The sequence below is a fragment of the Staurois parvus genome, unplaced genomic scaffold (genome assembly GCF_062004578.1).
Source record: "Staurois parvus isolate SC_StPar_1 unplaced genomic scaffold, SC_StPar_1.0 ptg001158l, whole genome shotgun sequence".
NCBI lineage: Eukaryota > Metazoa > Chordata > Amphibia > Anura > Ranidae > Staurois > Staurois parvus.
The window spans coordinates 890,052-1,466,767 of record NW_028318954.1 but is presented as its reverse complement, the minus strand read 5'-3'; the positions used below and the strand labels follow the sequence as shown (position 1 = coordinate 1,466,767).

Below are 576,716 nucleotides of genomic sequence, written 5' to 3'. Positions count from 1 at the left end.
CCTGAAGTGATAGGAATGCATGACTTGTCTCATATGCAGCAAGGTCCAAGTACTAGCATTGACTACCTTTTGGTGAACTGGTGAGCACCAGTTGCCTAGCACATCCTGGCATTTTACACAGCAATATCACTGGGTGACGTGGCGAGTCCCACAAGTTCAGTACAAGCTGGTGCAGTGGCCTTCACTAGTAGTGTCCTGGAGCCACCAAGAATTCAAACACAGGCCCTTATGCCCATAGCATCTTTCTGTATTTAGAATATAAAAGATGCGGCGCTATATCACAAATATTAAGCAAAAACGTCCAAGATATCAATGTATAGTGATTAGGTGACTAATGTGATCACAAACATTATGTCACAAGCAGAGTAACATGCAGTGCAAATTAAACAGTCTTAGTGACAATCCCTCTCCTTCAAAGTGCTTCTTCCATGCGGTGAAAGTGAGAAGGGTAAGGCTGTGCACTCACCAGATGCACAGTGTAACTGCGCATTTAGAGTTAAATTTTCTCTACTGGATCCACTGGTAGCTCCTAAAAGTCAGGTCAGGCCAGATATTCCTCCCCCCGCTGAATGTTGCTGATAATCCACGGTCTCCCTCTTGGGTGGCTCTATAGGTGATATGTGACTCATCAAGGGCCACAAAGAAAGGAGACCAATAGCGTGATACCGTTTAAAAGATGAATTTTATTTCCATACAGTATAGCATAGGTAAGGAATCAAAAAAACACTGACCATGAGGTGAATTAAAAGATGGCCGCCGGGACCTCCATGGTGCAGAGAGATAATGATGCTGTACCAGGGTAGGAGCTACAGTGTCATTATCTCTCTGCCGCCGGCACCATGGAGGTCCCGGCGGCCATCTTTTAAATTCACCTCATGGTCAGTGTTTTTTTGAAAAGTGACATCATTGCTTACTACTCTGCATGTGATCACTGATTGGCCAATCAGTGATCACATGATCGGGACATCGCACAGAGGTCCCGTCCGACAATCGGTGTTCCACTGTGTCTGGAGGACACAGCGGGCACAGGATCGCGGTGCTGCGTGTTCCCAGGGAGCGCGCACAAGCAGGGTGCGGGGAGGCCGTTTATAAACGGCCACCCGACCCTGCACTGCCACCATCCGGCCGTTTATATACATGGCTGGACAGTAGGTGGTTAAGGGCAGAGGAGATATCTAGAGCCTAATAGACCCCAGATTTCTCAGAAAAGAGTACCTGTCACTGCCTATTGCACTCACCATGCCTCTTAGTAAATACCGTTACTCGGGAGAAGTAGAAGAATATGTTTTAGGATGTTATTCTACATATACCTATGGCATGTGTGAGCAATATTTATCATATCATTTATGTGACAACTTCGTGTAAAAAATTTTTTTTTCAGAAACGTGTGGCAAAAAATAAAATATTCCATGGACTCAGCATGCCTCTCCGCAAATAGATTGGGTTTTCTACTTTCTGAAAAGGGGTCATTGGGGGCGTTATGCTATCTTTCCATTTCAGGGCCTCTGAAACTATGATAGGTAGTAAGGAAATGAAATGAGGAAATTATACCCTTTGAAAGCCCTGCTCTGCTCTTTTTAAGGTCTGCCTAAAGTAACTTGAAACTAATGCCGGCCATACATGGGTTGAAATTCGACCGATTTTTCGTCCGTAAATCGCACCTAAGAATAATTAGCCGATTTTCACTCTGTTAGTGGGTCAATGGCACTGGACGATTTTCGTGGTTCCTCCCCTTTTCGGTGATCGGGCATGTTGGAAAATTCGTGAAAAACACCCGATTTTCAACTCAATGATGGTCAAATCGTACGATCGTTTCTCTGAAAAGAATATGCGCATGAGCTGTGACCTGGAAGGAACAGAAGTTTCGCCTGTTATATGGGGTGAACTTTATGACTTGGTCGGCCGGTTTTCGAAATCATTGATGGCACCATCGGATTACGGAGCGAACAACGTTTCCGATTTTCAGACAAGAAATCGTTTGGAATTCGACCCATGAATGGCCTGCATTAGCCAGGGTTTATTTTCCATGCTCTCATGGGTAAAAGGATTAACAGGTGATTGAAGGCAAGGGGAAGTGTAAGAAGCTGGATGTGGCATTTAAGTGTCCCTGGGTCTTTGCCTGGAAGTGGGCTGCAGCCCTGCAATATTGATATTGGCTTTGGTTAAGCTATTAGCAGTCTGAGGACACTCTATTAAAATACAGAACCTTTTACGATGCTTACGGTGATCTGAAGTTAAGCTACAATACACCTGTGTCTTACATCACCATATCCCCCTTATTGTGAGCGATCTGTCTGTAATTATTCTACACTATGATACAGCCAGCGTGAATCAGTGTGAATCATACACTCAGCAGTACAGACGTAGGAGGGAAAGCCTTGGACAGTTGGTGGTGGGAGTAACAAAAACGTTGCATTATATGATGGATGACAAATACAAATTGGTAAATCATGACACAGCAAGTAAAGGTAAGTGTAATGTAAAAAGAGATGGGAATTGTGTAGAATTTGCCTGCATTTTGTCCTGTGTTCCCCTAGATGGCAACATTGTTATGACATGCCATCAGAAAGTATACATTTTAACTATTTGACCTAAAGCTTGCTATACTTATTACAATATGTCTGTAAAATGTATATAATATCTCATTTATATTTACTAAATATATCCATTGTGAGAGTCTACCAATCAATCAAGCAGGCCCCTGAACTATATAGCTTTTGGATCTAAAGGAAATTGTATGTAGTGCTACCCTCTTGAGGGCCGCTGAGTATTTTTGGCTTCCTTGTCTGTCCTGATCCTGCTTTGAAAGCACAGCCCCTGCTGACACCAGCGTAATCATTTGACCAAGTGGACCCCCTGTTCTTTAACCATAAAATAAACACACACAGGTTAGAGTGAGCAGATATTCTGGTTATATTAAGGTCAGAATATAGCAAGGGCAACCCACATGAAAGAAAAATATATTTTAAATATTCATCCCAAATATACTGACATATATTTCAAATATAAAAATTTTGGCCATATTCTATATATATATATATATATATATATATATATATATATATATACACACACACCATGTTGAAATGCATTTTTTATATATTACAAAATATATGATAAATATTTTTAAAAATATATATTTTTAAATATATTCTTCAGATTTTTTTAACACATAAAAAAGTAATTTTAATATATTTTGACTAGAGATGAGCGAATCGAACTTGGCGAAGTGGAATTCGTTTCGAATATTAGGAAAAATTCGAATCCGAAAATTAGCATACTTCGGATGCACGAATCGAATTTTCCCCGATCGGCCGATTTTCGTCCCTTCTACAGCCGGCAAAAAGTGTCCCTGCAGAGAGCTCCGCTATTTCTGACAGTTCTCTGACAGTTCCTTCACATTTACAGCGGTTGAAACATTGTATCTATTTGTTTCCATTTAGGATACAGATGTTTTTATTCGGAAACAAATAGATACAATGTTTCAACCGCTGTAAATGTGAAGGAACTGTCAGAGAACTGTCAGAAATAGCGGAGCTCTCTGCAGATACACTTTTTGCTGTACTGGAATTCTTCTTATTTTCATCCTACTTCTTCTTCTTCATCCTCATCCTCTTCTTCTTCTTCTTCCTCATCCTCTTCTTCTTCTTCTTCATCCTCATCCTCTTCTTCTTCCTCATCCTCTTCTTCTTCTTCTTCTTCTTATTCATCCTCATCCTCTTCTTCTTCTTCTTCTTCATCCTCATCCTCTTCTTCTTCTTCTTCTTCTTCTTCATCCTCATCCTCTTCTTCTTCTTCTTCATCCTCATCCTCTTCTTCTTCTTCTTCTTCTTCTTCATCCTCATCCTCTTCTTCTTCTTCTTCTTCTTCTTCATCCTCATCCTCTTCTTCTTCTTCATCCTCATCCTCTTCTTCATCATCCTCATCCTCATCCTCTTCTTCTTCATCCTCATCTTCTTCTTCTTCATCCTCATCCTCTTCTTCTTCTTCTTCCTCATCCTCTTCTTCTTCTTCTTCTTCATCCTCATCCTCTTCTTCATCCTCATCCTCTTCTTCTTCTTCTTCTTCCTCATCCTCATCCTCTTCTTCTTCTTCTTCATCTGCATCCTCTTCTTCTTCTTCTTCTTCATCCTCATCCTCTTCTTCTTCTTCCTCATCCTCATCTTCTTCTTCTTCTTCCTCATCCTCATCCTCTTCTTCTTCTTCTTCTTCATCTTCATCCTCATCCTCTTCTTCTTCTTCTTCATCCTCATCCTCATCCTCATCCTCTTCTTCTTCTTCTTCATCCTCATCTTCTTCTTCATCATCATCCTCATCCTCTTCTTCTTCTTCTTCTTCATCCTCATCTTCTTATTCTTCATCATCATCATCCTCATCCTCTTCTTCTTCTTCTTCTTCTTCCTCATCCTCATCCTCTTCTTCTTCATCATCATCATCCTCATCCTCTTCTTCTTCATAATCCTCATCCTCTTCTTCTTCTTCCTCATCTTCTTCTTCTTCATCCTCATCCTCTTCTTCTTCTTCTTCTTCTTCATCCTCATCCTCTTCTTCTTCTTCTTCTTCCTCATCCTCATCCTCTTCTTCTTCTTCTTCTTCTTCTTCATCCTCATCCTCTTCTTCTTCTTCTTCATCCTCTTCTTCTTCATCCTCATCCTCTTCTTCTTCTTCATCATCCTCATCCTCATCCTCTTCTTCTTCTTCTTCTTCTTCTTCTTCCTCATCCTCATCCTCTTCTTCTTCTTCATACTCATCCTCTTCTTCATCCTCTTCTTCTTCTTCTTCTTCTTCTTTTTTCTTCTTCTTCCTCATCCTCATCCTCTTCTTCTTCTTCTTCCTCATCCTCATCCTCTTCTTCTTCTTCTTCTTCTTCATCCTCATCCTCTTCTTCTTCTTCTTCTTCTTCTTCTTCTTCTTCCTCATCCTCATCCTCTTCTTCTTCTTCTTCTTCTTCTTCATCCTCATCCTCTTCTTCTTCTTCATCATCCTCATCTTCTTCTTCTTCTTCTTCTTCATCCTCATCTTCTTCTTCATCCTCATCCTCTTCTTCTTCTTCTTCTTCATCCTCATCCTCTTCTTCTTCTTCTTCCTCATCCTCATCCTCTTCTTCTTCTTCTTCTTCTTCATCCTCATCCTCCTCTTCTTCTTCTTCTTCTTCTTCTTCTTCATCCTCATCTTCTTCTTCTTCTTCATCCTCATCCTCTTCTTCTTCTTCTTCTTCTTCATCCTCATCCTCTTCTTCTTCTTCTTCATCCTCATCCTCTTCTTCCTCATCCTCTTCTTCATCCTCATCCTCTTCTTCTTCTTCTTCTTCTTCTTCATCCTCATCCTCTTCTTCCTCATCCTCTTCTTCTTCTTCTTCATCCTCATCCTCTTCTTCTTCTTCTTCTTCCTCATCCTCATCCTCTTCTTCTTCTTCTTCATCCTCATCCTCTTCTTCTTCTTCTTCTTCATCCTCATCTTCTTCTTCATCATCCTCATCCTCTTCTTCTTCTTCTTCCTCATCCTCATCCTCTTCTTCTTCTTCATCCTCATCCTCATCCTCTTCTTCTTCTTCTTCATCCTCATCTTCTTCTTCTTCTTCATCCTCATCCTCTTCTTCTTCTTCTTCTTCTTCTTCTTCATCCTCATCCTCTTCTTCTTCAATTGAAGCTGCTTCTGCTCCGCCACTCTGCCATTGGACTCTTGATAGTCGTCTCCCCACACTGCTGCTGGGGGGACTTTTTAACATAGGCCTCTGTATGGCCTTCAATTTAAGCTGCTTACGCTTTGCCACTCTGCCATGGGCCCCTGTACCGCCTCCTCATGCTGCTGCCAGGTCCAGAGTGTGTCATGGGTCCCTGTACGGCCTCCCATTGCTGCTGTCTCCATCGCCACACTCTGCCATGTGCCACTTTCAGGTCTCCTCACACTGCTGGTGGTTTCCATTTTTGTCATAGGGTGCTGTATGGCCTCCCATTGCTGCTGCCTCCACCGCCACACTGTGGCTCCACACTCTGGTTTTGGCCCCGTGACTGCCCAAATGAGTGAAGTGTGCGGTGATTCTAAGATCGACGGCACTCATCTGCATGTCATACTGACTGACAGTATTATTTCTCTTCCCCAGCAGACTCCAAGGGCATTTAAATTAAAGGTACAGTGTTCTGCACTAATATAAAGGCTCTATGAAGCCTAGAAACACCTTTTAATAAGTTAAATTCGCAGCGAATAAATTTGCATCGAATCGAATTTATTCCGCAAATTCGGCGAATCAGCCGAATCGAATTTTTGAATAATTCGCTCATCTCTAATTTTGACATATATTTGTAAATGCATTCCAAAAATGTAGATTTGTATTTTTAAAGACATACAGTATATTTGAAAAAAAAAATTAATTTATTTTTATATATTTTGTAATAAAAATGCATTTCAACATATAGTGTGTGTGTGTATATATATATATATATATATATATATATATATATATATTTATATATATACAGTTGCAAGAAAAAGTATGTGAACCCCTTGGGATTACGTGGAGTTTTGCATGAATTGGGCATAAAATGTGCTCTGAACGTCATCTAAGCCACAACAATAGAAGAACACAGTCTGCTGAACATAATACTACACAAACATTAGATGTTGCCATGGTTTAATTGCACATAACATGTAAACATTCACAGTGCAGGGAGGAAAAAGTATGTGAACCTTTGGACTTAACTGGTTGACCCTCCTTTGGCAGCAATGACCTCAACCAAACGTTTCCTGTAGTTGCAGATCAGACCTGCACAACGATCTGGAGTAATTTTGGACCACTCCTCTTCACAAAACTGTTTCAGTGTAGCAATATTCTTGGGATGTCTGGTGTGAATCGCTCTCTTAAGGTCATGCCACAGCATTTCAATCGGGTTGAGGTCAGGACTCTGACTGGGCCACTCCAGAAGGCGTATTCTGTGCTGTTGCAGCCATTGTTTTGTTGAATTACTTGTATGCTTTGGGTCATTGTCCTGTTGCATCACCCATCCTCTGCGGAGCTTCAGTTGGCGGACAGATGGTCGTACGTTTTCCTGCAAAATGTCTTGATAAACTCTGGAATTCTTTTTCCCATCAATGACAACAATCCGTCCAGGCCCTGAGGCAGCAAAGCAGCCCCAAACCATGATGCTCCCTCTGCCATGTTTTACAGTGGGGATGAGGTTTTGATGTTGGTGTGCTGGGCCTTTTTTTCTCCACACATAGTGTTGTGTGTTCTTCCCAAACAACTCAATCTTGGTTTCATCTGTCCACAGTATATTTTGCCAGTAGTGCTGTGGAACATCCAGGTGCTCTTTTGCAAACTTCAAACGTGCTGCAATATTCTTTTTGGACAGCAATGGCTTCCTCTGTGATGTCCTCCCATGTACTCCATTCTTGTTTAATGTTTTCCCTATTGTAGATGTGTCAACAAAAATATTAGCATGTGCCAGAGATTTCTGTAGGTCTTTAGCTGACACTCTGGGATTCTTCTTTACCTCATGCAACATTCTGCGCTGTGCTCTTGCAGTCATTTTTACAGGACGACCACGCCTAGGGAGAGTAGCAACAGTGCTAAACTTTCTCCATTTGTAGACAGTCTGTCTTACCGTGGACACATGAACATCAAGGCTTTTGGAGATACTTTTGTAACCCTTTCCAGCTTCATGCAAGTCAACAATTCTTGATCGTAGGTCTTCTGAGAGCTCTTTTCTGCGAGGCATGGTTCACATCAGACAGTGCTTCTGGAAACCAGTAAACCCAAAACAGGTGTGTTTTTTAAGGGCAAGACAGCTGTCAGCAACACATCCAATATCATCACACTGATTGGAGTCAAGGTTGGCTCACTCCTGGCTCCAATTAGCTCTGGGAGAAGTCATTAAGCTAGGGCGTCACATATTTTTTCTCCCTGCACTGTGAATGTTTACATGTTATGTGCAATTAAACCATGGTAACATCTAATGTTTGTGTAGTATTATGTTCAGCAGACTGTGTTCTTCTATTGTTGTGACTTAGATGATGTTCAGAGCACATTTTATGCCCAATTCATGCAAAACTCCATGTAATCCCAAGGGGTTCACATACTTTTTCTTGCAACTGTATATATAGATATATACTGTATGTTGAAATGCATTTTTATTACAAAATATTTTAAAAAAATATTAAAAATAAATTTACAAATATACTGTATGTCTTTAAAAATACAAATCTACATTTTTGGAATGCATTTAGAAATATATGTCAAAATATGTTAAAATTACTTTTTTCATATATTTTGTATTATATTAAAAAACTGTATGTCTTAAAACCTGGGATTACTGTGCTTGATTGACCAGCAAACTCGCCTGACCTGAACCCCATAGAGAGTCTATGGGGAATTGCCAAGAGAAAGATGAGAGACATGAGACCGAACAATGCAGAAGAGCTGAATGCCGCTGTTGAAGCATCCTGGTCTTCCATAACACCTCAGCAGTGCCACAGGCTGATAGCTTCCATGCCACACCGCATTGAGGCAGTAATTGCTGCAAAAGGGGCCCAAACCAAGTACTGAGTACATATGCATGCTTATACTTTTCAGAGGTTCGATATTGTTCTATGTACAATCCTTGTTTTATTGATTGCATGTAATATTCTAATTTTCTGAGATTGTGGATTTTGAATTTTCATGAGCTGTAAGCCATAATCATCACAATTATGACAAATCACGGCTTGAACTATCTTGCTTTGCATGTAATGAGTCTATCTCATATATTAGTTTCACCTTTTAATGAAGAAAATATAGATGTCGTGCTCTATCAATACCTATTACCTGTATATAGTATAAGAACTGTATTTACATTAAATCTCTAATAGATTGTTATCCAATATCCAATATGATAAACATTTAAGCACTCATTGAAGTATAAACCAATGAGCAGTGTGAGACAGGCACAAAAGTAATATATAACTTACTGAAATGATTGTCCTGGCAAGTCCAAGTTGTTTCCCATATCCAAACCTCCCAACATTCTGAGATGGGAATGAGGGACACCTATAAGCAAGCGTATGTATTCATAGGACACCCCCCCCCCTTACAAGGAAAATAACTATGAATAAAATGATTGGCTAAGCCCACAAGTGCTTTTTTTACCACTACTATTCCTTTTATACTAGCTTTTGAAATGTACAAATGCAACAATTTAGAAATTGGATGAAAGGTTTAAAACTGTAAAACACTTTTTGATAGATAAATAAGTATATACATCAGACCAAAATAAGGGACAAATAAGGAGGAAAGAGGGACTTTGTTCCAAATAAAAGACAGTCCCTTGAAATCAGGGACATTTGGGAGCTATGCATATCATACTTTCATTGTTTGTCATTTCAAAGTGTTAAATCTGAAATTTAGGTATGTCAGATGTTACATAGTTCCATTGGTCTAGCTTAGATTTATTAAACACTTGAAGATGGGACTGTTTCATCCCTTTCCTGCCCAGGCCATTTCCAGTTTTCAGCACTGTCGCACTTTGATTGAGAATTACTCAGTCATGCAACAGACAGATTTTAGAGAGAGATTTCTTTTGGTGGTATTTAACCACCGCTATTTCATTTAAAGACTTTTAATTTTGAAGAAACAAAGTTTTCATAGTATTTGTTATACCATTTTGCAAACAAATAATCTGTCTTCATAAATTTAAGGCAAGATTTAAAATAACCCATATCAGTGTACATTTTTTAGACTGTGTGAAAGTTATAGTCTACAAACTATGGTATTTAGATTTGAAAATCAATGACTGCCTATCTAATTTCGTGGGACCCTAAAATACCAGGACAGTATAAATACCCCCAAATGTCTTATTGGAAAGTGGACAGTCCAAAGTATTTAGTAAGGGGCATGGTGAATTTTTTTTGAAGTTGTAATTTTATTGTCACAATTGTTTTCTAACACAGAGCATAGGCTTACATAGAATTACACCCCAAAACACATTCTGCTACTCCTTCCAAGTATGGAAATACCACATGTGTGAGGACCAAAATCTGAGGGGCACAGACTTCATTTGTTTTACACAAGTCTTTGGAAAATGCAGAAAGAGAATACAATTTTTTTTTAATTTCAAAGTTGTCAATTTAATAAGATACATTTCATACACAGCATGGGTAAATGTAGGATTCAAACCCAAAACACATTCTTCTATTCCTCCTGAGTATGGTGATACCAGACGTGTATGATATTTTTTGCTGTTTGGATTATGTATTATGCATTGTATCTTGTGTATCCCACAAATCAACCAGTTGTGTCAAAACCAATGTACTGTAATGGTTGACTCTGTACAAGTGGTCAACTTAGTGCAGCGTCACCTATAGCAGTCTTCATTTCTGTTATCCAAGCAAGCCTTACCTACAGATATGTGGCTGCCCCCAGGAATGCCATGTTCACTGGCAAGGACATACAGGAGGTTGAAGAAAGGAAGAACAAAAGAGTTCTTGTGATGCCAGAAATGCAGTTGTCCACAGGGGATGGCGGGGATTGGTGTCCTGCAGGAATGTAGTCAGTGGGAAATGCAAAAGGATCAGGTCAGGCAGCAGGTAGAGACATGGTCCACAAACAGGCAAAGGATCAGTCCAGGCAGCAGGCAGAAATGCGGTCAGTAAGCAGTTAATAGAAGGAAAGCAGAGGCAAAACTGCACTGGGGTGGCGGTGATCAGGAACATTTGTAGCACCCTCCTAGATAGGTTGCTAGGATGTATATAGTCTAGTTTAGTATAGTGTGGTCTCCTACTTAACAGAAAACTGATAGGCAAAAACATAGCAGGTCTTCTGCTTAACAGAAAAGCCACAAATGTTTAGTGAGAATACCCTGTGTGGCTTACAGTGCTGCTGCTGTGATTGGCACCTCTGTATCCAGGAGACCTTGGATGGAGTGACCCATGCAGAACAGCAGTATGAATATGAATGCAGTTCCAGCTAATTATAGGAAGTGGTACCCCTGAGCATGCTGGGTACTAGCATTAATATTCAATGAGCATGTGATCTGGGTTTTTCTTCCTCTTCCTCTGAGGACCAGGGTGCTTCTGAGAGCTGACTGAGGAAAATGTCTACAGATCCAGTCTGGTTATCGCAGAGAAAGGTGACCTGCAGCAAGGGCCTTGTGAGTACAGGCTGTTCTACATGGATGCTGCTGAGACTTGTGCTGTTCAACCCCCTTGGGACCTACATAGTCAGCTGCTGGGTGTAAGCTAGAAGGGACACCAGCTGGTGTCCAGAAGAGCAACTGTCCACTAAGTATTTCTACAGGGGGACTTTGCTCCATTCTTTGTACAGTTTGCTACACAGATCTACTGCTGTCTTCAAATGTGTGTAGCGCCCTCTAGTTTAGGTAAGATTTTTGTGTATAGTAAGAGACTTGCTAGAAGCCTTGGTATGAGTCAACCTGGGAGTGAGTCAGTGAGGTCACTTCAGTCTAGGCTGGGAGGCTCTAGAGGTCAGGGCTTCTGGAGCCCTCTCACCCTTCTAAAAACTGCTAGTACTTTCTAGAGGAGGGGGCAGAGGCCTGGCATGGTGGCTAAGACAGCCCTTCAATATGAGAGAGCCTGATCAACAGAGAGAGTTGAAGTCAGGTGGAAGGTGGAGTGAGGAAGGTGTTGCTGGTTTTGAGCCTGGGTTTAGGCTCCAGAGAAGGGGGGGCCTGCCTACAAGCTGAAGCTGGACAGTAGGACCTTCACTGTCCCACACTCTACCTAGGAAAGACAGCCTGTCAGCAGTGAAAGGCCTGAAAGCAGCTGCAACCCATTAAGCTACAGGAACAGGACAGTGTGAATATTTCTACACCCCTTAGGCCTAAGAAGATAGAGAGCAGTCAGGTGCAATACCCAACCAGCTCTCCCTGGGACTAGTTCATTTGTATGTCTCAAAATCCCTTGCTCAGGGACAGTCTCGAGACAGCCAGGTGGATGAGGAGATTTTCATCTGGAGCCTGAGGCGGTTCACTAAGGGGACCAAGGTCTCCTTGCAAAGACTATGTACTGCTGATTTTTGTCCTTTTTGCTAAGAGGTTTGTCCTCCTAAGTTGTTCAGTTCTATTGGGAACCCCGTATACCCCTAGACCACATCCAAGTTGCTAACCCCTAGTAAAACAACAAAAACCAAGCTCATGGACTGTTTACTGACTTTGGCTAAAAGCGTAAAAAATGCTTGTTATCTGGCTGTGCAGAGCTTAGGGTGACCCAAAAACTCAGCAAACCTCGAGAGGGTAGCACTACATGTGCATAGTTCAATTCAGAGTCTCCAACTATATCCTTTCCCTATCCTAGTTCTAAAACAAAATAAAAACAAGAAAACTACAAACCCTAGGCTGATCATTGGGGTGACGAACGGACGTTATGTGTGTGACGGGTGCATCAGACCCCAGCCCTTCTCACCAACTTGTTACCGAAGTACCAGCCAATCTAAAACTGCGCTGCCACTTGCGTAACAATGCCACTCTCAGCTGCGCCCTGCACAAAGATTTTCCAGCTCACTGGACCACAATCTATGTGCCGCAGCCTGAGAGCGATTGTTACTGTGTCAGGTTAATTACACAATTAATCCTTCACACTGCCACCACCACCTTTTTACAGAGAAGGAGGAAACTCACAAATCTTAGCAGTAACGCTATGATGTTTGAATAAGCATCTGTATACACACTGTCACTGCAGACAGATGTATGCAGAGGTTTTAAAACACACAGTAGCACTCTTCAGAGACAGGGATTCTTAGTTTGCATTAAAGAGCTTTAGAAACAGTTCAACCCTTTTCAGAAAATAGGATTTATTACTAAAAAGGTCAAAATGGTGCAATTAAAATATTTACAGAAAAGATGTAGCCAATATATATATATGTATATATATATATATATATATATATAGAGAGAGAGAGAGAGAGCAATAACACAACAGAGAGATAAAGAAAGAAGTTTCAGAAGGTAGGATACCTGCAGAAGTCCTTGGTTTAAGCAGAGCTCAGGTGTCCTGAACAAAAGGGTACCTTTTCTCCCAAAGTTGGTTCCTGATGTTAAAAGGGAGAATCTCTTCATACCTCTCTCCAGGCATGACAGCCTTTTCTAGTGTCCCAGCAGGGGGTGGCTACTGAAGCCAAGGGCCAATCCCCTCATTTGGGGAGGGGTGTTAGCCGGAGACCCAGGCTGTGACCCAAATCCCTCCCCAGTTTATACCATGGTCAAAACCTTCCATAGGCACATGTAGCATCCTATCCACTGGTAGAATAACATGCAGAATCATATTCTGAACGTCCAGACACCAAATATGACATATCTTACCATTCCCGATAAAAACATATTGCTTTCTACTCTCGTGTAGGTGCCACATAGGGGTGTAAGGTGTCAGGTGACTCGTATTAAAATGACCTATCTGAATATATGCTTTGTTTTAATGTACCTTGTTCCTGTCGGGATTTTATGAATTTGTATGAAAAGTGATGTACATTTTACTGCCACTCTGGAATGCTTTTCATATCCAGTGACTGACTGATTTATAGCCTTACAACCAGGCCAAGGCAAGAGTCTGACAGACATCATGGGACCAGCTTATTGGGTTTACAACCATGAAGTGTATCCAGCTGTGCCTGATGCACTTGTAACCCCAGTATACACACACCACATGCCATTCGAAAAAGGGAGGGGGAAGACTGTACGGAGTGAGAATGACATTTGCAGAGTATGATACAAGATGGTAGATCTTAACAAAATGGTTGTCAGCGTCCAATCGCCACAATGTGCACCTGGCTATAGGAAATGTTGTGTGCTTGGTTGCAGGTGAAAATCTATGGGAAAGCCTGGGCAAGATACAAGCGGCTCCTTTGGGGGTTGTGCTTCATACTATTGCTGGCTGAGCTGGTCTGGAGACAGTGGGACTGGTGTAGCAGTGATCAGGAACACTGTCGCTGACTTGCACTAGTCTGGTGACAATGGGAACTAGTGTGGCAGCAATCAGAAACACTGCTGCTGACTTACACTGGTCTGGTGACACTTAGACTGGTTTGGTGACAAGAAGGGACACCATTGCTGGCACTGGTGAGGTGACACTGCAACTGGTGTGGTGGTGATAAGGAACAACCTTGCTGGCATACACTGGTCTGGTGACACTGGGACTAATAAGGCAGTGACCAGGAAGACTGTTGCTGGCTGCATTGGTGTGCTGTGGTGGCGGTCAGGAACACTTAATCCACCTACACTGATCTGGTGACACGTAGACTGGTGTGGTGACAAGAAGGGACACCATTGCTGGCACTGGTGAGGTGACACTGCAACTGGTGTTGCAGTGATAAGGAACAACCTTGCTGGCATACACTAGTCTGGTGACACTGGGACTAATACGGCAGTGACCAGGGAGACTGTTGCTGGCTGCACTGGTGTGCTGTGGAGGCAGTCAGGAACACTTATACTGGCGCCACTGAGACTGGTCTGGTGGTGAGTGGAGACACTGACTGGCTGCACGATTAGGGTTCATTTACACTTGCTTCTACGTGGGCATTTGACATGCTTTTTTTAAACCACTCTAAATCAAAGCATCTGTACCCAAATAAAACAGTTATCTTACAGTCCTGTTCACACTGTTGTGCTTGCTGTGCTTCAAAAATGATACACCATGTCACTTTCTTGGTGCTTCAAAGTGTCTCCAAAACCTCCATAGAAGTCTATAACAAAGCTCGCTAACAGCACCTGCAGCTCTTGAGGGGCTTTAATTCAAAGTTAGGTTCACTTTGTTTTGGAGGTATTGAAGGTATGAGATATCCCAAGATGCACTGGGAAACCAACAAGCAAACTGGAAAGACCTCATCAGCAGCCACTTCAGGTTCATGTGTATATATTCTGTAAGTGTCTGGTGGAGATGTCACATCTGATGTGCAGCAGAAAGTTGAGCAGGTTCAGAACTGGAGCAGACAGCACACGTGATGTGCAACATGGGAACGCTATAGCTGAAGGTGAGCAGGGACCAGAGAGAGGACAGAGTAGTGGCAGAGGATCAGCAAACCTGGAGGAACAGAGCAGAAAAAACTAGCAATGTCACAACGTAGTGCACAGAGTGGGAGCAATATAGTGGGGGCCAGTGAGAGAAGAGGATTAGCAGAGCTGGGGGTTGCTACTGAGTGGAGAATTAGCAGAACTGCGGATTACTACTGTGTGGGGGATCAGCAGAGCTGGGGGTAACCACTGAGTGGAAGATCAGCAGAGCTGGGAGTTACTACTGGGTGGAACATCAGCAGAGCTGGGGGTTACTACTGAGCAGGAGATCACCAAAGCTGGATTTAATACTGAGTGGGACATTAGCAGAGCTGGGGATGCTGCTGAGAAGGGAATCTGCTGAATGAGGGTTTTAATATGCTGGGGATCTGCTGAACAAGGCTACTAATGAGCTGGGGATCTGCTGAACTGGGCACTAAATAATTTTATTGGCCCTGCACAGTTTAAACACTGTGACCAATCGCAGCGATCACAGTAGTAAACACAGGCTTCATGAATGAAAGCCTTTTTGACTACTACTACTACTACTAACTGAGATTGCTGTGATTGGTCACAGTGTTTACATGGCACAGGGCCAATCGTTTTGGCTCTGTACCCTATGTGTCCTTCACGCAGCTGCACGCCCTTAAGGGAATGCATGAGGCACATGAGTGGGAGGACATACGGATACGTCCCCCCTGTATCAATGAAGCTCCCACTCAGTAATTTTATGTAGTGATCAAGAGGGAAGCTGTTAAATTGTTTATGTGCCATACCTGTGGGGTCCTCGTGAAAGTTGGAAATCACTGTAGCAGGCACCACTACTACAGTTATCGTCGCTAGCTTCCAGGTCCCATGCAGAGCTGCTTCATTGTGAACACAGGAGGTCACTTGCTCAGTATGGGCACCAATCAGACAGCACATGTTCTCAATGAATGCAAAGTGTTCTCTGAACTTTGCATTCATTGAGAAAATATGAAGTGTTCTCTGAATGGTGCCTGTGCTGAGAGAGCGACTTTCAGTGCTCATTAAGCAGCAGGATAGCTGTTTGGCACATGACCAAGAAGTTAGTGATCACTGTCATAGTTGCTAACATTTCCAAAAAAATTCCAGGAACACCTTTTATGCTGTGCATCTAGCAAGCCATTGTAGCCAGAAAATGTATTTAAATAGGGGTGGGGTATTCATTCAAATGGGCATGATTCTACAAGAGGAATAATAAAGTAGAAGTAAACTCCCACTAGACACTTGTAGCTACAGGTAAGTTTATAATAAAGCTCACCTGTAGGTACAAAGAATATCTCCTAATGTTCTGTCTCTCCAATCTAATCATTGAAAGTGTGATCTCTGTAACTTACAGTTGTGATGGGATAACGATAATGCCAATCTTGGTTGGATACCACGGTCACTGACTCAATCAAGATGATATCTTGTAGATCTTGTGAAGTTTATTCCATAAACTGAGAGAATCTTACAACAATGAACATCTGGTCAAAAGATCATAATGTGACCTGCTTCATGACATGAGGCTAGAGCTGCAATGCATTTCTGGGAAAGGGGAAGGGCTATCTATACAGCATTAACTAAACCAAAGGAAAAGGAGGAAAAAAAGACAAAATATAGAGAACACTTAAAGGCATATGACAGTCATGTGAAACATGACACCTAAACATGCACCGTTTAAGAAATATGCTGTGTCCCTGCAGCCGGTGATGTCACCAGAACATGCTCTCTGAAGGAATGGCATACTCATGCTGTTCTTTCAGAGCTCTGTGCTGCAGCCAAGGCTCCCACGTGCATGCCTGGGAGTGACGTCATTGTGGCTCGGCCACAGCCCGGGAACCTGGAAGGAAGCCTGGGCGAAAATGGAAGCCCTGTCAGCGGCGACAGCTTGCCGCTAGAGGTCTTCGTTCTAAGGTGAGTTTTTCATAATGTGCTAGTATGTGATGCTTACTAGCGCATTATGACATTACCTTGCAGGGAGAAGATTTTTTTTTTCTAAGTCACGTTTACTACATCTTTAATAACCTATTGAACAGCTTCATTTTAAAATACTGTATACATTAAAAGATTTATAAGAAGGACATAAACATACCTAAGAATATATTGTTCACCAGTAAAAATGATTTATGTATTTGTTTAGCTAGCTAATACTTTTAATCTAGCTATACATGACTCCTACTAAATTGGCTAAACTTTGACAGGTGGCCCTGTCATCACCAAAATCCTACTTCAAAATTGTAGAAGCCAGGTGGAAATTTATTGGCTGAACATTGACTACATACTGTCAGATGTATCATCCAATCAGATGCAGTCTGTTAGGAATGGACTGGCCAGCAATGGTGGGACTCACCTGCCTTTTGATCTGCAGTACCAGGGCTGGCCAGCGGGTGCTCCCAGCAATCAGAGACTCAACCTTTCAGCCAGCTAACACCTGGAACTGATGATGCTGGGGTATTTAAGGGATGGCCAGACCCACAGACTCTGCCTTGGTGTGTGTTTGTCCTGGGCCCTGTATCTGTCCTGCATCCTGTTTCTGTCCCTCTGCCTGACCCTCTGTACTACGCTGCTTGTTACCTGTTTTGATCTCTGGCTTGTGACCCTGACCATCCCTCTGCCTGACCCTCTGTACTACGCTGCTTGCTACCTGCTGAACCTGGCCTGTGACCCCGACCATTCTCTGCTTGCTCCCCCTGTACCTACCTGCCCAATTGATATTGACCCGGCCTGCCTGACGACGCTTGCTTGTATGTACTGTTATCTGTGGGTGGTTTGGTTTGTTTGCACTGTATTATGTTTAGTATTGCACTGCGTTTATGTTTGTATGGTTAGTGTTAATAAATTGTATTGTTTATCACATATCTGAAGTCTGCGTTTCCCTGCATCAGTCACACACCTCTGGTCATACCTGGGAGCCCTGACATTACACCAAGGCCAATCCTGACCAGAAGTGGCTGCACAGGGAAGCCATCTTGGCTTGTTGATGGGAAGGATGGATCTTGATGAGGTTGAATATTTATATCTGCTAGTGTTTGATGACAGGGAGTATGCTTATCAAACTCTGAAGGAGTATACCCGGGATGAACTGCTAGAATGTATACGGCTCGCTCATGTTCTAGTAGATCAGGGCACAGAGTTCTCTGAGGTGCAGCCTTTGATTGAGGTTTGTGCTGAGTTGGTTTCATCTGGTACCCCCGAATGCAGGGATGAATTTTTGCCACCATTTAGTGCAGACCAGGTAGAGTCCCTGGTGTGGTTATTAGAGGATGATGTGGGTTACTTTCTGGAGCGTTATTCCACATGTTCACCACAGACACTAAGAGATTGTATAAATGCAGTACAGTCATTGACCAGACAGGCTTTGTGTAAGCTCAGCTTTGTTCAACCCATACTGCAGACATGGACAGATTTGTTGCACCCAGCCTCAGTCAGCTTACAAAGACCCAGTCCTGCTTCTAATCTATTTCCTCAAAACTCTATTCCTGCATTCCCAACAGCTCCTCCTGCCCTGCTATCTACCGCATGTCAGTACCCTGTTCCCACTCGCTGCACCTATCCTGCCTTTAACCCTGTAAAAGAGCCCTCTGTAGCAACCGCTCCCTCTCCTGTTCCATCCTCCAGTTCTTCTCTGTCTCCAGCTGCTCCATTCGTTTGCAGACCTGCGTTTACTTGCAGTGCTCCAATAGTTAAAACCAGAAAAAAGCGAAAATTCTTTCCAACCAATACCATCCTGCCAGTATCCAAACCGGTGAGCCTGCCTTCCGTGGTTCAGCCTGATGCCTCTACTCGGCCTGATGCCTCTACTCGGCCTGATGCCTCTACTCGGCCTGATGCCTCTACTCGGCCTGAAGCCTCTACTCGGCCTGAAGCCTCTACTCGGCCTGAAGCCTCTACTCGGCCTGATGCCTCTACTCGGCCTGATGCCTCTACTCGGCCTGAAGCCTCTACTCGGCCTGAAGCCTCTACTCGGCCTGAAGCCTCTACTCGGCCTGAAGCCTCTACTCGGCCTGAAGCCTCTACTCGGCCTGAAGCCTCTACTCAGCCGGACGCCGGCATTCAGCCTGATGCCTCTACCCAGCATGATGAACTGATCCAGCCTGACGATCCTATTAGGCCAGTTGACTCGATGCCCGCTGTTGATCCAGATGATCCGGTACCTGATCCGGTGCCCGCTGTCGAGCCAAATGACCTGATGCCTGGTGACCCAGTGCCCGCTGTCATACCTGGTGACCCGATGCCCGCTGTCGAGCCAGACAATCCGGTACCTGATGACCCGGTGCTCACTGTCGTGCCTGTTGACTCGGAGCCCACTGCCTTGCCAGATGACGCGGTGCCCGCTGTCGAGCCAAATGACCTGATGCCTGGTGACCCAGTGCCCGCTGTCCAGCCAGACGATCCAATGTCTGACCCAGTGCCCGCGGTCATACCAGTTGACTTGGAGCCCATTGCCTTGCCAGATGACGCGGTGCCCGCTGTCGAGCCAAATGACCTGATGCCTGGTGACCCGATGCCCGCTGTCCAGCCAGACGATCCAATGTCTGACCCAGTGCCAGCGGTCATCCCAGTTGACTCGGAGCCCACGGTTGTGCCTGGTGACTCGGTGCCCGCCGCCCCGCCTGGGGGCCTGAGACCTGTCGTTCCGCCTGGGGGTCCGGCGCCCGCCACTCCGCCTGAGGGTCCGAGACCTGTCGCTCCGCCTGGGGGTCCGGCGCCCGCCGCTCCGCTTGAGGGCCCGAGACCTGTCGCTCCTCCTGGGGGTCCGGCGCCCGCCGCTCCGCCTGAGGGCCCGAGACCTGTCGCTCCGCCTGGGGGTCCGGCGCCCGCCGCTCCGCCTGAGGGCCCGAGACCTGTCGCTCCGCCTGGGGGTCCGGCGCCCGCCGCTCCGCCTGAGGGCCCGAGACCTGTCGCTCCGCCTGGGGGTCCGGCGCCCGCCGCTCCGCCTGAGGGCCCGAGACCTGTCGCTCCATCTGGGGGTCTGGCGCCCGCCGCTCCGCCTGAGGGCCCGAGACCTGTCGCTCCTCCTGGGGGTCCGGCGCCCGCCGCTCCGCCTGAGGGCCCGAGACCTGTCGCTCCATCTGGGGGTCCGGCGCCCGCCGCTCCGCCTGAGGGCCCGAGACCTGTCGCTCCGCCTGGGGGTCCGGCGCCCGCCGCTCCGCCTGGGGGCACGATGCCTGTCGCCCCGCCTGGGGGTCCGGCGCCCGCCGCTCCGCCTGAGGGCCCGAGACCTGTCGCTCCTCCTGGGGGTCCGGCGCCCGCCGCTCCGCCTGAGGGCCCGAGATCTGTCGCTCCATCTGGGGGTCCGGCGCCCGCCGCTCCGCCTGAGGGCCCGAGACCTGTCGCTCCGCCTGGGGGTCCGGCGCCCGCCGCTCCGCCTGGGGGCACGATGCCTGTCGCCCCGCCTGGGGGCACGATGCCTGTCGCCCCGCCTGGGGGCACGATGCCTGTCGCCCCGCCTGGGGGCACGATGCCTGTCGCCCCTGCTGGGGGCCCGGCGCCCGCCGCCCCGCCTGGGGGCCCGGCGCGGGTCACCCCGCCTGGGGGCCCGACGCCGGTCGCCCCGCCCGGGGGCCCGACGCCGGCGCCCCGCCCGGGGGCCCGGTGCCTGCTGCCCCGCCCGGGGGCCCGGTGCCTGCCGCTCCGCCCGGGGGCCTGGTGCCTGCTGCCCCGCCCGGGGGCCCGGTGCCTGCCGCTCCGCCCGGGGGCCCGGTGCCTGCCGCTCCGCCCGGGGGCCCGGTGCCTGCCGCCCCGCCCGGGGGCCCGGTGCCTGCCGCCCCGCCCGGGGGCCCGGTGCCTGCCGCCCCGCCCGGGGGCCCGGTGCCTGCCGCTCCGCCCGGGGGCCCGGTGCCTGCTGCTTCGCCTGGTAATCCGATGTGCCTCTGCCCGGAGTCCTGCCCGATGTGCCTCTGCCCGGAGTCCTGCCCGATGTGCCTCTGCCCGGAGTCCTGCCCGATGTGCCTCTGCCCGGTGTGCCTCTGCTCGATGTGCCTCTGCCCGGAGTCCAGCCCGGTGTGCCGCTGCCCGGAGTCCAGCCCGGTGTGCCGCTGCCCGGAGTCCTGCCCGGTGTGCCAGTCTTTGATATCCCGCCAGTTACCAGACCCGGGCGGTGGAACATTTTGCCCAGCTAGGACTGTTTGGAGCGTCCTGAGGCCGCTCCTTGGGGGGGGAGGTACTGTTAGGAATGGACTGGCCAGCAATGGTGGGACTCACCTGCCTTTTGATCTGCAGTACCAGGGCTGGCCAGCGGGTGCTCCCAGCAATCAGAGACTCAACCTTTCAGCCAGCTAACACCTGGAACTGATGATGCTGGGGTATTTAAGGGATGGCCAGACCCACAGACTCTGCCTTGGTGTTGTGTTTGTCCTGGGCCCTGTATCTGTCCTGCATCCTGTTTCTGTCCCTCTGCCTGACCCTCTGTACTACGCTGCTTGTTACCTGTTTTGATCTCTGGCTTGTGACCCTGACCATCCCTCTGCCTGACCCTCTGTACTACGCTGCTTGCTACCTGCTGAACCTGGCCTGTGACCCCGACCATTCTCTGCTTGCTCCCCCTGTACCTACCTGCCCAATTGATATTGACCCGGCCTGCCTGACGACGCTTGCTTGTATGTACTGTTATCTGTGGGTGGTTTGGTTTGGTTTGTTTGCACTGTATTATGTTTAGTATTGCACTGCGTTTATGTTTGTATGGTTAGTGTTAATAAATTGTATTGTTTATCACATATCTGAAGTCTGCATTTCCCTGCATCAGTCACACACCTCTGGTCATACCTGGGAGCCCTGACACAGTCACTGTTTTTTTATTCACACTGCTGCAGCTGCAGGGCTGAACAAGAGAAATTTTTACATGTATGGCTAGTCTTTATAGTCTATTTAAAGTGCAATAGTACAACAGTTAATGTAGAGAATACAGTGATAAACATCAATTACACTGGAAAATCTTTGTGCAGGTGCAGCTGAGAGTGGTATTGTTATATAAGTGACAGCTCGGTATGAGATTGTCCAATCACTTGTCACGAGTTGATGAGAAGGGCAGGGACTGGGCACCACATTCATCACAGATGGGATTTCTACACAGACCACCAATGTAAGGGGGACCCCATACTGACCACCATTGTAACAGGGTATTTTACACCAACCATCAATGTAATGGGGGATTTCTACACTTATCACCAATGCAAGATGGAATTTCTACACTGGCCACCTACAGTATGTAAGAGAGAAATTACACTGACCACCAATGTAACAGAGTTTTTGCACTGACCATCAATGTAAGAGGAGAATTCCACACTGGCCATCGAAGTAAGGGGGGATTTTCATTGGCCACCAATGTAAGGATGCCAATGTAAGTGAGCCTATACCAACCACCAGTGTAAAAGGGGATTTTAAACCAACCCCCCGGTATAATTGGTGGTCAGTGTAGAATCACACTTACACTGGTGGTCAGTGCAAAACGCACTGACCACCAGTGTAAGTGTGATTCTACACTGACCACCAATGTAACGGGGGTTTTACACTGACCACCAATGTAATGGGAAGAATTACACTAACCACCTATATAACTGAGACAACTATTTTACCCCACCCAGTATAATAAGTGTTTTGTACTGATCACCAATATAAGGAGGATTCTACATTGACCACCAATGTAAGGGAGGAACCTACATCAACCACCAATGCAGTAGGATATTTTAAACCAATCCCCAATGTAATGAGGGATGTTACACTGCCTACCAACGTAAGGGGTATTCTAGACTGACCACCAGTATAAGTGTGATTCTACACTGACCACCAATGTAATGGGAAGAATTACACTAACCACCTATATAACTGAGACAACTATTTTACACCAACCCCCCACTATAATAAGTGTTTGGCACTGACACAATATAAGGGGCATTCAGTGTAATGGGGTGTAGCACTACCACCTTAGGAGTCATTGAGTTGTGGGTCCCCCTAAATTATGCACAGCTAGGCAGCACGCATTTTCCACAGTTTGCAGACTGAAGTCAAAGAATAGTCCTTGAGCTTGTTTTTGTGATTGTATTAAGGGTTTAAACTTGCACAGGGTCTATGGGTATATGTGATGCCAAAGGAACTGCAGAAACCGAGGACAAACTTCTTAGCAACTATGTACAAAAATGTGGATAGCAATAGTCTCTCTTTAAGGGGTGCTAAAGCCCCTTCGGTGTACCTCCTCAGGCCTCAGACCCAGCTGCCCTGAGGGTATCCCTGGGCAATGGGGCCCAAAATCTGCTAATTTAAAGCAGCAGTCCCAGATGAGAAGCTAGTTGGGCTTTCCAGCTGACTGCCCTCTCCCCTTATCCAGCCCAGGGGGTGCAAGAGTACTCACACTGTCCTTTCCTGTTAGTTTGATGGGTTGGTGGCTGCCTTCAGGCCTTGCACTGGGATGGCCCATTCCCTGCTGCTCAGGATGTCCTCCCTAGGAGACGTTGGTACAGTGGAGGTCCTGTTTTCCAGCAACTGCCTAAAGGTAGGCCCCCTCCCTGGGACCCCTACCAGGCTCCATACTCCGGCTTCTCACTCCATGTTCTACCCAACACTCACTGACTCTGCTCCCAGACTCTGTGATACATAAGGGTTGCCTTGGTTACCATTCAAAGTCTCCTGCCAGGGGATTGGCCAGGGCACTTCAAGCATGCAGATCTGAGCCTCCTCCTCTCCTCAGTCCCTCCACCAGAAAGCTCTCAGGTTTCTGGAGAGGTGGGAGGGCTTCAGAATCTTTGACCTTCAGAACCTTCCTAGCCTGTCCTGAGGTGAATTCACTCCCAGGCAGACTCATCTCAGGCTGCTTCTCAACCTCTAACAAAAATCCCACCTAGCTAGCTGTTACAGGGGATTTTGCACTGATCACCAATTTAAGGGGAATTCCACACTGACTGCCAATGCACGAGGGATTCTACGCTGACCACAAATGTGAAGAGAAGACTTATACCAACCACCCATAAATTAAAATAATTTAAATACAATAGACAGGAGAGCCACAGTTTTATCACCATAGTAAAGGTTTTGTTTTGTTTTTTTAAATGACAAACATGTTATACTTTCCTGGTTCATGGTTCCTGGTTCCTTCATGGTTTGCACAAGGTGGCCCCGAAGCTCCCCCTCTGGGGTCCTCCTCTTCTTTGTTTGCCACTATAGGAAGCTGTCTATTCTTCCTCACAGGATTCACAAACTCCGTCAGCTGCCTCGGTCTCTGTTAAGAGAAAAAGAGAGCAGTACTGTTGCGGTTGGGCACAGTGCTGGGTTGAGATTGAACTCAGGTGAGTGTTTAGAGAGGGCTGGGGAGGAACTGAACATGAAAGGTATTTTACCTTAATGCAAAGAAAACATTAAAAGAGTAGTAGGGCTCCCCCCCCCCCCCCCCATTTATACTTACCTAGGTGGATGCAGCATCAATCTGCATCTGTCCCCCACTGGCTCTAAGGGTAAGAACTCAGCGATCACATGACTAGTGATCTCTGAGTTCTCACAGCCACTCTGAGCAGAGAGCGGTGACTGTCAGTCAGTGCTGTCTGCTCTACTTCCCCCCAGTGCTCACTGGAGTGCTGGGCTGTGGAGGGGGAGGAAGCTGCTGGTTCAGGCTCTCAGTGATTCGCTTAGAGGCTGAGCCAGGTGCCGCTCCAGACTCTGGGGTGGATCCTGACTTTAAAGTTGGGATCTTTCCCCAGCTTGGACCAACTGAGTGATGTCAGCCGACAGCAGACTTCAGTCTTCAGGGTGACCACCAGTATACAGGAGAACTCACCAGCAGTATACAGGGGACTGACGACCCATATACGGGGGACCTGGTCACCAGTATTTAGGGGAACTGACCACCAATATACAGAGGGACTGACCACCAGTATACAGGAGAACTGACCGCCAGCACACAGAGGAAATGTCCACCAGTATACAAAGGAACTGACCAACAGTATACAAGGGACTGACCAGCAGTATACAGGGGACTGATCACCAATTTACAGTGGCACACTTATGTAGCACTACCTCCTTAGGAGTTGCTGAGCATTTTGGTCACCCCATAGTCCTGCACAGCCAGGCAACATGCTCTTTCCACAGACTTGCATCCAGGAGTCAGTAATCAGTCCTTGAGCTTGTTTTTGATGTTTTATTAGGGGATTTCAACTTGGATGGGGTAAGTGGGTATATGGGATGTGCAAAGAAACCGATGAACTGAGGACAACTTCCTGGAACTATTTACAAGTCTCTACTGCAACACAGTCTCTTTCAGAGAGCTAGCCAGCACCTCCTGTAGTACCACCCCAGACACTAGATAAACTCCTCTTCTTTACCCAGCTATCTGGAAGTATCACTGAGCAGAGGATTAATTACCTGTCACTTTAAGAAATTAGACAGCCCCAGTAGGTGGTGAATCTGATTTCCCACCAGAGTGCCCTTTCCCCTATCTGGCTCAGAAGGTGCAGGTCTACTCACATAGTCCTTCTGTGCGGATGGTGGATTTGTAGCTGCTACCATGCCTTCTAGCTGGGACGCTCCTCCTTGCTGCACAGGTGGTCCTTGTTCTGGAGGCTCGTGAGGGTCTGAGTTTTCATCCTTCCCAGCTCCACTGCCTGTAGGTGAGCCCTTCTCTCCATCTGGGCCCCCTCCCAGGCTCCTGCCTTCAGCCTCACATTCTTTCTCTGTCTTCCACCTGAACTCTCCTGCAAATGAGCAGGCTCAATCACTTTTAAGGATTGTCCTGGCCCCTTGCCAAGCCTCCTGTTGGGGATTGTCCAGGATCCCTCAAAAGTGCAGATCAGTCACTCCTCAGATCCACCCACTGCCTCTAGACCTTTCTCCAAAGTTCTAGAGCAGGGGGAAATTCCAGAGGGCTAGTCTGCAGAGCCTCTCAGCTTTGACCATGATTTGACCCCTGCTAGCTATCACTCCCCAGACTGCCAATCAGCCCTCCTAGCTGACAATTGAGGTCTAGCTCCTCCTAGCAGACTTGGAGGGAGCTACACTGACTACCAGTATACAGGGGAATTGGCTATCAGTATATAGGGGCACACTGACAATGATTATGCAGGAACACACTGACCACCAGTATACAGGGGAACTGACCGCCAATATATAGGGGCATACTGACAATGATTATGCAGAGGGCACACTGGCCACCAGTACACAGGGACACGCTGACCAACAGTTTACAGGGGCACACTGACCACCAGTAAATAGGGGTATACTGATCACCAATATTCAGGGTAACATCGGCCACCAATATGCAGGACCACTGACCAGCAGTATACAGGGCCACTGCCTACAAGTGTGCATGGGACATACTGACCACCATTGTACAGGGGACACACTAACCTCCATTGTCCAGATGCAGACTGACGACCAACGTAAAGGGGGACACTGAGTACTGACCAACACTGAGAGCACACTGAGAAATTGATGTTGTACATAGTCCTGACCCATACACTCTATATAATAAGTAGTACTGACCTCTTCACTCTATATGCTATGTTGTATGTTGCACAATGAAGGGGACACACTGAAGGCTATACTGTTGGGGGTATATTATTGTACAGTGCTGGGGAATTATTATTGTGCAGTGCTGGGGATTTATAAATGTGTGGTGCTGGAGAAAAGTTACTGTGCCATGCATGGAGTTAATTATTGTTCCATGCTGGGAGTTTATTGTTGTGCTGTGCTTGGGATCTATTACCGTGTTGTGGTGGTTTTTTTTTTTTTATTGTGCCATGCTAGGGGTTAATTGTTGTGTTATGCTGAGGATGAATTATTGTCTAATGTCAGGGTTAAATATTGTTCAGTTTTGGAGGTTAGTTACTGTGCTATGCTGGGGGTTAATGACTGTGTCATATCAGGGGTTAATTATTGTGGAGTGACATAAGTTAATTATTTTGCTGTGCTGAGGTTATTGCTGGTTCCAACTGGGCTTATTTTATTCCCACAATTTCTTTCAGTTCACAACAAGGCCCCATTTGGTCCCTACAGAAGGAGAAAAGGGGAACACTACAAGCCACGGACCATGAAGAAACACCCATTTGTTGGCCCACTTTTTGCCTACAGCCACCTTTTGGCAACACCTACAACACTTCACAGGCCACATTAGTACCCCATCTTGTACTCAGTATGAGCACAACACCCCCAAAAAAGTGTCTGGAGCTGCCCTTGGTTAAAGTTTATTTCATGGCTAAAATTTATTTGGACCCAATAAAGGGGCTATGGCCTAAGGTTTTCCATAACCTTTGTCATGTGTTTATTATTTAGGTATGTTTTTATGGTATGATGGTTGTTAATGGATTGTACAATCCCATGGATAACTATAGAGAGAATTGCTCTACAAAAAACATGTCAGTTGAGTTTTATTGGAAGAGTTGTATTGACACCATGAGACATCTGATGGAATTGCAGGACTAGCAACCTAAAAAAATGTTTCAGTATTATGTTAGATTTGTTTTTAGTAACCAACACTATAATAACCTGCTGAGAATATATATAACAGTTATTGTTGCAATATTTCATTTTTCCTTAAAGGATCAAAAAGGTCGTACAGCGATTTCTTTTTTTTCAAGCTTATTTAAAAATGTCAAAAGTGTAGAAACAACAACTAATCAGACTTCGTAATATAAACCATATCTAAAGCCATATTTTTTAGCATAATTGGATAAGGTAGGGAATTTATTTTTTTTCATATCTGGGAGATTCTCCTTCTCTTTCTGTCTCAAAGACACAACAGAAAGCAAAAGTCCCAGCATGTCCACACACTAAACAGTCCATTGACTCTCACTGTTTTCTCTTGACTGGTCGAGACTGGACGCCAAAGAGGAAGGAGGGATGACGAGAGAATTACAGGATATGTAGCTCCAATATAGGCATATGGAACCACGCTCTATGAGGAAGAAACTACAGTTCTCTGGTGTCTTGGCGTCAGACTGGAGGAAAAAAGGGGGACTCTTAAAAAGTAGCCTGGAGAAGTTTGGGACACTTGGCACCAGACTGTGTATAGGATCGGAAGGACCAACAGATTGCAAGGTTCACAGCATCTAGACCCTGTGCCGCCATGCCTTTCTGCTCTAGAGAGTAGTGGAGATACCTTTTACTCGACCCGCAGGTACATCTGAAGTTTGAAACTGAGCTTCTGGCGCAGTGTCAGTGGCCGAGACTGTATAGCACTGCACCTTTAGAATCCAAGGCGGTTCGAGTCGCTGGGCTGTCCCTAATGGGCAGAACTTCTAGGCAAGCCAATTGGAAGCCAGTACAGCCATGTAAGAGGGGCCCCTCCATTTACTGGAATCACCACTGGAGCGCAGAAGCCAATGAGAAGGTTGTCAACCCATCCTTCCATTCTCCTTTTCACCTAACAGACACTGATCCTTGAATCCACCACCTTCACTCTCTGCCATCCTCACAAGGGGGATTCCATCTGTTAAATCTTCAGCCAGTCACACTGACTCTGCTGTGGCACTTACTCAAAACTATTCTGGTTTAGGCAAATTTAGTTCAGCTGCATGTGAGTAGCTAGGTCTGTTCCCTGTCCCTGCTGAAGAAAAGCATCCCCACAACATGATGCTGCCACCACCATGTTTCACGGCGGGGATGGTGTGTTCAGAGTGATGTGCAGTGTTTTCTGCCACACATAGCGTTTTGCTTTTAGGCCAGAAAATTAAATTTTGGTCTCATCTGACCAGAGCACCTTCTTCAACATGTTTGCTGTGTACGCCACATGGCTTCTCGCAAACTGCAAACGGGACTTCTTATGGCTTTCTTCTTGCCACTGTTCCAAAAAGGCCAGATTTGTGGAGTGCACAACTAATAGTTGTCCTGTGGACAGATTCTCGTACCTGCACTGTGGATCTCTGCAGCTCTTCCAGAGTTACCATGGGCCTCTTGGCTGCTTCTCTGATTAATTCTCTTCTTGATCAGCATGTCAGTTTACGTGGACGACCATGTGTTGGTAGATTTGCAGTTGTGCCATACTCTTTCCATTTTCTGATGATGGATTGAACGGTGCTCCATAAGATGTTCAAAGCTTGGGATATTTTTTGGGGGATATTTATAACCTAACCCTGCTTTAACTTCTCCACAATTTTATCCCTGACCTGTCTGGTGTGTTCCTTGGCCTTCATGATGCTGTTTGTTCACTTATCTTCTCTAACAAACCTCTGAGGGCTTCACAGAACAGCTGTATTTATACTGAGATTAAATTACACACAGGTGAACTCTATTTACTTACTAGGTGACTTCTGAAGGCAATTGGTTTCACTAGATTTTAGTTAAGGGTATCAGAGTAAAGGGGGCTGAATACAAATGCATGCCACACTACTCATATTTATTTGCAAAAAATTTTGAAAACCATGTACAGTATTATTTTCCTTACACTTTCCTTTTCCACAATTATGTGCTACTTTGTGTTGGTCTATCACATAAAATCCCAATAAAACACATTTACGTTTTTTGTTGTAACATGACAAAATGTGGAACATTTCAAGGGGTATGAATACTTTTTTAAGGCACTATAGAGTTTAATATAGAGGTAATTTTGATAGCACATATGTTTTAGGAATTTATGACAGGACATACAATGCTGGTCATATATATAGAGATACAACTGTTCAATATTTAACAGTTGTTTCAATAAAAGATTCATATCTTTCAGAAACAGATTGCACAAAAAGTAGTGATTCAACCAAAAAGCATGTATTTACATCAAAAAAGGAAATGATGAGTCCTGGCAGAAGAAAATCTGCTAAATTGGGGTAGCACGATCCTAGATAGGTGCTAGGATTAGTTCTAGCTCACTGTGTTCTGTGCAATTCTGGTAATTAGGCAAATTTAGTTCCGCTGCATGTGAGTAGCTAGGTCTGTACTATGTCTCACAGGCTACTGCAGGTGTGGAATAATGTACTGTATGTAGGCAGCAAGAATATTTTTACTGTTTTACCCAATCTTGGTGAAGCCCTGCACAGGTGGCTACTGCGAAATGGGTATAAATAGTCTGAGACCTGGGTCAGAATCATCTTTTGTGCTTGCTGTTCGAGAAGCCTCAGCTGGGCTAGCTGAAATCCTTGGAGATGATCTTAAACCTAAATAATGGACCCAGTTACAAGCAGGAAAGGACTGGTAATGGAGAAGTGTGTGTGTGTGGGGGGGGGGGGGGGGATTTTCAGAGGGCATGTGCATTCTATTCCTGTCCAAATAATATATGCAAGTTAATCCCACAATCAATGAGTTATTGACAGCTACTGGTCATTATATATACTATTTGGCCAAAAAAATATATGGATTCCACTTCAAATCACTCAGTCCAGGTGTACAAAGCTAGGTCCATACAAATGTGGTTTGACATGTTTTGTGTGGAGGAACTGAAGTAGTCTACACAGAGCCCTGACCTCAACCATATTGAACATCTTTGGAATGAACTAGAATGCTGATTGTGAGCTGTATCCTTTCATCCCACATTAGTACCTGACCTAACAAATGATCCTTTGGCTGAATGGGCGCAAATTCCCCCAGGCACACTCAAACGTCAAGTAGAAAGCCTTCCCAGAAGAGTGGAGGCTGTTGTAGCCACAAAAGGAGGAAGTACAAGGGTACAGGTCTGTCGCTGCATGCTCCCCTCTCTCTTGTCTCCTGTCTGGGCAGGCGCACAGTGTGATCCCACTGTTTGTGCACTCTGTGCCCACTGGAGACAAAGGCCTTGCTCCTTGTGCATGGCTGGAGCAATGGGGAAGGGCTTCTTGCCAGCGAAACCCAACCCTAAGCCTTGGATTGCCTGGACACAGGAGCATATCCCAAGGAAATATATAGGGGTGCAGTTAGGGTCCACGCACACTGGCTTAAAAAAAATAAAAATTACTGCTCCTAGAGGAATTTAGGGTTTGCCTGTAGAGACAAGTTATCCTATGTGTCCATGCACTTTAGGTACATAGAGGCCTATTTTAAAGTGTTACTAAATCCAGGACCCTGCATTCTCTCTATCTGGTCTCACACAGTACACAGAACATGAAAATGCAATAATTTGCCCGAGTGCTTGAATGGTCAGTCCGCCCCTGACCTCTGTCCTTTCTTGCTGTGTGCCCAGATTGTTGCCCTGTGCTAAGGACTTAACCCCTGCTCTGCGGGATCTTGTCCTTCCTTGCTATGTGCTCAGCTGTGCTAGGGACTTAACCCCTGCTGTGTTGGACTGCTGTCCTTCCTCACTGTGTGTCCAGCAAGGCTATGGACTTAACCCCTATTGTGCCTGACCCCTCTCCATCCTTGCTGTGTGCCTGGAATGTTGACCTGTGCTAAGGACTTAACCCCTGCTGTACCCGGCCCCTGTCCATAATTGCTGTGTGCCCAGCCCTGTGCTAAGGACTTAACCCCTTCTTTGCGGGATCTTGTCCTTCCTTGCTATGTGCTTGGCTGTGCTAGGGACTTAACCCCTGCTTTGCTGGACTGCTATCCTTCCTCACTGTGTGTCCAGCAAGGCTATGGACTTAACTCCTATTGTACTGGACCCCTGACCATGTTTGACCTGTGTCCAGTTTGTTGGGCTAAGGACTTAACCCCTGCTGTGCCTGACTCCTATCCATCCTTGCCGTGTGCCCCGAATGTTGCCCTGTGCTAAGGACTTAACCCCTGCTGTGCCAGGCCCCTGTCCATCCTTGCTGTGTGCCCAGCCCTGTGCTAAAGACTTAACCCCTTCTTTGCCAAACTCTACTCCTCCCGGATCACTGCCCCGGGTGCTGTACGCCACCCGTGTTGTGCCTTACAGTTGCCCTGAGGACTGTTCCCCTTTTTGTTGTTCCATACTTCCTCTCCATGGAGAGATCACCCCCACTTGCTGTGCCTTATCCCTCCCCTGGGAACTGTTCTTCCATGTTGTCCCCTCTACTTCTCTGAACTGTGTATCTGTTTTGTGCCCATTGCTGCTTTGTCAATTGCTTATTCATGATGTGTCCCAATGCCACCCCTCTTGTACACCTAAATTCCCCAATAAATGCTCGCCTGTCAGGTTTTGTGAGATCTGCAATCTTAGTTCGTCATAATCCCTAATCCTAATGATCATACAATCAGGGGCGGACTGACCATTTGGAAACTCAGGCACGGGGTCAGTAGGGGGCCCAATGAGATGCCCCTGGTACCTTTTTCATAGGCTTTTTTGAGTTTGGGACACAGGAGCCCCAAGATCCTCTATTGCCTGGGGGCCCCATGAGTTGTCAGTCCGCCCCTGCATAATAATGTTTCAAAATTGTATAAATAATTGCTAATACACGTAGCTATATGTGCAGGAATTGATCACTGTTTGCTAGCGATTTAGCATGGGCAGTTTTAGCAGTGCAATCTTACCACCAAAAATTGCCGTGTGCTCCAAGCCTTAAACTGCCTGTGCAGTTTACTGTATATGTTAAGCATAACAAGGCTGATTGGCCACCAAACACTGAGAAACTGCATCATAAACAAGAATTTTCATCTGTAGTTATGACACACGCTATATTAACAAGGAATACTTCCCCTCTTTACAAATAAAATCATTACTTTCTGCAGTATCAGTAATAATATAATGTAATAGCATTTCAGAACACTGCAAGTGCTCATTAAATGGACTTGCTTCCACAGAAAATACATTTCTTCAGCGTAATTAAGCCTAACTTATTTCTTGGCCAAGTTTCCACTTTAAGCATTGCCAAAGTGAAGGCATTTATACAATTAATACAGAATATTTGTGAACATTGCAAATTGTACTGTGTTGAACACAGTTCCGTCTTTATTCAAGATCGGGCTCCTTATTCTTAACTACTTCAGCTCTGGAAGATTTTACCCACTGCATGGCCAGGCCATTTTTTGCTATTTACCACTGCACCACTTTACTGGTAATTGCACAGTCATGCAACGCCAAACTAAATTTATTTTTTATTTTATTTTTTTTTTCACACAAATACAGATTTTTTTTTGGTGGTGTTTGATCACCACTGGGTTTTTCACTTTTTATTATATAGACGATAAAAGACCAAACATTTTGAAAAATAAAATAAACAGTTTTTTACTTTCTGCTATAAAACATGTCCAATAAAAAAACTTTTGGAAATCAAATTTCTTCTTAAATTTTCGCCAAAATATTTTCTGCTACATGTCTTCAGTAGAAAACAAAAATCCCAATATGTGTATATTGATTGGTTTGCATGAAGGTTATAGTGTCTACAAACTATTATATGTGTGTATATATATATATATATATATATATATATATATATATATATATATACATATATAAAGTAATTTTTTTTATACTGCTAATGGCAGTGATCAGCAACTTAAAATTGGTGTTCTGTTGTCCCCACCACACTGGCATTTTTGGCCTTGTTTTTATAGGTATATGTTATATTAAGGACATATATATATATATATATATATATAGATAGATAGATAGATAGATAGATAGATATTTTTTGCCACTTTTCTAGTGTGTCAGCCATAGGGGAAAGGTGTGTTGTAGTCCCCTTATTCACTGTTTGCAACATAGGGGTTTCTATATATTTATAGGTATGATTCACATTCTAAGTACACCAATCACTACAGAGTATCGTCCAAATTTTATTTACAGTGGAAGTGCATTGTAGTACTGTGCAATACTGTTTATTCAGTGTGTCAGCTATAGGGGGAAGGTGTGTTGTAGTCCCCTTATTCACTGTTTGCAACATAGGGGTTTCTTTTATGGGTATGACTCACAGCCTAAGTATATTATTTATCATTGAGTGTCGTATCAATATTTATTTAAAGGGGAGGTGCATTGTGGAATGGTGCCACACAGAGGGTTTGTAGCATCACATTTATCCAGAAGACAGGTGCATTGCAGAAATCGTTCCCTCTGGATAGAGCTCTGTGTTGATTGGCAGCACAGAGCTCAGGGCTGTGATTGGACACAGCCAATCAGCAGGTCCCAGTCATGAATCATTGGTTGGGCCCTGCTTTGTCTAATCACAGTTGGTGGACGGGGGCATGTGTGCTCCCCCTGTACCCGGCAGAGGTTAGCAACTTACAGGTATGTCACTGTGCCTGTACAGGCAGCCCATCCACAGTACAGTGGGGCAAAAAAAGTATTTAGTCAGCCACCAATTGTGCAAGTTCTCCCACTCAAAAAGATGAGAGAGGCCTGTAATTTGCATCATAGGTAGACCTCAACTATGAGAGACAAATTGAGAAAAAAAATCCAGACAATCACATTGGCTGATTTGGAAAGAATTTATTTGTAAATTATGGTGGAAAATGAGTATTTGGTCACCTACAAACAAGCAAGATTTCTGGCTCTCACAGACCTGTACCTTCTTCTTTAAGAGGCTCCTCTGTCCTGTACTCATTACCTGTATCAATGGCACCTGTTTGAACTTGTTATCAGTTTAAAAGACAACCTCAAACAGTCACACTCCAAACTCCACTATGGTGAAGACCAAAGAGCTGTCAAAGGACACCAGAAACAAAATTGTAGACCTGCACCAGGCTGGGAAGACTGAATCTGCAATAGGCAAGCAGCTTGGTGTGAACAAATCAACTGTGGGAGCAATAATTAGAAAATGGAAGACATACAAGACCACTGATAATCTCCCTCGATCTGGGGCTCCACGCAAGATCTCACCCCGTGGGGTCAAAGTGATCACAAGAACGGTGAGCAAAAATCCCAGGACCAACGAAGGAGTGGCTTCGTAAGAAGCATTTCAAGGTCCTGGAGTGGCCAAGCCAGTCTCCAGATCTCAACCCCATAGAAAACCTTTGGAGGTTTTTTTGAAGAAAGTAAAAAGGTCCTGCCAGTATGAAGCAAGGGCTGGACAGGCCCAAAACATGTGCAACAGATTGGCACCCCCAAAACCACACCGGGGACAAGAGGACGCCGTTCCAAAGCGCATGCGGGCCAGCCTAGCTGGGGTATAATGCAGATGATGTATGAACCTGAATTGAGTAAACCTATCAGCAGTGCTAATAAGATCTTGGAAACAGACCTCCTCCCGACCCTCCCCAAGCAGCCCAGGGAATTAGCCCCAGGGAACTCTTATGAAGAGCAATTTGAAAAGAGTTAGTCCCGGCTGCCTGGAGACAGGTATAGAAGCTTCACTATAACCAGGTCTAGCCAGAGTCAAAGGCCAGAGCAAAGAGGAGGGGCGAGAGGGGACAGCCCTGCCCTGTACCCCTGCGCAAAGGGAAGGCTGGAGACACATCCCTGCATAGTACGGACCCGAGCTCTGGGATTGGCATACAGCAGTTGTACCCATCGTATAAATTTGGAACCAAACCCCATCTGAGACATTGTTTCCAATAAAAATGGCCAGAGAACTGTGTCAAAGGCTTTTTGCACATCCAATGACAACACCAAGCCACTCCACCCCTAAACAGCAGCCCTGTGTATGTACAAATATAGGCGCCGTATATTATTGAAGGTGAACCCAGACTGGTCCGAGTGCACTAGTGTCAAGATCACTCTTTGCAAATGGGTGGCCAGAAGCTTAGCCAAGATTTTGACATCACTATTAAGTAATGAAATGGCACGATACAACCCACACTGCAACAAGTCCTTGTCAGGCTTGGGTATTAACACTATGAGAGCTTCATTCATAGAATCTGGAAGTGATCTATCCTCAAATGCTGAATTGAAAAGACTATGTAAATGTGTGACCAGATTCTCCCCATATGTTTGATTAGTTTAATCAGTGGAAAAGCAAAGGGACTGGCAGGAACACCAGGAATTCACACAAAGGAAGCTGAATACTTTTTGATACAAGTACATGGTACAGTAGGCACATATCAGGAATATGAAATGTTGGGTTTTCATATTCTTTAACCATTTAACCTCTGGAAGGTTTTAACCCCTTTTATGACCAGGGCATTTTTTTTGCTATTCAGCACTCTGCTACTATAACTGGTAATTGCTCGGTTATGCAATACTGTACCAAAATTAAATTTATTTTAATAAATTTTTTTACACAAATAGAACTTTATTTTGGTAGTATTTAATTAAAACTTTTTTTGCTATATAAATGAAAAAATACCAACAATTTTGCAAACAAATGATCTTTCTTCATAAAGGCAAGCTAAAATGTAGTTGGCTACATTTCTTTGAAAAAAAAAACCCAACTCAGTGTATATGCTTTAGTCTGTGTGAATGTTGTAGAATCTACAAACTGTGACACCACCCCCTTAGGAGTTGCTGAATTTTGGGTCCCCCTATAGTCCTGCACAGCCAGGCAACACACATTTTCTTCAGACCTTGCACACAGGAGACAGTAAACTGGCTGGCCCTTGCAGTGGAGACACTCCATAGATGAGCATTGCAAAGTGGTCTCCTTAAAGATGGCCATTGGACTTCTGCATTAATAAATACTCAGTTTATCCTGTCCACACTGCATAAGGATAATAGAGCAAAAGCTTATTTTTTAGGTTATTAAGGGGTATTGAACATGGATAGGGTTGAGGGGTGTATGGGATGCCCAAGGAACTGTAACTGAGGACAAACTCCTTGGCCACTATGTGCAAGTCCATACACAACAAAGTTTCTCCTTGAAGAACTCTCCAGCCCTTCTGTTGTACCACCTCAGACCCCAGATGAATTCTCTTCTTCACCCAGCTGCCTGAGGGAATCCTTGTCAAGGGAATCCAGATGTTGCCACTTTAAAATTAACAGTCCCGGGTGAGGAGCTAGTCAGGTTTCCCACCGGAATGCCCTCTCCCCTTATCTGGCCCAGGATTGTAGAATTACTCACTCAGTCCTCTCCTGTAAGCTTGTTGGTTGGTGGCTGCATTCAGGCCCTATGCTGGGCTGGCTCCTTCACTGCTTCCCAAACTGTGCTTTTTCAGGGGATGGTGAGGCTGAGAGATACTCCTGTCCAGCAACTTTGCCTGTAGGTAGGCCCCTCTCGGGTACCCCTCCCATGCTCCACACTCCAGGCTTCACTTCATTTCCACCCAAACTCTCCTGCTGCTGAACAAGCTCAGTCACACTTAAGGGCTGCCCTGGCCCCATGCCAAGCATCCTGCTTGGGAATTAGCCAGAGTCCCTTAAGTGTGCAGATCAGCCCCTCCTCACCCCCACCCGCTGCCTTCTAGAAACTTCACAAGTCTCTAGAACAGCGGGATATATCAGGGAACTGATCTGCAGAGCCCTCAGCCCTGACCTAAGATGACCTGGCTGACTCAGCCTCTACCTGAAAATCTATCCAGCTCCCCCTGGCTAACTAGAGAGGCGCTACAATACTATGGGACATACATTTGAAAATTAAGCACTCCTGATGTACTGACAGTCTATCTCAATTATTGAGGCCCTAAAATTCCAGGATAGTACAAATACCCCCCAAATGACCCCTTTTTGGAAAGCAGACAGTCTGATGTATTTAGTAAGGGGCATGGTGAGTTTTTTGAAGTTGTAATTTTTTGTCATAAAGTTTTGGAAAAGGAAGAAATTAAAGTATAAGGCTAAACTTTTTTTTTTAGTTTAGGAAAGAGTGCAGAGGGATTAGAACCCCTTTTATAAATTTTATATTGCTTTGTGTGGCCCCGTTAGGGAGATCCACCGTCTCTATTTGTCCTATTTACCATTATCATTGAAAGTGAAAGTAAAAGAAAATTCCACATTTTTGGTTGTCCCCAGAAAAGTCATAGAGGGGAAATTGTCCAATGGGGACACTAGGTCTGATGACCTAAGGGTCCCCAAGGAATTCCCATAATTTGCAGGGATTTCCTCCCACTTCCTGTTTTGCTATGGGACAGGAAGTGAAGGGAAATCTCCAGGATGGGACACAGATGGCAAAAAAAAAACCTAGCAGTGGTTATAATCCTCCCTTGCTCTATCCAAAATGAAAAAAAAAGTTATATAAAGTTTTTTTTAACTTTTTTTTTACATACTGTCACCAGTGCAGTACAGCATCATCATATGACTGGTGTGGCAGTGATCAGGGATACTGGCTGGTAAGAAAAAAAAATGTCAATAATATTTTTTTTTACACTGTGATTGCTTTTTACAGTAATTATTACTGTAACAGCAATTGTTTGAACTGTCTTGAATGGCTTTCATTCATGACTCATTGTTTACTACTGTGATGCATGCTGTGATTGGCCCTCAGCTATCACATGGTACAGGGTACTGTGATTGGCTCAGGTACCATGTGATACCAATGGGTCAATCACCACATCACAATAGTAAGCAAGCTGTCATGAATGGAAGCCATTAATGATAGTTCTGCTTACATGTTATCATATGATGGCTATGATTGGGTCCAACGGACTGTCAGGGCTCTGTCCACAGCAGAGGTACTCAGAGACCTGCATTCCTGCCAGTACCTTGCATGGCCACAGAAATGCATGCTGGCAAAAATCTATGCGAATTGGCACACGAACACGAGCACACATGCGCACCAGCGCATAGTTACGCACGCATTAGCTCAGTTTGGCGCCAGACAACCTTTATAAGGAAGCCCATCACTCCCTAAAATTGCTGGTTGATCTCTGGCTTCCCAGTACCTTTGTCCGTGTTCCCTTGCTACGGTGATCTCCTGTTACCGATTTGGCTTGTTCTTGGACCTGTCTTCTCTACCTGACTCCTGATCTGACCCTGGCTTGGCTAACGGATATTCTCACCTGCTCTCCTGATCTGACCTTGGCTTGGCTAATAGATATTCTCACTCGCTCTCCTGTGTATGACCCCGGCTATATTATTGACTACATCTGCTTTAATCTCCACTACTCTGTGGTCCTCTGCTACCCTGAAGGCCTGCATACCTCTCACGGGCGCCACCTGTCTGCAAACACCGTTCCAGGGCATCAGCTGTGCTCCTGGGTGTACTTCTGACAAGCACTCCGACCCATGCTACTTTGGGCCTGACTCCTTCTGTCCCATATCCAGGGGAGTCTGGAACTTAGTCGCAAGGGAAGTTCATTTTCCTCTCTCCATTTTCCTCTAACACCAGGTACGTGATACAGACACTGTGGTCACAGGATCGCACCACTGCGTGCCCAATGAGCATGAGCACAGTGATGTACGGGTATGGTGCTGTGCCTGGGGAATCTCTGCAAGCAGCATATGTACTACTTGAGGTCAGCAAGTGGTTAAGCTGGTGTTAGCTTCCTTCTTAGAGAAACTCCTCCTGTATGTAGCACCATGTAGCACCATGTAATTCAGCTAAGAAGGAGAGAGTAGAGTGAGGTGCCCAGTTGGGAAGCACCAACAAGTGGAACAGATGAACATTTTCTCAGAAACAAGTGGAGACACCTTGCCACCTTTGACCAATAGCTGCAGGTTTGTGGCTTGGTGCCTTGTGGCCTGAAACTAAGGGACTATGCAGTGAGCTAAATATTCTGAGGGGCTCATTACATAAATATGGGAAGATGGATAGTATAGGGACTAGTGTTCTGCACTGATGTGACGCATGTATACTGCTCATGTTCTGCTCTAAAAATTCTGTCAGTGATTCTGTGAAGATGTGATACTGTGTTGGAGATTTAAGTGAGAAGAATTGCAGTGCAAGAAGTCCTGAAAATGCATCTAAGTGTGGGCATTCCTTTATTTCAAGTATTGGGCAATACAGTAGATCAAGATGGTGGCCACAAAGACAGGTATGTGGGTGCTCTACCCAAGAAGAAGTGGGGCAGGACTTGTACAGCTTGGTGCCAACATCTGCCCAATCCAGGTTCCCTACATATGGGTATGGAAAAATTGTGCCTCAGAGTGGGAGTGACTTAATGGGGATGATTAAACAGAACCTGTGCTTATTCACAGTATACACTGCACACATATGAGGAATAATCACAAAATATGGCTAACAGTGATAAAAATAGAAATGCCCAGGTAGGGATTCCACCCAATTGTTGGTGGAAAAGCATTTCCCAAGTCAAATCCTCAGTGTTTGAAGAGACTGTACAGTGGGCTCCAGGGCCTTCACACTCTGCACACAATAGGGATATCCACTGCTCCTTGTGCCGCTCCTTCCTACCCCAGTTTTAATTTTTGCTGTAAAGGCACTGCAAGAGACTGATACAAATTAAAATCCAAGTACTTACACTGCCTGCATTTGCTTTTAACAAACACATGTAGTGCCCTCTAGTTTAGCTCGATAGGATTTTTGTGAGTCAGAGGCTTGTTAGAAGCCTGGGATGAGTCATTCTGGGAGTGAGGTAAAGAGGTTACCTCAGGACAGGGTGGGAGGCTCTACAAGTCAGGGCTTCTGGAGTCCTCCCACCCTTATAGAAAATAGAGGAACTTTCTAAAAGAGGGGCAGAGGAGTGGTTGAAGCCTGGATTTGCATGCTTAGGGGAGTTTTGTGAATCCCCAGTCAAGAGGCCAGGCATGGTGGCTAACAGAAATCATTAAATGTGGCAGAGCCTGTGCAGCAGGGGAGTTGTTGAGTTTGGGTGGAAGATGGATTGAGAGAAGGTCCTGGATTGTGGAGCCTGGGAGGGGGCCCCTGGGAGGGGGGGCCTACCTATAGGCTGCTGCTAGATGGAAGAATCTTCACTGTGCCACAAATCTCCTAGGGAGGATATCCTGTCAGTAGGGAAGGAGCCAGCGCAGCTTAAGGCCTGGAAGCAGCTGCAGCCCAACCAACTAACAAGACAGGACAGTGTGAGTACTCCTACACCCCCTAGGTCAGAGAAGGGAGATGGCGGTCAGGTGCAATACCCAACTCGTTCTCATCCGGGACTACTTAATTGCAGAACTTGGAATCCTTTGCCCAGAGATACCCTCAGGACAGCTGGGTGAAGGAGGAAGGATTCATCTTGGGTCTGAGGAGGTACACCAAAGGGGACTCAGTGCTCCTTAAAGAGATGGTAGCTACCTTTTTTTGGTTCACATTTTTGTACCGTGTACAGTGTTTACTAAGACGTTGTCCCCAAGTTTTACAATTCCTTGGGCATCCCATATACCCCTAGACCCCATCCAAGCTGTTAACCCCGAATAAAAACAGCAAAACCAAGCTTAAGAACTGTTTTACTGTGTGAAGCTATGGAAAATATGTGTTGCCTGGCTGTGCAGAGCTTAAGGGGACCCATCAAATTCAGCAGCCCTTAAGAGGTGAGCTCTACACACTTTTATGTCTACTCAAGGAAAAAATCTGTAACAGGCTTATCCAGTTACCACAGATTAAACAATGAAAGTGTATTAAAATATGATTTTTATTATAGCCAAAAGTTATCAGATAATTAAACAAACCTTCACATACTGAAAAAAAGGACTAAAAGAGTCCCCATGAACCAGACTGCAGCCACAGAGCCTCTAAAATTTAGCGATTCACTAATATTGTATATTGAAGCAAATCCAAATAGGTCTCTGAACATACTGTATGCAGATAGAACTAAAATGACAAACCTAGAAACATTGTAATATGGATAAAGTATATATTTAGGACAAGATCTTGTCACACTGACTCCACAATAGACATGTGCGTTTTGTTTTGTTTCAAATCGAATTTCGGACTAATTTTTTCATTATTCGGAGATTCAGATGTATCAGAATTCCGATATAACGAATTTAAACGAATCCGAAATAATGAAATTAAATTCGAGCGAAATTTGATTTGAAAACAAATTTGAATTAAAAAAAACATTTGAAAGCAAAATCGAATAAACATCCGAAAACAAATTTAAAGCGGAGCTCCACCCAAAAGGGGAAGTTGCGCTTTAAGGACTGGTCCCCCGCTCCCCGTTAAGGATTTGCAGCTTTGAAGAGCGGGGGGGGGGGTAACGGGTACCCGAAATTGACATGTAGCCGCTCCCACCTCCACTGCGATCGCCAATCGCAATCGGAAGCAGAAGTTGTCCTGCCGCCTCCCTTCCCGCAGTCTTCTGGGACACGTGACAGGTCCCACAAGACTACGGGACCATTCAGAAAGCACAAAGCTACTTGTGCATGCACAGTCGGGTGCCCACACTAACACAGGATGGCCGGTGAGAAAGGCTGCAGGGAAGACACCACGGGATTGAGGGACAGGTGAGTGGTTGTTTTTTAAAAGTCAACAGCTACAGTTTTTCTTTCTGCCACTTCAAATTTTTCCGTCACTGCTGTCGAAAATTAACATTGGTTCAACCCCACTACTGATTAGAAAATCAAACAAATATTCTTGAAACAAATATTCTCGGACAAAAATCTACACATGTATGGCTAGCCTTATTCAAATTTGAAACAATTTCAACCGATTTCAAAAAGATTTTAATCAAATTCTAAATTCAAATTTAAGCTGGCCACACACATGTAAATTTTCGGCCGAGAATATTCGTAAGAAAAGTTGTACGAAAATTCTTTGCACATTTGATGAATGGACGAATATCATTCGAAAATTTTCTTTGCTTTTAACATTCAATTTTAAGATTAATGTGACATCTGAATGATAACCACATACACTGGCCGAAATTTGTTTGATCGAGAAAAGTTTTTCTTCCTGCCCCTTTGAATTTTCCCGTCACTGCTGTTGAAAAGTAACATCGATTTGACCCTACTAACGATTAGAAAATCAAACAAATATTCTTGAAACAAAAATTCTCGAATGAAAATCTATATGTGTATGATCAGCTTAACAATTAGAGAATCAAATGAATATTCTTGAAAGAAATATTCTTGGTTGAAAATCTACAAGTGTAGGGCCAACCTTAAGCTGGCCATACACATGTTGATTTTCAGCCGAGAATATTCGCAAGAAAAGTTGTATGAAAATTGTTTGGACATTCGATGAATGGACGAATGCTGTTTGAAAATTGTCTTTTGCTTTGAACATTCGATTTTAAAATTAATGTAATTTCTGAATGAGAACCACATATACTGGCCGAAAATTCTTTTGATGGAGAAAACTTTTCTTTCTTGCCCCTTCAACTTTTTTCCATTACTGCTGTCGAAAACAAACATCAATTTGACCCCACTAATGGTTAGAAAATCAAATTCTTGAAACGAATATTCTCAGACGAAAATCTACATGTGTATGGCCAGCTTAACTTTTCGAATTCAGTTGAATTCAGTCGAATTCATTTGAATTTTTCAGTTGAAATGTTTTCGATTTCAAACGACTTTTCAAATTTTGTTGAATCAATTTCTAATTCAGTTGAACCGATTTCGAATGTGAATGACTTTTCAAATTTGGTTGAGATGTTGTGAAGTGTTCTTGCCTCCACCAGCCATCTTCAAATGGTTGTAGTTTACAAATTATAAATCCTACACTGAAGAGCTTTATATTGTGAGAATCACAAGACCCAGACCTACATTTTGTTGCATAGAATGTCTCTGAAATATTAAAAATGAAGGCACAGTCGCAGTTTAGAAATTGCCCTTCAAATTTGAGGTGGCTAGAATGGTGTTTCAATGAATGTCAATGGGCGGCGTGAGTTGCAAACAAATGGTCATATTGTGAAAACTATCAGGACATTGTCTTAGCTGTGGACATTTTTAGTGGCAGCAGGGATAGCTGAACGTTTTGATATAAGATTTGTGTAGGTGGGCTTGAAAGTGAGGGAGTGATGGCAGTTTAGAAATCATGTCCTGATTTTTCAGCTCACACTCTAGCTTTTGTCAGCTCCCACTCTAGTTTTGAACATTCATTCCTATGGGACCAATTTCACCACAAAAACGGCGATATTTCGTGAACCATTCGGCGAAACATTCCACAAAGTAATAGCACACCAATCAGGAACAATCCGCACGTATATTACTGTCTATGTAGTGTAAAAACTGTGGGAGGAGTTAGGGTGGTAAATTTGGCTATAATAATAAGAATATATATGTGAGAAAACAATAAGTGGTCTAGCCATGCAAGAACACTTAATTACTGAAACGAATCCCAAAAACGAATGGAACGAATTTAACAAATGCAACTACATGAAATTTGTTAGATTTCGAATCAAAACAAAGCAAATTTTTTCATTTTACACATGTCTACTGCACATAACAACCACTTTGTTGAAGATCTTTGGATTGCAAGTTGTATTATGTATTTAAAAGACACAAAAGAATTTATAAGAGTAAGAGAGATGAAGCTTCAAATGATCAGCTCAAAAGTCTATATCATTTCATTCTTGAAGATGAAGGGACAGCAAGTAAAAAAGCCATATCCAACACATCTCTGAAGCCAAGAAATTCCCTCTTCATCAGGTATTTAACAAAAATCCATAACACGATCATCAATAGTGTGTATCAAATGTTTGAGGAATTAGATACATAAATCCAAATCACATGACAGAAAAAAAAATGTCCTCACTCATTGCTCATGCATTTTATACTTGCTATATATAATATTTAAAGTGTTACTAAACCCAGAACAGTAAAATCAGTCTATATTTGCAGTAAAGCATGCTTGTTATACTCACTAAGTGGTTAACCCCCTGCATTGTGTAAAAAGTATGTTTGATCCTGTCTTCTCTGACCCTCCCCTTCTTCCAGTGCACCCCTTTTATCTCCTGATAACACATCGTGTGGAGACACTGCACATGCTCAGTTTGGTGTGTATTGCTAGAGAGTTTTTTTTTCTTGGGAGAGTGCATGTGATCAGCACAGGGCCAATCAGCACTGTCCAGAGAGAGGTCAGGGGTCCTGCATCCTCCTACAGAAAACTCCTACAAGCTTTAGTGCTCAGCTGGACACTGATAGAAGTCACAAACTGCTATATACTGCTGATGAGAAAAGGAATTTAGCAGTTCATATTTACTAAAATAATTGCATTTCCATGTTCTGTGTACTGTGGGAGACCAGATATAGTGAATGCAGAGTCCTGGGTTTAGTAACACTTTAATGGATTTTTGCTATATTTCCAATGAAGAAGAATCCTTTGGCCTCCAAACCTCGTTGGTTACTGTTTTTATACTTGCTGTGAATTCACTGTAAAAAAAAAAAAAAACGTTTTATAGAAAAAAGGTGGCTCTTACTTTATGGGACTGATCCCCCAACTTTAGGTTTTTGAGCATTCAAAATAAAGTTAAAATGATATTACATGTTTTAAAACACTTTCTGAGTTTGCAGATTCCTTGTCTTTTAATCCTTGCTATGTTCCAGTTTAAGGCAGTAGTAAACCGAGGTCTTAAAAAAACGAAAAAACCTGCAAGACAATGGCATAACGTGCTAATATGCACCAGATGCCTTTGTGGTTTTCACGCATGTGCATGAGGCCTTAGATACAGAAGAAATCATTGAAAGGTATATACTGTATTTATTACAGTTTTATGTGTGTTTACAGATCTTTATGTAGCGCCACCCCTGCAGGGGCCGCTAGAAGGTGACGGTCCCCAAAGGGTGCCCTGACCTTGCAAGCCTTCAAACACCTCTGACACCCTGGGTTCAGACATAGTACAAAAAAATAACAATTCAATTACAAAGACACCAGACTATTGTATGATGTACACAGTGTGGACTTCTGCCTGCTCACTAATACCCAGGATCAAGGGAATGAGATGTCCCATAACACACTCTTGAAGAATTTGTAACCAGTGAAGGGTGTCTGAACCATGCTCCTGGTGATGCTAGGATTCAGCTGGGTCTGTGATGGTGACGATGAGAGTGACCCCCGATGGTGACAATGAGAGTGACCCTCGATGGTGACGATGAGTGACCCCTGATGGTGACGATGAGACTGACCCCCGATGGTGACAATTAGAGATGAGCGAATTATTCAAAAATTTGATTCGGCTGATTCGCCGAATTTCAGGAAGAAATTCGATTCGATGCGAATTTATTCGCTACGAAGTTAACTTATAAAAAGGGTTTCTAGGCTTCAGAGAGCCTTTAAATTAGTGCAGAACACTGTACCTTTAATTTAAATGCCCTTGGAGATGAGGAAGGAGAAGGAGAAGGAGAAGGATGAGAAGAAGGAGAAGGAGAAGGATGAGAAGAAGGAGAAGGATGAGAAGAAGGAGAAGGAGAAGGATGAGAAGAAGGAGAAGGATGAGAAGAAGGAGAAGGAGAAGGAGGAGAAGGAGAAGGATGAGAAGAAGGAGAAGGAGAAGGATGAGAAGATGGAGAAGGAGAAGGATGAGAAGAAGGAGAAGGAGAAGGATGAGAAGAAGGAGAAGGAGAAGGAGAAGGATGAGAAGAAGGAGAAGGAGAAGGATGAGAAGAAGGAGAAGGAGAAGGAGAAGGATGAGAAGAAGGAGAAGGATGAGAAGAAGGAGAAGGATGAGAAGAAGGAGAAGGAGAAGGATGAGAAGAAGGAGAAGGAGAAGGATGAGAAGATGGAGAAGGAGAAGGATGAGAAGAAGGAGAAGGAGAAGGATGAGAAGAAGGAGAAGGAGAAGGATGAGAAGAAGGAGAAGGATGAGAAGAAGGAGAAGGATGAGAAGAAGGATGAGAAGAAGGATGAGAAGAAGGAGAAGGATGAGAAGAAGGATGAGAAGAAGGAGAAGGATGAGAAGAAGAAGGATGAGAAGAAGGAGAAGGATGAGAAGAAGAAGACGGATGAGAAGAAGGAGAAGGATGAGAAGAAGGAGAAGGATGAGAAGAAGGATGAGAAGAAGAAGAAGGATGAGAAGAAGAAGAAGGATGAAAAGAAGGAGAATTCCAAGCCGGCAAAAAGTGTATCTGCAGAGCTCCGCTACTTCTTAGGCTATTTCTGACAGTTCTGTGACATTCACTCCATACAGCGGTTGAAACCGCTGTATGGAGTGAATGTCACAGAACTGTGAGAAATAGGCTATTTCTGACAGTTCTGTGACATTCACTCCATACAGCGGTTGAAACATTGTATCTATTTGTTTCCATAAATGGATCCATTTATGGAAACAAATAGATACAATGTTTCAACCGCTGTATGGAGTGAATGTCCCAGAACTGTCAGAAATAGGCTATTGCTGACAGTTCTGTGACATTCACTCCATACAGCGGTTGAAACATTGTATCTATTTGTTTCCATAAATGGATCCATTTATGGAAACAAATAGATACAATGTTTCAACCGCTGTATGGAGTGAATGTCACAGAACTGTCAGAAATAGCGGAGCTCTGCAGATACACTTAGCGGAGCTCTGCAGATACACTTTTTGCCGGCTTGGAATTATTCTTATTTTCATCCTACTTCTTCTTCTTCTTCTTCTTCATCCTCATCCTCATCCTCTTCTTCTTCTTCTGAGGATCAGGATGAGGATGAAGAAGAAGAAGAAGAAGTAGGATGAAAATAAGATTAATTCCAAGCCGGCAAAAAGTGTATCTGCAGAGCTCCTCTAAGTGTATCTGCAGAATAGAGGAGCTCTACAGATACACTTTTTGCCGGCTTGGAATTATTCTTATTTTCATCCTACTTCTTCTTCTTCTTCTTCTTCATCCTCATCCTCAGAAGAAGAAGAAGAGGATGAGGATGAGGATGAAGAGGAAGAAGAAGAAGAAGAAGAAGAAGTAGGATGAAAATAAGAATAATTCCAAGCTGGCAAAAAGTGTATCTGCAGAGCTCCTCTATTCTGCAGATACACTTAGAGGAGCTCTGCAGATACACTTTTTGCCGGCTTGGAATTATTCTTATTTTCATCCTACTTCTTCTTCTTCTTCTTCTTCTTCTTCTTCTTCATCCTCATCCTCCTCAGAAGAAGAAGAGGATGAGGATGAGGATGAAGAGGAAGAAGAAGAAGAAGTAGGATGAAAATAAGAATAATTCCAAGCCGGCAAAAAGTGTATCTGCAGAGCTCCTCTATTCTGCAGATACACTTAGAGGAGCTCTGCAGATACACTTTTTGCCGGCTTGGAATTATTCTTATTTTCATCCTACTTCTTCTTCTTCTTCTTCTTCATCCTCATCCTCTTCTTCTTCTTCTGAGGATGAGGATGAAGAAGAAGAAGAAGAAGTAGGATGAAAATAAGAATTCCAAACCGGCAAAAAGTGTATCTGCAGAGTTCCTCTACTTCTGACAGTTCTCTGACAGCTCCTTCACATGTACAGCGGTTGAAACATCTGTTTCCGAATAAAAACATCTGTATCCTAAATGGAAACAAATAGATACAATGTTTCAACCGCTGTACATGTGTTCCTTCTGTCAGAGAACTTCAGAAATAGCGGAGCTCTCTGCAGGGACACTTTTGCCGGCTGATCGGGAAAAATCCGATTTGCGCACCCGAAGTAGGCAAATATTCGGATTCGACGCGAATCGAATTTTTCCTGAAATTCGTATCGAATTCCGGTTCGCCTGGTTCGATTCGCTCATCTCTAGTGACAATGAAAGTGACCCCCGATGGTGACGATGAAAGTGACCCCCAATGGTGATGATGAGAGTGACCCCCGATGGTGACAATGAAACTGACCCCCGATGGTGACGATGAGAGGGACCCCCGATGGTGATGATGAAAGTGACCCCCGATGGTGACGATGAGAGTGACCACTGATGGTCAGCCAACAGGGAGCTGGAAATGGAGGATCTGCCTGCAGTTGTACAGTATGGCTCACCTGCTGAAGACTCTCCATACTGTCAGGGCTGCGATGCCTGCTCACACTCTCCTCTTAAAAGCTGTGGTCCCAAGAGAGAGAACTTTTCTCAGGCAGAGCTATATATCTCCTCTCCAGTCATTTCTTTTTGATCTCTCTAGTTGGCTGAAACTAGTAGTTTATGACAACACTGGCTCCACGTAAAACCCAGCTCGCTGGACTACATGTCCCACAATCCCCTACTCCCAGTAGTGGCCTTTCTCACTCTCTGCTTCCAAAACATGATTTCACGATCACTAGGCTGAACACTAGAGGGAAAAAAACTCAAGGCAGTCTTTGTTAAGAATGCCCCATGATGACAGGGACAGACTAGCCAGCACTTGGCTACAGCTATAAAAGGATACTTTGTGTATTCTTTTTTTAATGGCCGTGTATCATTTTATTTTTACGATAATGTAACCTGTCTTGATATGCAAATAGCCTTGGTGTTGTCAATATATTTTGCATTGCTTTTTAACTAAAACCTAATTAAAAATATATCATTATAAAAAAGTCAGTTCTCGTACTACCAAGAAATACTATTGCATGTATTTGTGACTGGTATCATTCTTGTGTTGAAACCCAAGGGATGTATTGTGTATTATGCCTATACAATTACACACTGACATGAAAATAGATTGTTATTATTTTACATTTTTCTCCAGTGTCGGCCTCTATAAGTTGAACTCATGGTGCTTCTAGGTGAATACATGTAGTGTGTATGTTTATGTACTGACTGGGAATGCTAAACTGTTTATGAAAGTCATTTTCATTAAACGTGCTAGTATAATGTGGAGTTCAGGCATGGGGTCTTGCTTGGTATTCTGTGAAGTAAGGGAAGGCTTTATAGATAGAGCTTTTGTGAAGCGGTAAATTTAATGTTTTCAAATGAGTGCTGCACTTAGACTAAATTGCCTTTCAATGTGATTTGTGATCTTGGAGGAGGCGAGAGCATCTGTTTCGCACTCGGTGTCTCTTCTATTGCTAATGATTGTTTTTTGTTTCTTTTTTTTTTCCTTGAATTTTTCTGTTGTTCCTTTTTTTTTGTTTTTCAGAGAAGCTGCTAAAATGTTGGAATGTTTCCCTCAAAAAGAAGGTCATATCTTTATCAGCATAGTTCTTCAAGCTTGAAATTATAGTATACAAGGAGCATAGCAGTAGAGGTCACTTCCACAATGGGGTCCAAATGGGACAGTTAAAGAGCAACTCCACTTTTGTTGAGAAAAAAAACATTCCCCTCTGAGTTACATAGTTAGTCTGGCTGAAAAAAGACAAAAGTCCATCCAGTTCAACCATTAAAAAAAAAAAGTTATAATCTTATACCCACAGTTGATCCAGAGGAAGGCAAAAAAACCCAGCAAAGCATGATCCAATTTGCTTCTACAGGGAAAAATATTCCTTCCTGATTCCCCGAGAGGCAATAAGATATTCTCTGGATCAACTTTACCTATAAATGTTAGTATCCAGTTATATTCTGTGTATCCAAGAAAGAATCCAGGCCTTTTTTAAAGCAATCCACTGAGCTGGCCAGAACCAACTCTTGAGGGAGTCTATTCCACATTTTCACAGCTCTCACTGTGAAGAAACCTTTCCATATTTGGAGATTAAATTTCTTTTCCTCCAGATGTAAAGAGTGCCCCCTTGTCCTCTGTGATGACCTCAGGGTGAATAGCTCTACACCGAGTTCACTATATGAACCACTGATGTATTTATACATGTTGATCATATCCCCCCTTAATCTCCTCTTCTCAAGAGAGAATAAATTCGGTTCCTCTAATCTTTCCTCATAGCTGAGCTCCTCCATACCTCTTATCAGTTTTCTTGCCCTTCTCTATACTTTCTCCAGTTCCCCAATGTTCCTTTTGTGAATTGGTGCCCAAAACTGAACTGCATATTCCAGATGAGGTATTACTAATGATTTGTACAGGGGTAATATGATATCTCTCTCTCTGGAGTCTATACCTCTTTTAATACAAGAGAGGATTTTGCTCGCTTTAGAAACTGCAGCTTGTCATTGCATGCCATTATTAAGCTTGTGAGCTACCAGAACTCCCAGATCCTTCTCCACCATTGATTCCCCCAGTTGTACCCCTCCCCCCTAGTATGTATGATGCATGCATATTCTTGGCCCCCAAGTTCATAACCTTATATTTATCAACATTAAACATCATTTGTAGAGTTTTTTGTAGTGTTTTTCAGCAGAAAAAATGCTAAACACTCCTAAACGCTCCTAAATGCTCCTAAACTACTAACAGCTTTTTTCTAACTTTTTCTTTATTTTTTCCTACATGTATTGTAAAATTGCCAATAAAACGCTAATGCTCCTAAACGCTCCTAAAATGCTACTAAAAATTTTATTACCAGCGTTTTTTAGCTTAAAAAAAATGCTAGTGTGTGTGGATCCTTAATGTGAGCGAAACATGTTAATACTGTTCATTTTAAGCAGACAAAAGCGTTACACAGGCTTAGTCCTTCAGATGAAAAGTTAGTGCTTAACTTCTTCCCTACTATAGCTGAAGGAAGGCTACAGCACGGTTGTCTAGTTCTGGGACGACGTCCATGGACATCATTCCAGGACACTCCCCCTGCTTGCCCCCAGCGGCGATCGCTGTGTCCTACGGACACAACTGATCACCTGATACAGTAAACAGCCAATCACAGCGGCCTTTTACCACGTGATCAGCTGTGTCCAATGACACAGCAGATCACAGGGTAAATACAGTCACAGCATGAGGAAAGTACTACCGATAACCGGCAATTGTCAGAGAAGTGATTGGCACTGATGTTCAGGGCACTGATGATCAGTGCCCTGATGATCAGTGCCCAGCAGTGCTGCCCACCTGTGCCCATCAGTGCCGCCCACTTGTACCCATCAGTGCCACCCACCTGTGCCCTGCAGTGTCACCCACCTGTGCCCAACAGTGTCTAGCAGTGCCACCCACCTGTGCCTAGCAGTGCAACTCACCTGTGCCCATCAGTGCTGCCCATCAGTACCACCCATCAGTGCCCAGCAATGCCATCAGTCAGTGCCACCCATCAGTGCCCATCAGTGCCGCCTATCAGTGCCCATCAGTGCCGCCTGTCAGTGCAGCATCATCCGTGCCAGCTCATCAGTGCCGCCTATCAGTGCCTCCTATCAGTGCCTATCAGTTCTACATATTTGTGCCACCTCATCAGTGCCCATCAGTGCTGCCTCATCAGTGCCCATCAGTACTCATCAGTGCAGCCGAATCAGTGCACATCAGTGAAGGAGAAAAATTACCTGTTTGCAAAATTTTATCATAGAAACAAAGAAAAACATTATTTTTCAAATTCTTTGCTCTTTTTTTGTTTATAGCGCAAAAAATAAAACACCCAGTGGTGAATAAACACCACCAAAAGAAATCTCTATTTGTGTGAAAAAAATGATAAAAATTTCATATAGGTACAGTGTTGCATGACCGCGCAATTGTCATTCAAAGTCCGAGAGCGCTGAAAGCTGAAAATTGGCCTGGGCAGGAAGGGGGTATAAGTGCCTGGCAGGCAAGTGGTTAAGAAAGTAAAGAAGCTCCTGATTGCTTTAGAAAGCAGATTTGTCTAAGAGGAAATGCATGCCACACACCACTGGTTTATGATGTATTAATAATGGTTTACCTAGCTAACTTTTTGCAATCCATTCTAGACATACAAATCTAGACTACAGCAGTATTTATTTATTTCAGGTACTTATATAGCGCTGTCAAGTTACGCAGTGCTTTACATATATATTGTACATTCACATCAGTCCCTAACCCTCAAGGGGTGTACGATCTAAGGTCCCTAACTCACATACTAGGGCCAATTTAGACAGGATCCAATTAACCTACCAGCATGTTTTTGGAGCGTGGGAAGAAACCGGAGTACCCGGAAGAAACCCACGCAGGCATAGGGAGAACATGCAAACTCCAGGCAGGAGGTGCCGTGGATGGGATTTGAACCAACGACTCTAGTACTGCCAGGGGGAAGTGCTAACCATTTAGCCACTGTGCTGCCCATATATAAACCATATTATACCGCCTACAAAACTTGTACTTGTATTGGTTCATCAAACAATAAAGAAAAGCTTGATCATTTACCAAAATATGTGAATATATTATCTTATAAATAAACATATGTTAACTTATATACACTTGCTGGCATTAGGAAATAACTATAATGTGTGATCTCTGCTACAAGAGGTGTGAGAACCCTGGTGTAGGATGAGGATACCTGTTGTACTGTATGTTTCGGACACTAGGTGGTGTTCAAGAATTCTTTCCCTGCTATCCTATATGTTACTAAAAGCTGCAATATCTGTATTGAGAGCTTGCTGTCATATCCCCTATCCTTTCGTAACTTCACTTTCACATACAATTTCAGTGATAAATGCAACCAAAATATTGTCCTCTTTTTTTATGTTCATTATCTTCTATCTCTGAAAGCACCCTTCTGTTATCTAATTATTTTTTTATACTGCATACGGATTTACTGCTAAGAGTGGTCTTTAATCCATGTGCAGCCGCTTGATGTGTTGCATCTTCTGTTTGTGTGTGTGTGTGTGTATATATTATATATATATATATATATATATATATATATATATATATACCTATAGGTATTCACTGTAATAACAGTCAGCAATCAGTAGCACACATGTAGATCCTCGAAACATATACATCATAAAATGAAAATAAACTGCATTATTATTATACAGGATTTATATAGCGCCAACAGTTTGCTCAGAGATTTACAATATAATGGGAGACAATACAGCAACAATACAGTTCAATACAAGAGGGATAGGAGGGCCCTGCTCCTCAGAGCTTACAATCTAGGAGGCATAGTGGCAAAGTTGGAAAAGTGCATTGCAATCTGGTGGAGGTAAGAAAAGACTGTACAGTGGTGAAACAGAAAGAAAAGATTATACTGGATTGGTTCACAGTGAAAATATATACTGTACCAAAACAGTCAACAAGCAAACAGTAGCAAATGATGGTACTGCAATATTACTGATATAAATAACATGCTGCAACCAGTGAATGATTAATAGTCCACCTCGTTCCTGAACTTGCAATGGGTATGCCTACCTGGGGGAGAACCCATAGGTGTTCACTGCAGTAACAGTCAGCAAACAGTAGTACACGTACTCTAGACCAGGGGTCTCCAAACTTTCTAAACAAAGGGCCATTTTACTGTCCTTCAATATTTAGGAGGGCCGGACTGTGGCCAACGGGAGTATAAAAAGTCCTGGCATCAGTGGCAGTAAAAAATGCCCAATGACTCATGGCAGTGGGCGGAATACTGTCACACTATTGGTATCAGAGGTAGGAATAGTGCCCCATCATTGGTATCAGCAGTAGGAATAGTGCCCCATTATTGGTGTAATTGGGAGGAATAGTGCCCCATTGTTGGTGTCAGTGGCAGAAACTGTGCCCCACTGTTGCTGACAGTGAGGGAATAATGCCCCAAGGGCCAGATAGAATTAAGCAAAGAGCCACCTCTGGCACCCGGGCCGCAGTTTGGAGACCACTGCTCTAGACCTTCTGCTGGTCAGCTTGTTGGGGTTCAAAACCTTGTATTTGAGCGCTTGGGGTAGTGTCCCTTTAACCACTTGCCCTCCAGTGGATTCACCCCCCTTTCCTGGCCAGGCCTTTTTTTGCTATTCGGTTCTGCGCTATTTCAACTGGTCATTGCGTGGTCATGCAATGCTGTACCCAAACAAAATGTATGTACTTTTTTTTCACACAAATAGAGCTTTCTTTCGGTGGTATTTGATCACCTGTGCGCTTTTTATTTTTTGCGCTATAAACAAAAAAAAACAATATTTGTTACTTTCAGCTATAAAAAAATATATAGTAAACTCAACGTTAGTCATAAATTTAGGCCAAAATGTATTCTGCTACATGTCTTTGGTAAAAAATCGCAGTATGGTATAGACAGGGCTGTAGATATTTATTTTTTTCTTGGGGGATTCAGCATTTTTACCACTCCCCCCCCCCCCCACCAACTTCTCCCCCTTGAAGGAAGGAAGGAAGGAAGAAAGGAAGGAAGGAAGGTAGGGATGGAAGGACGGGGTAGGTGGAAGAAAGGAAGGAAGGGGTGGGTGGAAGGAAGGGAGAGGTGGGTGGAAGGAAGGGGTGGATGGAAGGAAGGGAGAGGTGGGTGGAAGGAAGGAAGGAGGAAGGAAGGGAGGAAGTGAGGGGTGGGTGGAAGGAAAGACAGGGTGGGTGGAAGAAAGGGGTGGATAGAAGGAAGGAAGGAGTGGGTGGGTGGAAGAAAGGAAAGGTGGTTGAAAGGAAGGAAGCGGTGGATGTAAGGAAGGGAGTGGTGGGTGGAAGGAAGGAAGGGTGGGTGGGTGGGTGGAAAGAAGCAAGGGAGGGAATGGTAAAAGGAAGGGAGGGGTGGGTGGAAGGAAGGGAGGAAGGGAGGGGTGGGAGGAAGGAAGAGAGGGGTGGGTGGAAGGAAGGAAGGGGTGAGTGGAAGGCAGGGAGGGAGAGGTGGGTGGAAGGAAGGAGACAAAGGGGTGGGTGGGCATAGATACTGCAATTTATGCCATTTTTTGCTATACAGCGTTGCACTAATTTAACTGACAATTGTGCTGTCATGCAATGCTGTACCCAAACAAAATTTATGTCCTTTTTTCACACAAATAGAGCTTTCTTTCGGTGGTATTTGATCACCCGTGCGCTTTTTATTTTTTGCGCTATAAACAATAAAAAACAATATTTTTTACTTTTGGCTATCAAAAATATACAGTAAACTCAAAGTTAGTCATAAATTTAGCCCAAAATGTATTCTGCTACATGTCTTTGGTAAACAAAATAACAATAAGTGTATATTGATTGCTTTGTGTGAAAGTTTTAGCTTCTAAAAACTAGGGTATAGATAATGGAATTTACACAGCTTTTACTTTATGACTGCTCATCACATTTCTTGAGGTGCTAAAATGCCAGGACAGTACAAACACCACCAAATGACCCCTTTTTGGAAAGTAGACACCCTAAGCTATCTGCTGAGAGGCATTTCGAGTCTATGGAAGATTTATTTTTTTCACTAGTTTTTGGAAAATTACAAAAACATTTTTTTTTTACAAAAAGTTGTTAGTTAAGTGATGTATTGCTCATGCAAGCCATGGGCATATGTGGAAATACACCCCAAAATACATTCTGCTACTTCTACCGAGTATGGGGATACCACTTGTGTGAAACTTTTTGGGAGCCTAGCCACATACAGGAGCTCGAAATCCAATGACCACTTTGAAAGCCTGAAGGTGCGTAACTTCCTCATTTCACTTCCTCACTACCTATCATAGTTTTGGAGGCCCTGAAATGCCAGGATAGCACCAAACACCCCCAAATGACCCCTTTTTGGAAAGTAGACACCCCAAGGAATTTAAAAAGAGGCATGGAGAGTATTTTTCCAATCTTATTTTTTTCTCACAAGGTTTTGAAATATAAAAAAAGAAAAGAAAAATATGTTTTTGTTTTCTTTCATTTTCCAAACACGTGTGGCAAAAAACTAGATCTGCAAAATACTCACCATGCTTCTTATCAATTTCCTTGGGGTGTCTACTTTCCAAAAAGGGGTCATTTGGGGGGGTTTAGTGCTATCCTGGCATTTCAGGGCCTCCAAAACTGTGATAGGTAGTCAGGAAGTGTAATGAGGAAATAAAGCCCTTTAAAAGCCTGAAGGTACTTATTGGATTTTGGGGTCCTGTACTTGGCTAGACTGCCAAAATGTCTCTCTCATGTGGTACCCCCATACTCAGTAGAAGTAACAGAATGTATTTTGGGGAGTAATTCCACATATACCCATGGCATGTGTGAGCAATAAATCATTTAAGCGACAATTTTGTGTACAAAAAAATATTTTTTTTGTCATTTTCCAAAAACTTGTGATAAAAAAAAATTCTTCTATTGACTCAACATGCCTCTCAGCAAATAGTTTGGGGTGTCTGCTTTCCAAAAAGGGATCATTTGGGGGGTGGGGGCATTTTATGCCCAGCCTTAGAAGTTTATGCCACACATCACTCACTCTTCTAACCATCTGAAGACCAAGCCTTTTCTGACACTTTTTGTTTACATTATTTGGTAAAATATAAAAGATGATGGTATGCTGAGTAAATAGATGCCAAACATGACATGCTTTAAAACTGCGTACGTTCCGTGCAATGGTGACAAACTGCATACATTTTTAATATCTATAGGTAACAATTTAAAAGCCTTTAAAAGCTACCATTTTAGATTTACAAAGGAGGTCTAGTGCTAGAATTACTGCCCTTGATCTGACGTTCACAGCGATACCTCACATGCATGGTGCAAACATTGTTTACATACCGGCAAAGGGTCAATGCTCGCGCACTCAGGCGAGGGTGTTTTTTTTTTTAGTTATTTTGATTTTTTTTAATATTTTTACACTGTCCCTTTAATTTTTGTTTTCTTTGATTACTTTTATTGCTATCACAGGGAATGTAAATATGAACTGTGACTGCAATGGGCATTGACATGTATTCTTTTTTGAGAAATCTGGGGTCTATTAGACTCTAGATATCTTCTCTGCCCTTACATCATCTGATCTCACCAAGATCAGTGTGATCAGATGCTTTCCCAATTTACAAATGGCGCTGTTTATGTCCTGTGAAACTGAAGTGATGAAATGCTCGTAGCTTCCGATTTCTTAGGCTATAGAGATGATTGGCACCATTCTGGTCTCCAATCAGCTCTATGATCAGCAGGCAGAAACACTGGCTGCATTCTCAGGTTCCACCGATGTCACGGGACTGTCCAAGGCCGTGGAATCAATGGGGGGGCATCTTTTCCCACTGCTTGTAAAAGCAATCCTGCAGCTAATCGGCCAGGCGGATTGCTTTTACATGAAAGCCGATCGCCAGCTAAAAAAACGATACCAAGATGATGCCTGCAGCTGGCATCATCCTGGTATAACAATAATGGTGTGAACCTCCTGCACTCAGGATACCTTCCAAAAAAATTAAATAATCCCGAGAAGCTGCTCACATTAAATCATATACCAATGATCTTCAGCATAAACATGTGGAACCAATGTAGCGCTACTCGCTTAAATTAAGATAAACATGTGAACCAAAATACCTAGTGGATAAATATCAAATAAATAAAATAAGTGTCCACTAAAGTGAAATCATGCACATAAAACATATATGTGACTAAATCTAAATTACTAAAGTGAAAATAATCATATCAACTAAAAAGTAATACGTGCTTTTTGCAAATGCATATATATATATATACACATACATTAACAATGTGCATTAACATACCCCATAAAGTGAAAAGGTCCAAACGTGCATATATGTGAACTCAATACGTGCACCTGCACACAAACAACATATATTTCCGTGTATATAAAGTCCAAATAAAGATGATCACACTCAGGTGAACACAAAACACTTGTGCTGGTATTTGTATATAGAAGTGAGTTGATAGTTGAGCAGAAGATCATCCGAACACTGGCTGAATCAGCTTCTCACCTTAAGGATTCGACCCTTGCGAGTCAAAACGTTTACTAGGATCCCTCTCACAGATCCTCCAGGTAAGTATCACTCCAAACGACTGCTCACACTGTATATGAATCTCCCCCCAGGGATCAGCACTTCGATAATGGCTCCTTCTCCAAGTAAGGTTAAATGCTGTGCCAACCACTCATATGGAACATAAAACACAAGCTCCTTGCAGCAGTGCTTTTCCTAGCCTGATTCCTTTCACATGTGTGGTTTGGCTGTGCTCACCTATCTACCCATGTTGTTTGTGTGCAGGTGCACGTTTTGAGTTCACATATATGCACGTTTGGACCTTTTCACTTTATGGGGTATATATATATGTGTTAATGCACATTGTTAATGTATGTGTGTATATATATATATACATATATATTCATTTGCAAAAAGCACGTATTACTTTTTAGTTGATATGATTATTTTCACTTTAGTAATTTAGATTTAATCACATATATGTTTTATGTGCATGATTTCACTTTAGTGGGCACTTATTTATTTATTTGATATTTATCCACTAGGTATTTTGGTTCACATGTTTATCTTAATTTAAGCGAGTAGCGCTACATTGGTTCCACATGATCATCCTGGTATAACCACTCAAAGTCCAGTGAAGTACGTCGCTGGTCCTTGTTGGGTATATATGCTATGTTCTTTTTTTTATACAGCCTGTAGCAGTGGCATCCCGAGGCAGGTGTGGGGAGTGCGGTCACCGACCGCACAGGGTGACACCGGACACCATCCTGCACGGATCGTCGGCTTTCTTTACAACTTACCTTTTCTTGGAGTGGGTTCAGTGTCACCCCGTATAGGTTGCATGCCGACGATCCTGCGGGATATGTCTCCCATGTAGATATATCCCCCCTGAAGCAATTGTGCATGTCCCGGTTTCAACCGGGACATGGCAGTTGCTTCAGGGGGACATATCTACATGGGAGACACAGCTTGCCGCTAAACCGGACCCGCTCCAAGAAAAGGTAAGTTGTAAAGAAAGTCAACAATCCCTGCAGGATGGATCGGATCTGCGGATTGAGCATAATGGATTGGTGTCCGATCCATTATGCTCAATCCGCAGATCCGATCCATTCTGCGGAGATCTTCTGAGGGGGTGTCAACAAGTGTTACCGCACTGTCTGACACCAACCCTAGGGACGCCTCTGGCCTGTGCGCTGAATGAAAAAAAGAGAAGAAATCTCTGCCAGAAAAAGTGTGTGATATGCCCACCATTAGAATATACCACCCTGCATCCACCCACTTCTAATGATGGACACACATGAAACATAAAATGTGTGAAAAAAAAAATAATCTAACAGATTCCTCTATTCACATTGGTCAATGTGGCTGAAGAAATCTCTGCCAAAATGTTTTTTTAAATATATACACCCACTGGTCACCCCAGGTCCCCATGCTTTGACATATATGCTCTTTTTTAACTGCGGATAAAAAATCTCATCCAACAGCGCTGTACACACTTACTTATGGATATGCTGAGAGCAAGACCCTGTTGTTGTCAGAATAAACAAGTTGGTGCTGCAGCTGAATGGCATTCCTGGAAAGAAAACAGCAATGGTTAACAATAAAACAGCAACTCAATAAAACAACTTTTTTATTGAAATATGTGCCAAAAAATTTTACAAAAACATATATGCCGAAGCATAGGGTCATCCACCCACTGGCCACCCTAGGCCCCTATGTTTCGGCATATATGCTCTTTTTTATATTTAATAATTTTTATTGATTTTCAAAAAGTTTAATAGTACATACAGTGCGGATCGAAAGTTTGGGCACCCCAGCTAAAAATTTGTATTATTGTGCATAAAGAAGCCAAGGAAAGATGGAAAAATCTCCAAAAGGCATCAAATTACAGATTAGACATTCTTATAATATGTCAACAAAAGTTAGATTTTATTTCCATCATTTACACTTTCAAAATAACAGAAAACAAAAAAATGGTGTCTGCAAAAGTTTGGGCACCCTGCAGAGTTAATATCTTGTACTGCCCCCTTTGGCAAGTATCACAGCTTGTAAACGCTTTTTGTAGCCAGCCAAGAGTCTTTCAATTCTTGTTTGAGGTATCTTTGCCCATTCTTCCTTACAAAAGTCTTCCAGTTCTTTGAGATTTCTGGGCTGTCTGTCACGCACTGCTCTTTTAAGGTCTATCCATAGATTTTCAATTATGTTGAGGTCAGGAGATTGTGAAGGCCATGGCAAAACCTTCAGTTTACGCCTCTTGATGTAATCCCCCGTGGATTTCGAGGTGTGTTTAGGATCATTATCCATTTGTAGAAGCCATCCTCTCTTTAACTTCAGCTTTTTCACAGATGGCATCAAGTTACCATCCAAAATTTGCTGAAATTTTATTGAATCCATTTTTCCTTCTACCCGTGAGATGTTCCCTGTGCCACTGGCTGCAACACAACCCAAAGCATGATTGATCCAACCCCATGCTTAACAGTTGGACAGAGGTTCTTTTCATTAAATTCTGTGCCCCTTCTTCTCCAAACGTACCTTTGCTCATTCCGGCCAAAAAGTCCAATTTTAACCTCATCGGTCCACAAAACTTGTTTCCAAAATGCATCAGGCTTGTCTATATGTTCATTTGCAAAGTTCAAACGATGATTTTTGTGGTGAGGACGTAGAAGAGGTTTTCTTCTGATGACTCTTCCATGAAGACCATATTTGTACAAGTATCTCTTTATAGTGGAATAGTGTACCACAACTCCAGTGTCTGCCAGATCTTTCTGGAGGGATCGTGCAGTCAAACGTGGGTTTTGAATTGTTTTTCTGACAATCCTGCGAGCTGTTCTGTCTGATATTTTTCTTGGTCTTCCAGATCTTGCTTTAACTTCCACTGTTCCTGATGACTGCCATTTCTTAATTACATTCCGAACAGAGGATATTGACATCTGAAAACGCTTTGCTATCTTCTTATAGCCTTGTGAGCATCAACTATTTTCAGTTTCAGTTTTCTAGACAACTGCTTAGAAGAACCCATAGTGCTGATTGTTGGGGCAAGGTCAGATGAGTCTGGGCATTTAAAACCTTTGAGATTGACATAACCTGGTCTTCCCAGATGATGATTGAGAACAATCCATGACACTGGCAGGTCTCAGCTTGGCATAGGGGGCAGTGCATGCTATAAATTCTGCAGGGTGCCCAAACTTTTGCAGATGCCATTTTTTTGTTTTCTGTTATTTTGAAAGTGTAAATGATGGAAATAAAATCTAACTTTTGTTGCCATATTATAAGAATGTCTAATCTGTAATTTGATGCCTTTTGGAGATTTTTCCATCTTTCCTTGGCTTCTTTATGCACATTAATACAAATTTTTAGCTGGGGTGCCCAAACTTTCGATCCCCACTGTATATTGTCAGGTATAGCAGGGACACATCTGTTTTACCAAGCCAAACATGGTTAATACAATATAGGTAGTAACCTTTTAACATTGTTCACAACATAGCAGGTTCGTATACGTCAAGCCTACTCAAGCAATGCATTTGGCATAACGTTCCTTATAGCTTTAAACCTGACAAAGGCATATTGCTTTAAGAAGGATTTAGAACAAACTGCTGTGTGTTTTCACTCTAAATGTACCAGGGAAGAGAAATGGTTGTAAGGGTACTATGGATTGTTATAGCACCAGAATAAGTGAGTAGGTTACCTCATATTTTCCCAAGGATACCATTGTGCATAAAATATACGTATTTGAAACTGATTATATGCAATACATTTTTCATATTCATATGTTAATGCAAAATGTTGTTTAACCTCCAATATGGTTGGGGGCTCATTGGATTTCAACCGCCTAGTTATAGCTAATCTAGCAGCCATCAATATATGTATAGTTAATGGTCTTAATTGAGTTGGGATGTTATCTATGCCAATACTTAATACTGCACATTATCAATCTGTAGATACTGTTCCAGAAGCTTCTCAGGTGAGGACATGCCCAAAGAATATGGATTAAAGATCCTACTTGTCCACATCCTTTCCAACACTTATCATCATTAGATGGATCGAATTTTGCTTTAATACATGGAGTAATATACCATCTAAGGTGGATTTTTTGAGACATCTCCCAATATGTAGAACATTTAGAGAAGGAGAAGTTACTTATGGCTTTGCGCCATTGATTTTTCTGAATAGGGTGTTGGAGCATTATTTTCCATTTAATAAGAGGGGGTGATTTGGTGAATGTAGTTTTGTTCTGTAATAAACCATAAATCGTATATATGCCTTTAATTTTTGGGAGTGTTCCATTCCATAATAGCCAGGTTTTAGAGGGTATAGTTAGAGACAGGGGTGAATGACGTTTAATATAAGACTGTATAGATGCATCAAGTAGAAATTCTGTGGTGGGAAATGATAATGAATCTATGAAGTATTGCAGTGGTTGAATACCTTTACCATGAATAATATCTTTAATAAATAGATCTTTCATTGCGGGCCAATGGTTAAATGATGTATTTGGAAGTAAAAATCTTAATACAGCTAGGGACCTGAGCATTTGGCTCGTTAGAGTTATGTGTTTTTAGGAAATATTTCCATGCCTGTAATGTGGCTGAAATGAAGGGGTGAGATGTGGAAAATATGAAATGAGTAACTGAATGAGCTAAAAGTAGATGTTTCAAGGAACCTACATAACTTTGTTTGATGGAACTCCATAATTTGTCTACATATGGGGTAAACCAGAATTTGGCCTGATCTAAAATGGCTGCAATATAATAATCTTTAAAGTCTGGTAGGCCCATTCCACCTGCTTTCTTATGTTTAATAAGAAGTTTATGAGAAAATCTAGCTTTTTTATCTTGCCATATAAATTTAGACAATATACATTGCATATCAGTAAAAAAGGAGCTTGGAAGTAATATTGGATGGGCTCAGAAATAAAAGAGTAGTTTAGGGAGAATAAGCATTTTAAATGCTGCTAATCGCCCCGACCAGGACACGTAAAATTTAGACACGTTATCTAGTTCTTTTTGTACCTGTGTTAGTAAAGGGATATAGATAACACGTATAATTTTGATAAAGGAGTGGTAATCTTAATCCCGAGATAGGATAGTGGATCTTTAGACTAAGTATAGGGTAACTTAGGCTGGCCATAGACGGGCCGTTTATCGGCCGAATTGTCAGCCGATAAACGAAAAATCGGAAGTTGCTGCCATGGATGCTGCCACCAATGCTTACGAAAAACAGCCGTTTTTCGTGGATATTCCAGCATGACCGATAAAAAGAAACAAGAACATCCACAAAAAACGGCCGATGGCATTGCCCCACTAACGGTGTGAATATCGGCTGATTTTTCGTTCGGACGAAAATTCGGCCGATAAACGACCTGTCTATGGCCTGCATACGTCTGTAGACTTGAAGATATTGCAGAATCCACACTGACACTCATGATGTGTGATTTAGTTTAATTTATCTTGTAGTAAGAGATGCGATTAAATCATTGCAAGAATTCGTGAACAGCCGGCAGCGATACCTCTGGTGCTGATAAAGTCAGTATGACATCATCTGCAAATAATGATATAATATGAGTATGGTCATTAATTGAGATTCCAAATATTGTAGAATGGGTCCTACATTTTTCAGCCAAAGGTTCCATGAGAAGAGTAAAGATTAAGGGTGATAAAGGGCAGCCTTGGTGAGTGCCATTAGTTATAGGAAAGCTGTTGGATAACATTCCTTCTGTGAAAACTTTGGCCTATGGGGTTGTATATAGTGCCATAATGGCTGAATGGATGTTAGCTGTTAAGCCAAATTTAGTCAAGGTTTGGGATAAGTATCCCCAGTGTATACGGTCAAATGCTTTTTTGCATCTAGTGTTAGAAGAGGGGAAGGCACTTTGTTTTGTAAGGCATGGTGAAGGACATTTATGATCCTGTGGGTAGCATCAGGGGCTTGTCGATCTCATACAATCCCACTTGATCTGCGTTGATCAATGAGGGAAGTCATTTTGCTATGCGGTTGACTATGATCTTAGCATACATTTTCAAGTCTGTGTTTAATAATGATATGGGGTGAAAGTTTTGTGGGTGATTTGGTTCTTTCCCTGGTTTTAGAAGGGTAATGATATTTGCGTTTAGCATCTCTGGAGAAAAGGAGGCTGAGGACACTACAGCAATAAATATTTTTTCTATGTATGGGCTCAGTTCTGTCATTTGTAGATGGTAATATTCCGCTGAAAGCCCATCAGGGCCAGAAGATTTGTTTGCAGGTAAGGACTTCATGGTATTTTCAATTTCAGTTTTAGAAATAGGTTGATTCAGTGTGGTCAACTGAGATGAGGACAGTATACGTAAGTCCACTGATTCTAAAAATTCATTAATGTTTCATAATAGGCTCTATATGCATCCGCGATTTCTTACGGATTATATACACATTTTTTAGTGAGTGGGTGAATAATGAATGATAATTTTTGTTTGTAGGTTCTCTCCTTAACTTGAGATGCCAAAAGCTTGCCAGCTTTGTTTCCATGGTAATAAGATCTGGCTTTAAGGGATACAAGTTTTTTGTTGTGATAAGCTACTAGGAGTGTGTGAAGTTGATGTCTGACTTGCATCAGCTGGGAACTGATGTTAGGAGAGAGAGAAGTTTTCTTTAAAGATTCTAGGTTGTCTATTTTGGTGAGAAGAGTGTCTATCTGCTGTGATCTTTTCTTTCTATTGATAGCGCTAATTTTAATGAGGTGACCTCTGTTATACACTTTATGAACATTCCAGAGGGTGAAGGGGTTCTCCATGGATGGCTCATCCATAGAAAAATATTCTTTAAGTACGGAAGATATTTTGCGCACATTGTCTGGTTTAGATATTAAGTGGGTGTCGTTGCGCCACATATAATATGTGCTCCCTCTATGGTCCTCTCCACCGTCATGGAAATCGGGGTATGATCCGAACAAGTAATAGGGTGTATTTCAGAGGTGGAGATATGTTGTAGCAAAAATGTATCTACGAGCAATAAGTCAATCCTCGAGTAGCTTAAATGAGAATAAGAAAAAAACATAAAGTGCCTTTCAGTAGAATGCTGACATCTCCATGTATCATACAAGTTAGAATTGGTTATAAACTTTTGCACGGTAACTCTACACGAAGGGCCACCATCCTTTGTTGAGGTGTCCATAGACACAGAGGGAACCGCATTGAAGTCCCCGCACATTATTACAAACCCTGCAGCATGTGTGTGTGACAGTCTCTGCTTGGATTTTACCGGGCTGCTTGTCATAGAGGGAGACTGAGCCTGTGATCCCTGCACCTGGAGATGGAATCACTGTCCTGTTGAGCCCTGACCTCTTTCAGAGCCTTCTTGGGAAGAATAACTTCTAGAAGAGGAAGGAGAACCTCCTCTGCCATCTTGGCCATGCTGCTTGCTAGAGAGGGGGAAGAAATCGGTGAGCTTGCCTGGTTTTGCCCAATTTTTTCTTTTCCTATTCACTCCCACAGTGATCTGGGGGTGAGTGGGAAGGTATTACCCCTTTTTGGAGGTTGTGTGCCGCTTGTAGAAGCTCCTGTGGGTCCCGTTTGTGAGGAGTTGTTCTCTTATACGGCCATCTTGCTCGGCATCTGGCCACGTCCCCCTCCCCATATATGCTCTTTTTTAACTGCAGATGAAAAATCTCATCCAACAGCGCTGCACACACTTACTTGTGTATATTCTGGGAGCAAGACCCTGTTGCTGTCTGAATAAACAAGTCGGTGCTGCAGCTGAATTGCATTCCTGCAAAGAAAACAGCAGTGGTTAACAATTAAACAGTAACAATAAAACAGTAACTCAATAAAACAACTTTTTAATTGAAATATGTGCCAAAAAAATTTACAAATTATATATGCCGAGCATAGGGACCATCCACACACTAGCCATCCCAGGCCCCCATGCTTCGGCATATATGCTCTTTTTTAACTGCAGATGAAAAATCTCATTCAACAGCGCTGTACATTATGAGAGCAAGACCCTGTTGCTGTCAGAATAAACAGGTTGGTGCTGCAGCAGAATGGCATTCCTGAAAAGAAAACAGCAATGGTTAACAATAAAACAGTAGAACAGTAACTCGACAGCAACAAAAAAAAAACTACAACTATTTTTGCTTTTTAAAATTACAAAAATTTTTTTTGTACTTGTACTTTTTATTTTTATGGGGTTTTTTTACTTTTTTTTTAAACTTGAATTTAAACAGATTGTAGGGGCTCTCAAAATGTGATAGCCAGTTTCCTGACTACCTAACATCTTATGTGTAACAACCATGTCTAAATATGTGCCCTGAACTGTGCCGTGCTGTACTCTATACTAATACTCCACTAGTGTGTGGTAGTGACGGAAGTAGTCCTTGATGCAAAGACCATGTTGGCCAGGACAGAAGGGTGTCATGCCTAATTCCATGTCTGCTACAGACACATCTTTTTTGGGGTATCCTTTGGGTTGGGGTACCAGGAATGGCATTGGGAAAATGTCTCTCATGCAGGCGGCTAACTGCATCTGGGTTGGGGGTTTGGGCCAGAGCACATTCTGGATATAAAAGGGCCATGATGATCTCTTCCTGGAATTTTAGGAAGAATCCACTACATCCAGTTGCTTTGTAAAGCACAAAAGCATTATATACAACCAATTGAAATAAATAAACTGACACTTTTTGTTACCAGCGTCTGGCTTTTAACTAAGTACGGCTTCATCATCTGGTCGTTAAAGTCCACCCCTCCCATGTTAAGGTTATAGTCCTGGACACAGAGGGGCTTCTCAACAACACCAGCTGCTGTGGCAATTTGGATGGTTGTGTCTGAGTGTACGGAAGACAGGATGAAAACATCCCGTTTGTCCTTCCACTTCACTGCGAACAATTCCTCATTTCTCAAGCAGGCTTTTTCCCCCTTTCTAAGACAGGTATTTACAAGCCGTTGGGGGAAGCCCTGGTGATTAGGTTGCACGGTGCCACATGCGCCAATTCCAAAATTGCTAAAGAGTGTCACGCTTGAATAAAAATTGTCCAAATATAAGTGGTACCCCATATGGAAAAAGGATAACACCAAGTCCCAAACTATCTTGCCACTGCGTCCCATGTAGCCTGGGCATCTGGGGGGCGCCGCATGACTATTTTTTCCCTCGTAAATCCAAAACTTATATGTATAGCCTGTTGCCCTCTCACAGGTCTTCTACATCTTGACCCCATATCTGGCACGCTTGCTGGGGAGAAATTGTTTGAATGCAAGGCGGCCATAAAAACTAATGAGGGACTCACCAACACAGATGTTTTGCTGGGGAGTATAGACATCTGCAGATTTATGGTTAAGATGATTTACGAGGGGCCGAATTTTGTGGAGCAAATTCAGGGTCACCTCAAGGACAACAGAGTGTATTGTTGTTAAAATGCATAAAATGGATTATATTCTCATATCTATGCCTGGCCATAGCAGCAGAGAGCACGGGCATATGATGAATCGGGTCTGTGAACCAATACAACCGCAATTCATTTTTCTAGCAATACCCATGTTGAGGGTTAGGCCAAAAAAACCTTTAAATTCGGAAACCGTAATAGGTTTCGATGCAAATGGTCTGGCAAGGTTTGAATTTGGGTTGGCGGCAATAAACTGTTGTGCATATAAATTTGCTTTGATCCACAATCAATGCATACAGATCTTCCGGAGATCACGGAAATCAAGGGGAGTGGTTAAATTTGCTGTTTCCACCTGAATTCTGGGTTAGGCAATGAATGGTGGAAGTCCGGGTGCTGCAGAATTTGTGGGCTGCCAATCGGGATTTGCAAGCACATCCGGAAGGACACTAGGTGCTCTATGGGCCTGTGTTCGAATTCTTGGTGGCTGTGGGAAATTACTTGTGCTCACCACCTCACCAGCTTGTACTGCACTTATGGGACTCGCCATGTCACCAAGTGATATTGCAGTGCTGGTATGTGAAAGGCCAGGATGTACTAGGCCGCTGGTGCTCACCAATTCACCAAATGGTAGAGCAGCACTAGTACTGGGACTCTGCTGCATATGAGAATCATCATGCAATTGTAACATCTCAGCAACTTGGGAATGGGGTCGGGTACACCTTACCTTAGTAGGGACCTATTCTACATCGTCTGAGCTATCTGTCCAGGTGCCACTGCTGTCTACAGGTTTGTATTCTGAGGCAGATTCTGTAAGTGAGGCTTCTCCTTCAATCTCAACTGACATGCTCAGAATCCTGTAGGCCTCTTCACTAGAGTACTTTTCGTTGGACGTTTTTGGCCACTAAATTTACAGGTACCTAGTGCGACCCATGGGAAAAAGAGCACCTGGCTGTCAGGGACTGCTTGAACCGCTGCAAAAAAATTTACCCGCAAGTGCTAACAGAGATCAGGCCTGATTCTGCGAACACTGTGGTTTTGTGTGCAATATAGCAAGTGACAGTGATCTACTGATACTGCACTTGCTGGGAGAGAGGGGTAAACATAGGGGCTAAAAGCAGGTGCTGGCAGGTGCCGGGGTTGATCCTGCTAATGCTGAATTTTTGGGGACACTATACTAATGTGAACGCTGGTATAGTGCTGATCTGATCAAAGATATTGATCCGTTCAGACACTATACTAGCAATGGAGGTTTTTAGTGTATGTGAGCGTGTTCCTGGCAATCAAGGGATTAAATGTGATGACTGGTGTAATGACAGGCAATCTGACTCTATCTGGGAGGGATGATAACTAACGCTAACGCTATCTGAAGTTGCCTGTGACACTAATACAGTGATCAGTAAAAAAATATGCACACTGTACTAATGAAACCAGTGACAGGGCAGTGAAGGGGTTAAATGGAGGGGTGCGATCAAGGGGTTAAATATGTCCAAAAAAGTGTTTTAACTATAAAAGTGTGCCGATATTACTCACTGTGGCTTGTTTCTTCTCTCTCTGGGATGGAATGTGCCCAGAGAGAGAAGATTGACTCATTTCCATTTCAGGGATCGATCATCAGATTTAGGCTGAACATCACTGGCCTAAATCTGATGATTGATCACCACACCCGTGCTGCCCTGTAGCAGGATTACTGCTATAGGGCGGACAGGAAGCAGTTAAAGGTTTATCCATGCAATGACAAAGTGTTTCTAGCTCTCTTTGTGGAATTACTGTACAGATTATTTACATTACAGACATTCTTTGTTTTTATGGACATTTTGTGATTCCTCATGATACTGTGGTCACTCATTCTTCATAGTTTTTTTTGCACTTTTATTTACACTATTATTTACACAATTATTGGTTTAGGAGGTCATTTGTATTATATTCAGTGGTTTGAGTAGCGCCTTTCTAATTTTTTGCTTAAGATGTGCACACTGTCTGTCCTAACAAACGTTTAAAGACCTCAAGGCTTGGGGCATAGATTGTATGTTAATGTACCTTTAATACTGTCCCTCAATCAATCCATTAGTTGCACATTGCAAGCTAATCTGAACAATTTTAGGTTGCCCTACAGAGTGCTATGTATAAAACTGCTCCAAAGAAACACTAGGTAATAGGTAATTGGTAAAAAAAATAATACATTTTGCATTTTAAATAATTTTGTGCTGTTTGAATCCGAGCATATAAAACATTTTTTTTTTGCCTACAAATATAGAAATGCACTTTAAAGTAGAATTCCAGTCAAATCCTAACTATACATAAATCTGCTCCCACCCCCATTCTAAGCCTATACTATCTACCCTGTAAAGGAAAGATTTGTATACTTACCTATACTAAGGGTGCTCTGATACAGTTACATGGTCTCTCCAGCAGCCGGCTTTAGTGCAAAGGAGAGATCACTGACAACAGCTGCAAAGCCTGGGCGATGACATCACCCATAGGCATGGGGCATCCGTTGTCAGCTGTCCTGAAGCAAGCGCTGGGAGCAGATCATGTGACCGGACTGGCGTGCCCTCAGAATAGCTACGTAGACATCTTTCCTTTGAAGGGTAGTTAGAATAGGCTTAGAATTGGGATGAGAGCAGGTTTAGGCATAGTTAGTATTCGACTTGAATGCTACCTTAAGAACTTTTCTGACTTTGCAGACTGTGCTTTTGTTTCAAGTCATTGACTCACTAGGGCATTAAAACAGAATCAGAATGGCATTCCCAGAGCCTTCATAAAATATAGCAATGACAGCTTCCATACTACTATACCCACAGGTTCTCCTTAAAGTGCAACTCTGGGCTCAGATCCCCCCTAGAGTACCCCTTCCCTTTAAAAAAAAAGGTTATGCATATCTTTTTTCAGGTTTCTTTGATCTGGTGATGTCACAGGTCCTTTTCACCTTCTTCTTCCATTGGCAGTGGGCAAATCCTAAACACTGCTCTGGGCTTCATTCAGCCTCGAAGAAGAGCGGGGCTGGATCTCTGAGCAGTTGAGTTTTGGGAGGTGTAGCTTCAGAGAGGAGGCAAGTGTAAGGCCCCTTTCACATGGGGTAGATTCCATTCCGATTAGCATTGGATCTGTGAGCTGATCCCCTGCTGATTGGAGCAGAGTGGTGGGATGTCCTCTACATTTCTGGAGAATGGACACGGACAGGGCCCTTTCTGCCCTGCTGTCTATTTATAACCAGCTACCTCCAATCTGCTCAGCCTAAGTGAAAAAGGATGGAGTCCTCTTCATTTTGTTTGTAGTGGACCAGATCAGACCCAGAGATATGAGGGTGTAAACCGACACAATTACAATTACACCCGCCTGTCCATAGGGCTGCATGGATCTTCTGATAAAGTCCATATGAAAAACTGATGAGTGGACCTGATCAGAATGCCCATTTGAAAGGGGCATAACAGCTTTTTTTATTTTGAATTTGTGCTAGAGAACCAACATCTCTTTGCCCAAACTGGAGGTGGGCTTTGATGTCAGTGTTGTCATTTGGAAAGTTTTTTCCAACTTTTTTCAGTTGGAAACAGCCCAAGCCAAGAATGCTACAGGGTAACGATTAGGGAAAGTATAGAAGTGGAACTAAAAAAAAAACCTGTGTAAAATTTACAATGTTATTTACAAATGCAGTTCTATTTTATTGACATACTCATTGGCTATTATAATGTCTTTATAGCACCACATCTGATTTTTGTGCTGATGTTCTGTGTTCCAAAGCTAAACTAACTACTATACTGAGAAGTGGACAGTAATCAGGAAAATCACATCTTTATTTCAACAATAAACAAGGAAAGTATTGCTGGAAGCTATCATTTAGTGACCTGATGTACATAGCTTTGCAGTTTTCCATGTTAAAAATAACTTTATTTCAGTATCAGCTTTTTTCCTTGTCATTGGTGATTCTGGATGTCTGGATGCCTAAGTTTATGAGACAGTCTCTTGAGTAAGCATTCCATAGTTTTTATTGAATACATGCAGTATGCAGTAAATTCCAGTCAAATATTACAGAGCAACCATTGAAATTCAGCAGTAAGAATGAGGTTCGGGTCTATCGCTACCCGCTACCAGGACTTCAAGGTGAATTAATATGCAGATTTGCCCAGGAGAATTTTTTTAAAGGATAAGTTCACCTTTGGAAAATATTACATGTTAAACCCCGTATTTAGGGACAGCAAGCAGGGAGTTTTCTCCCCCACATCCACTTCAACATTTAAAACCAGTGCAGCTGTGCAGAGCACCGCTGTGTCATTCATTCACAGCGATCTATGAATGAAGAAACCATCTCAGCAGACGGCTTGTAGTTCTCTGTTGAGTAGAAGGGTACTGATAAGCATCCATTCACATGTCCTTCAGCTTTCTAACAGAAAACCTGTACAGAGGTACAAGCAGAAAGATGCAGCATGTGTCTGCAGGAGCCTGGCATTGCATCCACGATGCACTGATCATGGGTACAATGCTATGCAAGCTCCAGTGGGAAAACAGAATAAATGCACATTTTTTTCTGCAAAAATGTGCATATATTATTTTTCAATTAAAAATGAACTTAGCCTTTCAACCAAAAAACACTGTATGTCCTTCGAACTAAGGCAAACAGGTTTTGAAGATCCAGTAAATGGGACCCTTTGTATAAAGCTGGCCATAGATGAGTCAGTTTTTTTATTTAACCAGCAGGTTGAATGAAAAAATCTGACTTAAATCCTCTACGCAGTGTTTTTGTATTCTGACAGCAGGGAGATTCCCCTGTCCTCAGAATATACTAATCATCACTGCAGACAAGTGGAAAATTTAACACCAGGACAGTTGAACCAAAGTGGCCATACATGGATCAAAATTTGGCTGATCCCTACTGAAATGACCACATTTCGATCCATTTATGGCCAGCTTAAGCCAGCTCTCTCAATATAAAAGCAGAGGGGACCACAGGACAGCCACAGTGTCCGTGTATTGAAAGCTGCTCTAGGGAAAGCTGATAAACTGCACATGGAGAGGTTAGGGTCAATAAGGAAATTGTACTTTTATTATGATTGATAGTTCTTTGAGCAGTCAATACCCTTGCTGCTTTTGTTGTTTTATTATTGGGGTCTTTTCGCCTGTAACCACTTCTCACCCACCAACATTACAATTACTGTGAGTGGATGGCAGCTCCAAGGGGAATGTCACCAGCACATCGAGGATCAGCAATATGGGTCCAAACGTTTTAATGAACGATCAAGGCAATGTTTCTCGCAGGACCCCTTCATCAGGCATGTGATGTGGACAGCAGCTCTAGGCACCGCAACGTACAGGCACATTCTCACTAGTGTGCCACCTGATTCCCTTTAAAAAAGTAGGCTTTTGTTTAAGGGGTATCCAACACAACAAACACTTTTCTCCTGCGCTGGGAATGGACTCAGTAGAACCAATAGGAATGTTCTGCAATATTCTGGAACATGCACTGCTTGCTGCCCTCTACAGACCGGGGTGGTCCAAATTCACTAAATACAAATGGAGAAACAAAAAAGAGGGCGCACAGAGCTAGTGCATTATCGTTTAAAAAGATTTATTGAAAGAACAAAGTATCATATCTGAGTCCATACGATGGAACCCTGGATGACCAACTGGCTAACTCGTTTCGAGGACACAACCTCTTCCTCAGAGCCAGTGGCTCAGATGCTGTTTGGATCAAACATCTTGTTCATTGTGACATGCCTGTGTTTTTAAATCCATTGTAAGTATGATACTTACTTTGTTCTTTCAATAAATATTTTTAAACGACAATGCACTAGGTTGGTGTGCTCTCTTTTTTGTTTCTCCATTTGCATTTTGTTTAAGGGGTGGTCTATTGTGGTTGTAATTTCTTTTTTGGAGAGGGATGATTGATTTTTTTTTCATACGTTTGGGGTGCTCAGATTGCAGCATACACTTGTTAATGGCCATCTATTCTTAAAGCTGCATTTTCTTCACAGCATTCCACTCCATCAAAAAAAAAACCAATAACAAAGAACCAAAACAGTGTATACCTAAACAACCTCACATTACACAGTATCATTCATCGCTCCTCCCTATTCCCATAGATAAAGTAGAATTCAGGCATACACTATTTAGTCCTACTATCCCAGATTACAACTATTCTGCTGCTTAGTTTTGTTTTGCATTACTGTATTCTCTGCAGTATCCTAATTCTTAGTAAAATGCCTGCCTGTGATCTTTGTCAATAGTAAGTTTAGGTTAAGCCTTGCTATTTAAAATTCTCTTGTAGCTGGCCAGTTCTACACTGTTCTCTCATCTGCAGTATGTTAACCTCTTGCCACCTGTGTGATGAATATGGGCGGCAGCAAAGAGGGTGGGCTTTAACGCCCCCAAGCCTCACATATGTGGCTATCGGTGTTAGAGGTTTCTGTGCTGTGAACATGCTCACTGCGTTGGTCTGTACCTATAACTGGGAATCAATGGGAAAGACTCCCGACCATGTAACTGCTGTGACAGCCAGTCACGGTGGTCACATGATCAGGCACCCCTTTCAACCCCCCCCCGGGTGTAATAGCCCATTTAAGGGATACCAGGGAAGGTGGGAAAGGATTAATTCTTGTAGTAAAACACCTGCCTGTACTCTTTTTCTCTAGCACATTTCAGCTGATTCTCTCTAATTACAAATGTCCTGCTGATGGACAGTTTTACATTGCTGTATCATCTGCTGTTGGGGTTTGCAGGGGTTATATATCCACCACAGGTACAGCCATGTAGTGGGGGAGCACATGCACTATTTAACCCATTCCTGCCCTGCATAGTTTTGTCCTCTTAGACTCACTGAGGCACTATGGGCATGTTATTCTGCCCTGAGCACCTATACAGGAGCAACCCTGGGTGGCCCCAGGGCTGGCCTAACCAGCACTACCTAGTGCCATACTTTCCTAAGTACTTACAGCAGGGGTCTACAAACTATGGCCCTCCAGGGGTTGAGGAACTGCAAGTCCCATGAGGCCTTGCAAGACTCTGACAGCCACAGGCAAGACTCCCAGAGGTAGAGGCATCAACAGTTGGGGGGCCATAGTTTGGAGACCCCTGACTTACAGCAATGGAGCTCAATAACAGTTCCACCCAGCAGATGTTCATTCAACAGACAGTGTTAGCATGGTGCCCACTGGGAATGAAACCAGCTTTTGCTTTTTCCTCTCTCCAGTAATGTGATGTGTCACATGACAAGGGGAGATGGAAAAAGGACAGTCTGCTCTAACTCCTCTCAATTCCCAGTTTCAGTGCTAGCGCTCTTCAACCCACAGTAAGCTGCTATTGAAGGGAGGAGAAGGAAGAATCCTCTCTCCAGCAACTTCTTCTTATAGGAGTGACGCTGCAGTCACTCCTGTCAGTAATTAGCAGGCACATGCCCCATTTGCCCCCTCCCCCAGCCTGTTCTGACCCTGCCCATAGTAACCAATTACTATTCATCTGTCACTTCTCTTATTTCTTTAAGGCCAAATTTCAGTCAGATATAAATATACACCAATTAATACTGTTATTTACTCACTACAACACCATATTTTAGTTTTAAATGTAACTAATATAAGCACCTAAATTTTACTTTTATAATGCTCCTTTACAACAGTTATCAGACTGGGAGGGGCAGTCCTGGGAGTTAATCAGCAGAGCTATGTGTATGTAAAAAGAAATGGGTATACGAGCGCTAGCTATTATAAATAGCAAGCAGCTAGCATAAAGGCAAAACCTCTAAACCTTCTCATAAACCCATAAAAAATGCAGCACTAAATACCATGTAAATATTGATCTAAAAGGTATATAATATGGCAAACATAAAAGTGCGCTGTGGAGGGCTAAAAATCATTGAGAGAACGTCTTATTATTGACGTTTAAATTGCAAAGGTGACATAGATAATAAATAATAAATAAATAGTAGATTGCAAGTCCAAAATAAATGCTTCAGTGAATTCCGTGACTCCTGTGATTAAGAATGAGTATATGAGTGCACTAACCAGACAGCGCAATATAATGCGCATTTGAGTAAACAGACCACTCCTGGTCATCTGGATCTGGGAAGGTGAGAATCAAAGGATCATCTCCTAGATTGTAAGCTCGAAAGAGCAGGGCTCTTGAACCCCTCGTGTATTGTTTGTTGCTGTATTGTCTCATGTTCTGTCCCCCACTATAATGTACAGCATTGAGCAAACCTTTTTGGCACTATATAAATACTGTATAATAATAATAATCTGGCAAACCACCGCAAGACAGGTAATCAGCATGGCATCACTATCCAGGCTCCAGAGATACACATCCATCCAGCAGGGGGGACCACTCTTAATGGTAAGTGTGGAGTATAAGGAATCCACCTTAAGGGGGGGCTCGCAATAAAATGAGCTCTGATAGTGCAGTATTTTATTTTGTATTATTGTATTATTTTTAAATATGATCAATGCACATCAAAGGAAAAATGAACTCACATCCGGCATTACACAGAATTAAAGATGGCCGCCGGACTTCCTCGTGGCCTGTGCGGCATGACGTCTCCAGCCGGGCTCCTCTGTAATGCATTGCATGCCCGTGCACGTTATCAAAGAGCTACATGTATATGCTGAAAAGGGACATGCTAATAGGAAAACTCATCTGATGGATGACTCATCAGTATACTACTGTTCCCTTCCATTCACAGGTTGGTGGTGGGGAGGTGACTAGGTTGTGTTGCTTAACTGCAACAGAGAAAAGTCAGGTCATCAACTTGGCTGTGCTGCCTATCAAGGTTGTGTACATTTAAGGGCTGTCAGGACAGAAGAACAGAAGAACAGTACAACAGCTGCCATATACTGTATACTGTATATATATTTCAGCTGTGTATATAGCTGTTTTTCTGGATCCCTTCCTTAAAATGAAGGATGACTGATTGCCAAGGTTCAGTGCAATTTGCACTTTATCCTCGTGTTTTGCATTAACCTATTACACAAGCCAGTTCTGCACTTAAAAACTCTAGCAATCCAGCAATTATTTCAAGCATATCTATGTAATCCTTTTATTGTTTTGTTTAAAATCTATACAGCTGCAAATGTTTAAAGTGGCCCAATAATTAAATTGACACTTAGCCCGGGTTCACACTGATGTGGTTTGGAATTTGTAGTGGTTTCTGTGCGAACCTGAACCTAGAGCCGATCCAGCGATGTGCACAAGAGCAGCGGCTCTAGCCACTGTGTCAGGAATGGACTGGCCAGCAATATTGGGACTCACCTGCCTTATGAGCTGCAGTACCAGGGCTGGCCAGCGGGTGCTCCCAGCAATCAGAGACTCAACCTTGCAGCCAGTCAAACACCTGGAACCAATTAAACTGGTGTATTTAAGGGACATTCAGACCTGCAGACTCTGACTTGGTGTTGTGTTTCTCCTGGGCCCTGTTTCCTGTTCCTGTTCCTGTTCCTGTCTGATTCTCTGCTGACCCTGCTCTGATCCCTGGCTTGTCTGACCATTCTCCTGCTCCTGATCCCTGGCTTGTCTGACCATTCTCCTCTGCCTGACCCTCTGTACCACACTGCCCGCTACCTGCTGAACCTGGCTTGTGACCCCGACCATTCTCCGCTTGCTCCCCCTGTACCTACCTGCCCGATTGATATTGACCCGGCCTGCCTGATGACGCTTGCATTGTATGCACTGTTATCTGTGGGTGGTTTGGTTCGTTTGCACTGTGTTATGTTTTAGTATTGCACTGCGTTTATGTTTGTATTGTTAGTGTTAATAAATTACATTGTTTATAACATATCTGAAGCCTGCGTTTCCCTGCGTCAGTCACACACCTCTGGTCACACCCGGGAGCCCTGACACACTGTCTCCCTCCTTACTGGGAAGATTGATAGCAGAGGGAGCCATTGGCTCCCATTGCTGTCAATCAAATGTGACACGGCAGCGGAGAGAAAAGCTGAGCCACCTGCTCTGTGTCAGTGGATGAAGACAGGGCAGCTTGGGAGTGAGCATGCACAGGTGCCCCCATGGAAAATAGCTTTCCATGGGGGCACCGACCAAAGAGGAGGGGCCAGGAGCACCGGCAGGGGGACCCCAGAAGATCAGGATCGAGGTTGCTATGTGCAAAAGCATTGCACAGAGCAGTAAAGTATAGATATGTTTGTTATTTTAATAAAAAAGAAAAGTTTAATATCACTTACAGGAGTCTCAGACGAATTGCCCATAGCAAATGATCATATTAGTTGCCCTCAGCAATTTCTAGTTTCTGTTTTTCATCTGAAATTCTGGGGATACATATCTGTGTGAAGAAAACACAATATACTAACCACAGGAAAAGTTATTAGATAATTTTATGTTAAAATTTAATAATGAATTCACACTGCTGCACAGTTGAAAGTCATCTGTGATCAATATCACAACTGGCTGTGCTTGATTACAATGCCTTTTGTGCAAGCTACCCAAAGTCACACACCCAACCAAAGTTTCAGTTTAATGTACAGTTATTAGAATTAATCATGGAACATAATTCCCAGACTGGGAAAACGAGAAGGCAGGTGTGATTAATATACCAGAGTTACCAGCTATGAGATTGGAGAGGATCATTGAGATCCAATCTAGAGCTGATTTTATTAAATTTTTTGCTCATCTCTAATCAGATACAGCTTGGCAATTGATTATGGATGGTTTTAATTAATACAATAGCATTATCAAAATTACTGTTTGATCCTTAGCTAATTTTAGAGTAAGTAACTGATGCTAATTATAATGCTAAATATAAAAACACTGTGCCCATACTAATACTGTTAAAAGTGTATACTGCTATTAAGATGACCCTGACTGTAACTATGTCCAATGAGACTTGTAGTCAGATCTCGTGAAGTCACTACTCTTCTGATCACTGCTCACTTTACTGAGAAGGAATATTTTAGGACCTGCTGCACAGGGATGTCCCTGCTTCTACTCCATTCATTTTATAGGCCTGTGCTTCCTCAACCTTTCCTGGTACTTTTTGAACATTCTCCTACCAACCATTAGGAAAAAAGGTTCAGACTTGAGGAAGCAAAGCCTACTCCTCTACCAAACTGGCCTACTCCACAGAAATACAGTACAGAACAAGGCATGATAAGTTAGAAATGCAGAAAAGATCAGCTGAGGAGGGCGTACAGAGAATACCAATGACTAGCCACTTTAAGACCAGGTCAATTCTGATACTTTTGTAAAGTAAAAATCTGTATTTTTGCTAGAAAATTACTTAAAACCCCCAAACATTACATATATATTTTAGCAGAGGCCCTAGAGAAAAAAGTAGTGGTCACTGCAATTTGTTTATGTTACACGGTATTTGTGCAATTTTTGGGGGAAAAAGTACACTTTATTTAATTTAAATGCACAAAAACACAATATATAACCCAATTTTTGGTAAACTATAAAAGATGATGTAAATAGATACCTAACATGCCATGATTTAAAATTGCTCAAGCTTGTGGAATGGTTGAAAAACTATGATTATCCCCATAGGCGATGCTTTAAATTTTTTTTACAGGTTACCAGTTTAGAGCTACAAAGGAGGTGTAGAGCTAGAATTATTGCTCTCACTATAACATTGGTGGCGATGACTCACATACATACGTTTGCCTCTGTATGTGAGCACGGGGGGGATGGGGCACTTTAAACATTTTTATTATTATTAATTTTAATAATTGTTTTATTTTTATACTGTCCTTTCATTTTAATTTTTTTATCATGTTTATTGCTATCATAAGCAATAAAGCATTGCAGGTCCTCTTTATGGAGATATCTATAAGAAAATTGGCTCTGTTTACTTTTTCCCTAACCATAAATGATGAAATGCTCATGCTTCTGGTCTCCAAACTGCAGCCCGGGGGCCAGATATTGCCCTTTCCGCACTATTTCATCCATTGATACCATCAATGGGGCATAATTTCACCCACACACATCAATAAAGTGGTACACTTCTTCCCAATGACTCCCATCGATGGGGCACAATTCCTCCCAATGACACAAAAGATTGGTCATTGACTATGCCCACTGACATTGTTTTCTGCTCCCAACAGCCCCCCTAAAGTCTGAAGTACAGTAAACTGGCCCTTTGTTTAGAAAGTTTGGAGACCCCTGTCCTAGACTATAGAGAGGATTGGGGACATTCCGGTCTCCAACCACCTCTATTGTAAGCGGCTGCAACCGCCAGATCATATCCGAGGCTCCCCAGTGCGCTGGAAAACAAGGTACATGCACCGGCGGCAGGGGCGGGGGGTATGACCCCTCCTGCTGCTTGTAAAAGTGATCCAGCGGCTAATCAGCAGCTCAAATCACTTTTACAGGGTAAGGAATCACTGACTGAAAATATTAATACTGGGGTTATGGCCAAGAGCTGTAGCCATGGCCAGGTAAACCACTTCAAAACTGCAAAATAGTACTTATTGCAGTCTTGACATGGCTAGTCTTTTGTCCTTTGCCTGTTTTTCGTTTTACATACAGGTCCTCTTTAAGTAGTTAAGAAGTAAAAGGTCTGGTGTTATTTGATGTGTTGCATAGCGTTACTTGTATGAAATTGCCCTTTCTTATTTGAGAAACAATTTCATGGTGTTTTATAAAAAGGAAACACGCCCCATTAACTGCTGATTGCTATGTTTAAATTCAATGGTCTTTATCAAGTTATTCCTGCATGAATAAGTCTAAGATGACAGGATCACTAAAGGACTTACTAAACAAAGCAAAAAAAACTCATGGGGGATATATTTATATACAGTATACGGTATATACAGTATATATGCATTTTGTGTAATTTAAAGCTGAAGTTTGCTGAAAAAAACATGTTTTAAACAGTACCAGGGACGCTGCTTACCAGCAATAAACTATAGGTTGCCACAATGCAATGTGTTCCATTATTGCAGGAGGCAGATGTTTCAGTCATCCATGCATCCTCCAATTACAGAACACTTTGCATTGTGGGAACCTGTAGTACAAGTGATATGAATGGAGTATGGGGGCAGAAAGGATGGGCATAGTCAGCACGTATGAGTGCCTGCCATAGGAGTAGCTTCTGCTATTAATTTCTGCAGCACCAGAAGATCTTGGATATCTGGGGGCAGAGCAGCCAATTGCACATGGAAAGTACAGTTTATCTTTGCTGGTAAGTAGTGTCCCTGTGCATTACCACCTCGTTCATATGAAAAGTGAAGTCAAATAATTAACGACAAAAAAAAAATACCTCTTAAAAAAAGACATAAAATCCAGTTATTGCCATGCTTTGTGCCATCACCTTACATCAATTAGAGCAGCTGAGAAAGGATTCTCTAGGGATTATGCAGACAGCTGTGTGATATGTAAGCAAGGAACACAATATTCTGGCATTCCTGGCTGTAGATGAAATCTTCAGGATTAGTCAGCAGTGAGGTGCATTAATTTTCCTTTTGGAGGGAGTGGGAAAGGATTAGAACTTTTCAGGTTTTTACATGTTGTCCTAGTCTGTCACCTGGACAAAAAATGATAGGGCTTTGAATGGCCATGAAATCCTAATCGAAATTCTAAATACTGCTTACACTATTAGAAATGTATTTAAATTGCTGTATGTGCACCCACTGGGTAGATTTCCTCTAACTTCCTGCTCTGTCTGATATTTTTCAAGTAGATGCAAAAGTGGGAGATTTACAGTAAAATTTAAGAATAGATCTCCCAGATGAGGACATACTGTAGAAATAAAAGCTTAGGGGTTGAAAAGACAGCAAAGGTTAAAAGAAAAAATTGTTTGGAAGTGGGCTTTAAGGTCTGTCTAATATGATGCAGGGTATGCACAAGCTGGCATTTGCCTGTGCAAAGGGTGAGGGGTATGTCAAAAGAAGTATGATCATTGTAGGAGAGCACACTAAGTTCCCAGCACAGCTAGAGAACTGGCCACGTTGTACTAGCATGGCTCCTGTGGTCAGTTTTTAATAGGAAAGCAGAGGGACTGGCAGGAACACCAGGGATTTCACACAAAGGAAGCAATACAAAGAGAATAGGATACTTTTTTTTATACAAGTACATGTTACAGCAGGCAGGCACATATCAGGAATATGAAATTTAGGGTTTATATATTCTGTAAGTGAGATGTATTTCCGGTAAACAAAATCCATGCAAATATCAGCATACAGCAAATGTAAAAATATAAGTGACCCAAAACCCAATGACAGAATACCTGACTAAAAAATAACAAACAGAAAGCCTAACAACTAACTATATATAATAAATACAAAATGAAAAATACAGAAAAGCAGGGAAAACTGGAAGTGCAAGGAACAAATGGGAAGGGGAAACCAAAACTGGGGTCAGGAACAAACAAGAGCTGGTACACGGGCAGCAGGATACAGTGTATGAGGCAGGACAGGAAGAGGATAACGGCTAGCAGTATTTGGCAGCAAACAAAACATTAGAGCGAGAGGTAATAATAGAGGAGGACCTACAGTAAGTACCCTCCCAGCAGTCAGCCTCAGGTGAAAACTGATTACTGGGATCTGCTGGCTGCTGGGAGACACCCGTCAGTGGACACCGGAACTACAACCTTCTGCTCTAGGAACCACCAAGTGCCACCAGCAGGCAATCCATTGCCTGACACAACCAGGCTTTCGTATCTCAGCAAACTGTAGATATTGGTATGCAAATTATGGACACTACACCTTACCATGGGACTAGTCAATTACCTCCTACCAAGTACACTGCTCCACAGCTGCAAAAAAAACAAGGCAATCAACTTTAGGCCAGTGTCAGGTATGAACACCTCTGCACCACCATACCTCCTGAAGTCACGCAATTTCAGTGCACCAGCCAATGTAACTAACTGTGTTTCCCATACAGCTGTGCATCCAGACTCTGAAAGCACAGACTTGTCACAGTTTGCTAAATACTGTACATACCATACCCACCTTCAAAGCCACAATCAGTGAAGTAGCTGTCGCAACTACAGAAGAACTATACCTGCTAATCGGGTGGTTAGGCCCTCATTCTGCTGAACGTAGCAGTCGACTCCAAACTGTTCGTATTATTAGGTGCATAGAATGTGACAGTGATGATCACATGCAAGCACTTCATCCATTACAGTTCCACAAGTAATCCTTCCAAGGCATAGCATAGGGGCAGAGCCCAGACCAAACAGCGCCTCATACTCCAGTTTTTTCTACATGTACAGAAGTCTGTAGAGAAACTCTCTGTGGCAAATCCTGTGCCAAAAACATGCTTAGTTTGTGTAAAGCCCAAGGGTCAACCTGAAAAGGCTTTAGGATTGTACACAAATCAGCCATGACCAACCACCATACTTTTAGTAGCAGATCCTTTAAGTAAGCTGTGATGTGGAGCCTCCATGGATTGGACTTGTTTTTCCAGCACATCCCACAGATGACTGGATTGAGATCTGCAGGATTTGGAAAGTCAACACCTCTAACTCATCGTTGTGTTCTTCAAACTATTCTTAAATTCATCAAACCAGGCCACCTTCTTCCATTGCTCATGTGGTTCAGTTCTTATGCTCACATGTCCAATGTAGGAGCTCTTGGCTGTGGACACAGGTCAGCATGGACACTCTGACTGGTCTGCAGCTATTCAGCTCCAAATGCAACAAACCGCAATTCACTGTGTGTTCTGACATCTTTCTATTGGAAACAGCAGTAAATTTTTCAGCAATTTGAACTACAGTAACCCTTCTGTTGAATCGAACTACATGGGCCTTTCAAGACATCAACTTCAATGACAACATGTTAACTTGCTGCCTAATATATCCCACCCACGTTTAGGTGCCATTATAAAAAGATAATCAATGTTATTCACTTAACCTGTCAGTGGTCTTAATGTTTTGGCTGTTCCGTGTATTATAAATGATCACAGTAATCGATCTATTGTAATATCAAAGCTTTTTGACCTGTTAACATAATAGGACATACCTTACCATACATCCTGGGCACCTGTGCTGTCATCACAGAAGTTTCAGACAGGAGAGCAACTTGTCTTGTAGTAGCTCCCCTGAATGGCAGTATAGAAATAATATTGCTCACTCATCATATGCAACCAGACTCCAACCAACAGAGAGGAAATCTCTACTTCTGCAGCTGTCTCTCTCCACTCTCACTTGAGAGAAAAGTTGATCACATACCAGCTCTCAACAGAAATGCTGATATTTTCCTGCTCCATGGCAGAAAAAATCCCAAGGGTACACAAGGCCTGCCATCAAATCAACAGACCACATTATGCTTACAATATACCCAACATTTGTATCTGGGCTAGGTCATAATGGGTAACATCTGTCTGTATATTATCAGGAAATCTTCCACAGTTTCTTGTTTTAGGACACCTAGCCTGCCAAATGGTCACCTGTTTCGAACAGTGCCAGCATCACATGTCAAAGAACGACTTTGATTTAAAGGCATGCAACAGTTCTACCCACAAGGCGATAACAAGGCCCTTCATTTCTGAAATGATAATGTGACAGTGTTTGATGTAACAACTAGAGACAATGAACTTGCATTCATCATGGAAAATAAGGAGTTCCTAAAATCTATGAGTAAGGAGTTCTATCAGGACGATTCCAACAGCTAGGTAGCACCATTACCATTTAGTGTCTCAAGAAAGAAACTACCAAATAATAATCAGCATGCAGAAGCATGATTTATTTCTTTGGAACACACCCAAAACGGAAAACTTGATACATGCTGAGCCTGCACGATCTCCTAAAAAAGGAAAGAAATGTTGGTACCTCCCATGGCTTTTGGTCATTCTCGCAAGCCAGATCAGATCAGGGTGGTCTTCAACTCAAGTGCTCAATATGAAGGTGTTTTCCTCAACTATGTATTTCCTGCTTGGCCTAATCTGAACAACAAACGAATAGGAGTTTTCCTCCTCTTCAGACAAGAACCAATTGCAGTTATGGCTGACATTCATCAAATGTTCCACTATTTTATCATTAGAGGAGACGACAGAAACGTCCTATTGATGTAGCAGGTAGTGGATTCCATAGTCTTTATTGGTATGTTTAATGGTTTTGGAATCCAACAACTGCGACTGACTGTCAATCAAAAGGGTGGCAGACCTCATGGGGAATTAGTCTGTCAGCATTCTAGTCTTCCAGCATCCCCATCAGACTCCATCCATCCAACAGCGCAACCCCTCACCACTGTGCTTGTGTGATAGGTGGCCAGGCAGGGAGCAACACTGAGCCAGCATTACTGAGCTGCACTGAGGATGGAGTGTCCAATATGGTCACAGCCCTACTATGCCTCCTGTGAAAAACTACTATATTATTATGATGTGTCTGATTTCAATCAATGGAAGCAAAAAATTCTACAGTTTGTGAAGCCGCAAGTATATGGGAGTTTTCTGTGCATTGAACTTTACTTGTAGAACTACAGGAACTGTTTTTTCAAGAATTATTGCTGTTGCTGCCGCCACTTGTCACTGACTGTTAAAGTATAACTAAAGGCAAAACGTTTTTCTAGTTGTGGATAGAGTGGAGATGGATTAGAACACCTATTAGGTTTTTACTGCAGTCTGTGCCCCTGTTAGGGAGATTCACCCTCTCTGTTTGTCCTGTTTACTATTACCATTGAAAGTGAAAGGAAAGAAAACCCCAAATTTTTGGTTGTCCCCAGAAAAGTAATAGAGGGGAAATTTTCCAATGGGGACACTAGTTCTGATGACCTGGGGGTCCCCAAATAATTGCCTTAATTTGCAGGGATTATCTCTCATTTCCTGTTTTGGCTATGGGACATGAAGTAAAGGTAAATCTCCACTATGGGACACAGATGGCTGCTCAAGCACAAGCGCAGGCAAAAGCAAATTTTGCCAGTAAATTTGCCACCAGAAGTTTCTACAGCAATTATCCAGGTAACCCTAACACATTGGGGACTTTTTTCCTCCTCAGTTACCAAAAACCCTGTGCAGCAACTCATGTGCCATTGCAGACCTCCCTAACCCCATCTCACCAAATCACCTCAAAACCTTTTAGGAACGGTCACACCATTCTCAAGACTCTAACTGTCAAACCTCCACCTGGACTGAACCGCGATCTACTACTCCATTCTCTCCTCAAACATCCAAACATTAAGTATTGGACACCTTCACCTACTGCAACAGTGAAAGGGCACCTATGACAACAAAGCCAGAAAGAGCAGATAAGTTAGACCTTGCAAGGTGCATTTCTTTCGAAGATTGATTATCACAAATAGACTTACAGAAGCTGAAGATCCACATTTTGGTCAGTAATCTAGCCAGGCGCTGCTCCAGACTCTGGGGTGGATTCCGATTTTAAAGTTGGTATCTTTTCCCAGCCTGGACCTACTGAGTGATGTCAGCCAACAGTGGGCCTCAGCCTGCTGTCAGCTGAAAACGGGTCACAGGAGTGCAGAACGATCAGGTCACAGGAGTTTATGGGAAGTGCAGCCAAAGGCGATTCAGCTAAATTTCTCCTTTAATAACAGTACATACATTCAATGTACAAATAGGTAGTATCAGCAAAGGGCCCAATAGGAGTCCTGGTGGAATTGTGCACATATACCTGGGTATATATAGTTGTTATTAGAAATACCTCCAGATAAATGTTGCTGCTAAATTTAGTTTCAGGGGCACCTGGGGATGATGTGGCATCTTTCCCGCTTGTCAACTATGCACAGGAACAGCAGTAGAGAGGTGCATAGCTCTTTTTTCAGCCGGAACCTCTGGCACTGGCCCCTTGCTCTGCTGCTCACCAGGGCCGGAACTGGGGGGGGCAGGGGGAGTGTCACACCTGGACAGGAGGGGCAGATGGGTGGCATTTGCTAGAACCAGTTAGCAGTACTGAATCCTCCTGCAGCCGCTGAAAGCTGTCTTCTCCTCTCCCTATAACCAGCTTTCAGAGGCTGCAGGAGGATTCAATACTGCTAATTGGTACTAGTAAATGCTGCCCCATGTTCCCTTTTCTTCTGCTGCCTGGCATTCTTACCCCCGTAGTGTTGCCTCTCTCTCCGGTTGTTGCGGGGGATGTTGACATCCCACTTCCAGCTGTGTTGCATGGAACCTTCAGCAAGTAAGTATCAGGAGTCAGGCAGGGGTTGGGCATCATTCCTGGGCAAATGTGATGATCTGTGTGGGATCCATCCTCATTAGACCACCTAGTGTGTATTCCTGCCTGGTCTACAGGCACCTGAGGAACCGCAACAGAAGTGGCACAGTGATTGCAGAGGTGGGTGACGATGAGGCAAGGTTAGAAAAGTGTGTTTGGCAGGTACTGAGGTGTACTAGGAGGTATAGTAATGTGCTGAGGGGTAAAAAGTGTGATGGGGGTGCAAGGGTCCTAGGGGTGGATTCCAATGTACACTGGGGAGGACAGAAGTGTACCGGGGTGACTGAACATTGCTGTGGGGTACAGAAATGTGCAGAGGGCTGCAGAAGTGTGCTCCGAGGAAAAGAGATGTGTTGGGGGGTACAGATGTGCTATGGGGGACACATAAGTTTGCTGAGGGGTTATAGAATTGTGCTGTGTAGGGTACAGAGGTGTGCTGGGGGGCTACTGATCACTCACTGTGTTCATTAAGCCTAGGTTCACACTCTGACTTGTTTTTCGCACTGTTTGCAAGATTTTGCCACATTAACTGTTTATCCCCAATATATCCCCCCCACTTAACACCAATGTCCCCCCCCTGCCCCCACTTATCCCCAGTGCCCCCTCCCCCCCCCCCACTTAGCACTAATGCCTCCCTCCACATAGCACAAAGGTCCCTTTTCTCCCCACACGTAGCACTAATTTCCCCCCTCTCCCCCCACTTATCCCCAATGTTCCCCCATCCCCAATCTTAGCACCAATTCCCCCTTACCCAATTAGCAAAAATGTCTCTTATCTTCCCACGCTCAGCACCAATATTCCCCTCTCCCCACTTAGCACTAGTGTTCCCCCTCATTTCACTGAGCAGTAGTGCCCCCCCCCCACACTTAGTACCAATGTTTCCCTTCTCCCCCCAATTAACACATTACCCCTTCCACTTTGAACCATTGCCCAACCACACTTAGCACCAATGTCTTCCCCTTTCTTCCATCTTAACACAAATGCCTCCCCCCCCACCTAACATTGCACTCCTACTATAAGTTGTAACTGCTCTTCTTCAGTAGCCCCTCTCTCTGATACTCTGTAGGTGGGTAAGAGAGGATTTTGGGGTGGGAGGAGAGTTCTGTACTGGAAGGAGGGAGGGTTGTAAACGGCCTGTGAGATATGCATTCCTGAATCCTGCACTCTTTACATAACATGGTCCTTAACTCTGCACTCTGTATGCAGTGCACTCCTGAACTCTTTCACTTTTTACATAGTGTACTCTTGAACACAGCACTTAAACGGTTATTTTTTAAAAAAAATTATCCTTCGTTCTGAGGTTTATATTATTATTATTATACAGGATTTATATAGCGCCAACAGTTTGCTCAACGCTTTACAATATAACGGGAGACAATACAGCAACAATACAGTTCAATACAAATGGGTTAGGAGGGCCCTGCTCCTTGGAACTTACAATCTAGGAGGGAGGGGCTAGTGGTACAAAAGGTAGTAACTGTGTGTGGACTGGTAGGAGGAGTAGAATATTCCATTATTAGTTGAGGACAAGATAGGCTTCCCTGAAGAGATAAGTTTTCAGAGATCGCTTAAAAGTGAGCAGAGTAGGCGATAGTCTGATGAATTGGGGTAGAGAGTTCCAGAGGATGGGGGAAGCTCTGGAGAAGTCCTGGAGACAAGCATGGGAGGAGGAGACAAGGGAGCTAGAGAGTAGGAGGTTGTGCGAGGAGCGGAGAGTACGGTTTGGGTGATATTTGGAGACAATATTGCTGATGTAATTTGGGGCAGAGTTATAAATGGCTTTATATGTTATTGTTAATGTTTTGAATTTTATCCATTGGGCAATGGGAAGCCAGTGGAGGGATTGGCAGAGAGGGGTGGCAGATACAGAATGGTTAGTAAGGTGGATGAGTCTGGCAGCAGCATTCATGATAGACTGAAGAGGGGCTAGCCTGCGATGAGGTAGGCCAATGAGGAGGGAGTTACAATAGTCAAGGCGAGATATAACAAGGGAGTGAATAAGTTGCTTAGTGGTTTCCGTGGTTAGGAACGGGCGTATCTTGGAGATGTTGCGGAGGTGAAGTCTACAAGATTTGGACAGCGATTGGATTTGGGTCTGAAAGGACAAATGGGAGTCTAGGATTACACCTAGCACCCTAGCATGAGGGGAGGAACTGATGGTTGTGTTATTGATCTTGATGGAGAAGTCAGGGGAGGGGGCACGGGCTGGAGGGAATACTGAGAGCTCAGTTTTGGAAAGATTGAGTTTGAGGAAGTGGAGTGACATCCATGCCGATATGTCGCTTAGTAGGTTAGTAATGCGAGAGGAGACTGAAGGGGTAAGATTAGGAGTAGAAAGATAGATTTGTGTGTCATCAACATAGAGATGGTACTTAAAGCCATGGGAGTTTATCAAGTGACCAAGGGAGGAGGTGTAGATGGAGAAGAGTAGGGGTCCAAGGAAAGAACTTTGAGGGACTCCTACAGAAAAAGGAAGTGAAGAAGAGGAGCCAGAGTTATAGGTAATGGTGAAGGAGCGCTGCGATAGGTAGGAGGAGAACCAGGAGAGAGCACAGTCTCGGAGGCCAAGAGAGTGGAGTTTTTTGAGGAGGAGGGGATGGTCACACAGTATCAGTATCAAAAGCCGCAGAGAGGTCAAGTAGTAACAGTATGGAGTAGTGGCCATTGGTTTTAGCAGTTAGTAGATCATTAGTGAGTTTTAGTAGGGCAGTTTCAGTGGAGTGTAGTGAGCGAAAGCCAGACTGTAAAGGGTCAAGAAGGTTGTTGTCAGTGAGGTAGGAGCTCAGGCGATTGTAGACTAAGCGTTCTAGGAGTTTAGAGGTAAACAGGAGCAGGGAGATAGGTCTTAAATTGTTCAGGTTGGTGGGGTCCAGGGAGGGCTTTTTAACTATGGGAGTGATGTGTGCATGCTTTAGAGGGGAGGGGAGGGGAAGGCACCGTTAGAGAGGGAGAGATTGAAAATGTGAGTGAGGGAGCATAGGATGGAAGAAGGTGACCGTAGTAGTTGTGAGGGGACAGGATCCAGGGGGCAGGTAGTGAGAAAACCTTAGTGACCTCTTCGGTAGTAGCAAGGTCAAAAGAGGAAAGTGTTGAGGGAGGTTTAGTATAAGGTATGCTAAGTGGGATGGATGTCTGTGTAGCGGAGATGCCCCTATGAATTGCATCAATCTTGTTTTTGAAATGATTTGCAATCTCGTAAGCAGTGAGTGAGGTACTGAGTGGAGGTGGAGAAAGTAGAGAGTTAAAAGTGGAGAAGAGACGACGAGGAGTGGATGACAAGCTATTGATGAGAGTGACAAAGTAGGCTTGTTTGGCAGCATGGAGGGAGGAACTGTACATTAAGAAAGCAGATTTATATAGGGTGAAAGCTTGATGAGATTCGGTTTTACACCACAATCGCTCCAGTGCACAACTATGTCGTTTAAGATTTTTGGTGTTGTCAGTCTGCCAAGGTTGTAATGGCCGGGGCCTGATGCTTCATGTTGTTAGAGGAGCAAGTGAGTCTAGTGTGGATGAAAGCAAACTGTTTTAGACAGCAGTGGCCAGGTCAGGGCAGGACAGGGGAGAGATTCTGTCATAGAGGTGGTCAGTTGCAGAGTGGAAAGGAGCAGGGTTCAAGTTGTGAACGTTTCTGCGGGTAATTGTTTGCTGCTTGGAGTGATAGGTGTTTGAAGATGAGGACACTGTGAAGGTGATGAGATTATGATCAGAGAGAGAAAAGGGGGTGTTTGTGAGGTTATAGGGAGTGCAACGATGGGAGAAAACAAGGTCTAATGTATTCCCATCAGAGTGAGTGGAGGACTGTGTCCATTGTGCTAAGGCAAAAGATGAGGTTCGGTTGAAGAGTTTGGATGTATCTTGGTTATTCACATTAATGGGGATGTTAAAATCTCCAAGAATGATAGTGGGTAGTTCAGAGGAGAGAAAGTAGAGTAGCCAGGTGGTGAAATCATCAAGAAAGCAGGACACCAGTCCAGGAGGATGCAGTGGGTCTTGAAAGAAGAGAAGGATAGAGAGGGAGGGTTAGGGAGGACTTGAAAGGTGCTCAGTGTGGATAGCAGCAAACCAACCCCACCTCCTTTCCGACCACTGGGTCTGGGTGAGTGGGTCCAGAGAAGGCCTCCATAGGAAAGTGCTGCGGGAGAAGAAGAATCTGCTGCTTGAAGCCAGGTTTCTGTAATTGCCAGTAGGTTAAGGGAGCGGGAGACAAAAAGGTCATGGAATGAGGGGAGCTTATTACAGACAGAGCGGACATTCCAGAGTGCACATGAAAAAGGGAGGGTGGTTTTTGGGAGCACGATGACTGATATTAAATTGAGCAGATTGCGGCTATTCCTGGAGGAAAGAGGGTGCCTGCTGTGGGGGTGAAATAGTGGAGGACCAGGGTTTGGCGAGATATCCCCAGAGGTTAAGAGAAGAAGGAGGGTGAGGAAAGTAAGATGGGAGTGGGATGTATACGAGTGTACATGCCTTCCAGTCCTGGTGTTTGGGTCAGCAGGTGAGTAAAGTATCAGCAGGAGTTAATGAGAGCAGTAGTAGGGAGATGGTACCAGTGAGGGTGAAATGAATAATCTTTGAGGTGGAGCAGAGGGGTAAAGAGATGAGATTTTGGGAACACAGGATAGTAATATGAAAAGGCGGAGTAGAGTTGCATATAAAAAGGTACATGGAGTGGGACTCAGACTTGTAGGAAATGTTTCCCAGGGTGTTTGCTTGCAGTCCATCCAGCATGCAGTAGAGTTTAGCCTCCCCTCTGATGATGTACTATGCACGAAAGGCCTAAGGAGGAGCTGACAGAGCGTGACGTTACTGCCGCCGGAGCCACGAGGAAGCCCGGCGGCCATCTTTAATAGGGTCTGTGCTGCATACTACCCTGTCACTTATTTTACTCTTACAATTATTGGAATTAAAATTTTTTAAATACTACACTATGGGCACCTGTTTTTTGGCTCCCTATTGGAGCTATTAAACTTGCAGGCTACCCCCTATTGATTTTCAACTACCAGAGGAAGGGAGCCCTGTACCCAGGCTGAGCACCCATCCATCCTTAAGGGGACCTCTGGACCCAGCAGATCTTTGCATTATCCCAAGACTGGATGACCATTCCATAGATGGAAGCTCACCTATATATCCCGCCTATCTAGAGAGATCCTGGTGGTTATAAATTATATGCGCATTACCTATGTGCTTCCAGTGAGTGCGCACTTTTATTATTGGTTCCTGTCACAAGCCTATTTTATATCTGCTGCCGAATTGATCATCCATTTGATATACTAAATGAACTGTTTTATTTATTATTGAACTTTTTATTTACTATTGGACATATTTATCTATGAGCACTGCACCTATATCTATATTTATTTGGAGGTTTACTGTGGTTACCTTTGGTGTCTCAGCGGCTGCCATTAGAGCGCTCACTATATATATTTTATTTATATGTGCAGTAGAGTTTGTTGTATCTTCCTGCTGCTTGGTTTATCCTGCTTTAGTTAAACAGATGTGTTCAACTGCATCTTCACACTCCAGCATAAAACACACTCAGAGAACTGCACCCCATCTGTGACTGTGCCCCCAGTATGTGACCTCCCCCCATGAGTTGGTCTAAATTTATAGGGAGATGGTCAAATGAGCAACACTTCTCCGCCCCAATTAGGAAATGATAAGAATCACATGAATTGGGGGGGGGGTGCTTCTCAAAGACAGACCTGCCACAGACACAGGCCAGAGTCATAAAAGAAGTGCAAGAGGAGGTGAGAATCAATCACCACAAACAGACCAAAATATATACACTAATCGTTCTTAGATTTGCAGAAAATCTATGCGTAGCTGGAGTTACAGTTTAGAGTGGAGATGAGAGCAGCAGAAAAAAAAAAAAAAAGCAGAGAAGCCATGATTAGGGTGATGTGTTCAACTGCATCTTCACACACCAGCATTATATGTTTCCTTGAGATTCTAACTTGAGTCAAACTGCTTTAAGTTGGAATATTTTGTGCGTTCAAGGTCTGTGGTATATGTGTACAAAGTATACAGCAACTAGGCATGGAATCTCTTTAATCATCTCCCTTTAGGCCCCTCCCACTGTTAGACAAGATTTGTCTTCTGCCTCACTTACTACTGACCATGGAACTCAGTGTCCTTGTGAGCCGCGACCAATATTCAGCGCAATGAGAACCACACCCAATATTTGCCTCGACACACGTCAAACTTTCTTTTTCTATGTCAGCAGAGTTGTGATTTTGCACACAAGCCCATTGCTTTCTGAAAACACCACCAAAGCCAACCTTACTGAGCAGGTGCAAGAGGCACATCTTTTGTCATGCTTGCAGTTTGAGATTGCTGAACCCCCCCCAGGAAAGAAAATTATCTATGGCCCTGGTTTGACCAGCCTGGAATGGTACTTCTCATGGGCTAAAACTGTGATGTGGCACTGGAACTCAGCCTACTCTGTGTTTTAGTCCTTCCTTAGTAGTTTATAAAATCTATTCTGGTCTTCCTAAAAATACAACTGCAGAAACTCCATGGGTTCAGGACTCTTCTTCCTAGAAAGTCCCCATAATTAAGATATCAAAGTCCTTCAGTCTGAGGTTTCCAACCCAGCTAGCAGGGGCAAAAGTGATGTACTTAAATAACTCTATGACAATTTCAAGCCCAGCCACTTACAATTACAGACAAGTAGTGGGCAGAAGATCCCTACATACTGCCACTGGTGAAACGTTTACGCCCTGTCAAAGGCAACACAACACACATAATATACATCAATTCAATACTCAGCTGCATTGATGTGGTATCCCTGAGTCCCCCCCCCCCCCCAAGCTGCTGCCATCTTCAAGTGGCTAACTTCTGGGTCCTAATTGCTGGCTGGGCGAGGATGACTACATTCCTGTGCATGCATGAGAATTCTGTGTGGTTTGGCATTGCCTGGTTGTAAATCCTGCCTATCCTCCCAAAATCCTCCCTGATTTTAATTCACTAGTCTAAAGTTCCACTTTAATAAAACAGTGTTGCCTTCCCTCCATTACAATGACTTGCTGAGGAAAAACATAAATTAGTAGCAATACATGCCAGGTGAAGCAAAAACAGGCAACATGTATATTGGAGACTGATCCTGGTCAAGCATGATACAAGTGCGGCTGAATGATAAACTTGGGGTATCCAAAATTATTATAGGTTAAAACAGGTGGAGGATGTCTATTTCCCTGCTCTCTCTGCACCTCCCTCTGAGGTAATCTTGTGTTTTCAAGCATTGAACTAGGACTATGAATCATGGGAAGGGATGGCACTGGCTGCACAGAAAGACTGGGTCCATCACTACAGTAGAAGTGCTCACTAATTGAGGAATGAACTCTGGAGATTCAGGGTTCAGTGGCCCTCTTGGAGAGAGAGTGTCGTTGGGCTAGAGACCTCAGGAAGTACAGTCCAATCAATCTCATGGGTATCAGAAAGATCAAATGAGAGGTCTGTCTGAAGCTGGGTTGAGTCATACTCTGAAGTGTCATTTGAGCCATCTTCATGACTGACTAGAGGAATAGGCATCAAATGATTTCTATGCCAGGCTTTAATTCTGCCTTCTGCTCCCTTTATCTTTTATACTGGAATCCTGGGCATCTTGTTCACCACTGAAAAAAATTTCCATCAGAAGGAGAGCCAGTTTATGTTTTCCAGATGCTTCCAAGTTCCATAGCAAGATTCAGTCACCTGGTTTAAATTATTTTGTATCTCACATGGAGATCAAACCTTCTTTTGTTCTCTTCATTTATTTTAGCTGACTTGACCAGACTTGAGGGTAATCTTTCAGGCAAGCCATGACTTTGATGACTAATGCCATCAGTGGGGACTCCTAGCTGGAAGTCAGTGGGCAGTCTATGCTGCCTCCTGAACATCGGAAAATCCTGTACTCCCATACGTGGTTATACCAGGTGTAACCCGTTATAAGGTACACCTGTTATAAGCATGGACCATGGCTTTAACACTGCAGCTCTAAGTACGCTTATAATCAGCAGGTAAGGTATCTAGCGTATCAAGCAAGGTCCTGTTGAATCTCTCTGGGAGAGAGTCACACTCAAGGTGATAAGCAGTGTTTCGACTTTTGTTAATGTTCAGCAGCTGAAGTAACTCTTTAATTAGCTTGCTCTTAAAATCTCTGCTCTGATCTGAGTGTAAACTGTGAAGTAGGCCATAGTGGATGAATGACTTTTCCTAAAGCACCCTTGTGACAGTAACTGCCGTTTGATCTTTGGTAGGAAAAGCTTTGGCGCATTAGGTAAAGTGGTCAGTTAATTAGTACATTTCAATTCCTCTTGAATCATTGTCAATGCAAAGAAAATCTATACAGACTATATCAGTGTTTCTCAACCTTTTTTCAGTCAAGGCTCCCTTTAAAATTCTGCACAGTTTTAAGATACCCCATTTTAAAATGTAAGAAAGTAAATTAATAGTTTTACATATTGCAGCAACATCAATGATAAAGGTGATTTAATCTTCCAAAGTAAATATACCTTTGCACACTGGAACTGGCTAGTATTCCAATGTTTCTCTACCTCGGTAAGCTAATGTGACCCCAGTGCTGATGGAGAGGGGGCAGGGTAGAGAGCAAACAAGGATGCTGTGAAGGCACCGGATGTATTCCGTATCAACTGTTGCCATCATTGGTTGTTAGGACACTGGTGACTAAAAGGTCGTAATTATGTACAAAGATAAACCTGTGACTTTTGGGTTACTAAAACTGGAGAATGATTGGCTGCCATGCACAGCTGCACCATATTTTGCACTCTCCAGTTTTAATAAATCAACTTCTTGGTGTAACTAAAAAGCAGGCTTGATCCACCTATTGGCTTGTATACAATGTTTGGGCAATTTTTAGGCATTTTGCCTTGACACCCCTAAAGAAACCTGAAAGCACCCTGGTTGAAAAAGGCTAGACTATGTCAATAGGGCCCATACTCTGTAAATTCCCCACTGGAGAAGCTCAAACTGGCAGGAATTTCCTGCCAGTAAACATCTGAAGGTATCGCTCATCTTAGGCCAATAGAACCAGTCTTAAACTAGGCCATACGTTGTCTCAGTTCCCAGGTTGCCATGATGATCATGCTGCAGTTTGAAGACCCTCTTTCGCAAAAACTATATGGGAGAACCAGTTGTTTCCCAGGGTGCTCATGATACCACACCACACAATAGACAAGACCTTTGTCTATCTTAAATTTCTTCCAGTCTTTTAGGAATCGACCACACTCAGCAGGTAGTGTCTTCCTCAATATCTCTCAGTCGTTGGCTCTCACAGCCCTATACAGAGACGCAATTAGAGGGTCAGCCTTTTTACTCCTGATCATTTGCTGTGGAGTTAATGGACCAGTTTTCAAATGGCCCCAATGCTGCAGGGTAGGCAAACATATAAATAACAAAAATCAGATACAAAGGAATGGACACAAAAGTGAAAATGTTGCCGCCATGTCCTCATATGTCTACACCACATATATAATAAACAATATACTTATCAGGACAGCACTACAGTGTTGCAATACAAAAGATTCCTGTCAAAGACTTCACAACACTGAGAGGCAATGTATCCCTTTGTGTGACTGAAATCCTAAGAAAATCAAATGTCCTTACATAAAGTCCTCACTGCAGAGCTAAAGAAATAAAATCAAAGTCAAATCCTTATCAAGTTTCATTCAGATAAGATTCCTCATATGTGGGGGCATGAAGTAATAATAAATATAATCGCCACCATCTGCCTCTCACCTGATGGAAAGACCTACTGAATTTTGGTCTAATAACGCCTTTAACCCTATTATCCCTGGGTTAAGGAGATTTCCTTCATCCTATAGTACTCAGAGCCTCCGTTGCAGATGCATCATGGGTATATGTATGGAAAAAAATGCTGACATAGTGTGTACCCGTATACACTATTTATTAAAAAATTAAAAAAAAAAATACCTTGGTGCTTCTGTCATCTTCTTCAACTGAATGAAGAAGTTCAGTGGTCCCCGAAAGGACATCTGGAAGACCTATTTGATTCTCTTGACTGTACACATCAGTCTTCAACAGGTAAAGAAGAGCTTTGGACACCCTTGAATACCCTTCTACAAAACTGCAATAGTGACCTTGAACTCCAAGGCAAGAACATACCTCTATAATATTCTGAATATGAAGCCAGTTTACCACTTCTTCAACTGTGGCCACTCCTTCAGCATAGACAATGTGACCCACATAGGTGACTGATGACCTGCAGAACATGCACTTGTCTGCTGACAACTTCAGTCCATCTTCCATAGTCGCATGAGTCATTATTCATGCTCTTCTAGCATAGTCCCAAACAGGATAATGTCATTAAGGCATACAAGCCATTTTCTGGGTACTTGATCTCCTAAAACCCTTTCCATTAACCATTGGAATGTTGCAGATGCACCTCTTAGGCCTTGTGGCATGTGAGTAAAGGTCTAGCATGGTGAACCAATCAATTCCATTTAAAGCCTCTATAATTTCTTCATTTCTGGGCAGTGTATACTGATCAGGTATTGTTCTCCAATTCAGAGTTCTGTATTCTACACGCAGGCAGATGGATCCACACTACTTTTCTATAACCACAATGGGGAAGCACAGGGACTCTTACAGTCCACGATGATGCCCTGGTCTTTCATCTTTTTTTTGTCTGTCTCAGTTAATCCACATCTTTTGGTTCTAAATGATGGGGTCTCTCTCTGAAGGAAATAACACAATCTTGAGCACTCTTAGCACAGCCTACATCCATATCATCTGTAGAGAACACCTCTGGCAAATCTAACAATTGCTGTGTCAGTTTCATGTTCCAGAGCTCTGGGAACTTCAGGTCACTCATATCAAATTTGAGGATAGAAGCTGTATTTCTGACTTGGACTCTGCACACTTCAACATAGAGGTTAACGTCCAGTACAGTGTAGCAGTTAGCTACAACTTGGTAATGGCTAATTATATTAAGATTTTTCACTGCCACAACTGTCGATAATTCCACTTTGACTCTTCAGTTCTTTCTCTCAGGAATTAACATCCACCCTTCTTTGTTCATCATTCTCTTCAGGAGTCTCTGTGAGGGCATATCTTCTATCCTTGAGCAGTTCAGGGGCAATACCGGAGGCTATTATCTGCACTCTCTCTCCCACTGGTGGAATTTCCAGTAGTGATACACCACTCCATGCCAATAGCTAGCAGAGAGGACATCAGAGAGCTCTTGAAGTTCAGATGGAATATCAACTTGATCTGAAGAAACAGTCCTACTTCAAGAAACTTCTGAAAGCCACTATGTACTGCTATACAATTGGTACTCAGTATCACTGGAGTTATGTGTTAATCAACTGTGTAAGAATAGACAAAAGCCATGATCTCAGTTGGGGGAAAACATTAGTGTTTTCTAAATCTGCAAAAGTCACAATTACTTGCAAGCTTCCATCAACAGGGTATGAAGTGTTTGGGCCTCTCAATTCTATTCTTCCAATAGGCTGCACAGGTATGCTGCTAAAGTATTTGAGGTAGAATTAAATATTAATAAGCATAACTTGGGAAACTTTGATATAGATTTGGAGTTGTTTGCCCACTGACAGTGACTTTACCTATAGACTTAGAGTCTTTGGGGGTCCTCACGACTTTGGCCTGAAATGTCAACCTCTGCGTCTTCTTTTCTGTATGGGGAATGCCACACTTGGCACTGTCAGAGTCACAGAGTCCTCTTGATACTATTTTGCAGTATGGCCAGTGTGACTGTACCTGAAACACCTTTGAGAATCGTTCCCCCTCTGTGCAGCGACTGGTTGAGCAACCAAAGTACTATGGACTGAGACCAGTAATGGCACCCCTGCTTATCTACTAAGAAACAGTGTATTTGTCTATGTGTCAGGAATGCGTGTAATTTTGCTCAAACTCCCTGACATGCAGTAATGTGAATCAAGCCTTAGACTGGGCTGCCTCAAGGCTGAAAATACTTCTCAAGGGCTCTGTGACTGGAGAAAGGATGCAAAACACTGGCATAGACAAGCAAATATGTGCTATGGCCTATTAGTTCAGTTCAAACTTTGGACATGCTCTACTCAGCACAACCCACTGTAGTAAATACAAATGAATGAAATGTTATTTTGCGACATTCCAATAGCAATGAAAAAATGTAGCAATAACCCTAGGAGGAGCTGCTGGAAAAATACAGGTCCGCGGTACCTGTTCAGAGGCTGCCCACCCTGTGTTCAGTCCAAGAAGCACAAAGACAAATTTAGACTCAGACTAGGGCTCCTAGGATTTTACAGCAAGTCTTAAACAAAAATGCAGGAAGAAGGATTAAGGGTGCAAGTTATTTAGGACACAAACATTTTGGAGAATATTTTCCTGAATATCTTGTCCCAGCAATATTAGGCCTTGTAATAGCAGCCTCAAAAATGATTATGATACCCAGTAACTGCTTTTATTTCCACTCAAAGTGCTAGAGTTTTTAAACAACAGGTCCGGTGACATACGTTGCAATATGGGTGCAGAAAGTAATGCAAGTATGTGGAGATCATTGGATGCCACACACTGCTAGATCCACAAGTGATATGTAAAATAAACAGCCTTAGGATCCTCCTGTGCCACATCCCTAATGACTTTTGCCCCACCCTAGGACTTAATCGTAATCATTGATCATTTTCATATCAGACATCAATTCTTATGATATGTTCTGATTCAGTACACACCAGCAGCTACAGTGCAACACAGCCACTGGTGTGAATGAGCCTTGGAGGAGAAACCGTAGAATGCGTGCTGGAGAATAGATACAGAGGAAAGACCAATGTGCATGTGCTGCAGGAGGGATCTCACTGGGGAAAGAACAATGTGTGTGCTGGAGGTGGAATCTAACTGGAGAAGGACCAGTCTGTGTGCTGGAGGTGTAAAGTCATTTGAGAAGGACCAGAAAGAGGCAGATTTTCATAGTGTGAAAGTGAAAGTAGAAGTTAGAAATTATGTAATATAATATAGGAGATGTATACTAGATGTGTGATAATATAGGAACAGAATGACCTTAGTGACCCAAAGCATATGTAGTGCAAGTATCAGCAGTTTGTACGTACCCTAAGTAAGTCTGTGTATTGTCCCAGGTTTACCAGTCATAATGAAACAGCTGTCATTTTGAATCTGATTTGTGGTTGTAGAGTAGCACAAGTGATAAACTAGGGTAGACTCTCTTACATTTCCAGTGCAGAAGTCAAGTGTTTATGTAATACACACATTATTTAGTTTGAAAGATAAAAAAATCCTCAGAAACATCAGGGTTAGGTGAAAATTAGTCTTCTAGATTAAAAGTACAAGAAATGTTTATAGGTAACAAAGGTTTTGAAAGAAACTTAGCGGTATACCTCCATATGCCTGAGTACTTAATTCTGAGCAAACTTATGGAGTGTGTCCTGTCCCATTACCTCAATGACACCTTGAAAGTGATTGAGGGTGCAGACAAATTGAACCTGGCAGCTGTTTGGAATAGAAATGCCAGTGTGCAAGCTAGAAATTTTCGTTTAGTTTTGGATTGAAGAATTTAATTTCAACATATTTGTTATTTTGAACTGATTCATTTTCAGAATTCGTTTCACTTCTTCAGCATTCTTTTCATAGATTTGTTGATTCGGGTGGATTAAAAAAATTTTGTAGTGTTTTCGGAATAATTTTTCAACCATAAGAACTGCATTAGACTGTGGAACTGAACTGACTGACTGTGACAATTAAAAAGTCAATCTCAATCACAAATTTACTTCAATCAAAATTATAGAACAAATTTGCCCAAACTACTATCGCATCATGTGACATCATTTGAATAAAATTAATGCATTTGTCAATTTCATTATAACTTTTTTCAGATTTGTTTAGATTCATTACTATGTCCATTCAGAGATTTGTATCTCCAAAATCAAATTTTCATCTGAAAATTGATTCGTTACAAAACACACGCCTAACCAGTGTTAAATCAGAGGAACTGGGGCATAAGGTGACCAATATGCACATTACAGGGACCTTTCTTTCTCCATTCTGTCATCGTGGAGTTGTCCTTCCAGCGATACTGAGTTATAGAAATAGACAAAAGACAAACTGGAGACTACCCAACCAGTTATGTGTTAGCTTGCATTTTCAAACTTGCCTCTTGCTATTACAAAAGTGATCTAAGAACAACCTGATGCTACTTTTATAAGGTCTATCCTGACAACCTTTTGCTTCTTTCACCCCCTCTTTCCTGTTGGGGTATATAATTAGTGGAGGGCAGTTGGCTTTAGTGGGTAGAAGACAAGAAGTAGATATCCAGTCTTTTTTATTCTTATAAAATCATAATAGAGGCAAATTCTACAGACAACTGCAAGGCTCAATTCAGTACTCCAAATATATGAGTATTATTATTGTGGCTCTTTTATTTTAATGCGTTTGCAAAACAACATTGACAGTAAAGTATTGACTGGTAACAATGTCCAAGGTAATTTCAAATCATAACATACACTCATGGGCTACTTTATTAGGTACACTTTGCTACCTGGTGTGGTCTTCTTCTGCTGTAGCCCATCTGCTTCAAGGTTCGACATGTTGTGCGTTCAAAGATGGTATTCTGCATACCTTGGTTCTAACCAGTGATTATTTGAGTTAACTGTTTCCTTTCATCTCAAACCAATCTGCCCATTCTCCTCTTACCTCTGACATCAACAAGGCATTTTTGTCCAGACAACTGCTACTCACTGAATATTTTTCTCTTTTTCAAACCATTCTCTGTAAACCGTAGAGATGGTTGTGTGTGAAGATACTAGTAGATCAGCAGTTTTTGAAATACTCAACCCTACCCGTCTGGCACCAACAACCATGCCACATTCAAAGTCACTTAAATCCCCTTTCTTTCCCATTCTGATTCTCATTCTTCAGCAAGTCATCTTCAGCATGTCTGGATGCCTAAATGCACTAAGTTGCTGCCATGTGATTGGTTGATTAGCAATTTGTGTTACCAAGCAATTGAACAGGTGTACCTAATAAAGTGGCCAATGAGTGTAAATAAAGTGTGATCCACCTTCACACAGGAATCCACCTCCATCACACAAGGAAAATCGGGATAGAAAAGCCCCCTAAAACAACCTGTAGTGGACATAACCCAGAAGTGGATGTCAGAATGACCCTCCTTCTGGGCCATTGGAAGGATTTACTTGATAGCCCAACCCATTCAAGTGAAAGGGAGAGGTTTTGGGGGACTGGCTGCCTGTCCCATAACCAGAGGAGAAGAAGCCTGCAGAAGCTATCCTGTGGTCATTGTTCTACTGTTTGTTTACATCCAGTGAACAAGTCTTTACAGTCCTGGCCAAGCCTGAGAATTACAGCCTCATAGACATCTATAGATCTATATCTGATAATCTCTGGCCTTGCAACACAGCCCCATAGAAGTCTTGGGAGCATTAATGTGCAGTTGTGGCCAAGACATTAAAAACTTACACTGCCGGTTGTAAACAAACAGATTGTGGTGTCAGATCAAGGTAAGCATGCATCTGTTAAGTGACAGGATGGGTTAGGTTATATAAGGGGAAGGGTACAAAAAGTATAAATGTACTTATACAGCTTTAAGCAGGGCAGCACACTGAAGAGTAGGAAGTGAGGTAAGCGTTTAACCAAGTAGGATACACTCAAGGGGGGGGGGGGTGAATTAAGGACAATTGTCCTTTAAATCAATAAAATAAGTATATGTATAACTTCATAAAATCAAACTGTTCACTTGGATCTCCCCAATCTTGTTGTAATGGTACAGGATTATTTATGAACAGTTATAAAACATGTCTGCAAACTAAGAAAAAAAATTCATCTCAGTTGACAAAATGTATCCAACTCCTTATGTCAAGGATCCTCCTGCCATAATATCCACTTCAGCCCCAAGCCATTTATGGCATTTTTGGTTTACATTTTAAAGTCAGTATTTTTTTCTAGAAAACATGTTAGAACCCCCAAACATTATATATTTTTAAAGTAGAGTACCTAGAGAATAAATTGGTGCTTTTTGCATTTTTGTTAATGTCAAGCAGTGAAAAACCATGCAGCGCTTTTTCAAATGCAATTTTTGGGAACAAACACACTTTTTTTAATTTTATTGCAAAAAACCACAATCCATACCCACTTTTTTTTTGTAAAATATAAAAGATGATGTTATACCAAGTAAATAGATGCCAAACATGTAACACTTTAAAAATGTGCTCACCTGTGCAATGGCGAAAAACGAAGTAAATTTTACTATTCATAGGTGACCCTTTAAAAGCCTTTACAGGTTTCTAGCTTAGATTTACATAGGAGGTCTAGTTCTAGAATTACTGCCCATGATGGTGAAACCTCACATGTGTGGGATGATTGCCATTTACGTGCGTTCAGGACTGACGCATGCATTTGCCTTTGCGTTCAAGCACTGGGGGGCTCTTTAATTATTTTTTTTTACACTGTCACTTTTATTGCTGTCAAAAGTAATGTAAACATCCCCTTTGGCAGTAACAGACACATGATAATTATTTTTTATGGAGGGATCTGGGGTCTATAAGACCCCAAATCCACCTTCTGCACTTGAAAGCATTCAAAAGGCCAAGATCTGTGTTTTTGAATGCTTTCAGTTTTTTAAAAATGGTGCCGAACGTTTCTGAGTACACCGGAAGTGATGTCAGGTAATTTCTTCTGGGTTACTATAAAGGAGATCCAATCAAAGCTGATTCTGCCATCCGATGCACCAGCTGGTCGATTGGGACTCCTGGTGGGACGGGAGATCCCAATAGAGCAGCGGGAAGGTGATGTCCAAAAGTCCAGCAATGTACGTGTATGTCGCTGGTCCAGACGTGGATATAAAACACAGTGATCTGAAAAGAAGATGGAACCAATTGTATCCAAATTGTTTCTTCAGATCTTATCTACCATGTGCATATCTGTAGATCAGTCCCATTCCCAAGCTTTTAAGGATCTGGTTGAAGGCTTGCAAATTTTGTCAACACTCCTCATACATGAGAGAAAATCTGATAACTGCTGCCCCTGGAAAATGTGGGGACAGGGTGCTTTGCAGGGGGGAAGCTTTGCACTACCTTCTGCAAAATACCCTCCCAATGTTGTGGGCATGTGGCCTGGTATAATGCAGGGGAAGCTCAATGATTACCTTTCCTGTCCAGCCAGGCTGCGTGGCTAGATAAGAGTCTGATATACAGTAGATTTTGAGGGGGACCCCACAGCATTTGCTTTTCATGGGGTTGCTCTCAAAATCAATACCAGACCTGCATTAGAGTCTGGTATGGATTATGAGGGGAATCATCACACCATTTTTTTTTTGCTTTGGTTTGTTGTTTTTTTTAATTTTTTTTTAAAGAAATATTTATTGGGTTTTGTCAATACATTAAACAAGAATCAAGAGAAAGAAAATACAGTAGAGGTTATTTGTGCATTGAGTAATAGTACAAATTATGATAATGAGTTACACGTAACATTAAGAGCATAGCTCACTGTAAGGAAACTTATGGTGTATTTGCTTTGGTGATCATGAGCATAATACAAGCTATACCTGGCCTGGAAATGAGCATTTTAAGCCTGGGTAGTAGCTGCTCGTTACTGAAGAGGTGTATGTACTGCATCTGCTCTTTAGAGGTATTGCGGAGTGTAGGCTTAGAACAAAGAAAATAGAAGGAAGAAGAAAATGAGGGATTCAAGGGCCCTGCTCCTTGGAGCTTACAATCTAGGAGGGAGGGGATAGAGGTACAAGAGGTAGTAACTGTGGGGGATGGAGTGGTTTGAAGAGTAGAGGATTCCAGTATTAGCTGAGGGCAGGGTAGGCTTCCCTGAAGAGATAGGTTTTCAGAGCACACCTAAAAGTGAGCAGAGTAGGCAATAGTCTGATGGATTGTTGTATGGAGTTCCAGAGGATGGGGGAAGCTCTGGAAAAGTCCTGTAGACGAGCATGGGAGGAGGAGACAAGGGAGCTAGAGAGTAGGAGGTCTTGTGAGGAGCGGAGAGCACGGTTTAGGTGATATTTGGAGACAAGATTGGAGATGTAGTTTGGGGCAGTGTTATGAACAGCTTTATACGTCAGTGTTAGCATTTTGAATTTTATCCGTTGGGCAATTGGAAGCCAGTGGAGGGATTGGCAGAGAGGGGTGGCAGATACAGAACGGTTAGTAAGGTGGATGAGTCTGGCAGCAGCATTCATGATAGACTGGAGTGGGGATAGCCTGCGGTGAGGTAGGTCAGTGAGGAGGGAGTTTCAGTAGTCGAGGCGTGATATAATAAGGGAGTGAATGAGTTGCTTAGTGGTTTACGAGGTTAGGACGGTCGTATTTTGGAGATGTTGCGGAGGTGAAGTCTACATGAGTTTGTCAGCTATAAGACCTGGGGCTGAAAGGACAGATTGGAGCCAAGGATGACACCTAGTACCCTGGCATGAGGGGTGGGACTGATGATAGTGTTGTTGATCTTGATGGAGAAGTCAGGGGAGGGGGCGTGGGCTGGGGGAAATACTAGGAGCTCAGTTTTGGAAAGATTGAGTTTGAGGAAGTGGAGTGACATCCAGTGCAATATGTCACTTAGTAGGCCTGTGATATGAGCAGAGACTGAAGAGGTGAGGTGAGAGGTGGAGAGATAGATTTGTGTGTTGTCAGCGTAGAGATGGTAGTTGAAGCCATGGGAATTTATCAGTTGGACAAGGGAGGAGGTGTAGATGGAGAAGAGAAGGGGTCCGAGGAGAGAACCTTGAGGGACCCCAACAGAGAGAGGGAGTGAAGAGGAGGTGGCAGCGTTATAGGTAACACTGAAGTAGCGCTGTAATAGGTAGGCGTAGAACCAGGAGAGAGCGGAGTCTCTGATGCCAAAAAAGGGTAGTTTTTTGAGGAGGAGGGGTTGGTCAACTGTGTCAAAAGCCGCAGAGAGGTCGAAGAGTATGATCTTGAGTTGTTGTTCTTGCCAGAACTCGTTTGACATGAAGGCGCAAGTAGAGTTGAATCCCGTCAGTATTTGGTCTACTGTGACTGAGTTTTGGAAGTCTTTGACCCAAGATGCTGTTGACGAGAGTTCTAAAGGTTTAGAAAAGTGTAGATTTAATGGGGTGTAAATGTCTGATATTTTGAACTCTCGTTGTTGCATAAGGGTATCGATCAACGAGTTGCAAAATCTGACAGATTTATCAGGAACGAGGTTTTTCACATAGTTCAGGACTTGTACAAAGTATATAAAATGATGAGAAGGCAGGTTTAGTTTCATCATAATATGATGAAATGGCATAGGTGATCCAGAAGAAGCATCAGTTGCACAACATCTACTAGTTCATGGGTATTCCAGAAGGCATATGCTGCATACTGTTGCGAGGGAGGAAATGAAGGATGATTTTGAATTGGAACGTCGTGGGATACCCAGGGGGATACCCCTAGCTTGCATCTGACCTCTCTCCATGCTATGAGGGTGTCATGTATAAGCATATTATGTTTTAAGTGAGATGGAAGAGAGTTGACGTTACAGTACAATATTGCTGCTAGGCTGTATGGGTATACCATATCTGTTTCGATCTGATAATTGGAATATTTGGGCGACCGGGACAGCCAGTCTAAGCAGACTGTTAATAAACAGGAGAGATTGTATACTCTGACATTAGGCAAACCAGATCCCCCCTCACTCCTTGGGAGAAAGAGTTTATGTAATGCTATGCGAGGGTGGTGCCCCCTCCAGAGAAATTTAGATATAGCTTTGTTTAATTTTATTATATCTCCATGGAGGAGCAAGAGGGATGGTCTGCAGAGGATAGAGAAGTTTTGGAAAGCTGACCATTTTAAAAAGGTGGGATCTCCCAAGGACCGATAGTGGCAAGTCTTTCCACATCTCCATTTCCCCTATAATTTTGTCTATCGCTGGTGTGCAGTTAAGTTGATATAGTGATGAGGGGAGCTTTCCTATCTGGTTTTTTTTTTTGTAAGGGAATGTGACCTGGTATAGTTGTGGTGTGACCCCACACTCCCCCACTTTCATCTTTTCTAGCAAAGCATCTAAATCCAGGAAAACCAGGAAGAAGAAATAACTCAGGGATTTATTTAAACATAAGCAGCTCAACCTCACTGTTATAAGGCCATATGGGACAAGTGTGTAAGCAAAAAAAATCCATTTGCTTTTCATTTGTAACATTTACGATTTTTTTTTCTCCTCCTCTTCAATCCTTTGATACTTTTCCCACTGCCTAAAATGTAGAGTCTTTCAGATGTCTCTTATGGAACTGGTTATAGTCAACTGAGAGGTGCTTTTTATTTCCTGTTAAAATATTATGACAACATTCCCTTTTCTTCATCCTTCGTTTACATTTTGTCCTACCGATGTGTGGTTTATTCCATGGACGTATAAATTATATAAATTACTATTCAAAAAATATATCCCAAAAAAATCAATTAAAGGTGTAGTTGAGTAATATATGGATTTTTTAACTTTTAAGTTAGTTTAAGGATGGGATTTGCTGAAATAGTAGGTATGTTCAGCTTCTGATTTTAGCCATTTTGTTATAATAGGAGGAAATTTCAAAAAATCAGCTGGAGAGTAGAGCTTGGTAATATTTAGATTTTAGATTTTTTAATGTAAGGATGTCATATAGGGTACAATGAAAGTAAAAATGCAATGAATACATACGTTCTTCTATTGTGTGCCAATATCAACTGGATATATGTATAGGTTTTTAGAATTTTGGGAACAATGAAAAATGGACAAGGTCAGAACTAGAACCATTTATTGTTCCTTATATTACAACCTTTACAAATGATGGCGTTGAGATGTTCTACCCTTTATAGATTAATAGATGTATAAAGGGCTGTTCTGAGTATTTAAAAAACTGCTGATTTACTGGGATTTTCATGCACAACCACCTCTAGGGTTTACAGAGAATGGTCAAAAAAAGAGAAAATATCCAATTGTTGACAGTTGTGTGATCGAAAATGCCTTGTTGATGTCAGAGGTCAAGGTTAAAAGAGAATGGGCAGACTGGTGCGAGATGATAGAAAGGAAACAATAACTCAAATAACCACTCTTTACAACCAAGGCATGCAGAATACCATCTCTGAATGTACAACACATCGAACCTTGAAGCAGATGGGCTACAGCAGAAGACCACACCAGGTGCCACTCCTGTCAGCTAAGAAAAGAAAACAGAGGCCACAATTCGCACAGGATCACAAAAATTGGACAATAGAAGACTGGGAAAATGTTGTCTGGTCTGATGAGTCTCGATTTCCCTAAAGATGGTTGTGTGTGAAAATCCCAGTAGATCAGCAGTTTTTGAAATACTCAGACCAGCCCATCTGGCACCAACAACCATGCCATGTTTAAACTCACTTAAATCCTGTTTCTTCTCCATTCCAATAGTCAGTTTGAACGTCAGCAAGTCATCTTCACCACGTCTAGATGCCTAAATGCATTGAGTTTCAGCTATGTGATTGGCTGATTAGCAATTTGTATTACCAAGCAATTGAACAGGTGTACCTAATAAAGTGACTGCTGACTGTATATTTCAGGTACTTATATAGTGCCCTCAATTTATGCAGCACATTATGTACAATCTAAGGTCCCTAACTCACACTCATACATACACATACTAGGGCTAGTTTAGACAGGAGAAAATTAAACTACCAGCATGTCTTTGAAGTGTCGGAGGAATCAGGGAGAACAAGCAAACTCCAGGCAGGTGGTTCCACTTCCAGGCAGAAGTGCTGACCATTTGGGTGGGGGGGGGGGGAGAGGGGGGGGAGGGAGAGGGAGAGGGAGAGAGAGAGAGAGAGAGAGAGAGAGAGTCACTTAAATCCTGTTTCTTCCCCATTCCAATACTCTGTTTGGACGTCAGCAAGTCATCTTCACCATGTCTAGATGCCTAAATGCATTGAGTTTCTGCCATGTGATTGGCTGATTAGCAATTTGTGTTAGCAAGCAATTGAACAGGTGTATCTAATAAAGTAACATGCAAACTACAGTCAGGTGGTACCATGGCGGGGATTCAAACCAATGACCTTAGTACTGCCAGGCAGAAGTGCTGACCATTTAGGGGGGAGAGGTGGAGAGAGGGAGAGAGAGAGAAAAGACAGAGTGAGAAGGAAAGAGGAAGATAGAGAGGGAGGAGGAGAGAGAGGGAGGGAGAGGGAGGAAGAGAGAAAGAGGGAGGAAGAGAGAGAGAGAGGGAGGGAGAGAGAGGGGGAAGAGAGAGAGGGAGGAAAAGAGAGAGAGTGAAAGGGAGGAGGAGAGAGGGGGGAGAGAGAGGGAGGTGGAGAGAGAGAAAGAGGGGGAAGAGAGAGGGGGGAGAGAGAGAGAGTTCCATTCACACTTAAGCATTTTTCAGCTCAACTCTCAGAACTGCTCAACAAGGAAAAGCCTATTCATTTCAATGGCCCCTGTTATTATTATTTTATTATATTATTATTTCATTATTATTTATTTAATCTATTGTTTGTACTGAATGTTTTTTCTTCCAGTTGAAAGCTTTTTTTTAAATCTATTTTCTTTTATACACTTATTTTCCATTTTATCTATTGTACATTGACTATCGACCATTTTCTAGTGACTACCCTCTCTTTTTTTACCTTTATCGGAAAGCTCCTTAATAGACTATGTTTGTGTGTGTGTATATATATATATATTGTTTTTAAATGTATTTCTTTTTTTTTGTATTGTTTGTACTGAAAATGTTCTTTTTTCCTCCACTGGAAAGCTCTGGAAAGCTCTTATATACATTGACAGATTTTCTTTTCTTTTTTCTTTTATACACATATTTTCCTGTTTATCTATTGACCATTATCTATTGACTATTTTTCCTTCTATTGGAAAGCTCCTATACAGATTGATAGAATTTCTTTTTTGATATCTTTGTTCCACATTTCCTTTTTTTTACATAGATTTTCTTTTTCTTATCTATTGTTTGCTTTGACCATTTCCCCTTTTTTTCTCGTCCATTGGAAAGCTCCGTTCCTTTAATTGAGCAGTGAATTAGCTCACTTTGATCCCGAGCCGCTGTTTGCTTTGATTTGCCGAGCGAGCATATGGCAGGCACGGTGCGAGTCTGTGGGCGTCCAGTAGGTGTCAGCAGTCCACGCGAGAGGCGAGTGGCTGGCAGGGATCGTGTGCTCTCTGTCTCACCCTGCTCCTGTCCCGGAGGACTCCCAGCACACCATTGCACTGCCTTGCCTAGGCTGCAGACGGATGATGCCAGGCAGAGGAAAGAGCACTCAGGGCTAATGAGCTGTGTGTTTGGACTAGCTCCCCCCTCCGTCTGCACAGTCCACACCCCCAAGTGCTGCTCTTGCTCTTGTAGTGGTGACAGTGCTGGGGACGGTGACAGGCGGCTGGTGCCTCTAGGCGTGTGCTCTGAGCAGCATTCCTGACTACCTACCTCTTCTCTCCATCCCTCGTGCACACAGTCACCTCCCTTTTGTCTGAGTGTTGGGTGACCTTTGCAGTGCATGTGTGTAGTGCCCTGCCTGCCTGCCTAGCTGTCAGTGTGTGTGGAGGGGGTCATGGCTTGGATGGACGCTCCGGGGACTTGCTGCTTCTAAGAGGAGGACACCAACCTGGGACTACTGATCACAGCTGTCATAGAGCTCCCACCGGCCGGCACCGGCTCATTCACTTCTCCTCCTAGACAAGAAGAGCAACATGAGCACCAGCTGTAAGTACCCCACCGGCATGGCTAGCCTGGAGAGCCACTAGGTGACCATGGATCATTGCACTGTGATGGCTGGGATTGCTATTCATGTCTTCTTATTGTGTTACAATGCATCATAGCACACCATCAATTCTATAGAAAGTCTAACAATCATCAGGCATGATGTGCAAAGTGCAGGGACCCATAGCAAGCTGCTCTTCTCACTCCAGGTTATTTCTGGTTGTCGTGGTTTTGATGCACTTTGCACTCTTTAATTGACCTTTCGGGTTGTGTTGTTGGGTAACCCCCAAAGAGTTTTCCTTTGTTTCGTGTCTGCCTTCAAATATATGGTCATGGTGGTACCACAAGCTTGTCAGCGTATGGTGGGACGTGAGAGCGTATGTAGGGTCCTAATGGATTCAAAGGGACTGGCAATCTATAATGGTAGCTGTACATATCTAGGGTCCTTATAGATTCAAAGGTTGAGGGGCTGGTAGGATACCATTGGGATCAAATCTATAAAGGTAGCCATACATATCTAGGGTCTTAATGGGTTCAAGGGTTGAGGGACTGGTAGGACACCATTGGGATCAAATCTATAAGCGTAGCCATATATATCTAGGGTCCAATAAATTCAAAGGTTGAGGGGCTGGCAGGACACCTTTTAGATCAAATTTATAAGGGTAGCCATGCATATCTAGGGTCCTAATGAATTCAAGGGTTGAGGAGCTGGTAGGATACCATTTAGATCAAATCTATAAGGGGAGCCATACATATCTAGGGTCCTAATGGATTCAAGGGTTAAGGGGCTGGTAGGATACCATTGAGATCAAATCTATAAGGGTAGCCATACATATCTAGGGTCCTAATAGATTCAAAGGTTGATGGACTGGCAGGATACCATTTGGATCAAATTTATAAGGGTAGCCACATATATCTAGGGTCCTAATAGTTTCAAAGGTTGATGGACTGGCAGGATACCATTTGGATCAAATCTATAAGGGTAGCCATACATATCCAGGGTCCTAATAGATTCAAAGGTTGAGGCTGGTACAATACCATTTAGATCAAATCTACTAAAGTAGCCATCATTTACGAAAACTATGTAATATGAGGACAAACCTACACAATCCAATCAGTTTCTGTCCTACTGCGCATGCCCTACATTACATCATTGTTGGAAAGTCTATAGCAGAGTGCATAATGTGGTTGTATAGTGTATGACCAGCTTAGGAGTCACTACAATCACAAGTTTAGAAACCTATGTAATATGAGCGATGACCTACCTAAAGTACCCAATCAAGTTGTATCCGATCAGGCAGGATCTTGCACTACATAGTTGTTGGTAGATCTAAAGGAGATTGTACAATCAGATTGTATAGTGTATGGCCAGCGTAAGACTAATCTTTTTAAATGAATTGGTCATAACACTTCATCACATCATGAGAAATAGTAGATAAGCCAAAAAATTGGACAGAATTCCAAAGCTGTAACATACAGAGAATGTTTCATCTCTATATCTGGAAGGAGACCCGGGGGAACTCAGCAGATGACCTGGGGCACATACCCTGTGTGCCAGGGTGTAGCTGGAAATAACAACTCCCAAATGATAGAACACAGTATGGTTATCTACTTGTCCGTCCTTGGGTTCCAAAAGGAATAGATCTATGGGGTTGGCTTGAAGGTAACTTGATGGTTCCTTGATCTGGAAAGAGACCCAAGAACTCAATAGATGACCTGGGGCATGTGCCCTGGGTGCCAGGGTCTAGCTGAAAATAATGACTCCCTAGCAGTGGAACACAGTATGGTAATCATTTGTCTGTTCTTGGGTTCCTTATGGGATATATGGGGTTTGCTTGATGGTAACTTGATGGTTGGATGGAGCTCCTAAGAACAGGTCTTTTAATGGTTCAAGTTTCACATTTGTCAGACGTGTAGAACAAATATGAGCTCCACAAGAATATCTCCATAAGCTGTAGGCTTTCCTTATCCAGTCTGTAGAAACCTGCCTGCTTTGTGAAGGTGAATTTATGGAACAATAGCATTCCGCCTGTCTTGATTAGGTGTTATCCAAGGACAGAAGCCATGTACTAAAGCTTTGTATTAGGAATGGCCACCAATCTATCACACCATACAAAGGCATTCCTTTACAGGCGTGTTTTTACTTTCACAATTTTTCCTCATTGACTTGCATTGTGTTGTAGATTTGGTCTGACAACTTCACACCTTTTTTTCCTGTTACTAGTGTTCTTTAATTGGGTTTTACGTCTGCCTGCAAAGATAGGCTTAGTGTTCTAAACTGTAGGACTTTTGTACCGATCCAGGTGTAGTCCTTCTGGATCAATGGTTTAACAGTGGACCAACACATTTTGCTGGGCAAATAGAATAATGGGATGACGGTATTTTCTTATTCCCCGAGATGGCTTATATGGACATCTACCTCCAAGGTTGTGAGCCAAGAGATGTAAAGGAAGGCTAATAAGAGGAGACAGAACTTGATGGGTGCTCAAAGCATTGATGTCATGAATCTAAAAATAAATATGCAAACGTGAAAAGTAGTGATCTGTAGAATGATTTTTTTCCAAGCACAATCACGGTTGCTATATGGATTTAGTGTGCATCTAGCCTCGAATCTTGTACGTTCGTATAGGTTCATGCAGTAGAATATGACCTTTGATTCATTTCTGGTGAAGATAGGAGAGTTGTAATGTACATGTACACATTGTGAAAACCTTGGGCTTGACACTAGAAATATTTATTATTAGAACACCTTCAGTCTAAAAAGAAATACCTATATTTATATAATCATGGTTATATTTTGATTAGTGTCCTAGTCATTTCAGTATTGTGTAATATAATAATAATAATCTTCTTACACCAGGCAGTGTCTGTTTTGTCACGGTCTCTAGTCAGACAGGTTAGATGCCCAATTAAGTCTAACCCTAAAGCAAATGCATTGCTACAAGCAGAGCCATTTCATGTCATTGGAATGCTGAGGACAGGTCAATGTCACCACCTACACTGCTACCATGTTTTATTGATTTTTCATGAGGCCAAACACAGAACAAAGTTTAAAGTTGAATCAGACATAGCATGTAGAAAGGTTTAATGTTTCAAAGATTGTTTTTCTTTTTCTGCTTGTTTAGATATACTCATTAAAACAGTAATAAACCCAAATACGGAAATATAGTATATTGCAGCTTACCAATCCTTAAAGCAGACCTAAACTCTGCAATACTTGTCTCCCTTGAACGGTGTGACTTCCCTCACTGGAACTGCTGTCTTCTACTTTGCTTCTTGTGAGTTACAGGCTGCAGCTGTTCTAGTTGGCCAATGAAGGATGATGTCACTTCTGCACATGCGGAGGAGTACAGTTGTTCAGGCCCACTGCCTGAATGTATTGTACACTGAGCTGCGCATGCGCACTCAGTATATATTCTAAAGAAGACTGTGATCAGACAGATAGGTTTCTTTTATTGCAGTAGAGACAAGAGCCCGTCTTCTTGCAGGTTTTAAAAGTGGAACTTAAGTTCTTCTTTAACTGTGGTGGTTCCATTAGTTATCTTTTTTGGCTTTTTTTCTTTATTTGAACCTGATGATGTGGCCAGTAACATACTTTCTGTCTTAGGGTGGCTGGGATGAGGAGCAATGGAGACACCCTTGGACAGCAGCATAGACCAGACTAACAAATTAAAGCCGAACACCAGCTAACACTTCTTTGACACATATACAGCAACATTTATTTTTCCTTTTGGGATAAACGTTTTACCTAAATGAATAGAAGATGAACCCCTTGTCATTGTTAAATGGTTTGTCTCAACCCTCAATCTTATACTTACCTGCTTTATGCAAGAATATTACAGAGAGCAGCCTGAACCTCCTCTTGCAATGGAGGCACTCATGTGGGCTTGATCTTGAACCAGGTGGTGTGCATCTATTGACACACACGCACACACACAGTGTGGCTTGGCCCTGTCCATCCCCCACCCACTCCTTCCCCACAGGATTTGATTGACAGCAGCAGGAGCCAATGGCTTCCTGAGTCCCTATTGGGTACAGCGCAGGATTGAGATTAGGCTCAGGTAAGTATTTGGGAGGGGGGTTGGGGGGATGCTGAGCATGTGAAAGTTTTTTTAGCTTGATTCAGAGAATGCATTATGGTCAAAAACCTTAAGCCATTACAACCACTTTAAATTACTGTGCTTTTGGAGGATGGGAGCAGGAGATATCAGCCTACCTTAGGTACAGTGGTAACGATCACCCAGAATGCAACTTTCCCCCCAGCAGGCTTGGCCAGGACCATGGAGGTGGCTACAGACACACAAACAATCCCTGATCCCACTGTTAATGGTAGTATTGTGAGAAGGTATGTGGTCATCTAAAATACATCGGGTAAAATAAGTATTAAACACATCACCTTTTTTTCTAGGAAAATATATTTCTAAAGGTGCTATTGGCATGAAATTTTTGGTGTCTTGGCTTTTTGCACCTCCCTTTCTTCATGTGTTCAATACTTTTTCCCTCTGTTCCATTTTATTACACATAAGGTCATTTTTTTGTATGTATGGGGTCCATTGTTGCTGAAGGGATCTATTGTTGCTGGCTACAGGGGATCTATTTTACTGCTTTTCTTGTTATCATAAACAAATTCCATAAAAATTACTTGGCACCACAAAATGATACTTGGGTCTATATTCTCTAAAAGGAGTGGTACTGGGAGGTGGGTAGGGTGTGGAACCAAGGAACAGTGCTTGGAGGTGGGTAGGGGATGGAACCAAGGAACAGTACTTGGAGATTGGTAGGGGGTGGAAACACGGGGTGACTCAGAAGGGGGGAGTTCCTGCACCTATTCTCTGAGAAAAAAAGGCCTGGTGTTGACCAATAGGAATGTGTCCTGGTTGGGGGCTTAGCAATAAGCTCCATCAAGGCTTGAAAATGTCAGAGCAGTCTGGCATTTGTCCATGACTGGAAGGTTTGAGGGGCTACTGTAATTGCCTACATTTAACTGAATCGTGCACTGTAAAGCAAGGACCCCTCATTACATCAGGGCCCCCACCCCCTCTTAAACTGCAATATGATGGATGTACAACAATGCACCTGTGCGGAAAAAGTTAGAACATATACTTACCTTTGCCCCAAGTTCTGAAGCCTGTGATGATAAGGAAAGGGTGATATCATGATCATTGGAGGGATGAGAATCCCAAATCTAACAAGAAGATGCTCCTATACTGTGCCGGAGCTTAATTTTGAGAGATTTGGATCACTCAGTATTCCCTGAGATCTTGCTGAAGGATCATTACATCACTCCGTGCAGTGCAAAGTTAAAGTGTTACTAAACCCACAACAGGGGTTCTGCATCCTCCTAGAGTCAGGGGCGTATTTAATACAAGGCAAACAAGGCGTTTGCCTAGGGTGGCATTTTTCAGGGGGGGCGGAAGTGACACAGGACACAGGAGAGTGATCTGAGTGCTGGGACTGGGAGCGGCCGGCGCTCAGCTCTGCTCATTGTGTTTGCAATGGGGAGGCAAACCGAAGCAGGGTCCATCGGCAGGGGCAACGGAGCTGACACCGCGCCAGCTACACTGATTCGCAGCTCTGTCCCCGGCTGGCTACCAGCAGAGCGCACCGAAGCCACCTCCCTCTCCTCTGCTGCCTACATGCACACAGGAGGAGGAGGGGGAAGGAGGAGAGACATTGCTGTGTAAGTCTGTACTGATCTGAGGTCTGTACCAATTTTCTTATATTGTTCCTGGGCAGAGGAGGGGGACAGAGTGACCAGGAAGGGGGGGCAAGTTAAAAAAAATGAGTGATTGGGGGGTTAAGAGGATATGTGCTGGGGGGGGGAGCACTTTGGGAGGGGAGAGGATCTATGCTAGAAGTTGATTTTGGATTTGAAATCTGACCTCACACAAGAGCACAAGCAGTCTCCCCTCCCAAAGTGCCCCCCTCCAGCACATATTTGACCCCCCACCTCTCTACTAGCACTAGTTGAGGGGGATCTGTACTGAGAGAGGGGGGTCTATAATGATGAAGAAGGGTCCGTACTTAGTGGGAGGGGGGTCTTTACTGACAGAGGGGGGGGATCTATACTCAGAGGGGAATGAGGTCTGTTCTCAGGAAGGGGGGGGTCTGTACTGCGGTACTGAGGGGGGACTATACCTGGTGGTGAGGAGGGTCTATACTTGGTGGAGAGGGTGTCTGTACTGAGGGGGTCTACACTTGGTGGAAAGCATGGGCGTATTTACCGCGAGGTGACATTTTTCAGGGGGGGGGGAGGGGGGGCATTACCGCTGGGGCGGCAGCGGTCGATTTTTGTGTTGCCTAGGGCAGCACAAAACCTAAATACACCACTGCCTAGCGCAATATGAAAACTCCCCCTAAAAGCTTTAACCAGTGCTTGGCTGGACACTGATAGAAGTCACAAGACTGCTCTAACTGCTGATGAGAAAAGGTATTTAGCAGTTTATATTTACTACAATAATTGCGATTCCATGTTCTGTGTACTGTGGGAGACCAGATATAGTGAATGCAAGGTCCTGGGTTTAGTAACACTTTAAGGGTAATGTAACTTTTAACTTTCTTTCCCCACAGGTGAGATTTTGTACATGAATCATACAATGTAAAGCAATAACATAAAATAGTGCAGCGCTGAGATAGTGACAATAAGACAAAAAATTGTCCACTAAAAGTCTTGTTCATAAGAACGTATCCAGTGTCAGATGTGAATTCAGAATTGGTGATCCGTGTGGAAATGGCTGGAAAACGCACTCACCAGAAGTAAGACACATAAACGCAGTGTGCATTAAAAGCTCATGGGTCATCAATCCAGAGGGAAGTAAAGCTGGTCCGGTTACAGGAATGGTGGGTCCCTCCTCCGTAAATGCAGCAACAGATCTTCCTTCTCTCGATTAGAAGTAGAATTCCAAGATCCAGGTTCTGCAAGCAAAAGCTCCTCAAGGGAGTTGAGGAGCTTTTGCTTGCAGAACCTGGATCTTGGAATTCTACTTCTAATCGAGAGAAGGAAGATCTGTTGCTGCATTTACGGAGGAGGGACCCACCATTCCTGTAACCGGACCAGCTTTACTTCCCTCTGGATTGATGACCCATGAGCTTTTAATGCACACTGCGTTTATGTGTCTTACTTCTGGTGAGTGCGTTTTCCAGCCATTTCCACACGGATCACCAATTCTGAATTCACATCTGACACTGGATACGTTCTTATGAACAAGACTTTTAGTGGACAATTTTTTGTCTTATTGTCACTATCTCAGCGCTGCACTATTTTATGTTATTGCTTGTAAGTTTTATTGGTTGCTTAGAGTGCTCAGCCGCTATCAGGAATAGCGCTCACTGCTGTTGTTTTCTTATACAATGTAAAGCGCTGAGCAAACTGTCGGTGCTATATAAGTCCTGCATAATAATACAGTGATTAATACAGGGGTGGAGACCCTAATGTAATGAGTGGACAGTGCATGGTTCATCTTTACACCTTTAGCAGTTTGAAATTTAAATAAGTCTCATTGTTCTCCAAAATGACTTAATGCTTGATGTAGTTAGACTGAGTTAGCAACCGTGAACAAACTCTGTTATTTCTGTTTGACAAGTACAAAAAAATACCTGTTGATTCTGCCAGAAATCCAGAGCAGTTCTGTCTTAAGCAATGCCACCAGGAAGTGTCAGGACTACAGAACATTTCCTCCTATGATTTAGAGAAGTAGAGTGGGAGAGGTGTCCTAAACACTTACTGTCTTAGGGTGACAACACTGCTTCTCCAGGTACAGTCAAGGTCAAAATAATGGGAAAGGCCTGAAAAAAACAAAAAACAAATTCAGTCATCACATCTAGGGACCAGTTAGCTGCAATACATCTCATTATTGTTTTGAGATTTACATAGTTATATAGTTAGTCTGGCTGAAAAAAGTCCATCCAGCTCAACCAAAAAAAAAGGTTATAATCCTATACCCACAATTGATCCAAAGGAAGGCAAAAAAACCACAGCAAAGCATGATCCAATTTGCTCCTGCAGGGGAAAAAAATCCTTCCTGATCCCCCAAGAGGCAATCTGTTATTCCCTGGATCACCGTTACCTATAAATGTTAGTATCCAGTTATATTCTGTGTATCTAGGAAAGAATCAAGGCCTTTTTTAAAGCAATCCACTGAGCTGGCCAGAAAAAAACTCTTGAGGGAATCTATTCCACATTTTCACAGCTCTTACTGTGAAGAAACCTTTCCGTGTTTGGAGATTAAATCTCTTTTCCTCCAGACGTAAAGAGTGCCCCCTTGTCCTCCGTGATGACCTCAGGGTGAATAACTCTACACCGAGTTCACTATATGAACCACTGATGTATTTATACATGTTGATCATATCCCCCCTTAATCTCCTCTTCTCAAGAGAGAATAAATTCAGTTCCTCTAATCTTTCCTCATAGCTGAGCTCCTCCATGCCTCTTATCAGTTTAGTTGCCCTTCTCTGTACTTTCTCCAGTTCCCCTATGTTATTTTTGTGAATTGGTGCCCAAAACTGAACTGCACATTCCAGATGAGGTCTTACTAATGATTTGTACAGGGGTAATATGATATATCTCTCTCTGGAGTCTATACCTCTTTTAATACAACAGAGGATTTTGCTCGCTTTAGAAACCGCAGCTTGGCATTGCATGCCATTATTAATCTTGTGATCTACCAGAACTCCCAGATCCTTCTCCACCATTGATCCCCCCAGTTGTACTCCCCCTAGTATGTATGATGCACTTTTAACACAATTTACAGTACTTTCCAAACTCATTGTATCGCTACTACTCATTTTTTGAAAACAGCATAGTATAAGATGAAATCTCCCTTTTATTCATACAAATTTTGTGGCAGATGTTTTTTATTGAACACTGCTTTATATAAATTTAGGATATAGAGTATGTTTTCCTGTTCTTTAGAAATCTGTCATAAGGAAAATGGAGGGTATACAGGGGTATTACTGTGTTTTTCTTCTTAAAATGCTAGTTGCCTGGCTGACATGAATATAATAAATAGTCCATAGACCTTTCAAAATCTAGGCTAGTTTAGGTGACAGAGCTAAAGATGATTCCCCTGGTTCCCCAATTTCCAGTACACTGCCTTATCTTTACCATTTCTGATCTAATGTTATTGTAACTAGTGATTCAGAAGGTATTACAGCCAATTCACACTATTGGTTGGTGGTAACAAATGCACTACAACGTGCAGCACTCCACACTATATGCATTGGTGTGATGTAGTGACATACATTCTGAAGGATTGTAGGGGTAACACTCTGTTAACATCCCTGGCCATGGTCTGCTTCAGAGTACAGTGGCTTTCCCAGAAGGGATCAGTCAGGTATTAGGGAAGGCCTACAGAGGAAGGTCTTCTGACCTAGGAAGGTCAAACCCTGAGGGAGGCCCTGACATTGTCCCTACACCTTTGATTACCAACGTCACTCATTGATATTAAAAGATAACTGTATAATTAGATCCAAAAAATAAATATGTTCCCTCCCGATTCTCTTTTTTTGAGTAAAATACGTACCTTTGGATACAGAAACTGCTGTACACTTCCCTGAAAGTCAGCGATATAGTTTTCATTGAAAGGTGAATGCTGAGATGACCTCTTCAGATTGGTGCATTCACCCTATTTCCCCATAGATTGTAATTCAAATCTGCCTCAGTTTTAGTTTACAGTTTAGAGAGATCAGTTGGATAAGTGGGACAAGGTTAGAACCTTTGTCAGGATTTACTGTTAAATGCTTGTCATCAAATTCATCCCAGGCCCTGCAAAACTGTCACCCCATCCACAATATGCCCACGTTCCAGGTGGCCCTGCCCAGATCATACTCACTTTTTTGGCATCCCTACATCAGTATGCAGGAACCACCCACCTGTGGTCACTGTCCTCTTAGTTAATACCTTTTGTCCACTCAGTTAAAACAGTTTTTTCTGTTATAGTGCATGATGAAGAGCTCAAATAAGAGTAATGCTGAGATCTTGGAACGCAGCATCATTTGGACAGAGCACATACTGTAGATCAGTGTTTCCTAATCGGGTTTCCGCAGAAGTGTTGTTCACAATGCTCGCTCACAGTACTGATATTGTGGTGGAGGTATATCTGCCCAATGCTGTTTTCACTATGCAATGACAGTGTGCATTGATACCAGGTTAGGTTTGTTGGTTCGCTTGGCCAAGTTACTGAAATTAAGGGTTGCTTAAGCTAGTGAGACAATGTCAAGGCTAGAGGGGGTCGTATCTGACCCAGTAGTATACCGCTGCCAAGGTGCCCAGGTGGAGTAAAAGAGATGGAGTAAAAGTGGCCTCTTGTACCCCTGCCTGTGGCTAACCACTCCTTGGCCTCCATAATCTCAGTTACCTTCTTGATCCAGTCCCCATGATTAGGAACACAGGAGCTCTTCAAAAAGTTGCATTAGGCAAATGAGAGAGAGCGCTACATTTATAGCGTGTGAATGAAATAGTGGGGACATGGAGCATGAAGTGTGACGGTGAAAGGGGGAGGTCTACTTCCAGAATCTTAGCTATGCCGTCACGTATATCTTCCCAAAAGGATCCAATCCTGAGACACTGGTGTTTTCTTTTTTTTTTAAGCCAGTGTGCATGGAGCCTAATTCTGCCTCAGTCTATCTAAGAAAAAAGAAAGGCTGGATATATACTTTAAGTTTTGTTGCAGTTGTTAGAAAGAGACTCGGAAGGTGATAACAAGTCGAAAACCCTTTAGGATCATGTGTCTAACTTCTGCAGACATGCATGCTTGAGAACAAGGATAGGATGGAAGGATTTGCTTTGCTTCTAACAGAAGGCAGGAGGAAAGATTGTACAAAGTGAGAAAAGGGGAGACAAGCTCCTATGACAGTCACTTCTTGTATGTCACTGCATTATATAGTGCCAACTAAATCTATAGATAGATATATAATAGCATTAAGATTTTGGCTCTTAAAAAGGACAGAGCCTGTTTCCTTGTGGTTAGTTTTAAAAAGTAAAGTTTTCATATTTCCACTGGTATATTTCCTTTTCTTTTGCAAGAAGTGGAATTTTCTTTTGTGACCTGTTGTTTATAGTATTAAAACATGTGGCTATCATACCTTATGTGCTGAATTTGCAAAATACTAAATGAAAATGTCACAAGATAGCATCCCTTCTGGTGAAATCCTTAATCAGCTTATTTTTTACACAAGCTTGCCTTGCTTTAATGTTTTTATATAATTTCTAAAACTAGTTTATGACCCGTTGCATGTCTACTTTGATTTAATTAGAAATGCGTTATGAAGGACAGTGTGTTTAATTGTGTCTTTCATTGCACTAAATTCCTGGGTGGTGACAGCACAAAATGAATTACAGGGTTGTACAGTATTGTCCCAGATTCAGCAGTGTATTTTGGCGTTCACAGTGATGTGTTATTGTCTTATGAATATCTGGATGACATAATTCTTTTCACCATCATCTAAAAGAGGACAGTCTATTCCTTCTAATTATAAATGTATATTATATTATATTTTTGTGTGTTGTGATATAACAATTGCTACAGGTTAGTAGATATGTCCTGATTCTGTATTGTTAATGCATCCACTTTAAAGCTGAACTCCAAGCATGCAAGAAAAGTAACACTTTTATCAGCTGTTTTAACACAGTTATTATCTAAAAATATAAGTTTAAATACCATATTTGGATTGGTAATTTTGGCTTGTTTTGTGCATCAGCTGCTTTTGAAGAATAGTGCAGTGGAGGAGTGTACAGACGGTTGCTACCATATCACTACCTACTGGCTGTGTGACAACTCCCAGCATACATTGCCCCAGTGCCATGTTGAGAGGCATGCAGGAATATCCTGCTTCTAACTAGTAAACTGCCTTTTATTTCCTCCATCAGCTCATCCCCCACAGCCATTACCTTTTGTATCACTCAACCCTTCCTCCTAGATTGTAAGCTCTAACGAGCAGGGCCCTCTGTTTCCTCTTGTACCAAATTGTATTGTAACTGTAATGTTGACCTTCATTCTGTAAAGCGATGCGCAAACTGTTGGCGCTATATAAATCCTGTATAATAATAGTAAAAAGTGGGATCATGTAGGTGGTGATTGGCTTCAGCCCATGCATCCTTTGTTATCATTGGGAAGCCACTCACAAGCACAGGATTGGGGTGTTTTTTCCTGTAAGTAATTAAAGGGGTTATTCAGGGACAAGACATACATCAAAATTGATCACCCAATTTGAGTACCTGCAGCAAAGGATGGTTACGCCGAACAAAGGTACTGTGATATCTCAGAAAATTGGCTGCTTATGCATATCACACTCTACATTCCCACTCAATGTATGCTGGTAACTGGTTTTTGTTGCATCCAGACTCCAATTTTAAGATTGCACATCAGTTAAATCGAAATTAAACCCTCCTATCCTTTTCAGCCAAGGAAGCTGCCATCTTAGCCTCTGTTTGATCTGCAACTGCCATGAAAAATATTGACATCTGCTGGAAAGTTCTGCCTACTAGCAATTTTTTTATTTGACTTCAGTTCCGATTTAGGTCATCCCATGTTTCTATTTTAATGATTACTGAGATCATTGTTCTTTGGCACACTCTGCCCCATTTTCCACTACAAAGTTCTCAAGTTTATGACAGTTTGAAATGGAATGAGATGTTGTTCGTATTGTTAAATAACAAATATCTTTTATTAAGCCTCCTCAGTCTTAGCTACATCAGTACCACATGGTAATGCATCCCTGTAAACAAGTATTTTTAGTCTCAGACTATTAACTTTTGGTCACATCGGATAACCATATGGAGGACAGTCCCTCAGTAAGAGGAACTCTGCTACCAAAAATAATAACAAAGCCAGTTGGCAGAAGTGGAAAGCAGGTGTAGTATACAATCAGAAAGTGTGAGTAAATAGTAACAGGGCCGGAAGTGGCAAATTAGCAGAGGTCCACTGTATGCAGAGCACATATGGACAGACGTATTAAACTTTAAGAGTGGTGGATATGAGATAATGATACAGAACTGGTAAAATTGAGACCTTTATCTCTGTGAAAGGCTTTTTTTTCAGGCTCCATGCACACTGGGCGTTTTAATAACGCTGGTAATGTTAGGTGTGTAAAGTCACGTTAAAAACGTGAGTTTTTCCAGCGTTTTTTTTTACCAAAAAAAGTTTTTTTGGTCAAAAAAATGTCCAAAAATGCAGGTTTGCTGTGATTTACCGCATTTTACCGTGTTTTTTCAGTGTTAGTGCATTTTTACAGCTAAAAAGCTCCTCTAGAAACCCTCTAGTTCTGGGGGCTTTTTCCAGCCAAAAAACGTCTCTGCCAAAAAACGTTGATTACAGTCTATGTATGCATGGACACATAGGATAACATGCTGGGGGGTCTACTGGCTGTAGAAAAAAACGTCAACAGCCAAGAACAGCTGTAAAAACGTCCAGTGTGCATGAGGATTCAACTAAAAGTTGTCTAGGGACATGTTTTTTTTTAATCACTTTTACTAATAGATGTGTATTTGGAAGACACACATCTGAGATTATTCTGTGCCCCACCTTGTGAGTATTGTTAAAGAACAGAGATGGGTAGCTAAGTCTCCTCATTCACTTTACCTGTATATTTTGTAGCTGTGAAGTCTGGTTGCTTAACATGTATTTTGATATACAAATGATTCAAAATTAATTGGAATACTCAGCATAACCAACAGAAGCTTACAACGAAACCTAAAAAATAAACAGGACCAGCGAGAACTGCAAAAAAACGCGTCCTTACTGTCTGGTTAGAATAATTTCCTCCATTTAAAGTAATATGTTGTACTTGGTTTAGTGCGACATGAATTATTGATTAAATATTTGGCAAATGATCTCTAAAAAGTCTAAAAATTACAAAGGAAATTTTACGGAGTTACTTTCACATTTGCTAAAATATGGTTAAAATGAATGCAGAAATTGTCCAGAGCAGATTTATACATAAGCAAACAGATAGACATAATATTTCTTTGGAAAGGCAAAAATTGGCATTCTAACCTTTTTATCTAGGTCCTGAGTACCTATTAATTGGACAATATATTGAACATTCTTATTGACTGTTCCTATCCACTTAAGGACCAGGCTTTTTCTGGCACTTTTTGTTCACATGTAGCAATCAGGTCTTTTTTTTGCAAGAACATTACTTAAAACCCCCAAACATTGTATATTTTTTTAAAGCAGAGGCCCTAAAAAATAAATTGGTGGGTTTTGCAATTTTTTATGTTACACTGTATTTGCTTCATGATTTTTCAAATGCAATTTTTGAGGAAATAATACACTTTGAATTTTAATGCCCCACAAAAATAACTCAATTTTCTTTTAAAATATAAAAGATGATGCTATGCTGAGTAAGTAGATACCAAACATGTCACGCTTTAAAATTTAAAACGGCGATAAATTATGTCAATTTTACTATCCATAGGTGACACTTTAAAAGCCTTTACAGGTTACCACTTTAGATTTACAGAGAAGATCTGGTGCTAGAATTGCTGCCCATGATCTGATATTTGCAGTGATACCTCACATGTGTGGGATGGTTGCTCTTTGCATGTGTGCAGTACCGGCGTGTGCATTCACCTTTGCACGCGAGCACGAGGGAATAGGGGCACTTTAATTTTTTTTTTTTTAATGATTAATTTACAAATTTTTTAATTTTTACACTGTTACTTTAATTTTTTTTTATCACTTTCATTGCTGTCACAAGGAATGTAAACATCCTTGTGACAGCAAAAGGTACGTGACAGGTACTCTTTATGGAGGGATCTGGGGTCTATAACCTACTCACTATATACACAAACCCCAAATGCTGCCCCCATTTTTCCCACTGCATTCTATGTATTACAGAAAAAAGATATAATTCCAACAATAATAGTAAGACCCCCTTCAGTTGATCTAATTCAGCGGTCTCCAAACTTTCTAAGCAAAGAGCCAGTTTACCATATTTTAGGCTTTGGGGGAGGGGAAAGGAGGCAGACTGTGGCCAGTGGGAGTAGAAATAGACCCCATCATCAGTGGGCATAAACAGTTCCTCATCTTTTAATGGGAGAAAGAAGGTAAATTGGCAGTCCATTTAAAATGAATGGGTCGCCCTTATTGGGTAGCAGGTCAACATGCATGCAGTAGCACAGAGAAACTGAATGTTCTGGGAACAGAATGTAAAGTAAGTAAGCTAGAATGGATTATTTGACCATTTTTAGTAAGGCTAAATTCACACTGAGCTGAGAGTTTTTCAGGCTTTTTTTCAAGCCTTTTTTTTCAGGCATTTTTGAGCATTTTTTGAGCAGATTTATAGGCGTTTTTTATTTAGGTTTTTTTTTTGCTGTGGCCAATAGAAATGGAAATAGCTGCTGTTTGAACGAAAAATGCCTGAAAAAACGCTTGAAAAACGCTCATTCCCACTGTTCAGGCATTTTCCATTCAAGTCTATAAGAGCAAAATGCTCTGGTCTGCCTGAAAAGTAGTGCAAGTACTTTTTTTGAGTGACAGCATTTTGCTACAGGCGACAGAATGCTCAAGTGTGAACAGGGGCCATTGGAAATAATGGGATCTTACTTGATGAGCGTTTCTGAGCCTCAAGCTTTGTGCTGAAAAAAGTTCAAGCATGGACAGTGTCTAAATCTATTAAAGGATGATTTCAAAATTGTGACCTATTTCTTTTTATTTTATAAATTAGAGTCTGTTAATATGATTACTGTCTAGCTGTTGTTATTTTTGGTCTTATTTGCTTTATTTTTCCCCAAAAGATGAACAGAGATAGTCCAATATACAGCACTCATGCTAAATGTGAATGTCCTTGTTGCGTATCCTTGATTAGCTGTCCTTGCAGAAAGAGTGTTAGTGGACACACAATGAGCAGTCAATAGAACAGAGGGTTATACGTCGGCTAAGTGAGTGTTGTGTATCTGTATATATGTGTGTGTTTTTTTTAAGCTCCAACATCGTGTCAGCTATGGTAGCCACTTAGCATTTATGGCCAATGAGAACATATGTCATAGCTACAAATGGATATTGTGACTTCCTTTTACACCCAGAACAGCTGCCAACTGATTTGGGTGGTGCTGTCAAAGACCTGCAGGTTAATCTGCCCTTGAGTGAAACCTGTTATGTAAGAGCTCATTATGGTATTTGGCTTTGTATATTTAATAACATAATTCATGTTTGTGACATATTTATTATTTAAAGTTCTTCTCTGGCCATGCTGTTTTATCCCATTGGCAGCTTTTCTTTCCATATCTTGTTCACCTAAAACCTGTATTAAGGGAAATTTCAAGACCACCATTGGCCTCCTGAAATTAAGCGTCTGAAACCGACCACTGTATGCAATTGCCATTATTGCTCTTTGTACTGCTTTACAACAGCAGCCCAATAATGTTCAAAAAACTATTTTGTGTTTCATGTATTATTAATAATATTCAGGATTTATATAGCACCAACAATTTGTGCAGCACTTTACAATATAAATGGTGACAGTAGAGTTACCTATCACAACGCTCCTTCAGCGTTACCTATAGCACTACCACCTCCCCCCCACTCCCCCTCTCTGTTGGGGTCCCTCAAGGCTCTGTCCTTGGGCCCCTTCTCTTCTCCATCTACACCTCCTCCCTTGGCCAACTGATACACTCCCACGGCTTCAACTATCACCTCTATGCTGACGACACACAAATCTATCTCTCGACCCCTCGCCTTACCCCTTCAGTCTCCGCCCGAATCACCAGCCTACTGAACGACATATCAGATTGGATATCGCTCCAAACTGAAACTCTCCAAAACCGAGCTCCTAGTCTTCTCCCCAGCCCGCGCACCCCCCCCCCCCCCACTGACTTCTCCATCACGTCCAACCATGCCACCATCAAGCCCACCCTGCAAGCCAGAGTACTAGGTGTCATACTAGACTCCAATCTATCCTTCCAGCCCCAAGTCCAATCGCTAACAAACTCATGCAGACTCCACCTCCGCAACATCGCCAAAATACGCCCATTCCTAACCCCTGAAACTACTAAGCAGCTCATCCACTCCATCATATCACGACTCGATTACTGCAACTCCCTCCTCACTGGCCTGCCTCACCACATGCTATCCCCACTTCAGTTGATCCTAAATACAGCGGCCAGACTCATCCACCTTACCAACCACTCCGTTTCTGCCACCCCCTCTGCGAATCCCTCCACTGGCTTCCGATTGCCCAGTGGATCAAATTCAAACTGTTAACACTGACGTACAAAGCTGTCCATAACTCTGCCCCAAACTACATCACCGACCTAATATCCAAACACCACCCAAAACGCACTCTCCGCTCATCACAAGACCTCCTTCTCTCTAGTTCCTTGATCTCCTCCTCCCGCCTCCAGGACTTCTCCAGGGCATCACCCATCCTCTGGAACTCCCTACCCCAATCCATCAGACTATCACCCACTCTCCTCTCCTTTAGGCGCACCCTAAAAACCCACCTCTTCAGGGAAGCCTACCTCACCCTCTGCTAACTGCCGATCTCCTCCACTCTTCCTACCACTCCATCCCCCACAGCTTTTCCTCCCATACCACTATCCCCTCCCTCCTAGATTGTAAGCTCCAAGGAGCAGGGCCCTCGAACCCCTCGTGTTTCGCACTGTATTGTTATTGTACTGTCTCATGTATTGTCCCCCATTGTAATGTACAGCGCTGAGCGAACTGTTGGCGTTATATAAATACTGTTTTATAATAGTAATAATAATAATAATAATAATGCAGAACAAGAGGGTTAGGAGGGTCCTGCTCATTAGAGCTTAAAATGTAATAAGGTGGGGCAAGTGGTACAAAAGGTAATAACTGTAAGGGATGAAATGATGGAAGAATTAAAAGTTCTGTTTTTAGCTGGAGACGAATTAGGCCTACCTGAAGAGATACGTTTTCAGGAATGCCCTAAAAGTAGACAGAGTGGGGGAGAGTGGGACAGATTGAGGTATAGGGTTCCAGAGGATGGGAGAGGCTTTGGAGATGTCCTGGAGATAAGCATGGGAGGAGGAGACAAAGTAGCTTGAGAGCTGGAGAGGGGAAGTCAGTTTAGGTGATATTTTAAGACAAGATTGGTGATGAAGCTTGCGGCAGAGTTGTCAGTAGATTTCTATGTTGTTAGTATTGGGGCGACAAACTAGGGTAGTTTGTGGACAGTGCTTGGTGGGCATAGTTGTCCAAACACAGACAGTACAGAGACCCAATACCAGCAGTAACAATGCTGGCTTTAAAGCCCAAGTCCACATTTATCTGTGTCTGCCGATGTCCATTTCTTAATGCATGTTTTACCGTCCATTGTACATCGTTGACAAGCATTTTCATTAAGCATTGTGATGCATTTAAGATTACAAATACATGTTTTCATACATCATGCAATTTTAATTTGGCCAGTGAGGACTGATTTCCTGCAGTGACATCAATGTTCTGTGCCTTGAAAGAATCTACTTTCAGGGCTGATAGCACATGCAAACGCATTAAATCGCACTATATGTGCACATGAAAATGCACAGAAAAACATGCATGCTTAATTATTTCAATATGTGCATAGAAGGGAATGTCCTCATGTTGTCCTATGACACATCTTTTGTTTTGTGTTCTATGCAAAGGTGTGCACAGGGTTTAAATGTATTTATTTTCTATGCCTTTTAGCAGATTACACGCAACATCTAATTACCAGATTCAACAGATTAGTCACTAAAGACAAGCTTGTATTCCTTTTGTATTGTAGATAATGAGATCATGCAATAAACTATTGTTTCTATGAAATAGATCCCACCACCTATCTGAAGGTTCAGAGAACCAGTCTATGTTCACACTTAGAAGGCAGATTTCATGCTTATGACTACCACCTGCTTCTTTTATACTAAGAATCTTACTTATACTACTTATTAAAAATAAAATAGAAAGCCATAAACAATAATGTCAAATTCTGCAGTCAATGAAATGTCCTTTCCTCCATGGCTGTATGTAGGCATAGTAAAAGAATGGTCTCCTTTTCTTATGGAAAAAAAGAATTGTACGGTTGTTCTTAGAGGTATTTTTTAGCTCTTCAGCTTGCAGAACGATCCCTGCTACAGATCCTGGAATTGCCACAAGGCTGTTATCGCTATAGATAGTTAATATGCTTGCATCCCTAGCAGAAGGCATATCATGTATAGCCAGCCTAGGAGAGGCTTGACAGTGGAAATGTAAAAAAGGAATAAATATACCCATAGTGATACAGTACATTCAGGTATCATATGCTCAATTACCTAAAGATGAACTCCAGGCGGATATAAAAATACCATTTATAACAGTTGGGTATTCCTTTAAAGCTGAACTCCGGACACTATAAAAATAATATCAGTTAATGCAGTTTTGTAGACATTAAAAATCATTAAAGCTGAACTCCAGGATCACCAAATGTCTAAATACAAGAGTCATGTGTTTCCTTATTTGAATCTTGATGTGGTTTATGTACCGTATTTATTGGAGATCTGTGCAGTAATTCAGTGTAAACTTTGCATCTGTGCAGGAACTACAGACCAGTCACTGCTGCTCTCTCTCCTTGTGCAAGGTGATTGGTCTTGTATCTGCCCATCCTGTAGTTTTCTGCAGGCAGCCTGTAGTGGGTGGAGTCTTCTGGGCCCCTCCCACAGCTCTGCTCTATGTATAGAACAGTGATGACATCGGCAATAAATATACAAGGTAATATCTGGGCTTGCAAAGGTATTGGTGCACACAAAGTGGATTTATATCCTTTGTGGCTATTGTGGAGTGTATAGCATTAAAAATCAACTGTATTTAGAATACAGGGATAGGGGAAATTTAAATTGTATTATCTAACTATAAGGGTAGTTGCACATGGTACCAGGAGCGGACTGACAACTCATGGGGCCCCTGGGCAATAGGGGATCATGGGGCCCCTTTGTCCTTGCCCAAACTCAAAAAAGCCTATGAAAAAGGTACCAGGGGCATCTCATGGGGCCCCCTACTGACCCTGGGCCCTCGGGCAGTGCCCGAGTTTCCAAATGGTCAGTCCGCCCCTGCACGGTACTGATGTATGAACAGAAAAACTGTCAGGATGGGCTGTATAGCTCATGCACATATTTGTAAATATTTTTACACACGTATAAAAATTCTTTTAGCTTTTTTGTAATCAAAAGAGTGTGGCGTATGTGTGTATATGCATGTATTTGCATGTATATGCTGTACGCAGGTAAACATACTGACCAACAATGCTGATTTTTGTATTTTTTTTTAATGCCTAAAAAAATGGTGTTTTTAGGTGCCTGTGTGCAAGTGCTTTCAGCTATATTTAGGCATGTAGCTATAACTGCTGCACCTCTGAAAAACAATTGAACAACAAAATGAACTTGCCTGATTATCATTAAATGGCCTTAACAATTTGGACCTATATGTGGGAATCACAAACTAAAGAATTTCACCAAGAGCTGTGCGCTTATCTGTTGGTGCCCAAAACCCACTAGGCCCTAAAATAACTTTCATTGAAACTTTGTAGAATAAAATATGATTGGAAACATTGTTAAGAAAACGTTTTGAGACTCATACAGGTATATCCAGGTAGTAACAAAAATAGGGGGGAGAGAGGGCACTCAAACTAATCTCCATAAAGGGGGATGTCCATATCTACCAACTCCTTATTATCCAAACTAACAGTCCTTGTATTTCCCCCCTCAAAAACCAAACTGTTTCCTGCATATCCTGATAATTGCACAGAAAATTGTGAATACCCCAACTCAGCCTTTCTTAACCTTACACAACACAGAGGAACATTTGGAATAACTTTCTGATCTCAGGGAACCCCTACTAAAAATTACTATATCTACAACTCATGGTATAGTAGTATGATGGTGAATGGGAAGAACGCTCCTTACACTTGTGATCATTGGGAAGAATTCACCACTTACAGATAGCAAAAAGGATAAATGGTATCCATGGGAACTTATCTGAATGGGAGAAATTTCCAATTTCTCAAGGAACCTCTAACAACCTCTGGAGGAACCCTAAGGTTACATGGAACCCTGGTTGAGAAAGCCTGCCCTACCCCACCAAATCAACTCTACAAGTACTATCAGCTTGGCTATAATGGAGTAAGTAGATATGGACATCCCACTATCTGGAGATTAGTTTGAGTGCCTCCTCCTCACTATTTTTTACTACCTGCATATACCTGTAGGATTCTAAAAATGTGTTTTGCCAGTTTCTGCCATTATGTTTTATTTTACAAAGTTTGAATACAAGTTGTATTTTAGGGCTTAGTGAATTTTATATGCAAAGAGACAGGCAAGCAACGCTCCACAAAATTTTTCACCTCTGAGACACAATCTGTGGTGGATCACCTTTCAGAGGCATTTGACAGGCAGTGAGGAGGCAATATATCACCACTTCTTTTAACCTTGTGAATGATGTATCACCCATTCACTTGAATGAACCATGTTTGGTGGCAGTATTGCGCTCCAAAAGCAACAGGGGGCATATTTTTGCCGCAGTTGTGGCATGTGTACATCCCTGTCCGGCTGCCTTTGCAACTTAAGGGGGTGTTGGTTCGAAGGCAGTAAAAAGTGTCTCAAACACCTGTTTTTACCACCCCCAACTGCAAGTGTAAACAAGGCCTTACAGAGAAAGTGGTATCTGCTTCCTGATAGTGCTGACTGTCAGTGGTGTATGCATGACAGAAGTGGCTAGAAAAAAAATTAAGGCATCACCATTGGATCCAGCTGGATAATGGCATTCCTTCAGGAGGGCAAGAGGCAGGGGTTTCATGTTTGAGGTGCAGCTAGCATGCTTTGTAGTCACAATGTGAGCTAGTAAGTGTTCCTTCTGACAGGTAGTTCTTAATAGGGATTCTCCATTATTCACTTATCTCTAATGCTATGCATATAACAGGTATATAATCTACAACACCAAAAAAGCCCTGTCCTAGAGATACTGAAATTCACATAACCCCCTTCCTTCATTTCCCCAGAGAGAGCTAATTATTCTGGTTGTCGTATTTGCAGAGGGACTCATCTACATATTAAGTGGAGAAGGACTCATCTACATATGGGGAATTTAGGCAGATGTAGTTTTACATATTTGTAGCATGGGTAACATTATGTTGGTTAATTCCTGAGTTCTTCTTTAATTTCTTTTTTTAGAAAAATATAATTCATTCTAATAAGTTATGCAATAGAAAAGCAATGGATATCAAGTAACATTTGACAGGTTGTGAGCAACATTGTAGCATGTGGATGTGTTATCCGATAGTTGCCTTGATACCTAAAGCAATTGTAGAGGATAAGATGAATGTGAACAGACATGTATGTGCATATGACAAGATGGAATCCCTGGTATGTTATTGTGCTGTAAATATTTGTGTATGTAAATTTGGATGGGGGTAATTTTATAGCAGGATCTTGTTTACATAAAGGAGCTGTTATGGTTGCTGTTGTAATCCTTTGTGGGGTTGATTTATTAAAACTGAAGATTACAAAATCTGGTGCAGCTCTGAATAGAAACCAATCAGCTTCCAGTTTTTTTGTGAAAGCTTAATTGAACAAGCTGAAGTTAGAAGCTGATTGGCTACCATGCACAGCTGAACTAGATTCTGAGTGCTCCAATTTGAGTAAGTCTTCCCCTTTGCATATCTATGCTTTTACCCCATGACGCATTGTTAAAAAAAGGTGGGAATAAAAAGTGTGTTTCCTATAATAACTAATCTGATTCCATCTGTTCTCTTTCTAGTGAAAGTTTAAAAATGGTTGTAAGAATCCCTTACATAGGCAGTATGCCAAAATGGGAAGCAATAAAAATGGTACAGAATCTCTCTCTCTATCTATCTATCTATCTATCTATCTATCTATCTATCTATCTCACGTGAAAGAGAAAGCTTACCAAACATGCAGGCATTACCAGAATTTCTGGCTTCTAAAATCAGCAACTGTGATATGTTTAACTAGTTCCAAACTTTGGGCGTGCTACACAGGTCCCAAAAACATTATCATTTTACACACACAGGGTGTGCGTAGCATGTCCAGTCTCTCTGCTCTGCTGCCAGGACCCCTCTCTCCCAGTATACAGCAATTTCTGACTTTAATTAACCACATGCCTACCTGCTCACAGTAAATGCACTACAAGTATGTAACAGGTGCAGGCATGGCCAGGTAGATGTACGTTGCCAACTTTCTTCCGGGTTTGGGGTGCACATGCAAACATCTCTGCTGACCTGTGCTATGATTGGACACAGCCTGAGTTTGTCATTAGGTTGCAGCCAATGATTTTGGTTGAAATATGCTGATTGGCGGTGTCAAATCACAGCACAGAGTTTTGTGTTTACAAACACTGTCTGTCTGTCTGTCTTCTAGATCCTTGATGTGAACCCTAGGTTTGAAATACATGTGGAGGTTCCCAGGTTTTTAAAGTTGTAATTTATTCTATGCATTCCCGTTCAGAAACCTATTATTAGGTCCTTCTAATGAACAGAAAATTTACAGAAAATGACGTTTGAAACCACAGCAGAAAACGCTTAGCATCTCTGCATGAACCACAAATAAACATTTGCTTTTCCAAGACATGAATGTATACTTATATTTCACCAAACAGAGCATCTATCCAAGTGAAACAGCAGAAAAGATAGCAGGAGCAGATGGTTTGTCCTTGTCCCCGTGTGCTCAGCAGCTAGACTCTGGTCTGTATCCATACACTGACAGCCTTCCGCTGCTCCTGACCTCTAGGTCTTGTCACAGAATCTCCCATCTCGTTGAATCTCGGCTGCTTTGACGACACTGGCGGCTCCAGGCTTAGTGCCCAAATGAAAATATCTGCATAAGCTAATTCCTAAGTCACCGAGGCTAACTCTACGGTTGTGTAGAACCCCCTCCTGTTTGCTTGGTGATCTGCCCAGTCTCACCCTTGAAGGATTCTAATAGTTTATAAATAGTCACCCATGAGATGTATATCAGGAGCTGAGCCACATGATGTAATATCTGGCTGGGTTCTAAGTATCTTACACTACAGTGCCCTTAAATGTCCTGCAGAAGTGACCTATGGGCTATGGCATCAAATAGATTCTTCTACTGGATATTGTGTAGTTCTGTATGATTGCATGAATAAATGTGTGCATAAGCATATGTTATACATCCAGTTTTCTGTATATTTTATGTATACAGTATCTTTCCAAAAACACCTTTGTTGAACAATAAACATGAATTGTGTAGGTATACCAGAACCATAGTTAACTTCACAGCCATCCATCTGGAAAAGACAAAAGGGCATTCTGATTGAGGAAAGAGATTTTACCTTCGCATATAGAAAGGATTCTTTACTTTAAGAGTTGTGAAACAGTCTTCAACAAGTACAGGGTTAAGATGCCTCTACATTTACCAAAAAAAGGGCTGGATGTGTTTCCAAATGTGCAAAATAGTAAGAATTGCTATTACCTGTTCAAACCTCCTTGGGGTGCAGGAAGAATTTTTTTCCCTGTGGGATCAAATTGAGCCATGCTTTATAAGGGCTGTTTTCCATCCTGCAGATTAACTGTGGGTTTAGAATTTTATTTGGTTGAACTCAAGGGCTGTGTCTTTTTTTGCCAAATGACTACCTTGCCAGACAGGGCTGTGCAGTATGGCACTGCTATGAAAATTGCAGGACTGGATAGACAGAAATTATACTTTATATCGTCCAATTGTGTATTTAAATGTTTAAATGTTTGACTGGAGTTCAGCATTAATTGCAGTAACCCATAGCAATCAGTCAGACTTCATTCTGAGATCAGACCAGTAAATAAAGGAATCTGATTGGTTGTTATACATTAACGAATTAAAAAAGCAGCCCTCTTATGATTTGCCCTTATAAGATTGTAATCGATGTTTTAGCAAACATTAACAACCCATTCTGCTATGTGATATACTGTCATGTTGAATAAACTGAAGCACACTGAAGCTGCCCATAGATGGGTCATTTTTTTTTTCATCAGCCAGCACAAATGAGGTGGATGGAGGAATCAGCTCCACAGGTCTTTTCATTGGCCAGCACGGGATGATGTCACTCCTGCACATGTGCAGGAGCTAGTCATCCCAGCACACAGGGATTGTGGCAACCAACAGTTCTTTCTAGAGGTTAATAGTTAGATACCCTTCTGTCAAGCAGAAACGGCCATAGATGGATTGTCCCTGTGGGACCAGTCTAATTTAAAGAAGAACTGAAGGCAGAAATATTTACCTTTTCAACGGTCCCTCCAGCCCCGGCATCTTCTCCTGTATGCCGGTTTTCTGGTTTGTTCATTGGCCAGAGTGTAATGATGTGACTCCTGCACATGTGTAGAAGCTAGTTATCCCGGCACACAGGGATTGTGGCAGCTGACAGCTCGTTCAACAGAGGTAAATTCTTAGATCCACCACTGTCAAGCGGAAACGACCACAGATGGATTTGAAATTCGGCTGGTCCCTGCTGAACTGGTCTAATTTAAAGAGGAACTGAACGCAGAAATGCTCACCTTTTCAATGGTCCCTCCGGTGCTGTCATCTTCTCCTGTGTGCCAGTTTTCAGGCCTCTTCATTGGCCAGCACAGTGTGATTGTGGCAACTGCTGTGTGCTGAGCTGTGCATGCGCAGCTCAGCTTGCATTCCGGGGACCACTGTGAAAAGGCAGGCAGGTGTAGTTTATATACTGCATGTCTCTTCTGCAGTACATATCCTACCTGCTCACAGTGAGCTACAGTGGCCATCTATGGCCATCTTAAGCATAAAAAAACATCCATAGATGGATCAGAATTCAATTGGTTCAGCAGGAACCAGCCAAATTTCAATCCATGTACAAGCAGACTGGTTGTAATGAAGTCAAATTATTGATCTACTAAAGTACAACCAGCCATTTTTTTTTTCGTTCATTCACTGCCAGCAACTATAGCAGCTGGCAGTGATCATTGTATTCTGATGGTTAGGAAATCTCCCACTGTCAGAATACAAAAACTCCATAGGAGGGATTCCCCCATCAATACTGAATGTGTTGATGGGGAAATCAAGTAATTTTCTTTCCTGCAACCCATGGTTGTCAGATGTTTATTTTTAATATAGATACTTTTGAGTACATATACTCTGCTAGGCTTTCCTTTAAAACTGAACACCAGTGAATAGTCAAAACTACCCTTGCAATGGTACTCCTCTTCTGCACTGTAAAGATTGAAAGCAGTCCCCCTTCTGGAAAAAAAATTAGTAAAGGTATCCACATTAATGAAGAAAAAAATTTGCAATTATTAATTTTTGGCATTGGAGTCTGCAAAACATTGCAAACACGATCAGTTGGCTGCGGGAGCAATGCACAGGCTACTGCAGACTACTCCCCCAGCTCCAGTTCTGTATGGAGGTATGAACCTTCGGTTATGGGGCTGGAGAAATTAGAGAATGAACTATAAGTGTGGTGACGTCACCACAATTGTGCTTCACTGAGAACTACAAGTTGCTCTACCTCAGTGGCAGATGGGACTTGTAGTCTTACCATTCACAGATCGCTATATTCATAACTAAACACAAAACTAAACAAGAGTCTGTGGGGTAAAGAGCTCCTCAATTCATAGGTAGGTGGTAAGAGCAGTTTGGGGGTGCCGGGCTGGGGAATTTTGCCATGGTTCATATTGCATCCAAAATATAACTTGAAATATGGTGTATGAAAGGTGGAGTGTGCATTTAAATTCTTGGTTTTACCTAGGGTATCATTAAAAAGCATTTTTTCTTACGTTATTGCTTGCTCCCGCAGGCTCCTCCTCTCTCCTGAAGCCACTTCTCTTCTGTGCTCTGTATGCCAGTCCCACTTTGACATCATCATGTACAATGTGGGAGTTCTGCATTATAGGGCAGGATGCTGAGAGCCCGCCCATGTCCTCAAGCATTGGAGAGAAGAGGAAAGTGCTGGCTGCAGGGAAAGTGAGGGATAAGGAAAGTAAAATGGCTTCTTAATAGTACCCTAGGCAAGGGTTGTTTTGTTTTTCCCCGGAGTTTCGCTTTAACATTATGGCGTACGTTTATTAAAGTGTAATGTAGAAAGCCTTTACACATTGTGACTCTTTACTATATATAAAGCTCTCAGAGGAGAACTTGTTTATTACCATTTGTAGCCTGACTAAGAAGAAAAGTGAATGGAATATGCAGTGAATGGCCATGATGTGCGGTGTAAGGCTAGGCTCACACCTATGCATTTTGCAGTGCATTTGCAGATTTGCAGAAATGCACTACAGTCCATTTAACATTAGTTCCTATGGGTCATGTTCACATCTATGTAGTTTCCATTTTTTGGAAAGGTGCAAGGATTCTTTACATGCAGCTGGGTGCATTTTTGGCTCCTAAGACTTCAATGGAATTACATCAAAAACACATGAAATATACATGTACATGCATTTTTGGTGAATTTTCCTGCATGACAACAGACACCTTCTCCTAGTAACATAACACAACCCAAAAATGCATCAACTGCAACCTGCATAGGTTTGAACATAGTCTAAGTGAGGGGAAATGAGATTTGTGTCCATTATCTCCGTCCAAAGGCAGGTTGCGGCTGAATGGGGCTGAATGCTGTACCAAATGGTACTCACATTTAAGGCCCTATGCATTCAAGCAAGAAGTTCCTTCATTCTGGAACTCAGAGGGCCCTAAACACCAGTACCCCTCAGTATGTTGTTCAGCTCTATCCAGCCTCAGCCTAGCAAAGTCTTTGACATGTTGCCTGACTTTGATGACTTTTGTGTCAACTGCGTTTCAAAAACAAAAAAACATCTTTGTATGCATTTGAGGATCTCCTCCTGTTCCTAGCATACAAGCTGATTAGGGCAAAGTACCTAGCCTTAGACATTTGCAGATCAAGATGACTGCTGAGCATCTGAATTTAAGGCCAATAGATGTTGTTGCCAAGTGCAAATGTGTGTCTAAGCAAATGTAGTTTGTAGGAAGAAGTGGATGTAATTATAGGCTATTACGGGCTATTTAACATGACCTTCTTTTTAGCTCATGGTAATGCAGTCTTTACTAAAGAAAACAACATGACATTAAATAAAGGTTAACATCCCACTTTAAGTTTCCTCTGTTTGCTAGAAATTAGGTGAGAATGCACAAAACACATGCATTTAAATTGCTCTTTTATATAGACAATTTAACAACAGGTATTATTGTATCTGTGCTTTATAATGTTTCTCCTAATTTTAATTGCGAAATCATGCAAAAAAGCCTGATTTTGTAGATATGTATTTCTTTCCAACCATTTGTTAGTCTTCATTTGGTATTACTCCTTTCAGTGTCAATACCACGTATGCTGAATGAAAACTGTATTGACTAAATCAGAAAGTATCAGGGCCCATAATTAGATCATTGAGATGAAGGCTTTCAGTCTGTTTACTGAAAGGTTGTGAGATGGATATCTTACAGGGTGTCTGCAGATGTCAAATGTTATGAAATGTTAATAACACCTTTTCCATTAGCTTTGTGAAGAGAGGAAACCAGTAATAATTCACCCAATGCCAACAACATGGCAACCAATAAATATGGGCAAATTTCTACTTCTGTTTTATTAGTTGTCAAAGTTGTCCATGACTATATAATGTTTTCCAGAAGTGCAATCATCTTAACTAGAAATGTAGACCGTGAAAAATAAATTATGCAAAAAATAATTGGTTAAACAAACAACTGCTTTTTTTCACCACTACATTTCTATTCTACTGGCAGTTCATAATAGCCAATACAATAATTTTGGGGTTTAAGTAAAGATTATATATGGTAGAACACATTTGATGGTTGAATAATATATTTTTAGAGAGGTCGATACATCAGATCAAAAAGAAGGACAACTGAGAGGAAAGAGGGATTTGGTTCCAGAAAAGGTACAGTGCCTCCAAATGAGGGACAGTTGGGATCTTTTCATACCTACCAACTTTCCAGGATGAGAAGAAGGGACACCTTTTAGCACAAAGTATGTAGACCAATATATTCCCCTGCTATGACCCCAGTTTCATGTTCCTTGAAGAATTGATATGTAAAAAATGAATTCTTAAGCTCACAATTTTGAGGAACAGTTTTGTGTATAAGTCATAGAAAAGCCAGGTCAGAGTTCTGGCTTACAGTAATATTTAATGAGATTTAAATCTGCCTCGGTTTAATTCCCCATGGGTGTGGCAAATATTGTTAAAAATTTGGCAGACTTGAACTTAGAAGTGTATCTCATTGATATCTATTGAGATTAATCTTCTGAAAATTTGGCAATTTTTAGGGCTAATAAGCAAACTACTGTCAAAAATGCGAAGCTGGGCACTGCCATTGTGCACATGTTCAATGCAAAAAAAGGTTTAAAAAAAAATACCGCATTGAGGATGAAGTCTTCCTGAGTCTCCCATGTGTCCTGAACTAGCAGAAACTGACAGATGATAAGAAAGCTCAGCTGCAGAAGAGTGTAGAGACCCCGTGGAGCATTCAGAAAGATCTCAAACCTAATAAAATTCTATTATAGTCCACTTGCACCTTGTCCTTCTAGGATTCTTTAGATTTATAAAGTAGCAATAGTTGTCAGAATAAAATCTGAGGAAACTAAAAAAAAAAGAGGGGGTCTTTTTTAGGCAGGTTTGAGGGGAACAATGAAAATATACAAACCTGTTAAATAAAATGTCTAAATGTGACCACTGACCTCAAAACAACAAAAAAAAATAATAAGGAATCCAAAAAAGCCCGAATAATAAGGGGAAAAAAGATACAAAGAGGTTGATTGCCCAAATAGCAAAAAACTTTAAGTATGATTTCCCAAGTTACCCAAATCTCTCTCTATGTAGATTGTAATTTTTCCTTGCATTAGCTTCCAATACACTGACACTATTGCTGCTCTGTGCCTGCACTTATATTAGTGAGGGGTCTGGCTTATGCAAAATCCCCCTTATTGGCCCTCCTAAGCCTGCTGAGCATAGTTCAAAGGCCATGTAGTACATAAAAAAAATTAATTTGCTGGAACTGCAAATATCGAATGCACAGGATTTGCCTCAAACATATGACAACAGTGAACCTGAACATGAAGCAATCATGTCAAACCTTTTGGCTATCCCAAGCTGTCAGCTATGTTTGGGGAAAGCCTTCTCCAATTGGTGTCCTTATCAACTGATAAGGTTCCACATAGAGGTGTATACAGGTGAAACTCAAAAAATTAGAATATAGTGCAAAAGTTCATTTATTTCAGTAATGCAACTTAAAAGGTGAAACTAATATATGAGATAGACTCATTACATGCAAAGCAAGATAGTTCAAGCCGTGATTTGTAATAATTGTGATGATTATGGCTTACAGCTCATGAAAACCCCAAATCCACAATCTCAGAAAATTAGAATATTGTGAAAAGGTGCAATATTCTCGGCTCAAAGTGTCCCACTCTAATTAGCTAATTAAGCCATAACACCTGCAAAGGGTTCCTGAGCCTTTAAATGGTCTCTCAGTCTGGTTCAGTAGGAATCACAGTCATGGGAAAGACTGCTGACCTGACAGTTGTGCAGAAAACCTACATTGACACCCTCCATAAGGAGGGAAAGCCTCAAAAGGTGCACAAGCAGCAGGGATGACCGCAGCCTGGAGAGGATTGTCAGGAAAAGGCCATTCAAAAGTGTTGGGGACTTTCACAAGGAATGGACTGAGGCTGGAGTCAGTGCATCAAGAGCCACCACACACAGACGGATCCTGGTCATGGGCTTCAAATGTCGTATTCCTCTTGTCAAGCCGCTCCTGAACAATAAACAACGCCAGAAGCATCTTACCTGGGCTAAAGAAAAACAGACCTGGTTTGTTGCTCAGTGGTCCAAAGTCCTCTTTTCTGATGAGAGCAACTTTTGCATCTCATTTAGAAACCAAGGACCCACAGTATGGAGGAAGAATGGAAAGGCACACACTGCATGATGCTTGAAGTCCAGTGTGAAGTTTCCACAGTCTGTGTTGATTTGGGGAGCCATGTCATCTGCTGGTGTTGGTCCACTGTGCTTCATTAAGTCCAGGGTCAACGCAGCCGTCTACCAGGAGATTTTGGAGCACTTTCTGCTTCCTTCCGCAGACGAGCTTTATGGGGGTGCTTCATTTTCCAGCAGGACTTGGCACCTGCCCACACTGCCAAAAGCACCAAAACCTGGTTCAATGAACGTGGGATTCTGTGCTTGCTTGGCCAGCAAACTCGCCTGACCTGAACCCCATAGAGAATCTATGGGGCATTGCCAAGAGAAAGATGAGAGACATGAGACCGAACAATGCAGAAGAGCTGAAGGCCGCTATTGAAGCATCCTGGTCTTCCATAACACCTCAGCAGTGCCACAGGATGATAGCTTCCATGCAATGCCGCATTGAGGCAGTAATTGCTGCAAAAGGGGTCCAAACCAAGTACTGAGTACATATGCATGCTTATACTTTTCAGAGGTCCGATATTGTTCTATGTACAATCCTTGTTTTATTGATTGCATGTAATATTCTAATTTTCTGAGATTGTGGATTTGGGGTTTTCATGAGCTGTAAGCCATAATCATCACAATTATGACAAATCACGGCTTGAACTATCTTGCTTTGCATGTAATGAGTCCTATCTCATATATTAATTTCACCTTTTAAGTTGCATTACTGAAATAAATGAACTTTTGCACGGTATTCTAATTTTTTGAGTCTCACCTGTACATATCCATCTATTCCCCTCCATGCAGACTGAACACAAAGACACAAACACTATGCAGTCATATTAGAGCTGAGTCTTTATTTTTCTCTGTACAGTGCACTCAGAAACAGATAAGGGCAGGCCATACACGGAGCGAATTTCTTTCCTGCAACCGTTGACCAAGAGGGCAGCAGAAGCTGTCCCTGCCAGGAGAAGAGTGATTATTGCTATACCAGGCAATAACGATAATTGTATGTAAAATCCGGCTAGCTGGTAGTATCCAAGTTGATCGATCGATCACTTGGGTACACTCCCCCTGCCCATACATGATTCAAATCTCATTCAGTACCTGCTGAGCTGGCCAAGATTCAAACCATCTATGGCTGGCCTTAGGCAGAAAGGGGTCCTAGGCAAGATAGCAGCTTTTCCCCACCCCCTTCCCTTTAATTGACATTGATATGGATTGCAATAAGCTTAGAAAAGGAAGCCCAGTTGCATTGCCTGCATTGCCATGGTTTGTCCTATCAGACACCAAGGAGTTTATTTACTAACACTGGAGAGTGCAGAATTAGGCTCACTTCTACATTGAAATCAATCAGCTTCCAAGTTTTATTGTCAAAGCCTAAATGACCAAGCTGAGGTTAGAAGCTGATTGGTTTCCATACAGAAGTGAGCCTAATTTTGCACTCTCCATCTTTAGTAAATAAACCTCAATTGTCTATAAGAGCATCCTCCCTTATGGAATGACAGACAGGTGCACAGCTTTGATCTATACCATTATTCACCTGATGTACTGCAGGAACATTTCAGTTGTAGATGGACCCCCTAGAAAAACCTGTTGAAAATCAGATGGTGTAGTGCTGACATGAAGAGATTGTGCCCAAAGCTGTCTGTATATGACTATATTGACAGGTACAATATGAAAACTATTACCTAAGTTTTCAACATTTTTCTATTGTACAACCAACTGCTGGGTGATCCTTCCAATCAGACTCTACTGAACACAGCTGTGCAAGCAATCTAGCCCACCTTCAGCTGTATTCTATTGTTGATGTACACGTCCCAAATTCTCTTTTTGTTTATCTGTACATAAGGCCAAAAACCTAGGCATTTAAACTGAGTAGAATTACAAGATTTGAAGATCGGAATTGCTGTTGCTGAATACATAGCAATTTTCTTAATGATATAGCTGGGATGGCCTTAACCAAAATAACTACATGCAACCTTAACTGGTAATCATATCCCTTATGCTTTGTGGTGATTTAATCAGAGAACTAGAACATTTAGGTTTTGAAAGAAAATGTGTTTTTTTTTTAACCAAAGCTCTTTATCTGAGTAGAAACAAGATTCAAATTGATGTAGTTATTCCTGGTACAACGCTAACATAACTGAGAAAAAGTAGCCTGTTCCTGGCAGGATCCTGAGCGATCCTGCCAGGAAGCTTCCACTGTACTGGGCCAATCATAAGTGGCCAAGGCATTCCCTGTCCTTCCACCACCCATATACATGCCCTTTGTATACCTGCAACTGAGGGGCGGAGAATGCCCTGGCTGCAGATGATTGGCTCAGTACAGTGACAGCCTCCTGGCGGGATCGCTCAGGTAGGTTCGGACTAGAATCCAAACATACCCGAGCTCATCCCTACAGGAGACACTTATGTCCTGGATGACGATTTCCCTCAACCAATTCCATAAAGTACATAATGAATCACAGGCCACAGGCTAGTCAAAGGTAGATGTAAACTTTCTCAAATGTGAATTGTTCATAATATGTAAGAATATATGAATTTGCATAATATTTAAGAAAGTAATTATTACATTCCTGATACATAATTGATATATAATAGTAATTAATAAAGTGATTCCCATTAGGAGAATAGAGAAGTAGATCCCCCCCCCGCCTCCCATTGTGGGATATAGGGGGGCATTTGAAAGTTCAAGGGTCCCTCTCCCCTAGCATCATGGAGAAGGCACTTTGACGGGTATATGAGTATATATACCATTGAATGTTGTGCCTGCTAGGCACCCATCTGTCAGACACATTTTAATTTACCATTGTACATGTGTTTAAAGTTTTGTATGAATAAAACAGTCTTACTTTTTCTTCTTTGATTGTTATCTGTTTCTTTGGTCCATAGAAGTCCAAAAGTCAGGGATTTACTTAATGTTTTAAAATGGATGCAATTAGCGGTTAACATTTAGCTTGCTAAAGCATTGTAAATCACAAAAAAATGCAATGTTTTTTTTTCTTTAGAAAATACTGTTGTCATCTTTTTAGCATCTTTTTGAGCATCTCAGTGCTGCTCTAGCCCCCAGTGCTCTGGTTGTAGCCTCTTTACAGCTGCCTCCTGTATGTGCATGCATTCCAGCAGCAGTCGCCTGTCATTGCATAGGTTCCTGATGGTGAGAACAGCAAAACGTGTATGCACAATGAGTGTCTTATAGCATCCACTAGAAGAGCATGTGGCAAGGTGATAGGAGAGCAGATGGAAGATAGCGACAGAGCGCTGTCGCTCTATAACAGGAAGTGTCTGAACACGGACCTGCTTGGAGGGATTAGGCGGTATTATTTTATTGCAAGCTGTACATTTAAAAATATTCATATTTACTTTTAAAATTGTATTTATATTTTAAACAACATAGGAGGTTTTGCATATAGTTTAAAGCAGTGTTGTAAATTTGTTCTGAACAGAGCCTTGCTTCAAAAACAACTTCCAGTTGAATAGTTTACCATTGACAGCTAGGGAGCCATGCTCACAAAGGCATTCATTCACACAAGCATAACAAATGTAATTTCATTTTAACATTTATTTTTTTCTCAGTTCACTAAAGGTTTTATTACCCACATCTGACAAATTTTACAGCATACATTTTATATTATCTATTTGTGTGGAATTTGGTAAGTAAAAGTCAGTTCACAAAGATTATTATGTAGGTTTTGGCGCTTAAATATAAAGCTATCCTGTGGGGAGAGGAAAAGAGATGTTCCAAGAAGAGATATAATAATGGCTGATAACATAAAATACAGGTTCAGGATGGAAAGAATAGCTAAGTGTGCATAAAATAACCGTTCCCCCACCAGAGCAGTATGCTTGGGAATTGTCAGTAATGCCACCAAGCAGGCCTCAATGATTGGTTTGGGTACCTATTGTGTGCATCATATAAGCCATCATTGGTATGTCTACTAGGCATCATTGCAAATAGGACATTGACTGATTTATCTGTGCTTGTGTGGGCTGTAACACTGACTGATCAATCTATTCTCATGTGAGATGAGGCAGTAATTAATCCTTATATGCTAATGTGAGCTGAGGGATTAATCGATTCAAAGTTGCTCGTTGGTAATTAGACTTATCTATTAGGAAGTGATCTTGACTGATAGGACAAGTTGTGGAGCTTGCCTTTTTTGAGTTGGTGTGCTTGGCTAGAAGTGCTAATCGCCATCATATGGAACATGGCAGTATATGGTTCTCTACTGCAAAGCAAGGTGGTGAGCCATATAGAGAGTCGAGGGACAGATGTGCACTGATTTATGCTGTTCTGTTAAAATGTACCCAGTTGAAACTGACAGGTAAACCATAGTTTATCCCATCTTCTGGTGACCTTTTATCAATTTAAAGATAACATTTACACAGCTCAGTTGCTGTAATCGGATCTTAAATCAGTTGCATTGTTTATGGACAACAGCGAGACCTGATTGCTTGGTCTTACCCAAATTCACTGATACAGACATGCTTTCCTTTTAGGAGCTTTAAAGCCCAAGTTTCTTTTTTTTTTTAAATCGGCACATATGCTGGTGGCTGTAGTCTGCATGGGGATGCACACCCCCTGTCACATGGGGCACGAATGCATACATCCTGTGTGAACAAGCCCTTATTTGAAGTCTTCTGTCCTCTCTCACCCAAGATACCAGCGCCCAGCAGCAGTCTTAAGGATTTTGGATATCTACACATAGGAAGGCTTTATATGTAAATAATGTACCTTAAAGTGTTAGTTCACCTCTACAGAAAATCTGTAAAGGTGTCCTAACACGGGACCTCTTCCCTATGCCCCTCTGTACTTACCTCCCACAATCCTGAGCTGTCAGGGCTCCCACAAGCTGCTTCACTGGTCCAGGGATATGAAATCCCCGCTGTAAAGGTGTCCTAACACAAGACCTCTTCCCTATTTTCCTCTGTATTTACCTTACCTCCCATGATCCTGAGCTGTCAGGGCTCCTACAAGCTGCTCCACTGGTCCAAGAATTTGAAATCCTTACTGTAAAGGTGTCCTAACACAGGACCTCTTCTGTATTCCCCTGTGTACTTACCTCCCGCGATCCTGAGCTGTCAGGGCTCCCACAAGCTTCTCCACTGGTCCAGGAATTTGAGATCCCTGCTGTAAAGGTGTCCTAACACAGGAACTCTTCCCTATTTCCCTCTGTACTTACCTCCCATGATCCTGAGGTGTCAGGGCTCCCACAAGCTGCTCCACTGGTCCAGGAATTTGAAATCCTCACTGTAAAGTTGTCCTAACACAGGACCTCTTCCCTATTCCCCTCTGTACTTACCTGCCACGATCCTGAGCTGTCAGGGCTCCCTCAAGCTGATCCACTGGTCCAGGGATTTCAAATCCCCATTGTAAAGGTGTCCTAACACAGGACCTCTTCCCTATTCCCCTCTGTACTTACCTCCTGTGATCCTGAGCTGTCAGGGCTCCCACAAGCTGCTCCACTGGTCCAGGGATTTTAAATCCCCACAGCTTTCTCTTCTCTCTGTCCAGCACTGCAAGGACAGACTAGAACGTTTATGTGGCCAATTAGAATCCATCTGGTCTATCCTGACCGTGCTGGACAGAGAGGAGAGAACGCAGCAGGGATTTCAAATCCCTGGACCAGTGTAGCAGCTTGCGGGAGCCCTGACAGTTCAAGAATGTGGGAGGTAAGTACAGCAGGGACCAGAGGGGTGGGGAGGGCATCCAGTGTTTAAATACCCTAAATGTTTCAATACCCTAAATGTACATATAATATTATGGGAAGATTGTTGTTGAAATGAATGGCCTGGAAACAGGGCCTCTTTAACTTAGCTCTTTTTTTTTAGAACAAGTACTCAACTCCAACATGACTAGTGCAGTAATTTCATTTTCTCTTGTTATTTGTACATAAATGAATAATTAGGAAAGTGCCTAATTCTGAATAAACCCCTTTATCATTTGACCTAATTTACAGTATATAGCTCCATCACATGGCAAAGGCTGAGCTGTGTAACATGAGAAATTACATTGAACATGCTGTGTATTATGTTAGAGTATAATTACAAGTGTGAGACGCACAGCACACAATTCTTCATATGACTTACATTTTGTTACTTTAACAAGGTTAACTGGAGTCAGTACATACTGTTTTATGGGTAATTTAAAGTTAAAGCATATTCTAAAGCAAAATGAAAACAGTGCACTGTATGAGGGCTTTTTGATTGCTTTAGTTCCTCCAACCATAACCTGAATGGTTATATTCTGTCTTTGGGTCCCAAGCTCTGCATCATAAAAGCCATGGTTTTTATACACTGTACTGCACTGATGATGGCCAAATAGCCTGAAACAACTGATTGCAGTTTGGAATAAAGACTGTAATATTAGGCTATAGTTGTACTCCACCACTTTATTGACATGTGATGGCACCACCACTTTATTGAGATGTGATGGCATTGATGCACAATGAGCAACCAAGCTCTAGTGCCGTCATGTGTACAGCTCTATCTACTCCAATTTTAAAATCAAAGAAGAGCATTGTGAACGGCGCCTAAAACAAATCACTTTGAAAATAACCAAGCCGTTCATCATTATTGACTTGGAATGGTAAATGACAGTTCAGAGATATATGACAAGCTGGTTAACATGTAAAGACTGTTTGGTGGTATGGCTCCAGACTGACTTGCTTGTAGAACATGTGGACCTATAACAGCAACATACTTTGTAACAGAAAACAAAGCAAGACGTTCTTCTCAAAGCTGTGAAACAAAAGGTCTTGTGTGACCGACTTAAAGTGTTATCTTGTGCAGCTATCTGCTGAGGCAGGTGGGATTTCCTCCCCCATAAGACACTCGCTAAAACATGTTTCATTCCACAGCTGCTACCTGTCACTTGCTTTTACGAGGAAAAGCAGCAGTTTTACGATTGTTTACCAACACAGAAATTTGGAAATTGCAAATGCTGAAAAATTTCAAAATTGAGGTTTGTAAAAAATGATCCCCCCTCCAAAATTGTAATGCTTCTGATGCTTTTCGGTTGACCTTTTCATTGTTATTATATTATTATTATTATTATTATTAATAATATTATAATAAAGGACCATTCACACTATGCATTGTTCTACTGCAATGCACTACAATATGTTACATTTTGTTATGTTAAGGTATTCCTTGTTGAGATGAGCCTTTGCTTTACCCATGTCTTAATGCCAGGCCCCACAGCAGTTTAATCTCACCTAATGTTTGTTCCCTGCTGCTCAATTTTCCATTGGGAGTGAAAAGGAATTACCAATACTCTTGGGTGTGAATGCAACTATTACCCTTTTTTTTCATATGACCACACTGGTGATTGGTCACTATGGTACCAGTGCCATCACATGACAAAGTGGTTGGAGCTTAAAGAGGTTGGAGATTACGCAGGGATCCTTCTTTCTTCTTCTCCATTCACCCATGGAATCAGTGGGAAAATACATACAGTCTGGTGCAGGGGAAAAGTTATTGTTAACCTACTACATAGGGAAATTTGTCCAGTCCCTGCTGAACTGGATGCATTTTGATCCACTTTTGTTCTCTTTTAAAGTGTTACTAAACCCACAACAGTAAAATCAGTCTGTATATGCAATAAAGCCATTCTTCCCTTCTTCTACTGTCCCCAATCCATCTGCTGATAGAACAGAGCCTTGGGGCAAGCTGCACATACTCAGTTTGTGTACTGCTAGAGAGTTTTTTTTTGGAAGAGTTCATGTGATCGGCACAGGGCCAATCAGCGCTGTCCAGACAGAGGGTGAGGGGTTATGCAGCCTTAATGGAGAGAATGAAAACTCCTCCTACAAGCTTTAACCAGTGCTCTGCTGTACACTGATAGAAGTCACAAGACTGCTCTACTGTAACTGCAGACGATAAAAGGTAACAGTTTATATTTACTAAAATATTTGCCTTTCCATGTTATGTGTACTGTGGAGGGCCAGATATAGTGAATGCAGAGTCCTGGATTTAGTATCACTTTAAGATATCCCAAGACATGAGATGAAAGTCACTCAGTTTGCCCAAAAAGATGAGATAAAGATTTCATGTCTGTGTGATACCCAGAGGCATTGCTATGCTAGGATTGTCAGGGGAAGCAGACAGGTTGAAACATTATAGTTTTTCATTCAACAAGAAGAGTTCCAGAGGCATCAGCCGTCCCGCTACATCTCTCTCCATAGTCTACACAGGAATGGTCACCCACAATGACCATTTGTGACTTAATCTGGCCATAGATGGTTCATTTTTTTTTTCGTTCAGCCAGTGGTGGATTGAGGATTCCATCCCCAGTAGGATATTGTATTCCTACAGTAGCTCCTATTGGCTACAGCCATTCATCGAGAACAAATTTCCAACATTCTCCTTCAACAGAAGTCAATCAAACAACCATCTTCTGTCGAGCAGAGATAACCACACATTAATTGAAATTTGGCAAATAGATGACACGGCTCCGAATGATGTTTTGTGAATGAACAACCAAAGCTACAGGGCAGTGTTCTAAAAACTTAACAGCGCTGATCTTTCATTAAAAAGATTATCCAGTGCTGAGTAATCCATTGTTCAGGGCTGTGTTCAGATTCAGCCACAGATAGGCACACAGAGCCACAGAGCTCTGTGTTATTTTGTGAATGGCAGTGCTGGTCTCCAGAGCGGCCTCTACTGTTGAAGACCAGCACTGCCAATCACAAATCTTTCTCTTTTTTAGCAATGTGGTTGAATGGGGGTAGACTATTCAACTATGCTATTTAGCAATGGCAGGATGGATTCCAATAGGACCAAGTGCTACATGCAGAATTAGATTGTTTGAAATCTAGTGAAGTTTATTACTTACAGTTCATGTCCAATTAAAATGTATATTTCAGAAACAGACCCCTATCAAAACCAGGGGAAAGGGTGCCCAGCTTTGGGTTGAACTTTGTTAGTCAGAACATGTCAGCATGTTTACATGTTCGGGAAGTAAACTTTAGTGTCTGTGAACACCTTGGATGATTCCACCATCAGTAAATATCTAAACTGGAATATTATAACACACAGTCTTATCTATGGGATTGCAGCATTGACAGCTACCTGCTCACAATATTTTTCCTCCTTGAAATCATCATTAGCATTTTGCTCAGCTTTTGGCTTAAAGTGGAAGAGGCTGCACCTCAGGGAGCAATTGACAACGCGTTTGCACTCCTGGAGTCTTGATGTCACCCACCAGCTTCCATGTTGTCGGTGCTCCCTGCCCTGTAGTAATCGATCACTGACACAAGGGGAGCTGCTGCTTCTGAATCATGTGACCGAACCAAAGTGGATTAAAGAAAAAGTATTTGCACTGATCTCTTTATAAAGGTATGCAGCATAGGTAGGAGGAGGAGAGAGGCAAAAAGTGGCAACTGAGAATTTTTAATTTACCTTCACTTTCATTCTCAGTGGCATTGGTGATAAGGACAAGAGAGAGTGAATCTCCTTAATGGGGACACAAACAGCAATAAAAACCCAACAGTGTTTAAAACCCCTCATACTCTATGCAAATTTAAAAAAAAAAAAACATTTGTCTTTAGGTACAGTATACGTTAAGACATATATTTAGGTTCCGTCGCCCTAATCTGTCCAGCCAATTTAAGGAACGAAAGAGGTCTGACTGTACCAGATTCCCAAGATGCTTTCAGCAGAAGACTTTATTGAACTATCTTATGCCACTGATGGGACTGTGTACTGTTTACTCCTAGATGTTAGGTCCTCTTTAAAAAAAAGCATCTATGACACTCCTAGCTTTTGGAACTTTTCCAGCACCACACAGCTAGCTGCAGCAGAGAAAACCAGGCTTAGTCACCTACTGAACTCTACAAATAAAACCAGCAATAGGCAGTTTGAATCCTGGCTGGTTTGGCAGGAATCGGCTGAGATGTGAACCATTTATGGGCAGGCTGAATGTATCCAAGTTGATCGATTGATCAACTTGAGTACAACTAGCCTGCAGGATTTTGCATGCCATTGCTGTTAATGGCTTCAATAGCAGCTAGCAGTAACCACTGTGTTCTCACATAATAGCTCCATGGGAGGGATTCCCCCAGTCGAGCAACTCATGGTTGCAGGAAAGAAGATTGCTCTGTCTGTAGCCACCTTAAGCCCAATCAGGGTGAAAGGCATCAGAGTGGTGTGGCCAATGGGAGTGGACTGAGCTAAAGCTGGGATAATTAACTTTACCAGTGATTCAGCTCCAGCTTGCTTTATCAACCTATTACAAAAGGTTTCAGATCTTACATGATCCTGATTAATAATAATGGCTGAAAGAATGGATGTCCATAGAAATCAGTGTCTCCTTCTCTTGCTTCTAGGGCAGATTGGATGATGGAATGGATTCAGCAGCAACAAGTAACTCAACAACAGGCAGCTCCACGACAACACACTGCTCCTTTAAATGTATTTTGGATTAAGCTTTTGCCGAAATAAAATAAAATATGAGTGTTTTAACACGCTCTGATAGTGCCCTTTTCCAATGCCCTTTTCTGTTTATGCAGATTTCAGCCACCCACTAGTGACAGGGTGCATCCTCCCATAATAACAGTGCTACATGTAATGACAGAATGGTTCAATGAGACAGATCTTGCCTCCGCACTTTGCCCTATAAGCGCCTAACATATTGTTATCTTTTCCGCTTGGGGAAGATTGGAGGGCAGCTTGCCGCATTTATAAATAGTGCCTAGCAGATAATTACTCAGATGGTCTGGGTGGGTTTGACGTGACTTATAATTTTCTATGGTGATGTAAACATTTAGCGTTCACCCATAACTAGCAATGCTTTCAGAATGGTGCTATGATGACTTGAGTTAGACTTTGCTATCAGCTGCTTTGTGTGCGTTATTCACACTTCTTTGGACTCTGCTATGCAGGTCATGAATAGGATGTTTCAATTATGCAGAGTTTCTGAGACTTTCATCTATTGATGCAAAAAGTTCAAACGCACTTGATGGTGCAGTATGCTGTAACCTGTATTACTACAAAAATAAATTTGCTTGTTTGTGATTTTTAACAGCACATCTTGCCCTTAAAGTAAACTTGTGCTTTGCTTGCTTCTCTTCACTCGCCAACACTCCAGGATCAAAGGATTGTGGCCTTCTGTAAGCTATGAGTTCCTCTATATCAAATTTGCACACGATTGAGAACTCAATAAACATTAAGACACATGCTTCTGTATACCTGGAAGTATAGGTTATTTATATCTTGTTTGCTTCCAGTGGCTGAACAGAGTAAACTGAATAAAAGAAAGGTTATAATGTGCTGCTGTGGAAATGGGCATTAAAGCAAACCTATATCTTTGCCCTAGATAATAAAATGGTGAGTGTTGCAATTTTTTAATGTCACACAGTATTTGCACAGCATTTTTCAAATGCATTTGTTTGGGGAAAAATACACTTTAATTAATTTTAATACACAAAAACACAATATAATACCCAATTGTTTGGTAAGATATTAAAGATGATGTTACCCCGAGTAAATAGATACCTAACATATCACTCTTTAAAATTGTGCACGCTCAGGGAATGGTGACAATCTATGGTACTTACAAATCTCCATAGGCGACGCTTTAAAAGTCTTTACAGGTTGCCAATTTAGAATTTCACAGGAGGTCTGGTGCTAGAATTATTGCTCTCACTATACTATTTGTGGTAGTACCTCACATGTGTGGTGGGAGCACAGTTTACATATGCTTGCACAACCTACATATGTGTTGTTATTATTTTTATACAGGATTTATATAGCTCCCAAAGTTTACGCAGCGCTTTACGACATAAGGGCAAATAGTACAATTACAATTCAAATTCATACAGGAGGGATCAGAGGCCCCTGCTTGTTATAGCTTACAATCTAAGAGGGGGGGTCAATTGATACAAAAGGTAATAACTGTGGGGGATGAGCTGAAAATACATGTACAGTTGCTAGGTGGGGGCAGGATAGGCCTCTCTGAAGAGATGAGTTTTTAGGATCGTCTAAAAGTGAACAGAATTGGAGATAGTTGGACACATTGGGGAAGGGAGTTCCAGAGGATGGGAGCGGCTCTGGAGAAGTCCTGGAGGCAAGCATGGGAGGAGGTGACAAGGAAGCTAGAGAGCAGGAGGTCTTGGAAGAGAACAATTTGGTCAGTACTTTGAAACACAGTTAGTGATGTAGCTGGGGGCTGAGTTAAGGATAGATTTATAAGTTGTTGTAAGTATCTTGAATATAATTTGTTGGGTAAGTGGAAGCCAGTGGAGGGATTGGCAGAGAGGAGTGGCAGACACTGAATGGTTGGTAAGGTGGATGACCCCGGCAGCAGCATTCATGATGGACTGGAGGGGGGATAGCCTAGGTAAAGGTAAACCAGTGAGCCAGGAGTTGCTGTAGTCGAAGCGGGAGATGACCAGGGAGTGAGTTAGAAGCTTTGTCGTGTCATTGGTTAGAAAGGGGCGTATCTTGGAGATGTTGCAGAGGTTGAGGCAGCAAGGTTTGGACAGTGATTGGATGTGGGGCCGAAATGATAGTTCAGAGTCCAGGGTTACACCTAGAACCTTGGCATGTGGGAACTGGTTGATGGTTGAGCAAATGATTTTGACAGAGAAGTCAGGGGAAGGGGCATGTAAGGGAGGAAATATTATTATGCACTCGTTTTTGGATAGATTGATTTTCAGGAAGTGGTTTGACATCCAGTCTGATATGTCTGCTAGTAGATTAGTGATATGTTTGGAGGCTGATGGAGTGAGCTAAGGGGTAGAGAGATAGATTTGGGTGTCATCAGCATAGAAATGATATTAAAAGCCATGGGAGGCTGACCCAAGGAGGAGGTGTAAATTGAGAATAGGAGGCGTCCAAGAACAGAACCTTGGGGAACCTCAATGAAGAATGGAAGAGGAGAAGTGACACTGAAGGTGCGGTGGGATAGGTAGGATGAGAACCAGTGAAGAATACAGTCATGAAGACCAAAGGAGTAGAGTGTTTTGAGGCGGAGAGAGTGGTCCACTGTGTCGAAGGTAGCAGAGAATGTTTGCCTTCGCGTGGGGGAACGGGGGGTGCTGTAATTTTTTTTTTAATTACTTTTTTTATTTGCATTTTTATTTTTACATTGTATTGTGTGGCTATCCCAAGGGATGAACAACATTCCTTGTGATAGATGGAGCAGTGGCTGGTCTCCTTTATGGAGAGATCTGGGGTCTGTTAGACCCCAGATCTCTCATTTGACCTTTAAAACATCAGATCAAACCCAGATTTGTTTGATCTGATGATTTCACAGGCTGGTAACGGTAACAGTCTAATTAGCCGTTCAGATCACTTTCACTTTATTCAGCATCGCCGGCTGAAAAGGGAGATACACTCAAACCCCATGGCATTCAGGTACTTTGTTGGGTGGCACATGTGAATATAGCTTGTTGTGTCAACAATTAAATGAACAGTGCACTCTTGTTTGCTTGGCATCAGATATGGCCAACCTGATAAATGGCTTTATTTTTGATCCTAGCATTCAACATTTACCCTCTGTTCCCACACTGGCTAAATTCCTCAAGCTGCTGGAATGCTGACCTTCCAAATGGCTCTGAGTCTAAAAATTTAGACCTGGTGAGAACAGTGTCTGACCAGAATGCTGCATTCAGCATATTAGGGAGGTTACACAGGACACATTCATGTGATAAATGGATGTTTTCTAGAGTTTCTTTTTAATCCCAGTTCAACATTGAATGAATGAGCTGCAACAAGTTTTCTCTGGGACAACTGCTATGGAAGTCCACTACACCCAACTACCTCATTTTGGATATGCATCTCATTTTGGCCATGTTTTTTTCTATACTTGCCACATGTTATTAACATGGTCATTGATTTTCTAAAATAATATTAGTTTGGAGAGTCCAATGCTCCTGACAGGTATAGGCATATACTTCACAGCCTTTTCAGTCACATTTATCCCTAGTCCCTGGTCAATGCTGTTCAACCCCAGTCTTCAAGTCCCAGTGGTAGTGCATGTTTTCTCCACTGGTACAGAAAGAGGCACAACTGCAATAATTAAGAACCCTCTTAATATTATTTGTCATACAGGAGTTATACAGTGCCAACAGTTTGTACAGCGCTTTACAAAACAGAGGGAGAAAGTATAGTTACAGTGCAACTTTAAAGTTTATAAGAACAATACAGATTATTTCATAGTGTATGAAAAACACATCTTTCATTTTTATGAGAATAGAAAGATGGACAATTTTTAGCAAGAAGTATGTAGGCAAAGTACAAACTTGCACCATGCCCTCAGTTACACTAACATTAAAGAATTATTACGCAAAAAAATATTGGTTTAAAAGAGAAATATGGGAATGCAAAAAAAATAAACATATATACTCACCTAGGTAGATGCAGTTTTGGTCTGATTCTGCATCTGTCCCCCTCCAGCTCTAAGACCAAGAATTAAGCGATCAAATGACTGTTGATCACTCAGTTCTTGGTCTTTAATGAGCAGAGAGCTGTCGCTGTCAGTCCCCCAGCTCTCTGATCTGCCCTTGCAGTGCGCACTGGAGTGCTGGACTGTGGAGGGGAGGGAACGGCTGTCTCACTCTCCCAGCGGCACACTGAGAGTCTGAACCAGCTGCCAGTCTAGGCATCTGGGTGGATCCCAACAATAAAGTCAGGATCCTTACAGAGCCTTGACCGGCTCAGTAATGTCTGCCAACAGCAGACTGAATATGGTTTACAGGAGTGCAGAACTAAGTGCACTGCTGTGACCCAAAGAAAAAAGGGCCAATATAGCTCTGGCCCTACCTCTCCTTTAATCACTTCTTTTCACCCCTGGTTTTTCTAAATAATGCACAGCCATTTGGACATTATATGTTATGGTTTAGTGTAGTACAATACTTGTGGTTGGTAAATAGTAAATGTCCTGTTTACTAATAAGAGATTGTAAATTTCCAAATTCACTATGTCTATACATCAGGCCAAAAAGAGAAATAACTACCGGCAAGTAGGAAAGAGGGACGGAATGATTTGGTTGCAAAGTCCATCCACATAAGGAACAGGTTAGTAGCGCTGTGAAGAGACATGTAGAACATGCTATACTATCAGTGGTTCCTGAGGACTGGGAACACCCCTGGTATAGGTTTCAAAGGAATTCAGCTTTACCTGACCTTTGAAGATTGTGCTAATGTTTTCCAGTTCACCTAATTAAAATGAAAAAGGATTGATTATATGAAGAAACCAAAGTGGGGAGGAAGCTATGAGATATGAAGACTGTCACGCTTCCAACTAAACCTTCATCAGCTCATTCCCCACAGTATAACCTTTTGTACTACTTGCCCCACCCTATTAGATTGTAAGCTGTTATGAGCAGGGCCTTATTAACCCTCTTGTATTTTATTGTATTGTAACTACTGTCTTTTATATTGTAAAGCACTGTACAAACTGTTGGCGCTGTATAAAATCTGTATAATAATAATAATAATGATAGACCTAGCCAGTGTGTATAAAATGCATGCTCTTGTATACTCTTAGGTAAGTCTGGTCTTATAAAAGTAGGCCAGTGATTCCCAGACACACTAGGTTATTATTGCTGCAAAGCTGGCACGTTGCCCCTTTAAATGGGGCCAGATATAAAAAATGTATAACACAGAGCTTTGTGATCTGTGAAGCTCTTCTCTATGTATATTTTATAAGAATTTCATGATGGAGGTATAGCAAGTTTGTTAAAGCATCTACTGTTAAACAAATAATACACAAAATGATGGCAGCTCAAAGCATGCAAGTCTAAATATAGGTCTAAACCATGTAAAAAAAAAAAAGAAGAAGCATAACATCACCACTTTAAAGGGGATCATAAATCAAAGTGAGATCTTGGACTGAAGTTGCTGGAATGCAAAGCACTTGGCAAAGCTTTCTAAACTCTCCAGTGTGTATAGGCTGCACTTTAGAAACGATGGTACAGACCAGCTTAACACAGATGATTTTGTAATCTGATTTGGAGTTGCACTTGAATGACTTTAGCCAAGGTCATGTGGTTCTTCGTGAAACTGGATCCTGGTTCATTGACAGTGCACCACAACCACAGAGAAACAGCACAATGATTGAGAGCCGTTTTTTTGGGGAAAAACACAGAAAGTAAGGAGATACGATTCAGAGGTCTCCTGTGACTCTCAACCCTGACACTGAAATTGTCAACACATTAGCAGCTCCCATGCAATTTATCTCGATCTCAGGAGTGTAATCCCATAGGATGAAATCTGAGCGTTTGCTACAGCCAACTACATCAGCAAGGGGCAACAGGTGCAGAATGAGAACAAGAGTTTGACCAAACAAAGCCGATGACTGCTTTTTCCATTCTTTGAGCGCCCTGAAAATGCCCACCTGTCCTGAAGGCTTTTCATTGAGAGGTTATGACCCTGCATTCCCACAGTCTTTCCTGCCTGCTAAATCACCAGTGGAAATAATCCCATCACCCAATAATATGAATAACTAGAATATAAAAGATGGCACAAGAAACTGGAGATCCAGGTATTTTTACTGGTTGATACGTTAGAGATGAGGAGAATGGTATGATCCCTATATAGCTCTTCAATGTATCTTTTTCCGTGTGTCACGTAGATGGTGAAAAAACAGAGAATGCAGCAAGAGGTAAGATTAATGAAAGCTGTGGATAGTATTTATAGTGATGTGTTCATCAAACCTTCCTACAGACAGTAAAAGACATCTTTTTTCCTGTAGGAATTCAAGCGTGGGAAGAATTTCACCCATAGCTTGCTTTAACAAGATGCTGTGCATTTACGTAAAGCTCATCTCTGGGCAAAGTCTTAATTTTGGATAGAGTAGGAAGGGTAAGACCCTTTGTGAAGTTGTCATTGCTGTCTGTGTCCTCATTGGGGAGATTCACCTTTCCTGATGACAATGATCATAGAGATATAAAGTGGAGAGGGGGGGATAGAGCTAAGAGTCCACAGAACAAAAGGCAAGGAGGACATTTTACAATGGTGTCACCTGTTCCTGGGGCAACTGTCTAAGAGGAGAATTCCTCTCACTTTTGGAGATTTCCTCGAACTTTGTCTTGCATCTCTTGGACAGGAAGTTAAGGGAAATTTCCCCAATGGTACACATGCAGCAAAAAAATAAACTGGCAGGGTTTTAAAAGATAAGTTCGCCTTTCATAATATGTTATGTTACACCCATATTCGGAATGTAACATGTTATGAAATGATTGGCCCTCACTTCTCCCCTGCTAGCTGTCAAAATTCTCCGTGAATGAGAAAACTACAAGTCCCAACAGTCTTAGTGGCAGACGGCTTGTAGTCCTCAACTAACTACCATGGCGCATTGACTATATTGGCTTGCTCATATGGGATGTACAGGCAAATGGATATACTGACAGGTCTACAGGAGAGCTGCATGACACCAGTGTTCTGCTGATCACTGATGCAATGCTTTACAGTCCCCTGCAACAAAAAATAATAAATGCACATTTTTTACCTGTAAAAAAATGTGCATTTAGTTTTTGTCAAACTTATCCTACAACTATTCCCTACTTTATCAATGCAATCAGAAGTTTGGGTTTTTTTTCTACACTTTCAAGTCCAACACCAGCCAAAAATGTGGTTTAGTTTTAGGTGTTGTTCAGCTGGGCATACTACATAGTGTATGCCTGTAAGGGTGCTGTCTTATTCATCAGTTGGGATGCAGAAGCTGCATGGACACAGCCACTGCTCTCACACTGTGTGCCTTCATGCACCTGCACAGATATCAAAACTCAGGAGGCTGAGAGCAATGGAAGGTTCTTTTTTGAGTGGAGACTACATAATTGGATAGAATATTCTTTTAAACAGAGTTTAACTCTTAACACTTTAAATAAAAATGGTACATATCAACAAAAGCAATATGTTGTGCTTTTGTTCACTAAAATTAACTTTTTACTAAAAAGTTACACTTCATAAACTGTTGTTCTCATGTGACATAAAAAAATGATCGCCATCACTGGCTGTCACTGGCTTCAGCATTTTCTAAGTCGCTGTCCAGGAGCAAGCATGCAGCCAGTAAAGTTAGAGTGGAGCCTGGTCTGCATTCTTGCATCAGATCACAACCTGGAAAGTTATAAAGATATTGGATCAGCTTGCAAGTAAAGCAACAAACATTTTCTTCGGTTGGCCATGTTAACCTGTGTGTTTTTCTCCATAGCTTTTTTTTGTTCAAACTCTGATGATCATTCCTGAGACAAACTATGCATACCACACAGTGGCGTCACTAGGGTTGGCGTCACCCAGTGCAGTAAAATTATGGTGTCACCCCTCCAGACTTCTCCATGGACCTCCTCCAAGTCCTCCTGTACCAGTGTCTACTACAAAAGTCCTTTTTTAGTAAAAACTCGTCGCTTATATCCTACGAATGTCAATTCTGGTCACGCTCTTGTTCGAGGTCGAAGTTCTTGACTGCAGCTGATTGGCTTCGTCAACGTAATCACATGACTTGGGCATTTAAGTTCTTTGTGATTTGTTGTCCGGACGTTAGATTCAATCACATATGCAGTTCCTAACTGCTTCTTAATCCCGCTTAGTATTTGTTTTGTCTAATCAATCCAGAATTTGGCGCCACGGCCTTCCAAAGCGCATGGAGAGGGTTTGGCCTAAATATAATTTCTGCTCTAGTCGAAATTACATTTTTTCAAATTGGTGTCACTCCCCTATGATGGTGCGATAGGTGTCACCTGGTGTGGCCTGCACCCACCGAGGGACGCCACTGATACCACATTTATGAGACGTAAAATAATTGAACTGAAAGTGTCACCATTGTCTAATCCCTTTTTAACCTTCTTTCATGCTAGTGCTGGAACATACTGTGCACATGCATATTTGTGTCCAGGCTTCTATCTAGGAACTGAAGCAGTTGAAGAATGTAAGTGATCAAGGCGTGCTGTTTACATATGTTTGGGTGGATGCTTTGTATGCACTAATGATTGGAATTTTACATCTGCAAGTGTATATTCTATCACTACTCTGTAGCAGTTAATTAGTCGCTAGTGTTTTCTGATATCAGCGTTCATCCTTTTCTCAACCATCCATAGCCTGAGCTGTGATTGCTCAGAATCTCCAGCCTTGAATGACAGAGGTAATTTCAGTTGAGGTGTTTTTCTTTAAATTACATCGTTGGTGCATTTTCTTCCTGGTAACAAGTCTCCCTTCATTGTTCTCCCCTAGCCAATCGGATGATAACAAGATGTAGCCTGGTATAGACAACGGATTTCTTTTACAATTGTTCTTCTACATACAAAATATTGAAAAGGATGAGAAAAGTAGCAAGCGTGTGATCGCATATGGCTGTTTTATCTAGCTTTCTAACAATTATTTTTAAAAAGGAGGAAATGTATAAGGATATATTTTAAAGGGATTTGTGTTCACACATGATTATATACAGTTCAGTACAATATACACTCACCGGCCACTTTATTAGGTACACCTTGCTAGTGCCAAGAAAATATCCCCCACACCATTACACCACCACCACCACCAGCCTGAACTGTTGATACAAAGCAGGATGGATCCATGCTTTCATGTTGTTTACGCCAAATTCTGACCCTACTATTTGAATGTTGCAGCACCCAGTCTGCCCATTCTTCTCTGACATCAACAAGGCATTTTCCTCCACATAACTGCTGCTCACTGGATATTTTGTCTTTTTCGGACCATTCTCTGTAAACCCTACAGATGGTTGTGTGTGAAAATCCCAGTAGGTCAGCAGTTTTTGAAATACTCAGACCTGGCCATCTGGCACCAGCAATCGTGCTATGTTAAAAGCAACTTAAATCTCCTTTCTTCCCCATTCTGATGCTCGGTTTGAACTTCAGCAAGTTGTTTCCACTACCTCTAGATGCCTAAATGCATTGAGTTGCTGCCATATGATTGGCTGACTAGCAATTTGTGTTACCAAGCAATTGAACAGGTGTACCTAATAAAGTGACCAATGAGTATATAAAGTATATTATCTTGCAGGTCCATCAACTCTTTAAGTAAAAAATGTTTTTCCGCTTACAGTGGAATGTACAATATGATATATGGGCTTCTACTGCTAACAAAGAAAGCTAAGTGTGTCAAATGATACAAAAAACTAGCCAAAGATATGAGCTGACAAGTGCTTATGTATTACTTTACATATCCCTGCACTGTACACTGAAGAGGCAACACCTGCCTTATCTTGGAAAAAAAATCTGCCTGTAATTACCAACTTTACCAACCGAATTTCTCCACTGGGACGACCTATCAGAACTGTGTGCTCTCCTCAGAATGCTACGTAGAAAGGTATATAGCTACACAAAATTAGACCTCCATTTAGAGCCTGAGGTCACTAAAGAGGTTACTTCCTCAAACTACACTCATTGGCCATTTTATTAAGTACACCTGTTCAATTGCTTGGTAACACAAACTGCTAATCAGCCAACCACATGGCAGCAATGCAATGCATTTAGGCATCTAGACGTGGTGAAGATGACTTGCTGAAGTTAAAATCGAGCATCAGAATAGGAGAGAAAGGGGATTTAAGTGACTTTGAACATGGCATGGTTGTTGGTGCCAGGCGGGCTGGTCTCAGTATTTCAAAAACTGCTGATCTACTGGGATTTTCCTGCACAACCATCTCTAGGGTTTACAGAGAATGGTCCAAAAAAAATAAATATTCAGTGAGCAGCAGTTGTGTGGACAAAAAAATGCCTTGTTCATGTCAGAGGTCAGAGGAGAATGGGCAGACTGGTTCGAGATGATAGAAAGGCAACAGTAACTCAATAACCACTTGTTACAACCAAGGTATGCAGAATACCATCTCTGAATGCACAACACTTCAAACCTTGAAGCAGATGGGCTTCAACAGCAGAAGACCACACCAAGTACCACTCCTGTCAGCTAAAAACAGGAAATGGAGGCTACAATTTGCACAGGATCACCAAAATTGGACAATAGAAGATTGGAGAAACATTGCCTGGTCTGACGAGTCTGGATTTCAGCTGCAACATTCAGATGGTAGGGTCAGAATTTGACGTAAACAACATGAAAGCCTGGATCCATCCTGCCTTGTTCAGGCTGTTGGTGGTGGTGTAATAGTGTGGGGGGTATTTCTTGGCACACTTTGGGCCTCTTAGTACCAACTGAGCATCGTTTAAAGGCCACGGCCTACCTGAGTATTGTTGCTGACCAAGTCCATCCCTTTATGACTACAGTGTACCCATCTTCTGATGGCTCCTTCCAGCAGGATAATGCACCATGTCACAAAGCTCAAATCATCTCAAACATAACAATGAGTTCACTGTACTCCAATGGCCTCCACAGTCACTAGATCTCAATCCAATAGAACACCTTCGGGATGTGGTGGAACGGGAGATTTGTATCTTTGATTTGCAGCCGACAAATCTGCAGCAACTGTATGATGCTATCATGTCAATATGGACCAAAATCTCTGAGGAATGTTTTCAACAGCTTGTTGAATCTATGCCATGAATAATTAGGGCAGTTCTGAAGGCAAAAGGGGTCCAGCCCAGTACTAGCAAGGTGTACCTAATAATGTGGCCAGTGTGTGTATGTTTCTTTGATACAGGTATATTTTTTTTAAAAGTACAAAAATAATCTTTATTATAGTTTAAATATTATAAGAAATGCAAACAAAACTGATCAAAAAATATACAGTATATAAAAGTATATACAGTATAAAAATACCCTTTACCATACCCATATAAAATCTAGGAAAATGTTGAAAGATTTCCTACTTCTGTTCCAGAGACAGAGCAAGACACTGGAAGAAATTTCTCCAGAGTGAATGGAGTTCCCATTTTAGAGAGCTGACTCCGGAACATGTGTCCTTATTTGAGTTTTTTTTTCACCTCTTGCTTAATGACAACTCCCCTGACTTTCTGTCTTGGTGAATGTCTTGATGAGCGGTGAATAACCTAGGACCCAGACAGCAGTAAAAATTGACAAATATTCTAATCCGTACTTATTCAAAACAAAACAAAAAAAGTAATTACATTAGTTTTACATACACTCCGAGCACAACAAAAAATACTCTTGCATTGCCCCCCCGCATGCACTGTAGGGGTTAAATTCTAGTTAAGTCTAGGGGTGTAGGAAGGGCCTGCATTACTTAGCCACTTGGTGGCCGCCTACCGCAGATATACTGCGGCAAAGCAGCCCTACCGGATCATGTACATGTATGTGATCCAGCTACTCCGAGCTCTGGGCACGCGCATACACCTGCCGCCCCTGCTCTGCTGTCATTCACTACAGCACAAGCCGATCAGTGAGTACCAGCCAAACATTTATAACCAGAACCCGCTGATCGGGTGAGCGAATGACAGCAGAGAGCCCCGTGTTGATAAACAATATAGGGCTCTTTACAGACAGCAGCAATGTGCTGTGTTTTTTTTCTCCCTGCAAAGCAGGGAGTAAGAAACAGCACGTTGCTTAGACATTGTTAGGCACACAGTTAACCCTTTCATTGCCCTTGATGTTAACCCCTTCCAGCCAGTGTCATTAGTACAGTGACAGTGTATAATATTAGCACTGTATTAGCATCATTGGAGATGTCAGTGTCATTTAGTCAGTTCCCAATCAGTGCCAGTTAGTGTCAGTTTGCCTGCTGCACTATCACAGTCCTGCTTTAAGCTACTGATTGCTGCCATTACTAGTATAAAAAAATAAATAAAAATTCCAGTATATATACAATCGTTTGCAGATGCCTTAACTTTTACGCAAACCAATTAATATACACTTATTGGGATTTTTTACCAAAGACGTATAGCAGAATACATTTCAGCCTAAATTTGTAAAGAAATGTATTTATTTATTTATTTTTGTTGGATATATTTTATAGCAGAAAGTAAAAAAAATTTTTATTTGTTTATTTAGTAAAAAATAAAACAAAAACAGCGGCGATCATATACGAGCAAAAGAAAGCTCTATTTGTGTGAACAAAAATTATTTCATTTTGGTACAGTGTTGCATGACCGTGCAATTACCAGTTAAAGCAATGCAGTACCGAATAGCAAAAAATGGCCAGGGTCATGAAGGGGTAAATTCTTACAAAACCAAAGCGGTTAACCTGACTCCTTCCCTAGCGCTCTTCTCCCTGAAGTGTCGACTGTGGGTGGGCCCTTGGCATTACCACGCACAGTGAACAGTGTGGTATGTGTGCAACCATAGCTGAAAACAGCTTAGAGAGGAAGCTGGAGGGATCCCATTGGAGCAAAAAAAAAAATGGGAAGTAATACAACCTCTTCTGCACACTTTTAAACCTAATGAGCATTTAACCCTTGCAGCGTGAGGGGGGTCCCACTGCAAAGGTATTTTTTGTGGTGCCTGGAGTTGAGCTTTAGGTTTGCGACCAGCGTAAGTAAAAAATTATTATAGCATAAAATACCAAACTCTGGTATCTTAAATTGGCCTTTATGTGTAGTCACCCATAACAACCAATAGGACTACCATGGAAGTGCCTGAGCAATAGGGAATTATTTAATTGCTTGCTATGGTCTTTTTGCATTGCAAAAATGTTCCATCATTAGTTTAATAGTCCTGTGTAGTGTTTGGAATAATGATCACTGGGGTAGTTATTGCGCTGATGTCTTTTTTCATTTTTTGCCAGCACCAGCTTATGTCTCGAGTATATGTAAGCCAAGCAGCAAAGATGATTTTTTTTACCGTAAAATATTTGATGTATGTGACATGATAACAACAGCTTAGATCAAATGCAGTTATGAGACAGAAAATAACAAGTACAGGAATCAGACTCGCCAGAGCATATTTGAACATCATCCAAATGTCAACTTAAAATCGTTTTGAGGTTTGCAGCCCATATTTGCAAGCTGTCTTGTGAAGGTGCAGCATATGGACTTGTAAAGAATGAAGAAAGGCAACCAGCAAGTCACATCATGACCTCAACTGACTTCTGCCGTCTCCAATTTTCTTGGCAAATCCTAATCTTTTTCTGCACCAGCAACCGTCACTCAAGCTGTATATTACAGTTGTCATGGTGATTCTGCATTTTAATCACTGGTCTCCTCTGGATTTGTGATACATATGTGCATAGAACACCCATACATTCTAAAACACTGCTTTTTGTTGGCAGCATGCACAAACTGTGTCATAATTTGTTGAATGGTTTCATTAATAATTTATTACTTAGTGAATTCTGATTGGATGTTATGGGTAACTGCATTTAAGCGCCAATGAAACAGTTAATTACACAGTTGAAATACATATAGATGAACAATTTTAACCTTCAGTAGGATTTGAAATTGTACTTAGCCAGTCTTTTGGTCCAGACACCTCTACAAAATAGCATAGCCAAGCTAATAACTTAAAGTGGTTGTAAACCCTTACATATACCTAGTGAAGTGACTGGCCTCAGGGGAGACACAGAGATTAAACAAATCCTCCTACATACATTGTACCTTTCTATCTGCAGTCTTCTTTTCTCTACATCTGTTCAAAGTCCAGAATTTATAAAGCTTGTCTGAGGGTTCAGAATAAAAGTGGGCAGAGAGCCGAAATTACACCCTGTAAATCTCTGAAGAGAGCTCTGAGAGCTAATTGGAAGGAAGAGACACAACCCCTCCACACAGCACGCAGGAACAGAGCTGAGGCTGTCAATCTGCTGGAGGTCCCTCTCCTGTCACGATTGTTCTCTTGGTGTCAAGAAAACTTGTCAGAAGTGATTCATGCTGGTAACAGAGGAACAAAGCAGCAGGCAGAAATGAAACTTAGAGCTCTTGAGACAATTTAGAGATATATACTTTGTTCATATTTCATGTCTGAGGTTTACAACCACTTGAATTTTTTTTCTTTTGCACCTAAGCATAAAGGTTTTGTAACAATTCCATCCCCAGCTTGGCATCAAACAGAAGAAGTAGCACAGTAATGAGGTCATAACTCTGCTCTCTCCTCCATCAAGCATGACTGACAGTATCATGTATAACAGCAGAGCTGTTTTTTGCTCAGAATGCTGTCGCTCCCTACTGGAAGAGTTTGTTTATATGCTAATTAAATGCAGTTGTTATATCTTTTGGAGTGGCTTGTGACTGGGGATTGATAAAACCACAACTCAACTGCCTCTTTTTACTGCCCCTCCCAGCTGCAAGTGTAAATCTCTAAACCCAGCACAGTGGGCAGTGGGGGTGGCCACTTACCATTACAAAAATGATACCCCCTTGCATATGGTGGATAGTATGGGGTCATGCTGCATCTACACTGAAACCATGTGAAATGCATATAGTTTTTCATGTGGTGGTGTAGGCTTTTTTGGGTTAAAACAGACTGTGAGGAGGTGACATATCTCCTCTCAGCCACCTGTTGACTGTTCTCTAATAAGAGATCCGTCTTGTATCACTGTTCAGAGGGTCAAGAAGGGCTGCCACAAATGTAAATGAGCCCTTTGACCAATGATGATGTAACTTACACACATGCAAGGTGGAATTGCCCCATCTAGAGAGGTGTTATTCAGGGAAGATAGTAACCCCCTTTCACCAGGTTAAAGTGCATTGATTAAACTGGGTACTGTACAAAGTATTATGCGCCTTTAAAGTCAATAAACCGACTGGAATTTATTCCATCCTTTGAATAAGGTATGATAGCTTTAATTTGCTGTTTAGTCCCTCTTTTGCATATTATTTAAATAGTGCCCATCCCCAGTGGGCGTGGTTAGATGTGCATGCATTAATTAAAGTAGAATTCCAGCAGGAAAGGCTTAAACTACTGTTTCCACCACCTCTAGGTTTTTACGATTCTCTTTGTCCCCTTTGGGGAAATTCCCTTCCACTATATGTTTAGGAAGTGAGAGAAAATGAAAAGATGTGTTGTGCTTTAAAGCAGTGGTCTCCAAACTCCAGATGCGGCCCTTTGCAGGCCTATAATTGGCCCATGGGGCAATATTCCTCCAACAGGTGGGCAGCACAGTGGCTACATGGTTAGCACTTCCGCCTGGCAGTACTAGGGTCATTGGTTTGAATCCCAACCACCACCTGCCTGGAGTTTGCATGTTCTCCCTGTTCCTGCATGGGTTTCCTCTAACACTCCAAAGACATGCTGGTAGGTTAATTGGATCCTGGCTAAATTGTATGTATGAATGTAAGTTAGGGACCTTAGATTGTAAGCCCCCTGGAGGGACTGATGTGAATGTACAATATATATGTAAAGCACTGCGTAAATTGACAGCGCTATATAAGTACCTGAAATAAATTAACAGATATGAGGCACTATTTCTCCCACTGACACCAACAGTGGGGCATAATTCCTACTACTGATACTCATGATGGGGCGCTATTCCTCCTACTGACCATAGGTGCTATGTAACTGACCACCAACCCTGAGGAAATGTTTACCTTCACTGATGCTAGGCCTGGGACATTTTCTACCCCCACTGGCTACAGTCTGGCTCCCCTAAAGTCTGATGGACAGTAAACTGGCCCCCTGTTTGAAAAGTTTGGAGACCCTTCCTTTAAAGGATACCTAACCAGAAGATGTGGTGGCTGCATTAGTTTCCTTTTTCAAGCTAAGAACATTTTCAACAAATACAGAAAATACCTGTTGTTCTGCCAGGAAAGCAGTGGCCTTGTCAGTTCCTGTGAAGCTATCAATTGCCCCCCATGTAATGGAGATGAAAAGATCTGGACATATTTATAGTCCATATCAGTAATGCAGCCTAGGGTGACAACCATGGCTCCCTCCATAGATACAGTGGATGAGAGACGTAGACACCCAAGGACAGGAAATGTGATATTTGCAGTATTACAAGGTGGAAGTAAATCGAAAGAATCTTGATAAAAGTAAATTAATGCTTAGAAAAGCGATGGCAGAAAAAAAGAAACGGTCCATCTAGTCTGCCCATTTTTTTATACATATTTTGTTTTTGGTTTTTTTTGTTGTTTTTTGTTTTCTTCTACGTAGAGACTATTCTAAGCATCAACTACCCTTTCAGTAAAATAATACTTACTAAGATTAGTTTTGAACTTTCGTCCTGTTAATTTGATGTCATGTTCCTGTGTTCTTGACATTGGTTTCATGTTGAAAATACCGCTCTCTTGATCCTTATTCACCCCCTTGAAGTATCTAAAGGTTTCAGTTATGTCTCCCCATTTCCTTATTTCCCCCAGACTGTACATGTTAAGTACCTGAAATCACCATTTTTGTTACCTGTCTCTGGACTCGTTTTATCTTATCAATGTCTTTATGGAAGTGAGGTCTCCAGAACTGGACACAGTAAGTATTCTAAATGAAGTCTAACTAAAGATCTATATAGGGGAATCAGGACCTCCTTCCTCCTGCTGGTGATCCCTCTGGTGATATAAAGATCTATATAGAGGAATGAGGACCTCCTCCCTCCTGCTGGTGATCCCTCTAGTGATATAAAGATCTATATAGAGGAATGAGGACCTCCTTACTCCTGCTGGTGACCACTCTGGTGATATAAAGATCTATATAGAGGAATCAGGACCTCCTTCCTCCTGCTGGTGACCCCTCTAGTGATATAAAGATCTATATAGAGGAATGAGGACCTCCTCCCTCCTGCTGGTGACCCCTCTAGTGATATAAAGATCTATATAGAGGAATCAAGACCTCCTCCCTCCTGATGGTGATCCCTCTAGTGATATAAAGATCTATATAGAGGAATCAGGACCTCCTCCCTCCTGCTGGTGATCCCTCTAGTGATATAAAGATCTATATAGAGGAATCAGGACCTCCTCACTCCTGCTGGTGACCCCTCTAGTGATATAAAGATCTATATAGAGGAATCAGGACCTCCTCACTCCTGCTGGTGACCCCTCTAGTGATATAAAGATCTATATAGGGGAATCAGGACATCCTTCCTCCTGCTGGTGACCCCTCTAGTGATGCATCCTAGAATTCTATTCACTTTTCCAACTACCTGATCACACTGTTTGCTCATCTTGCAATCATCCAAAATAAGTACCCTTGAATCTTTTTCCTCTGTAGTTGTGGCCAACACTGTACCCCCAATATTGTACTTTATCTACGGATTATTTTTCCTTAGGTGCATTATTTTCATTTAGAAACATTGAACTGCAGTTTTAACTGCTTTGATCAATCGTCCAGCAATGCCAAAGACTAGTATACTGCAATATGTAACATTTTTAGATACACTTTAACCCTTTAGCTGCCAGGACCGTACATCGTATGTGTCACTAAAGAGAACCTTTCACCTAAAATCATCACATACGGGACTTTGTGTCCCCTATGTGATGAAAAAAAAAGTTGCTAAAAAAAAATGTTTTTTTTATAGCTTTTGAAGTGTCGACTATAGAAAATATAGTGTACTGAAGTTTGCCGCCATTTCACAGCTGCACACAAATTAAAGGTTTGACATGTTGGGTATCTATTTACTTGGCGCACGCATCCTCTTCTTTTATATTTTACCAAAATATATAATGATTGGGAGTTTTGTGTAATCTTCAGGCCTATAATTATTTTTTTAAACGTGTGCGAAAAAAATGGAAAAACAGCTCTAGCAGCGAAAGGGTTAATAAGCTGTAACAGTAATAAATATGATACTTCTGGTAACACAGTGCAGCTCTATGCTTTGTATTCAGAGTGGTTTATGGACTGTGGATGCTGTATGACCTGATGGACTCCCATTGAATGCATAATTTAAACATTAGAGAATCCACCATGAACATTTGCTTAACTGTACTTTTCATCATTTTAAACTTCACTTCAACATTGCAACTTCCAACTTTTTGGAGAAAAAAGTTTGAGGCAAAAAAGCATTGAAACAGAGTCATTATTGTGCTGATCTTTTAAATAAATGTTAATAATAAAGACATTCAGTTAAATCTGCTTCTGTTTCATCTACAAAGGACATTCATACTCAGAAGCCAGACAAATCCACTGAGTCTACAGCAATATCCCAAGGGGGTTCTTAACTGGGAATATTTACTACAGACGAAGGCTGTATAAACCAGGTGCTTTGTACTTGTCTGCCAATGATAATACTGTGTGAAGAATTATACATATACTGTACTTTGTTGTTTTGGAGTACAATAGGGCAGATAGTTGTTGTGGAAGCTAAGCGCATATTGGCTGTATTGCCTATCACTGTTGCAGCTTTTAGTTTTCTGTGCCAGGTTAGAAAATACACTATCTGCTTAGCCATAGCAAACGTCTTAAAAACCCGAGGCAGCCCATCCACCATGACTAACTGTGAATGTGGCTAAAACATGTGTGATAAGAATGCATGGCTATGTAGAACCCGAGTTCTAGCCCTACATGTTGTAGACAAGGTACCTGTATGCCATTAATTGCAGCCATACAATCTGCATTTATTACAGTACCAGAAACAAGAGAGACTTTTTTTGAAGCCCTGTATTATCTACTCCAATGATTCCATGAACCTTGTTAAACATTTTGTGACATGTTGCTGCTTCCTCTTTGCAGCATCCTATGCTTCCTAAGTGTTGACTGATGTAGGTAACAGTGTCCTTTGATAGCTGTCATTGACCACTGCCTTCTCAAAATGCTAATTTCCTGTCCGTTATGCTAGTCTACTGGCTTCAGTATAATCTGTGTCACTGATCCCCAAAATCCAGGAAAAAGTGGGAAAGAATTGTGTATATAACATTACAAGTACACTATATTGTCAAAACTATTGGGACGCCTGCCTTTACACGCACATGAACTTTAATAGCATCCCAGTCTTAGTCCATAGGGTTCAATATTGAGTTGGCCCACCCTTTGCAGCTATAACAGCTTCAACACTTCTGGGAAGGCTGTCCACAAGGTTTAGGAGTGTGTCTAATGTTTGATCATTCTTCCAGAAACGCATTTGTGAGGTCAGGCATTGATGTTGGACAAGAAAGCCTGGCTCACAGTGTCCGTTCTAATTCATCCCAAAGGTGTTCTTTCGGGTTGAGGTCAGGACTCTGTGCAGGCCAGTCAAGTTCCTCCACCCCAAACTCGGTCATCCATGTCTTTATGGACTTTGCTTTGTGCACTGATGCGCAGTCATGTTGGAACAGGAAGGGGCCATCCCCAAACTGTTCCCACAAAGTTGGGAGCATGAAATTGTCCAAAATGTCTTGGTATGCGGACACCTTAAGAGTTCCCTTCACTGGAATTAAGAGGCCAAGTCCAACCCCTGAAAAACAACTCCACACCATAATCCCCCCTCCACCAAAGTTTACACTTGGCACAATGCAGTCAGGCAAGTACCGTTCTCCTGGCAACCACCAAACCCAGACATGTCCATCGGCTTGCCAGACAGTGAAGCATGATTTGTCACTCCAGAGAACACGTCTCCATTGCTCTAGAGTCCAATGCCAACGTGCTTTACACTACTGCATCTGAGGCTTTGCATTGCCCTTGTGATGTAAGGCTTGGATGCAGCTGCATGGCCATGGAAACTCATTCCATGAAGCTCTCTACGCACTGTTGTGCTAATCTGAAGGCCACAGCAAGTTTGGAGGTATTTAGCTATTGACTGTGCAGACAGTTGGCGACTTCTACGCACTGTATGCTTCAGCATGCACTGACCCTGTGGCATGCACTGTCATTTTACATGGCCCACCACTTTGTGGCTTAGTTGCTGTTGTTCCCAGTTGCTTCCACTTTGTTACAATACCACGAACAGTTGACCGTGGAATATTTAGTAGCAAGGAAATTTCACAGATGGACTTATTGCTCAGGTCGCAACCTATCCCAGTACCACGCTAGAATTCATTGAGCTCCTGAGAGCATTATACTTTCAAAAATGTTTGTAGAAGTAGTCTGCATGCCTAGGTGCTTGATGTATACACTTGTGGCCATGGAGGTGATTGGAACACCTGAATCCAATGATTTGGAGGGGTGTCCCAATACTTTTGACAATATAGTGTACATCTGGTCACTTTGGCCCCTATGAGGCATGATGCACAACTTAAAGCAGGGCTGCTCAACCTGTGCCCTGCAGGCCACATGTGGCCCTTGGAGCCCTCTCATGTGGCCCTCAACCTCAAACTGAATGCAGGAGTTTTGGTGCACTTCTAGAAAATGCTCCACCCAAGATACAATAGAAGTCTATGGCAAAGAGCAAGCTAACCTGTAGGAAAGCCGCAGGAGCACTGCGCAGCACCCAACAGCTTTATAGGCAGCTCAGGACAGTAAGGGCCTATTTACGTTTCTGGTTTGGGGGGCAGTAAAAGAGAGAAGCAAAAGAAACCGTTCCAGGTGAGTAAGTGAACCTACCACCCCTCTGGACATCAGCAGGTGCTGGTCCAATCTGGTACCGCAGCATCAGATAGAAACAATGAAAGTTGACCTATGCATTTATTTAACTCTTCATAATAAAAATAGCATAGATCACAAAGTCAAACATACAGACAGAGGACAGTTAATGCATTTCACACAAAAACATGTGCTTAATCATAACTATGCGCTATGGGGTTGTGTTTTTACACACCCTCAAGAGCTAGTTCTAGCCAGCTGATTGTTTTTTCAAAAAAGCTGGATGCATTCTTGAATACACAGAATATAACTGGCTATTAACATTTACAAGTAATAAACCAGAGATTCCAGGAAATATTCAATTTCCTTAGGGGATCAGAGAGGATTTTTTTTTGATCCACTGCATCATTACAGCATAATTTGCACTAAATTGACAGAACTGTTATGTTGGATATGGTGCCTTTAATCTTTGTTAAATTTTAATGTTATAATACATTTTGTGTTTTATTTTGTTTGGTTGTTAATTGGCACATACAAATCTCCATTTTTCATTCTATCTTTTGGCTTACTGGGATTAATTTTTTGCAAATTTGTTCTATTTTGAGATGGTGACTGCATTGATGTACTGAGACTTTCTATATTACATACTATAATATAAGGATTTTCTTTCACCTGTTGGACCATGCTTTAAGGGATTTTTTTTGCCTTCTGGATAAACTGTGGGACTGTATATGGAGGTTTTCAATATGTTAAAGTAGAACTAAAGGCAAAACTTTTTATTTCATTTTGGATAGAGTAAGGAAGAGTTATAACCGGCCATCTGTGTTTTATTGTGGAGATTTCCCTTCACTTCCTGTCCCATAGCCAAACAGGAAGAGAGATGAAACCACTCCAGAGTGAAGAAATCCCTGGCTGTCATCAAAACTAGTATCCCCATTGGAATTTTCTGTTTAAAGGGACAACTCAAAAATTTTTTTCTGTTGGTTGAAGTAAATAGACTTGTGTCTTTTCAATCCCACTAACTATGTAACTAACTATGCAATGTGCCTTTGAACTTGCTGAAAAATTTGTCTATGCAATTCCCTAGCATAGCCTCTTCTCTGCTGTCACGGCATAGCACTCTCCTTGTCTCGGAGTGCCTAATTACTTTGTGTACTGGCCAAGATCCTCCAGCCCTCCCTTCACCTCCATATATAACCTTTTATGTACCTGCCAGGGGAGGAGCAAAGGGGAATAACATACCATACCATGTGAGTGACAACTTTGAGTCTGCTGGTACTGCTGGCATTACATCCAAGATGGCAATGGCCAGCAGAAGTCTCAGGTCTTTTGGAGGTCTAAACAAGGGAGGTTTATACAAGGTAAAAAGAGCATTTAATCTATTAAATGCACATATAATCTGATGAGAAAATTTATGTTAAATTGTATGGTCTGCCAAGAGAGTCTGGGAATTAACAAAAACAGTTGAAATAGCCGCGATATTACGAAAATGTGTGTTTTTATATCTAGTGTTACACATTTATACATCCTTTTCCAGTTGAAGGCTCCTCTAATACCATGGACATCTAATTTGATAATGGTGCTTTCTTCCTGTCCTCAATGGTTTTATTGCTTTCTACTAGGAATGAAAGTGCCCCAAGGGCACACCAGCTTCCAAAAAATGGCCACATGAATCCAAAATAGCAAATTACTGTACTTCCTTTAGTGCCTCCAACTGTCATTAAGCCCTGGTTCACACAGATCCGATTTTGGATGCATTTTGAACTGCAGGGATTCACATGACATGAGAAATAAAATGCTTTCCTATGGAGGGCGTTTACATATATGCAGTCCAGCCGCAGTGCGTTTTGAAAAAGGGTCGTGTGCAAGTTAGGAGCTGTGTGATCGAACCTGAGGTCCATAAAGTTGAATAAGAATCATATGGGAAATGGTTATGTGTTCACATGTAATGCGATGAGAGAGATTAGAGAGACCAAAATCGCAGCTCCTTTAAAATTGCATGAAAAACACATCGGTATTCCTAGCACACAGGTGAATCAGACCGCATCTGCGAACTGAATCTCAGTGAAAAACTGGACAAATTTGCACCGCTTATGTGCCAACTTATCCTAAAGCTAGTATTTACTGGTACTTCTTGGAAGAATCCCTGCAAATAATTGAAATATCACTCCTAGAGCAAAGAACTGTATTTCTCTTTAAACAGGGATTCTGCTAAGTATTACTTATATCTAAACAAGAGATTCCTAAGTGTCAGAGAACCAAGGGCACCATATCACAATGGCAATGCATATATTTTAATAGAAAAAAAGAAAAGGGGATTTTTAAGGTGCCAAAAATAACTCAAAAACATGTACTAAATTGTATAATTATAAATAATAAATATTATAATTATTATCTTTAGTACATGTTTTTGAGTTATTTTCAGCACCTTATAAATCTCTTTTTCTTTTTTCTATTAAAATATATACTATACTTCTATCTAAACTGAGCACAAAACATAAACTCAATGCAATTTTATAAGAAAACCCAGATTCCTTTTTGTGGGGAGAAGCTCACTGTTTATGGTGTCACCACAGAAATAGCATAGGTACCTGTTGCCATACCTCCTTATCAAAATAACCTATCATTCAATGACAAGGATGGCATAGACAAAGCATGTCTTTAACATGACTGTTGGACTTGCAGAATCCCCGAGGCTAATACTTACCTACTCCATAAAACCACCACCCCCCTTCAAAAACCTTCCCCACCCAAATAAACACGCAACTCTCTTTCTGGTGTAAAACCGGCCATAGCAGCCATTTATTTACCATAACTCAAACATAAATTTCTTACAGTAACTTAATTGATACCTGAGAGTAAGATCCCAAACCAGGTCCAAGGTCTTCGAAGGCACCATTACTCCCATCACAAACTCGGCTGTATCTGACACCCAATGAAAGGCCCCCAGCTGCTACTACACCGCCTCGGGGACAATACTACCGTTACTTAGCCCAGATACAGCCAATGAACTCCCACATTACCAACATGACCTTTTATTGGGAAGGGACACCCATACCTACGATGGGCCCAACCCATAATTCACCAACTTGTCACTCCAACACCGCCTTCAAAGACCCATCGACCCCTGCCGGCTGCCATGACAAAACGAACAAACACTTCGGGACACAACAGCTGTCCTGAACACTGAACAAACACAATGAACCCACATAAAACAAATACCACGAACAACAAACCAAACAGCAAACCAACACCAGGACAAACACAAGGACAAAACTATAACCAACACAACAAACAGAATACAAAACCAACTCCAAGGCGGGAGGGCGGGAGAAACCACCTCCGTGATGGCACAAGCTCCGACTGACTCCGACAAGACCCAACCCCCCTTTTCAAATCCTGCAAGACCACCCCACACTGATGCGTACTCCAATCAAGTAAGTAACCACCCCCACCCCCCTTTTCTCTTGCTTAGACTCCCACCCAAATTACACTCTCCGCCTCGTCTGCACGCCCCAGTCATGCTGGCCCTCCCTTATAGCTTTGCTCAGTCCAGGCCTTGACTGATAATAAAAAGTCATGGGCATGAACAGCAAATTATTCTTGGTGCCCAGTTTAGGAGATGAGCTAGCTTTGGAGCTTACTAGCTGATGTTTTTCATAATATCAGCCCTCCCAACTTTAAAAAATGAGTAACATTTCATGTGAGATACTTTATAATGTATTTAAACAGCACCACCTTTAACAATTATTGAAAAAAATATATTTACAACAAACTTGTTCTTTCAGTTAGCAAACAGGGTTCAGCGAGCGCTTACAAGAAAAAAGCAGCTAGTACACTAAAAAGGGAACCATACAACCTTCCAAAATAATCACAGGGGTCCGGCGGCCACCTTTTATAACCAGCTGGTCAGTGTACACAACACCTTTATGCTGCATTTACCATTTATCACATCCTTTCAGCATGAGGATTGACCTATTTTAGTACCATAAGTGTGTTCATATTTTAATTTTTTAACTTTCAATAAAATTATTATTTCTATGATCAAATTGCTACACTATGGGTATTATTTTTTGCTCCACATAGAGCACTTAACTCCCTAGGACCCCCAGGTGACCATCCCAGGGCCCAGAGGAGAGCTGTACTTAGCAGACCCTGTCCGTAGCCAAGCCTTAAAGGGGACCTCTAGAAGTACCATCACCATTATCTGCTGAAGAGTTATCCATTCCAGGCTACATCCTACCCAGGATTGAGGGGAACTCTGATACATATCATGTAAATGCACATTTATATTGCGCCTCTGGTGAGTGTGCAATTTATCCGTTATTCCTGCACGACACCGGATCACATGTGTCACTGGGATTAATCAAGTCACCTTTTTTCAGTCCATTTGTGTCTCCATCACCCTCATCACTTATTGGACTTTCGATAGTACTGCTTACCACGGAGTCAGTGAATGTTGGTTGTATAATAATACCTCATTGTTGATAAGGACACTACTTGTCACCATTTATACACCATTTACACACCTTATTATATGTAATATTGGTTACGCAGATATTCTTGACCGTTTATATTTGTTCTTTCAGTTAAAGTGGAACTTCAGCCAATAATGTATTTATTTTGGAGAGCTTACTGCTACTATTCATAATAATTACAATAATAATTATTATTATTATTTTATGACAATCTGCATCCCCATTAGTAGATTTCTTATTTCCTGTCCCATTGATGGAGGTCACCAGAAAGCTCCCCAACAGAAACACAGACAGCAATAAAACACGTCAGACCTTTCCACACTTTATCCAAGTCTTAAAAATGTTTTGGCAGAAGTTCCACTTTAAATACCATTTTGTCTAAAATAAAATACTTTTATTGTGCACAAATTAAGGATTTAAGATTTTTTGTGAAGACGAAAGGGAAAAAAAACTAAGTAAAGGCTAGTCATGATAACAATTGAAATCTGGTTCTTGTACTACAAAGCAGCTAGATACACTGAATGGGGACCGTTATAGACATCTTCCTGTTTTTAGACAAAATTAAATATTTCCTCTGAAAGCGACTCAGGCAATTTTCATTACAGAAAAAGGTCTCATAAATAAGGCCTGTCACCAGCACTTGTTCTGGCAGCCAAGCAAGGAACTCTGAAAAGGGAGAGAAATACTGCTTCGGTTTTCATAGAAAATGTATGAACAATGCAGTTCTTAAAGGTACTAACATGTTTTATAATGGTCTCAGTCTTTAGATAACTTAAAGGGGTTGGATAAGGAACACTTTCCTGTATCATTTAGTAAATAGACTGGAGCAAAGAACAAAAATTACATCAAATTTTAGATTTCACTCTGTGGCTGGCATCAGGACAGTGATATGTGAGATTTGGATAGACTTCTGTGTACAAGCACTCAACATTTTTCTCATTCATTACATTAATTGGGTTTCTAGGTGAGTTAAGGGAGATCTAAAAATGCCCCTTGGTGATCTGATTGGCAGATGCTCCCATAGTCGTCTATTTAAGAATAGGTCAGAGTCTTCTTATTTATAAACATCAAGTTACTTTATTTCACTTTGATGTTCACTAAACCAGATAATGCCAACCTGTTCTTAAATAGATGACTATGGGTACCCATGTTGATTGGATCAATGACAGGCTTTTTTAGACCTCCCTGAGCTCACTTAGTTTCCAACACCTGCCTGAAACACTGAGGAGCCAGGATCAGGATCCCCCGTGACATCAAGAGCGACCACATTTATCCTGCATGGAGACAAGATTGTCTCCAAATACATTTGGAAGGTTGCGTGTCCCTGCCCTATAGGGTGACCGCAGCCTCGACAGACTAAATTATTTTTCTTTTTTCCCCATGAATTGAGATAATTATCATTCCTGAGTCAACCAACTAACTACACTATAAGGACTCTCCCTCCTACTTTTTTTTTGGGTGGACACCTTTAGATGCCACATCAACTGCCAGCCAGTCCCTAGGGGATTGAACCATTCAGAAGTTTGCACACCACCACATCCCATATCTGACTAATTGGGTTTAATGCTATTTCTACCTTCTCTTTGTACTTTGGACATACTGTAAATTCATATAGAGAGGTTTTTTTATACATGCAATGACACATTACATTATTTTCTGGACAGTTCTAGGCATTATTAATAGACATGCTTTTTGTATGAGCATAATCTACTACATTCTTGGGTCTAAATAGTCTTCTCTTGCATTGGCTGTACCTGTGCAATAACCCTTATTAGGCTTAAATAGAGCAAATTCCTAAACTAAAGGCACTAGAATTATAGTGCTATTTAAAATGAAACTAAACACACACTTTTTACATTTACATTATCCCTTCTCTTCATTATTATATCATTGTTATTATTATTATATAGAGCCAAAAGTTTGCTCAGTGCTTTACAATATAAAGGGAGATGCAGCATCAATACAGTTCAATACAAGAGGGTTAGGAGGGCCCTGCTCCTTGGAGCTTACAATCTCTTAATGTATATAGACGATGGCATTTTGTTTATGTTAATTAAAAAAAAAATCTAAGTACCTTTTTTCATAATTAATATATACCTGTCATTTGACCCAGCTCTCCCAGCCCTTCTGCATGGAAACATCAGCAGAAGCTTCTAGTCCTCTGCTGCCGGTCACATGTTAAAAAAAAAAACAGCCTTCACAATACAGAAGAAAAATACATAATTAATATCAAATAAATGTTTTATATTGTCATACAAATATGTATTTGAACTCAAATATCTAATTATTTGTGCAAAAATATGGCATGAGCTATCCAGGGGTACATTCTGTCAATCACAGTCTGTTTCACACCTCTCCAGCCTGTGTCTACTGTTTGTATGTGCTTAGAATTACAGGGAGGTAAAGCCTCCATCAATAAACATGCAACATCCTGCCTCCATTGTGTGCAGCTGTTTAGTGGGCATGTGGGCATAGAGGAGGAGAGAGGGAGTGAGCTGTCAATGACCATTGTGTATATGCCCACATGTGTGACTCTATATTGTCACATGGGCTGCACAGAAAGGAAAAAGAAGGGAATGAACAGCTTATAAGGGAACTAAAACTGGAGCATGCTTAGTAGAAGTGGCAACAGCTAGTCTACACAATCTCAGGCTGCAGTTGGAACACAGACATGGAGGGAGGGACAGTGAACAGCAATATCAAGCAGGTTTAGTACAGAAAATGAATCCCATAGTGACTGAGTATGAACAGCATGTAATACAGCCTGTATTGACAGTTTTTTATGCTTTGGGTTTAATGGCACTCTAAGTGATTGGGGAGTTGTGACACAATGATTTACAGTCACAGGAAGGAACCAGTCAGTTTTCCAGTGGGACCAACTCTTTCCCCCGAAGCAACATTGAGCAGCGCAGGTTGCAGAAGAGGTACGTATTCATTGTCTTATTTATAGTTATGTGTTTTGATGAAAGGTTTTGATTGTGTGATAGGGTCTCTATAAAGTGTTACTAAACCCACAACAGTAAAATCAGTCTGTATATGCAGTAAACAATGCTTGTTATACTCACTGTGGAATCTAAGAGATTAATCCTCTGCACTGTCAAAAACGCTGTTTGATCCTGATTTCTCTTATCTTCCCCTACTTCCAGTGTCCCCCTCTTATCTCCTGATAAGACATAGAGTGGAGTCACTCTGCACATGCTGAGTTTGGTGTGTATTGCTAGAGAGGTTTTTTTTGTTTGGGAGAGTGCATGTGATCAGCACAGGGCCAATCAGCACTGTCCAGACAGAGGTCAAGGGTTCTGCATCCTCCTAGAGCCAAATGAAAACTCCTCCTACAAGCTTTAACCAGTGCTCAGCTGGACACTGAAATAAGTCACAAGACTCCTCTAACTGCTGATGAGAAAAGGTATTTAGCAGTTTATATTTACTAAAATAATTACATTTCCATGCTGTGTGTACTGTGGGAGACCAGATATAGTAAATGCAGGGTCCTGGGTTTAGTAACACTGTAATATGCTTTAGTTATGTAGTTTCCTAAATACCGTATTTTTTCGCTCCATAAGACGCACTTTTTTTCCCCAAAAAATGGGGGAAAATGTCTGTGTGTCTTATGGCACAAATATGGAGCGGCCAGCCCGGTATTCCCGCCGCCGCCATGTCAGAATACTGGGCTGGCCGCTCGGCTCTTCTCTGCAGCAGAACCTGACCTTTTCCTTGGTTCAGCACTGTCTTCACGGTCTTTTCTCCCGGCGCCAGCATCTTTAGTGTGGGCACCCGGCTGTGACATCTTGCAGCTGCTCAGCCGGGTGCCCACTGCACATACGTGAGAATCGCTGCACTTTGTGAATGGTCCGGCAGTCTTCTGGGACCTGTCACATGTCGCAGAAGACAGGAAGGAGGGAGGACAACTTTGTGAAAGTGGAAACGGGTACCTGTCAAATATCGGTACCCACTCCTCCCCGCCCCTCCCCAAATGTCCGCAGTCTCTGGTCATCTGTAGTATGTCCGCAATCTCTGGTCATCTCCTGTACTATGTCCGCAGTCTCTGGTCATCTCCTGTACTATGTCCGCAGTCTCTGGTCATCTCCTGTGGTATGTCCGCAGTCTCTGGTTATCTCCTGTACTATGTCCGCAGTCTCTGGTCATCTCCTGTGGTATATCCGCAGTCTCTGGTTATCTCCCGTACTATGTCCGCAGTCTCTGGTCATCTCCCGTACTATGTCCGCACTCTCTGGTCATCTCCCGTACTATGTCCGCAGTCTCTGGTCATCTCCCGTACTATGTCCGCAGTCTCTGGTCATCTCCTGTACTATGTCCGCAGTCTCTGGTCATCTCCTGTACTGTGTCCGCAGTCTCTGGTCATCTCCTGTACTGTGTCCGCAGTCTCTGGTCATCTTCTGTACTATGTCCGCAGTCTCTGGTCATATCCTGTACTATGTCTGCAGTTTCTGGTCATCTCCTGTACTATGTCTGCAGTTTCTGGTCATCTCTTGTCCGCAGTCATTGGTCATCTGTAGTATGTCCGCAATCTCTGGTCATCTGTAGTATGTCCACAGTCTCTGGTCATCTCCTGTACTGTGTCCGCAGTCTCTGGTCATCTCCTGTACTGTGTCTGCAGTCTCTGGTCATCTCCTGTACTATGTCCGCAGTCTCTGGTCATCTCCCGTACTATGTCTGCAGTCTCTGGTCATCTCCCGTACTGTGTCCGCAGTCTCTGGTCATCTCCCGTACTGTGTTCGCAGTCTCTGGTCATCTCCCGTATTGTGTCCACAGTCTCTGGTCATCCCGTGTACTGTGTCCGCAGTCTCTGGTCATCTCCTGTACTATGTCCGCAGTCTCTGGTCATCTCCTGTAGTATGTCCACAGTCTCTGGTCATCTCCTGCAGTATGTCCGCAGTCTCTGGTCATCTCCTGTACTATGTCGGCAGTTTCTGGTCATCTCCAGTACTATGTCTACAGTTTCTGGTCATTTCCTGTACTATGTCTGCAGTCCATTGGTTCAGAATATTTTTTTTCTTGTTTTCCTCCTCTAAAACCTAGGTGCGTCTTATGGAGCGAAAAATACGGTATGTATTATAGCACCATTTCTACAATAATATAATACCTCTGTTGACGTTCTTTCCAGTTTTGGACTGGTTTAATCCTTATAAGGGTAGAAACACAAAACTGTATAAAAAATGACCTCAAGGTATATCCACAAATACAAAACAATGCTTCATATCACTGCTTGAAAGCACAATATCCTGTGGCATGAGCATTTAAACAATTCCCCTAGGGTTGGTTAGGCAGTGTGAGCAGTTATAACATAACTCTGGCCTCATGTTCATGGACGCTAAGTAGCTCCTGTGTGCTGAGGCGTAAAATCTCCAGTGCTTTCTGGCACCTAGGGAACTGCGCATGTCGTGTACAGCTGCCAAGACAAGTGAAGCCTCTTCTGAAGAGAGAAGACGTTCGGTTTTGATAACCTTTCCTCAAAACTGAGGGCCTTCAAGCCTTTTCTAAATTTGGTTGCCCTTTCTGCACTAAATATATCGTTTTTGTGAACTGGTGCCCAAAACTGAACTGCGCATTCCAGTTGAGGTCCTAATTATGCTTTGTACAGGAACAAGATTTAGCACAAAGCATTAGGAAGATCACATATGGAAGATTGCTGGAGAATAAAACTAATTCATGGAATGGAAAAACATTGAAAGTAAGCATTTAAAATACTTCATATTTCTACGTTTTGTTTTTTTTTTGTTAACATGGTCTATTTTAATATAAGCATTTTGACCTGGAAAAAGAGGACAGACCAGGACCAACGGCCCTTGTAACTGGTCCATAGTTCCTTTTTAGAAAGATTGGGCATTTGTGATGTTCACAGTCACACTGCATGCGGACACCTGGAATGTTATACAACACTATGAAACTTTTGTATTACATTTGATGCATATTGTTAAAATAATGGGCACTATTATGTCTCTTGTGGACCTGACAGGCAAGCCATAGGCTAACTGAAGAATTATGCCCAGCAGGCTAATATTGTTGTAGATAATTGCAAGGCAGCAACTTAGCATTGTCAGCCTGAAACAGTAAGGCTCGGTTTCACAATGTCGCGACTTGGGATCTGATTTGTGAGACCCCAAATTGAATACCATGTGAAATCCCATGTTAGTCAATGAGACCTGTCTTAGATAGCACTACTTTAAGGCAACTTCTGTCCGACTTGTGCCCATAGACTTTAATGGAAGTCGCCTCCAAGTCGGATCCTCATCTATATTGTTGTGATTTGGATCTGACAGATGTGGTTCATGCCAATTCAGTTTCATCCGTTTTTGCAGTGCTGTAAAGAATGCCGGCAATTAAAAACGTGGGGGGAAAAAATCCCCCCCCCCCATCCATACCAGGCCCTTCGGTCCAGTATGGATTTGAAGGGGAACCCCACACCAAATCAAAACGAAAATCCCCCTGCCAAATTCATACCAGACCTTATCCGAGCATGCAGCCTGGCAGGTCAGGAAACAAGAGGGATGAGAGAACACTCCCCCCCATACCAGGCCACGCCACATGCCCTCAACATGGGGGAGTGCTTTGGGGAAAGGGGGCTCCCACCCTGCCCAAATGTTAATGACAAGAGCCTCTTTCCCACAACCCGGGTCTGGTAGATATGGGGGTGCGGTGGGTGTTATATCTGGCCCCCAGATTCCGCTCCCCCACCCTGTGAATGAGTAAAGGTATGTACAAAAACAGTTTTCACATGTTCTTTATTAAAAAAACTAAAAAAAAAACTAAAAATGGTCCCCCAAAGTAGATCCAATGTCAATCACGATGAACACCAGCACTGACCCGTCAAAAAAAACAAGCTCTGCACCCAATGAAGGCTCCTGCCTTCTGACAGCTCTTAAATAAGCTAAGGGGTGGGGCCAGCCTATGACATCACCGTCCCATCAAGACATTATACTCATTAACAGGGGGAGGCGGGATCTGGGTCCTTCCAGATTCTGATAAGCACCACCGGGCCAGGGTTGTGGGAAGAGGCCCTTGTCCTCATCAACATGGGGGCAAGGTGCTTTGCCCCAAAGAACCGCCCCATGTTGAGGGCATGTGGTGTGGTAGTGTGAGTGCTGTTACTAGGAGGATCTCCAGGTGGGAAAGTTTGCAACAACTTCACAAAAAAAACTGTATGCAGCCAACACACCATTCATACTTGTGCATTATTCTGCTCATTTCCCTAAGTCTGACTATGCTTAACAGGTAGAATTCCTTTTTTTTTAATTGCCCCTGCTTACACTTGTATACTGAGTTGCCCTATGCTCTATGCCCTTTGCCCAAAAAACATTCATGAGCTCTTTTCAGCATTTTCAGATGGTTTTTGGCCCCAAATCCAAAATGGGAGAGCCAGTGTACTCCTCTTCCATAGAACTGCTCTTTCCCCTGCCCAACCCAGGAAACAGATACCTGAAGCTTGAGAAACTTGCAGAAATGTTTGTAAAATGCCCCCCTAAAAAATGCTTGGAATATGCTCTGCTCAAATGAAAATGCAGACTTTGGCGTGATGTTAAACATGCTGAAAAATCGATTTAGGGCTTACATACACTTTATTAAATTGAACCTATGATGTCATAATGATATGTATGATTTTTAAATAGTAGCATCCCCTTCTTGGAGCGCATTCATTTAAACACCAATTAGTTTTGAAATTCATGCTCAGTCACATAACTGCTGTCTTTGTTTCCGAGTTACATACACAACTCGGAAAATTCAAAGGGATTTTTAGCAAGCTATGGTTTTACAAATTATCTGTTCATAAATCAGTGACTAGTTAAAAGCACCAAGTAAGAAAAAAATGGCAGGATTTCCATCTGTCTTATTAAGCAATGTTCTGGTTGGTAACACTTGATACATATTTTCCACTGACTGTGTTTGAGCTTTGATGCTTATTCATTGAGCATTAGACCTCAGGCGATGACATGCAAGCAATCTGCAGCAATTTCAGAGACTATTCCAAGTATTGAGCGTGCAGAGGACCTTTGTTAAGATAATACTGTGCATCTACTTTACAGGGTCAATCGTTCCAAACAGTTTCAGTGACTTTATAATGTAACATAATATTTTATATTGCTAACATTCACAATCTATTCAAATGGGTTATTTGTAAGTATAATATAACTTCATGCATTTCAGATAATGTACTGTAGTTATAGTATAGTCTAGAGACATAGAAAAGAATCGTTTGTTAGATGCTAATAAATGGTATCTTAAGTTAAACAATACAGATGAAATATTCTAGAGCGCAACAGAGAAATACCGGTGTGAATCTAATATTATTTATACTGTAAGTAAGTGCAAAAGATAAAATGATTTTCTTTTAAGTTCTTTCAATGCCAGATGTTATTTCTTCATACCTGATGAAGGGGTTCTGCACGGCACCAAAACAGTGCACTTTCTTTTGTGATGTGATCTTTTTGGGGTAAAGACCTTTTTTAGACCATACCGGAGATCCGTGGTGTGCTGGCGAATATGTAACTTTGCTTAGTCAAGATGGCGGCACCAGCACAGGACAGCCGATTAAAGAATCGGCTTGGGGTGAGGACACCGCTGGATCCCTGGACAGGTAAGTGCCTTAGTATTAAAAGTTAGCAACTATAGTATTTGTAGCTGCTGACGTTTAATTTTTTTTTTTTTTTGGAGGTGGCAGATGCCGGAACACTGCTTTAAGCAGTGATGAGCTACCGTATTTGTTCAGCTTGCAGAAAGAGCAACGTTTTATTTCTGTACTTGCTGAAAGTGTTAATAGCTTGAAAAAAGTAAACTAAAGCAGCCATCATCACTAAGGACTTGTCGGCTGCATTATATAAAAAATGTTGTTCTTGGGTTTAGTTATGCTTTAAGTTGGTCTGATATTTATTTTTGGTGCAGTTTTTCAAAGTTAGAGTTAAAAAGTAAAATAGTATATGGGGAAAAAGCTAATAATCATAGCTGCCAATCAGAACCCATCTTGTACTGGTCTGGTTGTGAAATATATTCTGATTTATTGCTATGAGTTACTGCAGTTGCAGTTGGCTTTTTTTTTTCTTTGCACGGTTTTTATTGAATATGTTTATTGAATAGGGATGAAAAGGTTTCTCAAAAAAGTTTGATTGCATATCAGAAAATTAGGTATGTGTCCAAAACGGAGCTTATTCTGTCAGGTCTGGACTTCTGCATAGCCAACATACTGCAGGCTGTAGCCAAGGGCAGCAGGGTTACAAGGGGTGGTGTGCAACCCATGCTTCATGTTGCTGACTACCAGTAAAAGGTTCCTATGTATAATATACATACAGCCCTCTGTTTCCTGTTGTACCATATTGTATTGTAACTGTAATGTCTACCTTCATTTTGTAAAGTGCTGTGCAAACTGTTTGCGCTGTATAAATCCTGTATAATAATAATAATATGGGCTCATAAGCACAGACTTAAATACAGGCGTATGGGCATACAGCTTAAAATACTCCTATATTTTATATACCTGGGTGCCCCAGCTCATGTGTAATTTATAGTTCTGTATTGAAAGAATAGGCTGTACATGGGTATACACCTGTAAATGCCAGTACATGCATTTGCACATGTGCATGTATGGGTGTAATATCCCAAATTTAGAAGTTTCATGTCTAGAAAACGATGCTTCTATCAAGGGCGGACTAACAACTCATGGGGCCCCTGTGTCCTCGCCCACACTCAAACCACACCCAAAAAAGCCTATGAAAGGGCATCTCATGGGGCCCCCTACTGACCCCGGGCCCGAGTGCCTGAGTGGCTAAATGGTCAGTCCGCTCCTGGCTTCTACGTATGCCCATGGAAATACAAGTATACCCACATACAGTACATGCTTCAATACACTCCTGTGAGCCAAATACAACACCAGCTGGGGCTCCTGTGCACCCCAAACACAGGTGAATGCTATGCTGTACATCCATATGCCTGTATTTATGTACTTAGCAAAATGAAAAATGTTCTCCTTTAGTTGATGAACCCTTGTAGTATGGCCACCTTTTATTATGTACATAAACTGTTGAATTTTATCCTGTCTGCAGTTCTTCTAAAATTAATTTAGAATGAAGTATATTCTGTCTGTGGTCACATTCCTCCATACGTACAAGAAATTCCTTCAACACACAAAAAAAGGCTTTGGTTCATAAGTGCATTACAATTCAAAACACTGTTTATTACAGCTATTTGTTTTTTTGCGTGTTTGATTTATTGCTCTTGCTTAACCTTGTACCATCTCACTGCATTATCTATTGAGCTTTCTCATCCCATAATTACAAATACTTACAGAGCAAGAAAAGAGATGTGCCCTAGGCAGCCAGCTTCAATGGGTTTTTGAGTAAGAATTTATTAATATGCACCCTGCTTGTTGATCATTATTATAGAGTCTTCATATGAATTATAGCTAGTTCTTTTCAACCGCTTGGCTGTTTAGTGAGATTCTAGGAGATTGTATTTGAATTGTACTTAAAGATGAACTCCAGGCAGGTCACTAAATACACAGCTGAAATACATAGGCCAGAGCCCTTTTGACTACCAAAAAGATTTGTTTTTTTATCCATCCACTCCTGTGATTTAAACTTGTTCTGCCACACAGCACTGGACAGGAAACCTGTCATTTCTCTGCTTAGTGAAAGTATTTCTAAAGGCATTTTTAAAAAAATTAAAATAGTAAAAGTTATATTTACCTGCTCTGTGCAATGGTAAAAAAATTAAGCGGCCCCAAAACTCCCCTACTGGCAATTTTGGCTCTTCCTCTTCTGTGTCTGCCCCATAGCAAGCGGCTTGCTATGGGGCAGACATGCAAGCTCTCTCCCGAGTTGTGAAGTGAAGCAAAAAAGAGCGCACCAACCTTGCGCATTATATATAAACACCTTTTCTTTATACAAAATCAAATAGTCATATAAAATGTCCCCAATGTCTTAAATCACCACAAAATAAAGTATTTTTCTTCTTTCAAAATGAATCTCTCTCTTAGTTCGTGAAGTTTTCAATGATCAAAAACCCTATATATATATATATATCAGAAGGTCATATCATAAGCTAGGATGACATCTTTCTTCAGGATCCAACTTAGTTCTCAGATTTCTCCTCCATTTTCCTCATAAATGAATCCACAATTAGATATAGTGAATCAAATATAATACCAGTTTATTCAGCAACTTACATTTATAATTGGAGAAAACAGCTCATCATGGCAAAGACAATTCCACTCTGTGTTTGTGAAGCAAGGGAACAACCACATGTTCCCACTTCCAAAATGGCCGCGATCGCACTTCTGGTGAACGCCGATGCGTCAAACGCCACGTTGCTCTGACGCGTTTCGTCACTTCCTTGACTGTTTCTTAAGGGGTAAAGACGTCTACACATCGATTCCTTAAATACTGCTTTACATAAATGGAAGAAGCTTCAAACCGCCATCTTGGAAGATGGAAAACGGCCCACACTTATCCGTATCTTAATGTTCATCACAAATCATCACAATACAATCATCATACCGTATTTTAACCCCAAAACTCTACCCGATATTACTATATAATCTTACAATTCATTACATTAATACATATATCACCCCATATACACAATATAAAATGTATAATTAATAAGATAATTAAAAACAATTATTCAAAACACAAACAAAGATAATATACTGTATATATATACCCCAATATTCATATTACCAAATTTCACTAACCAACCTAATCCATCCAATAATTAAAACATATAAAATATATAATATATCTATATCTACAACCTTGCGCATTACCTCAATAATTCTGTGATTTTATTAAATAAAATATATATACTCACAAACAAGGATGTAAAACAAGTATTGCAGATCCTCAAAGGGACTAAGGAGTGTAGAGCCAGTGTGATTCACGTCACGAGGGTAGACTCTCAAAGGGAGGCTGATGCGTTTTGAAGGGAGACCCTTCTTCATCAGAGCTTGGGCTGTGTGCATCCATAGACAGACACAGCACACCTCAGCCTGTGCTCCCTGCTTTCTGCTCACAGGATTTGACTGACAGCAGCAGGAGCCAATGGCTGCCTGATCCTTCTGAGAGGAGAGAAAGAAAGGGAAGAAAAATTGCAGACAGGCACAGTGTTGGATTGATACAGAACTCAGGTAAGTGTTTGGAGGGGGGCACTGCAAGTAGCAAAATGTTTTTTGTCATTACCTGCATTAAGGTAAAACTGTTTTAGCTTTAGAACCACTTTAAAGTAAGTTCTACTCAAAAAGGGACATTCCTCATTAAGGCTTTGTCCCCTACTTCCCATTAAGGATTGGCACCTTTGGGGAGCTGGTACCAGATTTTGATAGGTTGCTGCGATGACCTAGGCAAAAAGATATGCTTGGTCCTTCCATATATTGGAAGAGCTCATATGTGAGAGTGCTGGTGTTTCGGGATTAACCCACGCTGTCAGGAACCTCAGCCCTGTGTAAGCTCTAAGTACCAGCCTGGAGCTTACACAGGGCTGTCTCTGTTTGCTTTTAGTGGCTAAATGGAGGTGGTGTTGCTGGGGAGGGGGGAAGTTAAGGGAATCTATTGTTTTACTCTTCATGGGCAAAGCCAGGTTCCCATCAAGAACCATGCTTCATTATTTAAACCTCATCTGTCTTTCTGGTTTCCCATATTTTCTTGTTCTGTAAAAAGAAATACAAAATCACTGTTGTTGCCTTGTTTGAACTCTGGCCTAGTTTTGGATACTTCCTAGAATAATAAAGAAATCCTGTAGTGAGTGAAGTACAGGCGCTGCTGTCGATGACCTCGATTCTATATAGATTCTATATCGGTGACTAGGAAGAAGCATGTAGATTTAAAACTCAGAATTAAGTCAGAACTCACGACTTGCATACTTGTTCTAGGTTAGTACATGGGAATGTATAAAAGCCACTGAACTGACATGACCGCCAAGCAAGTAGCATTTCCAGTAGCAGAGGTTAGAAATGGCAACCTCCATATTTACTAAGTACAGGTTCCCTTCAAAGAACCCAAAACATCTGTAAGGATCTCGAATTCCTTTACCTGTTTCTGCGGTTAATATTGTACATTTGAGTTCTCTTTTCCTTTCACATTAATCCTGACAGAATGATGAGTCTTAGGTTTATTTGACACTGCAATATTATTTAACATGATCTTATCCTCAGTAGCAGTATATCACTTCTACAAAATCTGCCCAGAATAGCATCGATCATTTACAGCATATTTTATCATGAAATAGTAATACTCCGTAAATGCTAAAGATTTGTAGTGCCTGACAAGCAGCATATTGTGTTTTATCGCAATGTACGCTTCTGTAAATATCTGTTGATGTGTTTATTATTCATGGGTAAGCACCAAAGAACTCATAATACAGTTAAAGTGTGGATAAATGTAATTGATAAAGGTGATATAAAGCAACGTGGCAGTACAAAATCCCTGTACCTGGGCTTGTGAAATTGTAGAAAGACCATATAAGTCCAGGCCTAGAACCGTGATGCACATGCTCCATTATTATCACTTTCACACCATTTATTAGGCCTCTGTTTCACAGGTGATCTGATGAGGTCTCCCTGTCAGTTTTTCAGGCTGACCTGATCAAAAGGCCCATGCATTCCTATGGACAGGTGGGTATAAAAGGACTTGTGTTCATTTATACCCACCTCTGTCCAGGTCCAATCCAGTACGCTAAAAAAAATGGAAGGTTATCTATCCTCTTCCGTTTAGGTTGATTAGAAGGTAGTTGGGTGGAAACGGGATACAAAAGAAAGCAAAAAGAGAGCGCACTGGCCTAGTGCTAAGAGGCCTAAGTTCTCGAAATGCCAGTTGGAAGTCCAGGGTTCCATTGTTTTGGATTTATATGCTATATGGATTGGACACCACTGTTTATTGTGATATGCCTTTGTTTTATATGTCCATTGTGAGTATGATACCTACTTTTTATCCTTTTAAATAAATATTCTTTACGATAATGCACTAGGCCAGTGCACCCTCTTTTTGCTTTCTTTTATATCCAGTGACTTTGGACTACCCTGGTCCATTGAGGGCAGCAAGGAGTGCATATTCCAGGAAATCTGAACTGTTACCATAGTCTCTGCTGAGTCCATCCCCAGCGCAGGGGTTTAGAGTTTGCTGTTTTGAATTGCTTAGAAATGGACAGGGGAGTTTACTCCAGGCCACCCATAGTGCAGAGCAAGCATGTGTCATCTGCCTGCTGTGCTCCGATGAGCAGAAGATCTCTGAGCAGATCCCCTGCTGGTTGGAACGGATTCCACCCCTTGTGAAAGGAGCCCAAATGTAACACTTTTATGCTTTTATTCTACACATGCCATATGAGTATGTAGCTGGTGTGTGCAAAAATCAGGGACAGATGCATTTATATGCATTGTGTTGACATGTTACACCATACATGTATCAGTGCATTGCCGGCCTAATAATTTTGAATGGCACCCCAACACAATAAAGGAACGTACCTTTGTTGCCGCCCACCAAAATTCACAGGAACACCTTACCATGACCATGGACATTGAACAAAATAATATAGGTGCTTTTTCTGGCCAGTTGAGGTACATAGGCAGCCCATTCAAATGAATGGGCTGCCTTAACACAGCACACATTAACATGCTATATAATGTACATTAATGGACCACATCAGACCAGAAGGTTCTCACTTGGTCCTAATAGTTTACAGTAAATGACCCAGCACAGTGTTTTTCAACTTTTCAGTCAAGGCACCCTTTGGAATCACGCATAATTCCGGGCACACCAGTCTCGTTGACACCAGGAGGTGCATCCAAGTGCACGCACCTTTTGGCACATTCCCAAATGGCATATTTTCTAAATGAGCTGCTCTATGAGTGTGAAACATGCAAAAGGGTGCCGGCATGATTTTTAAAATTGCACAGCATCAAAACACGAGGTACTATGGTACCTTGTGTTTTAGCAGGCACAAACGTATGCGCATTTGCTAGATGCATGGGGGTGTCATTAAGCATTAATGGCACCCACAAATGTATGCAAAGGACAATACATTTTTCTGCGGTATGGGAATACATGGGATTGTGCATGTTACCGCACTGCACTTGGTGTGAACAAGCCCTAAAATGTATTCTGTGAGGCAGTTTAGTTGTCTGTAGATTGTAACCCCCCCAATCTCCCAACTAAGTACAAATCCCTGCATCCCCTCCCTTTCACAAACCCACCTAGATCACCCCTCAGCACAACCCCCCCCCCCTTCTAGCACAACCCCCCAAAATCCCCCCTCCTAGTACAACCTCTCTAAATCCACCCTCCTATCTCAAACCCCCCCCCCCCCACCACCACCACCCAAATCACCCTCCAGGCACAACCCCCCTAAATCCCCCCTCCTAGCACAACCCTCCCACCCAAATCACTCTTCCAGCACATTCCCTCTAAATCCCCCCTCCTAGAACAACCCCCTAAACTAAATCCACTTCCTAGTGCAACCTCCCCACCTGCTCTCAAACCCCCCACCTAGCATAACCACCACCTGAGCGATCATCAATCCTCTGTTAGCTCCTGTGCTACATGAGGCAGAGAGAACTGTAACAGCCCGTGTACAGAGGAGGCAGAGAGCTCAGGCCACACCTACCCAGCTCTCTGCTCCTCTCTGTACTCTTGCCGGCAAGTCCTTAGCAACCGATGATGTCAGCGATTGGTAAGATGTGGTCAGCCAGCTAGCTCAGCTTTCTGTTTTGCCGGTAGGAGTAAAGAGAGGAGCAGAGGGTGGGGGAGGTGCGGGCTAAGCTCTCTGCCTCCTCTGTACACAGGACTTTACAGTGCTCTATGCCTCAAGTAGCAGAGGAGCTAACTGAAGATCGCTCAGATTGGGCAGTTGCCGTGGCACCCTGAGGGCTCCTCACGGCACCCCAGGGTGCATCCTGGTTGAGAAACACTGACCTAGCAGATACTTTTGAAAATAAAGCCTTGACCTTGCAGCTAGTCACAAGAAAGGACATGTCCATTGCACAAAGCGAACTTGACCCCAGGAGGGTTAGAGAGGGCATCTACTGCTAAGTCTCCATTATCATACTATATAATAATAATACTAATTTCAAAAAGAAAAAAAAAGACCCAGGATAAAAGTCTGCAGCAAGAAGATTAAAATGATTTGTGTACAAAAAAAACCATATATGACCGCACAAGACAATTTACAACATGCAGAGAAACCTTGTGGGACTGCAGTCAGGACTAGTGTGCTCTAAGATTTTGCCAATTGAATAAATAGGAGGCCTCACTGAACAATATAAGATTGAAATGCCCAGTTTGACTTAACATGAAAAGTGCAGATTTGGCTATCGCTCAAACTTTATCTCCAAATCTACTAAACGTGTCTCATCAGGCCACCAGTATTTTGTGAGTGGCAGTATGCAGGTGCAATAGGCATCCTCACCAGGTCCATCTGTTGAGGATCTTGCTATGCAGTAGTCAATGTGCTTCCATTAATAGCCACTAATAGTACCCTAATGGAATCCTATGCTAAGAGAAATATGAGGGATGCCATTTGCCATCTCCAAGATACACCCATTCTTAACCTGTTAACTCCCTGGTTATCTCTCGCCTTGACTATTGTAACTCCCTCCTCATTGGCCTACCTCATCGCTGGCTATCCCCTTTCAGTCTATCATGATGCTGCTGCCAGACTCATCCATCTTACGAACAGTTCCATATCTGCCATCCCTCTCTGCCAATCCCTCCACTGCCTTCCCATTGCCCAACGGATAAAATTCAAAACATTAACAATAACATATAAAGCCATTTATAACTCTGCCCCAAATTACATCACCAATCTTGTCTCCAAATATCACCCAAACCGTCCACTCCACTCCTCCCACAACCTCCTGCTCTCTAGCTCCCTTGTCTCCTCCTCCCATGCTCATCTCCAGGACTTCTCCAGAGCTTCCCCCATCCTCTGGAACTCTCTACCCCAATTTATCAGACTACTCTACCCACTTTTAGGTGATATCTGAAAACCTATCTCTTCAGGAAAGCCTATCCTGTCCTCAGCTAATAATGGAATTCCTCCTACCAGCCCATCCACAACAGTTACTACCTTTTGTACCACTAGCCCCTCCCTCTTAGATTGTAAGCTCCAAGGAGCAGGGCCCTCCTTACCCTCTTGTATTGAACTGTATTGTTGCTGTATTGTCTCCTGTTATTTTGTAAAGCGCTGAGCAAACTGTTGGCCCTATATAAATCTTGTATAATAATAATAATTTGCAGACCTCTTTCTGAAAATATCAGTGATCTGGCTGCTTATGGTTTAGCTAATTTCAAAGGAAATGGCACCCAACAGTACTTAAAGTAATCCACATTTTGTGATCTTCCACCATGGTATTATGGTATCTGGCATGCTGAAGCTAATCTGAAGGCCAGTGTCCGACTAGTCTTGTTGTCACCCATTTGTCACCACCATCACACCAATACAGTGATCACATCATTACAATGCAATGTGCAAGGCTGCTAGAAGCACCTGCCCACATTGCAGTGCTGATGCTGGCTTTCAGTAGTTTGTATTAGTGGTGGTTAAAACCATTACTTTACAAAAAGAGGTAAAGAGTGATGGGGGCAATCATGTTTTTGTTTGTTTTTTTACACGGCTTATAGTTCAGCTACCTGGAGTCAGAAATCCTGATCTTCATCAGTGACCCTGACTGTATTGAAACCATAGGCTGTCAATGGAGCAGCTACCATTCTGCGAAGGAGAAGTCAATAATTACAGCCTACATATTTTCTCAGTACAGGTTTTTGTTGCTTAGCAAATCTGGCAAATGAAATGGAGGCATGTTGTGTGGATTTCAGTATTAAATGTAAAACTGAAATTATGAATCCCAGTTATATGGGGATCAATGAGCGGGGAAAACATCAGCATAATCTTGCATATACCTCTGAGGGAGTTTTGAGACCCACAGCCTTCTTAGTCCTAGTTTTTCTCATAAACTTCTGTGAAGCTGGTTCTAGAGGTCCGGGTCCAGTTCCTTTCCAAGTTCTCACTTGATGCTTTACCTGGTAAATGCCGTTCCCTATAGTCCTAAAGTATATAGCTCATTATTCTTTATGCAACCAAAATTATATTCATAGGCAATGTACTGACATGTAATAAAAACAATGTATCAGTTAATAGTTGGCATATCAATATACAGGTATAAATAAAATTTTATTTGAAATACATTGTTCACATGTGCACCTAGATTTCTACTTGGACTCCATAAAACATCAAATAGACATTTAGCCGCATCTGCTGTATTATACGCCATGCCATATAGAAGGAATCTTTCCGCTAAAAATGTTATTACCCTTCTTTACTCTTAAAATGCTATTAACCTTCTTGTGGCTCTGTGCGGTGACAGATGAGCTTCTTTTGGTCATAAATCATAATGATGCTCCAGTGCAGATGAAGCAGTGACTGCATTCCTGAGAAAGGTTTATTGTAATTGCCGTGTAAATATATAGGCTGGAATGGTTGTAATTATTGAATCCTCTGCTTTTCCGTGTTTCATCCCAAAAGGAGGAAGGCAGAACAGCTTTCATATCCATGGCTGTTCACTAAGCCTATGGTGCCCTAGGCGCTGGGAGAAAATCAAATCAATACTTGGACACCATACAAATTCATTTCCTTTTACCCATCACCCCTTCTCTATAATGGCAATATTGGTGGTTTGACAAGACAAAATTGCAAAAAGAAAATTAACCTCTGGATGACCAGATGGGTATCAGCCTTTCGGCAGCAAAGTGACTTCATTGTCAATTTGCCATCCTGATTCTAATGTTTCTTTTTACTTTTTGGCAGCTTGATGAATTGTTCTGTCTTGTTCAGCAAAGGCAAGCTGTGAGAAGCAGATCACTTAAAACTCTTTTTATTGTTATTATACAGGATTTATATAGCGCCAACAGTTTGCTCAGCACTTTACAATATGAAAGAGCAGGGCCCTCAATCCCCTCATGTTTTGCATTGTATTGGTATTGTTCTGTCACATGTTCTGTCCCCCTTTGTAATGTACAGCGCTGAGCGAACTATTGGCGCTTTATAAATACTGTATAATAATAATAATAATAAAGGGAGACAATACAGCAACAATACAGTTCAATACAAGAGGGTTAGGAGGGCCTGATCCTTGGAGCTTACAATCTAAGAAGAAGGGGCTGGTGGTACAAAAGGTAATAACTGTGGGGGATGGACTGGTAGGAGGAAGAGAAGATTCCGTTATTAGTTGAAGGCAGCATAAGCTTCCCTGAAGAGAGAGGTTTTCAGATTGCCTATAAGAGGAGCCAGGCATGGTGGAGCTCTATTTGTTCTACCTGCCATGGCTAGTATAAAGGGGCTCATGCTACCCTCACATTATAGCATCAGATGCAATAAGATTCTCTTACTGCAGCAAGAGAAGTGTTACTCAACAGCTGGCGGAAACTGAGCTGGCAACATAAGTGACAAATAAAATATTAGTCCTCATGCACACTGGGCATTTTAAAAATGCCAGTAGCATTAGCTGTATAAAGTCATGTTAAAAATGCAAGTTTTTCCGCATTTTTTTTTAGTATTTTTGCATTAGTGTTTAGCTGCGTTTTTCTGTGTTTTTTCGCATTTGCATTTTCTACACTAAAAAAATAACATTTTGGCTCAAAAAAACACCCAAAAATGCCGGTTTGTCACAGTTTGTCGTGTTTTCCAGCGTTAGACCATTTTTAAAGCTAAAAAACTCCTATAGTCCCTGGGTTCTGGGTTTTTTTCAGTAAAAAAATGCAGATTAAAGCCTATGTGTACACATACACATAGAATAACATGCTTTGGAGTCTACTGGCTGTAGAAAAAAATGCCAAAAGCCAAAAACAGCCGCTGTAAAAACGCTGAGTGTGCATGAGGACTTAAGATTTCCTTTATATTATTATTGCAAATCTCTAGTAGTTTGGGCCACAAGGTTTATACCATTTTTAGGGCCAGATGAAATTTGGGCCGTCCACAGTGGTCATACATACTGCCCAGCCATGCCAAAGTATGGGCATCCCTTTTTCACAGCCTGTCAATAGTGGTTATGTCTTCAGAGTCAGAAAAGCAGAGCACCAGCACTGTGATAGTACCAATTTCTGAGATCATTCTGCTCAGTGGTGTAATTAGATACACGGTGTACTGGGGTCTGCTTAGCTGTCACTCAATGGCATAGCATCATTCGCCATAGACACAAGCAGAGCTTTGGCCTACTGCCAGTGTTGACTTGTAACTCTTAGTCATTTTCACTTCTCACTTGTGTTCCCTAAGTCGACAGAATGTTGTTACACATCTTCATCCGCACAGGCAAGCAGCAGGATTGAAAAAGAGCCAATTTAAAGGTGTGCTCATTACCAGGGGTCAATGTTAGGGAACCAGACTGAAATTTATAGGAACGCCGGAGATTCATTGCTAGTTTGCAGCTTTTTCTGTCTGCAGTACAGCCCTGAAGAACATATTCATAGATTTTCTTGAAAATTGGCGTGCTTCAAAGTACTTTTTTTGTTATTTCAAAAACAAAGTATTTAACATATTGTGAGTTTTTGCATTAATACTAGGCTGCACTGATAGGCTGCACTGATGGCCACTGATAGGTGGCACTGATGGCCACTGATGAGGAGGCACTGGTAGGTGGCACTGATGGGCATTGACAGGCATCACTGATGGGCACTGAAAGGCAGCACTCATATATGGCACTGACAGGTGGCACTGATAGGCGGGAGTGACTGGCACTGATAGGCAGCACTGACTGGCACTGTTAGGCGGCACTGATAGGCAGCACTGACTGGCACTGATAGGTGGCACTTATTGCCAGCACTGATAGGTGGCACTGACTGGCATTGATAGGTGGCACTGACTGGCACTGATGGGTGACACTGAAAGGCAGCTCAGATGGGCACTGATATGTGGCATTGATGTGGCACTGATGGGCACTGAAATATGGCACTGATGTGACACTGATGGGCACTGGCAGGTGGCATGGATGAGCACTGACAGCTGGCACTGATGGACACTGACAGGTGGCGCTGCTGGGGCTACACAGATCATCAGGGCACACTGATCATCAGTGCTCTGATGATCTGTGTACATGTCCCCTCTGAGGAATGCCGATTACTGGCTCTCCTCTCCTCATGAGCTGTCAGTGTGACAGCTCGTGGGGAGAGAAATGCTGATAACCAGCATTTCCCTGTTTACAGTACATGTGATCAGCTGTGATTGGACACAGCTGATCACATGACCAAGCCGACATCTTTGGCTCTTTCCGTGGATCGGTGATCCGCTGTGTCCGAGGGACGCAGCGCACCGCCGATCGCCGCGTGCGCATTCCCAGGAGCCACGCATGCGCGGTTAGAATGGGAGGATGTCATATGACATCCTCCCAGAATGAGAGCCTTGCGTCCGTCATTTTACTATATGATGGGTGGGAGGCAGTTAAAATTGTTTTTACTGAAAGTGGTACTTCACCTAAAAAGCTAAATTCTGTTTCATCTCCTCCTCCCTCCCTCCCTCTCTCTTCTCCCTCTTTTGGAGGTTTTTTTTTTTCAGTGGGGGATAGCGGGTACCTAGTTTTGACAGGTACCCGCTCCCACTTCCACTGGGATCACCCACTTTGCGCTGAAAATTCCCTATCCCCCCCCCTTTCCCGCCTGCAACATCCTGGGATACATTACAGGTCCTACGAGGCTGCTGGTCCATTTGAACAACTTACACACTCGCAGTGGCGTGCCAGCTGTCAAGCCGCTAGGATTAACAGCCAGCTTCCCACAGTAAGTAGAAAAAGGGGGGGAGATTGGAGTGTACGGTGTCGGGTCACTCCCAAATAGATAGTACACTAGTTCCATGTCCTAGTTAACCAGACAAAAAGGGGGGAAAAAAGCAAGGGGAGGAAGTGCAAATGGACTTTAAAGGCACAGAAACCATAAACACATATTTAGTAAAATCACTTGTACTTCATTTTGACAATCAGTTATGAAAAAACATCTTTCTGTTTAAAAAGTAATTGTACAATGTCCCTGCAGACAATGTTCCACAGCCCACCATATTGTACTGAACAAAACTAGTGATGAAGCATACTATAACCACCAGGAAGGTCCTATGGGAAGGGGGGAGGAGGGGTGAGAGACATTAAGCCGCTGGAAGAATGGCCCAACATGTTTCGCGACAACAATGGCTTCTTCAGGGGCTTAGTAGTAAAATCTAAAAAAGATATACATATGTTGAATATACCAAATTACATCATGTAAATATGAAAAGGGTCATACAAAAATATAATAGGACTTGCATATGGTATTAATGTGCACCATGCAGTGGTAAGCCTCCCAATCATAGAAGGCAGGCCTCCTCTACGTTCCCACAAGGCGAAGGGCCATCCAGGAGGCCTGATATGGGGACGCAAGTAATGGCCACCAATCCAGAGCTCCACAGGTCTAAACCAACCAATAAAGAAGGAAAGAAAAAGTATATACTGAGACTCAAACCAAGGTGTACAAAGGTATATAAACTACAGATATTTCCTTACATCAGGCCATACCAGTGATAGTAATACTGGTTAACTGAGTAGTACCTTGAATAGGTGTTGTTGTAACAAAAAGCAGCATTTTTTACAGGAAAAAAGCCTTGTTCCCAAACCTAAGCAGGAGTTGTAAAGAGGGAGAGGGGGCTTACCCCCTAATAGCCAAAAGCGGAAAAAACAGAGAGATATCACAATGGGACAGGCTTGAAAGGTAGAGGTGCTCCCTATAATATTATAATATAAACAGTAAACAGGGCAGCTCCAGGTGCCCAAAAGACTGGAGAAGAACCTGCCTGGGTAAGGGCAGCGCTTTATCCATGGACAGGTAAGCATTTTTTAATTAAAAGTCAGCAGCTACAGTATTTGTCGCTACTCACTTTTTTTTTTTTCAATTCAGACTATATATATTTTATTCAAGAACCTCTTTAACTTTACTGCTATTACAAGGGGGCTGACAAGCCCCTATGTGATAGCATTGCACATGTTCCTGGTACTCTTTATAGAGACATCAAGGGGTTTATTTACTAAAGCTGGAGAGTCCAAAATCAGACTCCCTTCTGCATAGAAACCAATCAGCTTCTAACCTCAGCTTGTTCAATGAAGCTTTGACAATGAAACCTGGAAGCTGATTGGTTTCTATGCAGAAGTGAGTCTGATTTTCCACTCTCCAGCTTTAGTAAATAAACCCCCAAGGGTCTATTAGACCCCTACTATATTTTCTTGTATACTTTTTACACTTTTTTTTGTACAAGGCTCAAGAAATCTTCCCAACCGTTTGCACATAGCTGGAGTCAAACTGGAAAAATTCCCCTTCATCATACAAGTTTAAGGTTTCATATCTAAAGGTATGCATGTACCTTTTCATACTGTAACACTGAGAATGCTTAGATAATAACAATCAGAGAAGACCCTCCCATTTAGCAGTCACCTTGAAACAATACAACAGCAATTTATTCAGGCCATGGACAGGCACAATTGTTTATTTCTCTACAGAATTAGTGTTCCTTTTTTATAATATCATATGTATATGTTCTGGCCAAAAATGGAGATCGAAGTCTGCTTTTCTTGAAGATGAGAAAGCACATTTTAACGCTCTAAGGGACTGTGTCAACAGGCTTTTTGCTTGCTTCAACTGGGTTTTGCATTCCCATACAAGTCTTTGGAGTCCTTGAAGCAGGTTAAACCCGGGTCAGAAGAAGGACAACTGCAGGTGGAACGCACCTGTCAATGAATTCTGAATGATCTCAAAAACATCCTAAACTGAAGTCCAAAGCCCATCAACATAGGTGCTAAAAGATACTGAAAATATTTTCGCAGATCAGTGGGCCAGTTAGCAATAGAAAGGGAGGCCCAGAGTAGAAGAAGAAAAATATGAACGTAGGGCCAGCATGACAGATGTTAAAGGGGTTTGGAGCTGGGAGTCATATTGGTTTGTAGGATAGCACAATGGAGGGTTCTAAGGGGTGTTTAAGGTGGGAGGGGTGGAGCCACAGGGGGTGGTCAGGCAGGGTGTGGCAGGGGGTCTTCAGTCAGAAGGAAGATTAGATAGCGAAAACCTCCCTCCCGCCCACACATTGTTTACTTTTTTGTTCGTGTTGTTGGTCGTGATGGTTGGTGTTGACCGGTAGCAAGTGGGGTGCAAGGTCCTTGTAGATTACTGTGGGCACAGAAAGGTACTTTGTAGGAACCCATCTGAGTTTCGGCTCCCAGTTATTCTGATGGTGGTATCTGCGGTGGTTGTCTTTGAGTCAGTTGTGTTGTGGCTGGAGACCTATTTGAAGTAGGAAGCAGGTACTCTCTTTTTTTGATGCCTACTATGACCTTCAAGCTCTAGTTATACTGTGTTTACATAAATTTTTTCGAATGTTATTTATTGATTGTTGTAATAAAAGGCTGCTTTGGCCATTTAGCCCAGGTTGTTGTCAGAGTGGTTACTTACTGAAAAGGGGGGAGGTAATGGTCAGAGAAGACTGGGGGCAAGCCATCTTTAGTCCCCTAGTCAAGAATTTTAAATAGTTTCCTTCCTATGATGAAACTTGACAGCTGGAGTCTGCAGAGGAGCTAGTAGGTGATCCAGCACCAGAGTATTTATAGGTACTATAGGTCTTCCTATGAGTAACTTACCAGTGTAGGCTGGAAGTACATTTACACGTTTTTTACTGTTATTATTATACAGGATTTATATAGCGCCAACAGTTTGATCAGTGCTTTATAATATAAGGGAGACAATACATTTCAATACAAGAGGGATAGAAGGGCCCTGCTCCTTGGAGCTTACAACCTAGGAGAGTTATTTTATATCTGTTTTTTATTTTTACTATCTGTATACAATCCTCGTTCTACAAAATATATGATAAATATTTTTTTAAAGTTTCAGTTTGCATACATTTGTGTCTCTTTTTCATTGTGTTCAAGGCATTCCTGTTTTGGATTGCTCCTTTCCATATCACCCACAGTGTATTGTGTTTATTTCTTATCTATGCTGACAATGACATGTCACTTTACAAATGCTATGACACTCAAGGGAATATGAAACCAGACACCTCGCTCACATAGACAGTTTATAACAATATTTTATTGGTTGCTGGCTGAACAAATTCTACAACTCTAGTTATATGGTAATGTTTCGGTGATATGACATTAGTCTTTACTATTGAATGTCTATGAGAAAATAATGATGGTAAATTAAAGCTAATTCACCCTGTTTAAACAGGCAAAATGTATGGTCCAGTCACACCTTGGTGTTTTGGTACATTATGTTAACACACTCATTAGCATGTGTTGCATTAAAGCAGCCTTTCCAAATGAATGGACTGCCAACTCACCAGATACACAGCAGTCCTTAACAATGCAGTGCAGTGCATGTGTGTCCTCCTGAGTGCATAGGAATGCAGTTGGAGGTGAATGGCACTACAATACTCACACGTTATCACAATGCCTTAAATATGGAGATTATAGCAAGAAAAGACACAATTTTGAGACACCTTCTCTATTTCATAATTCTGGGTATTTCTTCTATGCCTACAATACTGTAGCATTCGAATATACAGTATTTTGTTAAAAAAAAAGAATATACGGTATCTAAGGACCAGCCTGTTTTCATAAGTTTTATTCTTGTAATTTCCTACTGGGGAAATTTCAGTTTGCTTCCTGACCTGTAGACACATCAGAAAGTGAGAGGAAATCTCTATAAGAGGAATATTCTCCTGTAGGAAATTGTCACAGGTGTCCCCATGGGAAGACTACCACTCTATTGAAAATGTAGGATTTTCCCCCATTTTTAGTACTATGACAAAATAGAGGTTGGATTTCTCCAGCGGGAACACGGCGTTAATAGCACTTATATACAAAGGGTTCTGTGATTGGACAAGGGGGGAGTTTGACATTCATAAATACTTCATCCATTCACAGAATGCCTAATATTCTTTGAAAATGATATAGGGCCTTTTCTGAATCGAAGATCTGCACAATGAGCCACTCTCTGTTATAGCTGTGCTGCTGCCCTGACTGTTAGTTTTACTGCAAGAACATCAGTAAAGATATCACCGCCAGAGGCTGCATTTAAAAAAGATGCAGGAGCCACCAGTGGGGTACACATCAGTAGAGGTACTTGTCCATACCTAGCTAATGCCCAATAATGTGTTTGCCCACACCTCAGCTTTTGCAGTGGTTGAGGACTACTTAGCAGCCACCATCTGTTGATACAATAAACCCTTTGACAAGAGTATGTAATTACAAAATCGTATATAATGTGTAAGCTTCAGGAGTTTTTAATGTATAGAGTTATTGGCCAGAAGTATGCAGTGTACAGTCAAATGTACAGATTGCAGTGGTGAGAGGTATTAAATATGGAGTCAAGAGTACATAGTGCAGCAGTCATAAGTATGGAAGATATAACAGGAAACATGCACAGCACAACATAGCATACAGACTGTAGTCAGGAGGATTTAAGGTACACTGAACATTACATAATCCTGACTGCTGCATTTCTATGCTCTTGTACATCAGATACACCTGACTACTACTCTGTATAATGCACTACACATTCAATAATTCTGATCTCTATTTTCATTAATTCTTTATTTAAAGAAATCGACAATGCAATGTGACAAGTCATAAAATCACAGAAGTTGACATATAAGTATATAGCATGGTTAAGGACAATATCAATAGGCAAAAGACACGTCTCTATACCTTAACATTCTATCTATCCATCCATTCAGTCGTATCCGACCCTTGGCGATTGCATGGACCGTCACTCGTAAGCGACTTTTTCCATGAATTCTCTTAGCAATTATTTTACAGGGTAGGTTGCCAGTTTTTTCCCCAACCCCTACCATGCAGGAGATCCTGCATGGTCAGGGATACCTTAACATTAGGACCCTCTAAAAGACAGATCTTGCCAGAGACAGCAACACAGTATGCAGGATAGGCTATAGTCAAGTAACAATTGCAATTCCAAGTTTTTTACAGTTTGCATACAGTTCTGCTCTTTTTACAATAAGCTATATGATACTTATGACCACTGTGCTCTGTAAGCTGTGCCGTATATTACATTCAGACTGCCAAACTCTTTATGCTATGATGTGTTTTGCAATCTCCTAATTACTGGACTCCCAGCAAACTGACTGGTCAGGATTATATCATGTACTGCATAGGCCCTCATACAGAGTGCAGTGGTCAGGAATTTGTAACATACAGCCCAGTGGAAAGAGTGCATTGGTCAAGAGATGTCATGAGTAGGCAAGTATACAACACAAAGGGCTTAGGAATATGTAACATACACCCAGTTTTATAGAGTGCAGCATTCAAGAGTACAGTTCAGCGACCATTAGTATGTAACATAGGACAGTAAGAACTATGTATCATACAACAGTGGCTGGAAGTTTATAGTGTACAGTGCACATGACAAAATCCTGACTGTTACACTGCATACGCCATGCCATACATGACATGCTCTTGACCACTGTATTCTCTATGCTGTGCTGCCCCCCAGTAAATCACCCCTCTCATTGCCAAGCGAAAATCCCTCCCCAGCAAAAATCCAATCCTCCTCAAGCCCCCCTCCAAATTAAACATCTGCTGCTCGTCTCTATGCGACTTTTCCACCCACCATTTACTTTTGCGCCCCCCCCATCCACAGCTCACCTTCATGCTCTACCCCCCCTTCAAATAACTAACCTCTTCCCCCTCCCTCCACATCTCATTTCTGCTTCCACAGTAGATGTCCTGGCTGCTCAGCACTAGTAACGCTCCTGGTTCCAATCCAACACCAGGACGAGGCTTACAAAGGGTTAAGGACACTCCTCTGCCCTCATGTAAAAAAGATCAAACCTTGTGATTTGCCAATCAAGAGATCTTCATGTACATGGTTGAAACTGGATGTCTTTCTTTCAGCCAGACTAACTATGTAACTATGTACATTCTCAGCATGCCTTGATGCTGGGATAAATTACCTCCAGAATGTATACGCAGGTATTATGCCCTCCTGGGCTGGCTAAGTAATATGGCCAAAGATACGGGACCCAGAAAAAGACCAAGCAAAGATATCTGCAGAGTTGCATCACTGAAAGGATGGTAAGTATAGCAGAGCTTAATTTCCAATTTAAAGGGGGACTCCATTACAGAACAGGTCACTAGAAAACAGATATATTCCTTTACATGGACATTTTGGTGGGTTATTTACTAAAACTGGAGTGTGCAAAATCTGGTGCAGCTCTGCATAGAAACCAATCACCTTCCAGGTTTTATTTCCAGACCTTAACTGAACAAGCTGAATGTAGCTTGTTTGGCTGATTGGCTACCATGCACAGCTGCCTGAATGCTCCAGTTTTAATAAATCTACCCCTTTGTGTTAAGGATTCCACCATGTGCAATGGAAACGCTTCTGGAATTGTTACATTTGAAAAATTTTAAAACTTGTTAAAGCAGAACTTGCACCTAAGTAGCGGGATCTGCTTATGTAGGGAGCACCCATGAGTGATGTAAAAAAAAAAGCTTGTATGCTTTGCGCTTTTGTTCTCGGTACCTAGGTGAGGGTGACAGCATCCTTCATCTGGCAAGATTTTGGAGAATGATGAGTAGCCCAAGTCCCACAAGAAGATGATCCTACAACTATGCTGCAGCATTTCTCTCAAGATTTGGGCTACTCGGCATTCACTTACATCTTGTTGGCAAGAGGATGGCGTCAACTGCTGCTCTACGCAAATTGGGGGGGGGGGGGGGTAGAAAGGTGATTATATTATCTTACAAATTTTTGCACTTTCATGTAACAATTAAGGAAGACAGAGGGGGTTCTTCAAGTCAGGCAATGTATTAAAAAGCTTCTTAGATGCTGATTTTGGTTTATCAGAAGAATCCTCCCATCTTTGACTGATTTATCAATCTGTAGCCATTGCTTGTCTTTTCTTTGGTATAGATGGTTCCTATATACTGTATATCCAATCTGGCTGTAGTCCTTATGATCATTTTCTAACTTTGTGCAGTTCATGTTGTTATGCAGGCTCTCTAACAACAACCTCCATCAGGGTCTCAGCGATGAAGTTTTGCTTGGCGTCATCTTTACTTTCTGTTGGTGTCATCATTACTTTGTGCTGCTTCCACAGTTGTTCCATTTAACCCCTTTGTCGGCTGCCATGCACGTAGGTGAGAAAGGATCCAGCTCTCTTACTCTGTGCTGTGTCCCAATTTCAGCCGTTTATGTCACTATTACACATTTATCCTCGCAATTTGGAACTAGCTGTGCTCTTGGGGTTATAGTTAATTCATTCGCCACCCCGCAGTCACCATAGGGGCATCAGTGCTGTGCCGCCAGCCAGCCTGTTGCCATGGAGACATGAAATTATGCAGTTCTGCAATGAAGCGAGACCAAGGAACAGCTTTCTAGTGCCTGGTAAAACCTACAAGCTGGCGTCTCTGTTCCCTGTAATGCCACTTACATGTTATCTGCGGTATCGTTAGGATCTGTGCCTCATTAGTATCCGGCATAGAGACGCGCAGGCTTTAGAAGCGCTTTTGTTTGCTGTTTTTTTTTTCTGTGCAGCTAAATATTTAGTCATGTTGCCTTTGTCAGTTTTTATATGTGGATTATGTATTATGATAACATGAAAAGGCTTGATGATTTTATTTGTCTATAATAGTTTTTTTTTTTCGTTGTTCTGTTTTATGTTTTTGCTACAGTGTGTATTGCACTCATTCTGTTATCTACTACTAACAACGAATGGGAATAATCTATGAAGATTTTAAATACAGGCACTTCTCAGTTTAAATAAATGCTGTGCCAAATTGTGCGCAAGTCAAAAATAAGTATACCATAGGGAGAAATAAACACAATGCACAGTGTTTCGGTTGGCTTAATGGTGGTTGAACATCATTTTGTTGTTTTAAAAATAATTGTTAATATTATGCAGTCATTAAAGCGGAACTAAACCCATCAATTTCCCAAAACAGTTACATTCAAGGCATGCCGTGAATATAACTCACATTCCACCTGCCTGGAGTTTGCATGTTCTCCCTGTGCCTGCGTGGGTTTCCTCCAGGTACTCCGGTTTCCTCCCACACTCCAAAGACATGCTGGTAGGTTAATTGGCTCCTGTCTAAATTGGCCCTAGTATGTGTATGTATGAATGTAAGTTAGGGGCCTTAGATTGTGCACCCCTTGAGGGTTGGGGACTGATGTGAATGTACAATATATATATGTACAGCGCTGCGTGAATTGACAGCGCTATATAAGTACCTGAAATAAATAAATAAATAATTTGCTGGTGCTCGCAGCCACACTGTCAAACCATCAAATGGCTGGTGTCATATCTGATCACATGTGCAGCACCAATGCAACTGCAGATCAAACAGAGGCTAAGAAGGCAGTTTCTTGGCTGTAGGGAAAAAAAGGGTTTAGTTCCACTCTAAAGCCTAATTCCAGAAAAAAAAATTAAAGCCTTTTTTAAAAAATGCAGCTCTGGCTGCAATACTTATCTCCTTTCTGTCACGCAGTTTTATTCAACCCACTTAATGTCAGTTCAGAAAATTATGGACCATTCCACTGGTGGAGAGATCATGACCACTGCACTCACAGTAAAATCATGTAGAAAACAGGGCTGATATCATCATCTTAATGTTGCTTCCTGCATTGAGGACCAGTCCGCACTGGAGAAAGGAGCAGGACTGGACTTTAAGGTGACTGAACTTATTTTTAATATTTCATTTTGATGTCATAGAGACTTAAAGTAGAACCAAAGGCAAAACTTTTCAGTAGAGAAACCATGTCAGTTTTTGTCCCATTGGGGAGACTTCCCTTCACTTCCTATCCTTTAGCTAAAACTGGATGAGGAAATCCCTGTTTGTCACTAGGGCCACAGAACTGTTGTCCCCATTGGAATATTTCCCCTCTATTACTATTCTGGGGACAACCCAAAATGTGGGGGTTTTCCTTCACTTTCACTTTTGACGATTACTGTAAACATGACAATTAGAGAGGCTGAATCTCCCTAATAGGGGTACAGACAGCCAGGGGCGGAGTGACAACTCATGGGGCCCCCGGGCAATAGGGGATCATGGGGCCCCTGTGTCCTTGCCCAAACTCAGAAAAGCCTATGAAAAAGGTGCCAGGGGCATCTCATGGGGCCCCTACTGACCCCGGGCCCTCGGGCAGTGCCCGAGTTTCCAAATGGTCAGTCCGGCCCTGCAGACAGCAATAAAAACTGACGTGTGTTGTAATCCCCTCTATCTAAAACTGAAAAAACATATATATTTTTGCCTTTAACGATTAACCTACAGTCCCTTAGCACTTTAAATACATTATACTTACCAACAACAATGTTATCTAGAGATTTCTAATGTGTGACAAATGTTGGCATTGGACATTCCCTGGCAGAAATCTTCAGAATTTTACCCACCATAGCCTCCATTAATCTCACTGCAAAGACAGTCCACAGCCTAATCAGCTAACAGATAAAAGTTTACTTATCTTTTAATATGTCTACAAATGGGATACTTATTATTTGCAGTAATCTGACGATTAACGTTACATGTGTAGGGTGACGCTTACACCATCTCTGTCTGTCCACCTCGATGTCAGAAGTGAAAAATCTGGTCATCTTTTGACTGCATGTATCAGTATTCTAGTTCGTCCTATGTTAATTTCTGATGTAAGGGTCATTATCGTGTCAAATTAGGAAAATCTAATGCTACATCTAGCAATAGTTAGTCACATTTGACTGGACTTGTTCTGTAAGTTGTTGAGATGTTTCACCATTCATACAAGTAACTTCCTTAGTTCTAATGGGTGTCAGGAAAATACCCCAATGTTTATAGCCACATGGGTAACTCAGCCTAATCCAACTATATTTGAATGGACTTTTTGTCCCCTACGTGATGAAAAAAATTTTACTTGCAAAAAAGTTATGCCCAAGCACATAAAAATTCACCATCCCTCAAAATATTTTGAGGCCCCCCCACCCCCACATGCATGTACGAACATAAACGCACACATCGGGGCACCTAGGCGTGAAAGCATCAATTGCAATACACAGGGGCGGACTGACAACTCATGGGGCCCCCGGGTTGTAGGGGATCATGGGGCCCCTGTGTCCTTGCCCAAACTCAAAAAAACCTATGAAAAAGGTACCAGGGGCATCTCCTGGGGCCCCCTACTGGCCCCGGGCCCTCGGGCAGTGCCCGAGTTTCCAAATGGTCAGTCTGCCCCTGGCAATACACATGTTACATATCACCATACACGCTGGAATGAGAGCAATAATTCTAGCACAAGGCCTTCTCTGTAACACTAAACTGATGACCTATAGGGGGCTTTTGAACCGTCACCTATAGAAAATAAAGGGTACTAAAGTTTGGCGCCATTGCACGGGTGCACACAAATTTAGAGTTTGACATTTTGGATATCTATTTACTTGGTACAACCTCATCTTTTATATTTCACCAAAAATTTGGGTAATTTATTGTGTGTGTTTTGCCCTAAAATTCACTTCAGTATGTTTTTTACTGAAAGTTTGCATTCCTAAACCAAGGGTCTCCAAACTTTCTAAACAAATGGGTTAATTTACTGTCCTTCAGACTTTAGGGGGGCCGAACTGTGCCCAGTGGGAGAAAACAATGCCCCGTTTTTGGTATTAGGGGGAGAAATCGATGGTGTCAGTAGGAGGAATAGTACCCCATCGTTGGTGCCAGTGGAAGGAATTATGCCCGTGTGTTAGTTTCAGTGACAGGAATAATGCCACAAGGGCCAAATAAAGGAAAGCAAAGGGCTGCAGTTGCCCCACGGGGTGGGGGACACCATTGTCCTAGACCTTTGCGGTAATAGCTTGTGACATACAAAAATGGGAAATACAACTGTTTAATACTTTCTGATTTAAAAAAATACATGATTTTGGGGGGTTTTGTGTAATCTACAGGCCTAAAATGATTTTTTAAACGTGTGTAAAAAAATGCAAAAAACAGCTCTGGCAGCAAAAGGGTTAACAGAATACATCTGAAAGCACCAAGAGGCATAGATCGGCACTAGACATGCTATAGGTATGGTTATCATGATGTCATATCAGGAAAGGCTTATTCCAGGTATCATAAGATCACAGGCGTGTTTCTGCGTTTTTGTCAAATATATATAAGCAATAAGCAGAACTGTGTTTATGTGTATGCTAGTCTTTCAGATGAGTGGTATGTTATGTGGGGGCCCCTGTCGCTCATGTCATACTCAGGAGTGAGAATTAGGCATCCACACACTTTAGTGATCACACTCTGTATGAAAGCAGCAAATCATACAGATATTATATTTTTCCAATGTATGATGTAGCCAGCAAATCTAATCAGATTATACAGTAATAGCTGGTACATTAGTTGCTCAGAAAGAAGGAGCTAGCAGGGAGTAACTCAGGACCATTGACAGCAACTACCTCCTTTTCTTGTTACTCCTTCAGACTGCTTGTATAGTTCAGACTACATTTGGCTACAGCTTGCTATTAAGCCATTTATTGCTTGAATCGGCATTTGTTGGAATACTTTCTTTGATACCCACTGTCATCTTGTAGGCTTTTTATTTTCAAGCTACTAGTTGTACCAGTTTTAATGAAAAGTTCTCATAAAACATGGCTGACTTATGCAGCCCACATATGGTGCAATATCCAGAAAGCTTATACTTGGGCAAAGTCAATGTTGTTGGTCATTTATTTTGCTCCTAGGCAACTAATTTTTTATGTACAGTAAAATGTAGAATTTAAAACTGTCCGGAAATAGGAAAATGAACATAAAGTTTGAAAGGCTGTTATCACAGTGGCCTTGCAGCAATGGGCTCTTGGATTCAGTCCCCATCAGAGTTTGTATGTTTTTCCTGCGTTTACATAGTTTTCTATTACATCTAGATTTTGATACAGGATACATGAAAATATAGTGCCATACTGATTTTGCTCTGAGAATTGTGTGGTCTACTCAGTGTAGCACAACTCTTGAGCAAATCTCCAGAAATCTTCACAGCGATACCCATATGCCGCTGCCTCCATTTGCTTCAATGGAAAGACCATCTGTCAGGCTGTAGACAGGACTTTCATTGAAATAACTGGAGTTTGCAGTTTTGCATGTACAAGTACTGCTGTGAAGATTTCTGAAGATTTGGGAAGAGGCTTTGTGCACCGAGCAAACCACAGAGTGAAGATTTAGGAGTAATAGTGTTTAAAACCCAATTCCACTGGATTCTTCTTCCGGGTTTCCACATTACTGCCTACATGACATGGAAAATTGTGATTGGCTGGCCAGCAGATGGGTGCTCTCAGCACTGGACTAGTCGTCCCCGGCATCATTAAGGGACCTGGAATTGGAATATAACTAACTTCACCAGGTAAGGAAACCATACCAGCTGGCAGGATGAGTTATAGGGAGGGTGGGTTGGGAAAAAAAATAAATCTTGCCTGGAGTCGGGCTTTATGTAATCATGACATGTTGTGAATGGGTAGAAAATTATTATTACAATAAAATTACAGGCATCATTTAAAGTGGACCTGTGCCCAGGCTATGCACGCTAAGATCTTAACATTTTTGGCCAAAATGTTAAGGCAATACTGCACCTTAAAGCGGAGTTCCACCTGAAAAAAAATAAAAATCAGCAGCTACAAAAACTGTAGCTGCTGACTTTTAAAATACAGTCACTTACCTGTCCCTTGGTCCAGCGGTGTCCTCACAACCGCTGGTTTCACCGGCCGTCTTCTCTCTCTGGCGCTGGCATCTGCATTGTGGGCACCGGGCTGTGACAGCTTGCGGCTTCACAGCCGGGTACCCACTGCGCATGCGTGAGAAGCACTGTGCTTTGTGAATGTCCTCGTAGTCTTCTGGGACCTGTCACATGTCCCAGAAGACTACAGGGAGGGAGGGGGAGAGGACAACTTCCGCTTCCCATCGCCTAGGCAATCGTAGAGGAAGTGGGAGCGGGTACCTGTCAAATTTGGGTACCTGCTCCCCCCCGCTCCCCAAAGGTGCCAATCCTTAATTGGGTCGGGGGACAAAGGCTTAAAGCGGAACTTTCCCTTTTGGGTGCAGCTCCACTTTAATATAAAGACCTGCCAATCTTCTAATGTAAGCAAACAGCAAGTATTTCTAAACTGTTTAGCAAAATTTTCAACATGTATCCCTCGCCCAGACAGTCTTGATACAACTTACAGTCTGTCATTGACATGAATGGCTCTGTGCCTCTGTACTTTTGTGTACAGCAGTGTTATTGTAAACACAAGTACAGGTATAACTCGGTTTACAAATGCCTTGGTTAACGCAATTTTCGGTTTACGAATGATAATCCTTTAAAAATAATGCCTCGGTTTACACATTTTTAACACATTTTTTTTGTAATACGAAGCGTATGTCGGTGCTAATTTTTAAATGCAATTGCTGGCTTTTTTTTTTTCTTCACTATAGCTCACAGAATTAGCTGTCACTTTCTCTGGAGTTAAGAAACTAAAAGGAAACATTGTTTCTTTTAACTCGGGGAAATAAACTAAAAGGAAACTTTCTTTCTTTTAGCTGGGGGGAAAGTAACAGCTGAATCTCAGAGCTATAGTGAAGAAAAAAAAAAAACGGTAATTACATTTAAAAACCGGCACCATAATCAATTTAAAAATGGCATGGGGTCCCCCCTCCTATCCATACCAAGCCCTTCTGGTCTGGTATGGATTTTGAAGGGAACTCTCAAAATTTAAAAAAAATGACGTGGGGGTCCCCCCAAAATCCATAGCAGACCCTTATCCGAGCATGCAGCCCAGCAGGTCAGGAAAGGGGGGGGGCGGGCGAGCACCCCCCCCTTGCTCCTGAACCATACCAGGCCACATGCCCTCAACATGGGGGGGTGCTTTGGGACACCATGTTGATGGGGACAAGGGCCTCTTCCCCACAACCCTGGCCGGTGGTTGTGGGGGTCTGCAGGCAGGGGGCTTATCGGAATCTGGAAGCGCATTTTAACAAGAATGCACGAAGGTAAAAAACCTTGATCCTTTAGAACCACTTTAAAGATTATATGAGGTTTTAGTGATTGGGTTTACATATACTTATAGCTCACATGTTTAATGCAGAACAGATTGTCAAATGAGTGATTTAAAAGTGAAAGAGGTCATAGGATCAAGCACACTCCCAATTTTTTCCTAGCCATCTCTTGTCTGAGTTTTTGGCAGTTGGTCACAGCAGGAAAAAAACACTCTGTAAGCTGTTACAGTTTTCAAGCTAAGTTACCCTGCTATCCATTCTCACTTCTTTCACAAGACAATTAAGAACTTCCTCCTGTGTTAATATTTCCAAAACCAGAGCCAAAACATCAAAAACTCTCTCTGACCATCAGATTAAGCCATGCTTGGCTAGCATTTAAGAAATTCTACAAATGTAAACCTACAGAGGTGTTTTGTGCTCAGTTGTAAGTACTCCTAATAAATGTATTTTCATCAGTATTAGACAGCTGCCTTGAAAATTGATGGCCTGTATAATGGATCCTGTCACATATTGCCAAGGTCAGAATATAGTTTGGCAGCACAGGACAAACCAAAGGCTGAGCTTTTGTGATAAAATTAGTCAGAAAATGGCAAGATTCAAGGCAGCATAGAAATATTTTGGTCCATGGTTGATGCAGTCAACAGTGGTTCATGGCAATTACATGTACCCCCTGCTGACCTGGCAAGCTACTGCAGTAGTTTTAGCAATTGTGCACTCCATTATATTTTATATAGAAAACATTTCCTGCCCCTTCGCATCCTCCCTTTATTTGAAAAAATCCTCCCTAGCTGTATCTCTTCATTTCCGGTATAAGACCCACCTCCTGTGGCGCTTCTCTTGTAAACTGACCCAGCTGTGTTTATAAGGTTGACTCAATTTGTGACGATAATGAAGAGACATCATAAATCCTACACTTAGCACAGTATCTGCAAAGCCCAACTAACGTCTAATTAGGCCTTGCCTTATTCCCATGTAGTAAATAGTCTGGCAGAGCAGTTTAAAGCAATACACATTTTAGTCTAGATTTTTTTAACTACCCAACTGGGGTTCGTGTTCCATAATTCCAGCTGTAATGAAGTTACATTCATTAATTGTGGTTAGACTAATGAGTAATAAATCAATTGTTTAGACTGAACACGCCTTTATTACAAAGAGCTAAAGGCTAATGGAATTTATTTAATCTCCTAAGCAATATATTCATCCAGTTTATTTCATATTTAGTCTCCCAAAAAATTGTAATTTCATTCTGTGCAATAATATGTTGGTTGTCAGATTGCAAAACATTGTCAGATGAAAATATAGAATGCATTTACAAAATATGTGTTAAGGGTGTGTCTGCTGAACATCATAAAGTACTTTCCAGCGCCTTCAGCTTACCCCCATTTGGTTGCTTGTGTTATGTCTGTATAGGTCCTTAACAGGGACCTGCAATGATGGCTGCATTTGTATCTCTGGACTCTCACCACTGAAAATATGAGGGAATGCTAAAGGTCATTTATGAAAGGCAATGACTCTGATAAGTAAGCTCCACATTGAACCAAAGACCAGGTTAAACTTTACTAAATTCTTTTCATTTTTAATCCTATTTATTTTACTGTTGCTTATTGTTTGTTTTGTAGTATCTTTTGTATAGATTTCTTGTTGCACTGTATTTTTTTTCTTTCATTAAAACAAAATTTAGAAAATTTAGAAATCAAAAAGGTGAATCTCTGAATACTCTAACCAGGGATTAAAAAACATATTGCCTCTTTGAAAAAGTTACATTGCTGTCTGGGAGTGGCAGTGAGTAATACAAACATTTCATTTTAACCTTCAGAACTGTAACGGCAGAAGCTGTGAATGGGTGCGTGCGTGTTTCCATTAAAATACATGTTGATGGCTGTTTCTGCAAAGGGTTAACCACCAATCACTTGGTCTTCTGGCACTTAGATTTATGTCTCTTAAGCTGGATGATGTATTGATGTTGAAAACCCTTGTTTTAGAAGCTTGATGAAGAGTCAAAAGGGTGAATTTTATGAAAAGTGAGCACTTCAAGGGTTGAATGGGAATCTGAAAGTTTAAAGCGGACCTAGCGGACCTCAGTTTAAAGTAGACCTAAAGTCCCAAAATGCTGACCTCCTCATTCCAGTGATGTGATGATTAAATCCCTCACAGGCTGCTGTTATCTACTCCCCGGCTACTTCCAAGTGGCGGGTTTTCAGCCTCTTGATCGGCCGAGCCAGGAATGACGTTTTCCAAGACCGTCATTCCCCAGCATGTCATTGTGCCAGGAATGCATGCTGAGCTGTGCATGCGCAGCTCGGTGTGCATTTAATAGACTGGGCAGACAGGTAAGTGTTTGTTATTGAAGAAGAAATATAGCATGTCTGCCCTGCAATACAGAGCTGCCTAATCACAGTTTTTATTAGTCAAATTTTTAGTTCTTCTTTTAAAGGAAATTAAAATGTGTATGTGATGCAAAAATTAATTTTGGCTAAATGTTATAGTAATAACTTAAAAATGTGTGCTTGCTGAAAATACATTTTAGTTTCCCTTTCAGGGCAATTCTTGTTGCCAATAGCAGTCCATCAGATTTTCATTTTTATATATCTTGTGCGGTGAGGATAATGAAAAGAAGAATAATATATGTTGTTATGGCCAAAAAGATCCACAGCTCAGATGGGAGAATCTGTCCGCAGGACAACTATTAGTCGTGCACTCCACAAATCTGGCCTTTATGGAAGAGTGGCAAGAAGAAAGCCATTGTTGAAAGAAAGGCTTAAGAAGTCTTATTTGCAGTTTGCGAGAAGCCATGTGGGGGAAACTGTAAACATGGGGAAGAAGGTGCTCTGGTCAGATGAGTCCAAAATTGAGCTTTTTGGCCTAAAAGCAAAATACTATGTGTGGTGGAAAACTAACACTGCACATCACCCTGGGGATGCTTTTCTTCAGCAGGGACAGGGAAGCTGGTCAGACTTGATGGGAAGATGGATGGAGCCAAATACAGGGCAATCTTAGAAAAAGACCTGTTAGAGTCTGCAGAAAACCTGAGACTGGGAAAGAGGTTCACCTTCCAGCAGGACAACAACCCTTAACATACAGCCAGAGCTACATTGGAATGGTTTAGATCAAAGTATAATCCTGTGTTAGAATGGCCAGTCAAAGTCCAGGCCTAAATCCAATTGAGAATCTGTGGCCAGATTTGAAAATTGCTGTGCACAGATGCTCTTCATCCAATCTAACAGAACGTGAACTAGTTTGCAAGAATTATAAGCAAAAATGTCACTCTCTAGATGTGCAAAGCTGACAGACACATCCCCAAAAAGACATGCAGCTGTAATTGCAGTGAAAGGTGGTTCTACCAAGTATTGACTGTATTGGGGCTGAATACAAATGCACGCCACACCTTTCAGATATTTATTTCTACAAAATTTTGAAAACCATTTATCCTTTTCCTTCCACTTGACAATTATGTGCCACTTTGTGTTGGTCTATCACATAAAATCCCAATAAAATACATTTACGTTTTTGGTTGTAACATGACAAAATGTGGAAAATTTAAAGGGGTATGATTACTTTTTCAAGGCACTGTATATACTTGAACAGGTTATCATCAGACTGTTTTGGTACATAATTGGGCATATATTAGACCAATATATGGACATCTTAGAGGGAAATGATGAGAGAAGAAAGATCACTCTTGCCCAACCTTCAAGACTTTCCAGTCTCCAACATTGCAGTCATATACAGTTTAATTTGCCTTGTCAAGCTATGTAATTATAATGGCATCAGTGCTTCTAAAACCAAATTAGCGAGTAAAATGCTTGCCTTTAATTTTCTTGCTAAGCTTGTGTTCATCTAGAAGCAAATTTCTATACAGAGCCCAGATTCTGTCACTCTGGTTTTGTCCTTTTATCTGCCATTAAATGCCCTCATCTTGTTTACTTCCACTACAGCCACAGGAGGTGACACAGCATAGCTGTGACAGGTATGGGCTGTGACAGCAGCAGACAGGTGGCAGCTAAAATTGTGTCTGTGATCTAATTATCCTGCACAGGAGTCCCCGGCACACACAGAGCTTGGCACAGAAGGGCTTTTGAAGCCGCAGGCTCGCAGTTCTTGCATGAAAGTATACTGTGCAAAGATGGCAGACTTTGAGCCTTATAGCCAATACAAGAATTGAGTATCAACTTAAGGGAAGAATCTGCACTAGACTAATAAAACATATAACATCGTCAATGGAGAAAAAACAATGAAGACATCTCCAAGTTATACACCAGTTTTTAACAGCAAAGCCATATAGGATCTCAGAGGTCCCTGACAAAAAGTAAAAAAAAAAATTCACAAGTACAGCCAATATTTTGCTGTTTTTGTTGAAGGGAAACTCCACAAAGAAATGGAGGACTTGAAAGTAGAGAGATAAAGTAGAGATGTATTTTTAAAGGGACCCTGTATGCAGCGTAAAATTTGCAGGCAAAAGCACAGAACAACTGAGTATTTTAACCACTTCAAGTCCATACACTTTTACCCCCTTCCTGTCCAGGCCAATTTTCAGCTTTCAGCTTTCATGCAACACTATACCCGTATGAATTTTTTAGCATTTTTCGAGACAGATAAAACTTTATTTTGGTGGTATTTATTCACCACTGGGATTTTTTTTTTTTGCTACATAAATGAAATTTTGCAAATAAATAATCTTTCCACATAAATCTTGGCCAAAATGTATTCAGTTATCTTTTTAGTAAAAAAAAATTAACCAAAATTAGTTTATAACCAAAAATTATAATTTTTCAAAATAGTTTTTTACATTTTTATTTTTTTTTATATTATTATTGTTGTTTTTTTTAACATACTGTCACCCTAGCAGTACAGTGTCACCAGAGTGACACTGTACTACTTCTGGGGGGTGATGAAGATTTTTTTTTTTTTACACTGATTGCTTTTACACCCATAAAGGCTGTATAAGCAATAATTTCTCCTTCTCTCTGGCTGCATTCTTGCAGTCATTGAGAAATACTGTGTGAGCTGTGATTGGTCACAGCTTGTCACATGGTACAAGGCTGTTGTGAATAGCCTTGTACCATGTGATCTCTGTGATCATTCACAGATTTCACTAGTAGCAAGCAATGATGTCAGAAGTGACATCTTGCTTACTACTATTCATACTATTCATGTGATCATACTACTATTCATGTGATCACTGATTGGATCACATGATCAGGACCTCCAAGCAGGGAAGCGGGGAGGACGTTTATAAAGGGCCACCCGCCCCTGCACTGCTCCCGTCCAGCCATTTATATACATGGGCTGGACGGGAAGTGGTTAAAGTGTTCAACTATAAATAAGCAATTTTTAATGACTTGCAATGTGATCCTGAACATTATTTGGAATTGGTATTCTAGAAAGTGTTATTTCCCTAGCATAGACCCTTCCCTTCTGCATCATCACAGCCCTCTACTCTTCTGGGAATGCCTATTTACGTCTGGTCTGGCCCAGCCTCTCGCCTCTCCCCTCCTTAATAAAACTTCTCATGCAGCAGCCGGGGGAGGAACAAAGGGGAATACTTAATTGATAGCTCTGGGTCTGCAGTGGTTGCTTATGTCTCATCCAAGATGGCGACATCCAGCAGCAGTCTCAGGGTTTTTTTGATGTGTATACAACAGAATCTTTTACAGGTAAATAACATGCCTAAGATATGTTAAAGCAAACATTTATTATATCACAGCTTACCAATTCTTAGATATTATGGCTGCTTTAGTTTTCTTTTTAGGCTTTCTTTCTTCTGTTTTCATTTGAGGTTTTGACCAGTAAGTCTGTTGTTTTTCTAGAGTACAAGCTCTCCAGCAAAAGTATCAGTTACAGGGATGAGACAAACCAGTTAACACTGACAGGGGTTCTTACAATGGTCAGCGTTTATTTATGGAAAATCCTTATCCCAAAAGGAAAAATACAGTTTGCTGTAACTGCTTTTAAAGTATCAGCAGAAGTTTGGCTTCAGTTGGTTGTGTATTTAAATCTACTAGTATACCTAACACTCCTCCCCCCCTGGCTGACAATGCTGCTTTCCAAAGATGCCTCCTGTTCTCCTTTATCCAGAGTGGGGGCACTCTAATACAGGAGGTGTTCTACTGGCCAGACCACCAGTGAAAATAGAGGGGAAGAGCTTAAAAATCAAATGCAGTCACCACATCTAATGATTGGTAAGCTGCAATATATTGCATTTTTGGTTTGGGTTTTAATACCGCTTTAAATACACATGTGTATAAATTCATAGGAAGCTTGTTCCTGAAATCAATGGTCTAGAAACAGGAAACTGGGTCTTAAGTCTGAATTAGCAACAAGTTTCTCAGTTCAATAAATCTAATTAGATCAATGTTTATTAATTGTAAATGTACAGCGATGTTTGATGTAGGACTTCCCAGTCAAGCATAATGTGAGTAAACTGGCTAGAAGCAAACATAGTAAAATGAACGTGCTACCGTAGGAACAGGCATAGTAAGAGTTATTGAACTGGCTAGATGCAAACATAGTGCAAGCTGGTGAACTGACTAGTAACAAATAAATTGACTAGGAGCAAGCATGCTGTAAAAAAATGTAAGGAAACCTGTCATGCCAGAAACCTAAAGATGGAAATTGTCACTATAGGTTTCTCCAGTGGGGGCACAGAAAGCAAAAAAAAAAATATTATACTGGGTTTATACCAATCAGACAACATCGTTCTTCAATCTGACTGCAGTTTACTGATTCATCCCTACTTTCTGAGATGAAAAAGGAGGACACCTATATAGGACAAACTATAGGTTTATTGTAGTATATATATTTTTTTATAGAGGTCAATACATTAGATCAATACATTAGATCAGTGATCCCCACTATTTCTCCCATTGATACAAGCCACCCTTCCTCCCACTGACACCAATGATAGGGCACTATTCCACTCACTGACACCAATAAAGGGGCACTATTTCTCTCACTAATACAAAGGATGGGATATTGATTACTTCCACTGATACTGGGCATTTTCAACTCTCACTGGCCACAGTCGGGTCCACCTAAAGTTTGAAGGACAATAAATTGGCCTTTTGTTTAGAAAGATTGGGGAACCCTGCATTAGATATAAAAGAGGAATAACTCAAGAGGAAAATAGGGACAGAAGGATTTGGTTAAAGAAGAGGGGCAGTCGCAAATCAGAGAAATTTTGCAGCTATTTAACGTAGATTATTTGTTATGGTTTGCTGCACATGCTATGAACGCTAAATGTAGTATGTACATATCAGCAACTCATTGCTTAAAAAGTTTAAGCATCCTTTAGTAGTCACATACCTAACGGTTGATTTGCTAAAGACAAATAGGCTGCTTACTTTTCAAGGGAATTTTCACTTTGCAAGGGAATTTTCCCTTAGCTTAGTAAATTAGATGAAGCTCTGCTGTTTTCTATCCTCCAATAATGTGCAAGGAAAGATACATTGTTTTTTTTCTTGCAAGTGATTAGGTATTCTTTGCAAAGTGAATTTTCACTGTATTTTCCAAGCTTTCCCCCTGAAAAGTGAAAATACCCTTGCAAAGTGAAAACTCTGTTTGTCTTTAGTATATCAACCCATATACAAATATATATATATATATATATACAGTGGGGATCGAAAGTTTGGGCACCCCAGCTAAACATTTGTATTAATGTGCATAAAGAAGCCAAGGAAAGATGGAAAAATCTCCAAAAGGCATCAAATTACAGATTAGACATTCTTATCATATGTCAACAAAAGTTAGATTTTATTTCCATCATTTACACTTTCAAAATAACAGAAAACAAAAAAATGGCGTCTGCAAAAGTTTGGGCACCCTGCAGAGTTAATATCTTGTACTGCCCCCTTTGGCAAGTATCACAGCTTGTAAACGCTTTTTGTAGCCAGCCAAGAGTCTTTCAATTCTTGTTTGAGGTATCTTTGCCCATTCTTCCTTACAAAAGTCTTCCAGTTCTTTGAGATTTCTGGGTTGTCTGTCATGCACTGCTCTTTTAAGGTCTATCCATAGATTTTCAATTATGTTGAGGTCAGGAGATTGTGAAGGCCATGGCAAAACCTTCAGTTTATGCCTCTTGATGTAATCCCCTGTGGATTTCGAGGTGTGTTTAGGATCATTATCCATTTGTAGAAGCCATCCTTTCTTTAACTTCAGCTTTTTCACAGATGGCATCAAGTTACCATCCAAAATTTGCTGAAATTTTATTGAATCCATTTTTCCTTCTACTCGTGAGATGTTCCCTGTGCCACTGGCTGCAACACAACCCCAAAGCATGATTGATCCAACCCCATGCTTAACAGTTGGACAGAGGTTCTTTTCATTAAATTCTGTGCCCCTTCTTCTCCAAACGTACCTTTGCTCATTCTGGCCAAAAAGTTCAATTTTAACCTCATCGGTCCACAGAACTTGTTTCCAAAATGCATCAGGCTTGTCTGTATGTTCATTTGCAAAGTTCAAACGATGATTTTTGTGGTGAGGACGTAGAAGAGGTTTTCTTCTGATGACTCTTCCATGAAGACCATATTTGTACAAGTATCTCTTTATAGTGGAATAGTGTACCACAACTCCAGTGTCTGCCAGATCTTTCTGGAGGGATCGTGCAGTCAAACGTGGGTTTTGAATTGTTTTTCTGACAATCCTGCGAGCTGTTCTGTCTGATATTTTTCTTGGTCTTCCAGATCTTGCTTTAACTTCCACTGTTCCTGATGACTGCCATTTCTTAATTACATTCCGAACAGAGGATATTGACATCTGAAAACGCTTTGCTATCTTCTTATAGCCTTCTCCAGCTTTGTGAGCGTCAACTATTTTCAGTTTCAGTTTTCTAGACAACTGCTTAGAAGAACCCATGGTGCTGATTGTTGGGGCAAGGTCAGATGAGTCTGGGCATTTAAAACCTTTGAGACTGACATCACCTGGTCTTTCCAGACGATGATTGAGAACAATCCATGACACTGGCAGGTCTCAGCTTGGCAAAGGGGGCAGTGCATGCTATAAATTCTGCAGGGTGCCCAAACTTTTGCAGACGCCATTTTTTGTTTTCTGTTATTTTGAAAGTGTAAATGATGGAAATAAAATCTAACTTTTGTTGACATATTATAAGAATGTCTAATCTGTAATTTGATGCCTTTTGGAGATTTTTCCATCTTTCCTTGGCTTCTTTATGCACATTAATACAAATTTTTAGCTGGGGTGCCCAAACTTTCGATCCCCACTGTATATATATATATATATATATATATATACCTTCCCTCTTTCTTTGAGATAGGAAATAGGGAAACATTTTAGTTGCAAAAATTTAGACGAACACTTGCTTGCCATAACTCAGCCCGTAAAATAAAGGTACGTGAAAGAATGTTTGGGTAATCCCACTGGTGCTTTATTTACCTGTAATTTTTCTACAATGCAATAAGGTCTGTACACAAAATCTAAAATAGTTTGGGAAGGACACAGGTATTTACTTGTATCACCTAAAGAGAACATTTGATAAAATATCTTACATAAATTGAGATATAGGTACAATTCAGTGGAATATGAATAGGGATAGCATATTTATAAACTGGAATTGAAAAATATGTTTTCTATGCTTTGAATGCAAACTTTGAACTCAACATTGGACTGATTGTCCTTCTAAGCTATCTGCTGAGTCAGATTCCCATATGTTATAAAGCAGGACAGCTATGATGTAAAGGAAGCCTTTCAGGAAAGAGTGTAATAATGGTACAGCTTAGCAATGGAATGTTAAGGGTTTTCCCAAGCAAATAGTATCATGTGCAAAATAATGAAAAATAAAGAACAAGGAAATACCAGACCACCATCAATGGCAGCCATTTGTTAAATTAGGCAGCCTTTTTCAACCAGGGTGCCCAGGCACCCTGGGGCGACTTGAGGTTTCTTCAAGGGTGCCTTGGCTGAAGAAGTCTACAATTTGCTAAAAACATATATACAAGCCAGTGGGTAGAACAAGCCTGCCTTTTAGTTACACAAAGTCACGGGTTTTCATTGTGCACCATTATGACCTTCTAGCTGCTGGTGTCCTGACAACCAATGACATCATCAGTTGATAAGGAGGATGTCGGTTGCCTGCACAGCATCCTGGTTTAACCCTCCTCACTCCTCTCCATCATTGCTGGGGTCACATTAGCTCAGTGATGGAGAAAAACTAAGGGAGAAGAGAAACCCTGGAGTACTAGTCAATACTGTGCAAAGGTGTATTTGCTTTGGAAGAATAAATCACCTCTAATGTTGGGGGTCCTACATGTGTGTGGATGTTTCTGCATTGTACAAAGCTTTTAGAATAGTTTTTTACATTTTAGAATGGGGAGCCTCAAGACTGTCCATAATTTTAAAGGTTACCTCGGGACTGTCCTTAATTGTAGAGGGTGCCTTGACTGAAAAAAGGTTGAGAAACACTGATCTAGAGCACTGGACATTTCAAATTGTGGCTGCTTTTTGCAACATCTCTGGTATTCCTTTTTGCCAGTTTCCCCAATCAAGACTTGTATTTTTGTGAGCCATGAAAACAACATGTTACATAAAGCAAAAGGTTTTTTATCCATATTTTAATATTTTTTCCAACAAACACTCATTCCATGGAAAAACATCAAATTACAGAACAAACTGCATCTGAAAAATATTAAAACAGAAGTATCAAAGTAAACTGAACCTTTACATACTTAAAACATTACATATGAAAATCTGTCCTATCTCCCTGGTCCAAAAGAGTTTAACCATAAAACTTCTAAGCTTCTGCATTCTTTCATATTTTCACCAATTTGGTACCAAATACTTGAAGTTATTTTACCCAAATCTTTTGAAATTTGTTTAAAGCTCCCCAATGACGAAAAGCCAACTCATCTTGTTTCAAATGTAAAGCGGTGTTAAGCCCAAAAACAGATATATTGCAGCTTACTAATCTTTACATTCGTTTTCTTTTTTAGGTCTTTTCCCTTTATATTTATGTTTATGCCCATATTCATTTTTCCACAGTTGATGGATGTGGCAAAATCCAGTTTTGTGCAATCAACTTTCTAACAAGAAACTAAGGCCCAGTTTCAAATTAACCTGATTTTCTGGAACCTCTAGACCAGCCTTGGGCACCCTGGGGTACCTTGAGGTTTCTTCAAGGGTGCCTTTGCAAAATACCTAAAAATTGCTCAAAAATGTTACACAAGCCAGGAAGTGGATCAAGCCTGCCTTTTAGTTACAAACAGCTACAAGTTTTCATTGTGCTCCATTACAGCCTTCTAGCCACCAGTGTCCTAACAACCAATGAAGTTATTGGTTGATAAGTCGATATGTTGCGAACCTGCACAGTATCCTTGTTTGTCCCTCCCCTGCCCCTCTCTGTCAGCACTGGAGTTACAATAGCTGAGTGAGGAAGAGAAACTGAGATAGAGGAGGAACATTAGAATACTAGTAATTACCAGTGTGCAAAGGTGTATTTGCTTTGAAAGAAGAAATCACCTCCAATGTTGGGTGTCCAATGTTCGTGAATGTTACTGTGTTATGTAAAGCTATTAATTTCATTTTTTTTGCATTTTAGAATGGGGCGCCTTGAGATCTAAAGGGGGCCTTGACTAAAAAAAAGTTGAGAAACACTGCTTTAGATGACAGAAAATACAAATCTGTGGAGTTCAAGCAGCATTTATTTTAACCGTTATTATGTTAAAAAAACATCTTACCAATTTAAGACATCTCCAGATAAGATGTATGAAATCTCCAAGGGCCACATCTGGTAAAATTAAGGCTACCCTGAAGGCCTGCTCTATAAAGTGAATGGGGAGCTGTATAGGTCTTATGGACAATAAATAACTGAGTTACTCTCTGAGAGACTGAAATCAAGACAGAGGGAAATGCCCTTAGTGTCTCTGACCATTCATCCTCTTCTACATTACCTGTGTTTCGAGAGCTTTGTTATTCGCATTTAAGGGAATATTACATTAGATATTTATGGATTAGTGTGTCGTGTACAGAGGAAATAATATCCTGTGTGTGATCAGCAAATACCACATCCTGTATTAATGGGATCATATATCTCATTGGTATTATCTTCTGGGAGTCATTTGCATGGAGCAATTGTGAATACTGATAAAAACCTTGTTTAGATATAGAGAACTCCTCCTGTAGCTGTGTAAATGATATTAGGAAATCATTGCAAAAGCGTTGGTCAAGTCTTGAAATACCCCATTGTTTCCAGAAGTCAAATCTGTCCAACTTTGCCACTTTCTTATACATATAGTTACCCTAAATAGGTGTAATATAAGTAAACTGCTTTTTCCTTAATAATTCCTTAAGCAATCTCCAAATTTTGCTGAACGATTGCAAAATTGGGGGACTACAAGGAGAACAGTAAATCCCCTTCTTTAACACCTCTAGAAGATCTATCTTTCACACACATGCACTTGTCACCTGATATAGAAGGTTGATTCACATTACCCTGGCCCACAAAATACTACACCTGGGCAGCTATATAATATATAAATGTATTGGGGGTAACTAAACCACCCTCATCAGTTGGATACTACGTTTCTATGTGTCATTTTTTTTCCCACCACATAAAATCTCTAAAGATACTATTTATTCCAAAGGTATTCTTTGCAGTCTACATGGGTGAATTATTAAGTACATATAATAATTGAGCCATCCAGATCTTTAGAAGATTAGATCTGCCAGCTATAGACAGAGTTTATTCAACTCATTACAATGTGCCCAACATTTGAGAATAAGTGGATCTATATTTAAAGCAGTATACATTTTAGGATTTGTAGAAATTATCAGTAAATATTTAAAAGAAGTAACCATCTAAATTGATGTGGAAAAGCTGCATAAATTGGAGTTTGGTTTATCAACTGGTAACAGTATAGACTTACTACAACTAATTAATAATCCTAAAAAAAATTACTAAAGGTAGAGATGATAGCATTTTCTAAAGAATGTCTTGTATAGGACTTCTTTTAAAGCCATTGATGTCCGTGGAATGTCTGATCTGGGTGCATCACATCTTTATCTGGTCTGATCATGTGATTGGCTCCCAGCGCCAGCTTCAGGGGAGAGGAGGGGCAGCCAATAGCGTGAATGTATGATCATTGTCAGCAATGGTTCAATCACTATTGCAAATAATAATGGGGATAACAGGCACCCTTGACGAGTGTGATGCTGTAATTTAAAATGGAGGAGACAAACAATTATTTATTCAAATTTTTACACAAAGATTCTGAGATAAAATTTTAAAGCATTTGATAAACTTAGGACCAAAATTAAAACATTTTATCACTACCCACAAAAAAGGCTATTTAATACTATCAAATAAAGCATTTGTACACTTAAAAAGGTATGTTGACTATTGAGAGGTGTTAGTTTATTAGGAATAAAGCCTCTTTGGTCAAGATTTATGATTTAATGTATAACATAGAATCGCAATCAAGCGATTTTTCTAACATTTTTGGTATTAGTTAAACATCAGCTGTGAGCAGAGATATCAGGTCTAGCTACATCTCCTCGTACATACTGGCTGGTAGTACAGTGAGCTCAAAAGATGCATTATTAGCGTCTAATAATAATGTCAAGAGAAAGTCTTGTATACTTCTGCTGGGAGACCAACTCCCCCTTGGGGCTTATTATTGGGAAGTGTTACCAGCGCTCTTTCCAGCTCTTCCAGGGTAAACGGAGAATCTAGGTAATCTATATTCCCCTCCAAAACTGATAAGGTTATCTGTTCTGAATAGTTACCTAGTTGTTCATCAGACTAAATCCATTTAGATGCATAAATTACTCTAGAATATATTGACTTTATAAAAAGTAGAAGAGGCCGTTATGCCCATTTAATTTCTTATGTATTCGGATGGCTGCTGAGCCTGTGTTGTTTGTCAATAAATGCCTCCTATTCAACATAACTCTTCTTTGAGAAAAAAAAGCCTATGTTCTGCCTTCTTCAACACAATTTCTTTTCACTCGATCCTATGCGGATTCCCAATTCTTCAAAGAAATGATAGAAGTATTATTAATATATTCATATTGCACTCTATTCACTTGTGCCATCAAATTTTTCTCCCTTTCCTTTGTACAGTATTTGCTTTACCAACTGAAATTTGTTTCACAAGTTGCTGACAGAGATAGACTTTCAAAGCATCGCTGTCTGCCAATGGAGAAGCAGTAGAATTATTCCACCCCAAAAAATCATTAAGATCAGAATGTATAGAAGAGGACTCCAGGAACAATATCAACCAAGCAGGATTTAATCTCCAAGATCAGAGTTCTGTTGTATCTGCCAATTATTTTAATTTTAACCAGCAGCATCAAACTGTGTTTGACAGAGGCCCTGTCACCTGCTGAATACACAACAATGCTCACTATACACAAACAGTATTTATATAAATGGCTTAATAAAGTTCTGTGAAGTTTACTTTTAATGTAGTGTAATACATAATGTAGAAACTAATAGACTGTCTCATCTATCCGAATTTGAAGTTGCAGTGCTGTTCAGTACAGCAATGGATATGTTGGATGAGGAGTTACAGGGAGGAACAGAAGTATTTGAACACCCTGCGATTTTGCAAGTTCTCCCACTTAGAAATCATGGAGGGGTCTGAAATTCACATTGTAGGTGCATTACCACTCTGAGAGACAGAATTAAAAAAAAAATTCAGGAAATCACATTGTATGATTTTTAAAGAATATATTTGTCTTGCACTGCTGAACATAAGTATTTGAACACCTAAGAAACAGCAAGAATTCTGGCACTCAAAGACCTGCTACTGTGCCTTTAAAAAGTCCACCTCTACTCCACTCATTAATCTAACTTAGTAGCACCTGTCTGAGCTCCTTACAGACACCTATCCACCCCACAGTCAGTCAGACGCCAACTACTACCGTGGGCAAGACCAAAGAGCTGTCAAAAGACACCAGAGACAAAATTGTGGATGTCCACAAGGCTGGAAAGGGCTACAGGGCAATTGCCAAGCAGTGTTCCTCTCACTGAAATGAGACACTATTCCTCCCACTGACACCTCCAGTGGGGAACTATTTTTCCCACTGACATCAACGATTGAATACAATTTGTAAAGCAGCGATCTCCAGACTGCGGCCTGGTGCCAGATGTAGTCCTTTGCTTGCTTTGGAGCACTGTTCCTCTCACTGAAACGTGACACGATTCCTCCCACTGACACCTCCAAGCAATGGGGCACTGATTTTCCTACTGACATTAATGATGAAATACAATTACTCCCACTGATATAAAAAAAATTGGGCATTATTCCTCCCTCTGACACCAACGATAGGGCACTATTTCTCCCACTCACATCAACGTCTGCCCCCCCGGTAAAATCTGAAGGACATTATGCTGGCCCTTTGTTTAGATATCTTGGAGACCTCTGATGTAAAGGAAAGATGTGAATACTTACCTTATCTAAGGTTGTTCCGGTCTGGTCATGTGATCAGCTCCCCTCTTTAGAGGAGTGATGGGACAGCCAACAACAGATGACCCATAGTAAGCCTGTGGGTGGCATCATCATCTCTTCTCTTTACTGAAGCAGACCAGTGGAGAGATCCCATGACTGGACTGGATTGCACTTAGATTAAGTAAGTATACCTATATATTGTATTTTCCTCTTAGATTAGATTTGACCAGACTTCCACTTTAAGTATGTGCTGCTACATAGATGGCAAAGTGAATTTGTTGCTTTTCTTTGCATGGGAAAATTACAGGTTCCTTTTAACATGCAGAAAAAGAGTACATTTATTACATTGCTGCTCACCACACCAAGGACATTTCATGGGACAGGGTTTCTATGGAGCAAATCTTCAACACCTGGCACTGTCCTCAATAATCACCAAGGTTCCAAAACAAAGATATAGTAATATATATTAACATATTCTATAAATAGTTTCTGTCAGACCTTTACTCAGTGGATTTAGGAAAAGATCTGTCATATTTTGTCTCACGTAACTGTAACCAGCTGCGTTGCTTAGAAATTGAATTTGTTCGCCTGTCTCTTACTGTGAGGAACATGTACTAACTGGTTAGCTCCACCGGGGGCTCTGTGGAGTTTCACTCAAACTCTAATTAGAAAGTTTATTATTATTTTATATTAAGATGAAATAAAAATGTGAAATGACTCAGTATGTCTTGTTAATACAGTAGTTAAAGAGGATGGAAATTATTTCATAATTAATATTTTCATTTATGTTCATTTGCATTTTACAGCATGTCTTTAAAACTAGCTGAAAGGCGCATGATACATATTGTAGATTTTCAGGCTTATTCGGTAAGGCAGTGTAAAGAGCATTCAAGATGTTCAAATTGCACAAATCATTTTGCTTTGTACTCTGTTATTGACTAAATCAGTAGGATAATGTTAGAGTTTCAGCTCATGTGCTTACACAAAATGCACCTTTATTAAACAGAAAACTATAAAGGTTTAGGGTAGCCGTTATTACATTTTGTTATAATTGTAACCTGATGTTTATATATTTCTTGTACTATTAATATCAATTTTTGTATTTTACAAATAAGCATTTCATACAGAGTGCAACAATGGTGCACGTCACTGTGGATTTTCTAAAACAGCAGAAAAACAAAAGCCTCTAATTAAATGTTATCCTCAGAACAGAAAGAGAATGTGAGGTGGTGGGTATGGGTCTCTCTTATGATTTCTTCAGCCGTCTTAACCTGATAGACATGTGAAAAGCAGTCAAAAACATAAAAATCAGCACAAGGGACCAATAGCTAATATGATGCGCCCCTTGTGCTAATTCTTCTTCTTTTAGGAGAAGTCTGCCTCCATCCTACCCCTGCACCCTCCAACACAATCTTACGGTTTGGTGGGGGTTTATACAACTAAAGGGCTGGCAGGAGCTCACATCAAGAAAGCTATGACTATGCCCGCCCTTTCCACCCAGATCTGTCATTCATAGAAGTCATACTACAGCTACTATGAATGACACAGGATCTCTGAATGGAGGATGAGCAGATAATTGATAGCTCTGCCTCCTCCATCCATAGATCCAAATCATACTAGCTGTATGCTGTGTCCTTTATTTAGGAAAATCCTACATATCTTTCTTTGCTTTTGGGGGTGGGGGGACTAGGCAGCTGTGTTTGCCATAATTAACCCTGTCTGTACTGTTCAGGCAGATCTTCATTATCAGTTGTAACTAGATTTGAACATTGTGCTAACAATCGGTTAGAGGTGTAAATGCTGGGCTTCTTACATTGTCTGTTAATGAAGACAGACTTGGGACAGACTCATTGGAACATTGTTCAAAACACTTTGCAGGCAGTCCTGAAAAACATCTAAAAGGTAAGATATGCAAATAGAAAAAAAAAGTAGGCATGCTTTGTGAATGACAACACATAACAAACACATAGTGGGGTTTTCTCAAATTTGACTGTAAAAGTGTAAATACAGTCATGGCCGAAATTGTTGGCACCCTTGATATTTTTCCTGAAAATCAAGTATTTCACACAAAAAAGGTATTGCATTAACACATGTTTTGCTATACACATGTTTATTCCCTTTGTATGTATTGGAACAAATATAAAACAGAGGCAGAAAAGCAAATATGACATAATGTCACACAAAACCCCAAAAATGGGCTGGACAAAAGTATTGGCACCCTTAACTTAATATTTGGTTGCACACCCTTTGGAAAACATAACTGAAATCAGTCGCTTCCTATAACCATCAATAAGCTTCTGACACCTCTCACCCGGAATTTTGGACCACTCTTCCTTTGCAAACAGCTCCAGGTCTCTCTTATTGGAAGGACACCTTTTCCCAACAGCAATTTTAAGATCTCTCCACAGGTGTTCAATGGGATTTAGATCTGGGCTCATTGCTGGCCACTTCAGAACTCTCCAGCGCTTCTTTGCCATCCATTTCTGAGTGCTTTTTGACGTATGTTTGGGGTCATTGTCCTGCTGGAAGACCCAGGATCTTGGACGCAAACCCAGCTTTCTGACACTGGGCCCTACAGTGCGACCCAAAATCCTTTGGTAATCCTCAGATTTCATGATGCCTTGCACACAGTCAAGGCACCCAGTGCCAGAGGCAGCAAAACAACCCCAAAACATCATTGAACCTCCACCATATTTTACCGTAGGTACTGTGTTTTGTTCTTTGTAGGCCTCATTCCGTTTTCGGTAAACAGTAGAATGATGTGCTTTACCGAAAAGCTCTATCTTGGTCTCATCTGTCCACAAGACGTTTTCCCAGAAGGCTTTTGGCTTACTCAAGTACATTTTGGCAAACTGTAGTCTTGCTTTTTTATGTCTCTGTGTCAGCAGTGGGGTCCTCCTGGGTCTCCTGCCATAGCGTTTCATTTCATTTAAATGTCGACGGATAGTTCGCGCTGACACTGATGCTCCCTGAGCCTGCAGGACAGCTTGAATGTCTTTGGAACATGTTTGGGGCTGCTTATCCACCATCCGGACTATTCTGCGTTGCAATCTTTCATCAATTTTCCTCATCCGTCCACGACCAGGGAGATTAGCTACAGTGCCATGGGTTGCAAACTTCTTGATAATGTTGCGCACTGTGGACAAAGGCAAATCTAGTTCTCTGGAGATGGACTTGTAACCTTGAGATTGTTGATATTTTGCCACAATTTTGGTTCTCAGGTCCTCAGACAGTTCTCGTCTCCTCTTTCTGTTGTCCATGCTTAGTGTGGCACAGACAGACACACAATGCAAAGGTTAAGTGAACGTCTCTCCTTTTTATCTGCTTTCAGGTGTGATTTCTATATTGCCCACACCTGTTACTTGCCCCAGGTGAGTTTACAGGAGCATCACATGCTTGTAACATTCTTATTTATCCGCAGTTGTGAAAGGGTGCCAATACTTTTGTCCAGCCCATTTTTGGAGGTTTGTGTGACATTATGTCGAATTTGCTTTCTTTCCTCCCTTTTTTTGTTTTGTCCCAATACACACAAAGGGAATAAACATGTGTATAGCAAAACATGTGTTAATGCAATACGTTTCGTGAGAAATACATGATTTCCTGGAGAAATATCAAGGGTGCCAACAATTTCGGCCATGACTGTATATTTTAAAGCAGAATTAAACCCAAAAGCAAATATTTGTTTTATTGCAGCTTACCAATTGTTACATGCAATGGTTGTATTACCATATTTTTTTTCTTTAGTCTTTCTTTCTATTTTCACCTGGTGATTTGGCCAGTAGGTCTGTTGTCTTTCAGAAGTATAAGCTCTGCAGCAGAATGTATCAGTTTACATGGATGAGACAATCCATTTACTACTGGCACGGGTGTATAAAATATTCAGCTTTTATTTATTCATGTCAAACCTTTATGCCAAAATGAAAAAAACTGTTTGCTGTAACCGATTATAAAGCATGAGCTGGAATTTGGCTTCAATATGTTATTGTATTTAAATCTGCTGGTACATTCATAGAAGTCATACTACAGCTACTATGAATGACACAGGATCTCTGAATGGAGGATGAGCCGGTGATTGATAACTCTGCCTCCTCCATCCATGGATCCAAATCACACTAGCTGTATGCTAAGTCCCTTGTGCTGATTTTTATGGGTTTTTTTATTTTAGCTGAGCTTTAAAATAATTAAATAAGTTTTTTTTAATCTTTATTTAAAGGTATGCGACAGAATATAATAGTATGTCAAGTAAATATGTTTTTAAATTGATTTACCTGAATTTGAAGAACCTGAATTTGTCTTGATATTAGACTGTTGTAATCACTTATACAGTAGAACTCAGAAAGGGAGGGTCAGGACTGTGAGTCAATTAGGCTGTGAATAAGATAATTAGGAAGAGAAGAAAGATAACCTCATTGGTTTGCTGCTGTTACTCCCCTGTTCACAGTCACAGAGTTGGGGCAGGGAGGTGAGCACTTGCAATGCACCACAACACACATAGCCAACATTTGAAAAAAGTTTTTAGGGACGTTTTTTTTTTCTGTGTGGTGGGAAAGCCTCTATAGGCGGATCATTACTTTAAGTAGGCGCGGGGCACTCATATGTTATGGTCGTGGTTGTAGCCGCAGTGAAAAGTAGTTTAGATGACAAAATGTGAAAATATTAAATAGGGAATGTACAATGCCAAATGAGGGAGGATGGAGATTAGTGTGTGTGTGTGTGTGTGCGTGCGTGTCTGCAGGTTGGGAGTGACTTGAAAGAGGTGTGTGTGTGTGCGCAGGATGGAGATAACTGTGTGTGTGCAAGATGGAGTTGACAGGATGGAGATGACTGTGTGTGTTGAGCAATTTCCAAGTTAATGCCGAGGCCTGATGCACGCTGGACATTTGTCCATGTCTTCTAGACCAGCCTTTCTCAACCAGGGTACCCAGGCACCCAGGTGTGACTTGAGGTTTCTTCAGGATTGCCTTGGCAAAATGTCTAAAAATTGCACAAAACTAGTATACACGCCAGTGGGTGGAACAAGCCTGTCTTTTAGTTACACAGGTTTCCATAGTGCACCATTACAACCTTCTAGCTACTGGCGGCCTGACAACCAATTACATCATCAGTCGATAAGGAGGATGTTGTTTGCCTGCACAGCATCCTAGTTTGACCGTCCCCCACCCCTCTGTGTCGGTGCTGGGGTCACGTTAGCTCAGTGATGGAGAAAAACTGAGGGAGAAGAGAAACATTGGCATACTAGTCAGTACCAGTGTGTAAAAGTGTATTTGCTTTGAAAGAATAAATCACCTCTAATGTTGGGTGTCCTACATGTGTGGATACTGCTGTGTTATATAAAACCATTTGAATAGTTTTTCCCATTTTAGAATGGGGTGCTTTTTTTAAAATTGTGGACAGTCTTGAGGCACCCCATTTTAGAATGGGGAGCCTCAGGACTGTCCATAATTTTAAAGGGTGCCTCGAGACTGTCCATAATTTTAAAGGGTGCCTCGAGACTATCCATAATTTTAAGGGGTGTCTTGACTGAAAAAAGGTTGAGAAACACTGGTCTAGACTTTATACTGGCAACAGCTTTTAGCAGAAAAAATGCTTGACGCTTGTAAACACGTGTGAAGCGCTTGGGTGCTAATTCATTTATTTGTCCAGAATAATCATTTATTCTGGCCATTGAAATAATTTGTGTTTAAATGCTAAATGCGCCTAGTACAATTACACATGTCAAGCATTTTTTTTCTGCCAAAACGCTGCTGCTCCTGGACATGCTGGCAGAGGGGTCTTTTTTCTGCCTCTAAATGCCCCTGTCTCGAAACTCTAAAGCCTATGTGCATGGGCATGTTTTGATATATATGGTCACATTTTCTTGTTTCTTTGTGGTTATAGGTAAGTCCACTTTTGAATATTACAGCTTCCAGAGCTACTTGTACAGTTTCTAAGTATATTAACATCCAGTATGTGTTCTCGTAAACTATTTTATGCTCTGCTTAGCTGTCTTGTTAGGATAGAAATGTAGTGTTTCCAATTCTGTCAAGCTATCCACATTTTTCTAGTTGTTTTTCTCTGCTGGGAATATAATTCAGGTGAAAGTCTTCTCCAATAGTAAATAATTTTATTAGCTTGATATATTTCATTTCCTCCTTTGTGGACAATGTTCGTTGATATTTATCGCTTTAATTCATGTGTCGGAAATTCAAAGTTGTGTACTGTCTGGTAACTGTCCTATACCATGCTTTGCTTTGTATTGGCACATTTCACAAACACGACCCTGGTGAATGTTAAAGCTTAGACATCAAAATCATGTTGTATCGATCCAAAGATTGCTGCCGCTGTTTTCAGCATGTTTGTCTTATTGATGTGCATGATTATACCCTATCGTTATTCTTTTATGTTGTCATGACATTTCAGTACTCTTCAGTTGACAAAAACCTCCCCATACTAGAAGATGGACCTTTTGGTCTCAGGGCTGTGTTTGAACACACTACGAAAAGGCTTTTAACTCCTTGAAAGTTTAGATGTACAACTGTGAAAGCCAGGAGGTGAAACCATTTTGAATCTCAGATTGGGATAACATCTACTTTATATTTTTTGCATAGCATAACATAAAAACATATTTAAAAATTGCAGCTTATCTTTTTTGATGCTCTATTCTGGATCCTCTAGCAAGGAAAAATCCTACATATCTTTCTTTGTTTATGGGGGGGGCTAGGCAGCTGTGTTTGCCATAATTAACCCTGTCTGTACTGTTCAGGCAGATCTTCATGATCAGTTGTAACTAGATTTGAACATTGTGCTAACAATCGGTTAGAGGTGTAAATGCTGGGCTTCTTACATTGTCTGTTAATGAAGACAGACTTGGGACAGACTCATTGGAACATTGTTCAAAAAACTTTGCAGCCAAAGTCCTGAAAAACATCTAAAAGGTAAGTTATGAAAATAGAAAAAAAAGTAGGGATGCTGTGTGAATGACAACACATAACAAACACATAGTGGGGTTTTCTCAAATTTGACTGTAAAAGTGGAAATACATTTTAAAGCGGTATTAAACCCAAAAGCAAATATTTTTTTTATTGCAGCTTACCAATTCTTATATATAATGGTTGTATTAGATTTTTTTTAGTCTTTCTTTCTTCTATTTTCACCTGGTGATCTGGCCAAGAGGTCTGTTGTCTTTCAGAAGCACAAGCTCTGCAGTAGAATGTATCAGTTTGCATGGATGAGACAATCCATTTACTACTGGCAGGGGTGTATAAAATAATCAGCTTTTATTTATTCATGCCAAACCTTTATCCCAAAATGAAAAAAAACTGTTTGCTGTAACCGATTATAAAGCATGAGCTGGAGTTTGGCTTCAATTTGTTATGGTATTTAAATCTGCTGGTACATTAAACACTCTACCCCCCCCCCCCCCCCAGATTGACAATGCTGCCGCTTCCTGTGCCTCCTGTGCTCATTGCTCTAGAGTTGGCTCTCACTAATACCCGAGGTATGTTACTGGCCAGGTCACCAGGTGAAAACAGAGGGAAAAAGTCAAACCAAACTAATGCAACCACCACATCCAATGACTGGTAAGGTGCAATACATTACGTTTTTGGTTTTGGGTTTAATGCTTTAAGGTCACAATTTTATATTCCTTCAGGAGTCTTTAAAGTGGTTGTAAAGCCTCAAGGTTTTTTACCTTCGTGCATTCTAAGCATGAATGTAAAAAAAAAAACAGCCCCCCCACTTACCTTAGCCCCATCACGAACCATTGATGTGCATGAGAGCCTCGGCTGTACGGGGACTCTCCCTCCTAATTGGCTGAGACGGCAGTAAGAGCCATTGGCTCCCACTACTGTCAATCACAGCCAGGAGAGAGAGACGACTGAACTGCAGCTCTGCGTGTGATGGACACGGAGAGCAGAGGCTAAGGAGTGAGCCTGCTTGGGTGCCCCCATAGCAAGTTGCTTGCTCTGGGGGCACTTGGCAGGAGGGAGGGGCCAGAAGTGGCGGCGAGGGACCTGAGAATAGAAGGATAGGGGCTGTTCTGTGCAAAACCATTAAACAGAGCAGGTAAGTGTGACATATTTGTTATTTGAAAAAAAATGCCTTTATTATTACTTTAAGTCATTTTTCTCTCCAGCTAACATTACTATGGTAAATAGCTTCATATACTGCTGCTTGCCATCGCCAGCATGAAATGAGGCTTGCAGTGGGAGTATCTGCACTGAAGCTGAAGGAGAGGTACTTTGGTGGATATTGTCGAAGACAGACAACTTACGTTACACACCATTTGCTTTTAGTGATATTTACCCATTTGGCGAGTAGTGTAGTGGTGTTTACCCATTTGGCAAGTAGTGTGGTGATGTCTACCCATTTGGCGAGTAGTGTAGTGATGTTTACCCATTTGGCTAGTAGTGTAGTGATGTTTACCCATTTGGCAAGTAGTGTAGTGATGATTACCCATTTGGCAAGTAGTGTAGTGATGATTACCCATTTGGCGAGTAGTGTGGTGATGTTTACCCATTTGGCGAGTAGTGTAGTGATGATTACCCATTTGGCGAGTAGTGTGGTGATGTTTAGCCATTTGGCGAGTAGTGTAGTGATGTTTACCCATTTGGTGAGTAGTGTGGTGATGTTTACCCATTTGGCGAGTAGTATGGTGATGTTTACCCATTTGGCGAGTAGTGTGGTGATGTTTACCCATTTGGCGAGTAGTGTAGTGATGTTTACCCATTTGGCGAGTAGTGTAGTGATGTTTACCCATTTGGCGAGTAGTGTGGTGATATTTACTCATTTGTCGAGTAGTGTAGTGATATTTACCCATTTGTCGAGTAGTGTAGTGATGTTTACCCATTTGGCGAGTAGTGTAGTGATGTTTACCCATTTGGCGAGTAGTGTAGCAGTGTCGCTCTTCACATGCAACCATGTAGCTTGACATGGCTTGACATGGCCTGGTGTATCATACGTGTTTGTATATTACATTACTAATGTTTTGACAGGTAAGACTTTTTCTGTGCATGTACTTCTACTGTGTAGGTAGCAGTTTGTCTTGAGTTACTCTTTAAGTGATGAGCAATAAAGTTAACACAGGGAATGAAAATGATTGCCTATTAAAATAAAACATGCTCTTTTTCTCTTTTTATTGGCCTCTTATATTGTTCTTTTAATTGGCCTTGTAAGAACTGCCACTTCTGTTCCAGCCCTGTTGGACTTCAGCGTGACTATGCAGGCATATTTGTTAGTTGGTCTTGGCAGTGGCAGCTTAAGGCGGATTTTGCAAAGAGGATGACTTACAGGCCAGTTAAAGCAGGAAATATGTGCCGGATTACTGTAATTAATCACTGTGGAGCTGGGGATAGATGAGAAGAAAGGGGTGGGGGGGATTTATGTCCCAGCATCCCACTCCGTTTGTCTCCAGATCTATACATGCTTCTGTCGTTTACTATAAGACAAAGACGGAGGTCAAATAAATGGTTGTTCTAGATATTTTTTTCCATGCTTGATGCAGTTATTGTGTAATAATTTGAGCAGCCACCGGACAAATTGAGCTATGAATTAGTTATGACGTAGAAAGCTTTAGAAGAGCTTGGGAACAATCTGCTTATAAGACAGACCTCTGTGAATCAAAACAATGGACTGATTAGTAGGCCAGAGCCTGGGCCAGTTTGACGCACGTTGTCTGTCCTAGAACTCAATTATTTCTGGTGGAAATTCATCAGGAGAGATTTCCATTAATGAGTACGCTGACATTAATAAAGGAAGAGATACAGATTTTTAGTGGCCTTTTTATGTTAGTGTACCTTTTTTGTAATCATGTGAAGAGATTATAGGGATTTGTAATATTTGTTTTGTGCTCAAGGGCAGAAGGTTCCTTCAGCCAAGTGAGCTGTACTGCTGCTGAGATGATGGCTTTCTAGCGTTGAACTGGCTGTGCTTGGTGAATGGCAGACGAGGGACCTTACATCATTCTCTCTCTGCAGACAATAGACTGCTCACTTTGCAAGGGAAGGTGCACTTTGCAAAGAAATGTGCCCCAGAGCTTGGTGAATTCGTCTTCTTCTTCTTCTTATTATTATATAGGATTTATATAGTGCCAACAGTTTGCACAGCGCTTTACAATATAAGGGAGACAGTACAATTACAATACATTTCAGTACAGAAGGAATATGAGGGCCCTGCTCGTGGAGCTTACAATCTAAAGAATGAAGTGAAGCTCTGCTGACTTTTATTATCCAATCACAGGAAAGCAAAAATACTGTCTATTATTATTTTCCTTGCACATGATTGGGTAGTCTTTACCAAATGAAACTTCACATTCTTTACTAAGCTCTGGGGCAAATTCTCTTGTAAAGTGCTACTTCATTTGAAGAGTAAACATACTATTTGCCTTTAGCAAATCAACCCCTGCAGATTGTGATTAGTGCAGCATGGGGGACAAACATGAGGGTATGCTGTGGAGGTATTCACTCTTCTGACTCTGCCATTTATGTTCATATTCTGGGAACTCGCATCAGAATGGTAGAGCTTTTTTTTAAAGCACAGAGCAACTCGCTTCTTTTTTTTAAAGGCCTTTTAGGCCAATTTTATTTAAACGAAAGTTCAATAACATGCTTCCCACGCAGGGGTATCCACCATCAAACAAATGCAACAAATATTCAGCCTCCTGGCTTGTACACAGATTTACGTCTGTCTCCTGCAGACTCTATCCAAAATGGCTGTTTCGCACACAGGGAGCCTCTAGCACACAGCTGCTCTGATTTCCACCTCTCCAAGGTGAAGCCCACCTGACTCCAAGGCAGCGACCTCCTGTCTGCCGGGGTGGATCCCAGAATCATAGTTTGGGCCTCAACAAAAAGGCCTGCACACACCTGCGCAATCAGTGTGCTGGCTGCTCTCAAAACATGGACCCAGGATTGGAGATTTCATCCCTCCCAAATCTCTTAGAAATCTCCAGGTTCCAGATCCCAAAACGGGCTTTACAAACCAAAGAGGAAACTGATAAACCAGTTTCCTCTGCATTATGAGAACTGCCTGGAGCCCCTCAACCTGTATTGTTGAGAATCCTGGGTTATCACCATGATTTTCACCATGGCAGGATACCGCACTGCCACAATATGTTGAGGATTGCATGCAGATCCCTGGAACTGAACGTTCCCTCTCTTCTGGTGATCAAGCTTGCAGCCCCAAACCTCCTTTTCTAGGGTTCCCTGCCAGCTCTCCTGGCTCTTCCCCCTTGCTGAGTGCCCCCATAGCAAGCTGTCTGACACACAGAGCGTGGCTCAGCCATGATCCCCACTCTTACTGGCTGTGATTGACAGCAGCAGGAGCCAACGGCTCTCACTGCTGCCTCCATGTCCAGTGAGTAGAGAGCAAGGAAGGGAATCTAGATTGGGCTCAGGTAAGTATAAGGGGGAATGGGGGGGGGGGGCGAGCTGATCACAGAAGGTTTTCTACTTTAATGTAGAGAAAACCTATATTAACAACCACTTCTCATCATAACTTTCCCTCTCTTCTGGTGATCAATCTTGCAGCCCCAAACCTCCTTTTCTGGGGTCCCCTGCCAGCATTCCTGGCTCTTCCCCCTTGCTGAGTGTCCCCATTGCAAGCCGTTTGCTATGGGAGCACTTATGCGGACTTGATCCCGAGCCACACTTAATGTGTCTATTGACACACACAGTTTGGCTGAGCCCTGATCCCCACACTTACTGGCTGTGATTGACAGCAGAAGGAGCCAACGGCCCTCGCTGCTGCCTCCATGTCCAGTGAGGAGAGAGCAAGGAATGGAATCTAGATTGGGCTCAGGTAAGTATAAGGAGGGATGGGGGGGGTGAGCTGATCACAGAATGTTTTTCTACTTTAATGCAGAGAAAACGTACATCTACAACCACTTTTAGCTTCTCATAAAGCCTCCTGCTCTGTTTCGAGGCTTCCCACCGACTGTCTGCTACACACCTTTATCTATTGTCCACTAATCAAGCCTTTGCGGTTGGTGGACCAGTCACAGCAGACTGGGGCAGTATTCAGGGATTCATGCAAGCTCTCTCCTTCTGACCCCCTCTACATGTTGCATCTAAGCAATGGCAGGATGAAAAAAGGCCCAATGCAAATAGGATATCCCTTTTATGCATCCCAGTGTCAATTTTTGAGTGTGAATGATGTTATTGCTAAGAAAAAAATTACTATTGGATTTGGATGAAATAATACAAAGCCACAAGTACAGTGGTTTGAAATGAAGGCAGTTGATGTTTATTTTGTCATAATTCATGACCGACATGTTTATGTGTGATATATTTCAGAATGGCATAGGAAGGTGTTTCAGTTTGATCATTTTTTTCCTGAAGCCTTGTTCCGATTGCGTTATGGCCAAGCCTGGTGTAGTTTTGAACCAAATAGCACTTCTAATGATGATAAGATTATGTTAATCATTTCACTAATTTTGTTGACATAAGACTTCCTAACTATATTGAAGGTCTTGACTGCTTAGTCAGTAGCTCCTACAGTGTGCCTAGGTATTAGATCTGTGCTCATCTGGATGCAATATTAGTTCCAATTTAGCTGGCTGCAATGAATGTTTGATGAATCGCTTGTATGAAGTAGTCAGACTGATGTCTCACAAGAGAAAACCAACATCTTGATGGATTCCCACAATAATTTTGCAATGCAAAATGCAGCTGCTTGTTTTACCTATAGATATTTTTTTCTTTTTTTGTGTGTGTCAAATGTCATACAACAAATGTAGTCAGGCTTGATCAGTTCAAATTGCTGGAGAATCTGCATATTGAAAGAAAAGTGTCAACCATCAACGAGCTTCAAAATGATTCTTAGTGGCATGTTTAATATAACTAGGGTATAATGTATCAGTCAGGGCTTGCTTCAAGTATGTTTTCAAATGGCAGCTGTGCAATAAGAGGAAAGGGGTAGAGGGGTAAATATTTTTTTAGGTTAGATAGTCCTAAACATCTAGAAATATGTGCTTAGGAGGAACACTTTCTAGCAGTAGTTAGATGTCTAGCTGTGTACAAGATTCGAGGGCTTCATGGCAAACGACTGGAAATTTCCTCTTCCCAGTTCCCATAGTGTCTTGTAGGTCACAAAGTGCTTTATCAGACCTGATTTATTGTTCTGCATACCTGAGAACCTGTCTGAGGCAAGTAGTAATAAGAGTCCTGGGTGATCAGTTTTCAGCACTTAGCATATCCAGGAGAAAAGGTTTTTTGTAAATGTATGATAATGACCTCTTAGCAGATGGCAATCTAAAGGGCCCATTCTTAATCTTGATGTGTTGAGCTGTTACTTTACAAAAATGTGATAACGTGCAGCTATTCAGCATAGGCTCTTTGAGGTTTAAGGCCCCATGTACACGGGACACTTCTGAATGATGGAAACTGACTGCTGGAAAATGTAGGTTAAAAACGCCTGTTTAGCTGCGTTTGCATACCGTGTTTATGAGCATTTGTGTTTAGAAGCGTTTTTTAAAGATAACCTCAGGAGACCTTCCATAATGCCCAGAATGCACTGAAAAACGGTTAAAAATTAACTAGTTCAGACATTTTGAGAGAAATAGAGAAAGCAGAAGCAGAGTAGTATTTGTTTAGATTAGCTGTCTTTTTTTTTTTTCAGTGGTGTTTGGATGTGTTCCAGCTCATTTCTGTGCAGAAATTATTGCAGCAGTGTCTAACATATTTTCTTTCATGTGAAACTTCAAAGTATGGTGTACCAGGTCCATTTGAGTAGCAGGAAAACGCTCTGGACAGCATCTGGAAATGAAAGAGTTAAAGAAATTTTTCAAACGCTTATAAACGCGGTTAGCTGCGTTTACACGCATTTGCAAGCGTTTGGATAAAATCTACGCCTGTTTGGTGCGTTCAAAAAAATGACTGTAAACTCAACTGCCTGTAAACGACTGTAAACGACTGTGTACATGGACACATAGGAAAACATCAGGGAGAGTTCAGGGGCTGCTGAAAAAAATGCAGAAAAGCTCCTAAATGTGAGTTTATCAGCTGCAGTGTACAAGGAGCCTAAGACACCGAAAACCACGGCTTTAATGTACAGAGTGTATATGTTTGTCTATGTGTTCACTAACGTCTTCAAGCTCAAGGCTCCATGCACACTGGGTATTTTGATAACGCTGGTAATGTTAGCTGTGTAAAGTCACGTCAAGCTTTTTTTTAGCGTTTTTGCATTAGCGTTTAGCGGCATTTTGCAGCGTTTTTGTTTACAAAAAAAAATTGGGGGGGGGGGTCAAAAACGCTGGTTTGTGACTTTTTACCACGTTTTTCAGCGTTAGAGCATTTTTACAGCTAAAAAACTCCTCTAGAAACCCACTAGTCCTGGGTTTTTTTTCCAGCCAAAAAATGTCCCAGCCAAAAAATGGTGATCACAGTCTATGTGTGCATGGACACATAGGATAACATGCTGGGGGGTTTACTAGCTGTAGAAAAAAAATGTCAAAAGTCAAAAACAGCAGTTGTAAAAACGTCCAGTGTGCATGAGGACTTTAACTGCAACTCTGAATAAAAGGAAATTTTGGCTGAACTAGTGAACTTATGGAAGTTACTCAGGCCTGTCCGCAGTGTCAGTTGTATAAAACATTCTTTAGGTAGGAAAATAGCATTTAGGCTGATGCAAGTCTTTTCCATTTGTATGCACTTGTCCTTAGCTTCTCCTACTGACTGCAGAGAAACTACTGAGGCATGCCTTGTGATCCTACAGACGTGGTCATTAAATATATTAGGGTGGATGAATGCAAGCTGGAGCAAATGAAACACATGACTACTGCTTGAGGCAACAAATCATGGTGTTGAATTCATTCTCAAACGAGATCTGGGAAAATAAATCTGGGAATCTGATTGGTTGATGTGATTGACACAACCTTTTCTTGTATCTGTTTTTGTAAAGCAGTTCAGCAAACTGGATTGTATCTGTTGGGTGTTGTTTTATGCTCCTTAACGTATGATGTAATAGAAACGACTTCACAAAATCTGATGTAAACTTAAAGCAGTATTAAATCCAAAACCAAAAATGTAACATATTGCAGCTTATCAATTCCTAAATATGGTGGGTGCAGGTGACTAGTGCCGGTGTAAATGACAGCTGCAGGAGTCTGTTGATTCCTGCAGCTGATTCTGCCACCTGTGAGCGGGAAGCTGCAGCCACTGAGCCCCATAAACTTCATTGACCAGTCGGTGGCCCCTGCAGCTATCCGTGAATGTCCACCTGGCCAGTGCTTACCTTTAGGCTTAGGGGTCTAAGAGCATTAAAGAGCAACAAAGACACCTTTGGACAGCACCATTTTTAATCTGAGGGGAGGAGTGTTAAATGTACAAGCAGACTTAGATACACTAACAAATTGAAGACAAACTACAGATAACACGGGCAGCACAGTGGCTAGCACTGCCGCCTGGCAGTACAAGGGTCGTTGGTTGGAATCCCAACCATGGCACCACCTGCCTGGAGTTTGCATGTTCTCCCTGTGCCTGCGTGGATTTCCTCTGGGTACTCTGGTTTCCTCCCACACTCCAAAGACATGCTGGTAGGTTAATTGGCTCCTGTCTAAATTGGCCCTAGTATGTGTATGTATGAATGTAAGTTAGGGACCTTAGATTGTACACCCCTTGAGGGTTAGGGACTGATGTGAATGTACAATATATATACTGTATGTAAAGTGCTGCGTAAATTGACGGCGCTATATAAGTACCTGAAATAAAATAATAATAACATAAAAACACGTTTCTACGCAGTCACAGCAACAATTTTTTCCTTCTTTTGTTAAAAAGTTTTTATGTAAATAACTACACGCTGACTATTGTATGCACCCCTGTCAATGGTAAATGGTTTGTCCTAACACTCTAACTGCTACATCTGTAGGACAACATGTTCTGTTGAAATGTGACTGTAAATAATAATAATAACAAACATGTCATACCTACCTGCTTGTTGCAATGATTTTGCACAGAGCAGCCCCAAACCTAATTTTCTGAGGTCCCCACCTGCGCTCCTGGCTCCCTGTGCCTTCCGAGTACCCCCTCGTGGGGGCTCAATCCTGAGCCGCACTGTGTGCGCCTACTGACACACAGTACGGCTCAGCCCAACACCCTGCCCTCTCGCTACTGGATTTGATTGACAGCAGTAGGAGTCAATGGATCCCACTGGTCTCATTGAGTCCAGTGAAGAGGGAGAGAGAGAGTAGCGCTGCTTTTCTCAGGCGCAGGGCTGGATTGAGATTGGGCTAAGGTAAGTATTTAGGGGGGCTGAGTGGGAGCTGCACCTAAAAGGTTTTTCATCTTAATGCAGAGAATACATTAAGGTAAAACATTCTTAAGCCTTTGCAACCACTTTAAAGAAAGCCTAAAAAAAGAACACTAATGCAGCCATTACATCTAAGAATGAGTAAGCGGCAATATAAAAAAGGTTTGCTTTTGGGTTGAATACTGCTTTAAATGCCTTTGACCAGATGTGTATGTCACATCTGCTTCAGTTCAGGTTTGCTGCTTAGAATTCAATTTATTTCTGGATTATTGAAGGTACAGCACAGAAAATTGGAAATAATCACTATATATAAATAAAGAATATCATATCGGTGGGCAGTCATCTGTGATAAATATACAGGGGCAAGATCAGGCAGCTGACTTTTTCATGCCAGAGGTATCTATAGGTTCTTTAAGCAGTGGATAATTGATGTCCTTTCTGACAGTGCCAGTGTAGCTATGGAACCAACCTCACTTGGGAGTGCCAGCAGCATATTTCTTTTATGACCATTATCCTTTTAATGTAAAAGTACACCATGTCTCTCAAAGTAGAAGTAAACGGGAGGGGGCAGGCAGCATTTGCCATGATGTGCAAGTTTGCTGTATTATAACACACTCACCCCTGGCCCTGCTCCCATCCAGCAGTGTGAATTATGATCTTCCCACATCCACTGTGTCCCACACATTGCAATGTTTTCTGCCCCTTCTTCCACGTCCACTGTCTTCTTGCTTTGCCCATTGGTCAGGCATTGATGATATAATTCTTGTACATGGTTGCTTGAGTTACATTATCTTGGTATCTGGCTAGGTCTAAAATGATATTGTTTTTCAGATAATCAACATATGTAGTCAGTCTAATTGTAGACCGTGGGGTGGTGAAGAGTAAAAGATGGCAGATATGTTTCCAATAACTCATTGGGCACCATGTGTGGGTCACATGAGAAAGCTACACTCGGGGTGGGTTTTTCTGGGCTATGCTAGGTAACTCTGACAGGATCACTCTACTATACAGATGGGGTACCTTTACTCTGTGCTGTTTTCATTAATGCCCTTGTACAAAGCTGAGGCCGCCTTGGGGAATACAGGACCTTAAGGTGGACCTCCACCCTCAGAGAAGAACATACCCCATGTACACTTGCATAATACCTGTTCTCCAGTTAATTCTCAATTACACCTTCACTGTTGTCTTGCAATTAGGAGGGACACAGCCCTATCCACAATCACCTGTCCAGCATTTTCCACTACGTCTCTCAGTAGCAGAACAGGGCCCGGCCATGCACTTAGCACGGTTCCTCATGTGCACTTAACTGAGACCTTGAACTTCTGTAGCTCTGTAAAGGATGAGAACCTTGGCGGTGCCGAGCCGCTGCTGCTGCTATGGGAGAAGAAGTGCCAACAACATCTCTATCGTAACTAGAGGCTGTCCCACCTGTAACAGGCACACACTAATGACAGGCTGCTTGACTGACTGACTGTTGGCTTCTGTTACCCTTGGTAACCATTTGACTAACTTTACACCAGAATAACTCTTAGTGCTTTATACCCCAATGTGTCCAGTGACCCAAGCAAGGCAAAATTTCAACGGTTTACTTAGAAAAGTGCAAAACATGACAAAGTCCACATGCATGAGAACAGTTCTTCCCTTCATCCCTAAATCCTAACTCATGCTTGTGTGCTTCCCTGGCATACCTGCAAAAGGTAGAATCCATCAATGATAAAGTCCATGACTATCGGCAGTATCCAGCAGCTGGTCTCTTTGGGGTGAACCCACAGGCTTCTACATCAGGGCAGCAAGGTGTAAGGCAAATGCAAGACAAGAGACTCCCCTTGCTCCAGACTGCTGTCCACTTTATACCTCCAGGATCAATGAGTCAGACAAAAAAGTCCGCCAAAAGGAAAACCCAGGAACTAAGGTTAACCCTAAATCTCCTAGCACCTAGCTAGCTAAACTTATATATTTAACGCAAGGTGTTACTTAAATTGTATCTAAGACCAACAAGAAAAAAAACTGTCATTGTTCCACTTCCAGTGCACACAACAAAAAGTGAGAAGAAATCTTTCTACAGTGAAGGAAATCCCATCTTAGACAATTGCAACTGTTACAAGTGCCCCATATTGGGAGTTTACTCTTTCTTTTTGTTCTGGTGAGGTGACAGATCCAAATTTTGGATTTTCCCATCACTGTCAGTCTTGGTGGCAATGGTCACATGGACAAATAGAGGGGGTGAATCTCCCCAGCAGGTACAAAGACAGAAAATAAACGGAAGAGGTTCTGAAGCTAAAACTGTCTTGACTCTAGATGAATAATTGAACTACACATAGATGAAGACTTACCGGTACTTAAAAACCTATATAATTACATGAAGAATACATCATGGTGTCAAAAGAGAAGTATGGGATTCAAAAAATAAAATTGTACCTTGATCTAATGATGCATCTGTCCCCCGCTTCTCTGCACTGAGAACTGAGCTGTCAAACACTGCTGATCGCTCAGTTCTCCCCTCCAGTCTGAGCTGAGAACTGTGACTGTCAGTCACCAGCTCTTTGCTCTGCCCCTCCAGCGCTCACTGGAGCGCCAGGCTGGGGAGGGGAGGAATTGGTTGGCTTAGTCTCCCAACAGCACAGCTGAGAGGCTGAGCCAGCTGCCGGTCCAAGCCAAAAAAGCTTTGGCTATACTTCTTTAAAAGAGGGGAAATATATGCATGTGGTGTATAATAGAACAGATGCACACAAGATGTCTCTTCCAAATGTTGTTATTTCAAATGCAAAGTCCACGTTTTGGGGTACAATTTGTAAAGTATGTGATTTGCGGTTTGAATGAAGCTGCAAATACAGCTTACATAAATTTATACCAATGTACAAGTCCTGTATTTGAGTTCCTAAAATCTGTAACTTTAACAGAGAACGTCTACCTTAAAAAGATGAATTCTGACTGTTACCATGGTTTTCAAAGATTACAAAATTGTGATGAAAGATACCCTGATGATTGAGCATGGAACTCTGCTTCAGCTTGCTGCCTATAAGTCTTTTTTTTTATATTTTGTTCAACAAAGTGGGAAAGAAAATTACAGACAAGTCAACATTTAACAGACTGATCCTATTGCCTGATTTAAAGTGGTTGTAAAGGCTAAAGGTTTTTTTTTACTTTAATGCATTCTGTTCATTGCAAACAGCACCGCTACTCTCTGTCTCCTCCTCACAAGGACTGAAGCAGCAGCGGGAGTCATTGGCTCCTGCTGCTGTCAGTCAAATACTGTGAGGGGGGAGGGGAGAGCAGGGCTAAGCCACACTGTGTGTGTCAGTAGGCACACACACAGTCTGGCTCAGGATTGAGCCCGCATGAGTGCTCCTAAAGGAATCGGCTTCCTTTGTTGGCAAAAGGAGAAGAGAAGGAGCAGAGAGCACTTGCAGGAGACCCCATAAGAGGGGGATCAAGGCTGCTATGTAGAAAATATTTGCGTGTGCGTCCCCCATGACTCCCACTATGATTAGACACTATGGGATTTTGTCAACAGCTCCTGGCCAATGTTTCATGGCCAGGACCTGCTGATTCGTGGCTAGGACCTGCTGATCATCTGTTTCCAATCACAGCCCAGAGCCCTGTGTTGACAAACAACACAGAGATTTGTACAGAAGAAACAATCTCTTTGTTTCTTCTCCCTGTAATTCAGGGAGAAGGAACAAAGAGATTGATTAGTAAAAAGTAGCACATAATACTCACATTAACACCTGTTAGGCAAACACTTAATCCCTTGATTACCCTGAAATGTTAACTCACTATATTAATAATAACTGGTAATGTTAGTGCCAGTTAATCAGTTCCCACCCAGTGTCAGTTAGTGCCAGATTGCACTTTCACAGTTTCACTGTAAGGCCCCATGTACAAGGTACACTTCTGAATGATGGAAACTGACTGCTGGAAAATGTAGATTAAAAAAACGTCTGTTTAGCCACGTTTGCATAATGCGATTATGTGCATTTGCGTTTAGAAGCATTTTTTAAAGATAAGCATAGGAGAACCTCCCAAATGCCCAAAATGCACTGAAAAGTGGTAAATTATTAACTATTTCAGACTGTTTCAGGGAAATACAGAGAGTAGAAGCAGAGACAGCAGTATGTGTTGAAATTAGCTTAGGTGTGAGTTGCTCATTAACATTTCTTTTGTTTCCAAGGGTGGAATAGGTGTCTGATGGAGTGAGTCCTTACGGTCACCTGGCAGGGGGTCTTCATGAGGAATTTGAGGTGTGAATGGGCATTTACATATCTTTTGTTTCCAAGGGTGGGAGAAGTCTGAGCTGTGAATTGGTCATTACAATGTGTTACAAGCTTGGTAGGAAAATCTTGTTCCTATGAAAAAGGCTCTAGACAGCATTGGGAACTGGAAGAGTTAATAAATGTCAGACGCAAACACTTATAAACGCGATTTCCCACGTTTACAAGCGTTTTTTGTTTGAAACGCTGATAAAATCGACTGCTGAACACAAGTTTTCTGATTTAAAAAAAAGACTGTAAACTCAAATGCCTGTAAATGACTGTAAACGAAGATGTGTACATGGACACAGGAAAACATTAGGGAGAGTTCAAGGGCTGCTGAAAAAAACGCTGAACAGCTCCTAAGTGTGAGTTTATCAGCTGTAGTGTACATGAAGCCTAAGTCGCTGATCACCACTATTGCTAGTGTACAAAGTAAATAAATAAAAATTCCAGTATTTATACCATAGTTTGTAGACACTATAACTTTCACATAAATCAATCAATATACACTTATTGGGATTTTTTTTACAAAGATATGTAGCAGAGTACACTTTGGCCTAAATGTATGAAGAAATTAGATTTTATATATATATATATATATATAGGATATGTTGTATGACAGAAAGCAAAAAAAAAAAAAAATGTTTTCAAACTTTTCGGTTTTTTTCTTTTATATAATAAAAAAAAATTAAAAACCCAATAGTGAGCACTGGTAATGCAGAGGGTAAAACTTTCCATGGCTGGAGTGGTTAATAAAACAAAAAGAAACTTTACAATCACTTTAAAAGGAAACTTGGTTGGGAACAGTTTGATATATAATTTCTTTTTTCTATGGAAAAGACTGAAAAAAATATATATATATCTTTTTTAAACTCTTCTGGTCATCCCCACACCAATCATGTAACCTTTCCCTACTCTACCAAAAGCTACAAAAATGTTTGGCTGACAGTTCTACTTTTTAACACTGCTCAAGCAGGTTGGCATAATACTGTGCAGAGAACTATGCATAGCTAACTAAAACAGAAATATTCAAGCCTGTATCGTGTACAAAAATGCTGACCTTGGTTTATACTGAAACAGAAAAGTTAGTATTCTTTGTAGATATTTATTTTCATGGATAGCCTTAATTAGTCTTTTTTTAATTAGCTGTCCATAATTAAATGGTTGGCAACACTGCTTCCCACTCACACGCAAAGGAATGTAAATATTGAATGGAGGCCCAGTTATTGTGAGGGTATGACAAGATACAAGGCTACATTTGAATGTAAAAGCTTTATCTTTATCAAGAGGTTTACCAGGAGACATGTCTACAAATCTACAGTTAAGCCACGTACACACGATGAGAATATTGGACGAATGATCATCCGATTTTTGTTTTTTTTTTAGCATGCTAGTCTCGTAAAGTAAAGAGGTTACTAAAGTCACGAAAACTCTTGTACGACAGAAAAAAAATCAGAAGTAATGTATTGTATTGTACACTCTCCGGCCACTTTATTAATTGCTTGGTAACACAAATTGCTAATCAGCCAATCACATGTCAGCAATTCAGTGCATTTAGGCATAGTGAAGACAATTTGCTGAAGTTCAAACTGAGCATCAAAATGGGGAAGAAAGGGAATTTAAATTACTTTTAACATGGCAGGGTTGTTGGTGCCAGATGGGCTGGTCTGAGTGTTTAAAAAACTGTTGATCTACTGGAATTTTCACACACAGCCATCTCTAGGGTTACACAGAATGGTCCGAAAAAGAGAAAATATCCAATGAGCAGTAGTTGTGTGGACGATAATGCCTTGTTGCTGGCAGAGGTCAGAGAAGAATCGTCAGACGGTTCGAAATGATAGAAAGGCAACAGTAACTCGTCAATATGGACCAAAATCTCTCAACACCGTATTGAATCTATGCCACAAAGAATTAAGGCAGTTCTGAAGGCAAAAGGGGGTCCAACCCGGGACTAGCAAGGTGTACTTAATAAAGCGGCCAGTGAGTGTATTTGTATTGTATTTTCGGATGAAAACTGTACTAATTAAACAAAAATCATACAATCTGGTATCATAAAAGAAAGATTTACATGCTTGCTCCTTCGAATAATTTTGGACGAAAGCTGTGTACTAACAATCAAATTATCATGCGATCGCTTCAAAAGCAGTATTTTTTGTATGATTTTCTTACTGTGTGTACTAGGCTTTAAAGTAGGAATCTGTCATAAAGCAGGACACCTGTGAAAGAAGAGGCAATAGGAGGCAGCCATGCAGTAAAAGATGACAATATTCAATTGAGCCACTGGACAAAAAAGTGGTGTGTGGTCTGTGAATCTGGGACCCACCTTTTCTTTCTTCCCACCAAGAATACTTGTTTACGTTAGTGGATTATAAGGAGTAATGAGCTTGCCTTGATCCTTTTTACGTGTGTCTTGCATATTAGACTGCTAGGTAAATGTGTTGACAAATGAAGGCGCATTTGAAGTTAAGAGGTCTGGAAAATATACTTTTCCCCTGTATGATCAGATGAACATATGTTGCTTTGATATGCTAAGCTGCTATTGCTGCTTTAGGCCAGTCCTCACCTCTTAAAAGAGTAAGTAGTACAGTGCTTGGCACACTAAGCTATACATGTAAAAACAGTAATACGTTGACAATATTAAAATGCCACATCCCTAATATTGTATACTTGAACCAAAAAAAAGACCTAAGAATAGGGACTTTTTAGGCCGACATAGACATAAAAACATAATTTATTGTGTATCAGAATCCAACATACTGTATGGTTTACTAATATAATGCGTTCTACGGGACGTTTCGTATTGCAAATAATTCGTAAACCATAGGAATGCATTGAAAACCAAGTAATCCGTTCCGGAGGTCAGAAGAAAGTTAAAAAAAAGTATTTTATCTGTTCAAAACTCTATATAAAGTGCACTTTAAAGGCATAAATACTGTACAGAGACATAATTAAAAATTAATTCGTAAATGCATTGAAAACCAATTAATCCATTCCGGAGGTCAGAAAAAAGTCAAAACAAGTTTTATCTGTTCAAAACTCTTTATAAAGTGCACTTTAAAGGCATAAATAGAGTACAGGAAAATGATTAAAAAAAAATTTGTAAATGCATTGAAAACCAATTCATCCGTTCCAGAGGTCAGAAAAAAGTAAAAAAAAAAGTCTTGTCTGTTCAAAACTCTTTATAAAGTGCACTTTAAGGGCATAAATACTGTACAGGGACATTATTAAAAATAATTCATAAATGCATTGAAAACCAATTAATCCGTTCCGGAGGTCAGAAAAAAGTAAAAAAAAGTCTTATCTGTTTAAAATTCTTTATGAAGTGCACTTTAAGCTCCCTGGTGGTATTCCCCAGTGTAGATCGGGGTAAAGTTTCAGCACCACAAGCAGTAACCACGAGCTACACTTGGGAATACCTTGCAGCGTTACTTACCTTGTCCTTTGCTCCCGCGATGTCCCCCCTGCGGCGTCCCTGGCAATGTCCTCTGGCCAATGCCGGCATCTGTCTTCCGGGTTCTTCTTCTTGCGACGTTAGGACGTACAGGGATGGAACTGGTGGGAAATTAAAAAATGTGAAAAAGTGACATTCACTAAATACACTAAAATCACATAGTAAAACATTACTGTATCAAACCATTTCACATACATTTTGTCCCGAGTGCTTTGTCCTGTGCCCTGCCTGCATTTTGACTGTTCTTTCTGCCTGGAAACTGAGAAACGTCCATGGCGTCCAAAAAGGGTCCCTTTAGGTCAAAAGCGGTTTTAGACCAGCTAGAGAACAACGATAGTAAATCAGAACCACTTGCAGAATTGAGTGATAATGATTCGTGGGGAAATTCGTCATCAGACACTGAAAACGATTTTGCGACTCAGTGATGTGCGAACTTGGAGCTATATTTCAAATTTCAGTGTTTTTGGTTTGATTATATTATTGAATTAAATTTATTATTATTATATTATTATTTTTTATGATTATTTATTAAAATATAATTTATGATTTCGTGTTTCAAATTTTAACATACCCGGGATGTTTACTAGACTCTTGTTCGGATAGATTTCAGTGAGGTATTCCTAAAAATTACAGGCCTACAATAAAAAAACTGCATATTTCCATGCAAAATAATGTACCACTTTGAGCACAGAAATACTGACATAATCAGACCGCCAGGGAGGCTACGGGCATAAATATTGTACAGGGACATGAGTAAAAAAAAAATTTGTAAATGCATTGAAAACCAATTAATCCGTTCCGGAGGTCAGAAAATCAGAAAAATGTAAAAAAAAAGTCTTATCTGTTCAAAACTCTTTTTAAAGTGCACTTTAAAGGCACAGGGCTGGTGCTATAAAAGCTTCATATTGTGAAAAAAATTTGTAAACCGAGGCATTATTTTCAATGGATTTTCATTCCTAAACCGAAAATTACGTTAACCTAGGCGTTTGGAAACTGAGGTACGCCTGTATATAATTTCCCAGTGTCTTACTGCTACCTGGGAGCTGCACATGACACATACAGCCCGCCAATCCTAGTGAATGACTGTTTGCGGCCATACTTTTGTAGACGCTGTTGCTGCCTTGCATTGGCGTTTACCCGTGCATACATGTCTGCCTGGTTTCTTGAATGCTAAACGTCCATTTGCAAGAGTACATCCATGTATAGCCATTCGATTTAATGGCAGGCTGTACATGGTATGTTCAGTCCCCTGGGCGCTGGAAATCTCCAGGAAATTTATGGTAGACATTCTAAACTCCTATAATAGTCTGTAAGCATAAATTCTCATGCTTCCTGGATCACTTTTTCCTGTGTTTAAATGTTTTTTGGTTTAGTTGCATTTGAACAGAATGTACCTAGACATGTCTGTGTGCGTTCACCAATAGCAAAGCATTTACGTATTTCCAGGAGTGTATAGAAATTAGCACCAAATGCCCTTGGATGCCTATATTTTAACTCGTTTGTGCATAGGGCGTTAATGTTAAGGGTTCCTTCATACTAGGGCACACAGAAAACAGACTCTTTGCGCTTTTTGTGTCCAAGGTTGATCATCCATGGATAACTGGTGCATGTTTTATTACATGAGAACAGCCACAAATGACTGCAAGTACTGTCAGCCTCTCATTGCTTTGATTGTGGCTTCCTGCCTGGAGCAGTACACAGGAATCCCTGCTGAACCTCCCACAGGAAATCATAGTTGGACCCTCATGCATATGTGAACGGGTCCTTAAAACCCTCATATCCTGTGCCAAGAAGCTGTTATCTTCACCTCTGTTTGATCAGCAGTTGCTATGATGGTGCTGTTCAGTTATGCCACCATCCATTTAATGGCTTGACAGTTCAGTTGACAGCACAAGCAACTGTGAAAATTATCATTCCTGACATGCCTAGAATGTAACTAAAAATGAAGAAAGCATATCCTTCTACTGTATATACTTGCGTCAATCTATAGCACTTAATTTGTTTCCTGTCTGCTCTCTCTTTCCTCTGCTAGCTGCATGAGTCAAGTTTTTCCAGACATCAGGCAATCCTTGGTGACAGCCCACCCTCACAGCTAGCATGCAACATGTGATTGACAGCCTCGGCTGTGCATGTTTCTTTATGAGACCCCCCTATGTGTAGAGAAGGATGTGTCCTTTCCCTCCACTAAAGTCTCAGATTACACTCAGCTCTGTGCTTTATGCTGTGCAATGTGGGACATCAGATCTCCACCCCTTGCCTCCTGCAAGCTGAGAAATACCCTTTTATCTGTGTACTTTGAATGGCTCTATAGATAAACGGGTACAACATACATACAACTCACTTCAGTGGGCTTATGTAAGGACTTATTGTCACAGTAAACCTAACTGATCGCTATAGTGACAATTCAAAGTTGTCTACACTTTTTCTTTATAAACTCCTCATTCATTTATCATTTACATTGCCTTGAAAAAGTATTCATACCCCTTGAAATTGTCCACATTTTGTCATGTTACAACCAAAAACGTAAATGTATTTTATTGGGATTTTATGTGGTAGACCAACACAAAGTGGCACATAATTGTGAAATGGAAATAAAATGATAAATGGTTTTCAAAATGTTTTACAAATAAATATCTGAAATGTGTGGTGTGCATTTGTATTCAACCCCCTTTACTGTGATACCCCTAACTAATATCTAGTGGAAGCAATTGCCTTCAGAAGTCACCTAAGTAGTAAATAGAGTCCACCTGTGTGTAATTTAATCTCAGTATAAATACAACTGTTCTGTGAAGCCCTCAGAGGTTTGCTAGAGAACAGTAATGAACAAACAGTATCATGAAGGCCAAGGAACACACCAGACAGGTCAGGGATAAAGTTGTGGAGAAGTTTAAAGCAGGGATAGAATATAAAAAAAATCACAAGCTTTGGACATCTCACGGAGCACTGTTCAATCCATCATCCGAAAATGGTAAGAGTATGGCACAACTGCAAACCTATCAAGACATGGCCGTCCACCTAAACTGACTTCAGAGAAGCAGCCAAGATGCCCATGGAAACTCTGGAAGAGCTGCAGAGATCCACAGGTCAGGTGGGAGAATCTGTCCACAGGACAACTATTAGTTGTGCACTCCACAAATCTGGCCTTTATGGAAGAGTGGCAAGAAGAAAGGCATTGTTGAAAGAAAGCCATAAAAAGTCCCGTTTGCTGTTTGCAAGAAGCCATGTGGGGGACACAGCAAATATGTGGAAGAAGGTGCTCTGGTCAGATGAGACCAAAATTGAACTTTTTGGCCTAAAAGCAAAATGTTATGTGTGGCAGAAAACCAACACTGCACATCACCCTGAACCAGGGGCAGACTGACCATTTGGAAACTCGGGCACTGCCCGAGGGCCCGGGGTCAGTAGGGGGCCCCATGAGATGCCCCTGGTACCTTTTTCATAGGCTTTTTTGAGTTTGGGCAAGGACACAGGGGCCCCATGATCCCCTATTGCCCGGGGGCCCCATGAGTTGTCAGTCCGCCCCTGCCCTGAACAGACCATACCCACCGTGAAACATGATGGTGGCAGCATCATGTTGTGGGGATGCTTTTCTCCAGCAGGGACAGGAAAGCTGGTCAGAGTTGATGGGAAGATGGATGGAGCCATATACAGGGCAATCTTAGAAGAAAACCTGTTAGAGTCTGCAAAAGACTTCAGACTGGGGTAGAGGTTCACCTTCCAGAAGGACAACAACCCTAAACATACAATGGAATGGTTTAGATCAAAGCATATTAATGTGTTAGAATGGCCCAGTCAAAGTCCAAACCTAAATCCAATTGAGAATATGTGGCAAGACTTGAAAATTGCCGTTCACAGACACTCTCCATCCAGTCTGACAGAGCTTGAGCTATTTTACAAAGAAGAATGGGCAAAAATGTCCTTCTCAAGATGTGCAAAGCTTGTAGAGACATCCCCAAAAACACTTGCAGCTGTAATTGCAGTGAAAGGTGGTTCTGCAAAGTATTGACTCAGGGGGCTGAATACAAATGCATGCCACTTTTTTCAGATACTTGAAAAAAAATGTAAAACCATTTATCATTTTCCTTCCACTTCACAATAATGTGCCACTTTGTGTTGGTCTATCACATAACATCCCAATAAAATACATTTACGTTTTTGGTTGTAACATGACAAAATGTGGAAAATATTAAGTGGTATGAATACTGTTTTTGCACTGTAGCAAGTGACATGAACTTCATTCGGGGTGGCTTCTTTGTGGGCACTGTCGGGCTCACAGCCAAAGTAGTCCCAAACCCTGAAGCTTAGGTGCTGACATCTTTTAGAACCCACACAGTGATGTCATTTGCACACCATGCTTCTTGGCGCATTCACTAATGTAACTGGACAGCAGTGGGTGGAAGGGTTGCACAGACTGTACTACAGGTTACTAAACCCACAACAGTAAAATCAGTCTGTATATACAGTAAAGCATGCTTGTTATACTCACTGTGGAACCTAAGGGGTTAATCCTCTGCATTGTGTAAAAAGGCTGTTTGATACTTTCTTCTCTGTCCCTCCTCTTGTTGAAATGATCACCTGATAGAGACTGAATCCATAGCCACATGCTGAATAAAAATATAAAAAACTTGCGCCACAGAAAAATTATGTATAAATTACAATCAAAATCTAAATGCTGCTGTTCATGAAAGGAAAAGACCAATCAATTATAAATATAAACACTCCACAGCGCATAAAACATTAATAATGTGTCAAAAAGTCCAAATAAAGTCCCAAAGATATATAAAAAATATATATAAAATAATATATATAAATTGTGCTCAATCCCAAAAATAGTGCTCAAAAAAATCTTCAACCAAAATGTGCTCACATACGCATGCTGAGTTTGGTGTGTATTGCTAGAGAGGTTTTTTTGTTTTTGCTTGGGAGAGAGCATGTGATCAGCACAGGGCCAATCAGCACTGTCCAGACAGAGGTCAGGGGTTTCACATCCTCCTAGAGCAGAAAGAAAACTCCTCCTACATGCTGTAACCAGTGCTCTGCTGGACACTGATAGAAGTCACAAGACTGCTCTAACTGCTGATGAGAAAAGGTATTTAGCAGTTTGTATTTACTAAAATAATTGCATTTCCATGTTCTGTGTTCCGTGGGAGACCAGATATAGTGATTGCAGAGTCCTGGGTTTAGTAACACATTAAGATCACCCCAGTGTAGCAGATACTTGGTTGTTTCTGGTTCAACTGTATTAGTTAAGTGTCAAACATGTAAACAGAATCTTTCATTAAAAACCTTTGATTGCATTTGCAGCAGTTACCTAATTAGAACAACATTATTTTCCCTGTGCCTGTCAGTGCCTGGTTTAATTTGACAAAGCAATACAAAATTCACTCTGGGCATAGTCATACTGAATAATTGTCTGTAGCGTGTGAGCACAAATCGAGTTCCAACCATGTGCAGCTTCTGCTGAGATTTCTGCAAAGCTGGGTGAAATGTAACATATAACTGTCTCTAAAATGCACAAACATGCTGGTGTCTACAGATTCCTTGAAACATCTTCAATCCTCATGCACACTTGACATTTTTGCAGCTGCTGTTTTGGCTTTTGACATTTTTTTCTACAGCTAGTAAACTCCCCAGCATGTTATCCTATGTGTCCATGCACACAAAGACTGTAATCAACGTTTTTTGGCTGGAAAAAAAACTCAGGACTAGTGGGTTTCTAGAGGAGTTTTTAGCTGTAAAACACTCTAATGCTGAAAAATGCGGCAAAACGCAGTAAACGCCCGCAAACCGGTGTTTTTTTTTTATTTTTATGACCAAAAAAATTATTTTTTTGGTATCAAAAAAAGCTACAAAACACAAACGCGGGCAAATGCCACTAAACGCTAATGCAAAAAAGCTAAAAACGTTTTTAACGTGCCTCGGTACATTACCAGCGTTATCAAAACATCCAGTGTGCTTGAGGACTCATGCAAATTCCTGTGTCTGATTTGTGTGGTGACCCCAACTCTCCCAAAACCCAAAGCTCCCTATTGGTTACAAAGCAATCCATAATAGTGATAGGCCAGTAGAGAGGTTTAGTAGTGGGCTCGTATACTGCTTACTCAAGGGAACAAAAAACTTGCATATTAGATTGAACCTCCTAAATTTCATTATTCAGTTTATTAGCTTTAGTGGTGACAGGCATACTTTAACGGGAAAATATAATGGTTTTAGTTTTTTTTTACCCCTAAATGTATTATGTATACCTTTTTGACATTTAACCACTTGCCTACCAGGCACTTATACCCCCTTCCTTACCAGGCCAATTTTCAGCTTTCAGCGCTGCCGCACTTTGATTGACAATTGCGCGGTCATGCAACATTGTACCCAAATGAAATTTTGATCATTTTTTTCTCACAAATAGAGCTTTCTTTTGGTGGTATTTAATCGCCACTGGGCGCTTTACTTTTTGCGCTATAAATTAAAAATGTGCAAAAAATTTGAAAAAAAAAAGTTTATTTGTTTCTTTTATAAAATTTTTCAAACAGGTATTTTTTCTCCTTCACTGATTTGCGTTGATGAGGCGGCACTGATGGGCACTGATAGGCGGCACTGATGGGCACTGATAGGCAGCACTAAAGGGCACTGATAGGCAGTACTAATGAGGTGGCACGGATAGGCGGCACTGATAGACAGCACTAATTAGGGGTCACGGATAGGCGGCACTGATATGCAGCACTGATAGGCGGCACTGATAGGTGACACTGATGATGGGTACTGATAGACGGCACTGACTGGCATCACTTCTGGGCACTGACTGGCGGCACTGACTGGCACAACCCCTGGGCACTGACTGGCAGCACTGGTGGGCGGCAATGGTGGGCGGCACTGGTGGGCGGGCACAGGTGGGTGGCACTGGTGGGCACAGGTGGGTGGGCACAGGTGGGTGGCACTGCTGGGCACATGTAGGTGGCACTTCTGGGCACAGGCAGAGTGGCACAGGTGGGTGCACTGCTGGGCACAGGTGGGGGCACTGCTGGGCACAGGTGGGGGCACTGCTGGGCACAGGTGGGCGGGGCTAGTGGGCGCACTGCTGGGCGGAACTTGCGGGTGTCACTGCTGGGCACCGATCATCAGGGCACTGATCATCAGTGCCCTGATGATCGGTGCCGATCCCCGCTCTGACAACTGCCGGTTCTCGGCAGTACTTTCCTCACGATCTGACAGCGTGAGGAAAGTGCAGCCGAGAACCGGCACTTGCATTTCCCTGTGATCAGCGTGTCATTGGACACCGCTGATCACGTGGTAAAAGGCCGGTGGGATCGGCCTTTCACCACATCACGTGGCCAGCCGCGGTGAAGCCGTCATTCGGCTATGCGCGGTCGGCAAGAGGTTAAAGATCAAACAGCATACTTGCACATTATGGCAGACACACTTCCTTCAGTGATGACAGCTCCATGGTGTCCTTCATCATCGCTGCTATCTCCTCCACCACTTCTTTGACCTTAGCCTACTTCCTTTTTGGAAGGTATTAAAACCAAAACCAAAAATGTATTATATTTCATCTTACCAATTCTTAGTTGGGATGGCTGTATTAGTTTTCTTTTAATCGGCCGATTTTCAGATCGTTCGTGGGTGAATTTGTCAGCTGTTTTTCGTGATTTTGACACATTTTTTAATTGGTTATGTTGGAAAAAACGGCCGATTTTGTTGATCGGCCGATTTTCACAGCAATGATGGGCAAATCGGCCGATCTTTTTACCGATTAAAAAAAATGCGCATGAAGAAGGAAAAGAAGAAAAAGATGAAGACAAAGAAAAAGAAGAACATCTGTATCTATTTGTATCCATTTCAGATACAGATGTTTCTATTCGTATACAAATAGATACAATGTTGCAACTGCAATACTTTTAAATGTCAAAAATAATAAAAAAGAGTGTCCCCGCAGAGAGCTCCACTATTATATTTGACATTTAAAAGTATTGCGGTTGCAACATTGTATCTATTTGTATCCGAATAGAAACATCTGTATCCGAAATGTATACAAATAGATACAATGTTGCAACTTTGCTATACTTTTACATGTCAAATATAATAGCGGAGCTCTCTGCAGGCCGTAGATAGGACGAAAATCAGCCAATTTTTTTCACCAATGGCTGATTGAACGACCGATTTTTCATTTTTTTTTTTAAAAAAAAACAGCCGGTTTTCGCCCCGTCAATGGCCTGCTTTGGTCTGTTATTTTTTAACTTCCTTTACCAGACCAAGCTGTCCAGCAAAAGATTCAGTTAGAGGGTAGAGATAAATCATTTAACGCTGACAGGAGTGCTTACAATGGTCAGCTTTTATTCATCTATGTGAAACCTTTATCTCAAAAGGAAAAAAAAGGTGTTGTAATTTCTTACAGGATAAGTTCACCTTTTATAACATGTTACATCCATATTCAGGGTGTAACATGGAACATGTTATGAATGCATTGGCCCCCTGCTCTCCCCTCTCCCCCGCTTTGACTGCTAGTGGGCGATCTTCTCTGTGTTCTGTGAATTAAAACTACAAGTCCCAGCAGCTTTAGTGGCTGTCGGATTGTAGATCTCAGTGGACTACCGCGGCGCTGTGGAGCGTTGCTGGTAGGTCATTGATTTTTCCTCTCAGTGTCTTTTTGCCCCTACATCCCGTACAGGCAAGCAGATATACTGGCAGGTCTGCGGGTGACCTTTATGGTACAGTGAGCTGGTGCAATGCTTTAGAGGCTCCTGCAACAAAAAATAATGTGCATTTATTATTTTTTGCATAAAGGTGAACTTGTCCTTTAAAAAGCGTTAGCTGACATTCAGCTATTTTGTTAGATCCATTTACATCTCTTTGTGTATCTAACAATATCATCACCCCAGTTTGACAATGCTGCTGTCCATAGGTGTTTCCTTTGCTCTTCCTTCTGGATCACCAGGTCAAAATAAAGGAAAAGCGCTAAAAGAAAAAAAGCGCTAAAAGAAAAAAAATGAATGCAGCCACCAGATTTAAAGCTGTAGAAGGCTATTTTTTTTAAAATAAAATAATAAACATGTTATACTTATCTGCCTTGTGCAGCGATATTGCAGAAAGTAGCCTCTTACCTCCTATTTTGGGGTCCTCCACCAGTGCTCTCTGCAACTCCTCTTTTGTGTGTCCCCCATATCAGGCTGCCTATAGACACACACAGCATTGACTGACAGCAGCGGGAGCCAGCTGGGCCAATAGAAGATTTGGGTAAGTGTTTTCTTTTACCTTAAAGTGGTTGTAATGGCTGAAAGTTTTTTACCTTCATGCATTCTATTCTGCTCCCCTCACATCCTCCCATAATACTCACCTGAGCCCCCTCTTGATCCAGTGCTGTGCACGGGAGCTTCAGCTGTCCCGGGACTGCCTCTCCACATTGGCTGAGACAGCAGCAGGAACCATTGGTGAGTGGGGGGGGGGGGCAAGGCACGGCTCTGTGTGTTTTATGGACACATAGCAGGGCTCTGGAGTGATCATGCAGCAGTGCCCCCATAGCAATCAGCTTGCTACTGGGGGCACTGGTGAAGAGGGAGGTGCTCCGGCAGGGGACCTGAGAAGATGATCGTGCAAGTGCAAGACCACAGAACAGGTAAGTATAACATGTTTGTTATTTAAAAAAAAAAAAGCCGAACCTATAATATTACTTTAATGCAGGGAATGTATTAAGGTAGAAAACATTTTAGCTTTGGAACAATTTTAAGAATTAGTAACCTGCAAAATATTACATTTTTATTTTGGGGTTTAATACTGCTTTAAAGCTATATTATAAAAATGTTATACTTACCTTCACAGGATGGCCCTGAACCGCCTCTCCTAGTGGCTCCTTCTCTTCTGCGTGCACTACCATATCAAGCAGCTTGCTATGGGATCACGTATGAGGGCACATTCCTGAGGTGCGATGTGTGTGTCCATAGAAATACACAGTGTGGCTCGGACCTGATCCCCCACTCCCTTTTCACTGGATTTGACTGACAGCAGCAGGAGTCAATGGCTTCCGCTGGTCTCAGTGTAGCCGGTGAGAGCTGGGAGAGAAGAGATGTAGCTGGGCACAGTGCTGGATCGAGAGAGGTGTTAGTTAAGTATTTGGGGGAGGGGGGAGGGAACATGTATTGGAAGGCTTTTTTTTTATTTACCTTCATGCTATTTTTTTCTCTATGCAGTGGGGCTATCCAAGTCAACTATAGTCAACTGCTCGTTCTGTCTAGGGGTAAGCAGATAGCTCTTACTCACCCGATCCTTCAGAAAACGGCACCCCCAACAGTTCAGCGGTGGACTGTTCCTGGTCTATGGAGCCTGCTCTGGTTGTGATGACATCAAGATCAGTCCAATAAGACTGCTGAAGCACACTGTTGCCAGATCGGTCTTGTGCTGGAAGAATCGGAGAATCAGGTAAGTATACCTCCGCTCTCCCCTCCACCTAGACAAAAACGAGCAGTTAACCTATTCAGTCTGGAGTTGGACTTTAAAACTTTAGAACCAGTATAAGGTCAGCCTAGTATACCTGAGTAAAGAAATGAAAAAATTGTTTAAAATAGTTTTTTTTAATCTCTGAAATAAAAAAAATAACTGTATAAAACACTATACGTATATACTGTTTAAATAATTCCTTAAACTCTGATTTTCCATTATAGATTAGTCTGTGATGGAAGCGTGGACTTAAAAAGCCATTTGTGCAGTGTTGCATTTTGATTTTCATCACTAGGATCTGGCTTCACATGAGACATGGTTAAATTAACCTTTGTAATTAGATTTTTTTCATCTCCTCGGAGTTACAGTGAACAAAGTTATTCTTTTTACACTTATGAGTACAGGCAGGAAGAAAGCCAAGTAATCACTCACTATAATCAGATACTGGAAATGTCAGTCTTCTCCGTACTACAGTATGTCTGACTCTGCTGCCTTTACTAGAACAGACACTTTGATTCATTTTACATTATTTTGTGATTATTTATCTGCTATTTTTAAATGTGTGCTTCAATTAGCTACTGGGACGTTTCATATAAAAAAGGTGTTTTACATTTTGATTTATTTGTCTTTGTTGAGGGCTGCTGCAGTATTTATCCAGTTCCCAGCAGATATATATACATATGAAGCTACTAGTTGTGTAGATGGGGAAGGCCAACTATTGAACTGAATTGCATTGCTTGTAATGGCTTCTTTTTTCCCAGACTGTACATTCAAATTTACATTCCTGTTCCTAATTATTCAAGATTTTGTGTGTTTGAAGAATTCAAACTATGATTTTCTATTTATCTTATAGCAACGTGATCATTTTAACTCTTGCAGAGAAAGCAGGTCTTTCTTTTAATGGGGTTCTAATCTTTTACACAAATGCTTAAATGCACATTTTTTACATGAAATATTTCTTTAAAAACCCAAAATATGATATAATTTCTGACTTCTAGAATAAAATGAGGCTAGTTGTATTTTTGTATGTTGCACAGTATTTGTACTACTAGTTCATCTAATCTGTATTTTCAGTAAAAAATATACAAAATTCATTTTAGAACATCCAAACTTGATATAATTCCAATTTTTTTTTTTGTAATATATTAAAGATGTGGTTGTGTTTTTGAATATCTACTGTAAAATAGCAAATATGTATGGACCCTACAAAGTCACGCTTCTTTTTTTCTGTATGCTGGTTGTCAGTATCTATTGTTATTCTGCATGCATGGATGGGGTACAGGGGCTCATCTCTTTTCCTGTATGCTGGGTTTAATTCTTAGTATTTTATCTTTTTCTGTATTTATGTATTCTGCACAGTACTACTTCTCATGATTTGTTTGTAAAGTGCAATCCTCTAGAAGAAGTCTCTGATTTCCAAACATCTGACTTATATACGACTCATTTTTAAGAACGGAGGCAGCGTGAGACAACTGGAAACCACTGGGAGGGCATCTTGCTGTTCACCGCTTGCTGCCACCCACTGTATGGCAGACCTGTTAGCAACCCCACATCACAGCATGGCCGGTTAACCCTTTCCCATGCTATCCAAAACTTAAAAATAATTTTTGAGCTGGAGTTACACTTAAACAATGTACCTGTTCCAACTTACATACAAATTCAAGTTAAGAACAAACCTACAAAACCTTGTTTGTAACCCCTACCTGTATCTGTACTTAAAGTGGAGTTCCATTCAAAAGTGGAAGCTCCGCTTATTTGCCTCCTCCCCCCCTTCACTGCCATATTTGGCACCTTTTGGGGGGAGTGGATACCTGTTTTTGACAGGTACCTGCTCCCACTTCTGGCTCAGTTTGCCACGGTGAAGTTCGGCCCCCTCCTCCCTCCTGCAGTCTCCTGGGAGCTTTCACAGGTTCCAGAAGATTGCTGGACCAATTAGGAATCGCAGCACGACTCGCGCATGCGCAGTGGGCACCAGGCTGCAAAGCCGCAAGCTGTCACAGTCTGGTCTCCACAGTAGAGATGCCGGCGCCATGGAGGAGAGAAGGGACACCGCGGTTGAGCACATTACTGGACCCTGGGACAGGTAAGTGGGTGTTTATTAAAAGTCAACAGCTACAGTTTTTGTAGCTGCTGACATTTAGTAAACCCCAAAACCAATGGAACTCCACTTTGATCTGTATGTTTGGACTCGGCACAATAGCACTTCCATTAGTTTGTATGCTGGAAGTAATTATCAGTGCCTGTTCTTTTTCATATGTGTGGGTTCTGCACAGTACAGTTTCTTTTGTTCTTTATGTTGGCTGTGTTTCTCAGAGTAGTGCCCTTTTCTAGTTAAGCTGCTAGGCTAAATTTAGTTTTTGGCTTCCCTGCAGTGAATAGCAGCAATCTTTTGTTTCTTCCTGGTCAGGGTTTCAAGGCTGGGTGTTTGATTCCTCCCACCTACTTCTGGGAGAAGCTTCCAGAATATAGGGCAGGGATAGTCAAATGTCCAGTATGAATATTTATCATGCCCCAGCCAGTTCCTAGAAGGAGGCATCCAGAAGGTGCCTAGAGAGGTGATACATGTTTCGAAAGCCTTGTCAGAGAGTTCTTTCCTCTCCAGGGAGGGTTCCAGTCCCCCTGGGGTTGCTACCCCTGGGAGAGAGCTACTGAGACAAGAGATTGCAGTCTCAGCAGGAGCTGGTCTGAGGACCTGGAGGAGATTGCTTATGGATCTTTGCTGGAGTGCACTGTGCTGAAGTCCTGGTCTGGAGAAGGATCTCCCTCAAGGATCTACCTGTGCCGGCTGGGTAGCAGACAGCACCTGGGACATAGTGAGTAAGCATCTAGTGTGTGCACATCCAATCCAAGTTTTTAAAAGATAACATCAGGAGACCTTCCCAAATGCCCCGAATGCACTGAATAAGAGTAAAAAATTAACTATTTTAGACATTTTGAGAGAAATAGAGCAGAAGCAGAGAGAGCAGTATGTGTTGAGAGTGCCTGTTTTTTTCTGGTTGCATTCACTATGGATCCCATCATGAGCATAAAGCACGCAAAACCTGGAACTGACTGCGCTGGTGTTTTAGGTCCGTTTGAATACATTGAAAACGTTTTGCATGCATTTCCGATGATGAAAAAAGGCTTTGGACAGCATCTGGACATGGAACAGTTAAAAAACGCTTCTAAATGTAAACACTTATAAACACGTTAACCGCGTTTACAAGCGTTTGGCGTTTGAAACGCCGGTAAAATCTACTCCTGAATACAAGTTTGGTGCGTTCAAAAAAATTACTGTAAACGCAGCTGCCTGTAAATGGCTGTAAACGACATAGTGTACATGGACACATAGGAAAACATTAGGGAGAGTTCAGGGGCTGCTGAAAAAAACGCTGAACAGCTCCTGAACATCAGTTTATCAGCTGCAGTGTACATGAGCCCTAAAACAGCACACAGTTAACCCTTTGATCACCCCAGATGTTAACCCCTTCCTGCCCAGTGTCTTTAGCACAGTGTCAGTGCTTTTTATTAGCCTTGATCACTGTATTACTGTTATTGGGATGTCAGTGCCAGTTAGTCAGTTCCCCCCAGTGTTGGAATGCCCGCCGCAGTCCCGCTATAAGTTGCTGATCGTTGCCATTACTAGTAAAAAAAATAAATAAATAAAAATTCCAGTATATATACCACCATTTGTAGATGCTATAACTTGCACAAAAACCAATTAATTTACATGTATTTTGTTTGTTTTTTTAGCAAAGACATGTAGCAGAACACATTTTGGTCTAAATTTGTGACGAAATTAGATTTTTTACTGGATATGTTTTATAGCAAAAAGTAAAAAATATAGGTTTTTTTTTCAAAATTGCCTGTCTTTTTTTGTTTATAGCACAAAAAATAAAAAACACACAGGTGATCAAACACCATCAAAAGAAAGCTCTATTTTTGGGAAATAAATTTCATTTGTGTACAGTGTTGCATGGCCGCGCAATTGTCAGTTAAAGTAACGCAGCGCCGTATCACAAAAAATGGCCTGGTCAGGAAGGGGGGTAAATTCTTTGGAGGGCAAGTCGTTAACACTGCTGTTAAGTTCATCTGAATTTTTTGGTTTTTTTTCTCCTGCCTCTAAATGGCCCTACATGTTAGTCTGTGTGTCCATGCACACATAGGCGATTAGAGGCAGAAAACAAACCACTGCCAGCAGCGTATCCAGGAGCGGCAGCGCTTTGGCAGGAAAAACGATTGACACACCTAAATTCGTGCAAACACGTGTTAATGCTAGTCACATTTAGAACTTGCATGTTAATTAATTTCAATGGCCAGAATATATTGTTATTGTTTATTTATTTTATTTGCGCTGTTTTGATATTTTATATGATATTTTTTGGGTGTTTACACTAATGAGCAGCAGCATCTACTTAGTAATTATTTCACGTTTTTTTGGCGCTGGTGATTCTTTGTATATATTGTTATTCTGGCCATTGAAATGAGTTAATGCCCGAGCACTTAATGTGTCTAAAGCACAGTGGCTAAATGGTTAGCACTTCTGCCTGGCAGTACTAGGGTTGCTGGTTCGCATCCCAGCCACGGCTCCACCTGCCTGCATGTTCTCCCTGTGTGGGTTTCCTCCAGGTACTCGGGTTTCCTCCAGGTACTCCGGTTTCCTCCCACACTCCAAAGACATGCTGGTAGGTTCATTGGATCCTGTCTAAATTGGCCCTAGTAAGTGTATGTATGTAAGTTAGGGACTTTAGATTGTACACCCCTTGAGGGTTAGGGACTGATGTGAATGTACAATATATATGTAAAAGCGCTGCGTAAATTGATGGCGCTATATAATTACCCAAAATAAATAAATGCATTAAAAACACATTTGCAAGCGTCAACCATTTTTTTTTTTGCCAAACCGCTGCTGTTAGGAGAAGCGGCATCTAGGCGAGATGGCCAAACATCCAGTGTGCATGAGACCTTGGGGTCACGCTTATGCTACCTAAACAGTTTGCCCACTCCCAATTTTGGCCCCTAGGTTTTCCACTTCATTATCATTCTATAATCTGTTCCCTGAGGTTGACACCTCTCTACCTTTGTCTAACATGGTCTTTGACTGAAGTCATTTCACCTGTGGAGTCAATGATATCTATGAGAAGCCAGCAAGTGAATTCATCTTGTCCAGTAACCACACAAAATGAAACTATTAGTTCTGGCTGGGATTGCCCTTGAAGCTGAGCTTTAGACAGAAAATGTAAAGATTAAAATCAATTCTGGCTTCCATTTCCTACTGTAGGTGACTTTAAATGCAAAGAGATGCTTCAGTGGGTGGATTTAAATTGCACATGAGAGATATTTATAAAGCCATTGCAGCTGATTAAATTGCATGTCTTTTGCAATGACGGAGAAAATTGTGCAAATCAGCGTAACGCTTTTAAAGACAACACGTGCTGATTGAAGACAGCTGACCAGGAGCATGCATAATGCAAGCTGTATTCTCTCTGTCAGATGAATTCCTGCTTCTGTCTTACAGCTTCCAAATCGGAAAATTAATGGGTGTCATGGCAACGTCATTATTAGCATTTTGACACGTATTATCATTAGCTCATTCTCAGTCTTTCGGTCTTCATGCCTGGAACAAGATAAAGTGCATTTTAAAGTGAGTTATGTTATGTGTATATATATATATATATATATATATATATATATATATATATATATATATGAAAAGGTCGCTTACGGGTGACGGTCCATGCAATCGCCAAGGGTCGGATACAACTGAATGGATATATATAAATCACACAGCTTACTGTACCTGTAATGAAGTATATCCCACATCCCAAAGGCTGATGGTTCCTGAAGAAATCTTCTAGCCAGTGATATCATGTTCCTCTTCACAGCACTGAACTTCTGATGCTGCAGGGGTTAATTACTTCCAGTCTAAAATTGCAGGACAGTGATGAAGGTTCCTGAGGGCATCCCTTTCTGTTCTCACCTTCAGTGACAGGTCCTTGCATTGTTTTCACAGTATGCAAAAATTTCTGTGAATGGGAAGGGGAATTCTGTATTCATCCACCCCTCCTCCATTCAGGCAATGTGTTACATTCTGTGAAAACAGTTCAGGGATATTTTACAGTGGTGGAACCTTGTCTAAGGAGACCTTGGTCAAAGTTCTGCAAAGCTAGAACTGAAACTATTAAACCCTGTAGAGCTGTACGTTCAATCCTGTGAAGATGACCTGGAGACATTTCCACAGGAACACAGTTCAAGAGAACTGAACTTTTAAAAACATTTATTTTTTATTAGCCACCTTTAAAAAAAAACTCATCGCTGCCAAAATTTTCTGTTTGTTAAAAATGTTTTTTTATTTCTGCCTATGAGCCCATAGAGATAATTTTCCCTTACTTCCTGTATCCATGACACCAGGATCAGAAATGAGAGAAGTGGTTGTCATCAGGACAGGAAGCAAAAAAGGCAGTTTGGGGGCAAAGGTGCTGCAGACTGCTATCATGTTTCAGGTTATATTATAAATATGGGTGTAATATGAAATGTGGACAGAAAGGTGGACGTAGCCTTAAATAAATTGCTATGTTACAGTGAACATCTGGAGATGTTAAAGGTAAAAGGATAAGTTCACTTAAAAAAAAATAATAATAAATGCCCATTTTTTTGCAGGAAAAAAATGTGCATGTACTATTTTTGTGGAAAGCATTGCACCAGCGATCAGCAGATTTCTGGTGCCATGCAGAACTACAGCAGACTGTCAGTGTAAGCTGTCTGCTCTTACCTCATATGAGTAGACAGTTTTAGGGCCAGTTCACACCACATGCAGTCCAGTGCGTTTTTTTTTCTGCATCAAAAACCCATTGATAGTAGGTTAATGGTTTCCAATGGCATAGTTCACACCAATGCAGTCAGTTCCAGTGCGTTTCAGTTCCATAAACAAAGTAGAACATGCTGCATTTTTTCTGCACTGAACTTTACTGCATCAAAAACACCTCAAAAACACATAAAAAACACACCGCAACGCGTCAAAAACGTGCATAAAGAAACGCATCCGGAACACGTCCAGACTGCATTTGTATGATGTGAACCAGCTCTTACACTGACAGGAAGACTGAATGAATGACCACGGCGCTCAGCAGCACCGTTGTAGTTCATTGAGAACTACAAGTCAACATCTGCAAAGGATGTTAGTACTTGTAGTTGATTCATTCACGGAACCCTGTCAATGAATGACACGACCATGTGGGCGGAACCCTACCTGCTGTTTTCAAAAAGTGACAGCTAGTACGGGGAACTTCTCCCCATACTGCTGCCACAGGGAGAGGAAGCAGCAGGTGGCAGCTGCAACAGTGGGAACGTGTTACATGTTCCACCCTAAAAATGGATTGAACATGTAACATGTTCCCAAAGGTGAACTTATCCTTTAAATTCACCCTTGGTTATATGTTACATGTTAGGACCGTATTTAGGATGTGACATGTTACCAATGAGCACCTTTCTGCTGCCCTCCAATCCCCGGCTTTGACAGTGGGCGGGCGATCTTCTCTCCACACCCGCTGTCACAATTTAAAAAGAACATGGCCATTCGTGGCTCCGCCTACACAGCCACATCATTCATTAACAATGATCTGTGAATGAATGAACTACAGCTACTGTCTGCCACTGTGGCTGACGGCTTACAGTTCTTAATGAACTGGGAGGGTGCTGGTGAGGGCTCTCGTAGTTCATTGATCATCCTGCTCTCCATATACCTACCTGCCCATACCTCCTATACAGGAGGTACAGGCAGACAGCTATGTATGCTAAGAATCTGCAGGAGCCTGACATTGCACCCGTGATCTGAAATGCTCTGCAGGATCCAGAAAAAAAAATAAATAAATGCACATTTTTTTACCTGCAAAAATATGTACTTTTTTCTTTTAAGGCAAACTTTGCATTCAATTGTACCTAAGCAGTTTTCTACAAAATATATCTTTTTGTCTTCAATTCCTACTGAAAAAAAGCCCCTACTGATATGTGAATGTGCCTGGGCACTCCTATGTCTACAGCCTCATTGCTGTATATGTGCAGTGTGAGATCTAAGGCACTGTTGCCTCTGACTGATAGTCTCAGGAAATTTGGAGTGACATTTGGTGATGTCATTACTGTGTAACTAACTGTTCTCCTTGCTGGAGGTTTTGACATGAGCAGCAAAGACCTGCCTCTACCAAATTAGCTGCTTCCACATAGAGAATCAGAGAGTGCAGAACAAGTCAGTAATAGGAAAAGATCAGCAACCAGGAGACCTCAGACAGACTTGGCCCCTGCTTTTTTTTTAGTTTAACTTGCTAAATTTGGTTCCTCTTTAATGGCTCAGTTCACACTTGGTTGGGTGGTTTAATGTTGCAAAATGGGCAGGCGAACATCATCTATTAATTTCAATGACTTCCTCTGGAGGGTCCCACATCATAGGGAGAGCAGTCAAGCCATGGGCAGACAACTGCCCAATACACACTGCACTGGTTATGCATCCAATACGGTTTCAACAAAGCTTAATTGCACTGCATGTCTTTTCTTTAGGCAATGGCTACATGGGGGATTTAATCTGTTTCCCATCGGGAGATTTAACCACTTGTGGGTAGCCACGTCATTTACAGCACTCTAAAATCAATGTAATGCTAATGAGAAGATTGTGAGCAAATACATTTCTCAGTAGTAGGGATAAGCAAATTGATTCTCAAATAAGGCACATAGACAAATCATACATTTACGTTTTGCCTGCATATTACTATGCAGATGTATTTGATCTGCAGGAACTTAGTCAATTGTACAATTGCTTCCAGTCAATTACCTTCTCTCTATAGCAAAGGTTTTAATTGTCTTTGTAGCCCCAGGCTTAACTATTTCACAATCTGCCCACAATAATCAATACATTTTAAATAATATAGATTCTAATAATCTCCTTTTTCTAATGTACAGGGAGGGAGCATGCAAGCAGCCTTCTGATTGCATGTAAATTGAATAGCCTGTAACGGTTGACCCTAATAGAGCACAGCTATTCCTGAACAAAACAACGTAAGAGAGAATTACAAGGTGTGCGGGTATATTTATAATCCATTTTTCTGCTAAACAGTTTCATATGATTTCATTTTTGTGATATGAAAGATCAGAGCCTGTTGACTTTGCAAAATGAATCTTAAAGCTGAACTCCTTGAAAAGTAAAGATCATTGCTAGCAGTGGGGCTGATCCAGAACTACAAGGGTTAAATGTTTATTTAGGTCTAGGGGGGTGCAGAAAGTAGTTTTACTAAAGGTGGCCATACACAAGTAGAATTTTGTTCAAAATGTTTAATTTTATGAAACATTCATTTGAATTTATAATCATTAGCGAGATGTTCATTTTCCACCACAGTTACAACAAAATTGAAAGAGCAGGAATAAAAACTTTTCTCCAACAAATGAATTTCCAACAATGAATGTGGTTTTCATTTGGGAAGTTATATTCATTCAAAAATTAAAGTACTTTGAAACGACATTCATCAAGTCATTGAATGTACTGGGAATTTTTGTGTCAAAAATCTACTGGTGTATTGCCAGCTTTACTTAATCATCTACTCCCTGCAGGTTCTTTTCCTCTACACTCCAGGAGTCACAGGCCTCTGATATCATCAAATCCAATGCAAAGCCCATAGCCCCGGAGGGATAGTCCAAAGCTGGAGCATTGAGATGAGAGTACAAAAGAGGTCTGGCTGCTGGTGGAGCGGAGGATCAGGTAAAAGTGCTTTTTATGGCCCCTTAGACCTAGCCTATGGAGGATGGGGGGTAGCTCCACTGCAAGGGAGCATTTTTCTTTTCCCTGGAGATAGGCATTAACTAACCTTAGTAAATAAGTTGAAGCTGTGTTAATATCAATCAACTACGTGAGTACTGGAAAAATCCTGTTTTATGTTCCCTTGCCCTGGCAGTAGACACTCCCTTGGCGTCCTTGTGTCCAATGCAGTTCTATGAGCTCTGCACTGGACCTGATGAAGTCAGGGTAAATGCAATTGTTGAAGCATAGGGTATTCAAAGTGAACGTAGCTTCGCCTAATTTACTAGCAATTCCTTAGCAAATTGAACAGTTTCTACTCATTAAAGAGGATCTTCACTCCCCCCTTCCAAAAGAATTTTAGCTACAAATAGCGTAGTTGCTGACTTTTAATAAAAGGAAACCTACCTGTCAAGGTATCCAGCATTGTCCTCATCCGGTGTCGGTAGGTTTAATTTGAGAATCCATCTGTGACTCCTTGTGGTTCTCAGCAGGCTTCCCACTGTGCATGCAGACACCTAACTGCTCTTTGTGAATGGTCCCACAGCCTTCTGGGACCTGTGATCTGTGCAAGAAGGCTGCTGCAAAGGGGGGGGGACTTCTGCTTGGATCGCCTACGGGATCCGAGTGGAAATGGGAGCAGGTTCCTATCAAAACTAGGTACCCCCTACCCCCAAAAAAGTGTGCAAAAGTGGAAGAGGAGGAGGTGGGAAAGTGGAACTTTCCCTTTTAGGTTAAATTCTGCTTTAAGTAAAAAAAACCCCAATCATTCTTATGAGCACCCACCACCATTTACATATGTGTACAAGGCCATCAATTAAACTGTCATAGTTGGTCATCATAGATTCTGTTAAAAAAAAAAAATCCTGTTTCATGTTCCCTTGCCCTGGCAGTAGACACTCCCTTGACGTCCTCATGTCCAATGCAGTGATATGAGGTCTGCACTGGACCTGATGAAGTCAGGGTAAATGCGATTGTTGGGTATTCAAAGTGAATGTAGCTTCACCTAATTTACTAGCATTTCCTTAGCAAAGTGAACAGTTTCTACTCATTAAAGAGGATCTTCACCCCCACCCCCAAAAGAATTTTAACTACAAATAGCGTAGTTGCTGACTTTTAATAAAAGGACACCTATCTGTGAAGGTATCCAGCGTTGTCCTCACCCAGGCAGGCTCTTTGATGGTCTTCAGGACTCCGGTGTCGGTAGGTTTACTTTGAGAATCTATCTGTGACTCCTTGAGGTTCTCAGCCAGATTCCCACTGCGCATGCACAAGCCTAACTGCTCTTTGTGAAGCCTTCTGGGACCTGTGACCTGTTCAAGAAGGCTGCAGTAAAGGGGAGGGGAACATCTGCATGGATCGCCTACGGGATCTGAGTGGAAGTGGGAGCAGGTACCTATCAAAACTAGGTACCCTCTCCCCCCAAAAAAGTGTCCTAAAATGGAAGAGGAGGAGGTGGAAAAGTGGAACTTTCCCTTTTAGGTTAAATTCTGCTTTAAGTAAATAAACCCCAATAATTCTTATGTGAACCCACCTCCATTTACATATGTGTACAAGGCCATCAGATAAACTGTCATAGTTGGTCACCACAGATTCTGTTAAAAAAAAAACGTTACCACCTCAGACACATCCCCAAACATGTTTCCACAAAAAAATATTAAAAATGTTCGGTTTGTATGATTGTACTGTCATCGTCTGGCAGGAATTTGCAGACGAGTGCTGACAGGTTGTGATAAGGATAGGATGGGGTGAAGGAATAACCTTCATCATCTGCTGTTATGGCCCTTAAGGGAATAGCAGGTCAGGACAGCGTATCTATAGATGAAAACCCAGGAGCGCCAGAGCAAGTCTGTGCAGTGTCTGAAAAGGTTATCTAGATGTAATCCTGGTGAAAAGTTTGGATGTCAACCAACGTGATCATGAGCATGAATAGGCTGCTTTCACCCAGCACATGCCCTGAGATCACAATGCTCAAATTAATACATCCAAACCTCTTAGTGAACTCCGCTTTGGTTCGCTGTCACAGCAATCTATACCCAGGAATGTGATGTTGGACCTGCAGCTATTTTTCTGGCTGATCTTTACCAGCTATCTGCTATTGTTCCATCGTTTTTAGGCTCTGAAATGGACAGGTGATTATTGTTTAATAATAGAGCTTTCCAGGTAGCCAGATACAGACACAAGTGTACAGTATTTATTACCAACATTCTCAAAGCTATCCAATTATTTTCACCCGATCCTATCAGAAGACATTCCCATTCTCTTGTAATATAAACCCTAACACACTGGCATTTAGTTTGTTAAAGCACTGTGTACCATAAATGAGTGTCTATTTGTTTAATAAAATACTGATCTCCTGCAGCTGCTTTTCACCCACTTCATGTCTACATGCACTGCACTGATGGTTGCATGGCATTGCTCAGGGCTGGTTTCCTGATGGTGACAACAGTGAGCCATGTCTGCATAATTTGTTTGGGAATGTGTCACTTATGGACACCACAGGAAGCCTGCAGGAGAGCTTTGGGAGAAAGGGACAGATTTTTGTCACCTTTTAACACCAAGTGCTTGAACATGGATTTTTAATGTCAGTGTTATTTTAATAAAATCTGCAATTTTAGAAATACTGAAAGTTACTTTAAAAAAAAACCAAAAACATTAAAGTGTTACTAAACCCATGACTCTGCATTCACTATATCTGGTCTCCCACAGTACACACAACATGGAAATGCAATTATTTTAGTAAATATAAACTGCTAAATATCTTTTCTTATCAGCAGTTAGAGCAGTCTTGTGACTTCTATCAGTGTTCAGCAGAGCACTGGTTAAAGTTTGTACACAATGCAGAGGATTAACCCCTTAGGTTTCACAGTGAGTGTAACAAGCATGCTTTACTGCATATACAGGCTGATTTTACTGTTGTAGGTTTAGTAACACTTTAACATGGTAAAGTACATGTGAACCCTTACCTTGTAAAACAACCCATTCAGTTTCAAATATAAATGCAAGTGTGTGTGTATAAATATATATATATATATATACACACAGCTGTGCTCAAACGTTTGCATACCCTGGCAGAAATTTTAAAATGCTCTTTTATTGAAGGATGAGGATCTTATGTACCTTAGATTGTACGCCACTTGAGGGTTAGGGGCTGATGTGAATGTACAATATATATGTAAAGCGCTGCGTAAATTGATGGCGCTATATAAGTACCTGAAATAAATAAATATGGGCCATTTATTCTCAAATAGTTGTTTGGCTCCTTTTTAAATCATAATGATAACAGAACTCACCCAAATGGCCCGGATCAAAAGTTTACATACCCTGGAATGTTTGGCCTTGGTACAGACACACAAGGTGACACACACGGGTTAAAATGCCAATTAGAGGTTAATGTCCCACATCTGTGGCTTTTTAAATTGCAATTAGTGTCAGTGTATAAATAGTCAATGAGTTGTTAGCTCTTACGTGGAAGCACTGACTAGGCTAGATACTGAGCCATGGGGATCAGAAAAGAACTGTCAAAAGTCCTGTGTAATAAGGTAATGGAACTTTATAAAGATGGAAAAGGACGTAAAAAGATGTCCAAAGCCTGGAATATGCCAATCAGTACTGTTAAATCACCTATTAAGAAGTGGAAACTTCAGGGATGTACTGGTTTTTTTTGTTTGTTTTTTTAAGTAGCTGGTTGCCACCAGAGCAGAAATACAAGGTAGATCTTCCAATGGGGACACTTGTTCCCATGACAACTGTCTAATGAGGGATATTACTCACATTGGAAAGATATTCTTTCACTTTCTGTTGCATCTACAGGGTAGAAAGTGAAGAGGAATCTCCCTATTGAGACATAGAAGGCAAAAAAAAAACACTTTAGATTTGTTTTACCCTACTACATACATTAATAAATATGAAATTAATTAAAACACATAATATACATAAAAACTTCCCTTCCCTTTACTGTCCTTTAATATTGGATCTTTAACCCCACTGTGGCCCTTCAACTGGGTCTTTAGGTGGGGGATAGGATGAACATCTCGATTACATGTTTTAGAACTATACTATGCAAAATGTTTTTTTTTACAGAAATTTTCTGCTTTAGCTCTCTGCTGAGACATGTTCCTCCAAATCTTTCTTACTGTAGCTCTACTTAGCATATTTTTTATGTGCCGCAATGTTAGATCACACTGTTTGTCATTTCCAGGGAAACCACAGACTACTAAATACACAAAACAGACTTTTTCTTTTATCTTCCATCTTATTTGTCTTTTCTTGTTGTGCTTCCTGTATTAATTATAATGTTAGTTTTGGGTTTTTTTGCATTTAAAGGACACCGTTAAAGTAGAACTAAACCCTCCTATCCTTTTTAGCCAAGGAAGCTGGCATCTTGGCCTCTGTTAGATCTGCAAGTGCCATGATGTGCTCAGTTATGATACCAGCCATTTGATGGTTTGACAGTTTGGTTGAGAACACAAGCAAACGTGGCAGTTAGCATTCTCAACATGCCCGGGAATGTCTGTTTTTTTTAAACCATTAAATTGATGGGTTTAGTTCCGGTTTAATTCAAACTAAGTATATGATGAAGCATTAATAAGCAACATAAGCATCTGAAGCTATATGCAAACACTGACTCTCCTGTAAAAGTAAAACTTGGCCCCACACCCTTCCAACACCTGAACTTCCCTCTGGGTCCTTTACTGTAGAACTCACAGACCAGTAAAAAGGCTTAAGAGGTAGCAGGAGGTGGGATCAAGCCATTTTTTAAATATGAAATGCCAAGATTCGTATATAACATCAGCTGTCTAAATGTCTTGATACCCTACTTACAATAAATTCAAAATGCTCATGTTAAATCTACAAACATGGTCATTATTCTGAACACCTACATTTCATTGGTCAGAGATCGAATGACCTTGTCCAAATTCAATAGATTTTCTAGAGTTCCATTTAATATATAAATGGGCGGACTGTCAGTTTTCTCAATATCTTACTGTCCAAAATGTCTGGCACTGAACTGCTTAGATCAGGGGTTCTCAACCTTTTAAAACATGGGGCCAGTTCACTGTCCCTTAGACCATTGGAGGGCTGGACTATAGTTTAAAAAAAAAAACTATGAACAAATGTGGACACAGTACAGGAGATGACCAGAGACTGTGGACATAGTACATGAGATGACCAGAGACTGCGGACATAGTACAGCAGATGACCAGAGACTGTGGACATAGTACAGGAGATGACCAGAGACTGCGGACACAGTACAGGAGATGACCAGAGACTGCGGACACAGTACAGGAGATGACCAGAGACTGCAGACAGTACAGGAGATGACCAGAGACTGCGGACACAGTACAGGAGATGACCAGAGACTGCGGACACAGTACAGGAGATGACCAGAGACTGCGGACATAGTACATGATATGACCAGAGACTGCGGACATAGTACAGGAGATGACCAGAGACTGCGGACACAGTACAGGAGATGACCAGAGACTGCGGACACAGTACAGGAGATGATCAGAGACTGCGGACACAGTACAGGAGATGACCAGAGACTGCAGACATAGTACAGGAGATGACCAGAGACTGCAAACATAGTACAGGAGATGACCAGAGACTGCGGACACAGTACAGGAGATGACCAGAGACTGCGGACACAGTACAGGAGATGACCAGAGACTGCGGACATAGTACAGGAGATGACCAGAGACTGCAAACATAGTACAGGAGATGACCAGAGACTGTGGACATAGTACAGGAGATGACCAGAGACTGCGGACATACAACGGCGGCGGGAATACTGGGCCGGCAGCTCCATAAGACGCACAGACATTTCCCCCCAAGTGTGTCTTATGAAACGACATATACGGTAAATGCAGGACTCCTTGTTGGGTCATATCTGTGTACAATGTAAAGAGAGAGAGGGGGGGGGAGATAAGGAGGGGAGAGAGAGAGAGAGGAGGGGGGTAGAGAGAGAATAGGGGGGAGGGAGAGGAGGGGGAGAGAGAGGAGGCGGGATGGGGGAGAGAGAGGGGGGAGGGAGAGGAGGGGGGAAGGGGGAGAGCGGGGGGGAGAGAGGAGGGGTAGAGAGAGAGAGAGGAAGGGGGGAGAGAGAGAGAGGAGGGGGGAGAGAGAGGAGGGGGGAGGGAGAGAGAGGAGAGGGGGGAAAGAGAGAGGGAGGAGATCGATCATCTATTGCACTTATCTAGGGTCCGTGACCGTGATACCCGACATGCAGCGATGGAGTCTCCTCTCTTGCTCCCCCTCTTCATGGTCAGCTCTAGGCTCCGCCGTGACAGTTGCATGCACTGATCAGAATAGATGGTCTGCTGGCTGCAGAAAGGCCAGGTGAGTGGTGCGGGTTCATAAGCCGAGCCCACCTTCCCCTGTTCTAGAATTGCTGATCCCGCCCTCCTGCCTGAGCCCTGCTGAGCTCTCCCGTCCTGCCAAACCCTAGTCCCTTGCCTTGCGGCAGATACGCCCCGCCCCTGCCCGGCAGGCCTGATAAATGTCCTCAGAGGGCCGCATGTGGCCCGCAGGCCGTAGTTTGAGGATCCCTGGCTTAGATGATTCACAGGCAATAGTCAAAGAGGGGTCCCACTTCAGCACTCATCTTCTGTGATGGCTGTGCCCAGAGTAATCTCGATCATAATTTCGGTGGCTCACCCTTTCATGGGAGAGGGAACGTTCCCTCTGTCGCTCATGGTAGTAGTGGCTTTTCTTCTAATTCTGAGTTTCTGGAATTTCACGTGATCAGCTATAGGAAGGAGAGGAACTTCTGCTATGAGATCTCTTATGTGTGGTGTATTTGTAGTCAGCACTCTTTCCATACACATGTCCTTTAGAGCTCTTGTGCGAGCTATAATTATGTTTTCATAGATTGTTTTGTTATGTGGTTTTACCTACTTATATGGACCATAAGTAATGTTACATCACCACATTAGAAAAAGTAATTACATTGTCAAATTAGAGTATTGTGCTGTGTATACACAAATATATGCTTCTCATTGTGCTTTGTATATTACATTTTAGGCTCTTTATAGAGCTGTGAAGATTGGAACACGTGTTCTGTTTTGTGCAGTGTGGATCAGATTGTAAGCTTTGCATTGTGCTTTATGTTTTTGAACATGAGCCCAGTATTGTGCTGTGTATTTTAGAACAAGAACATCACATTGTGGTGTGTATTATGTAATTTAATACCATTGTTAACATTAGATATTTCATACAGAAGGTTGCAGCAATTCTAGGGACAATGAGCACTCAATAGGTTTTTCAAAGTCAACTTTTGCATGAGACAAAGTGTAATGAAAGCCCAGCAGGTTTCTTTACTAAGAAAAAGAAAGATGTTACCTTTAACTATTCAGAAGAGAGCATTCATGTGCATTACATACACTGAAAAATAATCAAAACTTAAAATCTACATTTCAGCCTTTTTCAGTACTGTAACTGGCCGTACACATTTAGTTTTTTTTTTTTTCGTTCAGCCAGCAGGGACCATACATATGAGGTAGATGGAGGAATCTCCCCTGCTGGGATATTGTATTCTGACAGTGGCACCCACTGCTGTAAAAATACACTGATCAGGGGATGCAGCTGATTGATTGCAGCTGCTGATCAATGGAAAATTTTCCAACATGTCTATTGCTGAAGTTGATTAAAGGATAGGTTCACCTTTTTAACAAAAACAAATAATAAATGCACATTTATTTCCAGGTAAAAAAATGTGCATTTATTATTTTTTGTTTCTGGAGCCTGTAAAGCTTTGCACCAGCGATCAGCAGATCAGTGGTGCCATGCCGGTCTCCTGCAGACCTGTCATTGTATCTGTGTGCCTTTACACCTTTTACGGGCAAGAAGATACTACTGACAGGTAAACTCAATGAACTACCACAGCGCATCATAGTGCTGTGGTAGTTCATTGAGAACTACAAGCCGACAGCCGCAAAGACTGCCAGGACTTGTAGTGTTCTCATTCACAGAATGCTGTGAATGAGTGATGCGGCCGGGCAGCTGGAGCCTTGGACGGCCGCATTTTTTTTAAATTGGAGCTTGGAGGGGGGCTTGAGAGATCCCCCGCTAGTTGTCATAATGGGGAGCGAGGGCTGGTCTGTTTGTAACATGTTACATCGGGGACCAGTCTATTCATAACATGTTACATGTTACACCCTGAGTATGTGTTATGAAAGGTGAACTTATTCTTTCAACAATTGTCTTTTGTGGAGCAGTGGAGCCTACACACTGATTGGAATTTGGCTGGTCCAGCAGGGAATTTCAGTTCGTGTATAACCAGCTTATCCTAATGCTAGAGAAACTATGAGGTTTAAGACATGCTTGCTAGGATAGATATTATTATTTAACCAGTTGCCTACTGGGCATTTTCCCCCCCTTCCTACCCAGACCAATTTTCAACTTTAAGTGCTTTGAATGACAATTGCGCGGTCATGCAACACTGTACCAAAATTCAATTCTTATTTTTTGAGACCTATAGAGCTTTCTTTTGGTAGTATTTAATCACCACTGGGTTTTTTCATTTTTTGCTAAACAAACGAAATAAGACCAAAAATAAAAATGTGCGCTGAAGAGGCTGCACTGATGGGCACTGATATGCAGCACTGATAGGCTCTGATGAGGCTGCACTGATAGGCACTGAGGAGGAGGCACTGAAGGTCACTGACAGATGGCGCTGGCAGATGGACGCTGACTGGCGGCACTGATGGAAAATGACTGGCAGCACTGATGGACACTGACTGGTGACACTGATTGACACTGAGTGGATACTGTTGGGACTGCACTGATGAAAACTGTTGGGGCTCCACTGATGTCCCCTTGGAGCTCACTGATGTCCTCTGATGTGTAAATACAGCTGCTGATTACCATCTCTCCACTCTCCTCATGCTGTGACAGCATGAGGAAAGTGCAGCTGATAACCAGCAACTGTATTTACATTGTGATCAGCTGCATCATTGGGCACAGCTGATCACGTGGTAAAAGGGCGCTGTGATTGGCCCTTTACCATGTCATGTGATCAGCCGTGTCCAAAGGACACAGCGATCACAGAGCTCACTGGGTGCATGGTGATGGAGGACATCATATGATACCCTCCCAGAACTAGACGACTGAGCTGTAGCCATCATTCAGCTATAGCTCGGTCGTCAAGTGGTTAAAGTGATTGTAAACGCTAGCCTTGTAAAACAACCCATTCAATTTCAAGTAGAGATGACAGGCAAAACATGTGTGTGTAAACTTATAGAAAACTTTACAAAATCCTTTTTTCCCTTTTTTTATAAGTGATCATATTACCTCTGTTCTCAGCTGCATAAGAGCTGTGGGGAGAGAGGAACAGCAGCACAATGACCTTCTCACTGAAAGGCTGTGCACGGGGGAGGTGTCAGTACAACACTGATCATTGGAAGAGAGCACACTGAGTTCCCAGCACAGCTAGAGAACTGAGAACAGTGTGTTCTCCTGCTTAGTTTTCAATAGGAAAGCAGAGGGACTGACAGGAACACCAAGGATTTCACACAAAGGAAGCAATACAAAGAGAACAGGATACTTTTTATACAAGTACATGGTACAGCAGACACATATCAGGAATATGAAATGTTGGGTTTACAGATTCTTTAATTACTAATATGTTGTAGTTTTATTACAACTCATTAAAAATCCCATGATAATCTTCTTTTTTTGCTTCCAGCAGTGCCCTACCAACAACACAACTCCTATAGTTCATCGGGAAATGCGGGTCCCATCCAGTGCTACCGATGTGGAGAGACGTGTAAAGGAGAAGTAGTGAGGGTGCAAACCAACCACTTCCACATCCGCTGCTTTACTTGTCAAGGTACCACTCACCCATATATTTGAGTGTCCATTTCAAACATAGGGGGTTATTTACTAAACCTGCATAGTGCAAAATCAGGTGCAGCTCTGCATAGAAACCAGTTGGTGTCCAGGTTTTTATGTCAAAGCTCAATTGAACAAGCTGAAGTTAGAAGCTGATTGACTGCCATGTATGCACCAGATTCTGAGTGCTCCAGTTTTAATTAATTCACCCCAATTTTGCCATTGGGTTGTGTATATTTTTTTTAACAGTAAAGGGTAGTGTATATTTAACTTACTAAGGTGGGGCACTAGTATGGCAACCTAATGAAAGTTGTTTGGGGAAAAAAAAGCCTGGAGGGGAACCTGGTCATGTGACCTACCAAAAACACATGGCTTACTCTCCTGTGATTATGAAGTTGTCTCTGTTGTACTAAGCAGAGAGAATTTTGCGGGGCTTTGCAGGCTCCACTCCATGGGAGCTGCATTAATGAATCGGCCATAGAATGTAGGCTTACAATGTGGAGTATAATCATTATTATATGATCATTATGAATAGACCTCTCAGTGTTTTCCTCAAACAGGCAGCATCCAAAGTTAGTGTCGGGGGCGGTGGAGGTGGGATACCTAAATGTTTTAAACACATATTAAGAAAAAAGGTAATTGGTATTAGGGTATACTATACAGGGCTTTTTTTTCTCAAAAAATAGGTGCAGGAACTCCCCCTCACTGAGTCACTTCTTGTCTCTGTCCCCTACCTACCTCTGAGCACCGTCACATGGTTCCACCCCCTATCCATCTCCCAGTACCTCTCCTTTTAGAGAATACAGAGCCAAGTATCGTTTTGTGGTGCTAAATAATTTTATGGAATTTGGTAATGATAACAAGAAAAGTAAAAAAATAGATCCCTCACAGCCAAAAGCAATAGACCCCCCCCCTTCCCCAGCAACAATAGATTCCTCCAGCAACAACGGGCTCCCAAAACAAAATATCACCCCAGCAACAATAGACTCCCAGCAGCCAGCATCAGTAAACTCTCCAGCAGCCAGCAACAATAGAAAATAGACCCCTTCCCCAACAGTAAATCCCTTCCAGCAACAATTTACCCCCATCAATAGATCTCCCAACAGCAACAATAGACCTCCCCAGCAACAATAGACCACCACACAAAAATAGATACCCTTCAGTGACAATAGGTTCCCCGAGCAGCCAGCAATAATAGACCCTCCAGCACCCCTTGTCATTCCATACATTCAGTGCTGGAGGTGCCGGAACATGCGTTCCTCCGCGTTCCCATTCAAAAAAGTCCTAATACTGTATTACCCAGCACATTTAATAAAAGATGAGGGTTTAATTCCACTTTAACTATATGTTTAATCCTACAAGGATAGAAATGTATATTTTCTACTTTCTACTCTGCTTCTAGTGTATAAATGGCTCCTTCAGAAACTGTTTACTGTGAGCTATTTCATAGCACAAGGGTTTAACCCAAACTTTATTTTATTCAGAAGGAATAGAGAGCCTTCATTAATTAGTGTGTACTAGTCATTATTCTTTCTAAACCTGGTTGCAGATTTTGGAGGATGTTTTTGTATAATTAACCACTTCCTGCCCATATGACGTCATATGGTGAAGATATCTGGATGATGCCTGCAGCTAAAGGCATCATTCAAATGTGTTTTTTTTTTCAGCCGGCTATTCCTTGCAATGTAAAAGCCATCCTAGTGGCTCATTAGCTGCTGGATTGTTTTCACGGACAACGGGAGGGGACATCCCCTCCCTCCCACTGCCCAACGGCGCTTCTCCATGCTCTTCTGTGCGATCAGGGAGCCAGAGAACCGATCCAGCAGTGCCACCGATTTACCATAGAGCCTGCCGAAGACCAGATGGTCCCCAGCCGACTCTATGATCCTGAGAGGCCAGAAGCAATGTCATGACATCACTTCCGGCTCTGGCAGATGTAAATACTGCCATTTTTTGCTGGAAAGCAGAGATCGATGTTTTTTTTTATCTCATGCTTTCCAGAATAGAGGAGAGATATATGGTTATAAACCCCAGATCTCTCCATAAAGAAGACCCATCATGCCTTATTCATATTACAGGGGATTTTTACATTCTTTGTAATAGGAATAAAAATGATATAAAAAAATTAAAGGGAAAGTGTAAAAATGTAAAAATAACAAAATAACCTAATTACATTTTTTTTTTTAAGATTTAAGGGTCCTGGAGCTTTCCAAAAGACAAGTAAGAAAAGTGTAGACCTTAGTACCTAAATAACTTTCAACTAAAAATGGTTATGACTGTTTGCTATGGGTATCTTTTTTTTACTTCAGCTCCTTAATGGTAGACACAATTATGCTTTCTCTCTGTTTTTCCTGTAACCAACTTTTAAGGGCCCACTTACACTTGTGCAACACACAATAAAACATGCATGGGTGTTCTCGCAATGCACATGCTCTATTGGGTTGATTAACTAAATGCAAATAGATTGTGGACTTTGCAAGTGCAGTTGCTCCAGAGCTGAGGGGATGTTCTGCTGACGTCTTTCATCCAATCATGTGCAAACAAAAATGCTGTTTTTTTATTTTCCTTGCATGTGATTGGGTGTTCTTTGCAAAGTAAAATTTCCACTCATTTACTAAGCTCTGGAGCAACAACACTTGCAGAATGCAACCGCCCAGTCCATTTGCCTTTAGTAAATCAACTCCTATGTGTAGTGTGTTGCTGTGTCAATTATTGTGATTGACACCCTAATGCACTGTACAGTAGAGTGTGCATGCCGCACCACAATGTACATACTGTGCATTTTTTATCTGTTGTGGTGCTTTTGCATCCCATTCATAAAGATTGAGCTGCCTTAATGCAGTGCAGGTTAGCTTGCGAAGAAATACACAGTAACACACATACTGCATTATTTTGATAAATTGTGAATCAGCGCTGAGAGTTTTGATTACTGACAGGTAAAAAACACGCACTGTTATGTGTATATAATAAAGGATTCAGAATACATCATTGACCTGTCTCTTAGACATGTTGCTCACCATTTTTTGAAGTCCATTTGAATCCACTTGAATGACAGTAAGCACAATCTAAATGCTGAATGCAGAACTTTTCCAGTGTTGTCCAACATAGGGCATTGGTATGAACAACGGATTTTCTCTTGTCTAAATATGTTGCCTAAGCTGGACCGTGCAACGAAATGCATGACACCACGTGTAATGTGAACAAGCCCTAAGAGGTTGGTTGCATCTTGTGAGCTATGCTGTTAGTACTGTAGTTTAATTTCCTAGAATTCCCACCAAAGCATGCAAACAGATGTCGGCCTGGAGGGAGAATAAGAAAACTGTCAGCCACAGCGTAGCCTTGAAATGACACCAATATTTGTGCTGTGAAGATGGCTCCAGCCCAGCCATGTGCCATATGAACTGAACATTTATAAAGTCATAAATTTAACCTACCCATCATCTTTCTGGCAGCTTCAGTTCTCTCCTCTTTTTGCTATAAATGTGACTAAATAGGCAGTTTTCTGGTGACTGCCAAACTTCAGTAGGAAAGGATAACATTGAGAGAAGGCATGAAGATATCCAAAATGTGTTACCTCTATCCATTTTGAAATAAAATATACAAATAAAATAATAGAATGTCTATATACTGTATGTATTCATTATTTGTTAATAAATGCACGATAATGCAATGGTATTGATTTACTAACAAATTACTAAATTACTATTACAATACTACTACGGCTATTATTAAGCTGCATTGCCATTCTGAGTTTACCTTCTATTTAGGTGATTAGATTACATACTGTACATTGGTGTTGCAGTTCTATTATTTTGCTTTCCATATTCTTACTTCCTAGTCCACTATGTCATGTATGGATGAATTTCCCTTTGGTAGAATTAGGGTAACAGAGGTCTGATTAGGTTGAAGAAGCAAACGGCAGGATAAAGAAGCTAGATAAACGAAAATAGAACATTGAAGGTAATGTAATAGATGGGAAGGACAGTGAAAACAGGAGATAAATGGACTAGGGAAAGGGATAAGGGATGGATCCTGATGAGATATGCGATGTGTAAGAGTGACAATGTGGGTGAAGTTTGAGAGATATGAGTCATTTTTAGGCTACGTTCACACTAGCTTTGTCTGCAGGCATCAGACAGTCCTTTGGGAAGCGTTTTTAATGCTTCTCAAACGCCTAAGAAAATTATGCACATGGCAGCACACAGTTCTGTTCACACTGAAGCATTAGCATTGCGGCAAAACTGACACCTCGTGTTGAATCAGGAGGAGTTGAAGCCTTCCGTTCAAGTCTACGGTGCAGCTCCTCAAACACCTGGGATGCATTTGCGGAGCGCTTGCGAGGCGGTTTGCGTAGCATTAATACCATTTAACTTCATTCTAGGCGTTTGTGGTGTGGTTTTAACGCTTGGCAAACGCCTATCAAATGCCTCAAAACTGCGTTTAGGGCATTTGGGGAGTGTTTGAGGAGCGTTAAAAATGCTTCTCAAACGCCTGTCTACCGCCTGTCAAATGCTATGGGGCATTTGGCAGGAGTTAGAAATTAAGTCAAGTGTGAACGAGCCCTTATTGATTAATTATTAAAGTGTATGTTACCCCATCATTTCATATTCCTGTGCCTGCTGTACCATTTGTACCAATTGCTGTATTTCTTTGTTTGTGTGAAATACCTGGTGTTTCGGACAGCCCCTTTGCTTTCCTATTTAAGACTGACCATGGTAGGCATAAGAGCACATCCATCCCAGTGTGGTTAAATATCTTTTTTGCCTTCTACTTGGAGGCACGGCCTGCCTGTACTCCAATGGTCAGACCTGCTCTGGCACAACCCCCCGAACTGTGCAAGCTCTTCACCTCCAACTCCTACTGACCAAAGGCACTATGTAACCATTTTACTCCAACTGACCACCAGGCCTTGCACGTTGTCCACTCCAACTGACGGTGACTAACGGTGGGGCATTTTCCACTTCCATTGGCTACAGTACATCCTTTCTTTTAGAATGTTTTGAGAGCCCCTGATCTTCATGATGATCACGTGACATGAATTTCAATGAATACAACAAATGCAGTGTGTGAAGTCAGTCCTATTGATGTAATCTAATTAAAGTATCTATCTGCTTAAAATGTTCAATATTTACACCTTGTACTTTATTTGCTCATCATCTGCACATTTCTCTGAGTTTTGATGAGTAAAGAATTTTAACAAAATGATGTGAATGCCCTTTAACAGTAACACATACTGTACATGGTTAGTTTAGACACTTTGGTGATCATTATCACTGGGATAATAAGTGATGGGAAACCTAGAATTCTAAGGTTATCCCAGTGGATGGAAAATCTTTGAGGAGCAACTCTTGTTCTGCTAACAACGGTCAAAGGTGGGATTTTCCCCGATGCCGGGAAAATTTCCCCAATAATTCCTGATATATCTCAGCAACATCTCCAAGATACGCCCATTCTTAACCTCGGAAACTACTGAGCAACTTATTGACTCCCTTGTTATTTCACGTCTTGACTATTGTAACTCCCTCCTCAATGGCCTACCTCATTGCAGGCTATCCCCTCTTCAGTCTATCATGAATTCTGCTGCCAGACTCATCCACCTTTTCTAACTGTTCTATATCTGCCACCCCTCTCTGCCAATCCCTCCACTGGCTTCCCATGGCCCGACGAATAAAATTCAAAACATTAACAATAACATATAAAGCCATTTATAACTCTGCCCAAATTACATCACTAATCTTGTCTCCAATATCACCCAAACCATACTCTACGCTCCTCGCATGACCTCCTGCTCTCTAGCTCCCTTGTCTCCTCCTCCCATGCTCATCTCTGGGACTTCTCCAAAGCCTCCCCCATCCTCTGGAACTCTCTACCCCAATCTATCAGATTACTGCCTACTCTGCCCACTTTTAGGTGATCTCTGAAAACCTATCTCTTCAGGGAAGCCTATCCTGCCTTCAGCTAATAATGGAAACTTCTATTTACCCTACCAGTCCATCCCCCACAGTTATTACCTTTTGTACCACCAGCCTCTCCATCTTAGATTGTAAGCTCCGAGGAGCAGGGTCCTCCTAACCAGGGGCGGACTGGCCATTCGGATGCTCGGGCGCTGCCTGAGGGTCCAGGGTCAGAAGGGGGCCCCATGAGATACCCCTGGTACCTTTCATAGGCTTTTTTGGGTGTGGTTTGAGTGTGGACAAGGACACAGGGGCTCCATGATCCCCTATTGCCCAGGGGCCCCATGAGTTGTCAGTCCACCCCTGCTCCTACTCTCTTGTATTGAACTGCATTGTTGCTGTATTGTCTCCCGTTATATTGTAAAGCGCTGAGCAAACTGTTGGCACTATATAAATCCTGTATAATAATAATAATCTCTGCAGACAGGAAGTATAAGGATAGATCACCGAAAGGGACTCAAACAGGAATGAAAAACTGACACATTTCTCACCCTTCCCCACACAAAACAAAGAAAAATATCTGGCTAGAGTTCTACTTCTAATGATGCACTTCATTTTCCACAGTAAAAGTCTCAGGTAGAGTTAATGCAACAGACAACGAAAGCCATGTCTGGAAGCTGGAGTTCAGCTAATGAAATGCCTGGAACGTACCTTTATTGTTATATAAATATTATGCAGTGTCATCCATCAGGGACTGGAGCGTTAAACAGCTTCAGAATAATGGCCATGCTGAAGTGCCATTCAGAAATGTGATCCGCATAGCTATTCAGTGATGTGACCAGTGAGAAGAACATGGCTTTTATGGAGCCAGCATAAAGACATGCCTTTAACTCCTTTATAGATTTTAAAAGCTGATGTTACAGTCTTCCCCAGAGGCTCTTGCTTTTTTTTTTGGAGTACTCACCTGAAAGAAAAATGTTTTGTTTTCATGTGTCTGAAAAGTGAGGTCCCAGACTTTGTCTAGACTGCCAACGAATAAATCAGAAAGTATTTGATCTCCACAAATGCATGTCTAATTAATTGGTACAAATGAGACCATTTTTTCATGTCTTCATATGCAGGTACAGTTGGTTTAAAGAAAATGTAGGGAAGGTAGGGCACGGATTATCTCTTAGATTGTAAGCTCCAAGGAGCAGGGCCCTACTAACTCTCTTGTATTGTTGCTGTATTGTCTCCTGTTATATTGTAAAGTGCTGAGCAAACTGTTGGCGCTATATAAATCCTGTATAATAATAATAATAATTGGTTTTAAATCTCAATGCTGTGACATCTGACATCGGCTTCCCGTAATATTCTGTACAAGAGCACTTCGACTAGAGGAGAAAGGGGCAGTATTAGGAGTTAGATGGGTTCTTCTGCAGTGCTGACAGTGAATATGATGACTTAAAAGAACAGAGTAAGCAGAGGGATGAGCTCATCAGTCTCCTGCTGCATTTTCATTGTCCAATCAACAGACTGGAGATGTGATTTGAAAACAATGTGCTTCTGCTGCTGCATTGAATGTTGAGGATAGAGCTATGCTGGAGTACAAAGATGTCTGCAAAGAATTATAAAACATTCTATACATGTATTTAAAGAGGACCTTGCAGTATAAGCAAGACCCAAACTGTCAGCCCCCACCTCCCCCATTTCCAAATCACCTATTAGTAAAGGTATAATGTACCTGTACCTTCTGTCTTTCTCCCGCAGCATCTAGGCAAGGGTGAGGACAATATCCTTCCAACTTGATCCTAGGCAATATAGAGCAGTTGAAATCTAGCAGGAAGACACTTTTGCAATGGACTGAAAGTACATATCTTCTCATGAGATTTGGGCTGCCCTGCATTCCCTAGGAATCTTCCTAGTAGGATGCTGACATCACGCCCAGCAATGCAGAAGATAGGGTAGGGTAAGTATAACAATTCATTTTTTTACATGTACATTTTACACATGCTAACAGTAGTTGATTGGATCTGATCAGTTTGAGCGGATCTTCCATTATACTGCAAGGCCTTTTTAAACTCTATCTTCAACAGTTTGCTTGAAGTTCAGTTGTAAGAAATAGGAAAGGTGAAGAGGATTTTTTCAGATATAGGTGACAATTAGGACTAAGACCCTTTCAGTTGTATGTCTTCTGTTACACTGCACTACACAACATTATTCTCTACAGTGCCCGTTCTCATCAATGCAACTTGATACAGTGCAATTTTTGAAAAGGTCTTTGTGGGTGGCATACTGTGTTTTTGGCCCCGAAGAATTCACTGGGAGTGCATGAAAAACACATATTGGTGGTGCATTTTTGGCAGGACCCTGCATTCACTGTATCTGGTCTGCCACAGTACACAGAACATGGAAATGCAATTATTTTAGTAAATATAAACTGTTAAATACCTTTTCTCATCAGCAGTTAGAGCAGTCTTGTGACTTCTATCAGTGTCCAGCAGAGCACTGGTTACAGCTTTTAGGAGGAGTTTTCATTCTCCCCTGATTGTTCTATGAGGCTGCATACTCCTGTCCTTCTGTCTGGACAGTGCTGATTAGCCCTGTGTTGATCACATGCACTATCCCAAGTAAAAAAAACTCTCTACCAATACACCCCAAACTGAGCATGTGCAGCTTGCCCCCAATGCTCTGTACTATCAGATGGATTAGGGACTGTGGAAGAAAGGGAGGATCAGAGAAGTCAGGATCAAACAGTCTTTTTAACACATGCAGAGGATTAACCCCTTAGACTCCACAGTGAGTATAACAAGCATGCTTTACTGCATACACACTGATTTTACTGTTGTGGGTTTAGTGACACTTTAAAAATCTTCTCCTCCAACAAAAAAAAATAAATGGAAGAAAAAGCATCAAAAACATCAAACCTGCTACAAAATAACAATGAAGAACGCATGATTGTTCAACATCACTAGTGTGAACCTAGGCTAAGTGTTTGGATTCGGTCATATGGTAAAATGTTGGGGTCAGATTAGGAATTAGGGATATCTCAAAGGTTATTACTTTTTAACGCACACAAAGCACTAAAGTAGCTTTACAGCATTATTGAAAGAATAAAGGACAGTGTCTAAGGCAGGCCATTGATTATGCAATTTTTTTTTTCATTCCACCATCAGTGTTGATGGGGGAATCCCTCCCACAGCAGGGTTGTGTTTTGCCGGCAAGGAGCCCTCCCTGCCGGCAAAACACACTGATTAATAGCCGGCTATAGTAACGAATCATTTGGGAAAAACCCAACAGGCTTGTTTAATCGGCTAGGGTGCCCATACATGGATCGAAATTAGGCCGGTCCCTGCTAAACCGACACATTTCGATCCACATATAGCCAGCTTAACTTCTCCATCCACCTTCTTCAGGAGAGCAAAAAACATTTAATTGTCAATTGTTAGTCGATTGTACAGCTCTATTGTTTATTAAGATTGTTGAGTTCATGTAAAATGTATGGTGGAGCTGTTTGTGTACAGCATTTGTAACTTAATTGCAAAATCCTTTGTTCTTTTCAGCGATTACACTAATGATGGCACATTTAACACCATCATTTAATCAGTAATCACTAGGGATGTCAGCGTTTGACAATGAAATATCAGATTCACAACTACATAGCTGTTATGAAGAAAACGTTAATTGCATGCTATGTGAAAAATTATCAGTTAATCACCAACCATGAGGGCTTATTCACACTATATGTGGTGACCTGCAGTGTTCTGCAGCTGATCAGTGCAGGTCACCACTAAGGCTCTTAGTAAACAGTTGATTTCTGTGTGCCCTGTTCACACTGCAAGGATGCGTTGAGTTGGGTTGCACTGCTGCATTTTCCGTCAACACACCAGAGTTCACCTAAAATCACTGCACTGATTGGTGGTACATTCAAATGGCTGAAATGTCATGTTGACAATAAAGTTTAAAAAGTATATATTGCCTTCCATTTTATGTTAAGCATCGGACGCCAATCCACACACTAAAACAAATTGTTTTAGCATACAAATTGGTGTGAATGAGCTCTACATTTTCCAGATAACATGGCAAGGCACACTCAGACTGCTTCAAGCTATGGTGGCCCTGTTTTTAGGAGGACCAGTCACAACAGGGCTTATACAAGTCACGCTTATATTGGTATTATTGTGCAGGTTTACTTTAAAGGAGATTTACTGCCTATCATTTATTATTCATAAAATGTCCCCCCCTCCTCCTGCTACCTATCCTGACAATCTTACTGTGGGGTATTGAGCAATAAGTTTTCACATCTTTCAGTCTAATGATAGACGGCCCACAGGTAGTGTACACTACAGTGTTACATTCACCTCCTGAAAGGGGTTCAAAATATTCATTACTCTATCTTAATGAAAAAAAAGTTTTGGATTTAGATATACTTTAAAGCTGGCATTTAGTTAAAAAAATACATTTTTCTCTACAGCTTTAGTTATATTTTTAACCTGTACTAAAGGATGTTCCACAAGCTACAGGCTGATGGATTCTGTAGAGATCTTCACTGCAAGGCTGCCCTGTCCTCTTCCTTCTAAATGAAAATCTGACAGAGACACGTCCTCTCCTGCCCTCTCCTCCATTGAGAAAAGTACTCTCATTGCTTTCACTGTCTTATCTGTGAATGAGGGAGAGAACCTGGTGAATGATCAGACTCTGCCTCATTCACAGATCATGTTACAGGCAGGGAAATCAGTGAAAGTACTTTTCTCAGTGAAGGAGAGGGCTGGAGCGGGTGTGCCCCTGTCAGATCATCTTTAGTCCAGCTGAGCCTGGAGACCAAAAACTAATCTAAGCTGTGTAAACCCTCACAGTGCCAGAGGTAGGAATAGGACAGGGCAGCCCTGCAATGATCATTTCTACAGAATCCAACAGCCTATACATTGTGGGACACGCTTTTATTAGAGGTAAGTAATACAAGCAAACCTTTAGAGAATAACATGTTTTTATAGTAAATTCAGCTTTAATTCAATCATGTCACAATTAGTGGAGGGGGTGTGCCCCTGTCAGATCATCTTTAGTCAAGCTGAGCCTGGAGACCAAAAGCTAAGCTAAGCTGTGTAAACCCTCACAGTGCCAGACGTAGGAAGAGGACAGGGCAGCCCTGCAGTGATAATTTCTACAAAATTCAAAGACCTATACATTGTGGGACATTCTTTTATTAGAGGTACTGTAAGTAATACAAGTAAACCTTTAGAGAACAAAATGTTTTTATATACACTTCAGCTTTAATTCAATCATGTCACAATTAGTGACGTGGTAAAGTATGCAGCAAGTAAAGTCAGTATTACCCACCTCCCTAATTCTACGCGATCAGTTGATCGAAAAGTATTAAAGGCAGAGGATTAGCATAAGAACTAGGCAGCTAGAATTTTCTAAATGAGATCAGCACCCATATTGTTCCTGTACAGAGAATCTTACATTGTGATCACTTTAAAATACTTACAGTATTAGTAGCTTATTGCAGCTTACTATAAGTACAGTGTAGAGTTGCGTGTGCCACATTCTGCTCCATGTATTCCCTGTGTAAATTTTATTTTGCATCTACCATAGTTTTTATTTATTTATTTATTTATTACAGGTATTTATATAGCGCCGTCAATTTACACAGCACTTTACATATATATTGAACATTCACATCAATCCCTAAGCCTCAAGGGGTTTACAATCTAAAGTCCCTAACTCACATACTAGGGACAGTTTAGTCAGGAGCCAATTACCTTACCAGCATGTCTTTGGAGTGTGGGAGGAAGCTGGAGTATCCCTGTAGGAAACCCACGCAGGCACAGGGAGAACATGCAAACCATAGTTCAGTATTTACTGATAAGAGAGACACACATAGAGATATGTGGCTGCGGACTGGTAAAAAAAGACACTACGTCATCCGTATATGAAGAACTCCTATGCCAGTACTGGAAGGTCTTATTAGTTCAGCATCCTCAGTGCCACAACACATGCAGTGAGAGAGTTGGGCTATTAACACAACCAATATTAGAATATAAACTTAAAGTGGTTTTAAAGTCAAAACAGCATAACGGAGCTGTGTGTGTCTGTGGACGCACACAGCCTGACTCAGGAGCCCATGAGCACAGTTGCATCCTAACCACCTGGCTTGCTAAGCAGGCACCCATAAGAGGGAAGAGCAGATAGCACTGGTGGGGGACTTCCAGAAGAGAAAGTAAGGGACCTTTCTGATAAATATCCTTGCACAGAGCAGGTTTGTGCTCCGCTATTCCAGCTGAGTCTCACCCCATCGACAAGACAAAATGCTATGTTGTGGTGGTTTGCGGGCTGCATGCAATACTTTTTATCAGCGTAGTGCGAGGCAGTCCACTGCCTCGCACTGCCTGGCCAGCAAATGACCTTTATGAGATGTCTGTGTGGCATCTCAATAAAGTTAATTGAATAAAAAAAGAAACAGTGTGATGCGACAAGCACTGATCTCGGCCTCAGCACACTGCACACCAGCCACTGCATGTTATTTCAAAAATATTGTATCCTTTAGTATCACTGAAATAATATGTTATATAATTAGAATTTTAATTTCATATTGTTATATAGGATATACTATGTAAACATAGGTGTGTTCTTTAAAAGTTTTATTATCAAATGATGAATCTGAATAATTAATTGTTATTATTATTATAGAGGATTTATATAGCGCCAACAGTTTGCTCAGCGCTTTACAATATAAAGGGAGACAATACAGCAACAATACAGTTCAATTCAAGAGGGATAGGTGGGCTCTGCTCCTTGGAGCTTACAATCTAGGAGGGAGGGGTTAGTGGTACAAAAGGTAATAACTTTGGGGGATGGACTGGTAGGAAGAGTAGAAGATTCCATTATTAGCTGAGGGCAGGATAGGCTTCCCTGAAGAGATAGGTTTTCAGAGATCGCCTAAAAGTGAGCAGAGTAGGCAATAGTCTGATAAATTGGGGTAGAGAGTTCCAGAGGATGGGGGAAGCTCTGGAGAAGTCCTGGAGACGAGCATGGGAGGAGGAGACAAGGAGCAGGAGGTCTTGTGAGGAGCAGAGAGTTCAGTTTGGGTGATATTTGGAGACTAGATTGCTGATGTAATTTGGGGCAGAGTTATAAATGGCTTTATATGTTATTGTTAATGTTTTGAATTTTATCCGTTGGTCAACGGGAAGCCAGTGGAGGGATTGGCAGAGAGGGGTGGCTGAAATGGAATGGCTAATAAGGTGGATGAGTCTGGCAGCAGCATTCATGATAGACTGAAGAGAGGATAGCCTACGATGAGGTAAACCAATGAGGAGGGAGTTACAATAGTCAAGGCGAGATAAAACAAGGGAGTGAATAAGTTGCTTAGTAGTTTCCGAGGTTAGGAATGGGCGTATCTTGGAGATGTTGCGGAGGTGAAGTCTACAAAATTTGGACAGTGATTGGATTTGGGGCTGAAAGGACAGATGGGAGTCTAGGATTACACCTAGTACCCTGGCATGAGGGGAGGGACTGATGGTTGTGTTATTAATTTTGATGGAGAAGTCAGGGGAGGGAGCACGGGTTGGAGGGAATACTAAGAGCTCAGTTTTGGAAAGATTGAGTTTGAGGAAGTGGAGTGACATCCATGCCGATATGTTGCTTAGTAGGTTAGTAGTGCGAGAGGAAACTGAAGGGGTGAGGTGAGGGGTAGAAAGATAGATTTGTGTGTCATCAGCATAGAGATGGTACTTAAAGCCATGGGAGTTTATCAAGTGACCAAGGGAGGAGGTGTAGATGAAGAAGAGTAGGGGTCCAAGGAAAGAACCTTGAGAGACCCCTACAGAAAGAGGAAGTGAAGAGGAGGAGCCAGAGTTATAGGTAATGCTGAAGGAGCGCTGCGATAGGTAGGAGGAGAACCAGGAGAGAGCACAGTCTCTGAGGCCAAGAGAGTGGAGTTTTTTGAGAAGGAGGGGATGGTCAACCGTTTCAAAAGCCACAGAGAGGTCAAGTAGTAAGAGTATGGAGTAGCGGCCATTGGTTTTAGCAGTTAGTAGATCATTAGTGAGTTTTAATAGGGCAGTTTCAGTGGAGTGTAGTGAGTGAAAGCCAGACTGTAGAGGGTCAAGAAGGTTGTTGTCAGTGAGGTAGGAGCTCAGGCGATTGTAGACTAGGCGTTCTAAGAGTTTAGAGGTAAATGGGAGCAGGGAGATGGGTCTTAAGTTGTTAAGGTTGGTGGGGTCCAGGGAGGGCTTTTTAAGTATGGGAGTGATGTGCACATGCTTTAGAGGGGAGGGGAAGGCACCGTTAGAGATGGAGAGATTGAAGATGTGAGTGAGGGAGCATAGGACGGAAGAAGAGGGTGACCGTAGTAGTTTTGAGGGGACAGGATCCAGGGGGCAGGTAGTGAGATGGGCTTCTGAGAAAACCTTAGTGACCTCTTCAGGAGTAGCAAGGTCAAAAGAGGGAAGTGTTGAGGGAGGTTTAGTGTAAGGTATGCTAAGTGGGATGGATGTCTGTGCAGTGGAGATACCCCTACACATTACATCAGTCTTGCTTTTGAAATGATTTGCAATCTCGTGAGCAGTGAGTGAGGTGCTGAGTGGAGGTGAAGGTGGAGAAAGTAGAGAGTTAAAAGTAACTTTAGAGAGTAGAGAGTTAAAAGTAAGAGTTAAAAGTAGAGAAGAGACGACGAGGACTGGATGATAAGCTATTGATGAGAGTGACAAAGTAGGCTTGTTTGGCAGCATGAAGGGAGGAATTGTATGTTAAGAAAGCAGATTTATATAGGGTGAATGCTTGGTGAGATTTGATTTTACGCCACAATCGCTCCAGCGCACGACTATGTCGTTTAGGTTATAAACATATCATAAAGTAACACTTCTAAATGTTTTCGTAGCTGCTGCATTTTATATCATAGGATTGTGACATACCAAATAACATTTGCATGTTGTGTGTAAAGCTGAATTCCAGGCAAACATCTAAATACACAGCTGAAATACCTATACATGAACTGTGCCAGTCAGTCTAGTGATCCATTCCCCCCCCCCACCCATCACAAAACATAGCCAGGTCAATGACCTCACTTTTCCTAATTGCTGTTAAGCAATACATCTTGGTCATAGCCTGTGACTGCACAGTGAAAGAGATGCAACACTCTGGTGAAGTCAACATGCTGCCCTCACCTAAATATGTTTAAACTGTTAACTGCCTGCACTATGTAAAGCAGTAGGGTGCTGCCAATGCTTCTCCCATTCTAAAGCTGGCCTACATGTTCAGTTTTTTTTTTTTTTATTCAGCTAGTGGGCTGAATGAAAAATGACTGAACCAACCTCCCTATCAACACAGTCGTTGGATGTGGGAATTTTCCTCACTGTCAGGTGGACTTAGGGTTGCCACCTCATCCCTTTCAAACCGAACACATATTAATTACACAGGTTCTGAGGTTGATTAAGGTGGTAATTAAACTCACTTAGTGCCTTGCTTGCTATAAATTAGCCTCAGAACCTGTGTAGTTAATATGTGTTCAGTTTTAAACGGATGAGGTGGCAATCCTAGGTGGACTCCTCCACTGTCAGAATATATAGATTAGCACTGCAGCCGCTGATCGATCAGTTTTTTCAACAAGTCTGTTCAAAAAAAGTTGATAGATCGACTTCTGTTGAAAGGCAGTGCCCACACGTGGATCGAAATTTGTCCGGTCTCTGCTGGCTGCTACATATGGCCAACGTCAGGGCTGGCTCACACCACATGGGACTGCGTTGGGCAACTATTCCAGCGTGGTCCCATCGCAAAATGCCTTGTTGCCTATGTTCCCGTTTCACACCACTGTGTTGCAGTGGTATGTGGGCACAGTGCAGTGCTTTTTATCAGTGCAGTGCAAGGCAATCCACTGCCCTGCACCGTGCGGCCACCAATTGAACTTGTTTGACATCTTAAAGTTCATTAAAACAAAAAAAGAAACCGTGCGATGTGCCGAGCTCAGGGCGTTGATTTCGGCTCCACCGTACTGCACTGGGAATCAGCCCCAAGGGTTCCTGTGCAAGGCATTGCAGAAAACTGATAGCTGGACAGATTCCATCTATGATAGTTTTACGTAAAATATATTTAATGATTTCCAGTTAATACATATCAGGATTAACCACTTCAAGTCCGGACACTTTCACCCCCTTCCTGTCCAGGCTAATTTTCAGCTTTCAGTGCTATCACACTTTGAATGACAATTGTGTGGTCATGCAACACTGTACCCATATTAATTTTTTAGCATTTTATTGAGACAGATAAAACTTTATTTTGGTGGTATTTATTTACCACTGGGATTTTTATTTTTTTGCTATAGGTATAAATGAAAAAGTCCAAACATTTTGAAAAAAAGTGTTTTTCCTATAAAATTTTCCAAATAAATAATCTTTCTTCATAAATCTTGGCCGAAAAAAAAATAACCCAAATTAGTTTATAACCCAAAATTATAATATTAAAAAAAATGTTTTTATAGTTTTATTTTATTTTTTTATATTATTATTTATGTTTTTTTTTTTTAACATACTGTCACCATAGCAGTACAATGTCACCATAGTGACACTGTACTACTTGTGGGGGGTGATGAAGATTTTTTTATTACACTGATTACTTTTGCACCCATAAAGGCTGTAAAAGCAATCATTTCTCCTTCTCTCTGGCTGCATTCTTGCAGCCATTGAGAAATACTGTGAGAGCTGTGATTGGTCACAGCTTGTCACATGGTACAAGGCTGTTGTGAATAGCCTTGTTCCATGTGAACTCTGTGATGATTCACAGATATCACTAGTAGTAAGCAATGATGTCAGCAAGTGACAGTTTGCTTACTACTATTCATGTGATCACTGATTGGCCAATCAGTGATCACATGATCGGGACCTCACACAGAGGTCCCGTACAGAGATTGGTGTTACACTGTGTCCGGAGGACACAGCGAGCACTGGAACGTGGTGCTGCACGCTCCCAGGGAGCGCGCACAGGCAGGGAATGCAGGAGGATGTTTATAAACGGTGACGCGCTTCGGCACTGCTCCCATCTGGCCGTTTATGTACATGGGGCAGACGGAAGGTATTTAAATAGTGTGATTGTGTATATCTGCCTGGAATTCAGTTTAACAGGCTGTGTGTTCCTCCTTAACACTTGCATTCTTTAAGATCATCAGCTATGGCCTTTACTTTATTCATCCTAATAATGATATTGAAGCTCCCTGTACCACTGACAGGGAAAATAAAGTGAATTAGAGACTTTATTGCAAAATCACATAAACCTGTCAGCTCAGCAGGCATTTGGTTTCATTACCGTCTACTGCTCTTCATAAAATCTAGAGGAGCTAGCATATGGATTGCAGAGATGCTTAGACCTTTACTAGTTTACACTCTGACTCACATCATTATGTACATAAACAGGTACTCATGTGCTATAAAAGTTATGCATTAATGTACAGTGAGGAATAATGCATGAGAATGTGCAGGAAGGGAACGTTTTTACCAGTTAGGTCTCTATCTCAACATCTCTTTTCATTCTGTGCGTTAGGCTAGATATTAAGTCCCATTATGTGTTAATTGAAATAATGCTTTGCTGGCTGCCTCTACAGCACTGACTGTAACATGCCAGATCTTTTAGCATTTGTAAAGAACACTGTGGCTCGGAATCAATGAAAGTACTGATTACATTCAATAGCTGTGTGACTAACAATCAATACCACTGCCACCTGAAGAAGTTATTTAAGAGAACATAATTGTTTTCTTTAAATGCCATCTTTGTGACCTTAACAGTGTCTATAAACCTAAAATCAGTTCTAATAGATTTATGCAAAAAAAGCAAACAATACACTAAAGGTCCTTCAAATCAGAAGCATTTACTTGTAATATAGTACTGTTAAAGTTAGTGTAGTATAAGTCAGACATTGTATTTTTATAAAGGTGTTAAAGGTGACTTGACATGTCTGCTTAACTGGCAGTCTTTGGAAGGCTTCTCAAGTTGCGGTAATTTGCATGGGTGGATGTTTTGCAGAGGTGGTGTATGGAGGCTGCAGATGGGAGTGGGAATGGCAATGAAGGGTTGCAGGTGTCAGTGAGGACATGAAGCAATATCCTAGGACAGGGGTGTCAAACTGGTGGCCCTCCAGCTGTTGCGAAACTACAAGTCCCATCATGCTTCTGCCTTTGGGAGCCATGCTTGTAACTGTCAATCTTGCAATGCCTCATGGGACTTGTAGTTTGGCAACAGCTGGAGGGCCACCAGTTTGACACCCGTGTCCTAGAGAGATCGCCTGCTGAATTAAAGCCCTATAGAAACGTCAAGTTGATTTGGAGCTACAAAGCGGATGACTCTCTTCGTACCCCATGTGATAGTGCAGATTGCCTGAGCAGCCATTACCTTTGACATCATGAGAAAGGAAGAGGAGTATGGGTTTGTGCACATGGATGTAGTTTAGCATACGCCTGTGCCAGGTCTGTGTTTGCCCATATATGGAAGCACAGGAGTTCCATGAATCCGCATGCAGACAGTTGCATTGATGTCAGTTGGTATGCAGTGGCTATGTGGACACAGCCACTGCTTTCAGTTTGACAGCCTTGAGAGTGTGGGTGCACGGCCCAAATGCAGACTGTGTACGCTCGGGGCTGCGCACTCACACTGGTGTCAGATTGGGAGCAGAGACTGAGTCCCAAATTACATACACTATATTGCCAAAAGTATTGAGATGCCTGCTTTTACATGCACATGAACTTCAATGGCTTCCCAGTCTTTGTTCTTATTGAATTGACGCATCCTTTGCAGCTATAACAGCTTCAATTCTTCTGGGAATGCTGTCCACAAGGTTTAGGAGTGTGTCTATGGGAATGTTTGACCATTCTTCCAGAAGAGCATTTGTGAGGTCAGGCACTGATGTCGGACGAGAAGGCTTGCCTTGCAGTCTCCGCTCGAATTCATCCCATAGGTGTCCTATCGAGTTGAGGTCAGGACTCTGTGCATTCCAGTCAAGTTCCTCCACCCCAAACTCATTCATCCATGTCTTTATGGACCTTACTTTGTGCACTGGTGCGCAGTCATGTTGGAACAGGAAGGGGCCATCCCCAAACTGTTCCCACAAAGTTGGGATCATGAAATTGTCCAAAATGCCTTGGTATGCTGACTTCTTAAGAGTTCCCTTCACTGGAACTAAGGGGCAAAGCCCAACCCCTGAAAAACAACCCCACACCATAATCCCCCCTCCACCAAACATTACACTTGACACAGTGCAGTCAGGTAAGTGCCGTTCTCCTGGCAACCACCATACTCAGGCACATCCATCGGCTTGCCAGACAGAGAAGCATGATTCGTCACTTCAGAGAACATGTCTCCACTGCTCTAGAATCCAGTGGTGGCGTGCTTTACACCACTGCACCCAACTCTTGCACTGCACTTGGTGAAGTAAGGCTTGGATGCAGCTGCTCAGCCATGGAAACCCATTCCATGAAGCTCTCTATGCACTGTTGTGCTAATCTGAAGGCCACATGTAGTTTGGAGGTCTTTAGCTATTGACTCTGCAGACAGTTGGTGACTGTTGACCGTGGAATATTTAGTAGCAAGGAAATTTCACAGATGGAGTTATTGCACAGGTAGCAACCTATCACGTTACCATGCTTCAATTCACTGCGCTCCTGAGAGCGGCCCATTCTTTCACAAATGTTTGTAGAATCAGTCTGCATGCATAGGTCCTTGAGTTTATACACCTGTGGCCATGGAGGTGATTGGAACACCTGAATCCAATGATTTGGAAGGATATCCCAATACTTTTGGCAATATAGTGTAAATGGCACTACCTGCATGCAGGTTCACAGAACACCTGTGCATCCCTTCCTGGGCAAAAACAGCCCTTGCACAGGTGTACGCTTCCCCAGGTGTAAGTACAGGTGTACGTACTCCCATGTGAATAAGGAATAAGTCACAGGCTTCTCTGCATCTGTGTGAACAAAGTGATGAAAGAAAAGATATATTGTAGCTGGGGAGAGTAGCATAGAGAGTGTATGTAAAACCTTAACTATGAACATCTCATTTTTTGCTACCTTTTGTTCTAATAAAGTCCAAATCAAGGAAAATGAAAAAAAATCCACCCTTACAACAGGGTTCCCCTCACACTGTAATGGTTAAATGTTCATTTTTCCAAGCTATAGCAGGGTCCCTCCAGCTCAGCAACCAGTCTCCTGCTGCTACATCTGTGAACGGTGACCAGCCATGGACACACTCCTTATTCTTCCACGAACAATGCAGAGTTAATGTCCCTGTATTGTACGCAATGATGCTGAAGGTTTGCCCAGATAGTAGAGCTTTCGGACAAAGTAGGAGAGTGCTGGAGCATGGAGACAGGTAAGTAACACAGCCTTGCACTGCACCCCCTAAACATAACGAGCATTTTGCAGTCTGGGGAGCTCCACTGCAAGGGTGTTTTTTTTTTTAAATTCTGGAGCTGGGTTCTCTAAAACAGATTTTGTGACATCTGTTTTAAAAGTGCAAGAAAAAATGCCTGTCGATCTTGTCAGACATTAAGAACTGCCCCCTCTCCTCTGCACACCACCTGTGTTATCTCAAAGAATCTCTTAGGCCATCTAGCTCTTAGAGTCCTTTCACGCTTGTGCGCCTAAAAACACAGTATGCGGTTTTCAAAAATGCATATTGTGTTTTTAACACACTATTAAGTGCCGGTTCACATAAATGCAGATTGGATGCGGTTTGAACTGCATCCAATCCGCATGACATGAAATAACATTGCTTCCTATGATGCCTGTTCACATATGTCTGGTGCACTGACAATGTGGATTGAAAAAGAGAGTCCTGTGCAATTTCTGAGCAGTGCGGTCTGGTTCGAGTGCGGATTACAGGCTATTGACTTTTATGGAAACCTTTTCTAAACCACACATGTCATCAGTTGTGAACAGGATAAAATCCTTACCTGAACCTGATAAAAACCTGACCTGAACCTGATGTAAACCAGACTTGAACTGCTGAACAACTACTGTGTCAATTAGCTGTGAAACCTGAGCTTCAATCCGCATCACACATGCGTGAATCAGTGTAAATAAAGTGCTTTTAATGCATTTTTGATCACTGCTTTCCTGACTCAAAGAAACAAAAACAAGGCTGTGCTCCCAACGCTGGCTCCCGGCCGTCTGACTGCTCTGCTGGCTTGACAGTTCTTAAATATGTAAAGCCCGCCCCCATGTGACATCATTGACCCAGCATGCCCTGGTCAATGGTGTCACGTGGGGGTGGGGTCACACGGGTGATGTCACCGGGTGGCCCCATCCCTTACATATTTAAGAACTATCAAGCCAGTGGAGCTGTCAGATGGCCAGGAGCCCGTGTCAGGAGAGGAGCCTTCTTTATTTTTTCAGGTCGGTGGTGGGCAGTGTGACGTTGGATCTACTTCGGGGGACATTCTTTTATTTTCATTCTTTTAAAATTGACTTGTCAAAGACTGTCTCCTGTCTTTTATCACACTACAGTTCTTTTTTGTGAATGGGTAGTGGTACCATGTACCCCATACTCATTCACATAGCGGGGGGGGTGCGATGCGGGGGCCCCCTTGCTAAAGGGGGATTCCAGACTCCAATAAGCCCCCCTCCTGCAGACCCCCATAACCACAGCCCAGGGTTGTGTGGAAGAGGCCCTTGTCCCCATCAACAGCACCCCCCCATGTTGAGGGCATGTGGCCTGGTATGGTTCGGGGGGGGGTGCTTGCTCATCCCCCCCCTTTCCTGACTTGCCGGGCTGCATGCTCGGATAAGGGTCTGGTATGGATTTGGGGGGGGGGGGGGCATGCCATTTTTTTTATTTGGGCGTGGGGGTTCCCCTCAAAATCCATACCAGACCCAAAGGGCTTGGTATGGATGGAGGGGGGACCCCACGCCCTTTTTTAAATTATTTTTTAATTGCCGGCAATTCTTTCTTTTATTCAGCTGTCAGTGGGGAACCCTGCTGACAGCTGAAACAGCCAGAGCTTTCCACATGTGCGGTGCATTCTTGGAGCGGTTTTAAGCCTTTTTGGAGCGTTTTTGATGCGGTTAGCATTTATTTAAATGGGAAGAGGCATTTTTGAGGCTTTTTTTTAACTCCCCAAACATGCCTCAAAGATGCTGAAAACCGGAGTTTTTGCACCGCACCGCAAGCACAACGCCTCAGTGTGAAAACGTACATAGATATACTTTCACATACACAGGTAAACCATTTTCTTGAGCTTTTCAGGCATTTTTTTAACGCAAAAGTAGCCTAAGGTGCAACCTGGTGGTGTCGGATGGACAGAATAACTGTCTGTCTCCTGGAATTTCCTCTATGCTCTTGAGACCTTCTGGCAATGGCACATATTGATGTGCCATCCTGGAGGAAATGGACTGCCTGTGCAACCTCTGTAGTGTCCAGGTATCGCCTCATGCTACCAGTAGTGACACTGGCCCAACCAAATGCAAAACTAGTGAAAAACAGTCAAAAGATGAGTAGGGAAAAAAATGTCAGTGGCCTCCACCTGTAAAATCATTCCTGTTTTGGGGGTTGTCCCATTGTTGACCATCTAGGGCACCTGTTGTTAATTTCATTACACCAAAGCAGCTGAAACTGATTAACAACCCCCTCTGCTACTTAACTGGCCAGATCAATATCCCAGGAGTTTCATTGACTTGGTGCTATACTATAAAAGTGTTCCTTTAATTTTTTTGAGCAGTGTATATTGCAGTGTAACAATCCTTAGATGTGGTGGCTGCATTCGTTTTCTTTTTTTTTTTATACTTTTATCCTTTATTTTCACCTGATGATCCTGTCTTAGGGTATTTTCACTCTGGATAGAGGAGCAACACCTTTGAACGGCAGCATTGTCACTCTGTGGAAAGGGGACTGGTATACTAGCAGATTTGAGTGTACTTGGCTAACATATTAAAGATGAACTCCGGCTCATGCTTTTTAGTTGCAGCAAACTTTTTTTTAAAACCTTTTTGGAATGAAGGTTTTACATAAATAAAAGCTGATCATTGTAAGCACCCCTGTCAGTGTTCTGTGGTTTGTCTATAACTGGCACTTTGTCTGGACAGCTTGGTCTTTTAACCTCCCTAGCGGTAATCCCAAGTGTGGCTCGGGGTTAGTTTACAGTACCAAAAGTGGTAACCCCGAGCCATCCTCTGGATTACACTGTGGTCCTTGTCCTGCAATCCCCCGATCCTTACCCCGATCGCGATCCCGCGATGTCCTCCCGCTGTGTCCTCCGGCCGATGCCGGCATCCGTCTTCTGGGTTCCCTTCCCTGCGAGTATCGGGATGCAGGGGGGTGGAACTGGCGGGAGATTCAAAAAAGTAAAAAAAATGACATACACACAATACATTGTAATCTGTTAGTATTTCAAAAGCGGTTTTACAGTAGACCAGCTAGAAAACAGCAATAGTGAATTAGAATCACTTGCAGAATTGAGCGATAGTGATTCGTGGGGAAATTCGTCATCAGACACTGAAAGTGACGACAGCAATTATTCTGCGACTGAGCTCAGTGATATGCGAACTTGGTGCTGTATTTCAGATTTCAGTGTTTTCGGTTTGATTACATTATTGAATTACATTTATTATTATTATATTATTATTTTTTATAATAATTTATGATTTCATATATCAAACTTTATCATACCTGGGATGTTTACTAGACTCTTGTTCGGACAGATTTAAGTGAGTTATTCCTAAGAATTACAGGCCTACAATATAAAACAACAAATTTACATGCAAAACAATGTACCGCTTTGACATTCAAAAATATTGATTAGTTAGACCGCCAGGGAGGTTAAATGAAGTTGAAAAACAACAGACTTACTGGCCTGGTCTCCAGGTGAAAATGAAGGAAAATAGCCTGAAAAACGAAGACTAATGCAGCCATCATATCTAAGAATTAGTGAGCTGTAATATATTACATTTTGGGCTTTTCAGTTTAGATACGCTTAAATATCCCCAAACTGCAGCTGTTTGCTTTAAAGGATTCAAATTTGTTGCTAAAAGCTTGATAAGTTTTTTTTTTTTTCACACTGCCCTTATACAAGGCAAACTCTGTTTGTACAAGGATTAAGTGTGATACTGCTTTCTTCCTACCAGAGTAATAAAGCAGTAGTGGTGTTGTATGACAGTTACTGAAACATTTGTGTTGCTAGACAGATGCGCAGTAATCTGGCAATAACTCTCTTTTGCTAACTCCGGGGCATAATTAAACCATAAGGAGCATACTGCCTATTTCGATAAGGATGAATTAAAACAGTTTATCATTTAGTCTATGTCATTATGATCATAGCCTGGAATATCACAAAGATTTTTCTACTTTGCAAGTCAGATTAATTAAATGACACCATGAGGGGGATTGATCTAGAACAAAAGCTTAATGATTTGACTTGCTGCTGAGCCAGGTTCTCTGGTCTCTTTGATGCAGACAGCACACAGCCCTGTGATGGAATGGAGTGTAGTTGGGAATTACACCCACCCTGGCTGGCTGCTGCCAAACACTAGTAAGCACTAAATCCTGGCTGATCTGCACTGTATGCTCCCCTCACTTTATAGCTTCAAGGAGCTGTAATCTTTCATATACATCGCTAACCATTCTTTGCTTTATAGGCTTTTATTGATTTTAAAGTACATACACTATTAACCCCTTGAGATTTGCACCGTAGCTTAGCCGTATTTCAGATCTTCACCGCAAAGGATAAAGACAGCTGTGGAGTGTAGAATAGAGAATGATACAGTTAGATTTGGCTGTGAAAAATAAATGCAAGGGAAATTACATGAGACTTACATTCTGGTTAAAGCTCTTTATACTGTATCTACAGTGGCCATTACCCACATGGAAGAAAAATATATTTGAAATGCTACAATCTTGGCCATATTCAGTATATTTAAAAAAAAAATATATATATATATATATATATATATATATATATGTATATATTACATGTTGAAATGCGTTTGTATTACAAAATATATATGTTTTAACATGTATTTTTACATGTATTTGTAAATGCATTCCAAAAATGTAGATTTGTATTTTTAAAGACATACAGTATATTTGAAATATATTTTTAAAAATATTTTTCATATATTTTATAATAAAAATGCATTTCAACATGCAATATATATATATATATATATATATATATATATATATATATATATATATATGTTTTTTTTTTCATTATTTCAATAAATAAATATATATATATATATATATATATATACATATATACTGCATGTTGAAATGTGTTTTTATTAAAACATATATAAAAAATATTTTTAAAAATAGATTTCAAATATGCTGTATGTCTTTAAAAATACAAATCTACATTTTTGGAATGCATTTACAGATATATGTAAAAATACATGTTTATATACAGTCATGGCCGAAATTGTTGGCACCCTTGATATTTTTCCTGAAAATCAAGTATTTCACACAAAAAAGGTATTGCATTAACACATGTTTTGCTATACACATGTTTATTCCCTTTGTATGTATTGGAACAAATATAAAACAGAGGCAGAAAAGCAAATATGACATAATGTCACACAAAACCCCAAAAATGGGCTGGACAAAAGTATTGGCACCCTTAACTTAATATTTGGTTGCACACCCTTTGGAAAACATAACTGAAATCAGTCGCTTCCTATAACCATCAATAAGCTTCTGACACCTCTCACCCGGAATTTTGGACCACTCTTCCTTTGCAAACAGCTCCAGGTCTCTCTTATTGGAAGGACACCTTTTCCCAACAGCAATTTTAAGATCTCTCCACAGGTGTTCAATGGGATTTAGATCTGGGCTCATTGCTGGCCACTTCAGAACTCTCCAGCGCTTCTTTGCCATCCATTTCTGAGTGCTTTTTGACGTATGTTTGGGGTCATTGTCCTGCTGGAAGACCCAGGATCTTGGACGCAAACCCAGCTTTCTGACACTGGGCCCTACAGTGCGACCCAAAATCCTTTGGTAATCCTCAGATTTCATGATGCCTTGCACACAGTCAAGGCACCCAGTGCCAGAGGCAGCAAAACAACCCCAAAACATCATTGAACCTCCACCATATTTTACCGTAGGTACTGTGTTTTGTTCTTTGTAGGCCTCATTCCGTTTTCGGTAAACAGTAGAATGATGTGCTTTACCGAAAAGCTCTATCTTGGTCTCATCTGTCCACAAGACGTTTTCCCAGAAGGCTTTTGGCTTACTCAAGTACATTTTGGCAAACTGTAGTCTTGCTTTTTTATGTCTCTGTGTCAGCAGTGGGGTCCTCCTGGGTCTCCTGCCATAGCGTTTCATTTCATTTAAATGTCGACGGATAGTTCGCGCTGACACTGATGCTCCCTGAGCCTGCAGGACAGCTTGAATGTCTTTGGAACATGTTTGGGGCTGCTTATCCACCATCCGGACTATTCTGCGTTGCAATCTTTCATCAATTTTCCTCATCCGTCCACGACCAGGGAGATTAGCTACAGTGCCATGGGTTGCAAACTTCTTGATAATGTTGCGCACTGTGGACAAAGGCAAATCTAGTTCTCTGGAGATGGACTTGTAACCTTGAGATTGTTGATATTTTGCCACAATTTTGGTTCTCAGGTCCTCAGACAGTTCTCGTCTCCTCTTTCTGTTGTCCATGCTTAGTGTGGCACAGACAGACACACAATGCAAAGGTTAAGTGAACGTCTCTCCTTTTTATCTGCTTTCAGGTGTGATTTCTATATTGCCCACACCTGTTACTTGCCCCAGGTGAGTTTACAGGAGCATCACATGCTTGTAACATTCTTATTTATCCGCAGTTGTGAAAGGGTGCCAATACTTTTGTCCAGCCCATTTTTGGAGGTTTGTGTGACATTATGTCGAATTTGCTTTCTTTCCTCCCTTTTTTTGTTTTGTCCCAATACACACAAAGGGAATAAACATGTGTATAGCAAAACATGTGTTAATGCAATACGTTTCGTGAGAAATACATGATTTCCTGGAGAAATATCAAGGGTGCCAACAATTTCGGCCATGACTGTATATATATATATAGATTTTTTTTTTTTAAATATATTGAATATGGCCAAAATTGTAGCATTTCAAATATGTGGCAATATATTTGAGAAAAATATTTTTAAAATATATTTCAAATTTATTTTTCTTCCATATGGGTATCTATAGGTGCGATATGTATTTTAAACCTTTCAGCCTTTCCTGTGTAAGAAAGCGTACATTTTTTTTAGCTCTGCCAGCAATTTGGCCACACTGACCACATATGCAACCGTTGCGACCCTGACTGCCATTGCAACCATTTTAAGCTTGCAAAGGTAGAAGGCGTTTTACCTGAATGCATTGTTCGCATTTAGGTAAAGATAAACCTCTGATCAGGATTTCCCCTCCCCCCCCTAAATACTTACTGGAGTCCAATCTTAATCCAACTCTTTGTCCGAGAACACTGGTTCTCTTTGCTCTCTCCCTTCTCACTGGACATGAAGGCAGCAGCAGAAGCCATTGGCTCCTGTTGCTGTCAATCACAGTCTGTAAGGAGAGAGCTGAGGGCGGGGCTGAGCCTCACTGTGTGTCTATAGATGCACAGAGCCCAGCTTAGGATCGAGCCCGCACGATTGCCCCCGTAGCAAGCGGTTTGCCATGGGGGCACTTAGCAGGGGGGAGGAGCCAAGAGCGCTGGTGGGGGGACCCAAGAAGAGGAGGATCGAGGCTGCTCTGTGTAAAACCATTGCACGGAGCAGGTAAGTATAACATGTTTGTATGTAAAAAAAAAAAGGTTAACCTTTACAATCATTTTAATGTGACCTTATAATCTTTCTATGCCTGTAAGGCCTCATTCGTATGGACACTTAGCAATTTTGGTATGCTTATCTTTGGGTAAATTTTGTAGCACTGGTGATCATGGAGCTACGCGTGCCGTGTAGAACCCCCAATACAAGTGAATGGCTGTGTGCGGCTGTGCTCAGGGATGGCTTCTGCTATCGGTGTTTACCCACGCATGCGTGAGTGGTGCTTCTTTAGTCTTTTATTTGCATTTAGTTTCTGCTTCTCTTTAGCACGTCATAGCTGAGCTGCTATGAACACAAAACAAACTTAGGTCCTAGGCTTTGTGAACGTTTCAAGTGGTGATGGTTTGTTTAAAGTGGAATACTGGGATAACCCTAACTACTCCTAAAACTGCCCCCCCTCCTAACACGTATGTTTACTAACTAGTGTAAGAAAGATGTCAAAACATAGGTATTCTCAGGACACTCCAGACTGGTCATGTGATCTCCCCTGTGTCAGCCGGCACTAGCTATGGGGTGGTGGTGGGGGGGAATGAGCACTCCGTCAATGGCTGACAATGCCTGCAAGCAGTGACATCACCCATAGGCTTCAATGGCTTATCTGTTGTCAGCACTCCCTTCTCTCCCCTGCAGCCTCGCTGGCTGACACAGGGGAGCCGGATCATGCGATGGGACTGGAGCTGCCTGAAAATAGATAAGTGTATACACCTTTTTTACGCAGGTTAGGAAACACAGGAGTTAGCAGAGGGGAAGGGACAGTTTAAGTGTAGAAAGGATTATCCTGGAATTCCACTTTAAGGCAAATAAGTACAGTTTTTCTCTATATATATCTTTGAGATACGTGAGCAATATTACCGCGGTAATAAACCCAAAAATATATTATATTGCAGCTTACCAATCATTAGATGTGTGGCTGCATTAGTTTTCTTTTCTTTGGCTTTACCCTCTGTTTTCACCTGGTTGTCTGTCCAGTAACACACCTCATTTATTTATTACAGGTACTTATATAGCACCATCATTTTATGCAGCGCTTTACATATATACATATATATATATATATTGTACATTCACATCAGTCCCTAACCCTGAAGGAGCGTACAATATAAGGTCCCTAACTCACATTCATAAACTAGGGCCAAATTAGACAGGATCCAATTAATCTACCAGCATGTCTTTGGAGTGTGAGAAGAAACCGGAGCACCTGGAAGAAACCGAATATTTGAAAGAAATCTTGCGAGCCAAAGGATAAACAAAAATTTCTAATGTTGGATCGCAAACCTCTAGCACATAACTACCAATGTGAAAAACGTGAAATGAAAATATATATATAGTGTTGCGCTCTCAACCCTTCAATCAATATATATAAAAAGAATTATTAATGTGTATTAATAAACATAAATACTTATACTTTTGAATCTTCTGAATCAACTCAGATAAACCATGTGCATAGGGCAGTGATAAATAAACAAGAATATAAAAAATATATAAAAATAATATATGTATATATATATAATTAATGTCCCAAAAAGTGACTTTGTGCTGGAAAAATCTTCAATAGCATTAAATCGGTGACTGCTTGTGACTCCTCCCTCAAGTGAAGATATGCGCTCACCTCATAGGTAGCCTGCAATTAGGCTATTAAAGCTTGCGGTTCACCTCCTTTGGAACCTGCTTGTTAAGAACTCCTGTTACAAGATATCCATGGAATGCGACATATACTATGGAATAAATCTCCTCTCATAGGGTGCGATTCCTCTATTTTTTCGTCTCCATGCAGTTCTCCATATACAAAAAAGATCTTGACATGGTGCTTTATCGTTTTAAAAGCTTGACTTTTATTTGCTATAAGGTATGGCACTCACATGTATTCGGATAGTGGTAGTACAAATGTGATCCCAGACTGCCGCTGACTGCCGGAGCTGTGCGCTCGTGGTCCGGCAAACGGACTGACTCCCTCCGAGTGACGTTAACAGTCCCACCTGGAAGAAACCCATGCAGGCACAGGATGAACATGTAAACTCCAGGCAGGTGATGCCATGGTTGGGATTTTAACCAACGACCCTAGTACTGCTAGGTGGAAGTGCTAACCATTTAGCCAATGTACTGCCCAACCTCATGTATTCGTGAAACACCACTTTGGAGGAATGAGCACAGGACACAGCAGACATTAGCGTTGCCAGTCTGAGGGGATGGGAGTGTTAAACATATTAGATAGCAGATTTGAATACGGATAACAAATTGATGCCAAACTCCAGCTAAGACTTTATAATCAGTTACAGTTTTTTCTACTTTTGGGATAAAGGTTTTACACAAATAAATAAAAGTTAATCATTTTAATCACCACTGCCAATGTTAAATGGTTTGCCCCATCCATGTAAACTGATACATTCTGCTGGAGAGCTTGAGCTTCTGAAAAACAGCTAGCTGAATCACCACATTAAAATAAGAGAAAGAAAGCCAAAAAAATTAAAACTAATACAGCCATCATATCTAAGAACTGGCAAGCAGCAATATAATAAATGTTTGCTTTGGGGTTAATACCGCTTTAACATTTACACCAAACTCCAAGCAGATACAAAATACACAAATAATGCAGTTCCGTCTTCATGAATACATCATTAAATGTATTTTTTTTAAATGCAAGCACGTTGCAACTGTAGTTCACTTGGTATCAGCCTCTTGAAGTCCCTGTACAGCAGACCTCAGAGTGGGAAAGGGAGAAGCAGCACAAGAAACCGATCTGTTGATGTGCTGACAGAAGTAAGCAAGCTAACAGATCAGGTCAATACTGTACTGTATCACAGACTGGGGGCAGGTACATAACTTGCTGGGATGAGAGGGTTAGGGGATGGCAAGCAGGAGTCAGAGAACAGCATGTGGCAACAAGAAGCACTGTGGGGGGCAGCTCTAAATTGAAGGAGAGCATTGCGGCAAAGTGACAGTTTTTATCTTTAAAAAATTATTACAATTGTTTTTTTTTCTTTTTTGACTGTTGTTCAGGTTTAAATGTAAAAAAAACCATGGGTGGTTGTTTTGGTTGTACAGGAGGAAAAAATATTATACGTTTTTGTTGTGTTTTTTTTTTTAGTTTTGGGTCCTGGGGTGAGAGGAAAGTAGCTAAACATGGTAATTGATTCTGTCTAGTGATAACAACAGCTTCTCAGTTAAAAACAGCGACCTTTTGTGTTAGACTACGGCTCTTCATTAACCCAAGTCTGGTTGTTCAGTGAGGCAGTACAGAGAACAGACAGAATCACTGAAAAGCATAAACTAGTCCAATTTCAATTTACTGATGTCAAATGTTTTACATTGTGTGTTTACATTACCATTTTCTTTCTCAAGAATACTGTATAAATCAATGCAACCTTGAAACTGGGTGTCACAGTGAGGGCCCATTCACACTATATGCATTGGGCTGCATTGGTCAACCTTACCCAACACAGTCCCAACACATAGACAAGGAAAGGCAATTTGCCTTGAGTCCTGTGAGTTCAGCTCACACCACTGCACTACAGCATGAATGAAATGCTGTTTAACCCCTTCATGCCTAAGGGTAAAACAAATCTTAATTCCTAAGCACAATTTTGCAACATTGACATGTGTTAGTAAAACCGTACATATCATCAAAACTACTTTGTACATCCAGGTGGATTATACCTTGTTTTTTTTTCAGGACAAATTGGGCTTTCATTTGGTGGTAAATGGTAATGGATATCTGTTTTTATTATCAAAGGAAAACTGGCCCAAAATAGTAAAAAAAAAAAAATTTTTAAATTTAGCTGCATGTTTATTGTTACTACCATAACCTACCACCAAAGAACCCAAAATAAATTTTCTAGCTCTTGACGATCACAGCGATACCATATATACCATATATGTGTATGTTATTTGTTGTTTGTACCCGTAGTACATCCCAGAAACAATAGTGCGCATTTGGTTTTTTGTTTACCTAAAACACACTGACACTAATACCATTTTTTTTTTTAAATCCTGACCCTTGACCCTGACCTTGACCCTTGACAATGACCTTGACCCAAACACTTACCCTGGCACTGAACTAGATCAAACCTTGATCTAAGTATTTTTTTCTTTATTTTTTAATATTTATTTATCTTTTATTTATTTTTTAACAAACATTTTTTTCCCTCTATGCCAGGAATTAGAGAGATACAATGTATCTCTCTCCTCCATCATAGAGTGAAAAAAAAACTGTGATAGCCAATCATATGACCTGGAATCGGGAGTCCCGGGTCCCGATCATTAGAACGGGACCCGGGGCTCTCAGTGATACCCCGGTCTTTGTGCAGGGAACGCGCTGTGCAGCGCACTCCCAGCACAAAGACAGGTACGCAATTATGCGGCCCCACGGAAAAAAGCCCAGTTCTGTGAGGCCGCATATTTATGTTTTTTCGGCATCAAGGGGTTAATCACATTTCAATTAAGTTGCAAAAAAGTAAACAATGTGTTACACCACTCCTTTCACAGCGCATATTTGTGATTGATCTAGGTAGGAGCAATCATAAACAAGTGATTCACTGTCAATTAGAATATCAAATGACACAAGTGATATTGGGCTCAATTCACAAAATTTTATCTACTGCTTTAAGATTAGCTGAAAAATAGCTCATTGCGTTTTTCAAAAAATGTTTTCCATTTACTAAAAAAAGCTACTAAAATACTGCATGCCCTATTTCTTGAAGTGATGCTGTATTTTAGCAGTAGAAATGTGTGGTATTTTAATAACCTTAACAACCATGACTCATCTACTGTCAGCGGGATTCCTTGCTGACAGCGGAATGTAAACAAAGGAAGAGCTGGCATTAAACTGGCAGTAGGTTTGGGAGTTGATCTTCAACCTGAAAAGGTCCAACTAGCTCATCTGTAATAATACCAACCCATACCAGTACCCCACCTCCACCTTGCTAGTGTCTGGGTCGAAGTGGAGCTCTGTGCCCATTACTGATTCAGCCTGGTCCCATCCATCTGGTCCATCAAGTGTCACTCTCATCTCATCAGTCCATAAAACCTTTGAAGAATCTGTCCTCAGATATTTCTTGGCCCAGACATTTCAACTTATGTGTCTTGCTCAGTGGCGGTCAGCTTTCGGCCTTCCTTACCTTGGCCGTGTCTCTAAGCACTGAACACTTTGTACTTCTGGGCACTCCAGGTAGGTTGCAGTTTTGGAATATGACAGCATTGGAGGATAATGCTTCCGCCTGGCAGTACTAGGGTCGTTGGTTCAAATCCCAGCCATGGCACCACCTGCCTGGAGTTTGCATGTTCTCCCTGTGCCTGCGTGGGTTTCCTCCGGGTACTCTGGTTTCCTTCCACACTCCAAAGACATGCTGGTAGGTTAATTGGATCCTGTCTAAATTGGCCCTATGAATATAAGTTAGGGACCTTAGATTGTACACCCCTTGAGGGTTAGGGACTGATGTGAATGTACAATATATATGTAAAGCGCTGCGTAAATTGACGGCGCTATATACAGTGGGGCAAAAAAGTATTTAGTCAGCCACCAATTGTGCAAGTTCTCCCACTTAAAAAGATGAGAGAGGCCTCTAATTGGCATCATAGGTAGACCTCAACTATGAGAGACAAAATGAGAAAAAAAATCCAGACAATCACATTGGCTGATTTGGAAAGAATTTATTTGCAAATTATGGTGGAAAATAAGTATTTGGTCACCTACAAACAAGCAAGATTTCTGGCTCTCACAGACTTGTACCTTCTTCTTTAAGAGGATCCTCTGTCCTGCACTCATTACCTGTATCAATGGCACCTGTTTGAACTTGTTATCAGTATAAAAGACACCTGTCCACAACCTCAAACAGTCACACTCCAAACTCCACTATGGTGAAGACCAAAGAGATGTCGAAGGACGCCAGAAACAAAATTGTAGACGTGCACCAGGCTGGGAAGACTGAATCTGCAATAGGCAAGCAACTTGGTGTGAACAAATCAACTGTGGGAGCAATAATTAGAAAATGGAAGACATACTAGACCACTGATAATCTCCCTTGATCTGGGGCTCCATGCAAGATCTCACCCCGTGTGGTCAAAATGATCACAAGAACGGTGAGCAAAAATCCCAGGACCACACGGGGGGACCTAGTGAATGACCTGCAGAAAGCTGGAACCAACGTAACAAAGGCTACCATCAGTAACACAATACGCCGCCAGGGACTCAGATCCTGCAGTGCCAGACGTGTCCCCCTGCTTAAGCCAGTACATGTCCGGGCCCATCTGAAGTTTGCTAGAGAGCATTTGGATGATCCTGAAGAGGATTGGTTGAATGTCATATGGTCAGATGAAACCAAATTAGAACTGTTTGGTAGAAACACAACTCGTCGTGTTTGGAGGAGAGACAATGCTGAGTTGCATCCAAAGAACACCATACCTACTGTGAAGCATGGGGGTGGCAACATCATGCTTTGGGGCTGTTTCTCTGCAAAGGGACCAGGACAACTGATCCATGTACAGGACAGAATGAATGGGGCCATGTATCGTGAGATTTTGAGTGCAAACCTCCTTCCATCAGCAAGGGCATTGAAGATGAAACGTGGCTGGGTCTTCCAACATGACAATGATCCCAAACATACCGCCCGGGCAACGAAGGAGTGGCTTCGTAAGAAGCATTTCAAGGTCCTGGAGTGGCCTAGCCAGTCTCCAGATCTCAACCCCATAGAAAATCTTTGGAGGGAGTTGAAAGTCTGTGTTGCCCAGCGACAGCCCCAAAACATCACTGCTCTAGAGGAGATCTGCATGGAGGAATGGGCCAACATACCAGCAACAGTGTGTGCCAACCTTGTGAAGACTTACAGGAAATGTTTGACCTCTGTCATTGCCAACAAATGATATATAACAAAGTATTGAGATGAACTTTTGATATTGACCAAATACTTATTTTCCACCATAATTTGCAAATAAATTCTTTCCAAATCAGCCAATGTGATTGTCTGGATTTTTTTTCTCATTTTGTCTCTCATAGTTGAGGTCTACCTATGATGCCAATTAGAGGCCTCTCTCATCTTTTTAAGTGGGAGAACTTGCACAATTGGTGGCTGACTAAATACTTTTTTGCCCCACTGTAAGTACCTGAAATAAATAAATAATGGGTTCCTGGTAGCTTCATGTTTGATTCTTCTCAAATCTTTGGCAGTTAATTTGCATCTTTTTTTCTCTCAACCTGTTTCTTGCAACCCTGTTGACTATTTGCAACAGAACGTTTGATGGCTCTGTGATCAAGCCCCAATATCTTAGCAATTTCAAGAGTGCTGCATCCATCTGAAAGACCTTTTAAAATTTTTGACTTTCCAGAGTCAGTTAAATCTCTTCTTTGGCTCATTTTGTCTGAGGAAAAGAAGCTGCCTAATAATTTTGTTGATTTCCTTAGGCCATACCCTCCTTCGTTAAGCAATTACACATCACCTGATATGCTTATATCCAATAAGCATTCAAGTTTATACAGCCTGGAGTTGGACAATATGTATAAAAATGATGATATGGTAAAAATACTCACTTGCCTAATAATTGTGCACACAGAGTACACTGTAAACCATTTTAATCATATAGTTGTTTACTGCATATGGGCCATATCAATTTTCATATTGCTCTTAGGGGCCCACAGAGAATTAAACTGAAATAATACATATTTTTCTCATCTCTAGTGGGGAGGCAGACAATGCCTTTTTTAGGTGTTAGGCTACGTTCACACTAGACTTGTTAGCAAGCAGCAGACAGGTGTTTGGGAAACGTTTTTACCGTTTCCCAAACGCCTGGGAAAATTCTGCACATGCAGCACATAGTGCTGTTCAAACGGGAGCATTAGTGTCGTGTTGCGTCGCAACGGACGCCTCTGGTCGAGTCAGGAGGAGTTGAAGCCTCCTATTCAAGTCTATGGTGCTGCTCCGCAAATGCCCAGCCGGCGACACGGTTGCGAGGCGTTTGCGGAGCGGTAACACCATTCAAACTTCATTATAGGCGTTTGTGGGGTGTTTTTAACGCTTGGGAAATGCCTAGCAACTTCCGCTAAACCGCGCATGCGGCATTTGTGGAGCGTTAAATGCTCCGCAAACGCCGGACCAACGCTTGTCAAACACTATAGGGGCGTTTGGCAAGAGTTGGAAAAACAGTCAAGTGTGAACGAACCCTTAATGTGTTTCAAAAATGGAAGATTTTATATATTTTAAAGGCAAAAAGAGAAAAAAGCAGAGAGCAAGGTAAAGTGATTAAATAAATTTTAAAACAAAATGTAATGTTTATTACAATGATACAGCAATTAATTCAAATAAAATCAACATGAAAATGTGTTTGTGTACAAAAAAATAAAAGACAGAAAAAAATGGTAATGAGAGATGAGGATAAATAAGTTATCATTGTAGTATATTAGTTTTTGCACTTTTTGCAGAATATAAACTGACTGGACAAGGTTATCAACTGCCCATAACAGTTGCAGCCAATTGTAATGCCAACAAATGGTTACAGTGGGAGAATTTTGCTGAAACTGGTGCTTTCAGAATTTGGTGTAGCTGTGCATAGTAACCAATCAGCTTCTAACTTCAGCTTGTTTACCTAAGCTTTGTCAACAAAACGTGGAAGCTGATTGGTGTCTATGCAGAGCTGTACCAGACTTTGCACTTTGCAGTTTTAGTAAATCTCCGCCATTGTTTATATTGGTGACTGTACAAGGGGCTGTCTTGGTGGCTCTTTTGCATAGCCCAAGGTATAAAGACAGCAGGTTTTGGAATGGGGAAGTGTTGTAGGAAGTGGTAGATATGCCCTGTGGATTTAATTATGATCTTACAGGGATGTACAGGGAAGAAAATGTCCATATAAGCCACTCATCTTTTCAAACCCCCAAGGAAAGAAAGTCTAATAGCCTCAGCCCGGTCTCCAGCCAGACCACGTCTCCAACGCGTTTCATTCTGCCCCGAAGCTTAATCATGGGCATCCATGTTATCTCTCACATATCAACAATAAATGAGTATTAAAACATGGCATGTACTTACTTCTTAAGGCCTCATGCATGCTGGGCATTTGCCCAGCTCTTCTAAATGCCTTTCTCCTGGCTGGAGAAAAGTATCATCAAATACTCGCCTAAAGCTGTGTTTTTGCCAACATGTTTAGGCTCATTTAAGCTCTTGGGTGTTTATTCATTTCATAGGCCTATATATTAATTCTGGCCACTGAAATGAATGAACCCCCAGGCATTTGAGGGCTTAAACACATTTACATATATTTAGGCGACACATGCGTTTTTTCTGCCAAACGCTGCTGCTCCTGAACGCGCTGGAAAGGGTTTGTTTTTTACTGCCTCTAAATGCCTGTAAACACCTATGTGCGCATGGACACATAGGTTAACCTTGAGGGGTGTTTAGAAGCAGAAAAAAAACACAAGACACCTCAGAGTAAAAAACACCCAGTGTGCATGAGGCCTAATAATCTTAACAATATAAACATTACAAATTAGTACTTTTGAAAAACATGACTTCAGAAAATTCCAATCAAATGAATCCAATACCCCAGATTATTATTATTATTATACAGGATTTATATAGCGCCAACAGTATGCACAGCACCGCTTTACAATATAAAGGGAGACAGTACAATTACAATACATTTCAGTACAAAAGGAATAGGAGGGCCCTGCTTGTGGAGCTTACAATCTAAAGGGAGGGGTAGGTGCAGGGGCGGACTGACCATTTGGAAACTCGGGCACTGCCCAAGGACTCGGGGTCAGTAGGGGGCCCCATGAGATGCCCCTGGTACCTTTTTCATAGTCTTTTTTGAGTTTGGGGAAGGACACAGGGGCCCCATGTTCCCCTATTGCCCGGGGGCCCTATGAGTTGTCAGTCCGCCCCTGGGTAGGTGGTACAAAAGGTAAAAGCTGCAGAAGATGATCTGATGGAGGTGACTGAAGTACAGTTCTTAGGTGGAGGTGGCGTAGACTTCCATGAATAAGTGAGTTTTCAAAGATCGCCTAAAGGCAGACAGGGTGGGGGCTGACCGGACATAATGGGGCTAGGGAGTTCCAGAAAATGGGAGAGGCTCTGGAGAAGTCCTGGAAGCGACCATGGGAGAAGGTGATGAGGGAGCTAGAGCAAGATGTCTTGGGAGGAGTGGAGCGGGCAATTTGGATGATGTCTGCAGATGAGGTTGGTGATGTAGCTAGGAGTAGTGTTGTGGATGGCTTTGTATGTTGTGGTTAGAAACAATTGAGTACTGTCTGTGATACTTTTTTATTTGCACTAACATACAATTTTAAAGACAAGCTTTCGGGGAGTGTCCCCTTCTTCAAGGTCTAAGCAGTAATACACACAAAGTTTTAGCAGAATGGTAGAAGAGATGAAAAAAGCAAAAACAAAAAAAGAACAAAAAGAGGCTAGAGATAAGACACAGCAAAAGCAAAGGGGGGGGGGGAGACAACACTCACACAGAGGGAGTCATGCTTGAGGTGATAGTCATAAAACTGTTGGATAATGGTTAGTGGTTAGTATATTGAATTTTATACATCGGGTTAATGGAAGCCCGTGAAGGGATTGGCAGAGAGAGATAATGTATTTCAACATTATTTTATGTGGTCATTTTAAGCATTTGTAACTAACTACATATTTTCAATATGTTCCATTGTCATTATTCAGTAATAATGAACAGGTTCCTTCCCCTATAAACCTCTACTTGGGCACTGACATCAATCAGCAGTTCACTGTTTTGATTGTAATGGTACTATTGCATTAGTCTAGCCAGCATAATCAATAAATCATGCATTTTTCATGTATGCTAAAGACGCAGATAAATCATTTCCTGGAAGTAAATTATGATTTGGGGAGAATGTAAATTATTGCTAGTTGTATTGATCAGTTATAGTCTGAGGAAAATATCCAGTTGTGTTTATTGGACTGATTTGATGACAGTATTGAAATGGCTTGTTCGATATCTGGGTCACATTTTCATGTAGACTTACATGTTTCATGAACTGTAATCTGCCTCTTCTTTCTTTACTACAGTTTGTGGCTGTGACCTGGCCAAGTCCGGCTTCTTCTTCAAGAATGGAGAGTATATTTGCACACGAGATTACCAGCAGCTCTATGGAACCCGATGTGATAGCTGTCGAGATTTTATAACAGGGGAAGTTATTTCAGCTCTCGGACGGACATATCATCCAAAATGTTTTGTGTGCAGCATGTGCAGGTAAAGCTAATAGTTGTGTGTGCTCTGATACATATGGGAGGTTTGTAGGACCAATAATATAATATATTCGCAGGCTATTAAACTATATCCTGTAAAACTGTAGAGGCCAGAGCAGGACGTGTGAATTTATTAAGTGTTAAGAGGGCTGAAGATAAATAAAACTTAATATGTCAGCACCTCAGCAGATCAGCAAATCTAAAAGGTGAATTGATTTTGCTGATTGACTTGTATAGATGCATTCTAGTATGCGCAAACTGTGCCAACTGACAATTCTGCTTTGATACGCTCATATAAGCAAATGCAGGTACAAGCAGGTTAGCAAAACTCAATTCATAGTAATAGAGAGTTGTCATGCCTCCAACTTCTCTCCTTTACTGCCAACCTATTAAAGCCCTGGTTGCAGCGGCACTTAAGGCATGCTAAATAGCGCTTGAGACAGGATTAACCACTTGCCCTCCAGAGGATTTACCCCCCTTCCTGACCAGGCCATTTTTTTGCTATACAGCGCTGTGTTACTTTAACTGACAATTGGGCGGTCATGCAACGCTTCACCCAAATGAAATATTTTTCCTTTTTTGCCCTACAAATAGAGCTTTCTTTTGGTGGTAATTGATCGCCTCTGTGTTTTTTATTTTTTGCGCTATAAACAAAAAAAGACCGACAATTTTGAAAAAAATATATATATTTTTGACTTTTTGCTATAAAACGTATCCAGTAAAAAAAATTTTAAAAATCAGATTTCGTCATAAATGTAGGCCAAAATGTATTCTGCTGCATGTCTTTGCTAAACAAAATCCCAATGCATGTAAATTAATTGGTTTGTGTGAAAGTTATAGCATCTACAAATGGCGGTATATGTACTGTAATTTAAAAAACATTTTTTTTTATACTAGTAATGGTGGTGATCAGCGACTTATTGCGGAACTGCGGTGGGCATTCTGACACTGTGGGGTGGGGGGGACTGACTAACTGCATTAACATCCCAGTGACACTAATACAATGATCAATGCTAATAAAAAGCACCGACACTGTACTAATGACACTGGGCATGAAGGGGTTAACATCTGGGGCGATCAAAGGGTTAACTGTGTGCTGTGTTGTGTTTTACATTATGTGCTGTGTGTGTTTTACTAGGGAGACAAGCTGCTTTGTATTGCTCTGCTGTGTTCATGCTGAAAGGGGAGAGATCTGTGTTGTTTACGCACAGACCTCACCCCTTTCACTATTCCTTGGTGATCGCTGGGTGCCAGCGGGGACTCTCCGGCTAGGACCCGGTGATCGACAGCTGTAGCCACCAATGGTTGCGTGGGTAGGGCAGCACACGCGCAACCCCTACCCAAAAATGCAAAATCACATATATACTGTATATATATATATATATATACACATGATTTTGCACAGCCCTGCTGCCCTGTAGCAGTAGTTCTGCTGTAGGGCGGCGGGGAAGCAGTTAGATGAGATAGAATGCCAATGAATTATCTCAAATAAGATTCTAGTTGTATTTGCATTCTAGGATAACTTAAAGTGTTTATAAACCCTAACAATGAACTTTCATTATTTTCTCCCTTCTGGTCTGTTACCATACCATTGACAGAAATGTGTTATATCTGATCAGTAAGTGCAAAAAAAGTACCTGTTTGTTCTGCCATAAATCCAGTCAACTTGTAAAGTCCTGTAAAGTGCTGTTAACACATTTGGGTTGATTTACTAAAAGCAGATAAGATGTTCACTATGCAAAGGGAAGTTGCACTTTCTTAGGAAATTTGCTGCAGAGCTTAATGAATGTGGTGAAGTTTCACTTTGCAAAGAATATTCAATCATGTGTGAGGAAAATAAAAAATACAGAATTATTGCTTGAACATGATTGGATAATGGGAATCAGTAGAACTTCACCTCAGTCACTAAGCTCTGGGGAAAATTCCCTTGTAAAGTGCAACTTCCCTTGCAAAGTGAACAACCTATTTGCCGATAGCAAAATAACTCCATTGCCTCCACACTGAAATTCCCAGGGGTATTATCAGCCATTCCCAAGTTACCACTATAAACTACAGAAAACCTCCTTTTATATTATGAAGATGAGGAGGTATTCTGTAGTCCAAATCAAGAGTAACAAGCCCAGGGTGACAACCCTGCAGTACAGTACAGTCACCCTAGACAATACAGTCACCCTAGAATAGTAAAGTGTGTTAATCGCAGGATTACCAGGTGAAAAAAGAGTAAAATTAAAAAAAAAAGAAAAGTAATGGAGGCATCACATCTAAACCAGTAAGCTGCAATGTATTACAATTTTGTTTTGGGGTTTAATAAATGAGGGGCGAATAGCCTGTGGCAACCTTATGCTGTGTTTAGGGCCACCAGACTTACCCCAAGCAACAGCCTGCTAAGGCTCCATGCTCACGGGGCATTTTAATAACACTGGGAACGTTAGCTGTGTAAAGTCATGTTAAAAACTTTTTTCAGCGTTTTGCTGCATTTTGCTTTTGTTTTTTCGCGATTGCGTTTTTTAGTTTTTTTTTTACCAAAAAAAATATTTAAAAAATTTTAATAAAAAAAGTCCAAAAATGCTGGTTTGCCTTGATTTACCACGCTGTACCACGTTTTGCCGCGTTTTTCTGCGTTAGAGCATTTTTACAGCTTAAAAACTCCTCTAAAAACCCACTAGTCCTGTTTTTTTTCCCAGACAAAAAACATCCCTGCTAAAAAACGTCGATTACAGTCTATGTGAGCATGGACACATAGGATAACATGCTGGGGGGTTTACTGGCTGTAGAAAAAAAGTCAAAAGCCAAAAACAGCTGCTGTAAAAACGTCCAGTGTGCGTGAGGACTAAAAATGATGTCTAAAGTATTTGGGCCAATCTGATTGCACTTAGGATCCTATAGCGGGAAGTAAACTAGCCATATAATAACCACATAAAATAGCAGATAACGCCATTCTAACTATACAGCTGGACATTTTATCCCGCTATCTTGATGAATAAGTATCTTTTTTCTATGAGGGACAGGTCCCTTACACAGACTAGGTAGGTCTACAATAGAGAAATCTACATAGTAATTGGCTGGTATATGAATTTCTTCAACACTACCTTTTTCTATGTCATATTGCAAACAATAATACATGGATACTTTGGAGAATATATATGGAGTTGCTGTATTTTTCTTTTGAATGTGGCCTATTGCTGGAAATGGCTTTAGTTACTTTTGTGCCAGAAATTGTGGCCACCTGAGACAGCAGTTTAAGTGTGTTGTGTCATGTTTGACAGTTGTCCAATACTCAAGGTCTTTTGAGGACCTCCTTATGCTCCTAATGATCAGCCTATGTATAGAAAGCAAAAAAAAGCTTTCCAATTAGGGTATAAAATGGTGATGTGCCCCGCAGGAGGATTGACAAAGTTTTGCCATCTGAATGTCTTGTAGAAGAGGAATATAAGTCGGAATCTGTCAGCTATCACCACTAGTAGCATTGTAGCCTGGAATCTTTAGTACAAGATTAGGCAGCATATAATATGATCAGTGGAGAGATTGCCATGGATCAATTTATACTTAGTGAATGAAGTAGCTGGCAGCTGCCTCTCTAAATGCATGCCGGTGTTGGCATCAGTAGAAGTTTGTAAATGAGGTCATAGGATTATAGATATCCATGACCCTAAACTGATAAGCATTGTGTATAGATCTTCCCAGAAAATGGGCTGAATTTTATAAGGTCATTGGAGATGTGTTGTATGACACACGTCCTTGCCAAGCAATTGTCTGGCATTGCATGTTGTACAGGTAGCCCATATAATGTAGCTAAGCAGTTAACAAAATGATTTTCACATGACTCGATCGCAGCAAGTGCTGAAAGACAGAATGGGGTGAGGCTGGGAATGCAGCTGTACTCTTTCTATTTTAAGTTGTTCTGCACAACAGCTGTGCATACACTGTACTCCCAAGGAAGAAATCAAACCCCAGTAAACACTACTCAGCTGTCCAGACCCCCTGGGCAGCTTCAGACACCCTGGAGGAACTGAACTAGAGCTGGTTAAATGACACCCACCTCTTGTCCATCATTAGTACACATCATTGTCACATAGGTAAAGCGATTTAGGTAAGGCGAAATTGTTCAGCCCCATACATCAGTAAAAAGAGATTGCTACATCGCGGTGTATAGTGTCAGACCTAATGCTGATTTGGGCTTGCTCCTGCTTTAATGTTTGAGATTCCATGCATAATAAATCAAGATGGCTAGGCATGCATCTATACTGCCTACATAACACAATATTATATACAATTGCCAAACCTATAATTACCACTTTAGTGACCTGATTTTGGTATCATATTGTGTAGTTAAAAACAAGCACATTCTGTGATCTGTTCAGTCTTGGACTTCTCTTTTCTCCCTGACTTCTATTAAGTAGTGATGTTAATTTGTTCGTTCAGCTCAATGCTCACCCTAGAAAGCAGATCGTTCATGTCTCTGAAAGCCCTAGGTATATACAGTTGTGTTCAAAATAATAGCAGTGTGTTGAAAAAAGTGAATAAAGCTCAAAATCCTTCTAATAGTTTTTATTTCCATGCACACAAATGCATTGGGAACACTACACATTCTATTCCAAATAAAAACATGAAGAAAAATATATCAAATTTGTGTTGTTCCTCTAAAAAAAATTGAAGATTGAATATTAGACTGTTCAAAAAAATAGCAGTGTTTATATTCTTCTTTACAAACTCAAACATTCACTATATAAACTGAAAAATGTTTGAAGATTTTGTTTTCCTTTGAATCAATTAATATTTAGTTGTATAAGCACTGTTTCTGAGAACTGCTGTACATCTGTGTTGCATGGAGTCAACCAACTTCTGGCACCTGTGAACAGGTATTCCAGCCCAGGATGATTGGACTACATTCCACAGTTCTTCTCTATTTCTTGGTTTTGCCTCAGAAACTGCATTTTTGACGTCACCCCACAAGTTTTCTATTGGATTAAGATCCGGGGATTGGGCTGGCCACTCCAAAACGTCAATCTTGTTGGTCTGGAACCAAGATGCTGCACGTTTACTGGTGTGTTTGGGTCGTTCTCTTGTTGGAACACCCATTTCAAGGGCATTTCCTCTTCAGCATAAGGCAGCATGACCTCTTCAAGTATTCTGATGTATTCAAACTGATCCATGATCCCTATGCGATAAATAGGCCCAACACCGTAGTATGAGAAACATCCCCATATCATGATGCTTGCGCAACCATGCTTCACTGTCTTCACAGTGTACTGTGGCTTGAATTCAGTGTTTGGGGGTCGTCTGACAAACTGTCTCCAGCCACTAGACCCAAAAAGAACAATCTTACTTTCATCAGTCCACAAAATGTTGCGCCATTTCTCTTTAGGCCAGTCAATGTGCTCTTTGGCAAATTGTAACCTCTTCAGCTTGTCTTTTTTTCAACAGTGGGACTTTGCGGGGGGCTTCTTGCAGATAGCTTGGCTTCACATAGCCATCTTCTAATTGTAACAGTACTCACAGGGAACTTTAGACCTTCTTTGATCTTCCTGGAGCTGATTGTTGGCTGAGTCCTTGCCATTTTGGCTATTCTTCTATCCATTCGAATGGTAGTTTTTCACTTTCTTCCACGTCTTTCAGGTTTTGGTTGCCATTTTAAGGCATTTGCAATCATTTTAGCTGAGCAGCCTATCATTTTCTGCACTTCTTTATATGTTTTCCCCTCTCCAATCAACTTTTTAATCAAGGTACGCTGTTCTTCTGAACAATGTCTGGAACGACCCATTTTCCTCAGAATTTCAGAGAGAAATACACTGTAACCAGCATGTACAACATTTGTTGCCTTCCTTCCTTAAATAAGGGCAAGAATTGCCACTTGTTTTTCAGAGAATGAATGACCTCACTAATAGAACTCCACACTGCTATTATTTTGAACATGCCCCTTTCAATTAGTGATTCAATTACACAGAATTAGCAGCATGCATGTCATGACTGTTGGGTCTGTTGGATTTCTATTACTCTACTAGACCTGCTAGTAAATTATTTGCCATGTAGAAATATCATTTCTACCAAAAACAGTGATTGATCAGGTTAGTGATGTCTGACTGCTATTATTTTGAACACAACTGTATGTAGTCAAGAGGTGCTGCAATGTGAAATGTTTAAGTTAATACTGAAGGGAAGCCCTTCCTGAAAGATAAAGTGCCTTGAAAAAGTATTCATACCCCTTGAAATTTTCCACATTTTGTCACATTACAACCAAAAACATAAATGTATTTTATTGGGATTTTATGTGATAGACCAACATAAAGTGGCACATAATTGTGAAGTGGAAGGAAAATGATAAATGGTTTTCAGCATTTTTTACAAATAAATATCTGAAAAGTGTGGCGTGCATTTGTATTCAGCCCCCCCGAGTCAATACTTTTTAGAACCACCTTTCACTGCAATTACATCTTACATCTTTTTGGGTATGTCTCTACCAGCTTTGCACATCTAGAGAGTGACATTTTTGCCCATTCTTCCTTGCAAACTAGCTCAATCTCTGTCAGATTGGATGGAGAGTGTCTTTGAACAGCAATTTTCAAGTCTTGCCACAGATTCTCCATTGGATTTAGGTCTGGACTTTGACTGGGCCATTCTAACACATGAATATGTTTTGATGTAAACCATTCCATTTTAGCTCTGGCTGTATGTTTAGGGTCGTTGTCCTGCTGGAAGGTGAACCTCCACCCCAACTGCAAGTCTTTTACAGACTCTAACAGATTTCCTTCTAAGATTGCTCTGTATTTGGCTCCATCCATCTTCCCATCAACTCTGACCAGCTTTCCTGTCCCTGCTAGAGAAAAGCATCCCCACAACATGATGCTGTCACCGCCATGTTTCATGGTGGGTATGGTGTGTTCAGGGTGATGTGCAGTGTTAGTTTTCCGCCACACATAGCGTTTTGCTTTTAGACCAAAAAGTTACATTTTGATCTCATCTGACCTTCTTCCATGTGGGCTGTACCCCCCACATGGCTTCTCACAAACTGCAAATGGGACTTCTTATGGGTTTCTTTCAACAATGGCTTTCTTCTTGCCACTCTTCCATAAAGACCAGATTTGTGGAGTGCAAGACTAATAGCTGTCCTGTGGACAGATTCTCCTGCCTGAGATGTGGATCTCTGCAGCTCTTCGAGAGTTACCATGGGCCTCTTGGCTGCTTCTCTGATCAATGCTCTCCTTGCCCAGCCAGTCAGTTTAGATAGACGGCCATGTCTTGGTAGGTTTTCAGTTGTGCCATACTCTTTCCATTTTCAGATGATGGATTGAACAGTGCTCTGTGAGATGTTCAAAGCTTGGAATATTTTTTCATAACCTAACCCTGCTTTAAACTTTTCCACAACTTTATCCCTGACCTGTCTGGTGTGTTCCTTGGCCTTCACGATGCGATTTGTTCACTAATGTTCATTAGCAAACCTGAGGGCTTTACAGAACAACTGTATACTGAGATTAAATTACACACAGGTGGACTCTATTTACTAATTAGGTGACTTCTGAAGGCAATTGGTTCCACTAGATTTTAGTAAGGGTATCAGAGTAAAGGGAGGCTGAATACAAATGCACGCCACACTTTTCAGATATTGTTTTGTAAAAGATTTTGAATACCATTTAACATTTTCCTTCCACTTCACAATTATGTGCCACCTTGTGTTGGTCTTTCACATAAAATCCTAATAAAATACGTTTTTGGTTGTACCATGACAAAATGTGGAAAATTTCAAGGGTTATGAATACTTTTTCAAGGCTGACCGACTTATGAAACTGCTAGGTGCCTGGCAGCCACATTGGTCCTCTGATTACAATACAGAGTGAAGTCAGACATTTTCATGAGCTCAAAAAGTTCTAAAGTACTAAAGTCCTTAAGTCAGTAGAACAAATAGCATTTTTAGATGGTGAATTCAGCAGTGGCAAACCCCATGTTTCCGTGAACACAAGTGTCCTTGAAACATATTTGTATGCATACGGTATTTTTCTTTCTTTCTTTTTTTTTATGAACTTTCTTTTTTTCCTTTCTTCCTCTCAGAAAACCATTTCCAATTGGAGACAAAGTAACATTCAGAGGCAAAGACTGTATTTGCCAGAACTGTTCCCAGTCTTTAGTTTCTGACAAGCCAATCAAGATTCATGGACCAAGCCGTAAGTATGACAGCAAATGTTATTTATATGTCTCCAATTAGAATTAGCCAATTACCCGGTTGGAGATGACAGTTAAAGCCTAACTTCAGGCACCATTATATTCATAAGCTTGCCATTTCTGTTAAACCTTTATATATACTGTATTGTGGCTTTTTAGCTAGTGTTGCTGCAGGATATGTATGGAACTGGCTCCACATAACCTTCCCGCATAGTACAGCTCCTGATACCTGTTCCAATGTTGTATCTCCTCTTGCTATCCCTGCTTTGCCAGTCACAAAGACATAGTAGGAGGAGACACAACACCAGAGAGCTAAAGATATAGAAATAAAGTAATTCTGGCACATAAGTTGCAAATCTTGACCATTTCCATAAAATTTTAGTTTGATCCCCAGTCCCTTTTTTTAGGCTCTTTATTGGTCAGTGAAGCTGGCTATATCATTAAGGGAGCGAAAAGGAGGTCTAAAAGGAGGTAGGGCCAAGCTTTGGCTCTACTGAATGTTTAGATTTTCACTAAGCAGTGTCCCCAGCATTTTTTCATAATGTGCTTGGTTTAAAGAAAAAGTGTCCTGAGTGAATAAATCTTAACTGCAGGTTTATTGATTAATATAGAAATACCTTGGTCTGACTGTGTAAAAAACACAGTATGATTGTTCAGTAAATCCACTCTGTTCCTCTTGTATTACTGCCCATCAGCTTTTCCCCTGCTAAGAGCCTGATTTGTGGGCGTTACTTTTAGGTAACGTTTAGGTAACTTAGGTAACTTCTGTTGCTCCTGCCCCTTTGTCTTGTCTTGTCTTGTCTTGTCTCCTGCCTGTTTTTGAGTGAGTTGTTTTTCCTGGCAGTTCCCTTGGTTTACCAGTTACTTGTCTCTTATAGTACAAAAGTTCTGGGAAATAAAGATTATTTTATAAAATCTGAAAGAAGGTGAAGACTTCATCCAGTCTTATACTAGAGATGAATAAATTGAGTGGCTGACCCATGGTAACTTTCATGCTATCATTTTTCTAATGCAACTTTTAAAATGAAGCCTAGAATCAGGTTAAAGCGGAACTATACTGTATCTGAGCACCACAAACCAAAAGCGTTATTTAATTTATTTTTATTCCAAGCAAACTCACCCATCCATCCATGTCTCCATGCTTTATTTTGCTGAGAAATCGCTTGAAAAAACACCACCTAGCATTTCTGGCAGTGGGTAAGGGCAGATGATTCATGTTGCATCTACTTTCTGGAATCCATCTGCCCTTAGCTCAGGCATGCAGGCAGGAGGGTGTGCTTAGCTGAGAAAACCCCTCCTCCCCTCCTAAAGACTACTGGGATGTATGACATCATTAGGCACTGAAACTAGGAAGTAACTAAAGAAATGAAAACAGTTTAAAACAACTAAATATAATAAACTATCTATTTACTATTATTACAGGCACTTATATATTTATGCAGCGTTTTACATATATATATAGTACATTCACATCAGTCCCTAACCCTCAAGGGGTGTACAATCTAAGGTCTCTTACTCACATTCATACATACACATACTAGGGCCAATTTAGACAGGAGCCAAATAACCTGCCAGCATGTCTTTGGAGTGTGGGAGGAAACCGGAGTACCCAGAGGAACCCACGCAGGCACAGGGAGAACATGCAAACTCCAGACAGGTGACGCCGTGGTTGGGATTTGACCAACAACCCTAGTACTGCCAAGCAGATGTGCTAACCATTTAGCCACTAATGCTAGTAGCAAAAGGATTCAAAATAGTCGATGATGATTGAGAGAGTGAAGTTCTGCTTTGATATGCAGAGTATAAAATATTCCCTTTTTCATTCTGATTTTTCTATATCCTATTATAACCCTAAAAATATACCAGAACATTTGTGTTTACATATCCTAGGCTGCTGAAGTTCTCTCCCAAAGTCCCTGCTACTGGTAATTTGCTTAACCCATTTGTGTTTGTTAGTGTCATGTGACATTAGATTGTAAGCTTCTGCTGGACAGGCACTGATGAAAAAGGTTTCATGTATGGTGTAAAACATTGATATGTTCATATGTCAGTGCTATATAAATACATTGGTTATTTTAATAATTTATAATGCTTTAGGGCTCATATGAATGGATGTTGTTTTCCTGCATTTGAGACACACACCAAACGCAGGTCAGCAGATTCCCTCTTACTTCAATTGTAGATGACTATTCTGAGGCTGTGTTTGACCTGTTTATTTTTACATTATATTTCTTTGGATGCAGCAGGTACTAGTAAAATGTATTTTCATTTCTGGAAAAACAGATCAAACACAGCGTTTGGCTGTGATTTTGAGTTTGAATTTATGGATTGGAGTAGCATCTCTAGAATAGAAGGAAAAAAGGCAGCATTTCACAGCAACGCCCATCTATACAAACCTTCATTGTCATTTATACATTTAACAATGAGATTGTGAGAGATCTGTTTAATCCAGACTTCTAGTACATCATTTATCCAGGTGTGCACTGTCCAGCCAAACCTTATGAGAGAGGGTTCAGCACCATGGACAGCAGCCACTACCTTTCTCCTGACACATTCAACTAAAGGGTTAACCGACAGCCTGGCTACATTGTATATGTGTATGAACATTGTTCACACAGCCAAATATAAACCGTAATATATAATCTGCTTTTCAGAAAGGAAGATTACATAAATATGATTTAACAGTTTCTAGGAACATGGCAATATGTTATTTAACACAGCACATTGGTAATCTTTTCAGATTGTGGCCTACAAAAGAGAGGATTAGATGCATATGTTTATTTCTTTGGTATTGCATTTCATTCCATTGACTGCTGCCTCCCTTGCCCTTGTCATGTAATGTTGTGGAACAATGGATGATAAAGGCACTCTGCTCAACTTACATACCAAGAACTGAAGCTTTTCTTCCTGTCCTGTCAGCAAGTGTTACAGGATAGAACTATTGACAGCTCAGGATTGTGCCTTAGAGAAATGCAGAAGACAGGACACATAAATCAAAGGAAAATCATGTTTCCTCTATCACTGCCTTCATTACTGTATTTCTAGACAGATTCACTATTGTACACATCTCTTGGCATTGAATATGAAATGCTACAACGAGGACACTGGATCTAGTCATATCCTTGTGGTCAAAGACTTTGGCCTTGCTTTTACTCCATATGCTGCCAGCTGCTATTCCTGGACCCAGAACCTGCTCTCTGAACCTAGGTTTGAGCTAATGGACTCACATTAAACTAGTATTAATCCCCAAAACCAAAAATGTAATATACTGCAGTTTACCAATCCCTAAAGGTAGTGGCTGCATTTGTATTCTTTTTTTATTAATCTGTAGGCAGGTGCAGTCTGCTTTCTCCACTGTAGGTGGCGCTCAACCATAGGAAGTTAGGAGAAACCTGGTTTCTCTATGGTTTCCAGGACCCCTGAAGCAGTGTTTCGATTGGCTGCGCTGTATTTAGGTGAGCCCTATGTCAGCGGAGTTATTTTTAAGTCCCTGCCCCCAGGTTTTGGAGTGTATTTTGCAAAGTGGATAGGAGAGGGAAAGAGGACCTGTCTGTCAGGAAAAGTAATAGAGGTAGATATAGGTTCCTGATGAGGAGGGACAGGCTAGGAACATGCCATCCTACTTCAGAAGCCTCTCTATTGGGACCGGACCAGCCAGGCCACATTCTGCCACCTGAGACAGACACTGTCGGTGCATCTGCACCTGCTGTGTTCTCAAGTTACACTGAACTATGAGTGTTTCTCTGGCATGGCGCTCTCCCACTGAGGAGTTCTTGTTCCTGCAACCAGACTCTGTGTAAATACTTCGCTGCACCTACCCACAAATCTTTTTTCTTTATGTTCACCTGGTGACCTGGCCAGTAACACATTTCTTGTTTTAGGCCTCTTTCACACAGCCTTGGGGGGGGGGGCAGCAAAAACAAGCAGTTGAGCTGCAGTTTTGCCAATCACCCACATAAAGTCCACAATACAGCTGGATTGGGCTTTTTACATACTGTGATGTTTTGCATTGCAGCCACAGCAAATTTAATGCGTCATGTCAGTTTGACAGGCAGCACCAGCTGTCAAGCACAACAATTGAAGTCAATGGGGGTTCCACCACAACCGCAATCCAAGTAACTGGCTTTTGGTTGTGGTACAATAGTCTCATTGTAAATTGCCTTTTGACAAAAAAAAAAACAGTCTTCAAGAGGCATCAGGATCAACTCCTGAGTGTATGACAATTTTTCAGAGGATTGACCAGAGTGAACCTAGCCTTAGGGTGTCTCCACACTGAATGTAGGAGCAACAGAGACACCTTTGGGCAGCCTGGGGAGAGGTTAGTGCTAAACTAGCAGAATTAGATGGACTTAACTAAAGCTGGCCATAGACGGGTCTAACTCAATTTCATACCCACACACCCAATGTGGATGCTGGAATTCTCCCTGCTGAGCTATTGTATTCTGACAGCAGGTAGACTTCCCTGCTGTCAAAATACACTGCTCTGCATTGCAGGCTATAGCTGGCAGTGCTGATCAAGCAGCAAAAGTCCAACAGGGCTATACCAATACCAATACTGATCTACATCTGTACAGCCTCCCATCTACATCAGATGGTCCCTGCTGACCTGTACAAATACATACGTAGTGCATAGATTTCATCTCCAAATATGGAAAGGCTTCTTCACAATAAGAGCTGTGAAAATGTGGAATAGACTCCCTGAATAGCTGGTTGTGGCCAGCTCAGTAGATTTTTTTTTTTTATAAAAGGCCTGGATTCTTTCCTAAATGTACACAATATAACTGGATACTAACATTTATAGGTAAAGTTGATCCAGGGAATTGCCTCTCGGGGGATCAGGAAGGAATTTTTTCCCCATGCAGGAGCAAATTGGATCGTGCTTTATTGGATTTTTTGCCTTCCTCAGGATCAACTGTGGGTATAGGATTGTGTATATAGGATTGTATTTTTTTTTTTTCCTTTTAATGGTTGAACTAGGTGGACATGTGTCTGTTTTTTCAACCAGACTAACTATGTAACTGGGCAAATTTCGATCCATATATGGCTGGCTTAACAGATTGAACCCCAGCTAACACTTTTTAATCAGTTAGCCTAGGTTCACATGTATCCATTTTAAAATTGGCCAGTTTTGCAGTGCGATTTAGGCATGCAATTCTGATTGAATAGTATAGCGTTTTTTAATGCAATTTTACCAGAGCCTCTCTCTGTTGTCCTATGCAAAACCGTATTAGAAACGCATTGCTATGTAAACACTTATCTCCAGTTATCACTATACTCTATGTACTGCAAATTCAGAACACATAGCCCCAAACACGTGCAAAACCCTTTTGACAAACTTTGTCAAAATGCTATGCGGGTGGATCGCATATACACTACAGTATATTGCCAAAAGTATTGGGACGCCTGCTTTTACATCCACATGAACTAATGGCATTCCAGTCTTAGTCCGTAGGGTTCATTATTGAGGTGGCCCACGCTTTGCAGCTATAACAACTTCAACTCTTCTGGGAAGGCTGTCCACAAGGTTTAGGAGTGTGTCTATGGGAATGTTTAACGATTCTTCCAGAAGCGCATTTGTGAGGTCAGACACTGATGTCAGACGACAAGGCCTGGCTCGCAGTCTCCACTCTAATTCATCCCAAAGGTGTTCTATTGGGTTGAGGCCAGTCAAGTTCCTCCACCTCAGACTCGCTCATCCATGTCTTTATAGACCTTGCTTTGTGCACTGCTGCACAGTCATGTTGGAACAGGAAGAGGCCATCCCCAAACTGTTCCCACAAATGTCTTGGTATGCTGACGCCTAAAGAGTTCCTTTCACTGGAACTAAGGGCCAAGCCCAACCCATGAACAAGAACCCCACACCATAATCCCCCCTCCACCAAACTTTACACTTGCACAATGCAGTCAGGCAAATACCGTTCTCCTGGCAACCGCCAAACCCAGACACGTTCATTGGTTTGCCAGACAGAGAAGCATGATCCATCGCTCCAGAGAACACATCTCCACTGCTCCAGAGTCCAGTGGCGGCGTGCTTTACATGCAGCTGCTTGGCCATGAAAAACCCATTCCATGAAGCTCTATATGCACTGTTGTTGTGCTAATCTGAAGGTCACATGAAGTTTGGTGGTCTTTAGTTATTGACTCTGCAGACAGTTGGCGACTTCTGCACACTGTGCGCTTCAGCATTAGCTGACCCCACTGTGTCATTTTACATGGCCTACCACTTTGTGGCTGAGTTGCTGTTGTTCCCAGTTGCTTCCACTTTGTTTTAATACCACTAACAGTTGACCGTGGAATATTCAGTAGCAAGGAAATTTCACGGATGGACTTATTGCACAGGTGGCAACCTATCACAGTGCCACGCTTGAATTCACTGAGCTCCTGAGAGCGACCCATTCTTTCACACATGTTTGTAGAAGTCTCAATGCCTAGGTGCTTTATTTTATACACCTGTGGCCATGGAGGTGATTGGGACACCTGAATCCAATGATTTGGAGGGGTGTCTCAATACTTTTGGCAATATAGTGTATGAGAACCACCTCCATGGGAATACATGTCATCTCTCCTGCCATATGAATTACTGCCCTTGCAAAAGCATCACAAATCGCATATGTGTGAATCAGGCTAACAGCAAACAGTTTTTGTTCCTTTTCGGATAAAGGTTTTACATAAGTGAATAAATTGGTCAACACAGCCACATGACCAAGCTTCCTAGTGAGAAGTGCATCTAATGAGTCTTCTTCTTGTAAGGTGTCTCAGAAGAAAGAAGCACTTCTCATTTGTTATCATGCTCACTTGGTTGCACTAACCAATGAGCGGTCACCTTTGTGAGGTTTATGATGGATATTCACTCTGGGGCTGTATATGTTGTACAGACTGCTACACCAGCAGCATGCAGCATCTTGGCCGCTATGTGCACCAGGGTCCGAAGGGGTGGCCAGGATATTCAGAGTTAGTTCACCTTTTCATTTTTTCTGAAAGTTAAACTTACACTTTAATGATTGGTAAGCTGCAATATAATGCATTTTTGTTTTTATGTTTAACATTGTTTTAAGCCTTGCTATACACATTTGTATTTCTCATTTATTTTGCTAATGATGTGTCATAAAGGAAAAACCACCAGACATATGTTTGTAAAATTCCTTATTGTAAACTGATACATAAATTCATTGGACTTCAGTTACTCATTGCAGGGCCCTGACATCAGTCTTTCTACAGGACAGAGGTAGCAAAAGTGCAATAATCAACAGAAATTTGTTGTCTTTCACTGATCTGACTGGTGTCGGTGGAGTAGAAAGTTGAGCTGTTGCCCAAAGTGACCTGAGAGCTTTCATTTTTTATAAACTTGGAAAATGAACAAGTAATTTTATTCCTTTAAGAAAAAACTTTATCATAGCTGCAGTTTCCAATCAGCTTCACTGTATTGAAATTAAAGAGTACCAGTCTCCCTCACCACAGTACCAGTCTTGCCACAACCATTACATTTACATTTACTTCTGGGTCTGAATAGCCTTAGTCTGCAACTAATATTACTGACTGTGTTCTATAACATAGCTTTTTCTAACCTTTTTAACATGTTTCATGAAGTTGATATCAACTGGGCAGATATAAATGTCCTTGAAGAATATGTTACCCCAACAGTTAATATTCCTAATATGTGTCTGTTGTACCATGTACTTGTGTTAAAAAGTATCCTGTTCTCTTTGTGTTGCTTCCTTTGTGTGAAATTCCTGGTGATGCTGCCTGTCCCCATGCTTTCCCATTTCGAACTGAACCTGCTAGACATGACAGCACATTCATCCCAGCGTGGACAGTATTCTGGTTGTGTTGGCAGAACAGCCTGCCTGTCCTCCAGTGATCAGACTTCTGCTGTCACGGCCTCCTGCACAGCCATTCACTGGGATGATCAGTGCACTGCTGCTTCTCCACCCCTACCTCTCTGAGCTCCTTATGCAGCTGAGAACACAGGTTATGTAAAAGGAAAAAAAAAGATATACACAAATGTTATGCCTTTCATTTCTGTTTTAAACTGAATGGTTTACAAGATGAGGGTTCACATGTACTTTAATCGTCTCTCCCTCTGGGCAACTGCGGAAACTGAGCGGAGAAAGCTCATTTACTGGATCACAGCATGCTCACCCTACTCATAAGACACACTTGTACAGTACACAGAACATGGAAATTATTTTAGTAGTTATAAACTTTCTCATTTTATTTTTTATTTTATTTATTTCAGGTACTTATATAGTGCCATCAATTTTACACAGCGCTTTACATATATATTGTACATTCACATCAGTCCCTGCCCTCAAAGAGTGTAAAATCTAAGGTCCCTAACTCACATTCATACATACACATACTAGGGCCAATATTTTTTTAGACAGGAGCCAATTAACCTACCATCCTGTCTTTGGAGTGTTGGAGGAAACCGAAGTATCAGCATGTGCAGTATATCTTATGACTTCTATCAGTGTCCAGCACTGGGAAGTCTTGTAGGAGGGGTTTTCCTTCTCCTTTGACTGTCCTATGAGGCTGCATAACCCATAACCTTCTGTCTGGACAGTGCTGGTTGGCCCTGTACCGATCACATGCAGCCTCCCCCCCCAAAAAAAACTCTCCAGCAATGCACACCAAACAGAGCATGTGCAGACTTGCCACTGCTGCTCTAACTGTGGCAGATGGATTGAGGAGAGAAAAAAAGGGGAGGATCAGAGAAGACATGATCAAACAGCCTTTTTACACAATGCAGAGGATTACCCCTTAGGTTCCACAGTGAATATAACAAGCATGCTTTACTGCATATACAGACTGATTTTACTGTTGTGGGTTTAGTAACACTTTAACCTTGCAGAATTTTCCCACTCCATATCAAAGACTCGATTGGCTCTGAATGTATCATGCAATGCAGTGTAATTGCTGTGGCAATGGCATTCATACGTAGGCAAGTGAGAGAGAAGCATTCCTGTTTTCCTATATTACAGTAACTGTTTTGCAGTTCAGATTTTACTTGAATTTTCATTTCAGTTCATTTCATGTGTCAATCTGTAGAGTGCAGAAACCTAATATATAAACTGATCTCCGAACCTTTCATGGCTGCTAGTTACAAGGAATTGCTCATCGCCTTCTCGAGACCGCAGACAGAAAACCTGGGGCAGTCAGGTTTATGAGTACACTTTGAGAGGAAGTGAGAGGAGAGATGAGGTTTCATTATCTTGTCAAAAAGAGTTGCTTTTTTTTCTGCAGGAGATTTCTATCCAAAAAAAATCTCAGGGTACATCATAATGGGAATAACACTGTCTTATTTAACAAGGCAGCATTGTGCCATAGCCCTTAGGAATGGTTTGAAATGTACACTTTATTGGTGTGCAGTAGCCGGAACAGTGACAAATAATTGCTAATTACTTTCTGTCTTTTTAAACAGAAGACTAATGTGTTTCATTTAATAATAAGGAAGTCCAGAATGTCCAATTAGAAGTCAGCTTTTATTAGAATGACTGCACTTAGAGCTGGTAAAAAGAAATGTTTAATTGACTGCTACACTATCTTTTTAAATAAAGTTGAGGAGAGCTTGGTTTTATCAGTGCAACATGTAGTTTTACAGACTTTATTACCATAAGTCATGTCATGTCTGCCAAGCTTTTTTAAAAAAAAAAAAAATCAGTTTTTTTCTGCTCCTGCCAATGGGTGCAGTTAAACAAAGTCATATTGAAGAACATTGAGTTGATGAAGTTATAGGGGGATATTTACTAAACTGGAGCATGTAATATCTGGTGCAACTCTGGATAGAAACCAATTAACTTCCAGGCTTTATTATCAAAGCTTAGTTGAACAAGCTGAAGTTAGAAGCTGATTGGCTACCACCACACAGCTGCATCCGATTTCGAGTTTTCCAGTTTTATGTAATCTACCCCATAGTAAGGGCCAAGTCACACTGACTTGCGCTAAAATGTATGGAAAATGGATGTACATTTCCATCCATTTTGGTCACGCATTGACGTCCATTTACATACATTTTGACATCCGTTGACATACATATTGAAGTCAGTTGACATGCACCTTAAAGCGTACTGCATTTTCACAGGATATCCCGTGCATCGCGTTGACATCTGCTTATTTCCTTTACATTGTTCTAAATCGCATACATGTTGCATTTTGGCGCAACGCATGTCAACACAGAGTTATAGTATGAATAGGAAACATTGTAAATGATTGTTTTTCAGATGTCCTTTCCTTTACAGCTGCTCTAAAATACAGCTCAACGCAATGGTGTGATTTGGACCTCAAACCTAAGTTTACCTAAAACAAAAGAATGAAAAATCGATACAAGGGATATTACTTACCTTCAGTGAGATGTGTCCCTTGTACTGCTGGGTCCTTCTTTCGCTCCATCTTTCCCCTCCAATGCCCCACACCAATGTTGCAGTAAAATTCTGATGTGCCAGAGGTTAATAGAACTAGGGGGCTGCAAGAGGGTCTCATCAAGAGTGCCTGACTATGCCCACACTTTTTTCCTATCTGCCCATTCATAGATGCCGTACTGCAGCATCTATGAATGAAACACGATCTGTGAATGGGAGGTGTGTGGATCATTGATAGGTCTGCCTCCTCCATTCATAGACCATGTTTCATTTGTAGAAGCTGTAGTAATGGCTTCTAAGAATGGAGTAGTTGGGAGGAAAGGACAGGCATAGTTAGGCACTATTGAAGAGTGCAAATGACAGCTCCCTTAGTTCTGTTAAGCCCAGCTGCAACAAAAGATTATAGAGGTAGGGTTGGGGTAGGCACAGGGGTGTCCAAACGATGGCCCTCCAGCTGTTGAAGTACTACAAGTCCGCTGTTGAAGTACTACAAGTCCCATCATGCATCTGCCTCTGGCTGTTTTTCCTTTGGATGTCAGAGTCTTGCAAGGCCTCATGAGACTTGGAGCACCTGGAGGGCTATAGTTTGTACACCCCTGGGGGGCATTGGAGAAGAAATATTTTGGCAAAAGGAGGACACAGCAGCACAAGGGACACAACTCACTGCAATTAAATGATGTCCCTTATGCTAATTTTTTTTTTCAGGTAAACCTAGGCTTCAGTGTGATCATAACCCATAAAAGAAAAAATTAATATATTGCATTTTACCAGTCCCTAGATGTGGCTACAATAGTGGTCCTTTTTCAGGCTTTTGTTTTTCTTTATTTTTACCTGAGGATCCTAAGTAATACATTCCGTGTTCTTGGGTGGCAATGCTCACATCCTTTTGTATCTATGGAGGAGCTGCATTTTCACTCTGGAGCAGAACTAGAAAACACCTCCGACTCTCCTTATGTCCATAACATAAGGGGAAGTGTTCTGTTGTCCTCAGGGAAAGGATTGGAGCAGTGCAACTGATAAGAGTGTAGCGCAATTCAAATGCACAGGAAGTTATCAGCTTATATGATTTCTGCCATGATTTCATTATTACCGAGAAAGCAGGGCTTCTTCTGCATTAACAATGTAGAATGAAATACATTCTAGTTTAACTTATGTGAGTTAACTTTTCCACTTTTCGTTAATATATGGAAGGAATATGTTTAAAACAACTTTATTGGCAAAAAAGAAAAAAACTACTGTTGTCCTTTGGCACCACTAGCTTACAGCACAGCTGTTCCTAATGGTAAATCTGGTCTAAACTGATAGTCATGCAGTGGTAGAAGCTGTATGCAGTATATTGTATGTGTACGTGTATCCACTGATAATTTGCCTTTTCTCTGTACAATACACATTGGCTACAATAGCCTGTTATCCACATCGCCATCCACACTCTGCACTAAGTATAAGGCAAGATTTTACTATATGAATGCAGAACAGGGAAGGCTTTTATCGGAATCATTTATTATCATAACACCAGTGTCACTTTCCAGCTCCAAAAAGGAGTGTAGAGTGAAGGAATAATACATCATTGTCATAGGTCCCCAAGCACCCACAATTCTGCATTAAAAAAAAAAAAGTAGTCTTTGAACAAAAGCAGTGATGGGTTTACAAATGTTAATAATTAAAGCTTGCATGATACAGTAGTTCAAGGTGCTTCACATTAATCAAAGCTGTTCACTTTTATGCACCTTGGAGCTGGATGCTGTAGACAGTTTTGTAATGATGCTATTCACTTTTATTACTCAGACTGTGCGGGCTGCAAGGAGGAGATTAAGCACGGACAGTCATTACTGGCGCTGGAAAAACAGTGGCACGTCAGCTGCTTCAAGTGTCAGACGTGCGGAATTATCCTAACCGGAGAATACATCAGCAAGTGAGTATAAATGACATGGTGTGTGCAGGGACTGAGTGACAAACGAGTGCTGGGTATAAGCTTGAGTAGCCCATATGTCAAAACATTAGTCACCTTCAGTCAACTGTTGTGTATGAAGCCAGTTTTAGTGTAGTGGCCACTGACAGGCAAACATAACCAGGTCAAAGTTCAGGTAAGGAAGTCAACTGGATGACTGAAGACAGTGTGATGGAACCTGACTCCACTAAAGTTAGATTGGACAGTTGTTTGAAAGGATGGTTGTGAGTGAATAACCAACAGGAACACGTATGTACAAATTGGGCAATTTCTGGGCTTTGAACAGTGGCAGATATCTGGCCATGCGATTTCCAGTTTGATTATACAATCTGGTTTTACCAACAGCTACCTACAGGTGAAACTCAAAAAATTAGAATATCGTGCAAAAGTTCATTTATTTCAGTAATGCAACTTAAACGGTGAAACTAATATATGTGATAGACTCATTACATGCAAAGCAAGATCATTCAAGCTGTGATTTGTCATAATTGTGATGATTATGGCTTACAGCTCATGAAGACCTCAAATCCACAATCTCAGAAAATTAGAATATTGTGAAAAGGTGCAATATTCTAGGCTCAAAGTGTCCCACTCTAATCAGCTAATTAAGCCATAACACCTGAAAAGGGTTCCTGAGCCTTTAAATGGCCTCTCAGTCTGGTTCAGTAGGAATCACAATCATGGGAAAGACTGCTGACCTGACAGTTGTGCAGAAAACCATCATTGACACCCTCCATAAGGAGGGAAAGCCTCAAAAGGTAATTGCAAAAGAAGTTGGATGTTCCCAAAGTGCTGTATTAAAGCATAGTAATAGAAAGTTATGTGGAAGGGAAAAGTGTGGAAGAAAAAGGTGCACAAGCAGCAGGGATGACCGCAGCCTGGAGAGGATTGTCAGGAAAAGGCCATTCAAAAGTGTTGGGGACTTTCACAAGGAGTGGACTGAGGCTGGAGTCAGTGCATCAAGAGCCACCCGCACACAGACGGATCCTGGACATGGGCTTCAAATTCGTATTCCTTTTTTCAAGCCGCTCCTAAACAACAAACAACGTCAGAAGCGTCTTACCTGGGCTAAAGAAAAACAGACCTGGTCTGTTGCTTAGTGGTCCAAAGTCCTCTTTTCTGACGAGAGCAACTTTTGCATCTCATTTGGAAACCAAGGACCCAGAGTATGGAGGAAGAATGGAGAGGCACACACTGCAAGATGCTTGAAGTCCAGTGTGAAGTTTCCACAGTCTGTGTTGATTTGGGGAGCCATGTCATCTGCTGGTGTTGGTCCACTGTGCTTCATTAAGTCCAGGATAAAGAGAAAACAGGTGGCGCACACACTTGCCTGCCGTTGTGGCCATCATCATTTTTGTATGCTTTTTAGATACATGCTTCGTCTGTGAGTATGTTTTTATTTTTCACTCCTAACAATAAACCTTGGATAATGCACTAGGTGTGTGTGCCACCTGTTTTCTCTTTATCCAGTGGCTGATTTCCCCGTCTGAGGAGGGCTGCACCCCTGAAGCATTTCCTTTGGTTGTCGCTGTCCTGGTACCCTTGGCTTCCCTTTTGGCTGAGCATATCCTGAGGTGCTGGACAGTACATACGATATCTGGTTCATTAAGTCCAGGGTCAACGCAGCCGTCTACCAGGAGATTTTGGAGCACTTCATGCTTCCTTCCGCAGACGAGCTTTATGGGGATGCTGACTTCATTTTCCAACAGTAGTTTTTTTCTTTTTTGCCCACACTGCCAAAAGCACCAAAACCTGGTTCAATGACCGTGGGATTACTGTGCTTGATTGGCCAGCAAACTCGCCTGACCTGAACCCCATAGAGAATCTATGGGGCATTGCCAAGAGAATGAATTGAGACATGAGACCGAACAATGCAGAAGAGCTGAAGGCCACTATTGAAGCATCCTGGTCTTCCATAACACCTCAGCAGTGCCACAGGCTGATAGCTTCCATGTCACGCCGCATTGAGGCAGTAATTGCTGCAAAAGGGGCCCAAACCAAGTACTGATTACATATGCATGCTTATACTTTTCAGAGGTCCGATATTGTTCTATGTACAATCCTTGTTTTATTGATTGCATGTAATATTCTAATTTTCTGAGATTGTGGATTTGGAGTTTTCATGAGCTGTAAGCCATAATCATCACAATTATGACAAATCACGGATTGAACTATCTTGCTTTGCATGTAATGTAATGAGTCTATCTCATATATTAGTTTCACCTTTTAAGTTGCATTACTGAAATTAACTTTTGCACGATATTCTAATTTTTTGTTTTACCTGTATAGTGAAAAGGCCTACCTTAAACATTCTGTTCAATTTATATCCAATTTGGTCAGCCCTAACACTACATGTATGTTGGTAAATCTAACTCAGATCGTACAAATCAGTTTTTAATGTGTTTAAGGAGTGTTTACATATTTTGACGCCATTGACTATAGTAGGCTCCATAGCAGCACAACGGAGGGCATGTTTATAGTAAGAAACATATCTTGCTGAGAAAAATCACTTGGGGATCTCAGTGTTGATTCACTTTCCTAATGCCACTAAGGCCTGCATACCAGCCCTGTAGAAGGCACCAAACCCTTCACCAAAGCACAATGGTTTGCTTGAATTTGGGAAATCCAACAAATGGAAAATCTCGCACTTATGAAAATCAAGAAGATACATACTGAAATATTTTGACAGCTTGGCTCATATACAGTATCTTCCAAAAGTGAGTACACCCCTCACATTTTTGTAAATATTTTATTCTATCTTTTCATGTGACAACACTGAAGAAATGACACTTTGCTACAATATAAAGTAGTGAGTGTACAGCTTGTATAACAGTGTAAATTTGCTGTTCCGTCAAAAAACCTCAACACACAGCCATTAATGTCTAAACCGCTGGCAACAAAAGTGAGTACACCCCTAAGTGAAAATGTCCACATTGGGCCCAAATTGTCAATATTTTGTGTGGCCACCATTATTTTCCAGCACTGCCATAACCCTCTTTGGGCATGGAGTTCACCAGAGCTTCACAGGTTGCCACTGGAGTCTTCTTCCACTCCTCCATGATGACATCAAGAGCTGGTGAGTGTTAGAGACCTTGCGCTCCTCCACCATTTGTTTGAGGATGCCCCACAGATGCTCAATTGGGTTTAAGTCTAGAGACATGCTTGGCCAGTCCATCACCTTTACCCTCAGCTTTTTTGGCAAGGAAGTGGTCATCTTAGAGGTGTGTTTGGGGTCGTTATCTGTGAGATACTGTATAAGGACTGAGGTCCTCCCTCTTTTCTTTTTTTATTTTCCATCCTCCTTCTTTTCCCCTTTATTTTATTTCTTCTTTCCACCTTTATGTACCACCTCTCAACTGCTCCCTCATCCAGTCCCACCCCTGCAGAACTCTCTACTATTCTACTTGAAATTTCCCCTTACCCTGACCGCTAATATATATAAAAAACAGAGGAATCTCTCTTTTTTGTACAAATAAAAAATTTAATTACAAGTTTCAGATAAAGCAGGTGGATAGATTAATTGTAGATCCATCTTGTTCTTTGGTGTGTGTCAGAACTCATACTGGCAAACCTACTTCTGTATGTATTTGCTCACTGTATTTCCAGCACTCATAACTGTTCAAGTAAAGATTTTGTTTTTAAAGAGACAGGTTACCTTGAAAGAACAATACCTACACACTGGCTGATACTCACTTTTTATGTCCTTATATATACTTCTGTTGTAGCACTAAGTCCAAACCTATGGGGGGGATTTACTAAAACTGGAGAGCGCAAAATCTGGTGCAGCTTTGCATAAAAACCAATCAGCTTCCAGGTTTTATTGTCAAAGATTAGTTGAACAAGATGAAGTTAGAAGCTGATTGGCTACCATGTGCATGTAAATCTCTCCCATGAGCTTAGCGCTGGATTGTGCTAAAATGTATACAGTGTTAAGGACTTTTTCCCCTCCCCATGTGACCGTGTTCAGTCCTGGAAATTGGCCACTCATGTTGTAGCACCTGGGAAGGAAGTCACATGCTCTTCCTGCCCAGAAGCATACCTGGAAGTATCTGTTGAAGGCTCCAATGGAGCAGCAGGTGAATCAGGTGAAGGTAAGTATCAGTGCCTGGGAGGTTGTTCTTTCAAGAGAACCTGTCATTTTGTTCCGAATGGCTGAAATGAGATTCTCTTTAATCTGAATGGAAGATGTGATATTTCTGTCCCAAACAGGATACACAGCATAAATTAGAATTTTTTGGCAGTAAAATATAGCTAATTAAATTTATTATTGTTTTAAGTTTATTTAGGTAACCAATAAAGTATACATATTTCTGTATCTCAGCGCATTAGGAGGTTTCTTAAGAGAGTGCATAGTAGTAACTAAATTCAGACTGTCTCTCTCTAATTGAAACTCTATAGTGAACCACACAGAGAAGGGAGGGAGGAATGGCAGGGAGGGGATTAAGTCATTTAGCTTTATGCCTTCTGCTCCGTAGTCCCTTTTTTAGCCTGGTTTCCATGTAAAAAGAAGCATAAAGCTCCCCCTGCTGACAGAAAATGTAAATATAAAATATTAATGTTTGATATTGTATATTTAATTCAATAAAAAAAAATTTTAAATGTCTTTAAGGGTTCAGTCACACCAAATTTGTCATAATGTGTGCATAACACACATTAAAACACTCAGCAATGCACTGTAAGTGATTTTCGGAGAGTTGACATTCATTGTTAACTGCTCACAAAATATATACAATGTGCTGCAGCCCATCTGCTCTATAGCACACCAAAATGCACTGACGCAAATTCTCAGTTCCTATTTTTTTCATTAACGGGAGGTATAAGGCAGTGTGCTTCAACATTTAAAAATGAATGCATTAAAGTGCACTGCTTTGTTGTTGTGTTCTTGAATATAAATAAATGTATACATAAACAATTTACTTTCTCTTAAATGTCACTGTTGTGTTTTTGTGTTCTAATAATAGTATTACACTTTGTTGTGCAGTATTGTCTGTGGTTTATAGGTTGTTAGTTTTTTTTGTGTTATTTTTAAGCTCCCTGCTACCAGATACAAGTATCGCCTTATAGTATTTTTTAATTTTTTTATTATATCTTTCTTATTTTCCAGAGATGGCGTGCCTTATTGTGAGACAGACTACCATGCTCAATTTGGAATTAAGTGTGAGACCTGCAACAAGTACATCAGTGGTAGAGTTTTGGAGGTATGTTGTTATGACAAGCCAAAATCTAGCCACTTAGAACAGCTAGAGATTCTAGAATATCTGATTTTAGCAAGGGAAAAAACATTTGTCCTGTGTGTTTCAAATGAACTGTCAGTTTACAAGGCTATTAACCTGTTTAGTACTTAACATGTTTTGACATTCCTCCAGTGGAACTCATTAAGCTTTTCCCCTCCAGTTGTTGAAAAATTAATTTATCTTATGCTAGAGTCATGTCCTTTTATACTGCTCCTTGTTGTATATCAACAATGAAAACATGTTACCCACCCGTCCATATTTTGGTAGGGCATTGGTAATAGCAGTGCGCTTTACATGGAGATCAAATCCTAACATAAACCACAAAGCCTTATGTAACACACATTAGTAAACCTTCTGCACACTGATACGCATTTTAATGAGGGGTGTAAAACTCAAGTTCATTGCGGGCCATCAGCATTATGGTTTCCCTCAAAGAGCTGGTATGTACATACATAGTCCAGAGTTCAGGAGTGCACTGCGTACAGACTGCAGAGTTCAGGAGTGCACTGCGTACAGAGTGCAGAGTTCAGGAGTGCACTGCGTACAGAGTGCAGAGTTCAGGAGTGCACTGCATACAGAGTGCAGAGTTCAGGAGTGCACTGTGTACAGAGTTCAGGAATGCACTGCGTACAGAGTGCAGAGTTCAGGAGTGCACTGCGTACAGAGTGCAGAGTTCAGGAGTGCACTGCGTACAGAGTGCAGAGTTCAGGAGTGCACTGCGTACAGAGTGCAGAGTTCAGGAGTGCACTGCGTACAGAGTGCAGAGTTCAGGAGTGCACTGCGTACAGAGTGCAGAGTTCAGGAGTGCACCTTGTACATAGTGCAGAGTTCAGGAGTGCACTGCGTACAGAGTGCAGAGTTCAGGAGTGCACTGCGTACAGAGTGCAGAGTTCAGGAGTGCACCTTGTACATAGTGCAGAGTTCAGGTGTGAACTACGTACAGAGTGCAGAGTTCAGGAGTGCACTGCGTACAGAGTGCAGAGTTCAGAGGTGCACTGTGTACAGAGTGCAGGGTTGATGAGTGCGCTACACACAGGGTGCAGGATTTAGGGGTGTGCTATGCATAGAGATCAGGGTTCATCTCTATCCACTTCTCACTTCCACCCCACCTCCTGCTCCCACTTGGGCACTTGCCCATATTTTTGGAAATATAGAAGTCAAACTAGGACTTTTGAGTTTATACAATAAAAGAACAAATTTCAAGGAGTGGAAACTGCATTTATTTTTCAACATAGTCCCCTGCTACATTTATGCAATTATCCCAGCTTTTAACTAATGCCTGGAATGCTTCGGCATAGAAAGATTTGTCAGTACACCTGAACCGTTCTAGGACATTCGTGAATAACCGTGTTCACCGTTCCCACAGAATGATTCATCTCTTGTGCAATTTCACGATGGGTTATGCATTAATTATCCAGGATCAGGTGTTTCATGCACTTAATGTTCACAGGAATGACGGCTGTGGGCTGGGAACCACAATGTCCGGGATCATTACTGACGGACGTATGGCCATCTTTGAAATGTTTACACCATTCAGCTGTCTTACTGTGGCTGAGCGTCTCATCACCGTACTCTGCTTGATGTCTTCTGTAGATATCTGCTGCTTTTACTCCTTCGTTCACAAGAAACTTCATCACCACACGCTGTTCCATGCATGTACTAACACTGTTGTCTACCATCTTGATTACCGGTCTCTGGACTGGCCTGCAACATGTGCACCGTCCATAAGTAATAGGGCACACTTGCCACTTACTACTGCATGTAGTACCACCACACCAGCATCCCTTTTTTACCTGTAAATGTAAAAGTCCTGGTTTGACTTGAATGCCCCTTGTAGCTTTGCGTGTGAAATTTCCCTAAAGGCATAATTCACTTTTTCAAAAATGTAAATAAATGCAATAATAATAAATGTTGGTGAGAGGAACCACAGCAAGTGACACATTATCTAACAAACTTGGAAGCAGTGATGCTCATAGCTCTGAAAGAGTGAAGAATAGACTTACCACCCAATGATGCATACTAGCACATTATGACATTACCTTGCAAGGGATTTTTTAATCTTTTTTTTAGGTGCTGTTTACTACCGCTTTAAAGTGGTTGTAAACTTCAGACATGAAATATGAACAAAGCATATCCCTCTATAGTGTGTACTTGTCTAAATTAAGAGCACTAAGTGTCATTTCTGTTTTCTGCCTCATTCGTCTGCTATCATCATGAGTCGTTTCTGACCAGTTTTCCTGACACAAAGAGAAAAATGGTGACAGGGGAGAGAGCTCCAATAGTTTGACAGCCTCATCTCTGTTCCTGTGAGCTATGTAAAGGGGTGTGTGTCCTTCTTCCAAACAGCTCTCAGAGCTCTCCTTACTGAGCTCTGCAGGGTGTATTTCAGTTCCCTGCCCCCTTTCTTTCTTACAGCCATCTTGCACCCTGACATTTATTCTTTAACCTTAACCTAACTTAGATGACCCTAACACTTATCCCTCATTCTTATCCTAAAATCTAAAAGAGATGAAGAAGTTTATTGGGTGGCTGGAGCATCATCAGCGCAAATAATAAAACCATTACACACGTTCCTAGAAATGGCAAGGTGTAGATGGATGCTGTAGCAACTACCAGCTAGAGACCAGTAACATTGTGCATCAAAGCATATATCGCCGGCATACCATGGACCTTCAAGATACTGTCCAGATGTTTATTAAAGTGACCACATCTCAGTAGTAAAGGTGCAACATTTCCAGACCAAGCAGGGCACAAGTCAGGCATGTGATGACAGTTTAATATACGTTTGGATGCTTTCTTCAAGATCCATGGTGTGTTGGCAATATATGCTTTGAAGCCTCATCATGAACACAACCAGTCCAAGAATGAGATCACAAGCAACAAAATATTGGCATAGAAAGTAATATAAAGTTGTAATAGTAAAAACTGTATTTAGGTATTTTTTTAATCTGTTTTATGGCTTTTATTACTTACTAAGTGGTAGAGTAAAACTTTAAACTATCACAAATGTAGTTTTAAAGATGCATTAAGATATGTTGAAAAATGCTTCATAAATAATGGAATTGTAAGCCCACTGGCATTTCATGTCTGGGAAGTACTGAGCAATCAAGTCTATTATTGTAGTGAATTAGAAGACAGTGGTGTCCTGCCATTTCAAGCGTTGTTGTCAATGTTCAGTTTACTGTCTCCTGAAAATATGTATATTGCTTTTACTCCTATTATCCACTCTTGGTAATGTTGTACATTACAATGCCATTCTCCCTTCTGCTGTTTGCTCAGCTTGCCTCAATTTCTGTTGTCTGTCCGTATCTCTTCCATGTCAGCAGCATCCCAGCACACCTCACTGAGATCTGCCTGGATAGTACTGAGCCAATGGAGTGGAAATAAAGCACTTTAGCTCTTCAGCTGCTTGAGGCAGATTGCCACTGTGACCTTAACTTATGTGACTTTCCTCGGAAATCATACAAAACACATGGGTGATTCACATTGCAAGTCAAATAAATATTATGAAAGCCTAAAATTTTATATAAAAAAGTGTTACAGTTCAAAACCTCCCTCCACAAACTGCACAATGACTCATAGAAAATGAAATGAATACACAATATCCTACACTAGACTCTAGCACTATAAAGGAGCCTGTCACAGAGATACAGCTGCCATTGGTGACTTCATTCCCATAGACTTGTATGAAAAGGAAAAAAAACTTTTAAAGCAAACAAGGAATTGATTGAAACGGGTTCTATTATGCTGACCCAGAACAGGTATGCAGAAAAGGATTTCTGGCTTTTTGGTGGCTTCTGCGTACCAGATAATTGTCTAAAAAAATATTAAAGTTGAACTGTATGTACAGTATGTGTACCAATTATATTCCTCTGCTGGTAATGTGACAACTTTTATATAATGAAATGTAAAAAAAGTTGTAGGACTTTTTACAGTTTGGACCATTGTAAGTATGTGCAATACCTGTGGGATTCCGCTAGAAGCTGGCAATGACTGTAGTAGACACCCATACTATTGTGATTTACACTGGCTTCCAGTCCCATGCACAGATGCCCTTCTGATAATACTTTGCATTTTCTCAATGAATGTAAAAACTCTTCTCTGATTGTGATGTTACCACCCCGTCTCTCCACCTAGTGCAATCAGAGAACACTTTGCATTCATTGATTGTTCCCTGAATGGAGCCCTTGCCAAATGAGCAATCTCCTATGTTCACAGTGTAGCAGGGCAGACACTCAGTACAGGACCTGGAAGCTAGTGGAAATCACTGGAGTAATGATACCTACTATGGTGATTCCTAGCTTTCGCAGGGATCCCACAGGTATGGCACATACTTACTTACATTGGTCCAAGCTGGACACTTCTGTGGCAAGTAATAGACATATTTGTTCAATCTATTCCATATTATTTGTAATAGTAATGCCACTGTCACTAGTTATAGCGCATACTTATTTAGATCAGGCTTTGTCGATGTGAGAGACCGGTGGGCAATTTTGCAAAATTCTGGCAAAAGGTCATTTCAACTAAAGAAAGCAGCTTCTCAGGCCAAGGGAGTACTTATTTTTACTTACATGGTACAATGGTGCACCTTGTTGAATAACTAACACATTTTCTTTGTGGTTTTTTTCATGCATATCACCTTTATCTGTAGCCTCTGTACAAATAAAGATCTAATGTTCAACTGTTTGAATATATTGAAAGTCAAAAATTTCCATGGAGAGTTCTTACTAATTTCATTACTGCCTAATGATTGACAGCTTTCTAAAATACACACTAAATTAGTCCCTATATTACTTTTAAAAATCACTGTTTTAAAAAGAAATAAAGTTGTTGGCTGGAAATGTCCACATCTTTATTGATTTTGGCTGGATTAGGTAACAATCTTTTGTCTATGGGTAGCTGCAGACAAAATAGGCAACAGGTATGAAAATAATTGTTTGTGTTGCCTGGGCACCATTGTATCCCACATGATGAGTTATCATTGGAACATTTTGTTGGACATCTGTGTAGGTATAAACCCAAAAGCTTGGCCAAGAATTTATTTTCTGGTAAACAGCAAATGAGTATTTTGTCTGGTGAAGCTGAAATGTGCTTGGATATCTAAGGATGCACCCACACTTCGATTAGATGTGAGAACCCCAGTGGGTGTTCCCACAATTAGCTGTAGGAGCCAGCAGCACCTTTGAAAGCAATGGGAAGTTGCGGCCACTCACATGTAATCGCTCATGCAGCAATCACATGCAAGTGATTGGCCCTGGACACAGGCAGACACAAAGGGTTTTGTTTTTTCCCACAAGATTAGTTGTCATTGGGATGATGTGCTGTACATCTATGTATGAATAAACCCAAATGTTTCATTAGGAAAAGAATTTGGTTTTCAGGTAGCCAGCAAATGAGTATTTTGCTTGAGGAAGGAGAAATTGTGCTTATATCTCTAAAATCAGTTTAAGCTATGAAGCTCAGGTTTGTTTAACCACAACCACCAGCAGGTATTGAGCCCTGTAAAAATGATAACAAACAATCTAACCATCTCACAGTAGCTGCAGGTCCAATGTTGTCCCTAAACAGTATTAGTTTGTATTAGCATTCCTGTTTTGTCCATAGAAAAGTAATTTGGGGCTTGGCTTCTCTTCCTGCAGATAGTTTGAGTCCTAACTTATTTGGAAGGGATATCATTAGAATGTTTTCTAACCTGCCTGATGTTTTCTTCCCTGTGAACTGTCTTTTATGTTTGCCTGAAGGTATCCAATAGACATAAGATCACTGCCGGATCCAGCTGAAAATATTGTCAATGCCTAGGAGCACCTGAATGCCAAAGCACATCTTTACAGGCTCAGCAGTCAGTTAAATTGCAAACGGTGCATGATAATGACTAATCCTATTTCTTGCAATGGATGTCAAAAAGCATTTAGCTGTTCTTTTGAAAGATACAAAATTATCATTATACAGCAAATGAGTCTGCTGGTGCTGCTTTGTAGTCTTTTTTCAGCTTGTTTTGTTAATGAAATGGTTGAGTTTACATGTTTATTTGCATAGGCTTTTGTTTTAACCAGCAGGACAAAGTAGTCTCTAGCATTTTATTTTGATATCCTGTATTCTTTAGATTTAGACCAGAAACAACCCTCTGCAGTTTTTGACTTTTGCAAAAAAAAAAAAAAAACCCCACAAAGCACATTAAAGGTGAAAAAATAAACTTAAATGTATGTGAGTTATGTAATTTTTAAACACAGAGTATTTTGTCATTTAACTACTGTGTTGGGGTAGATAGCCTACATCTGGACAAGCTCTGGGATTTCATGTTGTACATTAAGCTGCCCCACTATCAAAACCCTCCTATATATCAGTCATGCTTAACTGAAACGTAGCCGGGGGCCAAATTGTGCAGCTAATGCTGCAAGGGCCACATTTGTTGTGGGGAGTTCTGTTTATAAATACGGCACAATGTTGGAAATGAATAGATATATAATATTTTAAATGACGTCCTGACATTAATTTCTGCATTCAATTATTGCACAATTATAAATCATACTTGCAGAGGTGAAACTTTTTTTCTGAACAACTCAACTGCAAACCTAATTAATAGTAGGGATTTCATTTGTTTTAAAATCCTAAAATGGCCAAGGCCATCAGTTCCAAAAAAAACGTCCTACAATTTCAGTACGAGGAGTAACCTAAACACTAACCCCCCTTTAACCCTTACCCTCACACTAACCTTCCTTGTAACCAGCAGATGAGTATTTTTCTTGGTGAAACTGAAATGTGCTTGCATATCTAAGGGTACATTCACACTTGCGAATGCACCCACACTTTGATTAGCTGTGAGAACCCCAGCGGGGGGTTCCCACAATTAGCTGTAGGAGCCAGCAGCACCCTTGAAAACAATGGGTAGTTGTGGCCACTCACATGTAATCGCTCATGCAGCAACTGCATGCAAGTGTTTGGCCCTGGACACAGGCAGGCATAAAGGGTTTTGGTGATTCCCACAAGATTAGTTAGATTGTTTTAAAATCTTAAAACAATCCTGGCCCCACTCACTCTTGCCCATCCTGTAACCTAAACACTAACCCCCCTTTAACCCTAACCCTCACACTAACCTTCCTTGTAAACTTAACCCACCCTACAATTTTAACCATTCCTGTATTACTAACCTTTGCACAAACCCTTACTATGGCACTAATTCTCACACTAACCTTCCTTGTAACCTGAAACCTCCTTCAACACTAACTGTTTCTGAAATACTAACCTTTAAACTAACCCACCCTATGACACTAACCCTCACAATAACTCTTCCTATACACTAAACCTTCCTATAACACTAACCCTAGCACTAACCCTCCCTTCAACACTATTCATCACACTAACCCTTCCTATAACACTAACCCTTCCTATAACACAAACCCTAACACTAATCCTCTCTACAACACTAACCCTCAAACTAATTCTTTCTATAACACTAACCCTTCCTACAACACAAACCCTAACACTAATCCACCCTACAACACTAACCCTCAAGCTAATTCTTCCTATAACACTAACCCTTCCTATAACACAAACCCTAACACTAATCCACCCTACAACACTAACCCTCCAACTAATTCTTCCTATAACACTAACCCTTCCTATAACACAAACCCTAACACTAATCCTCCCTACAACACTAACCCTCCAACTAATTCTTCCTATAACACTAACCCTTCCTATAACACAAACCCTAACACTAATCCTCCCTACAACACTAACCCTCAAACTAATTCTTCCTATAACACTAACCCTTCCTATAACACAAACCCTAACACTAATCCTCCCTACAACACTAACCTTCCAACTAATTCTTCCTATAACACTAACCCTTCCTATAACACAAACCCTAACACTAATCCTCTCTACAACACTAACCCTCAAACTAATTATTCCTATAACACTAACCCTTCCTATAACACAAACCCTAACACTAATCCTCTCTACAACACTAACCCTCAAACTAATTCTTCCTATAACACTAACCCTTCCTATAACACAAACCCTAACACTAATCTGCCCTAAAACACTAACCCTCAAACTAATTCTTCCTATAACACTAACCCTTCCTGTAGTATCAACACTCACATTAACTCTTCATATAACAGTAACCCTTCCTATAGCACTAACCTTCACACTAACCCTTCCTATAACACTAACCATCACACTAACCCTTCCTATAGCACCAACCTTCACAATAACCCTTCCCATAGCACTAACCTTCACAGTAACCCTTCCTATAACAGTAACTATTCCTATAGCACCAACCTTCACACTAACCCTTTCTATAACACTAACCATCACACTAACACTTCCTATAACACTAACCATCACACTAACCCTTCCTATAGCACCAACCTTCACAATAACCCTTCCTATAGCAGCAACCTTCACAATGGCCCTTCCTATAGCACCAACCTTCACAATAACCCTTCCTGTAGCACCAACCTTCACAATAACCCTTCCTATAGCACCAACCTTCACAATAACCCTTTCTATAGCACCAACCTTCACAATAACCCTTTCTATAACACCAACCTTCACAATAACCCTTCCTATAGCACCAACCATCACACTAACCCTTCCTATAGCACTAACTATCACACTAACCCTTCCTATAACACTAACCCTCACACTAATTTTTCCTATAACAATAACCCGCACACTAACCCTCACACCAACCCTTCCTATAACAGTAAAGATGGTCATACATGGGTCAATTTCCGAAAGAATTTTCTTTCGCAAATCTTTTCTGACAATTTTAATTAGAATTTTGCACAATTAGTGGGCCACAACAATGTCCAATTTTCAAGAGACTATCAAATTTGAGTGATCAGGCATGTTGGAAATTCTTTGAAAAACGAACAAATTTATAATCCATGATGGGATAATTATGCGAGAAATGTAATTGAGAAAAGAAATGAGCATGACCTGACCTGGAAAGGATAAAAAATTCTTGGCCACAAAAATTCTTTTCTGTAGCAACATGGTGTGAAATTAAAGGCTTGGTTGGTTGAATTTCTAAATCTATGGTGGCACCATCAGAGTACAAAATGCACGAAAATTCCAATTTTCTAAAGAAAGTTTGTTTGGAATTCAACCCATGTATGGCCTGCATAAGCCTTCCTATAGCATTAACCCTCACACTAACCCTTTCTATAATACTAACCATCACACTAACCCTTCTTATAGTGCTAACCATTCCTATAACACTAATCCTTCTTATAATACTAACCCTTTCTATGACATTAACCTTTCCTATAACACTAAACCTAACACTAACCCTTCCTATAGCACTAATCATCAGACTATTCCTTTCTATGACATCAACCCTAACACTAATCCTTACTATATCTCTAACCCTCATGCTAACCCTTTCTATAACACTAACCTTTCCTGTAACACTAACCCTTCCTGTAGCACTAATCATCAGACTATCCCTTTCTATGACACCAACCCTAACATTAACCCTTACTATAACTCTAACAATCACACTAACCCTTTCTATAACACTAACCCTTTCTATAACACTAACCTTTCCTATAGCACTAATCATCAGACTATCCCTTTCTATGACACCAACCCTAACACTAACCCTTACTATAACTCTAACCCTCACACTAACTCTTTCTATAACACTAAACCTAACACTAACCCTTCCTATAGCACTAATCATCAGACTATCCCTTTCTATGACACCAACCCTAACACTAATCCTTGCGATATATCTCTAACACTAACCCTTTCTATAACACTAGCCTTTCTATAACACTAACCTTTACACTATCCCTTCCTATAACACTTAACTTTTCCTATAACTGCAATAACTTATGAATGATTTCAGAAGTCTTTCAAACTGATGTCAAAAGCATGCTGCGTTTATCAGTTGACACAGCCCATTGACACAGGTCTTAACACTGCCTGTAACCTGAATCTTCTCTACAACTCTAACCCTCATACTAACTTTCTTTGTACTGTAACTCCAAAGGTTCATGCCTTCAGGGCTTAAAAAAATGCCACTTTTACGGATGTTTTTTTTTGCCTGGAAAACACACCTCCATCTTAGCTTATGTGTCCATACACGCATAGGAGTTTATAGGTGTATTAGAAGATGAGCGTAATCTTAACCATACCTGTAACCCTAACCCCTAAACTAATGGTCCCCATAACAATAACCTTCCACGTCACCCTAACCCTACCTGTAGCACATTTGTAATGTTTTCTATGTGGCTTTAATAGATTACAGATTGAACCTTCTTTTAGCCTGCAGTTGCAATGCAATGCTTTGAATTCATTGTAAAGTGACCGGAATAATGTAAAGAATCTTGTGACAGGATTCCTAAAGGGTGTCTGTTTTTTTAGGCAGGAGGAAAGCACTATCACCCAACATGTGCCCGCTGTGTACGCTGCCAGCAGATGTTCTCAGAAGGAGAGGAGATGTACCTGACAGGTAGGACATTTGTCACTGGGGCTTTGCTTAACACTGTCACAATGTCATCTCCTACTGTATATACCATCAGAGGCCTATCTGTTATACTCACATCACTTCTTTATGTTACCTTTTCCTCTCTATAGCACAGATCCATAACAGAGCTCATTATGCAGCAAAAAAAATGATGTCTTATCATTGTAATGTTCAAGGATTAACAGCGATCAGTTACTGAGATTAATCAAAGCAAGACACTGTCTACTAACAAAGAGCAAAGCAAGCAATCAAAAATCAGATATCTGCAGTTTAATCATTCTAATGTTCTGGGACAAATCCAAGCTCATCTGCAATGCTGCTGCCCTGCTCCCCTTGCTGCCCTCACCTTAGCCACTCTTTCTTGCTGCAACATTTTTAACAAAGGCAGTGTTGAGGAAGGGAAGTGGCTTTGGACTGTAATGTGCAGTAATGGCCACAATCTCCATTCTTTGGTCATATGGCCTCACGTAGCAAGGAATGGAAGGAAATGTGATTCTAAAGTGTTTAAATAAAGAAACAGTTAGGCCCCTTTCACACTGGTGGATTCCACCAGTGAATCCGGCTGCTCAGTAGGGAACCTGTCCACTGATTCCCGCTGAGCAGATGACAGGCCCATGTCTGCTCCACTTATGCAAAGCAAACACAGACAGAGCCTGCTGTCCTCTATGGTCGGTCGAATGTAAAGGGACCACCTGTTTACATCTGACTGTCATCTGATCTGCTAGACAGATGGGGCATGGATCCCCATCCATCTGTTTTTAGCGGAAAGGATCGGATCGGATGCAGGCAGGTGTAAACGGACACATGTCTCCATAGAGGGCAATGGATGTTCCGATCAGGTCCGCCTGAAAAATGGACATACGGACTTGATCAATCCACCCCAGTAAAAGGGGCTTAATGTGGGTATAGGTAGAGGGAGGGCCACCCTCCTTGATTGGAGTCCAGCCACAGTTGCAACAGCTGCTTTTTCTGTTCCTACACCACCGGTGACCTATGATTAGTTTTCATGAACCGGTTCACATGAGATTAATGATCAGGAAAAAGTGCATGTCATCACTTTTTACAGATTTCTGAACTACAAAAAATGATGTTAAGCTGAAGCATACATTATTTGCATTTAAAGAAGGATTCCAGGTAATGCATTTAATACATAGTCACATTGGTCCAGCTTAAATATATACCATTTTTGTGGGATCCCTCTAGAACAGTGTTTCCCAACTTTTTTTCAGTAAAGACACCCTTTAAAATTATGGACAGTCCCGAGGCACCCTTTAAAATTATGGACAGTTCTGAGGCACCCCATTTTAAAATGGGGTGCCTCTAGACTGTCCATAATTTTAAAAAGGCACCCCATTCTAAAATGTGAAAACCTATTTAACAGTTTTATATAATGCAGCAACATCTACACATGTAGGACACCCAACATTAGAGGTGACTTATTCTTCCAAAGCAAATACACTTTTGCACACTGGTACTGAGTAATATTCCATTGTTTCTCTTCTCCCTCAGTTTTTCTCTGACACTGAGCTAATGTGACCCCCAGCACTGACGGAGAAGGGCAAACTAGGATGCTGTGCAGGAAGCTAACATTCTCCTTATCAACTGATGATGTCATTGGTTGTCAGGACACCGGCGGCTAGAAGGTCGTAATGGTGCACAATGAAAACCTGTGGCTTTCTATAACTAAAAGGCAGGCTTGTACCACCCGCTGGCTTGTATACAAGTTTTGGGCAATTTGTGAACATTTTGCCAAGGCACCCCTAAAGAAACCTCAAGGCACCCCAAGGTGCCTGGGTACTTTGGTTGAGAAAGGCTGCTCTAGAAGTTGGAATCAATGTAGTAGGCACACCTACCTCAGTGATTTACACTTACTTCTGGATCCTGTGCCAAGAAGCGGTCTGCTACAATGTGAACACAGGAGGTTGGCCGCTTGGCACAGACACAATTCCGAGAGAGCATTGCATTTTCTCAAAGAATGCAAAGCATTTTTTGATTAGATGAGGTAGAGAGCATGACCTTGCTGTCCCACCTCTCCATCCAGTCCAATCTGAGAATGTTTTGCATTCATTGAGTGCGAAGCATTCTCTGAAAGGCGCCTGTGCCAAGTGGACAAATTCCTGTGTTCACAATCTAGCGGAGCAGCGTATGGGCATAGAACCCCTAAGCTACTAGAAATCACTGGAGTAGTGGTGTCCACATCAGTAATTTCCAGCTTCTAGAGTGATCCCATGGTATATGCATAGTTACATTGGTCCAAGCTGGACCAATGTTACTATGTTAGATATGCCATACCCGAAATTCTTCTTTAAATTTAAGGTGGAACCAAAACTTTTTTGCTCTTTTAATGGAAACCTTTCCTTAGAGAGACATGCAGGCTGGCATTGCTAATTTTTATTCTGCAAATGCTTGCTTCTTGGCTGTCATGTTTACACTTTAATATTTTGGGGGTTATTTACTAAAACTAAAGAGTGCAAAATCTGATGCAGCTCTGCATAGAAGCCAATCAACTTCCAAGTTTTATTGCCAACGCTTAATTGAAGAAGCTGCAGTTAGAAGCTGATTGGCTACCATGTACAGCTGCACCAGATTCTGAGGGCACCAGTTTTAGTAAATCTCCCCCTTTGTGTCCTTTACCTGAAAATAGCTTGCAGATGTGGATGTCTCACTCTACTTTGACATTTCAAATATGCTTGCCTGTTCCAAGTCAGTGACTCAAACCTTAGTGAGCCGAGTCCATTAGCATACTAGCCATACAACTAGAAGGGGATTGACAATGGCAACTGCCACTATGTCTCTCGAAAAATGTTTGCTTAACTAAGAAAGGGCTAGACCCTCTATCAACTTTTTATTGTTGCCTGTGTCCTCACTTGGGTCTTGTCCCGATGATGACTAGTAGACTGCTAAAACACCCTTACTGTCTTGCTCTAGGGAGCATCAACTATACAGTCTGGTGCCTGAAAACATGAAAAAGGTTGTCTGTGCCCATCCTACTTATTACATCATACATACAGACAGCACAGCTTGCAAAGAACAATATCATTATGCTTTTTTCAGGAGGCATGGGGAAGAAGAAAGCATATTTAAAATGTTGTGCTAAATCACACATATTCTTTAACTGGTGATGATTAACTATTTTTAGCTTTTTATATAAAACATTATCCCAATTTCTGCTTTAGACCTGCATGTAGTAATTAACCAATGTATTATAAACTTGTGCAGTTTGGCTGCTAAAATGTATTTCTTGTTGAAATAACCATAGTGTGATGTGATTATCAATAACAGATTGATATTCATTTTTGAACAGACGCTGAGTTTTATTGATCGGCAGACCTGCACAACCTATTTATTGTGTCCAAATTCTCTGAGTTGTATTGGTGGAAAGATGTATAACATTCTTTATATATTAAATATTACAGTTTATAGACAGGCTGTACGGATTCCATATGCTTTCCAACAAATGAATTACACCAAAATAACTGTTGTATGTGTGAGTTTAATATATGCTGCAGTCAGTAATGTATTTATAAACCAGCTAAAAGATTACATCATCGCACATTTTCACTCCCTATGGATCACTGCAAAAGACATTTTTGGCGCCCTCTGCTGGCTTGATTTGCATATTGTAGCATATTTTCAGAAGCGAGCACCTGAACTTGCTGCAGACAGCCCAAGTAAAAATCATTTAATTTTTTTTTTAAGCCTTTTAATTTTCAAATCTCTAAGCTAATTAAACAGTGAATATTATTTCTTATTCAGAGTATCACTTTATTTGGGGGGGGGGGAGTGTATTGCTATCCTTTTGTACAGAAACTATTAAGTTCCAAATACATCTGTCAAATGTGTTTAATCAGTTTACAGTGAAAGCTGCTGCAGGTTAGAAAGTCTGCTATTCATTGTGAATTCCCTGTACAGTTGCGTGGGTTGGTCACCTTTGGATGCTCCCCACGTTCCCAGCAGTGTCCTGGAAACAGACACCAAACAGCATATTTCAATGCACAGCCCTCTGTGGCTTCATTGTTAACTGTTTCCACATTTGTCAATAAATACCATCACAGCGCAAGAGTTTTAATTTACCATGTTTGCTGAGCGCTGTATACTGACTGTTTCTTGGAGATGTAAATCCCCATCATGCCTTGTGTGCCAGTAGCACAAAGAATTCAGACAGAGCTATTATCTAGGATTCCCAAGAGAGCCGTCATGATGCTGAAGGTGACCTTCAAATACTGCTGTGTGTACCGAAGATCCCATTAACTGCCAGTGATCTATGAAAATGTGTTTTCATAGGGCAAAATGTGGAGCGCTGTCTAATTCTGCTTTTTATTATATTAGCTTCTAGGTTCCACTTGGTCTCCTTTGCTGTCATTACTTTTTCTTTTTTTTGCGCTCATACCTGTTAATGGAGTGCTTCTAATTACCTGCCATTATTATTGTTAAATGGAAATTTCTGTTTTATCCAGGCTCTGAAGTGTGGCATCCAATCTGCAAGCAGGCGGCTCGGGCAGAGAAGAAGCTTAAGGTGCGTGGACTGTATATGGTGTTTTTAACCCTCTAAGGACTATCCGCTCATTATATTGCCATTGGTCTGTTTCCTTTTCAATATTTGTTACATTTTATACTTTTTTTGCAAAGTGAATTTATTTTTTAACATTGTAGTATTCCAGAAAAATAGTAGCTGCTTCAGTATTTTAGAGCTTACATATTTCTATTTTATTTATATATATATTTTACATAGGAAATGAAACAAGAGGCTCCCAGCACAAACCCTGGTAATCAGCAAAGCTGATCTGTGTTATCTTTTTCAGATTTTAGTCCTCATGCACACTTGACATTTTTACAGCTGCTGTTTTTGGCTTTTGACGTTTTTTTTCTACAGCTACTAAACCCCCAGTATGTTATGCTATGTGTCCATGCACACATAGACTGTAATCAACATTTTTTGGCTGGAAAAAAAAAACAGAACTAGTGGGTTTCTAGAGGACTTTTTTAGCTGAAAAACGCAGAAAAACATGGTAAAACGCTGCAAACCTGCGTTTTTGGGGGTTTGTTTCACCCCCCCCAAAAAAATTATTTTTTTCAGTTAAAAAACGCAAACGCAGAAAAACTCTTCTAAACGCTAATTCAAAAACACTGAAAAACTCATGTTTTTATTGCTGTCTGTGTCTACATTAGGGAGATTCACCCTCTCTATTTGTCCAGTTTACCAATATCATTGCAAGTCAAAGTAAATGAAAATCCCACATTTTGGGGGTTTTCCCAAAAAAGTAATAGAAAGTAAATCTTCCAATGAGGATATTAGTTCTGTTGACCTGGGGGTCCCCAAGGAATTAATTTGCAGGAATTTCCTCTCACTTCACATTTAACTGTAGGACAGGAAGCAAAGATAAATCTCCCCAATGGAGCACAGATGGCCAAAGCATTCTGACAGGGGTTTTACCGTCCCTTAGTCTAGCCAAAATGGGGAAAAAAAGTTAGTTCTACTCAGTGGCGTCACTAGGCTTGGTGTCACCCAGTGTGGTAAAACTATGGTGTCACCCCTCCAGACTTCTCTATGGACCTCCTCCGAGTCCTCCTGTACCACAGTCTATCAGACCATACAGAATCGCCTATAAGCCCTTTTTTAGTAAAAATTCATCGCTTATATCCTACGAATTTCAATTCTGGTAATGCGCTTGTTCGAGGTCGAAGTTCTTTACTGAAGCTGATTGGCTGCGATGACGTAATCACATGACTTGGGCATTTAAGTTCTTTGCGATTTGTTGTCTGGACGTTAGATTCGATCACATGCGCAGTTCCTTTCTGTTCCTTAATCCCGCTTATTATTCGTTTCGTCTAATCAATCCAGAATTTGGCACCACTGCCTTCCAAAGCGCGTGGAGATGGTTTGGCCCAAATAGAATTTCTGCTCTGTAGAAATAACATTTTTTCATTTTGGTGTCACCCGGTGTAGCCTGCACCCCCCACACCCACCTAGGGACACCACTGGTTCTACTTTAAGCAAAAATGAGCATTTACCCTAGCAGTGTTGGAAAGGGGGCACTGCAAAGGTAGTTTGTTTCTTGTGCCTGGAGTTGGGCTTTGAAAGTGTGTTGCTTTATTCGATAAAAAAATACCTGTTGATCCTACAAGAAATCTTGTGAGCCGATAATTTTCTGTATTCTCTGTCTGTACTGCATTCTTATCAGCTGCATTGTTCACAAGTCTATCTGTGGGCTATAAAACACTTCACACTTATGCTATGGAGATAAGAAAGGGTGGGGTGTTCTGAAGTCCTAACACAACTGCTGTCCTAGGGTGACAATGCTTCTCTGTACATACCGTACAATGAGTATGGGTTGTCACCCAAGATAAGACGTATGTGACTGGCAGAAGTTAAAATAAAGCAAAGACGTTCAGAGACTCACTAGAGCAAGTGATAGAAACTCAAATGACATAGACTGTTCAGACAATGATGGCCTACAGACAGCCTACATTCAGGGTCCAGAGGTTCTGTATCTGCAGATGGGGATGTCCTTGTTCAGAGCACATGATTGTCTTTCTCCTTAAAATCTCCCCCAGAGCAACACTGGTTAAACAAAAAAAAAAAACCTGTCTGTATTTACCCTGCTTCAGTAAGAACGTACATTTCAAGTCTGTATTAAGTTCACTAAAAACTAAAAAGTAGTCCAACTTTTCAAAATAGGTCGGTATAGATGGTGTGTTCCCTTATGTGTAGCACAGGTTAGCTTTTGGCTGCATCCTTTTTTATGGTCTCGACGTTCACCTGCAAATTTAGTCTCTATGCACACTGGGTGTTTATTTCAGGTGCCTGGGGATCTGGCATTTAGCTGCAGCAAAGGGTACAGGTACCCCAACCAACCCCACAACCAGCAGCCTGTCAAACGTTATTAGAAGCTAAAAACTGCTGCAGCTGGATGGGGTTGGGCAATGCACCTAGAAGTATAACTTCTTGCATTTCCGACATTCATCCCTGGGCACATACTGGCCTAAACGATTATATCATTTGGTGCACTACTCAGCCCTGTCCAGATGCAGCAGCTGTCAGCCTCATAGAGTTTGACAGGCCTCTGGCAGTGGGGTTGGATGGGACACCTGTGCTCTTTGTCCTCAGCTAAACTCCAAAGCCCCATGCAACAGAGCTAAACGCTCAGTGTGCATGGGGACTAACTGCTGGTGAATTTGATATTTTTACAAAATATTGAAAAATTTGTAAAAATATATATGATGTCACCTTGTTTGTCTAGACTTCTGCCCATCAAGAGTTCCTTCACACATCTTCACTCCATGCCATTTTATGCTGTACTATGCAATAGTTCACCAGTGCTTAAAGATTTGTGTCCTGACCTATCCCCAGTCTTCTCTACTGACCCCTAAAAATGGCTATTGGAGACATACGGGGGCAGGTAAATGTAGGTCAGGGTGTGACAATCCAGGTTTTGGGTGGAATTTACATAACAGATCATCCTTTCTTGGCATTCTGGAAACACATGGAGGTTTTGCTGAAGGTACCAGGAGTCATTTTACCATCTTTGATACCACTGCAGTATATTTTAACTCTGGTTCTTGCATTTTAGTAAATGAGAAACACTTGGCCCATACACAACAGCTAGCACTGCAAAATAGTGTCCAGGACCTCTAACACTTCTTTCATTTCAGCAAAGTCAGAAAAGGGAAAGAAATCCACATGGAACCTGATATTTATATATAATAGATGCCCTCCTGGTTTAATTCATTCCACCCTAAATGCACAAATGAGATGTAAACAGGATGATGCAACAAAATGTGCCTGAGTGAGAGGGGCCTCATTATCTCTTGTTCAGCTCAACTATTACTAATGACAATATACTGTTTATTCCAGAATGGATTTAATGAATCAATTTTGTTCCAGTGCACAGGCGAGATGCAGAGAAAATAAGAGAGACTATTAAATGTAAAAAAAAAAATAGCTTGTGTAAATGTCATGTTTTATTTAGAATTTTGATCAAGCAGACACTGAAGAAAATTAAGGGTCACTGTAGTTTTTTGCACTCACTGTATAGAGTACTTTCTTTTGTTCTTTTGTGGTTATATCTACTTAAAACCTAGCTTCAGCCAAATGTTTTTTTAAGTATGGGATGTCAGTAAGCGCTCTGGATACATAAAACATATAAGCTGCTGGTATTAAAGGACCACCCTTGGAATCCTCACTGATAGATGAAATAAAAAGGTGCAGCGCTCCAATAATGAATATAATACTGAAATGAATTATTAAAATATGCGCATATATGTTGACAGATGTTAGTGGAATGAATAAAGCAAAAATATGTAAAAAAACATACGCATATAAGTATGAGTGAAATGGATTAGACAGCAATAAGTAGCAATAATGGAAAAAACAGCAAAGTGTGGCACTCTGATTTGCGCTATCAATATGAAACATGTGAATAAATGAATAATCAATCTGAGAATAAGTTGATCAAGTATAGTGGTAGTATGTGTGACACTGAAAGGTCAGTGTTAGGTGATAAAATATAAATTAGTGACTTATTGTGATAAACACTGAAATTAAAAAAGTCCAACAATAAATCCGTGAACAGGTGACTTCCAGTGCTGGTGAATCCGTGAGAAGTGTTTCTCTTATATGCACTCACCAGAAGCGCATATACAATGCACATGAACACCTGTTTTCTCTCCCAGGTAGGTCAGGCAGCACATCTATTTTTTGTGGGACCGTGAAGTCTAAGGCGATCTCAAATAGGGATTATGTCACCTCACAGCATGCCAACCGCGGTAGAATTCCTGAGGGATTAGCTCACAAAAAGAGCCAGAGAAAATCAGCTGATAGTGTAGTACTTTATTTAAGTGAGATACATCTACGTGGAGAAAGTACAAATCACAGCATAAAGCCACTCACAAAGATGGGCGCCGGACCTTCATGTGGCCCCGGCGGCATGACGTCGATGCGCAGGCTCCTCTCCGACACGTTTCGTGCGCGCGCACGTTTTCAAAGGGATATGCCTCAAATGTGTGACTTTTCAGTGTCATGCATACTACCACTATACTTGATCATCTTATTGTTTATTGTCAGATTTTTTTTTACATTGTCGCATGTTTTTTACGTATTGTTGCTTTATTCATTCCACTAAGATCTGTGCACATATATGCGCATATTTTAACAATTCATTTCAGTATTATATTCATTATTGGAGCGCTGCACCTTTTTATTTCTTCAAATTTTTTGGGGTTTTCAAAAGATTTAGAAAGAGGTAAAGTGGAAGGCAAGTCAAAACTTAACTAAGCTTAAATCTACTCCTATCCCCATTCTAAGCCTATTCTGTCTACCCTGTAAAGGAAAGATGCCTATACTTACCTATTCTGAAGTCTCTCTGGTCCAGTCACAATCTTCGGTGCCAACTTCAGTGAAGAGGAGAGATCGCCAAAACAACAGCTGCAGTGCCTGGACAATGTCATCACCCATACGCTTACTATGGGCATCCATTGTCAGCTGTCCCTTCTCTACACTGAAGCCAGTACTGGAAGCTGGGTATGTGACCGGACTGGAGTGACTTGAGAATAGGCATCTTTCCTTACAAGGTAGATAGAACTGGTTTAGAATGTGGGTGGGAGTTGACTTAAGATTAGTTAGGTTTTGACTTGCCTTCCACTTTAAGATTTTACTCAGGTTTTCATATCTGTTAACCCCTTGAGGAGAGGTCCCCTTGTTTCCCATCCCTATGATACTAGGATGAGAAATAGGGGAAAACAGGAATCCTAAGGCAGAAATAAAACCACAGCCAGAAGTTCTAACTCTTCCGCACTTTATGTGTTTTTGTCTGTTCCTGGTAAAGAAATTTTCCATTACTTTCTGTCCTGACAGGAAATGAGTGGAAATCTACCCAACAAGGACACAAACACCAATAATACCTGGTCGAGGCTTTGGTCCTTCTGAGGTCTATCCAAAACAGAATACGTTTTTCCTGAAGTTGGAGCTTATTTCCAGCACCAACCATAACCTAATATAATTTATTTAATGAAAGCAGTAGATTTATTTATTATGTATTGCTATCCAACTGTTTCCATAAGTATATTTGAAGAATGCCTATAAATATAAACTACACTACAAATTCTAGAACTATATTATAAAACTCTAATCCAAACCAAAACTGACTTGTCAAATACTCTCCTGATGGAAGACCTGTTTAGATTTTTCACATTAACCTCTTCACAATTTTTCTGAGAGGGTATATACATGTTACCTTATTTGCCAAATCAAAATAATTTGGGGCATACTTCAAGCTGCATGGGAGTCCATGGGGCCATGCTGTTTTTGCATCAGCTTCCATCATTGCATCATCATAACTGACATAAGAGATATAGGAGGAAAGTTCCTTATGGTTCATTTGAGCAAAGCTTTATCTTTTCCTGATTCTGCTGTGCTTAGTTATGATATACTTAGTATTTGGCATAGTCACAGATTTGTTAGAACCATGGTGACCCGCAAACATTAGATTTAGAGATGAGCGAATTATTCAAAAATTCGATTCGGCTGATTCGCCGAATTTGCGGGAGAAATTCGATTCGATGCGAATTTATTCGCTGCGAATTTAACTTATTAAAAGGGTTTCTAGGCTTCAGAGAGCCTATATATTAGTGCAGAACACTGTACCTTTAATTTAAATGCCCTTGGAGTCTGCTGGGGAAGAGAAATAATACTGTCAGTCAGTATGACATGCAGATGAGTGCCGTCGATCTTAGAATCACCGCACACTTCACTCATTTGGGCAGTCACGGGGCACGACGAAGAAGAAGAAGAAGAAGAAGAATGAAAAGAAGAAGAAGAAGAATGAAAAGAAGAAGAATGAAAAGAAGAAGAAGAAGAATGAAAAGAAGAAGAGGAAGAATGAAAAGAAGAAGAAGAAGAATGAAAAGAAGAATGAGAAGAAGAATGAAAAGAAGAATGAGAAGAATGAAAAGAAGAAGAAGAAGAATGAAAAGAAGAAGAAGAATGAAAAGAAGAATGAGAAGAAGAATGAAAAGAAGAATGAGAAGAATGAAAAGAAGAATGAAAAGAAGAAGAAGAAGAATGAAAAGAAGAAGAAGAAGAATGAAAAGAAGAATGAAAAGAAGAAGAAGAAGAATGAAAAGAAGAAGAAGAAGAATGAAAAGAAGAATGAAAAGAAGAAGAAGAATGAAAAGAAGAAGAAGAAGAATGAAAAGAAGAAGAAGAATGAAAAGAAGAAGAATTCCAGTACAGCAAAAAGTGTATCTGCAGAGAGCTCCGCTATTTCTGACAGTTCTCTGACAGTTCCTTCACATTTACAGCGGTTGAAACATTGTATCTATTTATTTCCGAATAAAAACATCTGTATCCTAAATGGAAACAAATAGATACAATGTTTCAACCGCTGTACATGTGAAGGAACTGTCAGAGAACTGTCAGAAATAGCGGAGCTCTCTGCAGTGACACTTTTTGCCGGCTGATCGGGGAAAATTCGATTCGTGCATCCGAAGTTTGCTAAAATTCGGATTCGGTGCGAATCAAATTTTTCCTAATATTCGAAACGAATTCCACTTCGCCAAGTTCGATTCGCTCATCTCTAATTAGAATGGGTTCAGTTAAAACATTTTTTTCTTTAGTTTGGTTGGATTGTGGAAGGATTAGTACCCCTGTTAGGTTCTTACTGCGATCAGGAACTCCATTGGAGAGATATCCTCTCACTTACCATCCCAGTGACAGTAGTTTTATCAGGCAGAAAATGAAAAAATCTGCAAATGCAACACTGACAGAAATACTTTTCTTATTTAGAGAGGCTAAAACTCCTGTTTTCAGCTTTATATTGCTGCCCTTGTCCCTGTTGCAGATTTTTTCACTATAACCCATTTTAAAAAGTCAGTTTATCTCAAATCAATAACTTTAGCTGAAATTCACATACACATTTGAAAAGTCTCTCATCTTATCAAATGGCTCAGTCCAGTGTTTCCAACAGACACAGCTAACTGGAAAGATACTTTGCCTTGCAATCTCTTTAGTCATACTGCTCTGAGAATCCTTTGTCATGTATATGTATTTATGCATGTTGAAATATTTTGAAAAAGATATATATATATCAGTTTAAAATGCATAAATTCTTTACATTTATAGAAAACTGACCCAAAACCCTTATAGTGTCACTTTAGAGACACTTCTATCAGATAGTAGATATTGCTGTCCGCTCCCCGCTGAACACTGCAAGATTTCTTCAAACATTTTATAACCCATTCATAAAATGTAGGCCACAGTGTGGAACGTTTGGTGTGCTATGGAATTCTCTTCTAATTAAGGGAGCTTAGAGAACTCTATCGCTGGAGATGGGGCTGATCACATAAGTTTGACAGAGTTTTTGTTATCGGTGGTATGTTCATGCAAAGGCAAACACCCCTTTTTAAATAGACTTCTTACTGAGGCCTATTTGTAGAACTTACATCAATGGGCTAGTGGACTTACAGTGGAACAATGGCTCAAAGCGCTTGGGCTCAATTAAGGGGACCACTTGTCCACTGCTGCAGTATATCACTAGTAGAAGTGTAGAATGTAAGCCCAAAAGAACAGCGCTAGGGATTCAGTAGTAGGAAGTCAAAATTCACCTCACCTAGAGGTATATCTTTATTGTTCTAATGATTAAAAGTATAAAAGTTGTAGGACAATGAGTGCCTCAAACTTGGAGAACACATTTCATATAAATATAGTTGGTAACCATGTACTTGCTAGACTTGAAAAGCGAATGCATGCGAAACACGTTGTTGTGGTTATCAGCCAAGCTTGTGCCTCACTCCCAGAGATCTAATTCCGCCCCCGTTCTGGTTGCAGTGACGTCACTTCCGGAGTGACGCGATCCCCCGCTAGTCCAGGAACACTCAGAGAACTAGCATCTCTTCCTGGTCCGGGGACACAGGTGAGAGGACACTCCACCTCAAAATGTCCTGGGTCGTCATTGTTCTGCAAGTTTGAGGCACTCATTCTTCTACAACTTTTATACTTTTAATCATTTGAACAATAAAGATATACCTCTAGGTGAGGTGAATTTTGATTCCCTACCAATGACTCCCTAGCGCTGTTCTTTTGGGTTTAAAGTGGACATACAGTACCTATCTATAGACATGTATTATTACTCTTGTATTGACATGTGATTGGTGGCACCATATGTCCCACAGTTGAAAGCAGCAACATAAAAACAATTATTTGAGTATTCATAGATTATGTTGTGTTGTTTTTATGTGTTCACAGTACAGAAGAGCTTCTGAGACTTCAATCTCCCCTCCGGGATCCAGCATTGGCTCTCCCAACCGGGTCATTTGTGTAAGTTTTTTGTGCTGAAACTGTATACATCAAATTTCTTGGAAGTGTTTGTGGGAAAATAACTTCATCTATAAATTAATTTGCTTGGCAGGCTTTATTTCCTGTTTTTCCCGCCTGTTGGCTTCTATATGCTTATTAATCCTATTTGACCTGCTTACAAGCTATGCTTTGTTTTGATCCCGAAGATTGTGACCTCTATCTATTCATGTTATTTGTATGACAGGGTGTGACAATGTGGATGACTGATTGGGATCTTGCCCTGCTACTAAAAAGTACACATCCAGATTTGTATTGAATCTTTATGCAGGCCATACATGGTTCCAATTCCAAACAAATTTTCTTTAGAAAATCAGAAATTTTGTGCGTTTTGTATGGAGCCACCATTGATTTTGAAATTCGACCAACCAAGCCTTTAATTTTACCTCATGTTGCTACAGAAAATAATTTTTGTGGCCAAGAATTTTCTTTTCTTTCCAGGTCACAGCTCATGCTCCTTTCTTTTTCAATTACATTTCTCGCACGATTCTTCCATCGTTGATTATAAATTTGTTTGTTTTTCAAAAAATTTCCAACATGCCCGATCACTCAAATTCGATGGTCGCTCAAAAATCATCAGTTGATGTGGCCCACTAATGGTGCAAAATTTCAATGAAAATTCTTAGAAAAGATTTTCGAAAGAAAACTCTTTGGTTATTCGACCCATGTGTGGCCGTCTTTAGTGACATCTGTTTTGTTTTTTCAGTAAAGTTTGAATTACATTGCACACACATCATACAACTAAAATTGCCCCACCCTTAATTGCTGAAAACCCATTTGCAGGCTTTCTATTGCATAAATTGCAATGTAGTGGTCAGCTATGAGTAAATGCGCACAATATTGCAAATCATGAATGATTAAAGGAAACCTGTATAGATAGAATATATGTGCTGCCATTGTTGTCCTCGACTTCCAATTCCTTGCTGCTATCCTGCTCTAGTAACTGCTTCAGTACCTTTTGAGTCACATGATCTGGAATACTTTGCTGGCTTGAAAGCAAGCTCAGAAACTAATTAATATGAACTTGTGTTTTGCCCACATAGGGCAGGGCAACAGGTTTAATGTAATGCTGACCTAACTAGTAGCCTTTCCTTACTTTCCCTTCACTCCCTTGCTTTCCCTTCACCCCCTCAGCTGCAGAAATCGAAGAGGATGCCTTGTGTAAACTCCAGGCCAAAGCCTGGAGCTTACACAGGGCTGAATACTCTCTCCCGGCCAGTGCTGTCATATGGGAGGAAAGGGCCAGTGTCACAGGTTTCCCATAACCAGAGTGACAGAGAGTGGACAAAAGGTGAGTATAAGCTGCTGTAGTGCCACCTTTAGAGTGGATCTGTTTTTTCAGACAAAGGCTACCTGCATTTTTAGGGCAGCAGTAATGGCCTGCAGTTTCTTTCAGTATAGCTTCTCTTTAACATTATAGTAAAGGCTTTTTTTGTTGTTGTTGCTAAAATTAAAAAGAGGTTATACTGAACTGCTCTTTGCAACGCGAGGTTGTTTGCCCCTTCTTCTGGCAGTCCTCAGCTGGTGTTGTCCACTCCCCCATCCTCCGGGTGCCTCCAAAACAAGTCGGGTGGTAAGGAAGCACCCGTGCAGGCACACTCCTGACCCAGGCTGTGTGCATCCATAGACACGTATGCTGGTAGGCCACATCCTTTGCTCTCCTCACAGGAGTTTGACTGACAGCAGCAAGAGCCTATGCCTGCTGTTTCCCTCAGTATCTCCTGTGAAACCAGGCAGTAAGAGGAGCAGTGCAGGAACCGAGACAGCACTGAAGTGCTGACAGAAGCCAGGTAAGTGTTTAGGGGTGGGGGTAGATAGGACAGGCAGTGGGGCATTTTTGTACCTTAAAGTGTTACTAAACCCAGAACCCTGCATTCACTATATCTGGTCTCCCACAGTACACAGCACATGGAAATGAAATTATTTTAGTAAATATAAACTGTTAAATACCTTTTCTCATTAACAGTTAGAACAGTCTTGTGACTTCTATCAGTGTCCAGCAGAGCACTGGTTACAGCTTGTAGGAGGAGTTTTCATTCTCCTCTAGGAGGATGCAGGACCCCTGACCCTTTGTTTGGACAGTGCTGATTGGCCCTGTGCTGATCACATGCACTCTCCCAAGAGAAAAGAAAAAACCCTCTAGCAGTACACACCAAACTGAGCATGTGCAGAGTGACTCCAAACCTTTGTTCTATCAGGAGATATTTAGGGGACAGTGGAAGAAGGGGAGGATCAGAGAAGAGAGAATCAAACAGCCTTTTTGCACAATGCGGAGGATTAACCCCTTAGGCTCCACAGTGAGTATAACAAGCATGCTTTACTACATATACAGTCTGATTTTACTTTTGTGGGTTTAGTAACACTTTAATGCAGAGGATGCATTCAGGTAAAAAAGGTTTAGAGTTTAAGACCACTTTAATCATTGCTACTACTATGTAGTGCCCGCTTTCATCAGGTCCTTAAAGGATATCTAAGCCTAAAAACAAAAACTTACTATTTTACAGCTTACCAGCCCTTGATGTGAGGGCTGCATTCATTTTCTTTTTTCAGGTCAAGAAGATTTTCAGAAAGTACAGAAAATGCCTGTTGATCTTGCAGGAAATGCAGTGTCCTTGTCACTTCATGTGAACTAAACTTAAGGCTCCATGCACACTGTACTCCAAAGGATGCCTAGGAGAAAAGCCGCTGGAAAAACATGGTAAAAACCCAGTTTTTGCATGCGCTTCTATGTGCATTTGCACACGTTTATGTGCATTTGGCTTTTTAATATTAATTTATTCTGGCCATTAGGATGTATTAACGCATATAAACGCAAACGCTAATGTGTGTTTATGTGCATTAATGTGTGTTTGCGTGTTTTTTCAGGCCAAATGCTCCTCTTTTTATTTTTGCCTCTAAACGTTCCTGTTGCTAAATGTTTGTAATCGCCTATGTCTGCATGGGACATAGGTTAACATGTAGGTGCGTTTAGAGGCAAGGAAACTAAAAAAAGTCAAATGCCTGTAAAACAGGTGTTTTTGAGCTGCAGTGTGCATGAGCCCAGGGGCATATTTACCACAAGGCAAACAAGGCATTTGCCTAGGGCGGCATTTTTCAGGGGGGCAGCTGCATTTTTCAAGGAGGGAAGCGCCGCCCCCCTGAAAGAAGGGATGGAAGAAAGGACGCACGCAGCATGGGGACCAGGTGGGATTTAGGAGAGGCTGCGGGCTACTTGATGGTGTATGTAGGGCCTGACTCTTGTTCATGGGGATGTCCGGAGCTGTGAAGGTGAGTGTCTTCTCTCTTGCTGGGGTGGGGAGGTTGTCAGTGTATGGGGGGGCAGTGGTAGTGGAAGGCTCTCTTGGGTGGAGGTGGGGTGTTGTTGGTCAATGTCAGGCTCTCTTTTTGGGGGAGGGGGTGTTGGTCGGTGTCAGGGTCTCTCCTTGATGGGGGGGGGGGTCCGATTTTTGTGTTGCATAGGGCAGCAGGAAACCTAAATACACCCCTGTATGAGCCCTAAAAGCACAACATTGCTAACTGCCCCCACAGCTATTTTCTGTAAACTATGTAATGTAGATGAAGCCAGAGGAAGGTGTTTTTGTAGTCCAAATAAGAAAGGCAGTATGGGTTACAACCATGGCAATGACGATAGATACAGTAGGGTATATAGATAGATATAGTAAAGGTCTGATGAAATAGAAAATCAATGCAGCCACCATATCTTAGATCTAGTAAGCCACAATATATTAAATTTTGGTTTTGTGGGTTAAGATACACTTTACCTTTGCTTCAACACTGCAGCTTTAAAGATACGACAGAAGTCTGTTTACAGTATGAATCCTAACAGATCCTCTTTAATATGCCAATGGATGGTCACAAGTCAACTCACCCCAGTACACTTGAAAAGCTAATTAACCATAAAAAAGCATTACCCTTCTTTGAAGTAAAAATTATATAGAGTAACTTCATATTAAATATTTGGTTATGAAAAGAGTAGGTTCATTTTATATAATTACACATAGGTTTATGTGGCTGGAAATCCATGGCCACATGTGTGTGTGCGCGTGTGTGCGTGCGTGTGTAGATATATATAAAATGACCTATCAGCAATTGATTATATTGTAAGTGTGACTAGAATAAACAAATGTGTGGTTCCTGTGGCCAACTGTGTGCTGGCCATATAATGACGTTAGATCTGATCCAGTCGCTATCATATTTTCTCCTGCATGCTTCCCTGACTCATGTATAATGTATGTTGTTGACCCTTTCAGCCATATTTAGTGAGCAGTGTTCCTCTTCTTGCAGCCCCCCATTGGGAGCTGCAAGAAGGAACCTCTCTGGAAATATGGGCTCTTGTCACCTATTCTTTTTTTCCTTTCTTTTCCTCCTTTCTCTCTCAGGCTAAAGTAAACAATGAGATTCTAAATTACAAGGACTTAGCTGCTCTTCCTAAGATTAAAGCAATCTACGCAGTGCAGCGCCCTGACCTCATTTCTTACGAGCCTTATAGCAGATACACGTCGGATGAGATGCTGGAAAGATACAGCTATGGGGAGGTACAGAACTGATGTTAGCCCAATGATGCTGCTTGCAGCCAGCCTAATTCCTGCCATGCCTTTTTCCTTTGCCATTGACTACATACTTCTACCACAGAGAGGGTTTGGATGGGCTCTGTCCAATTGTTGTTGACCTACAATTCTCAGCTTACAACGCTAGCTAGCAACGACCTGACATTCAAGCATGCTAAAAGTTGTACCTCAACAACAACTGCGTAGAACTATGTATGACTTGCTATTCGGTGGTTTCTCTTGTGTTTGTATTAATTTCTTGATCATGAAAGCTAATGTGTAGACTGATACACTGGGATGTATTTAAAGTGGAACTTTATTCAGAAAATTAAGTGATGCTAGATCACTTCATTTTGGCCCCTTGTACAGGTATAACTACGAACTTCAGCACTGTAAAGCTCCTGTCAGCCTTCCTCTCTTGCTGAGCCAAGACATACTGTACAATCAAGGCTGGAAATGCACACATTTTAATTACCAAAAGCGACATATAGTTTTTGAGGCTAAGATAGGAAGAGCTTCCAAAACATAAGTGACTGCTCTGGGCTTCAACAAAATGACAGCCTCCAGCAAGAAGAAACAGGAACCATGCTGGAGGCAATTTACAGCACACACTAATTTTGGAAGCATAATTATTCATGAGAAATGTGTATTATTTTGTTAAAGAACATTAAATGTTATCAAACTGTTATAGGTAAAGTTCCACTTTAAAAAAAATCGCATAGATACAGTATTTGTCCAGTGAAACTGATGTTGCATTTTTTTTTTGTGCAAATGGAGAAAAATTGAATGTTCTCCTTCTACAGGTGTAATGTTCTTCCTTTGTAAACTTGAGAGGTTTGGGGGAATACCGCATTATGGCAACTAAATGAAACTGGGGATCAGCATTTATTCCCTGTGATCCTCAGCTCCATCTAGATTTTGCCCCATTCGCAAAGAACGAATGTACCAGCAGTTCACTAGACAATTAGCTATCCATTTTTTTAATAAATACACCCCATTGTTACCTGTAAGAATGATTTGTTACAGTAGAATGATTTATTAGTTGTAGCATCATTTTCATTATGGCCTAGGATCTTCATAACAGCACTTGAAATGTTTCAGTGTTCTGTTTGCAATGTACAGCTACCTTAGGCTCTAATAACTTGAAGGCTACTAAACTGACTGCTTTTCATTCCTGAAAGTTGAAGTAGAGGGAAATTAGATCTTTTATCATCAAACCTGCATTAGAATTTAAAATTGCTGGACTCTGCATACGCCCTCAACACATTTCCTGTGGTAAAGGAGGTTTATGCTGCCAGAGGAGAACAAGTTTATGTGGTGCTGTAGAATGTCAACACAGGTTTCCTTCACAACAAAGCACATTTCAAGTTTGATTCAAGCCAAGACATTTTTTTCCAGTTTTGCAAAGAGAGAAAACAAATGGATCAATGTCCAGTTATAGTGCTGTCTGTGGTCCCCGTTGGGGTGGTATTTCCTAATTTTCTATCCTGGTGACATGTTAACAGAACTGGAAGTTAGAAAATGTCCAAGAAAGACACAAACAGAAGCAAGAACACCATTTTTTGGTAGAGTAAGGGTCCGTTCACACTGCCCGCACACCAAACTCTCCGGTTTAGTGTACGGTAGCTTGGGCTGACATCTGTATCACACAGTTCCCATAGTTTTTTTTTTCTTTTTTTCTTTTCATCTTTATTTTAAGTGCACATCATGGTGTGTTGGACTGTTGTGCAGTGACATGTGGTGCCTACTGGTGCACTGCAGTAAATTGCAGCATGTCTGGATTTTATCGCAGCTCACTGCACCACACCTCTGGGGTGTGTAGCAGTGCAAACTAGGCACATAGACGACAATTGTTTTCCACATGCCCTAGCAGTGACTTGCATTCTTCCAGTGCAGAAAAATGCCAGTCACTATGTGAATGATCCCAAAAGGAAGCCTATAACCCCTGCCAGCTTTGCATTGCTGACTGTGTCCCAGTTGGAGGTTTTCCCTTACTGCCTGTCTAGGTGAATATTTAATCAGCGGACCAGCAAATTAAAGAAAATCGACAAGGCAATGCAAATGGAAACAATGTAACAAAAATTGAAGCACCACGCCACTGCTAAGAGGCTCCAATAAAAGTCATGGGACAGTTTAAAGACTCTTTGGACTGCCCTCCTGATTTTTATTGGAATTCATTTGAAGCTGGACCTCTTAGCAGTGATGTTGTCTTTCAGTTTCTTTTTTTGTTACATTACGCTTCAAGCCAAGGAGACCATGAAGATACTCTAAATTGTACAAGCCGCCTGCATGAGAACCAGATTATTTACATCAACATCAATACTTTAAGAGAGAAAAACCGTTAAGATAACCTTATGGTTCCAGCACTATTTTTCCACTTTCATCAATTATCAGACTGCAATAAAATCTGACAGATGTTCTTATACCTCTTAACTGTACCCAAAACCAAAAGTTTTCGCCCTTGTCCAAGCTGGCAATGAAGCTGAATGCTGAAGTGCATTTTGCAATACACACTCAATATCCTGTGTGCAGCGATATGGAGGCATGTTCCATAGACTATAGTGAAAAGTGACCTACTAGGAATCCTTATCAAATCACTTAAACAGCACTTTGAAAACTTCACAGCTGTGAATGAAGCCTTATATGGAAGAAACGCCAGATCACAGATAAAAATACTACTGGACCCGAAACGATGCCAGGTTTTGGGTGGATTTTGTTTATTTATGTTTGTCAATGTTGTTTTCAGAAATTATCCCTCTTAATGCCAACCAGGTTCTTATTCACTCTCATTTCCTGCTCTCCAAAGGATATCTATGAAGGAATGGATCTGCGACAAAGGAGGTCATCCAGCCCAGGATATATTGATTCTCCTCTTTATAGCCATCGAGATGTTTCCCTCACCATGCCCCGCTCCCCACAGCATTACTACATGTCGGGTATGTTGCTACCTCCTGCTAGTACTCTTTAGAGATGGAGAATTGATTATATTATCCATAGCAGCTCTCCTTAGAACATCAAGCTAATACGTAACTGGATAGTGATCAGAAAGATTCAGGATCCATTTACATCCTTGCAGTGCATTATATTATTACATACACAGGTTAACATGGGTTTGATTGAGCTGATAAACGCACCAAAATGCATCAAAAAGGTTTATGTAGCATTTTTGTCAGGACTCCTCAATGTATTTAAGTGTGTGTAAGCACCTTGTGCTGTGCTTCAACACATTTCCATCAGCAAAGTGGCATTCACAATTAATGGTACTGAAGTGAACATTGCATGTTGCAGTAATGCGCATCGCGGTAGTGCATACATATCAATATGAAACTGGTCTCAAAGAAGCAACATTTTAACATAATGGGCACTTCCATCCAGTGTCCGGACAAGGTCATCTAGTGCCCAGGACAAAGACTTCCAAAGGCCCACCCCCAAAATGTGTGAGAAACCCCCCCCCCCCCCCAAAAAAACAAAAACAAATTCCGGCACTAATCTTCACTCTTACCCTCTAAGCATAAGTTCCCTTTACAAGGCAAATTTCTCCTCAAACAAAAATTCCCCCTTTTCCAGTAGAAGTCTCCCCTCCAAGCACAAATCCTCTACCCCTTAAATATCTCCTCTGAACATAAATTCCCCACAATACCCTCTCCAAGCTCTAATCCTCCCCCCTCCAAATTTCCCCTCCTAGCACAAACCATTCCCTCCAAAACCCCCTTCCTAACAGAAATACACCCTCCTAGTACAAATCCGCCCCTCCAAATCACCCCTTCTAGCAAACCCCTAAATTCCCTCTGTGTCTAAGGCAGCTGTCCCTCCTGCCCTCCCCTTGTCCTGTTCCTGCTTCTATCACCGTTTTTAGTAAATAGGTTACATTTAAAATGCCTTCATTCTTCCAGCTATAGAAGACAACATTTAGAAACATTTATTTATTTTATTTATTTTAGGTACTTATATAGTTCCGTCAATTTATGCAGCACTTTACATATATATTGTACATTCAAATCAGTCCCTAACCCTCAAGGGGCATACAATCTAAGGTCCCTAGCTCACATTCATACATATGCATACTAGGGTCAATTTAGACAGGAGCCAATTCACCTTCCAGCATGTCTTTGGACGGTGGGAAGAAACCGGAGTACCCAGAGGAAACCTGTGCAGGCACAGGGAGAACATGCAAACTCCAGGCAGGTGGTGCTGTGGTTGGAATTCGAACCAATGACCCTAGTACTGCCAGGCAGAAGTGCTAACCATTTAGCATCTGATTCTAGATGCCTAATATGATATACTGCATCTATCATATTGAGTGGTAATTCATACCCGAGTATGAGTAGCGTGAACCATACAGCAGAAAACTATTTCATTATGTGATTCTGAGAGTTCAAGTATACAATGTTTATATTGCAGTTCCTTATAAAGAAGAATGAATCTTACCCCCAGCAGGATGGTATAATAGTCCTTTTAATAAGATTTGCTTAAATATTCATAAATGATTAAAGAACTAGTCATGAGCTACAAGTCTAAGACCTGTTATTTGTTGGGTCAGTTACCAAAGTTAGCTAAATGTTCAGTTTTTTCTTTTTTTTTTTGCCAAAAGAGAAGAAACATTTTGCATTTTGTCATAATTTAACAAACGATTCCCATTGGTTTATTTTCCATGCAAAGTTTATCAAAAGACAGCTAAATCTTTGTTATGCTGAACAAAAATTTGACCTGTTTATAGTTAAAGGAAGACATTGTGGAGGTACACCAACAGTCACAATTCTTTCTTTTAACACATTTAACTTTGGCAGAGTGCGTTTAAATCTAGTGCTGGATTTAAAAGTGCAAATGATAAACTGATTTTTTTTTTTTACTATTATATATTTTTTTGCCATTGAATATGGTAAATGCCAACTTCCTCCTTCATAACCTCAAGATGGCACCAACAGAGCTGTCCCATCTTGACTGTGATGACCCTCTAAATCTTGGCTCCTCACTGTCTTTGCTTTTCTTCTTTTTTTTCTCTTCTTGCTGTGAATTCTTTCCTCTTTGCTTCATTTCATTTTATTTTCTATTATTCTTTTGCACTTTTTCAAATTCTCCATGCCATTTCTTTTTCAATGCATGTCCATAAACATTCTTCCAGGCACAGAGAGTGGCCGTAACTCCCCTTATTATAGCCAGGTAGATGTTCGTTGCTCCACACCGACCCTTTACCAAGCTCCTCGGCACTTCCATATTCCAGGTAGGAAAGCAAGTAGGACCTTTGGAAAGTAACAATGAAATATGACCTTTCTTTCATCTGTTTAAGGGAGTATCCTCTCCATGTATATGGTAGGTCCAGGTCTTCCTCATAATAGCAGAAGGTTCCTTATGTGCAACGATTGTTGATTGTTTTCACGTCCCCAGGAATACCATCATCCCTTCAAATCAATATATAAAGAAAAAAATATGTGGATTGGGATTTTTTGCTGGCATTCAGACTATTAGTTCATAAAAATGCTATTTTTATTTTCACTATTGTATCACATCTATTAAAAATGACACAGATAAATGTTAAAATGATAAGTGATCATAGCGACAGCTTGGGTATAGTATTGTCATAACTGACGTATTTTGATATACTCTCTTCTTCACAGAAACAGAACCTTATAAAAGGTTGATAAGCCCTATGTTGGTTATACTACGTTAGATTTCAATGGCCCTTTTAAAATCTTTGTTTTCTACACCTTTATTTGGTTTCCTTTTTCAGAATCTGTGGAACTATCTTTGCAACTTGCTGCACGACTTTGGGCCTCCATATTTTACCCCAGCCTGTGACCCTTTTATGGTTGAACGGCTTCAATTTCTGCTAAGAGTGGCACCTGTGATCCTGTCAAGCAAGACGTCACTGGGCCTCCTGCATGGTAGTGGGTGGGTGTCCCCCTACAGCAATGTGTTTTTATCATCAATGTTCAGTGATCCCTTCGGTTCTTCTGTGCCTTCTCTGTTTCCTAGAAGAAGAGAATATCTTGAAACATGTCAGATATGAGAATAATATACTCAAGCTGTTGCTATGATCACTTATAATTTTAACATTTGTCTGTGTAATTTTTAATGGATGTGTTAAAATATGTGACAATAAAAAATGGATTTTTATGAACTAAAAGTCTTGATGCCTGTAAAATCCCAATACACATACATTTTTCCTTTATAGAGTGGTCAAAGTCCTTCCTTTCAAATGTAATAGCACACAACAGGTGTGTATTTAGTAAGGCAGTACAAAATGCAACAATGACTATGAAAGAGCAATAACACTTAGGAATCAGTTAGAAGGCAGTTCTTTGTAGCCAACCAGAGATGAGTTCTGATATCTTGATTTTTGTTAATGCATATCTGTAAAACAAACCTGTACTTGATGTCTCCATTACAGAACTTGTAATATGTTTGCTATATGCTTCACTGAATCTTTGCAATCACTGAGCTCCACTGGTTCATTACCACGTCAGGGTTTAAAACTTCATGCTGGCACCACCATCTTGCAAATCCTGAAGGTGTTACATGGGATGGATTCTGGCAGTCATTAGGAGCTTCCCTACCACAGAGACTTTGACATAGGCACATTTCCGGCTGCTGCACTTCAACTCAGTTTTCACTTTGCGTAGGTTCAAGATTCCATGGAGTTAGGGTCAAGACTCCATGGAGTTTACTATAAGTCCTGTGTAGGGGTTATTCTACACGGTTACACTTTAAAGGTCATATTTCAGCATTTCAAAAGGTGATTATTTTGCTATTGTTTATTGCTCATTGTTGCATTTTGCACTATTAAAGCCTGAGTGTCTTTTTATGTGTCAGAGGTGAAGGGCCCATAGAGCCAACATGCCTGTAGCACATGCGGCAAGGACATTTAGGGGTTTATTTACTAAAGCTGGAGAGTGCAAAATCAGACTCACTTCTGCATAGAAACCAATCAGCTTCCAGGTTTCATTGCCAAAGCTTCATTGAACAAGCTGAGGTTAGAAGCTGATTGGTTTCTATGCAGAAGGGAGTCTGATTTTGGACTCTCCAGCTTTAGTAAATAAACCCCTTAATGTCTAGTCTGCTGTTCCTCAGTTTCAGTCCTCATAGTCCACCAACAATTCCTGTTTTTCTGCTCTCCTCACACAATTAAAGGTGAAATAATCTTCATATTGTTTTTACATTGTAACTACTTGAAAATCTGGAAAACATGCACGGTTAGTAATTGGTGGCTAATGAGGACCACATTTCATTTGAGAATTACTAACCTAGGTTATATCCACATCTGATATAGCCAGTTACCCAAGTTGTATCGGACATTTTGTGGTATGAATGTAGTGTTGTAAAAATAAAATCTATGCAGATTTGACATGTGTTACCTGTATGTTCCTGCATACCAAGTAGTGCCAATTCCCTCAAATACTCAGCACTGGTAACCTCACAATACCACAGTATTTCACAGTACACATCACCCTCTAACTTGTCCCCAAGCTGTATGACCAGTTTATATAACAATTTTGACCCATTTTTTTCATTGCTCACAACTTCTTCTCACCTAATTTCTGTTTTGTTTTGTTTTTTTTTGCCACTCACCTCTGCTTGTCACCTTTCTGACATCATGACTCTGTCTTGTGTGATCGTTGTCTCCTATACTTCCTCACCTCTCTGAACACTCCCTCCTTCACTTTTCCTCCTGTCTTTTTCCTCTCTCGTTCTCCCTTTTCCTCTTCCTTTATCCTCACAGCCGCTGCAGAGAGTAACATTTACCGGAAACCGCCCATCTATAAACGGCATGGTACTGTTCAATCCTGTAGCATGCTGCACCCTGCTGTGTTGTGTGGACTACAGTGATTAGTGACTGGTGTTGTATGCTTGATTTATGTTTAGTGCTTGCATTCTACTCTGTAGAATCTTCATGTTTAATGTGGGTTGCATGCTTTATTAGGCTAAAATGCCTCTGTATAAGGGATTTAAAAACAAAATTAACTCTGCTTCTGATCGGGTGTCTCCTGGTGGTAACACAGAGGGTTTCCACCTCATACAACCTCCAAATAGGCAGCAAGGGACCTCTGTACTACTCTTGCTTGAAATGCTTTGTGGACTAATTTGCATTCACAGAAAAACAGAGATTTGTAGAATAATTACTAAAGGGAGCTCTGTATTTGATGTGGCTTCATTTAACCCCATGCTGACCATGCAACACATATATGCGTCAGCAAAAAAGGTGGGCTTTTATGTCCCCCGCCGTACATATGTGTCCATGGTGGCATCAGGTTGTATGCTGGGAGCACAGTTATTGGGCACTCCCAGCACACTGACCAAGTTGTCACCGCCAGCTCTTGGTCATGGCTTCTGATCAAGAGCCAATGGGATGGACTCCCAATCATGTGACAGCTGTGAGAGCCAATCACAGCTATCACTTGATACAGAAGCCATGCCATCTCTCAGGCATTTAAAGCCCACTTAAAACAACTGTCGAGAAAAGATATTAGTCCACAGTCAGTGAATTTAATCAATTTTCTAATAAACTTGTGTTGTGAGAAAGCACAACCATAGTTTGTACATCTAAAATTAAATACTATACATAAAGAGTTTTTTAAAATATATTACTTAGAAGGAATAATGGGAGCCGTTGTCCATTCTAAAAGAATGACAAAGATTTAATTGATCCATGTGGTGCACAGACAGATCCACCTGCTCCTCCAGCATTTAAAGCGTTTCACTCAATCATAGTCCTTATGAACCAGTGTTGAGCAGAGATCTGTCCCCCAGCATGCTGTTAGGAGTGGTTTAACTGTTCAGTACAGCGAATAGGAAGTTAACAAATACATTGAAACCAATATTTAATACTGTGCATTGCGGCCTGACTTCATAACTGCGTATCAAAATCAAAAGGTTCAAATGGACTTTAGTGTTATGCTGCAATAACACATTTCATCAGCAAAAACCCAACAGCTGTGTGATGGCAGGTTCCCCTTGAACCCGTGTTAAGGGGTCCTGAACAGATACGGGAATTTCCTGTTTTTTTTCTGGACCTTCTGTTTACATTTCAGTTAAAAAAGATGTGATAAAAAGTAAATCTATAATAACTGCTAACGAACTAAAGTGATGCTGATGCTTCCAGTGCGCTGTGCATGCTTACTCCCTTTCCCCTACAATGCAGTGCTTGGTGTCTGAGCAATTGATAGAACACTGCTACCTGGAGGGCATAGAGGCATGCCTAGCCCTAAAAATACCATATTTCAGAAACGCTGTATTTGCATTGGATTTGTTTGGGGGTTTTTTTGGGGGGGGGGTGGGTCGTTAGTGCTCTGGGGAGGTAAAATGCATTGTGCTTATAGAATGTTCATGACCTTAGGGCTTTGCTAGCAGCCATTACAAGTTTACATTACATGCTGATCATGAAAAAGGTGAACAGTGATTTGCACTGATGAATAAGGAGACTGTAGGTCTGCAGTGTTATTACAAATTGCGCAGTTTTATATATTTCCCCAAGTCTTGAAAGTATACAGCAGAACTGTATTTATTAAATGCCGTATTTGTAGGAAGTACTCTACCATAAAACCTGATTAAAAATACATAGTTTATTCCTTGTTTGTCTTAGTTTTTAAAGCTGATTTTTCGCTAATATGCAGCTCAGCTATCTCCTGAACCAGACACCCAGGGTAATTTCATGCCTGTGTGCACCCAGCTTTGACATGACTCTAAATAAATAGCAACCTTCTATCTACACTATATCTATAAACCAAAAAAAGAGATCTAGTAGAGATCACACAACTCTATGCCAACATCTCTATTCTGACAGAAAAATTAATTTCCCATGGGACCATGGCAACATGTATTAAAATTGTTCTCATAAACTCATAACTCTTTATTATATCCAATAAGACTCATTAAAGTACAAAGTAATGGCTGATATGTACAAAGTGCTTATGCATTCCACATGAATGCCCAAACCAGGTACAATTATCATACCATCACCATAGTTGTCCTCATTCATTAGATCCTCGATCATGGGTTGCAACCAATATGTTTTAAATGTTCTTCCTCAGGAGTTGATGGGTAGATCATATAAAATGCACTACAAATCATGCAAAGAATATTAGCCATATGTAATTAAAACAAAGGTGTGAAGAGACTTCATTTCACACCACCAGCCAGTCACAAGAACCTGCCCAACAGAAGAAACATGCACAAGGAGGCCACACGAGCAAGATAACCCCAGCTTGTGCTAAGTCTCCACCACTTGAGCCATCATCAAAACTGTGGTGTAGAGGTCAGCGCTGTGCATATGCCTTTTCTGTTGGATGTGAGACAAGGGGTCTCAACACACTTTTTTTTTCAGTACAATCAACTGATGTTCTTTGTATGGTGTGTAGCGCATTTTCTTGTTCAATATGTTTATTTGATTTTAGCATATAGGTGATACAGTAAATGTGCACATCTGTAGATGAGCTTTGTAGGTTAAAGATCCAAAGTATACATGAAAGTTAACAGCATCGCAAATAGGCAAACAAACAGGGTTCCCAGAAAGACAGTGGGTATCAATGACAATCATAACATAAGCCACATGACAGCCAGGATGAAGGAGGATGGGAAAAATTGAAAGAAAAAAAGCACAAAAGGGTATGGGGAAAGGGGGGAGGAGGAGGAGGAATTTGTAGTACATTTTAAGGGATCTACTCATCAACCCCTGAGAAAAAACAATTAGAACATATTGGGTGCATCTCATTGTCAGGGCTCTAATGAATGAAGACACATATGATGATGATATAAAAGTTGTCCCTGGTTTGGGATATTTGGGTATTCTTGTGGAATGCATATGCATTATGTATATATCAGATGTTACTTTGTACCTTTTTATTAATTCTATTGGCTATAATAAAGAGATATCGTTTTATAAAAATACATGTATTACTTATTGCCTGAAAAGTCCCATGGGAATTAAGTTGATTTTTAATATTTATAAACCATTTATCTATAATCCAGGGTTTCTCAACCAGGGTTCCATGGAACATTAGGGTTCCTCCAGAGGTTGCTAGGAGTTCCTTAGGCAAAGACCCATTTCTGCCTCCCCAATAATTTCCCACTGAAACCATTGATTTTTTTAATAGCTTTCTGTAAGGGGATGATTCTTCCCAGTGACCAAGTGTAAGGAACACTCTTCGCACTGACCATCACATTAATGTATCATGAGCTGTAGATATACTGTATTTTAAACATGGGTTCCCTGAGACTGGAAAATTGTTTTAACCTGTTGGTGCTGACAGTACGCAAATATGCTGCCTCTGGGTAGCTGGGCCTTGACGCTGAGCGACCTTATATTTGCGTACCAAAAGTAAACAAACATGTGCCAAGAGCGCACGCCCTGCATGCTCTCGGCACATTTATCAGTGCCTCACGGAAAGGTCTCGATAACTATTTGCGATTGGGACCTTTCTGATCATGTGACCAGTTTGACAGCTAATCACGGACCCTAAACCCCACCTCCCGGGGGCCATAAACCCCTAAAGGGACGGAAAGTGCCAACGCCAAGAGGTTAAGGGTTCCCTTGTATTGAAAAGCTTGAGAAAGGCTCCTATAATTTGTTGAAGATGGGGTGTGGCCACACACAGGTCCTAACATTTATAATTCTTCTGCATGTAGATGACTGTACACTAGTGTACAGTTGGCCTGTTTTTTCTGAATTGCACTGGGGATATCTTGTGTAGTCAGTTCAGATACAGTATTGCTTAGTGCAGTTTTTGTTTAAGCAGTGTTAGGTCTTAGCCTTCCTTTTAGCCTTTCCACCTTATGGAGGCAGCATGCTTCTGCACTGAATGAGCATGTGGTCTGGGTTAATCCTGAATCTCATTGTGTTATAACCTGTAAAAAAAGAAAAAATGTCTGTCTAAGCTTGTGAAATGTCAATTGCCTTGCAGTGTGCTGTGGTTTGGTACTTCCAGCATGTAGAAATGATATAAATAGTAAGTAGTGTATTTTTATAGTTTGTTCATAGTGATATAGTACATAACAGCAGTAGTGTTACAAAGATAAATAAATACAACTGATTACTGATAACTAAAATCTGCATTACTATGTGTCTTCTCTCCCTTTTCTCCTTTGTCTAATGCCCGGCCGGCTGTGTGTCTTGGTGTAAGTAAGAGCTTTATTCCTTTTCTTTCTGGAAAGTATGGCTTATGTCCAGCTGCTTACTTACAGAAGTGCTGACCCTTGCAAACTGAAACCACTTACTCAGCATTTTCTTGTTCTGTGCTATTCATATCTCCATTGACAAGTTTCTAGTTAACACATGCCACATGTGTCTATGTACATATTCATCAGGCTTATTCAGTAAGGCAATGAAAACTGGAAAGATGCTGTATAAAGTGCTGTAATTGGTGACCATAGGTTGCTGCTCTTCTCTCTTTGCCTTAATAAATGACCATATGTATCTTTTTTTGCATGTTCATCAACATATATATATATATATATATCATATTAGGTTAAGCCTCAGACATAATTACTTAGGTTCAGCAACTGTTCTCCAAAACCCAACTAAACTTACCAATTAAATAAGAAAAATACATTCCAGGTGCATCAACAAAAGGTGTTTGTAGCAAACTAGCTCATCAGAGTTGGTCGTGGAGTTCCCCTTTTTCTTTTAATGGAAGTATTCCTTATTCCTCACACTCCCTATCCCCTCCCTTCCTGAGAGGCAAATTTATCTCCTGACAGATGGGGGGGGGGGTTCAACCACGGGTTAGGCATCCCTAGTTGGTGCCAGCAGTCTGGGAAAGTGTAAACTTTCTCCCCCATCATAATCAAGATCAGATAGCTTCTCTCTGGACTTGAAAGAAAATTGAACATTCCTCAAGTCAGGCTTTCCCCCCCCCCCGATGTTTCATGTCATGGATTATGACAGATGTTGGCTCTAATTCAGAGTTCCCCACTGACTCCTCCCAAAACAGCGTAGACAGAGCAACCCCCCTTTCAGAGGGATTTTTAAAAAAGAGACAGGCTAGCAAGCCTGCAAGTTAGAGTGTAACAGATCTCCTCAGCTGAACATCGTAACAAAGGGAGATCAAAGAACCTTCCTGCTCTGCAACTTGGATCTGCAAACCAAGGCTTAAATTGGAAAGTAACTTAGCCCTGTAACTTCTTTCCTATTATCCCTTTGCTGTATCTTTATATATATATATATATATATATATATATATATATATTTTTTTTTTTTTATTATTTTTTTTTTGTGACATCTCTTTGTAAATATTGTATTGCACCTGTTTGACTCTTTTAGTAATAAATCTTTCTTTCTGAAAGTGTTAAACTGTTTCTAAGCGCTTACTTGCAATTCACAAATTCCTGCCTTTGAAGAGACACTACTGTGTTTATTTAATCCTCTGCCCAATCGGCCTGCGGTGACCGTATTGGACAGGCGACTTTTCAATCCTTATAGTGTATGTTTGACAACGGGAGTTTCCCAGTCTCCGACAAAAGTGGTGGTGGCAGTAGAGGGTTAGTTGCATAATTAACCCGACCCAGTAACAAGCGCATTCAGGCTGCAGGCACCGATTGTGGCCCATTAGCTGGACAATCGCTGTGCAGGGTGCAGATGGGTGTGGCCTTGTTACACGCGTCACACCGCGGTTTTAGATCGGCCGGTCCTTCGGTCACGAGCTTGGTGAGAAGGTCTGGGGTCTGACGCTGTGGGCCTGACGTATTACTGTTAGTCGCAGTCGTGCGATTGTCGCATGTTGGTGGTGGCGACCATGCGATCGTGACAGTGTTCTTTTCATCCAACAGCTAAAGCCTGAGTAGAAAATCATGTCCCCTGCACAGTGGGACCCTTGCTCTCTGTGGGGAAGCAGTGGTCTCACTGCAGAGGTCCAACACTCCCCCTGCTGTCTAAGACCTATAGCTCTAAATCAGCAATGCTCACACTGATTCGGAGCTATAGGTCTGGCTTTGATTCAGCAAAGGGGTGTGTCAGACCTCTGCAAAAGGACTAGCAAAGAATGGCATAAGCATATACTTCTCGCTGGAGGATGGACTCCATATAGGTATGAACCACAAGTGGGATGCCTAGAAGCTGCACACCTTGTTGCCCTCAATAGACCAGGGGGATCCAGAGTACTGCATGCAAAAAAACAAACAGAAGGCGCACAGGCCCAGTGCATTACCTCTAAAAGATAATTTATTATATAAATAAATGGTAATATACTCACAAAGGAACAAATATCAAGGGCATCATCAGCTTTGAAGAAGAGGCAAGTCCTCGAAACGCTTCAGCCATTTGGAGGTCTAGTTGTCCCATTACGGAACTGGACCTTGCTGTACTTTATATGATGTGTCCTTGATATTTGTTCCTTTGTGAATATATTACCATTTATTTACATAATAAATGATCTTTTAAAGGTAATGCACTAAGCCCGTGCGCCCTCTGTTTATCACTCTGCAAAAGGACCACTGCTTCCCCACAGAGAGTATAGGTGCCAAGCTACAGCTGCTGGCAGGGGACATGCCTTTCTATTCAAGCTGTGGCTGATTTTTAAAGAAAACAAACTGTTAGACTTTGCACACTTTTTTGATGCATGTGAAATGTATTTATGTGCTTTAAACTGAAAAATCAACTGGGCTTTAAGGGCCAGACCAGAAACTGTGTACTGAGCCACAGGGGGCAGAAAACACAAGAAACTAAGCATTAATGAGAAAATAACTCTGCAAATTTCCTAATTTGCTGATTACGTAATATAAGATCTGTGTGTGTCCAAAGAGTCTTGCGACTTTGGAGGATGAAAAGAAATAGGAAAGTAACCTTATGTATTCTAAGACTATTCAGCTCTGAAAACTCCACAATACATTTATCACAGGGAATGTATTGTAGGCCAGAAAATAGCATGAAAAACTAAAGTAAATATAAACTACAGTAAGTAAAAATTAAAATGGAATATTATTTTCTAGATTTTTCAACTGTATTCATATTGCAAGATCTGTTTTAAAGTAAACATTTTAGAAAAGATCAAGGGCACCATTTATGGCTTTCCATTGTGTAAATGCTAGTTTATGGACCCACATGGGTGCCAATTTAAATATCACTGTCTGCTCTCCAGTGAACACTGCTTGTGTTGTCCCTTGGAGTTGTCTTTGCTTAATATAGCAGAAAGTACACTGTGATTGGAGGAGAGACTGGTCTGGTGATTTTGTTATTTCATGTGACCAGTTTCAACTCCTCGCTCTTTTTTTACTATCATCCATTTTAAAGCATTTTGCATGTTCGGTGGTCCCAAACTAAGTAGAGTGCTAAGTACATTTGTAAAGCATATTTTATAGTTTTTTCTGTTATAACAGTGGTATGGCAACAGTAAGGCCCTAACGCTACCTACACTTGGGCTCTTACAATCTCTAACCTAAAACCAGATGCAGATAAGGACTTCTGATTTGTCTCTGACTTTCTGACATGCAAATTCCTAGGTGGGCAAAAACAGGACAGAGGTGGGGAATTATGGTAGGGTGATCTTAATGTTGGAACATCTAGGACATATATGAAGTAAGGCATAGACTCAGCCGATCAGACTTCACCTACAACTAAGACATCAATTTTGGGTGGACTGGTACTTTAAATAACACCTTACATGCATTAGAACTATTTTAACAGTAATGTAAACTAAAGCATTCATTCCAAGGCGTCATAATTAAATCCCATTAAACCTATAATGTTAATATAATTAAATCCCAGTGAGCGTATAACGTAAGAGGTATGTCAGTGGTTTATTTATGTAATTATAATCCGTCATCTGTGCCTTTTCATGAGCAGTACAGTGATCTATTTTATAATTAGAAGAGAATTTGCTGCAGAGGCAATATTCTAAATGTGGCTGTATGGTACTACTAATATGCCTAAAGGGGTATTTTTCTTTATTATGATCTGTGATCATAGTTAGAAAGATTATGTTAGAAGGCAAAGCATTATTAGATTTGACACTTTATAGAAAATAATTTGTTTTAGAAGCAGAATTGGGAATGTGTTATTGCATTTTCAGACAGCGTTATTGGTTTAGGGAGAAACAGAGGTCAATACTGAGAATGGATGAGGTATCTTATTATAACTTTATTTGCTAAGCTTGTATCATACTGGAACACCGAAAGCTTTTCAGACACTTCACTTGGTCTGTATCTTTTTCCAGATGATCCCGATGAAGCAACGAAAAGTAAAACAAGTGAAGACCTTGTACAGTCCTCCAAGTACCTCCCTCCATACAGTCCTGATCCTTATTACCAGTCTGAGCCCGAGTATTGGATGTACTCACCAAAAAGTGAGTAATATTTCACTACAACATCTCAGTGGTGTAGGATTGAATTTGGTATTTTGGATAGAGTATGGTTAGAACCTCATTGGGTTTTTATTGCCCCATTTGGGGAGATATCTCTTCACTTCCTGTCCTCTGAGCCAAAACAGGATGTAAATGAAAATCAGGTGAACCTCCATCTCTGACAGTTGTCACTGGGAGGGACGTCCTCTCCCTCCTGGAATATTTCACCTTCATGTAATGTTTCAGTGAAAATTTTTGACTCCCACCAGATTCTATCCTGATGACAAAGGTCACCAGAGCAAATACTGAGGATAAGATAGTCTCTAACAGGGACAAAAACAACAATAAAACACAGACAAAGGTTCTAAAACATTCCTACTTAGTCTAAAGAAATAAATTACTTAAAGTGGTTGTAAACCTCGAACATAAAATATGAACAAAGCATATCCCTCTATAGTGTGTACTTGTCTCAATTAGGAGCGCTAAGTGTAATTTCTGTCTGCTGCTTTGTTCCTCTGTTATTAGCATGAATCACTTCTGACAAGTTTTCCTGACTCCAAGAGAAAAATGGTGACCTGTTTGCTGTGTGGAGAGGGGTGTGTCCCTTCACTCCAATCAGCTCTCAGAGCTCTCCTCACTGAGCTCTGCACTGCGTAACTTCAGCTCTCTGCCCCCTTTTTTGACGGCTTTGTAAATTCAGCACTTTCAATGGATGTAGAGAAGAGCAGACTGCAGTTAGATAGGTACAACTTATGTAGGAGGATTTCTTTAATCTCTCTGTATCGCGGCCAGTCACGTATATCTAAGGGTTCACAACCACTTTAAACTTCTCTTTCTTGCATTGGGAGAAAAACAAGCCTGCCATCTACTATAGTCTCCATATTTAAAAAGGCGCTGGGAACTTTCAAACTAGTGTGTGCAAAGGCTTACCACAGTGGGCACCCAACAGTAGCTCTAATCACAGAAGTATCGAAAGGAGTGCCAACCCTAAAATGAATGAACATTTAAGATCATTGTAATTGTTTGGTAAATAGGTCATAAACACCTCAAATGTGTTTCAGTTCAACACCACTCTCCTTTCATCAGGGCTCAACATAGGATAACTTTAGATGGACTTAAAGAAAACAGTGGCCTCACAGATCTATAGAAGAACCAGTATTAAACTCTCATAGATCAGGGGTCTCCAAACATTATGAACAATGCCAGTTTATTGTTCTTTAGACTTTAGGGGGCAGAAGTAGAAAATGCCCCTGTGTCAGTGGGAGAACCAATGCCTCAGGCTTGGTGGACGAGAGTAACAAAACTACATTGTGCCTGTAGTAATTAGGAGGATAAATAGTGCCCCATCATTGTTATTAGTGGGAGGAAAAGTGCTCCACCATTGGTGTCATTGGGAGACATACTGCCCCATCATTGATGTCAGTGGGGTGATTAGTACCCCACTGTTGGTGTTTGAGGAAGGAATGGTGCCTCATTGTTGTTCTCAGCCATATAAAGGCAATCAAAAGGGCCACATCCAGGCCACGGGCCACAGTTTGGAGACCACCGTCATAGACGGTAACAATTTCTGAGCAACAATAGAGCTCTATGCAATAGAGATGTTTTTATTATCCGTTTACCTACAATTAAAATTATCTTAGACTCTGTCATCCATTTTTGGTGCTTCTTTTTGTATTTCTATGGTTTGATCTACTATAGTCTAAACACATTAAAAATGATGTGCCTGTCCCCAGTGAGGTGTGATTGCATACAAGTTCTATTTAAATTTTTTTCAATACTGTCATGTGCCTGGATGTTTGACGGGCATAATAAACCCATAAACAGTAAGCTAGTGTTTTCCTTTTGCATTTGCATTGAGGTTGTATAAATAGTCTGGTGATGGTGCTTTGTAGAAATCTTCTTTAAATAATGTATCTAAAAATGGACTAAACAGTGCATAATTGCAGGTAGATATATAGGTTTGGGAACCAACCGTTTTCCCTTCTGTGTCAAAACACCATCAAAAATTTAAAAAATCAAAACCTTACTGCAATCACGGGAACAAACTATTACTATCCTTTGTTATGACTGGGACTGCCTGGAGCTGTTGTCTTCTTGACAATGCCTGCAAGTCACTGCTCTCTCAGTCATACTATTGTTCTGTATCATGCAAAAACAAGACAACAATAAAGGCTTCACTGACACTAAGTCTTTGGTTCTGCAGTGCCTCGAGCGCGGAGATTCTCTTCAGGAGGAGAGGAAGATGGTTTTGATCGCAGCATGCACAAGGTACCTTCAGAGTTAAAAGGAGAAATTTCAGCATTTTGCACTGTAGTCAGTGTATAAGAAGTCTTTATTTGTTCTTTATTCCCATGGAGATGTTCTCTATTTTATCCACTTTGCCTTCTCTAAACAAAGATCAACACCAAAGCTGTTTTGTAATACACTGTCTGAGTAGATGAGAAGGTACTTTTAAATCTGAACAGGTCTTCATTCAAGGTGAGACTGTAGTTATGTTGAGAAAAGAATTTCCTGCAATTCAACATTATGTATCACAAGGATTTCAACACATGCTGTTGCAGATATTTACCACCTTCTGTCACACATTGTTAATATTATTATTATATTACAGGATTTATATTGTGCCAACAGTTTGCTCAGTGTTTTGCAAAATAAAAGAGGACAGTACATTAACAATACGATACAATACAAGGTTAAGAGCTTACACTCTAAAAGGTAGGGGCAAGTGATATAAAAGGTAATATCTGTGAGGGATGAGCTGATAGAAAAAATGCAGGATCAGTTTTTAGGTGGTGGCAGGATAGACTTCCTTGAAGAGATGGGTTTTCATGGATGACATAAATGCAGACAGAGTTAGAGATTGCCCAGACAGATTGGGATAAGGAGTTCCAGATGATGGGAGAGGCTCTGGAGAAGTCCTGCAGGTGAGCATGAGAAGAGGTGACAAATGACACCTTGGGCAGAGCAAAGAGGACAAATTGGGTGATATTTTGCAATGAGTTTAGTGATGTAGCTGGGGGCAGAATTGTGGATGTTGTTTTTAATATTTTAAATTCTATTAATTGGGCTAGCAGCAGCAAATGGAGGGATTGGTGGATGCTAAGCAGTTTGTAAGGTGGATGAGTCTTACAGCAGCATTCATGATTATCTGTAGCGGGGATAGCCTGTGTAAAGGTCGGCCAATGAGAAGGGAGTTACAATAGACTATCTACTCTACTGAAATTCAAGATGCTATGGGAATATTTAATTAGTCTGCCAAAGGATTTGTAACTCTAGGTAGTCAGTCTTATGATTCAGGCACCCCCGCCAGAAAGCATAGTTAAGTTGGTGATATCACGTTTTCCACTGTAGTTAAGCAAAACAGAATTGTCACCTACCCACTCACAGTCTACTGATTTGACAAAGAAGGATCAAAAACCAGAACATGACTTAAGATTTCCCATCTATGTAATGTGTAATTTTACTGAAATACACATCATATAGAGCAATATTTCTCAACCAGGGTACCACAGCATCCTAGGGTGCCAGTTGGTTTCCCCTGGGGTGCCATAATTACAGGACGAAGTTTGCCCTGGATCAGCATCATGCATCGACATGGTGCGGGCAGGCCAGCTGCCAGCATTATAACAATCAATAAAACTCTAGGGCCAGAACACATTTCCATACTTTTTTTTGTTAAGTATAGTGCTGATAATTTTAAACCTACCACTGGTCAAACTGGATAAAATGCATTTTTGTCTTTAGACCAGGGCTCCTATAGGAGCTGTAAGGGGATTCAGAATTCCTCAACATGTTTCGTGGAGTAAAGCATTTCATCAGGGGAGTAGGAGATGTGGGAGATCAAATATTAAAAACATGGCCATAGGATACCCAAGTGAAAAAGTCTACAATGAGAGGTTTCGACCTGGGCGAATGTGGAGTCACATCCAAGGAGTCTTGTGTAGTACTAGATATTTATAAAGAGTTCAACATCAATGGAGTTTCAAGATATATCCAAAGTAGAAATTGAAAACTGTATTATGATGAGACTTAAAGAACATTATTTGCAAGCAGGGAGTTTAACTAGTTCAGCTCCTTATGGATTAATGGTGTAAAACACCCAATATTCCTTGCATCTTAAGGAGAACCCATATGGCGGGGTACGTAATAGACTTATGATCAAAACAGATAATACTACCTCCAGCAGTGGGAAATACGGGTCAAAATACTACTACTAAAAATAATAATAATGATAAAGGTCACTCACCAGCCACTTTTTAGGTACACCTTGCTAGTTCCAAGAAAATATCCCCCACAACATTACACCACCACCACCAGCCTGAACCATTGATAAAAGACAGGATAGATCCATGATTTCATGTTGTTTACCCCAAATTCTGACCCTACCATCTAAATGTCACAGCAACCAGTCTGCCCATTCTCCTGTTACCTCTGGTATCATCAAGGCACTATCATCCACACAACTGCTGCTCACTGGATATTTTCTCTTTATTGGACCATTCTCTGTAAACCATAGAGATGTTTGTGCGTGAAAATCCCAGTAGATCAGCAGTATTTGAAATACTCAGACCAGCCCGTCTCGCACCAACAACCATGCCACATTTAAAGTCACTTAAATCTCCTTTCTTCCCCCACTCTGATGCTCAGTTTGAACTTCAGCAATTCATCTTCACCATGTCTACATGCCTAAACGCATTAAGTTTCTACCTTGTGATTGGCTGATTACCAATTTGTGTTATCAACCAAATGAACAGATGTACCTAATAAAGTGGCCGATGAGTGTAGGTCAGTGTAACCTGTCCAGCTTCATGTGGAAATGCCCATCAATGCATGCCCTCCACATCAAGCTAGACATATTATCTTGATCTTTACATTTAGCATTTCTCAAATGTGTATAAAAAACATTGAAATTAAGATAATATCAGGGGAATTCAATAAAGCAGTAACATCACGTTTATGGCAGTATGACCCCTTTATATGGCCTGCCCCTAATTAATAAAAGCCTTGCACCAGTTCTGTCATTATGGCTGCGACAGATTCTGAAAGAATTACCACCAGTGTCCAGTGTGGACACTCCTTCCTCAGTGCAGATACAGACAGATTCATGAATTGAGCACAAGCACTGTCACATTTAGCTGCTCCCGAACAAAATTCTAAAGGATGTCTACACCATTTATGAATTCCTCAGTTTGTGTTGTAGACCCTTTTTATAAAGTATGACTGGAGTGTTTTATTTCAAGGTAGTCATTTGTCAGAAAAAAAACATACCAAAGTAAACTAATAAACTAATATCCTTACGTGTAAAAGCTAGTTATTGTATTATTGCTGAAATCTGGTAAGACTTGATATCACCATAGAGGGGTTGTCACACATGGTCAATAAAGGGGACATTTAAATGGAAAGAGAAGTTGATTAGGAGCATATTTACTTGTTTTAGTGAATTTTATTCATTATACTGTATCCCCAATTAGATTGATTCCAGTAGCTGTTTGTGGCTGACATATCTCAAGACAGTGACTGAAAATAACTTGAATGTTATATTTTAGCTCCAGGGCAGCATTGGAAGAATGATATTAAAGGAGGAGATGAAAGCTCGGTCGTATGCGGACCCCTGGACACCGCCACGCAGTTCAGCGGGCAGTAAAGAGGCTCTACACACTGCTGGTTATGATGCTTCTCTTAATGGATGTAAGTGTCAACCAAGATGCACATTAAAGCATTCCTAGCATATGTATAGGTGTCTAGGGACAATACTAGTGGAGGATACTTCACTCAGATCCCTTCTTCTAAATGAAATGAAGGAGTCTTAGAGAGTGATCTATGTTACTAGCACACAAAGACCACACAGGGACTTGGAATGTAGCCAAATACGTTCAGGATAAGAAATACTTTTCTGAATACAGGTTGCAGGAATCACTTTTAAATTGATTAGTGTTTCCGGAACAAAAATTAAATTTTGCCTGTGTTAAGGACATTTTATTATACTCAGTTTTTGCCTCCATAGTGCCACATTCGTATAGCCTACGTAAGTGTCAGCACTGGCACATTACATGGATGGGGATATTGAAATGGTGCTTCAAGTCAATTGAGCTCTGTTTGATATGTCTAGGGGTTTCTCCCTCTACCACTTTCATGAGGAACAGAGCAAGTAAGAATCAGCACAGACATGCCCAAAACCTTTAAAACAGCTCTCAACATGTTAACCAACCCTTCAACAACTGTCCCTTAGCAAATAACACCATCTTAAACTAAGTGTCCCTTAATACTTCTCCAAAGTGTGCCCTTAACCTTCACCCACACTAACACTGAACCCAACTGACAGTTTACTTTGTATTATCCAAAGGCTGCACTATAGGGGGACATCCCCACCACTAGGTGCGTATGCTACCTTCTTGACATGAAGTGGAAAGTAATGGCAGTGCCCCTTGGGTGATCCATTGGTAAAAGAACAGCCCATCTAGAGTGACTTGCAGGTCCAGAAAGAAAATGCTGTCAGTAGTCTGCAAGTTTTTGATGATTAACAGTTATTATGAGGTATATATATCAGTTATATGTATCAGCCTTACTACATTACTGCTTTAAATATCAAAGATTAACAAACTGAAAAGGGGCAATGCATTACTTAGATTTTACCCTACAACATTTTTTTCTTAATATACTATATATTATGAGAACACTTTTTGGGATAAAGTCTGAGAATTGTTTCTAGCACATTTCACTTTTTAATTAAGGCACCTGACTGACCTATATAATGTTAAAGGAGAACCCAACTTAAAAGAAAGAGAACTCCCTGTCCTTGTCAATAGATAATAAATACTTACAATTATAATCACAGTTGTTGTATAAGTAGAGTGATAATGCAACTAAATTCAAGGAGAATATGAAATGTAAAGATTTCTTTCTTTTGGGACAATGCTAAGCCCTCTCCTTTCCAGTTTACAGTTGCAAGAAAAAGTATGTGAACCCCTTGGGATTACGTGGAGTTTTGCATGAATTGGGCATAAAATGTGCTCTGAATGTCATCTAAGTCACAACAATAGAAGAACACAGTCTGCTGAACATAATACTACACAAACATTAGATGTTGCCATGGTTTAATTGCACATAACATGTAAACATTCACAGTGCAGGGAGGAAAAAGTATGTGAGGCCCTAGCTTAATGACTTCTCCCAGAGCTAATTGGAGCCAGGAGTGAGCCAACCTTGACTCCAATCAGTGTGATGATATTGGATGTGTTGCTGACAGCTGTCCTGCCCTTAAAAAACACACACCTGTTTTGGGTTTACTGGTTTCAAGAAGCACTGTCTGATGTGAACCATGCCTCGCAGAAAAGAGCTCTCAGAAGACCTACGATCAAGAATTGTTGACTTGCATGAAGCTGGAAAGGGTTACAAAAGTATCTCCAAAAGCCTTGATGTTCATGTGTCCACGGTAAGACAGACTGTCTACAAATGGAGAAAGTTTAGCACTGTTGCTACTCTCCCTAGGCATGGTCGTCATGTAAAAATGACTGCAAGAGCACAGCGCAGAATGCTGCATGAGGTAAAGAAGAATCCCAGAGTGTCAGCTAAAGACCTACAGAAATCTCTGGCACATGCTAACATTTTTGTTGACACATCTACAATAAGGAAAACATTAAACAAGAATGGAGTACATGGGAGGACACCACGGAGGAAGCCATTGCTGTCCAAAAAGAATATTGCAGCACGTTTGAAGTTTGCAAAAGAGCACCTGGATGTTCCACAGCACTACTGGCAAAATATACTGTGGACAGATGAAACCAAGATTGAGTTGTTTGGGAAAAACACACAACACTCTGTGTGGAGAAAAAAAGGCACAGCACACCAACATCAAAACCTCATCCCCACTGTAAAACATGGCGGAGGGAGCATCATGGTTTGGGGCTGCTTTGCTGCCTCAGGGCCTGGACAGATTGTTGTCATTGATGGGAAAATGAATTCCAGAGTTTATCAAGACATTTTGCAGGAAAACGTACCACCATCTGTCCACCAACTGAAGCTCCGCAGAGGATGGGTGATGCAACAGGACAATGACCCAAAGCATGCAAGTAATTCAACAAAACAATGGCTGCAACAGCACAGCATACGCCTTCTAGAGTGGCCCAGTCAGAGTCCTGACCTCAACCCCATTGAAATGCTGTGGCATGACCTTAAGAGAGCGATTCACACCAGACATCCCAAGAATATTGCTATACTGAAACAGTTTTGTGAAGAGGAGTGGTCCAAAATTACTCCAGATGGTTGTGCAGGTCTGATCTGCAACTACAGGAAACGTTTGGTTGAGGTTATTGCTGCCAAAGGAGGGTCAACCAGTTATTAAGTCCAAAGGTTCACATACTTTTTCCTCCCTGCACTGTGAATGTTTACATGTTATGTGCAATTAAACCATGGCAACATGTAATGTTTGTGTAGTATTATGTTCAGCAGACTGTGTTCTTCTATTGTTGTGACTTAGATGACGTTCAGAGCACATTTTATGCCCAATTCATGCAAAATTCCACGTAATCCCAAGGGGTTCACATACTTTTTCTTGCAACTGTACCTGATTTTTGAATACACTGTATAATATGATTTTACAATTTCTTTTAGATTTACCAACAACTAAGAAGTGCAAAGGCCTGCCTAACTGAATACAAATCATATGAGTTGGCTATGCAGCTCTTTGCCTTACATGTAGGAGATTTTATATGCAGATTGTAACAGCTATGGTCTGCTTTAGACTTTAGAGAATTCATATACATGTAGTGTTGAGCCAGGATACAAATATATGCCACATATATTGCCTGAGATTGAGAGGATGTATATTCTCTGTAAATTAGGCTCCAAATGTGCAGGCTAGGGACTAAATTAGCAAAACTACATTTGTAATGACTACAACTTCTTACATCAGCCCACACATGGGGATTGGTTTACTAAGGGCAAATAGAATGTTCCCTTTGCAAGTGAAGTTGAGCTTTGCAAGAGAATTTTCCCCAGAGCTTAGTGAATGAGGAGAAGCTCTGTTGAATTCAACCAATCAAGTGCAAGCAAAAATGCTGTTTTTTTTTTTATTTTCCTTGCATTTGATTGGGTGTTTTTTGCAAAGTGACATTTCAACACATTCACTAAGCTCTTGCCAAAGTGCTGCTTCCCTTGCAAAGTAAACAACTCATTTGCCTTAAATCAACTCCATGGCCTTAGATACACCAGCTTTTGTGCCACTGCTACCAAATACCAGTCTAAACTATAGGTTATAAAGCACTCCCCAGATCATTTGTATTACATAGACCTTCCATTGTGTAATGACTTTCTGCCAGGCAGTTGTATTGGTTCTGGAAGGGGATCTGTCAGAACCAATAATATGAGATCACAGCCCATATGTGCACATCTTCCATATGGACAGGACTCTTAAAGCCTAACTCCAGGTTTCAGTCAACTTTTATAAGTTTGTCCAGTCCAAAGTATTTCAAGTTCACTAAAACCTAGACTTAGGAATTAACATTTGGAGCTTATCAAATAATTAATAAGTAATGCTTAGAACAGACCCTGCAATGAGCAGTGGAACTCACACAGGTTAATAAACAACTGTAATGAAGTTCTTCAAGTCTGACTTGGCAAGCTTCATTTGCAGCACCACATTAATAAGAAATTTAGAAATTATGAAGACATTTGTATTTATTTGGATTTTATTCTGTTCATTTTAAACCACCTCCATATTACTCTCCAGAAACTGTTGATGCCCATAAATAAATCTGGGTTCGTGTTTTATTTTCTAGCTCCCAACAAGTGCTACCTGGCTGACAGTGGTAAGTACAGCTATCCATTAATCCCTTTGCACTAAGCTACTTTTTTTATGGAAATGGAAACATATTCTTCCATTCTGCAAAGTTATTTACAGTCGTGAAGAATAGTTCCATTAAAAACAAAGTGGATTTGATTAACTTTTCCAGTCCACACTATCACCTTTTGTAATGGCTTTGAGGTGTGAGACCTCCAGTTACCTTTTATAATCATTGGTAACATTATCCAGTTGACACATCCTTTTGTTCAAGGAAATAACATTTTCACAGGTTTTAGGGAAGACATGTAATATCTCCTGACATTAACTTGTACTGTACATTTAAAATATTTTTTGTGTATTTCCTAGATCCTTTAATCAACAAGTCTGCCTCACTCCCAGCATACAGAAGGAATGGTCTTCACAGGGTACTGTAAAAGAAATACATGTAAAATTAGAACTATGGAAAATATTTACTAGTGTTCAGGGCCATGCAAAGCAAATGCCAGGAGGTTGAAGCACTCACCAGAAATTACTTGGAGAATATCCACAAGGTCAATGTCCCTGAGTTCCAAGCTCTGCCTGTCTGTCACGGACAGAGTCAGGAGGTGGCAGCCTCAGTGCAATAGAGGCATTGTTCTGAACTGGATGTGACTTGTGGACAGGGCCTGTCTGATGATTAAAAGTGGTGCACTATAGCTTAAAGCCAGTCATAGACAGATCAAAATTCAGCCAGTTCAGCGAGAACCAGACAAATTTCACTGAAGTCAGACAAATTTCCACTGAAGTCAATCTACTGATTCCCCCATAAACACAGTCAGTGTTGATGGAGGAATCCCCTCGCAAAGCTATTGTGTTCTGTTGGCAGGGGGGGTAGGGGCGTGGGGAGCCTTCCTGGCCTGCAAAACAAAATGATTACTGATAGCGCTATAGCTGCTGCCATCAATCACATCCAAACAATCCAACATGCTGGTTGTACTAAAGTCGAGTGATGGACCAATGCATCCTTTGCCAGATTAAAAATGTTGTTTTTTTTTTGTCCACGCCCCTTAACTTGTTTGCTTCTGTGCCAGAGACACAGTTTAAATGGCAAACCAACCCATTCCCAAAGGCCCCAGATTAAATAAGGCCATTTATTTTGTTTTTGATGTAGCCCCCTCCAGTTTAGACAGGATTTTTGTCTGTTAGAGGCTTGCTAGAAGCCTGGGATGAGTCAGCCTGGAAGCGAGGCAGTGATGGTACCTCAGTGCAGGATGGGAGGCTATACAGGTCAGGGCTTCTGGAGCCTTTCCACCTTTCTAGAAAGCTCGGACACTTTCTAGAAGAGGGGAGGAGGCCTGGATTTGCATATATGAGGGAACCTGGCCAATCCCCAGGTAGGAGGCCTGGTATGGTGACTAGGGCAGCCCTTAAATATAGGAGAGCCTGTACAGCAGAGGAGTCTGGTGGAATATGGAGTTTAGGAAAGTGCTGGTGTTTGGAGCCTGGGAAGGGGCCCCAGTGGAGGGGGGTCTACCTACAGGCTAAAGTTGAAAAGAAGGATCTTCACTGTCACACAGTCTACTAGGAAAGACAGCCTAGGAAAGACTGCTCAGGGACATCTTCAGGAGAGCCGGTGGATAAGAAGATTTTCATCTGGGGTCTGAGGAGATTTACAGAAGGTGACACAGTGCTCCTTACAGAGACTGTTTGCTTATATTTATCCATTTTTCCTGAGAGGTTCGTCCTCAAAGTTGTACAGGTCATTGGGCATCCTATATATCCCTAGACCCCACCCATGTTGTTAACCCCTAATAAATCTAACTAAACCAAGCTCAAGGACTGGTTTACCGACCTCAGGTGAGAGTGTTGGAAAATGCATGTTGCCTGGTTGTGCAGAGTTTAGGGGGGAGCCAAAAAAACCTTAGCGGGACTTTTGGGAGGGTAGCACTACATTATAATGGGAGAAGTTATTAGAAGCCACAAGTGGTTGTTAATCTCAGACATGAAATATGAACAAAGCATATCCCTCTATAGTGTGTGTTTGTCTCAATCCATAGCTCTAAGTGTTATTTCTTTCTACTGCCTCATTCCACTAGCGGATTGACAGCCATCAGCTCTCAGAGCTCTCCTCACTGTTGTAACTTCAGTTCTCCACTTTGAATGGATGTAGGGGAAAGATGGATGTAGATAGACAGGTACAACTTATGTAAGAGGATTTGTTTAATCGCTGTGTATCTCCTGAGGCCAGTCACTTCAATGGGTATATGTACAGTATTGTATTACAGTTGGAGCTGTAATACAATATTGATGCCAATATCAGCAAACTTATTAGCGGTTCCCTTTGTTGATTTTAAGGTGGCCATACCTGTATCGACATCATCATTCAATAGATCGATTTAATGATCTTTAGATAGGTTTCAATGAATACTGGCAAGTTGATTGACTGTGTCAAAATTTCAATAGTAATTTCTGAATGATTGTGTCAGACAATGGATTACGATATAGATTGATTAAATTATGGTTTTTAACAAATCAAAAATGTTTTGGCTAGACATACACTTTAATGACACTTTAAACATATGTATTAGTCAGTACACACTGCATTTTATGTGTGGTCCATGTTTCTTCTGTGTACCCTATTCATTTTGATCATCCCATGGTATTTCTTACAGCCGCCAAGCACGGAACTCTTCCACTATGATAGTGCCAATGCAGTGAACTGGGGAATGAGAGGTACGTTTACATGTTACAAAAAAAGTGATAAACATCAGCTTATATATAATCATTTTTCATGTTATATTTTTTCTAATGTCTGAAAAATGCTAGCAATGATAAAGCAAAATACTTAAAGCCCAATTTTGAAGCCCTGCGCATTTTTATCACTTTATTGTCCTATACCACCGCATGTTATGATTAATGATTGAAATTTAACACAGAAAGTGCAGCAAGGCCCCTGCCCCTTGCTTACTCATCAATGGATTTGATTGACAGCAGCAAGAGCCAATGGTTCCCGCTGCTCTAACTAAGACCAGTGAGGACGGAGAGAGAGAGCAGTGGTCTAGGGCACAGCACTGGATCGAGATGGGTAAGGTAAATATTTAAGGGGGGCTGGGGGGCTGCTCACAGAAGGTTTTTTTTTTACCTACTGCAGAGAATGCATTAGACAAAAACTTCAGCCTTTAGCCTGGGTTCACACTGATGCGGTGCGGAATTTGCAGCGGTTTCTGTGCGAATTCCGCACCGCATCACAATTGCCGACCGTTCATGCGAACCACTGTGGGTGTGTATGTTAACCCCTTGGGGCTGGCGCCTCCTGGCTATTTAAGGGTTCCAGAAGCTAGGAGGCGGGCTGGGTTTTAGGGTGATGTGACTGCCATGATTCGCTCTAACGACGGTCACATGGTCGGGAAAGGTCTCGATCGCAAGAGGAGATCGGGACCTTTCCATGAGTACCAAACGTGTGTGCTGGGAGCGCACAGGGCACACACTCTCAGCACATATGTTTTTTTTAATAGAATGTAAATGTGCGGTCGCTCGGCGTCTAGGCCCAGACACCGGGAGGCCGCACATTTGCATTCGGCCAGCGCCAAGAGGTTAAGTTAACAAACCGTATGGCCCAAATTGCACCGCACAGAATTCGCATGTGATTTGCACAGGAATGCAGTGCGGTTCCTGTGCGAATCACATGCGATATGCTGCACCGCACAAGTGTAAAACTCAGGCTTCTAACCGCTTTAAGTATTCTGCATTTTGCCATTACAATATTGTTCAACACTAAGAAGTATCAGCAGGATTTGTTTTTACCTGTCTTCTTCTATTTTCTGTTTTGCAGAGTACAAGGTGAGAAGACTCACAATTGCTTTATGAATAGAAGAGCTGTTACTGTGACAGGTTATGTAACTCTGGAGGAATCTGCTTTTTAATGTGCAATCAACCATAGTTCCAAGGACTTTCACTATATCTTTAATGGAAATCAATACCGTTTCAACCACCCACGTCAAATTACTCTGCAGGCTATCTGAACATTTTATCTTTGCAGTTAATAGGTTAAGATTTTCAATGGATAAGAGAATTCACTTAGAATCCAGAACCCCACTATATACTTTTTCAGTGCTTGTATGCCAGAGCTTCCTTTCCAATAGAAGATTTATAAAATAGCACCTGCAGAGCAGTGGTGTTACTAGGCTGGAGAATGTGGCTCAGTCTTTCACAATCCTGACAGAAACAGTAGCAAGAGTGTTTTCAAGCTTGGATAAACTAATCCTAGAAAAAGACACAGAAGCACAGTGTTGTTGTAGTTAAAATTAAAGCTGAATTACAGCCAAAAACAATACTTAGACACGTGCACTGTAAAAATAAAATAGAATTAGTGAAGTGTGTGCCATGTGTGTAGGCTGCAGTGTTGTATAAAATTGTAACTTTCATTCACCCCTTACAGCCAAACCTCCATCGCTGAGATTTACACTTCCAACTCGACTATAGCTCTGATATTGGGTCTCTTGCTCTGCACCTTGCCCATTCAGTAAACGCCTTGTATTTTTTTTCACAGAATGTTTTGTGATTTGAGGATGGGAGATCGTGATGTTCACCCATACCTCCTCCATTCACAGAAAATCTTGCATGCTGGAAGGAAGAAGTGCAAAGCAAGCGACCAGCTAATAAAGCCATACCACAGTCAGAAGTGTAAATCTGAGTGCTTACTATAGTACTATTAGTGCTAATTTACTTTTACAGTGCATGTACCCAAATATTGTTTTTGTCCAGAATACAGCTTTAAAGCATATCTCTAGACAGAACCATTTTTTTAAATTTTGGATACGTGGGGAAAAATGAGACAATTTGTCAAGCTTTTATTGCTGCCTGTATCCCCGATGGGGAGGTTCACCCCTCTATTTGTACTGGACATTATCACCAAGAAAGAAAGTGATGAGAATTGTAACATTTTAGAGCTATCTCCAGGTAGGTAGAGGTAAACTTTTATCTTCTAGTCGGTAAACCTGTTTCAAGAATAACTGTCTGGGCTAGTTTATGCTAGCGTTAGCCCTCTAAATAGCGATTTGCGGTGGCTCACACTTTAGAGGGTGTTTAACAGACACCGCACATTGCACAAGGTGCAGGGCGGTTGTGTCATGGCCCCATTTAAGTGAATGGGTCACGTTCAGTGGAAAGTACTATCCCCTGAGCATGAGAGGATGGATTAATCTTGCCGTGGCCTTGAAGCAAAGCATCATGGCTGTGTCATGTGGACACCCTGTCCGCAGCCTTTGCAGCTTAAGGGGGAGCTGTTGAGGCACGGTAAAAACATGGTTCAACCACAAGTATAAATGAGAGACCAATTCTCAATTTTTGGGAGAATACATCTAACTTCCTGCTCTGCCCCTGGGCCAGGAGGTGAAGGGAAATTTCCCCAATGGCGCACAGACAGCAAAAAAAAATAACCTGACAGGGTTTCTAACCCTATCTTACTATATCTTAGGCTTCACACCTGTGCAGACTGCTGTTAATACATTTTTCCTGTGCGTTTTGTGGTGCTGTGTACATAATTCACACGTATTTTGATGTGTTTTAATGCCCTTTTTGATGCGTTTTGCGTTTTTGGGATGTGTTAATATTGCTAAGGCAAGGTGTCTGTTGTCATGCAGGAAAACAAACCAAAAACACATATACATGCATTTTTCATGCGTTTCTGATGCATTTCTATTGAAGTCTATGAAACCAAAAACGCAGCCTGCTGTGGGCAAAAAAGTCCCTGACCCTTTCCAAACAACACACTAGTTGAAAATGCATAGATGTGAACTTGACCCATAGGAAAGCATGTTAAATGGACTGTAGTGTGTTTCTGCAAATCTAAAACACACAGGTGTGAACCTAGCCTAATACAGGACTACAAAAAGAGGTTTGGTTATACATACCCTTTAATGAAGATCATGCAAGATGCCTGATGTACCTGCCTAGATGAAACAAATCTGCACATGGCCAATGACAGGAAAATCAGTGGGCCCTGAAAACTCCAGAGGACCTCTTTCGTCATGATCCTCCTATAGCAGGGGTGTCAGACTCAATTTCATCATGGGCCGCATCAGCATTATGGTTGCCCTCAAAGTACCAGTTGTATGTGTAAGACTAGATGTCTAGAGCACCCCCCTTACATCAGATGTCAAGAGCCCCCCCCCCCCCCGCACGATCAGAAGTCAATAGTCTCCCACCCCCCCTTACATCAGATGTCAAGAGTCCCCCCACCATCAGAAGTCAATAGTCTCCCACCCTCCCTTACATCACAGTGCAGTGCACCCCCCCATACCTTGTGCTGATAAGCTTGGGGCTGAGCTGGGAAGCAGAAAATGTAGGGTCTGGAGGAGGACTGAAGTCAGCTACTGGGGTCTGCTGAATGCTGAGACCAGGGGAGGCTGAGATGAGGGAGTGTTGTGGCTGCACAGAGAGGTGCAGGATCTGTAAGAGGAATTCTGTCATCCTCTCTGCTGCCAACTGATGAGACAGGTAAAGAAGGGGGCCAAGAGACGAGCCTCTCTGTGGCTGCACGGAGAAGCGCAGGATCTGCTGGAGGAGTTCCGACTGCTGGGACAAGTAGGGGGTAGAGATGAAGGTAGTGCCGCAGCTGCAGGAGAGGTGTGAAGGCCTCATGGCCTGATGGGTCGGATTCAGCCTGTGGGTCTTGTGGTTGACACCTTTCAGTCCACAATGGCTACATGGAAGATGTTCAGTCTGGGTAAGATAAGATCCCTAATGTCTTTTGTTTGTTGCCCTTGCAGGATATTTGCGAGTGTATAAATAAATACCCTTTACACATTTTATCCTATAGCTACCCGGTGTGATTTTCTTTTTGTTTTTTATTCCAAAAACAAGTTTTCCCAACTCTTTCTATGTAGCTGTAAGAATGGAAGATCAGAACTTTGGGTCTTTTACAATGCATTATGAAAAACCGACAGAGGTTCTAATCCTTCTCTCATCTCTACTCCAAACTGAAAAAAAGAAACAAAAGATTTGCCTAAGAATACGATTAGGTTTTGTTTATTTTTTGTGTAATGTACTTAGCTGATCCCCAGTTTAGCAATGGGACCATACTGCTCTGACTTACATTGCTGCAGCATATGAGATGTAAAAACATTCAAAGATAGCTGCATTAATTCAGACTGAATGGTAAGAACATTAGAGGTTTTGTTAAATCCTATCACATAGTTTAATCCACTCAGAAAGTTGACCTTTGAGCTTGGATTTCAGAACAGTTCCAGGACATAGGTTCTCAGTCCTGCACCATTACTACTGCCCATTGTGTCTCTTATTGAAACAATGTCATTATTCTTCTTCTATTTTTTTTTTTTTTAGATCAGTTAGTTTTTATTGAATTTGACAATTTTTCAAAAAATTTAAAAAACAACAAGTAATAGTATAACATTGAAGCCAACACATCCGTCTCAGCATGGAGCTGTTTTAATATATAGAATATACAGAATTTTATATACATAACAATAATGGTCAGGCAGGATTTTGAACATGCTTTGTCTGCATTAAAATCACCTACCTGCCTGTTTGCCCCTGTACAGTGTGCTGCTCATGCGTAGCTCACCCTAGAAATTATGAAGCTGACTGCATTTCTGTGCATGCATAGGAGTGACGTCATATCGGCCCGTGCAGTGAAAGCGGCCGGCACTCAATGCCTAGAAGTCGGCTGCTAGAAGATGTCAGTGGCTGGCAGGGAGCTCCATGACGTCACATCGCTGGAGCTAAGGTAAGTATAGTTCTGCTTTAAGGCTGCATTCGTACAGGCTTTTAGCGATGATCGCTGGCCTAGTGAATAGGCCTCCTAAATTGTAAGCTCCAAGGAGCAGGGCCCTCCTATCCCTCTTGTATTGAACTGTATTGTTGCTGTATTGTCTCCCTTTATATTGTAAAGTGCTGAGCAAACTGTTGGCGCTATATAAATCCTGTATAATAATAATAATAATAATAATAATAATAAAACAATAAGTGTTCTTGCAAGAACACTTAAATAGGCACAAATAGCTGTAGCCACAGCCTGTCGTTGCAGAGTATGGGCTCGGTGACCACTGCTATCTTCACACTGCTGTCAATCCCAGCCATAGAAATGAGTAGATTTCTGCTGCTGGAATTCTTAGAGTGGCAAAACACTTAAATGTTTCCCACCCGTTTGTTTGGCTTGAATACTTGACTGACCCACAATAAACTTACAGCCAGTGAAATCAGAACTCCTGAGCTACATACTTGTTCCAGATCAATGACACACAAAAGTATTGAAGGCACAAGAACCAGCCAGGTGGCATTTTCATAAAGAAGGGTAATCAACTACAGACTCCATATCAGCACACGTTTACTCTATCCCAAATGTACTATTTTTTGGTGCGAGGATATTAGCCACTTCAAGTCTAGACATTTTCACCCCCTTCCAGTCCAGGCCAATTTTCAGCTTTCAGTGCTATCACACTTTGAATGACAATTGCGCGGTTATGCAACACTGTACCCATATGAATTTTTTAGCATTTTTTTGAGGCAGATAAAACTTTATTTTGGTGGTATTTATTTTTTGCTATAAAAATGAAAAACTCCAAACATTTTGAAAAAAAGGTGTTTTTCTTATAAAACTTTGCAAATAAATAATCTTTTTTTCATAAATCGTGGCCAAAATGTATTCATCTATCTTTTTAGTAAAAAAAAATAAATAACCCAAATTAGTTTATAACCAAAATTTTTCAAACTTTTTTTTACAGTTTTATTTTTTTTTTATATTATTATTTATTTTTATTTTTTAACATACTATCACCCTAGCATGTCTTGATGGTTTTCCTCTCCCAGTTTGAGCTCTGCTATATAGGGGATTACAAGAGGCTATTATTACCAAGACAGATTCAGATACTAATAATAATAATACATTTTTTTTTTATATAGTGCCTTTAAAGGGCAGTACATTGGCTAAATGGTTAGCACTTCTGCCTGGCAGCACTAGGGTCATTGGTTTGAATCCCAACCATAGCACCACCTTCCTGGAGTTTGCATGTTCTCCCTGTGCCTGTGTGGGTTTCCTCCAGGTACTCCAGTTCCCTCCCACATTCCAAAGACATGCTGGTAGGTTAATTGGATCCTGTCTAAATTGGCCCTAGTATGTGTATGTATGAATGTGAGTTAGGGACCTTAGATTGTACACCCCTTGAGGGTTAGGGACTGATGTGAATGTTCAATATATATGTGTAAAGCGCTGTGTAAACTGATGGTGCTATATAAATAATATAAATGAAATTAAATAAAGGTAGCTTCTCAAAGGGCTTTACAAAGAAAATAATGCCTCTTTTAAAAAAATATATTTATTAATGCAATAATGAATGTATATATTACTATATATTTCTATGTGTTTTATGTCTACCTGGAGTTCAGCTTTAAAAGAAAAGTTTACTATTTTTTAAAATAAGCTCCTTGAGCAAATAAACAAAAATTACTACAGACCTCAGAGCACATTTTGTCCCGCTCCAAGCTGCCACAGCCAACCCACAACTGGGCCATCATTTATCTCTGTAGTGACATTTATTTCCTGAAAAAAAAAAACAAAATCTGAATATTCATTGCATAAGAGGTTTTCATTGTAACTCAGCAATATTGTACCAGTGGCTATCGGATTTTTTTTTACAGATCTATCCGTATGAATTACTCATGGTAACCACTAGAGGGAGGAATAGACTGCCTAAAGATGCCGACAGAACTCGCTTGGAAGTAAGTGATTTACCAGAAAGAATGCTTTCAGCACATTTTTATTGATCAACCTTTTCCAAAACATCTAAAAGGTCAGTGATAAACATGTTGTACAAGGAAAAGCAAATTCTCCACTTAAAAAACAAGTGCAGGAATTGCTCTAGTGGGCCTCATCACCTTTGGGGCCAAGATTTTAAAAAGTAGTGCAATTTCATATGTAGCAGCAGCAACAAACTAGACCTTGTCTGGACCACTTCTATTATGAAGAGACACTTCTTCACCATGTAACAATTGCTGTGGCCTTGGTGCTGGGAAATCCAGGGCATCAATATAGGGATAGGGTCTGTAGGGATTTATGGCCATCTTGTCCTCACATTTATTACAGGTACTTATATAGCACCATCAATTTACGCAGCACTTTACATATATATATATACGGGCATTAGTAAACAAACAGCGTGTTCATCCGCTGGCGATCAGAAGCTGTGCAGCTCCATCATGAAGCTGGGGAAGCTTGACAAAACTGTAGAAGGAGATGAAAGAAAGAGCGCACAAACCTTGCACATTACCTCAATAAATAGTGACTAATTTTACTTTATTTAGGAAATATACTCACCAAATTGATGGTAAAAAAGGCATAAGTAAACCATAATCCACACAGGATTTAGTCAGGCTGAAATGCTGTAATACTGACACTTAGTGGCTGAATGTCTCCTTGCTATGGGAACTCTGCTATATTGAAGTTTCTATCTGCCAAACCCAGCTCTGATGAAGAAGGGAGCACCCTTCGAAACGCGTTAGATTGTATCCCCCCACCCCTTTGGATTTACCTGTAACCCTGTATGGATTATGGTTTACTTATGCCTGTTTTACCATCACTTTTGTGAGTATATTTCCTAAATAAAATAAAATTAGTCACTATTTATTGAGGTAATGTGCAAGGTTTGTACACTCTTTCTTTCATCTCCTTTTACAGGTGAAGGCCACTGACATTTCTTTCCCTACTCATCTTTTTTGACTGTTTTTCACTAGTTTTACATTTGGCTATGGTCAGTGTCACTATTGGTAGCATGAGGTGATACCTGGACCCTACAGAGGTTGCACAGGCAGTCCACCTCCTCCAGGATGGCACATCAATACATGCCATTGCCAGAAGGTTTGCTGTGTCTCCCAGCACAGTCTCAAGAGAATCGAGGAAATTCCAGGAGACAGGCAGTTACTCTAGAGCTGGACAGGGCCATAGAAGGTCCTTAACCCATCAGCAGGATCGGTATCTGCTCCTTGGTGCAAGGAGGAACAGGATGAGCACTGCCAGAACCCTACAAAATTACCTCCAGCAGGCCACTGGTGTGAATCTCTCTGACCAAACAATCAGAAACAGACTTCATGAGGGTGGCCTGAGGGCCCGATGTCCTCTAGTTGGCCCTGTGCTCACTGCCCAGCACCATAGAGCTCGACTGGCATTTACCATTGAACACCAGAATTGGCAGGTCCACCACAGGTGCCCTGTGGTTTTCACAGATGATAGCAGGTTCAGCCTGAGCACATGTGACAGACGTGAAAGGGTCTGGAAAAGCCATGGAGAACTTTATGCTGCCTGTAACATTGTTCAGCTTGACTGTTTTGGTGGTGGGTCAGTGATGGTCAGGGGAGGCATATCCATGGAGGGATGCACAGACATCTACAGGCTAGACAATGGCACCCTGACTGCCATTAGGTATTGGGGTGAATTTCTTGGAACCATTGTCAGACCCTACGCTGGTGCAGTGGGTCCTGGGTTCCTCCTGGTGCACGACAATGCCTGGTTTCATATGGCGAGAGTATGCAGGCAGTTCCTGGAGGATGAAGGAATTGATATAATTAAATGGCCCTCACACTCGCCTGACCTAAATCCAATAGAACACCTCTGGGATATCATGTTTCAGTTCACCCAACACTGCCAGGTTGCACCTCAGACTGCCCAGGAGCTCAGTGATGCCCTGGTCCAGATCTGGGAGGAAATACCCCAGGACACCATCTGTCTCATTAGGAGCATGCCCCGATGTTGTCAGCCATGCATACAAGCACGTGGGGGCCATGTAAACTACTAACTACCATTTTGAGTTGCTGCAATGAAATTTCAGCAAAATGGACTAGCCTGGTGCATCATTGCTTCACTTTGACTTTCAGGGTGTCTTTGAATTCAGTCCTCTGTAGGTTGATAATTTTCATTTCCATCAAACGATGGGGCATCCTTATGTTCCTAACACATTACCCAGTCCACATCAGTATAGATATCCAGCATGATATTTTTCCCCATTGAGATCTGATGTGTTTTCAAAGTGTTCCTTTAATTTTATTGAGCAGTGTGTATATATGCCTTGTGTTGCCAGGCAAAAGTTCTAATCATTTAGCCACTGTGCCCTTCATCATCTGTTTTGATGTCCCCTGCATGGGTCCCATTTACTTGCCAGCCCAGCAGGCAGGATCTAGTTTTTTTTTTTTTTGCAGTGTCCTACAATTTAACAAAACCTGTAATATGGGACAGGAAGTCTGCCATTGTAGATTTCTTCCGAAAATGCTAGTTGCCGGTCTGCTATCCTGACTCCCTCAGTTCAAAATTTTGAGTCACTGTATGCAGATAAGGGCTGCATATGCAGATGACAGTTTTGAAGACAGCAGGTCAGAACAACAGCCAGGTACCTGGTAATTTCAAGAAGTCAATGGCAGCTCCTATATCCTGTATGTTAGAAATACTCGGCTAAATATTCGACTAATTCCTGCAGAATCACCCAAACTTTAACTTGAAAATCGCAGTAGCTGGGTGGAAACTTACCAGCCAAACAGTGACTGCAACCAATCAGATGCAGGCACTGTTCAGGTATTCAGAGCAGCGGCTGTCAGAACACAAGAAGATTCATCCATTAACACTGTTTAGCATGGACTAGGCAAGCAGGTTATTTCTCCCGCTCAGCCCATGGGGGCTAAATGAGAAAAACCTACACATGTATGACCTGTCTTAGCCTTTGCATTTTAAAGCTACTGTCTCCCACTGCTGTCAATCACAGCCAGGACAGGAGGGAGCGGAAGCAGGGCCAAGCTGCTCTCTGTGTGTAGTGGACACACAGAGCGGGGATTGGGAGTGAGTGGGGCACAAGTAGCAGGGGGAAGGAACCAGGAGCACCAGTGGGGGACCCAAGAAGAGGAGGATCTGGGCTGCTCTGTGCAAAACCACTACACTGAACAGGTAAGTATAAACCTGTTTTGTTATTTTAAAAACTTTACTTTAGTATCACTTTCAAAAGAAACTAATGGTATTTCATTAACCCCTTCCCCGCCCACCCTGGCATCCCCTTTAAAAGTTTTTAACACCCAGGGGGGCAGGAAGAATTAGCGATTGGCTGCCACAGCGGTCACATGATTGGAATCCGGACCCACCCACTACCGATGTTTTCTCAGGACCGAGAGCTGTTTTAGGCAGCTCAGTCTTTGTGCTGGCAAAAACATTGCCCTCCCAGAGATGCATATGTATGCATGTGGGCATTAAAGCCCAGCTTTTTGCTGCCGCACATATAGATTACTGTGGTGGAAAAGGGTAATTCTGATGTATTTTTAAAGCTTAAAGTTTATAATTTGATATTTTGTATCTATTTTTTAAATTTTTTTATACAACTGGTTTTACAACCAAATATTTAAGTGTGCATCTACTAGGTGACCCTGGTTTTGTCGAACTTTCTGGGCTTTCTAAAGAGAAAGTCCAGAAATTCCTGCTTACCTTTTTTTACTGTCAGATTTATATAGGACCCTATGAATAACCGACAAGGATGATCAGGGGCGTATTTACCACAAGGCAAACAAGGCATTTGCCTAGGGCAGCATTTTTCAGAGGGGCAGCAGGATTTTTCAGGGGGGGAAGTGCCACCCCCCTGAAAGAAGGGATGGAAGAAGGGACACACACAGCATGGAGACCAGGTGGGATTTGAGAGAGGCTGCGGGCTATTTGATGGTGTATGCAGAGCCTGACTCTTGTTAATGGGGATGTCCGGAGCTGTGAAGGTGAGTGTCTTCTCTCTTGCTGGGGTGGGAGGTTGTCAGTGTATGGGGGGGCAGTGGTAGTGGAAGGCCCTTTTGGGTGGAGGTGGGATACTGTTGGTCAGTGTCAGGCTCTCTTTGTGGGGGAGGGGGGTGTTGGTCGGTGTCAGGGTCTCTCCATGATGGGGGGTCCGATTTTTTGTTGCCTAGGGCAGCAGGAAACCTAAATACACCACTGCAGATGATGTGACCCATGTGAATCATTTACGGATCATTCAGATGTCATATGAGACAATGGGCTGCTGCATTGAGAGGCTCCCTTTGGATGTTATGGGTGCATACAAAGTAGTGAATTATCTGCAGCCAGTTTGTGTATGTTGAACAAAATGCCTGGACATAAAGAACGACTGTGCCTGTCAGCCTGTCATTGATTTGTAGAGGCTGCTGGCTGTGGCTGTTCTCTAATTTATATCAGCGGCCATTCCAGATCACTCATCTGAATGGGCTCTTAGCCATGTGTAATTTCAGCTCTGCTATTTAAGACTGCTTACATCATGGACTATTTACAGCATAGTAGTAAATTCAGAAAAAAAAGTAGCCTTTTAGTGTACTTAAATTTAACAAAAGAAATCTATAATTCAGTCTAGGCAAGAGAAAGTCAAAAGACAGTGGGTTAGGAAGTGTGATATTTGCCCACTATAACTCTACGCCCCCACCCCACCCCACCCTCCCATTCAAAAGTGATTTGTTACAAGCTTCTTGCAGCTGTCTTAATCCAACAAATCTTTCTGTTTTTTATTTCACCATCACTTGTAACATTATCTCTGTTTTTGTTTCACCTTTTCGCAGCGCCATCTGTCAGCTGAAGAGTTTTATCAGGTGTTTGGAATGACGATAGCAGAATTTGACCGCCTGGCACTATGGAAAAGAAACGAGCTGAAAAAACAAGCCAGGCTCTTCTAATTCTCTCCACCACGTGCCTCTACCTGTACACCTCTATAAATATATTTATAAATATTATATATAAATATATATATATGTAGATCTTATGTATAACTATTACACACAGTATGTTTATTGTATTATAGGAAAATCTCCACAGGAATTTTGTTTTAAGCCTTTCAGAAGTGGAAGGGACACTGACCTACTTCTATGCAATGTATTGCATTCCCTTTCATGGCTGATAAGGCTGTTCGGTGGAGAGAGATATTTTCAACTCTCAGTTATATTTTTTAAATGCTGTTTTTTATGCGCCACTGTTTTGAAGAATTTAGAGACTTCAGTAAACCTGCATCTTTAACATTATTACAATGCATTGTCAAAATTGAGCCATATGGATTTCCCAGAATTCCCTTGTGGTGACCAGTTGGCAGTTAGGTTGTACATGTGCCATGTGTGTCTAGCAGGATCCAGCGGTGTCACTGCAGGTTGCGTCAAAGTGAAATGGGGTAACAGATTGGGGCGATCTAATTTTAGGACCAGAACTGATACTGTCATTAAGTGAAATCAGTTATCATCTGTTCAGTAAATAACCCCTACAGCATCTATCATAGGTCAACACATTCTTTTTAATTAGGACCATTGGATATCATTTGTTTGGTTTATTTATAAGAAGCAAGGACATTTTTGGGGCAGAATTAGCAAGTCTCTGAGGCTTCTTGCATACAGGCGCCTGTGTCTGTGCAATGTCAATTCCAGTGTATCTCCCATGCTTGGAAAGTCCAGGTGCTGCATCCATAGACATGAATGGCTTGTGCATGGCTGTACTTGGGTATAAACAAAATGCTATCGGAAACATGAGTATACCGGACGCACATGCAAAAAGTAGAACTTTTTTTATTTTTTGCATATGCCCATGAGTTGTACTTGTGTTTACATGTGCACTGGCTGTTTATGTCGATGGTAGGCAGTACTTGAACTTTCCAGGTAGAGAAAATACACATGGGCTTGGCCGACTGTGTGCAAGAGGTCCGACGCCTAAAGCAAGATCACAGATTGTAGATAGTTATTTTATTTTAAGTTTACCCTGTCATTGATTTCCTCTCTGTACTTTCAGATAAATAATCATAATGGCTGTACCCAGAGGGTGCTTTGCTGCAAGCCTTACAGTTGTTGAAATCAGCCAGAAAATGCAATGATCATCTCATGTTTGTGGACTGGTATATTGGCTAGTTTATCTAGTAAGGAACTCTTGAATTCTAAGAGTGACCAGACCCTTTTAACAGGGCTAGAAGTTCTACCCTAAAGGAAACCTCTGCTTTCTTTGCAAAGTTCATATAAATAATCGTCACCCCAGACATTTTTCCATTTAATGTTATAAAAATCAATTTCAACCTAAAGATAGCTATGGGGTTTTTTTACATTCAAATGTTGCTTCCTTGCAACAATGTCAACAACTTACAAGGGGTTATTCTGTACCCAGTTTTTGTGCAGACCACCCCAAGAAATGTTTTTCTCTGTCCATGTGATTAGCTCACTCTTCTAAAAGTCTACCCAGAATTCAAGGTATAATTGCAGGCATCCCCAGCTTTGCACTTACAACACCTTTAGTTATTATTTGGCCATCTATACAGGGGTGCTAAGGATGTAGTGTTCCATTTTCATATTTAGGCAGACAGACCTTCCCAGTGGTCTGTTACTGCTTTCTAAACTGAAACAGACACACATTATTAGTAGTGTCTGCAAAAACCTTCACATTGTTTTTAATTAGCCTGGATTTTTTTTCTCAAAAAAGTGGAGTCTTAAGCATACATCACCCGTTTTTGTTTTTTTTTTCAGCCAGCCAGCTAAACGAAAAACTGAGACAGTTTCCCCTTCCACACATTCCAGGTGGATAGACAAATCCTGCTGTGTCTTTGTATTCTGACAGCACGACTTCCCCGACGTCAGACCACACTGATAAGCGCTGCAGCCTATTGGCTGCATGCACTGATCAAGCGGAGATTTTTCCACAAACCTGTTCATGAAAAGTTGATCAATAGATCGACTTCTCATGAACTGAAACAGCCATACATAAATTGAAATTTGGCCAGTTCCCGCTGAACCGGCCAAATTTTGATCCATGTATGGCCAGCTTTACTTTAAAATGGGAAAAAACTTCTGTTCTTGTTACAAGAGATTAAGAGAAAGCCCGTTGATTTTAGATCCTGTACACCACTTGCAGTGGATTGGGTAATATGTCAGCACCTAATTGTAATCAGCACTTGCACAGTAAACATACCATGCTATGTAGAGTATACAACCAAGGGCAGACTGACCATTTGGAAACTCAGGCACTGCCCGAGGGCCCGGGGTCAGTAGGGGGCCCCATGAGATGCCCCTGGTACCTTTTTCATAGGCTTTTTGGAGTTTGGACAAGGACACAGGGACCTCATGATCCCCTATTGCTCGGGGGCCCCATGAGTTGTCAGTCCGCCCCTGTATACAACTGTGTTCTATGGCTCACAGACACTTTGCTGACTTCTGAGTATACTAAACAGAAGAGTGAGTATTTAGGTTATCTGCAGCAAAGTGTACATTTGTATTGATAGCTGCATTTTAGGGTACATGTGGGAGGATACAGCTGCTACTAGGCCATTAGGTCATTGGCACAATATATAACCAATCTTTTTCTATATTTACTAGTGATTTGTTCACATTTCGTTCTGCAGGCTTCTAGTAGACTTATAAAAAAGTACAAGTTCTACATCCTTTTAAGAAAAAAAAAAAGAAAAAAAAAAGGCGAGCAGGATTGACAAAGCCTTTGGCATTTGAGAACCCCTCTTTTGCATTTTAATACTCGACAATAAATAAAATCTCTTCGGAGCTGTGTTCCACTGAGTGTAGTATTTGCAAGGCCAGATTTTACACATGAAATGGATATAGGATGTCCCCTTTCATGTAGCCTACTCTGTGAAACGATTTTATATGTATTACAGCATAATTCTTCAAGATGCACAATTCTCCATGTGGTACAGATAATGCAAACAGGTTTTATGTATACGTTAAATCATCCATAGATGGCAATGTTTTTTTTAAATGGTTGGGCCATCCAGTGTATTATTCCGTGCAGGAAACCAATAAACTGGAGTGATGCTTCACTTCTAGTTTTTTGCATTCTCATGTGAAACTTCCTCTATCAGTTAGCTTGAATGGTTCTCGATCATCTTTGATGAGTTCAACAAGATGAAAATCTGCTTTAATTTTAAGGCCCCTTTTAGATGGGGCGGACCAGTCAGTGGATCCACCTGCTCAGCGGGGGATCTTTCTGCTGATCAACACTGAGCAGGTGGATGACAGATCTGTGTCTGCAAGAGCAGACACAGACACAGCCCACTGTTTTCTATGGGGCGGTCATCGACTGCCACCCGATCCAATCCACCAGACGAATGAAGAAAGGATCCCCATCCATCTGCTTTTGGCATACAAGACACTTCACTGACACCCGCCAGTCCATAGAGGTCTAGGGATGGTCCAATCAGGTCTACCTGAAAATCTGACATGTGAACCCGATTGGACTGTCAGTGTGAAAGGGGCCTAATCCTTCTTATATCATCCAACCTGAAAGTTTGGCTTGTGTATTTCAACTTTGCAGCCAAATCAAGATAATACCTACTTTATATTTGTAATGTGTTCTCATTCACACAGCATAACTTTAAAAAATATTTCAAAACTGCTGCTTACCTTTCTACTTTTTCTAAAATCTCCAAAACTGAAAAAAAAATTCTACTTAGCTCTTGCATTTTATGTAATGTTAAAGTATGACTAAAGGCAATTTTTTCTTCTAGTTTAATGTAGAGTGGAGAGGGATTAGAACATCTAATAGTTTTTTGCTGTCTGTGTCCCTGATTAGGGAGATTTTCCTTATCTAATTTTTAGGGAGATTCACCCTCTTCTTTTCTTATTTAACATTATCATTGAAAGCGAAAGTAAAAGAAAAGTTTGGGTTGCCCTCAGAAAAGTAATAGAGAGGAAATCGTTTAATTGGACAGTTCTGGTGACCTGGGGGGCCCAAAGGATTTCATTAAATTTCAGGGATTTTCTCTCACTTCCTCTTTGGCTATCAGACAGGAAATTAATATAAATCTCCCCAATGGGTCACAAATGGCAAAACAAAATCTGACAGGGGTTATAACCCTCCCTTACGCTATTCAAAGTGAAAAAAAGGTTTTGCCTATAGTTTTAATTTCTCTGTCTGTAGTGCACTGGCAGATCTTTTTCAATGAGTTATAATCCTAAGGAGTCAAACGTGGCCATACATGTCTCATATTCACAGGAATCATCCAAAATTCAAGCCACGGGTGGCCCAACCAACACCACCCAGCTTGACAAACTTTGATTAGGAAATTGAAGGAGCCAGTTGGAAAAAAGTTGGCTGGACAGTGCTGCGGGGGGCAACAGCTGTTAGAATACAATATTCAGCTGCAGGAGCTGTTTTACAACTTATGGGGGAATTTATGAATTTCTCTCGTTCAGCCTATCCAAATCTTTACATGTATGGCTAGCTTTAGGGATTTCAAGGCTTGGCTTCTACATTGTATGTTAGTGCACTTTTAATACAGTCTGTCCCTAAATCAGCACATTGCAAGTTATTCTGAACAATGCAAGCTGGCCACGGAGTTCTGTCTATAATCCTGCTCCAAATAAACAATTTGAAAGGTAAGAAATATTTTGTTTTATTATTTTTAGGTATGTTTTGTGAAAGGGAATACGTAACAAACATATGGGTTCTCAAATTTAGCTGAAAAGGTGGAATCCCACTTTAAAGCATAACTCCAGTTGGGATAAAAGTAACCTTTCTTACAGTTACATAATGTAAAGTACCTGGATAGTCTTTCTTGTGACAGTAAGCTATAATGAATGTTTGAAAACTCTTCACATTAGCTAAGAGCAAGTTCCTCTTATCAAAGGAAACAAGGAACTCCATATACATGAATCTGCTCTGACTTATGGGCTGTTACTGTATCCTATACAGATTTCCTTACCTGTTACAATCTTTAAAACTTTATAAAACTAATTTTTCTTCTGGGATGTCTTCTTTGGCTTTTTCCCACTACTATACCTGGATTTTACAATATAGTATATACTATATACATTTTATATAATATTATCCTTTTACAGAATTCAAAGTAGACTGCAGTGGTAAAATAACTATTACTGCAGCTATAGGTTTGCCATATGAAGGCTAGCACACCAATATGTCTAAAAGGCCCATCTGTCCAGTTAAATAATAATGTATTAGATACAGAAATAACAGTTAACAAAATTATATAATTCATGTAGACATAGTCCAGGCACATGCAATAAATTATAGATAATATCTTGTGACAATATTTCAGTGTTCACAGATGTTACCATTGGAAAAAAAGACATCCAAAAAGTCCAAGCATTAAAATGCTGAGTTTACAAGTAAAGGGTTTGGTTTGTTGAAATGTGATTGGCAATGGGGGGACACTTGTTGGAATAGGCAGAGCTATAAAATGTTGTGGTCTTCGAATTTTAAGGCAAGTGCAGCATATTTTTGGTTGTATTCAGCCTGTTTTCCTTCGGAGCTGCCTCTGACCTGTTTTGAGCTGCTTTTGCATTCCCATTGAATTGTACTGGAAAAAAAGCAGTTCTGATGTAATGAAATGCATGTGTACACCAGCCCTTTAAAATGTTAGATGGTAAAGTAGGTTAGTAATTGTTTTATAAAAGTAATGGTAACCTTGGATTGCTGAAGTTATATGTAAAAATGTTTCTAAAGTGTTGTTTCTTCTATAGTGAAAAGCAGGATCTGGTTTTAAAATGAAAAGCTGTTAAGTATGACTAATTATACATTTACCCCTCTTTACCCAATTGGAAGAGCAGTGAATATACACAATAGCAGCACCACACCTTTATAAATTATGGGGCTGAGCTACTAAAGTGAAGTGCTTTAAAGAGACACTGTCAACCTGACCATTGTCATTATAAAGGTCCTCAATCCAGGTATACTGGACTTGCCAACACTCCCTTGTAACTCTTCCTCCATCACAGCTGGTGACAATACCTGATTCTTCTGGGTATGGGGGAGCATGTGACCCCATCCCCTGTGGAAGGGCTTGGGTCTATTAACCATTCTGTAGGCCTCTGGACTGTCTTATAACAGAGAGAGTGACTTCACTTTAGCTTCCGACACCATCAGACACTAGAGATTTAAGTGCCAGCTGCAGCAGAGGCAGGAGTGGCAAGGGAACATGGGCAAAGTCAGTATCAAGAGTTTACAGAGACACATTCACTTTGCCCTGGATGAGAAAGGAAGCATTGTCTTTCAAAATATATGTGCTGCATAAGATTGGTTTGATGGAAACATAGCCTCACTCCACTTCACTTTAGTATATTACCCCTGTATTCATGTGTCCAGTCCCCTCTAGTGAAGTTCATTCACTAAGTAACTTTTTGCAGGTTTAGACCTTATCAGTTAAATCATATAATTTGCCATACAAGGGAACACAAATTGCTGCACATGTGCTAAGCAATTAAAGCCATAGGGACTCCATAAGAAATACATTTTGTCACCCAATGGCTATTGATTCTCTACATATATTGTATTACTGATAAAGTGATTAGTGGAATGTTTCTCTAATGTCCTGCAACAAATGTATTACTGGTGAAGTGCAGGAATTAATCAAAGCAATCTAAAGGTCGGTCTGCAAATCTGTTGTCTGTTGAGAACCTGCCGTGACATCACTCCAAAAGACACAGCACACTAAAGAGGTCCCAGTGAGCCACTAAAACAGCACGTTTCATTGGCTTTTCCTCAATTTTTTCAAAAGTATCTGAGGCAAGAACACAGCTTGGACAAAACCCTCAGAAACGGTAAAAGATATTCTCTCTGCAACATTTCTTATCTCTGTTTGCCTTGGATTTGTATTTCAGATATGTTAACTATTAAAACACAGTTGCCTCTCTCAAGCTGACTTGTATGTCTTTTAAATAAACACTTAACTAGTCAAAGCTGATTTTTCAGTTAAAGTGGGATAGCCATAATAATACAGTCTCTGACCTGGTCATTTTCAGCATTACCATATACTGTAGCTTCCCTATGCCTTGAGCTGACCATGTTCTGCCTTTAGCTGACATTCTGACCATGTGTACAGCTGTCCTTCTGACAGCAGCCGATCTAATGCCTGGTACACACGGACTCCCATCCTGACTGCCCCCCCATTCTGGGTTGAACAAAAAAAATACTGAACGTAGGTACCAGGTATTAGCAGTGACTCTGTTTTATCTTGTGTGCCACTGACAACAACCTCTGTATGACTGGGAGGAAAATTTTGGTTGGCCGGAAGCTCTATCGTGACAGATTTAAGCCAGGTCCTCTACAACTTCTGTTCTGAGGGCAGTCCTGCTAGCCCTATAGTTTGTTCCTTCCTACACCAAAGATGTCAGCTGAGAACATCTCTTCCTATCTACATGGACGAAACAAGAATAGTCACCCAAAGTACAAAGAGTCTTGGTTGGGGTATATGCCTTATTCCACATACATGTATCTGTAATAGGAAATAGGTAGGTAAGAAGAGGGAATCGGGAATCATGATTAAGCCTGCCAGAATCTACCTAAAACATAAAGACCTGTTTTGAGTGGACAAACCTTGTTCATGTACAAATAAACATTAGGAGTTTTTGAGTCTTAGCTGTTTTATCTGAAGACCAAAAACAGCAACTCGCCAAAACAAACACTGCTTATAATGAATACAATCCCTCCCGGGGAGATTATGAAAGAACAGCATTTCAAAGAAATATTGTATTTCATAGCACGGCACTCTGATGTCATTTACTTGTGTCCTGCTGGGGATGTTATGCAGGCGTTCCACACAATATCAGAAATACTCCTTGCACAGCACCAGAGGGAGACCTGTTTAATGACACGATAGCGTGTAAGTATTACTAGGTCAGTCTAGGATGGTGCCCCACAAAGTCCAAAATATTGTTCTTTCAATGATTATTTAATCTTAATCCTCCTGACATATTTCATGATCCATACATGAAAGCTTATTCTGGAACCTAAGGAGATACCTTCATGACAAGTGTATAATTTATAATAACTATAACAAGGAGAATAGGCATGATCTCACAGGGGTTGTATAAACAAACTATGAAAACCACACTCAGCCGACTGATGGGAACTAATAATTTGTGTTTCTCAAAAGGGTCTTTGCGCAAGTCTAAAAGCTTGCTGCAAATATATAAACTCAGGATCTCAGTTTTATGCCCCTAAAGCTATAGTAAACTCCGGATTTTTATTTTTACCTACAGGTAAGTTTACAATAAAGCCTACCTATTGGTTGAATGAATATCTATTAACCATGCATGATTTAAGAGATATTCACTTGGTTGGTAGCCAGTGATGTCACCGGCACATGTGCTCTGAAGGAATGGCATACCGGTGCCATTCCTTCAGAGTTCTATGCTGTGGTTGTAACTTCTGCACCAATGTTTGGGAGCAGGGCTGCTGTTAGAAACCACAGGTCTCCTACAGCCAACCTGACAGGGCCCCCCAAACCATGGGGTCCCATACAATCAAGCTAACAGGGCACCCCCATCTTCACAAAAAAACACAGTTTATTAGGTTTCAGTTACAAATCAACACGGTGAGCAATTGGTACAGATCACTCATTGTTTTCATTCAGGAAAGGAAGGGGCTGGTAAATGTGACATATTTACCAGACCCTTCCCCCAATCTCCTTCCTGAAAGATCCTATTGTATGCTTGCAGCTGCCAGTGGGAAGGAGGAGGAAAGCCGTCAATACTGCGGGGGTGGGGGCACACAGGGGGGCCCAGGCGGTAGGGGGAAATGTATGGTGCGCAGGGAGGTTGATGGGTGCACCAAGGGGGAGAGATCAATTACTGGAACAGATTCCCTGTATGTCTCTCTCTGCAGCAGCTGAAAGTCAGCAGGGGGGGGGAGCCAGCTTTCAGCTGCTGCATAGAGAGCCATACAGGGGTTCGGTTCCAGTAACTGCCACTTACCCTCCCTGCCCACATCTGATTCACCCAGCTGCCTGGGCCCCCGACTGGCCTGGGCCCTGCTGGTGGTACCCTCTTATCCACAGCCTTGATCGGGAGTCACATAATCACGGATCTGCCATTTAAGCAGCCACAGCTCACAGCTCAGAAGGAACACTGGGTGAAGATAGAAGCCCCTGCAGTGGTGACAGTGCACCTTTGTTTCAAGGTAAGTCTCATAATGTGCTAGTATGCAATACATATTAACACATTATACCTTTACCTTGCAGAGAGAATTTTTTTTCAAAGTGTTACTAAACCCATAACAGTAAAATCAGTCTGTATATACAGTAAAGCATGCTTGTTATACTCACTGTGGAACCTAAGGGGTTAATCCTCTGCATTGTGTAAAAAGGCTGTTTCACCCTGTCTTCTCTGATCCTCCCCTTCTTCCACAGTCCTGGCACTTGACCAAATTGGCTGTTGTATGTACTATGATTATGGCGGGCTAAAGAAGTGAGTTCCTCTGAGGGCAGGGATTGATGTGGCCATGTACAGCTTGAAATAGAAGAAATCATTTATAAAAATGCACATATTAATGGCAAATATTTTTTCTAGATAACCTGGAAGTTAGTGTTACTAAACCCACAACAGTAAAATCAGTCTGTATATGCAGTAAAGCATGCTTGTTATACACACTGTGGAACCTAAGGGGTTAATTCTGCACCTTGTGTAAAAAGGATGTGTGATCCCATCTTTTCTGATCCTTCCCTTCTTCCACAGTCCTTAATCCATCTGATAGAACAGAGCCTTGGGGGTAAGGTGCACATGCTCAGTTTTGTGTGTATTGCTCGAGGTTTATTTTCCTGGGAGGGTGCATGTGATCAGCAAAGAGCCAATCAGCACTGTCCAGAACAAAGGGTCAGGGTTCCTGTAGCATCGTAGGATAACCAGGGGAGAATGAAAACTCTTCCTACAAGCTTTAACCAGTTCTCTGCTGGACACTGATGGAAGTCACCAGACTGCTCTAACTGCTGATGAGAAAAGGTATTTAGCAGTTTAAATTTACTAAAATAATTGCATTTACATGGTCTGTGGGGGACCAGATATAGTGAATGCAGGGTCCTGGATTTAGTAACACCTTAAATGTTAGGGTTAAGGTTAAGAGCTAGGGTTAGGGTTAGTGGTAATCATGAGGGTTAGGGTTAGCGGTAGTTGTTAGGATTAGCATTTGAACCCTAACAATTACCCTAGAGTTAACCCTAACTCTATCTCTAACTCTAATCCTTACATTTAACCCTAGCCCTTAATCCTAACCCTAGCCCTTAATACTTACCCTAGTCCTTAATGTTTACTACTTCTTTAAGGCTCTATGCACAATGGCTTACAAAACCTACTTTTGTGCATTTTTTGTACTAGCGTTTAGGAGCATTTAGCTTTTTTTCTGCCAGAAAAACGCTCTCAAAAATGCAAAACAGAAGAGTTTTTTTTTCTACCTCTAAACTCTGAGTTTAAAAAATACCTCTACTACCTAATGTACATGGATACATAGGATAACATTAGTAGCTTCTATAGGCAAAATTCTAAATTCTTCTAGGAGCAGAATTTTTTTAAGCCAGTGTGCATGGAACCTTTATATGTCCTTCAAATACTGTATATAAATATACAGAGAACAACAGCACAGCAAAGAGATAACAGAGAGAAGTTAGAGGGTTAAGGTACTTGCCAAAGTCCTGGGTTAGCAGATAAAGTTTCAGAGCGAAAGGGTGCGGGTCTCTCAGGCGGTCCTGATGTTAAAAGGGAGAATTCTTCAATTTAACTTTCTTAGGCCTGACAGCTCATTTTGTAGTTCCCCAGCAGGGGGTGTCTCTGAAGTCAAGGACCAATACCCTGTTTAGGGCGGGAAGGTCTGGGCGTAGACCTAAACTAGTTCATATTTTGGCTCATAACTTTTCCTATGCACAAGTGACACTCCACCCGCGGGTAGATTATTATGCAGACACGTCTGAAGATTGATTAGATATGACATATGAAATTCTACACTGAATGGTTCACAAGATCTACTTTTGTGCTTTCCTATGTATTCCAGCCAAGGAGAGTGACCTATCAAACTGTTTGCCTCCTCTTGGCCAATCTGACGATATGCCTGGTTTTTATGTAGGTCTCTCATAATCCAAGATATGAGACATAGGGGAAAAATGGATTTTAAAAGGGTTTATCTGGTTCCTGTTTTGTTGGAATGCCTTGAACTCCTGGGAAGGCTTGTGTTATCTTTTACGAGGTATGATATTGCACAGCTCTCTCAGACAACCAGGCACCTCGAGGCTCCCTGCTGGGCTCTGGCCTGCTTGCCACACTTCCAACACACATATGTCCCTGTGGATTAACAGAGAGGGAAGGGGGAGAATGAGGGACAACATGTAGATTTCTTAACAAAATGGAGGACTGCGTCAGTCTCTGGGTGTACCATTGTGACACTCCTCACCTGGTTGCTTCCACACATGCTTGACACCATCTGAACCAAATAAGTTTATCTTGGACTTATCAGACCAAAGGACATGGTTCCAGTAATCCATGTCCTTAGTCTGCTTGTCTTCAGCAAAAGCTTTCTTTTGCATCATCTTTAGAAGAGGCTTCCTTCTGGGACGACAGCCATGCAGACCAATTTGATGCAGTGTGAGGCGTATGGTCTGAGCACTGACAGGCTGACCCCCCACCCCTTCAACCTCTGCATCAATGCTGGCAGCACTCATACATCTATTTCCCAAAGATAACCTCTGGATATGATGCTGAGGATGTGCACTCAACTTCTTTGGTCGACCATGGTGAGGCCTGTTCTGAGTGGAACCTGTCCTGTTAAACTGCTGTATGGTCTTGGTCACCATGTTGCAGCTCAGTTTCAAGGTCTTGGCAATCTTCTTATAGCCTAGGCCAGTGGTGGGCAACCTTTTTTTTCAACTGAGCCAAATCTCGCCAAAACCACGATTGAAATTTATTTTGAGAGACACATTTTTAAAACTGAAAATACATAGGATGGTACACTGTTTTTAGTTTCAATAAGTTTTTATAGTAATTCATCCCCCATATAGTAATTCATCCCCCATAGTAATTCATCCCCCATATAGTAATTCATCCCCCATATAGTAATTAATCCCCCATAGTAATTCATCCCCCATATAGTAATTCATCCCCCATATAGTAATTCATCCCCCATAGTAATTCATCCCCCATAGTAATTCATCCCCCATATAGTAATTCATCCCCCATAGTAATTCATCCCCCATAGTAATTCATCCCCCATATAGTAATTCATCCCCCATAGTAATTCATCCCCCATATAGTAATTCATCCTCCATAGTAATTCATCCCCCATAGTAATTCATCCCCCATATAGTAATTCATCCCCCATAGTAATTCATCCCCCATAGTAATTCATCCCCCATATAGTAATTCATCCCCCATAGTAATTCATCCCCCATATAGTAATTCATCCCCCATAGTAATTCATCCCCCATATAGTAATTCATCCCCCATAGTAATTCATCCCCCATATAGTAATTCATCCCCCATATAGTAATTCATCCCCCATATAGTAATTCATCCCCCATAGTAATTCATCCCCCATATAGTAATTCATCCCCCCATAGTAATTCATCCCCCATAGTAATTCATCCCCCATATAGTAATTCATCCCCCATAGTAATTCATCCCCCATATAGTAATTCATCCCCCATATAGTAATTCATCCCCCATAGTAATTCATCCCCCATATAGTAATTCATCCCCCATAGTAGTAATTCATCCCCCATAGTAATTCATCCCCCATATAGTAATTCATCCCCCATAGTAATTCATCCCCCATATAGTAATTCATCCCCCATATAGTAATTGATCCCTCATATAGTAATTCATCCCCCATAGTAATTCATCCCCCATATAGTAATTCATCCCCCAGGATGTGAGTGGCAGCGAGACTGGCCAATCATTGCATTTGAGCGCGCTGTCCTGGCTGTTTTTTTTTGGATCACGCTGCAGAGTCCCTGCCGCTCGAGAGGAGGGAGGGGAGCGGGCGCCCGGCACACAAGAGCCGCATTAAAGCGTGTAAAGAGCCGCATGTGGCTCGCGAGCCGCGGCTTGCCGACCACTGGTCTAGGCCATCTTTATGTAGAGCAACAATTTTTTTTTCAGATCCTCAGAGAATTCTTTGCCATGAGGTGCCATGTTGAACTTCTAGTGACCAGTATGAGAGAGTGAGAGTGATAACACCAAATTTAACACACCTGCTCCCCATTCACACCTGAGAGCTTGTAACACTAATGAGTCACATGACACCGGAGAGAAAAAATTGGGCCCAATTTGGACATTTTCACTTAGGGGTGTACTCACTTTTGTTGCCACCAGTTTAGACATTAATGACTGTGTGTTGAGTTATTTTGAGGGGACAGCAAATTTACACTGTTATACAAGCTGTACACTCACTACTTTACATTGTAGCAAAGTGTCACCATTTCTTCAGTGTTGTCACATAAAAAGATATAATAATATATATACAAGAATGTGAGGGGTGTACTCACTTCTGTGAGATACTGCATATTTTGAACTAACAGTTACTCACACTGTGGGGCATTGAACAGTTTATAATAAGAGCTGCGCTGCACTTTGTTAATTTGGATCATCTATGGGCTGCCGAACATTAGTGCTTGCAGTCTATCTCCATTCTTCTTCAGTTACAAATATTTCTGGCAGTGTTGGATGAATATGTCTCTGTGGTGCCCTGCCCCCAGCCACTAATTCACTACCAATTTGGAGCCAGCTGTGCTTCTTAAACTGCAGCTACACCAACGATGACGAATGCCATTAAATTCCTAATGCATTTTAACTGAAAATTTAGTCTACAGCAGTTTTGCTTACCAGTTTCTAAATATTCATTTTCTGCCTCAATACATTTTTATTGAAGTTTACAGGTTTACAAAGGTTGAGTGCACAAAAAAAGAAAAAAAAAACAGAACAGAATTGCACAAAGTGCAGTGGATGGGGCTGGAATACTCCTTTACAGGTACCAAAAAAATTCAGTAACATTTAAGACTACCAGAACCATCCAGTCCATAGGTAGCAGAGTCGTAGTGAGAGGACAACAGGTCCTTCTGAGGATGATCCAGGTTTTACAAAGTCCTAGGGAAGACCACAGAAGCAAAATCTTTTGGGAATAACAAGGCTCTGCTTGTCTGTAGTATAAAAAAGAGAAAACAGGTGCCTATATAATTGCCCTCCTTGGAAATGGAGGGCAAAAACTGAGCAGCCCAACTTGGAAAAAGAAAAGTCAAGTCAAGGAAAGAGTGGACAGGGAAGAGGAAAGGGGAAGTAGAGATGGTGGTGGAATGGAAGGCAAGAAGGAGTGTCACAGTGACCTAGCGGCACAATCTTACATTGTAAGGGTAGTAGAAAAAGGAGGGTCACAGCTGTAATGCTCTCTGGTCAGGTTGGTAGTAATCTATCCAGGGGGACCAGATCTTTAAACATTTATCCTGTTTATCTTCCTGTATGGCTCTCAATTTATCATTTACCATTAAACCATACCATTCAGGTGATTTTTTACTTCCTGGAAACTGAGGACAGGTGATTTCCAAGAATGATAAACTGTTTGCTTAGTAGTAATACAGAGAAACGTGACTAGTTTTGCATGCTTTTTACGTACCACCTGTATAGGTTTTAGTAGTAGGGCCTATATTAGGTCTTTCTTTAAGTTATAGTGGAGGAACGTGCCAATTAGGGTGTACACCCAAATCCAGAACCTGCGAACCCTCAGGCAGGTCCATCAAAATGGGCTATTGTGCCCTCCTGTCCACATAGATGAAAACAGAAAGGAGAATGGTCGGGTACAAATCTAGAGATACAAACCTGCGTAAGATACCAGCACATAAGAACTTTATAAGAATTCTCAAGTGCAATCACATTCCAAGAGCAAGTGGCTGTGGTCGACCAGATATCTTTCCAATAATCTTCTGTAATAGTTACTCCTAAATCTCATTCCCAGGTCTCTGTGTAAGCTGTTTTCAGGACAGAGGCTAAAGAGTTAGGGGAGGAGTATAGAAGTGAGATAAGGCCCAGAGAGTGTGGATCCACATGGCATTTACTTACCAAGTGAGCGTTAAGGAGGCAGATTTATTTAAAGGAGGGAGTGGGCAAAAGTTGAAGATAGCGAAAGAGTTCCCTCGATGGCACCTTATGTGTTTCACAATAATAATCAAAAGGCTTGATAACCTTGGAATCTAGTAGAGAATAGGCGTCAGTAAGTTCCTTTTGAGTCCACCCCTGAAACCGAAGCGGAGCCTCAACCCAGAAGGAACAAGGGGCAGTGGGTCAGGTTCAGTAGCAGGTGATAGTGAGAGATAAGGCCACTAGAGTACTTGACTGAGCCCCATACTCAAAGAGAGTGAACTAGGGAGGGGGCCAAAGAGAGTGGGAGCAAGGGAGGTGGAAGCCAAAGCAAAGATGTGGAACTATGTTACCACAGTTTATGATACAACAGTCAAATGTATCCAATAAGACTCATATGGGGGTTTCAGTGGTAGAATGGAGCCAAGTGAGCGGGACCAACTGTGCTGCTCTATCGTAGTGGAGAAGGCATGGGACCCCTAATCCCCCACTGTACTTGTGTCTGTGCAATGTAGGCCGATTATTACAAGGCCTGGTAGTATGTCATATGAATGAAAGAACGTCATTTTGCAGGACCCATAAGACCTCAGGCAGGATTGGCATAGGTAGTACCCAAAAGTAATAAAGTAGAATGGGCAAAAAGGACATTTTGATGGAATTTAGATGGCCTATCTAGGAAATGGGAAATTGGGACCAAGAAAGCAGAAGGAGGACTAGAGATTTAATAAAGGGGGATAGTTCATAAGAGGGCATCAGGTAAACCCCCAGATATGGACATTTTGTAGTCCAAATGAAGGAGAATGAGGACTGCAGTAGAGACAAAGTAGGAGTCATTGAGATATCCATAGCCTGAGACTTGGTTTGACTGATTTTAAGGCTGGAAAAGGAAGCAAAATCATGAAGGACCTGGAATAAGCATGGTAATGAGATTGTTAGGGATAGAAAAAAGTAAGGAGAATATTGACAGAAATTAGTGATAATTTCTCGTTGACAGTACCTTTTTCTACCCTTTTTATGTCTGCACAGGCACAAATCACCATCGCCAAGGGTTCGAAGGCCTGAATAAATAGGCGTGGGGATAAGGGGCATCCTTCTCTTGTCCCCCACCTGATCGAAAACCAAGTGAATTGAAAGCCAGAGTAATGAACAGACACAGAAGGGGCTGAGTATAGTGCTGCAATCTGGGTTAAAAAGTGCTCTTGGAACCCCCATCACCGTCGAACATAGAAGAAGTAGGGCCACGGTAGAGTATCAAATGCCTATGCCTATTCTATATCAATAGAAATGAGCATGTGTTCTTGCTGTTGCTGCCATGTGGTATGGATTAGGTTTAGGAAAATATACATTTTCTATTTCTCCCACATTCACGAAAACACCATGATCATGCTACAAATTGTACTGTAGCCATTTTTTTTGCTCCTCTTGTAATTGCCTTAAGTCTTTATTATGCAATTGAGGTCCCTTGTAAATCCAACAACCAGAATAATTAGTTGTTGTAATATGAGCCATAACTTTTCACAGGGGTGAAGAAAGAAGGGACTTTTATGAACTCAAACCTTTCTAGGACATGTATTTTTTTTATTGTGCCGCAGTTCATATACTTGCTATACGTACCTCACCATCTAGTGAATGAAGATTCATGTTTCTTGAGAAGCAATTGATGCCATCTGACCTGCAGAAGGTAAGGAGTTGCCCCTTAGCTAGCTATTAGTAGTCTTTAATAAATTAGTCTAAATTCAATTATTTGATTCTCCCAACCACATTAGTAAACTGGGTGGATGTAGAACTGTCAACTACGTATTCAACAGCCATGACATCTACAGCTGCCTGAGTACAGTGGTGCTGAAGAACAGCCGCCTGATAATATCCCACCTGGCTTAGTTGATATTTAAACTGACTTTTGTCGAGCTGGATGGGGCTTGCATGGCCACTTAAATTTCAGCTGATTCAGCACGAATCTACTATACAGTCATTGATAGCCTTCATGTTTGATTGTTTCAACATATCAATTGCTGCTAGTGCCATGTTACATCAGAAACTTTGTAACAAAGGTTTACAGCCTCTGCTGTCTTTACATAGTTGGGTGATTTGTACTAGCTACATAGTTGCTATTGTATCCAACTACAGTGTTTCAGAGTACAGATACAATGCACTGGTAATCGGCTCCTGCATTGGGTATCATGAGTAGGTACAGAAGACAGCAATACTACATATAGCACCAACAACTGTAAAATGACTGGAACCGCTGTGAAGCAGCTCTTTCATTGCCTACACCTCATTCCCTGCAAGAAAAATTATTATATGTACATTTTCGTTGCAGTAATTCAATTTATTTATTTTGAATGGGCTGCCAATGTAGCCCAATGCAAGCTTTAATAGTCCTGCAGTATTTTTTCAGCTCAGCACCTGAACACACAGATGGCCACTGTTGTGCGTTGTGGGGTACCAAGAGACACAAACTTTGCTGTGTGCTGGCTAGGTGTGTTGGCTTGTGTTTAACCAAAGACCCAGCCTTTTCTGATACTTTTTGTTTACATTCAAAATTCAGTATTTTTGCTAGAAAATTACTTAGAACCTGCAAACATTATATATATTTTTTAGCAGAGGACTTAGAGAATAAAATGGTGGGTTTTGCAATTTTTTTATGTCTTGCGGTATTTGTGCAGCGGTTTTTCGAATGCAATTTTTTGGGGAAAAAATGCACCATCATGAATTTTAATCCACACAAACACAACACAATACCCAGGTTTTTTTTTGGTCAAATATAAAATATGATGTTACTCTAAGTAAATAGATACCAAACATGCTATAAAATTTAAAATTGCGCACGCTTGTGGAATGGCACCAAACGACAGGATTTAAAAGTCTCTATAGGCGACGCTTTATAAGCCTTTACAGGTCACCGGTTTAGAGTTAAGGAGGAAGTCTGTTGCTAGAGTTATTGCTCTTGCTCTGACGTTCACACTAATGCCTCACATGTGTGGCGTGATCACCGTTTACGTATGTGTGTGGACAGGGCCGGTGCTTCCACTTGGCAAACTAGGTGGCCAAGTGGGGAGGAAGAAAGGACTCAGGCAAGATGCCGGGTGTCTGGGGCCAGTGTAGCAGCTGAGCTGCCTCTCCTGCCAATGTTCCTCTCAGACTCAGTCTCTTAGTGCGAGGAAGCTGGTGGCTGCTGATCACTGTGAAGTTGCAGCCCTTCTCTTCCCATTCATCAGTGGAGGCAGAGCTGCGCCTGCGGAGGAAGGTAATGTCTGTCTGGTGTCTGTGTGAGTGTGACCTGGCCGCACATCCATCACATGTGCAATGTGTCAGTGAGTGATGACATTATCATGATCCTACAGCCTGCTCTTCTAGAGCCTGCTGGCCCTGATGATCTGTGTCAGTGTTGGTGGTGGCGTGTTGTATTGGATCTGTCACTGTGTGGGTTCACTCAATTCAGATGCCTGCTGTCACAACGTTTTATCTACCCCCGTTACCTGGGGAATTTCAGTCTGGGATCTGTCAGAGTGTGGATCCATCATCCTCCACTCACTGCCAGCCACAGATACAGTCCATCCGAGACACTGATTTTCTCTTTAATATTGGTGCTGGTAGCATTTTATGATCTTATGACACTTATTTTTGCAAATTAAAATAAATATAGCAGTTTCATGTTTCGTTGATTTAATATTTTCTACTGTTGTTTAAAAAATCTTATTTATTTTTTGTACGTGTGTGTGGAGGGGGGGGGGGACCTGAGTAGCTGGTCTTGCCTAGGACGCAAAATAGTCTAGCACTGGCCCTGCATGTGGGACCAACGAGTGTGTTCACCTTTGAACACAAGCAAGGGGGGGACAGGTGCACTTTAATTTTTTTTTTTCTCTTAAGTTTTACATTCTTTTTTTCTTTTTTTTATCACTTTTATTGCTGTCACAAAGAATGTAAACATCACTTGTGACAGCAAAAAGCAGTGACAGGTACTCTTTATGAAGAAATCTGGGGACTCCAGACCTCTCCTTTGCCCTAAAGGCATCTGATAACACCAAGATTGATGTGATCAAATGCCTTCAAGATTTAAAAATGGTGCTGTTTGCTTTTGGGAAACCAGAAGTGACAGTACTCGTCGCTTCCAGTTTCCTATACCATAGAGTTCATCGAAGACCTTCCAGTCCTACGCAGACTCTACGGTAAGCTGGCTTCGGTTCCTGGAATCTCTGGTGGGATGGAGATCCCAGAGAAATACCGTCAGGCAACCGGGGTGTGGTGATAAAGGGGGGAAATCCCTCCCGCCGCCTGAAAAATCAATCCAGCTGCTAATTAGCTTGAAACCGGTAAAGTATATGTACATTAGCAGGTCTTGAATGGGCTACAACATACTATGCTTACATTTTTGTATGTTATCATGCACTGCAACAACACAACTCAGGACTAAGGAGAGGAACCTTAAAGCTACTGTTCCCTGTTAAAAAAAAGTACACTATATTGGCAAAAATATTGGAACGTCTGACTTTGCACACACATGAACTTTAATGGTATCCCAGTCTTAGTTCGTAGGGTTCAATATTGAGTTGGTCCACCCTTTGCAGCTATAACAGCTTCAGCTCTTCTGGGGAGACAAGGTTTAGGAATGTTCAACCATTCTTCCAGAAGCACATTTGTGAGGTCAGGCACTGATGTCAGGCGAGAAGGCCTCGTCTCCACTCTAATTCATTACAAAGGTCTTCTATTGGGTTGAGGTCAGGACTCTGTGCAGGCCAGTCAAGTTCCTCCACCCCAAACTTTATGGACCTTGATTTGTGCACAGGTGCGCAGTCATGTAGGAACAGGAAGGGGCCATCCCCAAACTGTTCCCACAAAGTTGGGAGCATGAAATTGTCCAAAATTTCATGGTATGCTAACACCTTAAGAGTTCCCGTCACTGGAACTAAGGAGCCAAACCCAACCCCTGAAAAACAACCCCACACCATAATCCCCCCTCCAGCAAACTTTACACTTGGCACAATGCAGGCAGACTTCTGCACACTGTGCACTTCGGCATGCGCTAACTCCTCTCTGACATTTTATGTGGCCTACCACTTTGTGTCTGAGTTACATTTGTTCCCAGTCGCTTCCACTTTGTTATAATACCACTAACAGTTGACCGTGGAATATTTAGCAGCAAGGAAATTTCATGAATGAACTTATTGCACAGAGCTCCTGAGAGCGACCCATCCTTTCACAAGTGTTTGTAGAAGCAGTCTGCATGCCTAGGTGCTTGATGTTTTTACATCTGTGGCCATGGATGTGATTGGAACACCTGAATCCAATGATTTGGAGGGGTGTCCCAATACTTTTGGCAATATAGTGTATGTTCCCAATGACAAGAGAGGTAGGGCGAGAAGGAATATAAACATTTTTTTGCTTTTCGGATGAAGTTCTGCTTTCAGTAAAAATGTCTGATAATTTTTACAGGCTTTTTTTCCTGCCAGTGTTTCTACAAGTGCTTCTACAAGCAGTCTGCATGCCTAGGTGCTTGATGTTTTTACATCTGTGGCCATGAATGTGATTGGAACACCTGAATCCAATGATTTGGAGGGGTCAGGGGCGGACAGACAACTCATAGTGCCCCCGGGCAATAGGGGATCATGGGGCCCCTGTGCCCTCATCCACACTCAAACAACACCCAAAAAAAGTCTATGAAAGGTACTAGGGGCATCTCGTGGGGCCCCCTAATGACCCTGGGCCCTCGGGCAGTGCCCAAGTACCCGAATGGTCAGTCTGCCCCTGGGAGGGGTGTCCCAATACTTTTGGCAATATAGTGTATGTTCCCAATGATAAGAGAGGTGGGGGAAGAAGGAGTATAAGCAGATCTTCCTTTTTCTGGTGAAGTTTTTCTTTCAGTATAAATGTCTGATAATTTTTACAGGCTTTTTTTCCTGCCAGGAGTACAGAAATTTTGAGCACTTTTGCAGGCATATTTTGCTTGAGTATTATGAATACCCTTTTTATTATTGATAGCTAATGGAAAACTAACTACTAGGAGAAAATTACATAATATGTGAGCTTTCACTCATTTTTCAAGCATTTTTAAGCGTTCCCATTGAAGTGTATTGAGGCCAAAAAGCCTTGAAGCTTGTAACTCAGAAGATGCTCTGGAAATTTTTTGAACTACAAGACTCAAGTAACACTACACTCAGGTATGAACAGGCACAATGAAAAACCACAATATTTTGGATGTTGAGCATTTTGGAGCTTCGATCTACAAAACGATGAGATGTGAATGGGGCCCTCATTATACTTTATCTATATAACTTTTATGCTATGATAAAATGCTGAGTGATTATGTGTTGTAGACATCTGCAAGACACTACAGTAAGCAGTGATAAAGAACCATACCATGGTGATATGTGGATTCCATACTATGTGGGTGAACATGATTTGCATTGTTAAATATGAATGAAGCTAACAAGGCTACACAGTGCAGTCACATGGCATACATGCGGCCCTTAGCCTTCTGCCCCCAGATTTCTGCCTTGCACCCTGCTGCTGACTGATTTACATAGATCTAACATCACATCATTTACATGAGAAACAAACACTACCCTTCTGTTCCTCAGTTACCTCCTGCAATCTGCATCTTACCTGGAGCTGCTATTCAACAAATACATAATAACTACAGTACCTAAAACTGTTTTCTATCACTCCATTGGTGATCACTTCTTCCTATTTTGCATTATAGCTGGTCAGGGATGGCCATAACCCTGCTAGTTACAAGACATGCCTCTCACAATACAGATCAGCAAGTATTTGAATGGTCTATTCTGTCCTTCCAGCTCTTCTATAAATAACCTCAGGGTATTACCATGTCTTCCAGCTATGATGATCAAATCAGAGGCAATTGCTATTTTTTAAATAAAATATGTGTTTTCATCTATCTGTCATCTGCTCATGCAGATAAGTGCTGTTGATTACCTGCAGTGTCTTTGCAGCCACTTCCTATTAACATGCAAGCACTCCAGCCATAGCTACATGGTATTTCCAAGCTTTGGTTTCCTGAAAGTGACAACAATGGACCATGCTTCTGTACAAGTGGCCATACACACTCCAGTCTGATTGTACAATGCCTGTATAACCTAATTTTATCTACCAAACAAAAGCTATGAACAAACCTATACATTTCAATCTTTGTATATCCAATTGCACAGACATTATATAGTTTTTGGAAGATTGCAAAATCGGATTGTATTGTGAGCTGTAGATGTACAAAAAAATGTAATATGATGAAGACCCTAAACAATCCATTCAGTTTGTTTCAAATCATGCAGGCCCTTATACTACATAGTTGTTGATAAATTAAAGTGCTGAGCAAGGACCTTATTAAAAACTGCAGATTTAAAACAGATTAAAAACAATTTTTGGAATGCACCTATATGAAAGTTTAGTATTTACGTTTGCATATACTTTAAAGTGCAGCCACAGTCAGCAAAATACTCACCTTCATTCCAGCAAAGGTGGCCTGGTGTCTTCTCCTCGGGCTACCTCCAGGTGTCTGGCTTATAGACTCTTGATTGGCCAGGAGGAAAGACTGCTATGCATGAACACCCGATACATCCACATGCATTTATCCCAGCACACCGGCACAGTGCTGTGAATGTATGGTAAGCTGCACATGTGCAGTTCAGTGTACATTTAATGGAAGACTGTAAACAGACAGATGAGTTTGTTTTGATGTAGAAGAAAATAGCATATCTCCTCTGTTATATGATTGTACGCCCTCCTGATCCTTCTGAATTGCACTGTAATGTAATTGTTCTGCTTCCACAATTTAAGCACTGAAAGCGTGATCTCTATAGCTGATCCAGTTGTGGTGAGATAGCCTAACTTAAAGTCTCAGTAGAATTAGTAGACACTGACCCTACCCAAATGACATCTTGCAGATCGTACAAAGCTTTAATCCAAAACTTGTGCAGATCACAAAAGATAAACAACATATAGGTCAAAAATCGTAGTGTCTAGCTCTTGCAGAATACAGTACATGTGGCAAACGAAGGCTAAAGCCAGACAAAAGGGGGGGGGGGGATAATTGTTGACTTTAAATAAATCCTGTATTATAATAATAATAATAATAAAAGAGCATTTTTTTTAACTGACAGTTTAGTTGCCTCCTAGCCTGTTGCAGAGCCCCTAGTTTTCCCTGGTGTCCCCAACCTTCAACAATGTGAAGTCCAAACCTGTCATGGTACCTCCTAACTGATGCAGTGCCCTCCAGTCTCCAACACTGCCCCTGCAAAGCCCCCATCCTCCTAGAGAGACACCCAGCCCCATTCAGAGCCTTGAGGAATTCCATTACTTATTTTGCATTCCCATTCTTTTATTGTGTGAGTATAAACGTTTTAATGCTGCTGAGGCTTGGAAGGTTTTGGACAATTTTACAGGGGCTCTGGTATTAGAAAGATTGAGACCCATTGCTTCAACCAACTAGTTTAGCTTACATTTATAAAATAAATATGTTGGATACATTAGTAATGTTTTGAAAACACAATAAAGAATTTACAGCAATAACAATTTTAGTAGTGTTTTCTTTGCTTGCCTAACGTCCAGTACAAACAAGCTTAATTGACGTTATTTAGTGCCTTTTCATATGCTCACAATTAGTAAATCAAAAAGCAAAATAAAACCCTTTTGCCAAAACAAGGAAAATGGGTATAAAAATCTAGGTGCCCGCAGACAACAGATGGATAATCTGAATGTAGAAAGATTTTTCATTGAGGGGGATCATTGTGAACACACTGGTGTCTGCCTGGCTTTATTTATTATTTATTTCAGGTACTTATATAGTGCCATCAATTTACGCAGCGCTTTACATATATATTGTACATTCACATCAGTCCCTAACCCTCAAGAGGAGTACAATCTAAGGTCCTTAACTCACATTCATACATACTAGGACCAATTTAGACAGGATCCAATTAACCTACCAGCATGTCTTTGGAGTGGGGGAGGAAACTGGAGTACCCGGAGGAAACCCACGCAGGCACAGGGAGAACATGCAAACTCCAGGCAGGTGGTGCTGTGGCTGGGATTTGAACCAATGACCCTAGTACTGCCAGGCAGAAGTGCTAACTATTTAGCCACTGTGCTGCCCAAATAGATGAACTATCGTTTGAAAATCTGTCATTAGCACCATACGTTCATTTTTTTGTCCAGTTAATTGGCACAAATAGAAAATTCTTTTTAACTTTTCAGAGCCAAAAAAAAAAAAACAAAACAATAAATTGAAAGGTTAATGTGTTTCTCTCCCCTTTAAAGTCAAACTTTTCATACTGCGCATATGTGAAACCAAAAAAAAAAAAAGATTCATTTATGTCCATTAAACAATTTATCGTTCGAAATTCAGTCATTAAATGATGGCACTAGCGTTTGCTCTCATGACTGAATGTTTGTTATTATAAAATGAGTTGGAAAGATTTCTCTGTTAGTGTATGGCTAGCATTTGGGGCTGTGTGATTTTATTGATGCACACAGTAAGGGGGACAATTTATTCAAACTGGAACAGACGGAATCTGGAGCAGATGTGCATGGCAATCAATCAACCTCAGTTTGGGCAGTTAAGCTTTAAAAATGAAAGATAGAAGCTAATTGGTTGCCATGCACAGTTGCTCCAGTTCTGAAAAATTTCCCTTGGGCTAGGTTCACACCTATGCACTTTGCATTTGATCTGCAGTGCTTTTTGTGGTGCGTTTTGTATTTTTGCACATGCATTTTTGATGTGTTTTGTGTTGTTTTTTTTTTCTTGTTGCTAGTCAGATTAAAACGCAAAATGTCTCAAAAATGCAGCAAAAACTCACTACCTGCTTTTCTGCAGCGTTTCCATTGAAGTCTATAGAACCAAAAACGCAACTTTTTGCATTTAAAAAAGTCCCTGACCCTTTCCAAAAAACACACCGGGTGAAAACATGGAGATGTGATCTTGTCCCATAGGAAATCATGTTAAATGAACTGTAGTGCATTTCTGCAAAATGCTGCGGAAAACTCAACTCTAGCATCTGCATGCAATGGTGACTCCATAGGATGCTGCAAGAGAAAGGAGCCACCCCGAACCAGGAAACCTGGGGCAACAGTTATGGCAGTGAAAACAGAGACATCACCTCCTGCGCTCTACGACCCAGAGCAAGGGTGGATGGATGGAAAAGGAACTTGTGGAAATTCATCCACCAATGCATAGAAGGCTGTGTGGCTCTAAAGAAGGCTGGGGAAGCCTGCCCAGTACTGCAAAGTGAAACAAAAAGAATGCTCACCAACCTTGTGCATTACCTCAGTAAACTGATTTTATTAAATTGAGAAATATACTGACAAACAAAGCAGTATAACAAACGTATAAGATCCTCAACGGAACTCTAGGAGTGTAAAGCCAGTGCAAGTCACATGGCGAGGGCAGACTCTCAAAGTAGGCTGACGCGTTTCAAAGGGGGTCCCTTCAACTCTAGGAGTGTAAAACCAGTGCGAGTCACATGGCGAGGGCAGACTCTCAAAGTAGGCTGACGCGTTTCAAAGGGGGTCCCTTCAACTCTAGGAGTGTAAAACTAGTGCGAGTCACATGACGAGGGCAGACTCTCAAAGTAGGCTGACGCGTTTTGAATGGGGTCTCTTCAACTCTAGGAGTGTATAACCAGTGCGAGTCACATGGCGAGGGCAGACTCTCAAAGTAGACTGACGCGTTTCGAAGGAGGTCCCTTCAACTCTAGGAGTGTAAAACCAGTGCGAGTCACATGGCGAGGGCAGACTCTCAAAGTAGGCTGACGCTTTTGGAAGGGGGTCCTTTCAACTCTAGGAGTGTAAAACCAGTGCGAGTCACATGGCAAGGGCAGACTCTCAAAGTAGGCTGACACGTTTCGAAGGGGGTCCCTTCAACTCTAGGAGTGTAAAACCAGTGCGAGTCACATGGCGAGGGCAGACTCTCAAAGTAGGCTGACGCTTTTGGAAGGGGGTCCTTTCAACTCTAGGAGTGTAAAACCAGTGCGAGTCACATGGCGAGGGCAGACTCTCAAAGTAGGCTGACGCGTTTCGAAGGGGGTCCCCTCAACTCTAGGAGTGTAAAACCAGTGCGAGTCACATGGCGAGGGCAGACTCTCAAAGTAGACTGACGCGTTTCGAAGGGGGTCCCTTCAACTCTAGGAGTGTAAAACCAGTACGAGTCACATGGCGAGGGCAGACCCTCAAAGTAGCTTCATCAGTGCTATCTGGCACCAGCTTAACCTAAAACATAGGTAAGTATTCAAAGATAAAGCAGCTGTATATTCAATGATTCACCCTTAGTTCATGCTTATGCAGATGTCAGTGCATTTTCCAGATTGCAGAAATGCACTACAGTCCATTGAACATGATTCCCTATGGATCTAGTTCACGCCTGTGCGTTTTGAGCCGATTCGTTTTTTTGGAAAGGGTCAGGGGCTTCAAAGTAATCAAACAAATCAAAGTTGTGCAGCAACATGTTAGGGTTAATGAATAGGGTTAGGGTTAAGGTCAGGGTTAAATGTAAGATTTAGGGTTGAATGTTAGGATTAGGGTTAGAGATAGCGTTAGGGTAAAATGCTAACAATTACAGTGCTGATTGGCCCTGTGCTGATCACATGCACTCTCCCAAAAAAAAAAAAATTCTCTAGCAGTACACACCAAACTGAGCAAGTGCAGTTTGCCCCCAAAGCTCTGTACTATCGGCAGATGGATTGGGGACAGTGGAAGAAGGGGAGGATCAGAGAAGACAGGATCAAAAAGCACTGTTACACAATGCAGACGATTAACTCCTTAGGTTCCACAGTGAGTATAACAAGCATGCTTTATTGCATATACAGACTGATTTTACTGTTGTCGGTTTAGAAACACTTTAAACATAGCCTTAAATTTAACCCAAACCCTAGCTCTTAGGATAGGTTCACATCTATGCAGTTTGCATTTGATCCGTTTCTGCGGTGCTTTTTGTGGTGCGTTTTTGTACATGCGTTTTTGACATGTTTTTGACACGTTTTACGTTTTTTCCAACTTGTGGCTGCACAGATTAAAAGGCAAAACACATCAAAAACGTGTCAAAAATGCATCAAAAACGTACTACATGCTTTTCTGCAGCATCTCCATTGAAGTTTATAGAATCAAAAATGTAACATTTTGCATTTAAAAAAGTCCCTGACCCTTTCCGAAAAAAAACGCACCGGGTGAAAATGCGGAGATGTGAACCTGTGCCATAGGAAATGTTAAATGGTCTGCTGTGTGTTTCTGCAAAACGCAACAGAAAAACACATAGGTGTGAACCTAGACTTACACCGCATCATAATCGAACCCCATGCACACGAACCACTGCGGGTGTGTATCTTAAGTTAACGACACCCCAAAATCAATTTGAAAAACGTGGTGCGAACACACATGCGATCTGATTCTGGTGTGGACGAAAAAAAAGGGTCCTGCACTTTTTTTGGTGCGGGTTCGTTGCGATTTGAGACATACAAAATGAACCCGGGCTAATGCAGGCCATACATGGTTTGAATTCCGAATGATTTTCGTAAGAAAATCTGACCTAAGAATAATTGGCCGATTTTCGCTCTGTTAGTGAGGTAATGGCATCAGCCAATTTTCGCTCTGTTAGTGAGGCAATGGCATCAGCCAATTTTCGCTCTGTTAGTGAGGCAATGGCATTGACCAATTTTCACTCTGTTAGTGAGGCAATGGCATCAGCCAATTTTCGCTCTGTTAGTTGGGCAATGGCATCAGCCAATTTTCGTTCTGTTAGTGAGGCAATGGCACCAGCCAATTTTCGCTCTGTTAGTGGGGCAATGGCATCAGCCGATTTTCGTGGTTCCTCCCCATTTCGTTTATCAGGCATGCTGGAAAATTCATGAAAAATGACCGAGTTTCGAAATCATTGGTGGCACCATCGGATTACAGAATGAACGTTTCAATTTTCAGATGAAAAAACGTTCGGAATTTGAACCCTGTATGGCCTGCATAAGTCTAGGTTCACACCTAAGTGTGTTCTGTGGCGTTTTGCAGAAACACACAGGTGACCATTTAATATGATTTCCTACAGGACAGGTTCACATCTCTGCGTTTTCACCTGGTGCGTTTTTTTTGGAAAGGATCAGGGACTTTTTTAAACGCAAAATGTTGCACTTTTTGATTCTACAGACTTCAAAGGAGATGCTGCAGAAAAGCATGTATGGCTCAAATTGCACCGCACAGAAATCGCATTTTGTGATTTCACATTTGTGATTTGCACAGGAACGCGGTGTGGTTTCCATGCGAATCACATGTGCCGCACCGCATCAGTGTGAAACCAGGGTTAACCCTAACCTGCGACTTTGGTCACAAAAAGGTTTCTGCGCTACTTTGATGTGACTTTATTGCTATGTTGAGGCTACTTGAGTGCCAGAGAGTGTAATGTCACGTCAAAGTGGCACTACATGAACAGAATTGTCAGACTTTTCTATAAAAAAGGGCAGCACAGTGGCTAAATGGTTAGCACATCCACCTGGCAGTACTAGGGTTGTTGGTTCAAATCCCAGCCATGGCACCTCCTGCCTGGAGTTTGCATGTTCTCCCTGTGTTTGCGTGGGTTTCCTCCGGGTACTCCAGTTTCCTCCAACACTCCAAAGACATGCTGGTAGGTTAATTGGATCCTGTCTAAATTGGCCCTAGTATGTGTATGTATGAATGTAAGTTAGGGACCTTAGATTGTACGCCCCGTGAGGGTTAGGGACTGATGTGAATGTACAATATATATGTAAAGTGCTGCATAAAGTGACAGCGCTATATAAGTACCTGAAATAAATAATAATAAATAAATGCAAAACGCTGCAAAAAAGAATGTTCAAAAAGGCAAAACGTGCCAAAAAACTGCAACCTGCATAGATGTGAAGCCAGCACAAATCAGCAGTGGCCAGTAGTAGAACATGCAGATTTAAGTGTCTACAGAAGACTGAGCTATCCCTCACTGCACACCTGTCTCTGTACATGGGGTATATTTCTGGCACACACACTCCAGGCTCCCATAGGACAGAATGTGAGGAGCTCTTGGAGTGGAAAGAAGGGTGAGGCAGGGCACTCCTCAGCAGCAGACCCTCCCTGGAAAAGCTTGTCAGCAATGTGTGGGCTTTGGAGTGGAGTGGAGGGGGGTGGGGAATGACTGGGACCCTGTGTGTCCTCTGATCTGGGGGCAGGAGGAGGCACAGGACAGGAAAAAGCTCACTAGCCTGTCAAGCAGGGACAGAGGAGGGGTGAGGGCTCTGTGCAGTCACTTCAGCTAAGCCCAGCAGCTCACATCAACAAAGACTTCTGGCAGACAGCAGACCTCATAGGGAAGCAATTAGGAAAGGTGAAATGTTCACATGCAGGACTTGGAGGAGGATCTCTGGCCAGTCCCTGTGATCAGATCAGGAGCTGAGACATTTGTGAAGTCCATTCACTGGCTGCAGAGTGACAGCACTGGGAGCACAGCTGGGAATGGTGCGCTGACTTGGGAGCATGGAGAGGATAAAAGGTGAGTGCAGGCTCTGGCATGTCATGGTGTCACTGGCTGTCCACATAGGACCATCTAAGGTGAGCCAAGGACCATCAAGGCACACGTTACAATTTCATTGTACCATCTCCTCCGGATCTAGCAAAAGCAACTTAGTACAAAAGTTTGTCTGATTGGATACAAATGGATTGAACAGTTTCATAGTTATTGTACATTAGACATTATTATTATACAGGATTTATATAGCGCTTTACAATATAACGGGAGACACTACAGTTCAATACAAGAGGGATAGGAGGACCCTGTTCCTCGGAGCTTACAATCTAGGAGATTACGTAGCTTTCGTAGATCCCAACCATGGCACCACCTGCCTGGAGTTTGCATGTTCTCCCTGTGCCTGCGTGGGTTTCCTCTGTGTACTCCGGTTTCCTCCCACACTCCAAAGACATGCTGGTAGGTTAATCGGTTCCTGTCTAAATTGGCCTTAGGCTGGCCATAAACTATACAATTTCCTTTAGATTTACCTTCAACTATGTAATGTATGGCCAGCCTTCGTATGTATGAATGTGAGTTAGGGACCTTAGGCTGGCCATACACTATGCAATTTTCTTTAGATTTACCTTCAACTATGAAGTGCAAGAGCCTGCCTGATTGGATTCAATTGAAAGTGTTGTTTAGGTTTGACCTCATATTATATGGCTTTTAGTCAATCTAAAGCAAAATTCTCAAGAAAATTGTATAATGTATGGCCAGCCTTAGAATGTCAGTTAGGGACCTTAGATTGTACACCCTTTGAGGGTAAGGCTGGCCATACACTATACAATTTTCTGTCCAATTTCTGCTCAGTTTTACTTTAGATTTACCTTCAACTATTTATTGCAAGAGCTGGCTTGATTGGATACAATTGAAAATGTTTAGGTTTGACCTCATATTATATGGTTTTTGATCAATCTAAAGCAAAATTCTTGAGAAAATTGTATAATGTATGGCCAGCCTTACTATGTGTATGTATGAATGCCAGTTAGGGACCTTAGATTGTACATCGCTTGATTAGGCTGGCCATACACTATACAATTTTCTGTCCAATTTCTTCCCAATTTCCTTTAGATTTACCTTCTACTATGTAGTGCAAGGACCTGCCTAATTGGATACAATTGAAAGTGTTTTTTAGATTTGACCTCATATATGGTTTTTGGTCAAGCTAAAGCATAATTCTCAAGAAAATTGTATAATGTATGGCCCGCCTTAAGGACTGATGTAAACGTACGAAATACAGGTGTATCTTGTTTTACGAACGCCTCGATTAACAATTTTCGGTTTACGAATAAAAATCCAATGAAAATAATGCCTCCACTTTACAAAGTTTTTCCCAATATGAAGCAAGTTTCCCCAGGATGCATTGCACCTGGGAGGTTTATAGCGCCGGCCCCGTGCCTTTAAAGTGCACTATATAAAGAGTATTGAACAGATAAAAGACTTTTTTTTTTACTTTTTTCTGACCTCTGGAACGGATTAATGGGTTTTTAATGCATTCCTATGGGAAACTGCGTTTCGGTTTATGAATTTTTTATAATATGAAACGTCCTGGAGAATGCATTCAATTCGTAAACTGAGGTATGCCTGTGTGTATATATACATATAAATTGATGGTGCTCTTAAGTACCTGAAATAATAGATCTAAAAGAGATTGTACAGTCAGATTGTAACATGTATGGTGAGTATAGGGGGCAAACCATCAGTTCATCTTTTTTGGCAGACTACTGTAAACTTTGCAGCCTCCCTTCATTTTATAAAGTGCTGTGCAAACTGTTAGCACTATATAACTCTTGTATGATAATAAAATGTGATGGTCACTGCACATTAGGGTTGGTTGCCTTTTTTTTTTTTCATGAATCTATTGGAAACTGTCAGGTTCGCTTATTGAGCAATATTTTGTTTTGTTGTTGTTTCTTTATTGGGGGTATTTAGGGCCATGATGTTGTATTTTTATATTTGTTTTTCCCTTTTTGTTTTGTATTTAATTATTTGTGTACTATTGTTACCTTGTTACCTCCCCTTCTTCTTCTTTTTTTTTTTTTTCTTCTTTGTGTGAATAAAATAATGCTGCTAATAAAGGACAGCTTTTTGGCACATGAACAAGTCCAGGATACTTCAAAGAAGCTCCTGTAACCTTGGGGTTCCATTAAGGGCTCATTTAAATTTGCATGTTGCATCAACAGACACAATGTCACGCATTAACTCACTGCATTAAGGTAGCCCATTGAAATCAATGGGCTGTGGACACACCAAAACTTTCCACTTATCAGACCTGTCACACGTTATGCTGCATTGCACGATGGTGGGTTGCCATGCATTACAGTGTGCTGCCATGCATGCATATTGCCCTAGTGCATTGAGATGTTCAAAATGAATAGCACAATGCATTGATGTATATACCTTGCATCACTGAAAAGTGTTCATATAAATCTGCCTTCAAAGTCCACTGCACCCTTTAAAGTGTATATTTATTTCAGGTACTTATATATAGCTGTCAATTTACCTAGCACTTTACATACATATTGTACATTCACATCAGTCCCTGACCCTCAAGGGGCGTACAATCTAAGGTCCCTAACTCACATACATATACAAGGGAAAATTTTTAGACAGGATCCAATTAACCTACCAGCATGTCTTTGGAGTGTAGGAGGAAACCGGAGTACCTGGAGGAAACCCACACAGAGACAGGGAGAACATTCAAACTCCAGGCAGGTGGTGCATGGTCAGGATACGAACCAACGACCCTAGTACTGCCAGGCGGAAGTGCTAACCATTTAGCCACTGTGCTGCCCATATATATATCTATATATATACACTAACCTTTCTCATATTTGCTCCCTTTTGATCTGTTAGTCACCGGTCACACCACTGCAATTTGTGTGCAATTTCAGCTCGATTTCAGGTGCGATTTCTGAAGACTTTATTGCTACTTGTGAAAATTTTCAACAATTTCTTGCAATTTGCAGGGAGGTTTCCATTACATTCTATGTATGTGAAATCGCAACAAAACTGCAGAAAAAATAATGTAAAAACTACTTTTGAAATCGCGCTGCAGAAAATCGCACATGCTAGGACACTGACATTCAGATTCATTAGATGCAATTTCAATTCGCAAATTGCAATGGTATGAGCGGCACTTAGTTTTTAGCCTGGGTTCACATATATGTGGTGCGGTATATCGCATGTGATTCACACAGGAACCGCACCACATTCCTGTGCAAATCATATGCGATTTGTGTGCGATGCGATTGGAGCTATACATTTTGTATGGCTCTAATCGCACCACACCCGTGCCAAAAAGGTGCAGGACCCTTTTTTGGGTAGGTACTAGAATCCGATCGCGTAGATATTCACACCTATGCGATCGGATTCTGCACATCGCACCATGTTTTGCGGACTGCTTTTGGGGTGTTGTTAACTTAACCTGCACACCCGCAGTGGTTCGCATGAACGGGGTACAATTCTGATGCAGTGCGGAATTCGCACAGAAAACGCTGCAAATTCCACACCACATCAGTGTGAACCAGCGCTGAAAATGGTTTGTGATGTCTTTTTGACAAATATCACAGCTGTTCATCCAGCCAGAAATCTTGTGAGCTGATAACTTCCAGTAATTGCTGCCTCTGGACTGTTATCAGTTATCATTGTTCACTGCCATCTTCATGAACCACAAAACACCTCCCTTGTTATGGAGAAGAGATGGTGGTGGTATTTAGGGTCCTTTCATACGGGGCGGACCCGTTTAGCGGATCCGCTTGCTCAGTGGGGGGATCTCTCTGCTGATCCCCACTGAGCAAGCGGATGACAGCTCTGTGTTCGCTCCGCTACCGCAGAGTAGACTCAGAGATTCTCGTTCTCCACAATGGGTGGTCAGATGAAAACAGACCGCCTGTCCATTTTCATCCGACCCAATGTGAAGGACGGAAGGGGTATTGGATCCCCATCCATCCCTTTTTTGCGTATCGCAAGTTGGCAGGTGTAAATGGACACATGTCCATTTACATCCATCGCTCCATAGTGGAGAATGGAAGTTCCGATCAGATCTGCCTGAAACACGGCCAGGCAAACCCGATCGGAACATCCATGTGAAAAAGCCCTTAGTTCTAGCACAATTTTATCAGTTGGCATTGTTCCCAGCTATCTCCATGGACTACAAAACGCCTCCCCCTGTTATGGAGCCAGTGTAATCCTAACCCAGTGTTATCGCCTAGTATTATTCACTGCTGTCACCGTGGATTACAAAATACCACCCCCTTTCATATTTGCTCCCTTTTTGATCTGTTAATCACCGGTCACACCACTGCAATTTGTGCACAATTTCAGGTGCTAATTCCGAAGACTATTGCTACTTGTGAAGATTTTCAATGATTTCTTGCAATTTCCATTCTATTCCATGTATGTGAAATTGCAACCAAACTGCAAAAAAAAAGTAATGTTAGTATTCTTCCCTGTTATCACCGTGGATTACAAAATACCTCCCCCTTTAATGAATAAGTGAGGGGGGTGTTATGTAGTCCTAACACAGGAGGAGATTTACTAAAACCAGTGCACTCAGAATCTGGTGCAGCTGTGCATGGTAGCCAATCCGCTTCTAGCTTGTTCAGTTAAACTTTGACAATAAGGCTGGCCATACACTATACAATTTTCTATCCAATTTTCTTTAGATTTACCTTCAACTATGTAGTGCAAGAGCCTGCCTAACTGGATACAATTGAAAGTGTTGTTTAGGTTTGACCTTGTATTATATGGTTTTTGGTAAATCTAAATCAAAATTCTCAAGAAAATTGTATAGTGTATGGCCAGCCTTGGGGTCCTTTCACATGGGCGATCCGGTTAATTTTCTTCAGTTCAGTCACGTTTTTTCAAAGAAGAAACGGATGAGCTTACATCCGTTTAGATTGGTTTTCATCTGTTTTCGGTCCGTTTACATCCGTTGACATGTGTTTTTTGTCCATTCCGGGTTTTTTGCGGAAGAAAAATAAGGTTTTCTTCCGTTCAAAAAAACAGATGTTAACGGATGTGGACATTAACGGATCTCAAAAGATGTTCATCCGTTTACATCCGCAAGTCCATAGAAATACATGGGGGGCAGTTTTTCATGCGTAAACAGACAGATGCAAGACGGACATACAGAACGCCCGTGTGAAAGGGACCTAAAACCTGGAAGCTGATGTTATGTGCAGAGCTGCACTAGATTTGAAACCATGCAGTTTAGTAAATAACCCCCACAGTGTTATCAGTTAGCATTGTTCCCTGCTATCTCATGGGCTAAAAAATACACCTCCCCCTGTTATGGAGAAGAGAGGGAGGTTTCATGTAGTCTTAACTCTCCCTGTCCTTGGTTGACAAAGCTGTTCAGTGCAGTTGTCTCCTTAGGACAGGAAGTGTATTAGTGGCAGGATTACCAGATTAAAATAAAGGAAAATAAAGAAAAAAAACGAATACAGCCACCATATCTAAGAACCTATAAACTGTAATACTGTCAATTGTGTCCTTGGATTGAGATACGCTTTGAGGCTAGGTTCACATCTGTACGGGTGGTGCCGCTGCGGATCCGCATGAAAATCCGTGCAGCCGCACCACCCGCACAGAGAAATACGGACCCGCGGGCTGGTACCATTAGTTCTAATGGCATACCGCCCGCACTGGAAAACACAACCGTACTGGGAACCGAGGTTCTCATGCGGGCTGCGTTTTCAAAAGAAGTGCAGGGACTTCTTCCCTGCGTGCCATGGGGCATGGGAGTCCATTCAAATGAATGGGCTCTTGTGCCCATGCAAAATGCGCATATATGTGAACCGAGGCTAATAACTACCTTAAGTTCACTTTCAGAAGTTGCCCAAATCTCACAGTTTTTATAATGGAATTTCTCAATTTCACTCACCCTGCTTCACACCGGCCCAAAGGAATCTTTCTTACCCTAGGTTCACACCTAAGCATTTTGCAGAAACGCAGTACAGCCCATTTAACATGATTTCCTAGGGGACATGTTCACACCTGTGCGTTTTCACCCAGTGCATTTTTTGGAAAGGGACAGGGGCGGACTGACTATTTGGAAACTTGGGCACTGCCTGAGGGCCCAGGGTCAGTAGGGGGCCCCATGAGATGCCCCATGATCCCCTATTGCCCGGGGGCCCCATGAGTTGTCAGTCCGCCTCTGGTCAGGGACTTTTTTGAACGCAAAACATTGTGTTTTTTGTTTCTATGACTTCAATGGAAACGCTGCAGGAACGCATGTATTTTTTCTGTGTTTTGGATTTTTAAATCTGCCTAGCAACAAGAAAAAAAGGAAAAAATGCAACACAAAACGCAATGCAGAAACGACTCAAACGCAACCTGCATATGTGTGAACCTAGCCTTACGAGTTGTCATGTACCGAATCAGGTGTTATCAGTCTACTTCTAAGGAGTTTGAAAAGTGATTTTTACTGAAAAATCCATTCTGATGAATCGCTATGGCTTTGAATCAGCAATTTAAATTGTAATTCACATCGGAACCCTTTGTTGTCTACCAAAGCCAGCTCTTTGGATTTGTGTTGGAAAAGTAACAATGTAATGTATGCGTACTTTGGGTGCAGCCTGTGGTTATGGTGCTTGAGTCATCAGCTCCCAATTGATTTCATTATCCCATAGCCAGAAAAGCAGTGACCCCCTGTGATCCTTCTGTCTCATATTACTGCTGTGTCAGAGGAGTCTGTTCAGGTGTCCGGAGGCATGCACAATACCAGGGGGTTATAGACTGACTTGCAGCATCTAAACATCCATAGGGAAAAGGACTTTTAATTGGGGTTGTGGTCAGCAGGGTAGCACATACAGCTCCTCTATCCTTGGACATGTAATGTTTCCATCTCTACACTTTTGAATTGTACCATCACATTACTCAGTGCTGTGCATTGGCTATGAGGCTAGAACTTCTGGCTTGATGCACCGGACTTTTGGGTATGATTCCAAGGACAATATCTGCATTGGGTTTGTGCATTCTCCTTGTATTTGGATGGCGCGTTTCCCACAACCTGAAAATTACTAGTAGGTTAACTGTCACTTGACCAAATTGGCTGTTGTATGTACTATGATTATGGCGGGCTAAAGAAGTGAGTTCCTCTGAGGGCAGGGATTGATGTGGCCATGTACAGCTTGAAATAGAAGAAATCATTTATAAAAATGCACATATTAATGGCAAATATTTTTTCTAGCTAACCTGGAAGTTAGTGTTACTAAACCCACAACAGTAAAATCAGTGTGTATATGCAGTAAAGCATGCTTGTTATACATACTGTGGAACCTAAGGGGTTAATTCTCCACCTTGTGTAAAAAGGATGTGTGATCCCATCTTTTCTGATCCTTCCCTTCTTCTACTGTCCCCAATCCATCTGTTGATAGAACAGAGCCTGGGGGGCAAGCTGCATATGCTCAGTTTGGTGTGTATGGAGATGCCCCTGGTACCTTTTAATAAGCTTTTTTGGGTGTGGATGAGGACACAGGGGCCTCATGATCCCCTATTGCCTGGGGGCCCCATGAGTTGTCAGTCTGCCCCTGTGCTAGAGTTTTTTTTGTTTGTGTTTTTGTTTTTTGTTTTTTTTTCTTGGGAGAGTGCATGTGATCAGCACTCTCTAGACAGGGTCAGGTGTTATGCAGCCTCATCGCACAATCAGGGAAAAATGAAAGCTCCTCCTAAAAGCTTTAACCAGTGCTCAGCTGGACACTGATAGAAGTCACAAGACTCTAATTGCTGATAAAAAGTATTTAGCAATTTATATTTACAAAAATTATTTGCATTTCCCTATTCTGTGTACTGTGGGAGATCAGATATAGTGAATGCAGGGTCATGGGTTTAGTAACACTTTAAGCAGTCCATAGATTATGCAATTTTCCACCACGGGTTGCAAGCAAGAAAGAAACTTGCTCAATTCTCCCATCAACACAGTCAGTGTTGATGGGGAAATTCCTCCCGGAGCGTTAGGAGCCTTGACAACTCATGGGGCTGACAACTCATGGGGCCCCCGGGCAATAGGGGATCAAGTGGCCCCTGTGACCTTGCCCAAATTAAAAAAAGCCTATGAAAAAGGTACCAGGGGCATCTCATGGGGCCCCCTACTGACCCTGGGCCCTTGGGCAGTGTCCGAGTTTCCAAATGGTCAGTCCGCCCCTGGTTAGGAGACGTCCCCACCGTCAGAACACAATGATCACTGCTGGTAGCTAAAGCCACTGGCAGGGATCACAGCAAAAAAAAATCCAACAAACTGGTTGTACTGATGTGGATCAATTTCTGTACAACCAGCCTGCCCATAGAAGGATCGAATCTCGGCTGGTCACTGCTGAGCTGGGATTCGATCTTTCTATGACTGGCTTTATCAAAGCTTCCAATGCAGATGCTGGCTGGTGAACTCTACACATACACTTTGCAACTCTTTCAGCCCATGTACTTTCGGAGCCACAACATATTGATGGCTGCATGCCTAACCCCCAAATCAGTAGTCCCAATTTTATTTGCTGCATACTTGTTCTTATAATGTACTGAAGCCAGATACAGTACTATTCTCCTGACAGGTTTTAACGAGTAGTTCAAGGATCATTTTCAATTTTTCAAAAATTTACACTCTAGATATCTTCGAAGTACCATATTCCACAGGGGCAGCAGGTGAGAAATTCCAGCAATTGGTTGCCACATCTTATTTCTGGGTGTCACATAACAAGCAGAATTGGATCTCATGATGAAATGTTTCCAAAGTAAAAAAGAGCAATTCGTACCTTCGAAGAAAATGATGTGTAGTTTCGTACTGTTTTTTTCTCAAGAACAAAAATGTAATATATTTCAGTTTATCAGCCCTTAGATGTGGTAGTTGCTTTAGTTTTTACTTTTTCAGGCTTATATCATTTTCTGTAAGTACTGAAGAATTCCCATTGCTCCTGGCAGAAATCCAGTACACTTGTATTTTTCATTATACTTGTAGTTTCATGTGCAGTGAACTAAAATTTTAATGGTATATCAGCTTTCCAGTTTGTCTTCTGTGAACTGCAAAACCTTTCCCTCCCTATGTAATGGAGAACAGAAGAGGTTGAGATTTTTTTGAAAATCATATTTTATAAATTAGGGTGTCCAGTCACTGTCTTGTTGTGATTTATTGGAGACTTCTCCCTTTTTCCATGTCATAATTATTCAAAAGCTCTTTGTGGGTATACATATTTTTCTTGAAAGTGATAGTAAAGTCAACATTGCTAAAAGTTGCTGACACAGGCAGAGTATATATGTCAGAAGAGACTCTATTGGTCAGCCGTAATGTACACTGAGCTGCACGGGCAAGTGACGTCATTGCGGCCCTGTGATTCAAGCGGCTAAAGATACAGTACCTAGAAGGTAGACCAGGCAAATATGGATGATTACTAGTACTACATTATGGCATAACCCACGTGGAGGACCCCAAAAACAAGAAACTATTGCAGACTTTACTACTGCTTGAAGTGTAATTTAGAATTGGTCTGTTTATGAACTGTTGCTAAGCTGGCCATACACATTACTGGCACAGTTTGACATGCACCAGTTCCTCAACAGCTTCAGTCACACAAGCTGTCTTGTTTGGGGCACTCAAGGACAGAGGGGGGCCTGCAAGGTGACAAAACCAGCACTTGACATAATGCTATAAATCTGGCAAGATTTTCTTGCTTTGTTCCCTGAGAACACAGAACACTTGTAAGGGTTTGTGGCATGCTGGCTCAAAGACAATGTACCGTCACCCAAACCAGTCAAGAAAACAAAAAGGTTGGTCATCTAATGTCTAGGATTATCTTTATTTGCCAGGACTTCCCTACCATGAAAGATATATTTTAGTTATTATTGAAGTCTGGAGGGTTGTTTGCTTTTTTTTTCTTTTATGTCTTGAAAACTCCAACAACAAATTTTCCTGTCTTAATTTCTGACTCTTGTTCACATGGGCATTTTGAGTATCTTCACTCACCTTTTGCATGTAGAGGAAACCCATCGTATAGGGCACAGCAGGCAGGGCTGTGGATAATGGGGTACCACCAGTCCTCCTGTAGGGGGCCCAGGCAGCTGGGTGAATGAGATGTGAGCAGGAAGGGTGATCGGAATAGCAGAGGGGCAATTACTGGAACCTATCCCCTGTATGGCTGAAAGCTGACTTCATCTCCTCTCCCTCCCATTGGCTTTCATCTGCTGCAGAGAGCCATACAGGGGATCAGATCCAGTAACTGCCCCAGTTCACCCTCCTTGTGCACCATATGTTTCCCCCTGCTGCCCAGGACCCCCACAGTGCTGCTGCATACCCGCCTTTCCTTCCCATCAGCAGCTGCAGGCACTAGGACAATAGGATCCTTCAGGATAGAGTGGAGGAAGGTTCCAGTAAATATGTCTCATTTGCCAGCTTCTTCCTTTCCTGAATGAACACAATGAGTGATCACTACCAATCACTCGCTGTGTTAATTCATAACTGAAGTATAGTAAACTGTGTTGTGCGGTTTTTTTTTGTTCTTTTTTTTTTGGGGGGGGGGGGTGCTGTCAGGTTGACTGTATGGGGCCCCATGGTTTCTGACAGCAGGTGTGCAGAAATTAATTTAATCACAGATACACCATATGGCCAAATACTTGAGGACCAGTGACTAATGCACCTAAATGTACTTGTTGGATATTTCATTCCAAAACATTTACATACTAGGGGGAGTACAACTGGGGGAATCAATGGTGGAGAAGGATCTGGGGGTTCTGGTAGGTCACAAGCTTAATAAAGGCATGCAATGCCAAGCTTCAGAGAGAGAGATATCATATTACCCCGGTACAAATAATTAGTAAGACCTCACCTGGAATATGCAGTTCAGTTTTGGGCACCAATTCACAAAAAGAACATTGGGGAACTGGAGAAAGTACAGAGAAGGGCAACCAAACTGATAAGAGGTGTGGAGGAGCTCAGCTATGAGGAAATATTATAGGAACTGAATTTATTCTATCTTGAGAAGAGGACATTAAGGGGGGATATGATCAACATGTATAAATCAGTAGTTCATATAGTGAACTCGATGTAGAGCTATTCACCCTGAGGTCATCACAGAGGACAAGGGGGCACTCTTTACGTCTGGAGGAAAAGAAATTTAATCTCCAAACACGGAAAGGTTTCTTCACAGTGAGAGCTGTGCAAATGTGAAATAAACTCCCTCAAGAGTTGGTTCTAGCCAGCTCCATAGATTGATTCAAAAAAGGCCTGGATTCTTTCTTGGATACACAGAATATAACTGGATACAAACATTTATAGGTAAAGTTGATGCGGGGAATATCCGACTGCCTCTCGGGGGATCATGAAGGAATATTTTTCCCTGCAGGAGTAAATTGGATCATGCTTTGCTGGGTTTTTTTGCCTTCCTCTGGATCAACTGTGGGTGTAGGATTATAACTTTTTTTTTTTTTTATGGTTGAACTGGATGGACTTTTGTCTTTTTTTTTTTTTTTTTTCCAGCCAGACTAACTATGTAACATTTAATTTTGAACCCCCTTTTACAATCAATAACAGTCTCATTTCTTCTGATAAGACTTTCTATGGGTATTGTGGAATGTAACTGTGGGAATTTTTGTCCATTCAACCAAAAAAATACCTGCTGATACTGTCAGAGAAGAAGGCTTGAATTACAGTTGGCATTCCAGTTCACCCAAAAGGTGTTCAGTAGGGTTGAGGTTTGGGCTTTGTGCAGACCATTCAAGTACTTCCACATCAAACTAATCAAACCATGTCTTTTTATGGACCTACGTATGTACAAGGGCATAGTCATGATGGGAAAGAAAAGGTCTTTCTCCCAAACTGTTACCACAATGTTAGAAGAGCAGAAATGTCTTTGGTTTAGCATTCACAGTAGCTTTCACTGGAAACACCTGAACTCAGCAATTTGGGGTGGTGTCATATAGAACACCTCACCAACCGAGTCTCCTAAAGATATAATAAAATCTTTAGCAGCTACCAAAAATTGAAATACATATTGTATAAAACATCCTCCTCCCTTCCCCCCGTTTGTTACCTCCTTCTATTTATTGCATACACAGGTTGAGTTTACAGTACAAATTAGTCATTTCTGTGGTGTGTTGAGCTAGGTGAGGGGCACAGCTAAATTCACAAGATAAAACACATATTTTATCTAGTGGTTTGCCTGACTCAGCTGAAAGTGCAGCAGAATAATTATGTAGCTGTAAAAGAATGTGACCACTACAAGACCCCCTCTACCTCAGGATTATAGTTGCCACTCTGTAAATAAATAGAATTAGAAAAGATTATAAAACTATGTGTTTCCAAAGCCTCATCTGCCGACACACTGATCTACCTGTCCGGCTGATGTTATTACTTTGGGAATATGGTTTCAGTTGACAAAGGCACTGTAGAGTAGATTTGCTGATATAAAGGGTTGCTAATGAATACATTTGGTTGCTTGTGTCTTCATTTTATTATGAAATTGTATGTGTATATTGGTGTTCTTTCTGCAGTCATTATGAAATGCGGTACGGAGAATGTGAGTACACATCTGTTAAGGCTGAAATATGGGCAAAAATGATTTTTGGCTATTTTTGGTACAATTTATTTATTCCAGGTATTTATATAGCGCCGTCAATTTACGTAGCGCTTTACACATTCACATCAGTCCCTAGCCCTCAAGGGGTGTACAATCTAAGGTCCCTAGCAAACATTCATACACATACTAGGGCCAATTTAGACAGGATCCAATTAACCTACCAGCATGTCTTTTGGAGTGTGGGAGGAAACTAGAGTTTCCAGAGGAAACCCACTCAGGGACAGGGAGAACATGCAAACTCCAGGCAGGTGGTGCATTAGTTGGGATTCAAACCAGCGACCCTAGTACTGCCAGGCGGAAGTGCTAACCATTTAACCACTGTGCTGTACAATACAATTAAATAGCCTCTGATGATGTGTGACCTATCATTACTGCAGCTTTTGTTACATATCTTACTTTTTACTCCGCTAGCAGTCTCTATTCGGCAACAAACATTCAGCAATGAGACGTTGTTCTGTTTGCAGTGCACTCAGGGCCAGGACAAGGGGTGGGCAGGAGTGGCGGTTGCACTTGGTGCAGTGGCTAACTGTAAGGATGGAGGTGCCTTCCTTCTGTTACAAGGCTGACAGGAGGGTGCAGTTTGGCATCTTTGCCCTGGGCATTGGATGACCTTTTCCCAGCGCTGATCATTGTAGGTCATTTGCTCGGCACCTTTTCCACTCATAAAAAGCATTGCCTTTTTTTCAATGAATGCAAGGTGATCTATGATTGGATGAGGTGTGGATGAGCTTCACAATCTCCCCTCCTGCAGTCACAGAACAATCATAAAACCAACTTGCAGTTTGTGAATCCCAAACTAATATATAAAGCGGAGCTCCAGTCTCCTTTGCAATTTTCCCCAAAAGGTACCCCTGTGATTCTCTTTATAAATTATAGATTGGATACTGTTATAAGTGTATTTCTTCTTACTTGTAAATATGACATTCACCACAGGATCCCCGCAGACAGGCAGCGGCCATTACTGGTGTGGGCTTCTGAAGCCCACTCCTACTTTCGTCTGGGATTCCATGCAGCTGGCTTATGCTGCATGCACCTCCCGATCTTGTGCGGTACAGCTCTGCGCATTATGTTGTTTACAGGTTGCCATAACAATGGCGGTGCCAGTGGAAGTTCCCGCCCTGTTATGGCTACCTGTCAATCAACACAGAACCCGAAAGTAAGGCAAGTGTGGTCTGAAGGTTCATGAGATAGATGATGGTGATATCCCAGAAGCCCTAGGCCACAGGTGTCAAACTGGTGCCCCTCCAGCTGTTGCCAAACTACAAGTCCCATCAAGCATTGCAAGATTGACAGTTACAAGCATGACTCCCAAAGGCAGAGGCATGATGGGACTTGTAGTTTGGCGACAGCTGGAGGGCCGCCAGTTTGACATCCCTGCCCTAGGGAATCCCCTGACAAAAGGTATTTAGAAAAAAAAATGTTTATAATTGCCATTACAGACTGTTCTGCGGGTGAGCATTGTGTTGCAATGAACATGAAAACATTGGTGGAACTCCACTTTAAGCTCTAATTATTACAGCACAATATTGGCACACAGGAATATTTTTACTACTTCCACATCTGCTGACCTGCAACAATGTATTTCTGCCTCCAATGTACAGAAGAAGCCCTGAATTGGAGCTCAAAGAGCATACCCTTTTTGTGATGATGGTGAAAGAAAAACAGTTAATATCTGCAAATTGATGTTAAAAATCAGCACCTTTGATGCATTTTTACATCTCCTGATTAAAAAAAACCAAATGGGCCAGGAGAAAGTGTAATGTTAGAACGTATATGTACACCTCACAGGAAGGCTATTGGGTGCCATAAAAATAGATGGAACCAAAACTCACCTACAAGAAGGACACAGGTTTTCGTGTGCTATGGGAATGCACACAATTTTGCAAGCATTCCTCTGGTGAAAAAAATGTGAATAAGGACTTATGCGTTACTATAGCCCACAATCCCTGACGATCTGTGTGGAGTGAAATCTGAAGCATCATAATTGGCTTCCTGTTTTGATGGGGATACTGGATTAGTTACACAGTTAGCGTTATTGAGAGGGGAAAGTGGAAATGTTCTAACACACAGTCAATGCAAAAATAATAAACATATTTTTAACATTTCTGGATCTTAATTCACATATCAAACCAAACCGCTTTCTTCGATCCTCCGAAGACCTCCTGCTCCCTAGTTCCCGTGTCACCTCCTCCTATGCTCGCCTCCAGTGCTTCTCCCATCCTATGGAACTCCCTAACCCAATCTGTCTGGCTATCTCCTAATCCAGCCTTTCTCAACCAGGGTGCCCAGGAAGCCTGGGGTGCCTTGAGGTTTCTTCAGGGATGCCTTGGCAAAATGTCTAAAAATTGGCCAAAGCTTGTATACGAGCCAGCAGGTGGAACAAGCCTGCCTTTTAGTTACACAAAGGCACAGGTTTTCATTGTGCACCATTACCACCTTCTAGCCGCTGGCGTCCTGACAACCAATAACATCATCAGTTGATAAGGAAGATGTCAGCTGCCTGCACAGCATCTTAGTTTGACCCTCCCCTGCCCCTCTCCATCATCGCTGTGGTCACATTAGCTCAGTGATGGAGAAAAACTGAGGGAGAAAAGAAACACTGGAATACTAGTCAGTACCAGTGTGCAAAAGTGTATTTGGAAAACTAAATCACCTCTAATGTTGGGTGTCCTACATGTGTGGCTGTTGCTGCATTTATATAAACCTATTAGAATAGTTTTTCACATTTTAGAATGGGGTGACCTTTTAAAATTATGGACAGTCTTGAGGTACCCCATTTTAGAATGAGACTGTCCATAATTTTGAAGGGTGCCTCGGGACTGTCCATAATTTTAAAGGGTGCCTTGAGTAAAAAAAAGGTTGAGAAACAATGTCCTAATCTATCCACCTTTTTAGATGATCCCTGAAAACCTTTCTCTTTAAAGAAGTCTATCCTGCTTCTAATTAGTAAACTGCCTTTTATTTCCTCCATCAGCTCATCCCCCCCACAGCTATTACCTTTTGTATCACCTAACCCTTCCTCCTAGATTGTAAGCTCTAACAAGCAAGGCCCTCTGTTTCCTCTTGTACCAAATTGTATTGTAACTGTAATGTCTACCTTCATTTTGTAAAGCACTGATCAAACTGTTGGCGCTATATAAATCCTGTAAAATAATAATTAAAAATAATAAAGTTTATTTTTTAGGCCTCATGCACACTGGGCATGTGCCTGGCTCTCCTGAATGCCGTTCTTCGGGCAGGAGAAAAGCTGTGCCAAAAATTTACCTGCGTTTTAGGCACGTTATAAGCAGGAGTGTTAATCCATTTCATTGGCTAGAATACAAATTTATTCTCGACATTGAAATTAACGCTTAGGTGTCATGTTTACATGTGTTTAGGTGCCTCAAGAGTTTTTTCTGCCAAACACACTGGCAATGGGTTCTTCTACCTCTAAACACCTGTAAATGCCTATGTGTGCCTGGACTTATAGGCTAACATTGAGAGACGTTTAGAGGCAAGAAATAAAAATGTCAAACGCTCCTAAAAGTGGCATTTTTAAAGCCCAGTGTGCATAAGGCCTAAAGCTTAGGAGGAATCAGGTAGGGTTCAATCCTTAATAGATCTCTACTGCTGTCCAGGATTATGGTGTCACCAATTCTTTTACCATAGATGGGTACTGAGCATACACTCCAAGGAAACTTCAAGGAAGTTCAACTCACAGCAGATCCCTGACTGCCTCAGAAGGACCAGCATTTGGAAGTCTCATGGACAGCATTGTAGATCCCATGGAAGAAAAAATGTGTTTTTCAGTTGAATTTTACTGTAAGAAATGTTACCAATGTCACAGTGGAATATGCATTGAGCTTTGTGACATTGAAGATTGCTAAGATTTTCTGATATAATTATTTACTCCAATAAGCGTGTATTGTGAGAAAAATGTTTGTGTCCTATCTACAGTACAGTACTTCATTTATTGTACAACTTTTGAAGTCAAATGATTGCACCATGGGTAGCAAAGGTAAAAGGCAGAGCTTTGTCAATTGTCAGGGTAATTGTCCGACAGAGATTGAAGTGATCATTGTGACACAGTATGTGTCATATCCTTTGAACATTACGCAGTAGGGTTCTTAGTGGACTGATTAAAGAGGCCTGGGGAAACACATTTCAGTTGCCTGGAAGCCGCCCTATGATCTCAAACAGGATACATGTACAGGTGACTTTGTAGGAGCAGTGCTAGTAATTACAAGAAATCTAATTACCCAAGAATGATGTGCTCCTTCTAAACTTGTATAAGATTATTCAGTACAAACAGAATAGCAAGTGCGATATATTGTCCTTGGATGTGAAAATATAATGTAGGGTAAAAGAAACCTGTACTGATCTCTTCTGCAAAAAAAAATAAAATTAAGTCAAAAAGTATGCAAGCCAGAGACATACAGACAGCTAGCACAATCAGAAGTAGATGAGCAATGTCAGCCTACATATCTCTCTCATGGGTTTCTTGTAACGTATCTAAAACCTAGCTATAGACACACAATAATTTTTATCAGTCAGTGCTTCCAAACACAAGAACCTGAAGGAGATATGGGAGATATGCCCTCCCGCAGCTCTGAGGAAGGCCATTGTGATTGGACAAGATTTTCTAAATTGTCAATTCACTATTCCCCCTAGGTGAAACTTGGACGGATGTGTGTGCATTTGCCTAATGGAAATTGGTTCTTCACAATTGAATTAGTAGTTTATCATCTTGCCTGTGGGCACCACGAAACAACACAGTCAGCTTTTCAGCTTTCTTTAATGGATTAGTTTATTGGCCAGGTTGGGTTATTTGGCTATGAGCCAACCATGGGCTAAAGAATCGCAAGTTGGTATCCTGGTAGTCTCCTTCCACGCTCATCCTCAATATGAACGTACATATTGCAATGTTATCTCCACTGCAGGTGGTGCTTGTCTGCAGTGGCAATACAGATGGGGAGAGAAAGATGAGAGGAACGAAGGTCTTCTATGATTTTTTCAGGCACATGGGTAGAGATCTGGGTGGATGCTTGTGCTCTGTGACCTCAGTGGCCATCTTGGGTCAGGCAGAGACTATTTTAAGACTCTGAGCCTGGGGCTTGGCAAACTTTATGCGATTGGCTAGGACAGGACAGATCCCCCATCAGGCAGGGACAGTGCTGAGCAATAGGGAAAGGTTTCGGAGGAGGAGGGAGAGTGTAGGCCTTACGTCTACCTCATCAGGAAGCTTCCCCTTTGGGTTGGACTGGCCATTCCACCCCTCATGACAGACGCTGTCAGAATCCTTTGGTCTTCAGGCTACTGTCTCCCCGTGAACCATTGTAAGTGCCACCAGACTTGATCCAACTCTCCAGGTCTGTTGGTACAGGTTGAACTCTATTTTCCTAATACATTGTTTCTGCCAAATGTGATCCTGTGTGTTCATTGTCTGCTACAGCATGCTGCACCTACAAAACATACACACCTGGTGCTTTAAACAATTATTTAAAAAAAATAGCATAATGGTTCCTTTATGACCATATATCTGACCATTACTTAATATCTTTTGGCTAGCTTGATTCAGACATTAGACTGAATTTACAAACACCAGCGTGGGTATCCTCCTCTATTCATGCAGCCCAGGATGGAGATGACAGAATCTGGTTGCTTCACAGAAAGTCCTTTAATTTCAAGAACCTTTTGTTAAATTAGGCATTTTCCTAACACAGCTCTGTCTGAAACGAGATTTAGACCACATGGAAGCAAAGTCCCGGGTCAATCCAATGTACAGTATCCTATGGCTAGATCCATATTTGCAGATTAAACTAACACTTTATCATTTTCAAAGCCTAAAGCAAACAGTTGCTTTCTCCGATATCCAGTTCTGACTTGTAGAAATAAAGCACTTTATAAATACTTTCCCCAGCTGTGTGTGGCCTTTGTACTTCATGCCACAGAAATCTAGTGCAAGTGTTCTCATCTGCAATTGTTCTACTAAAAATAAAGACAGAGGATCACATTTCTCCCCACTCTGGCAATGGCAGTCTGGCCTGCAATAGTGAGCTTTGGTCAGCAATAAGAGCACCCTGACCTAATGTAAGAAATATGAAAAAAAAAATATTTTAGTCCTGAACATAAGGGGGTACCGTATATGCAAAATACAATGCATTCATTTAAAAAGATCGTGTCCCCTAAAAAGTACAGTGACAGCGACTCCTGATCACCCACCCACACCTTTCCCAGCAAGGTGGCTTTCAGGTATGCGGTAGACCTGAAAGGGCAAAATATAGAACACGGGTTGATGTGATGGCAAAAAAGATCCTCCAGGCAGAGCTGTGCAGGGAAGTATAGTGATGATGATCATGACATCATGAATCACATGACTAATACTTTCCCCAGCAGACACATGACTTAGTCCAGGGGAAGCATGGGTTAGTGTCACTGTACCAGCCATCTGCAACTTCCCTGTGCAGCTCTGCCAGGAGAATATTTTATTATAGCACATCTATCCCAGGCATGCTCTGGTTAAAGGAATCCAAGGGTGGACTGACCATTTGGAAACTCGGTCACTGCCCAGGGTCAGTAGGGGGCCCCAAGGTTTAGGAGTGTGTTTATGGGAATGTTTGACCTTTCTTCCAGAAGCGCATTTTTGAGGCCAGGCACTGGATGTTGAATGAACTGATGAATTCATGCCAAAGGTGTTCTTTCAGGTTGAGGTCAATTAAGCTCCTCCAGCCCCAAACTCGCTCATCCATGTCTATATGGACCTTGCTTTGTGCACTGGTGCGGAGTCATGTTGGAACAGGAAGGGGCCATCCCAGGGGTGGACCCACCATTTGGAAACTCGGGCACTGCCCAAGGGCCTGGGGTCAGTAGGGGGCCCCATGAGATGCCCCTGGTACCTTTTTCATAGGCTTTTTCGAGTTTGGGCAAGGACACAGGGACCCCATGATACCCTATTGCCCGGGGGGCCCCATGAGTTGTCAGTCCGCCCCTGAAGGAATCCCTTCCTGAAAGACACATGGAGGCTGCTAATGCTGACCTCCCTCTAAAATGCTAATTTCTTGATTATTGAAGTCTTCCGACTAGTTTCAATAATTTCAAAGTCAGTAGCCTGTAACAAGTATGCAGAACAGGAAATTCTGAGTAATTTCAAAAACCATATCTGCGTAATGGGTTACTTATTCAGTGTCGAAGCCAAAGGGTCAGCACAATAGCCAAGCAACTATCATCATTTGCAGAATGAGGTGTTAGCAAAGGTAGCTCGTATGTCTCAGGAAAGATTCTACTAAGGGCCAGTGAAGGGAAATGTGGCAGCCCTGTTCTTGCAACACTGCATTTAGTGTTGCCATAGCTCTTTGTTTCTTAAGTATGGTATCCTGTAACCATTTCCCTCCTCCCATTCCCATTCTTACCTGGAAGCCTGGATAACGTAGTCTTTTATTTAGTCCTGAAGACCAAAGTTTTGAGACACTGGTCTAGATGTTACTTTCTCCTTTCACAATGCGCATTATTGAATTGGTGGTTCCTTTAAAACTCCCTTTTAGTGATAGAGATGGCCATTGATGTCACTGATCTCAGTTTGTGCGATACAAAGAATCTTTGTGCGAAGCAGCATACTTGGGTTGTGATGTATTTGCCCATTAAGAAGCTTTGTTTGTGGCTTGCTGAGATCTAGGAGTGCCAAGGCTGTCTAAGCAGCTGAACACTGGTCTTAAATGGGTTTGTGGCTGGAAGAGTGTAATGAGAGTTATAGCACTTTGGCAGCTGTACAGTCGGGGGGCTGCAATGCCTCTTCAGAATTATTATATCTTGGTTTGTATGGCTCTCTACATAAATTAAGTATTTCTTCCTGCCAATTTTATATTAAAACAGCACATACTGTAAATCAAAGTTCTTTGAACTTTGACATTTTCTATCATATTGAACAGTGGCTGTCAATTTTTTTTAAGTGTCTGTAATAAGAATAGCCCCAGTTGTCCATACTATTGATTAAAATTTTTTTTTTATGACATATGGGGCAGTACTGGAGGTCATTTTGATAAATGAGACCCTGTAACACAGGGGTGACAAACTGGCTGCCCTCCAGCTGTTGCGAAACTACAAGTCCCATCATGCCTCTGCCTTTGGGACTTTGGCCACAGCTGGAGAGCCACCAGTTTGACACCTGTGCTGTAGCGTGTCATGCTGGCCATACATGTATTGAACCAATACTTCAGTAAAATGATCAATTACATATTCTTAAATAAATAAAGTAGGTGCAGCGCTAAAGAATTTATAAACATATGGTGCCAAATTGCACACAATATAACAGAGATAGTCAATAAGTGCTGAAACGTGAAGGCTTGACATGCAGTAGTCAGCAGGAAATGAATCTTCATTTGTAATATATAATAGTGACTCCGTGCTCCAATCTGTATGAATTGCACACTCACCAGATGCACTAGGAATTAGTGCATTAAATATAAGCTCTCTGCGGGGTCCCCTTTAAGGTAGATCAGTCAGGAGTATGGATCCTCTGTCCGGACACCAGCCTCTAGTACAGCTCGTCTTCCGCTGGGGGTCTCACCGAGCAGATGGCACAACGCCAAGCTGATACAGCCATTCATATCAGCTCTGCAGATTTTGATTCTATTTGAGTTTTTTTACATGCGTTTTATTATGGAATAGAGGATTTAAACAGAAGTGGATGTCTTTTAATGAACGTCTTCTTGCAGTCCCTAGTATACCCCAGAAAATAAGAGAATCCACTCAGGTCTACCGATTTCACTATAATATGTTGGTTATTAACCACTTGCCCTCCAGAGGATTTACCCCTCTTACTGACCAGGCCATTTTTCGAGTTACCGTGTTATTTTAACTGACTATTGCGCGGTCATTCAAAGCTGCACCTAAATTAAATTTACATCCTTTTATTTCCCCGCGAATTGAGCTTTCTTTTGGTGGTATTTGATCGCCTGTGCAGTTGTTTTTTTTTTGTTTTGTTTTTTTGCACTATGATTAAAAATACCGACAATTTTGAGAAAAAAACAATATTTTTGACTTTTTGCTATTAAACATGTCCAGTAAATTTTTTTAAAAAATATCAAATTTCATCATAAATTTAGGCCAAATTCTATTCTGCTACATCTTTGCTACAAAAAAAATTCCAATACATGTAAATTGGTTTACGTGAAATTTATAGCATTTACAAATGGTGGTGTATATATATTGGGATTTTTTTTTTCTACTAGTAATGGCGGCGATCAGCGACTTATAGTGGGACTGTGTCGGGCATTCTGACACTGGGGGAACTGACTTGGTGTCACTGACATCCCCAGTGACACCAATACAGTGATTAGTGCTAATAAAAAGCACTGACACTGTACTAATAGCACTGGGCAGGAAGGGGTTAACGTGGGGTGATCAAAGGGTTAACTGTGTGCTGTTTTACTATGGGGGCTGTGCGTCTGCTTCACTGTAAGCACACTGAGCCCTCCCCCCCCCCCGGCAGGTCCCGGTGATTGATCATGGCATGGGTAGGGCATGTGCGCACCTCACGCACACCCCCTACCTGGAAATGCTAAATCATGTGTATATATACGTGATTTTGCGCACCCGTGCCACCCTGTAGCAGTATATCTGCTATAGGGCGGGCAGGAAGCAGTTAAAGACACAGTTAGTGTGATATATTGACTAGATAAAGTATTTCCAATGATATCAGGATATAACTGCTAGAATTTTGGAAAATCTTTTCAGCTACCCAACACTTTGGCTCACGCCATTGACCTCTAGATCTGTATAACTTGTAGACATAGCATACGGCCTGTCTAAGGTGACCGGGTGGATAGGGTAACCCAGCCATCAGTATCCCCCCTGCTGAGCTCATTTCAAATACAATTCCTAAAGCCTACAGAAAGCTGGGATATTCCCACCCTTAGCACCTCCACCTCCACCCTGCTTTCTGATTCTACAGGATAGGAGCATTTCCTTGTTTTCCGGCTGTGTCTCTCCCAGCTCCCCCCTCCTTCTCCAGTAAGACCTGGCTCCAGCACAGGATGCAGCTCTCACAGGAAACTTCTGAACCGAAATCTCTGACCTTGGAGCTGCACCTGATCTATCCCCCCCCAGAAGGGGAAGGGAAGGGCTGCCTCTGACCACAGGAACAGCAGCTACAATGGGTGGGGGTTTTCAAACCTTACAACAATATACCTACAGCTGGATGGTGGGGGAGATATGCAGCAAGAAAGAAATCTGAAATATTTCAAGTGGCTTATCAGCATTTCATATCAGTATTGTGCAATGTTAATAACTAACAAAAGTGCATAGCAAAGTAAAATCAAATCAGTGGAGTTCTTGCACAAATAAATTCATTCCAGTGATCAAAGAAAACGTCTACTGTGATTTGTGTCAGCACAACCGTTACAAGTCGGTGCTTCTCATACACTTCTTTTCTGCACATTATGCACTCTCTTGCATCCTTTTGTGGTTTAGATACACAATCAAAGTGCTAGCTGTCTTACAGAATGGAAAAATGAGGCTTCTGTGGAAATAAATTACCTCCGTTTTTATAAACAAAATGTGTGATTTTTGGCCAAACTTAGTTTTATGGTCAGGGTGTCGTGTAACATATTTCAATAATTTACTTACATTATGTTTTTACAATTATTATTATACAGGATTTATACAGCACCAACAGTTTGCGCAGCGCTTTACAAAATGATGATCCTTATGTGTCACAATGACACCAGAACAAGAAAAGGACAGGGTCACCAGGCCAGTAAAGCTCAGATGGCACTAAAAACCTTAAAGCCGTACTCCAGGTTTAATCTTTACTACATATTTACATTGGTCTAGCCTGGTCCAATGTAAGTATGCATGTAGGCAGGTGCAGTCTGCACATGCCAAAGCAGGTGGGGCTCAGTAGGGGAAGGAAGTTGTGAAGAACATGGCTCTTTTATGTCTTCCTTTGGTCAGAGGGAGATAGCTGTCCGATTGGATGCTGGTATCTCATGTAACCCTGGTGGCCATCTTGGGTCACGCAGAGTCTATTTTAGGCTCTGACCCTGGGGCTTGGCATGCTTTATGCAAGCGGCTAGGACGGGACAGATCCCCCATCAGACAGGGACAGTGCTGAGCAATAGGGAAAGGTTCTGGAGGAGGAGGGAGAGTGTGAGCCTTACATCTACGTCATCAGGAAGCTTCCCCTTTTGGGTTGGACTGTTCAGGCCGCATTCCACCCCTTATGACAGATGCTGTCAGAATCCTTTTGCAAGTGTCTAGTGTAGCAACAGGTTTCCTATCTGACAGGGTAAGCACTTAGCAGTAAGGACAGTGCAGGGAATACGTCTACCTCTCTTCAGGAAGCCTCCCCTTTGGGTGTGGACAGGTAAGGCCACATTCTGCTCTTTGTTGTAGACACTGTCGGTATCTTTGAGTCTTCTGACATCTGTCTCTGCTCGGAAGCGGCTCCAGATGAGTGTGCCTACCCGCCAAATAATTTGTGTTCGAACTTTTTCTACAACATATTTTTGTTGCCTGACTTGGACTCTGTGTGTTACTACCCTTCATACCATGCTGCACCTTGCTGTCATGCATATCTTGAATCCAAGAGGGTGCTGTAGAAGCTGACAATCACTGTACTGTTAGCACTACTACAGTGATAGCTACGATATTTCAGGTCAGCGCCTAAAATTTTATGACATCGCCACTCTTTCTCTCCACCTTCACTGGTCAGCTTCCCCAGTGGCCCCTGTAGTATGAGATATGCAATAGTCCAAGATCATATAATGAGTAATGTAATGGAATCTTCTATTCCTTCTACCAGTCCATCCCCCACAGTTATTACCTTTTTTGTACCACCAGCCCCTTCCTCTTAGATTGTAAGCTCCAAGGAGCAGGGCCCTCCTAACCCTCTTGTATTGAACTGGTATTGTTGCTGTATTGTCTCCCTTTTTATATTGTAAAGCGCTGAGCAAACTGTTGGCACTATGCAAATCCTGTATAATAATAATATAAGGAATTTGGCTTTAAGGCTGCATTCACACGTTTGTGAAATTGTGGTGTGTTATGTGTTGCATTAAGGTAACCCAGGAGCATGCCACCTGAGATGGCAATGTGGACACTCTAGCCTTGGTGTCCCCCCTCCATGACTGCTGCCTGATGCAGCCAGCTCAGCTTGCCTCATGGTGGGAACACCTCTGAGGTAACCCTTCATTACGATGAACAATTCCTTATTGTGGTGCTTTGCCCTCTACTGTATAGGATGTAAAGGATGCCCTCTAATGTTTGGGTGTCATTCACAATGAATGGCATTGCAGCACACTGGACAAAGAGCAGGTGCATTTCCTTGTATTGGGTAATGTAAGCATTTTACTGTATGGTACCTCAAGGCACAAATCTGAATGGGCCTACAAGAGGTTCTAAGCTTTTTGTTGCTGTCCATGTTCCCCGTCCTGAGTTAATTTTACTTCACTTCCTGTCTTGCTTGTGCTCTTGTACCAGAACAGGAACAGAACTAACAACAATAAAACCAGAGTTTAGAACTCTACCCCATGCAATCTCAAGCAAAAAAGTTTATGTTGGAGTTTGGCTCCATGTTATGTCTAAAACTTGGTACTGTGACATGTAGATCTGTACCTGGTATACTGTGAAGAGTAAGATCAGCTTTTTCAAACACAGGCACCTCAGTGTGTGGCCATGTTGTATGAATGAAGTGCTATACTTTCGTCCGTGGAGTAGCAAGCATTTTTGTTCGTCGTGCAAGCTCTGTAGACTGAATCCACAATGGCACATTTATTGGCTGTCTGCTCTCCCCCCGGTGCTCTGTGGCCAGCTTGTGGGTAGATGTCCAAAGCTCTGGTGGATACATAGCTGCCAGCTTGTGCTTGATACTGAAGGCTTTGTATAAGAGGAGCTGAAACCTGAACACTAGTCCATTCCTTACATCATTCATATGGGGATGGCTCTTTGTTTACTCAGTGATTTACAAGGTATCATACATGCCTGGACTGCTCTGACTCTGTCAATAAGCTCCTTTCAGTGCCCTAACAATGACATGTCACAACAGTGAACATTGAACAAGTACACCTTTGTTTTTCAACTGTATCACAAGACAATTACTGCAATCTGAGCAGTTCATTGCTGCTATAAAAATAAATGACATAACATATATTTTTAGGACTTTAAAATTGAAAATACTGACCAATCACAGAGACCACAGTTACATCTATTCTGATGTGTAATGTACACTAGGGGAAGATGGCAGTTCCATTGGGAGGGTGAGCTGTATGGACTGATGTGACGAGGGCAGGCTAATGTTTGCATTGTGCGGGGATGTATGTGTGAGTGGATAGATGTGACGGAGGTTGATCATTTGTACAGAATGTTTAATAAGAGTGAGACAGATTTGTTGAAACTCTTTATCACCCATAGGGGAGTACTGAATATACAGCACATCTTAATGGGAGTACAGTTGTAGCTTTAACAAGCATTTAGATGTTCTAGTGGACTATTGGGAAAATCTTTGTAGATGTATTCCAGAATGTTTGTTTAAATGCTTGCTAAGGCTTCAAAATTAACCTAAAGTATTTAAAATAACACTAACTTCAGTGCCTTAAATTAAAATGTGCTAAAGGGGTCTAGAGGGCCTAGTGAAGAATAACCAGTCTGCACAAAAATACGTTTTTCAGCAGATATCACATGGTCAAATGCCTAGGCATCTGGTCACGTGACCAGCCACTTTGGAAGAAACATTGGGGGTTATGTGCTAAAGCTGGAGAGTGCAAAATCAGGTGCACTACTGCATAGAAACCAATCAGATTCCAAGTTTTATTGTCAAAGCTTAATATTACAAGCTGATTGGCTACCATGCACAGCTGCACCAGAATCTGAGTGAACAAGCTTTAGTAAATCTCCCCCATTGTCTCCAGGATGGGTATTTCAGATGTTCATTAGACATATATGGATTTAAAATAATGTAGATGGCAGTTTTTAGGTATGCTTACATGTGTAGATTGTAAGCTCCAAGGAGCAGGGCCCTCGAACCCCTTGTGTATTTTATTGTATTGTTCTGTACTGTCATGTATTGTCTCCCATTGTAATGTACAGCGCTGAGCAAACTGTTGGCGCTATATAAATGCTGTGTAATAATAATAAATAATATAGATTTTCTAGATCAGTGGTCTCCAAACTGCAGCCCTTTGCTTGCCTTTAGCTGGCCCTTGGGACACTATTTAATTCACTGACACCAATGAAAGGCACAATTCCTCCTAATGACACCAAAGATGGGCAACCAATGAGATAAACGATGGGGCATAGTCCCCGCTCCCTCCCAATGACCCCAATAATGGGGCCCAATGACACCAATGAAAGGGCACGATACCTCCCAATGACGCCAATGATGGACAACCAATGAGATAAATGATGGGGCATAGTCCCCCCTCCTAATGACACCAGCAATGGGGCCCATTGACACCAATGAAGGAGCACAATACCTCCCAATGACACCAATGATGAGGCATAATTCCTCCCACTGTCACACAATGATAGGGGATTGTTTACTCCCACTGATGCTGGAAACATTTTCTATTCCCATTGGCCATAGTCCGACCCCCTAAAGACTGAAGGACAGTAAACTGGCCCTTTGTTTAGAATGTTTTTGGAGACCCCTGTCTAGGTTATCACTAAATTTTTAAACTCTGGTTTTACTGTAAAAGCTTAAAAATACATGTTTGTAATTAAAATCTTAAAAGCAGATGTCTTTGCAAAGAAGAAATTAAATACCTTCTCCAATTCCCGTACCACTGAACACCGCTATGCATTTCTGTCAACCCAATCCTGAGAAAAACATGGCTCTGCCATGCAGCACAGCCCAATCGGTAGGTGATGAGGGGACCTGATCTTTGATGTAGTTTAGTTCTCCTGCCCATCCATTATATAGAGGTGAAAGGAGAAGCAGCATAATATGCTCGTCTCTCTTTCACTCTACCTTCCCCTACTATTAACCTGCTCCTTACACTGCAGCACACCTGATTAGTGTCTTGTGCTGTTCTCCCATCCCCCTGTCCAAGCTCTGCTGATGGCAAGTCAAATTCAGGTACTAACATTACTTGCACTTAAAAAATTATATAAACACACTAACAAATTGAAGCCAAACTCCAGCTAATTCTAAGAAATTACAGCAAACTTTTTTTTTTTTTTTTCCTTTTTGGGTTAAAGGTTTTACATAAAAGCTGAGGATTGTCAGCAACCCTGTTAGTGTAAAAATGGTTTGTTTCATTTCTATAACTAATACATTTTGCTTTGCTGGAGAGCTTGTTCTTTTGAGAAACAACAGACTTACTGGCTGGATCACAGAATGAAAATCGAAAAGAGCCTAAGAAGAAAACAATTGCAGCCATTACATGTAAGAAATTGTAAGGTGCAATATAATACATGTTTACTTTTGGATTTAATACTGCTTTAAAGTGTTACTAAACCCACAACAGTAAAATCAGTCTGTATATGCAGTAAAGCATTCTTGTTATACTCACTGTGGAACCTAAGTGCTTAATCCTCCACATTGTGTAAAATGGCTGTTTTGATCTGGTCTTCTCTGATTCTCCCCTTCTTCTACAGTCCCCATTCCACCTGCTACTAGTACAGATCCCTAGGAGGCACTCTGCGCATGCTTAGCTTGGTGTGTATTGCTAGAGAGGTTTTTTGTTTTGTTTTTTTGTTTTTGAGCGGGTGCTTGTGATCGGCACAGGGCCAAATCAGCAGTGTCCGGACAGAGGGTCAGGGGTCATGCAGCCTCATGGGATAGTCAGAGGAGAATGATTACTCCTCCTCCTACAAGGTTAACCACTGCTCAGCTGGACATTGATAAAAGTCACAAGACTGCTATATACTGCTGATGAGAAAAGGTATTTGGCAGTTTAAAGTTACTAAAATAATAGCATTTCCATGTTCTGTGTACTGTGGGAGACCAGATATAGTGAATGCAGGGTGTGGGTTTGGTAACACTTTAACTTTACTTTAGGAAACCAAATATTCGCTGTTTCAGGTTGTAGTGACCTTGTCAAAAATTGTATAATTACGGAGATGGTGTTTTCTGCATTGTTGTAAATGGGTAACCAGATATTTCCTAGAGGTATCTCATGTGTCATTTGGTCCCTCAATGAGACCACAGAGAAAATTGCTCACAAAGACACCATTGTTCTGTGTTCTGCACATAACCTTATTGTACTATCACGCTGCCTTATCATGCTGAACAGTGGTGGTGAGGTCTTATGTATGTGTATTATATTAATTATGAAGACTGTCACTCCAGGTATTTCATTCTTTACCACTGACATTGTTCAACATACCTGGGTCTTATTTAGAGAAATCTCTCAGTTAGACAGACCACAGGTTGCAGGAAAGAAAATCGCTTGATTTCCCCATCAACACAATTCGTGTTGATAGGGGGGAACCCCCAGCCGTGGAGCTATTGTGTTCTCCTGGCAGGGAGCCATCCCTGCCTGGAGAACACAATGATTATTGCTAGCAACTAAACCCGCTGGCAGTAATCACATGAAAAATACAACATGCTGGTTGTAGCCATGTCTCACAACAATCAACTTGGGTAAAATCAGCCAATAGATAGATGATTTGAAACTTTGCCAGTCCTTGCTGAAATTTGTACCATCTATGGTATGCTTTATCCTCTCTGTTCCACATCAGGCTTTGCCCACCCCTACTACAAAATCTCCCAACACTGATAGATTTACGCAAGTGTAGCCCTATTTTGGGGGGGGTTATGTGAAATGGCCCACACCAAACAAGCTATGGCGCTAACCTGTATATGAGTAGGCAATCCTGAGCCTTCGCTATATGGAAGAGGGGGTTGTGATAATACAAATGGCAGTGCCTCCACCTAGAATAGGGATCCTGCAATTGAGGAGACTCACCCCTTTCTAGGAATGTAACATGTAGACAACTTAAAGTAACTATACATAGCAGTATTAATGCACCCAGCTTATATTTCTAACATGAAAACATGTCACCACACCTGTATGAGATTAATGCAAAGTTTATATAAACCAGCCACATAAAACAGGATGCATAAGAATAACATTCAGGAATTACAATTTAGCATAAATTGGGAGGTTGCAATTATACCCGGGTATATGTGCATGTAGTATACAGAATACCTCCAACCATGGGTTATAGCGCTGTCCGGTTGCAGGGGCCCCTGGAGAGGTGAGAGTCAATAAGATGCACGCTTCCACTTTAGATGCTGTGATGGCGTCCAAGTAACATGCGGATGATTGCACTGCTTGTCTGAAGATCAGCGATGCATCACCTAAAAGGATAAAATGCCCTATCTAGCCTTACGCTTAGTCCCTATCCCTAAACTGGGCTATCACTGCAACCGAGCCTCTATCTGTCTAAGTGGCCGTCGGATGCCTAACCTACCTCTAGCCTAATCTTATCCAACGCTCCCTATGCTAATCCTAGCTAAAGGGGGATCCAGACCAATAAGGCTATTTAAGCAAAGAGGCTGCAAAGATACACTGCAATTAACAGAAAGTTCACCTGACAGTCTTATGCAGGTGAAAACACGGATCTATATATATATATATATATATATATATATATATATATATATATATATATATATATATATATATATATATATATATATATATATATATATATGACAACTATAAGGATTCTGCAGTGTGTAAATAGAATAATGATAATGAACCACAAATCTCTCTCTTACAGAGTTATTAGGGTTCCTATACAGAAGTTGAAATATAACAGAGGCAGACTTAATCTGCTTCAGTAACAACTACATAGATAGCAGCCTTGTTAATCTGGATCATTACTTACAGAATCACCATACAGTTCTCCCCAGATACATAGCACATGGTAGGCTGGAACCCTCTGCCTGATACTTCCTGGAAAACAAAACTATATAACATCCTGGGGTTTCTTGACCTCCTTGTAGGGGCAGGAAGCACACTTAGGGACTTGTCTGTAATGGGACCTCTATGGCAGTGGCTGTATATGAACATAAACAAACCACAACTAGTGTATAAAATAACAGTTCCCTACACTAGTATTTCCTGACAGGTACATGAATTAGCTGCAAGCACCAACAATTTCAGTGTGATGGCCAACATGGTTCTACAACACCCTTTAGGAATTCCCCCCATTCTGTTATTCAGCCATCAAATACCAGCTGTCAGTTGAAATTGGGAACCAGAGAGAGTTCTTATTAAAGACCCTACTACAGGGATGCCCTACAGGTTTACATAACAAGACCTCCTTCTCTCTAGTTCCCTGGTCCCCGCCTCCAGGACTTCTCCAGGGTGTCACCCATCCTCTGGAACTCCCTGCCCCAACCCATCAGATTATCACCTACTCTCCTCTCCTTTAGGCGCACCCTGAAAACCCATCTCTTCAGGGAAGCCTACCCCACGCCCTGCTAACTTGCCAACCTCCTCCACTCTTCCTACCACTCCATCCCCCACAGCTATCTCCTCCTGTGCCACTATCCCCTCCCTCCTAGATTGTAAGCTCGAAAGAGCAGGGCCCTCGATCCCCTCATGTTTTGCATTGTATTGGTATTGTTCTGTCACATGTTCTGTCCCCCTTTGTAATGTACAGCGCTGAGCGAACCATTGGCGCTTTATAAATACTGTATAATAATATATAAAAATACTCTTGTTGCCTGTAACAGCCATGGAAACATCCAGGTGATGTTTCCCTAGTACAGTTGGTTTGAGAGAAGAACAATCTAATAACATTGGGCAAGAAAATACATTTTTCCGTTTCAAACTATTTTGCTATGTGAAGCCCATTCATGCTTTTCAGGCTGGTAACGTAATCACACAGAACATAGCTGTTCTAGTAAATATAGTATCTATGGACCTTGAAAGTGTATGTAAACCTTAACCATGAACCATGGTCTGCTAAATATACCATTGGAAGCATACCATCAGAAATTAAGAAAGCAGGGTTGACCCCACGTGCTTTGGAATTCAGAGCCAAAAATATACTGTGTTGTCATTTCAAAGAGGAAAGTAGGAGCACACTGTTGCTGGAACATCAAAAGTAATTTCATGCCATGCATACTAGTATTTTTTTTTTTTTTTCAGCTCAAAAAAATACTGAAAAAAATGCTGGATAAAAAACCACTAGTAATAGCGTGTTTTTTAGTAGCACTCAGAAGCGGTTAGGACCATTAGCATTTTACTAGCGTTTTTACAGTACAAGTAGAGGAAAAAAAGCTGTTAGCATTTAGGAGCGTTTTAGCCATTTTTTTCTGCTGGAAAAATGCTCCAAAAAACTCTACAAAAGCAATTTTTTTTTTCCGCTCCTAGATGCTGAAGCTCAAACAATGCTAATAGCCTAAAGTAGTGTGCATGGACACAGAGTAACATTGTTAAACTTCTAGGAGCAGAAAAAAAATGCTAACAACAGCTTAAAGTGGTAGTAAACCACAAACAAAAACAAAAATAAAAAGTCCCCTGCAAGGTAATGTTATAATGTGCTAGTATGCATTGAATACTAGTACATTATATAAAAACCTACTTTAAAACAAATCCCTCCAGTGGCACGCTGTAACCCCTGTAGAGGCTTCCATCTTCACCCATCTTCCTTCCAGGTTCACGAGCTCCGGCATTTTGTTCAGGCTGTGCCGCGATTACGTCAATCCCGGGCTACGGCACACAGTTCTGAAGTAACGGCACAAGTCAAATGAAGAGAGAATATCTCCTAAATGGTGCACTTTTAGGAGATTTTAATTTTGCCTACAGGTAAGCTCTATTATACGCTTACCTGTAGGTAAAATTAAAAAAACAGAGTTTACTATCACTTTAAAAAACACTAGTGTGCATGGAGCCTTAAAGGGGTAAAAATGTGCATGTATTTCAACGACAACTAAAACCTGTTTTTGCTTGGGTTTTATTTTTTTTAGTTTTGTGTCAACATTTGTATTAAATATCTGTGCCTCTGTACTTTAAGTGCAGCTGTTTTACTGTAACTAATATGATTTGTGAAGTTTCTATATAAAGATCCATAAGTGCATGCAGCCTCATAATTATGAGTGTATATATAGTAAAGAAGTATGTGTAAGTACATATGTGGATTAAACAACTGTTGGAAGATATTTTCTTTTAGCATACACAGTCATTTTCACCTGTTGATCATTTATATCTGTGCCCTTGCAAAAATCTGGTAGATGTCAAGCTTAAAGAATATGTTACCCCAACAATTCATATTCCTGATATGAGCTTGCTGTACCATGTATTTGTGTTAAAAAGTATCCTGTTCTTTGTATTGCTTCCTTTTGTTTGAAATACCTGGTGTTTCTGAACTGTCAAAACTAGGTATATGCTTGTTGGGGAAAAAAATAAAAGCAGAACTTCCCGTTTTAGCTGACGCTTTAAACTTTTTTGGGTTTAGATTATTTTGTGTTGAAGCTTGTTTTTTTATTGTTTATAATGTTAGAATTCTGCTCCTATGAACTGCAATAACTGCATATCTTTAATGAGATAAGAAGGTCATGGAAGTCTTTTTATTTTGCCCTTTTAATAGCTCAGAAAACTTGAAAGATCTTCAGCTCTGGGTATTTGTTCAATTTCATGGCTATTTGGTCCTGAGTGTTCCTCTAATGAAGATGTCTGGACAATTTACCATACCCAATGGAAAGTAACTCATCTGAGGACCTCTGCTGTGACCTCTAGGTCTGTGTATATTTTATTGAAGGTAGATAGAATATCTGAAGGGTTTTACAAGGCATTGCTGGCCTATTCTAGAACCGTGAGAAGGTGACTCTCACTTGCACACAACTTCCAGCTACAGATGTTTTTTTTTCTTTTGCCACAAAAACAATAGTAAATAAGTAGGTTCAAAGTCTACCCAGCAGGATTACACACTTATCACCAACATGCTGGAAAAGCTAAAGAAAACTGTAGGATCTATCAGAACCCTAATTACCATTTAACATATCACATTATCCAGGTTCTGTAAAAGTACCCACAGAATTGTATAGTGGGACTATAATTTTAATAAAATGTTTTTACACAAATACCCCTGTGAAAGACTTTCTTATGGAAGCAGCCATTCTAGATACCATTCTAAATACACCAGCTAGATAATAGTTCTAGGGCAGTGATGCTGATCCTGTTTTTAATTTTACTATGAATAAAGTTGTCTGGAAACTAGTATATGGACTGGTAGGCTGTATCTGTGCCTTCTCAGATGGGTGTTTTATTTTACCAGCTTTCCTTCAACCACTTCAGCCCCAAGCCTATTCTGTTACTTCTCTCCTACATGAAAAATCAGCATTTTTTTTATGTCACACGTTATTTGCCTAGTGGTTTTTCAAGCGCTATTGTTTGGGAAAAAATACACTTTAATCAATTTTAATGCACAAAAAAATAATACCCAATTGTTTGATAAAATATAAAAGATGATGCTACACCGAGTAAATGGATACCTATCGTGTTACACTTTAAAATTGTGCATGCTTGTGGAATGGCGACCAACTAGGGTACATTTTTTCATAGGCAACAATTTAAAAGCCTATACAGGTTACCAGTTTAGAGTTACAGTACATAGGAGATCTAGTGCTACAATTATTGCTCTCGCTATAACATTCGCAACAATGCCTCACATGTGTGGTGCAAACACTGTTTACATATGAATGTATGACGTATGCATCTGCACGGGGGTGCTTTAAAATGTTTTTTAATTATTTTTACACTGTCTCTCTTTTTAATTTTTTAACTCACTTTTATGGCTATCACAAGGGATGAACAATATCCCTTGTGATAGCTGGAGCAGTGACAGGTCCTTCTTATGGAGAGATCTGAGGTCTATTAGACCCCAGATCTCTCCTCTGCCCTTAAAAACATCTGATCAAACCAATATTGGTTTGACCAGATGTTTTCACAAGCCAGTAATGGCTTGTTTAAATCCTGACAAAACCGGAAGTGACAAAATACTCATTACTTCCATTTTTTTATACCATAGAGATGATCTGGGACATTCCGGGCCTCAATCATACCTATGGTAAGGTGGCTGAACCACCAACTTCAGTCTTGGGCTCCCCAGTGCAACGGGAGAGCCTGGAAAGGCACCGGAAGGTAGGTGTGGGGGGGCACCCCTTCTGCTAATTAGCCACTAGGATCACTTTTACATAAAAGCCCTTATGCAGCTGAAAAAAGATACCAAAAGGATGCCTGTAGCTGCAGGTATCATCTCGATAGAACCACTTCAACCTGGCAATTGTGAAGGTATGTCACAGAGTCTGAAGTAGTTAAACTTCTGGCCACATTCACACTTGAGCTGAGCTTCTTTGGTTATTGTTAGAGGTATTTTTTTTAGCATTTTTTTCAGTGTTTTTTGCTTGAGTGTGTATTTGATTGTTTTTAGCCAATGGAAAGGGTGATACTCTTTTTCATGCACTTTTGCATGTTCCCACTAAAGTCCATTGGGACCAAAAATAGTTGAAGCTTGAATCTTGTAGCTCAAAAGACGCTCATATACTTTTTTGAGCTGCAAGCTTCAAACAACACTACACTCAGGTGTGAACAGAAACAATTAAAAATAATGGGATTTTTGATGTTGAGCGTTTTGGAGCTTAGCTGTTTAGCTGTGAATGGGACTTCACACATAGGGGGTAATTTATTAAGACTGGAGAGTGCAAAATCCGGTGCAACTCTGCATAGAAACCAATCAACTTCCAGGTTTTATTGCCAAAGCTTAAATGAACAAGCTGAAGTTAGAAGCTGATTGGCTACCATGCACAGCTGCACCAGATTCTGAGTGCTTCAGTTTTAGTAAATCTACACCATAGTATCCACGTAATAACACTGTGTAAGCAGTGTGATCCATACATGCATCAGCCAGTAACCAAGATATGGACAATAAAAACATCTATGCAATGTTATGATTTGGAAGGAATCTTCCAATTTACACAGTGCTTTACATATATATATTGTACATTCACATCAGTCCCTAACCCTCAAGGGGCGTACAATCTACGGTCCCTAACTCCCATTAATACATACACATACTAGGGCCAGTTTAGACAGGATCCAATTAACCTACCAGCATGTCTTTGGAGTGTGGGAGGAAACTGGAGTACCCGAAGGAAACCCACACAGGCACAGTGAGAACATGCAAACTCCAGGCAGGAGGTGCCGTGGCTGGGATTCAAACCAATGACCCTAGTACTGCCAGGCGGAAGTGCTAACCATTTAGCCACTGTGCTGCTTCCTTTGTTCTCTACATGCTTATATACTTTTGTTGTTCAAAAGCAATAGAAATTGATTACATATAACTTGAACACATAGAAGGAACCTGTCAATATCTGAATGATGCTTTGCATGTAATGCAAGCTTTGAAAGGTCAACTAATACATTCTCGATCTCTCTAACTGTCATATCCTCTTCTCTTTCTCAGTCTCTCTTGGGCTTCACTTACATTGCCCAGCAATGTTATGACCTCAGAGTTGTTCCTTCCTTCCTCCAAGAGATCATTTCCTCCTCATCCCAGGTGAAGGCTGAGCAGTCCTCCCTATAGTGTGTGCACTCTATTGATGTCTCTAGACTTCTGTTTACATGGTCCTAAATTTATCTGCCTTGTTTATTCTTTATGGTTCATCCATCAAAAGGGACACACATACTTCATATAGTTTGCTTCTATTTTGAGTGTGGTCTAAAAATGGTTTTGCTTCCTCTGTAATAAAACATAGGGCCTCCTAGCAACAAGGCTTTAAAAAAAAAAAGTGGCATGAACTTATATTGTAGCTCAGGGGTCAACATCTGAGCAATGAATTGTGGGAAAAGCCATATCAAAAAATAACTTGGAATTCTGACTGTTTGGAATGTGGGAGTTTATTGGGAAACCTGATCTAATGAGTGGGCATTGGCAGATCTGTTCAATGCATTCTGGTCTAAAAATGTGCATATAGTCAACAAAAATTGACAATCTTGTGCTTTGCCAATGCAGGGCAAAGCAAAAAGTTAATGCTTATAGCAGCTCCAACATAAACACTTCAGTTTGACCACTGTGAGGAAAGAAACAAGTGGTGGCAAATGACCCATCATCCTTCCTTCTATGTTACATGGTCATACTGGTGGGGCTGGCTTTAAAGTCAACCAGTTATTTTGGTCTGCATGTCCAAAGGTTCACTTTTGAGCTTGGTTTTAAAAGTCAGTGACTGTATGTCTATTAAATGTAGAGTTCTAACAACAAATAAATATATTCCAGGTTGGCAGTTCTGGAAGAGAACTTTTCAGCAGCTGCCAACCATAACAGGGGATTCCCCGATCTTGCTCCAGGAATGGGCCGGCAAATTCCTATTCTACACAAGATGATTCTCCTCCCAAACACTATATGAAAGTGATACTGTAGAGATTTGTCAGTATGCTACTAATGTTAACACTTCAGAAGTACCTGTTCTTGTTAATCTAATAAACAAACACTTTACAAACACAGAAGCTGCAATCCTTCTGAAGATTCTAGTTGTCCGCCTGCCTCTGGTTTAAATCAGCAATTATCTTGAAAAATCGTCTCCAAACTGCGAATGTGGCACTTTGCTTGCCTTTATCCGGCCCTTGGGACACCATTCCTTCCAATGACACCAGCAATGGGGGACTATGCCTTCCACAGTGATGGGGCACTCTTTCTTCCCAGTGACACCAAGGATGAGGCACTATTCCTACAATACCAATAATTGGGCACTATTCCCACTCCTATTGAACAGGGGTGCTATGTCCTCTTTTTTTTTTTTTTTTTGCATTATTTACTCCCACAGTCCGGCCCCTCTAATGTCTGAAGGACAATAAAACTAGGCCTTCATTTAGGAAATTTGGAGAAGCCTGATCTATAACAAGGTGGCTTTTCTGAAAGTATGAGAGCTCGGAGAGATGACCTCTTCATTTTGTTTTGTGTTTTGCTGTGCCTTCACTGTCCAGGAGGTGACCAAGCTGTAGAAACAGACAAGAACATGAATCTTTTGACAGGTAAATCGGTCCCATATTTGTATTTCATCTCTGTATTTTAGCTGTTTGCCTGAAGTTCAGCTTTAAATTGATCATATGCATATGTAAAATATTAAAACTAAAAAAAAAATGCATTATATTGTGTTCCACTAAAAGTATCTTAGTAGTCTTTAGTGACATCTTTGTATTAGAGGACAAAGTGATAGATTGAGCAGTAATTTGAGGTATAAATACACAAAGTATAAATAACATTTCTTTTCATGACATGCCAGAAAACAAAAAAGTAACAAGCTTTCCAAATTTCTTTGTTTTATGTTTTGACCTTTTGTCTACTGATTAAAAGCCTAAAATACCATGTAAACAAGTTCCTTTTAATGTGTGGAACTAACCAAGAATAGTTGTAATCTGCATGGGTTATGATCCTTTGAAACCTAGTCTTGTTCTAAATTGTTTATTCTCCAAAGAGGAAATTCTACAACATAACTCCAAAAAAAGCATTGAAAGGCTACAGCAAAAGTGAAGTTCATGTATTGTTTTCAAAGACCCTGGAAGGTCACAATGAGGGGATGAAAGTGTGAACTTGATTGGCTGAATGTTTGGCCCTACCTGTGATTAATGTTATATTAAGTTTTACTGTCTTATACAGCGGGGGTTGTTGTAAAATAATATTCTCTGATTGTTACATTCCTAGGTATGACATATTATTCTTTCTTTTACTTAAAACATTCTACAACTTAATCTGGCCATAGATGGATTGAAAATTCAGCTGGTTCAGCAGGGACCTGCCAAATGTTGATCCATATGTGGCAGCTCCCTCTCGACAGAAGTCAATCGAACAATCGACTTCTATGCAACGGGAATATTGCAGACACTGATCAGTGTATTCTAATGGCAGAGAGTCTCCACTGTCGGAATGGAATATCTCAGCAGGAAGGATTTCTTAACTGTGTGGATGGAGGAATCTGTTCGTGTTTTTTTTTCTTTTGTTCAGCCCACTAGCTGAACGAAAAAAACTATCCATCTATGGCCAGCTTTACTGATCACATATGTATCGCAAGGGGTGGATATAATAATCTTTAGCAGGGGTTCCCTGAGACCAGAAATTGTTTTCGAGGGTTCCTCCTGAGTAAACAGGTTGAGAGAGGCAGCTGTAGACCACGTCTGATGACTGAACCTGCTCAGAAAAGAAATGATTGCTACATTTTTACTCGTGACAGTCTGATGCTGACAGTGCTCCCCCTTCTCCTCTCCATAGACAAACGACAATTGTTCATAATAACAATCATTTGGTGGCCAGGTCATGCGTGCAGTGACGGCTGTCATGTTTTCCACATCGTTTATTTATGTGAAAAATGTTTTCAGTATTATATAAATTTATAACTACTCTACCACAATCTGAAATTCTGTGGCCAAGCTTTGTGCCAGTATCCTGGTCTGTTCAGTGTTGATAATATTTTAGCCTAGTGTACATCTGCATGGTTGGTTATATGCAGTGGGTACATGAGTTGATATAATATATGAAGTTTTGTGGGCTACAGATATGGCTTTACTTTAAAAAGGAAGGAACTGGCTATTCTTAAAAGATCCAAGCATTTTAAAATAAACAAAGACCCATCTAAAGTCCAGTCCTGGGTCTCACCACATCAAACCAATCAAAGGTTGACAGGTCAACTTTATTACTGACAAGCCTCATCTCCTGCAGGTTACAGAAATGATGATAAAGGCAACTGAAACTGTTGGGAGGTATGAATAAACCTATGTGAACTTTGCAAGTAGTTCTTGTTTAAGAATGGAAAGGGTGTTTACACATTAAGAAATCTTATTTTGTACTTGGTTTTATAATGCCTTTGGGTCCTTAACAGTTGTCAGAATTGGTGTACCACACCCTTGCTTTGTTTCTTTTATTACTGTTTGCGCTATAACCCAGAAGTGAAAATTTTAGAGAAAGTATGAAATAAATCATAAGATTTGTATTTGTACTTCTCTGCATTTACAGCCAGTCATTGCTTGATTGGATTGAATACACACAAAAATGCACATGTCCCTTATGTATTTCTGTCAGTACCTATTGTATATCATCCAGCTTTCTGAAATGATTATGAGGGACACTTTTTAGTACAAGGACACACCCCTGCAGTGCACCAAGTTACGTGAACAATAAAGAATTGATACTCAAACTACGATTGGCTAAACTCGCAAGTGAATTTTTTTTCTACTACTTTTTCTTTATATATATACGGTATATATATTTAGCATTGCTAACGAACAAAAGCATTAATTTAGGGTTGGATGGTTTCCATCAACTTAATGCTGGTAGTAACTAAATAATACATTTCTTTATAGAGGTCTATACATCAGAGCAAAAAAAGGGACATATGAGGAGGAAGGGGGCATGAGGAATTAGGTTCCAGAAGAGGGACCGTAAGGGACTGTTTGGTGCCATGCTATAAGGATGCCAGATGTTGGTTAGATATGCAGGTACCAAGGTAGAGAGCGTAAGTCGTTGTTTTTCCAAAGAACAACCTCTCCTGCAGATGTAGCCGTTGGAGGGATGAAACAAAGCATTTACCACTGACAGTGGTGATTACAATGATCAGCTACTAAGAATTTATGTAAAACCATTATCTCACAATGAAAAAAAACTTCATAAAGTGTGAGCTGAAATTTGGCTTCAATTTTCTTTCTTTCTCTTAGTTCTTTCTTGCTCTTTCTTTCTTGCTCTTACTTTGTCACTTTTTTCTTTTTCTTTCTTACTTTTTTTCTCTTACTTTCTTTCTCTTACTTTTTCTCTTACTTTTTCTCTTACTTTTTCTTTCTCTTTCTTTCTCTTACTTTTTCTCTTTTTTTTTCTTACTTTCTTGTTCTTACTTTCTTTCTCTTTCTTTTTCTCTCTTACTTTCTCTTTCTCTCTTACTTTTTTTCTCTTACTTTCTTTCTCTTACTCTTTCTCTCTTACTTTTTTCTTTCTCTTTCCTTTTCTCACTTTATCTTTCTTTTTTCTCTCTTACTTTTTTTTCTCTTTCTTTCTCTTTCTTTTTCACTCTCTCTCTCTTTTTATTTCTGCTTCAGACTTCTTTGTGTTGCTGTATCTTGCACTTCTTTTGCTGTAGCTATGACTGGAGGTTTGGTCCCATAGCCTGTTTAGAGATTCTGTATATAGCCCTACAGAACAACACTGCTTAGTCTACATGTGTTTATCTGCTGCTTCTCTGCAAATAGGATACATGAACTTTATTAGAGAAAAGACATTGAGTTTGACCATAGATGCAGCTACAAACTTATAAACACTGCCATCAACTGGTTGAAGAATATATCTCTACTGAACACCTACACTGATGTAGTTGTCCTACAAAAATAGATTAACATTGTACTCCAACAATATATATTTAACAAGCACCTTGAAAAACGTAAATCTAATAACTTCAATGGCTGTCAACCCACTCCTTGCTTCCCTTCTTGGCAAGTGCTTGACCCAGAACAAGCATGCAGTCAGTAAAGTCTCAAAAGTTTGAACGCCTGTCTTGCATTCTCTTTTTCAGGTTCCTGACTCTTTTTAGATAGTGAAGCAAAGATGATAATTTCAAACATCAATTCTGTAGCTTGCATCATCAATGGCAGTTCCCATATTTCTATGCTGAGGGGTTCATTTAGGCATTACATCTGCCATCCTGTAACGATTCCTTTACTTGATGAATTCCACTTATGCATGACATACCAAATGGAGACTAGTAGCATATCTGTAAAAGGAGCCTTCCTTGACAACTGTGTAGTCTATATGAAATATATGTTGTAGATTATGCTAATGTTATATAAATTCAGAGTTAAAAAAAATCATAAAATAGCAAAATTAACATGGTGCAGTATGTTCCGCTTTGCTTGCTTGACTGTGCTATATCATCAGAAGGCTTTCTGCCATGTTTGGGATCACAAACACCTGCAAGATAACAATTGGCCTGCAGTTGTGCTAGAAGTTGCTGGAAAATTATGATAGGTTGTAATATATACAAAGTTCCACACACATCTTTTGTTGAAGTGCTTTTCTGGATATTTACTGTATATCCATTGGATCCTGCATATCTCTTTTATACATAGATTTTTGGGGGTTGTGTGCTCTCCTGTGGACCCTAGCAGTGCCACATCCCTCCTCTTTTCCTGCCTTGTAAACTCTGATACCCTCATGATTGCATATGGATGTTTTTTAACTCCTGAAGAAGTTGGACATATTCAGTGAAGTTGGTTGCTTAGATTTCTCTGAAAATATTGTGAATTTTCTTTAGACTAATAATTTAGAATAATAGACAGGCAACATGTGGAACATAAGCATGCTGTTGTAGTTCTTAAAATGTTTTACTATGTGTGAGTCTTGCTGTATTGGGTGTAATTATGTACAATTTTTAATTTATGTGATTCTCTACAGAACAGGTAGATCTGCATGCAAATATTCGGATGATGGAGGTGCATGTTTTCATTCTCTGGCTACTTAAAGGTGTTTAATTCTTAAACTGGATTACAATAAATTGTATTCAAAGCCATTTTTGTTTTTCATTTTGGATAGAACAGAGAATGGCTAAAACCTGTTATATGTTTTTTTTTTTTTTTTTTTTTTTATGCTATCTTTGTCCATTGGAGAGATTTCTCTTCACTTCTTGTCTTGTAGCCACAAAAGGAAGTGGGATAAAAACTCCCTCAGACCGTTGTCACCACAAGAAGAATATGCTCAGGCAGCTTTTCAGAGACTGCCACTAACTTGCTGCCAGGGGCGGACTGACCATTTGGAAACTCGGACACTGCCCAAGGGCCCGGGGTCAGTAGGGGGCCCTATGAGATGCCCCTGGTACCTTTTTCATAGGCTTTGTTGAGTTTGGGCAAGGACACAGGGGCCCCATGATCCCCTATTGCCTGGGGGCCCCATGAGTTGTCAGTCCGCCCCTGCTTTCTGCCCAACAAATATTCAGTCAGATATTGTTTGAGTCCCAAGGAAGATGACATTTTTTTTGAGAGTTACAGGTTGTTCATATTTTATTCAGTTAGTGGCGGCACTGTTTATTGTGTATTAAAATAGTGTTCTGAATGCCCTTCCGTTTTTTTTTTGTTTTTTTTTATTCTGCTTTTGATACATCCAGTAGGCGCTCATCCTTTAATTTGTTGTTTTTATCCTGGCTGATGTTTTTAGCCAGGAGACTCTTCAGTTGAAGAGAATGTACCCATCAGACAGGAAACCTGACGATCGCAGTGTTTAGAGAAAAAATAAACTTTGCGTTGCTTTGTGCTTTACTCTAGATCTGTTGGACATCAAGACTATTACATCAATAACAAGAACACAACATCCCTTACTGTCTCTTGTAAATTAGCTGAGGGGATCATGGAATCCGTTCTAAAATGCCGTACATGTCAAGACTACTGAACACTGATTAGTCTAAACCTAAACTAAGATACTTGGCTTAGTGTTGAAACCAAAGCTTCTACACAGTGCAGTGTAGTATTGCCCATGTTGTCACCTGTTATATAAAGAAGCACACAAGGCAGAGATTGTATGCCAAATTCATCTTGCCATATTTTCTGAAAATGGATTAGTAGAAGATGAATTTTTAATTGGCTGCTATGTGTTTCAATCCACCTTATCAACAAAATCTGTTAATACACCTTATTGTTGTCAAAATGTTTTGCTAGATTAATCAACCAATTTAATCCTGGCATTAAGTGTCATAATCCAGAAGTCACAATGAATATAAATGAATGTACTGCAATATCAGAAGGAGCTGCTAGATTGTTTGGGTCCTCCTACCCTGCTCCAATGACCTTTCTGGGCCCAAATAACATTGACATACCCAGAACGTTGAAGCAGGCTTTATTAAAGGAGGCAAAAGACCTGGAACTAGTGGAGAATTTCAACTAAAGTCCTTATGGCATTGGGACCTTTGACTGTCCATGAAAAGTTTAATCCCCCAATGGGAGATTTGTAGACCACAGATTAAAGAAATTAACTCTAGAGTCATCCTCTAAAGGCAGAATTAACAGGTTTTAACAAACAGTAGCCAAACGCACAGTGATGGCCCATAGGCATCTCACCACATTGGTGCTGTCCACCAAGGCTACAGTTGGTTCCTGAGATGGCTACTCCCACACTCATTGAAGCTAGGTCGCAGATCCTGCTTGGAATCAGGTGAAAGGTAGCCTTACCAGGCCTACCTCCCAAACCTGCATCTCTTGGTCTCACTGCAGTCTCTCAGCGCATTTTACAACACAGTTCAGGATGGCAACCTCTTGGGCCTGCAGCTCTCTAAGAGAAGCCTGAATCAGTAGCACATGAACTCACTATTTTAGCACACTCAGTCCAGGCATAGCACAACCGTTTACTTCAGCTACATTTCTCAAGATGTTGTTATCCTTGGGTTTCAAGTTTTCCTATCAATGCCCTGATAAAGTTTGGTAAAAATACAGACTTTAATAAAATGGTTTTTACTAAATGTCTGTATTCTTATACTGAAAGTGAAGCAAAAAGAGCACCAAACAAATATCTCAAGAGTTATTTATATTGTCCAAACGACAACAGGAAAGCAAAAGGCTTCCAGAGCTTTTTGAGGGTCCACAAACTACCTCGATAGATCGACCGATTAGATTCCTTTTGGCCTTCCTGTTTGTGACAAGAATAAAGAATTTTTGAGACAGCTGTTTGGTGCCATTTTTGTTCACCTATTTCTTAGTTTGAGTGACCCCTTTGTCTTTGGGGGTCTCCTGCTTTTTTGGATTAGTTAAGCCATCAGGCTCAACCAAATATTCTTTTTGCCACCTCTCTTTGGACTTTATTATGACTTAGAATTTAGATGAACAGATGTGTATTTTAGAATTTATGCATGTTAAAAAGTGAAAATTTCCAATATATTGCATCAAGAACTTCTTGTGATGGTCAGTCAGCTGCACAAATTTGGATAACTGCCTGTGCAGGTCAGTTTCAATCAGTTGCAAAATAGCTTGTGACCACAGTGAAGCTTCATGTGTGGGGCATGAAAGATTATGGGAAATGGAAGAAAAAGCGTAATTGTGAAATGGGTCTGTATGCGGGGGCAGGTGGATATGGTCCCAGGCTGATAGGAATCTTTCTCTGCTATGAATGGGAGGATCCCTGTCGTTTTGTATACACGTCTCTGAACCACAACCATGAAATAAATCTGCACATAAGTGAAACATAAAAGCTTGACCCTCAAACCTACAAACAATTCTACTTTTGTCCTAAAGAAGAGATATCACTTATCAGTGCCCGGGGGAATGAGTGGGAACTAAGCACTCCATTAATCCCTATCCTCACACACTCAATTCACTCCCCACTTTCTGAAAGCTCAGAATAATTATCCACTCACAGCTTCCTTTTCTTTCTTCCAATTTATTTACAGGAAGCCTTTTAGATATGCTGGATGCTCAAAAAGATACTTTTGAGGGAACCTGTACTAAAAGGGCAATTAAACTACTTGACTTTGCAGAGTACGCCTGTTTGTTAATGTTTACTGGAGCAAGGAGCACAAGTGATTTGTAGGCAGTAAAATGTACATGTATCCGGTTTATATAACTTCCTACGTTTTGTAAAGTTCTTTATTTATTAGCAAAATTTCCATATTTGCTTTTGTGAACCAAGGCAGAAAGCAATCCCTAATCAAACTGATTTACTGCTGAAGTCTGGCTTCTATGAGTAAAGCCAGCCATCGATGGATCGGAATCTCAGCCGGTTCAGCAGGGATCGACCAATTTTCAATCCATCTATAGGCAGGCTGATTGTACTGAAGTCAATACGACTTCAGTTCAACCAGTCTGTTGTATTTTTTTCATGCGATCACTGCCGGTGGAATCCTAACCCTACCATCAAAGCTGTTTTCTTACCTTAGTCCCAGAGCTATAGCCCACTCCCATGTTACAATGGAATGGTTTAGATCAAAGCATATTCATGTGTTAGAATGGCCCTGTCAGGACGCGGGTGTTCTGCAGCATCGCGCCAGGTGGCGCATGCGCAGAACACCAGTCCTCGCTAGCGGACGAGCATCGGGACCTGGGCGTGCATGGCAGCGGCGGTGTTCGCGCATGCACACTCGCAATCGCGGACACGCGCCTGGCACCAATGACAGCGCAGGGCGGGCTATTTAAACCAGGAACCAGGTATGTCAAATTGCCGTTTGGTCTTACCTGCTCTGTTCCTGATTGTGTTTCTGTGTTATTCCGTTGCCAATCTCTGCTTGTACCTGACCGGATTCTCCTGATTAACCCCTGGCTTGCCTGACTATTCTTCTGCCTGATCCTTGGTACCGCGCTGCCCGCAACCTGCTGAACCTGGCTTGTGACCCCGACCATTCTCAGCCTGCTCCTCTTGTACCTCGCTGCCCGCACGTTACCGACCCGGCCTGCCTGACTATGCTTACTTCACCCGCCGATCCATCCATCCCGCACGGATCACTATTAGTAAGTCTGCCTGCCTCTTCCCATCAGACTCCATTCCCGCAGTCCCCTGCCGGTGCTCTCTACCACAGCCGGATGCACTCGGGGGTCGCGACCTGGTTCCAGTCTGCACAAAGTCCATCCCCACCATCAGGGGCCCTGGTGAATAGCAGGCTGGGACTTAGACCCTGCGCCCTAAGAAAATCCATGCTGTGGGCTGCTAGAGACACTGCCAGGCGGTTCCTAACAGGCCCAGTCAAAGTCCAGACTTAAATCCAATTGAGAATCTGTGGCAAGACTTTAAAATTGCTGTTCACAGACACTCTCCATCCAATCTGACAGAGCTTGAGCTATTTTGCAAAGAAGAATGGGCAAAAATGTCACTCTCTAGATATGCAAAGCTGGTAGAGGCATACCGAAAAAAACTTGAGGCTGTAATTGTAGCAAAAGGTCGTTCTACACAGTATTGATTCGGGGGCTGAATACAAATGCATATCACACTTTTCACATATTGATTTGTAAAAAATTGTGAAAAACATTTATCATTTTCCTTCCATTTCACAAAAAGTGCCACTTTTTATGTTGGTCTATCACATAAAATCCTAATAAAATACATTTACGTTTTTGGTTGTAACATAACAAAATGTGGAAACTTTGAAGGAGTATGAATACTTTTTCAAGGCACTGTATGGCATTGCCAGTGTGAATTAGATCTTAAAAGGGGTTTTTCTTGCCAAGTTCTTATACAAACCTCCAAACTTTTTTTTTTTTTTTGCTTATGCTGGCATATCTAACACCACAAAGGAAAAAGGCCAAGCTTTCCAAAACACTTGATCGTTATTTCCCCTTTTCCCAAAAGTGTAATTTTCTGGTGCTTTCTTTGCTATCATTTCTTTTCCTTGTCATAGAATGTAAGCCCTTTTGGTTCCTATTCCTAATGGTCATTATGGCTATTTATATGGTTACAGCAATAGCCATTGTAGCTCCCAGTTTTGCACAAATGTGTATGAATTATACAGAGCAGTGATATTTTATACATGATTACATTCTCATGAATCCTGAGAAAGTTTATGGATTCTGCTTCTTGTGCCCTTCCCAATAAGATACTTTCTCAAGTCATAATAAAGCAAATCAATTTTCAATTTGTTTTATCTTTCTTTTTTTTTTTTTTTTTTTTTTTTTGCTTCATCTTGAAGTTTTTGCATTTTAATGGTTGGTTAATTAGCAGTTCTGAAAGAAAATGATTGCACACTTTTTCGCTGTGATTTCATCATTGACATCTGCACAGAATTCCTTTCTAACAGTCCATGGGTCACCGGGTCACTGTGGCTCGTGGAGAGGCTGTGTGCTGTATGTCTGCCCTGATAATTATAGCAGTGCCTTGAGTGATTGACATGCTTTGAGACACATACTCTGCAATGACTTCAGAGGTCTACAATGTGTCTGTTAGGGTGAAGCAGGCACATCCTGGCAAAAGACTAGGGCTTTTGTACTCAATATGTCCCTACTGACTATTTCTAAGTTACTTGCTCCATGTAGTTGCCTTTTTGTTTCTTGGATTTACAACTACAGGCTATAAACTAAGTAGATGCAGTCAACCTGAACTAGTGCTATTTGATGTTACACTGGCTATACATGGCAGGATATGATCTGTTATGGCATACCCATTAGAAAAGCCTAGCGGACCCTTCAAGTGAACAAGTAATGAACATTTACACCCTCTGCTGTAATGATCTTGCGCAGGCCACCATTGAAATGTGTTGGTGCCATTGTCATTTGGAAGACTGGTAGAAGTGCAACTAACCCCCAAAGCTTATCCATTTTCTGCCAACCAAGAATCCTTTCAATCTCTTAACAGGAGAGGAGCACTATTTGCCTCTGACAAAACTTCCAAGTAGTGTTTTTCTGCTTGCATTCAGTGCCAAGACTCCATAGCTGCTAGTGAACCGATATCTCCTGTGTCATGGTCTGCTATCACTCACATCATCAGTGGTCACTTCTAAGCTAACTCTTAAATGATGTTTAGTCCCCATACAGCACAGAGGCAATTGCTGCAAAGGATAGTGAGTGTGAGTAAGGTGCAATGTGGTGTGGTGGCAGAGAGAACACACACAGAGGTACAGTGAACTGGATGTATTGAAAATGTTCCAATAAGGTACAACCAGGCTCCGCAAATGAGCACAGTCATCTGGTGCTACGTACAAAACTCACAGCAGTGATTCTGCAGCTTGAGCAATGATGACAGGTTCTGCAAAGAGGGGTCGAAGTGTGGCTTGGCCGATCCAACCCAACATGGAAGCTGCTCCAAGGAGGTAAAGTCCCTGTGCTTTCCCTACTCCTCCAGAACCTTTCCCTAGCGCTAAGCACTCTCGCTGACAGATGGGGAACCAGTTCTATGCTAGCCACTTAACAAATCTATGCCAAATCAGCAGGCCAGGGGCTTAAATCAGCTCTGCCCTGACCCAAGGCAGCCACAGAGGTCACGAGGGGTCCAGCATCCAATCAAAAAGCTGCTCCCAAGTAACCACAGGAAATCATAGAGGATTTAAGTTCCCCAAGACTTCCATCCCCATGTGTATTGCCGCTTTGATCTTTGCAGTGGGGACTACAGACTGCACCACCTGCCTACATGTAGACAGCGACTTTGAATATAATGCTGGGTACACATCATCAGTTGTTTTTCATTCAAGGAGCTCGCTGTACTAACTGTCCGATGTTAGTACAGCGAATTCCTAGCTGAGCTATTGTGTTCTAACAAGGGGACCACCCCCTGCTAGAACACACCGGTCAGCACTCACAGCCATTGGCTATCAGCACTGATTAGATACCAATCATCCGACAAGTGGATTTCCAGCATGCCTATTTGACATAAGCTGATCATCCAGCTGGCTTCTGTCAGACAGGGGGGTATACACACAGGCCGAATGTTGACCAGTTTCTATTGAACTTGTCAATACTGGCCGATATTTGGCCCATGTGTACAGGGCTTAAGAAGGAAGCGTTTTTGTTTTTTTCCACAACCTGGCAGTGGTGACAAAAATAATATAATTTTATTTGTGACAGAAGACTACTCCCTCCCTATCGGTTCCTGACTGCACTGCATTGCTTGTGACAGTGTGTGCCACAAACCCAGGAGTAGACTTCAAATGGAAATTGTTATCAGTAGGTTTGGCTTTTCTTGAAGAAGTACCTGTGCTGTGTTCTGAATAATAAAATGGTGAGTTTTCAGTGATCCACATTAAATATTGATGGTCAGTCTGTTCTCCATCCTTGCCCCCAACTATCAATGTAGTGACCAACATTTGTGATGGTCCAGCTTCCTCTCTGACAATTTGGGGCCGAGTGAATTCAAGCTACAAAACAACATTGAGAAGAGTTGTATGAACCAGTAATGATTGCTGTAATCCATGAAAAGAAAAACAAAATGTTTGAAAATTCTGTGTCTATGTAGCACTACCCCCTTAGGAGTTGCTGAAGATTTGGGTCCCCCTATAGTCCTGCATAGCCAGGCGTCACGCATCTTAACACAGGCGTACATCCAGAGTCAGAAATCAGTCCTTGAGCTTTTGGTTTTGTTGTTTTATTTAGGGGATTTGTACTGGGATAGAGTTAGGGGTGTACAGGATGCTCAAGTGTACTGATGAATTGAGGACAATTTCCTGGAACTATTTACAAGCCTTCTCTGCAATACAGTCTTTGTTGGAGAGCTAGACAGCATCTCCTTAGTGTACCACTCCAGACCCTAGATGAACCTCTCCTCTTCACCCAACAATCTGGAGGTATCCCTGAAAGGGGGATCTGGTTACTTTCACTTTTAAGAGTTGAATGGTCACTGGTAGGTGGCTAATCTGATTTTCCACCAGAATATTCCTGCCCAGGGGGTGTAGTTGTACTCACTCAGATTGTCTCTTGTACCAATTGTGGGTTGGTGGCTGCTACCAAGCCTATCAGCTGGGCCACTCCTTCGCTGACATACAGGTGGTCCTCTCTCAGGGGGCCGGTGAGTTCTGAGCTTTCCTCATTTCCAGCTTTAGGCCTGCAGGTAGGCCCCATCCCACTGGGCATCCTTGCAGCCTCCATCCTCACAGCCTCACATCTTCCACCCGAACTCTCCGCTCTTCTGCAACTTAGCAGGCTCCAACACTTTTAAGGGTGTCCAGCCCCTTGCCAAGCTCTTGCTGGGGATTGACTAGGATCCTTCAAAAGGTCAACCAGCCACTACTCAGATCCACCTACTGCCTCTTAAGGCCTTCCTCCAAAAGCCCTAGAGCAGGGGGAAATTCCAGAGGGGTTGGCCTGCAGAGCCTCTCAGCCCTGACCACAATTTGACCCCTCTCTGGCTGCTGCTAAGCTTCTGTCTAACCATTGGAGTCTAGCTCCCCCTAGCTAAACTAGGAGGGTGCTACACCTACAGTTACTATTCACAGCTGTTCTGATTTATAATCTGTCATGAAAACCCAGTGAATAGGAACGAATGAACAACTATCCAGAAGTCACCCCAAATTGGAATCAACTCCGTAGCATCTGAGAGATACCTAGTATTTTGGACACATACATTTTTATAGTCAGCACCCATGTATAGAATTCAGTATAATGTAAGAATCCAGTTAGGCTCCTTTCACACTAGCAGCAGTGTTTTACCGCCCCCAGAAAAGTGTTCCCCCAATTGTTTTTACTGACAAACAGCAATTTTGCACTGTAGGACTTTGCCACATCTGCGAACCCAGGCATTTGACTGCCAGTGGTTGCACTATACAATTAATTTACATGGGAAAGTTTGAGAGGCGTTGCTGTCTTTTAAACTCAGCATGTTGCATACAAAAATTGCTACACCACAAGGGAAAGCAATGTGTATTCACCTGAACAGCACCATGTCCACTCGTAGGTTGGGGGCAGGATGCGGTATAAACATGGACCAAATTCCAGTTTTGACTGCCCCCTCTAAACCTGTGTGAAAGGAGTATAAAATCTGGCCATAAATTATTCAGTTTTTATGGTTCAACCACTCAGCCAGCTGAACCAAAAAAACTGAACTGATCCTCCCATCCACACATTCGAGGTGGATGGCGGAATTCTCTATGCTGTGCTATTGTATTCTAACAGTGGGGAGTCTTCCCCCACTGTCAGAATACACAGATCAGCTCTGCAGCCATTGGCTGCATGCACTGATTGAGTGGATAAAATCCAACAGGGCAAATGAACATAATTCAGTCGATGGATCACCTTCTGTTCAACTGCAGTGGCCACACATGGATTCAAATTCATCCGGTCCCTGCTTGAACCGGCCAAATTTTAATCCATGTATGGCCATCTTAAGTTTTCTTGTGAACTGGTAAATCAGATTCCTGGTCCATGCCTAGTATACACCATGAAAAAAATCCAATGAATGATCGTTCATGGTTTTTTGCATGCTGCTCTCATATAGAAAACGAGAATGCTACTAAGCATATGAAAATTCTCGTACAACCCAATACAACTTCCCATGTGCGTAGCCGTGTACCAGCGTCTAATCGTAAGTGATGTCATGTACGTGTCGCAGCGTATTCATGCATTCATTTCCACATGTAGATTAATTCTCCTCATTTTTGTTGTATAAGAAGATGGTTTTCGTTGTCATTTTTCTTTCCAGGTTGTTTTCATGTTTCCAGTCATGTGTGATCTTGGTCATTTGACTTTTTTACAGACAAATACTGTACTAAGTGAAAAATCATTCATTCTGTTATCTTACAAGAAATATTTTCATTTTTGTCCCTTCAGATAATTTTGTGTGAACTGTCTTCAATGGCTTTCAAAAGCTGTGTACTAACAAGATTATCGGACGATCGCTTAAATTTTTTATTTTTTTTCGGCCAATTTTCTAAACGTGAGCACTAGGCATAAGTGTTCTCGCCTTCAAGAATGTGGTGATATCATTGTGTTCAGAATCATAACGTTTACATACATACTAGTGACATTATGCCTTAGAAGCCTCAGCATATGCACTGCTGACACATGGAAACCTCTGATGACCCTTATGGCAGCTTCTGGATCAAGGGTAGTGGTAAGAAGCTTTTGTATGCTCTCTAGGGATGCTTGGAACATTGACCTTTTCTTTGGTGTGCATCAAAAAAGTTGGAATTCCATTTCTTCCAAGTTTTTCTACAAAGCTAAGAATTATACCTCTGTTAAACCCAACTCTGACCAAAATTTTTCTGTTCTGGATAGATCCATTGTCATGTTTTCAGTACTGTTTGTATCCATGTAGAGGTGATTTACCCTCAGTTCCTGGTCCTTTTGACAACTGTCACCTGGAATGGAAGTTAGAGGAAATCTTCCTCATGGAAACACATGCAGAAATACAATTTTACCAATTACTTAAAGTGCATCCAAATCCAAAAATATTGCAGTTTATTAGTCCTTAGATGTGGTGGCTATATTATTATACTCTGTTCAGAAATTTCTCCCTTTATTTTCAATTACAAACACACTTTATTGCTCTGGACAAGCAACCCCATATTTCCTACCTGGGGCCTCTTCCTTACCAAAATATTGGTCTTTAAGTGGCTGTAAAGGCTGAAGGTTTTTAAGGCTTTTACATGAAAACCTTCTGTGTGCAGCAGCCCCCCCCCTCCTCTTTATACTTACTTGAGCCCTCTCTGGATCCAGCAATGTGCACAAGACTCTCCTTATTGGCTGAGACAGCAGGAGACATTGGCTCCCTCTACTATCAATCACAGCCAGGGAGCCATTGAGGATAGAGCAGGGCCAAGCCACGCTCTGTATGTGAAAGGACACATAGAGCAGTGGCTCGGGAGTACACCTGCTCTGGTGCCCCATAGCAAGCATCTTGCTCTGGGGGCGCTCGGCAGGAGGGAGGGGGTAGGTATGCCAGTGGGGGACCTGAGAAGAGAATGGTTGGCTCTACTCTGTGAAAAACCATTAAACAGAGCAGATAAGTGATGTGTTTTTTTTTTGTTTTGTTTTTTTTTATTGCCTTTAATATCACTTTATATCCACAGGGAGGGGGGAAAAGTATTTATGCAACCATAGGGGATACGTACTACAATAATGACTATATCTTTTTTTTTTTTTTTTTTTGATGCACATGAAGTGGTAAAAGAGTTCCCAGGCCAGGACTATATATCTGCCCGTTTTGGAGATTTTTCTCTTTTTTATTTACTGGTGGTTGAGGCATAGGATGAGCCCCTAAGAAAAGAGAGTGGCCCAGTGGGCTTGTGAGCTATGAACATATTTCTTTTTTTTTGGGGGGGGGGGCTACTCTAACTTCTTCACTGTATTTATTGAGGCAGCCATGGTTGTCACACAGGCTGGACTTCAAAATTGTCTGTTTTTATTCGTCTCGATTGGTAACCATCTGATGATGAGTGGAGAGTTTGAACATAATTTCTCGTCTGACCTTGACTTTTTTTCAGTGTACACAGCTAAGTGCATACCTCCGCTCATTGCCGACAGCGTACACTGTAGTGCGGTCACCATCTGCGTTCAACCAAACCTGCTTAACTGCTGAACCGCTGTGACACTTCTTGTCACACTTCTATGTTTCACTGATTAGACTCAAGGCACCACAAGAACTCTTTCCTACAACTATGGGAAAGGGATCTCAAAGTCACTTTTTCTCAAGCCCAGAAGAACAGGATCTTACTTATGCACAGAAGTCATCCCTGGCGAGTAGGTATCAAGAAGGAGGGTATAAACTCCTTACTAGATGGTACAGAACGCCAGCAATACAGCATCGGATGTTCCTGAAAGTATCTAATATCTGCTGGCGCTGTCTGGAGTTTGAGGATACCCTTTTCACATATTTTGGGAATGCCCAAAATTGAAGGAATTTTGCTAAATGGTAGTTGACCCCGTCAAAATAATCGCAGGTCTGGGTCTGTCTTTAGGAGGGAACCCAGCTTCTTTCTTATTACGTGATACAACTGTGTCTAATAATAAATATACAGAAATTCACTCTTATAACCTCTCTTAACTTCAGCGAAGACCTATATCCCGGCATTATGGAAGAGTACCCCCCCCCCCAACCAGATCACATTGGCTAGCCAGGATAATGGAAATGCAACAAATGGATAACCTTACCGTGGTGATGAAAGAGCAAGATGAGAACTATTGGAAAGTCTGGAACCCTTATTTCATATACAAAGAACAGACTACCCTAGCCTCTCAGCAGTAGCTCCTCCATTTAACTTGCCTCAGAGAGCTCAGCCAATATGCCATGGGGGGGCAGCCCGGATTTCCCTTTGTCCCATCTTACCCTCCCCTCTCTTTATTTTTTTTTTTTTCTCTTTTCGTTCCCTTTTTATTTTCTTATCATTCATTTCTACCTTTTTATCTGCTCTGTACCTCCCAGACCTAACTAGGTCCCAGAGTTCTGCTTTATTAAACAATTGTTACAAATATGAGAAATAGTGATCATGGCGTGGACTCAATAAAACATTTTGCAAGTTGATTTTACAACAGCACAAAAATATGGCTTTATTAACCATGGAAATATCTCGCTTTGTATTGTGTTCTCTGTCATGATTGTGCACTGTTAATCGGGGGAATGGTAATTCCGTTTCTGTGAAAATAAAGAATTTATAATTCATTATAAAATGAATTGGAAATCAGACTATAGGCTGTTTTGGGACCAGGATTCCTATCACTGGACCCGTGTATTCAACAAGGTGCAGTAGAATATATTATTTCTATACAGGCGTACCTTAGTTTACCAATTTAATGCGTTCTGCAGAACTTTTTGTATTGCGAAAAATTTGTAAACCGAAATGCGGTTTCCCATAGGAATGCATTGAAAACCAATTAATCCGTTTCGGAGGTCTAGAAAGAGTAAAAAAAAAAAGTATTTTATCCGTTCAAAACTCTTTATAAAGTGCACTTTAAAGGCATAAATACTGTACAGGGACATGATTAAAAATTAATTCGTAAATGCATTGAAAACCAATTAATCCGTTCCGGAGGTCAGAAAAAAATAAAAAAATAAAAGTCTTATCTGTTCAAAACTCTTTTTATAAAGTGCACTTTAAAGGCATAAATACTGTACAGGGACATGATTTAAAAAAAATTCATAAATGCATTGAAAACCAATTAATCCATTCGTATTGCAAAAAAAAATGTGTAAACCGAGGCATTATTTTCAATGGATTTTCATTCGTAAACCAAAAATGACGTTAACCGAGGCGTTCGTAAACCAAGGTACGCCTGTATAAATGATTTCAATGAATAGCTCATATCAGCAGGAATTGTTATGTAAGGCTTTGACCTCAGATTTAACGATTTTTCTGTATCAAGCTGACCAGTGTTCTAGATTGTCTCATGTTATTGCCTCACGCTCTTGGCCTGGCTGAGTTGTATAGAAGCCAATAACATCCCAGGCAGCGTTCCGGCTTGTGGCTCTCGTTTGTGTGATCTATGTGTTCTAACAGCTGTTTAACAATAGTTGCTGTTGCTCCTTCAGTCCTATGTGCAGGAAGCAGTAAGAGCTATAGCGGTACATTTCTCAGGAAAGGGGACACCCTAAAGCTAAAAATAATATGATACAAATACCAACCGGATTTCCCATTTGATAGTTAAGAGGAAAACTATTGTGAAGACGTTTTGTGTAACATAATTATGCCGTGTAAAATCTTACAATTATTTTTCAGTATTCTTTGTATAGTACCATGCGTTCACACCTATAAATGATTCATGTAAACTCTTGTGTAGCTGGCTTTTCCCAATGGCTCTTCCCTGGTTCAGAGCAATGCCTATGTAGTTTTAGGTAGTGAAAGATGCACAGAATCATGGAACAAGGTGTTTCAGTCCCACACAGAAGAACTGTAAAAACATTCTAAACCTAGTTTATAGTGACTTTCCTAAATGTGACGGAGTCATTTTAAGTTTATACTGAGAGGAGTTGGCTTTGCCAGACGGTGTTTGTCTGTGCTTTGCCCATGCAGGTAAAAGCAAAAGGTTTAATTTAATGCCACTCCTAGAGTGCAAGCTCTGAGTTGCTTTGGACCAATATAACACAATGTTGTCTGTCTTTCCTCCCCACATGATCGACAAACACCAGTGCTGTCATATTAGATGAAGTGAAGTCAGTCAATGCTCCTCCGTACCTACATGTATTTGCTATTTTCTTTGCTGAATGGAAGTGGTAGGGGGGCAAAGCACACATGAATAAATGCTGCTTGAGCGTGGGGGTCAAGAAAGCAAACCTGTTGCTTTTGACATACATAGCAAAAGCATACCCACATGGAGGAAAAATATATTTTAAAAATATTCTTCCCAAATATATTGCCATATATTTGAAATGCTACAATTTTGGTCATATTCAACATATATATATATATATATATATATATATATATATATATATATATATATATATATTTATGTACAGTGCATGTTGAAATGCATTTTTTTATTACATAATATGTGAAAAATATTTTTAAATATACATTTCAAATATACTTTATGAAAAATATATATTTTTCAAAATATATTTTTTGAAATATATTCAGATTTTTTTTTTTTTAACATAAAGTCATTTTAACATATATTGTTACATATATTTGTAAATGCATTCCAAAAATGTAGATTTGTAATGTAGATTTGAAATATATTTTTAAAAATATTTTTCATATATTTTGTAATAAAAACGCATTTCAACATACAGTTTGTGTATGTATATGTGGTTTATGTATGTGTGTGTGTATGTGTGTGTATATATATATATATATATATATATATTGAACATGGCCAATATTGTAGCATTTCAATTATGTCAATATATTTGAGAAGAATATTTTTGAAATTTATTGCAAATTATATTTTTCTTCCATTTGGGAAACTAGTCATCTACCCTTCCTACATCATTGGGTTTAAGCTGTCTCTTGCAGCCAACTCCAAATGACACACCGCCAGCTCCACCCTCCAGCTGCTTGATGTCCTTGATGTGACAGGGATACCCCAGGCAGTTGCAGGAGCAGGACACATCATTCTTTTCCAAGCAAGGATGCAGGCAGGGGACAGGCTGGATTAAAACAAATTGTAAAAACACACACACACACACAAAAAAATGCTTCTATATTTCTGAAGGGAGGGGGGTGTCGCAGGAAGGAAAACCCCATTTTGAAAGTGAAGGTCTGCTTTAAGCAACATTTCTTTTGCTTTCTGTTCCTTCACCAGATGAAGCCAAAGCAGTCTACCATTTTAAGTCAACAGAAGTATCCTGTTGACTTAAAATGGTATCTACAAGGGTCCGATCACTCTCAGTGCAACCAATGGATGTTCTTATATATGATAACTTTTTTTTTTTTTCTTTTGATTTTTATAATGAATGGACTGACAAGTACAAAGTGCAGTGACAGGCAATTGGGGTAAATTCTGATGTGTGATCGGTTGCTTCTTTTATTCATTGATCTTCAGAACCATTTTTTTTGGCCAAATAGATTTTCCAGCACAAGGAGAAATCTTTTTGGCAAATAAGCATTGTTTAATATTTAAAGCATATGTGGCAGACCCACTCATAAAAATCATAAAACAAGAGTCATAGCAAAAAACAGGACATTCCAGGATGGGTAGATGTCTCCTCATCCCGTTTTCATCTGCCCATGCATGCTTCTACTTAATCTTCCAGTATCATTTGTAGGATAGTATGGCCTGCTCTATGGCACTGCAGACCTGCAAGCTATTTTATCTTTGTGCTCAGGGGTCTGGCTATCTGTGCCTATTAATCTGCTCCTCTGCAAACAAAGCACTTCAAAGGGAGTATGTTTTCCCTGCAGAGTAATCCGATCTTACAGTAAAGCAAGAGAACTCCATGCCAGCAGGAAATGTTTAATCCATCCAGTGACCGCTGTGGCCCCATGCTGCTGCTTAAACTCCATTCAACTGTGGTGCTCCTCCATGCTCTCAACACTGTGTCATATTGCTACTTTTTCTGTGCAGCAAGGGTGATGATTGGAAAAGCTCAGTAATCTTTTTTGCATATGGTACAGGTTCACACCGCATCCCTTTTGAACATGAAACGTAGGCAGTGCCACTAGCTTTGATAATGTATATCTTCTTGGTAGGGAGAAATTGCACTAGTTGGGCTAGTTTGCTTTTGCTAAATGCAATCAACCAATTTGTTTAAAAAGTTAATGTTGTTACTGCCTGTGCTGACCACATCAGTGCAATTCCTAGGGTACAAGCAGTGTAATCTTTATCCTTTTTGTAGCACGTTTACAATGGAAAATGCAGTTATTAAAATCCTCCATCAGACCTATTATTTATTATTATTATTATAGAGGATTTATATAGCGCCAACAGTTTGCTCAGCGCTACAATATAACGGGAGACAATACAGTTCAATACAAGAGGGTTAGGAGGGCCCTGCTCCTTTGGAATTTACAATCCTTTTGATCTTTTAAATATTCTGACAACAGGAAAATGGTGAAATCTGTTTGCTGTGGATAATGTTAATTTACAGCTCTTATACTACATTAACCCCTTCATGCCTAAGGATAAAACAAATCTTAAAGCCCAAGTAAAAATTTTACAACTTTGACATGTGTTTGTAAAACCGTACGTATCATCACAACTACTTTGTACAGGTGAATTATACCGTGTTTTTTTTTTTTCAGGACAAATTGGGCTTTCATTTGGTCGTAAATTGTAATGGATATCTCCTTATTTTGTTTATTATCAATGGAAAACTGGCCCACACTAGTAAAAAAAAAAAAAAAAATCATATTTATTTATTTTTTTTTAACTGTGTTTCTTGTTACTATCCATAACTGACCACCAAAGAACAACCCAAAATAAATTTTCCAGCTCCTGACGATCACAGTGATACCATATATGTGTATGTTATTTGTTGTTTGTACCTGTACTACAGCCCAGAAACAATATTATTATTATTATACAGTATTTACAGTACAATAGTGCACATTTTGTTTTTTTTACCTAAAACACACAGACACTGGTACCAATTTAAAACAAAAACCCTGACCTTGACCCAAACACTAATCCTGGCACTGAGCTAGATCAAACCTTGATCTATGTATTTTTTCTTTATATTTTTATATTTATTTTATTTATGTTACAAAGTTTTTTTTTTTTCTCTCTGCAAGGAAAGAGAGAGAGATACAATGTAGCTCTCTCCTCCATTCAGAGAGAGAAAAAAAAGGGGGGCATTCTTGACAGTGTCTGATCACTGCGATAGATAATTAGAGGCTATCACAGCGATTATGTGACCCAGAATCGGGAGTTCCGAACGTTACACTGTGCAACGTGCTCCCAGCAAAAAAAACAGAAAAGGCCCAGCTTTGTGAGGCCGCATATTTGTGTGATGTCGGTGTCAAGGGGTTAAATAATACACCAGTTCAGGCCACCAGCATCTAGATCAGTTACTTTTTTTTCTTTAGCACTGTCGAAGATCGCTTCAAAATATTGGTACTGTACATTTTTTCTTTCTTTAGCATCATCCCGGCCCTGATGAAGGGAGCCTGTGCATCCCCCAAAACTTGTTGGCTTTAATTGAATGTAACTTTTATAATATGTCTGCTACTTTCCTACCTGCATACAAGCTTACCCAAGTCATGGACTGAGCTGCAGCTCTTACTCCCTAGAAATTGTTCTAAATAAAAATGTATACTTTTTATTGGAACAAGACCTGATGGGAAATTTTCCAGCAGGGACACCTGTTAATAAGAGGTTTCCTCTCACTTTGAAGAATTTCCACGCAGGGCCTGTAGTATCTCTGGGACAGGAAGTAAATAAAGTACCCAACGGGAGAAGGAAAATCTGCCAGGTTTTTCTTTTTTTATTTTCGAAGGGTCAGCAACATTTCTCCAGATTAAGTATTCTTTTCATTAGCATTAGACAATAGTTTGCTTTCAGTTTTTGCATGCGTAGTTGTACCGCTAATGGAAAGTTAAAGTGGACCTTCACTCTCCAAGTCAAAAGCTTGCACTTCATACCTTAGATCAGGGGTCTCCAAACTATGGCCCTCCAGCTGTTGAAGTACTACAAGTCCCATCATGCCTCTGCCTCTGGGAGTCTTGCCTGTGGCTGTCAGTCTTGCAAGGCCTCATGGGACTTGCAGTTCCTCAACAGCTGGAGGGCCATAGTTTGGAGACCCCTGCCTTAGATCATCACCAAAGCATAAACTTCAGGCCTCGGATCAGCCTCAAACCCCATACCTGAAATGCAGGAAACTGCTGTAGGCATGTAGATGGGTTTCTTCCACACCACATGTTGATGTCCTCTGCTGCCAGCTGGCTTTCAGTAACCTCAAGGAGGTGGGTGGACCAGGCTTTGTAAGTGACAGCCTATTAAGCTGTCAGTAGGTGCCAATGGCATTGCATACATACCCAGACTCGTGCTGGGGGTTTCTGATGCTTGTTCTATTCTAACTTAAAAAAAAAACATTTTTGCTATAAATATACTTTTAAGAGATTAAAAAAAAATGGTTTGCACCTCTTATGCTATGATACTGTATGAGATGGTAATTGTAAAGCTTTTTATTTATTACAGGTACCTTTTTTATAGGGCCATCAATGTACACAGCTATTTACATATATTGTACCTTCACATCCGTCCCTCAAGGAGCTTACAATCTAAGGTCCCTAACTCCTATTTAAACATATTATTGCCAGTTTAGACATAATCCAATTAACCTACCAGCATGTCTTTGGCATGTGAGAGAAGATCCACACAGGCACAGGGAGAACATGCAAACTCCATGCAGGTAGTGTCATGGTCGGGATTTGAACTGACGACCAGGGGAGGATTGACAACTCCTGGGGCCCCCGGGCAATAGGGGATCATGGGGCCCCTGTGTCCTCACTCACACTCAAACCACACCCAAAAAAGCCTATGAAAGGTACTAGGGGCATCTCATGGGGCCCCCTACTAACCCTGGGCCCTCGGGCAGTGCCCGAGTGCATGAATGGTCAGTCCGCCCCTGCTGACGACCCTAGTACTGCCAGGCGGAATGCTAACGTGGCTTGCAATAGCTGACCTAATCAGCATTGTCCCCCCTGGAATAAGGCTCACCAGTGGTATCTGCCATTGTTGCTCATTATCCCCCCCCCCTCTCCCCCCTCCTTTTGTTCTATTCAGATCAACATGCATGCTCAAGTCAAGTGCTGCTGTTTATTGACCTGTTGCTGTTTATTGACCCATGACATTGATCCTAGAGCGTGAGGGCTACATTGTGCCCCATCCCCCTCACGATTTCCTCAAATGCTATTTTTAAACAGAAACATATGGTAGATATTAAAAACAAAATCAGGATGGTGCCTAAATATATTCATGAAAACACAATCCACTTCTTGTAAACTTGTAAGATCCAGGCAGGCTGTGAGGCAGTACACATGAGCTGGCCATAGGAGAAAGCCGAGGGAGCAGAGAGATGACTCCTCGGTGTGATGCTGCTTCTTCATTATCCATTCAGCAGACCTGGGATAGGCATTGACCTGACTTGTTGGTTCTGCAAGGGATGAGAATCTGGTTGTGCTGTCTTGCAGGGTTACTTAATGGAGAAGTATGGGATTTCTTTTTTTTTTTTGTAAAAAAAAATCATACTTACCTTGGTGGATGCAGTATCTGTCCAATGATGCATCTGTCCCCTGCTGGCTCTAAGTCTAGGTTCACACCTATGTGTTTTCTGCTGCATTTTGCAGAAACACACAGCAGTCCATTTAACATGATTTCCTATGGGACAGGTTCACATCTCCGTGTTTTCATCCGGCGCGTTTTATGGAAAGGGTCAGGGAATTTTTTAAACCCAAAACGCTGCGTTTTTGGTTCTATAAACCAGTGTTTCTCAACCTTTCTTTTAAGTCAAGGCACCCTTTAAAATTATAGACAGTTCTGAGGCACCCTTTAAAATTATTGATAGTCTTGAGGCACCCCATTCTATAATGTTAAAAACTATTCTAATACAATATCCACACATGTAGGACACTCAACATTAGAGGTGATTTATTCTTCCAAAGCAAATACACTTTTACACACTGGTACTGAATAGTATTCCTGCGTTTCTCTTCTTCCTCGCTCTAATGTGCCAAGGCACCCCTGAGGAAAGCTCAAGGCACCCCAGGGTGCCTGGGCACCCTGGTTGAGAAAGGCTGTTATAGACCTCAGTGGAGACGCTGCAGAAAAGCATATCGTGTGTTTTTGATGCATTTTTTTATGCGTTTTTATTCTGCCCAGCAACAAGTTGGGAAAAGAAAAGCGTGTAAAAACTCGAAACGCACCGCAAAAAGCACTGCAGAAATGGATCAAACACAAACTGCATAGGTGTGAACCTAGCCTAAGTGTGGGAACTCATCGATCACATGACCACTGCGTTCTCACAGCCACTCTAAGCAGAGAGTGGAGACTGTAGTGCTAGGATGTGGCTCAGGTTCTCAGCGAAGTGCTGAGAGGCTGATTCAGGTGCCACACCAGACTTTGGGGTGGATCCTTACTTTAAAGTCGGGGGCTTTCTCCAGCCTGAACTGGCTGAGTGATGTCAGCCAACAGCGGACTTCAGCCTGCTGTCATCTAAAAACAAGTCACAGGAGTGCAGCAAGATTTGCATTCCTATGATCCACAGAAGGACAGCCAATAGAGTTTTGGCTGTCCTCCTCCTTTTTTAAATCACAAAACTGGCTGAATCAAAAATGCTTCAGCCAGTAAACCAGATTCCTTATATGTATTTTACTTGTGTATTTAGCTGTTTGCCTGGAGCTTTAAGACCTTCCTGTCAACCAGGTATAGCCAATTAAATGTTATCTAGAATTCTTTTTCAGAAATACTGAAACGCCCTAATTATTTTGCTCCCCTCATTAGTGTAAACCTAAATATCCCGATAATGATTGTATTTTCCCACATGGAAGAAAAATGTATTTGAAATATATTTTAAAAATATTCTTCCCGAATATATTGACATATATTTGAAATGCTACAATTTTGGCCATATTCAATATATTTCAAGAAATAAATATATATATACTGCACGTTGAAATGCGTTTTTTATATATTACAAAATATATGAAAGATTTATATATTTTTAAAATATTTTTTTTAAATATATACTTCAGATTTTTTTAACATATAAAAAAGTAATTTTAACATATTTTTACATATATTTGTAAATTCCAAAAATTTAGATTTTTATTTTTAAAGACATACAGTATTTTTAAAAATATTTTTCATATATTTTGTAATAAAAACGCATTTCGACATGCAATGTGTGTGTATATGTATGTATGTGTGTGTGTATATAAGAGTTGTGTTGAAAATAATAGCAGTGTGTTGAAAAAAAGTGAATAAAGCTCAAAATTCTTCTAATAGCTTTTATTTCCATACACACAAACGCACTGGGAACGCTAATTTGAATCACTTAATTAATATTTAGTTGTATAAGCACTGTTTCTGAGAACTGCTGTACATCTGTGTTGCATGGAGTCAACCAACTTCTGGCACCTGTGAACAGGTATTCCAGCCCAGGATGATTGGACTACATTCCACAGTTCTTCTCTATTTCTTGGTTTTGCCTCAGAAACTGTATTTTTGATGTCACCCCACAAGTTTTCTATTGGATTAAGATCCGGAGATTGGGCTGGCCACTCCATAACGTCTATCTTGTTGGTCTGGAACCAAGATGTTGCACGTTTACTGGTGTGTTTGGGGTCGTTGTCTTGTTGGAACACCCATTTCAAGGGCATTTCCTCTTCAGCATAAGGCAGCATGACCTCTTCAAGTATTCTGATGTATTCAAACTGATCCATGATCCCTGGTATGCGATAAATAGGCCCAACACCGTAGTATGAGAAACATCCCCATATCATGATGCTTCCGCAACCATGCTTCACTGTCTTCACAGTGTACTGTGGCTTGAATTCAGTGTTTGGGGGTCGTCTGACAAACTGTCTCCGGCCACTAGACCCAAAAAGAACAATCTTACTTTCATCAGTCCACAAAATGTTGCGCCATTTCTCTTTAGGCCGGTCATTTGCTGTTTGGCAAATTGTAACCTCTTCAGCACGTCTTTTTTTCAACAGTGGGACTTTGCAGGGGCTTCTTGCAGATAGCTTGGCTTCACATAGGCGTCTTCTAATTGTAACAGTACTCACAGGTAACTTTATACCTTCTTTGATCTTCCTGGAGCTGATTGTTGGCTGAGTCCTGGCCATTTTGGCTATTCTTCTATCCATTCGAATGGTAGTTTTCGCTTTCTTCCACGTCTTTCAGGTTTTGGTTGCCATTTTAAAGCATTTGCGATCATTTTAGCTGAGCAGCCTATCATTTTCTGCACTTCTTTATATGTTTTCCCCTCTCCAATCAACTTTTTAATCAAGCTACGCTGTTCTTCTGAACAATGTCTGGAACGACCCATTTTCCTCAGAATTTCAGAAAGAAATGCACTGTAACCAGCATGTACAACATTTGCTGCCTTCCTTCCTTAAAAAAGGGCAATAATTGCCACCTGTTTTTCAAAGAATGAATGACCTCACTAATAGAACTCCACACTGCTATTATTTTGATTATGCCCCTTTCAATTAGCACATCAATTACACAGAATCAGCAGCATGCATGTCATGACTGTTGGGTCTGTTGGATTTCTATTACTCTACTACACCTGCTAGTAAATTATTTGCCATGTAGAAATATCATTTCTACCAAAAACAGTGATTGATCAGGTTAGTGATGTCTGACTGCTATTATTTTGAACACAAATATATATATATATATATATATATATATATATATATATTTTTTTTTTTTTTTCTTTTTTTTAAATATATTGAATATGACCAAAATTGTAGCATTTCAAATATATGTCAATGTATCTGGGAAGAATATTTTTCAAATATATTTCAAATATATTTTTCTTCCATATGGGTTGGCACCTTTTTAGTTAGAAGTTTTGCCTTGGCTGGTGGGTTTTAAAGCTTTAGCCATGTGCTTGGGTTGACAGACTGGCTGCCACGAACAGCCCTTTCCTCTTACAATCATTCTTCCTCTTTTGGAGGGAGGGTGAAAACCTTTTCATTGATAAATCCGTGTCATTTGGAGTCTAGAGTAAATGTTGGCGATTTCTTGATGAAATGTGCTGAGTTCTGCTGCAGTCACTGTTTCACTTGGCTGGCAGGAGCTGGAAGGAAACAGAAGTTCTGCCTAGATAGATATACATTAGCTGCTGATATGTTTACAGCCGGGGAGGCAGGAAGGGCAGTGGTTGTAAGGTGGGGGTGAAATGTTCATTTACATCCAGCACAGTAGCAAATGTGCAAAGAAACCCAGATTGGGTCATCCAGAATTATGTCACCAGTGTTTAAGCAACCGGCAGGATTGACATAAGTAATCAGACATGCGTGGGTATGTGCCAATTATTTTAAAAGGAAGTAAGAAGCCAAAATATAATACCTTTTTTCATTCACAAGGAGAGGTTGGTGAATAAAGTTACAAAAAAATAAAACCATGTACTGGATTAAAGTACATGCAAATCCTAAATCTATTTTTCAATACGGTTGGCATTATGTCTCACTGTATACAGTTTTTCTTAAACCAGCATTTTTTTCTGAATCTTTTGCAAAGTTTCTTACCTGGAAATCCTGCTAGTAACTGCACTTCCTGTTGCAGGCTGACAACGCCAAGCTAATTAACAGCAGTGCTGTCAGTCTAACATACCGGCGCCTTCAGTCAGCACTCAGGCAGCCTATTTATTAGACTCCATTGGCAGCCTAAAGGGCAGCTGAAGATGAGACTGACAACACTGTTGTTAAAGAATATGTAAACCCAACATTTCATATCCCTGATATGTGCCTGCTGTAGCATGTACTTGTATGAAAAAGTATCTTTTTCTCTTTGTATAGCTTCCTTTTGTGTAAAATCCCTGGTGTTCCTGCCAGCCTCTGCTTTCCTATTATAAAAACTGACCACAGTTGGCAGGAAAACACAGTGTGGTCCATTTTTTGGCCTGCTCTCTTCCAATGATCAGACTTCTACTGTCATGCTACCCTTGCACAGCCATTCGCTGAGAAGATCAGTGTCCTGCTGTTTCTCCTTTATAAAAAAGGTGTTTTTATGTTTTTTTTTTTCTCTATCTATACACAAATGTTTTGTCTTTCATTTCTTTCTTAAACTGAATGGGTTTTTTTACAAGGTGATGGTCTACATTATACCTGTGAAGCTGTGGCTTGGTGTTTTTTACCTTTTTAACAGGTAGTGCTGTTACTGGTATGACATCCAGAAAAAAAATGCAAGAGTCATAAAAAATAATTGCTTTAGAAAACAGCAAGACATGATGCCAAATATACTGAAAATTACATATGCTTAAATTAGTCAGGCAGCACATAAAGCAATGATAATGTGAAAAGTCCATAGTAACAATAGTAGTCAAATCAGTTAGGAGATTATTTCAGACAGGTTCTTCATCAAGCATAGTGGATAAATGGTTAGCACTTCCGCCTGGCAGTGCTAGGGTCGTTGGTTTGAATCCCAACCATGGCACCATCTGCCTGGAGTTTACATGTTGTGCCTGTGTGGGTTTCCTCCAGGTGCTCTGGTTTCCTCCCACACTCCAAAGACATGCTGGTAGGTAAATTGGCCCTAGTATGTGTATGTATGATTGTGAGTTAGGGACCTTAGATTTTACACCCCTTGAGGGTTAGGGATTGATGTGAATGTACAATATATATGTAAAGCGTTGCATAAATTGACGACGCTATAGAAGTACCTGAAATGATAAAATAAGGATCTTTGTACCAGCTTACTAGTGATAAGGTCAATAGTAGCAGAACAAATCTGCATAAATAAATGTGTAAATATGCGTTGATTGTAGGAGAAATTATTTTGAAATTAAACTTGTAGCTCTATTTTTCCAGTTCAGAACTACAGTACTTACAATATTGTAATGATCTTTTTTTCATAACTGAAGAAGATTGTAAAACAGTGCCACCTACATGGTTTATCATAGCATTGCATTCCAAAGAGAATACAAAATATAATGCAAGTTTCTGGTATTATGAAAGACTCTGAATATCCAGTCTTAAATTATTAGAATTGTGTAATTTTACATATAAAATATTTGTCTTTACCTCTTTATTGAACTTTATCACTGTGACTAAGGCTGACAGGGGTAAGAGGCCACCTAACGTTTGGCAGTTAATACCCCACCAATATACAATGCTGTGAAGCAATGCATAAGGACAGACATCAAATGCCAGGCTTCAGGTAATCCTCCTGATGAAAGCTAAAGTTTCAGAGTTATGCCTTGTTCACATGATGGGAATATCAGACCAATGATTGTCCGTTTTTTATTTTTTTTGCATGCTAGTCTCCATATTGAAAATGAAGAGGTTAATCACACCATAGAGGCGGCATACAAAATCCTCCTCTGCTGGTATTGGGTTCCGGCTCGCATTGCTCACTCGAACCTCTCATGTAGTGACAGATGTTTTAAGGGCTGTGGCCTATGTGGTGCTATGTGGAGATTAGATTCCTACATGGTGGTCTTACCCCTGTCTGGTGGGCTTCTGGTCAAGAGTCTATGACCTCCTCTCAACCCTATTTCACACTTCCTTCCACAAGGACCACTGGCACACACTTCTCCACTGCCCACTCCCTGGCCTTTTCTTCCACCAGCAAAAACTGGCCACATACCTCTTCATAATAGCAAAGTGTGCCATTGCCAGAGCTTGGAAGAAGCCCACTGTCGGTTTTGCCAAGATGAAGAACATTTTGACCATTTTGAACCATTTTGAGAAAATGTCCAGCATACTCACTCCATGACTCCCACTCCAAATTCCTCAAAATATGGAACCCATGATGGTTTTATGCTCTTCCCACTCTGCCCCCAACTAGTCTGGGTATCCCAGTCGACTAGGGGATGCTCCCGCTTGCAGGCACCTCCTCTTTCTTCTATCTAACATCGCTCTTTTCCTTCTTTCTGCCTCTTCTTTCCTCCTCCACTCGTTCCCTCTTCCTTTTCCTCCCCCACCCTCATTGCCACACCACAAAGCTGTACTGATTAAATGAAAATCATACGATCTGGTATCATACAAGAAAAGTTTTCGTGTTTGTCCCTTCAGTTAATTTGTCCCTTCATCAGTGTTTTTCATCTGATTTTCTGATTGTGTGTACTAAGCTTTAGGCTGGTCATACACAAAAAGATTGGGCTGGACATGAGAATCCATAGACTCCTTCTTTCACACTAAACCGCATGGATGCATCTTCCACTGCTGGCTATTGAATTTTGACAGCCGAAACCTGCAGTTGTAAGAATTCCTGAACAATGACTGCAGCTGAAGTCTTGGTTCAGACAACGTTTTTCTGCCTGGCTCCTTTGATTTTTTTCAACAGTAGTTTGTTGTGGTTGGTGATGTCAGCAGGGCCAACTTTTTTTTTTTTTTTTTTTAAGGTCTGGCATATCAAATAACAGCAATGTTTTAATATGACTGCTGCATGAACTTGTGATGTGAAGTGATGGAGGTTTGAAACCCAAGTTCCAAGTCTGCATTCTCCTTACCCAGAAGTTATGGAGGTTTGAAACCCAAGTTCCAAGTCTTCATTCTCCTTACCCAACTTTTATGACCTCGTTACAGGGTCCTTAGGAAGCAATGCATTACTCCAGGGATACAGAATTTTCTATTTTTACATGAAAGTACTTGTACCATGGGGTTCACCAACACTAACTTTCCTTTTTTGTTGTGTGGGAGCTTTGTTCACACATCTGCCCGCTGTGATCTGCTCAGTGCCTGCTTCAAACACACATATGAACTGTCTAGCACGTTCTTTAGTGCATGGTGGGTTTTTGGCCGCATGTGGCCCTCTCACACCTTTGAAGTGAACCAGGCTTCATTCAAGCTATATTCATTGGCATTCCTTAGGTCATTTTTGCAGATGGACACTTCATAAAATGGTTTGTGGAGCCCTTCTCAAGGACAGAAAGTTGTAAGCTGCATTTGTTACGGTCAGCTTTTCCTAATGTTAGGTGGGTGTATTCCCAAGTAGACATAATTTGGCCTCCTCCAATTTATTTTACTTTGCTTAATCAACTGTTTTCTTTTTTATTTGCATGCCTGCTCCTTAAGATCCAGTCATCTTTACCAGTTGTGTGCAATGTGCAGTGACTCATACACTATATTGCCAAAAGTATTGGGACACCCCTCCAAATCATTGGATTGAGGTGTTCCAATCGCCTCCAAGGTCACAGGTGTATAAAATCAAGCACATAGGCATGCAGACTGCTTCTACAAACATTTGTGAAAGAATGGGTCACTCTCAGGTGCTCACTGAATTCAAAAGTACCGTGATAGGTTGCCACCTGTGCAATAAGTCCATCCGTGAAATTTCCTTGTTACTAAATATTTCACGGTCAACTGTTAGGGCCTGGTCTGTGCACATTTCGGCACGGTACCTTTTTTTTTATTTTATTTACTTTACTTTATTTATTTATTATGCACTCCCACGTTTGTCACTTTTTTCTTTGCCTTATGTGTGTGTTTTTCACGGATGGAGGGTGTGGGTCCTCGGGCCTACCCTGAAGTCTAGGGGGAGGATGTGTGGCCATACGGTTCCTTCCTCCCCTGATCCCTAGAGGACTCTTCTTCGGGAGAGTCCTCTTGCCTAGTACTGAATGTCCGGCTTCGGCTGGGCATAGGGAACGGTGGTCCACCAGGCCTTTTGGCCAGGAGGACCAAGTGGGAACCTTGTCCCCGTCAGGAGCTTCGTGCCCCGGGGGATCAGGGTAAGCGGTCCAAGCCCCTTTAGGGGTAGGACACAGCACACCCCTAAGTGCACTTTTTGTGTGGTGTTTTTGCACTTGCACTTTTTTGTGAAACACTTACGGGTTTTTCGTTATAGTTGCACGTTTGCGGACTTAATAAAAAAAAAAAAAAAACTGTTAGTGGTATTTTAACAAAGTGGAAGCAACTGGAAACAACAGCAACTCAGAAAAAAAACACCCAATAGAAACCCCCAAGAACATAATCACATCCCTATGAGCATTCAGACCCAGAGCTACAAACCCAAGAGTGTTCACAACATAGCTACAGAATGTACCTTCACTATTCCTTTTTTTTTTTTTTTTGACTTTACAAACACAACTTGTTTAGCTCTTTCCAGCATATCTAGTAATAGTTAGTCATATCATGTCCCTGGACAATAACATCTGCCTTTTCCTGAGGTGTTGGTGCTACCTGTGTGCATATAAAGGTCAAGTTGTTCTGACACTCAATAGAACTGAAGAAGTAGCTTGGATTAGCCATGAAACATATTCAACATTCTAGGACAAATGCAGTTCAATGTGACCAACTACTACTAAATATACTATGGCCTGGAAAAATGAGAACTTTCCCAGTAAATTGAGAAACACTCCTCTAAGAGCCTTTTGGGTTCCATTATCCACATTGCAACACTGGCCATTCACTGTAAGGCTGGTCATACACTATACAATTTTCTTTACTTCAATCATAGGCTGAAAAAAAGAAAATTGCTTAATTCTCCATCAGCACAATCATTGTTGATGGAGGAATCCCTCCCGCAGCGCTCCTGTATTCTGACAGTGCAAGGTTTCCTTAAGGTCACCTTCCAATAGCCAGTGGCATTGATCGTATGGAAAAATCCTGACAGTGGATTGAAATTTGTCTGCTGCTGAAGTAAATGAATTTAGAACAGTCTATGGCTGGCTTAAAGTGGTTCTAAAAGCAGAAGATTTTATACCTTTAATACATTCTATGCATTAAGGTAAAAACCTTCTGGGTGCAGCCCCCCCCCCTCAGTCCCACCTTATACACACCTGAGTCCCATCTCGATCAGCTCTCCCAAGTCTGTCTCCTCATTGGCTCACACCAATGCTCCTGCTGCTGTCAATTACAGCCAGTACGCCAATGAGGAGAGAGCGGGGGCCGGGCCGAGCCCCGCTCTGTGTGTGAATGGACATTGACCATTCACAGGAGCTTGGCTCGCTCCTGAGCCTGCTCGAATGCTCCAATAGCAAGAGGTAACAGAAGACAGGACTGCTGGTGGGGGGGAAAAAAGGAGGATCAGGGCTGCTCTGTGCAAAACCATTGCACCGAGCAGGTAAGTATAACATGTTTGTTATTTAAAAAAAAAAAAACACAAACCTTTTAGTATTACTTTAACTACATGCCGCCCAGCCACTGTACATATATGGCGGCAGGGCGGCACTCGCAGGCAAAACCACGTTTTAAGACGTGTGTTTTGTAAACAAATAGGGGGCGCGCCCGCCCTATCTGTCCCGCCGATCACCGCCGCAGATGTCAGTCGCCGGGTCACAGCCGCTCATTATTGGCTATGTTCCGGCGATCGGCGGCAAACAGTGACAGACAGCACAGCTGCAGTAGCTGTGCTGTCTGTCACTTCCCTGTCAGCTCGAGGATGAGCTGATCGAGAAAGAACAGTTTCTCTTTCTCGATCAGCCTTGTCCCGCCCAGTACACACCCCCGCCCCCTAGTAAAACACTCCCCTCACTCCTATAACCCTTCCCTGCAAAATAAAGTTAACCCCTTCCTCCCCATTGCCATTAGTACAGTGTCAGTTTTTTTTTTGCGCTGATCACTGTATTAGTGTTTTTGGGGATGTCAGTGACCCCAAGTCAGTACCCCCCAATGTCAGAATGTCCGCCGCAGTCCCGCCATAATTCGCTGGTCGCTGCCATAAGTCCCTGATCGCCGCCATAATTCGTTGATCGCTGCCATTATTAGTATAAAAAAAACCCTAAAAATCCCAGTATCTTTCCCGCCATTTGTAAACACTATAACTTTCACGTAAACCAATTAATTTACACGTATTGGGGTTTTTTTTTAGCAAAGACATGTCGCAGAATGCATTTTGGCAGAAATTTATGACTAAATTTGATTTTTGCATTTTTTTTTTTACTGGACATGTTTTATAGCAAAAAGTCCAAAATATTGTTTTTTTTTCCTCAAAATTGTCAGCCATTTTTTTTTTATAGCGCAAAAAATAAAAAACGCACAGGCGATCAAATACCACCAAAAGAAAGCTCAATTTGTGGGAAAAAAAAGGATGTAAATTTCATTTATGTACCGTATTGCATGACCGTGCAATTGTCCGTTAAACTAGCGCAGCGCTGTATAGCAGAAAAATGGCATAAGTTGCAGTATTTATACCATAGTTTGTAAACGCTATAACTTCCACACAAAGCAATCAATAATATACACTCATTGGGATTTTTTTTTACCAAAAACATGTAGCAGAATACATTTTGGCCTAAATATATAACCAACTTTGAGTTTACTATATATTTTTTATAGCTGAAAGTAAAAAATATTGTTTTTCTTCAAAATTTTTGGCCTTTTTATGTTTATAACGTGAAAAATAAAAAGCGCACAGATGATCAAATACCACCGAAAGAAAGCTCTATTTGTGTGAAAAAAAGGACGTAAATTTCGTTTGGGTGCAGCATTGCATGACCGCGCAATTATCAGTTGAATTAGTGTAGCGCCGAGTAGCAAAAAGAGGCCTGGTCATTCAGGGGGGTAAATCCTCTGGAGCTCAAGTGGTTAAGATTTCTTAAGTTCAGTGTTGCCGCACACTAAATGGCATAGATAGATGAATTTTCCCTTCTGACAGCCAGCATTCATCAAAATATCTGAACAGTGACTGCAGCTGATTGGATGCAGCTGCTGTTCAGCTGACAATTTTCTGCCTGCCTCCTTCAATTGTCAGATCAAAGGATGTTGGTGCTAGGATGTTGATAGGGACATCCAGAAACCAAACACAATTTGCTCTTTGTGTAGCAGCTTTAAGCTAGCAGACTGACATCCAAGCTCTAATACTACATTTGAAATCAAGTCCTTTCTCCCCTCTTTCCTCCTTATTTGTCCCTCATTTTTGTTTGAAGTATTAAAGTATCAGAAATATTTTATTGCACTTAACCTTTCATCCAGCCTGTAAACTATTGTGTGTGCTATTTTGAAAAGTCAATATAGAAAAAAAGTAATGTTTAAAAAATTATTTTGGGTTTAACCAGTCATCTTTTTTGTGTGTATTTAATTGTTCATGATTTTTGACTCTACACTCAGTGCTGGAATGTGTCCCATCTCAGAAAGTTGGATGGTATGCCAATACCTCTGACTGTATACATTGGACGGCATATGCAAGAATTATCCTCTTTGTCAAAAGTGGGAAAATTGTTTTTAGGCAATAGTAAGTTTAAAAGGTATCCATAGCCTAGATGGGCAGCATATTCTGTCATTTTACTTCATAGAACGATCTAGGATATTATAGAAAACCTGTCAAAAAAGAATGTGCAGTCTTTCGGAAAATACTAAATGCTATCTGTCATGCTGACCCACTGGCTTCAATACTTTCAGTCAATCACTTGGTACAAGCATGCAAATAAAGACTTCAAACTATGTCTGACTTTCTTTAATCTGCTTACCTGTTTTGTGTCAGTGATTTACTAGAAGCCTGGCCACTATCATTTTCAGAAGTTCAGAAATAGCAGCCTCCATATTTATCCCCTAGTAGGTTTTACTTTAAAATGATTAATCAGTCATATGTAATTTGTATAAGCATAAAAAAAAATTAAGGTATCTATTTCAGGTACTTATATAGCGCCGTCAATTTACGCAGCGCTTTAAATATATATTGCACATTCACATCAGTCCCTAACCCTCAAGGGGCATACATTCTAAGGTCCCTAACTTACATTCATACACACACATACTAGGGCCAATTTAGACTGGATCCAATTAACCTTCCAGCATGTCTTTGGAATGTGGGAGGAAACTGGAGCACCTAGAGGAAACCCATGCAGGCTCAGGGAGAACATGCAAACTCCAGGCAGGTGGTGCCATGGTTGGGATAGGAACCAACAACCCTAGTACTGCCAGGTGGAAGTGCTAACCATTTAGCCACTGTGCAGCCTCGCGCACTGGAGCACTTATGGCGCAAAACCAGATCCCCTCGCGCATTCTCCCTCTACAAAGCCACCTTCCTCACCTACACCACCTCCCTCCACGCCGCCAAGCAAGCCTATTTTGTAACCCTTATCAACACCCTCTCCACCTGTCCTCGTCGGCTCTTCTCCACTTTCAAATCCCTGCTCTCTCCCCCCCCACCTCCACTCAGCACCTCACTCACCACCCACGAGATTGCCAATCATTTCCAAAACAAGATTGACACAATCCGTAAGGACATTGTCAACTCACAATCTACCTCTCCACCCAGCCTCCCGCCCTCCTACAACCCCTCTACCCTCCCCTCCTCCAACCTCATAGCCACACTACTACCCCTCGCACACTATCACCTCCCCAACACTCTGCTCCTTCAGCCCAACTACCCCTGAGGAGGTCTCCAAGGTCTTCACTGAATCCCGCCTCACCACCTGCCCCCTGGACCCTATCCCCTCACAGCTCCTCCAGTCACCCCCCCCCCCCCCCATCATTCGCTCCCTCACCCACATCTTCAATCTCTCCCTCTCCACTGGCACTTTCCCCTCCCCTCTAAAGCACACGCACATCACCCCCATACTCAAAAAACCCTCCCTTGACCCCACTGACCTTAACCTTAGACCCATCTCCCTGCTGCCATTCACTTCTAAGCTCCTTGAGTGCCTGGCCTACAATCGCCTAAGCGCCCACCTCACTGATAACAACCTCCTTGACCCTCTACAGTCTGGCTTCCATCCCCTGCACTCCACCGAAACCGCCCTACTTAAAATCACCAACGACCTACTAATAGCCAAAGCTAATGGCCACTATTCTGTCCTCCTGCTCCTTGACCTCCCCGCAGCCTTCGACACTGTCGACCACCCTCTCCTCCTTCTAAACTGTACTCCCTTGGCATCAGGGACGCTGCTCTCTCCTGGTTCTTCTCCTACCTTTCCCAACGCTCCTTCAGCGTTGCCTATAACACTGCCACCTCCCCCTCTCTGTCGGAGTCCCCCAAGGCTCTGTCCTCGGACCCCTCCTCTTCTCCATCTACACCTCCTCCCTTGGCAAACTAATACACTCCCACGGCTTCAATTAACACCTCTATGCTGATGACACACAAATTTACCTCTCCGCCCGCATCGCACACCTCCTGAAGGACATATCAGACTGATCCATTTCCTCAAACTTAACCTGTCCAAAACAGAGCTCCTGGTCTTCCCCCCCACCCCGCGCCCCTCCACATCCTCTCCATCACTACTAACAACGCCATCATCACTCCCACCCACATGCCAAAGTCCTTGGTGTCACCCTGGACCCACACCTCTCCTTCCTACCCCTCGTCCAATTGCTATCAAGATCATGCAGGCTCCACCTCCGCAACATCTCCAAGATACGTACATTCCTCACCCCAGACACTACTAAACAACTCGTACACTCCCTCATCATCTCACACCTGGACTATTGCAACTCCCTTCTCACTGGCCTACCCAAATGAACGCTATCCCCACTCCAGTCGATCCTGAACTCAGCGGCAAGACTCATCCACCTCACCAACGGCTCTACATCCGCCACCCCCCTCTGCCAATCCCTTCACTGGCTGCCAATTGCCCAGCGCATCAAATTCAAACTGCTAACCCTGACTTACAAAGCCATTCACAACGCCACCCCAAACTACATAACTGACTTGATACCCAAATACTACCCTACCCGTGCCCTTCGCTCCTCACAGGACCTCCTACTCTCTAGCTCCCTGGTCTCCTCCTCCCACGCCCGATTGCAGGATTTCTCCAGGACTTCCCTCATCCTCTGGAATTCCCTACCCCAATCCATCAGACTGTCACCTACCCTCTTCACCTTCAGGTGCACCCTGAAGACCCACCTCTTCAGGGAAGCCTACCCCACCCTCACCTAACAGCTGACCTCCTCCACTCCTCCCACCACTTCATTCCCTACAGCCATTTCCTCCTGTACCACTTTCCCCTCCCTCCTAGATTGTAAGCTCAAAAGAGCAGGGCCCTCGAACCCCTCGTGTATTGTATTGTTTCTGTCTTGTCTTATGTTCTGCCCCCTACTATATTGTACAGCGCTAAGCAAACCCTTTGGCGCTATATAAATACTGTATAATAATAATGAATGTCAGAAACATTCATGCAAACTCTGTATTTTTCTGATTGATTACTCATCAGGTTCATCTAGTGGTCAAAATGCGCTATAGTTTTCTGACATACCCCAAAGAGAGAATATACTGCATTTTGGCCACCTGATGGAGCTGATTATACAGGAATTCATCTATTAGAAACAAATAAGGGAAAGCTTCATTTAGCTTGCAGGAATGCTTGTCCAACAAATGTTTTATAAATATACCCCCCCATAGGGGTCGATAAATTTTTTTGCCAAGATATATATTTATTTTCTTAAATAACGAGCCTGCATTGCTTCTCCATTATATGCTTTTTTTTGTTTTTTACTATTATTACTAGTTTTATTACTTTATTGTAGAAGATGACCTGGCTATCTTTTGGAAGTAAAAAGTGCTGAAAACACAAAGGCAGTATGGATGCCAGAGATTGTTGCAGAAATGAATGAGGTCACATGAGCCTTACAGTGAGATGGTATATTCACAGCATTCACAGAAAGTAAAATGAAAGAAATAATGCTTGTGAGATAGACAATCATGAGAAGTCTGTGAGGAAGTCTAGATAGCAGGAATAAAAAGGGGAGTGGTGTGGGAAGGAAAAAAAGTTTTCAGCTCATGGATCTGTCCAGGTGGTGACCCCCTGTCCAGTGCCGGCTCTCACTTTCCCTGTTGACTCTTTTTGTTTTCCCAGGATTGTTTGCTGGAGCTGCTGTGATCCCAGGCTTTGTTTGTATAGCAGGAGTGGCATTTGTTGATTATCACTTCCCAACCCTGCTAAATGCCGAGGTGTGAAGGTTACATCACACTTGTTACTTCCACTATGATGCTAATTACACCACCCACCAGTCACATTAATCTGATTTTAGGGTAGACAGAGACAATTGTGACACAACTAATATGATGGCCAGCACAGTGGCTAAATGGTTAGCTTTTATACCTGGCAGTACTAGGGTCCTTGGTTCCAATCTCAACCACGGCACCACCTGCCTGGAGTTTGCATGTTCTTCATGTGCCTGTGTAGGTTTCCTTCAAGTACTCCACTCTCCAAAGACATGCTGGTAGGGTAATTGGGTCCTGTCTAAATTGGCCCTAGTATGTGTATGTATGTATGTAAGTTAAGGACTATAGATTGTACGCCCCTTGAGGGTTAGGGACTGATGTGAATATACAAAATATATGTAAATATATGTAAAGTTCTGCATAAATTGACAGCTATATATAAGTGCCTGTAATAATAAATACATTTCTACAGGATTGGGTGCCTATGTAGATGTCTTTGAGTTATCTAAAACCAGCCATACATGGATTGAAAGTCAGCTGGTTCAGCAGAAACTGGTCAAATTTCAAACCATGTAGGAGCACCCTATGTACAGAAGCTGATCTACCGATTGACATCTGTACAACCAGCCTGTCGGGTTTTTCCAGATTGATCAATGCTGCTGGCTATGGCTGGCAGCACTGATCGTTGTGTCCTGATGGCAGGGAAGGCTCCCCGCTGCCAGAACACGATAGCAGGGAGGATTCCACCATCCACATTAAAGGTGTGAATGGGGGAATTGGATTATTTTTTTTTCCTTTTAACCCAATGGTTGAATGAAGAAAAATGATGAATGTATGGGCTTCCTTAGTATGCAGTATGCACCTTGGGTACAAAGTATTTACAGATGATTTTGTTACATTAAATAAAGAAAGAGAATCCGCTGAGAGAATTGCTGATATACTGGCCAAAATTCAAGCTGTGGATGGCCCTGTCAGCACCCTACTCAACATTCTTTATTCTGAAAATTGAAAGGGCCTGGCGGGAAACTTGTCAGTTGAACAGTGGCTACATCCGGTCAGATGCGGTCAGTGTTTAAAAGGCTTTCTGACAGCATCAGGCATAGATGTCAGAATACAATACCTGGGAATGCAAATTGCCCAACATCCTTTAATCTGATACTTGATGCCTGTCAGGAAATTGGTTGTACAGAAGCTGCAGCATCCAATCAAATGCAGCTACTGCTCAAGAATTCTGACACCGACAGGTGCCAGGTGGTAGAATACAATATCATCCATCCATGCTGTTTGGTATGGTTAGGGGGAATCAATAGATTTGTTTTGTTCAGTCTGTGGGGTTGAACAAGAGTTATTTTAAAGTGTATGGTCTATACTAGCCACTGTATAAATCAAAACCCCCATATTACATCTTTAACACATAAAAGAACAATTTCCACATAGCATACTTACAATGCTTTTGTTGTAATATTGCTTTTATATAGCAGCCTCTCCTGGTTGCCATTGTGTTCTGCACACGTTATATTTATTAAATGCTATCTACACTGCTTTGTGAAGGCCCATGCTTCAGCTGTCACTTTGTTAGTCCACACTTAAATTTGGAAAATATTTCTATAATCCTTTCACTAAATACATTTACTTAACCAATCTCAATCACCTTGAAGTCCTACAGCCCCCCCCCCCCCCCAAAAAAAATGGCATAAGCTAACTCCCAGTTTTCTGTTTTCCAGCTGTTCAGTCACTCAGTGCCTATCTCTGACATGCCATGATACCCCGTGCTCAGTGGCAGACTGACCATTTGGGCACTGCCTGAGGGCCTGGCGTTTGTAGGGGGCCCAATGAGATGCAAAAAGAGGGGGGTTGTGAAAAGAGATTCACAAAGAAAGTGGCCCAATGAGATGCCCCTGGTACCTTTTCATAGGCTTTTTTGGGTGTGGTTTCAGTGTGGGCGAGGACACGGGTCCCATGATCCCCTATTGCCTGGGGGCCCCATGAGTTGTCAATCTGCCCCTGCCCGTGCTATACCAAAAAGTTGAACTCCAGGCAGTTATAACAAATGAATGTAATAATTGATTCACCATGGGGTTGTTTACTAAAACTTCAGAGTGCAAAATCTGCTTGGGCAGCTGTGCATGGTGGCCAATCAGCTTGTTCAATTAAGCTTTGACAAAAAAAACCTGAAAACCGAATAGTTTTTATGCAGAGCTGCACTAGATTTAGAACTCTCCAGTTTTGGTAAATCAACCCCCATGAGATAAATATTTTTTTATAGGAGAACTGAGCAGAGTGAGAGAGTACAGATCTTCTTCACCAGAGCACCTTGGTATAGTGATAATCTCATACCTCCTAACTGTCCCTGATTTCGAGGGACTGTTCTTGATTTGGAACAAAGTCCCTCTGTCCTCATTTAACCCTCATTTTGGTCTGATCTATATAGTTGTATAACAGTAATGGTGTGAACCTCCTGCGCTCCCAAGTGTATCAACTAAAAAACAAACAAAAAACACACCTGGAGAAGCTGCTAACATTAAATCATATACCAGTGATTGTGTAAAATAAATACAATAAAGAATGTTGCGCTACTCCTTAAGATATATGTACACATAAATAATAAGTGATGTGTAATCACAAAATTGCATCAATTTAAATAAAAATAATAAAAAGTGAAAGTGATATCAATTAATATTAATTATTAATTTGTGCCCATGATTCAATAAATCTATAAAAATAAATTCATATAATGGAAACAAGTAAGAAACACATTTAAATATATACATAAATATATATATAATACCGTGCATATAAAATCACACGTGCTGGGGTGTTCCCACTACACGAGAGGCACGTGTGATTTTATATGCACGGTATTATATATATATTTATGTATATATTTAAATGTGTTTCTTACTTGTTTCCATTATATGAATTTATTTTTATAGATTTAATGAATCATGGGCACAAATTAATAATTAATATTAATTGATATCACTTTCACTTTTTATTATTTTTATTTAAATTGATGCAATTTTGTGATTACACATCACTTATTATTTATGTGTACATATATCTTAAGGAGTAGCGCAACATTCTTTATTGTATTTATATACTTGTATAAAAAATGCACTTTTTTTTCTTTCAAAAAGTGTTTCCCAGTGCTAAACCTTTCAGCCAATTTCTAAATTGTTGCTCTTGTAAACTTCAAAAGTCAGTATAAAAGAATAGTAGTGGTTTAAAGTGGGTTTAACAAATCCATATTTTTTTAATAATTCTTCTTAAGGGGGCATGGAAGGGGTATGTGTCCTATGCCTACATACATTTGCTAATAGGTGTCCCTCATTCCCATCTCAAAAAGTTGGGAGGTATGTAATTTTGCCCTTTATTCACGTAAATCATATGCATCACAATTGGGACCTCGCAGGGTACATTTTTTTTAAGGCAGAGGGAAGGTAGATTTTGCATTGAAAAAGAAATCCTATGAAGTCTACATTTACAGGAGACATTTCACAGCATGCAAAGGACACTACAGGCATTTGTTGTAGTTCTCAGACTTCCATTACTCTGATGCTATCACTATCCATACCTTGTATCATGTTGTGTAAACTTTGTCCTTCCTCTAATACCATCTTCTCTTCCTTTCTTAACATTCCACAAGAAGGTGTAAATAGCCATGTCAGAAAAGGGGATATTAGATACTTCCTTAGCTAATCCATTATAAACAGATTAACTTGTTATACAAAACACATTGAAGACATCTTAAACTGGACAAACATTTTGTGATTCACTACTCTAGAGGATATATGTTCAGAAAGACAAATTCTCCTTCAAATGTCAAAGCAGCCGGGTTTATATTTTAAAGGAGAAGTATAGCCAGGTTTATATTTTAAAGGAGAAGTATAGCCAAAGTTCTTTTGGCTGTACTTCTATGGATCATAGGAGTTCATTTCTGCACTCCTTTGATCCATTGTAGCCAACAGAGGGCTGAAGTCGCTGTCAGCTGATGTCGCAAAGCCTGTCCAGGCTCTGAAAAGATCCCAACCATATGGTCAAGATCCGCCAAAAAACCTGGAATGGCACTTGGCTCAGTCTCTCAGCAATCTGTCGAGAGCCTAAGCCGGTTCTGGTGACAATCAGGGATTTCCCTCTTTGGAGGGATTTCCTATCACTCTTTATTTTGGCTATGGGACAGGAAATGAAGGGAAATTTCCCTAATAGGACATAGATGGCAAAAATAAAACTGACAAGGGTTATAACCAACCTTTACTCAGCCAAAATGGTAAAACAAGTTTAGTTTAGTTCTACTTTAAGCTTCTCCAGGGAACATAGTTTTAGGCTTCTCCAGAAAGTATTAAAAAGTGTACTAAATAATTGTATTATGTATGTACACTGGACTATCAGCTTTCAGATACAATGACCTTTTTAATGACATGATGGGGTTTATTTACTAAAGCTGGAAAGTCCAAAATCAGACTCCCTTCTGCATAGAAACCAATCAGCTTCTAACCTCAGCTTGTTCAATGAAGCTTTGGCAATGAAACCTGGAAGCTGATTGGTTTCATTGCAGAAGGGAGTCTGATTTTGGACTCTCCAGCTTTAGTAAATAAACCCCGATATGTCAGAAGACTAAAGGCACAGTTACTGGAATCCCAACTTTCTATAGGATGCCCTCCCAGACATGCAAATAAAAATGCCTGCAGTATTGTCGGAGTGCAGCACAAAGCCGACCCTCTGAGTAGCTATAGACTTGTTTACAGGTTATAAACATTACTAGCTGAATCAGAGAATTTCATGTCTATGTGCTCAAAGGGCCTTTTCTCTCTCTGAGGGTAATGACTGATTGGATAGGTTAGAAATGCCTTGCAATTTCTCCCCCCAAGATACTCAGGCTGTCATAATAAGCCTGATTGGACAAAGATTATATCTTGGAATATACAGTATTCCTGCACTTTTTTGTTTATTTTACTTGATGCTTTTTTTGTTACCATTTTGTTTAACCCATATGCCAATTTGTTACCAATTTTTTACAGTGCCTTGAAAATATATTTATACCCCTTGAAATTTTCCACATTTTGTCATGTTACAACCAAAAACGTAAATGTATTTTATTGGGATTTTTGAGCTATTTTGCAAAGAAGAATGGGCAAAAATGTCACTATCTAGATGTGCAAGCTGGTAGAGACATACCCAAAAAGACTTGCAGCTGTAATTGCAGCGAAAAGTGGTTTTACAAAGTATTGGCTCATTGAAGCTGAATACAAATGCACGCCACACTTTTCACATATTTATTTGTAAAAAAATTTGAAAACCATTTATCATTTTCCTTCTACTCCACAATTATGTGCCACTTTGTGCCATTTACGTTTTTGGTTGTAACATGACAAAATGTGGAAAATTTTCAAGGAGTATGAATACTTTTCTTTTTCTTTTTTTTTTCTGTCATGGAGGATAATTGTAAATTTTAAAAGGGAAAAAAAAAGTAATATTCTTTGAATATTATTAATAGAAGGAGTAGGAAAGAAAACAATCAGGGCTGAGGGGGAGTTTTAGAGGCTGGGGAGGTATGGGGTTGGAGGGAGGGGATGGGAGAGGGGAAAAAGGACACCAAGAATAAAATTAATATTTGATATATGGATAGATAAATATAAGTGTAATATTAACATGGTTTTATTGGATTATGTATGTGATAAATGGTGTTTTTTGAAAATTTATAATAAAATATTTGAATAATGAATACTTTTCTAATGCACTATAAATCCTCTTGTATCACTTTGTCACCATTTTTATACAGCCTGTATTCCTATTTGTTACAATTTTTATATAGTCTATATGCCACTTTACCATTTTTATATAGCTCGTATGCCTCTTTGTTATATTTTTGTTTTTTTACCATTTCTATAAAACACCTTTTTATAGTCTGTATATCACTTTACTATTTTGTTCAGCCCAATTTCACTTTTTTACCAATGTTCTATAACCCATAAGCCACTTTGTACCATTTCTCTATAGTCCACATGCTACTTGGTTATTATTATATAAGATTTATATAGTGCCAACAGTTTGGGCAGTACAGTTCTAATTCAATATAATACAATGGGAATTAGAGGGCCCTGCTGGTTAGAGTTTACAATCTAAAAGAAAGGGTCAAGTGATATAAAAGGTAATAACCATGTTGGATGAGCTTACTATTTTGTAATGCATTAACCTTTTGCTGTACCTGTTCCTACTGATATGTGAATCTGATAACGTGAATTCAGGGAGAGACTATAGACATAAAACATTGCCAGATGTAAAACACATGCAGACAGTTACCGCTTTGTACTAGGGTGGTGTGTAAGTAGTCTACCCTATGACTGCATTATTAGTCATACAATGACCAGAACCTTGATGTTCAGCCTCTGTAAACAGCTGAGATAAAGCAAATAGCCATGCCTGTCTCTGCATTACTTCTCCAGTACTTAACACTATTCACATTGTGCACATTACACACATTCCACCTGCCACTTTATGCTCTTAAGATAGGCCTGGACCTCCAAAGTGCTGATGTTCAATTTTTTGTGAAAGTTCATGGACTCCTCATTAGACATTTCTGCTTTTCATTATGGAATATGGTCCTCACCATAACCTTTTAAGTGTTCCCACACAAATAAGATAACCCTTGGCCACCTACTATGGTTGTTCCACAGCAAGTCCTGTGGTTATTGTGTTTTGTGTCCTCATGTGTAATCGGCTTAGCAGTTATCCTGGTGTGTTTGTCTCCACCAGCAGTGTAGTATTGCAGTGTAGGTGCAATAGTGTATGGGGGCTCAAATACTGTATATGGTCTGGTACTGAAAGGCTGGGATGGAAGATGTGGTGGTTTTAGGAGGACCTCATCGGTGTTTAAATGTGATCTTCATATATCGGTTTAGTGTTATCACTTGTACAGTACATTTGGTAACTTTAGTGCTATACATCTGGATCAGGCTATCTATGCTTATAAAGCAGAATAGATTGTGCAAGCTAATACCTTGTTTGTTTTTTTTTTCTAGTTCTAGACCAGCTGTTGCCAGAATTGAATGTGCTACTAAAGCTTCTGGACCATGAATTCCTTAGTGCCACCACAAGAGAAAAACAAAGCGCGGTATGCAGCATCTTGCGACAGCTACAGCCTGCTCCAGGTATGAGTGATTTTGCGTCCCAAATGGACACGTCAGATTTGTTCTTTAAAAAAACACTATTTACAAATGCGGCTTGCAAGGGATTTTTGTTTTTGACATTTTTTTTAAATATCACATGTATACTCTTAGATTGTAAGCTCCAAGGAGCAGGACCCTCCTATCCCTCTTGTATTGAACTGTATTGTTGCTGTATTGTCTCCCGTTACATTGTAAAGCGCAGAGCAAACTGTTGGCGCTATATAAATCCTGTATTATTATAATAATAATAATAATAATACTAAATAACAGAATCCTAAAGCATATCTGCTGGACCCGCACTTGTTAGGTAGATGCATAGTATATAGATGTCACAAAAATCTAGCAAAATGTATGCACCTGAGTTGGCCAATCTTGTTCCTGCTCACAATTTGGAACACAAGACCTAGTATGTGTTTAAGTAGGGATCACTGAGATGTATAAATTGAAGATCTATCTAAAAGTAGACTTTTGCTAAAATAAAGTTGTGTTAACACAGGGGAGATGAACACAGAGCTATAAAAATACTTTTCATAGAGAAAAAGCAAGCCTTGAAATTCTGATCAGTGTGTATGGCCATCCCTGGTTCGCAGAAGTCAGTGGCTGCAGTCGATCAGTGTATTCTAACAATGTGACCTCATTTGTGTGGATGGAGGTTAGCTTTTTTTTTTTCGTTCAGCCCTAGAAACGAACTAGACTATATGTATTAGTCAGTTAGGGTTTAGAATATAGCCGTTTTCCGAAATTCGAATTTTGAAAAGAATAGAATAGACCAGAATAGAATAAAAATAAAGGAATAGAAAATAAAAGGAGAAATAGAATATAGCTGTCTTTCGAAATATGAATTTTGAATAGCATAGAACATAACAGAAAAGAATAGAATAAAATATAATAGAAAAGAACAGAATAGAAAATGATAGAAAATAAAGGAATAGAATAGAAAATGAACAGAATACAGCCATCTTCCGAAAATCAAATTTCCAATAGAATAGAGTAAAATTAGAATAGAACCTACTAGAATAAAACAGCATATAATAGAAGAGAAAAGAAAAGAGGAATAGAATAGAAAGGAGCAGAATTGAAAATAGAATAAAATAGGAATAATATAGCCGTCTTCTGAAATTTAGAATATAATTAATTTAGCTGTCTTCCGAATTTTTAAATTCAAATAGAATATAGCCGTCTTCCAAAATTTGAATTTCGAAAAAAGAACACAATATAACAGAATAGAGCAGCCTACAGCAACATAGTATAGAAAATAAAAGAATAGAACAGAAAATAAAGCAATAGAATTAAATATATAATTGATAGCTAATTAAATTAAATAAAAATTAGATTTTCAAATAGAATAGAACCAGTTATTCTGCACATAGAATTTGGATAGATTTTATTTGAATTCATTCTGATCCATGGGACAAAACTTAATCTAGTTTAATTTCATTTATTATATTTCAACCAAACAAATTTTGTTAGGAATGCAACGAAACAAAATTACTAACTTAATGAACTGATCCAAAACTAATTTTGTTTTTCATTCTGCATATGTCTAGTCACTGTATACACTTTCCTTTTATAACATCAGTGTTGTTATAACAATGTAAATACCAGTTATATTTGACAACCCAATATAAACTTACTTGAAAGGTCTACTTTCATGTTGTGAGTTCTGCTGTCCACTGGCCATCTGTTTCCACAGCTTCATGGATTCCCTGCATGCATTGCAGCTTTTCCTTATGCTTTTCACTTTCTAAGGACTACATATCCCATGGTACCTTGCTGCCTGCAAGCAGTGATTCCTGTACTGACCCCACTTCCTGAAACTCCTCCTCTCAGCACCTTGGTAGTGCCTACTCACAGGGCATAGTGAACACATGTCATAGACTTTAAGAAAGTAAACTTCAAGATCATTCAAATTAGTAGAATCAGACTAGAAATAATCGAAATACAATGCGGAAATAAATATTTGTTTTTAAATTTTCACCAAATATACATTTTGAAGGGGAATTGAACTCTGAAAGTTTTTGTTGTTTCAAAAAAAAAAAAAAAGTAGGTGAGGAGGAAATACTACCACTGACCAGTACTGCCTGTCACTGCAGCTGATCTTTACCCCATTACTGACTTCCATACCATGTTCTACACTGTATCTATATGTTGAGGTCACCATCTTGGTATAGATAGGGCTTCCATGTGTCAGTCACCTGCAAAGAGATCAATGACAGGACAGTAATGATACTACCAAATCTCACGCCATACTCCTGAAGCTGGTGATAGATGGATCGTTGTTCTTTTTTTTTTGATCAGCCAGCGGGCTGATAAAAAAAGAATAAACAGATTCCTCCATCTTAACATTCAAAGTGGATAAAATTCTCCCCCCTGTGCTATTGTATTCGGACAGCAGGGATTCCTTTTGCTGTAGAATATACTAAGCAGCGCTGCAGCTGATTTGGCTGCAGTGCTGATCCAAGGAAAATTTTCCAACATTTCTGTTCGGGAAAAAGTGGATCATTAGATCAAATGGCCATGGATAGACATTAGTTAAATCTCATACTGCAGATGTGCAGCAATAAGACTGTAGGCACAGAAGTGCCCAGGCACACTCGCATACCAAGATTTGCTATTTTTCAGGAGGAATTCAAGACAAGCAGTAAAAATGTCAAGGTACTGTTCACACAATTAACATTTTTTAATTTTCCCTGTAACATAGCAGATCTTCAGAATTCAACTTTTGGGCCTCATGCACACAGGATGTTTTTTTAAACAGTGTTTTGGAAACAAAAACAAAAAAAGTCTGGCACTTGTAAAAGTGTGTAACGCGTTTTAGGTGCGTTTAGCTGCGTCAAGTGTTTGGGCGGTGATTCATGTCATTGGCCAGAATAAATCATTTATTCTTGCTATTGAAATAAATTAACGCTCAAGCACTAAACGTACCTATTGTTAACCCGCTTTTAGGCTACGTTCACACTAGCCTTGTGTGCAGGCAGCAGAGAGGCGTTTGGGAAGCGTTTTTACCGCTTCCCAAACGCCTCTGCCAATTCTGCACATTACAGCACATGGTGCTGTTCTAACAGGAGCGTTTGCGTCGCGTCGCGGCAAAACGGACGCCTCTGGTCAAGTCAGGAGGCTTTGAAGCCTCCTATTCTCGTCTATGGTGCCACTCCGCAAACGCCCGGCCGGCGTTTGCGGTGCGTTTGCGACGCGGTTGCGGGGCGTTTGCGGAGCGGTAACACCACTCAAATGCATTATAGGCGTTTGTGGGGCGTTATTAACGCTCGGCAAACGCCTAGCAACCGCCGCTAAACCGCGCATGCGGCGTTTGCGGAGCGTTTGCCGAGCGTTAAAAACGCTCCGCAAACACCGGACCAACGCTTGCCAAACGCTATAGGGGCGTTTGGCAAGTGTTGGCAAAACAGCCTAGTATGAACGAGCCCTTAGACGCACCAAACATTTTTTTTTTTTTTGCCAAAACTCTGCTACTCCTAGACACACCGGCAGTGGGTTTATTTCCTGCCCCTAAACTCTCCTGCTACTAAACGCTGCTAAAAGTCTATTTGTGTATGGACACATAGGATAACATGCAGGGGAGTTTATAGGCAGGAAAACAAACCTGCCAAACACCCCTAGGAGCAGCTGTAAAAATGTCCAGTGTGCATGAGGCCTTACCATTGAAATGTATACTTACAGTATGTAATGATTTGTTCCTTTCTTTTTATTGTGCAGGAGATGACCTGGATTTCCAGTATATGAACACTGCTGCCTATCACAATGGCACCAGCTTTGTGGAGTCCCTCTTTGAGGAGTTTGGTATGTTTGTCCTTGTTGATTAACCATTTAGATGTCTGTTTATTTTGTTTATGACAGTACATGGTGAGTGTAAAGTGAGAAGAGAGGTTAGGTGTTAAGAGCTCATTTGACCATTGTCAAATATTGTACAGCTTTTCCTTTCAATGGTGGTAAAATGACTGCGCCTGAGAAATGGAATTTGTTTTTCTGTGACCCTTCACACCAAAGAATTGTGAGAAATGGCAATGGAATAAAATCCCTGCTTACCACTTTTTTAAACATATCATTATAGTCTATGGTAATTGTTTCAGAATGCTTAAAAACAATTGTTATAGCCCAATGAGCATTTCAGTGCCCAACCTCACAAAGACCTGTTGTTGTTAGAAAATGATGTCACAGGAAATTCTATACATTGCATGTTGAATTGGCCTTTTCAAGTGCTTTTGTGGGAATTTTGGGCTTGTGTATTCTGTGGCAATGTTTAACGCTTATTAGTTAACACTTAGTACAAGTATTTTCTAACATGAATTGTTTGAATTCACCCAGATCTTTAAAGTTTTATTATAATGCAGATTACCTCCATTCTAAGGTATATCTAAAACTAACTTGATAAGCCAGATTCCATGCTAGGTGGCCAATGTCATAGAACATGGGTGGTAGAGTCTCTGGGACTCAATCTACCCCATACCAACTCTAAACTATCAGACCACAGGCTTACTGTACACCAGGGGCTTCTTACACTCCAGAAGGGAGTTATACAAAATATGTCTTTTGATCCTTGGTTGGGTCCTTCAAGGACCGCACCACACACCAGGCCCAAAAGCTGCAGAGACACAGGATTTTGGTTTCCAGGTGGTTATGTTTGTTAGGGTGCCTAGCAGGGAGCTGACCCCTTTTCTCCCAACCTCTTCCAGCCCTCGAATGAGCCATGTGCTTACTCACTCCACGGGATCTAGGCCACTCACCAACCAGCTATAAAGAAGAGATGAGTCCATGTTCTTACTTTTTTTTTATTACTGGAACAATACTGATAACACAGCATTTTATATGTAAATGTCTACTTCAGAACAGCAGTTTCCATCTCTTGCCCACTGAATGGGGTACACTCTAACAAAATTCTTATACTCGCCAAGGCAGGCCATACATTGTGCAACTATCTTTCCTTCAACCATGGCTTGAAGAAAAGAAAATTGCTTGATTCTGACAGCAGGGAGCACAAGGAGCTTTTACAACAAGAAGAATACAGTGATCACTGCTGGCGGCTATAGCCACTGGCAGTGATTGCATGAAAAAAAAACACGATATGCTGGTTGTACAATCAGCCTGCCCATAGGTAGATCAAAATTTGGATGATTTCTGCTAAATCTGCTAAATTTCAATCCCTCTATGCCGGGCTTAAAATGGTTGTAAAGGTACAGATTTATTTTAAAAATAACAAACAGGTCATACTTGCGCCGTGCAATGGTTTTCTACAGAGCAGCCCCGATCCTCCTCTTCTCAGGTGCTCCCCACTGCTAAATGCCCCCAGACAGAACAAGCAGCTTGTTCTGGGGGAACTCATGCATGCTCGCTCCTGAGCCACCTCTGTCTATCTATGAGGCACACAAAGCATGGCTGGGCCCCACCCCCTGCTCCCTCCACACTGACTGTGATTGACAGCAGAGGGAACCAATGGCAGAGTCCTGGAGAGCTTCTGCTCTTGTTTACATTACTGAGATTGAGTATAAGGTGGGGCTAACTGGGGAGTTGTACACTGAAGGTTTTTTTACCTTCATGCATAGAATGCATGCAGTTAAAAAAAAAAAAACCTTCAGCTTGTAGAACCACTTTAAATGTAGCCCACTTGGTGGAAGGTTTTCATGGCATTCCCTATCATGGCACAGAGGGTGCCAATTTCTCCATAGGGGCCAGGGACAAGAACACTGCACTTCGTCTTTGCAGTGAGCCATTCACCTCACCAACCAACCCCCTATTCATCTGCCAGCTCTAAATTTACCTTAGTTCCAGAGGGAAAGAGAGGGAAAACAGGGAATGGCAAATTACCCGAAACAGCAAGGAGAAGCAAGAGAATGACAATTTCCATTTCCTTACATTGCACCATCTACAAGTGTCCCCAGTGTAAGATTTCCCCACAATTCCTATTCCAGTAACAGGAACTATCCCCTCACAAGCCTATTCAAAAATACACTTTCTGTGAATTTAGTTTTCTACAATGTATGTTACAGAAGATCCTCATGAATGTTGTGCCAACTTATTTTTTTTCTCCATTTTAACAAACAATATGCATTCATATGTTGTCTTTTAATGTTGGCTCAATATAATGTTTTGTTTTAGCAGGACACCACAATATATTACCGGATATTGTGGGGTAATGTTTGTGGTCATATAACATACAGATTGGATTTCTACAGAGTTTACAGGATAGGAGTTCAACCGGGAAAAACAGATGAAACCCTCCAGTCTACTACATGGGGGGTAGCATTACTGTTGCTCACAAGTAGTAAAGGATAAATTCATACAAAACTAACAACCCAGTTTTAGATGGGCTCTAAATGGTTCAATCCTTTGCCGACTTCTGCATTCTCTTGCAGGGTCTAAAGTGTATCTGAAACAATGAAAAATTCATAATATTTTGTAGCTTAGCAGTTCTTCGATATAGTGGATTTATTAGTTTTCTTTTTTTTTTCTTTATTTATTTTTACTTTGTGATCTTGCCAATAATGCACTTCTGTTCTAGGGTGACAGCGCTCACTCACTGTGTTCTAGGGTGACATTGCTCACTAGAGGTGCGCTGTTGTCACCCTTGGACAGGAATCAAATTAGGACTACAAAACACCTCCCCTTTCCATATCACAATAACATGAGGAAGAAGGGGTGTTCTGTAGTCCACAGACAATGCTAGAACATTAGATAGAACAATGCTAACTGATAATGGTCAGCTGAGGTTTCAATAGTAAAATCTTTCAATAGTATATTCTTACAGACCAAAAGGGAACAAACCGGAGACATTTATTAAGTGTTTATACACACTTTAAATCTTGCGTGACATTCCAGCTCCTGGTAAGGTCTTTAAAAGGTTGTTACACTGGGTACACACGAGTTGGAAATCGGCCAAAACGGTCAATTCGGTAGGAATCTGCCGAGTTTCAGCCCCGTTTACAGCTCCTTGTCCAACAAAAGCTGGTCTCACGAGCTGCTTCTCTTAAAAGGGCATACTGGAAGACTAGCATCTGACTGGCATTGAATCAGTGTTGGCAGCCAATGGCCATAAGCGCTGATCAGTGTGTCACAGGTGTGGGGGGGCTGGTAGGAGGAATAGAAGATTCCGTTATTAGCTGAAGGCAGGATCGGCTTCCCAGAAGAGAGAGGTTTTCAGAGACCGCCTAAAAGTGGGCAGAGTAGGCGATAGTCTGATAGATTGGGGTAGGGAGTTCCAGAGGATGGGGGAGAATCTGGAGAAGTCCTGGAGACGAGCATGGGTGGAGGAGACGAGGGAGCTAGAGAGCAGGAAGTCATACGAGGAGCGGAGAGGACCGTTTGCGTGAGATTTGGAGACAAGATCGGTGATGTTATGGGGGGCAGAGTTATAAATGGCTTTATTTGTTATTGTTAATGTTTTTGAATTTTATTCGTTGGGCAATGGGAAGCCAGTGGAGGGATTGGCAAAGAGGGTTGGCAGATATGGAACGGTTAGTAAGGTGGATGAGTCTGGCAGCAGCATTCATGATAGACTGAAGAGAGGATAGCTTGCGATGAGGTAGGCCATTGAGTAGGGAGTTACAATAGTCAAGGTGAGCAATAACCAGGAATGTCGATCCATGTATGGGGAAGGCGGTTGCACAGAGGTCGATCTACCAATTGACTTCCGTACAACCGCCCTTCTGGGAACAATTGATTGGATTGGTGCCGTCTGCTATAGCTGGCAATGCTGATCAGTGTATTTGGACGGTGGGGAAGTCTCCCCACAGTCATAATACAATAGCTCAGTGGGGGGATTCCCCATCCACATCCTCCATCCCGCTGGTTAAGCAAAAAAAAAAGTATGGGCAGCTTTATGCAGTTGGATTTTTGTGTAACTAATATAATTTACCAAAACCCAGAAAATATATTCTGACTCCCCAACCCCCATTTTGGGAGGCTCCAGCTTTTACCCTTTTGCCCTAAGCTTTGTTAATAATGCCTAATATGTCTCTAGCCTCTATCAGTGTAGGTTTGACATGACCTTTAAAGCATATCTAAACTCAAAGCTAAAATGTCACAAACTGCAGCTTACCAGTCCTTTAGAAGTGATGGCTGCATTCATTTTTTTGTAGACTTCTTTTTCTTTATTTATTTTCACGTGATAATCCTGTAGATAACATTTTCTGTCCCGTGTACCAGTGCTCACTCCTTCACTGTATCTATACACAGAGCCCTGGTTGCCACCCAGGCTGTACTTCAAAAGTGTCTGCCTTCGCTTATCTCCAATTACATGCAGGGTGACAGGATTAGTAGTTTACTCAAGAAAAGTAACCTTGTGTTGCCTCCAGCACACAGGAAATGATGGGAACCAAGTGTTTCTGGCAAGATCGTTAGTTACTTTGTGAACTTGCTAAAAAATGTTCTTAGCCTGAAATATGAAAACAATGTGACAACCACATCTAAGGACCCGAAAGCTGCAATATATTAAAATTTTGCTCTTGGGTTTAGATAATTTTATTCCTTCTAGTTCTTTTCAGGAGAGAGGTATTATCACCAATAAGAACACAGCCCTATTTTAGAAACTTTACAATTGACCACCCAATACAATTTTGCTTTAGTGACACTTGGTAACCTCAGCAGCGTTATTGTGCCTGAGTCATCTTGTTAAATCTTTATTGGAAACTTTGTGATTTTGTCTTTCACTCAATGGTAAATACAATGAATGGTCATGTTTTCTATGAAGTGTTATGGGAGGCTTTCGGGACTGGCATTAGCCCAGTGGTACGCAATTAAAGGTTATAAACAATGTGTTGTTTCCACGTCATGAAGCCATTTCTGAGGTAAGGTGCTAATTGTTCATTTTTCCGGGATTTGTTCTTCAGATTGTGACCTGCAGGAATTACGAGACATGCATGATGAATACAAAGACACAGAGAGCCAATCTTCTCCGCCTCCACCACCACCATGTGCCCCTCCACCACCATTGCCTACCACTCCCCCACCAGAAGATTACTATGAGGAGGCTGTGCCACTTGGGCCAGGAAAGTCCACTGAGTATATAACATCTCGCAGTAAGCAGTGTTTGTCTTTTTCATCTATAAGTGTAGTCTACTGTAGCATTCAACTCAATGACCATAAATGACTTCCAATATGTATTTACCTATTGTAAAGCTATTCATAAAAATGGAAGGTGGTTGGAAATGTCATCTGGATCTTGACCAGACCTGGCCATAACAGATGTGTCCAGTCCAATAGCTCCCATAATGATTGAGGGAAAACAATGACTGAATACACTGACAGATGTACCCTAATTTGTGGACCCTGCATACGTGTGCCTTTCCTTCTGGAGCTCTTATTGTGTGTGAATCTGTGCTATAGATGAAAGGAATCCTGTGCTGGTGGATTATAGCAGCTATTTTCTGTTTAGGGCTCATGCACACAGGACTTTTTAAAAAAGCTCATCCTCTTGGCAGCAGTGTTTTGTCAAAATGTCTAATGCTTGTACAAGCGTTTAGGCACGTTTACAAGCGCTTGGGCGTTAATTCATTTAATTTGGCCAGAATTATAATTTATTCTGGTCATTGAAATGAAATAATGCTCAGGTGCTAAACACACCTAACATTAATATGCTTTTACACATGTCAAGCGTTTTTTTTCTGCCAAAATGCTGCTGTTCCTGGACACACTAGCCTTGTTTTTTTTTCCTGCTGGTTAACGCCTACTGCATTTAAAACTGTGATTTAAACTTACTAGATCCCTGTCATTCTAATCCAGTAGCTGTTTTCTTAAACTCTGATCTGAATACATGCCGATTAAAAATTCTAACATTATTTTGATTTCACGGATCTCCATGCATTTTTAGATCTGTGTCTCAAAAGGTATTAAAGACAGAGACACTCAAACAATTGCACTGTAGTATATTCAGAATGATGGCAGCAATGACGGGCTCCTTATTCTTTTAGGTAAAGGTGTATTTTAAAAATGGAAGTTTTATGGGGGGAAAGACAGATTTGGAGGATAAAAGACCTCCCCCCAACCAGTAGTTTTGTTAAGGGTAGGGTAGATGATAGATCTCTGTTAGCATTACTTATGCATGCACATTATTATCAGTTCAGGATATGACATTTCCCCTTGTTTTATCCCTTTAACCATGCTGCAAGTACAGAAAAATAACTGTTGGATGTGCCAGAAATAAAGAGTACTCCTATCCAGGACATGACATGGCCAGAAGCTTTGTTTTTAAGTCATTTAAACACCCTGACACATTGTCGAAAGCTGGCCATAGATGGATCACATCTTGGCTGTTTCAGCAGGGACTGGCCGAGATTCAATGTATGGGCAGGGTGGTTGTACTGAAGTCAATCCATCGATCTGTTTCAGTATAACCAGCCTGTTGGATTTTGGCTATAGCTGCCTGCCGTGATCATTGTGTTTTGCCAGCAGGGAAGGCTCCTCGTCGGCAGAATACAATAAGGCTGCAGAAGGGATTCCCCCATCAACAGTCAGTAGTGGAAGGAAAGAAAATTGCATAATCTGTGGGCTGCTTAAGACCACATTTTTCATTTGGACATGCTGTCTAGGTTTGTCAGGGGTGCTGTCACCTCCTTACCACCCTATTGTAAAAAAAACAGAAGGTGGATGTCTGTTTCTGAAGTGCCGTTTGTAATCAGAACTTTATAAATCACCCTTTGGCAGCCAGTGTGCTAGTTAATGACTGTGAAATGAGCCATCTTTGGGCGAATCCAAGTGGCTCTGCACCATGTAATTGCTGTGATGACCAATCACAGACATCACATACTGTATGTAAACAGTACTCCTGGTGCATGCTACAACCATTACATGTTTTGGTGTGCTCCACATGCTGCTATTAGTTCCACCCCCTTCAGTGCCTGGAGGGCACAGTTTGGCATTTTCCCCCTGGGCGATAGGGGATCTTGTCCCAGCACTCCTCCTCTTTTCCTTTTTGATTTGGCCAAATACCACATTTTTGGCTCTGAATTCCTAAGCACATATTGTAATCCATCAGAAATAAAGTAGTCAGGGCTGACATGAAACACAGACCTCTCACATGATTTCTGGTAAAATCAGTTGTTATTTTTTGCACTTATTAGGTATAGCAAGTTATAACAAAAACATTTAACAATCTATTTTAGCAGACCAAAAGTGGAACAATAGGAGAATTTCTTGTTAGGGTTTACATACAATGTATTTTTCCACTTCCCTGGTGTCCCTTGTCAATGCCTGTAGTCCATTTACTTGTCACAGATGTTGGATTATTACCCATTCCAGCCAATTAGGGAATTGTTTAACATAAGTGCAGACAGGGTGAAGCAGAAATACAGGGGCTGTGGAAGCAGGTGCATGGGATATTTACACATGTGCTTCACTTATCACCTATCCACCAGATACACTTGTGGAGTTTTCCTGTTAACATTTGTACAAAATGTGTGTTTTATTAGAATATGATGAGTGATTTACTCGATGCCAACTGTTGATATTTCAATAGTTTATTTCTGATGTATTTCCTATTTTACACAGACAGTTCCAGTCCACCCAATTCCATAGAAGATGGATATTATGAAGAAGCAGATAATAATTACCCGCTTACCCAAATAAATGGAGAGCAGAAACATTCATGTAAGTGCAGTTTTTGAATGCAGGCACTAACCAGTCTTCAAAATACAATTTTCTGCAACTAGAACCTAGTATACATGATCAGAAAATTGTACAAAAAATACCGCTTACGAAGCGATTGTTCAATAATCTGATCGTTTAGTACACAGATTTCATCTGAAAGGGACAAGCACGAAAAATGTTTTCCTATTACATGACATTTTTCTTCTAAATGCAAATTGATTAAATACTTGTGAGCCACTAGAAGTTTTCTTACTTTTAGAGCAATTAATTCCGTGTGTAAAAATATTTATAAATAATAAATTATGTGAACTGATAATTAATTAATTACGTGCTTAACTAGATATTAGATCGCCATGGTACTTATTACACCCTCTCCAGGTGTATGGATGTTAACTTTATATATCAATATTGTACCGCGCTCCAATATATATAACTCTGAGTGCTATGATAAATTATAAATAGCTGGAGTGTAACACCAATAATTCAATAATATTCTAAATCCATAATACTTGAATCCATAATTGATATAAATATATAAATAAATAAAAAAAAAGAATCAATTAATATTTTTAAATGAGTGCAAAAAACTAATAAAAAGTGAAAAAATATATAAATGACAAAGTGAAATATGAAAAATAAAATAAAATGAAAAAAATGAAAAAATTTGAAAAACTTAAAATGGGAATGACAGTTCAGTTCATACGAATTGAGATGGTATTGTAGTTCAATCTAATCTGCGTAGTAGGTCAATGTTCATGGCATGAACCTCTCTCTCCTTCCTCCTCTCCTTTCTCCTCAATACAGCTTTCTCAATAAGAACTTTCTCCTCTAGCTGCTTGACTTATTCCTCCATAGCCGATACATACAGAGAAGGGGAAAAAGAAACATAGTGTCTTATCCTGGGTAACAATTGTTTATTGAGCTTCTGATCTCCCACTCACATGGTATAAGTAAAAGTAGCGCTTTGTATATAATGTATCCAAATCCTCCTGCAAACAGCCTTGCAGGTGTGTGTGTGTTCACTCGATATACTCGCCGTTCCTCTGTGGATGCGTGATGACGTCACCGCCCCTCCCCTACGCGTTACGCTACAGGGACTCGTAGCTTCCTCTGGGGGATGTAGTTTGTAAATGTAGATGTGTATGTGTCATCCTTAGTAAGTATAGTAATATTCCCCCATACTAAGCATAGTAATTCATCCCCATATAGTAATTCATCCCCCATAGTAATTCATCCCCCATATAGTAATTCATCCCCCATAGTAATTCATCCCCCATATAGTAATTCATCCCCCATATAGTAATTCATCCCCCATATAGTAATTCATCCCCCATAGTAATTCATCCCCCATATAGTAATTCATCCTCCCTATAGTAATTCATCCCCCTATAGTAATTCATTCCCCATATTAATTCATCCCCCATATTAAGTCCCCAAGTCCCCCCTGTGTCAATTCACTTACCTTTGCTCCGCGCGTTCCTCTCGCCGTGTTCCCGCGCCGTTCCGGTCTTCAGGGCGGACTGTGAGAGGAGCCTAGCTCCCCTCACGTTCGTCACGCTGCCCCGCCTACACACATCCTGACAGCATCACGCTCCGCGGGCCGGATTAAAAGGTCCGCCGGGCCGTATACGGCCCGCGGGCCGTAGTTTGCCTATTGCTGGTCTAGGGCCTAGATTTTTTAGGACTCTCCCTGTCCTGAAGGCACAACAAGGAGCCCAAATGATGGAAAGGGTTGGACAGGAGATCCCACTGGGCAGTTTCGCTCAGCTCATGTTCAGATGACAGCTGTAGAATTTTAGATCTTAGGGATCCCTCTTCTTCTGTACTGAAGAGAAAGTTAATTTGAATCCCTCTAGCTGAGACATACATGGTAATAAAAACCCCATAGAGGCTCTAACCATTCTCCACACTAATCAAAGCTAGAATAAAACTTTGGCTGGAGTTCAATTTTAACCTGGCATACTTTCTAAGTGCTGACTGATAGTTGAAGCTGTTGTTAGCAGCATATTGTCTGATGGGCTTCGCATAGCAAGAATTTACAAGTTAAGGGAATCCTGTTATGTACCTATATCCCAGCCTTGGTCAATATAGAAAGCTTACTGTATACCTGAGTGCATTAACCCATAACCACCGATCATAATATACTCGGATGAAGTTGGATCAGAACAAGAGGGACTTTGATAGGTTTTTGCACTTAAGAATAAGCACTCTTTTATACAAGGCCGAAGCATTACATGTCTGTTAAATTGTATGCTATTAAATGAGGTTTGCAATCTGTAAATCAAATTCAGCTATTCTCTGACCGAATCTAGCCGCACACAGTACAATGTTATTGTACAATATTTTTTTAGATTAATGCAGGCCATAGACGGGTCGTTTTTTATCGGCCGAATGTTCGTCCGTACGCAAAATCGGACGATAATCACGCCGTTAGTGGGGCCAGCTCGTCAGCTGTTTTTTGCTGATCTCCTCATTTATTTTTATTGGTCATGCTGGAAAATCCGTGAAAAACGGACGTTTTTCGTGGCCATGGGTGGCAGCATCGGCAACGGGGCCGACCGATTTTTCGTTTATCGGCTGAAAAATCGGCCGATAAATGGCCCGTTTATGGTCTGTGCGCTCAGAGCCACACATCCACCCCTGCACACCTGTCACTCAGATTGCCTACCATAGGCTGCTGTTTGCACTCAGCTCCGCTGTGCTCCAGGCACATGGTTTCTGCACACTGCAGGCCTTGGCGCCTGTGTAAATGAGCGCTTAGATATGCTGTAAATTTTTTTCACTATTCCTGTCACTGACACCAATGATAGGGCACTATTCCTCCCACTAGCACCAATGATGGAGCACTATTCCTCTCATTGACATCAACGAAAGTGTACAATTCCTTCTACTGACACCAGCAATGGGGCAGAATTCCCTCCATTGATACCAATGATGGGGCACTATTCCTCCCAGTGACCCCAATGATGGGGCACTATACCTCCCACTGACACCAAAGATAGGGCATTGTTTCCTCTCACTAGACGCCAGACCATTTTTCTGCTCCCACTGGCCATAGCCTGCCCCCCCCTAAAGTCTCAAGGAAAACAAACTGGCCCTTTGTTTAAAAAGTTTGGACCCCACTGGTATAGAGTAACAGCTATTAAAACTAAAATGAATGACAACAGCAAATAATTTTGAGTTTTTCACAATTATCGTGAGAATACAGTTTTGGTCCTGGTTGGAGATGCGTTTTTGGGCTTCTTCTGAACTTGCCTGTATCTGAACTTCAAAGTCACGCTCTTGTTTTTAGTCCAATCATCTGCAGGCTGGGTCAGTTACCAACCCGCAACACATATAAATGCACAATAAATTTGGGCATGTGTGAACATGTCAATATAAGGGCCCTAATGTAACCAGTATCCCGCCCCTTTCTTACTGTGCTACCAGGCAGTGAATAACCGGGCCTGCAGATGATAGAATTAAAAAAAGAGCAGGACTTAGGTGAATTCTGAGAAGGCTCAAGATCATCCCTAACCAGCATCAAGACTGTATTCTAGAGGAGGATAGTGGAAACGTCTACTATTTCTACTATAATTCTTCATTTTTCTGTTGTCATTCATTTTAATCAACAGTTATTACTCTTTATACAGTACATATAACAGCATAGAGTAAAACAGGGGCTTGGTTCTCATATTTTGCAATGATATTGTAGAATGTTTGTATGCCCAAGTTAATCTTTTGGTCAATCATTTTTACATGCTCATATTGTTTGTTACAAAATGGAAGATTGCATTTTCCTCTCTATGAATCAGAGCTGTTTTATTAACCACTTTCCATCTGCCCTATAGCAGAAGTACTGCTACAGGGCAGCACGAGGGTGCGCAAAATCACGTGTATATTGGGCATGGGATGTTGGGGGAACTGTTTGTAAACAAAATAGTTCTCTCCCCTGTCAGCTCTTGCACATTGAGCTAAGCCATGCAAAGCAGTGTGTTTACAGTGAAGCACAAACACACAGCCCCACAGTAAAAAACACACAGCACTGCAGCTAACCCTTTGATCAACCCACATGTTAACCCCTTCCTGCCCAGTGCCATTAGTACAGTATCAGTGCTTTTTATTATCACTGATCACTTTATTGATGTCACTGGGGATGTCCGTGACACCAAGTCAGTTCCCTCCAGTGTCAGAATGCCCGACACAGTCCTGCTATAAGTCGCTGATTGCCACCATTACTAGTACAAATAAAAAATAAAATACAAAAATCCCAGTATATATACTGCCATTTGTAAATGCTATAAATTTCACGTAAAATAATTAATTTACACGTATTGGGATTTTTTTTTTAGCAAAGACGTAGCAAAATACATTTTGACTTAAATTTATGAGGAAATTTAGATTTTTTTTTTTTTTTACTGGACATGTTTAATAGCAAAAAGTCCAAAATATTGTTTTTTTTCTCCACATTGTCAGTCTTTTTTCTTTTTTAATAGCGCACAAAATTAAAAACACACAGGCGATCAAATACCACCAAAAGAAAGCTCTATTCATGGGAAAAAAGGACTTCAATTTCATTTGGGTGCAATGTTGCATGGCCGCACAATTGGCAGTTAAATTAAAGCAGCACTGTAGTGCAAAAAATGGCCTGGTCAGGAAGGGGGGGGTTAATCCTCTGGAGGGCAAGTGGTTAATATAAATGTATTATACTGTTTAAGGTTGTAATTACCAAAGGTGTGAATTTTGTCATACTTTGTGAGGCTTATGACCTGTTTTGTGTGAATGTGACTTTTGGCTAAGGAAGGTTTGAGACATCTGTAGTGTTTTTGGTCACCTATATATGGTCACCCTCTTAGGGTGAGTCTGCTGAGAGGCAATTCTAGTTCTTAGTTGATATATAAGGCTTGAACATTTAATTTATGGTTCTTTTTCTGCTTAAATTAGAAGTGTGTGATAAACCCTGAGTTGTGTTCCTTTGTATGCAGATAATGAGTCTGATGGTCTGAGCAGCTCTTATGAGTGATATGATGAGAGGCTATTCTAGTTCTTAGTTGATATATAAGGCTTGAGCATTTTAATTTTTGATTATTTTTCTGCTTCTATCAGAAGTGTGTAATAAACCCTGAGTTGTGTTCCTTTGTATGCAGATAATGAGTCTGATGGTCTGAGTAGCTCTTATGAGTGATATGATGAGAGGCTATTCTAGTTCTTAGTTGATATATAAGGCTTGAGCATTTTAATTTTTGATTATTTTTCTGCTTCTATCAGAAGTGTGTAATAAACCCTGAGTTGTGTTCCTTTGTATGCAGATAATGAGTCTGATGGTCTGAGCAGCTCTTATGAGTCCTATGATGAGGAAGATGAAGAGGGCAAAGCTCAGCGTCAGATGCACCAATGGCCTTCCCAAGAAGCCTCCCTGCACCTGGTCCGGGACAGCAGAATCTGTGCATTTCTTCTGCGCAAGAAGCGCTTTGGCCAGTGGGCCAAACAGCTAACCCTAATCAGAGACAACAAGCTACTGGTAAGAGAAATAACTTTTTTACATGGTAAGATCTTTAGAAACAAGCAGTGAAAAATACCATCCTAGAGTTAGACACTGACCGAATTAAACAAATACATTGACACTGCAGAGGGAAGGAAGGAAGAAAATATTTTCTGTTACGTTGTACACAATCCAAACAGCCTGAGCGCCAGAGAGGATTTCCTGCATCTACGCTTCTGTGACCACTGTGAATGGAGCCGGAGTGTGTGAACAAGGTGTTTTGGAAGGGAGAGCTGGAAAGCAGTGAAAAAACATAACCGACCCATCAGCTGTCACAGTCTGGCACACCACAAATGAAAAGTGCTGTTTGCATTGGCTCAGCTCTAGTATCTGTCAGTGTGTTTTGTGTTTGGCGCTCAAGTAGAACTCACTAAGTGTCACAAGCTCACCTCTGAACTTTGGTCTGATGGATATGAATTATATTATAACACTCTTTTGTAGTGCTAAATATATATATCAAAGGTCCACTTGCATTTACCTGGAAAAACCATGTAAATCAGGAAAGTCAGATTGAAGTCAAAACTCTGTATACTTGTTCCAGGCCAGTGACTGAGGAAGACATTGGATCAGCCAGGAAAGTAGCAGGTCGGAAAGGGTCGCTTCCATAATATTTCACTATAGGTTTTATTTAATGCTGAACTATAACCACCCCCAATAAAATTATATTTGTAACTCTGAAGTCAGATCACGTTACGAAGTATAATTACTTCCTGTGAATTGCAAGGTTTTGTACTTATTTGAAATCAGTTGATGTACCCATATTGACAGCCTATTCAGGTTCAGCAGGGGAATGTACGGGGTTGGACAAAAATATGGAAACACTACATGATTTTCAGGTGTGAAACATGCGGAAGTGATGAGACACCTAGCTAACTTTTGTCATTCACTGTACTTGCTGCTAGTCATGTTAGAGCTTACTGAGCTTCAAAGAGGGCAAATTGTTGGTGCCCGCTTAGCTGGTGCCTCGATGACTGAAGTTTCCAATTTATTTGCCATGTCGCGAGGTGCACTATTAAAAGGTCATGACCGCATATACAGTTTCTAAGAAAACGTTGTCTGATAAGCATAAGCGCGGTCAATATGGTCAACAGACCAAAAGAGACATAAGGACATTGTACAGGATTGTGACCTGGAATAAGAAAACTGCTGTAAAAGTGACTGCAGAGCTCAATCTGAGTCTTCCACAGCCCGTGTCCACAAAAACTGGGAACTCCATTCACGGGCGATCTACAATTGCCAAACAACTAGTGAGCAATATTAATGCTTAGAAGAGGAGAGAGTGGTGCAACACCCATAAACTGTGTACTATCGATCAATGGAAGACTGTAATATGGTCTGATGAATCAAATTTCACACTGTTCTCAAGTACTGGACGTGTTTACATGTGGTGAACACTATCCCAAGCTTACGACTAGGGCTGTCTTGTGCCAATGGTAAAGCATGGTGGTGGCGCACAATCATAGTTTGGGCAGCCATATCTTGGTATTCTGCAGGCCCCATCATCATCTTGAAAGGTAGAGTCATTGCCAGCGATTATGTACAAATGTAGGCAGACCATGTGCACCCCATGGTGCAGACAATTTTTCCAATGACAGGGCCGTTAACCAAGACGATAATGCTCCAATTCACACAATTGGTGTTGTCAAATCGTTGTATGACGAGCATGCAGATGAAGTTTTGCACCTTCCCTGGGCTCTGCAGTCCCCGGACCTCAATATCATGGGGCCACTATGGTCAATTTTGGAGAGCAATGTTTGGGCTCTTTTCCACCTCCAACATCTCTGAAAGATGTTTTGCATGAAGAGTAGTATCAGATTCCATTATCCACCATCCAAGACTTATATTTGTCAATTCCCAGGAGAATGCAGGCCATCTTGGATGCCAAAGGCATCCAACACCATATTGGGTAACGATTTTGTTCTTTTACCTAGTGATTACATAATTTTGTCCAACCCCTGTCACGGTCCCTTTGTGCATCCACCCCATCCCCCCACCTTCCAAATCTATTAACCACAGCTGCCTTACATTTACAGCCTGACAGCTGATATTGTTGAACAGAAACTAAAGCTAGAAAAAGATAAAGAATTAAGAGAGACTTTAACTAAAAAAAAACCAAAAACACAAAACATTATTCCTGAACCATCTAGATGGCTAGGTCAGTCTCAGGACTCCTACAGGGCTCCATAGGTCTTGGCAGCATAGGGGCACAGAGAGAACAAGAATATAGCGGCTCGTTTGGGGACAATGGAAAAAGGAAGCTCCAAGGAGGACATTTTTAAAAATCAAGTTCATGTGATTTATGTTATTTTTATCTGATTTAGGGAAAAAACTGACTATCAGTTTAAAACTAGAGCTTCACATTCACAACTCTCTGACCTATTTGGTGGTTTGTCAGGCCAATTGCCACACAAAACAAAATTCCCAGCTATCTCTACTTCATATTTAAGTGGTTATCTCTTTTTCCTAGGAAATGAACATAGATAGTACCATGGAACTTTGGTCAGTGGGCTTACACTAGATTTGTGCATTTTAACAATTTAAGGTTATAACTGATGTTGTAGTTCTGCAGAGTTGCTCTCTGGTGTTATGAATGTTATCTATGCCATCTTACTAATGTCAACTAATAACATTGATCTTCTCTAGTGTTACAAGAGCTCTAAGGACCAGCATCCTCACTTGGAAATGCCACTGCCTCTGTGTAACGTCAGCTACGTCCCAAAAGATGGCCGACGTAAGAAGCACGAGCTACGTTTCTGTCTTCCCAACTCAGAGCTACTTGTGTTGGCGTGTCAGAGCCGGGAGCAGGCTGAAGAATGGATGAGGGTGAGAGTCGGAATTCTTTTCATTAGTATTATGAATTTTCCTGGTACAAACTATACACAGATGGCATTTACTTACAATGAAATGCTGGGATATTATGTGTGGTTAAAGTGCAGTGTATGTAGCAGTGGGGTTTTGCCAGCTGTAATAAACTGAGATTGTATTTGGTGAGAGGACAGCTAAATATTACGCCTGGGAAAAAAGAACTGCCCAACACAAACATTTGTCTATAATTCTGGAGACAAAAACTGCTCCACCTATATGCGTTATATCCCATTTTTAATAAGATTCTCTTACAAGATCGGGTGTTTAATCAGCGATGTAGAGGGTCTTCATATACCATAAATCAGATATAAGAAACATTTGTTTGATCACAATTTGACCTTTAAAATCCTGTCCCTGTGTGGATTTCCTCCTACACTCCAAAGACATGATGGTAGGTTATTCGGCTCCTATTAAAATTGTCCCTAGTATGTGTATGAATGTGAGTTAGGCTACGTTCACATTAGCTTTATCAGCAGGCGTCAGGCGTTTGTGGTGCGGTTGAGAGGCGGTTGCAGAGCGCTAATACCATTTAACTTCATTATAGGCGTTTGTGGTGCGTTTTCAACCGCCTCAAAACCGTGCATAGGGCATTGGACAGGCGATTGGGAAGCGTTTTTAACGTTCCTCAAACGCTCCCCAAACGCCTGTCAAATGCTATAGGGGCGTTTTGGCAAGAGTTAGAAATAAAAGTCAAGTGTGAACGAGCCCTTAGGGACCTGACATTGTAAGCTCCTTGATGGCAGGGACTGATGTGATGCAAATTTTATATATAGTGAGGAACAGAAGTATTTTAACACCCTGCGATTTTGCATGTTCTCCCACTTAGAAATCATGGAGGGGTCTGAAATTCACATTGTAGGTGCATTCCCACTCTAAGAGAATTTACAAAAAAATTCAGGAAATCACATTGTATGATTTTTAAAGAATTTATTTGTCTTGCACTGCTGAACATAAGTATTTGAACACGTAAGAAACAGCAAGAATTCTGGCTCTCAAAAACCTGCTACTGTGCCTTTAAAAAATCCACCTCTACTCCACTCATTAATCTAACTTAGTAGCATCTGTCTGGGCTCTTTAAAGACATCTGTCCACCCCACAGTCAGTCAGACGTTAACTACTACCATGGGCAAGACCAAAGAGCTGTCAAAAGACACCAGAGACAAAATTGTGGACCTCCACAAGGCTGGAAAGGGCTACGGGGCAATTGCCAAGCAGCTTGGTGAAAACAGATCAACTGTTGGAGGAATTGTTAGAAAATGGAAGAGACTAAAGACGACTGTCAGTCTCTCTCGAACTGGGGCTCCATGCAAGATCTCACCTCGTGGGGTATCACTGATGATAAGAAAGGTGAGGAATCAGCCCAGAACTACAAGGGAGGAGCTGGTAAATGACATGAAGAGAGCTGGGACCACAGTTTCAAAGGTCACTGTCGGTAGAACATCCATCATGGTTTCAAATCATGCATTGCACGGAAGGTTCCCCTGCTCAAGTCATCACATGTCCAGGCCCGTCTGAAGTTTGCCAGTGACCATCTGGATGATCCAGAGGAGGCATGGGAGAAAGTCATGTGGTCAGATGAGACCAAAGTAGAACTTTTTGGTCTAAACTTCACTCGTCGTGTTTGGAGGAAAAAGGATGAGTTGCATCCCAAGAACACCATCCCTACTGTGAAGCATGGGGGTGGTAACATCCTGCTTTGGGGGTGCTTTTCTGCGAAGGGGACAGGGCGACTGCACTGTATTAAGGAGAGGATGAATGGGGCCATTTATTGTGAGCTTTTGAGAAACAACCTCCTTCCCTCAGTCAGAGCATTGAAGATGGATCGTGGCTGGGTCTTCCAACATGACAACGACCTGAAGCACACAGCCAGGATAACCAAGGAGTGGCTCTGTAAGAAGCATATACAAGTTCTGGAGTGGCCTAGCCAGTCTCCAGACCTAAATCCAATAGAACATCTTTGGAGGGAGCTGAAACTCCGTGTTGCTCAGCGACAGCCCCGAAAACTGACAGATCTAGAGGAGATCTATGTGGAGGAGTGGGCCAAAATCCCTGTTGCAGTGTGTGCAAACCTGGTCAAGAACTACAGGAAACGTTTGACCTCTGTAATTGCAAACAAAGGCTTCTGTACCAAATATTAACACTGATTTTCTCAGGTGTTCAAATACTTATGTTCAGCAGTGCAAGACAAATAAATTCTTTAAAAATCATATTGCTTGAGGTGATTGTAGCCGTATTAGTGCATTTGCGACAGAAACAATTGAGTACTGTCCGTGATACTTTTTTTATTTTCACTAACATACAATTTTGAGGACAAGCTTTTGGGGTATGTCCCCTTCTTCAAATTCCAAGCAGTACTATATAAATCACAAAGTTTCAGCAGAACATTGGAAGGGATGAGAAAAAAAAAAAAGAGGTTATTGTCAGGAATGGACTTGCCAATGGTGGTGGGACTCACCTGCCTTGTGGGCTGCAGTACCAAGGGTGGCCAGCAGGTGCTCTCAGCAGCCAGAATTTCACTCCTGCAATCAAGCCATCACCTGAGGCTGATTGAAGGAGGTGTATTTAAGCAGGACCAGGCCTGTGATCAGTGCCTTGGTGTATTGTGCCCATGAGCCCCTGTGTCTGGTACTTGATCCTGTTGTCTGCCTTCCTGATCCCTCTGCCTGACTCCTGACATTGATTAAACTCTGCCTGTATCGACCCCGGCTATTCCTGACCACTCTTCTGCCTGCTCCTTTGGTACCTTGTCTGCCCGATTGTTCCTGACCCGGCCTGCCTGACCACTCTTCCTCTCCAGCCCTGACTACGCCTGTCTGTGTTCCTGAACATACTGACATTAGTTGGAGGTTTGGGTTTTGTTTGTAGTGTGCATTGTATACTCCTGTAGTTTTGAATAAATTATATTCTTATTATATCACTCCTGAAGCTTGCTTTCCCTGTGTCAGTTCACACATCTCTGGTCATACCAGGAGCCCTGACAGTTAGAGATAAGATACAGTAAAAGTGAGGGGGGGGGGGATACCACACTCACACAGAGGGAGTTAAGCTTAAGCTAATAGTCATAAAACTGTTGGATAATGATTGAGGAATCCCATGTCCAAATTCAGGCCATTATCTCTTGTGTCAAATAGAATTATCATTCTTAGTTCAAAAGTTTTTCTTTCCTAAATGGATTTGAAATTTCCTTTAAGAACTAAAATATTAAGGTCAGCCTGAATTTGGACATGGGATTCCTCACTCATTATCCAACAGTTTTATGACTATTAGTTTAAGCTTAACTCCCTCTGTGTGAGTGTAGTATCCCCCCCTCCCCCCCTTACTTTTGCTGTATCTTATCTCTAACCTCTTCTTCTTTTTTTTTTTTTTTTTTTCATCCCTTCTAACGTTCTGCTGAAACTTTGTGATTTGTATAGTACTGCTTGGACTTTGAAGAAGGGGACATACCCCAAAAGCTTGTCCTCAAAATTATATGTTAGTGCAAATAAAAGTATCATGGACAGTACTCAATTGTTTCTGTTAAAAATCATACAATGTCCTGAATTTTTTTTTTACATTCTGTCTGTCTCTCAGAGTGGGAATGCACCTACAAAGTGAATTTCAGACCCCTCCATGATTTCTAAGTGGGAGAACTTGCAAAATCGCAGGGTGTTCAAATACTTCAATTCCTCACTGTAGGTAAAATGCTGCATACATTGTGGGTGCTATATAAGTACCTGTAATAAAAAAGTCTCACATATAGCTGGGCCATTACTGTTTCAGGTAATAGACTAGTCTGTCATGTAGCACACATTACTATATATGATAAATGGCTTCAATACTGATTCATTTTAAAAATATTGAGCTTAATAAATCTAGTTCTGCAAATCCTTATATAAATAAATGCTTTGATAAATAAATATATATATCAATTTTCATACAGGTGATCAAGGAGGCTAGTAGCCCAACTTCAATACATTTAACTGCTTCCCCAGCACTGAGACATAAATTGGATCTGGACAAGGTGAGGTTATCTGAAAACACAATTGTCATAGATATAATAATAGGGAAAGGCTTCTCTTCATATATTCAAAGCATTGTGCTGCAACTTTAAAGGAGAAGTTTGGGGTTATATAAAAATAAACATACTCACCACTATGCTTCAGCATCGGTGTGATGTTGCAGCTGTCCCACATTCACTCTAAGACCAATAACCAAGTGATCACATCACCACTGATTGCTCAGTATTCGTTCTTCTTGGAGAGGAGAACAGTGACTGTCAGTCACTGCTCTCCTCTCTGATCCTCCAGCACTCAGTGGAGCACCGGGCTGGAGAGGGGTGGAAGCACGCTGACAGCCAGAGTCAGCTGTCATGCTGAGTGGATCCTTACAATATTTTTAGGATCCTTCCAAGTCTTGATCAGCTATGTGACCTTAGCTGATGGCGAGTTTTACCCTGCTGTCGGCTGATTCTGGGGGTCACAGGAGAGCAAAAATAAGTGCACTCCTGTGACCCACAAGAGAAGTATGGCCAGAAAAGCTTTGGCCATACTTCTCTTTTAAGGAGACCCAGCCATTCTAATATCTCCAGGTGTTTACAAAACTTTCTGTGCTGACCATATAAATACTAGATAATAACACATCACACAGAAGTGACAGGCATATCTGATAATCTAAAGGAGAAGTCCAAGCCAAGCAGGTCTGATAATATATATGTATAGCCTATAGTTGTGCTTTTGCAAAGGAAAATACCACAAACATCAGAAAGAATATTTGTTCTGTTTTGCGGGCATAAACTAGCCATTAAACACAATGCACGTGGATTCTACTGTGTTCTCCCTCACTAAACCACACAAAGCCCCTAATACAAACCTACGCACCAGCTAAAAATTGATTTGTAACATTTAGCACAGAGATTGCAGGAACATATTTGTCATTATTATGTGTCAACTATTGCATTTTTTAATACAGAGGTCCAAATATCAAAATTGGGGTCCTTCTTCTATGAGATCCTTAATAAAAGATCGGGTTCCTGTTCTTGTTCATTATAGCATTTAACAAAGAACTGGGAATGCAAGGGTCAGGACAATACTTTTTTTTTTTTTGGAAATGTTGTTTTGTATAATAAGAATGTTGGTTACCCATTCACAGCCTGTCTCATGTATGTTTGAAATAGACTGTACCTTTTAGGTGAGTAATACAAATCATATTAATAATAATATTTCACAGTGAACAGCCAGGACTGATGACAGTAGCTCCCTCTGCTGGTGAATCTGTAGAAGAAAACATACTGCATAAAAGTCAAAATCATATTCATTATACTTAAACATCAATTTAAAATGACATAATGAAATTATTTTTTATGTATATGTATTTTTTAATATTTAATATTCCTATGTAATCTTCTTTTGTTAATCAGTGTAGCACTTAGCCATGAACTGAGAACTAAATGAGGACAAAGCAGGCATAAAGTATATTCTGAAATTAATGTATCATGTGAGATATCTGTCTTGTAATTTGTGTGCTATTTCTTTTCCCATAGAGGTTGTCACATGACAAGACATCTGACTCCGACAGTGCAGCGAATGGTGACAACAGTTCCCCCAGTAGTGGCAAAGAGAACCGTGACAATGGTAAATAGTCTCCTTACAATGTGTTAGCATTAAATGCATTCACTTAATCCTATAATCATGTGTCCGCTATCCATACAGTATTTGCTTTGTTCAAAGGTATAAATGTATGTGTTGGAGAATCATAGCAAACACTCTTATTTTATCTTAATGAACCCATATCTGTATTACATGTTTTTTATTTACATCTGCTTGGAGTTCAGTTTTACATGCAAACCCACTATAGACAACTGTGTCATCAGAAAACTGTAACATACTCCTCTGCTTCCCATTCCCTGTTCAATCCCAGGCTGGGAGCAAGTTGGAGATAAAGTTGTATTACTTACCTATACAGAGAAAACTGAAATCACTCACCTGGATATGTGGTCTTGCAGGGTTTACTGGATCACAAGACCAGCTAAACACAAGACCAGCTAAACACAATGACAATCCCAGGCTGGGAGTAAGTTGGATACCAAATTGTATTACTTAAGGCTGGCCATACATTATACAATCTTTATATATAATTTTCCTTTAGATTTATCCTTGCACTACATAGTTGAAAGAAAATTGAATAAGAACATTGTATAATGCATGGCCAGCCTTAAATTTACAGAGAAATCTGAGGTCACTGACCTGGACATGTGATACAACTACAAAGCCATGGATAGGAAAACAGGTAATGATTATGTATTTCTAGCTTAGATGGCAGAAAGCCAGGTTAAGTTTCAGTCAAATCTGAAATGTGTATGTATTGTATTGAAATTTTAGACTTCTTTAAAGCAAGATAGACGTTTAAATGAAAAACAAAAAAACATATATATATATATCTATATATATATATATATATATATATATATATACACACACCAAAAGACATTATCCTTTGTACGTCGGGAGCTGTGCAGCTGGTGCTATTCTGACCACGTCTGTTACCACGTCTGCTATTTCATCATGGACAGCAAGCTAGAACAAACTTTTATAAGTGAAATTCTGGGTGAAATTGGGCAAATCTGCCACAGAGACGTTTGACATGATTCAGGCAAGTTTACAGCGATGCTGCAATCAGTCGTTTAAGGTATTTTGAGTGGCATGCAGACTTCAAGAGTGGAAGAACATTACTGGTTGTCTACCATCTTGATTAACGGTCTCTGGACTGGGCTGCAACATGTGCGCCACCTATCAGTAGTAGGACACACTTGTCCCTTACTACTACTTGTAGTACCGCCACGCTAGCATTCCTTTTTATACCTGAAAAATTGAAAGTCCAGATGTGACTGAAACGCCCCTCATAAATATACAGACTTGCAGTACTGGCAACATAAAATGGTACAAATAGTACAAATTGTGCCAAAAAAAACAAACAGTACAGCTAAATGAAAAACCATGTTACTTTGTGGTGCTATAATATTGTCAGTTTGGAAAGTATGTTTTAATAATAGCTAATTTCTTAGCTTGTACACCCCTTGAGGGATAGGGACTGCTGTGAATGTACAATATGTATGTAAAGCGCTGCGTAAATTGATGGCGCTATACAAGTAGCTGAAATAGATTTCTTTAACTATCTGTTTTAGTAGCTGTTGTTTTTGACTAAGGAGTACAAGGAACATACATGCATATGGCTGCATTTAGTTGGTATTAAAGATGCAATCCTTAAAATTTATCGTCATTCTTCATTTGTGACCTCTACCCTTAGTGAAGTGTCGGAGAAGTGGCTTGGCTGAGTTAAAGGGTTCCATGAGTCGGGCTGCGGGCAAGAAAATTACAAGGATAATTAGTTTTTCTAAAAAGAAGCATTCTGCAGACGAACAGCACACCTCATCCACAGATGAAGATGTCCCTTGTTGTGGTAAGGATTTAAGTTAATGGCATCATCTGAACCTTACCTCCTCCCTAATCTGTATTAAAATTGTGTTTCCACGGGCACTAATATTTATATTTATAATATGGTGTAGTGAGCACATCAAACATACCATAAAATGAATAGCAGCAGTATCAATGAAATCCATGAAATGGCTTTCTGCCATTCTCACCGATGGAGTTTTTTTCTTTCATGGAGATAATCATCATATGTTTTCACATCTTCCCCATATAGGAGAGCTGCTCAAATTTGTCCCCAGAATCAAAGGAAAATATTATTATCTAAAAATTCAGTTTTTTCCTCTGTCTTATGCTAAGTGTCGTAAGTATTAGCCTTTCCTTCTACAGTATTTCTGGTAATATTTAAGAACCAAAGTTATGTTTTGAAGGCTAGAAAGGCATGCAAATTGTCTTTGCACCCCTGTTCTCAAGATACAGCACTGCTTAGGCCTCATGAACACTGCAGCTCTTCTAAATGCCTTTTTCCTAGAAGGAGGAAACAACATTTAAAATCATGCCTAAAGCCGTGTTTTTTTTCAAGCGTATTTTAGGTGCATTTAGACACATTCAGGCACATCAAGCATTTTGGCATTCATTAATTTCAGAATATTGATTTATTTTGGCCACTGAAATGAATTAATGCTCAAGTGCTAAACGCACCTAGAATTTGTGTATGTACATGCTTTTTTTAATTGACGCTGGAACACTCTTCTCCTGACCACACTGGCCTTTGGTTTTTATTCTGTCTATAAATGCCCCTGCCTCTAAACGCCTGTAAAAATATGTGTGTGCCTTGACACATAGGTTAACATAGAGGGATGTTTAGAGGCAGGAAAACACGTCTAACACTCTTAACAATGACCTTATCGACACCCAGTGTGCATGAGGCCTTATGCAAAATAACGGCACTTTGCTTTATGCACAGCTGCTATTGTAAATTATGAGCATAGAAGAGAAAAAAAGTGCAACTGCAAATTTCTATGCCTGGTAGAAGAAATGATATTGCTTTCACACTAAGTGGCAGGAATGTATAATTTTGACAGTCTTCTGGAGCTCTTGATCGAAAGGATCAAAAATGGGAAATACAAAATAACAGCACTGTCTCACCCAGCTCTCCTGGCCTCTCGTGGTTCACTCCGCCTGTTACAGCATAAGGGCCCACTCTCTGGCTTCTTAATGGGGGATCTCCTGGCACCCCAGTCTCCCACACACCTCCTGAGACCTACAGATTCCTGCAGTCCCCTGGACTTGCCTAGTTGTCCTGGCTTTCACAGCCTTCTGGACTCGCTTAGCCATTTCGACCCTCTCAGTCCTATGGGTGGGATATCTCTCCTTCATCATGGAGTGCTGTCTCTAAAATGGAGCACACATTTCCCCTGATTGGAGTTTGCCTGTCTCCTGAAGGGAACCTTGAGTTATGGCCAGGCCTCACTTATAACAAGTGTGTATACTTGCATACCCACACAGCCTACAGGTCTCCAGTAAGATTTGGACACAGAATTGGAGGCTTCTTCTGCCTACACTCAGTGCAGGGCCTAGCACTGTCATGATATACAGTGTTCAGCATAAATGAGTACACCTCTTTTTAAAAGTAAGATTTTCATCAATATCTCAATGAACACAGGAACGATTTCCTTTTTTTCATTTTTGCAACATGGTCTTGAATGAATTTGTTATGAAAAATACTTTTTTGCGTGTGCACATTAACAAATCTTATTTGCAATCAATGGCCCACACTTGTGGGAGTATTATGTAGTATAGTGTCCCATAGAAAATGTTGATTCTGAAAGGAAAGTAAAGGTTTTCTGAAAAATCTGTTGGGGTGTACTCATTTATGCTGAGCACTGTATATAAAAGCATCACTTCCTCAAATTCTTCCTGTTCCAACATGACTGCGCACCAATGCACAAAGCAAGGTCCATAAAGACATGGATGAACAAGTATGGGATGGAGGAACATGAGTGGCCTGCACAGAGTCCTGACCTCAACACCTGTGGAATGAATTAGAGCAGAGACTGCGAGCCAGGCCTTCTCATCCAACATCAGTGCCTGACCTCATAAATGCGCTTCTGGAAGTATGGTCAAACATTCTCATAGACACACTCCTAAACCTTGTGGACAGCCTTCCCAGAAGCTGTTATAGCTGCAAAGGGTGGGCCAACTCAATATTGAACCCTACGGACTAAGACTGGCATGCCAATACAGTTCATGTGTGTGTAAAGGCGGGCGTCCCAATACTTTGGGCAATATACTGTATACTGTGTACTCTTACATTCAAATGAAAAATCATTTAGTGCCCCTTAGCAAGAGTAGTAAAGGGTGGAAATTTCTTGAGGAGATTCACTGTATGTTTGTTTGCATTGTGGCTACCAGGGAAGTACACTATTCCCTGGGGAAGATGATTGTTACACATGAAAAATGTTAGCTTCACCTCTTGTTAATGCTCTTTGCTGTCTGTCATAGGTTTCTTGACTGTACTTGTGAACCAGTGCTGGAAGGAACGTTGGTGTCGTTTAAAGGGTTACACATTGTATTTTCACAAGGATCGCAATGATCTACGAACTCACGTTAACTCTATTGCACTGAGGGGCTGTGAGGTCTCACCAGGGTTTGGACCAAAGCACCCATTTGCTTTCCGAATCTTGCGCCAAAACCAAGAAGTCTGTGTTTTAGAGGCAAGTACCCTATTGTAATAGGTTCTTGTCATTTATTATGTTTTTTGAGTTCCCATTAATTTGCCTTGAGAAGCTACAGTTCTGTAAATGAAATCAAAACCAAAGATGCTATATACAGTTAATTGGGATGGTTTTAATTGTGTTACAGTGGGGGTTTTTTTTTACTAAAGCTGAAGAGTACAAAATCGTGCACTTTTTCAGAGAAACCAATCCATTTCCAGGTTTTATTGCCAAAGTTTAATTGAACAAACAGTTTAGAAGCTGATTGGCTACCATGCACAGGTGCACCAGATTTTGAGTGAACCAGCTTGTAAATCTTTCCCATTGCCTGCTTGCGTACGGCCATGTTCATGGCCTACAATAGAAAGAGACACTCTGGTTCCAATCTTCAAGCATATCCATGGAAATAATTATACTTAAATGGAAATAATTACTACAACCATTTCTAATTTTTAAAGGCGTATACAGTGCCAAGTCTTAGGAAAGTCTTTCCACCATATGGTTTTGAACATTCAGGTTAGCATTGTGTGGACATCTTTGAGCCTTTGGTTCTGTCTATCAGTACAAAAAAATTGGCAACCATCCCAAACCTACAACTAACCTTTGCAGTAAGGAGCACATGGAAGGGCAATGCACATTACAAACACAGATTTCCCAGCACACTTACGAGCTAGTCTGCAAACAAACCAAACTGATCCTGTCTAACAATTCTCATTAAAAACAGAGGGTTTTGTTTGCACACATTTGCAAATATATGCGTAAGCTGCAGTGCCTATGTCAAGGCTCTTTTGTGTACCGCGGTCCTAACTCTATAAATTCAGTCTCCAAAGCTGGAACACATATAGCAGTTGACAGATTAAGGGCAGGTTTGCCTGGAGGGAGCCCGCCCCTCCTTAAAGTCACAGGGATGCATGGGACGCCCAGCAAGAGCACAATGGCAGCTGAAGGCATCCAATGTGTCCCTGCATCAAATTCAACCAACTGTACAAAACGTGGCAACCACCCCAACCTATAACTGGATGGTTGGTTCCAGGGGCGGACTGACAACTCATGGGGCCCCCGGGCAATAGGGGATCATGGGGCTCCTGTGTCCTCACCAACACCCAAAAAAGCCAATGAAAGGTACCAGGGGCATCTCATGGGGCCCCCTACTGACCCCGTGCCCTCGGGCAGCGCCCGAGTGTTCGAATGGTCAGTCCGCCTCTGGTTGGTTCTGTTTATCCGTGACTGTGAAGACCTCTGACTAGGTATTCTAAGCTGGATGTTGGCAGAAGATATTTGGTACCTAGCTGTTAACTGGCTAAAATGTGATTATGTAGTAGTCTAAATAGTCATAAACAATGTCTAAAACAAAAAAACGTAAACCATCAGGCTGATGTCAGATGGACAGATCTGCTAGTTGAGGCAGTGTCGCTCACAACACTAGCGATCAAGATTCGGAAACGTTCAGGTGAGCGATTCAGATAGCAAGTGAGCAATTCCATAGGGACAGGCAAACAGCCTCCAGTAGCTAGTGGGAGAGTCACACTTCTTGATATTACTCTTTGTAAGGACTGTTGTACTGGAGGTATCTTTGGGTCAGGGACTTGTATACATTTTTCATGATTTTAAAGTTCAGGTAAATATTTTGAATAGTTTATCTGTAGTATCAGCTTTCAAGTTTCTGTTGCACTCCTTTTTGTCAGTGTTTGGAAAATTGGGACTAGATTACAAGGTCCACATAGGAGCTCCAAAATGGGCATATACCGTATGGAGGCTCCTTAGAACTCCAAGCAGAGGACATGGAAATTTTACTGGCAGACCTATGCTTTGAAAGCAGGGTTTTCCTTAAGGCAAACTATTCATGTTCCTTTATAACAGAATTCTGGCCTAATTAAAAAGTAAGGTATTTTTTACCAGGAGGTTCTGTTGCAATTTCTAATTACAACCAACAAATATCTCTTTTTGGTACCCACAACCTTTGAGTAGGGGATCAGCTAACGTGCAGTCTAAGACCTAGAATCAAGAAATATTGTAAATGTCTGTGTCTCTGCTTGCCCCTTCCACTACACTTATCCTGACAGACCAGCTTTTCGAAAGCAACATAGGAGTAGCTCCTGTTGAAGTATGGGAATTCTTTCTACCTGATTCAGACCCACTTAGATCTGACAAGCTGGGGAGAATAAGAGACACAATTACTATACTTTAAATTATTCCACATAGCCACAGGGCCTTATAAATTAGTAAATTGTGCTTTCACAGAATTTTCTTTTTTTTTTTTTAAGTAGTAGCATCACATTACATGGTCTCTTTTCAATGCAGTAGGGTTTAGAATAGTTCTTTTTTAATGCAAGTGTACCAGTCTGTCCATTCAGAGCAATGTAACAGGTTATCTTTATAGGTCACCTCCTCTACTCCTAATCCTGACCTCTAACAAACAACCCCCTCTCCCCCCCTCCAACACTCTGTTGGCCTGCCAGAGCCCTGTGAGAATACTTTGGGTATAAGGAAACATAAGACCTTCCTTCCTGGTGTAATGAATCAGAGGCCAGTCACCACATCTGAGCACCATCATGTGGTGGCAAGTGGAAGTTCCTTAGCCATCTATAACAGACTGAGCTTACCTAGAGCTTTGTATTCAGCGCTCCAGCAAGCAAACCAAGCAGTGGGGATGTCCAGGGAAGGTACGTTTTAGTAGAAGAGGAGGTTTGATATAAAGAGCTAAACCACTAACTGCTTTATCTAATCGTAAGAACCCATGACAGGATATAAAAACACCAAAACAAAAGTGTAATTAATTGCAACCTACTATTCCTTACTGCTGCATTAGTCTTCATTTTGAATACAAACAGTATTTTCAGCAAGTACAGAAGTTACCTGCTGATCTTGGCAAAAATGCATGTCCTTGACATGCCCCGTGAGCTGAAATCCCAAACAATTTGTATAGTTGTGTATAATTAAATCTTGAAAATGTTATAACACCAGTTTTCCATATCTAAGGACTGTGCTTTATTTTTTTATTTCTCATTTAATTGCAGGCTAGCTCCTCTGAAGAGATGGGCCGATGGCTGGGGTTACTGCTGGCTCAGACTGGTTCAAAAACCAAACCTGATGCTCTGCACTATGACTATGTTGATGTTGAAACAATAGCCAACATCGTCACTGCCGTGCGTCACTCTTTCCTGTAAGTAATCAATTGTTTGATAAAACTTTCTAGTCTTGTCAAGTGTAGTGTGCACTGGAGGGTCATATAGATAGTTTTACTGCCATACTCACAAATATGTAAGAACTGACCAACATTACTGCATGTCTCACTACATGTATGCACAGTGTTATACTGATGCTGTGTAAGTGCCTTATTCTGTAACACAAATATATATGTCATTTTATATCCTTTTGGATTATCCTTCAAGCACATGTAGATATTTGGATATGTACAGGCTGGATATGTCTGAGAAAAAGGCTGGGCAGCTGAGCATTCCCTGTATACAGAGTGTATACACTTTCACCATAGCAAATGGACAGTTAGAATAGTCCTTAATCCAGGGACAGACACACCACTTGTGCAAACTGTACAGATGCACAAGGGCCCTCAGTAACCCTAGGAATCAGAAATGATATTTAATTTGACTATAGTAAAGTGGAATTGAAATGTCCATACATATTAGATACATTTTATGCTTTTCAGAATGTCATACCGATCATTATTTCCTACAATTAGGTAATATTTTGTTTCTCAACTTACTGCATCCTTTTAAGCTATATATATTTACCTGGTACATGAAGTCTCCTGCTTCTTCCATGTTATTGATACTCCAACAACGCGATTGCCATAATTCCCTGATATTTTCATGTCCATTTGGGAATGTTGGCTTTCTATGTTCTTCCACCTTCTGTTACAGAGTTTAAAGTGTTACTAAACCCAGGACACTGCCTTCACTATATCTGGACTCCCACAGTGCCCAGAGCTTGGAAATGCAATTATTTCAGTAAATATAAACTGCTAACTACCTTTTCTCATCAGCAGTTAGAGCAGTCTTGTGACTTCTATCAGAGTCTGGTTAAAGCTTGTAAGAGGAGATTTCATTCTCCCCTGATTGTCCTATGAAGCTGCATAACCCTTGATCCTCTGTCTAGACAGCGCTGATTGGCCCTGTGTTGATCACATGCACTCTCCCAAGAAAAAAAAAAAAAGACTCTAGCAATACACACCAAACTGAGCATGTGCATCTTGCCCCCTAGTCTCTGTCCTATCGGGAGATATATTGGGGACAGTAGAAGATGGAGAGGAATTAGATTAAACATCCTTTTTACACAATGCAGAGGATTAACCCCTTAGGTTCCACAGTGAGTATAACAAGCATGCTTTACTGCATATACAGACTGATTTTACTGTTGTGGGTTTAGTAACACTTTAAATATATTTTTAAAAATATATAACAGGAAGCATGAGACCCACTTGGCCACATCAGGTGAGATCTCACCTGACTTATAGAAGAAATTGTTAGGCTTAAACACTCCAACACCAACCAAGATTGACCCTTTATTACCACCACTGCAGGTAATTGCACTTGAAAATATGCAGTAAGGCCAGTAACAGAATTTTCAGTATCTCACAGTGTAAAAGGAGCAGGACCATTTAGATATTAACCATGTGTCCTCCTGAGGAGTTACCCCCCCCCCCCTTCCTGACCAGGCCATTTTTTGCGTTATGGCGCTGCGTTACTTTAACTGACAATTGCGCGGTCATGCAATGCTGCACCCAAATGAAATTTACTTCCTTTTTTTCCCACGAATTGAGTTTTCTTTCGGTGGTATTTGATCACCTGTGTGATTTTTTTTTTTATTTTTTGTGCTATAGAAAAAAAAAAGACCAACAATTTTGAGAAAAAAAACAATATTTTTGACTTTTTGCCTTTAAACATGTCCAGTAAAAAAATTTTAAAAATCAAATTTCGTCATCAATTTAGGCCAAAATGTATTCTGCTACATGCCTTTGCTAAAAAAAATCCCAATATGTGCAAATTAATTGGTTTACATGAAAGTTAGTGTTTACAAGTGGCGGTATAGATACTGGAATTGTTTTTTTTTATTATTTTTACTAGAAATGGTGGAGATAAGCGACTTATAGCGACTTATATAGCGACTTATAGCGGGACTGCAGCGGGCATTCTGACACTGGGGGGAACTGACGTGGTGTCACTGACATCCCAAGTAACACCAATACAGCGATCAGTGCAAAAAAAAGCATTGATACTGTACTAAGGGCACTGGGCAGGAAGGGATTAACATGAGGGGCGATCAAAGGGTTAACCTTGTGCTGTTTTTGTGTTTGGGTCCCTGTGCTTCACTGTAATCACACTGCCTTGCAAAGCAGTGTGCACGAGCGGACAGGGAGGAGAACTGTATTGTTTACATACAGTTTTCCTCCCTGTCAAAGATGGTCGGCAATCACCGAGCACTAGCGAGTAATCACCGGCCGGGACCCGGTGATTGACAGCCGCGGCCGTGAATGGCGGTGTGGGTAGAGGGCCCCCTACCCGGAAATGCATCATTACGTGTATGTATATATATATATATATATATATATATATATATATACATGATTTTGCGCACCCATGCCACCCTGTAGCAGTATATCTGCTATAGGGCGGTCGGAAAGTGGTTATAGTGATAGTAAACCCTCACCTTGCAAAACAACCCATTCAGTTTTAAAATAGAAATGAAAGGCAAAATATTTGTGTATACATATAAAAACATTTTGGTTTTCTTTTTTAAAAGTAATGACCTACCCTCTGTTCTCTGCTGCATAGCAGTTGGGGAAGGAAAAACAGCAATACACTGATCTTCCCAGTGAATGGCTGTGCAGGGGATGTATGTCAGCACAAGTCTGATCATTGGCTGAGAGCAGACTGTGTTCCCAGTATAGTTAAGGAACTGACCACGTTGTGTTCTCATGCCTAGTGAGGTCAGTTTTCAATAGGAAAGCAGGGGGACTGGCAGGAATACCAGGTATTTCAGACTAAGGAAGCAATACAAAGAGAACAGGATACTTTTTCATAAATGTGCATGGTACAGCAGGCACATATCAGGAATAGGAAATGTTGGGTTTACATATTCTTTAAATAAAATACAATGTAGCCTGGTATGTCTATATAAGAATGTATCTGAGAGTATCTGTGAATTTTTTAGGTGGGCAAAATCTTCACATAGCAGTAGTAGTGATTCCCGAATCTATGATGACGTGGCCTATGAAAAGGTAAGTTTAATCTGTTCGCTTTCCATTGAAACAAAAGGTTCATTTTTCAAGACAGTACACTACAGTATATTTACTTTGTGCTTTCTATATAATGGCCAGTAGTGGGAGCTGTTGGACTTTACTCTTGCAAATTAACATGCATTCCTTTTACATTGTCTAACTTTACAGAAGTATTTACTACTTGTGCTTTGTTATCACTGCAATCTCAATAGAAGTGGTGAAGTAGATGTATTTTATTATATCATTGATGAGTATGCAAATGTATTAAAATACCTAACACATTCCACATGCATGTAACACATCACCCACCATCAGTAGTATTTTGAGAACAGTAACTATAGTGGATCTTACTTTTGTAACTGTCATAGAAAAGACTTCTCTAAGTCAACCTTTATCTCACAACTGCCATTTAAATTGTCTTTTTGCAATCTGGGAAAACTGAAGGCAGAAACTGGTTGCAGTGGAGCAAAGACTGTCTGAGACAGGTCTTCAATAAACGAGGCCTTGTAATCCATGGCTTTATTAAAATCTGCAGAGTAGAAATTGGGTTATTATGATCAGTACATGTTGATTGTGAATGTTTCTAGGTGGAAGACCCTAAACGTACTCAAGGTGGAACACAGGTAAAACGCCATGCATCATCTTGTAGTGAAAAGTCCCGGAGAGTGGATCCTGAAGTTAAAGTCAAGCGTCATGCTTCAAGTAAGCACTTTTTACACTTTGTTAGAAGATATAGATAAGCAATTTCAGACAAGTTGTGGTATCAGTAAATTTCTCATCCTATCCAAACTTTGAACTTTGCTGAAGTCAGATTTTGCCAAAGTGATTCTTCTATATAGTACATATAGCTTAGGATTATGGAGAATATTTATATATATATTGCTCACCTGTTTCAGATGCCAATCAATATAAGTATGGCAAAAACAGAGCTGAGGAAGATGCACGGAAATTTGTTATTGAAAAAGAACGCCTGGAACAGGAAAAGGAGGCCATCCGAAACAAGCTGCTAGCTCTTAGGAAAGAAAGGAGAGAGCTGAAGGAGCTTCTGAAGAATAGTACAGGTACATTGAACAGTAATGATGTTTTTTAACAGTGTAAAGTAATTTGCTTTTTGACTCTGTTTTACTTTTCCTTTAGATTGAAGCTTCTAACATTCATTTAAATAATGCGTCCATTCAGAAATACCGATATTGAGATAAAACTTTGCATACAAAATTACCTGCAATATTTGTATTGTTTTTAAGGAAATAAAACCACATCAAATTCTCCCACACAGGAGAATAAAACAATTGCATGAAACGTTCAGTCAAAGATAAGGTTACAAACCTATCAGCAAAATGTAACAGTCCGAGAGTGTGACTGACACTTACACAACAACCTTTAGGCTCTGTCTGGGTCAGAATATCCTGAAGAAAAGCAAGGAGTACATAGAGAGGAAAGCAAAGCAAGTCAAGCGAGATTAAGAATGAGAAAGGAAAAGAGGAAGAATAAAGGAGGGGTGGAGGGGGTATTCCCCACATATTCAGGACCAGGCTAGGTAGTGAGTTATAATCAACCTAAATCAAAGGAATGAAAAGCTGGTAATGCACAATTAAGTCACGGTTCCCATGTTTTGAGGAATTTAGAGTAGTCATTTAGGATTAAGACAATTACAATTTCAATAATCAATGTGGCCATATGGTCTTTCACTTCATGAAAGGGGACAGAAGGGTTCTTCCATGCATTGGCTATGGTCTGTTTGGCAGCCAAGAATAGGTAGATCACTAGTTTTTGTTGATACGGGAAAAGACCAGGAATTGGGCAATGCTGTAGGACCAACTTAGCCTCTTTAGGGGTCATTAAGTAGAAGAATGTTTGATTGCATACTGGTGTAGGGTCTTTGAGATACTCCAATCATAAGCACGACCACCAGATTTGAAGGACATTCCCGCACTGGCCATGGCCCCAGAAGCATTTGTTGCTGCAGTTGGGGTTCGCGTGAGCTACACAGGCCAGGACCCAATACCAAATCATTACTTTTTTTATCCCTCGTTTTAGACTGAAAAGTTAAATTGGTAAACTACTTCCATTGGTGATATTCCCTTTCCAGAAAAGATGTTACATCACTAGGTATCAAGCTAGCTCATGTACTAAGCACATACGTAAATGGGTTTTCAGTAAATATGGACCTGTGCTTCAGACTTCTCTTTTCTAGAGATTTCTACACTGGTCTGATGGGCCACTACTACCCATGGTAATACAATGTAGGAGCTCCATTATATTAGCATAGATGACCCACAAATCCATTTTGTCATTTGCACTGTTATAGCAATGTCAGCCAGCATCAGAGACCATGAAAAATAGAAAACAATGTTTTCAGTTTTTGGTGTCGCTGCTACTTAAAGGATGTTTACACAACTCCATCCAAATATAGGTCCCCACTTTAGGCCCTTCCATAATAGCATTGTGGAAGATTTATGTGTTGGATAAGCTTCTAGTGGTTACTGTGTTTATAAACAATCCTTTTTTTTTTATTTTGGATAGAGTAGAGGATGGTTAAAATTCTATTGGAAGCTTTCCCTTCAGCTCCTGTCGCAGTAACAACCATAAAATATTGGCTATCCCAGCATTTTCTGTCTAACATTGGTAACATTGGTCACCAGGACAAATATAGAAGGTGAATCCTCCCCATAGGAACACAGACAGCAGTAAAAACTTAACAGGGTTTCTAACCATTCCCTACTGTATCCAAAAAAAGAAAAATAAATAATTACCAACTTAGTGTCTGTTTCATGGACCCAAATGACCCTGCTCTATGATGGCAGCATTACTCACATTAGTTGCACTTTGATTCCAGGGAAGCAGCAACAGGAACTGGAGACAAAGCTGGCCTCACTAGAGGAACAGTGCAAGGACAACGAGAAGAGCCGTGTAGACCTGGAGCTTCAACTTTCAGAGGTGAAAGAAAATCTGAAGAAATCCCTTGCTGGAGGCCCCTCTCTTGGACTTTCAGTGACTGGAAAACCTGAAAATCCTGTAAGTATACTGAGATGCACAGCCAGGTATTTTATGATCAGTTATTTTTACAGAAACAAATTAGGGTTTGAGTATAATTTGCAACAATACATGGTAAAAGTTCATCACAACCTCTAAAGAGGAAAAGAATTCAAGCAATGTCAAATCATGTGCAAAATTACTGTACAACGGAAGATCTCACAATTATATAGCTAGCATAACTAACATAAAGCTGAATCATTTAAACCTTGCATATTTGGTTGGTACTTTTCTGCCACCAATTGATATACAATCTGATACTTACCTCCTAGATAGCAGATGTAGTCCCTAGCCAGCCTTTAAATCAGGATTTACATAAATGTACTCCTACATGGAAAGAAATTGTGTTACGATCTGAACAATTCTGATGCAATCATACAACAGCTTGGCTTCATATGGACTTGATATAATACAAAGAATATTGCATACCATTGGAATGTCAGACAAGCGGGTTGAAAAATCAGTATGCTAATCCTACTATTTCTACTGATCAGAACAAAGGTAATTTGTAGGCACAAATATTCTCCAATGTAGAGTTCATTCAATATACACTGTCCAGGATAATTTCATAAGGGGAAAAAAAGATAGACTCTGATTGTCCCTAATAGGAAGATCAGAAACTTTGTATTGGGGACTTAAAATGAAGCTATGATCACTTTAAAGTAAGTGCTGGAGAAAATGATAAAAGTGATAGCTGAGAATTATGAAATCAGGCACTTAGACATACATGCTAATCTGCCATGGGTTGCTAAGGATCCCTAAAATACAGGGAGCTCTCAACCAGCCCATGTGGTTTAGGACTCAGGTCCACCACTCTACCTCCCATTTTTAAAAACTGGCCATTCAGGCTGTCCACCAGAGCATGGCTCAGTAGTGAAACACTGAAGCCTTCAGGGACAGTCCTAAGCCTTAAACCCCAGTAGTTAATTAAGATATAGATATAGAGTGTCCCAGGTTTCTGTGAGTATACTTGCCAATCTATCTAGGTATTTGCTTTCTAGATCTACTCCCTGTTTATCACTTTTAAAGTAAGTAATGGTCACTTTAGGTGTGCTCAACCTAGCAAAGACACATCCGCTGATGCTTAGGTCCAGCACCCATATTTGCTCATATATGATTTAGGTTTAAATGTAAATTTCTATCAGAGATGAAAATTCAGCATTTTAATTGACTAGAGTGAAGAACATCACCTTGATGGCCATTTTCTTCCTGGGCTGACCATACATACAATTTTCTTGCATAATTTTCCTTTAGCTTTACCAGAACCATATAATATGAGGTCAAGCCTAAACACTTTCAATTTGTATGCAATCAGACAGGTCCTTGCACTATACAGTTGAAGGCAAATTCAAAGGATAAGTTCACTTTTTGGTAAAAATAAATAATAAATGCACATTCTTTTTGCAGGTAAAAAAATTGCATTTATTATTTTTTTTTACTGTAGGAGTCTGTAAAGCATTGCCATGCAGGTCTCTTGCAGATCTGTCAGTATACCTGCCTACCTGTAGGAGGAAGCAGATATACTAACAAGAGGATTCAGTGAACTACCACGGCGCTGCAGAGGGGCAGGGAGGGAGAAGATCCCTTGCTAGCTGTCAAAGCGGGGGATCAGTGGGGAGGGGGGAGCCGGTGCTTTCATGACGTTATATGATGCACCCTGAATTTGGGTATAACATGTTATGAGAGGTGAACTTATTTCCTTTAAAGGCAATAGGATTAGAAAATGGTGTACTTTATTGCCAGCCTGTTGTAAGCTTGAGAAAATGTAGTTTACAGTAGTGTTTTCACCGGTTCAAGCACTGTTCTCTCTGAGCCTTAAGCTGAGCCTTTACATTGGTGCAAGAAAAAGACAAGTCACAGAAATATGTTACAGAAGACTGCAGAACACTCCCATGTACCTGTGTATAAAGCTGGTTAAAGTGCGGCTGTGAAGAGAATAATTTGGAGGCTACCATTGCTGGATTCTTTCTGAAAATGCTAGTTGCCTAGCTATCTCTAGCTTTAATACACTCAGTGGTGTATTTATTTCATGTGCTGCCCTAGGCAACACTAAAATCAGGCACCCCCACCAGCACCGTCGCCCTGAAAATTGACACCCTAGGCAAATGCCTTGTTTGCCTCGCGGTAAATGCACCACTGAATACACTCAGTCATTGGCCTGCACCAAGTATGCAGCAAGCGAGTCAAGGAGAAGTCAGGATTCCTTACTTACTATATTGTTTTGTACCCATCACTCTGAAAGTATTGCTATACCAAACCATCAGTATGACAGAATCCTACATATTTTGCTTATGACAAGTTTTTGCAAAATCTGTCTACTTTGGATTAAGTAATTTTTAGGGTAACATAAAATGGGTGGACTCATATGCAGCACCACTTTCAAAAGCATTTACCTGGAGTCCTCCTTTAAGTCTCCATAACTTAATACATTTATGTATAAAAGATTTTTTACAGGTAATTTAATTGTTTTGTAAAAATCACCAATTTTCTATGTTTTTTTTACAGACCCCCAAGGCCCAGCAAGAAAGTGAACGCCCTGCACCTATCAACAGTGCAGCAGAGCTGAGACGCAGATCGCCTTCCATAGTAACAAGCAGTAAAGGGAAGGTGTTGCAAAAAGCCAAGGTAGGCTAATGCCCTAATTGAAATACTAGGTGGCATTATTGGCTCACATCTACAGCGGTAAAAGCTCTCTTCCATCTGTCAGTATTTTACATGTATGGTCATCTGATTGGAACTGAAAATCATATTTACACAATTGCCCCAACATTGCCCTTTAATAGAAGCAATCACATATTATTATTATACAGTATTTACAGTATATAGCGCCAAAGGGTATGCTCAGCGCTGTACAGTAGCAAGGGGGACAGAACATGAGACAAGACAGTAACAATACAATACATGAGGGGTTCGAGGGCCCTGCTCTTTCGAGCTTACAATCTCTTACTGTATCTTTTACTGTAGAAAAATACAGTATGTTTTTACTGTTTATACTGTACAATATCAAGACATTACTGAGCCCCTTACATAAATAGTTTATAGATCCTACTCATCCAAACATCATTGCAAGCCATTGCATCCTTGTGCAGAAGGAGAGTTAACAAGGCGCATCAACTATTAAAGAATAAGTACACATTCCAGGGTAAAACAAATGAATTATGTTGCTAATGCATGAAGCTGCATGCATGGATTGAAATTTGGCTGGTTCAGCAGCCGAATTTCGAGCTATGTATGGGAAACCGGTTGGTTGTACAGAAGTCACTCTACCGATCGACAGTCTGTGGGCAGCACAGTCTCTAAATGGTTAGCACTTCCACCTGGCAGTACTAAGGTCATTGGTTCGAATCCCAACCACGGCACCACCTGCCTGGAGTTTGCATGTTCTCCCTGTGCCTGCGTGGGTTTCCGCTGGGTACTCCGGTTAACTCCCACATTCCAAAAGACATCCCAGTAGGTTAATTGGATCCTGTTTAAATTGGCCCTAGTATATGTATGTATGAATGTAAGTTAGGGACCTTAGATTGTATGCCCCTTGAGGGTTAGGGACTGATGTAAATGTACAATATATATGTAAAGCGCTGCGTAAATTGACGGCGCTATGTAAGCACCTGAAATAAATAAATAAAATACCCTAATCCAAAACCTTTGGACTGGCTGCAAGTCTCTCCCATGAGTTAAGAGACAATGATAATGTAGGGCATAGGACTAATGGTCTATGTTTCAGACATAACCATAAAAGGTGACTAATCGATCCACTCAGAAGAGAAGATTCCTCTATCAAAATCCATTAAGGACTTCTGTGTTTAGTGTGGAATCGGGTTAGCTGTGGCAATTGTGCAGCCTAGTAGTATTTGATTAGATCAGGCATCCCCAGGCTCCCCTTCTGCTATTCACCCTGGGTCTCTTGTCACCTCAAATGTACCATAGCAGCTTCTGTTGAAATATTTTGAGATCAGAAACATGGAGTGAAATCGAGAGAGTCCGAAATAGATACAATAATCTAGGCAAAATGTTAGATTTTATACAGCACATACGACTGAACCAAGTTGGAGACTAGAGTAGGCCATAGATGAAAAATCGCTCGGTGCCGTTGCCGATGCTGCCACCAATGCTCACGAAAGAATGGGACAAGAAACCAGTTTGACAGAGACAGGGGAGCACACCATACAATGTGACAGCAATACAAATACATTGTTTTTACTTGGATACAAATGTTTACATTTGTTGCAACCGCAAGACTTTTTCACATAAAATATAATAGCGGACTTCTTCCTTCTTCTTCTTCTTCTTCCTTCTTCTTCTTCTTCCTTCTTCTTCTTCTTCCTTCTTCTTCTTCTTCCTTCTTCTTCTTCTTCCTTCTTCTTCTTCTTCCTTCTTCTTCTTCTTCCTTCTTCTTCTTCTTCCTTCTTCTTCTTCTTCCTCCTTCTTCTTCTTCTTCCTCCTTCTTCTTCTTCTTCCTCCTTCTTCTTCTTCTTCTTCCTCCTTCTTCTTCTTCTTCTTCCTCCTTCTTCTTCTTCTTCTTCCTCCTTCTTCTTCTTCTTCTTCCTCCTTCTTCTTCTTCTTCTTCCTCCTTCTTCTTCTTCTTCTTCCTCCTTCTTCTTCTTCTTCTTCTTCTTCCTCCTTCTTCTTCTTCTTCCTCCTTCTTCTTCTTCTTCCTCCTTCTTCTTCTTCTTCCTCCTTCTTCTTCTTCCTTCTTCTTCTCAGATCATTTTATCGGTAAAATGATCGGCCGATTTGCCCACCATTGCCGGGAAAATCGGCTGCGAATTTTCCAACATGACTGATAAAAAACCTGTGCAAAAAACACGAAAAACGGCCGACCAATTAACCCACTAACAGTGCGAAAATCGGCCAATTTTTCACCCGTCTATGGCCTGCATTAGAAGACCAATTCTGAAGTTCTCCAGTTAATTAGAGGAGGGTAATTTTTTGTGTACAAGGTATGCAAATTGGGTGTTGGCTGTATGCCTAAATAAGGCTGTGGACTGCCATTTAAATGGGAAGGAATGCTCAATAGCATGGACAACCCGTTCCTCCAGGAATATATTAAGTGCCAAAGATTTTTAATGATTAACCCGAAGGCCAGAGATATGTGAAAAGCATCTCAGGGAACATTTACTCTTTAAACCTGCAGAGAACCTTATATTATACTAATGTGTGTAATCTTTTTATTTCAGGAATGGGAAATGAAGAAGCAGTAAACCATAATTTTTTACAGCGAATCAAAATGGAAAAACTAAAAATCCTTCACATTGTGAAAGTATTTGTGATGGTAAATACACGACGGAAAACGTTTGTCCAAGCTGTGCCCAGAGTAAGCACAAGCACTACGAGTACAAAGAATGAAGCAGAATAAACAGACAGAAGATGAATATGTGTGTCGTAGATGCTATTAAAGATGTATAAAATAATTTCCAGTACTAGAAGATGACTGATAAAACTGAAAGCAAACTTTTGTAAACAGTTAAGATCTAACTGGAATATTCAGACAATTTACTCTACAAGAGACCACTTCATGCTCTAGAATTCGTGGATGGTTTTTGCGCCAGATGGTAAATGCCAGTTAATGGCCGTTAATTACTGCTGAAGCTTAAAAAGAAGACTGATGACTAATATGGAAAACAAATAGTAAAAGCTGAACTAATAGGTTGAAGTTTGGAGATGTAATCTGCTCACCTAAAAGACTAAGTCTGTTTAGTCAGAGCCCCTATGCAAAGTCATTGTTGTACTGCTTCCATTTGTATCAACAAGCTGTGCACTACCATGTAAGGTCTGGTGTGGCTTCAATACTATAACAATGCAGTCACAGAGCTTTTAAAGCTGCTGAAAGGCCCTGGAAGCAGGAGGCATCTTACTGACCACCCACTGATTAAAACCAAACACAAAGGAGGTTTTAGTTTAGTATCTCTACAGTTGTGTAATTTACATATACCTAATCAGGCTTGTGCAGTAAGGAAATGCAGTGAGTGAAGGAACTCATATGTAATTAGATTTTAGTTTAACATAAGATCTTTATAATATTAATTCAGTGACTGGATTTTGCAATTTACTCTAGTTGCACAACCTTCTTGAAGGTAATCTTTATGGAGAAAAACTAAAGGAGATATCATGACTGACTTGTTTCTGAATTCGCATGCCTTGAAGCTTTCATCCTGATCCTTGCTTCACTACTTGGTGACACCTTATAAGCACATGAGCAGAAAGTCATCAAGTAGTAAAGCATAGAAAGAAAACGAGTGTCACATTAATATAAAAGTTTATTCCACAGAGAAAGCCAACGTGTTTTGGGGGCCTAAAACTCCCCCTGTTCATCAGGGCTTGTAAAGTGATGGGGGATCAATGGGAAATGGTTATGGGCTGAAATGGAAGAAATGTACAACACTGTTTGAGCTCCTGACATTGTCAAGTGCCTGCACAGTGTTGTACATACTTTCTTCTCTCTGCTCAGTCTATGACAATCACTTTACAAACTATGATAAAGGGGGAATGTTTGCACCTCAAAACACATTCTGTGTGGAATAAACTTCATGATGGACTGTTGATATTAGTATGGTGCTCTCATTCTTTCTACACTTCAGTGACTTCCTCTGGGGGTCCTTTGCCTTACCCCTGTTAATAGACTGCAGCCCCAAAACCCTCAGCGTTAAAATCTATGTCTGTCTGTATAACACATCAAAGTTTGGCGCTCCAAAACTGTACAGAATCTACATCACCATGTAGTAAAGGAAGGATAAAATGGTCATCCTGAATCTTACACCCTCAAATTCAGCAATGACAACTCCCATATTTTTATCCTGACAGATTCCCTCTGAAATGAGCCTGTATAGTAATGAGAATGTTTACATTGTTCCAGCAAATATTCATGTACCTTTACAGCTGGTAATGTTGATAAATTGACTGTTTTGTTTGAATGTTGGTGAAAGAATATAGTAGTGTTTTTGTGGAGGATTCTCCAAACAATGATGATTTAGCAAGTGCCTTATTGTATATCTGACTTATGGAACTATGCAAGTGGAAAAGTTCTACTGAGATGAATATTGATGAACTGCTGAGAAAAATAATATTGATGGATAAACCAGCTGGTTACAAATAGTTTGACTTTGTAACTATGGTGCCAGTATTTTATAAAGCACCACTTTAGAGCTGTGATTTGTAGACTATTGTGTTGTATAAAGGGAAACCTTATATTTGAGATGTATACAGAACCAAAGATGAGCAAAGTTGTAAGATTTGAGATACCTCTTGTTGGGTATAATGTAAGTGATAATGAACTGAAAAATGATTCTTAGAGCTAAACTACATGAGCACTTTTCATCTGCGTGCATTGTGAAACAAAAAATCACCCTTGAATTATTCAGGACTATTGTGGCTTTCTGCAGTGAACTATGACCATTCTCTTCGACAAACTTGTAATTATGGAGTCCTTTTATCATGCAGCGGTAAACAACTGGTGCTTAGTTCTCCAGCATTCTCAGAGAAGACAGTTCTCCTCTGAATGCCTTTTCATGAAGCGGTGTAGATCAATTCTCCGAATGAAGGGAGAAGCGATCTACAAACGCTTTCAACGCTGGAAAACGGCTGCTTTTACTATAATCTCGCAAGATTACAGTAAGAGATCAGTCAAACACCGTTTACTAAGCAGCGGTAAATTATCACTGCTTCGTTTTGTGGTTCCCCCGATTCTCCAGCTCTGAGCTGGAGAATCTGGAGGGAGAACACAGATCGCCAGTGAAGAGTTGACATCATTCTTTCATATACTGGCCATCTGTGTGTTGAGATGATCAGCGGAGAACATGTTCTCCGCTGATCATCTCTGTTTCCTAAACCGCTACTGATCGGAGATCAGCAATGATCCTCAGGATCGCCGCTGATCTCTGTTTCATAAAAGGAGACCTATATTAGCTAGCTGTGATCACATGCAGCTTACCATGTAAACTGTGTTGTTATGCAGTTAGGTGTAGTTAGGTGTGGACCATATCAACTACATGTAACTGCCATACAATTGTCCAGAGGTGTGAATGGCTGCAATTAATCGCTGTAAACAGTGCAATAGTTATGTTGAAAATTCAGGGTTCTCATGAATGAAAAGTGCCCTTATAGCTTGGCTCCACAATTTCTGCATATTGTGCCACTATTGTACAAAGAGCTGTATGCACTTTACGAATCGTACATTTGTTTTTCAATAAAAGGTTGATGTACATAATTGTGTCCTCTCACTTTTATTTCCTGCTAGTAAAATGGGACAATTCAGGATTTGCAAAAAGAGCATTATGTCTTTCAGTATGGTTGCTACCATGTACATATATAATTGCAAATGATACATGCAAACATTTAAAACATTATTAGCTTTAAGAGATAATTTACATTAAGTTGATATGTTTTATAATGTGTGTACATTCCCTTCATGTTTATTGAAATAAGGCAATACTAGTGTACCTAATCTTGCATTCTGTACATTTGCTTATGATATTTCTTTTGACTTCAAAGACATGTTCACATAATAAATAAAATAAACCTCAGCTCTCCACCCTT

At 41.2% G+C, this 576,716-nt stretch overlaps 3 protein-coding genes and 1 long non-coding RNA gene across 13 annotated transcripts; 3 read left to right on the top strand and 1 right to left on the bottom strand.

The window, feature by feature from the left end:
* Positions 1-24,038: 24,038 nt before the first annotated feature.
* Positions 24,039-69,629, bottom strand: LOC149439117 (uncharacterized). The gene is made up of 4 exons (XR_016307857.1): positions 69,550-69,629; positions 65,501-65,573; positions 59,334-59,406; positions 24,039-24,183 (listed from the first exon to the last, which is right to left on the bottom strand). It is a non-coding gene; the product is annotated as an uncharacterized LOC149439117 (long non-coding RNA).
* Positions 69,630-109,255: 39,626 nt separating this feature from the next.
* ABLIM3 (actin binding LIM protein family member 3) lies at positions 109,256-422,227 on the top strand. Of its 8 annotated transcripts, XM_089659463.1 has the most exons (23): positions 109,257-109,853; positions 281,511-281,654; positions 320,309-320,492; positions 328,532-328,644; positions 340,786-340,912; positions 346,053-346,146; positions 356,563-356,650; positions 361,123-361,181; positions 369,906-369,977; positions 374,393-374,548; positions 377,367-377,496; positions 379,683-379,781; positions 382,278-382,328; positions 386,455-386,499; positions 390,715-390,828; positions 393,029-393,093; positions 396,372-396,513; positions 400,602-400,631; positions 400,973-401,031; positions 403,258-403,318; positions 404,418-404,425; positions 410,243-410,323; positions 415,163-422,227. In XM_089659463.1, the coding sequence occupies exons 1-23, from the start codon at positions 109,841-109,843 to the stop codon at positions 415,274-415,276; spliced, it is 2,049 nt and encodes a 682-aa protein (XP_089515589.1). In that variant the 5' UTR covers positions 109,257-109,840; the 3' UTR covers positions 415,277-422,227. The 8 variants fall into 8 exon arrangements, with proteins under 8 accessions (XP_089515586.1, XP_089515589.1, XP_089515581.1 ...); XM_089659455.1 differs by lacking the exons at positions 410,243-410,323; positions 415,163-422,227 and having other exon boundaries at positions 109,259-109,853; positions 281,514-281,654; positions 404,418-409,126; XM_089659460.1 differs by lacking the exons at positions 374,393-374,548; positions 410,243-410,323; positions 415,163-422,227 and having other exon boundaries at positions 109,256-109,853; positions 404,418-409,126.
* On the top strand, positions 354,026-355,937 carry LOC149439116 (uncharacterized; the record flags this gene model as incomplete). The annotated part of the gene is made up of 2 exons (XM_089659471.1): positions 354,026-354,855; positions 355,655-355,937. Coding segments are annotated over 2 exons (1,110 nt in total), but the record flags the coding sequence as incomplete, so codon positions are not given.
* Positions 422,228-444,600: 22,373 nt separating the features above from the next.
* On the top strand, positions 444,601-576,387 carry AFAP1L1 (actin filament associated protein 1 like 1). Of its 3 annotated transcripts, none has more exons than XM_089659452.1 (18): positions 444,601-444,905; positions 528,666-528,794; positions 532,527-532,610; positions 537,653-537,841; positions 540,309-540,407; positions 545,696-545,907; positions 548,572-548,751; positions 552,713-552,793; positions 554,312-554,402; positions 556,075-556,227; positions 558,702-558,913; positions 561,931-562,076; positions 565,085-565,151; positions 565,739-565,853; positions 566,048-566,212; positions 567,988-568,166; positions 570,690-570,809; positions 573,362-576,387. In XM_089659452.1, exons 1-18 carry the CDS (start codon positions 444,890-444,892, stop codon positions 573,383-573,385), a joined length of 2,262 nt encoding a protein of 753 aa, XP_089515578.1. In that variant the 5' UTR covers positions 444,601-444,889; the 3' UTR covers positions 573,386-576,387. The 3 variants fall into 3 exon arrangements, with proteins under 3 accessions (XP_089515578.1, XP_089515579.1, XP_089515580.1); XM_089659454.1 differs by lacking the exon at positions 444,601-444,905 and adding an exon at positions 478,052-478,155; XM_089659453.1 differs by lacking the exon at positions 552,713-552,793.
* The last annotated feature ends 329 nt before the right edge of the window (positions 576,388-576,716 follow it).

What these genes read in the sequence shown, in the direction of transcription:
- AFAP1L1 (XM_089659452.1), top strand. An exon ending in TGAGTATATAACATCTCGCA is followed by an intron (nt 537,842 to 540,308) that starts GTAAGCAGTGTT and finishes TATTTTACACAG; the next exon opens with ACAGTTCCAGTCCACCCAAT. An exon ending in TGGAGAGCAGAAACATTCAT is followed by an intron (nt 540,408 to 545,695) that starts GTAAGTGCAGTT and finishes CTTTGTATGCAG; the next exon opens with ATAATGAGTCTGATGGTCTG.
- ABLIM3 (XM_089659463.1), top strand. An exon ending in ACAGCATTACTACATGTCGG is followed by an intron (nt 377,497 to 379,682) that starts GTATGTTGCTAC and finishes ACATTCTTCCAG; the next exon opens with GCACAGAGAGTGGCCGTAAC. An exon ending in CCGACAGAACTCGCTTGGAA is followed by an intron (nt 410,324 to 415,162) that starts GTAAGTGATTTA and finishes ACCTTTTCGCAG; the next exon opens with CGCCATCTGTCAGCTGAAGA.